This window comes from Symphalangus syndactylus, chromosome 1 (assembly GCF_028878055.3).
Source record: "Symphalangus syndactylus isolate Jambi chromosome 1, NHGRI_mSymSyn1-v2.1_pri, whole genome shotgun sequence".
NCBI lineage: Eukaryota > Metazoa > Chordata > Mammalia > Primates > Hylobatidae > Symphalangus > Symphalangus syndactylus.
Genome location: NC_072423.2, coordinates 41,506,766 through 42,083,481, shown reverse-complemented (window position 1 = coordinate 42,083,481; position 576,716 = coordinate 41,506,766). Strand labels below are relative to the sequence as shown.

General features: G+C 41.2%; 1 protein-coding gene across 3 annotated transcripts; it reads left to right on the top strand.

Moving 5' to 3' along the window:
* Positions 1-140,284: 140,284 nt before the first annotated feature.
* SETBP1 (SET binding protein 1) lies at positions 140,285-531,048 on the top strand. 3 transcript variants are annotated; one of them, XM_055233550.2, is made up of 6 exons: positions 140,285-141,504; positions 162,353-163,010; positions 334,832-334,885; positions 415,256-418,715; positions 501,347-501,517; positions 525,620-531,048. In XM_055233550.2, the coding sequence occupies exons 2-6, from the start codon at positions 162,525-162,527 to the stop codon at positions 526,237-526,239; spliced, it is 4,791 nt and encodes a 1,596-aa protein (XP_055089525.1). In that variant the 5' UTR covers positions 140,285-141,504; positions 162,353-162,524; the 3' UTR covers positions 526,240-531,048. The 3 variants fall into 3 exon arrangements, with proteins under 3 accessions (XP_055089525.1, XP_055089533.1, XP_055089543.1); XM_055233558.2 differs by lacking the exon at positions 140,285-141,504 and adding an exon at positions 141,514-142,122; XM_055233568.2 differs by lacking the exons at positions 140,285-141,504; positions 501,347-501,517 and adding an exon at positions 141,514-142,122.
* The last annotated feature ends 45,668 nt before the right edge of the window (positions 531,049-576,716 follow it).

The following is a 576,716-nucleotide window of genomic DNA, read 5'->3' as shown; positions in this document are numbered from 1 at the left end:
CAGGCACAAGTCACTGGTTTGTGGCTAGGCATCAAAATGATTAAAAAGCAATCAGTGTCTGTTTATCATTACTTTATAGATATATTTTACATTGTAATGATCTGGAGCTGCCAATCTCAGTTGCACTGTGGCTTATCACAGACTTTCTTATTCATTCATTCAGTCAATGGATTATAATAATAATTCTTTAATTAGTAGAGGGAAAAAGTACGTGATAGTTGAACTATCACTTCACTGAGGTGATTACATAATTTAGATGAGTACCTCTTAGAATTACTAAAGTAGACCAAAAACTAGAATTACTTTTGTAATTGTTCTAGATCAAGGCAAGAATTACCAAACACACTTCAGACTTCCAACTGCACAGAACCTCTATTCATATTAACCCCAAAATTCCAAGAATAAATCATGCCTACACTTCACCTTGACTGTCTATAAAACATGAAAACAGTGACCATATTTAGTCCAAGGAAAACAAAAAGTCAGCATGTGGGTGAGTTAAGATGAAGGGGCCTGGAGAAGAATCTTAAGGGCTCATAATTGGTTGTCTGACTACAGTTAGTGTCTCAGGGTCTTATCCAGACAATCTTCTTTTATGTGAATATCATGAATCCAAAACAAAATGTGAGCTCCCAAACTAAATTTTCTATTTTCTTGAATTTTAGGTTTCTCATCTACTTCCACAGTTGGGAGATCAGCCCAGCAAGCCTTGCAAAAGTTCTAAAAAACAATCAGTTCCATCTCCAACCCCAGTGATTGTTCTCTGCTTCGCAGCTTGTAGCCTCTGTCAGAAAATGAAGCAAACGTTCCTTCTCAAAGCAGGTGCAGCAGCCTGACAATAATCCAATAAAAAACCTATTAGCTGGGTCTCCATGACACTCCTGGTATCCATGGGACCCACAATATCTTTAATGTAGATAATAAATCCAGACCATTTCCTTCTGCCATTGCTCCCAATATGGCTCCACTCCTAGGACTGTTCCACTAACCTTTTGTTGCTACATTTTCTCATGAATGCTGAATCACTCTCTAATCTTTGCCGTGAAACACGTGCAGTCCCACTCAGTGAAATGGATCAATCTGCTTGTGTTAGCCAATTGCAATTGCCTACTGGGCCACATCTGTAGATTGCAAACAGCAGGCCTAATACTGACCAAGTTGTAAATTATCAGTCATGGGTTGGTGGTTAAGTGATGATGGGTAAAGAGGGAACACAAGAGGTGATTTGAGACCATTGGAGGCACTGCATGCATATATCTCTGAGTAACTCTGCATATGTAAGCTCTAATGCAACAATTTGACCTGCATATGTCAGGTCAAAATGTTAAATAAAAATTCAAGGAAAAGGTGTTCCAACTCATCTCACATGTTGATTTTACCTTAATATTCCTGTTATCATATCTCATCTCAATTCAGAAATCTTCTATGGCAGGCTATACTAAAAGACCAAGCCTTTCTTTCACCTGGGATTTAAGATGTTCATCACCAGGTACTCTCCATACATCCAACCCCATCTCTTATTGTTCCCATATTAACATTCTATTTAAAGAAGCAAAATGGATCACTATTAAATGTGCATGATGGTCACTGTCTTATTACTTTATTTGCTAGACTATAATCTCCATAAAGCAGGCACCAACGTTTGTCACATTTACCCTATATCCACAGCACCTAGCATCTAGTACATACATATTTCTTGCAACTATAAATTAATTTATATGTATGCTTCTTGCTCTAAAATTAATGCTCTTTCCCTTCTCTGTATTTTCTTAATTTTCAAGGTCCTGCTTAAATCCTAAATCTTCCTGACAGATTTTCCTAGGCCATTCTTGACTAAATTGACCTATTTTCTTCAAAGTCCAATTATGTTATAGAACCCATGTCTCTTTAATTCTTGACTTGGAAAATGTTAGAACTTTAAAAATACTTAAAGTTCATCTTGACCGACACTCCACTTTTTATAAATAAGAAGTCTGCAGCCAAAGAAAATACATCACTTGTCCAAGTTTACATAATACATCACAACCAAGACTAGAACCAGACATGGGGTTTTGCACAACCCCAGCTCTGTCATAACTTGGTCTTGTCTGCACCAGGAGGCTGTCATTCATTCCTTGAAAGCTTGTTAAGTGTCTGTCAATTCCTCCACAGGCACAGAAGAGATTCCGTCCTGATGTTTGATAAATATTGGTGATTGGCATATTTGTTCCCTGATTTAAAATTGTGAAGTCTAAAGAACAATGTAAAATCAATGCTGACTAATCTTTAAAGTGTTAAATTTTGTCTTTGTTTCATGTTTAATGAAAAATTAAAGTCACTTTACATCTGCGGTGATTTGTCTTAAACCAACAAAAACATCTGGGTAGCTATTAAATGTCTTACAAGCTGTAACAAATCAACAGCCACTCAGAATCAATAGTTCTCCTGGGAAACTGTTTCTATTCATCAGTGCTTTCTACAAAATGTGACTGAAGTATTATAATAAGAACCTGGAAAAATAGTAAGGTATGGAAAAAGGGGTGTCATTTCATGAGATGAAAAGGAAACCTTCAAAAACATTTACTGACCATATCATCTAACCATCTGCTTCTGGAGAAATATATCATAAAAGACATGTGAGCTCCTGCCCTCCTCAGTACATGTTGTCTTAAAAAAAAAAAAAAAAAAAAAAGCCAAATTATAAGACTGTTGCCAAGGTCCTAAAACCCAGCTACACGTCAAACTGGTTAGGTAAGTAATCTTACAATTGTCTCAGCATTCATGAATATTATGTTTCTGACAAATATAGAAAAGACTGTAGTAATGCCTACTGGCAATTCATCACACTCCATTTCCTATCTTTCCTGGAAACACAGGGAAATTTCATTTTCAAACTTCCCTTGCAGTTATCTGTGGTCATGTGACTGAAATCTAAGCCAATAGAATGGGAATAGAGATGCCTGTGCCACCTACACCTTCACACCTGCTCAATGAAAACTGCCTACATGTTCTCCCCAGTGTTCTTCCACCTTTCAACTGATGGCAACACTAGAACAGTCTTAGCAGCCCACAGGTGGAAAATGTCAGAGTTGCCATTGATCTGAGCCCCAGAATTTCGGTACAGAAAAGAGCTACCCTAAGATCTTTCCTTTTAAGCTAGTGTCAACCTAAGCACCAGCCCTAGACAGTTATTATTCAACCCACTGAAATTTTAGGGACTATTTTTTACTGCAGCTTAATGTATTCTAACCAACAACAATGAAAAATTTCCATGTTACAAGACTGTTGTAAAGTCCAAATTTTTCTTTTAAAATTATATAAATATAAATTGAGAGGAGGATAATTTGTTAATTGCATATATACTGTCCTTTCCCCCTAATTTTGCATAATTTTTACAGGAAAAAAGAAATACCTACACATTTCTGTATTCACATTAATATAAAATTAATATAATTTTACTAGTATAAAATTACTAGTAATAAAATATTACTATATTCCTGATAAATAGCAATGTAATATCTTTTAATCTAAAAGCTTTCAGGTAATGCAAATAAAATTTTTTCAGTCTTTTTTTAATGATGAAGCCACATTCGGAATAAATCAGATTCGAAGCAAAAATTACATAAACAATATCTCCAGTCTTTATTTTGTTTGGATACTGTAAATCTTGGCCAAAAGAAAGAACCAGAACTTGAAGATGTAATCAAAGAATTTCATTCAGGAGCATCAAGGAATTGTGACCTGTCTCTATAGCCTCCAGACCTTGACAAAGGAGACAGAATTGCTTCTCCGTTCCTCAGAGCAGAGCTGTGCATGAAATGAAACCCATCAATAATTTTCTGGTATGTACTCTTACTTGGAAATGGGTGACACATTCCAGAATCAAGCCCTTCCTTATTTCCAGAAGATCATAATTTAGTGGGCAGCATAATAATAACTAACACTTTTACGGTAACTCGTAGCTCAAAGGATACTCTCAAAGTTTCCACTTCAGTCAATAGCATTACCACCAGGTTTTCACATTTTAATATGAATCTTGACATAGAAACCAGTTGTTTCCGGCTTCACACTATCTCTGAGTTTTGTTATTTATGTTCCATTTCAATATCCAACATCCTAGATAAACTTTAAACCCCATATCTCAATTCCTGCAAAATACTCCTAATTACTCTTAGCTCAAACACTGTCTCTTTAGTTCCTGTGCCATAGCAGATGCCTTAAAATATTGGTGCATCATATAAAATAAGAATAGTTATCTTTTACTGAATACTGAGTGCTACACTCTATGCTAAATATATTTATTATCTTATTTTATTCCTGCAATCACTACATAGTAGATCTCATTTTTCTCCCCATATAATGCTTGAGGACACTGATGCTTAGAGAAGTTAAGTAACTTGTCTTTACTTGCAATCTTTAGTGGTAGGGATAACATTCCCTACCTGGCTTCCCTAAGAACTTGAAATTTTTATCATTATATTATATTGCCTTTAGAATAATAATAATAAAAATAAAATGTCCCTTCATCCATTTGTTGGTTTTTAAGTACAAACCCCTCTCTCAATTCAATCCTTTTCTATCTCAGAGAATTCAAAATGGTCCTCTATGTTGAAACATATTCTCACTTTCCAGTGAAATTCAAACTTGTTCATAACATCTCCCACAGCTATTACTCTATCATCTTTTTGTCTATACTAAGTAGTCATTTCAACCGAACTTTTTTCTGTGTGTATGTATGAGTTATTTTATAATATATAATTATATAATATATATAAATTATATATTATATATTATAAAATATATAATACATTTTAATTTAATATATAATTAAAATATATGCCATATAATATAAATATATAATATATTATATAATATATATAAAATATCTCATATACATGCATATATGTATGATTATATATATTATATATAATATATATGTATATATATTGTATATTTTTATATATGTATATATGTATTATATATCATATATTATAATTATATATTATATATACATATATTGTATATTTATATATACACAATACATATTTCTATTCCCTTATATTCCTTTGATCACTCTGTGATCTTTTTCTCCAAAAAGCCTTTCTCCCCTGTCTTGGCAACTTCCTTCTTTTTCTTTCTACTTATAGTTCAGTTACACACATATGTACTTGCCCACAAGAGTCCGCAAATATTTATTTAATGCTTATCACCTGTGAGGCAGGGCCTCTTCTACGTTTCAGGAAAACAGCTGTGAGCAAAGCAGAAAAAGTTCCTACCCTTAAAGAGTTTCCATTCTGGTAGCAGAGACTGACAATTTGTGAACAAGCAAATGAGAAATTTGAAAAATGAAAAGTGCTATGAAGAACATAAAACAGGATAAGCCAATAGAAAGTGTCATGGGCAAGGAGGGGATTATTCTAGCCTGGGTAATTAGGAATGGACTATCTGAAGCTGTACCATTTGCACTAAGGCCTAAATAATGAAAGAGCCAGCCATGCATAGGCTTGAAAGAAAGATTTCAGGCAGAGAGAACAGCTGTGCCCCAGGGTGAGAATAAGTTTCTTGTGGCCCCACTATAGCCAGCAAGTGAATGTGGCTGAGGGTAGGGAGTAAAGGGGAAAAAATGAGGTTGGAGGCTTGGCCGGACCTAGAATATCTGGAGCCTAAAAGTCAAGGTACAGATCCTGGCTGGGTCTTCAGTGAGCTGGCAAGCCATACGAGGTGGTGAGCCAGGTTTTCCATTTTTTAAGAGTACACTCTGGCTGTTGTATGGAGAATAGACTGCAGATGCAACAACAGTGGAAAGCAGGAAACAAGTAGTCTATGCAGTGGTCCAGGACAGACATTTTTATTATGTGGTCTACAGTTATGTTTATGAAGATGGAAATAATAGTGTGTGTTTGGAACATATGTTCTTCACTCTTTTTTTGCTTCCAAATTATATTAAGTTTAAATCTATATATGTTACAAACTCTATTGAAAAGTTTTGAATCTTCTTCCAGTCTTTTCCTTCTAATCCTCAGAGATTACTTCAGTGTATAATTGCCCAATGTAGTGAGTGTTGATGTACATATTATGTTGGTGCAAAAGTAATTGAGGTTTTTTCATTAAAAAGTGATGTCAAAAATGGTAATTACTTTTGCACCAACCTAATACATTACCACAGTAGGCCTTCAACAATATCCGATGTGTAAATGCATACATGAATTCTAATTTTTATGATTTTCTAGTTTCACATGTGGTGAAGTTGCCTTAGGCTTATCCCCTGATACAGTTTGGAAGTGTCCCCACCCCAATCTCATGTTGAAACATAATCCTCAATGTTGGAGGTGGGGCCTGGTGGGAGGTGATTGGATCATGGTGTAAATTTCTCATGAATGGTTTAGCACCATCATTTTGGTGCTGTTCCCGGGACAGTGAGTGAATTCTTGCAAGATATGGTTGTTTAAAGGTGTGTGGCACCTCCTGCTCTCTTTCTTGCTCCTGCTTTGGCCATGGGACGTGTCTGCTCCTGCTTCACCTTCTGCTATGAGTAAAAGCTTCCTGAGGCCTCCCCAATGACAAGCTGATGCCAGCACTGTTTCCTGTACAGCCTGTAGAACCACGAACCTATTAAACTTCTTTTCTTTGTAAATTACCCAGTCTCCACTATTTCTTTATAGTAGCGCAAGAATGGCCTAATCCATCACCCTAGTAGACTTGTAATCCCCTCTAAGGATAGAACTTGTCCTTTTTCTCTTTTTTTTTCCTTTTTGTTGTAGCAGGGGGTGCTTTACAGGACTAGGTATATTGCTTGACATATATATATTTTACATTTTGAATTTAAGTAATTCATAATGAAAAAGTAGCACTGATGTGTCCACTATTCAATTCAGCAAATATGGATTGACTATTATAGACTCCTCCACAAGCAAAAGGCTAAGTATGATGTGTTAAATTTGTTTTAAATGTGGCAGAATAGTAGTGTACTTTGCAGAAGCAGATAATTCAGACTTTCTAAAGGTGCAGTTTTTCTGAAGAATTTAACGATAAGCTTGGCTAAATATGCCGAGACTATGTTATGAAGGTCTGCAGAAAATATTGGCCTTCATCCTGCAGACAATGCAGAGAGCTTTTCTGAATAGGCAAATCACCTGAGCAAAGTGTTAACTTGAAGGAAGCGTTAAGGATTCACTGACTGGAAGACTTTGAAACCAGATAGGGCCGAAACAAACTATTTCAAAATAATCATCTGCATGTAAGGAAGAATTAAAGGTAACTGATATTTTTAATGCCTACAGATGCTTATGAAAGTGTCAGGTATTGCTGGACTTTATAGACATAATCTCATGTTAATTCTTGAAAAAAATAGAAAGCGAATCATTATTTCAATGGTACTGGCAGAGAACTTGAATCTCAGAGAGCTTATGTGGTATCTAAAATCATAGAAGTCGGATCAAAATGGTACAAATTAATATTAGTAATAATTCAAAGTCATGTGTAGGAATTGACGTTTAAATATGAGGGTACAAGAGAAGCAGCTCAACATCATTGCAAGCTTTTAACCCTGTGGCACTAGAAAATGGGAGTTGCCATTTAGGGGTGAGAGACGAAGCTAATAAAAGAGAGTCTATTCTTCATTTATTTACTTTGTACCTTAGGTTAATTTTCTGGATAACTACCAGATTCTAATAATATGCCTTCTCAGCAAACTCAATTTTACCATATTTGTCTCTAAATTATCTTTGTAAATATCCTGTGCATCTTCCCAAAACAATTTTCCACCACTGAGTGTAAAAGATCATTGTGTTTCTTTTTTAGTTGAATATTTGTGGAGAGTTTGGCTAGCAAACCTAAGTTACAACATTTTAGTATGTATAATTTAGTACAGGGAACAAAAAGAATTAGAAGCATTGCACAGAGTTTGTAAGATTATTGTTGCTGTTTCCATTGTTTGGCAAGCTTAGAGACTAAATTGTAGTTCATTTTTGTTCCTCATCATTTTTTAAAATTTTTCATATACATTTAAGTTTATAGCATATAAAGGCTTAATTCTCACATTGTTGCTTTCGGAAAATCATCAATTTATAAATGCAATATCCCTTTCTTCTCAATAAGGGTCATTTTACAAATGGAAAATGTCAAAATTCTTATGGTACAGATGAAAACAGAAGCACTCCTCATGGTATCTCAGATATGCAGTTAAGAATGGGAACAAATTCTTGATATTTTATTCCCATCCACCCACCCCCTAATGTACCTTTCTTTCTTAAACTCATGGCCAAGGAAGAAAACGAATGTTTCTAGTTTTTCTCTGTTATGTCCAACTGTGGTTAAATGTCCCTGAAGCACGTACAGTGGTTTCTTTGTGTCTATGTTTTCTTATCTATGACCACATTTTGCCCTTACAATAGCCCCAGCGGATAAGTAGCAAGTATTACTATCCCCATTGTGCACACAGATGTTCCAAGTTCAAGAATGTTGCCTAAAATCACAAAACTGGATATTGGCAAATCAGGTCTCTAGACATCCTGCCCATCCGTCTTCTTTCTCCTAAACAGCAGCCTATGAGGCTGGACTAACATTTTTCTAGATTAAAGTGATACACATTAACTACAGCTGTTTTTCCAAATATGTGGGTGGGTTGGTGAACAGCTGTTCTTAACCCTAAAGAGAAGCAAAAGCACAACCGCAGAGAATGACAACAGGAAGCATCTTTCAGGCAATTTACAACTTGAGGCCAGGCCTCCATCTGTTGTAATAAATAGAAGAGAGGATTGGGTAATTACCTATTATGTTGATCCCTGTAGATAGCCACTTTTCCTAAACCCCTCAAATCACTTTGTCTTTAGAAGCATTTCCTTCCTTCTCTTACCCTCATATTTTCTGACTAATTGTATGGTAAACACTTTGAGGGCAGGGACAGATCTTCTACGTCCCATATAACTAGACTGCTTGGCTTAGTTGGTGCTAACAAGCACCAGGGTGTCACCTGGGGTTTCAGAGGTGGGGTGGGGCACGGGGATCCCATCTCAGTGCTGTATTGGAATCTGCCCAGGATTCTTGTTTATAAGCACAACTGGCCAAGTGTAGATTCTCCATGATATATTTCCCTGACTTCTTAACAGTCAAAATTCAACCTGTTCTTCAAGATTCAATTAATTCCACCTTCTCTATGAAGATTTACCCAAATATGCAAGTTGATTTCCCACTTTAATAGAATCCCTCAAGCTACTGATGACTCCTTTATAGCTCCAAGTCATATCCTGCCTTTCACTGTTAATTATGTCTCCTCAATTAAAATAAAAGTTCAGGGACTGTGCATTTTATTTCTTGTAGTTCTGCCCCACTCCCTTCCATTCTCACCCACTCCTACCCTCAACTAGTATGAGTATGTGGCACAAAATTGAGATCATATGAAAAATGACAATCTGAATGATTTTTTTTTTTTTTTTTTTTTTTTTTTTTTTTTTTTTTGAGACGGAGTCTCGCTCTGTCGCCCAGGCTAGAGTGCAGTGGCGCAATCTCGGCTCACTGCAAGCTCCGCCTCCCGGGTTCACGCCATTCTCCTGCCTCAGCCTCTCCGAGTAGCTGGGACTACAGGCGCCCGCCACCGCGCCCGGCTAATTTTTTGTATTTTTAGTAGAGACGGGGTTTCACCGTGGTCTCGATCTCCTGACCTCGTGATCCGCCCGCCTCGGCCTCCCAAAGTGCTGGGATTACAAGCGTGAGCCACCGCGCCCGGCCTGAAAAATGACAATCTGAATGATTTTTATAAATATGTTGGGACTTACCCATCCAAGCAAAACCTGTTCCCTTCAAAGCAGTTTTCTTAGAAAGCTCAGCATATTGCAGCCTTTGATGTTCTCTCCTCTCTCAAGTAGGTTCATCTCTTAGAGGGTAGGTAGATGATGCTTACTTTATTCTATGTTAAATAATTTGACCTCTCCTGTGCTTGCTCTTCACCAATAGACTGGGCACATTTCTTCAGTTGAAAATTGTTTCCAACTTGAAGCACTCTAGTTGAGATTAAAAAGATAAGGCAAATAAATATTAGAGAACAGCTCAAATATGTATTTAACCAATTGTTGAGTGTCTTTACATTCTTCATGCTCTATGCAGAACAGATCTTTCCTCTTTAGAGCCCCCATAGCATTGGGAACTCCAACAGAGCACACCCCTGATATATGCAGTGGTGGGCTGCTGCCCTGACTCTTGCTGCCCCACCAGACCATGAGATCTGGTGGAGCAGTAAACAGGTATTGCTCTTCTGTCTTTGCCTCAAGCCCTCACATAGTATCTTAATTAACACATCCAAGAATCAACCCATTAACTATTTAAAAAAAAAAAAAAAAAAAAAGCTTTTTCTCTTTGCATTGCTAAAGAAATTCAGGGAAGACACTAAACAGTGTGGATTTGAGAAGCCAAGTAAGATTTCATGGCTTACCAGAGACCAGATGTACACTTTAATATAGTAAAACATAAGTAGGTAGAGGAAGAAGGAGGGGAGAAGCATGAAGCAAAAATATTGATGCATTGTCTATTATATATCAATAAGAAAATTGAGGCATAGTTCATCATCACTACCCTACATAGGTTCAGTGGTTCTATGAACATTGTTCAATCAAGAAATTGCCTCCGTTTGGTAAGAGTTTCAACTTACGGATTACCACAGCTTTGAAAGAAAGCAGAGTGGCTTTGGGAAATCAGTTAAATTTTCTAGGCCTTGGTTTCCTCATCTTTAAAATGAAAATAGTGGTGTTTGTCCTGTCTCCCTAGGATGAAGATAAAGATTATATGAGATAGTGTATGTAAAATACTGTGAAAAGTACTAGGGCAAGTATAAGGAATTATCATCTAATTTAGTTGCTGACAGGGGAAGAGAACATAGTTATCTGAAGATGGATATGGTATCCACGTTGAACCACTTGCTTTCAACTCTCTTTTACCCAGGGCCAAAGCTTCCTTATGAGAAAGCACCAGGCAGGTGTAATCAGGCTTCACAAAAGATGGTTCGCCTCCCCTTCCTTTCTCTTTCGCCTTCCAGGATTTGGGATCCAAGGAATGCTTGACAAAATGAACGTGAAATTATTTCCTTGCAACTACATTGTCTCTCTTTAATGTTGTAAGAAATATATTTTAATCGCCATTGTTTTTCAATGTCTCATAAAGAGGAGATGTTTCATAAAATTCGATGAATGAGTAAAGTTGCTAACCAACAAAGACTTGAGATTTATTCATTAATTAATTTAGCAATTTATACCAACGATATATCCAGGTCATTTAGAAAATGGCTCCTCTTTCTTGTGATTTAGATCCACTAGTTAATTGGTTTCTCTGCCTGGCTGATTGTCAGTCGAGACGCCTACGTTGCTTATAACTAGCATGTCCATAAACAGAGCAAAGTTATTAATTTAATCTGCTTCAGTTGGTAGGCAATGTGGGGGAACCAGCCTGTGTGTACATAGTTCTCTTGGGTTTGTTTACTGGATTACCACTTCAGAAACAGCCAGACTGTGTCTGTCTATACAACACCTACACCACTGAGCTGTTAGCTTGTGTACCCAAACAATTCATTGACTCAGTGGCAAGTGTCAATTGCTTGGCTGAATTTCTGGTTGTTTAATGAAATTGAATAGTTGATTAACTTCAATTGGTTAATCCAATAATGCTCTGGAGACCAACTCTTTTTTAAAGAAAAAATACATATTTCTTTACTTGAAAACACTAATGATTAGTTTTAATCACCTTCACACAATTAATTTTTTTTTTTTTTGAGACAGAGTCTCATTCTGTCACCAGGCTATAGTGTAGTAGCATGATTTTGGCTCCCTGCAACCTCTGCCTTCCAGGTTCAAGCGACTCTCCTGCCTCAGCCTCCTGAGCTGGGACTACAGGCACATGCCACCACGCCCAGCTAATTTTAGTATTTTTAGTAGTGACGGGGTTTCACCATGTTGGCCAGGATGGTCTCGATCTCTTGATCTCATGATCCACACCCACCTTGGCCTCTCAAAGTGCTGGGATTACAGGCATGAGCCACCGTGCCCAGCCATACAATTGAATTCTTTATTCCAGCCGAGGCAAATATAAAGAACATTGGTTTAGGAGCCAAGAGATCTGTATTCTTTCTAGTCCCACCTCTCCTATTGCCTAATTGCTTGACCTTGGGAAATAAACCTTACACATCACCTTCTCTCCCCACCACTATGCCCTACATTACTTCTCACCCCCAGCCTCAACGGTATTACTTGTAAATGAAAAGTTTAAACCAGTAGCTCTCAAGTTCGTGTTTTATGAACTTTGGATGCCATGACTATACTGGACTTCCTCATTATAGAATCCTTGTTTATGTAGCCTTCAAGAATCTAAGTGCCTGTGACTTATTCTTATTATGTATATATTATATCTCAGAGAAATTGCAAGGCTTCTAAATAGAGTTGACACTTGGGCCTCATTTTAGGCTATGGGTAGAAGTTAAACTGGTGAAGAAGTAGAGAATAAAGGGGAAAGTTTAAACACAACTACATTTATGAGATAGGAGAGTCATAGTCATAATGCTTCCAAAGAAGTAGATGTTGCTCAATTTACCCTGAGGAGATGTCGCAATAGTTAGAATGGGATAATAGGTGGTGGCTATGGCGTGGTGGCTCTCACAGTTATTTAATCAATGATAGTTCTATTATTTCCCAACACTTGTTTTAAATAATGACAAAGGATCCTGAAATGGAGCTTATATTCCTAAGCCTAAACCTTCCTGGTGGCTCTAGGACATGGAATTGGTGCCAGTGTGCCATGTGGTTGAACAGGAAAAGAGGCTTGTGTTACAGCAGAAGTACCAGTTGTGTTACTGGAGTTGTGGTACCTGGAGTACAAGGAAGCTGTCACAGCAACCCAGGAGAGAAGTGATGAGGGCCTAACCTGAAGGCAATGAGGTGGGTATGGAAAAGAAATTATTTTACTTGGCATGGACATTACCTGAGAAACCATGCACACGAGCCTCCACCCCTGTTTTCACAGAGCAGTCCTGTTCTCCTGGGCTAATTTGGGAGTGTGGTAAGTTAGGGTATATTTTACTGTATTTGTTTTTTAAACTAACAGTTACAAAACATGTCAGAAGTACACACAAATTAACAAACTCCTGCAGGCTGGGCTGAAGTTTTACTGAAGACTATAGGAGGTCTGTTGGCATGACAACCAAAGGGAAGCTTCTTTGGGGCCCCCCAGTGGATTCTACAGTGGCCTAGGTCCATGATAAAGCTGCCTTCCTTCCCTGCAGGAGCCCATCTCACAGCTGTGTGTTCCAACAGCAGGCTTACACCCTTGGCTTTTTCAACAACACGGCCTAAGGCACAGGCTTATAGGCTTTCTAGAAGAAAAACTTATTTGGGAGCCCTTTTCTGCTCACTTACCAGCCCTGTGATTGTAAGTGAACCCTGGTAACGTTCAACATCTCAGCTTCTTCATTTGTAATATAGGTGAATAAACCATTCATTTTATACAATAAAGATTAAATCCTCAAACAAAACAGAAAACCCCCACAGCGACTCTACAGAGTTGGAAGGCAAGGTTATCCTGTGGATCCAGGGAAATAAAATTGCATATGAAAAACCCTTGTAAGCTATAAAACACTATACACATACTCACATATGTCATTGTTACATGAGTACTTTATGCTGTCTCAAGTACCTATTGTTGTACAACAAACTACTCCAACATTTAGATGTTTAAACTAACAAAGGTTTAGCCTTTCTCTCAATTCTGTGGGTGAACAATCTGAGTGGTGTTATTTTTGTCCTGTCTCCCTAGGATGAAGATAAAGATTATACGAGATAGTATATGTAAAATACTGTGAAAAGCACTAGGGCAAGTATAAGGAATTATCATCTAATTTAGCTGGCTGCAGATACCCAGTGGCATATCCAGAAGTTGGTTCCAGCTAACAGCAGTTGTGCCTCTTTCATAAGACTTATCATCCTTTGGTGGACTAGACTAGACTTATTTGGAACATGGAGACCTAAGAGTTTCAAGACTGAAAGCAAATGATAGGACATTTCCCTAAGGTCTAACCCCAGAAGTCATATAGCTTTGCTGTACTGTATTCTTTTGGTCAAAGAAAATCACAAGGTCAGCCCAGGTTCAAGGGAGAGGGAAAATATGCTCTACCATGTGATGGCAGATTTGGAAATAATCACATATAAATAAAATAAAAATTAAAACATGGTCAAGAATTTCCTCTCTGGCCAAGACCAGACATACAACTCAGGAGGAATCAAGGTCTAGGCCTCGCTTTTTATTTTAAGATCTTATTTCAGCTTGGTGCAGTGGCTCACGCCTGTAATCCAAGCACTTTGGGAGGCCGAGGTGGGTGGATCACCTGAGGTCAGGAGTTCAAGAGCAGCCTGGCCAACATGGCGAAACCCTGTCTCTATTAAAAATACAAAAAATTCGGCCGGGCGTGGTGGCTCATGCCTGTAATCCCAGCACTTTGGGAGGCCGAGGCGGGCAGATAACGAGGTCAGGAGATGGAGACCACGGTGAAACCCCATCTCTACTAAAAAATACAAAAAAATTAGCTGGGCGTGGTGGCGGGTGCCTGTAGTCCCAGCTACTCGAAGAGGCTGAGGCAGGAGAATGGCGTGAACCCGGGAGGCAGAGCTTGCAGTGAGCCGAGATTGCGCCACTGCACTCCAGCCCGGGCAACAGAGTGAGACTCCGTCTCAAAAAAAAAAAAAAAAAAAAAAATTAGCCAGCCATGGTGATGGGCACCTGTAATCCTAGCTACTCAGGAAGCTGAGGCAGAAGAATTGCTTGAACCCAGGAGGTGGAGGTTGCAGTGAGTCAAGATCGTGCCACTGCAGTCCAGCCTGGGCAACAGAGTGAGACTCTGTCTCAAAAACAAAACAAAACAAAAACTTATTTTGTCTTCTGATTCTCATATCTACAAACACCTGGACTACAAGCCCTCTCCACCACTCCTTCCAGAAATCCCAAAGTCCTAGATTAGCATTTTTTATGCCTTACCCAGGAATTTTTTTTAACGTAAGTTAAATAAAAAAGAACACATAATACAGTGGTCTTGTTTCCATTTTTGACACTACTAAAAACTAATATGAGAACTAGTCAAAGGCATCAAATTTCCCCAAGACTGAAGTTTCACACCGAAAATTAAGACAATAATGCCTACAGAGGAATTTTTACATAAAGTGGTGAAAATAAACTTCTCCTTCTGCTTGCCATTCCCAGAAGGATCCTTGATATGCCCATATGACAAGTGCCAAACTGATTTTCCACACTCTGCCTGGGATATTAGCATGGCATCTGCCCCTAAACTTACTCCCTCCATCCACTGAAAACTTCCATTACTCTTCGCCGCCCCACCACCTTCCCCTGAATCCACATTGTTGATCAAGTGCTCTAGACTAAATTTAAACATCTTTTTAAGCCCTTTCAGCCCTAACCTCCCACACTTCAAAATATCAGAAAAATGATACGTGTGTGAGTTTTCTGGTTCTTTTTCTTCTAGCCTCCTAGCTTTCTTGCCTGTGTTTCCGATCCCTGGCTAATCTAATATACTAATCTAAATGAGGAAGTCCTAGGAAAAAATATCTTTAGGAAGCTAACCTTCTCCAATGGCATTTGTCTGTTTATTAGCAGCCTTCAAAGCTTTCCATTAAAGAGTGATAGGTACAGAGATGGGAGTGTCATTGCAAGTAGGATGGAATATATTATAGAGGACAACACTTTGACTTATATTCTTCGAGCACAAAGATAAATATTTATGCAAGAAAAGCATCTTGTATACGCAGAAGAATTTTTTTTTGTAAAAGCTAAAAAATTTTACTCTTAATATTAATGTCAGTCAACCCCCATTATAATGAAAACTCAGCTAACCAAAGATTTCCACGCATCAGGTAAAGGGCCGCTCAGTTCACTCGGTGCTACACAATTTAAGCCTGATCCCAGGATCCCTTGCCATGGACTTGGTCCCTAGTAGCTGTCCAGATAAGAAGCTGAATATTCTAAGAGCTAGCAGCCTTATCTGCAGAGGGATTTTAGGCTGGGATTTAGGGGGTATCAAAGAGGCCCCTTCACCTAAGATTTCTTCCCCCAGCTACATGCCTCAAAGCCTGCAACCCTACCAGTTAAGATTCATTCCCTTGAGTTTGAAAATCTTCAGTTTTTCTATTGACATGCTAAACTTCAGAGGGTACAGATGAAACTTGAGGTTATTTCTGGTCTACACCATTAACAGGCCATGTTCTAGCCAAATCCTCAGCTAAGAACAGGGCTCTATAGCAAAAATTTGTAACTCAGGGACTTTTGGACGTTTAATAAGCTGATGATAAATTTCCAGGGACATAGGAACCCTGAAAATACATGCGAAGTTTCAGTTTTAACACCAGACTCCTCCTTCCTATCTCTGTGGGGAGTGATAGGAGATTAAACTCACACATGCATTTTTCTACAGACAAGATGTCAAGTTTTATCCTAGTCAGATCCTTGATATAAAAAGATTTATAATGCTAAAAAATAAAACACAGGAGAGGATGCGGGATATGAAGTAGTTCAGAAGTGGCTGGTGGAGTAGAGGTGAGGAGAAAATCTGAACAGCAAGGCAGAGAGCCTTGAGACCAACTGTTCTGTGATCACAACCTGGCCACAGATTCAGGCTGGCTTGTAAACTGACTCCTGCTCATCAGGGGTCCAGACCCTGTTCAGACCACTGTGAAAGCTCCTCTAACTTACTCCCCAAACCTTCACCACAGAAATACTCCTGATCTTGGAATACATTACCACAGCGCTTTACAGTAACTGGTTCTCCACAGTTTGGAATCCCTCAAGAAAGAGATGGACTTGGCAGCAAAGAGATCCACTTGGGCAGGAAAACAACTCATTTCTCACCTCTCCCTTCCTCCCTCTATCTTGAGGATCTGGATTAGAGCAGACCCTTTCTTGCTGCTGCAGAAATAAGGAGGAGTAGGGGGCTGGTTCAGGCCTGTGGGAATTCATGAACGCAGGTCTGACAGCTCAGGTCTCTTGCAAGGCTGCAGTCAAGGTGCTGGCTAGAGTTACAGTCATCTCAAGACTCCACTGGAGAAATATCTGCTTCTAGATTCACTGCCATGAGCATGAGCAGATTCGATTCCTTTTGGAAAGCTGAACTGAGAGCCTCAGTGTCTCACTAGCTCGTGGTTGAAAGCTGCCCTCAGTTCTTCTCCATGTGGGCCTCTGCAGCTTGGTCCATCATAGCAAGCACATTAGAAGAGCCAGAGAGATGCAGCAAACCATCATGGCACATGTAAACCTATGTAACCAACCTGCACGTTCTACACATATATCCCAGAACTTAAAGTAAAATTAAAACACAAAAAAGAAGAGCCAGAGAGACAGCAAACAAGAGGCAAATCAGAGTAGCTATAACCTAATCTCAGAAATGGCTTCCCATCCCACTTGCTATATTCATGAGAGAAGACTAGAAAGGCACGAACATCTGGAGGTGGGAATCACAATCACTGCAAGCCAGTAGCAGCTGCTTATCACAATGACTAATAAAGATCATAGGATCTTAAAACAAAAATTTTAAAAAGTTCCTAGAATCTTCAGTCTAAGACAATTTTTGGAGATTATCTGATTTCCATACTGAAAGATAGGAGAACTGAGGTCGTGTAAAGTTAAATGTGTTTTCCCAGATTACACAGCATTAGGTGGTGACAATTAGTAGGGACTCACACCTTCTGAGTCTTAGTCTAGTGTTCTCTGCAACAACTGCCTCAGTGTCCTCATCTGTAAAATGGGATTAATAATTTCTGGGCTACCTTCATTCTCTCACAGAGATCTGTGAGAAACCAAAGCAATCGAAGAATGCTTTAAAAAATAAAATACGAGCTAAAGTTGCTAAAGTTATATTTTTGTTATTATTATAATAAATGATAATGATGCAAATTTGTGACAAGAGATTTCTTTTTACTCATCTTTTTCCTTCCCTTGGTGGTCTTCTTACTAGCTTTTGAGACACATGCATCTCATGTTGAGGGAGCCTACGGAAACAGACATCCTGTCTCTTTTCCACTCACTTGATTTCAGTACCATTAATAAAGCATTTCCATTCTCCCTACATATGTATCAGAGCCTACCAATCTTGAGTTCCACCTCAAGAAGTTCTTTTCACCCTTTAATGACAACGCCTGTTCAACATAAAAAAAGAGTCTTCCTTTCTAAATAGTCCCCATGTTTTCACAAGCACCTGAACCCTTTCCTCACTTAGAACTACCATTTGTTAAGAATCCTCTTTGTGCTAGACACTTTTTAAAGCACTTTATAGGGATCATCTTTGTTTTTTTTTGGTTTTTTTTGAGATGGAGTCTCGCTCTTTTGCCCAGGCTGGAGTGCGGTGGCGCTATCTCGGCTCACTGCAAGCTCCGCCTCCCGGGTTCACACCATTCTCCTGCCTCAGCCTCCCGAGTAGCTGGGACTACAGGCGCCCACCACCGTGCCCGGCTAATTTTTTGTATTTTTAGTAGAGACGGGGTTTCACCACGTTAGCCAGGATGGTCTCGATCTCCTGACCTCGTGATCCGCCCGCCTCAGCCTCCCAAAGTGCTGGGATTACAGGCTGAGCCACCATGCCCGCCCTCATCTTTGGTTTTCAAACATGCACACTCAAGTGTACAGATGAGATAAAGGAGACTAGAAGAGGTTAAGTTCTTTGGCCAACTCATAATCAAGAGCAGAACTGGGAATCAGCCCAAGCCGTGTCTAACTCCAAAACCCAACTTGTGTATTTTCCCACATCATCATGAATTTCCAGATTCTTGATTATATTCTTCAGCAGATCCTATGTCTCTTGGAAGGAAAATTATGTTTTCCTTGTCTGTAATCTAAGTGCCTGGCATAGTGTTGGAGTTAGTGTCAGTTAAATAATATTAGCATGCACTGCCCTTTCAGGCTTATTTGCCATTTTACCATCCTTTCTAACATCTATAAGGGCAACATCTTGCTTTCTATTCCCCTCAACAGCAAGGACAAATTCTCCAGTGGATGTCAGATATGTTGTTTATTTCTCCTAACCTTATCTGTCATGTCCTGAGTAGCTGGCAGTGAACTTATAGGGCAAAATCATGAGTTCAGTGATGGGATGTAGAAAAGATTATTTTGCCACAGATTTAAACACCTGATCTCAGCCCACAAATGCCTTCCAGTGGATGGCTCCATATTACCTTATTACAGAAGAAAGGAAGAATGTTGTTCTTTGCATGAAAAAGATAGTAACTCATACCAGGGGCTTTCCTTTAATTTGTCCTAAATAATCTCCTTTACACTTCAGAGAAGGCAACCTGTTCTTTTATATTTCTTGCTAGAAACCAGTTTATCCACGCACGTAAAGACGGGGAAAAAAGGCAGAAATTTCTGTATTGCCTTCACATTTCTTGTCATATTTTAATCCACAATATTTATTTTTCCAAGAGTCTGACTGAATACCTTCTTAGTATCCTCAGGCTATCCACATTTTAACCTCATCTCTGCCTAAAACATTGGCCTAGTTCAAATGTATATACAATTAAAGTGTTTGTTTATAATGCTTTCTATCACAAGAACAAAATAATAATCAGGTATCATTCTGTGCATTCACGTTGCCAGCAAAATTCTTGATGGTTTTATGAATTTCTCTCACATTCATTCACCTTTTCTCTCCTTCTTGGCTTCTCGTGCTAGTTCCCTTCCTTCCTGAAGTAATTGAGAACAGGAATCTCCCATCATGTTAGTTCCTCATTCTTTTTGCCAAATGTTCTTTATTTCACTTATTTACTGGATTCATGCATGTCCCCAGAGTTTACAATAATCTAGAGAGTTGGTGAATTCCAATTTAGTATTTCCTTTATCACTAAATTCATTTCTGTATTACTCTTCAAGCCTTAACAGTACACATCAGTGCCAGAAAATACAATATGTATCTCACAGCAGAGGTGCAAATAGGATATTCCTCAAAATATCTTACTCTTTATCCAGGAGCTATAAAAGACAAAAAAAAAAAATCTGGTTAACTTAATGTCAGCTGCCCAGCTCCAGCTGTGCTGTCTACAGTTACAATAACAACCATCATCTGTACAGTATAAGCCTAGTCAAAGATTTACTGAATGCACACAAAGTTGTGATAGAATCTCAATTCTCTTTGTGTAAATTTTCAAGAGTGTTTAGTGATTTTGGGTTAACATATGAAAAGTGGTTTTATATGAGTCAATATTTAAAAATCCTCACTCATTGAAAATGACCCAAATAGATGGAAAATAGAAGTCAGAGCACACAAACTGTAAGACCAGAGACAATCCTAAATCAAGGTCAGAATCTGACACAACAGAGGTAGTAGCCTCTGGGTCCCTCCAGCATGCCTTGAGCTTTTGCTTTGAAGCAGCTCAGTCCTTCCCTAGCAGCCCAATCTCCCATCTCTTTTCACAAATGAGGATCTTTCCCACCCCATCACCCAAACAAGGCACCTTCATGTCTGTGTCCAACAGCAGCAGACTCTTAAAGTGGTGAAGCAGGATTTGAGGCTTGATCCAGTGCTGAACTAGCGTGTCCTTATAACACATATCATAATGTTTCTCCCCTGAGCCAGATTCTCCCAGCTGGACTTTCGATCAAAGAGCATGTTCAAGCAGTTGCTGAGCATCTTACACACAAAGCATGACTAAATATATAAAGCTTTTGAAAATCGCAAGAATGTGAAGGAAATAAAATTGTAAAAACTTGAAATCTGGGGAAAAATGATGAATAGCAAATTTTTTAATTTTCATATGTCTGTTAGATATAAAGACACTTGGTTCATTTTGGAATGTAAAATTGATAACGTGCTATTTAAAATACATATAAAATTCTCAATTTTGGTTTATCGAACAACAGAATGGCCCCTCAGATAGCTTTAGGAAAATGAAATTATTTTAAAAAGGGAATGGAGAATACTGAGTCTAGGAAATAAAGAAGGCCAAATATTCTTTGGGTGATTTTATAATTTCATTTTTTATTTCTAGACCTTCATGTCTCCATAAACAACATTATGTCAGATCCCAGATAATCCGATTTAACTAGACATAAAACAATTTCAGCAAAGAGTCTTTCTTTGTACTTAGTATCTAAATTTTATATTTTAGGATGGGTGGAGGGGGGAAATTGGTGCTGATTCATACCTCAAATAAGTGAAGATTTCAGAAAAAAAAAAAAGCGCTTGACAAATGATACTGAATTCTGATCTCAGTTTTACCCCTTATCAACCATATGATTTTTTAAGTCTCTCAAGCTCTCTAAGTGGCAGTTTCTTGTCTGGAAAGTGGACTAGTAGTATCTTTCATATATACTTTACAAAGTTGCCAGGAGACTCAACTAAGTTGATATATGGGAATCTTTTTAAATAAATACAGACTCTACTATTAAAATTATTGTCTTCAGGTACCATCATTAAAATTATGATTATTTCTTCATGCTGTTCATAGTAATCAGTGAAGATGAATTCTCTTAAATTCAACAAGCTTCAAGCATCCGATGTGGCCAGTCAATACTAGCTGACATGATTTCTTTTTAAGCCAAAATCGGGGAGGAGGCTTTTAATAAGGACCCCCAATAACTATCAGGGCTACAGTACTAGCAGAGTTTCAGCACAGCAGATAACAGATTTTTTAAAGAAACAATATCATAGCACTTGCCCAGAAGGACAGTTTTATGTCTACTTTTCGGTTTTTACATCTTTTATTTCTTTTTCTTGCCTTATTGCACTGACTAGAACTATCAGCAAAGCTCTATACTTGCTATGTGTTCCATGCATTGAATCAAAACACGTATAGAAAATATCCTTATCTCTTCACTAGCGTTTCTTTGCTTTTCCATGATATTTTTATAACTACAGAACAAAACACCCCTCAATTTGAGTTGACTAAGATTTCTATTTTATTAAGTTTGGGTTATGCTTTTTTGGAGGAATACTACAGTAATGACATTGTGATCTTTTTAATGCATCCTACTAGGAGGCACAAAAATGCAACTAGTGATGTCAATTTAAACCAAGATGGTGTCTGCCAGGTTTTTGTACTGAAAAGTTACTGTATTTATATTTGTGACTAATAAATATCTTAAATTTTAAGATTATGGAAAAATCTTGTTAATCCTCAAAGTTTAACCCATTAGTTTTATTATCCATTGATGATTCTGGCCTCAATATATTATTATAATAATGGTTGTCAAACAGTAATTTCCTGTTTTTTTCTACATTTAATCACTGGTGTTCTACTGTAAGGAAAGGTTTTATCATTTTATTTATCATTTGCTTATTTGTATGACAATATGACACATCGATTTTTATTTTATTCAATTGGCAATAATTATGTATTATCATTATTAATTTTGGGCTTAAATCGTCCCAGATTTGACCAGTGAGAGCTCCTTTAAACTGGAACCTATGGTCCTTTCTTGTGTTTTGTTTGATATGTCACCATCATTCTTTGAACATTGATTTATTTTCCTGCGCAGCAAGATGTTTCAGGCTTATTTTACACTTTTCTTTTTCAGTCTTGGAATCTATCATTTTTCAAGGAATCCTGGTTCCCTTTAGTTAAGAATAGTATTAGATACTAAAATCTGGTCTTAAGTATAGTTATTGTTAATTTTTGTTTAATTATTCATTTTTACCTAGTCCAAATATCTTAGTCTTTCGTTAAAATATTTGTTATACTTGCATTAAATGTTATTACTGACATCTCAATTTGTTCCCTTTTTTTTCTACTTCTTTCTTGCTTCCTTTGAACTCATCATATTTAAATTATTCCATATACCCTACTCTTACCTGGTTATTAATTATTTTATTTTTATTATGTTAGTGGTTATTCTAGAGATTGCCATATGTACCATTCCCTGATTAGTGTATAAGATAAAAAGACCTTGCAAAACTATAATGTATTCCTTCCCCCTCCTATATTGTGGTTTTCATGAATTTTCACTCCACAGATATTTCACACCTCATGAGATATTATATAATAGTAACTATTTAGTTAGATTTTTCTACTTACTCTTTTCGGTGCTCATTATAAGCATTTTTTTTTTCTGCCTGAAAAGCTCCCTTTAGTTTTTCCTTTAGTAAAGGTCTGCTGGCCATAAATTGTGTAAGGTTTTGTTTGACTAAAAAATTTTTTATTTCACATTTATTTTCGAAGAATTTTTTGGTGGGTATAGGATTCTCGGTTTAGAGTTGTTTTTTTTTTTTTTTCAGATACAATTCAACAGGTTTTTGAAAATCTGTTTTCTGTTTTATCATTACTACTTTGATGGTCATCTGTGTTGAATCTTTGCCTATTTTGAGTATCTTTTACTTATCATTAGGTTTCTGCAGTTTTATTGTGATAAACTGCCTATTAATTGCACCCCCATAAAATACATGGCAAAGACCTAACCCCCAGCACATCAGAATGTGACCTCATTTGTAAATATGATCTTTCCTGAATTAATAAAGTCAAAATGAGGCCATTATTTCCTATTCAATACATGGTGCTGGGATAACTGGCTAGCCATATACAGACGATGGATACTATGTTGTTCCTTATGCCATATAAAAAAAAACAACTTACATTGGATTAAAGAGTTAAATATATAACCCAAAACTATTAAAATTCTGGAAAATATCATTCTGGACATAGAAACTGGCAAAGATTTCATGATGAAAATGCCAAAAGCAATTGCAACAAAAGCGAAAATTGACAAACAAGTTCTAATTAAACTAAAGAGCTTCTGCATAGCAAAAGAATCAACAGAGTAAACAGACAGCCTACAGAATGGGGAAAAATACTTGCAAACTATACATCTAATATCCAGAATCTATAAGGAACTTAAATTTACAACCAAAAAACAACTCCATTTAAAAGTGGCCAAAGCACATGAACAGTTTTCAAAAGAAGACATACATGCAGCCAACAAGCATATGAAAAAATACTCAATATTACTAATCATTAGAGAAATGCTAATGAAAACTATAATGAAATATCATCTCACATCAGTCAGAATGACTATTATTAAAAAGTCAAGAAATAACAGATGCTGGCGTGGTTGCAGAGAAAATGAAATGCTTCACAATGTTGGTGGGAGTGTAAATCAGTTTAACCATTACAGAAAGCAGTGTGATGATCCCTCAAAGAGTTAAAAACAGAACTACTATTCAACCCAGCAATCCCATTACTGGGTATATATACACCCAAAGGAATACAAATTGTTCTACCATAAAGACACATCCACACATATGTTAATCACAATGCTATTCACAGTAGCAAAGACATGGAATCAACGTAAATGCCCACCACTGGTAGACTGGAAAAAGAAAATGTAGTACGTATATACCATGGAATACTATGTAGCCGTAAAAAGAGATTGTGTCCTTTGAGGAAACTGGTTGGAGCTAGAGGCCATTACCTTTAGCAAACTAACACAGGAACAGAAAGCCAGATACCACATGTTCTCATTTATAAGTAGGAGCTAAATAATGAGAACAAACGGACACAAAGGAGGGAACATAGACACTGGGGCATGCTTGAGGGAGGAGGGTAAGAAGAGGGAGAAGATCAGAAAAAAATAGCTATCAGATACTAGGCTTAGTACCTGGGTGATGAAATAATCTGTACACCAAACCACCATGACACAAATTTACCTATATAACAAACCTGCACATATAACCCTGAATCTAAAATTAAGTTTTTAAAAAAAGTGAGGTGATTAGGACAAGGGTGATTAGGATGACTTGTGTCCTTATAAGGGGAAATTTGAACACAGAGACAGACACACACAAAGAAGATGATATAAAGACACACAGGGAGAATGCCATGCGAAGATGAAAGATTGGAGTGATGTATTACAAGTCAAGAAGCAGTTGAGGCTACTAGAAGCTAGGAAGGACGTATGGAACAATTCTTTCCCCGGTGCCTACAGAGGGAGCATGACTCTGCCATCATCTTAATTTCTCATTGTTGGCCTTCAGAACTTTAAGACAAGAAATTCATAATGGTTAAAGCCACCCAGTTTGTGGTACTCTGTTACAGCAGCCCTAGGAAATTAACACACAAAGGTATAGATTTCTTTACATCTTTCTTGCCTCTTACAAGGGCCAGGATTGCCAGTGTACAATCAATGCTAGGTAGTTATCTTACTTGGGGCCTATAGCATTTTGGGATTTAGAACTTGATGTCTGGTAAATCTGGGGAAATTTTCAGACATTATCTCTTCACATATTCCCTCTATTCTATTCTCTCTTTTCTCTCATTCTAAGAAGCTGGTGTGATTTAGGCTTCCTCACCATGACCTGTATATCTCTCTTACTTTCTTCTGTGTTTTCCATTCTTTTTGGTTCTCTGTGTGCTTCAATCTGGGTATTTTCTAATAATCTATTTCTAATTAATTATCTAATCTGTCTGTTAAAATATATTCATCTATGAAATTCTTAATTTTAGTTACTATAATTTTTAGTTCCAGATTTCCATACTATTCTACTTTATAGATTCCAGTTATCTGGCTAAACTGGAATTTTATTTTGAATATATTAATTATTATTATATTCAAGTCCATATCTTATCTATATCTTAAAATTCCAACTCGTGATTCACTTTCTATTGTCTGTTTTTCCTCTTGGTTTTCAGTCATTCAGTCTTGTTTCCTACCTTCCCTGGAAACTTTTGATTGAATACTGGATATTCTTATGAAAAAATTATACTGACATGATATGACATTGTCTTTCTTCAGATAGACAGGTAGAGTATTGGCATATAAGCTTGATGAAGTTGGGACTGGTCTATTTCAGGTTAGCTTTTACTTCTTGAGTACAGCCCTTTCAGGTTTCTAATTATAAAGCCTGGGGTATTCACATGGGCTCCTCTTTCTTGATGAGCTCTGCACGCTAATCCTTGACTCTTCTAGTACCAGGAGACTGCCAAAGTCTCTGAGAAATTTTTGGCCTCTGAGCAGCAGCTTTTTGCATTCTTTCTGAGAGTACTGCCTGCCACATGCATTGCTTTGGAGTAAACAATGTCTCTAGGGGAAATTGTGCAACAAAGATTCAGGTTCACCTCTCTGTGGTTTCCTTTTCTTTGGGATCTTTCTTCCTCAAATGATGTCTGTCTTGATAGCTCTGAACTCCAAGTTTTGTCTCCCTACCCCTGGTGAGTCTGCCAAAGGCTCTAGGCTACCACTTTCTGTTTGGCTTTGCTGCCATGATATGTGAATCAGTCAAGGACCTGAGGGGGAAAAGCAGCCATAAATGCCAAGCTCAGTTCAATGCAATTCACTTGTCTTCAGGATCTTGGACCTTAATGTCTGGTTGCTTTAGTTTCTTTCTAATGCTTTCAAATAACCACTTTGCTTCTCTCCCCCAACCCCTACACCTAATTCATAAATTTCCTGGTGGAAGGTTTTAGCTAATACCAGCAATAATATCATAGCCAGAAACAGAAATGTTTCCTGTTTTCACTGAATTCTATAAAAATGGAGATGGTAATTTCTGCCTTGCTTGCCCCATGGGAAGATCTAAAGTTAATTTAACCTGGAGAAAGGAAAATTAGTAAAAGAAGAAAATTAATAACTGATTTAGAAAGTTACTTGTCAAATCTTCATCGGGTAATCAATTTGTAACAGGCATTGTTTAGTAGAAGAGAAAAAAATAAAAGGAAGGAAGCAAGGGAGGCAGGGAAAGAAGGAAGAGAGAGAAAGAGGAGGGAGAAAGGAGAATACCTCTGCTCCCATGAATCTTTTATTCTAGTACATTCAAATAGATTGTAGGTAAGTAAAAATTTACAAGATAATGGTAACTGCTATTGATAGAATTAAAATAAGGTAGAGACTGTAAAACGACTACTTTAGATTAAGAGGATAGGGAGTAGGAAAAGGCTTTCTGAGGGGATGATATTAAAGCTGAGATCCTAATGACAAGAAGACAGCAGCCATCTGAAGTTTAAGGGGAATAACATTTTAAATAAGAAGAATAGCTAATGCAAAGGTAAGCCCCAAGCCAAAAATGAGCAAGGTAAATCTAACTATTAATGTCAACAACTGCTGTGTGACACTTCTTATTTCTCTACTGCCTGATCCCCTCACCAGTCCCTGATACTCAGGAAACCAACAGGGAGCTGACTGGCTAGGGAGACTGGAAAATGGAGTTTGTAGACTTTTAACCACAATAGTACAGAACAGAGTACAGATGGGTAAATATGGACTGAGAAACAACAAATTAAAAACCAGCACAGTCTACCCTTTTGGCTACTCATGCCTTTCTACACTTATTTAAGCTTCTAAACAGTGACAATAACAACGATGTGTTTACCCCATATGAGAGTCAACCATCCTTTATGCAACTTATGATACCAATGTCTCAGAAATTGTTTCTATCTTCAGATGATGTTATTTTATTGGTAGTTAAGTCACAATCCCAAATTATTCTGTCACCTAAAGACTAAATTTTAAAAATAAGCATAATCCGTGCCTCTTACATAAAACAGTGAGAAGGGAGAAGAAAAAACATTTAATACATACTTAACAAACAAGAGAAAATTGTTAACTGTAACTAGATATGCAGCCATTACAACTTCCATCTCTCACTCCCTATTTCATGTTTTTCTTACCCTGAACCATTACCATAATTTGTTAGAATTCCTTATTTGGGAGTAAACCAAGCTGTCATTTATGAAGGGGATAAATCTTATCTATATTTGGTTGTTGATGTATCCATTAAATTGGGGCATGGAAACACAGAGTATAGATGGGTGAATACGGACTGAGATACCCTCAGAAACCCGTGAGTTTCAGATGTATTTTCCTCTGTTATATCATGGCGAAGCAATTATTTTTCCTTTTGGTAGTCAGGATCAATCAACTTAACCAGAAAGTGGATTGATTCTTTCTCTAACTGTTGGTTTTGTAGCATAAGTACCAGGTGTCAGCCTTAACTTTCAGTTTCATTAAACTATTGTTTATCTGGTGAAGGCATGCCTCCCGTGAGAACCAAGACCTTCAAATCAGTATAGCCAAAAGGTAAGGGGCCAGACAGTAAAAGTTTTGCATCATATGCTACCTAAATATCAATCCCTCACTAATGATGTGCTGAGAAGTGTCCAGAGGAGGCATAGAGGAATGTATCAGACACTGACTGTTGAAAGCTATGTGATCTTTGTCCTTTGTAGGCCAGGTGTGATGGTAGAAGTCATTGCCATTGATATGTGCTCCCTAATTTCAGTTGGAATGATGGGATCCCAGAGAGGCAAGCTCCACATAGCAGCAGACAAGGTAGACACAACCATAACGGGCAAGAAAAATACAGTGGCATCCAGAGTGTGGCACACAGAATTCAGACGGATCACTGGAGATTACTAATTGATCATGCTTTCCTTAGAAATAGACACCATATAACAGCAGTGCTTACCTACAGATGGCCCCTGACATACAATGGTTTGATTTAAACTTTTTACACATTGTAATGATACAAATGCTATACACATTCAGTAGAAATCATTCTTCAAGTACCAATACAACCATTTGTTTTTCACTTTCAGTACAATATTCAATAAATTACATAACATATTCAACACTTTCTTATAAAATAGGCCTTGTGTTAGGTGATTGTGCCAAACTGTAAGCTAATATAAGTGTTCTGAGCACATTTGAGGTAGGCTATGCTAAGCTATTATGTTTGGTAGGTAAGGTGTATAAATAAATGCATTTTCAACTTACATTTTCAACTTATGATGGGTTTACTGGGACATAACCTCATCATAAGTTGAAGAGCATTTGTATACCTTTCAGTGCTTATAAGCATTTCTTGAATTTCAGTTGTGAAGTCATTACTCTTAAAAAAAAAAAAAAGTGAAAGGAAACCTGAGTGGAAAGAAATTAGGAAGGACAACTAAGTTTTAGTCATGACTACACTATGGATTTTGTCGTGACCATGGGCAAGAGGCTTCTTTTAGGACCTCATCTTTTGTAATTATAAAGTGAGAATAACAAAATAATTTAAAAGATAGTAATAGCTGATATTTATTAAACACCTACAATGCACCAAGTACTATTTTAAACACATCAGTCATCTCATCCAATCCTCTTCTGACATGTGTCCTGTTATTAAACTCATCTTGCAGATGAGACAATTGAAACACAGAGACGTTAATAATCCATCCAAGCTTCAACAGTCTGTAAGTGTCAGCCCAGGGTCTTAAATCTACACACTTCATGCCACTAAGTCATGGATGAAGCCCCTTTAATCTCAGTTTCAATGTCTGCGGTTTTCTTTTAAGTCTCAAAATGGCCCAATCTGATCCCCAGAAATGATCAATTTTAGGGAAACAGAAACCAGCTTTCTGCAAGTGGGCTGATTGTGTAACTTAACTCAGGTGGACTAAATTGGCTGTAAATTCTTTTACCAGGCATCTATGCCCTACAGGCTTCTGGGCACTGGAACAAAAATAACAAAGTGCATAATGATCACAACAGGGACAACTTGCCCAAACAAACCTATGTGTGCCAAAGCACAGGAGAGAGGAAAAGAAATAGTTTCCTATCTACACCACTGATCATTCTGGGAGACTACTTCATAAATGGTTGCCAAAGCAGAAAAGAGGGTGATGGTGGGTGGGAAAGCTGGGGGTTACAGGGCGTCGCAGAATGGCATGGAATCATGGGAAGGCACTGGCCTAGATGCGGGACACTCACGCTCCAGTCCTGCCTCTGACTCCAAACTACTGCACAACATTGAACATGTTATAATCTCCACTGGATATTAGTACTAAAGGAATCATCAGTTAGAAATTCCAGATTTTACAGATGAGAAAATGGAGGTCCAACAAAGTGCAGCCAAACCTCAGTTGAACTATTCAGAATCCCCAGGCCTTCTTTCTGTCCACACTACGCCATTTTACCAGCCTAAGGCTATTCATTATTCTGAGCAACGATTTTCTCATCTGTATAATGGGAATAACCTGACACACTCTAACCATCTACTATAGGTGATTACACAAGACTAAATGAGGTAATATATGAGGTTGTTTTTAAAAGTGCATACCATTCAAATGCCACTGGTCTGAGGGGTTTGGAATGTAACATTTTTCTTCTCACTGGATAACCCATTTCTACAGACTGTAGCAAGGATGCCCTACGAGTCTCCAGAAACAGACTTGGAGTTCAAAAGAAGATAAACGTCATTTAAGGTCAACCAATGAGTTAGAACTAAGAGGAATAGAATGGAGGAATGGGAAATTTTAAGGAGATGGTGAAAAAGAAACTCATAAAAAGTAATTTGGCAAACCACAAAATTTTCTCTGCAGAGACAAATTGATCACTGTACTGCTTGCATCATTGAAGCTCACACCGGACACAGCACTTCAGGATGCACCAGGTGGGTGATCTGCCATAGGCATAGAAGCAAGCAAAGGTATCCTAAGTTGGGCTTTCTGTTTTTCAGCCCACAGACTTTCTGCTAATGTGTCCTGTCTCCTCCTCAGCCTGGACACAATTGTTCCACATGGCCTCGTCATCCCTGATAGCTTTAGTCAGCCACCTTTTAAATAATGGTGCATCTAGGCCCATGCGTTCTCATTTACTGTGCAACTACTTTTTGCTTAGCTATCATCCAATGCTTATTATGAGCCCAAGCCCACACTGAGTGCTTTGTGTGTATTATCTTATTTAACTCTCCCAACAGCACAATGAAGTAAGTCATTGAATGCTTTTGAGATGCTAATGTAATCCTCATTCACCAAGCAAATATCCTGAGGCCCACAGAGGAACCAGCAAGTGGAGTAGCCAAGTCTGAAACCAAGACAGTCTGAACCTAGAGTCTGCATTTTTAACACCCTGCAATTTTGCCATCTTGGTTGTTTCATTGTCTTGAGCTATAACTTCAACCCTGTTGTGCCAGGGAATGAATCTCTTGAGTTACTTTCCAAGCAATTTTTGTTTTTACAGATATTTAAGAAGCTCTCACATTGATGAAAAATTAACCTTATTCTATATAGCTTTAGAAGTTAAAATGAGACTCAATGGCTGAAAAAACCTAGCCCAAATTCAACTTACTTTAAAAAAGACTTGTGTTTTCGTGGAAGTGGTCCAATGAATGGAAGCAGCTATTTTGTGAGCGTGGCAAGCAGAAATTATTGTTTAAGAAGAGATTGTCAGAGACCACCTGTTAAGGATTGCTGTCATGCTGCGGGTGGATTTCTGTTTGGAAGCTCCTAAAGTCATGGCTACTCTGAAATCCTACAAGTCTATGACCAGCAGGTCTCAATAAAGAATAAGTAACATCTTGCCAAGCATGGCTTTCTGTGGTGATTTTACACCAAGGATAATCTGAACAATCTCCTAAAACGAGAGTTGAGAAACTAATTCTGTGTATTGAGAAAGGGAATACTTCTCCTGCGTTTGATCTATTTTAAAGCCATCATGCTATTCTCTGTCTGAAAACTTTTCTCTATTTCAGTTACCAAATTTAACTATTCCTTCTTCATGGCCATTTCAAGTCTCACCACCTCCACAAAGAGTTTCTCTGGGCCATCCCAGGCCTTGACACTACTCTCTCCTCAAACTCTTGCAACACTTTCTCTTCTCTGAAAATCAATATAGTACTGTCCTACTTGCAAAAAAACCACTGTAGGAGCCGTCAGGTTGCAGAAGAGTCAATGACCATTCAGCATGAGGATACTCAAGAAAAGACTTTGAAAGAAAAATGTGACCTGGAGCTAAATCCTAAAACATTGACTGTCAGCCCAGGAGGATGAAAAATATGTCTGATCTTCTGATGGAATCTTAGCAGTCAGCACAGTAGCTAGCACATTATAGAGGCTAAAAGCATTTATCAAAGGAAAAAGAGAGGAAGGAAAGGAAGAACATGTGGAGGAGGGGAGAGAGGAAGGGGAGAAAGGAAGCCAAAGTGGTCCAGGCATGTTTGTGTAATACTGAGAAGACCAAACTAGTGAGAACAATGTGTATCTGTGTTGAGCAGTGGCTATTGGGGAAAATGAGCAGTGTAGGCTCCAATTAAGAAGAGCCCAGAAGGTCTGGATGAGAACTTGAGGCTGGCTGTAGAGAGATTTATAACATTCTAAATAGCATCAATGATTTTTTTGGCTTCTTTATTAGACTGCAAGTCATGTGAGAATATGGTTCTCAGCCTATTCTTCTTGATATCTTCAGCTGATTTAGCTATGTATAATACTTGATTGAAAAATAAATAAGCAAATGAATAAACCAGTCTCTGCCTAGTCATCCCAGAGATGAATTGATTTTTCACACCTTGCCAACATTCTGGTGCTCGCCACAATGTTGGACTCTCACACATAGAAGAGCCAAAGAAATGTGACCATTTCTTCAACTCGGACACTACAAAATGACATTCAATGAACTTTCTTCTAAAGAGGGTATTTATCATTAAATCAATCTCACTTTTCCAGTGCTATTCAGAAACTCCCAGTCTACACTGGTAGCCAATTTCCAATTCCCAATCATGCTCTTGAAACGGAACTGAACAGAAAGTTTACTAAGAGAGACTTTTAAACTGCACCCAATCCCTGGAAAACACTTTATTGAAAGTGTTTCAGCCTCTTTTTTGTTGACTAGAATATCTTTAAATCAGTTATAATTCATCCTTCAGAAGATGTTCATATTAAAATTGAGTTTTGTAGATGAGTAGAAAGAGGGAGAACGGAAGAGGACTTGGTCCGAGAGTCCTGACCTCAAATATTGTCTCTGCTACTTACCAATCCTGAAAAAGTTACCTTCTCTAGGTCTCAGTTTCTTAATCTGTAAAATTATACCAATGCCTGCTACATTTTTGTACATTATAGTAACATTTTTGCACATCAGTTTTATACATATATACACATATAAAATATATACATATATAATATACATATAATGTATATAAAATATATACATGTATGTATATTTTTATGTAAATATTAACAAAATTCAATCTGATAATTTTTTTTTCCTAGGGAAACAGACCTGCTTTTCACAGCAAAGACTCTTGTCCTAAAACTATCTTATTCCATTCTTCCATTAAAACATAACTTTCTCTTTGACATCCTCTTAGGGCCCAGCATTTGACTAGTAAGGTAACTTTTCAGACTAATGTGTTAGTAGAACATTTCTTTGTGATGGAGTATTCCCATTTCTAACTAGAAAATTCTGGATATCTTACCCCAATAGATTTTAATCTTAATATTATTAAACATTTTTAAATTGATAAATCTATGCTGATAGAAAGCCATTAGGAGATAAAGTTGGGGTTTAATTGCTTGGGGATAACTTTACATTTTTAAAAATTTCTTCTGCATAGGTGACGATGTGGTAGGTTAATCATGAGCTTGTAACTGAACCAAAGCCAACAAAATGCATTTCAGTAGAATAAACGTGAAGCCTTACATTTAGATTCAAAACATCCACTTGACAAATAGAGGATGGTGCTTATTTTAGAAATACTCACATGCAAAAATGTGACAGTATTATTTGACTACAAGTTGGGGGTGTTTAAAAGGCTTACACAAAATTAGGTCAGTCACATTTATACATCTATCAAATCAATATCATGAGAAAATATAGCTGGTTCTACTGTGATGGCTGGACTATAGGTAGAACTCAAGATAACCTATTTTAAGATACCCTCCCAAAAGAAGACAATGAAAGGTCTAACTATCATGTCAAATGAGATTCACCTGAAGCAAACAGGCATCTCTCTCTCTCTCTCTCTCTCTCTCTCTCTCTGTCTACCCAGAAGCCTAGAAGATTAAAAGAAAATACAAATAATTAAGACTGTTAAAAGAAAATACAAATAATAATTAAGACTGTTATAAGAAAGAGAAAAAAGCTGGGCATAGTGGCTCATGCCTGTAATCCCAGCACTTTGGGAGGCCGAGGTGGGTGGATCACGAGGTCAGGAGTTCAAGACAAGCCTGGCCAAGATGGTGAAACCCCGTCTCTACTAAAAATACAAAAATTAGCCGGACGTGGTGGCAGGCACCTGTAATCCCAGCTACTCGGGAGACTGACGCAGAGAATTGCTTGAACCTGGGAGGCAAAGGTTGCAGTGAGCCGAGATCGAGCCAATGCACTCCAACCTAGGCGACAGAGCGAGACTCTGCCTCAAGAAAAGAAAGAGAAAAAAGAGAGGTGACTCTAAAGGACAGAATTAAGACAACTTGTTAGAAACTGTGAACACATCTATTTTGCTGCATATAAGAAACGGCTTTCGAGTAAGTAGAGCTACACAAAAATGGAAGGGTCTAGTTCACAAGGAAATAACTTACTGTTTTCTGCAATTTCAAAGCCTAGTGTAGTTCTTGATTCATGGTAGAAGAAGGGAGGGAGGGGAAGAAGGAAGGAAGGGGAAGAAGGAAGGAGGGAAGGAAGAATGAAGGGTAGAAGGAGGGAAGGAAGTGGGAGGGGAGAAGGGAGGAAGTTGCCCTCTCAACTCACAGCTGGAGCCAGCCCCTTTTCCCTAAATAGATCAGGATTTCTTATTAAAACCACATCACCTGCCCTTTCCCAGAAAGTTTCCTCAATCACCACCTGGTCCAAATTTGCTTTAAACAGATTCTTTTGCAGTGAAATCCCACTTCGAACTTAACCTAACTCTGAAAGGCAGGGCATGACAAAAGTGTTCATTTCCCTAACTAGAAAAAAAAAAAATCTTGAAATTTCTCACATATATTTTTTATTCTTTTCTATTATAAATGTTAGACATAGTACAGTTCCAGCATCTGCCAGCAAAATACATACAGATATATATATATATATATATATATACCATTGTGGAATAAAATTTGGTCAAAATAAGGGAAGATGGGTGAAGGACACATAACAATTTTTAATAGAACCGTATTTTCTTAAACCTTAAATTCCAGTATTCAATATATCTTTGTTGAGTAAAATTTGTTTGTTCATGCTTAGAGATTTCATGTAGTCTAGTCCTGAGTCTAATCAGAAATTCCTGTTACATTTAAAAGAGTTTCATAGCATCGACTTGTTTTTTTAAATTTTAACGACAAAAAAAAAAAATGGCCATTCTGTAACAGTCACTTAATTCACCTTGGTAATATGCCTTAACTATGCGTCATCCCTTTTGGTTGACTCTGATGGACCTGATTTCTGACATATCCTTTAGGATGATCTAAAGAACAACCTGAGAGTTGTAATCAGGAAATCTGGGTATTAGTCCCAGATCCACTGCTTCGTAAACGTGTGGCCTTGGGCAATTCCCATAGCTCTTCTGGGCCCCAATTTTCTCAGATGTAAAAGGAGATAAAATTATTACCCCATTTTATCTCTCTGGCTTATTGCAAAATTATCTGAGATATCCTATATGAACATGCTTTAGTAATCTGTAAAGACTTTTTTTTTTTTTTTCTTGAGATAGAGTTTCACTCTTGTAACCCAGGCTGGAGTGCAGTGGCACGATCTCAGCTCACTGCAATCTCTGCCTGCCTCCCGGGTTCGTGCCATTCTCCTGCCTCAGCCTTCCATGTAGTTGGGATTACAGGTGCCCACCATCACACCTGGCTAATTTTTTGTATTTTTAGTAGAGACGGGGTTTTGCCATGTTGGTCAGGCTGGTCTTGAACTCCTGGCCTCAGGTGATCTGCCCGCCTCAGCCTCCCAAAGTGCTGGGATTACAGGCATGAGCCACCACACCCCGTCTGCAAAGACTTTTAAATAGCATAGACACCCTTGTCCTTCACAAGTTTATGAGCAAACAAAAATATCCTTATTTCATTCTCAAGGAGCAATCTCAGATTGGGTTCCTTCTCAAATTCACAAGATCTCTATAGACAAAACCATTGCTGTGCCTGGAGAGTGGCTAGGACCATCACAGAGAGATGGCGATGCGACTGACTCCATTGATGGATATTTTGTTTTCTTGTGGAACTAAAGCAATAACAAAACCCAATTTACAATAATGTATTTCCTAAACTTCTGCTTTCTATATTTTTTGTCACTATGTATAGTTCAAAGCATAATTGAAGCCTATGTGGACTTTGTACACCCTGGAAATCTGAGAAGGACCTTGAATTATAAGACTACTTTTATTATACCTTATAAGGCTACTTTTATGATTATTTCATAATGGCATAATGCATGGGGCTCATACCACTCTGAATTCTAGTCAGAGTCCTACCACCAAAGATACTCACAGCCTAATCCCCAGAACCTTATGCATTCCACATGTGACCCTACATAGCAAATGGAAGTATGCAGGTGTGGTTATGTTAAGGATCTTGACATAGGGATATTACCCAGAATCAGCTGAGTAATCATTGGGATCCTTATAAGAGGGAGACAGACGAGTCACAGGTGTAAAGGAAGTGTTGATGCTAGAAGTGGTGGTCAGAGTGATGCAGGGTCGTAAGTCAAGAAATGTGGACAGCCAAAATGGCAAAGACACAGATTTTCCCTAGAGCCTCCAGAAGAAACAGCCAGCCCTGCTGACACCTTGATTTAAGCCTACAGAGCCTGATTTTTGACTCCTGGCCTTCAGAATTTAAATGAATGGATGAATGAATGAATGAATGAATGAATTCATGTTGTTTTCAGCCACTAAGTGTGTAGTAATTTGTTAAAACAGTAACTAGAAACTAATACACTAGATCTATAAAAATATCTCTCTAAAATAAAATAATTTTCACAAACATCTACACATCTAACATCAGTTCTGACATTCTATAGATAGTCTTACTCTTGGGAAAATCTAGTTTCTCGTATGGCCGTATAGTTAGATTTTATACAGATAATTAGGGCTCTGTTGCTTCTAGAAATGAGCTTGTTTCTCTGTTGTAAGTTGTTTGTATTTTGGTTTTAGTTCTTGTATTTATTTGCCTGAAGGAAAAAAAATGATATGTGTATGTTTTTTTCTGGAACAAAATAGGGATAAAAATAAATGAACAGATGCAATGAAAGGAGTACTGGCTGCAAATGGAGAGACTTGGTCTCTAGTCCTGCCTTTGCTAGTGGATAGGCCACTTTACCTCTCTGTCTCTGTGTTTGTGTGTGTGTGTGTGTGTGTGTGTGTGTGTGTGAGTTTCCTGGTGCTGCCATAACAAATTACCACAAACTGAGTGGCTTCAAACAACAGAAATTATCTCACAGTTCAGGAAGCCAGAAGTACAGGATTAAGGCGTCAGTAGCATTAGTTCCTTCTGGAACCTCAGAAGGGGAATTTATGCCTCCTCTTAGCTTCTGCTGGTTGCAGCAGTCCAGTTCGCAGCATTCTTTTGCTTGTAAGTGCATCACTCCAATCCTTGACTGTCATCACATGGGACCTCTTCCCCGATTGTCTTTTCTGTATCTCTGTTTTCTCTTCTTATAAAGACACTAAGCATTGGATTTAGGGCCTGCCTTAATCCAGTATGACCCCTCTATCAGTCAGGGCTCTCCAGAGGAATAGATCCATTAGGATGTATATATCTACATATAGAAAGAGGTTTAAGGAATTGGCTCACTTGATTATGAGGGCTGACAAATCCAGAGATGTGCAGTGGGCAAGTCAAAGAACCAGGAGAGGTGATAATGTAGTTCTAGTCCAAAGGCCAAGAGGCTCCAGAGCCAGGAAAAGCCAATGTTTCAGTCTGAGTCCAAAGAAAGGGAAAAACCAGTGCTTCAGCTGGAAGGCAGTCAGGCAAGAGGAACTCACTCTTTTTCCAGGGATGGTCAGCCTTTTTGTTCTAGTTCAGCCTTCAGCTGAATAGATGAGGCCCATTCACATCAGGCAGGGCAATTTGCTGTACTCAGTCTATCCATTTAAATGTTAAGCTCATCCAAAAATATCCTCACAGAAATACCCAGAATAATGTTCGACCAAATATCTGGGCACCCTGAAGCCCAAGGAAATTGACACATAAAATTAATTATTACAACCTTATCTTAACTAATTTTATCTGCAAGGATCCTACTTCCAAATAAGGTCACATCTGAGATTCCAGGTAAATATGAATTTTGGAGGGTGGGGCACTCTTCCACCCTCTATACCCTCTCCATTGCCTTCTCTGTGAAATGAGGGCCTGGACCTGCGGGATGGGAGCAGGTCCTCTATAGCAAGGGGTTTCAGGTGCTGATAAGATTGGGAAATGCTGCTTTGAACAAAATTGGCCTGGTTTCTTTATCACTGGCCCTTGCTGAGACTTTATTTCATAAACAAGTACTGCGAATTTTCAAGAGGAAGATACTGCTCTGTTTTTTCAGCACTTATTTGATTATAGAAACCCCTCTCTGTTTCTTTTTGGCATGCCTATGAACACCTCTCAATGCAGGGTTCCCTGCAACCCAGTTTCAGAAACACTGGACTAGATCAGTGATCTCCAAGGAGTTCTCAATTTCCAATAATCTGTGGTTCTATAGATCATTAGTTCTCCAACTTCCTTTTAAAGAAATAAAGTACTCTTAGGCCAGGCGCAGTGGCTCACTCCTGTAATCCCAACACTTTGGGAGGCCGAGGCAGGCAGCTCACAAGTTCAGGAGATCGAGACCATACTGGCTAATGCAGTGAAACCCCGTCTCTAATAAAAATACAAAAAAATTAGCGGGGACTGGTGGCAGGCACCTGTAGTCCCAGTTACTTGGGAGGCTGAGGCAGGAGAATGGTGTGAACCCGGGAGGCAGAGCTTGCAGTGAGCCGAGACCACGCCACTGCACTCCAGCCTAGGCAACAGAGCGAGACTCCGTCTCAAAAAAATAAAAAATAATAATAATAATGAAGTACTCTTGAACTCCCAGTATTGGTTTAAATTATATTTATTAAAATGTTGCTTAAATATGAATAAACATAAAACTACCTATAAATCCCTTATGCTTCTGACTCTTATAGATCTATAAAAACCAAACAAATGTGCAAATGAATTCAAAGAAAACCAATAAAATTAAAATTAACAACATTAATTTAATGTGATATCATTTTGTTGGAATTATATCATTGCTCACAATGTGCATATGGTATGCTCTGTACCAATGCAGTTCAACAAATTTATTACAATGTGCCACAGGTGACTGGATCCTCACACCATTTTTTTTTTTCTATTCAAATCCAGGAAGGCTTTATTTGCACAGCTCTTAGGGATGCCGTTTGCCTTCTTATGGTAGGAGCACACAATTTATATATTTTTTATACCTCTGTGTTTTTTTTTTTCTTATTACTGGTAAGCATTAGATAGTTCTTTGTATTACTGCAATAATAAGCACAAATAGAAAGAAAGCTACGAATATTGTGAGTAGGTAATTAAGTAGCCATCCAAAATATCCAGAATGTCTTTGCTTTAGATTCACATGATCATTAGACTAAAATAAGACACTTTAAAACAAGTATAAAAATAAGAGATAGTTGGCAGATCTCTTTAACCTTTAATTTTTTAGAACCCATTTTAAAAGTGCCAACTACAGATGCTTGTAGTTCTCCCACATGAACTTGAAATTCCTCTACAGAGGCTAGCTCATCTCTTTTCTTTCATTCTCTTCCCAGGAACCAAGGAGTCAATAATACTCATGAAGATGATGCTCCACCATGGGTCCTAACCACTTGTCTCTATTCGGGAAATCATGGCCATGAATGTTTCCTTCATAAGACTCTATGTAGAAATCTGTGTAGTGTACTGTGGCTTCTGCAGACTCCCAGTTCAACCTACAGTAAGAAAGGGACAAGTCTAGCAATCTCTCTAAAACGACTCTCTTAGATTGCGCATAAATAAATGTCATTAATTCGGACTTACCTGGGCTATGAAGAGGCCAGTAGGAATTAGAGAAGTCCTTTCTCTTCACTGTCTGGTAAACATAACAACTCAAGCTAACAAAGTGTTAAGAAGCAGAGATCCTTTAATGGCCCACTTTAATGAACAGGTAAGAACAGTTTAAAAATAGCATAATGATTGTTTTCTTGCAAATTTGATTCTCTACTATTCTATTAAGCACTTTAATTATCTGCAATCTTGTTTACCCCAGTAATTTGCTAAGAAAACCTTTTCCTTCCTAGCTAGAGTAGAAGCAACATTTAGCTCCGGCTGGTCCAAATAAGCAAGAGTTTCAAATTAGTAGCATCTGATTTAATTAGATTTTACTAACAGCCAAGTCAGGAAAATGCATTAACCCACTCAGCCCACTAGGGGTTCCCTTTGTGTTCTGAAGTTAATCGCGGCCATTTACTTCCTTGCCCGTTGCCGCCTTCCTGGCTGCTTTCTCATTTACAGTAGTGTGGGCAACTTTTTGACAAACCTCACTCAACCTCACCAGCATTCCCAGCTCAGCAGATGGTGGATGAATGGTGATTTGGCTGTCAGTCTGCATGATGACATTAGAGGGTCACCAAAAAGCCACCTGGACCAAAATCATTATACCTTTTTGTTTGTGCAGCAAGTCCAGAAGGAGCTATCACATAGACATACTCACCATTAACACTAATATAATAATAAAAAAAAATAATAATAATGAAGTACTCTTGAACTCCCAGTATTGGTTTAAATTATATTTATTAAAATGTTACTTAAATATGAATAAACATAAAACTACCTATAAATCCCTTATGCTTTTTACTAACAGCCCTTTTTACTAACTTGTACTAACAGCCCTTTTTACTAAGTCTTGAGGACTTTTCGAGTCAGCTCACTTTTTACATCCTCACAGTATCACTTTTTCTCTCTTAGTCACAAATTCCATGTACATTAGCATGTAGTGCTTGTTTCTATTAACTTAAATTTCTGAGAGGTATGCTGCATCTTTGCAACTAGACGGGGCTTGGAGGACAGAAGTTCCTTTTTCTTGCATTTTTGTTCAACCCCCTACCTCCCTCCTAAGCCCGTGGCACAATGATAAACCTGGGATCATAAGAGTTACTACCTTAGGATAGAGTAATTGTAAGGTAATACTTTTTAAGTGTTTTAAATAGTATCTAACTAAGAGTTAAGTGCCCAAGAGATGTTAGGGAATAAATAAGTGTAGATACTTCAGTCATTAACTTCAATTATCAGGACCTATGCTTTCTGATTATTCACTCACTCCACAAGCATGATTTGTCCTACTACCTGGTGCCAGCCACTGTGCTACACAGGAGATGACGTAACAATGAAGACAAATGTCTCTCTTCTCAAGCGGCTTTCAGTTGGCAAAGCTAGGTCCAATAGCTATAATAAAATGAGCTCATTCAGTTCCCTACTCCCAATCTCAAAAAAATCATTACAAAAAGGGGGTGGGCATTAATCAAAACGATTTGTAGTATTATCTTGGAGAAAATTAGCACAGTTGGGAAAATTTATATTTAGGAGAAATTATTCCAACCAATCACCAGGAAGGCATTTTTTTCCTGAACATAATATTAATAATCTGTACTAGGCCTAAAATAATGTTTATTTTATTCTCCTCTGGTTCTAAAAATACACAATGGCCTGAAAGCCAAAATCTAATTTGTAATTTTCACAGCTGAATCATATTCATTTCCTTCCAAATCGGATACTCCTCGGCACTGCCACCAATACTCAACAGCAGCCCAACTAGAAGCCCAAAAGCTCCCCTGGGGACGGGCTGGGGTGGTTGCATTCCATTTATAGCAAGACGAAAAAGAGCATCTCTAAAGTAGAGAATATTCAATCGATAGACAGAAAGTTGGGGTAGAAGACCTTCAAAGCTCTTTCCAATCCCAGATCCCATTATGCTGGGAGACTTAATGAGTGGCTCATGAAATGTAATAAACATCCTAGGCAGAATATGAGTGGAAGCCAAGTGTTTTAATCTCCAGCTGATGACTTTTAAAAGCAGATTATGGTGGGCCTGGTCTACAGCTCAAGGAATAAAATAGTGCTATCTTTTCATTAAGGAAAATAGTTTATAGGACAAAGAAATAGCAGGTTAGCAAACTATTTTATGTGAACCCACAAAGCATTCTCTAAGCCCCAGTTTGTGAGAGGCAGATAGATATACACAAAGGTTGTAGAGGCAGTCACAGCTGGAAAGCTAATAAGTTTTTGAGAGATGATTTGGCCCTTAGATGACACCACTACCTTCTCATTAGGGGGCACTTGAGAGGGAGAGACAGCAACAGCCTTCCCTGACCTTCCCTGCAGGCCCTGAGCAGAAGTTGAATAAAGGCCTGGAGTAATTTTAGAGCTGATGGGATGATGGCCTTTCTGTGGCTAGAATGTTCACTCTAGGAAATTTTGAAAATAAGGCACAGTGGCATGGTAATCTAAGAGTCTATTTATAAACAAGGATTCTAAATTTTGATGAACCAAAGAATAGGCATAGATTCAAAATACATACTTATCACCATTAAGAACATTCTTCTCTAAAAGAACAGAATTTCTCAAGCCAATCTCTGACTGGGACAGGAACCAAGGAATATACTGCTTAGGGTTGTGGTTGTTAAAGATTCATGAACTCTCATAGGGAAATCTATATTAAAAATTAAAAGCATGGAACTTGGAGTCAAAACTGAGTTAGATTCCAGTTCTATTCCATATTAGCTACACAACCTTATGTTAGTTATTTAATCTCTCTGAGGCCTTATTTTCTCATTTTTATAATGAGATATCATGACCTTGGATAGGTCAGTAGAAGTTTTGGGGTTACAACCAAAATGTCGGAAATTTTAAATGCGAGGGGTCCCTGGGTTTGTTCCTCTACTCTCCATCTTCATGAGACGAGAAGACTAGGGTGTCAAAAAAACCTGTACCCCAAACTCAGCTAAGAAGCTGGGCAGGCGGAGAAAGGAGCACAGTCCAACTCTCAGAGTTGAAAAGAAGGTTCAACTTCTGAAGGATCTTTGATAATTTAATCGCTGGAAACATATGAGTGAGTTCTTTTCCCTCATTTATTTGCTCATTTATTATCCCTTGCAAGTCCAAGGGCTATACTGGCTATTATAAGGCAGACCCACTCTTCTGCTTCAAGCTAGGACACTTTGCTCCGATGTGGGGAACTATCTCGGACCACAAATAGGAGGAAAATTTAAGTCATCTGAATTCTGAATTATTCAGAACCATAAAGTTGAACTTGCCATCCAAGCCACCAGAGGAATAAATCTTTCAGTATACCTCAGCTTTGTGCGTTTGTACGTTTGAGAACTTTTGTGAGTTTGTGAGTTTGTCCTCATTTTCTGCATTCATACCAAACTTTACAGAGATAAACATCTTTTTAGTGACACTAAAGACAAGATTCATCCCATTCATTGAGTCTCTTTTTGAATCAAATGTATAATGAGCCTATGCTTATAATTATCAATCCCAATGAACCCCACTTCATTTCTCTGTGACTGTCCCAAGACACACCTTCAGCCCTGGATTCTCCATTGTGCCAGTGTCATTTTTTCAACTGTGTATTAGGCATTTGAGGATAACCTGCTGCCCCCTAAAGCTAATATATTTAACATTAAATTTATATTTTCTCCAAAGCACTTCATTTTATGAAATAGCCACTAAATAAATACTTGTTGGCTAAACCCATAAAACTCTTCTGTTCATCTTGATATTAACATCATTGCTCCATTATTCCCTCCATTTACAAGCCTTGAACACATTCCTGTCTTTGACTCCACCCTTTCCATGAACCCTCAAGTTCAATTAATCACCAGTTTGTCAAATATTTCTTTGACACACATTCACCCTTGTCAATACCCAGATTCAAGGATCTTATTATTTTATCACCTTTTTATTAAATTCTTTATTCTCGCTTTCTCCCTCATTCTAATCTATCTTTTTAATTAATCAATAGTTACCAACCATGGCTTTGACTCAGGACTTCCCATTTCTTCAGTAGTGAGATGTGCCAGGCATTGTTTTAAGATCCTAGAGCTGTAGGTTTTAATCTGTGTTGCAAAGATCCATGGGAGTCCCATAGAAGGATGAAGCTAAGGGGAACTTCAAGGCTCTTTTGTCTCCTCTTCCACCAGAGATGATCGTACTTTTCCTCTATTTTACATATAGGAATCTACACAAATTTGCTTTCAAATTGTCTTTGTTGGCAAAAACAAGTTTGGGAATCACTGGTACGTGTGTAAAAGGCAAACCTCCTTAGCCTGCTATTTACAACTTTCCCAATCTAGCCCCACACATCTTTACAAATTAGTCCATTTTATGTCTCTTAATGTTGAGTTTTCTTAATGTTTTTTTCCAATAGGTCTTAGATGCTCTCACTCTCCCCACTCATTGTCTCCTACCTAAATGCTGCCCATCTGTGGTAGTCAATGATTCTATTATTCATCAAATATGTCTGCTTCTCTATTCTTCTGGTACAAGAGAGGATTACATTTCCTAGGATCTTGTGTATAGTTCTGGCCAGTGACTTTTGAGTGAAAGTGGTTTGTATCCCTTACAGAGAAGAAAATTAATTGTCAGTTGCAGACCCTCCAATGGTCTATCTTTCTCTCTGGTGCTTCATATCTACACTCTAGATAATGGTCGCACTATTAGACTCAGTCCAGACTGAGCCTGAGACTGAGCAGAGACTTCAAGTAGATAGAGTGAGTAAGAACCAAACGTCTGTGCTTAAAATTCACTAAGATTTTGAGATTTTGTTGTGTTACTGTAATCTTTCCTAAGCAATACACAATCCTTCTTCAAGGATGGGCTAAAATTCTTCTCAAGGCAACTCTTTTAAAAAAATAAATAATTTTATTATGTACACCAAACCTGCTACTACCACCAAGGAAAAATATCTCTCATGAATGATATCTGTGGCATATCAAGGAGTCATTCTATAGAATGCCAAAACACTTACTACTTATGCTCATGGCATTTAAATCAATAGTCTGTTCCATATTGTTAAGTAATAGATGTATGTGCATACCTGTTTTTCATATAAACCACAAACTTCACCTTGATTATTCCCTATTGTGTATCAGAGTGGAGGGAGTATAACACTGTGTGCTTCTCTCCCAGTCCCACTTCAGAACTAATGTATTTTTAATATTCCACATGAAATTTGGTTAAACTACTATCAGAAGGTTGTCAAAAGAAAGATTATCTCATGGCCAGGCACAGTGGCTCACACCTGTAATCCCAACACTTTGGGAGACCAAGGTGGGCGAATCATGAGGTCAGGACTTTGAGACCAGCCTGGCCAACATGGTGAAGCCCTGTCTCTACTAAAAATACAAAACATTAGCCAGGCGTAGTGGCAGGCGCCTGTAATCCCAGCTACTAGGGAGGCTGAGGCAGAAGAATCACTTGAACCTGGGAGGCGGAGGTTGCAGTGAGCTGAGATCATGCCACTGCACTCCAGCCTGGGCAACAGAGTGAGACTCCATCTCAAAATATATATATATATCTTATTAAAATATAGGATAAAAAAATGTACAGCCTAAGAATTAAATATACGTGTGATGGGTGGGAAAACCCAGTGCCCCAAAGGCTATGTGTAGATATTTCTCATTCGTCATTGGCCTCCTCAACCTCCCCTATCTGTAACTTCCTTGACTCAAGAAGAAAACAAAGTGTTTTGAAGGTCCACTAAATTGTAGAGCCGAGGATGAGGACCTCAGCTTGACATATCTTGCACTTCTGTTGTCTGTGAAGTTCAAGACTCTATCAACTTTAAGTTCCTTCTCATATGTAGCCCCTGAGTATCCAGCCCAAGGATGCTAAATATGCATTCATTTCTGGGTTGATGGGATTTTTTCAATTCCCCTCAAAGGATAGAATCACTTCCATGGGCATATCAAGTTGAAACATAAAGTTGGTGACTGCCCTGAATTACTAAAAAGAACTGATAGTAGCTAATACTTATTTTGTATTCACAGTGTGCCAAGTATTGCTCTAAGCATTTTGCATGGCTTAATTTAATATAACATGGTGGTTAGTGTGGGGACCTGGGTCAGACTGCCAGAACTTGAATCCTTGCTCTTTAATTATGGCCTATGTGACCCTGGGCAGTCAACCTCTCTGTGCCTTAGTTTTTTTCATTTATAAAGTGAGGTGGTTGGTCACAGTGGTTCATGCTTGTAAATCCCAGCGCTGTGGAAGGCTGACATAGGAGGATTGCTTGAAGCTAGGAGTTTGATACCAGTCTGAGCAATATAGCAAGACCCCATCTCTTAAAAAAAATAAGTCAAAATGAAGTAATTATCATGATATTACCTACCACACAGGGTTGCTGTGAGACTTAAAGGAAGTAACATATTCACAGATCTTAAAACAGTGTAGAGCCAGGCATGGTGGCCCATGCCTATAATCAGAGCTACTCAGGAGGCTGAGGTGGGAGGATCACTTGAGGCCAGGAGTTGGAGCCCAGCCTGGACAACATAGCAAGACTCTGTCTCTAAGACAACAGGAAAACTCAGTCCAGCACAGTGTCCAAGCTCTGCCTGTGCTGCCTGGTTTTCTTTTAGGGAGCTAGTCACAATATATACTCGGGACCTATAGAACATTGCAGATGGGAGACACTAAAACAAATATCTTCACTCTTAGTATCATGTCAGGGGAGGCCTATGAGAAATCAGTCATTGTCTTCCAGAGGGATGAGGAAATTTGTTCCTGACAGAGGTTCCTGCCATCTGGCTGTGTTGCTGCTGCTGTTTTGCATTAGAGAGATTTTTCCCCACCCAAGAGATAACCACAATATACTTTGCACTTCAGGGCCTTTCATCCCAGACATTTATGGGATGTGATAACAACTCTCCTAGCATTTGTTTCCCACCAAAGTAGGACAGGCCATCAATGGATTGAGCTTTATGGGAATAGGAATGTTCCAATGTAGTCGAATCAGACAAGAACCAGGTCTAATATAATTCTTCAGAGGAAGAGAGGATGCGCATGTGGCCTGCAGTAATTGCTTTTAGAGCATAAACAATTGCCAAGATGAAAAAGACGAACAGTTTGGCAAATCTCAACTCTGGAATCCTGTGTAGAGATACTCCCAGGTTGCTGTGTCATCCAGTGCCATAGCCACAGCCTGTCAGCGTTTCACTCCCCAGAACATCTAGAGGAGGTAAATCAGAAGTGAGCAGCCTGATTCTTGGACAGGTGGGTTGAAGATTTGGCTCAGTCAAATGTGAGGATGGCAGCCCTCCAAAGGCTGGCCTGGAGTAGGAAAGAGGAAGAGAAAGCCATCTCCCCTCCTTTCAAAGGGTCTGGCTTGGAAGCTTGCTTCTTTTTCTGCAGCGGCTGCCAGAAAGTCGTGTGAGGAGTTCTCTAAATGGTGAATGGTAGTCCTATTTGCCAACTGTGGGCAATTTGCAGTAGAAAAGAACAGAAAATAGTTGTTTGACATAATATTTCCATTGGTAATTTAACTATAATTGTAGAAATATTAGAACATATGGAAAAACATCCATATTATTGGCTTATAACTTCACTGTTTCAAATACCATTCCTTGTTAACTTTCCCCAAAATCATATTTCTACATATTTCACACATGAATATAATGTGATTTATTTAACCTCTCCTCTTAGGAGGTTAATTAGGTTGTCTCTAATTTCTGAAAATCACAAAATGCAGAGATAATATATACTTGACCGTACATTTTTATTGTCATTTCTACCAATTTACTTTGCATAGATTCCTGGTAGAAAAATTTCTGAGTCAAATGGTATAAGCAAATTTTGATATAAATTATATATGTGTGTGTGTGTGTATATATATATATGGAAATATATATGTGTGTGCATATATAACCATATTTGCTTTTCAGGAAGGGATTGTATACTTTCATAACCATACATGAAAGAGTCTAGCTCATCCAAGCCTCCTAACCTTAAAGATAGATGATAGATAGATAGATATAGATAGATACATAGATACATAGATACATAGATAGATAGATAGATAATATTTGCCTTCATATATGAAAAAATACTGAATTAAGAAGCAGCTGAAAATTCACCCACATGGAACAATATCATACACTGTAAAATGTCCCGAAGCTTTAAACAGGCTGAAAGTCCTATTGGAATTGGGAGGGGTAGGAAATAAATAAAATTGAAAGGCTTCAAGAGGCAGCTAGTCTTAAGTTGAACATAAATATGTGGTAAGTATTTAATCAGGTAGATTTAAAATAAAAACCTATGTATACCTGGGGAAAGGGGAAAGACTGAACAAAGAGAAGAAGCCAGAATAAGCAAGAAATATTTGGTGGATGGTTTTACCAATGAATGTTTATTGCCACATCTGTTCATTCAAATAATATTTACTTGTATGTATTAGCTACCTGGCAGTGTGCTAGGTGCTGAAACTCCAAGGATGAATAACAAACACAGTTTTGGTCTCCTAATGAAATAGTCTCCTAACTGGCATCCCTGCATCCAAGCTCAATCTACCACTATCCATCACTAGCACTGCCATCAAAGCATCTTCCAAACTATAAACCTGTTTATATTACACCCAGGTTTTAATCCCCAGATCATTTTTACAAGAGTGGGAAACTTCAGTGGCTTAGCAATGCTTTGGGATAAAATCCAAAGACCTTAATGGGGTTTTCGTGGCTTTTCTCCATCTGGAGGCTTCCTACCTCCTCACATCTAGCCTCTCTTCTTCTCTTTCCAAAAATAATAAGGTTCTTTCAGTTCCTTGAACTGGTCAAATGCAAACACTTCACACAATGTCTAGACTCCTGGAATTCACAAATGCTGTTTCCTCTTATGAAACATCTCCCCCTCTGAGCCCATGTTCCTGCTTCACCATTTTTCACCTAGCTAACTCCTGTTCATCTTCTAGCAGTCAGATTTGGGAAGGCTTCCCTTGGCCATGAGTCTGGGTTAAGTTTTCCTGCTATTTATGCTCAAAGCACTTCTTACTTCCCCTAGCATAACTCTCATCACATTTTATTTGCATAGCTTCTTTTATCATAGCACCATCAAGACTGTAGTCTCTATAAATACAAAAACTGTGTCCTTCATGTTCACCTCCAAGTTCCTAACATTGCACCTTACACATAGTATTTTCTCAATAATTATTTATTGAAATATTTTGAAATAAAGTTAGTTGTAGGGGACTGACCTGCAACTAACCACCTGTTCTATCAACTCCGAGGCCAAATGTTCACAACACTGAATTACAGAGTCAAACATAACCAGCAAAGGTTCTGAACAGAACAGAACCCAGGCTCAGGAACTAAAGTATAGCATGTCAATATAATATCAACTTAGAGCAGTTCAGTTATCTCTCTTCTCTAATGCCTCTCCCAAGGCCATGGTAACGAGCTAATAAAACCAAATATGTAGGGCCCTGAATAAGGCATCCATTAAACTCTCACATTTACAAAGTATTCATTCCTTCCCCTTCTCTCAGCTCTTCATCTTACTCCCAAAGAAACTTGGACAAGTCACTTCTTCCGGGGCTTTCATGTTTTTTTGCTGTAAAAGTAAAGGATTGGAAAAAACAGTCATTGCCTAAAGTGGTCAAACTCAGCATCATTAAGAGAGCTTTGGCTGAAAACCTCCAAGGATGGACCTGGAAGCCAGTTTCTTTATAAAGTTCCCCCAGGTGATCCTGCGGCAGCCAGCCCAACTTAGGACTGCCATCCAGTGTGTTGGAAACACTAGCCTTTTCCAGCTCTAACGGGCAATGGTTTCATTTTTCTCTCTGCTTCTCACATGGAAAGTGTTTATTCAATAAATCAGAATATGACTCACTTGGCTGGCATTTTTTGTTCCACCAGATGAAAACTATGCCATAATTAGCAGTGAAGGTCTACTCTATGTGTATGTGTATGTGCATGTGGGTATATGTGAGAGCGTGTGTGTGTTTGTGTGTGTGTGTGTGTGTGTGTTGGTGGATGGGGTGGAGAAGCGTAAAAAAAGTCTTGCATCCCTCAATTACTTCCATTCCTGACTGGCAGAAGTAGACCTCCCAATAATGACATTACAGCACAGTGAAGCAGTGAGCTGCTTCCAGAAGGCCGCCCTTAAATAGAGACAAAGTGAAGATGTCCTTTATTCTTCTGCTGTTATTACATCAACATCAATCACATTTGCATGTTGGCCAATGGCCACTGCCCTTTTAAGTAAACACCAGAATACATGGTCATTGTGGGGTCTGAGAATGGGTTGGTAGAAACAAAATCAAGATCAGTCCAGAGCTTTGCCATTAGTTTAACAGACAGTATGACTAGAACCAAAGCCCATTAAAAAAACACTAATTTGATGTCCACTTGATATAACAACAGAAAATACAAAAGCTGAATGGATCATGCAAGAGATTCAAAGCCCATGGAAAAATTTGAACTCAAAGCCTGCAGAATTATATGGCAAATGTTTTCAGTAATCCATAAATATTTCTTGAGCCCCTTCTCTGAACTACATGTTGTATTGTAAACTGGGAATAAAAATCTATTAAGACATGATCTGTCTCTTTAAAGGACTTTCAGTCTATGGATATGGAATTTGAAAGATTGGTAATTAACGACCCACTGTGTGCTAGCTGTATTGCACATGATATTTTATTCAAACTCCTTAACACTTCTACATTGTGGGTATCAATATTCCACTGACGTTCAGACAGTCTGAACAACTTACCCAATATTCAGAGATAATATTAGAGAAACTGGACTACTTCTTTATTAAGAATATAGATGGAACTGTTTAGAAATATTATATGTTATACAGAAAAGATTTGCAAACATTGCCTTTTAGTAAATAACCATGGCTCAAGCACTAATTAAAGGAATACTCTAAGAATCATCAATCCTAATAAGTTTCTCTGTGACAGCCCAGAAACTTAATTGTTACTGGAGTTTTAAGATGAAAGATTCTGATTCTTCAAATGCCATTGTCATTTGGGTGTTAACCCTAGAATGAGTCCTTGCCAGCCACACAAATCTGTTCTTCTGTCTTCCCAAGCCAGAATAAGCAGAACTTTCCCCTTATTTACATCCACATTTTGGCTAAAGCAACAGTCCAGACTCCAAAGAGTCATATGGAATGCTAACTGGGCACTGGTGGGCAAAGCATCATGCCAAAAAGGCTGAAGTTCTGGAGGCAAAATTCACCCAGTGGCTCCCAGAACAAAAATTCATATATTTTCTTTTTTCCTTTACCAACAACAACAAAAAAAATCTCAAAACTAACAGTCTATCTAGGCTAATAATTGGACAACCAAGTATTCACTACTCCCCCCTACTCTTTTTAAAAATCTCATTACTGGAACTGGAAAGAGGTAGAAATAATCTTTGTGTCTGATTGAAAACAGGTTTCCTGATTCTCTTGGGCTTCCACATTTAACAGCTCATTCCACAGAAACAATCTCTCTTCCTTCTGCTTGGCCTAGAAAGTTTCTGACTTTATTGGTGCATTTTAACACACAGACTGTCCCCCTTGAATGTGACCTGTCATCATTGAACTTTGAATATACAAATCCCAATCACCGTCTCCTTCCAAATTAACTGAACATATCTCTCTGTTTTGACTCGAGTTAGATGGTTGCTACTAAACTTGAAAAGGTTGCGTCTCACTTCCTGGCATCGTTGGACAGGTTGCAAATCATAACCACACTAATTAGCACATGGATTTCTGGATTTTAAGTATGCCAGGCAAAGGGAGATGTAAAGGAGAGGAGAGGAGAAAGAGGAAAGGGTCACTCAGGGGAGAAAATGGAAGGGAGGGAACATGGGCAAAAGGAATTTGACTTTATTTTATCCTCCAAAGCAGATACTTGCTGGAGGATTAACTTCAGGAAAAAATCCTTCAGTATTAGCCTTACTTATTTGTTACACAGAAATAAACATTCCTATTCTTTCTTACTAGATCCTCTTCTCTTCTTATTTTGAATCATGGTAATACAACAGGTTTCAGAAGGTACTGAATTAAATTAAATCTCATCAATTACATAAATGAACTAGAGTAAATGCGTCTTTGGAAATTTCTGAGCTAAGCTTTGCTTTCATAGCAAGAAATACCAAAACATCTTTTAAAAGTATACATATGTGTGTGCATATACGTATGCATACATATACATATGTATACATGTATATACATATACACATATATAGATGGTCCCCAAATTGCAATGGTTAGACTTAGAATTTTTTGGCTTTATGATGAGTTTATCAGGACATAATCCCATTGTAAGTCGAAGAGCATCTGCATGTATATATATGAAATGCTTCCAGGACTTCTTCAAATAAAGGAAAATTTTTTAGAGAAAAAAATATCCTCCAGGAATAACCTCCACCCATCCCAACGGCAGTTATTTCAAATGGAGACTTACTTAATTGTGTCACCTACCTACCTCTTCCTTCTCTAGAATCTCAGGCTATTGCATTGGCATTCTCTAATTAGGAATATATTTGAGATATATTGGAAGAAGCAGACTGTGTGTCTTGATTTTAAACTTTGTCTCTTTGCTTTCTCTGTATTCCCCCACATCCCCCCTTCTCCAGTCCTTCAAATAGCCATGTCCTAAATGAACCTTTCAGCCCAGTCTGATGTTAAAAGAGAAATGTTTATCTTGGAGTGTAGAGATAATTGACAATTAGAAAAGAGGACGCTTTTAGCTCTTGCTCAGGGCACTGTGCTCCTGAACAAAATGCTCTTTTCTTTGAAGCGGAGTGAATTGCTGAGTGACTCAGGCAGGGATATGTGCATGTTTATATTTAGGGCCTACAAGAGTCAAGGAGCTTTCTGGGACAGATTTCCCAACCAGCTGGTCCCAGATAATACCAATAACTCATAAAAGACAAGATCAAATGATCCCAGCCCCTCCTGGTGAGAATTTCTGACTTTAATCCCTGATGTGTTGGTTTAGGGTAACTGATTTTTGGAGTGAAACCCAGCTCTGCCCCTAGTTTTTATTTTTTCCTGTGCACCAGGAAAGGAGGCTATGGAAAGAAGTGGCTTTTCCCCAACTCTAATCTGAGAAGTTAGGTGGTTTTTTTTTTTTTTGAAAATTTATAACTGGTTTTATTTTTTTAATTATCATTGTATTTTTATCTCAAATGTGGCGCACTTTATTATAAATTCATTTTTATTTTATACACTATTAAAAATAATTTTTTCATTCTATCCTCAAAATCTACAACCATTACGCCCGCAATAAGGGTAACTATTCTAATGTGTTTAATAAGGTTTTGTTGTTGGTGGTGGTGTTTTAATATGTTCTTAAGATTAGGTATATTTTATATAAATATGTTTTTTTAAATTTCTATGAAAGTTATGACATTGTACATCTATTCTGTTTCTTGCTTTTGTTCTATTTTTTAAAGATCCCTTCATCACACTTAGTGCACATCTAATCTACTGCTTCTATCTGAACGCTGCAGTGTCCATCTACTCCATCTTACCCCTCCAATGCTCTGTGTTGCCCCCTGCTATGGTTTAAGTGTATCCCCTGAAAACCACGTGTTATAAACTTAATCCCCAATGCAACAGTGTTGGGAGGTGGGGCCTAATGAGAGCTGATTAAGTCAGGAGGGTGGAGTGAATGAATTAATGTCATTATCTCAGAAGTGGATTTGTTATAAAACAGGTAGCTCAGCTCCCTTTTTATTCTCTCCCTCTTCTCCTCTGCCAGCAACCCCCTCTCTGTCACCCTCCCTTGCCCTTCTACCTTCTGCCATGGGACGATTCAATAAGTAGACCCTCACCAGATACCAGCCCCTCGATCTTGAACTTCCAAGCCTCCAGAGCCATAAGCCAATACATTTCTGTTTGTTATGAAATACTCAGTCTCAGGTATTCTGTTATAGCACAAAACAAATGAAGATAGTCCCTAAGTCCAAGAGTAACTAAATAAACCTTCCAAAAGAAAACTAAAGGCAGAGGATTTGCCCTATCAAGTACTAATACATACTACAGAGTCATAATAATAAAAACTGTGCATTTAATGGTCAAGAATAGAAAAAATATATCAATATAGAGCCAAGGGACAAATTACTGCATATATAGAGATATACTATAACACATAAGGAGAGTACCATAAACAATGGGGAAAGGAAGATGCTTTGATAGGTAGTGGTGGGAAACCTGGTTCACTGCATATGTAGAAATAACTAGAACTCTAATGTTACATTCAAAGATGGGTCACAGATGAATTAAAAGCCCACCTGTGAAAGGTAAAACTATAAAGTTATTAAAAGAAAATATAAGTACATATTTTACTTATTTTATTATTAATAATATTTAAGTAATATTATTACTTAAAAGTGTTTACCTGGGAACAGGAAAACACTTTTAAAATAAAACTTCACAATGCAAATGTAAGACAAGAAAAATTTGATTTATAATTAAGTAAGAATTCCTGTTCAATAAAAGCCACAGATATAAAAAGTTATTTTCTCTCTTTCCACCTGGATAGTGAATAGAAAATTGTTTCATATGGTCCTTTTCACTTGACCTGCTCCAAATTCCAAAGAATACTCATTCGTTCTTTCTGGTCAAAATTAATGAACAAATCAGTTTTCATTCTATCTAAGCCCTTCATGGTTTTATAAATATTGAATGGAAAGACCTCACTTTTGTTTTTCAATCTACCCCAAGCTAGTATCCCTCAAAAGGAAAAGAGAATCTTACAAGTGCTTCCTGATGTATTAAGCAAAACTGTGTTCACAGAGATATTTTGCTCTTCTGAAAGCATCAAATCATACAAACATTTATTCTCTGTCTCTCTCCTGGGTCTGACACCAAGCATACATAGAATTCCTTACACAGTTCTAAAAGAATTCTGAGTTTACAGAACTAACAGGTTGGGGTGAGTAGCAGGGATTAGATGCCTGAATTCAAAACCAGTTCCGTCCTCACTTTCAAAACAAGGACCCAGAAAAATGACTATTTGTTATTTAAGGTAGCAAATTATTTCCAAGCTTTCTTAGTAACACTGACAGAATTAAAACTCCTTTGATCATAAGCATGAAAGCTAGAAAGGAATTAACAAGTTCAGCTATCCTCCACTGTGATAAGGGTACTGTGATAGAGTGTGCTGACATGATCACCCAATGTTACAGAGCTAGTTAACTGAGCCAAGCCTATGACTCAGAGAGTTGATTCTTGGCCCTGTTCCCATGATTTCCCAATTGTATTAGCAGAGGTGCCTCAAAGTGCCACAGTGCTCAAACAAGGTTGCTGTCAGATATTTTAAATTTTCTAGGAAAACAGTAATAGTTGACATTTGGCAGACACCACACCAACTACTAGCTCAAGATAGTTCACAGTTTTAAAATTAGATTGCATTACATTCGTTTTGATGATGTACCATCTTTATGAAGCTGGGTTTTCATCTTTCCATGCAATGAAAAGTAAGTACAGCAAAGAAATCAATGTGAAACAAGAAGTAGAGATGATGGTGTCCAATCTGATTCCAAGATTTGAGAGTGTATGTGGAGCCCAGCAAGTACACATATCCCCATTAGCAGGTAATTGTACTTATTTAAGAATGAAAGTAAAATATGATTTCTCTCCATAAATATATATTAGCTTTTCAAATGGCTTCTAAGTTGTTAGGACAAATATTAATTCATTTGGATTTTAATACTTAAGATACTGAATACTTAATACTTCTCTTTTTTAAAAATAAACATAAGGTTTAAGTATTTCTTTTGGCTTAGGCCCTCCATGAAAAAATTTCTAGGACATACAGGGTACCAAGAGCCAAAAAAAAATACTGAGAACTTTTGCCCCCTTCCTTAGATAGTCACTCAGAAGGGTAACCTATTTCACAGTCACAAAGGCGTCCCTTTAGGGACTTTGAGACTTGAAGTGGAGACTGTGAAAACCTCCACCTCCACTTTAGCAAAGCAACTTCTTGTTTACTAGTTTTCTGCTTTACACATTTCCACAGACTTTCATTTGGAGAAAGGGTTGAGGACCTGGGGACAAATGGATTGAATCCACTGGCATGGTAGACTGAGACTGGATTGGGATAAGGAGATGTAGAAATTCTTTGTATTAACAATGATAGGCGGCTGGGTGTGGTGGCTCATGCCTATAATCCCAGCACTTTGGGAGGCTGAGGTGGGAGGATTACCTGAGGTCGGGAGTTCAAGACCAGCCTGGCCAACATGGTGAAACCCCATCCCCACTAAAAATACACACACACACACAAAATTAGCTGGGCTTGGTGGCGTGTGCCTGTAGCCCCAGCTACTCAAGAGGCTGAGGCAGGAGAATCACTTGAAACCAGGAGGCAGAGGTTGCAGTGAGCTGAGATCATGCCACTGCACTCCAGCCTGGCAACAGAGCGAGACTCTCAGTAAATAAATAAATACATAATAATAATAATAATTTATAGTAGCTCAAAAGAAAACCTTCTTAACTCTAGCCTCAGCTTCCAAATTAGTCTCAATTTCAAGGTACCTTTAGTTTCTTTCTAAATACTAATGATTCAGATTTAAACTCACTATCCCTTTCTGACCCTGGTTTGACATGTTATTCATGTCTATTGCCAGTATCCACACACACCAAATCACCTAGACTTGTAACTTAAAATCATTTTTGCCTCTTCCTCTGTCTTACTCTTCACATTCACTTCAGGCATTAAATTGTCTACATTGGCCAGGCGCGGTGGCTCACGCCAGTAATCCCAGCACTTTGGGAGGCTGAGGCAGGTAGATTATGAGGTCAAGAGATCGAGACCATCCTGGCCAACATGGTGAAACCCCGTCTCCACTAAAAATACAAAAATTGGCCAGGCGTGGTTGCAGGTGCCTGTAGTCCCAGCTACTCAGGAGGCTGAGGCAGGAGGATCACTTGAACCTTGGAGGCAGAGGTTGCAGTGAGCCAAGATTGCACCACTGTGCTCCAGCCTGGCAATAGAGTGAGACACCGTCTCAAAAAAAAAAAAAAAACAAAAAAACGAAACTGTGTACATTTGAGCAAACAGTATGTCTCACACCTGCCCTCTCTTTTCCATGGTGGTATAGCTAGTTGAAGTAAGTAAGGCAGGACGTGGTCCTGATTTTGCTGAGTAAAATGATGGTTTTTCTGATGGGCATGTAGATAGATATAGGAGTAGAATAAAGGAGGAAGATATTGACATTATCTGCGTGAAAGTGATATTTGAGGTAGTAAAAAAGAAAGTGAAGTAGAGAACTCAGAAGCCAGGCATGGTGGCTCACACCTGTAATCCCAGCATTTTCGGAGGCTGAGGTGGGTGGATCACTTGAGGTCAGGAGTTCAAGACCAGCCTGACCAATATGGTGAAACCCTGTCTCTACTAAAAACACAAAAAAATTAGCCAGGCGTGGTGGCACATGCCTGTAATCCCAGCTACTTGGGAGGCTGAGGCAGGAGAATTGCATGAACCTAGGAGATGGAGGTTGCAGTGAGCCAAGATCACGCCACTGCACACCAACCTGGGTGACAAAACAAGACTCCATCTCAAAAAGAAAAAAAAAAAGAAGAGAACTCAGGAGAATATGCTTAGCAGCATGAGAAAGAGGGACTTCATCAAAAAAGTCAGGAAATCAGTCACATAGAGACTGATACCAGGGGGCTGGGAGAGACCTCAACTGGCGTCCAGGCTCTTGACACCATCGTGAGAAGGATGAGTCAGAAAATAGTGAAAGTATGGTGATTTATTGCAAAACAAATACACTCAAGAAAGTACATATTCAAGAATGGGGAGTGAGGGTGTACTCAAGAGAGAGTCCCACAGTGGAGTTTAGGACTGCTACCTTTATGGGTTTCTTTAACCAAGGAGCTGAATATTCATGAAAATCCCTGGAAAAAGGTGGCGGTTTCTCGGAACATGGTGCTACCCACTTTTACACCAAATATGTGTGGTCTCAGAACTCTCATGTCACTGGTGGGTGTGTGATTTGTATGTTAATGGGCATATAATGAGGTCCCAGGTGAAATCTAGGTAGAATCCAGGGCCATGTTGGGTCCAGTCAGTCTTAGCCAACTTGATCCACAGCCTGTTTTTCAGAGTCTTATCAGCCCATAGCCTCTAGTCATGTTAAATTATTGCCTAGAATTTTTATTCTCCTGTGACCACCCTGTATTATTCCTGTCTCAAGAGAACCATTGTATAATTCAGGAACAATCACCAATGGATGAAAGAGGGCCGGAAGGAAAGGAGTGACTATCGAGGCTATAACTGTGTTCACATATGACGTTGGCCAAGGAGAAAAGGAAAAGATATAGAGAACAGTTTCTGGTCTTTAAAAAAATCTATCGTCCAGTTGAGACCAGGACATAGGACAACTGTGAGGAATGCAGGAGCAATATTATTTCAAAGCCAAAATAAATCTATTCATTGGAACCCACTAAAGAAAAAAAAAAAAGTACTTTAAGGTTTCTCTTTTCATTACATATCTTTAAGATCTAATACTTAAAATCCTTCAAGGCAATTTACTAGGTATTTAAGATGTATTTGAATGACAATGAGCTCTAAGGAAATTTAGCACTCATTTACATAATCAAGTAACCTTGTGTTACTCGAAGGAACACAACTTAGAAGGAGTTCCAAGGTGTATGGAGTCAGGGAGTGTTAACACTCACCAAGACTGCAGAACTTGCCATTTAGACGCTGCAAACAGACAATTTATAAGCTACTTCTAGCCCTCAGACATTTATTTTTTGGCTCAAACACTGTTTGTTTTATTTTGTACGTCTCATCAACAATTAAAAATAAAGAGATTTTACACAAAAATATCTATTTCTAAGTTCTCTGAAACCATCAGAAGGTTTCCCCATTGTGGACCAGCATTCCAGAGTATCTGCCATCAGCTAAACGGACTCACAGGTGCCCTCTAGAAGAAAGCACCAAAGGCCTGGCTGCTTTTTGTAGGCCCACAGCCGGGCAACAGTGTAACATTTTACAGGCAAGGAACATCCTGGAAACCAGAGTGACAAGAGCCTTCCTCAAAACTGATGGCTTACTAGAGGCCAAAATGGCCCCAACTTAATAATCTCTCAAACCAGATCTCCTGATTTATTGAACTAGGTCATTCTACAATGTGGCTCACCAGAAAAAAAGAAAATAATTCTATCCCAGGTCTGTTGCTTATCTTTGAGTGACCTTTGTAAGTCTGCCCAATTTTCCTCATCAACAAAGTTTTGGCATTGCCATGTGCCCTAATGACTTCATAGTGTTGCAGTTATAATAAAATATTATTTTCAAAAATACTCTCTAGAAAAAAAGGAAAACATAGTAATTTGTAGAAAAGCGAAGTTAGCCAAAAGCCCTACCTAATTTTATGTTCTAGACCTAGTTTCTCTACCAGCTGGTTGTATGACCTTTCACATGTTTCTTAAACTCTGGGTTTCAAATGCAAATATTTTATTTTCCACGATCTTTGCGAGATTAATCTCATTCGTCATCTTGTAAAATGTTTTTCTTGAACTAAAATCTTTATGACTTGGGCCAAACCCAATGTGAATTAAACTAATAGAGAATAAAAATGGACTATTGGGTCAGGTCTACTTTATGCCCTGTCAGAAGCACACTGAGATATTGATAATGCATAGCCATTTGAAACCTCAGTGCCTCCCAGCTTGGCACAAAGAGCAGAGATACGGAGCGGAGATCAGAGAGGAAAAGTAGAGACATAAATGACTGGAGAAGTGCTTCCAGGGAGCTGAGTCAGCCGAAATAGAGCCTCCTGCTGAGCTCAATGGATCTTTTCTCAGTTGGTTGTAGCGTTGGCTGGAGGCTGCTTGGCAATGCCTGCTGGGAAGACAATTTTTAGTCCATCGATTCATTGAAGCTGGGCAGTCTGCCCCAGCACTTAGGCACTCAGACAAAAATGCCCTTAATCACTGGCAAACCCAGAGATGTAGCAGGAGCCAGTGGCCCCATCAGCACCTCAGGTCTGACCAAAAGAGAAGGGTGGTCTAGAAAGCTCAAGGCGTCAGTCTCGGAATTCACAGGGTCTATGGCTTGACTTTTACAGCCAAAACTCTAAATAATCCCTGATCTTGAGGACAGAAACACTGTAACTCAAGAGCACTGCACTCTTTCCTTTGCCCTCAGTGAAACCAAGAGCAGCTAAGAAGCAGGTTTTTCGGGCTTTACTCACACCGTCCCCTCTGCCAATCTTCCTGATCAACTTAACCCAGGGTGTGCCTCCTCCGGGAAGTTTTCTCTGACCTCCCTCTTTATGTTAGAATCAGGTCCCTGCCCTGACCTTCTTCAGAACCTCCTTTGTTCACCACTATTATATCACCATCACAGCATACTTGTCTGGTTTTTTTTCTCCATTTCCTCAATAAGATTGATCTCTTCAGACTGAAGACCTTTGTTAACTATTCATCTCTAGCATCTAACATAGTGCTTGGCTTATGAAACACCCTTGAATTCTTAAATGTTTATGGAGGAAAAGAGGGAGGGAAGGAAGGGAAAAGGAAGGAAAGAAAGACTTAGGAGGGTAGGCTGAAGGGACTACCGTGATGAAAGTGAAAGCTGAGGGAGTAAAATGGGACACCTAAGTGGGCTATCAAGGTCCCCAAAAACTGTGCTAACAGCAGACACAGGTGTCTGCACAGTCAATACAGTCAGTTAAAGGAAAAAAATAATCCTGGAACTGAGAAACGAAAGGAGGATCAGGTGAGATCACTAATGTATAAGTAATTTGAAAATTTAAAGTGTCCATAAATACAAGGGATTATTACAATTTCCATGTATTATTGTATTATTACAATATGTATTATTACAATCACTATGAAGGAATTAGGACCACTTTCTCTCATCAATTCATGGTTTCTTTTCCTGTCCCAAATCTGAGATTGTATGACTCAAATAGGAAAAAATTGAGAAGGATTATCTGTTCCTTTATGAACATGTCTTTATCTTGTAAGTAAAATATCTTCATAAAGTGAAAATTCCTGAAACACAGAAATTATATCACATTTAAAAAATAATGATGATGATGTGTTAGACAGATAGAAGATCATTGATGGTCCTCAAAACATACACTCATGTTGGACTCTTAGGAGAACTTCTGACAGGCCAATCAGCTAGGGCAACCCCAATTTAGATGGTCAAACTAAAAATCATTGAGATTAAGTGACTTGATCAAGATTGAGCTTGGTAAGCATCTCGAAGGATCTAAGAACAAAGTAAACATCCAAAAATAATTACAGAAATTGAGTACCAAAAAGGATCTAAAAGATAAACAAGTCCAACTTCCTACATAGCACAAGAAACCCTTCCGACAAAGGGGCACACCTAACAACTAACAAGTCATTTAAACCTTCTTTATTTTCCAGAAACAAAACATTTTTCCATTATCCATTCATCTTAGAGGCAGTTCACTTATTGTAAAAAGAGGATAGGCCGGGCGCGGTGGCTCACGCTTGTAATCCCAGCACTTTGGGAGGCCGAGGCGGGCGGATCACGAGGTCAGGAGATCGAGACCACGGTGAAACCCTGTTTCTACTAAAAATACAAAAAAATTAGCCGGGCGTGGTGGCGGGCGCCTGTAGTCCCAGCTACTTGGAGAGGCTGAGGCAGGAGAATGGCGTGAACCCGGGAGGCGGAGCTTGCAGTGAGCCGAGATCATGCCCCCGCACTCCAGCCTGGGCGACAAAGCGAGACTCCGTCTCGGAAAAAAAAAAAAAAAAAAAAAAAAGAGGATAAAAATTAGCACATATTTCTTGGTTTATTTTAAGGATGAAAATACATGATGTGTATGAACTACTTAGCAAGGGCAGTTACCAGCACATAGTGGGTCCCCAGTACGTGTTAGCTCTTACAATTTTTATTAGTCTCTTCCTGTGTTTTCTGTTTTTTGTTTTGTTTTGTTTTGTTTTGTTTTGTTTTGTTTTGTTTTGTTTTACAGAGCCTCTCCAAACTCTCACATCTTTTTGCTTCGGACTCCATCAGTGTTTCAGGTGAATAGGGGGAAATCTGTTTATGATTCTCTCAATTATCCTTGGTGGAGTAGAAATTGTTGGTCTTAATTTTTCTGTGTATCATAGAGACTTAGAGATGTGATGAATTGACAGCAGCTGAGTCAAAGACAAAGCCTTCTGGGAAAGAAAGATTTTTTTCTTCAGGACTTGAAAGGAGCCTATTTGGAAACTTGCCATCTCAACAGCATGACTGTGTGGCATCCAGCATCCTACAAATGTAGATGGAATTCCCATAAAACAAAGTTTTACAGTAACAACTAGCTCATTGCTTAGGAAGCTCTGATTCAAAGAATACTACATAAAGTGTCTTGTTTATGTTAACAAACTTCTTAAGTGAGAAACACCCAGATTGTAGGCAAGACCACTCACTGAAATGCAGAAAGAAATTACTGGAATTTCAACTTATATAGTAATGTAATCTTTTCCATTTGAATTTTTATCTTTATATGGAGTTTTTGTTGTTTGTTTGTTTGTTATTGTTTGAGTTTGGGTCTCACTATGTTGCCCAGATTGGTTTCAAACTCTTGGGCTCAAGTGATTCTTCTGCCTCAGCTTCCCAAATTGCTAGGATTACAGGTGTGTACCACCACACCCAGCTTTTATATAGGTTTCTAATGCATATAATATATCATTAAAGTTGCACATGAATATGGTTTATGAATAAATGTGCATATATTTGAGATCTATGATCACAATTTTTATAGCTATGGTATGTGATCAAGGTTTTCAAATCATTGGTTTATATTAACCCTAAGATTAGAAAGTGTTTAAAGCAGTAGCTATGTAACAATCTTCACCATTATACATGAGAAAAATAGAAAATATATACCTACTTATAAATTAATATTGTTATTTTCCTCATTTCCTAATTTGATTTCGCTAAAATTAATTTGATTTTGCTAAAATTAATTCAGTTTCCTAAGTCTCTACTCTGTCTTTATAAAAGTAAATTCATATTTACTATGATCAGTGTAAAGAGAGTGGGTGGAATATGTTACCAGCATTCAAAAGAAACATTCCTAAGGGCTAATGGAAAACCACAAATCTGACTGGAGGTCTTGACATCCTTTATAGCAGTAGACCAAATGTTAGCTACATCCGCCAACGCTTTCAAAAGTTTTTATGGAACAAACAGAGACAAATACCAAATGCCAAGTAACCAAGTTACAACACCTCACTTCCTTTAGGCAGCGCTGTCAGAAGCATGGTTCAATTCTCACTTTCAAGTTTGAGGTAACTCAAGACCCATGCCCTGCCCTCCAAAACTGTAGAAAAAAATATTGCAAAAGATGTCTTCTTCATGTTCCTCAAGGTAGTTAATCTCACCCAGAGAGTGGCAAGTACTTGGAATCTTCCTGATATTTTTTCTCCTCCAGAGTTTTAGTGATGAAAGGTGTTGGGAGAACATAGAATGCTAAGCCCCACAAATCTTGCTGGAGAGATCTAGAGAAATCAGAATCTTTCAAGATTGTTTTAGAGAAATATGCTACCACTCTGATTCCTTTCTAACAATTCCCCTGTGATCCAGCTGGCCTGACAAACTAAATCATGATACGCTGCAAAACATACCCTTTCACACATGAATGCCCAAGGCAATGTTTCCTAATCATTCATGAGTCATAAAATCTATGGCAGAAATCATTCTACATGTTCACCAAAACATTTCATTTTTCCCTCTGGGCACTAGGAAAACTATTATTTTTAACTTTTTCTAATCTATATGAGGCTATGTGATGGGTTCTGCCCAGTAAAAGGTGGGCAAAATTGTATCAGCCACTTCCAGGCCATGCCCTTAAAGTGTCCTACATAATCATCCCCACTCTATATCTGTTATCATTAGCTGTCTGGATGCAGAGTATCAAAAAAATGACTTTATTTATTTATTTATTTATTTATGTATCGAGAAAAAGTATCACTTTGTCACCCAGGCTGGAATGCTGTAGTGTGATCACGGCTCACTGCACCTTGACCTCCTGGGCTCAAGCTATCCTCCCACCTCAGCCTCCCAATAGCAGACACTACAGGTGCATGCCGCCACTCCAGGCTAATTTTTGTATTTTTTGTGGAGAGGAGGTTTCACCACATTGCCTAAGCTGGTCTGGAACTCCTGGGCTCAAGTAATCTGCCTGTCTTGGTCTCCCAAAGTGCTGGATTACAGGCATGAGCTACCATGCCCAGCCCAAATGAAGAACTTGGAGTCCATGGTGAAAGGCAGAACCTCCCCAACTCAAGGAGCTGATCATGAGTGAAAAGCACATCTTTAAGCCACAGAGATTTGGGGAGTTGTTTGTTATAGCAGCTAGAAAGGTTAATACAAACTTCTTTGAACAAATGATGAAAGACAGGTTTGCTCATAACAGAACAATGCAAATTTGTCCATACATACAAAAGCTGGTGTGCAGATTCCAGAAGCCCATCTGTGAACCTCATGACATTTTTTTGTGAGGAGAAATCCTATAGCCAGTGTCAACACAAAGGTCCCATCTATCTCCAGCAGTGCTTTGAAATTCTTCCACTACCACATCCTTTATTTTGAATATTTTTTATTTTAGGGGTATAATCACAGTATAGTTATTGATTTGGTAGTTTCCCTCTTATTAGACCCTAAATAATTTGAAATCCATGTGACCTTTCGGTCCACAATTTTCAGAAGAAACATGGACAGGTGAGTGAAGCATAGTAGGCAGTGGTCCTAGGTGCCCATGGAGTCCAGTAATGCAGAAACTCTTTCCTTCCCCTGGAAGAAAGTGACTGAGCTGTTGGTATTGCAGTGGCTCTTCAGGACTGAGGGTAGCTATGAACTATGAATTTTAACCAATGAGATTTTCTAACTTCAACCATACCAATAAAACATCATTTTCAATATGGTTCCTTTATCTATCCTTCTTTTATGTTTCTAGACATGGATGGTTTTTAGGAAGTTGTAGCTGATATGGAGAAACAATTAAAAAGCCACCAAGCTCTTAACACTCCTATTACAACCACGCTCTAACATTGATGCTAGTTATAGCTGTACTCACCCCTTACACCACTCTCCCTTCCCCCCACTTCACCCAGCTTGTATTACCATTAATGTTTGTGTTGCCATTTCCCTTTTTCCCCTGGAGCCTCCAGTTAATAATGGCGCCGATAGTAAAAGTACTATTACTAGCAATGGCATACATTTGGCACAGTTTTAAAAGAGATTTGTAGGATGCGGTCTTGAAATTTTCCGAATGTATAATTTTATTTAAATGATTTGTAGAAATGAATCTGTGCTTACTTCTATATATGCTTGTTTATGAATAATTATTTACCGGTAATCTGAGTGGCTTTCTTAACCCGCAAACGCAATGGGGCACTACTGACAACCTGACAATTAGAACTCAATCGTCATGTCTAGGAGCCCAGGCTTTTCCAGAGTTCCCCTCCCTCAAGTCGTCCTTGGAATCACTAAAGAGGCTTATCTATGTCGAGAATCCGCCAGCCAGATCAAGATCATCCACAGCCTTCAGGCCCCAGTGGCTCCCCAGAGCGGCCTCTCTGAGTTGGATGAGGCTCTGGCGCCTGATGCTGCCGGAGGACACGTGGGAATGTGCCCAGCCCCAGTGCTTCTGGACTAGTACCGACCTCCTGCACCTTCCAGCCAAAAACCCATGTGGCAACTCCTCTAATAAGAGATCACCCTTTCTGCTTTATAGCACTTCTGAAGATAGGGGTGGGGAAGCAGTAGATCCCAAAGCAAGAGGGATGAACGCTAAAGTGTAGTGACTTTTAGTGACACAACTCGCAACCCATACACACACCCCACCACCACTTCCCAGAGGAGCGGGTCGCAAGAAACCCCAGCCTCAGCTACCACACTGGATCCAGAATGTTCATTCCCTGAGACTTTTTCTCAGGAAATTCTTCAACCCCTGTGTCTACTCATTCATGCAAATGATCACTTAAGAGAGGAGTGTCACTTACCTCTTTTCTCATTACCGGACTCCATGAATGCAGCTAAGGTACCTTGTTAAGTACTTCATTTTACACTTACGTAATAACAAACAGTAGACATGAATTGGTTGTACAATAATGAAAACTTCTTCAAGCTTCCCACGAAAATGAATTTTATGTTTTTATTGCCCTTTATATTGTTATTCTCAGGAATACGTGCATGTGGCTATGCTAAAACATATCACTTAGGCCCCATGTGCTGAAGAAGAAATCATCCAAGTGGAAAAGTGGAAAAATAAGTCAGAAAAGAAAGTTATTCTTCCAAGTTTGTTCATTGTTATGAATGTATTTTTTATTCTTCTGTCTTAATAAATAGAAAATTTGCTTTATATACATCATTATGGTATTCTAACCACCAACAATTTACCTTGCCCATATAAATAGCCAATTTGTAAATTGATACTACTGATACTGCTAGTTTTATTTTTTAATTTCTGAAGAAAAAAGATTTAAACAGGGTATAAAAGTGTCAATGACAAGGCAACTTATGTTAGAATTTCATTCACCTTACACAAAATAGTAAGCACAGAATATCAAGAGGTTAGATCATTTTGAATACTACAAAATACAGGTTTTGGATTTTGTAATCTTATTTAAATTTATAGTTGAAGAACAGTTAATTGTGCTGGAGTATTTATTAATCAACCAGTGGAATAGAATACATTATAAAAGACCTTATGGGTTTTAATTAGTTTCCAAAAGACTTGAGAAAAACGATGGAGAAATTTGTCCACTCCTTAGGTTTTTAAAAATCTAGTTAATATTTACATTGTCATGACATTTATATTTGCATAGTACTCCATAAGTTTTGAAATACTGTCAAATGCATTGTCTCATTTGATGTTTCAACATCTCCGTGAGAAAGTAAAGCCGAATTAATGCCTGGTTTTAAGACAAGGGAAAAGAGGTATAGGTAAGAGTCAAGAGTCTTGTTGAAATCAACACAAACAGAAAATTAAAATCTAAGAATTCGTTCTACAAAATATCAGTCGAGGTCTTTATATTAATCACCTTCTCTAAGTCAGATAAGCTAAACTTGGAATCTGGGTCCAGCTTCCTGGATAACCTGTGGTAAGTTAGTGATCTTTCCTAAGTCTCAGCCTCCTCATCCATAAAACAGGAACATTTCTCAAAACCTCATTAATGTTTTTTTTGTGAAGATTTGCATAAGAATGTGTATGTAAAATTGCCAGATCTTGTGTAAGTTCTTAATAAATATTCATTTTTTCCTTCTCCCCTTTGTTATTTCAAGAAAGTCAGTCACACTGTCATAGTCCCCTTGAATATGAATCTCTAACAATTATTCAATATCCATCTGGAACTAGGAAAAGATTAAGTTGGAAAATCATATTGAGTAGGAAATTCAGTGGGGTAGGGTTGTCTGCTGAATACTCCTGACATTTCTCTGAACCCTGTTCTGCCCAACTCCGAGGGACAGCTAGCTTTATATGCAGGTTTCCCCAGGAGCAGCCTCTCTTCAAAAATTCACCTCCTTCCATCCACCTGGTTATTGATGCCTCATCCTAGTTGACTTGATTGAAAATAGCCTGTGGCTTATCCGTATAGAAAGGAAATTCTTTGGCTTTGAGCTGGACCCTACACAGCTAGACAGCATTATTTTGGCACTCTAATTCCCAACATTGGGAGCCTTCTGGATATTTCAAAATGCTGTATGGTCAAAGAAGTCAAAGAATCAGTGTACCTCAGTATAAAGCACTGGCCAAGGCACAGGAGACCTGGGTCAGAGCCTTAATCATCCTCTACGTGTTGACTCAATAAAGCATTTTCACCTCTCTGAACCTTCTGTTCTTCATGTACAAAACAAAGAGGGTAAAGACATATTGAACCCCTCTTTCCAATACTGTGAGTTTATGATGCAAAGGGGATTTGCAGTTTTTGGTCTAAAAGTGTTGAAGAACAGAATCATACAAAATCCAGTACAAGAGCAAAAACGACGGGTAATTGAAGGAGGTAAAAGGGATAATGACATTTGTTATTTGTCAAGGTGTGAAGCAGAGTCTGAAAGACTTGTCAACAAGCCAATGAGACCATTGGAAGAAGTCCTAGATGAGACTGGTAGACTTGGGATAAGAAGTGAGGCAGAGAGCGTGGGAGAGGAAGGCGGAGGCAAGGAAACCTTTAAAGAAACTTGAGAGCTGCTTGAAGGAACCTAACCAGGCAAAGGACCAGAAGGCCCCTTCTGCAGAAAAATGGGCTTTGGCCACAACAAAAGGGTTTTGGCTGGCCTACTTATCCTAAGTCCTTCCTTCCTACCAACCATCTTGCCAGTGTTGCCAAATTCTTCATCCTAATTCAGAATTTCCTAATGTGTCAGGGGTATCTTATGCAAGGTTTCCCAAATGAGGTTGAATTTGACAGCATTTTAAGAGATAGGTAGAAACTCAACCAAGGTGAAGCTGTTGTACTTAAAACAAAAGAAGGAGAAACAGCATCAACTTTATGGATGTCATTCTGAGTGCATTGCATATATTGCATATAATCCTGTTGCATATAATACTGTTGTTCTGGGTGCATTGAATATATCGTATATAATCCTCACACCACTATCAAGATGTGATTATTATCTCCATCTTACGATGAGGAAAAAGAGGCTCAGAGAAATTAAATAATTTGTCCATAGTTACTCAGCTAGGAAAAAGCCTACACCAAGTCCATTACATGATTGCTCTTTTTCCACCACAACTCTCAATAAATGCAAAGCCACAGAGAAGCAAAGGAATAAGATTTCTTTGGAAAGCATTGTCTATGCTTTCTCTGTATGAACAGGAGAAGAGGTGTGGCTGGGTGGCATGGTGACAGTTGCTGATATGGTTCAAACGACAGGTTGAGGCTAGATTGAAAGTGATCTTGGGAGTTTTCATGTCATCTTGTGGATGATAGAAGACCACTGAAGTTTTGAAGGGATAGTGGAAGACAGGCAAGTTGACACCTAAGAAGTCTGGTGGTTTGTATCACAAGAATCTCTGTGACTGCCTCATGCCCCATTAGAATTTTTTTTTTTTTTTTTGACAGTGTCTTACTCTGTCACCTAGGCTGGAGTGCACTCTGTCACCCAGGCTGGAGTGCAATCTCGGCTCACTGCAATCTCCACCTCCTGGGTTCAAGTGATTCTCCTGCCTCAGCCTCCCTAGTAGCTGGGACTACAGGTGCACACCACCACGCCAGGCTAATTTTTGTATTTTTAGTAGAGACGGGGTTTCACCATGTTGGCCAGGCTGGTCTCAAACTCCTGGCCTCAAATGATCCACCCACTTCAGCCTCCCAAAGTGCTGGAATTACAGACATGAGATACCATGCCTGACCCTCATTAGATATTTATATAATATTATCAAAATCATTCTTTTTTATTAGCAACTGGATCTAGAACAAGATCAGGACCTCCAAGCTACCTGTTATCTGAGATTAAACCCCTTTAGCACCTGCCATTAGGATATTAGGTCCAGAGAGCTAAAGATGTCAGGCCCATTCTCCAGTCTAAAGGGGTAAAGAATGCAGTTGCAGACACATTCGCTTGTCTTGCCAATGAGACTGCAGCCAATAGATTATTCCTTTTAAAGAAATATTCCTTAGTGGAGACCTCATTGGGAAGCCCTCATACATGGATGCACTCAGAGAGTCTTCCTTTCTCTGCTGGAGCCTTAGACTCATGTTTCTTTCATGTTTTATAAGCCATACCTTCACATTCTGAAGGAAGATAAGCCTGGTGTAAGTTTCATTTTTTTGACTGTGCTCTGTACAAGAAAATCGGAAGCTTGCGTATAAAAAATAAAATAACAATAATAATAATTATGGGACCAGCTCCACATGACAGCAGCAATAACAGCTTTCAAAATCCTTTGAGTGTAAAAGTCTTATTTGTTTTATGAGCCAACACATGGAGTTGGTCTTAAAAATAAAAAAAATGAAAGGTTTCTTGCAGCTCAGATTTCATAGGAAAAAAAATTGCATCTTTAATTAAGATTTATGGGCCTTGGTAGGGCCCAGTGAGAGGAGAGAAATGGCTCAAGAGTGTAAAATATAACAGTTAAAAATGGGGAAATATGATTAAGGGCCTTTAATTCCTCCTGTCTCTTTTGCAGGGCTTCCAGTGGCCCCAGGCAAAAACAGGCACTTAATGTCTTTAAAACAGCATTATTCTTGGCATAAAATGTTTATGAATCAAGATGAAACTTGTAAGGAATAATAATGCCAATCTTACTTGAAAGGCTTCTTTTGCTAGAAACAATATTTAGTTTAATGGGAAAAAAATTTCTTAAGAGAGAAAAAAATATGCATATTACTTTCTATATAAGGGAAGATGCCAAAAAGTCGACATCTTGCCTGGTGTTGGTTTAACACCGTTCAGTTTTCTTTTCTTTTTTTTTTTTTTTTTTTTGAGAAGGAGTCTCGCTCTGTCGCCCAGGTGGGAGTGCAGTGGCGCGATCTCGGCTCACTGCAAGCTCCGCCTCCCGGGTTCACGCCATTCTCCTGCCTCAGCCTCCCAAGTAGCTGGGACTACAGGCGCCCGCCACCATGCCCAGTGCCCGGCTAATTTTTTGTATTTTTAGTAGAGACGGGGTTTCACCGTGTTAGCCAGGATGGTCTCGATCTCCTGACCTCGTGATCTGCCTGCCTAGGCCTCCCAAAGTGCTGGGATTACAGGCGTGAGCCACCGCGCCCGGCCCACCTTTCAGTTTTCTTAGTGTTATGTGCTTGATCTCACTGGATCTTCTCAAGAACTTTGAGAAGTAATAGAGCAGATGCTAGGACCTCTACTTTGAAAAGTAAGATTCTTTTTCATGATATAAGGTTGTAATTGCACAGTCTGGAAATGGACATAAATAGAAATTTGCTTCTAAATCCAGCACTCCCTCCACTATACCATAGTGATATTCTTCTGAGTATATACATGCAGGTTATTTCTATAACATGTATGTATTTTTAAAGTTTCATAAGAAACATTTCTTCAAAAGCATTGAAATACAAAATACTATGCATTTCAACACTATAAATATTCAAACTGAACAATAAAGATACTTTGTGCACATTTAAAGTGATCATAAATATTTTAGATTTGATATAGAAACTGGAATGCACCAAGAGTCCACCTACATCCCTCCTGAATTGCATTTGAGAATCACAAAAATTGAGAGCAAATCATTTCAAAAACACCTGTGGCCACAGTTGTCCCTTCTATTACATAGACAATTAATTATGCCATCTTATGTTTGTCATTTTATCAAAAAATTATTCTATCTCTTCTTTCTCTACAAAAAGTATAAATTAGGGAAAGAACTGTGTTGTCATCTGTAATTTTTATTCTAGCTAAAGTTGGAAATGCTGTCAGTATTTAATTTGTCAATTAAGTAGGACTTGCTTTAATTTTTAATTACTTCCTTAATGCTTCAAGGCATGCCCTTTTGATCTTGTGCCTCAATAGTAATACATAAGCCATTCCTTTCATGATTGCATATCTTTAATTATTCATTGCTGCTGAGAGGTCCTAACCCATCTTCTCAAATTCAAGTTTCAATCTGGTTCTAGCTCTACCACCCTCAGGACCAGCCTGCCCCTTCCAATGGGGGAAATTTCTGTGGGTGTCTACATACAGTTCTGGGATTTTGACAACCTTCATTTTGTTCCAAAGACTCACAAATCTGATAATCACTCTTCCAATAACCTCAACCTTCCAGAAAAAGAAGGGAACCCAAAGAGTAGATGAAAAGGCTTTCCAAAGGACATTCAATGTATTCATTTTGCACCAAAGCAGGCCTTATGTCCTCACCACTCTCTCAATGAATCATTTTTATGACTTCATAAAATATCCTTATGAAGATAATTCCATAGTCAATGTCTCTAGCCCCAAGACTGTTCCAAAAGACCAGCCCTAAAGCTGCTGCTACCTGTATATCTGACCAGCACTTCAAACTCATTCTATTTAAGATTACATTCATGATTATGTTTCCTAAACTCTCCTTCCTTATGCTGTCCATCAGTACTTGCTTGACTCATTCTCTCTTCCCCCAGAATACCTACACTTCTGTAAATATCCCTTCTACTTTCAATGATCAGCTTCAATTTCATCTCCTCAATTTAGACTCATGATCCCTTTGTCTAAAAAGTGACCCCAGCTTCTTTCAAATTTCTAAAACATATTGTAATTCTAAATGTTACCCAAGTATCTTTCCAACCTCTAAAACATATTGTAATTCTAAATGTTACCCAAGTATCTTTCCAACTTCTAAAATATGTTGTAATTCTAATTGTTACCCAAGTATCTAAACCAGTGATTTGTGCAAAGTCAACATGAGTGCCTTTTGTGATATATTTTGCTTCCATTTTGCAAATGATAAAGGAGCTTAAGGAGAGCTGTTTCCAAAGTGAGTTGTGCAAGGTGAGATCTAGTGAGATACACACACACTATTTGATTTCCATTTAAATTTAACTTAAACTTAGAAAATTAACTTTATTCATATTTAATAAACAAATGGCCTGCATTAAACCTTGTGTGAAAAGGTCTCATGTCCCATGTAATACATAAGAATCCTCAGAAAAAAATTTATTTCTCAAAGAAAAAAGTGAAAGTGGAAGCCTCATTCTTTGCTTTGCTTTCCAAGTAAGGCTGTGTATTGCAGTTCATTTATGTCTTATTAAGAATATTTGTGGCTCATGTTGTCTATTGTTGACTACATTACCTCCACAATAAGGTAAACCAGCTTAAAATATTCCCTCATTGAATAACACATGAGTTAAAGTTAAAAATAATAATGTAAACACGAATAGCCAGAAAATGGTAGAACTGAAATAGTTGTGAGTAGTATAAGCTCTTCATCAAGAACATTATACGGCAAAAACAATGGATTCTGTAATCAGACCTATTGCAGGATAGACTTTTAACCTCATCTTAGCATAGGTGAAGCCTTAGATTATAGCTATTGGTAGTTATGAAGCCATCAATATGTAGGGAGACATTTTATAATATTGTATATTGTATCTTGCATCATTTAAAAATTATATTTTGGTTATGTTTCTATTGTTCATTATCTGTACTGTAGAGTCTTTATAATGTATAAATAAATAAATATTTATACAGGTGTTTTTTGTTTTGTTTGTTTCTCTTTCCAATAGGGATAGACAATGACATAATTCAGGGGCCACTGCCCTAGAGATTTGATTTCCCCACCACAGGCTCTGGACACTCACTGGTGGAGAGGTGCTATCACTGATGATAGTGCCACATCCCAGGTGTCCAAGAGACACAGGCTGACGATGTAAAACAATGCTGCCCGTTGGGCTCCAGCACTTTCTCAGCACCACTGCTGCTACTGGTACAGGTCTCAGTCACAAACATCTGATAGAAAATCCACCAGGCCTCAAATGCTGCAGAATTTTACTAGTACAACACGTTTAGCTCACATTCATTTTTTTTTCCCCACATGATCCTACAGCAGCAAGCTCAGAAAGCCTCAAGAAAGCGTAGAACCGGATATTCTCTCCAGTGATTAGTCCTGTCCTTCATAATGTCAAAAATTCATGATCCCTCCCCAGCACCACTGCTTCCTTAGCTCTGATCTGTTTTCTCTCTTAGGACCTTGTATGTCCTGCCCCTTTCCCGGGCTATGCTCAGGCCATCCTAGACCATCAGACATATTTTAATAACTATGAACTCAAAGGAAAGCTGTAAGACTCCCAATTCCTTTGCCAAGAGTCTTAGCTGCTTTTTCATAATTTCATGAATTAAAAAGTGCGAGGAAGATGCTGCCTTCTATGCCAGTATTTAAGATACAAATGGAAGTGGGAAGCTTAGAGGAAGCCAGACTCTTACCCCCTCCATCAATACCCCCTAAACTCCTAACTCTTTCAAGGAATGGGACAGTTACATGGCTCTTCTCATTTTCTCCATGATAAGTTCCATTGAGGGCAAGGAAAAACAGCATAGTATAGATGTTTGGGGCACAAGCTTGGGGTCAAATGGTCTGGGATCCTCACAATCCTGTCGCTGATTTGCTGTGTTGATTTGGGGCAATTGACAGAGCCTTTCTGGCCTCAAATTCCTCCTCTCTGAAATGAAGAGGAAACTGAGGCACTGAGAATTCACCGAGCTAACTCTTATAAGATACTTTGAACAGAGTTATCTTTCACATAAAATCACCTAATAAATGTTAGCATTAGTAATTATTATTGTTACTATTTTTAATTTTCTATTTTCATGGTTTCTATCAAACATCATGTGTTGTTCTCCATATTTATTTGTTTAATAGATAAATAAAGAATGAGTGAATGAATTAATTGTATGTGCTGCAAATATTAAAACAGCTTCTAACATACATGTGTTCTCCACAGGGCCTCACCATGCGGCAAGTATTTTTTTTCTTCTCAATAATTAAGAAATGAATACAACAAAAAAGAATACCTGCCAAGCAGCCAACTTATATATTTTTCTTGATTAGCCTCAGATTTCCATGACTTTAACCAAGAAAAATAACAACTGATAATACAAATCTGAAAAATGGCATATTCCCTTCTCTCCTATGCAATTTTTAGATGTTTTTGTTGCCCGTCTTCCCGCTGGAATTGCCTGCATTCCTCCCACATGCTCTTTTTCATCAAATAACTCCCAGGAACATCTACAGAAAAGACCTTTTAGACCTGAACAGCCCATCACCATTTGGGGAATCTCCTTTAGACCTGAACAGACCCTACTATGTGGCCTAAACCTAAAAAGATGTAATAACCAGGAAATCTTTGGGCTTAAACAGAGCCCCAGAGATCTGCAAGTACCAAGCTGAGAGTAACTGAAAAGGTGAAGACATGGCAAAGTATAGGAATATTAATCACATGAGAAGAAACGGCTAAGAGGATATGACCAAGATATTCAACATTGCAATATGTTCCTTGAAAATTGGTTATTTCTTTTCTTGAAAATGTACTCACTCCGCAGGATGTGAGATCACACAATGAACTTAGGGAAGGCATTTTTCAAATGCATATAGGAGAAATAAGAAGTTCATAAACAGCTTCTGGAAAGCATATCTGAAGCCAGGAAGTGATTTGGGATATATTCCTGTATGGAATACTTAATCAGGTCTTATATCACTAATAATATATGCTATTTAGTCCATAGTAAAGATACTCTGGTATCCTAAAGCACACACTCTTGAAGCCCCCAATGATGAATTCTGATTCTCCATGTGTCATGACCACATCTTTCTAGATGCATGTGCTGCTTGCTGGCAGACCCACAATCCCTCCATCTTTGGTCAGGAGAGTAAGGTACCAAATGTCTCTTCTGTCTGGGTAACCAAAGCCAGGAAAATGAATGAGTGATGTTGTCCCTGCATGTCCAGTTTTCTTCTGAAGCAGTTTGGCCGCTGAAACCTCAGTAGAAATCAATAAGAATGAGTCAGTAACACTATGATAACAAACACCTAAAAAATTTCAGTGTCTTAGAGCAACAAATATTTATTTATTGTTCATATTGCATATCCATGTTGACTGGACTGAGGGCTTTGCTCCATTGCGTGGTCATTTTGGGGTCCAGGTTGATAGAATAGTCACTACCTGGATGTTGGCAGCCACTGTAGCATTGGGAAAGAGTGCTCTGGTGGGTCTCATTGGTAATTAAATGCTTTAGCCTGGAAGTGACATACAATTTCTCTAACAACTCATTAGCTAGATTTTGTCACATGTTCTCATCCAATCATGAGGGAATAGCACATTTAATCAAAGCCAAGAGATTAAAATAGTAACGAACATCACTAAGGACTTTCTCAGCCAGAAAAGATGAACAAATGTCTTATTATAAACTTGAACTTAACACCAAGGGCATAAGAGTGGGAGGAGAATACAATCTAATCTTTGCCCTCAAAGACCTGGTAATCTTTTGGGAGAAACAGAACATCCAGAAGAACAACAAGAGTTTACTTCTAGTGAAGGCCATTTACAATCAGAAGGAATGTGAAACCCCTAACTCTACAGTAATAGGATAGAACATAATTTCCTCTTCAACTTGACTGAAAATGTCAAATTATACTCTTCAGATCACTAATGATCTCATAATTCTAAGGCGTTCAACTCTTAAATGCATTCAAATTGTTCTTTTCTAAAAATCATTACAATATTGGATCTCTTTCTCTTTAATTCTAATAAAATTAGCAAAATTACTTTCCATGCAGACATTATTTTACACACATGATAATGTATATAATTAATAAGAACTAGTGAATAAACAAAGACAAACGTAAAACAAAAGACTCTGAGAAGCAAGGCTTGACAATGGGATAACTTCACTCCCAGCACTGGTATTGTCCAAGATTCAAGTTTGTGCTTCTATATGACTGCTAAGTTTTATCTGATCCTAGATTTTTTGGATCACTTTCATAAAACCAAGAATACTCAGTCTGAAAACACTGAAATGTAAGACAAATGTGTAGAAGAGAATGCATTTTACCTCAATTTCTATCAATGTGCCATTTTGAGGGTGGGGGAAGTAAGTTTTGCTCACTAAGTTTTGTCACTTATAAATCACTCTGTAATCTTGGTTCATCTAATCATCATTGCTTCAGCAGCCTTCCAATGGCTTTAAATATATGCTTTTATATTTTATAGCATTTCTAGTTATTCCAAGAAATCCCACAAGCTACTCTATCCTTCCTGGAATAGACAATATTGGATCATTTATAGAGCCCCTTTCTCAGCCTGTGTTTTGTTTTAGAGAAAAACTGCCATTGCAGTTCAAAGATACCAGAGAAGTTCTCGTGAGTGCAATAAAAACAGAAGAAGTATGACATAAAATCATAGCAGTTATAACTAACAAACAGCCTCTTCCCACTTCTTTGTAAAACACACACAATATATTTAGATTTCCTTGTGTTCATTCTCTTTTTCACTCTAAAAGCAATACCTTTTTTTTTTTTTTTGAATTCATATAAGCATTTACTGAAAAAAATTTAAAATTCCGACAATGTAAATCTAGACTGCTGTGGTCTCACTTCCCAAAACTTTTTAAGGGAGAAAATTTGCTATCACTAACTCTCTTTGCCACTTTCAAATGAAGGATAGAGTATCAGATCTGGGAGATTCCACAACTATAAAATGACCTTTTTTTACATATGAATAAAAGATGTACTGCTTATCAGAATCATGCTATATGTTGTGAAATATAGAAAACGTACCCAAAATATTTCCAGCATACTCTGACACTCAGGAAGCTTACACACATGGATTAATTAATAATTTAAAGAATAGATGGAGAAAATCAAGAGTGAGGTTATATAGCATAAACAACAACAACAAAAAAAGAAGTTCAGAAAAGACATATAAGATTACCCTGAATGACTACTGAGGCATTCAAGGGGAAATTGTGAAAAAGGTGGGTTGTGACCTGTACATCTTGAAACATGAGTTTTATGCCAATAGAAGAAGAAGTTAAGGAATGAAAGAAATATGGAACGCCCATTGAATAAGCAACGTAAGTAAATGCTCTCAGTTAAGAACAAGTGGAGGGACTTCTTCCAAGCAGGATAGAGTAGCATGTGGAATTTCTCATAGAAGAACTAGAAATGGCTATAAAATATCAAAGGCATATATTTAAAGACATCAGAAAGCTACTGAAGCAATATGATTTGATGAACCAAGATTATAGAGTGAGAACTACAGAGAGATGAGCTGATTATCTGCTGCTGCCTTTCTCTAAGAGCGCTGGCTGATTTTGGAAACAGATGAGGAGGAACATCCAGGCCAGGCTTTGCCTGTTGATAAGACCACTTCTGGGGCCTAGGTAGCCAGAAGATTTGGTGGCCTCATATGATTGAAGGGTTATATTGAAGATATTTTTTCAATGTATAAATGTGTTTGCTTTTTGCCTCAAGATATATGCCAAATTCTGAAGCTACACAGGAGCAAAAGCTAAAGGAGAAGCAGACGTCTCTGCAAAGAGAGCAAAGTTTTTAATAGTATGGCAGTCCTAAGGACAGAAAGATTAGAGTCCAGAAAACACCACTTAGTTAAAAATTCTCCAAGGATACACTTTAGGAGCAGAATGATACAGGGCTGATTGAACTTTCCAAAAGCTAGAACACAGACTCAAATTGAACTCAGTGCTTGGTTGAAATAAAGATGACCAGTCACCACTGAATTTGCCTGGCAGAGGAAATAGTGAATCTTGGAAGAAATTATCTGGGGTAACCAATAAATTTTATACACAATATTAGGCATTCAATTAAAAATTATTAGACATGATAAAAAGAATATATAGGTCACAAAACAAGTCTGAAAACATTTGAAAATAATTGAAATAATATCAAGCATCTTCTCTGACCACAATGGAATAAAACTAGAAATCAACAACAAGGGGAATTTTAGAAACTATAAAACACATGGAAATTAAACAATATGCCCCTGAATGGCCAGTGGGTCAATGAAGAAATTAAGAAGGAAATTTAAAAATGTCTTGAAACAAATGATAATGGAAACTCAAGATATCAAAACCTATGAAATGCAGCAAAAGTAGTACTAAGAGGGAAATTCACAGCTATAAGAGCCTACATCAAAAAGAAGAAAAATGACAAATAAATAATCTCATAATGCATCTTAACGAACTATAAAAACAAGAGCCAACTGATCCTAAAATTAGAAGAAAAGGAATAATAAAGATAAATTAAAAAATAAATAAATTTGAAATGAAGAAAACAATACAAAAGATCAGTGATACAAAAAGGTGGTTTTCAAAAATATAAACAAGGTGGACAGATTGTTAGCCAGACTAATGAAGAAAAAAAGGGAGAAGACACAAAAAAATAAAATCAGAGATAAAAAGGAGACATTACAAGTGATACTGCAGAAATCTAAAGGATTATTAGTGGCTACTATGAGCAACTATATGTCAATAAATTGGAAAATCTAGAGGAAAAGAATAAATTTGTAGAGCCATAAAACCTACCAAGATTGAATCATGATGAAATACAAAACCTGAGCAGTCTCCAATAACAAGTAATGAGCTTAAAGCCATAATAACAAGTCTCCCAGCAAAGAAAAGCCCAGGACCCAGTGGCATCACTGCTGAATTCTACCACATATGTAAAGAACTAATACCAATCCTACTCAAACCATTCCAACAAATAGAGGAGGAGACAATACTTCCAAACTCATTTTATGAGACCAATATTACCCTGATACCAAAACCAGACACATAGACCAATGGAACAGAATAGAGAACCCAGAAACAAATTCACACACCTACAGTGAACTCATGTTCAACAAAGCTGCCAGGAACATATGCTGGGGAAAAGACAGTGTATGTCTTCAATAAATGGGGCTGGGAAAACCGGATATCCATATGTAGAAGAATAAAACTAGACCCCTATCTCTTGGTACAAAAATGGAATCAAAATTCACTAAAAGCTTAAATCTAATATCTCAAATTATAAAACTACTAAAGAAAAACACTGGAAAACCTCTCCAGGACATTGTTCTGGGGGAAACTTTCTTGAGTAACTCTCCACAAGTACAGACAACCAAAGGAAAAATGGACAAATGGGATCACATCAAGTTAAAACAAACTTCTGCATAGCAAAAGAAATAATCAATGAAGTGAAGAGATAACCCACAGAATGGGAGAAAATATTTACAAACTATCCAAGTGACAGGAATTAATAACTAAAATATGTAATGAGCTCAAACAACTCTATAGGAAAAAATCTAACAATTCAATTTAAAAATGGGCAAAAGATTTGAATAGACATTTCTCAAAAGAAGACATACAAATGGCAAACAGACATATGAAAAGGTGCTCAACATCATCGATGATCAAAGAAATGCAAATCAAAACTACCATGAGATGCCATCACACCCCAAGTAAAATGGCTTTTATCCAAAACACAGGCAATAGCAAATGCTGGTGAGGATGTGGCCAAAAGGGAACACTTGTACACGTGTACACTCTTTTTTTCTTTTTAATACTTTAAGTTCTAGGATACATGTGCAGAATGTGCAGGTTTGTTACATAGGCATGACGTGCCATGATGGTTTGCTGCACCCATCAACCCATCATCTACATCAGGTATTTATCCTAATGCTATTCCCTTTGTACACTCTTGATGGAAATGTAAATTAGTACAACCACTACAAATAACATTTTCGAGGTTCCTCAACAAAACTAAAAATAGAGCTAGCACATGATCCAGCAATCCCACTGCTGGGTATATTCCCAAATGAAAGGAAATCAGTTTATTGAGGAGATACCTGCACTCCCATGTTTGTTTCCGTGCTTTCCACAATAACCAAGAGTTGGAAGCAACCTAAGTCTCCATTAATGGATCACTGGATAAAGAAATGTGGAGTACTATTCAGCCATGAAAAGGAATGTGATCCTGTCATTTGCCACAACATGGATAGAACTGGATGTCGTTATATTATGTGAAATAAGCCAGGCACAGAAAGACAAACATCACATGTTCTCACTTATCTGTACTATCTAAAGATCAAAACAATTGAACACCTGGAGATAGAGAGCAGAAGAATAGATACCAGAGGCTGGTAAGGGTAGTGATTTGGGATGAGGGGGAGGTAGGAATGGTTAATGGGTACAAAAAAAAAAAAACAGAATGAATAAGACCTAGTATTTGATAACACAAAAGGGTGACTACAGTCAAAATAATTTAATTGTACATTTAAACATAACTAAAAGAGCACAGTTGGGTTGTTTGTAACACAAAGGATAAATGCTTGAGAGGATGGATACCCAATTTCCCATGATGTGATTATCATGCACTGCATGCCTCTATCAAAATATCACATGTGCCACATAAATATTTACATCTACATTGTACTCACAAAAATTAAAATTAAAAAAAGAATAGATAATGATAATTGAAAACAAAGAGAAAAACATACAATAATAATAAACTAGCAGATAATCTAGAGAATGCCTTTGGAAACAGCAAAAACTTGGACGTTAAAATAATAATATTTTTTATTTTTTGATGTTTTAAATAGTCAAAGATATAGATAAAATGGGTTAAAAGTAGAAAATCTCATGAGAACTTATTAGGAAAAAACAAAGAATCAATAGGAATTTTAGAACTTAAAAATAAATTACCTGAAAATAAGTACCAAAGAGTTAAAACACCAATAAAACAGCAGTAGGTTAGATGGAGATGGCTATAGATACAGATGATATAAATAGATATCATCCAAATTGAAGCACAGAAAATAAAAAGAATGAAACATACAGAAAAATGCATAAGAAGCATATAAACATATTAAGAACAAATATAATTGGAGACTCAGAACAGGAGAAAGAAGAGGACGGACAAAACAATATTTAAAGGAGTCATCGACTGTATTTCTACAGACCAGCAGCAAACAAATAAAAATATTTTAAATGTAACATTTAAATTATATAATAGCATCAAAAAAATCAAATACATAGGAATAAATCTAACAAAGCATGTTTAAGACACAAACGTTGAAAACTATGATATATTATTGACATAAAAGAAAAACTGAAAAAAAAGAATATATATATATATATATATATATATATATATATATATACCATGACCATTAATTGGAATACTCAATATTGTAAAGATATTTATTCTTCAAAATTAATTAGAGATTCAACTCAATATAAATCTCAACGTGTGTGTGTGTGTGTGTGTGTGTGTGTGTAAATTGACAAGCTTATTCTAACATTTATATGGTCATGCAAAGGGCTGAGAATAGCTTAGCCAATCTTAAAGAAGTGTAAATCCTCTTCTTGGACTTGAGCTGAAGGATTTATACTTCCAGATGACAAAATTTGGTATAATGTCATAGTACTTAAAAAAGTATGCTATTGACAAAAGGGTGGCAAAACATACAGAAAGAAGAACAGAATGGAGAATCCAGAAACTGCCCTATTCCTATAAGGTCATTTAATTTATGACAAGGATAACATTATAGCACCTTGGGAAAGAGATAGGCATTTCAATCAATAATGCTATGAAAAAAAGTACACCATACATAAAAAATCAATTCCAGATGGACCTTGTACCTACATTTTGAAAGAAAAACCAGTAATTATTTCAGAGGGAATCATAGGGGAATCTTTATGATCTTGAGCTTTATGATCTTGAAGTAAGCAAAGATTGCTTAAACATGATGCAAAAAGTACTTTTGAAAAACTACTGATAAATTGGTTTTTATTAAAGAATTTGTTTATGAAAAGAGGACAATAAGAATTCAAAGGAAACCCAAGAAGAGTAAGAAGATATTGGCAATACTAGAGTCCAAAAAGAAGACTCACACCTAGGCTGCTGGGCGGGGTGGCTTGTGCACGTAATCCCAGCTACTCAGGAGGCTGAGGCAAGGGGACGGCTTGAGGTCAGGAGTCTGAGACCAGCCTGGGTGAAATAGTAAGACCTTCATCTTAAAAAAACAAAAAAAGAAAGAAATCTCATCTGCATCAAGAAGAAAAACATAATGAAAATAAGCAAAAATTTGAAGAGATGCTTCATTAATTCTAAATGCCCAAATGTCAAATTAACATATAAAAGGTGCTCAATCATTCGATATCAGAATAATGCAAATTAAAATCAAAATAAAACAAAACATAATGGCTAAAATGAATCAGTGCAGATAGTAATACCAGCTGCAGATTGATGACTGAAACTCTCATAGCCTACTGATGGATGTGTGAGTTATTAATAGCAGCTTGAAAAAAATTGTATTTGCTAGAGTTAAACCATGTAACCCAGTGTTTTCACACCAAAAAACATACTCATTGAAATGTGAACATTATGTTTATAAAAACACATGTACAATAATGTCCATATCAGTACTATTCATAATAACCAAAAATTGTAAACCACAAAAAAGTCAATCAATGAGTATATATGATATATGTATATGTATATGAATGAGTATATATGATATATGTCCATTTAATAATAAACTATTCATATACAGCAATGTATACGACACACATCTATATGGATGAATCTTATAACACAGAATGGAAGAAGAATAGATATTTTGTATAAATTTAAATATAAATTTATAAATATAAAACCATGATGCTATTTATATAGCTTTTAAAATCAAGCAAAATCAGCCAAAGTCATTTTATCCCCTATTTGGCAAAGCAATCCAAAAGCTGAATCCATTTCTGCAGCTAGAGTAATCTCTGTGATGTTGGAAGATCATAGTCATCATTGGGCCATGACTGGTGACATGAGAGAACTTCTCTTGTGCTCATAATATTGTTATTTGAACTGGATGCTGGTGACAGGGGACTGTTTACTTTGTGATTTCTGTACCTTTCTATACGTATGATATTTTTCAACAAAATTTTACTTAAAGAACAAATATGAGATATGGCAAGGAAATTCACAAAAGGTAAATTTGGAAACGAGTTCAGAGAAAGAACTTTGGTTGTTATAAAAAATAAATTCACATCTTTTAAATGATTTGTTTTACTTTAACATAAGATATTATTACAACTTTGCTGCCTTAGCACATGATCACCTAAAACAATCCAAATATTTGTAGATGTACAAATCAAGGTTTTTTCAATGCCAATTGAGCAAAAAAGCAGTATTCCTAGTATTCGTGTGTTAATTTCTCATGCCACACACACCTGGGGTTCTCTCTTCCTGCTCAAAAAGTCAATCGCCATTGTGATATGCGTTACAGAAAAGATTCTCTCAACAAACATTTCTGTGTCAGGAATAAATGTTTGCAGTGGAAACATTTTTGCTTTTTAAAATTGAACACAGTTAACAGTTCAACTTGGGGCCATGTATCTCACCAGTGTGTGTTCTGTCACACACAGCTAAAACAATCATATTTTATGAAATTGCCATAAATGCTCATAGTCATATTGAAATTCCAACAAAATGATTATACTTCATAGAATGTCATGGTTATTATCTTTCTACTTTTTTTTTTTTTTTTGAGACAGAGTCTTGCTCTGTCGCCCAGGCTGGAGTGCAGCTGTGTGATCTCGGCTCACTGCAAGCTCCGCCTCCCCGGTTCACGCCATTCTCCTGCCTCAGCCTCCCAAGTGGCTGAGACTACAGGTGCCCGCCACCACACCTGGTTAATTTTTTTTTTTTTTTGTATTTTTAGTAGAGGCAAGGTTTCATCGTGTTAGGCACGATGGTCTCGAACTCCTGACCTTGTGATCCACCCACCTCAGCCTCCCAAAGTGCTGGGATTACAGGCGTGAGCCACCGCGCCCAGCCTCTACGTTTATCTTTTAAACAGCATAGATGTCTAAAAGTGATTAAAGACTTCAAGGTGTTAGTGGAGATCAGAGCTGACCATACCTTTACCGCCAAGCAGCAGTCGTGACCAATGATCATATAAACAATGGCTGCTCATCTTCTCGGCTTCCCAGAATTCTGCTTTATTGCTCTACAAACTCTCCCTCTCCCATTCTAATATCCCACCCAAGTTCTATGATCCTCTGTATTATCAAGAAAAAAAAGATAATCCACAGAAGCCATTATTGCGTTAGCAGTAATACCAACAAAATAAATTGAAGCTACAGTGAACTAATGCTTCAATGAAGTGAGCGCTGACTTTATTATAGAGGTCTAAGTTTTCTTGGCTTATGGGAAATAATACTTACATTCTGGGTCAAAGAATGTTCTTGTATGTAAGACAAATATGGTTTAAGTATTGTCCTCTTCCTGTAACCTCCTTTAAAATCTAAATAGCCTTTAAAGAATACCAAAGTTCTGAATAGATTTGATTATCAGATTACTTTCTTTTATAAAGAAGGACAGCCTAAGACAACAGGGCCACAAAAATGATAGATGAAGCACTTAGAAAGGGAAAAGAAATTGAAAAGTGGAGGGATAAGTTGGAAACACAAACATCACCTCCTTCAAAATTACCCCAGGGACCAAAAAAGAAAAAAGAAACCGAAAAACACACATATTGCTGTTCTCTGCTTGTGGCTGCCCCTTGCACATAAGAAGCTCTCCCATGTGGCGTTCCGGTTGACATTAAAACTATAATAAACAGATACTGAATCCCATTCTAAACCAAACACTGACTGTTAGGCCCCAGGAGTTCAGAAAAGATGAGAAAAAGTACCGGGGGCGGTGGCTCACGCTTGTAATCCCAGCACTTTGGGAGGCCGAGGCGGGTGGATCACGAGGTCAGGATATCGAGACCACAGTGAAACCCCGTCTCTACTAAAAATACAAAAAAAAAATTAGCCGGGCGTGGTGGCGGGCGCCTGTAGTCCCAGCTACTCGGAGAGGCTGAGGCAGGAGAATGTCGTGAACCCGGGAGGCGGAGCTTGCAGTGAGCCGAGATCGCGCCACTGCACTCCAGCCTGGGCGACAGAGCGAGACTCCGTCTCAGAAAAAAAAAAAAAAAAAAAAAGATGAGAAAAAAGGAGGTTTCTTCCGTCTCCATTGAAGCAGGAGTTTACAGCAGCCAAAGTCATTTTACCCCATATTTGGCAAAGCAATCCAAAGGCTGAATCCAATCCTGCAGCTAAGCTAATCTCAACTTTCATCACTGTCTGCAAACAGATTTGGGAGTTGCCAACTGCCTTGATTCCATTGGCCTGGGAAAAGTTCTGTAAGCTGAGTGTGAGGTTCTGTTTGTCACTTTTGTCCTTGGGCTAGTAGGTGGATAGATGACACCCAAAGGACACTATCTGAGAGGTGGCAAATGAACAGGTTTGTCCCTTCATAAAAGAGGATTTGTGGGAAAGTAAGTTTTCTATTGAAATGCAAATACAGGAGAAATAGCAACTCACTACCTGCCCTTAACACTTTTTAGTGAATCAGTCAGGTCTGAGACTTGGGCTAATTGGCGCACTAAGGACAAAGGGACACGCCCGAGGTAAATATTAACTGGTGAAAGGGGAGAGAGAGCCTGAAAACCATCTTCTAAGGAAATCAGGGCTGTGTGAAAGAAAGCAAAAGCAGTCTTAGTCCTTCAATATTTGAGAAAAAAAAAAACAATGAGTAGGAGATAACATGCAAAAAAAACTATAAGAAGATTGTGAAGAATTCTGAGAACTGGCCCTTTAAGACTGGTGGAGATTTATTCAGATGGGAAGCCCTGCCCCAGGGAAAAGTTGCCAAGAGACTTGTTTTTAGGAGATCACCAGCCCAAATTTCCATGACTTTCTACTTGTAAATTCAAGTTTACTTCTGGCCCCTGTGGTTCCAGAAATGACAATACTCATTGAAATCAGGGTCTCATTGTGCTCGTCAGGGTCTGACCTTACCTGAGCTTCCATCCTTGTTTTGTTTGTTCGTTTTTTTTTTTTCTTTCTAGAGTAAGTTTTGCTATCTTTCCCAGGTTCCACTTTCCAATGCTTTTTTCCACTTCCTAGTTTTGGTTTTGCAAGGCCCATTCTCTGTGAAGAATTTCTTTCCATGAGCTCAGATGGAAATGCACCAGAAATCAACACTGCTGGCCTCATGGTTTTCATGCCAACGAGAATTCCATGAGATTATCTAGGGACATGGTAGGCTAGAGTAGTGTGCCTGCCCATGGTGGCACCAGAATGCTTGAATAAGATGAAGAGTTCTACCACCTTCAGGATAAATCAAAAGGGCTAAGGAAGAAGACACCTTAATGTAGCGACAGAGCTCTATACCATACACAGCAGCCATGGACACTGGGTTTCCGGAAGAACTCACCTGGGAAGCCTCTACCGTCATACTGCTCAGGAAGCTCATTAGCATTTTAAGGAGACCTGGAAGCTTCAACCTCCCAGTTAAAATATAATTTCAACTGACAGCTCAAGGGCATCAAGGCATTTCCCTCCCTTTATTTACATGTAAAGCAGAAAGAAGCACAACAGTTATAAGTTCCAGTGCCCCTGGGAGAGAAAGGTGTGATTATCACAGGGTAATCTTACCCCTCCAGGTGCAGCTGCCAGGCTCAGCCAGCTGCTGCCCTCAGCTAACCAGCTGCTTAGAGGACTGTTGCCTTTGGGGTTTGGAGATATGTTCCAGGTTTGGGGACAATTTGGTGAGGCAGCAGGGTGGGAGGCAACTGCAATTAAAGAAAAGGGTCCACACACAGTATGAGACCTCAAGTGAATCCCTCAGATTCTGTGAAGTGACAATGACAATGGTTCTTTTTCTTGCTGAAAGAGGTTGGGGAGAGAGGTATCCCATGGGGAGCCTCTGAAAGGAAGTGAAGAAGGGGGAAGCTGTGAGGTTCACACAAGGTAGGAAAGAGCAGGAACCCTCAGCTTTCCTTTGCTGAGTCTGAATGTCCATCCCTCTGCATACATGGCTCTGCCACCAGGCTACCTGCTAGTCTTAGGAGGAAGAGATGATACTGTTTGTTCCCCAGAATTTCATGGAGGAACCAGTTTCCATATACCCTTGGGCCTGAGGTTGGCAAAATAAATTTCCTCATTATTTTAGCCTGAGTAAGGTTAAAAACCTTCATATAGAACTTTTCTATGAAACAAATGAAAACGGAAAAGCATGCAAATACCTTCATGAAAAAAAAAGATATTTTATGAAATAATCTAAAGTCCAGTTGCTATGGTCTGAATATTTGTGTCCTCACCAAAATTCATACATTGAAATTTACTTCTAAAGTGATGGTCTTAAGAAGTGGATCTTTGGGAGGTGACATTAGTGCCCTTATAAAAGAGGCCTGAGAGAGTTTGTGTATGTCTTCTATCTTGTGAGGATGAAGCAAGAAAGTGCTATCTTTGAGATAAAGAGTGAGCCCTCATCAGACATGGGATCTGCTGGCGCTTTGATCTTGAACATGCCAGCCTCTATAACTGTAAGCAATAAATTTCTGTTGTTTATAAATTACCAAGTCTAAGGTATGTTGTTATAACAGCCTGAACAGACTGAGACACCAGTTATAGGTGTGACTGTTTCTACTCTCTTTGTTCATCTAACCTCTATCTGGGTGGAATGCTGAATGGCCTTGAGCTCTGCAAAAGCTCATTTTGCTTGGCACTGCCACTGACTACGGTGGGACTCTTGACTCTCCCAGAACCTCAACTATTGAAATTATTGGTTCAGAATGTAAATTTTCCAAGGTCTCCTCTAGCCATGAGCAGGATACACTTAAAATCTCCAGTCCCTTGGAAAAGAAAAGAAATATGTTATCTGCCTTATGAGGGTCTCCTTATGGCTTTGGAGCATCTTGAATTATTTTTTAAGTCACCACTTTCACACTTGAAGTCTCTTTGACTTTTGTGTTTGCAATCACTCCTCCAAAGCGACTTTCTCTGTCTGGGTGGCTTGTTGGTAACACAGTCCCTTGCCTGTCACTTGGCTTCCTCACCTAGTGTTCCAAGCCTATATCCAGGCCTAGGGTAACTGACAGTCATATGACTCAATAGCTTTTACAATCATCCTGCAGCCTGAGTGTCTCAATCTAAGCCCTCTGTAAATGAAGAGATGCCTCCAATTCCTTATTGTTGCAAAGCAATATCTCTACTTACCCTTCTCTGGCACTCACTGAGAGATCTGGACACCAATAATTACAGAAATTGCTTTCTTTCTGTAGAGAATGGCGGCCACCTCAATGGACCCTTTGTGTTGAGGGGATTTGGGAAGGGAAGTGAAATGGGGCTGTAGTAATCAGGGTTCCGTCGTGGAAGCACTACTACCATCAGTATCATGGAATAAAGAACTTAAAATAATTAGACCTTATGTAATTGAGAAAGTCATTGGGGAAGTAAACATCAAAAAGGGGAAGTGGATGGATCAGAGAAAAGTGATTAGTCATGGCGTGATGGGATGAGCTGAAGCTTGCAGGAAGGTCTTCATAGAGGATATGGGAATTCAGCTGAGTCTCAGGGAGCTATTAGGATAAGGATGAAGGAAAAAGAATGATTTGAGCTGCTTGTATTTGTTCTCAACCCTGGCAGTATATTATTAGAATCACCTGGGGAGCTTTTTAACTTCCTGCTGCTCAGACTTCATCCCAAGTCAATTAAATTCAGTCTCAAGAGATGGGGCCTGGGCATCAGCATTTTCCAAAGCTCCCCAGGTGATTCTAACCTGCAGGCAGTGTTGAGAATAACCACTAAGGTAGGCAGAACAAGATGAGCAAGACTCTCATTATTTTAATATATTATAATAACACTTAGCACCTGCGAGGTCTTTTCATGTTCTTGGCATTTAACTTGGCATTAATATACAAAACATATTAATTACTTACCAAAAGAAAACCCCAAAAGGCCTTCCCTTGGCCTCAGCCTTAAGCAGGAGGATGAACACCTGGGGGCTCTATCTGTGCATCTGCTGGCAAATGCTCACACCTGAGCCTCCTCGCCCACCCACACAGCAGGAGGAATGATAGCATGCACCAGTAAGCTCCCACAGCTCCCTGCCCAGACATCCACTGTAGGTGCTATGGAGGTGCAGGGTAATGTATCTGTTTCACTTCAGTTTCTCCCAACAGATGGTGTATCAGGCACTGTGACTTACTCCAAGTTGTATTCACAGCAGTAAGTACAGTGCCCAGTACATTTTGAGTCACTGAATAAATGAACAAATGAATGAAGTAAATTCAGTCAAGGATATCAACTCATTTCTGGTATTTCCTGCATCCTGGAGATGTTCTCATGAATTACCTGGCCTCTTGGACTCTAGTTTTTGCCTGGATAGCCAGATAATACCTTCTTGGCCTCTTATGTCTTTTCTGTCCTCAACAAACTTGATCTCGCTTCTGTGTTCACCTATGAAATGGAAAGGGAATCTTGGCCTTCCCAGTTCCTCTGGGTGCACCCTCTTACCTAATAGAACTTATACCAAGCTGCCAAGTTAGAATCTAGGCAAGAGCTCCAGATTGGGCAGAGCCTCAAGGCTGCCACCTCTGCTCCTGACATATAATTCATCTTTGACAGTTATATAGAATGTACTGAAAGTATACTTTATTCATAGAAAGATACTTCAGTTTCCACTTTAAAACCGTTTGCCCCCAATATATACAGTATTGAGATGGTTAATATGAAAACCAAGGCATCCCCACCAGTAGCAGTTTTAGAAATGTCAGATGTGCCCTGTACAGGCTTTTTTTTTTTTTTTTAATGAACTATTGGACAACATTTCTTCTGGGAAAATATGCCTTTGTCTTTCTCATGTCATCTGAATAATTAAATTTAGTAACTATTTCCGTCTGATCTTGTATTTTCTTTTGCTCTGGTATATGATTCTTGTCTCTTCCCAAAAGTATAAGCTTTTGAAGGCAGGGACAATGTCTTTCACTAAAACATAAACTCCATGAGAACAAGGACTTTGTTCTGTTCATTTCAGGGTCTTCTCAGGCTTGTCACAGAACTTAGAACACTTCCTGACATGTGACAGGTGCTGGACAAACATTCGTTGTATAAACATAGTAGCATAGGGATATATTCTTATTATTGAATGTATATAATTTTCCTGACTTGATAATTTATATTGATTCATATTTCTTCTCAAAGCCAATTGACAAGCTTCCAGCTTAGGTTAAATAAACCTTTGGGAAGGTTCTCCAATTTTTCTTTCTGTACTTTTTCTTAACAGCCCAGTATCTGGTGTTTCTGGCTTTAAATCTGTCTGCATAAACAAATTCCCTATATGAGGCTGACCTTACCCTATAAAGTATGACTTTGAGTGAAAGATCACTGCTCCAAAAAGACACTTGCTTTCTTGCAGCCCAGTGAGAGCATTATGTTCTTTAATTAGCTCAACTAAGTTTTGAAAATAAAATAATTAACACAGAAGCATGTATAACTAACAGGCCTATACTTAATTTTATAAAGTGTCTGCATTTAAAATAAATTTTAAAAAAAATCCTGAGCCCCAAAGAAATTTTAAGAGATGGGACAAATAGTAGTAAAGAATTTCAGACATTTTTGGCTAGAGATGATTTTTATTGGAAAAGGACTTCTATTATGAGGAAGGCCTTGTTTTGGTCCCAGCTGCATAATCAAAGGCAATTCCTTTTCCTAGATCTCACAGTTTTTATTGAAAAACAGCTGCCATTGAGCCACAGCAGCAGTTTTCAAATTTACAGTCTGTCTTTTCTTTTTGTGAAATGGGGTGGTACAGGGACAGCTACAGGGTTAACTACAAGGAGTCTTTAAATTCACATGTGCCAATTAGCTGAATGCATAACATCTCATACAAGCTATTTTAATATATATAGATTCTATTATGGTTAACTAAATACAAAATCACTTTAGGGAAGTCACCAAATTTAGAGTATTTGCCATTATTCATTTTCTTCTTTATGTGATTGTTAACTGTACAGACACGCCCATATTTATCAATATTGAGAATTGCCAGTCTAAAATAAATCCCTCTAGATCATTTCAGTTGTTTTTATCCAGAAAACAGAATTTACTCTGGCTATATAGTGTTTTATGTAAGAAGTAGGTCCTTACCAAACTTTTAAAAGAGCTTGGAAGGCAAAGTTCATGAGAGTCACTGTTAAAGATTTCAACCTAAACCCCCAAAGTTCAAAAGAATGCCAGAAAGTACCTTCAATCCCCAAGAATCTGTATGAAGCCCCCACCAACCAGCCCTGGTCTGCAGCAGTAAAGAGTGTTTCTCCAGAGCTAACCAGAAAACTCCTGTGAATCTCACATTTACTCACAGACCTGGCTTCAACTGCCTTCAAAGAATAGTGACTTCCCCTTCTGTTTTGTCTTCCCAATCTTATGTAAGTGGTAAACACTAAACTAAAACTACATATGAAAAATGATACTGAAAAACACAAACTTTGGCTTAGACATTAGAGGGGGGTTGTACTGATGGGAACTTTACAATAGCCAGTCGCATGGACTACCTCTTTTGTCAACTCTGCGTCTCCACACACCCATTTTACCCATTTTTAACCTTCAGATAGGATATTACCATTATTCTGACCCAACATGGCACAACTATATCTCATACAACCAAAGACCTGCTTTTTTTCTACCCATTGAGTAGACACAAAGCCCTGCGTATTATTTTATCTTTTGGCAATGTCCTTCATTTCGAGGTGCACACCAAATTTTCTTTGGTGTACTATAATTTAAGCCCAGAATTATAGGATCATTTATAATTAACATATCTTTTATTACAAAATAGAAGATGGGGAGATGGGAGGAAGAACTGACGGACATGTAAAGCACATAAAAGCAATGGAGAAAAACATGCATAACCAGAAAGTTCTCATTTTTGCAACCGATCATGTTGCCAGAGTTAGTTTAATAATTTCCTTCTTCTACCACATATTCTATGTTTCATTCGCCCTCAGCAATTTAGTTGGTCATGAATCTTTACCTGGCAAGTTATTCCCTGATGATAAGTACAAGAATGGTGGTTTTTCAGATGCTACTGAAGGCATGGAAAGCAAATACAAATCTAGGCTCTAACTATTGCAGTGAAGATAAATTATTGCCCTTTCTATGATGGAAAAGATTCAATCTAATCTCCTGCCACAAAGTGACATATTTTTCTCCCAAGGAATGGAGCCATATGTGGGTTTCATTGTTGGTCTTTTCTTTTCTTTGTCTTTTTTTACCTTTTAAGTTCAGGGGAACATGTGCTTGTTTGTTATATAGGTAAACTCATGTCATGGAGGTCTGTTGTACAGATTATTTCATCACCCAGGTATTAAGCCAATATCCATTAGTTATGTTTCCTGATTCTCTCCCTCCTCACACCCCCCATCTTCCAGTAGGCCTCAGTATTTGTTGTTCTCTATGTGTCCATGTGTTCTCATCATTAAGCTCCCACTTATAAGTGAGAACATGTGATATTCGGTTATCTGTTCTGTTAGTTTGCTAAGGATAATGGCCTCCAGCTTCATCCATGCTCCTGCAAAGGACATACATGTCCTCATTCTTTTTATGGCTGTATAGTATTCCATGCTATTTATATATCACATTTTCTTTATCCAGTTGTCCATTGATGGGCACTTAGGTTGATTTCACATCCTTGCTATTGTGAATAGTGCTGTAATGAATATACATATGCATATGTCTTTATAATAGAACAGTATGTATTGTGCATATAACTAGTAATGGGATTACTGGGCATTGTTGGTCTTTTCTACAAGCAAGTTTGGCATTCAGCCGCACCATGGCCAGATCAGCCTTAATGAAAGCCCATGTTGTCGTGTTTGTGCAAAACCCCAACCCTGTCATCATGGGCCTACTACGGGCATAAAACCATTGAGCTACGGCTGGAGTATCTGGGGAAGGAGGCTAACTGACATACATGGTACATGTCTTCTTCTCCACCTGAACTTTAAGAACCATTTCAGCTCTTTACTGAACATTTAAGTGGGACATACATATCCCTATATTTTCTACTTATTCTGTGAGATCTTTTCACAAATTTCTTCCCAGACTTTGTTATCACTAACGTGCTAATCTTGTTTTCTACTAAGTGTGTGACCACCTAGCCTAATCATCCCTGTGTGCCCTTAGCCATCTTTTCTTCAGCAAAAATGAACAAAAAAGTTCAATCCTCAAAATTCTGCCCCCTTAGAGAATTTCTCTTCACCACTATCCTTCAATGCTGTCCTGAGTGGGGCCATTCTACTCAGCCATTCATTTTGGGGGTGGTGCCACCATATTGGGCAGAATTATCAGGAGAATGGGTCCATTTCTTTTTCTTTAGTCGATGGTAATAGAAATCTTCCCGTACAGCCATGTGTTAGTTGAGTCAGCAATAATAAGTGCCATGGAAGTGTATATATATTATTAAATTTGGCAAGGACCCTTTGAAGCTCTTGCCATTAAGAAATGGAATCTATTTTTCAATCTCTTGAATCTGAGCTCTTCTTATTACCCTTGCTATTAAATAGAATTTGGCAGAGATAACTTTGAATTCTGAACATAGGCCTTAAGAATCCTTGCGGCTTCTACATTTATATTTCTTGGAACTCTGAATTGTCCATGTGAAAAAAACCTGGGCCAGCCTTCTGCATGATGGTAGAAACATAGTCCAGTCACCTCCATTGCCTCAGCTGATAGCCTGTCAACAGCCACACATGTGAGTGAGATCACCCTAAATATGCCAGCTGTAAACTGACCTTCCAGGTAAGAGCAGACATATGAGCAAAGCTAGCAGAGATAAGTGAAGTTGCCACAGACCAGAAGAATGATCTAACTGATCGACAAATTGTGGAAATCATAATATAAATTAATGGTTGCATTTTAAGCCATTAAATTTGAAATGGCATGCTATTCAGTTTAGGTAACTGATATAGAGTCAGCCACGTGCTCATACACCTCAATTATGTATCCAAAAACCTTCTCAAGCCTAAACTTGTATATCCTACTTCCACGGAATGACAGAATGCTGCTGTGTATGCCCAGATTCATGACTTTGTGGGTCATATGGTAAGCAGTTAAAGATGAATAGTTCATGTCACATAGCAACTTTGGGTCCTTTAATTAAGTATTCATCTCTATCAGGGCCCTGTAGAAATCAGAAGCTGCTTTCAAAAGAACTATAGCTAAGTGCAAAAAACCAGCATAGCTTTGCTCCAAACCTGTACATATTTGAGTTATAATTCTTTTGTTGGAATCACGCAGCCTTCCCTATCTTTCAACGATACTGTGAGCACTTTGGATCTGCTTGATCCTAAATCTCAAGAATCAGAAAACCTGGTGTCTGCCACAGAGCCTTATTTTTATCAGGATCCAACTCAAAACTGGCATCAAATAAATGGGTCAGGATAGTGTGCACTCATCTAGCATATGATGTTTCTAGAATCCAAAGAGGCCCCCCGCTACACCATGTTGTGCTCCTTTCTTTCCTCTCTCTTTCTTTCTCTTTCTTTCTTTCTTTCTTTCTTTCTTTCTTTCTTTTTCTTTATTTTTTGAGATGGAGTCTCGCTCTATCAACAGGCTGAAGTGCAGTGGCGCAATCTCAGCTCACTGCAACCTCTGCCTCCTGGGTTCAAGCAATTCTCCTGCCTCAGCATCCCGAGTAGCTGGGATTACACACCCAGCTAATTTTTTGTGGATTTTTAGTAGAGATATGGCTTCGCCATGTTGGCCAGGATGGTCTCCATCTCTTCACCTCGTGATCCGCCCACCTCAGCCTCCCAAAGTGCTGGGATTACAGGCGTGAGCCAACACACCCGGCCCTGTTCTCCTTTCTTAAAGATAGTACGTACAAGATTCAGAAATTTGCTCTTCATCATGGCAGGGAAACTTGGCAGGGAAAGAGAGGGAAGGCTGTGTAATCCAGACCATTGGATGTCTAAAAACTTCCTCAAGATGGATGATACTTGAATTTTTATGGGTTTGATTTTTCTAACAACTTCTGGCATGCTTATTACTTACCAAGACATCTAAGGCATTGTCTATGTCATGATCAACATTTCCAAGCAGCATAATGTAATTAATCTTACAGATTATCATCATGCCGTGCATGATGGTGAGACAATCAAGATCCCTGGGAACTAAATCATGATAAAGAGTTAATACAGCCTGAAGTAAGTCAGTGAATGTATATTGCTATCCACGACAAGCTAAAGTAAACTGTAAAAATGTTTGCTAACAGGTACAGAAGAAAAAAAAATCACCAATAGCTTAATACCAGGCATCAGGAATTTAGATGGTTTGTTCAAGTAAAAAAAAAAAAAACAAACAAAAACAAATCAAAGCAAACAACAAAATACTACATCTAAAACAGCAGCTATATTTAGAGCTACCACCCAAGTTCAGAATTATTTAGTTTTATTCTCTGAATTTCATCTGTCTTTTAGACAGGACAAGTAGGCATATTTCAAATCTTTGGTAATACTACTAATCTGAAATTTCCCCTAGTACAGTATATTGATTTTGGTTTTCTGCTTTGTTAGGGATAAACTCTTACTTGGTCCTTCTTATCACTGTAGCTGTCTTTTCACAGGTCAGGAAACCAATATGGAAAATTTTGTCATTTTCCAAGTATGTCTATTCTAGCTATTTATTCAGGAACTGTGAAAATAACTAATGGTGTTTTGGGGAATCACGAACACATTTTGAGATAGGACTTAAGCCAAAATGGCATTCATTGCTTAATTTCTGCTAGCTTCTACTCTAAATTTGCAGAATAAATTGGCATTTTGAATCCCCTAGAATTAGCATCAATTCAGATGTTAAGTAATCACTCAGAATTCTTGGTATTCCCCAAGGCAGAGAACTCTTTATTAATGACTATAAGTCAATTTGAGGAAAAGCAGGTAGAAGAGTCATGTTATAAATATTGGCAGTGGAGCAGAGTCCTCCTTCAAGATGCCACAGCTTTCCCTTTATTTAGGAATCTTGGCATCTGTGAAGTGAAGTCTAAGAATTGTGAGAGTCCATGATTTCTATTGTAATTACTCAACTTCAACATTACATGCTTTACTCTCTGGTCTAACACCTATAGTCCATTTCCACATATAAGCCACTGTACGTTGACAAAATATTTTGATTCTTCTTGTATGAGTGGAACTTTGGCCCTAATGAGAAGTTAAAGTTTATCTTATTCTCCCAGGTTTTATCAGGATTTGAGTGTAATTATGGGTTTGGAAGCAAAGAACGGTGATGGGTGGGCCTTCAAGAGAATCATGATTCCTTTGCAAGGTCAATGCCCGAGTTGATATTTTTACAGGGTGGTCAGGCAGGAAAGGAAGCACCACAGCTACTTCTGGCAACAGAGGCCTGGCAGGTTTGGGGTGTTCAAGGTATTTGGATTCATTGAAATCTGCCCAAGTTTCTCCTCTATATTTCCAATGTGCCAGTCTTTCTTGATTAATTCTCTATCTTTGATATAAGAGACTTAATAAGTCTGTACATTCAGTTTGAATATAAATTTACCCACTCTCAGGATTATACTTCTGGTTGATTTTTGGAAATATTTGCCCAATGGCTATGAGAAATATAAGACTCCTTCAACACAGTAACTGAAGCCATAGTCTATAGTATTTAAAGCATTCCTTGAATAACTAATTTAAAACCGTGACATTGTCTTTCTTTTTCCAAGTTCTACATTATATTCAGAAATAGCCAACCCCACCCCACATTCCTTGTACTCTTTATTTCTATCATAAAGTTCAGTTACTGCTATTGCTACTTTGCCTTCCAAAGTCTTGCCTTCTACAGCTACATAACTCCAGGAAATCAGAAGTGATAATGTAAACAGCTGTTTTGCTGCTGCATTCCATGTGTGTACCATCAGTGACCCATTTTGCACTGTTGTTGAAATTGTTAGTGCTTTCCACTATAATCACATCAAAGAATCAATTTGTCAGTTTCATCCCTAACATTCTAATAGCCCCAAACTACTTACAGTTAAAAAACAAAAACAAACAAACAAACAAAAAACTATCTATGTTAAAGTTTGGTTAAGCAATAGAAGCCACTCTATTTCAAGTATAAAGGACTTAAATCAGGAAATAGTAGCTTAACTACTGGAAGAACTTGGAAGCACAGGTTGGGGAAGTTGACACTAAAGATCTTACCTGAACTACCAAAGCAGAAAGTTTGGCGAGCTCTCTGGAACACTGTTTCTATTCTTAAAAATTCCTGAGAAGTTTGTATCTCTTTGTTGTCAGCAGTGAACCAAGTGATTCTCTAGGACTCACCAAGAAGTTACTGTGAGCCACTCTTCTGTTCATGAATCTGGCTGCAGTGACCTCCAAAGAATAGTGACTTCTCTTCCTTTTTCCTGTTTCCAGATGACAGGCAAATGCCTCTCACTGACAGACTCAAACCTGACACCATATAGAGAAGAAGATTCTGAAAAAAGGAGTCTCTCACTTCCCCTTTACAATGCAGAAGACACCGAAGATGAAAGTAGTAATATCAAATTTGCTAAGGACACTCCAACGCAATGATCTAGCACTTTTATGTGACAGACCCTTAAACCATAAGTTAGAAAATGGATACTGTATCCTATAGTTTCCACTGACTTTGTTACATCTGCCTAAACCTTACGCAGGCACTCCCACTGAAAATGGGAATTTTTCTCAGCCACTCACCCTGAGAAACACTGAAAAAGAGAGATATTGTGCGGGTGGGGGAGGGGAATTATTCAGTCATCCCAGGTGTGGTGATGATGATAGTATTTCAATGAATCTTCACTGTTCAGTTCAAAATGGAAAGGCATTCAGAGGCTTAAAACAGGAGCTAATATTTGGAACACGGTTAAGTCACACGAGCACCTACATTCAATTCAACTAGACTCAAGAGCATTTTCTGTTTATATAAAGTTCACCTGGCATGGGATAGAAGCAAAAAGATTAGATTTTCAGCCAACGTATTGCCAAGAATTACAGTGAAATCAGTTTTCTTTTTTCATAATTCCATACCTCCTAATCCATCTGACATTACTTTAAGATGTCCTTTAATTTTTTTTCCTGAGAGAATATTTATCAGAGCACGTAAATAAACCAGAGAAGACTTTCACTTTAGAAATAGCAGAAGGTAAGAGGACTAAGGGGGAGACTGTTCACTTTGTAGAAAATATTTTGCTCGGTGTATACATATAACCTATTCAAGGTAACATAAAATAAATACGAACAGCAGAAGACACTTAGATTTGGGCTTACCAAAAGTTTTCCTTGCCTGCAACAACTCCAATCAGTCAGTAGTGGCTGAGAGAGCTGTGTTGAGGAGCCCAATGCCGAGACCTAGCTCAGGTTGGGGTGGGGAGGTGAGGGGAAGAATGCTGTGATCACCATAAGCAAAAAGCAAAGGTGATGGCACTGTGCACTTGACATCTTTTCATTCACATCATGTAAACCTTGGCAACCAATAAGTCTAGCATATCTTACTAAATTCAGCCATACATTCTTTCCTAAATTACTATTTTTGTGTCACTTTCAAAAACCACCAAACAGGACAGCAGGCCAAGTATTATTCTTCACATTTTACAAAGGTGAACTCAGAAACTTAGAAATCTCAGATGGCTTGTTGAAATGATCTCACCTAGTAAGCTGGAAGTGGCAGAAGCCACACCAGAACACACCTCTCTGAGTCACACATCCGAGGGTTTTTCTCATAGTTCACGTAGTTTGAGAATAATTGGCATACCTCTTATGAAAAGCAGAGGGGAGGTATGACAGTGACTTTAAAAGTATTATGACCAGCTTCTCTACAAGCTAAGATCTGATTTTTTAAAAAAATTTTGTTTAGCATTAAGGAGAAAACACTAGGGTAACATTTAACCATTCCTATGTCTGCCCTTTAAGGCCAACACATTGTTTCACAAGGACACATGTAACTGATGGCTGAATGTTTAACTTTGTGACTAAGAGCCTCAGCTAGCTGAGGAGGAGAAGGGATTAATGGAGTGAAAGAGAAATAACAATGCTGACCTAATTCACAGGGATCTAATTACCCAATTCACCATTGTAAAGTACTTTGAAAACAAGTGTATTATAAATGCTAACTAACATTATTACCAAAACTAATTCTGTGTTACTATCTCCTATCAAGGTTCCCAGAGTATTCCTTGGACATGCCCTGCCCTGCCTGCCCACTCCTGCAAGGCAGCATGTTAAAAACTCTGACCAGCCATGACACCTATTTTTCCCACACCCACTCCTCCTGTTCTTCTTGATTCACTTTTTCATCTTTCTTTATGGCTTCACTTCACTTCATACACAATCATGAAAGAATCTCTGCTTCAGTAATTGGCATTCCACAAAATGCCATTAAACCAGAACCAGTTTTCCTCTTGCTTTACGGTCAGCTTTCCCTAGTGGTCATCCTATCTGAGCACAGTTGCCACATCATATGCCAATAGGTGTTCAAAAAATGCCAATAAATGCATTGCACTTCATAATTGTCCAGCCCTTTTATTTCTACAAGGCACTCTTCAAGCTGCTCTCTCATAAAAACTGTACAAGAAAGACCGGACAGGGTTGGTGACCATGGACAGTTGAGTCAACTGATGCATTAAGAAGTTAAGTAGGCCAGGCATGGTGACTCACACCTGTAATCCCAGCACTTTGGGAGGCCAAGTTGGGGGGTGGGGGTGGATCATAAGGTCGGGAATTCGAGACCAGACTGGCCAACATAATGAAACCCCATCTCTACTAAAAATACGAAAATTAGCCAGGTGTGGCGGCACACACCTGTAGTCCCAGCTACTCGGGTGGCTGAGACAGGAGAATTGCTTGACCCGGGTGGTAGAGGTTGCAGTGAGCTGAGATTGTGCCATTGCACTCCAGCCTGGACCACAGAATGAGATTCTCAAAAACAAACAAACAGAAGTTAAGTGACTCAGTTCCCATTAAAATGAGCAAGGAGATTGAAATATTCAACTTCCCAAGTACAGCAGGTTAGCACAGTGTCTGATATGTCATAGGCTCTGAATAATACCTGCTGAATCAGTAAGTGAATGAGTGAACAAAATAATGAAGTAATGAAAGCATGTGTTGAAACTCAGTGCAGTGTGTTTTCCACTTAGCCACACTGATACCATTTTCTGTGTCAGAAAATAATTCTAACCTGGTAAAAGACTGCCCAGAGAAACAGTGCCAGGGTGAGGTGAGTCAGGTGAGTCCTGCATCCACTTCTCCAGTAATCTTCTAAGACGGGTAGAGAAGATGCCAGCAGAAAGCCCTGTTCCTGTGGAGTCCTTCACGGAAGAAGAATGGGATTAGACACTGACTGTTACTATCAAAGAGCATTTCTTGAGGGCCAATTATCATAACAGCTTACATTTGCAACTGCTTTGCCATTTGAAAAGCACTTTCCCATTCATTAGTCCATTTGATCCTTCTAATAATGCTGTGGAGAATGTGTCCTCATTATCCCACATTTTATAGACGAGGAAAATGAGCTAGAGGGAGGTAGGAGACTTGCTCAGGGTTTTATATCTCTCATAAACAGCAGATAAGTTCCGCAAACAAGACCTACCAGCTTCAAAATTAGTGTTCCTTCTGTTGCATTGTGTTGTCTTCCAAAACTCAGAAACTCATCTCTAGGACCATTTCCAGAGAAAAGTCAAATTCTCCATCACCACTGCCTATACCTTCTGAGCCCATGCCCTACCACCCAAGCTTCCCCAGGCTCCTGACCAGGGGCTCAACGGAGTTGTCAGCTGGTCATATGTAATGTATAAACTTGATTACATTCACTTCCAAAGCAAGTGTCTGTGATTAAGAGCTCACCTAGTAGAGTCCTTTCTCTTTAATAATCCATTTTTAGATGACAATATGTCCAGGTTTTACCTTCCAAAAGTCTATTGTCTACTTAAATGCAAACAAACGACTAATGGAGAAATTTAGAGAATTTAGCAGGGAAAGCAATTTGGCTGCACAGAGGCCAGATTAAGACAAAGCAGACTCCTGTTTGTGAATTACTAACGTAACAAGTGAATTTTCCAGGTGCTTTCAATAAGGATTTGTTCATTCACTCTTTCCTACTATGAGTGCTTCCTTCTACTTCAGGGCTTGCAAAATGCTACAATGTGATAATGAATAAGAATGAATGACTTCTAAAATTATTCAGTAAGTCCTAAATTCCTGCTTTCAGTAACTTCACCTATTTCACATGGCTTTTACCTGAAACAAGGTAGGCTTCGCCCTTCCCACTGTGGGTAAGAAAGAAGATTTGGAGCAACATTAATGCATGTTTCTTTGAAAGTGGTTACTTCATCTACTGGAGAACACCCTGGTTTTAAACTTTGCCAATATCTCTTTTTTGTTTGTTTGTGTTGTTCTGGTCTGTTGTGCTCTGTGTGTAGAGAAATACTTACTGATTTAAAAGGACCAATAAGTCTTTTTATTTGTAACTCAAAGTAACTCAGACAACTGCTAAATAACAGATTGAAGGTACTAGATACTCCCTCCCACCATACTCTCAAGCTTACTGTCCATTTAGAGAGGAAGTTATATAGGGGTTAGGAGAGTAGAAATAACTCATGTTTGAAAATCATCACCAAAAAAAAGAGATTAGAGACTGGCTTCTAGCACATGGAAGTTACTGATAGCAAAGCTCTTCACATTTTTGCTGGAAAGAAAACTGTGACTACTTAAGAGTTAGTACCACCTTTGACCCACTAAATGTGCACCAATAGAAAAGAAGCAACAAATGCTAAGTAGTCTTCTAGTAAGGCAAATTATCTCACACCTGCTTTAGCTGTGGCTGTAGAGAAAATGTTCAAAGAGGAGCCACCAAAAACAGCACACTAAGGAATTTTTTCCAGAGGCATATTCAGGGTCTCATTCAGAACTTCCCAATTCCTGGTACAAGGATTCTTCATAAGGACTGCCAAGAGGGACTCCACAACTGCTGGAGAACTTTGTAGATGGGAGTTTTTATAGCTGTTATCCTGTCCCTGCTTTGTAAAGTATAGCAGGGGAGTGAGATGTGGGGCAGAGAAGAGTGGGGGACAGAGGTGGGAGGACAGAAAACTTATCCTTGAGTTTATCGGTCACCAGACCAGAAGGAGTCGCATGGGGACCTCATGAAGAGAACTTGCATCACCTGGAAATCCTGAACACTGACCTGGATGCACTGAATAGATGGATCTTTAGATTTGTCTTCCAGGGAATGGGAATGGAGACAAGTGGGGCAAATGAAATAGGGAGGATCCCTACTTGTTTCATGGGCTAAAGAAGGCTATTGCTTACTTCACAGAGACCTTATGAGAACGGAATTATATAACACATACAAAATACTTAGCAAAATGCTTAGCACAAAATAAGCATTTAATAGTTGGTGGGTTGTTTCATCGTTAACTGTTAACGCTACACAAAATGGCTTTAGTGGATACAAAAAACCATGTCTCTGAGAACAGAGAGGAAGTAGCTTTCTCAAAAGCACCATCTGCATCTGATTCATGGTCTATGCCTCAAATGCTCAAGCACAGTCTTACACACATAGTGGTAGGGAGGAGTGAATTGCATTCTGCGGAAAGTGTGGAAGGATAGGGAAGAGGAAAACTTATTTGAATAATATTAAGAAAAAAATAGAAGTAAAAATGTAGGTAACGCCAGTAATTAATTCCGTTGTGGTGTATTATTTCTGACAAATGTAGTGTTTGTGGTTTTGAATCTATGTTGAGAGAATGTTTATTCTCATACATACACATTCACCTTTTATTCATTGTCACAAACTTGGCATAGAATGGCAAAATGTTGTAATATTCCCTAAATGGAATCTACTTAGGAGCCAAGATAGAATAAAATGCATAAAATGACTTTTGTACAAACACCAAATTATTTCAGGACAGCCCTGTGTAGAAATCCACTGATCACTTTCTACTTGTGTATATTAGGAAGACATGGAGCACAATAGAAGACTTCCTTCAGGCATTTAGCTGTAGTTAAGTAACAAGTATAGAAATACTTGTTTTTTTACAGTGTTTTCATCTGATTTATGTTAAAAGCATAATCCAGTTATAAAATGTAGAGAAAGAAACATATCATACTAGCAATCTCTTGCAAATTCAGCCTCATACCTTCAGACTAAAACTAAAATGAAACACAACATATTTGAAAATGGATCTTGGCACCAATGCTATGTATTCTTAGGTGTGTATTCATTACCTGTGGAATGAGATGAGATGCAATGGAACAGATCCAAATAGAAGTACATGTCACTAAATGGGATTAAATGCCACTGGTTTACACAGAAATTTCAGCTCTTCAATTCCCTTCCATGAGGCATACTGGGGACTTCCAACCCCAACCTCACTTTCCTCTCCTGGATGAATGAGTGACCCCTGGTGCCTTTGGGTGCTGAGGGTGGATTGCCCAGGCACGTTTCCAAACACTTCACATTCTTTGAGGGGCAGATGCTATCACTTCTCAGTGGAAGCCTGTTATTAGTGCAGGTGAATCATGGGAGGAGAGAGTTGTGAGTGGATTCTGTATTTCATAAGCAACCACAGCAGTAAGGCAGGGTGGAGGTTGGGGCAGGGATACAGGAACAGCACAACTGGGAAAGGTGCTGATGGAAGGATGATTCGGTTTTGGCTTATGGGAGGGTGTGTTGTCAAGAAGTCTGGGCTACAAAGCTAAGTGCCAGCATGGCAGGTTCTTTCCCTTGGCCTGACAAGGAGACAAGCACAGATTCAATCAGAACTTGTTCCAAGAATGTACTGAGAACATTGGTCCTGCCCTCTGGGAACTGATCCTCAAGGTCAGGTCACCTTGCCTGGAGTTCCAGTCCTCCTATACTTCAGATCATAGACTGTCCTAGGAGCAGACAACCTGGAGACATTGGTATCTGATTAACCAGGTGAATACTGGCAGATACTACACACCGAGGCAACCCAAAGGATGCATTTCAGGATGTCAGCTGCAAAGCAGCCAGGAGGACTCAGCAGAATAGTCACAGTCATGGAGGGTTAGGAAAAGGAGCTCTATTGAGCAGAAAACACCAATGAAGGAGTATGACTTGGAGAAACGTTCTCTTCCTTGTTCTATGCTTCCTTTGGAAGCTGAGCACACCTTTGATCATTCATTCATTTGTCATTCAACGTTAATTAAGTGCTGGTTAGGTGTCTGCAATACTCTGGACATGAGGGAAATAATAAAATAATAATAAAACAAAAAATACACAGCTCTGTCCTAGCAGAGCTTACAGTCTACTGTTGGTAGGAAAACAGAAATAAAATGTTAAAATGTAAAGAAAAAGATATGACTTGTCAGATGATGATTAGCTCAATGGAAAAAAAAATAAATGACAAGGCAGTAGAGTCAGAGAATTGCTATTTTACAAAAGGTAGTCAGGAAAAGCTGCTCTGAGAAAGGAACATCTGGGCAGAAATCAGAAGGAAGTGAGATACAAGTGACTGCATAGCTGGAGAGAGAAGACTTCCAGGCAGAAGAAGCTGACACTAAGGGCCTGGGTGCATGCATCCTTAGCAGAGCAAAGAGACTGCAGTGAGGCCAGTAAAGAGAATTGTGAGAGATGGGGTTATGGGGCCTGGATCATGTACTGCCTAATGGACTATATCTGCTTGTTGGTTTGTTTGTCTGATTGATTGATTGCTTGTTTGTGTTGGTGGGTAATATGAAAAGGTTTTGAGCAAAGGTGTGGCATGATACAATTTCCATTTTTAAATAAGCACTCTGGTGATGTGCTGAGAATATGCTCTAAGGGTAGGTTGTAGGCTGTTTGTAATACCTGAGGCTGGGTAACTTATAAAGAAGACAGGTTTATTTGGCTCACGGTTTTGCAAGATGTACAAAAAGCATGGTGACAGCATCTGCTTCTGATGAGGGCCTCAGGAAGCTTTCACTAATGGCAGAAAGCCAAGGGGAGCCAGCATCACATGGTGAGAGAGGGGAGGGAGGGTCCAGGCTCTTTTCAACAACCGGCTCTCATGGGAACTAATACAGTGAGAACTGGGTCATTACCATGAAGATGGCACCAAGCTGTTCATGAGAGATCTGCCCTCATGAACATCTCCCACTAGGCCCCACCTTCAACTTTACAGGTCAAATTTCAACAGGAGATTTGGAGGAGACAAATACCCAAACTATATCAAACTGTCAGGGTGGACACAGGTAAGCCTGTTAAGGTGCTGTGACAGAAACCCAGGGGTGGCAAGCATACCATGCAGTTGATGCTCTGTGTCACCTCCCAGGACCCCCAGAGCAGTGCGGCTGCAGCCCCAAAGGATGACCCTCCACCAGCCTCCCATCTCAAGCACACTCAGTTCTGTGCTTCTCTGCCTGAGGACTTTCCTCTAGAACTAGGGCGGTCTGCTCAGGCCACACACAGGGCAATTTAAAATTACCAGCTACCAAAAATTTAACACCCTGGGGCAACCTTCTACCAGGGAGAGCTGAGACTTGATGGATAAATGTCTCTTCCCATCCTTCAGTGGAACTGTTCTCAGGTTCATTCACATGGACCACAGTGGGGCTGAGCCCCAGCTGCACACAGCTCATTAATATACCTTACCGCCTTTTCTCCCTTTCTGGACTTCCTGCTTCCTGGGATGACCTTCCAAACCAATTACCGGCCCTTCACTTCTTACCTCGAAGTCTGTTTTCAAGGAGATCTAAGCGATGATGACAGGTGAAAGGTCACAGGGGCTTGAACAAGGATGATAGCCCAGATGAAAAGTCGTCAAGTTATTTTGAAGCTGAATAAATAATGCCCATAAGTTGTAGAAACATAAAAAACAAAAGAGGAAAATAATTATCTGTAATTCTACATTTAGAGGTAGACACTGTTAGCCTATTGATATATATTTTTTTCCTGGATGTTGATACTAGTTGGGTATGTTTTTACATGTGCATTTATATAATTTTTATGTTAAAAGAATCATATTAAGCATACTATATTGTAGGTGATTTTCAGTTAATATATTATAAACATCTTATTTTTTAATAAACTCAGTAAATATACATCTAAATTCAAATACTCAAAGGTTCGCTCGACTTAGCATATTCTACTCCACATAGCATAAATTTTAAACTAATTCCCCACTGTTGAATATTTAGTTTATTTCCAATTTCTCAATACTATTAACAACACTTCAATGAACACCCTTGTACAAACATCTTTGAACACTTGTCTGATTATTTCTTTAGGATAAATTCATAAAAATGAGACTTCTCTGTCAAAGCATATTTACAATTTTAAGTACTTTACATATTGCCAAACACTCTGCCACAAGCTTTTACTAATTTACATTCCTATGAGAGTGCGTGTTTCCCCTTAATCATGAGCAGCACTTTAATGTTCTTTTGGAGAGAGAGAGAGAAAGAGAGAGGGAAGGAAGAATTCTGGAGCCTACCACAATCCTTCTATATTTCTATTAGACTTAATTATTTGATTTTAATTTAATTTGATGTTTAATTTTTAGAACTAGCTGATTTATTAGCATTTAATTAATTGAATAATTTCATGCCTATTAACGAAGATTCTAATAGATAAACTACTTTTTAAAGAATATCTTTTTTTCTCATAAAATGAAATGGAAAAATATTACCAGAAATTGTGTGTCATCTCCTTGGAATCCATATTCCTGGTTCCCCACTTCCTAATATAAAAGAAATAATACATTTATCATGGGCACAAGGTAAACCAGGGTGGTTCCCGTTATTTTGCACAACAACAATTTTGCAGAAAAGTACTCTATTAAATTCCACAAAAACAACACTCAAACCCTTATCTCAAAAATATCAGACATTATTTTTATTTTTGCCAATTCACTTGAGAAAAAGAAGTGCCTAGTATTTCATGGTATTTTAATTCACATTTCTGTAATTACTAATGAAGGTAAAATACATAAAATATATATGTATGTAGATATATATCTATACAATGCATGTGTATACACATACACACTTTGTTTTACTGTTTTTATCCTTTGCTCTATCATTTTTATTGGAGTACCTGTCTCTTTTCTTATTGATTTAAGAGAACTTTTCCATAAGGTTATTAACTCTTCTGTAATGGAGAAAAAAAGTAAGCATAATATTCTAAAAATTATGAAACCAAATAAAATAGCTGTTTTGCAAATATTTATCCCAGATTATCATTTTCTTAATTGCCTTTCCTACAGACAATTTTAACGATTTATGGTTAAAGTGATTATCTTTCTAATCCCTAAGGGACCCTATCTTTGGTGTTTATATTGAGAAGGGACTTCTGTACTCTCAATGTTCTTCTGGTTGGCTTATTGATTTACTTTTTGGTACTTGAATTTCTCATCTGTTTGAAATTTGTTTTCATATACAATCTAATGTTTGGAGTTTTATTGGTATGTATTTTCCTAAATTGATAGTACCTGTTCAATACCATGTACTGAATAATGACAACAGTAATAATATCTCACCTTTTTAAAAGCATTTACTATGTGCCGAGACATTGTTCTAAATGCATTTACACAAATTATCTGATTCCTGGATTCCAAAGGCTACCTTTACCATGGAGTAAATTATCTGATGTCTTGGGTCTATTTCTACTGCTGAATTTGATCTCTAAAGCAGGTATTTCACCAGCAGCTCGAAAAGGCTTCCATCCTCTGAGCTCAACAGGGTGAGAGATCTATGCGGGAAGGAGGCAGTTTAAAACTCTTTGAGGCTAGTTTTCTCACTCTACTGTATATCTTTTATGTGTGTTCGTAATTGACAAGGCGGCATGTTTAATTTGTTTTAGTTTGGTTATTTTTTTTTCTCTCTATAAAAGTGATACATATTTCCAAGGAAGACAAACAAAACCTTGAAAGCTAGAGGACAACTATAATTCCACCACTTTTAAGTTTTTGGAGGATCTTCATTGCCTTTATTTCCTGGCATAGTTAATGGGGGGAGAGGACTGTTTTGCACACTTGTAATTATACCATATGTGGAATTTTAATTTTTTATATAACATTCTAATATTATAATGCTGATATTCTTCAAAGTTAGCATGAAAACTTTAAGATTAATACCATTCTTCTGATGGAGGTACTATAACTATTCATTATTCTAATGGACATTTTGGTTATTACATTTTTGTGGCTATGTAATGCTGAAGAACATCTTTATGCATAAAGTTTTTCTATATTTAAAATTATCTCCTTAGCATATGATTTCTGAAGTGGATATGTAGGGCCAAAATCCATGGCTATCTGAAGGATACACGCTATAAAGCTGTTCTCCAAAATATTATACAAATGTACACTGTCTCCAACAATGTGTGACCCTGCATCACAAAGTTATGTCAATATTACATATGCTCATTTTTGCCTCAAATTATATCACTTGGGTTTTATTCCCCAGCTAGACTAGTTATAGGCCCTCTGGTCTTTGGTCACAAATCCCACCTCTGATTTCAGCCATTTATTTCACAAATTCAAAGACTCTATTCTAGCTATATAAAAGACAAATTCCTGGTGTGCAGATGAAAGGAAAAGCCTGTCTCCATAAACACAATGGCTTCCAGCACAGGTCCAAGGGTGACCGGCACTAGAGGTCTGGTCAAGCTAGCATGGCTCCATGGTAGAGGACTCACATGCTGTTGGGTCTTGGCAGCCATATTGGGAAAAGATTGCCTTCTAGAATTTAAGGAATAAGACTGGGAAAGGCAAGGCAAGGTTACAAAGCTGGGCTGCATTTCATGGAAAAGGATAATTTCTAGAAAGAAAACCAAAATCCTGGACAGGATAGCAGTACAGCACTCACAAAAACATGAAAATGGAGTAGAGCCAACAGGGAAGAATAGCAAGCTAGCAGTGCCAGTGCTGGAACCGGGTGGCAGGGCACTGCTCCTGAGTCTTCTGGCAACAAAGACTCTTACACTGGGTTCTGAGGGGACTTGATTTGAAATTCCATGCCAGTGCCATTAAGATACTTCATCTTTCCACCATATTTGCTTTGGGAGTGTACATGGGGCTGAACCTACAGATGGGAATGTGAAAGTGAGCCCAGCTCTGAAAAACTAGGAGAGGCCGCTTTAGAGCATAAAAAGGCAAGAGATTGCAGAACAGGGCCTGTTTTTGACTGAATATGAAATATTATACTCAAAATGCCCCCTAATAAGTTTTTTACAAACTGGAAAGAATCCTCATTAGAGAATCTGAGCCAGATCCCCACCAACTATTCCAGGGGCCTTGGACACATTGCTTAAGAACTCTGACAAATTTCTTTTCCACTGGTGCAATCAGCTCACTGCAACCCTGAACTCTTGGGCTCAAGCAATTCTCCTCTTTCCTCAGCCTCCCAAGTAGCTGGAATTACAGGCATGTGCCATCATGCCTGGCTAGTTTTTTTTTTAATTTATTTTTGTAGAGACAGGGTCTGTGTATGTTGCCCAGGCTGTTCTCAAATTCCTGGCTTCAAGTGATCCTCCTGCTTCAGCCTCTTGAAAAAGCTGGGATTATAGATGTGAGCTATTGTGCCCTGCCTGAATTTCTTCAAGTCTTGAATGGGAGCCCCATCCTAGGACAACTTGTTTGACAGCAAGGTGAAAATAAATCATGATACAGTCACAAAATAGAATACAGCTATACAAAATGAATGGACTATAGCCATATATCGAAATAGCAAAATAAAATAATATCAAAGTGATATAATAGCAAAACAATATTGAGGAATCAAAAATATTGAGTGGGAAAAGGTCTCAGGAGATTACATAAAGAATGATATTCTTTTTAAATGAAATCCAAAATCAAATAAAATGAAAAATGCATTCAAAGCAAATACAATTTAAATACATATATGTATAATACATATACATATATATAAATAAAACTATGTTTTAAAAGGAAGAAAATTATAACACAAAACCTAAGATAAATATTACCTTGGATGGGGAGACCAAGTGAGGGAGGAAGGGCTGACATAGGAGTATGACATTCTCTGACACATTTAATCATATTCCAGTTCTCAGATTGGGTTGTAGGCATATGGTGATCATAATAAATGAATTAATAAGTAAGTAAATAAGCCAAGAAATACCATTCTGCTATTTTTGTTTTTTCATTCAACAAGCTTTTTAGTTTTTTTTTTTTTTTTCTGAGACAGAGTCTCACTTGGTCACCCAGGCTGGAGGGCAGTGGCACAATCTTGGCTTGCTGCAACCTCTGCCTCCCGGGTTCAAGTGATTCTCCTGCCTCAGCCTCCTGAGTCGCTGGAACTACAGGCACATGCCACCACACCTGGCGAATTTTTGTAGTTTAGTAGAGACAGGTTTTTGCCATGTTGGCCAGGCTGGTCTATGAACTCCTGACCTCAGGTCATCCGCCCGCCTCGGCCTCCCAAAGTGCTGGGATTACAGGCATGAGCCACCGTGCCTGACCTCAACAAGCTTTTAATAGGTATCTACTAGGTGCCAGAGATACAGCGGAAAACAAGACACAAGCCATCCTTTGTGGAACTGCCATCCTCATTAAGGAAACATAAACTAAAGGAATAACAAATAGATGTCTTATAAAATGTCAGGTCGTGCTAACTCCTGTGATGCAAAAGGAAGCAAGACAATGGGCCAGAGAAGATACGGGGGCAATCTTAAATGGAGTGATCAGGGAAGGACTCACTGCAGAGGTGGCCTATGAGCAGACACCTGAGTGGAGGGAGGAAGTCAGCCATGTGCGTGTCTGAGAGAAGTGTGTTCCAGGCAGAGAGAGCATCAAGGAAAAAGACTCTGGGCCAGAAACCCGCTAAGCATCTTTGAAGAATAGCGAGAAGGTCAGTGAGGGTGGAGTGAACAAAAATGATCATAAATAAATAAGAGGTAACCGGGGCCAGCTGGAGAAGGGTCTGGTAGGCTGAGATGAGGACTTTAGGTTGTTTTCTAACCTATTGTTTCCTTTTCATTAGGAAGCTATTGGAGGGCCTTGAGCAGGCAACTAACAAAACTGCCTTACTTTTCAAAAGCACCTTCCCAGCTACTGTGTGCAAACAGACTGTTGAGGGTCAAAATCAGGCCAACCCAATCTCTTCACGCACTGTTGTATGTAGCTCTCTTCCAATCCTGGCAGCCTATGGCCAGATCTCAAACTAAAATTGCTTTCAACATGTGTATGAACAAATGTCTGTCTCTCTCTCTCTCTCTTTCTCTCTGTCCTTGCAAGAACTTTTATAAACACATGTATATGAATTTTATGTGTATGTTACAGCTTCAGATGATACACTAAAGATCTGGAGGCTGTTGAAAGTGCATAAAACACTTAACCTACATATAAGTGTGTCATGTACTTTGAGGGTTAAAAAATTAATTACACTTTATTCTAAAAACAGAGGTATTAGCACATGAAAGTATTTCACTAATTGAAGGTATGAGCTTGTGAAATGAATGCATGCTGATGAAAAACAATCTCATTTTATTTACTGGAAGCCTCTGCATGAGGTGAGTCCTCTTGGCCAATCAAATGCATCAACTTCGTGCATAGGCCGATAGACAAAAATACAACTTGTAGATAGGCCACTGTGTTTTTACTCTGTGGTAGACAAATCTATCTGGAAGCACGAAATGACACTAATCCCATACCTGTAGTGGTATTCCCTGGGTTTTCTCTCATTGGGTGAAACATATTTTTTAATGATGGGGTACACAAACACTTATGAAGAAGTTGTTTCTGTGTTTGTAGATCATCCTTGGGAATCACTATATCACAGTATTACACAAATCTACAAATTATTTCCAAGGCTTAATTTGCCCAGGGTTATCTTCCTCAATGCTAGAAGTCTCGTGAGCAATTTAGGTCTTTTATTACTTTGCAGCAAATATTCTCATTCATTTCAGAGATATTCTTCCCTTCTCAAATTTCCACTCACTCCTACTGATAATCTGCCAAACTCTCTACAGGGTTCCCAGTTTTGAGAACCCAGATAAAGGCCCTTTGCATACCTGCCACTCCCAAGGCCCAGCTAAAGTCCTATCAGTCCCAGGGGATCGTTGGTCATCTTTCTCTGCAAATGCCTGCAGAATTGGTCACCTGTGCTACACAGTCTCGCATTTAGTTTTAGTGTTGTTGTTTCACTCTTGCATAAGGCCAAAAGTTTTGGCACAGTTTGATGCTAAATTGCCACTTTTTTTTTACATTTTTATTTTATTTCATCAGGTTCTTAAGAGAGTGCTGAATGCACAGAAGATAATAAGGCATCTGGACTGGAATATGTAAAATTACTTAGATTAAGTGAGTAAACCTGTTTAGTCCTTTGGAAATTATAGAATCTATACAAACAACACAATGTCTTGTTAAAATATTAATATTAACTGGAGCTAAATTCTGGACAAGCTGCTACTAATAATTAATTCTAATTAATAAATGTCAACAAAGTAGGCTGGGGTACCAAGTGAGCAGTCTGTAACATCTTTGGAATTTAGCAGGCACGGACTCTGCATTGCCAGGATATTGTAGCCACATTGCCCTGAGTCCCTGGACTCCTCCAGGAGACCTGGCCTCTGGGCTCTGCTGAGCCTGCTCTAGGAAGGACTGTTCTCTTACCTTCAGGCAGGATTTGGCTGTGCATGTCTTCTTTAGCTGTGAATGTTCATGATTTCTATTTGTACCTGAGCCTATATTTATGGATAATCTATTGAAGGAGGAAATATGGCTCAGGTGAGTGGGAATGACAGGGCTGTATTTAATGGCTACAGCAAATAACCTTCTAACGGCCGAAAGGGTGTCATATCTCACGGTTATGATGTCTTCAAAAGGTGATATTTCTGGCTGTGTCATCATAGCTGTGAAAAGCATTTTCTCAGCATCTAAGAAAAATGGGAAGACCGTGGGGTGATGGAGTTGCACTCAAGACAGGCTGGTATTAATCACACGAGCTCAGCCTCAACTTTTGTCTACATTTAAAGAAAGGACTTTGGGGTTGGGGGAGGGGTGGGTAGAAAAGATACAGACTTTCTAGTTTTTGAGGTGGATGTTTTAGAGATACGCGACAGAGGCCTTGTCTTAGGAAAATAGCTTAGGAGAGCTAATTTTCTGGGATGGTTCTCACTCCCCTTCTGCACAGCCCTGTTTTTCCAACTTCTGGTTCCAAGTCTATCACCTTATCCCACCTGCCAACCCTATGAAACCTCCTTATGTCTCCAACCCACTTAAAATGTGAACCGAGTTTCTCCCAATATACTTGGAATCATACTGGATGTTATGAGGACACAGGAATCACACGACATAATTCTGACCTTTTGCCTCTGGTGAGACTTCCTCCAGAGACACAAATCACACAGAGGCACATACTTTACTTACACTGTAACCCTCACAAGACGATGCTCACTGCATAATGTCACGCTGAATTTATGTTCTCTATTTTTGTGTACAGGGTTGACTCTGAGAGTTGTAGCATAATACTGGGATTACTTAGGACTCCAGATTTGCCCTCCTGCCTCCACCAATGCAGCTACTAAAAATATGTTTTCTTTCTTTCCACCTTGCTACCTTCAAGACCTAACTCACATCATACCTCTTTCATGAATCTAGTCCATGTTACTATCTGCCTTTTCTTAAAACATTTTTGCTAATAGTGTCTTAGATTTGTCTATTCCCTAATTTTTGACCCATATTTTAGCATCATGTTGATTACACAAAGGTTTCTTGTTCACTGATTATTTCATGTAGTTTATCATTGAAAACATATAGAAGCAAGGAAATACTATACAGTTCTTTGTACCTCATGGTGTTTAGCCCAAATTAAATTCAGTTAAACTTTCTTGGATTGTAAATTTTGATTTCTAGTTAATGTCCTAAGTTTCTATCTTTCTTAACCACACTCTGAATTAGCCATCTCATTATAGTAAACATTCATATATCAATATAGACAAAGAGGCTTTTATTCTCCCTATTTGCCACAAATAACGAAACTGAGGCAAACTTTTTGTCCAAAGTCACATATGGTGGTACATAGGAAATTGTTCTTTCAGTGCACCAATTTTTCTCATGGAAAATATACAACGTTATAAGGGAATAAGAAAGTGAATATGGATGACCTCATGTAGCTAATTTCTAGACTATAGTACCAATTTGCATGCATAGCACAGAGAAAAGGTCTCAACCACAGGAAAGAGTAGGGCTTAGGACAGTGTCCAGCACATGGAAAGCATTCAAGAAATGTGTCCAGGCACAGTGGCTCACGCCTATAATCCCAGCACTTTGGGAGGCCGAGGCGGGTGAATCACGAGACCATCCTGGTTGACTATCCTGGCCAACATGGTGAAATCCCGTCTCTACTAAAAATACAAAAAAAAAATTAGCCGGGCATGGTGGCAGGTACCTGTAATCTCAGCTACTTGGGAGTCTGAGGCAGGAGAATCACTTGAACCCCAGAGGCAGAGGTTGCAGTGAGCCGAGATCGCACCATTGCACTCCAGCCTGGTCAAAAAGAGTGAAACTCCATCTCAAAAACAAACAAACAAATGTTTTCCATTACATGTTACTTATTATTATTATTATTATTATTATTATTATTATTATTATACATATATTATATCAGAATCATCTGAGAAGCTTTTTTTTTCAAAAACCACAAACCTTTCCTTCAAGGGCATAATTGAATAAATCAAAAATAAAGAGAAAAGCATAGAAATGTGCAAAAATACTTTGAATTGAATAAGTCTCCAGATGATTCAGATACATCTCCCTTTTCCTGCCCACCAGTGCCTCTGACACACATATAACCCCTACCATCAAATCAAGAACCCCAAAGAATATGGGTCAGTACATTTGGCCCTTCATAGCCACAGGTTTCGCATCCAGCTGCAGATGGAAACTCACAGATACAGAGGTCCCACTGCACTATGCCATTGATTCTGATGTCTGCTAGGGTTTCTGGAACCAATCCCCTACAAATACAGAGGGCAAACCGTACTCAGTTCTTTAAGTAGAATTTAATCAACAAGCATGATTTAATTCTTTGTTATTATTTTGTTAGTATGATGATAATAAAAATGACTGGTCCCTTTCCAGTATAAACAAGTTTCTTAGATATGGTTCTGTAATTTTTCTGGCTAGTAGCCACAGTAGTGGCATGAATACAGAGAGACTAGGGCATGCCATATAATAAAGAAGGAAAGTTGACCCAAAAGAGCACAGCTACCTATGTCATCCACAAAATATGTGATGCAGACGGTGCATGGAAATTTTGATTGCTGCTTCTTTGGGAAATGTGACAGAATACCTTGTGGTTCTGTTGCTGAGGAGAATTGTACTTATCCCAAGTAGAGGGCAGCAAAGTTTTGGGGGACAAGTCCCCTCATCACGCCTGTGTCTCCGCAAACAAAAGCTTAATAGGAATTAGGACCTCTGTTCCCCAGCTTCAAAAGAGAGTACCCTTTACCAAGCTACACATACAACAACTGAAGAGTTTCCTCTTAAAAGGAATTTGCAACTTGCAAAAGTCATTGTTTAGCTCTTGGATTTCACCAAATCTAAACAAGTTGGAATAACTTGAGTAGAGAGCCTGCTGGAAAATATTACAGGCTATACTCCGTGCACACATAAGCCTTAAATCAAAGGCAAGACAGGTAACTTGGTTGTTTGTTTACCAGGGTTTCCATGAGCACATAGGAACAATATCCCACTTATTGTGCAGCTTTCTTGTTTCAAGCTATGTTTAAATGTTTTTATTCATCTCAGCTCATACTTTTCTGTTAGAGTTTCTGTTTCTAATGAACATTTGGGTACTGAATACAGTGAAATTTTACCTATTTATGAAAAAATGAAAGGAGTGAAGAGTTCAAGAGAGTTGAATCTTATATAAAACTGGGCATTTAAACATCATTTATTTTTATTTTCGCCACTTTTTTAATGAAAATCTTTATTCCCTACCTTTCTAACCTATTGGATAAGTACTTTTTAAGGATGCAGTCTGGTACAGCAAAGTCATCACAGTTTATTGGGTATGTAGATGTGTATTTCTGGAGAAAAGCACTCCGCTACCATGCTCTACATTCTTGTGTTTACTTTATATGTTTCTTTTCTCAGGCCATGATCTGTCGCTTTCACTAAGTAGCATATCTAACTAACTCATTCCCTCCTCTAACTCTACTCTTAGATTTTCTGTGAATTCCAAGCCTAACCAGCTATCTGGGGGCTTTCAAGTGGCTTCTAAAAAGTCAAGTGCTCAAACTTTCTTTTTTTTTTTTTTTTTTTTTTTTTTTTGAGACGGAGTCTCGCTCTGTCGCCCAGGCTGGAGTGCAGTGGCGCAATCTCGGCTCACTGCAAGCTCTGCCTCCTGGGTTCACGCCATTCTCCTGCCTCAGCCTCTCCAAGTAGCTGGGACTACAGGCGCCCGCCACCACGCCCGGCTAATTTTTTGTATTTTTAGTAGAGACGGGGTTTCACCGTGGTCTCGATCTCCTGACCTCGTGATCCGCCCGCCTCGGACTCCCAAAGTGCTGGGATTACAAGCGTGAGCCACCGCGCCCGGCCACTTTCATATAAATATTTGTGCAATCTTGTGTATTTGTTACCAAGAACAATTGTTTGCTTCTTTCTGTTTCTATGTTCTGTGTTCTGACAGTGAGATTAGAGACAGTAAAATTCCAGATAGGTAAGATGTAACCGACCTCTGTAAATTATATATTTTTTTCACGCACCTACTGACTTAGTTGAATTCTCACAATGACAATAAAGAAAGTAATCATCTAATAACAGCTACCATCCATGACACGTCTGCCAATGCCAGCTCTTCAACCTGAATGATTTCAATAGATAGTACTGCTCCTGTGAGTAATACACTTTTAAGAGTGGGAACTGAAGTTCTTGGAAATGAAGGTATTCGTGGAAGATCACAAAGCTTGTTAGGGGCAGAAATGAGATTTGAACCCAAATGTGGCTGTGTCTAAGGCCTGTGTTATTTCCATTATACCATGCCACACATAGTAATTGAAAACACTTTAAACTGTGACAAGATTTGGGATTGTATTTTCCAGTTTCTTAGCCAAACCTCGTTTAAATATTATACTTTCAGAATATGCAGTAACTGTTGTATATGGATTTTATTTTTAGTTTATATATAATAACAGTACATACTGATGGAGTACCTGTGAAATCCTAACACATGTATACAATGTGTAATGATCAAATCAGGGTAGTTGGGTTATCCATCACCTCAAACATTTGTCATTTCCTTATGTTGGGAAAATTTTATATGTATCTTTTAAAACTGCCAAGTGAAGCTAATATTCTGAAGCTCCTGAAGAATAATTCTTTATATCAGAAATAGAAGAAATTCTTCATATCAGGAACTAGAACAGAGTAGCACAGGTTACTGAGGAAATTCTGGATTCCCCTCATGGATTTTGCCCTGTGTGTGCGTGTTTTATTTATTTTTTATTGAATTATGAATAGGTAATATGTTTACATGGCTCAAAAAGCAAACAAAAAAATTTGAGAAAATGTACAGAGTTAAAAGTCTCCTTCCCTTCCCTATTTTCTTTTGGCCCCACATCCAACAACCTTCATAGGTCACTGACAAGCTTGTATATCTTTCCAGTATTTGTGTAGGTCGATATAAGCATTGTGTTTTTGAAAGACAGCATAACATATACCCTTTGTTTACTTCACTAACAATATACCTTGGAGGTTTTTCCATATCACTAAATAGAGAGGATCCTCATTCTTTTCTATCTGGTTTCAGTGTATTCTATTTTATGATGATACCATGATTTATTTGAACAGTCTCTCAATGGAACTTTGGGTTGATTCCATTTGTTTATTCCTCTAAACCAAGTCTAAATGAATTACTTTGAACAAAAATTATTTTGGACTTATGCAAGCCATAGGATCAATTCTCACAAATAAAACTCTGGGTCAGAAGGACATATATTTGTAATTTTGGATATTTCTCAATTGCCCTCCAAAAGAGCTGTGCCAATTTGCCATGAGTGAGAGTGCCCATTGCCCCACAACATTGCAGTAAAATGGATCAAATGTTTTGATTTTTGCTTATCTGTCAAGTGAAATATAACATCTCAGTAAAATTTAAATTTGTACTTCTCTTATTATGAGGGATACAAATAATCTGTTCATATATTTAAGATATTCACATTTCTTTAACTGTGAACTGCCTATTCATTTGCTTTGCCCTTTTTCCTATCAGGTTATTAGTCTAAGAGGCCACATATTTCTTTCTAACCTGTCATTTGCCTTTTGACTCTGCTTATGGTAGGGCTTTGTTTTGTCTTTACAGGAAATAATCATTTTTTGGCACAATAATAATTATTTATCTTCTCTGGATTCTGAGTTGTGGTTAAATAGACTATTTTTCACCCACTGGACAAAGTTCTGGATTCGATGATGTCTAAGTTTGTAGCATAGTGTCAAGCACATTAGATAGGACTCAGCAGGCTAGAGTGTTAGGGCTACGTCCACACTTACCACTAGGCAAACTTTGTCAAATGATGTGACTCTGGTGGATACCCAGCTACAGAATCAACCATTATCCATCCTCTTGTTTTCTGAATAGTATAAGCAGTTAGCTCATTAGAGAAACAGAAATGGCTTCAAAACTAAATAGCCAAATTCATCCTAAATTGAGAATAAATTGTCCCAGGAAATTACATATTAGTAAACCTGGGATGCCAAAACAAGACTGGATGGTTTTACCAAAAGAAATTTATTTTCTCACAGTTTTAGAGGCTGGTAAATCCCAGATCAGTGTGGTGGTGAATTGGATGTCTGATGAGGGCTCTCATCCTGACTTGCAGGCAGCCAGCTTCTCACTGTGTCCTCACACGGCAGAAAGAGACGGAAGAAGACATCTCTGGCTCTTCCTCTTCATATAAGTCCACCAACCCTATCAGATTAGGGCTCCACTATTATGACCTCATGTAACCTCAATTACCTCCTGAAAGCCCTATGCCCAGATATAGTCACAATAGGGATTAGGGCTTCAATGTGGGTATTGGAAGGGATGGCTTAAGTCCATCCATAGCAAACTGGATAAACAAATTAACCAACTTTGCAATGTAGAAGCAAATTCCTTCAAATATAGATCAAACACATCAGTACATAAATCTTTCAAAAGCATTAGAATGATCACATCAGAGCAGTAAAGCAAAAGTATCATGGTTAGAATCCTGAGGTTCTATCTTAACATTTATTTTGTTTTGGTTTAACTTCCATTTTTACAATGAAGTACAGATGAGGGGAGTGAGAGTGAAGAATGTGTTCCCCAGAAAAGCATCTTAAGAGAGTCTGATTGAAGCTTGGATGTGAGCAGCCCAAATTAGCCTGATGCTGTGCACCTGCTCAGCTTTGCACCAAGGAAAGCTGCTGGCTTATCACCACCTTAGGCTTTCTCCCATTCTACACCTTCCAGAAATCTCCGGCTCCAAAAACTCAGTTTTCGATTCATGTGGCAGGCAGAAGAGCCAGACTACAAGTACAGGAAAAATATCATGAGGATTTTCACTGGCAAAACGCAAATATAAAAAAGTAACAACATGCCCTTCATCCACTAATTTTATAATTCTTTTGAGACAAGCGATAAAGTTTTTTTTGCCTGGTTTTATTTCTCTTTCTTTATATAGACACATAATGTTTCCCATTGTATTCTTTATGTTTACAGATAGTCTCTTTTCTCCATTACTTTCCTAAATCACATGGAAATCCCTTGCAGTGTTTCTAGGGCTAAACGAGAGTAAAAACAGGAAAAAGTGGCAAATTGGGCACCAGGGATGGCCCTTAAGCAGGCTGTTCTCACATGGTAACACGCTTTCTCCTTCTGAGGCCTGGTTAGATCTTGACTGAGCTAATTGGATTATGCAGTGGTCAGTCTGTTAATGAAAGTGCTGCTCATGTATACAGCCCTTTAACTTTCAGAGGATTGCAATATTTACAACCTAATTTTATCCTGATAGTAGCTTGAGTTAATTAACTAGGCTAAAACCTTTATCCTCATTTTCTAGATGACATCACTAAGGACCTGAGAGGTCTAGATTTATGGTGTCCAAGCTAAAAGTCTAGTTCATATCTTGGGTATCCTGACTTAATTGATCATTTTGGCTTGTGCTACCTGAATTCAGCTTGAAGCTGGCTGAAATGACATGGTTGACCAAACCACTGCCAGTCAGAAACTCAGCCTCAGGCAACTGCTGTTGAAAGGAAAAAGGAGCTTTGGATCTATATAGACAGCTACACTAGTCAAGTCTGATCAAATTTATTTATTCTCAGAATTATTGGATCAAGGTGGTTCAGACAACTTGTGTCTCTACAGAGCAAAAACATACTGAGGAACTAAATCAGTTACCTACAAATTTCTGACTTGAGGGTCCTAACTGCATTGAATCACTAACATTTGGTTAAAGATTGGCTTCCATTAATAGACATAGGCATTTTCTCCTTGGAAAAAGAAATGTTCTGTGAATAGTCTTTTAATTAAATAGCCACAATTGTATCATGAATGCCACTAGAGAAGGTAGAGTGAAGGAGTCATGCTAATGTGGGATCTTAGGGGTGAAAAGTGGGATGATGGACATACACAATAAGTCAGAGAGGCAATAAAATAAAGTGACTGTAACAAGAAAACCATGAAGAAGGCGTCAAACCCTACATGGGCTGTAACCATACTTGTAATGATCACTTAATTGCTCCTTTCAACCATGAAATGTCAGGCATGGAATCATAGAATTTCAACCTTTAAAATTCCTGTATGGTTAATATTTTTCTCATGACATTTGTCACATCACATATATTTAAAGAATTTGAAAAGTACAAAGAAGAAAGGAACATTCATCCATATTCCTACCCATAATTAGCCACCTTGATGTCTTTAGGGTCCTATCCTCCACAAATCAGTTGCCTGATGCTAATACTGGTTCCTCCATGTGTCCCAGAGCAGACTCACCCAGGACTGGACTCGAAAACCCAAAAGACTTCCTCACTGTCTGCCCTCATCTAACCATTGAAGCCTTGTGTTCTGTTCTTTCCCCTCCAGGCTTGGTTTCCAGATTTCCAAGAATATAGCCAACTACTCTGGTAACCAATCTGTGCCAACGTGTTGACTAATGGATACAAATGTGCAAATCACATCAACCTTTCTTCTCTCCTGGGTGATCTGTATGTTTTAGATGTGAGATGCCTTCTGGAGCTCTAAGGCTTGACGCAAATGGAAATAGCCATTGTGGAACCCAACCAAGAACTCTTTGGTAGCACCTGCATGTCACACTAAATAGGCAACCACTTGTTGCAACTAACACTGAGTCAGCTTCTTTCGCCAGATGGTGAAAGCCATAGATAAAAGAACCCAGAAATCCAACCCAAACTAGTTACCGAAAGGGCACGGACAAAACTTGGCTCCATAGATGCTCATGAGCTGGGAAATGGCAGGCAAACATGAGGCGAGTTATGGAAGTCATGCGACAGCCTGGCCTCCTCTGAGCTTCATTTTTTTTTTGCAGAAAGGATATAGTAACAGCTAAATTGGGTCAGATCTGCTGCAGTGGCTGGAATAAAATAACAAAGACAAAAGCTTGCTGTGCAAAGAATTATAGGACACATGAAACCCCATGAAACTATCTATGCTATTATTCACCAAGGCGAGCCTTAGATGTACCCAGAGAGACGTCTGCCTTCACCACAATTCTGGGTTTCAAGATAATGATGTTGGATGTTCCAGCCTCAGAACTGTGGTGAAAACTCCTAACATCATACCAGTGTCTTTGCATATCCCTGTCTATGGGGTTGGTGATAGAATAAAGGGAGAACTCTATACCTGCTCCAAATGGCTTTTGGCTGAGATTCTAACATTATAATAGGATCGGAAATTAACAATGTGCTGGAAATGTTGTGTTTATATTATGTAAACTTTATAACAACGATGAAGGCAGATATGTATTTACAGAAAGAGAAACTGACTCCCCAAATTTTTACATAATGGGCTCATGGTTGTGCTGTTAGTAAAGGGTCAAAGCTAATATTGACACTTGGGTCTACATGGCCCTGAAGAACTTCTTTTTATTATTATGCCAAGTTATTTCTGAGATGCAAATGAGTCTGTGGAAATTCAAAAGATGCTTTTTTTTTTTTTTTTTTTTTTTTTTTGGAGACCGAGCCTCACTCTGCCGCCCAGGGTCAAGTGCAGTGCAGTGGCATAATCTTGGCTGACTGCAACCTCTGCCTCCAAGGTTCAAGTGATTCTCCTGCCTCAGCCTCCCAAGTAGCTGGGATTACAGGCGTCCACTACCATGCCCAACTATTGTTTTTGTAATTTTAGTAGAGACGAAGTTTCACCATGTTGGCCAGGCTGGTCTCGATCTCCTGACCTCAGGTGATCCACCCACCTCAGCCTCCCAAAGTGCTGGGATTGCAGGTGTGGGCCACCACACCTGGCCAAAAATGCTTTTCTTTTAGTTAGTCTCCATAAAGGTTGTATGATATTCACCAAAAGATTAAAGGCAATACACAGATGGAATGGCAATTCATCATAACTTCCAATTATTTAATTCACCTTCAGATTTCTGCCCGTCAACTTCCTTTATTCCTTAAAATACCTGTGAGCTTAAAACGCAAAATGTAAATGGTAGAAGAGGTTCAGCACAAATCCATCTTCCCCATCACTTTCAAAGACTACTTTACCTCCACCTAAGACCTTCTGAGTTTGTTAAATGATAAATCCAAGTCAGCCAGTGGTCTCCAAAGGCCTTTTTGCCCTGTTCAGGACTACAGTTAGATGACTTCCAATTATTTTCCCCTTCCTAAGGATTCGCAAAGATCAGTGTGCTACCTGAATGATGAGGCCAGATATTCTGAATTCAGATTTAGCATTTGCCAGTTTCACCCCTTCCCTCTCCATCTCAACGTTGTTTTTTTCCAAGGAGTCTGTTACTTCCCTAGTAACTAGAGTAGGACAGGGCAGGTGCCACTCCCACTGTAGGGTACATGCAGTGAGAGGAAGAAATTAACACCCTTACATATATACAGGGCAGTCCATTAATAGTTTAAGATGAATTAATTAAGGCAATTACTAGTTTTCCCCTAAAAAGCAGAACACTTTAAACTCAGGGGGAAAAAATCAGAAAGTAGAAAAATATTATCAAAGAAAGAGGCTATTTAAAAGCATGGAGCCTTGGAAAGTGCTGTAACTCCTGGCAGATCTTGGAGGGCTCAGGAGTGGGTCTCATGTTGCCTGAAAAAAAAAACAATTTAACCTGGTTTTGCCTAGAACGCTGAAGATTAACTCATGATTTGTGCATAGAATAATCATTAAGGAAAAAGTTTTCAGCTATTGATTATCTTTGCTCTAGAACTAAAACTTTACTGTAGAACAAAAACTAAAATCGATGTTCCCTATTTGCCAATTTTACACCCTTTGAGACGTTAACCGTAAATGTGTAAGTTTCAGATTTTCATTTCAGGTACAAACTAATATTTTAACAGGAAACCTCTGGTAACAATATCACAACACAATAAAATCAGTCTATGGATAGTCATTTCACTTAATGAGGCAGATAAGATTGGCTAGGAAGGGCCATATAGTAATATAAATTCTTCTTAAGAATCAATCAAAAGTATGTAATGTGTATTGACTTTGGAATTCAAGCACAATGAAACCTTACTTACTCTGCATAATGTGGTCATTATTACTACACTATTAGTTTATTGAGCCACAGGAATATTAACACGATATCCTGTTGAAGAGCCTTGATTAGTTAGGAGTAGGTCAGAGAGTGAAGGTAAGTGAAGAAAATTCTAACCTAACAGTTAGAAACTACAGTTGATTTTTATGTAAAATACAGGTAGATGATCCTGGACTGACATAGTACTCTGAGATATCATGCTCCTTTAGTGCATAGTCTCAATCTCTTGGTCCAAGTGGCAGCAACTACATTCTAGGTACTGTGTTAGTATGGAGAAAAGAAATGTCAGGAAAGGCATTTCCTGAAATTGTATAAACCACTTTTACTATCATGACATTGGCCGGAATCATTCGGCCATGCCTTGGTGCAGAGGAGGCTGGAAGTGTAATTTTTATTCCCATTATTCATAAAAAATATGGAAATTCTATTATTTTGGGGGAAGAATGAGTGAATTGATATCAGGTTATTTACCACAAGCTCTATTAAGAATTAGGCAAAAACTGGAAGAGAAGCCATCAGAGCTCAATGTGTGCATGTGGATGAGTGAGAAGGTGTGTGTTTTGTTTGTATTTTTCATAGCATCTATAACAGACATCTCCTTGCAGATGGGTTTCTACTCAGAGACAAGACATGCATGTGGGGAAAGATGTCGAGAGATACAGGTGGGAAACCAGAAGAGCCAATGAGTGATAGAAGTGGGATGTGCAGTGGTTCTTCAGAGGATACAGGTTTTACTATAGTCTTCAGTAGTAGGCTTCTGGGAGGAGTTGAGGGTTGAGGAAGACCCCTGAAAATGCTGACATTCATAAGTAGGCAGAGAAGAGGAAGAAAAGACCAGGGAAGGGACATAGAATATTAAGCAATGGCATAAAAAGGAGAGTAAGTCTAATTGGGCTCCAATATCCCTACTGCACAGTGTAAGACAAACATTTTTCATTTTTAGTTTCTGTCATTTCAAATATTTATTTAATACAAATATTTCTTTTCTTTTCTTTTTTTTTAGATAGAATCTTGCTGTGTTGCCAGGCTGGAGTGCAGTGGCACAATCTCATCTCATTACAACCTCCGCCTCCCGGGTTCAAGTTATTCTCCTGCCTCAGCCTCCTGAGTAGCTGGGACTACAGGCACACACCACCACGCCCAGCTAATTTTTACATTTTTAGTAGAGATGGAGTTTCACCATGTTGGCCAGGATGATCTCAATCTCTTGACCTCGTGATCCTCCCGCCTCAGCCTCCCAAATTGCTGGAATTACAGGCGTGAGCCACTGTGCCCAGCTACAAATACTGCTTTAATGCCCAGTCTGCACCTAATACCTAAGAGTCATGCACCTAAGAGCCATGACTCCATTCAGAACCCTTTCCTTGAGAACCACACAAATTATTCAAATAAATATTTTAGGGAAATATATAAAATTATATAAGGCTTAGTTTACAAAATCAGGTGAAATAATGGTAGAAAAGAGCTGAGACATGTAGACCAAACAGAATCAAAATCAATAATTAATCTGAATTAACCAGGTAATAGAAGGGAGAGGATTATAAGGTTAAAAATAAAAGACAAAAATCCGATGAACTTAAATAATCATCTCCTTTTGTTTTTGTCTATGAAGTATGAGAGAAGGGTTTCTTCTTTTCTTCCTTCCTTCTTTTCTTTTTTTTCTTTCTCAATGTAGACATTCCCATTAGACTATAAGCTTGAGGAATGCCAGGACTACATCTGTCTTCATTGCTGCTCTACTTCCAGTGCCTAGCATATTGAAAATGCAAAAATATTTGCTGAATCGAATTGAAATCTTAATCACAAATATGTACATGTATGCATTTAAGAATATTATTTGTGTAACACATATAAATGCAAACCCAAACATATATAATTAAAAATAGGCTCATAAACAAATTTTATTGCAGAACATCAAATTTTAAAATTTTTTGTACTTATTTAAACAATGTATGCCTGTATGCAGATCAATGATAAGAACACAATTGTTATATTTTACTGGTAAAGTCATTTTAAACTGTGAATCATGGACCTACATACGAGTGTTTAAGAAACTATTTAACCTTTTCCAAAATATTGTCTTTGGGTTTATTAATTTATTGTATCTTTATTGTCTTTTTAATTAATTTCTGCTATTATTTAAAATATTTATTATTTCCTTTCTTCTGCTTGTATAGATTTATTTTGCTGTTCTTTTTCCTAACTTCTGTAAACTGATAATGAGATCATTGATTGATTTATTTTTTAGCTTCTACAATTTTCCATTATATATGTTAGGGCTGTAAGTTTTATTCAAATCATGACTTTAGCTGCATTACAAAAGTTTCATTATATTGTATTTTAGTTATCATTTAGTTATACTCTATCATCGTGGTTTTTATTGTGATTTCTTCTTTGACTCATGAACTATTTAGAAGTACATTGCTTAATTCCAGATAGGGATTTTATTATTTTAATGGATTACCTCTTTGATATTAATTTATAGCTAATGCCATTTTTTAATTTTAATTTTTGTGGGTACATAGTAGGTACATTTAATTTTATTTATTCTTTTTTTTTTGTAAAAGCAGGGTCTCCCTATGTTGCCAAGGCTGGTCTTGAATTCCTGGGCTCAAGCGATCTTCTTATTTCAGCCTCCCAAAATGCTGGGATTACAGGTGTGAGCCACCATGCCCAGCCAGTTAATTTTATTTTGATCAGAGATCATTCTGTGACTTTTAAAATGTTTTAATCCTTTGAAATACGTTAAATCACGCTTTACAGTTCATGAGTCATGCACATCTTTTCAGTCTTTCCATTTGTCTATGCTTGGGGCTGGATATATTTTATTGCCCTAACTGCCAGTTTACCAATCCCCTCTTTCATTGTATTTAATCTGCCAATAAACCCATTTATAAAACCCTTACTTTCTGTCACTGAGTTTTTTCTTTAGAATTTCTATTTCTTTTCTTTTTAATAGGAGGTATGCATCTGGTTAAATTTTGCAACTTCTCTTTTTCTAAATATGTAAATAGCAGGTATTTTACAACCCATAACTGATAACTCCAAAATCTGGATAACATTTTACTGCTTTATTCTTTTTTCTTTCATTTATCTTTTTAAATGCTTAGTAACTTTTTAAGTTTTTTAATTTGACGCAGAATAGATGTATATCTTTTCAGACTATATGTGATAATTTAATATATTCAAATATGTCTTTTATTTATGCATATTATTCTCTTTTAGCTACTTTAAAATGTACAATAGATTGTTGTAAACTATAGTCACTATACTGACCTATTGAACAATAGGTCTTTTTTCTTTTATCTAACTGTGTATTTGTACATATTAATAAACCTCTTTTTGTTCCTCTCCTGTGAGTCCTAACCTTGGGGAACTCTTAATGCCTAGTACTATTGATCGAATGCTAGATATTATGTACAAAAATTACAGAAGTTCTGGTCAATGTCATATTCCTCTGGAAAAAATGTATTTTTGATCTTTATGGGCAGTTTACCTTAATTTAGTCAGATATTGAACTGATTTGGAGCTGGACTTCTATCACTCTAAGGCCTATTCCATTTTGATCAGAGATCATTGTGTTTCTAGGTTACCCTTACCTTTAAGATGAAGGCTTCAGGAAATTTAGATGAAAGCCTGGGAATACTTATCAGAACTCCTCTTTCTTGGTGGAGCCTGAACTATAAATTATTTTTTCACATATTTTGTCTGCAAAAAAACTCTGTTTAGATTTTTAGCCTATTAGTGTGTTTCCTCTTTGACCTCTCAATCTCCTGTTTGGGAACCATCACACTCCTCACTAGGAAAAACGGTATGAGAGTTTATTTGTGTTTTTCTTCTCAGTGTCTTTGGCCCTTCAAGTCCTAACTGCCTTGGAAGCCCTAAACTGCATTTTTTTTTCTTCTCAGTTTCTGATATTATCAGACTCTGCTCAGCTCTTCTACCTTTTTGCTTCTACTTTCTACTTGGTTTTTCAGACTCTTGCTCTATGTGAGTTTTCTGAATCAGCAAATGCTTTGAGGAAAAGAAATAGTGCAGAATACCAGGTTTTCCTCAATGCATTTTCCTTTTTGAGAGAATCCTGGCACCTAACGTTTTGACTTCCTTGATTGTTCTCAAATGCCTTGGAAGAGATGTGCTTTATTCTAAGCAGGTGAGTAGGTACAATGCAAGTTACTCCATTACAGCCAGAAACAGAAATCTATTTATTTCTCCATATAACTAAAAACCTACTATAAGTTACCGTTAGTCTTAACCTCAAGTTCTGCTTAGCCAGCAAAGTCATGTAGAGTGACACAGAGAGCTGGGGAATTTCAATAACAGAGTAGAGGGAGATCACGGTAGAGAAGGATCTGGTTGGAGGTTGCAAATAATCTGGTAACTACTCCTGAGAAGGTGATCCAATCAGTTGTTGCCTCCTCTGGCCAGGACTCCTGTGTGTCTTCAGCTGAACTGCTTCTCTTCTCTAGGCCTCTTTCCCCCCAAGGCCAGAGTCTCCTGAATGTTAGTGTGTATGGCCAGGTAGGACCCCATTTATGTTTTTCTTCTCTGTGACTTTGGCCCTTCAAGTCCTAGCTGCCTTGAAAGCCCTATGGTGCATTTTTTTTTCCTTCTCAGCTTCTGATATTGTCAAACTCTGGTCAGCTTTTCTACCTTTTAGCTTCTACCTTCTACTTGCTGTTTCAGACGCTTGCTCCATGTGGGTTTTCTGAATCAGCAAATGCCTTAAGGAAAGAAATAGTGTATAATATTAGGTTTTCCTCAGTGCATTTTCCTTTTTGAGAGAATCTTGCACTTTACATTTTGACTTCCTTGCAATGCCTCTTCAGAATCACAAGGGCTAAACAGATAAGTATCTGATCTAGGCACTATAGGGAAAGATTGATGATAAATACAGAAAATAGTTTATGCAGATGTTTGTTTGTGGGGAGGTATGTAATGTTAGGGATGAGTTGTGGCATGGAGAAATCTATGGCAAGGAAAATCCCTAGTGGTAGTTAGTATCCAATAAATACTTTGAAATCACTGAAGCAGAGTGCTTCTTTCCCTCCTTCACTTAAAATCCCCTGGGCAAGACAGAACACTTGTATTTATACTAGAGATAGAATACTTCTGATTTTTTTTTTCCAAGCTAACAGATTTAGCTAACTAACTGAAAACTAGACCTTGAGTAGAAGCTACTGAGTAAATAAGAGAAACTGTTTTTACAATGTATGAGGACATTTTCAGCAGCATCTCTCATGCTGCCTCATCGGTTCTCCTGCTGGTGTCTTCCCTCCCTCTTCACAATAGACAGACTGATTTCCACATAAATTTAAATCCCATTCAAACCAATCTGATTTAAGGAAAAATTTTAAGTAATCTTTTCATCTGCCTTTTAACCAATAGGGTGATACAAAGAAACTGGTTTGTACAAGTCTTGTTGGAGCAGCCTAACATGACCTGGTGCTGAATATTTAATTTCCTGCCAGGATAGCCTATTTCTGTACTGATCATTGGACATGACTCACTGCCCTATAGTGGTTCCATTCTGACCACTAGGATCCCTCCACTGAAGTTTCAGAAACAGAGAAACCTTCTTGGACATCCCCTCTGTGGATTCATAGAACCCCCCATTTGCTTTAATCTCTGTTATGACCACCATTTCCCATTGGTCTGATTTGCCTTGTATCCCCATTGCCAGATGTAGGTCCCTGCCTTAGTCTTGCAATCTCCTTCCTTCTCCCAGGGTCATGAGCAGGTCTTCCAGAGGCTGGTGGCAGAATGTTGCCACCCTACATTTACTCTCACAGTGTCCTGTCTACTTATCTTTGACAACTTTATCTTTGACTCTTTATCTCCATTGTGTCTAAACTTAGTGTCACTGGGGGAAGGCTTGCCCTGCTTATCTTGCTGACCCATGGCTTTCAGCCATGACTTTTACCCAAAGTCTGTCACACCTTCTTCACAGACACAGCATTAAGTTCCAACCCTTTTCACACCTGCCCTGGCACAACTAATAAATATATAAATCCAAAGATAAGAAATATAATTGCCTTCTATTAGCCTTGTGTTTTATTATGCTAGAGAAAAGGCGTAGTCACTACTTTCATTAAAGAGGCATTCTTATTGAAAGACTAGCGTACATAAACAAGTCAACATTTTATCTTATGCACGAAGGTTTAAGAAAATTAAATTTTATTAGCTTGTTCATTTTATTTTTCCTTTCTGTTCTCAAACTTGAGAATATTGGTTAGAGGTAATTCCATTATACATCACAATGCTGCAACCATATACGGGTTGCTGCAGTGGTTAAAGCGTTAGATACAGATAGTAATAATATCTAAAAGTTGTTACATCACCATAAACAGAATTTTATTATTATTATTATTATTTTTGAGACAATATCTCACTCTGCCACCCAGACTGGAGTGCAGTGGCACAATCACAACTTAGAGCAGCCTATACCTCCCAGGCTCAAGCAATCCTCTCACCCCAGCCTCCCGAGTAGCTACGACCACAGGTGTGCACCACCATGCCTAGCAATTTTAAAAAAATGTTTTGTAGAGATGGGGTCTGCCTATGTTGTCCAGGTCGGTCTCAAACTCCTGGGTTCAAATGATCCTGCTTCTTTGGCCTCCCGAAGTACTGGAATTATAAGAGTGATCCACGGCACCTAGCCCACAAACAGAATTTTATTTTTATTTTATTTTTTATTTTATTTTTTATTTTTTTTATTTTTTGAGACGGAGTCTCACTCTGTCGCCCAGGCTGGAGTGCAGTGGCGCAATCTCGGCTCACCGCAAGCTCCGCCTCCCGGGTTCACGCCATTCTCCTGCCTCAGCCTCTCCGAGTAGCTGGGACTACAGGCGCCCGCCACCACGCCCGGCTAATTTTTTTGTATTTTTAGTAGAGACGGGGTTTCACCGTGGTCTCGATCTCCTGACCTCGTGATCCGCCCGCCTCGGCCTCCCAAAGTGCTGGGATTACAAGCGTGAGCCACCGCGCCCGGCCAGAATTTTAAATGACTTGAAAAAATGATACAAAAAATAAATATAATCCAGGTGATGTGGAAACCGCTCCCATTTGCTTGCCATCTTTTGTGTCAGACACTGTGCTCTACTGTTTTACACACATCATCTCATTGTTTAGAGAGAAGGAATTGACTGTGGAGAAGTTGAGGAATAAAATGAAAATGAACATACACACACATATAATTTAATCGATTGAAAAACATTTCAGACAGGGCTTGATGAACATTATTTTTAGATACAAGTTTTTTTCCCCAATTTTAAATAATGGATGATACAGAGTGATTAGAGATAATATTATGGGTATCCACAATATCGTCCATAAGGAAATGTATTCATTTATAATACTATGGGAGATGTCCAGGTGTATATGACTTTGGTAAAATTGACTGGGGATCTGGATAGGCAAAGTTGTGAGTTATTGTACTCAATCATTATTTTTTATTGAATTCAGAGGGCTCTTCAATCAACTTCTCTGCTGACCTGAAACTCAGGGATTTAGGCACCTATCTGGATTAAATATATCTCCCAGGCTAGGATGGAATCTTACCTTTCATAGTATATTCCACAGTCCCTACCATTGTGTCCAGTGGCTTATAATATTAAGGATGGATGTATCCTACATTTTCACTATGAATATATGATACTGTAATTATCAATTTTTCTTTGCAAAAAGTGTGCCAACCATTTTCAGAAATAGCTCATACATATTTCCTTTTTTTTTTTTTGAGGCAGAGTCTTGCTCTGTCGCCCAGGCTGGAGTGCAGTGGTGCGATCTCGGCTCACTGCAAGCTCCACCTCCCGGGTTCACGCCATTCTCCTGCCTCAGCCTCCCGGGTAGCTGGGACTACAGGCGCCCACCACCCCGCCCAGCTAATTTTTTGTACTTTTGGTAGAGACGGAGTTTCACCTTGGTCTCGATCTCCTGACCTCGTGATCCACCCTCCTCGGCCCCCCAAAGTGCTGGGATTAAAGGCGTGAGCCACTGCGCCCAGCCCTCATACATATTTCTACTTACGGCTTGTTTTTAACCTCTCAAAATATTGTTTCTTTTACTTTTACTCTGAAACATTTTCTTACTTTCAATTATTACAAGACAAAAATTTAAGTAATTGGCTGAGAGAATATTGGTCTAAATGAAACATTCAACAGAATTTTGTTTTCTTTGGACCACCGTTTACATAGAAAATGAACAATTGCAAAGTGTATGTCAAATTATTTTCTCAAAGAGAACATGCCCACATATCTTTGCTTTGAAGGCTCACTGAGATGGCCATTTGCTGAACCTCCTAGTTCCTAGTTCTCTTTTTCCTGGTGTGCATTGGTCTTCAGAAAGTGTAACCAAGCCCTGGCATCTGAATATAATGGGAAGGACTCTGAAACTACAGTCCAATGTGCTAGTTTTAAATCTGGCTTTATCACCTGCATGCTTATCTTTCTAGTTCTCAGTTTTCTCTCATCACAAAAATGAATTGTTTTGGTCCAAGTGATCTCTAACAAATTGCCAGCTCTTTAATTTGAAGTTTCAATGATTTGTTTAGTTTAGAAGGCTGAAATCAACAAGGCTATTCAATACATACTAAAGAGGCCACGTAAGGAGCATCCAGGTATCTCTTTGCTGCTTTCTGGCTAGGCAGTCGTGCAATAGAATGACTATGTGAAGCCATGGATAAGAGGGTGGGCTCTGGAGTCAAATTACTGGGCTTTAAATCCCAGTTCCAATAACTACTGGGTGTATAACTTTCCTCAATTTGTCTCAGTTTCTCAACTGGTTCAGTTCCATGGATCTTGTGTTGAATCACTTGGAGCTGGGGTTGAACCAAATGACACTTTTAAAGAACTATCTAGTGTCAAGATCCACAGTACTATATTTGATAGGTGCACTGATGCAAATAACTATCAAGGAACAAAGAGTGACTCTGTGGATTTCAACTTCAGAGTTTGAAATGAACCCAATGTTCAGGAAGCAGAGCTCAAATTAATGTTTTCTCATGGCCATCCTCCTATCGTTAAAAAACTGTCCTCTACCCAGATCTCTCTAATGCTCATATGATGTTCACCAAACTAAGAACCAACTCTATTTAGCAATAATAGGCTGACAATTTCACATGTTTCTAAAATACTCCATGGTAAACCTGAATGATCCAGCTAGGACTAGCCAGGTCCCTTTCTATCTATGTCCTTTGCTTCTTTTCAGGGCAGTTCAAGTTGTCCATAAAAGCTTGTATCTTAACTGTGGCTTACTTGGATCTCTCTCTTCTTTCCATCTCTTAGCTTCATAGTATCATATAGATAGAGAACACTTTATAGGTCATCTCATCTAAGCTCTTTCCTATAAGATAATCCCTTCTATATGCTCACATTAGTCAATAGCAGATATAGTTCCATATCATGTCTTGCATTTTTTTCTTACTGTTTACATGTAGTCTTGTCTGACAAAATTGCAAGCTGCATGAGATAGGCATATTAGTCCATTTTCACACTGCTGTGAAGAAATAGCTGAGACTGGGTAATTTATAAAGAAAAGAGGTTTAATTGAGTCACAGTTCATCATTGTGGGGGAGGCCTCAGGAAACTTACAATCATGGCAGAAAAGGAAGCAAACACATCCTTCTTCATATGGCAGGAAAGAGAAGTGCAGTGTGAAGAGGGGGAAAGCCCCTTATGAAACCATCAGATCTCATGAGAAGTCACTATCAAAAGAACAGCATGGGGAACTGCCCCCACAATCTAATCACCTCCCACGTGGTCCCTCCTACAACACATGGGGATTATGGGAACTATTAATACAATTCAAGATGAGATTTGGATGGGAGCATAGCCAAACCACATCACAAGGGAAGGGCTGTGTATGGAGGACTCTTCTGCTACTAATAGCTAGAGCTGGCCTTGGGTATGAGGTTAAGAATAAGCAGTAATTTCTGTTCTTCAGGTTCAAACACTAAGAGATGAAAGCAGTAGAATGACAGATTGGGTTCACACACATTGCATGAGTCTCTTTTAAAAGACTAAAAGTTATCAAGGTGAAAAACATTTCATCATAGTTTTTATATTTGTAGTACCAAGTTCAGGTCAAATATAGTAAGTTCTAATGAACGTTTATTGACAAATACATATGCTATGTATCTCCTATACTCTCACAGCCCCTAGCATAACCTTGGCCACATAGGTGCTTTTCATACATTATTTCATTTAACTGCATTTAATCCTCATTGAAACTCTAAAGAGTTGGTGCTACTATCTATAAGCTCATTTTTTTTTCAGATGAAGAAGCTAAAATGCAGAGAGGTAGCTTGACTAGTTTTCCTCAGGGTGAGTCAATTCAAACCTGTCTAACTTCAAATCCAAATTCTTCTCCTGTTACAAGATGACCTTGTGTTGCAAGTATATAAATTCACGGAGAGTCTTTACTCTTCATTCTAAATCGACCTGGAGGCCAGCCCCATCTTAGACACATTCCCTGTAGTCCTGCTGAAGAAGTGCTTGGGGCTACTGGGCCACGTGGGTACCATCTTCTTGGCCTCAGCCACGGGTACCAGGAATGTGCCTTTGACACACTAAACGCAATCACATATTTTCCTATGAGGAAGCTGTATTCCAGAAAAGATTGCCAAAACAGTTGGAGGTTATCACGGAGGATTAGGAAAACCAAAGTGTGGCCCTGGAGAGGGAGACAGAGGAGCTGCCTGGCAACTTCCCAATTCCCATGAGGCCTGACTATACACTTCTGATATCTGCCTTCTAGGAGGTTCACCTTTATCTTTTCAATAAATTCCCTTTTAACGTAAACAAGCCATCCCTACAATGACCTTTCTGTGCATCCCTTTTTCTGTTACAGCCCATGTGGGTGGGATTTTTAGGGAGAAAGAAGAACCTCCGCGATTCTGTGGTATTCCTCTGAGATCTCTTTTTGGCTCCTATGCCAACAGAGTGATATAAACATAAACTTCTGACGGCAGGGCTCCTAAGACCCTGCTAGGAATTGGGAACATTTCAAATATTGCTTCATATTTGGAGCACTCTGAAGTCACAGTGACAAATTTACCAAAGAGCCAGAAAATGAAAACCCAGAAGAATGCTCTTCCCCACCTTGTTGCCTTTCAAGTAGTGAAAGCCAGTCTCTTGGAGGATGCTCACAAGGATAAGTGTGCCAAGAAAGCTTCCTTTAGTGAATTTCTTGCAGCCAGGAAAGCAAAGTTTCCAAAACTAAAATCTAGTCATTGTTGAACCTGGGATTCCCTTCCTGGGACAATTACATTGTGCTCCTGCTTTGCGCCTTGTTGCTTAGCAACCACAGTAGTATCAGGGGAGGGAACTGGAGAGATGAGTCTTTTCCAAAGTGGGGCTGAAGTGGAAGGAATCAGGAATGGAAATTACTTTCTCATTTCCTAGAGAGAAAAAGATATGATATGGACCCCAGAGGTGGCAAAATTAGGCTACATCAGGAAGGAGTCATGTCCACATGATATTTTAATAACCAAAGTTAGTATTTGAACAGAATTATTTAACTTTGTAATGTAACTGTACATCTGATATTTCCTGTGAGCCTCATAATCATTAATATCTTAGGGCAAGATTGTAAGTTCTTAGTTTATAGAGAACTGAGGTAGAGAGGTCTGAAATTGGCTCAGCTTCACCCAGACAGTTAATGGCAGAGCAGGACTACATTCCAACACTCATTTTCTTTCTCTCCACAATATCCTTGATTGATTCATTCATGCATTCATGAGGCAAGACTGACGTTCATCTCATATGCATAGATAGGCATGATGATATTAAAATACTGAAATTTTAAAATAATGACTGCTCTAAACTCACCCCCATGCCTCTCATTCTGACATTCTGTCTCACCTGAACTCCACAGGATCATATAACCGAAAGGAAATCACTTGGCTTAGCAGAGCCACGGGTCTGCGTCCATTCTATGGATTGATTCTATATCATGTTGGTTGTTAAATATTTTTGACATTCCACCAGTCCTTACTGGGCATATACTGGGCTCCAGGTACAATCTTATCCAGTGAAGATACAGAAGTACAATGCAAAGTCCTTGATCTCAAGGACTTTTAAAAATTTTTCCCTCAATCTGCAGTTGGGAGGAAATAAAAAAATAAAGACCCCAAATTATTTCTAGAATACTTCTCAAGACAAGGAGCTCAATATTATTTAAGTAATGATTTGTTCTCACTGTAGGTTCAATAACAGTATTTTTCATTATATTGAGCTGAGGTCTGCCTCCTCATAACCTCAGCTGACCAGGGCTTGTTAGCACCCACCCCTCCACCCTCCAGCAGAGTCAAGCAATCTCTTTTGTATTTTCTCTGATGCTTTTCTTATATTTAAGAAAAGTTTTCATATCCAATCCGACTGTTCCCAATATGCTCTCACTGTTCTTCTGGGACTCTCTTGTGACCTAGAATCAAAAATTGAGAAAATTTTAGGGCTGGTTTGGTCCTTAGAGACTTTCAAATGCTCCTTTTTTTTTTTTCAGAAGTGGAATCGGTGGGGCAGAGAGATGATGGGACTTGTCAAATAAGTTTATAACTGAGTCTCCTTTATGATCTGGTCTATCGTCTTTTTTATTGCAGCATAGAACATGCTCCGAATTTCTACATTTCCAGAATGGCCCCTAAACTCCAAATGTGACTTATTCACTGTATAGTTCCTTGTGGCTATCACCTCCTTTGTTTAGGGACACCTATGCATGCTGTATTAGCTAAGAGAGTAGGAGCTTTGTAAATATCCTGATCACACTGTGGGAGCATGTGCTTTCAATTGGATCAGTGATTCTCAACACTTGTTACATATCAGAAGCACCTAGGGTTTTATTAAAAGTACTGATGCTCAATGCTGGTTACATATCAGAAGCACCTGGGGTTTTATTAAAAGTACTGATGCTGGGTCTGTGCAATTCCAGTTAAATAAAGATGGATCCCAAGCATCAGTAATTCCTCCAGGTAATTTTGATTCATAATCAGTACTGAGAATCACTAATTAGATATTACTAACCCATTTCCCAGAAAGGCGAGAATCAACACCGTAGCAGGTGACTGGCTCTGAGTATTTGATTACACTGCTTGATCTCAACTTCTTATAAAGGAAAAAAGGATGGGTTTGTCTCATTTCTTTTTACCTTTAGCTTCAGAGATATGAAAATGACATGACCTGGGCCAGGCATGTTGGCTCATGCCTGTAATCTCACCACTTTGGGAGGCCGAGGCTCAAGAGGTGAAGAGATCGAGATCATCCTGGCCACCATGGTGAAACCCCATCTCTACTAAAAATACAAAAGTTGGCAGAGCATGGTGGCGCACACCTGTAGTCCCAGTTACTCAGGAGGCTGAGGCAGGAGAATTGTTTGAACCCAGGAGGCAGAGGTTGCAGTGAGCTGAGATCGCGCCATTGCACTCCAGCCTGGTGATAGAGCGAGACTCCGTCTCAAGAAAAAAAAAAAAGAAAAAAAGAAAAAGAAAAAGAAAATGACATGAGCTGCTCTTGTGCTTGGAGGCAAACATTGAGTTGTATATATCCCTGTATTCCTCAAATCCTGCTGCAAATGATCATTCTGCAGATCCTTAGAGTACATCTGGCATAGGGCCTTGGACACAAAGGAGTTATCATCATGGTCATTTTACAGGTTAGGCACATGGATGCCCAGAGCACAGAGCAATAGCCCAGTTGGCAGCAATTCAGATATTTGGTGATATCAGAGGAACAATTATTCTCAACTACATTTATTGTCATTGTCCATGCAAGGCACAGCCTAGTCTTCATAAGTTTTAAATTTGGTTGGAAAACAGGTAATGGAAAAAAAAAAATATGTGGTGCAAAGGGGAAAATGAAAAGTGTATGTTAAATACGCATAGAAAATAAATGTGCAGCAATTTTAAGAAGACATGATTTCAGACCCCACTCTTCTCCCACCACTTCAGCATCTGTACTCCACGCACTTTGTAAGCCTCTCCTTCCTGATATTTTTGTGCATTCGTTGTAGTTAGAACTTCGCATGTCAATCTTTCCCACTAGGTCATGAATTCTGTGAGGATGGGGACTATGTCTTGGTCACATTTATATCTCCAGTTGCTACTAATGTATCTGGCACATCACTATGCTCCATAAATATTTGCTGAGTGCCGCATGATTCTGATATTGGAGACTGTGTGGGTCTAAAAGATGTATGTCCTGTGCATTCCCATCAAGTGCTCGGATGGCCTTTTGATTTTTTCAAGGGCTGCTGGGCCCTGGAAATGGGTGTCTTAAAATTGCCTGACTCTATTTTCAGGCTAGATCAAGGTCAGACTTTCTGTGTGTCAAGGTTTGTTTCTCAGATGATCACAAAGTGGTCTAATTGAGAAAGAAGATGAGAAGAATTCCTGTGACATTCACCTAGGATTTGAATATAGGTCCCGTTCTATTAACAGATGTACAGTTCAGGTATGGGGTTTTAGTTTTTAGAAATCCTTTATTATCATATATTAAAATTTTTCTATTTGTAATATATTATTATATACCAAAAATATTAATGTGTATAAAATATTTATTGTATCTATTTTACATATGTATATGTATTTATATGTATATATATTTATATGTGTGTATATATATATATATATATCTCCAATCATGCGTCAATTAGCTGTGGGGATGTGTTCTGAGAAATACATCAATAGGTGACTTTGTGCACACATCATGGAGTGCACTTACGCAAATCTAGATGATATAGGCTACTGCACACCCAGGCTATATGGGGTATCCTATTGCTTCTAGGCTACAAACCTGTACAGAATATTACTGTACTAAATACTGTGGGCAAATGTAACACAATGGTAAGTATTTGTGCATCTAAACGCAGAAAAGGTACAGCAAAAACGCAGTATTGTATTATATCATATGGGACCACAGTCATATATGTGGTCTGTTGTTCACTGAAACATTATTATGGGTGTGTGACTGTACACACACACACACACACAGGCATATATATTTTTTCACATATATGTAAGACAGTGAGAATATTCCTCCTTTCCTTTCTCTCCTCTCCCCTCTCATGATTCAAAGATGGGCTACATACAAAGAAGGAACGTTGGATAAGAAGTCAAGGAACATAGCATCTATCCCTGGCTTTGAATTAACTTAGTGGCTTGGGGAAGTGCATAGTTTCCTCAGCTTTAAAAAGATGGGATTCTAATAGATGATCTCACAGGTAAACTTCTACTGCACTATAATTCTACAGACTTATCATCTATTGTAGTGAATTTTAATAAGGTATGTGCTTTTCTTAGCTACTCTTCTAATCCACACAACACCACAGGAAGGAAGACTCTGTAAATACGCCTAGGTTATAGAAGGGAAAGGACTAGGGCAATAGGCTTTAGTTCTGGTTTGGATGACATCAGACAGCCACATGCTTGTGGACAAACCCTTCTGATTTCTGGACTACTTTCTCCACAGGAAAAGCGCGGGGAATAGGTCACATGCTATCTTAGTTCTCTGTGGACTTTGGTGTAGGATTTCAGAAATCTGGGTGTATAAGCAAATGAGAAAGGTCATTTGATTACAGAGAATAGTTGTTTTGATATTGTATTCTGTGCCTTGATCTCTGCTTCTATCATCAGCTCATATGCCCTGCTATTTTTTTCCTAATTAAGCATTATTTTCCCAGCAATAACAATGACGCGGTACAAAAGCATAGTAGAAGACTTATCGAAACATTGCTCCACGGGAGGTCCTGCAGTGACAGAGGAAAAGTTTGTGGCCGGTCAGAACATTCCTCGGAAAAAAAGAGGACAGAGCACTTGGATCAGTAAAAGGTGAACTATCCGTTCTGAGTCAGACTGAACCTGCATCCAGACAGGAATCGGGATGGGATTGGGGCTGGAAGGGGTTCACCCTTCAATCTCCAGTCTCTTTCACTCCACTTCACTGCAGCGTTCCTATGAAAAGCTTGACGAAGAAGTTCTGTGAAGGAACTCAAACCAGCAGCCAATGCAGGTAGGCAGCCACTGATGGCCTCAGTGAGGGAATGCCCCCGACTCACCTCCAAATCATTCCTCAGTGCAAATAGCCTAAAACTCTCATGAAGAACGTGATAGGTGTCCTCTCAGAATCCGAGTTCTCGGTCAACTTTACCCCAAGTTCTTTAAGCGGAACCATTTGCAGACCTTCCCGAATCCGTATCTACCCTATATTGTTTCACAATGTAGACATGTTTCTGAAGGGTTCCATTCCTATTTCCCTGAAAAGACCCCCTTTGTAGGCCAAATACAAAAACTCAGAGATTACAAATGCCACCATATTTTGTAAGAACTGAAGACATTCCACTTTGTTCTCCCCACCACCCTGAAAACAACTGCATTCCAGTGTGCGTTTGTCATCTCTCCGTGTCCTTCCCTTCATCAAGTGTCCAATTTCGTGAATAACGAGAAAATGCACATGAGATCTGAATGCATACAAGTCGCTTAACAACAGCAACAAAATAATAATAATAATTTAAAAAAACCCTGAAAGTGAAATGTAATTACCAGGTTAAAAAAAAAAAATGCGCCCGGTTTCGAGAGCCTATCACAGCTCACGTCTGGGCGCGCAGAACCCTCCCCTCCCCCGACACTGCTCCTGTTGTGTCAGATAGTGGCAGTGTTGAGCCCAGGAATACGCGCCGAGCCCGCGGCAGTCCCCGCGGCCGCTCAGTCTTCGCGGCGGACTCCGGGCGCGCAGGAGCCACTGGGCCGCAAGGGCGCCGGGGAGCGGGAGGGGCGCTGGGGGCGGCAAGGGGTCACGGATACCCGGCCACGAACTGTTTTCCTTCTCCCCGGGCAAGAGCCCCACTCCCTTCAATTGACAGAAATTCACTGGGGCCGGGGGGCGGGTGGGGAGAGAGGTCGCTCGCGGCTCGCTACTGGCTGCGCCTCCCCCAGCTCTGGTCTGGGAAGCTGCCCGGGCCCTCCGGGCGAGCAGCTTGGGCGCCGGCGCCCACTGCGAGGAAGATCGCGGGGTGACGGTCGGTACCCGCTCGGCTGGGCCGCGCTGCCGTTCCGATCCTCCTCCCTCCCGCGCCCGCGCCCTCCCCCTTTCTTTCACTAGGAGTCCGGGACTCGGAGAGGGCGCGGGAGGCAGGCACACGGGCCCGACCCCACTCCAGCGCTCACCGGGGACGCGGGCGGGCGGCGACGGGACGCGGCGGGGGCGCGGGGCGGGCGCGGCCATGGAGCAGCAGCGGCGGCGGCGGCGGCGGCGGCGGCTGCAACACTAGCGACCGCGGGCGGACGAGCGGGCGGGCAGGGCCGCGGGGCTCAGCGGACCGAACTGCACAGCTCAGCAAAAGCGCCCTCGCCCTCCGCGCGCCGCCTCCTGCGAGCCCAAACCCAGCAACATTTTTTAACGCTCCAACCCATCCTTTGAAGAAAAGCAAAAAAAAAAAAAAAAAAAAAAAAAAAAAGCAAAAAAAAAAAAAAAGCATTGATCGGAGAGACGGGGATATATATATGTATATATATATATAAAATTTCTTTTGGCTCCTGCTAAAATTAGCAGGGCTCGCCGCGCGCCTGTGTGCGAGTGTGTGCGAGTGTGTGTGCGTGCGGGCGTGTGTGTGTGAATGTGATTACTCCAGGACTCCTCGGGCTCCGGAGACGCCATTTTCCCCCTTGATATCTCTCTCCATAAATCGGTGGCGCGGCGGAGGCGGCCGAGTCGGGCGGGAAGCGCGGGGCCGGCCGGGGCGCCCGCCGCTCGCCGCCGCCTCCGCGCGCCCGGGGGCCCCGGCGCCCCCCGAGCTAGGGCGGCCAGCTCGCGGCTCGCCGTTTGACAGATGCTCATCGCCATGGAGTTGCCGCAGCAGCACCTTTGGGGGCTCGGGCGAGCGACCGGAGCCGGGATCTGAGCGAGCGCCGGGGCCAGCGGAGCCGGAGCCGCCGGGACATGGGTGAGCACGCGCGGCAACCTTGGCCAGGGAGCCCGGGCGCCCAGCCTCCCTTCGCGCCGCGGGCCCCCGCACGCCCGGAACCGGGGGCGACGTGTGTGCCCTGCATGCAAAAGTTCACGTCGCCTTGCTGGGTCTTTGACTTTGCAGCCGGCGGGAAGGGGGAGACCGGGCCGAGGGGGCGGGATGCCGGTCCGGGCGAGATTGCAGGAGATGGGCGCGATTCCGGCGGGCCGGCGGGTGGGCGGCGATGCTGGCTCAATTGGAGTGGCTCGCTGGTGGCGGCGATGGTGGAAGCTTTGGGCTAGAGGGCTGGGAGCTTATTGAGTTTCGCCTAATCTGATCTCCCCCCCCTCCGCCCCCCGCCTTTTGCACCCTCCCTCGGTCCTGCCGCCGGCTGGCGGGGCGTTTGGCGTTGGTGGAGTGGACTTGGGAGGGGGAGGGGGTAAGGAAAGGGGTGGGAAGGCAGGATTTTTTTTTCTCTCTTTGTAACTTGCAGGTTAAGTGGAGCTAGAGAGCTACATTGTAACCTAGTTGGATTTTTTTGGGGGGGGATGTATCAGAATCTAACGTGTCGTTAATAGAAAGAAGAACAGGCAAGAAGTGGTCCAGCCGGCGAAGGTTGGTGTGTGCTTGTGTTGTGGCTGTGTGTTAGTCTTTTTCTTAAAAATCTTAATCAATGGATTTGAGTCTCTTTCTTATGCTCTCTGGTTTTGGGACTCTGAAAAGATAGGAATTCCCTTAAAAGCAGACGAATGCCTTTTTGAAAGCACGCATTGTGTGCGTTTCTAGAGGAGCCGTGGGCTTGGGAATGAACGGCAGGCTTCCCCGTTCGGTGGTTTCCAGTGGGAAATCACTCCGAAAAGGGAACCCTTCGGTATCGATTTATTGTTTTTGTCTTCCAAAGCATTATCTCTTTGACCGAAATACTGTCTGAGAAGTTCCGCAGGGACAAAGTCAGGTAAACTGGACCGGGCAGATCTTTGGCAAGATGGTGATAACGGGGATGCTGTTTTCAGTGTCTGTTTGTGATGGAAGCATTGTTGGGTAATAGCAATTTCTGATCGGTAGAGCATGCTGGTTCTAAAAAAATAAGTTAACTGCCGAAATACTGTCTTCCAGCCCTCCTCCCCTGCACAGTACAGCACCTATTCCCCCCGCCCCCCCCATCCAGACCGCTTACTACAAGTCTGAAATCGGATCCAACTGGAAATATTTTCATTGGAGATTGAAAGTTGTGCAATTGGAAATAGATGAGGCTAGAGGTATTGAGAGTGTGAAAAGGGAGTTCTTATTGCCCCCTGATGCTGCATTTATTCTTTATGTGTGTCTGCGTTGGATTCTCAGGGTGTGTATCTGTCTAAAAGGACTGTTGTGGGAAGGATTTCCGATTTGTTTCCGTTTCAAATACACTGTCCTGATAATCTCACCGTTGACATCTAACGCTAAAAGGGCAATTTGTGTGTCTCTTTATCCCTGCAGAAACTCTCCTCCAAAAGGGCAGTTTATTCTGGAATTCTACAGCATATACCTTTCCCTCCAGCGCCTACACTCCCCCCACCTCCTGCCAACTCTCCACACCTTTCCCCTTAAAGTTTAGTTGGAGTCCACTGGCGTTGCTTGTTTTTCTCTTACGTATTTTTCCTTCTTTTTCTTTTCATTCCTTCACTCTTCATCCTGTTTTTCTTCTTTTTCTGTAGATTTACACTAAAAACTAATTTCTTGAAGTCTCTGTACTTTCACCAAAACTATCTGCCGATTTGGCACCATCTCTTACCCTCCTTTAGTAAATGGGTGTATCTCCTGTGCCCCATCCAAACTCATCTTCACGTGCAAGGCATGTAAGTGTGTGTTGTGGGAGAAAGAGGATGGGGTAGAGAAGAGGTATTTGGAGAGGAAGGGCGGTGTTGTGTGCAGGCCACATCTGCAACACTGGACCAGACCTGGGCATTCCGGGGAGAGTTTCCTCTGCACACCCCAGCTGGGATGGGAAGGCGGAGCCAACCAGCCCGGGGCGTGTGAGGGAGGAGAAAGTTTGTAGCACTTTAAGATGTAGCTAGTTTACAATCCCAGGTCACTCCCTCCCTTTTTTTTCTGATTTCTGTGGCTTCTACCATCCTTAAACTCCCTGAGGGGGGCATGAGCTCTTTTGCTCTGACGAGGGATTCCCAGGTGTCAGAGCGAAGGTGAGGTGCTGTGTTTTCCCGTGTGCTTAGTCTCATTGCCTGTTCCCAGAAAAGGGTATTAAGACAGAGTGTTTGGGGGAAAGTCGGAAGAGGAGGAAGAAATCAAGTGTGGTTAAACAGAGTATTTGCAAACTGCAGGGAATGTGGCCTCAAAAGATATGGAGACCAGGTACCCAGAGTGTTGCTTGGCACACGATCTCTCCTCCCCCATTAAGGGGACAAAACCAAAACCAAAACAAACTATTGGTCTTGGGAAGTTGAGTTGGTGTTAGACCTGGGCTGTGGGAGTTGCTAGCCACTACAGTAACCTGAGCTGAGCTGGGGGAGGAGGTGGTGAGCGAATGCACCACCGGGAGCCCGAGGAGGGAAAGGGACTCATCTCTCTTAGTTGGGAAAATAGATGTGTCTCTGGAATAAACAAACTGGAGGTGGGGGAGGGGATGGTTTGCAGTGAACATGAGGTGGAGTGTCTGAGAGGCAGTAGTGTCGGTTAAGAAAGGGGTCACTTCTAGCCTGGGAGAAAATATCAACTACCTTATATGTTCATGAAAGGGCTAGGCAAGTGAAGGACTGTAATTTGATCTTTTGTATGTTAGCATCAGAATGTTACATAGGAAGGCTCTGCTGGAAGGCCCAGTTTTGGACATCACACAGGGGAACATAGAGGTATCTTTAAGTTAACCCAACAGCCCCTGCTGCCATAAGGGCTTCTGGTCATGGACTTGCCTTGCTCAGAGTGAGCTACTTTGTAAATCACTTGACCTAAATGAGGGTTAGGGAAAAAGGAAACAGTGCTTGGGAGTGTCTTAGGATTTAGTTGAAAATGGTGAGTGGGGAGAGGCAGGAGGCAGGATTTTGCTGAAGAAGAAATAAATAGGTAGGCCCTTCCCCCGGGATTCCCTGTTCCATTTCTCCTGTTAACTTTGAATTCCTCTAGGGAATGAATCGATACTTGTCTGGCACAAAAGTGTACATCTAGGAGAGGAGAGTTCTCTCAATGTGGTCATTATTTTTAGTTGTACTTCAGTCTCTGCTCCAAAGCTTCTATATAGTATGCAAAATCAAGCAGATGAGAAATAGCTAGCTGGATGGGGCATCCTTTCTGGGTTCCTGTGGAGACACTGAAACTTGGCTGGGCCTGGACCTCCCAGAATGCCAGTTTTTTCCTTGGAGACTTGAAGTTTAAATTGAAACCAGAAAGCTATTGAAGGCAGATCCAGCCAATGAAACCCTGTTTTCTCTGATGCTCAGGAATGGGAAATAAATAACTTTTTGCTGATGGCATTTCAAGTTGCTTCAGTTTTGCTCCTGCCAGAAGAATGAGGTAAATTATTATGAACACATTAGTATTGTATGGAGGAGTTGCAGTGCTTTAAAAATGGGATGGTGTTATTGAGTTTGTTCAGGGACTCAGTGTATGGGAGAGTCCTACCAGAGGCTGGTGGTGGGAGCACAGGAGGCTGCCCTGGAGGGTTAGCAGCCCGGGCTGAAGAAAGGAAGCCTCACAGAGGTCTTGCTGCACATCATTTTGTCTGGTCCTGGGGTTCCTGTGAAGGGAGCAAAACAATCCAATTCCGTTCCTATCCTGTGGCATATGTTGAAACCTAGTGAGTTTCCCAAAAGGTTTTGGGCCAGGAATAAGGAGTGCTACCATCATGCCTATTGCCATAAGTTTGGGCTTCTTTTAGAGTGGTTTTTAAAGGTAACCCTGGTGTTTTACACACTCTTCATGAAGTTGCACATACTTTGGCCTGCCATATACCTGAAAAGTGCAGGAAAGAAAACACCAGGATGTCCACAGACTATAATTCATGAATGCAGAATGATGATGCCAATCTACATTTTTGCTGAGCTCTGAGTTTTCATTTTCCCTTTTTACCGAACTTTCTATTAGATTTTGATGCCCCCCTGAGATACATCACATTGGGGCTGCAGAAGGTTTTGGGGGACTGTAATTGTAGATCACGGAGTTGAAGCTTCTGGTCCTTATTGTTCTGATTTAGAAGTTTCGTAGGTTCAGTCCAGAACAGCTCTGTTTTTAGAGGGTTTTTTTTTTCCCCATTAGAGGGTACCATCTAAGATTGAAGAACCATTAAATAATTAATTAATTAATTTTTTGTGACAGAGTCTCACTCTTGCTGCCCAGACTGGAGTACAGTGGCGTGATCTCGGCTTACTGGAAACTCTGCCTCCTGGGTTCAAGCGATTCTCCTGCCTCAGCCTCCCAAATAGCTGGCATTACAGGCACCCACCATCACACCTAGCTAATTTTTGTATTTTTAGTAGAGACAGGGTTTCACCATGTTAGCCAGGCTGCTCTTGAACTCCGGACATCAGGTGATCCACCTGCCTCGGCCTCCCAAAGTGCTGGGATTACAGGCGTGGGCCACCGCACCTGACCAAGGAACCATTATTTTTTTAATGGCCGTTAGCTTAGAAACCAGCGGTTGACTTCCTACCCTGTCCACAGCAAATGATACCAGGTAAAGAATGTGAGCAGCCCTGAAGTCCACAGGGTCCTCTGGCAGGTAGCTGCCACCCCCTCCCAGGAGCCCATGATGGTTAATGATCGGCAGACCCAGGTAAAACAAGTGTAGGCAAAGCCAGCTGAGCTGACCCTCAGGTAGGCAGAGGCTCTGCCACTCCAAGTGCTGAAGAGGAATAAGGGATTAATGGTGAGCAGATAAGAGTTTTAGAACTTTGTCAGCTTGGAAAAATGTTTCCTTGATCCAACTTATCTTTTCCCACCAAAAATACCCCCTTTCATATGCATGGCATTTTGTTCTTTTCAAAAATATCTTTGTATGGCTTCCGCCCCCTTGATTCTCCTAAGGAGGAAGGCCAGATAAGCATTTTATCTCCGTTCAGAGGATGAGGCAACTGATACACTGGGTTGCCTGAAATGACACAAGTTGGTGGCCAACCTGGGGCCAGACGGCTGTGGCAAAGTGTGAAGAGCCTCACATCTGAAGTGACAAGATCTTCTTTGGATCGTGTCCCTGTACTTCCTAGTTAAATGACCCCCGGCAAGTCAGTTAACCTCTCTGAGCCTCCGGTACCTAGTCAGTAAAATGAAGATAAAGATGCTTACCCTGCCTACTTCACGGGGGTTATGAGGATTAAATAATACCAGCTAATTTCTGTAATTGAACTCTGGGAGGATTTCCATGCTGCCTCCTGGAAACTGGTGCCTGGGATTATTGTTGCCAGAGCCCAACACTTAATAACCCCTTGGAATGATCAGAAATGTCCACAAGGGCTCCTTGTGTTCTAATAATTCAACCGATGTCCATATAACTGTATATGTAGAATTATTAGATGCCTACTATGCCATGTGCTTTTTGAGACTCAAAGTCTCAGGTGGTATCCAGTTGGACTCAAAGATGTCCCAGTGCTCAGGAAATGCTCTTTAAGGATCAGCAAGAGAAAAGGAAAAAGATGTGCAAACACACAGGGAGGGGAGGCGAGGTGGAGAGAATGAGGGGGAGGTTCTCCATCAGGAAACCACAATACTTAAGCAGTGGCATTCAGGACAGAATTTCTAGCCCCTCTGAAGAAAAGAACTAATAGCAGGGTTGCCACTGTCCCAGCAAATCCAGTAAGTTCTCCAGAATCAGGAAGGTTCTTCACAGCTCATTTGTTCCCTGACTCTTCTGTGTCCCTCCTTTTACCCCTTCTCATGAGAGCTGGTTTGCCCTGCCTGGCAGCCTGCAGTAGGCACCTTGCAGTGTTCTCGAATGAACCCCAATTTTATGCAGTATGCCCCAGGCTGTGTTGTCAGACTGGTTTCTTCATTGACTCTGGACATTCTGAACATCTTCCTGCCTCCACACCTCAGCTGTCTCTGTGTTGTCACCTCCAGGTGGCCAACTAGTTGCACCCAGCCTCCTCTGTGGGGGCTAACTAGTTCCTTCCTGCCAGCTCTCAGCTCCTCATCCCCAGTTCCCAGAGCAAGGCACCCCGCTTATGCTGCCTTGCTGTTTGTTGTCACTTACCCCCCCAAGCTCTGAGCCCTTGAAAAAGGGGACAAGTTTTCCCACACGGCCCTGAACTTTATTTATGAATGATTTTTTTGTTTCCTGAATGAATCACAGCATTTATGAAGAGATAGAATATTGAAAGTCAATGTTGTTTAAGTTGTATTAACACTCTGCATTATGAAGCAACACAGTGAGGGCCCCTTACACAGTGTGAATAATAACTACTTTAAGCCAGTAATAGTGGCTTTTTATATTTTCGCCTAGCTTTCAGGGGCAATCACCCAAAAGTTTCTCCCTTAAAGTTTAAGAGTTAAGCATGTTTTACCACATGTGCATCCTTTCAGTCACCAATTCACTCATTCAATCATCGAATATTTGTTAATAATAATAGTGCGTACTGGAGTCTCATTGTGACTCTAACACACATAGCTCTTGACTTTCTCTGAAAATTCCAATTGTATTTTTTGGCCATCTTGCTCATTTTGGCACTTAACCATACAGTCATCTTTGTTGCTTAAGTCCAAGTGCTTTTCCGCTCTTCAGTGATGGAGTGAGCCTGGCCACAGTGGAAAACAGAGAAGGCTGAGGAGGCTGGGTGCAACTAGTTGGCCTAAGAGGTCAAGAAGGCTGAGGCAGAAAGCAGCCCAGGCTCACATCTATTAGCATATGATGTGGGACAAGCTACATTGCCTTTCTACTGTTGTACAGTAAAAAAGTTTGGATTGGTATAGAGTGTCCCTTCTAAAATTCTGTGATTCTATAGCTAGAGGTGTCCTAGGAATGTTAAGGATTTCTTAAAGGTCAGAGCACCTCAAATCCTTTTAATGGCACCGCCAACAACTGTCCAAACCAATCCCACCGAAGATTAATGCACTTTGCTTAATTTTTGATGGGTTGAAAGAGTTACAGAAAGGGAAGGTGGTGCCCTGGGGTAAATTGAATTGTGGGGAGCACTTATTAGAATAGTGGAGTCAGTCATGGAGGACAGGGAAGGGGAGAGGAGGCAATGGTGAGCTGAATGTGAGGACATACCACTAAGAGTAATGTGGAAGGAAGAAAGGGATTAAATTACCCACATCTGTTTTGAACTGGTTCTCTTTGGTAAAATAACTGACTTGAATCAAGGGAGATGGAACAGACAAAGACAGTTTCTAGGAAGTCCGGAATGTATTCTGTAGTTGGGCCTTGCTGCTGCTTCCTGTCAGGTGGCATCTGGAAACCCTGCTATGGATACTTCACTCATGTCATGGATCTAGTGGGCTGGATGTGATTTCTCCATGTAGATTCTACAGATCATGAAGTCTAGGGCCATGCCTGGGTTCCTGAGGTGTCCTCTCCATCCCCATAGCACCTGTCTGCCCAGCCACATTGCAGCCTGTGTTCAATAATAGCTAATGGGTTGGTTTGTGTGCATTCTGAGATCAGATACGGTGACCCACAGTCTGCAAAACCAGAGCCTTCTTTGATTTGGGTTGGAGTAGGATCAAGGAAATTGGGCTTTGGCCTAAGGTACTATAAAAGTTCCGTGGGATTGATGAAGCACCTGGGAGCATACTGGTTGGATATTTAGGAAGAGGATATTTAAGCCACTGAAATGCTGAAATTGCTTTTAACCCAGGATCTAGTAAAGGATTTGGGATGAAAAAGGGGCATGCAATATTGTTAGCCAAATTTAGTAAACAGCAATTTCTTCATTATTCCTTTTATCTGCCAATGATTTTCAATTCTGTCAGTGGAAAGGAGTTTCTTGTAGTTTGAATTTGTGGCTTGGAGAAAGGTTGAGATGGGGAAGCTGAATTTGATGGAACCAACTTAGTAGCTCATCAGAAGCAGTGAGAGCACCAATGTGCTTGTAGCAGACTAATGAAATCAGTGTGGCAAGTCCTGTACAGTTGTTGGTGTCTCTTTCTGTGACCTATTGTTATTTGAGCAATGAGACCTTTGATTTTTTTTTTTTTTTTTTTTTTTTTTTTGAGACGGAGTCTTGCACTGTCATGATCTCTGCTCACTGCAACCTCCATCTCCTGGGTTCAAGCAATTCTCCTGCCTCAGCTTCCTGAGTGGTTGGGATTACAGGCTCCCACCACCATGCCCAGCTAATTTTTTATATTTGTTGTAGAGATAGGGTTTCACCATGTTGGCCTGCCTGGGTCTCGAACTCCTGACCTCGTGATCCGCCTGCCTCAGCCTCCCAAAGTGCTGGGATTACAGGCACGAGCCACCGCGCCCCGCTAAGACCTTTGGTTTTTAAAAAAGTATTGATTAATAGTAGTGACTAAAGGGGATGATTTGATGTGAAAGCTCTGTGAACCTTTCTACTCATTATACTTTAGAGGTCTATTATGATTGGTGTTTTGATCCACAAATCTTTATTAAAATATCAGCGTTGCCGATTGTGTGAGTCATTGTGCCTGGTACACTTGGTTGGGAAAGGCCTGCTCTGAGATGTGGCTTTTGCCCTGGGAGAGTGGGCAGTGTATCTACAGATATGTGCTTTGCTGAAATGGAAAGCATTCTTCTGCAGCCAAAGTTGGAACATGATCCCAAATAGAATTTTGCTATTTGTGTGATCAGGCCTAGGGTATAGTCAGGGAAGATTTCAAAGAGTATGTGTTTAGGATTTGACAGAAGATGTAGAACAAGGGGACATTCTTGGCGGGTAGAATAGCTTTGGCATAGGGGCAGCAGTGGGACAGAGTTCAAATGTGAATTGAGAATTGCCTCAAGGAAACAAATGCTAATTTCGAACACGTACTGCATCTGGCAGAAGCAGGACGGCCCTGAAGATGAAGGTCAGAAGGCTGACATTGAGGGGCAGACACCCCCATAGCAGATACCTTTCTGGTCTGAGGTCTTCTGTCCACAGTGAGAAGGATAAAACCCAGGGCCCTCTACGTTGGACTCAATATACCTGTTATAATTCAAATGAATCAACCTTCCAACTCTCTGATTTAGCAAAAATTGGTTTGTTCATTGACATTATTATTGATTGTCACCAGACTCTGATGGGTGCCATGGGGATCCCAAGAGATGGAGTGAAAGATGCCCATGAAAACCAGGGGAGGAGTAGCAGCAGCCAGCCATGTAGGCCTAAGTGCTGAATTGTAGTGGGAGCCTGAGGGGTTTAGTATCTCCAAGGGTTAGTCAGATCAGAGAAAGCTTTGAGGAGTAGGTGGAACTTGAGCTGAGTCCTTGACAATGGAATAGTCTTGGGTAGGTATGGAGCAGTGGGGAAGATCATCCACTTGGGAATGTAGAGGGAGAAAGGACAACAGTTCAGCATAGGGCTCTGTGGAGTGTAAGGCAGCAAGACAGATGGGATGGTGTCCTGTGAGAAACAGGCCAAGGATTCATCTCCCCTAAGCTGAAATGGGGAGGCATGCCCACAGCTTTCCAAGTGCAGGGAGAGCAGTCTTGGGGAGCAGGTGGGTGTGCCTGTCAGAGACTTCCACACATACCACACATGAGAGAACGCTGACAGCTGACTCTGCCTCCCGCTGCTAGGTCCTGTCCGCTACCAGCTCTTCAGCCTGGGGTTCAAAAGAGGTATCTTTAGAACAAGAAATGAAATTATATATAAGCATTTGGAATGGGGATGGGCTGCTCTGGGGAACATAAAACTCTTGTGATACTGGTACTTATTTCCAAGTGTTTAATGTATAATTGGAGAAGGAAATATACAAGATTCAGTAACAAGGCAACGTTTAATGACAGTACAAGGTAACTAGAGGAGATATATCATAGAGAAAGGGAAGTGGAGCTAATAGTTGTTTAGTTCTCTGGTATGCTTAGCATCTCCTTTGCAGCAGAAGCACAAACATATACGTGCCAGATTACACTTTATGTTCAAATGACAATGAACACAGCAATGGCTGAATCAGATGGTTGAGAAGTCAAGGAATTTGAATTAAAACTGAACAGGTAGTGAGGTGAAAGAGAAATTTGAAAGACTTTATTATTATCTGTTAGATAGTTCAGTTTATCCTCATTGCCTCCAAGTATGTCTACCATTTCCTTCCTCAATTTACAAATGGTGTGGTGGAGGACCAGAGTTTTCAGGGACCACTAATACAGAGTATTTGAAGACTGGTGGCTCTATGGTTCAAATAACATTTGGAGTCAGACACAACTACCCCTGTGATTTCAACAAATCCCTCAACTTTAATTTTCTTATCTGTAAAATGGATATGTCTCTGGGTTAAAATCAGATAATAAATCAGGGTTAAATAGTATGATAAACTTAAATCAGATGAAAAACATAAATAAACTTAGAGAATACCTAATGTATGTTAACAATTCAGATTATTTTCTTTACAATGTGAATCTCTCCACCCTGCTTGGACAGGAAATATTATGGTCATAATTACTTCTTTCAAATCTATTATATTTAATCTATTTTGGCATTGTGCTACACATATTATTTACCTTTTTTTCCTGCAAGATTCTATGAAGAGAATTAGAAAAGGCAGATGAGAAAACTGATGCCCAAGAGAGTTTAAGTGACGTGGCAATTCAGATGGCACACTGGTTTTAGAACTCATGTATGTAGAAGCAACTAACAACTGTTGGTCAAAAGTTGGCATAACTTTGTGTTTTAGATACCTCATGATGTCAAACTAAGAGGGTTTGTAATCATATATACCTTGATTTGATTATGAATCTGGCACAGAAAGTGTGTGCTCTTGAGTAAATCATTAACCTTTCTGGACCTTAATTTCCAGGTCTGTAAAATGAGGACAAGATCTTCTGCATCACAGTGCTGTTGTGTGAGTTAAATTGATAATGACTGTAAAGAGCTCAGCACAAGTTAGTGGCAATGTTTAACCACCGCCCCCTCCACCCCCCCCCCAACCCTTTCACTACAAGAGATCACTTTTCCTTGACTGAACAGAGGAACACAGGCACAAGTAACACATTAAAGCCAGAGCTCAACCTGCAAACTTGATTGGCCCAGGAGGGACTTGTAGAGATTTTTCCCCAGGGAGCAAAGACACAAGGGTCATGCTGTTGTGTTGTGTTATTGGTTCCCAGAGGAGACACTGTTTTTTGCAGCTAGAGTTGGTTAATGGATAGTATGTCAGACCTCAGGTCTCAGAAGTTTGATCTCCTTTCCTTATCATAGAGATCCCTGAGTACAGAGACTAACGGCATATGCTTAGCTTTGTCTTAGGTTCAGCCAGCCCAGCCAGGCTGAGCTGCAGAGTCAGCAGAATCTGATAAAAAGGTGGAAGGTACCAGTCCTGGCTTTGAAGGGCTTCTGGTTGGGGAGACAAGGCTCAGTACCTGGGAATGTCAGAGCTGGAAGGGGCCACAGAGTTGAACTCATGTTCTCTGGTCCCAGTTCTACATACAATGATGGGAAGACTCAGGGAGAAAAAGGAGCTTGCCCAACGCCACCAGGTCTAAATGGCGGAGGAGGGATTGGAATGTGGAATTCCTGACTGTACCCAGTATTATTTCCTCCATGAGACAAACTGGAAACAAGAGAAGAGCAATAATCAAACAACAGCTAAATGGTCAGGTTAGCAGATGCAAAGGAAACTAGTTGTCTGTGCTTCTCATTGTGTAGGAAGATGGAGGAGGTTGGTCTTCAACTCCTGTCCCTCAGGGCTTGACTTGGAGTCTTAGAAGAGAGGGCAGCACTTAGCCAAATGCTAGCTTGGTGATCAACTATGGGAGTAAATCAAATGTAACAAAAAAATTTGCACACTTAGGTGATCCCAGTATGTTCTTTCATAATTATTATCTCATTTAATCTTTACTTCTTGAAACAACCCTTGAGGTAGGATTATTACCCCATTTCCAAATGAGACTTGAAAAGATTAAAAATGTTTGCTAAGAACACAATTACTAAGTGGGAAAGGGAGGCTAAGAAATCTAAACCATGACATCACGCCAGAACTGCTTCCATTCTTCTTTTTAAGGAGAAACATGGCTTGAACACTTACTGTTGGACAGTTACTCCCAGTGTTCTCTATGCTTCGAGCTGTGCAGAGACCCATTTAAAATATAGCCCTTGTCCTCATGGAGCTTGTGGTCTAGTGGGACAGAGAGGCAGGTAATTAAAATGTTGAAACAGAGCTTGCCAAATGCTTTGTGATAGCAGAATGACCAGGGAAGTGAGAGCAAGACCGTGTGTGTGTGTGTGTGTGTGTGTCTGGGCACATGTGTATGCAGGAAGAGGTAGAAAAGGAGGGTCCAGCCAGTCTCCATGAAGGAGGTGAAACCTGACCCAATTCTTGCAGGATAACAAGAGTTAACCAAGTAGAGAAAGGAGAAAGGGCCAGCTAAACAGAGGACCTATCAGGGAATCATATACAGTAATGCCCATCAGTGGGACATGGGAGATCTGCAGCTTATGAGATGCGGCTAGAGCATGTGGTAGGTGAAGTAGTCTGGAAATGCTGCTTGGAAGAGGCAAAATGTGATCAGGAACATACCACACAAGTGCAGAGTATAAAAACACCACTGAGTAGGAGCTTTGTCCTTTGCTATAGACAGGTGATGTATCTTCAGGGTCAGAGAACCATGGTGTAGAGCTGCCCTTGCTCTTGCCGATTGAGAGATAGGTAAGAGTTGGGTCACCTGCTAGATTTACCAGGTTGATGGAGCGTTTACTCTGGGTGTTTCTGCAGCAGGAAGGAATTCCGTAAAGATTACTCAGTTATAGGCACCTGAGTCAAGTGGTGTCTGTCTGGCCTCTCATTCAACATTCACTGAATGAATAATTTGGAGTGTCTCTCTGTATCAGAAACTGTGCCAAGCCCTGGGGATGACCATGGTGAGCCAAATAGGCACAGGTCTTACCTTCAAGGGCTTATCATCTAGTGGAGAAGGCAGAGTTTGAAATCAAGAATGGCACAAATATTTAAATATATAATAAATGTTAGGAAAGACAGGTTCTGGCCTACAAAGGCACAAAATGGGGAGTTATGATCTGGTTTGTGATGCTCAGGGAAGAGGCATTTAACCTCAGCCTGAGTAATGAAGAAGTGCTAACTCCAGGGGAGCAAGAGGAAGATTCCAGGTGCATGCAAAGTCCCATGAAGTCACTTGTGACTCTCCACCAAAATACCTTAGAAGACATAAAGAAGGATGACTAATCAACCACTCCCAAAGCCAAAGTCAGACAGTCAGTCTCTTGCCAGAACCTGACAAGAGATTCTTATAACTATAGGCCAATGAGTCTAGGTTGAAAATACAATTTCTTCCTCATCTGTAATTAAGTAGGATCACACTCCATCTTTTTACACCATTTGCTTTCTTAATCAGTTTCTGTCAACCAGAAAAGCAGGCAGTCATCAAGTCTGCTGTATGGGCAGCTTGAACAAAACCAGCTAAAGACTTCCCTCCCTGACATCATTATGCATATTCCCAAAGACTATAGCTCTCAGAAAACAAACGGGCAAGAGTGGGAAGGGGAGTTCTGGGAGGAGTGGAAGAAGGGCATTGACTTCTGGGCAGAGATGTTGCTTCAAGTAAAGTTCTGAGGTGAGCACGGAGTCTTTGTCACAGGGCATATTGTGAAGTTTAGCCGTTCAGCTGTTTTTGTGAATCCAACAGAAAAGACTCTTCCCAGTTCAGCAAAACAATAGTAGATGGATGTGTACTCTCAGTGCTGTTCTAGTATATGCTTAACACCCTGTTCTCCAGATTTTTAAAAAGCACTGACTTGTAAAGTTTGCTCGTTCTTATGGTATAAACACTCCCACCATGGCTGAGCTCCCTTGCCCAGGCTGGAGTGCAGTGGCGCGATCTCCGCTCTCTGCAACCTGAGTCTCCAGGGTTCAAGTGATTCTTCTGCCTCAGCCTCCCGAGCAGCTGGGATTACAGGTGCACAGCACCACACCCGACTAATTTTTGTGTTTTTAGTAGAGATGGGGTTTAGCCATGTTGGCCAGGCTGGTCTCAAACTCCTGAACTCAGGTGATCTGCCCGCTTCAGCCTCCCAAAGTGCTGGAATTACAGACATGAGCCACCGCACCCCATGGCTGAGTTTTAAGCTACCAACTTAATGCCACGAATGTGGATTTGGCGAGAGATACACACAGTGGGCTTTTACGAACCCATAGGCACTAGCTTCATCGTATCCCTGGTTACTGTTCACTAGAACTTGATATGGTCTCTGATAAGAGGAGTAGCTCGAAGAGGAGGATGTGACTGGCTTCACAATGGTTAGAAGGTAGTCCAGTTCTTCCTCTGTAGTCCAGTACTTCCTCTGTAGGCCAGACTCTCTCCTCATCAGAGTGTGAGCAAAGAAACAGAACCCAACACAAGGCCCCCTGAGGTGGAAGAAACACTTAAAACTAGGTAAAAGGAAAAATATCAGGAAAATTAGTTAATCCAACAGCAACATTAGAGTTTCAGAAAGCTACCTGGCATCTTTGACAAGAAGTATGACCCGTGGAAAAGGAGCTTTAAGAAACAAGGAGGGAGCATGCTGATGAAAAGACATCAGAATCAGCTGAAAAGTGGATGCATAAATTAAAGAAAGATTGCAGGATACAAAATGTGCAATTGCAGAATTAAAAAAATTCCACAGTGAAGTCAATAAAGGCAAAGGGGGCATGGAAAATAGAATCAAATTGGTATTATGGAGAACACATTGGGGTATGCTCTCCCACAAGGCAAAAGAAGGAAAGAAAAGCAGTGAGAGAGAAAATGATAGAAATGGAGAACAGAGATGAGAGCTCTAAACTCAGAATTACAGGAAAAACTTCGAAAGAAGCCAGAACCATTTAATGGAAGAAATTACCAAAGGAATAATTGAAGGGAACATTCCTGAACTAGAAAGAACCTGCATCTACAGATCCAAAAGGCTCATTATGTTCCAGGAAAATTAAAGGGAGAGAGCTCCACACTACACTCATTTTGTCATTAATAAAATTCTAACATAATGAAAAAGAAAGTCTTCAATTATAAACGCGTAAAGCAAGTTGCCTACAGAGGAAACCAAACCAGGCCAGCCTCTGTTTTCCCTTCATTACTTTAAATGCTGAAAGACATTCTACAAAGTTTTGAGGCAAAAAGTTCTAGCCTGAGAATTATCTAGTCAGCCCGATATCTTTTACGTGTGAAGATGAAAGAAATGCCCTGTGGTATGGGAATTTGCAGAGTCCAGAGCTGAGGGAGGACTGAGGATGAAGAGCTTGGGGAAGTTTGCAGAAGTTCAGGAATGAAGCCGAGTACTCTTCCTGTATTTGGGATTGTTTGCCTTTAAGACCTGAGAGGTGCATATGTTGTTCATGTGTTTATTTTGTAATGAGGAGCATGGAGTTCTACTACCAAGAAATACAGTAAAAATTTTTTAAAAAGTAAAAACCATAAGCTAGTGAAGTAGGCCGGGAAACCATCATTTTTTTTTTTTTTTCTATTTTGTTGATGAGACACTGAGGCTGAAAGAGGCTTATGAAGGCTCCTAAGTGGCAGAACTAGGCCAGGAATTCATTTCTTTTGACTCCTGTTGAATATACTAAGGGCCCTATCTCTACCACCTTGTCCTTTTGGAAAGCAACAGTCAGGATGACAATGGCCTGTATGTGCATGGCACCTGGGCAAAGCAGAAGAGGGAGGTGAATAAATGATACTGGGAAGCCCAGCTTGAGTTGCTTTGTTCACTTGTTAATTCAGTCATCCAGCATTTCTTGAGTGTTGATTATGTGTTGGCCATGGTGCTAGGTGTTAGGTTTTTGTGGGTGAATACGACCCAAGTCCTGCCACTTCCCAAGAGACTCACAGTACTGCTGTAAGGGAGAAATACCCTCATATATTCGATAATAATGCCTATGATCTAGCAACTTGACAGGGGTAATCATATAGACCAGGCATAGTCTAAGGCACTGGTTCTGACTCTAGGCCATCAGAACCACCGAGAGTGCTTGGTGAAAGCCGGCGTATTGGGTCCCAGCTCTGGAGCCCTGATTCAGTAAATGGAGCTCAAGAACTTGCATTTCCACCAGGCTTCAGAATAAGTAAGAGTTCCCAGTTGGAGAATGTATTTTAGACTAGGAAAAAATATTCTATCTAGCAGTTTTGGAGGGGAGGGAGGATGTACTCTCAAACTTATGTGGGTATAAGTCACATCTAGCCAAGCAGGATTCCCCTGGCCATTCAGAGAAATAATTCTTTAGGTTCATGCTGTTCATTTTGGAGTGTACCCATAGGTCTGTGGCTCTGCAGGGCAAAATTACAAGGTGTTGAGTATGAAACAGACGTTGGTCCCAACCCATTCATTGCTAAGGCAAGTGTGGGTCATAAGAGATCCACAAAGTGTGGGTGAAAGACTCATAGTGGCTTGTCTAGCATCTGACTGCCTGTGAACAGCAGAATTAGGAATAAAGACTAAGTTTTGGACTCCTATCTCAGTATTCTTTCCAAATACATCTATTTCTTTTCCTTGCCCTTTTGTTTGCCTGGGGCCGACAAGGCTGTTATCTCCTAAGCAATTTTATCTTTCCAATCTTTCTCCACTCCCAGCTCCCACTGCCGCCCCTGCCCAAGTCCTGCAGGCAGTCATAGAAGGGTTAACTTTTGTTGGACTGAAGGCCTGAGCCAAGTACAGAGTGTCCATTGTGTGCCCGCCCCCTCAGGAGGAGTCATTGACTGCTGGAATGTGACAAGGCAAAACATTTTTACCTTGCCTTGGCTTCCCCAACTCTGTGAGTGCGTGAGCCTGTGCGTGTGCTCACACGCGCATTTTGGCAGGGCTGAATCACAAGAGGACTCGCAGTTGACACCCAGACTCACCAAAAAATTGAACTGTAAATTTGGGGAGGCAGGTACGTGCTGGGAAGAAAGCTAAAGGAGAACAACAGCTTTGTGTGCTGATGAAGTAAACAGACAGGTTAGGTTTCTTTGCTGTTTCTTTTGAAAGCTTATTTTATTTTATTTTTCTAAGATGAGGGTCACATATGGACACCAGGGGCTCGATTATAATCCTCAGGATAGGCAGCAAATTTGGCTGGGGCTGCTGCCTGGGTGGGTGGAGCTGCAGTGGGAGTAATTTGAACTACACGACTTTGAATGGCTGTCAGAGGGCGAAGCCATTTTCATTCAGAAAAAACTTGAAATCCTCCAAGCACCCAGTCCTGCAATGGGTGCTATAGGTAATGTCAGCATTATACAACTACAGTTAGTCTCAGCCTGAGGCTGAGCTGCAATCATGTTAGAAAAATAAGATTTATATGCTCAGAACAACTAGAAGACAATACAAGGCTGCTATTTAGTGGCCAACTACACAGCTGGGTGCAATGTCAGTCCGGCCAAGGAGTGAGCACCATGGTCTGGAGTTTACAGAATGTTGCCATGGAGAAGTGAAGACTTGGGGATGACCTGGAAATATGGAAAGGCTTGGGATCTTTTTATTCATTTGTTTATTCATTCCTTCATGCAACAAACATTCGGGGAACACCAATTGCATGGCTGGCGTTGCAAGGATGAGAGGAAGTGGATATAAGAACAGATTCTGTGTATTTTAAAAAATACAGAAAGAACTATGTATAACATCGCTGTGGAGACCGGTTTGACTTGAGTAGTGAGTGCAAGTTGGTGGCTAATTTGCTTTGGTCTTTTAAGGCGAGATGAGTCTGAAAAGTCTGGAATAGATGAATTCCTAAAGATTAAGGCTATTTGAAACTGCATTACTGTTTTAACTACAGTATTTATTATTACATACTCACATTGCCCTGGTTTGGGTCTTCAAGCAACGTGAGTGAAATTTCAGCTGAACTTTCTTATGGCCCCCTGCCTCTAACATCAGATTCCCTTAATCCAACCCTCACACCATGTACCAGAATTGTCTTCCTAAAGCATAGATTTGATATTATTCCTTCTCCACTGCCATTCCTTAAATGGCTTCCCATTACCTGTAAGATAAAATCCAAACTCGTTAGCGCAACATTCAAAGATGTTCATGATTTTGCCATGACCTTTTATGTCCAGCCTTACCTCTCACAGGTTCCCAGTTTCTATCATACTTCCTAGCCAAACATCAATTCCCTGTTTCTTCTGCACAACCCTGCACACGCCTGCCCAGGACGTGGCCTCATGCCTTCCCTCTCTCTGCTGTGTCTTCCTTCTTCCTGCTGTACCTAGGAAACCCCCATCAAGATCAAAGCTCTGTCTTGTGCTCTTCTCGAAGCCTTTCTGTGTAGTTTCCTAGCTATCTACACCTTGCTCAAGCGGAGAAAACTTTCTTCCTTTTGATTCTGTCCTTTCTTACAGTACATATAAAGTTCTGCGTTGTTTTAGAGTGATTTGTCAAATCTCTCATCAAAAGTGTAACTTCCTTGAGGAAAAAGATTGTATTTTCCTTAGTATTTTGATTTGAGGAGAACTGAAAAAAATTTTTTATATTGAATTTTTTTTTTGTGGATCTTTTATGACTTGAATTTTAAGTTTCAGAACTTTGTCTTGTACATGTAGTTAAATGTAAGAAATGATTGTTTCATTTATTTCACTCTGAAGTGAATCTTTTTTTAATGGAAGATATTTTCTTAATATTAATAATATATTCACTGTATAAGCCCATCAATTCATCTAAAGTTTAGAGTTCACCTTCTTTTATTGTATCATAGAATCTGTAACATACATTTCCCTACTCTGGTTCAAAGGTCCAAATGGATTTCATTTGGGAACTTTGTATGTATATGCCTTGTCTTTTCTCCTGACCTGGGGAGATTTTATAGGTAGGTATTAGAGAATTAAAATGTCATTGGAGATTCCTGCCAAAGGGAATAGACTCTGAACATTACTGCCATAAGAAAACATGGCTTGCAATTTGCATGGATCTGGGATACACACTGAGAAAGACCTACTGGATTCTTACCGCTTGACAAATGGGGAAATGTCCTAAGGTACATTGATGTCTCCAACAGCTGGGGTGGTGCCTGACACTAGTAAGAGAGGCCTCCGTAAAGTCAACTTGAGTATAACTTTTTAAAAATAATGTGTATTATTGGGTAGATAAATCTAGATGAGACAAAAAATCTTATCAGTAAAAGAAATGTCAAGTGTCATCTGGTCTAACTTCCCCCCACCTCCCAAAGTGGAGACTTTGTCCATCTTGTAGCATGGGTCACAGGTGGCTGTTTTCAGTTTTGGCTAAACAGTGTCAGTGAAGATGCTCATGCTCTCACTAGGGCAGCTTCTTCTTTTTCAGAAAAGCTGTATTCATTGAATCTTCCCCAAAGTGGAAGCAGTTGTAAATGTGTCTTTCTGCAAAGCTGAGCATTTTCCAGTAGCTGAATATGCTCCTGGGCTTCTCTGGGGAGCAGGGTCCATGTTGGAGCCGGGGCTACCTTCCTGGCTGGCTTCCTCACAGGGTGTCAGCTAAAAATGTGCTGATTCTAGAGACAGAAGACAAATGTCTGGTCTTCAGGCTTCCAGTTCTTGGTTATTCTGAATGTGTCTTTGCAGGCATCGTTGGGCATTTTCTGGTGGGCACATTTGCCAGCCACTTCTTTAAATTGATAGGCTCAGAGGTAGAAACCTAAGATGTACAGTCATGTCTTCTGCTGGGAAACTTAAGTGTTCAGCAGCTGAGAAGGCTTGAGTGTGATCCAGCCTACAGCCTAAGGGTGGGAGGATGTGATGTTTGCAGCCCCAGGGCTCTTGGTTTTCTCTTGAGACTGAGCATTTGGGCTTCCTTTTGGGCTTTGAAAATTATGCTTATGAAATTGGGAATAATGGAACGTGGGGTGAAGAAGGGTGAAGGAGAGTTTAGCTGATCCTGTGATAGTTCGGAGACAGCCTAACTGATTTTTCTCTTCTCATCTTGGAGGAAGGTAGAGAGGAAGATCCTGGGGGGACTCCAGACACTTCCACAGGCCTATAAAATGCTCCTTCTCTCCCTTTTTCTCTTTTGCTGCTATGGAGACACAATACTACTTCATTTAAGAGACCAGAAAGGGAATTACAACTGTCTAGAAAGGCTATTTTTAATCTAAATAATTAATAATGATTATCTCTCTTTTGTGTCAGTAGAAACATTCGTTGAGGTTGTTTTCCATTAATCACAGTGTTAATAAGTGATTTGCCACTGCACTCTTTTTATTTTCTTTTTGTGAGCCTTACACCTAAGCTTTGCATTTGCTTGAAGAAATAGAGAGGTCTTTGCATAATTGAAATAATGCATAGTGAAAAATGATAAAGGTAAAACGGTTAAGAGATAGGCTGAATGCCCCTCCTCCAAGTGGGTGGAGAGCTTGGCCCAGGCAGCCTGGGGGTTGTGCTCAGCTTTGCAAACTGTTCTTCACATGTGAGACAGAAGTGGTGCAAAAAGCCAACCAAATACAGTTCCAGCAGACCTGAGCCTCAACGCTTCAGACTTCCCTTTCGTCATGATTGGTTTTAACAGTGACTCAGCCAGCTGAAGCTTCAGTATAAAGAAACCTCTAGCTTGCTACCGGGCTGGAGGACTCGCACCTCTTATCTTTATTCTTGGGCCTACAGCCATAAAATTAATAGCAATCCATTATGAAGGCGTGTGTGAATGTGTTTTTCCCTCTGCTCTAGTAAAATCCAATTTGGGGATGTGCTTATTCTGGTTAGCTGTTTTTCCATCATTTTTTTTTCCTGATGCCATAGATAAGTGGAAGGGGGCCTCTAGAACTTAGATTGAGTAACCTTGGGGGTCATTTGGTCATTTTCCTTTCTGCCGTGCCTAACTGTCTCTTTGCTTCTCAGTTGCAGATCTGATCTCTTCTGAACACCTCATCGTGTCTCCATCCCTGGGAATCTGACCCTAGCAACTGGACCACTTTGTTCTTGGAATTTTGGGTGTCCTCTCTTCTCACCTTTCCCTTTTCCCTTTTCCCCTTCCCCCTCCTGAGAACTCCTGAAGACTGTAGAGATTGTCATGGAGTCCAGGGAAACCTTAAGCAGCTCCCGGCAAAGAGGGGGTGAGTCAGACTTCCTGCCGGTCTCCTCAGCCAAGCCCCAAGCTGCTCCTGGCTGTGCAGGAGAACCTTTGCTCTCCACTCCAGGACCTGGGAAGGGGATCCCGGTGGGCGGAGAACGCATGGAGCCAGAGGAGGAGGATGAACTAGGCTCAGGGCGGGATGTGGATTCCAACTCCAACGCGGACAGTGAGAAATGGGTGGCAGGAGATGGTTTGGAAGAGCAGGAATTTTCTATCAAGGAGGCAAACTTCACAGAGGGAAGTCTGAAGCTAAAGATTCAGACCACAAAGCGGGCTAAGAAACCCCCAAAGAATTTGGAGAACTATATATGTCCACCTGAGATCAAGATCACCATCAAGCAGTCTGGGGACCAGAAGGTGTCCCGTGCTGGAAAAAATAGCAAAGCCACGAAGGAGGAAGAAAGAAGCCACTCCAAAAAGAAGGTAGGAAGCCCTGTCTTATAGTTGTTTTTGTTTATTTCTCTGTTTTTGCCATTTTATCCTCAACTTCTTAGGGTCTATTTATATATTATACTTGACTCTAGAACAACATGGGGTTGGGGACTCAGACCCCCGCACAGTTAAATCTGTGTGTAACTTTTGACTTCCCCCAAAACTTAACTACTAATAGCTTACTGTTGACCGGAAGCCTTACTGGTAGTATTATCAGTTGATTAACACTTACTTTATGTATTATATATATTATATACTGTATTCTTTCCAAAAGTAAGCTAGAGAAAAGAAAATGATCTTAAGAAAATCAAAAAGAAGAAAAAATATATTTGCTATTTATTAAGTGGAAGTGCACCATCATAAAGGTCTTCATCCTCATCGTCTTCGTGGTAGGTAGGCTGAGGATGAGGAAGAAGAGGAAGGGTTGGTCTTGCTATCTCAGGGGTAGCAGAGGCAGAAGAAAATCTTCATATAAGTGGACCCTTGAAGTTCAAGCCTGTGTTGTTCAAGGGTCATCTGTACTTGTCTACTCGTTAATTACCAATCTCCTTGATGGACTGTTTAGGGACTCAAGAAGAAACACCTCTGCTATAATCTTGGTATAATGTCTAGTTCATTATCATATCTTCTGCATATCTGACAAAAAACAGCTATAGAATTGTAATTTTGGAGAGTTACTGTTTATTGTATAACAGCCAAGTGTCTGGGTCAGCTGAGCCATAACAAACTTTTTAGTATTTTTTTCTTTGTTTGCATTAGTTTTCATAGTTAGGAGTGAGATATTAAAAAATTTGAGTTAATCAGAACAGTCAAGAATTGTTAAAATCTCCTTTTGTTTTCAGTCATTACTACTGTAAATCTTCCTAAGATGAATCACTCACCTGACTAAAGAAGCCCAGTCTTTGTAGTAACTGAGAGTCTCACAGAACTGAAAAATCATCATTGTGAAAGCCAGTGATGAGCGTTAGAACTGGAACTGTAGAAAAACAAAAAAGGGGGCAAGTGATTGGCCTGAATCTCTGTTCAACACATCATGGACTTTTAAGATTGGGCATTGACTCAACTTGCTTGGTTGTTATTTTCCTCCTAAAAGTCAAACATGGATGTGCAAAGTAGCTAGACAGGTGGTTGGTGGTATCAATTGGTTGGGAATGAATGAGTTCGTATTTCATTGAATTTATTTTATATCTTAGGGGGTTACAGTGACTTACAGTGACCTCCTTTCCTGTGTGTGGCACTCAGCTGTGATAGCAGAGGACTGCCTTAGTATAGTTTTTGTCTTCGAGAATCTTTGGGACTTGGGGATGGCTCTGGAAGAAGCCCTTTTGTTGACAGAGTTTTGGGGTTCTAGGTTGTAGGTGTTAATCATAATCTTTGTCACTCTCTCCCTGACATTTGATCATTTATTTGGGCTCTAGATATGTGGATCAGCTAAAAATGGCACAAATGAATGAACTTCTTTATAGCCCAAAGATAATCCATAGCATTTGTTACCATTAGATTTTTTTTTTCTTTTTCATTTTCTTTTTTTTTTTTTTTAGCTTTGGGGTAGTTATTTTCAATAAAACCACTAGGAATCATATTATTTCTTTAGCACAGGGCTTGTGTCCATCCTTATACCTGGTGTTGTGGCTGATTTTGTTGCATTTAAAATCCAAAGAATGGGCTAGAAGAGACTTTCTAGGGTGACTGACTCCTCACAGTTTGCCCAAAAAATCTGTCCTGGTTTCAAGACTGAAAATTCTGCATCCAGAAATTGCCCCAGTTCCTAGCAAACTGGGACAATTGATCACCTTAGTTTAACATTTTGGAAGACAAAGGAACTTTTAGAAATTGGTTTGTTTTGCCAGAACATAGAGGTCGTGCTCTCTCCTCCCCCATTACAACTTTGCAGTGATTTCTGGGTACTCTGTCGTGAAACCAAAGGTTTAATCTCCACACATACAGAAACTTCTGAGATTCGCGCAAGAAAATGCAACAGTTCAAATCAGGCTCTGAAAGTGAGGCTTTGTGTTGCAGTTGGGTCTCTTAAGATATGAAAATGAATATCTTTGTTTCTGGCCATTGAGTTGGCCAGTTCTTTGTGTGTTGTTGTATTTTTGTGTGGGTGGGTTGTCTTGAGAAATGGTTACCCTTTGCCTCCATCACCTTCACTGCCAGGATTTAAGCAGCAACCCACAGTTTTGGGAGTTCAAACCCAAATTCGCTGCCCTAAAAAGAGAATACATTGTCCTGATTAGGTACCACTTTTCCTAAAGCCACTGATTGTTCCCAAATATAGCTTTCTCCCCATTGGAACACACCAGAATAATGCTTTGGAATCTGTACCATCGGAATGATTTCAAAGCTGAAATGTGCAGTGGACCTTGTTGCTCATATCTGAAGTTCTCAGGCTGGTCATTTTCACCCAAAAAGCTGGATGCTCTTTGTGGACTTTGTGGGAAAGAAATAAAATTGCTTATTTGGATATGTGATTTGCCAAGTAAGCATTTTTATGCCTCAGCAGTTGGAGGGGACAGAGAGGAAGAAGAAGGGCTGAAATTCAATGCACAGTGCTCTTTATGATGACACTGTGATGGGAATACCCTTCAAAACTTTTTAATTGTTAGAAGCTTGCTTCATATGGTACTTCTCCACCCTTCTTACATTTATTTATGCCTAGCACTGTTACTTTCCAGAAATGAATTAATAAAGCTATCATCACTGAGTCTCTTGATAGATGACAGGAACATCCTCTGATCTCTATAGGATGAGAATGTTAACTTTATTACCCTTAATTCCTGCTGTTTTGCAACCAGAGAGTAAGCAAAGGCTAAACCTGAGGGTGAGATGTAGAAACTTTGCTTGCTATGTGTATGGAAAAGTTTAGTGGCATAAACTTGCAGAATTTACTTATTTGTATGAATGAGAAATACGTGATCAGTAATTTGGCTCAGAATGGATGACGATGAGATTTTGTAAGCAACACACCAGCATCTAATCCTGAAATCACTTTCTGGATCTATTTTTATAAGTTGTACCACTCTTTGAAGAAGTGGACATGGAGTGGCCTCTGGGAAGCAGGTCCTACAATAGGAGCTAGAAAGGAAGCCCTGTTAAGCTGATCTTTGAGCTGGTAGCGATTCCTACTAGGGAGTCATCTGAATATATGTGCTGACTTTGAGCTGGGGTTGGCAAACTGTAGCCTGTGGGCCAAATCTAGCCTCCTGCCTGTTTTTGTATTGCCCCCGAGCAAATAATGTGTTTTACACATTTAAAAGTTTGGAAGAACATCAAAAGAATAATAATTTTTTGTAATATATGAGGCATATGAAATTTAAATTTCAGTGTTTATAAATAAAGTTTTATTGGAACACAGCCAAGTTCATTTGTTTATGTTTTGTTTCTGACTGCTTTTTCTTATAGTGGCAGAGTTGAGTTGTTGTGACAGAGGTACTATGACCTTCAAAGATTCAACTACTTACTCTCTGATCCTTACAAAAAATGTGCATTGATCCTTAACTTAGGGTAAGGACATAGAGTTTCAGGATAAGAAAGGTTTTGTTTTATTTTGTTTCGCTTTAATAATTCAGCCTCCAAGTTTAGAGGCTGGGGGGAATTAGGTGTTATATTATGTGCTGCTTTTTGTTGTTGTTGTTTAAGTGAACCAGTTAATTTTGCTGAAGTCATTGCTTGACAGCCCCAGGCAAAGATAGCTTATATGGGATCCCAAATGATTTTCTTTTTCATTGGTGTTTGAAAAGAAAGCTGTGTGTGATAAGGGTAGCATGACTTACATATCATAGGCTAGTTCTCTGTGACGTTAAGTGTAGTTATACATGGTCCACTGCTTTGGGATGAAGGCATATATGTCTAGCATATATGTCTAGCATCGTCAACAGCCTTGTTCCAAATTTTAAACCTAGGGCTAACTTTCCAAACTGGAGAAGCATTATAGATGGTCAGGGAACATCGCCACTTAAGTGGTAAGTTGTGAGGAGGGGCCCATGAAAGTACTACCTCCCTGGCTCAAGGATGCACGGACTCTTCTAACCAGGATAGAAGTCTCTTTTCTCTTTCATATAAAACTAGGATAGGAATTGAGATGCTATTTGGGAGAGGGCCTATGATGGATTTACATGCTTTACATGAGGTGTGAAAGCAGCATTTGGTAGGAAGTAGAGGCTGAGGGGAGAGCTCAGAACCTACTTTGGGGCCTCCGAACTCTCCTTTGGACAGGTCTAATTTTGCAGATGGACCCCACACATGCAACTTCTTCTTTATCATGGGAACAACATGGTTGCAACTTAAACTTACTCAGGTAAGTGGCTTAATAACTTACACTTCCTCAGGTTCCCTTCTAGGTGATTAGATTAAAACAACAGAGAACATGATGAGTCTCTGGAAGAATGTTCCAGTAGTGCTGGGCACGGTGGCTCGTGCCTGTAATCTCAGCACTTTGGGAGGCTGAGGTGGGTGGATCACTTGAGATCAGGAGTTCGAGATCAGCCTGCCCAACGTGGTGAAACCCCATCTCTACTAAAAATACAAAAATTAGCCAGGCATGGTGGTGCATGCCTATAATCCCAGCATCTTGGGAGGCTGAGGCAGGAGAATAGCTTGAACTCAAGAGGTGGAGGTTGCAGTGAGCCGAGATGGTGCCACTGCCTTCCAGCCTTTTTGGGTGACAGAACGAGACTCAATCTCAAAAAAAAAAAAAAAAAAGAATTCCAGTAGTGACAGGGTTTTGAAGAGTTTCCAAGCTGGGCAGGGCTTAGCAGCTCTTCTCTTTCGTGAGGACTTTGGGAGTCAGGGACACCTGTCTAGATTCAACAGCAAGATAAGGGCATGGGAGTTCCAAATGGATGCCATACAGTGACTCAGGGTAGGAGATGTGGTGTGATAGTCTGACACCGAGCAGCTTTGTGAATCTGGATCTGCAGTATGAATTTGCTGAAGCCCTCGTTTCCTCACCTGCCAAATACAGGTGATGATTTCTACATAATATAACTCAGAGGAAGATTTTAGAAGAAAATGGATAATTTACAGAGCACACATCATCATAATAACTCTGATTTGTTGAGCTACATGGCAGACCCTCTGCTAGCTGTTTTACATTACTCACCTTATCTGTTAGTCCTCATAACAATCCTGCCAGGCAGATCTTATTTATTTACAGGAACTTGAGGCTCAGATTGCTTCAAAGGAGGAGGAGCTGGAAAGGGCAAGGTTTTCCTATGAAGCCAATTCTATTAGACTCCAAGCAAATGTATATTCCAGTCCCTTAGTTGCCACACCTTATAAAAGTAAAGGATTTCTGAAAGGTGAGGATCGCTAGAGTGTTTTTTCCCTACTTTCTCATGTAGCTGGGGTGGCACAAGCATAATCTGGCACATTTTCCCTAATTCTAAGTTTTCCATGGTTTTGAGAGAGCATTCAAAGCTCACTAGTTAAAGCCCTATTTTTTTTTATTCATTGTACTTACAAATTGTATTTGCTTTTGACAAAAATACAACTTCTATTTCATTTCTTTGGATTTAATTTTTCCTCCTCTCCAGTTCCATTGGGAGATCTTATTTCCTCCTGTTGCAAGGACTTCAACCTTATACCCATCACGTGCCTGCCATGGTCCTAGAAACACATTCAGGATTTGTCTTGGTCTAGACCATCATCATATGCGTAGGGAAAGACTCTTGTATTCTGTCCTGAGCATTCACAATCTGCTTTTGAGAAGCCACATAAATCATGCACTTATTTCCTCCTTACACAAAGAGCAAACACACAAAGTATGGATAGGAAAAAGGTTTCTTAGGTGTTGTTGATGGGAAGAGAGGTTGGCATCAGATTGCAGAGAACAATGAATGTCAGATAAATGAGTTTGGATTTAATTCTGTAAGTAGCAGGAGTGCTCACAGGGCTTTGAATCAGGGAGAAGGAATGGTTGCATGGGTGCTGGGGAACTTGGTGACAGTGACTCTGTGCAGAGAAGCTTAAAATGGGAGACATGAAAGGGGAGCCTTTTTGTAACACAGTTGTCAGCAAGGAGAGATTGGTCTAGGGTTCTTCCCTTTTCCTGGCATGTCCTGAGAAGCACATTTCTCTCTTGACCTTTAATGGTTGTAGCAATTTTGTTTACAGGTGGGTGAGGAGGGGTCTATGAGAGGAGGTGTTTGGCAGAGGGTGAGGGGTGGCTTGCTTTGCCAAGGGTGCAGGTTGCCTGACCTCTGGCTGTTGCACCCATGGTTTTCTCCTCCTCCACCCTAGTGGGTGGCTCAGAGAGCCTTCTACCCTCCTGGTGGTTCAAGTGTCCCTCCCTTGCCATCCTCTTTTGTCAGCACTTTCTCTGGTCACTCCCAAGTGTACTGCTTTACAGAAGACTTGGCCTCTCTTCTTCTGGGGGTGGGAATGTGGTGTTTCAAACTCTTGGGAGTATGAGCTTCTTCCTCCACAACACCCTCATCCTGACTTGGAGATGAGGTCTCCATAGCATTTCTACACAAGAGGTTGAATTTCCCCTCTTGTTTCATTTTGGTTTTTATCTCCTGAGATTTAAAAACATTTTAAGTACCACATTTCTATGTATTCATTAGAATGCCTGGAAATTTTGTTTCCTGATAGATTTCTCTCTGATTATGTTATAGCTAAAGCAGCAGGGAAGGTGGGGAACGACCTTTTCTGCAGGGCAGCAGGGAGCATTCGACATGTCAGCTGAAAGTGTGAGGGAAAGAACCTTGGCCTTGGAGATGGGGAGACCTGGGCACCGGCTCTGCCTCTGTGACTCATAATCACATTCGGCCAGCATACTTTGCCTCCCTGCTTCTCAGCTTCTACATGTTAAAAAAAAAAAAAAAGAAAAGAAAAAGATGAAGAAAAACAAAGCAGCATTTTCCCTTTGAGGTCTTGTTTCTGTTTTATAATCTAGAAACTTTAAGGGCCATTCTGTTTCATCAGCAGGGCTAGCGTTTCTCTTTAAGAACGCTCATTACTATAAACAGATTTTTGACCTCTGTTTGGACCCACTGTTCCATCATCAAATTGTTTCCTTTTAGCCCGAAATGTCAAAAGATCTAAAATCATGGGAGAAAGGGTCACAGTTGAGCTTAAAATGTGGTGATTTACCAAACTTGTGTTCCGTAAGTATATTCTGGGAATATTTGGTTATCCCTCAACCCTGTATTCTATTTTTCTCTTTTTTTCTTCCTGTGTTTGGGATTCTCTGGGGGTTTAAAACATGTAGCTTGGCTGTTTCCTCCTGGTTTGGTGTTCTCTTGTTTGTTTTTTTCTCTTTGGACCCCCCCAAGGAAGGTTTTTTGGTGGATTCTATGCCATTGAAAATGCATCTGGCAGAGTAACCAGCAAAAACTGTGTTCTGTTCAGACAGAAAGTCATTTATTCTCTGAAGCATGACTGGTGTGCTCTGTATGTGAAATTCTAGATGAGGAGTACAGGGTCCGTTAGAAAGAGCCTCCACTCTGGGAGTGCATTAGAACTCAGATACCCTGATTCCAGGAACATGGTCTCTCTGCCTCTGGACAGAGACAGCCTGCATAATCTTAGGCAAGATTTAAGCTCTTGAAACGTTTCCTGACAGTTGGAAAATCAGGGGTAACAGCAGCCCCTCCTTTTGATGTCACTGTGGTGAGGTTGAAATTGTCTGTTGGGCACTTAGGACAACCCTTTGCTCAGTATGTCCTGCTCTCATTGCTGTTTGGCATCTCTCGCTGCTGACCATCCACAGGAGCTTCCTTAGTTGAGGCACGGAGTGGGCACACAGTGATCTGCAGTGGTGCTGGGCACTTGGGAGGCCTGGGCTGTGTTGAATTATGTTAGTTGGGGGGCAGCACCAGTGCCTGATGTCTGATGCCTGGAGAAACTTCTATTAGTTGAGCATATCACTGATGATTTTTTTTTTTTTTGGTGTTGGTGGTAGGAATTGCTATACGGATTTATTTAGAGATAGTTCAAAGGTCTTTTATCTCTGTGGTCATTTATCTGCCAAACCGGGATTACTGCTGAGCACAAAGGATGACTCAAAATGAAAGTTTCAAAGCAGTGTCAAAGGAACCACCAAGTGGGGTTCAGCTGGCGGCTGCTACTCTTCCAGCATTTGCAAGGTCGGCCCCTCTTCCTCATCGTTGCAATTTTACATCCTCAAAAAGTCCTCCCATTGCTACATTGCTAGTTGACCCACAGTTATATTTCCTTTTTTTCTTTTTAATAAAAGGCAAGAGAAACAATCCGTTTTTTGCCTTTTCCTACCACATCTTTGACTCTTCTGATTCCTACAAGTTTAAGTTAAAAACATCCCACCTTCAAACCAAATGCAGCACATCCCAGGATATCCCTCACCTGCTTTGCTTGTTTATTAGACATAAGTGGCTTTGTTCAGGAAGTTACTGGGAACCACTAAGGATAGTCAAGGTGGAGAACACAGGGTGCAGTCTCAGAGTCTGGACTGAGGCCTTGGTTCAGGTTCCTGACAACATTAAATACAGAAAATAAACAGCACAAGGCCTTGAAGCCATGCATTTTAGGAGTTTTTTTTTTTTTTTTTTTTTTTTGAGATGGAGTCCCACTCTGTCACCCAGGCTGGAGTTCAATGGCAGATTTTCGGCTCACTACAACCTCCGCCTCCCAGGTTCAAGCAATTCTCCTGCCTCAGCCTCCCAAGTAGCTGGGACTACAGGCCCATGCCACCACACGCGGCTAACTTTTGTGTTTTTAGTAGAGACGAGGTTTCACTGTGTTGGCCAGGCTGGTCTCGAACTCCTGACCTCGTGATCTGCCCACCTCAGCCTCCCAAAGTACTGGGATTACAGGCATGAACGACCGCACCCAGCCAGAAAGTTTCTAATATCCACAATAAACTAAAAATTTGTGTTATACTTTGCACACAGCCAAACTGCTTTGGGGAAAGTGTTTCGACGGCACGGTCCTCAGAGTGACTTGACTTGGAAGGTTGGCATTAAGGCTCTGGTCACTCCCCTGTGGAGCCATCAGTGGCCAGAGGAAGAGGTTGCCAGAGAGGAGGGCAGGAGTTAAGTAGACCCAGGTCCTCAAGAGGCGTACAGACAGACACAGCATGCAAACACCTTCACTGATTTTTAGCCACGCCACGTCGTATGGAGTCTGCCTGAGGCTGAATTATATATTAACTGGTGGATCAGTGAGCCCCCGCCGCTGGGGGAGTGCAAGCTGAGGCCGCCACCTGAGTGCATTGAACAGGAACACCCAGAGCCCTACATTGCAAGAGGTTTGAACTATGCAACTTTTTTCTCTTTTCTTTTCTTTCCCGCCCTCCCCCACTCCCTGCCCCCTCCCTCCCCCTCCCCCCTCCCCCTTCCCCCTTCCTCTCCCCCTCCCCTCCCTCTCCCCCTCCCCCATTCCTCCCTCCCTCCCCCACTCCTCCTGCTTCCCTCCCTCCCTCCTGATTGTTTGTGCTGCTTGGCCCTGGCTATGGGTAAACTCCAGCACTGCAGCTTCATCTGGGAGACCCACAGCTCATTTGCTTCCTTCCTTCCTTCCTTCCTTCTTTTCCTTCCGCTCTCCCTTCCTCCCTCCCTCCCTTCCTCCCTTCCTTCCTCCCTTCCTTCTTTTCTTCCTCTCTCTCCTTCCTTCCTTCCTTCCTTCCTTCCTTCCTTCCTTCCTTCCTTCCTTCCTTCCCTCCTCTCTTCCTCCCTCCCTCCCTCCTTCCCTCCCTCCCTTCCTTTCTTTCTTTCTTTCTTTGTTGCTTTTTTTTTTCTTTTTTTAAAACAGGGTATTGCTCTGTTGCCCAAGCTGGAATGCAGTTGTGCAATCATAGCTCACTGCAGCCTCAAACTCCTGGGCTCAAGTGATCCTCTCAGCTCAGCCTACTGAGTAGCTAGGACTGCAGGTGTGCACCACCACACCTAGCTGATTTATCTTTAAATTTTTTTTTTTTTTTGGTAGAGATAGGTCTCACTATGTTGCCCAGGCTGGTCCTGAACTGGTCTCAAGCCATCATCCCGCTTTGGCCTCCCGAAGTGCTGGGATTACAGGCCACCAGCCTGGCCTGACTACACAACCTCTAGGGCACTTCACCATTTTCCATAGTCCCCCAGTGGATCTTGCCCTATGAAGGCAAGGGCCTCCCTGTATATCTTGAGTCTGCATTTCTCTCTGAATTCCCAGGTTGTTGTATTTTTCTCCCTGCCTGCCCCTTCTTCCCTGGGCCAACTTCCCTCACCTCCCCACCAGCCTGTGACCTCACACGGGAAACAATGAAGACCTTTATTTACTCTGAGAAGTCTGAGCAGTTCCCACCTCAGTATCTGGCCTGTGAAGCCATTTGATAATCATCATTAGTATCAAATGCAGGTTGCTTTGGTGTGTTTTCTAGACCTTGTTTATTGTGGTTCCCCCCCTCCCCCACCAGATGGTCGTCTTAGCCTCCCACAAGTTTCTAGCCAGTTTCACAGTGGGGGATAGGAGGTTGGGGGTGGGTAGGAAATTCTTATAAGGAGATAGAGAACAGCTCTGTCCCTCCATGTGGGCCACCCACCATGTCTTGCCAATCAGAAGCAATCATTTGCAAACATAAATTTGCCCAGAGTGTGGACAGCCTTTTACGCCAGGCCAGTTAGTTCATTTGTTTGGTGTTGTTCATGAGAACTCAGCTCAGGAATTTCAGCATTTTTTACAACACACAGTACCCCTGCAGAACCAACTTAAAGCAGTAGCTCCTCATGGTGGATCATGGGTTTTGTAGTGTACAATGGGACTCTCTACGATTTCTCCATTCTTATCCTTTGGGGGCAGCATTATGTAGAAACTAACTTATTTGGGTGTGTGATTCTTCCTGTGTCATCAGGTTCCTGAACTAACCCAGTCTTCCTGCTTGATTCCTACCATTTAGATAAATGGCAGGGCAGTGTTTCTGATGGGGCTTGCGTGCTATTGGATCATGAAGGAAGCCAAGATTGGGAGATCCAGAAAGGGTCCTCGAATGAGAAGTTGAATTCATTGAGGACACAGGTGAGAATCAGGCATCTGGTCATTAGGTAGGAGAAGGCTGACAACAGAAGCTCTGTGTCAAAAGAAAGGCGTATGTCCACAACTGAGTCACGCTTCCAAAATTGTGGATATTGCTAGAAATTAGAAGAGCCTCTGAGCATTTGTCTTTCAGCATCCCTCTTTTTTTTTTTTTTGATACGGAGTCTTGCTCTGTCGCCCAGGCTGGAGTGCAGTGGTGTGATCTCTGCTCACTGCAAGCTCCGCCTCCCGGGTTCAGGCCATTCTCCTGCCTCAGCCTCCCAAGCAGCTGGGACTACAGGCGTCTGCCATCGCGCCCAGCTAATTTTTTGTATTTTTAGTAGAGACAGGGTTTCACCATGTCAGCCGGATGGTCTTGATCTTCTGACCTCGTGATCCTCCCACCCCAGCCTCCCAAAGTGCTGGGATTACAGGCGTGAGCCACCGCTCCCGGCCTCAGCATCCCCTTAATGGAACAAAATACCCCTTTCCAGCCCCCTAAGGCATAGTTATTTGACTGCTGCTCAAAGGCCTTCAGGGAGGGGACGTGCCACCTTTTGCTGCAGCCCTTGTTTTAGAAAGCTCTTTCTTATATTGCACTAGACATCCCTTTTATAGCCTAGATATTTCCAGTTCCTGAAAGTGTTCCTTGTATTCCATGGTTTCCTGGTGCCAAACCACCCTGGTTCCTGTGCTGGGAATACTAGTTTTTCAGTGTCTCTTCTAAAAGGTATAAGTGGGAGAGCTCACAGAATAGAGTACAATACTGGGAGGTGGTCTGGCCCTGCATTATGTCAGGGGATTGTAACATCCTGTGTTCTAGACACAGTATCTCTATTAACATGACCCCAAGCTGTACCAGCTTTCTAGAAGCTATGTCATTGTTCATATACATTGAACTCAAGGTCAAGGAAACCTGCCAAACTAATATTGTCTTATGCTATTTTTGCTGTACAAATTATCACATCCTATAGTCAGTGGATTCTCTAGGCTAAAATTCAGGTGTTTGCATTATTATCATCTCTTTGTGCACAGTTCTGGGCAGAGATGTGAATCGAATGTTATACAGATGGTCTGGTTTGGGTCTAAGGACTACTAGAAGGCACAGAAACAAGGCACTTTTAAATGTAGTTGCCTAACTCAGTCAGAATTCCTTTTCTATGTATTCTGTAGAGATACATCTCTAGATGGCTATCTGCCTTCTCCGAACCTGGTTTCTCATTTATATAATGACCTCCTTTATCTAAATGAAAGGGCTGTTAAGTGTGTGTTGTTGAAGGTAAAGTCTATTATTCTCAATTATGGTGTAAGCTCCCTGAGGACAGTTGTATCTTTTAATATAATATTCACTTATTTTTATTTTTCCAGCCTAGATGTTAAACAAGTTCTTCTTAGCTCTTCTTTTTTTTTTTTTTGAGAAGGAGTCTTGCTCTGTCACCCAGGCTGGTGTGCAGTGGCACGATCTCTGCTCACTGTTACCTCCACCTCCCAGGTTCAAGCGATTCTTCTGCCTCAACCTCCTGAGTAGCTGGGACTACAGATGTGTGCCACAACACCGGGCTAATTTATTTTGTATTTTTAGTAGAGATGGGGTTTTGCCACGTTGGCTAGGCTGGTCTCAAGCTCCTGACCTCAGATGATATGCCTGCCTCGGCCTCCTGAAGTGCTGGGATTACAGGCGTGAGCCACCGCTCCTGGCCTTAGCTCTTCTGTTCTATTAATATCAAAACAGCTCCGGCGTAGTCAGCTCTGTGTATTTTGCATTGGTAGTTAGAAACATCTGAAATCTTGTGTCTCTCGGTGTGTGTGTGTGTGTGTGTGTGTGTGTATGTGTGCATGCACGCGTGAGCACTCTCCTATCCAGATATACTGTAACAGAGCTGAAGCATCTTAATTCTAGAAGTACCTACAGAGTTTTATGGGGTTTTCAGCCTAAGTGCTGTGTGGGGTATAGAAAGATGTTGCTAAGAAGTACTAATCTCAGGACATTTAGGGAAAAACCCAGGGCACTGTATTTAATAAGTATCTGTCAAAATATGTGATCCAGATGATAGTGCATGGTGTGGACTATCACATCTGCCCAGCACCTTGATAAAGTGTACTCACATCTGCCCTCAGCTGTTCCTTCTTTTGGGTTTGCTCTTCCTATAGCTAAGCGAAGTTGTTGTTATTTCTCCCTGTTTTATAGACTGGGGAAAGGACTCTGAGGGTTTTAAATGGCTTGCCTGAGCTTACAGCTAATTACTGAGGTTGGGGGTAGTGATGGTGTTTGGGACTCAGACCCTCAGGTCTCCTGGTTTCCAGCAGTAGGAAGCTGTCTTTGAAACATTCCACCCTGCCTTGCCCTGTTGGGGCATCTTTAAGAAGAGAATAGTTGAGTCTCTTGAAACTCACCTGATTGTTTCTGCTGCTTGGCCCTGGCTGTGGGTAAACTCCAGCACTGCAGCTTCATCCTGGAGACCCACAGCTCCTTTCTTGACTGCTCACAGCCACATCCCTGCTAGAAAACACTGGGCAGGTCACAGCGGCAGTGAGGCGTGGTACGAAGTGATGGGCTGGCAGCAGCACAGGGCTGTGGGATAATAGGCTCACTGTGACTTAATCCAGAAGTTATTTACAGGGTATTCCAAAGTGTCCTGGTTTGGACTGAGAATGTGGGATTCAGCTGAGGCCCTTGCAAAATAAGATTCCATGAGCGCTGACTAGCCTGAGGCCTGAGGGGAACAGTTTCTCCAGTCAAGGGTTCTGGGTCCAAGTCCCTGTTCTGCCTTTGACAAGTCAATCTGTGTTTGCTCATATTTAATAAGGGAGTAATAATGTCACTCTTCTTTCCACATTATTCTGAAGATAATCTGAGCCAATGGCTATAAAACAGTTCTGAAGTGTTAACAGTGCAATGGAAATAGAAAGTGTTCTTCTTTAAAACTACTGTATAGTAGATTTCCAACAAACTATCGTTGCTAATTAAACTTTTCCATCACTTCCTTTAATATCTTTTTATTCCCTGGCCGATCTCCTCCTCTGCTCTTAATAAAGCCCCCAGACGTGGCTGTGATGGACAGCAGCTGCAGGTTGGAAGTGGGCGCGTCCAGATACCCACCACATGGTGTAATTGCCCTTTGTGAAATTCTGGGGTGAGAGGTCAGCCCTCTTTGCCCATCTTTGTCACTTCTCAGTCATCTGTATCCTAGTGGCAGTTGTGTTATCCCAGCATCCTTCCCCTACCCCCACCTTCCCCCCCTTCTCCTGGAGCCCAGGAAAAAACCATCTGCTGAGTTGGCTTTCAGAAGATTTTTTTTTAAATACCAATTTCCCTTTGTTCTGAGGCAACCTCCAATCAGGGCTGGTGTCTGCCGGGTTTGGCGAAAGGCTGGTATTGTGTTTCATGCTCCCGGAGGAAAGGTTGTCCACTTGCTTTTCTTTTTGATTCGATTCCCTGCCATTCTGCAGGAGAGTCAGAGGTTGCAGCTGCTGCTGTCAGCTGTAAGTGGGGGATCCCCTTGTTTAAGAACCTATGCATTAATCCCTTGGCAGGGGGAGAAAAACAAAAAAAAAACAAAACAGGGAAAATATTAAATCCACCACTGACAGAAGTTTTTCTTTCTGTGTCCAACCTGTCCCATAAGTCACACCCAGATCCTACTGCTTGCTAAAGGTGAGGCCTTGCTGTCCTTGGAGGTTTTCTTGAAGGTTCTTGAAGGTGTCCAGGTGTTTTCTTGAAGGTGTCCAGGCTCTTTATGTTTTCTTATTTCTGAAAAATGGGAGCTGTGTACCAGAAGCATAGATGAGTCATTTTTTTTGTTGTTGTTTGTTTGTGTTTGAGACTTAGTCTCACTGTTTTCAGGCTGGAGTGCAGTGGTGTGATCTTGGCGCTCTGCAACCTCCACCTCCCAGGTTCAAGCGATCCTCTCACCTCAGCCTCCCAAATAGCTGGGATTACAGGCATTTGCCACCATGCCCGGCTCATTTTTGTATTTTTAGCAGAGAAGGTGTTTCCCCATCTTGGCCAGGCTAGTCTTGAACTTCTGACCTCAAGTGATCCACCCACCTTGGCCTCCCAAAGTCCTGGGATTATGGCATTAGCCACCTCCCTTATCCAGGTGAGTCATTCTTTTGTGGAACCCCTGAATCACAGAGAAAGCCAATTGGCTGTGCAGTTGCTTTCCTGGACATAACAACAGCTGCCGTTTTGCTACTTAGAGGAGCTGAGAACTTTGCCAAGCACTTGACACACATTGCTACCGAATCTTCCCCACAACCGCAATGTGACGTTATTATCCCCATTTTACAGATGACTCAAATGTGGCATAGAGAGCTCCAGGAACTTGCCCTGGGTCTCAGGGGCAGCCAGGAGGTTGTGATACCAGTGCCACACCCTCCAAGCTCTGAGGCAGCCACTGTGGCTCCTCATGCGGTGCTCAGGCAGCTGAACCCAAGGCTGGAACCAGAGTTTCTCACCTCTGACTCTGCCTTCTGGAAAACTGGCAAAGAGGTGTTTTTCCGGTCCTTCCATTAATCTCTCTGTAAAATGAGACCACAATAGCTAGATGCCAGGGAAACGAGAGAGAGAGTTGGGTCGAATCTTGAGAAAGCTGTATAAGATCTGCTCCCAAACTTCATGCTTTTGTCCTCTTTTTCTGTCGTGTTCCACAAAATTGATGAAACTTGTCTCAACAGATTTAGGATGCTCAAGCACGTTCTCTCAGGTTGTCTTCTGACTTTGCAGACACAGGGCTCTGCTGGCCTCTGGCTCTGCAGGGTCTGCCCTCACTGCACATACTCCCGTCTCTACTTTGGGGCCATTGCAAGGAATTGGCCCTTTACCAACAAAAGGGTATATTTTGATCCTTTATGGTGATGAGAGAAAGGCTCAGGGAATGAACATATGATGAATGCACTAAATTGGTAAAAATACATGAAATCCAAAAAGCTATTCTTAAACACACCATTTCTTCCCTCCTCTCACTGGTGGACTAAGCCTGTGACCCAGAGCATTGAAGGACCTGAGGATTCCCTTAGAATAGAATATAAAATAAAACAAAGATAAGAGAAAGAAAAGACAGAGATAGAAGATCAGAGAGGTTGAAGGTTTCTCTGTTTCTTCCTCCTAAGGACGTAGAATTTTTCTAGATGACTTAAAATGCATATGTGCGTCTGTGTGTGTGTGTGTGTGCTTGTGTGTGCATTTTAACTTCTTAAAATATATCATAGGTTCATAATAGTGTGGATTATAAGAAATGTAGCAACTTTACTGAGTAATGAACTCAACTTTACTCCTGAAACTAATAGACTTTTTGCTCAGCACTTTACCATATGGAATGATCTGGTTTTTAGTAAATGCTCTCTCCTCTTCATTTTTGAATATAATCCAGATATGAAAACAAATCTTGCCTGAAGCAATGAGGGAGAAATAGCAGATAGGATCTAGAAACACTGGACTAGGTGAGGGAGGTTGAAAGTGACGGATGCCACAGATTGGGTAGCAGCAGGTGCAGGGCAGACCCTGGACCGGGAGTCAAGAATGGCCCTCACGCTCAGCCCTGCCAGCCGATTCATGCTGCACCTTGGGTTAGCCAGGGTCCCTCTTCAGAGCCCAGGGTCACCGAAAGCTGCAGATCCCAGAGCTGTGAGAGCAGGAGGAGCGGGAGAAGTGTCAAAAACAAAATTTGATTTCAGAGCAGTGGGCTCTACTGTTTCTGGGAAAGATGTCCTAGTAGCAGAGAGAGAGAGAGAGAGAGAGAGAAAGAGAGACAGAGCTAAGCTGAATGGAACCAGGATGGCCATGCTGATGCTGCTTATCCACTTAAACTGCTCTCTTCCTTAGCATCACTGTGTCGTTCATTCATTTATTCACTCATTCAACCAAATATATTTTCTTTGGTAACTCTTTATTGCATGCCAGGCAGTACTATGGAGATGTAAGTGGGTATTGTCCCTCAGATGTTGCAAGTGGGGTACTGTTGTCTATTTGACTCGTAAGCTACAGACAGAAAGCTGTCTGTAGTTCTGGCTCTGGGGCCTTTTCACAAATGTTTGTTGCTTCACCCAAGGTATTGGAAGCCTCCCACTGGTATCAGAGCTGCTGCAGATACTCTATAAGCAGAAAGCGCCTCCGTAGTATCTCAACTAGGACAGGGGATGTCAGAGATTCTCAAAAAATAACTTGTAATTGACCGATTAATTTGACTGAGTGATAGGGACAGTCTGTGCCTAATTGGAAGGAAAGTCAAGAAACACCTTCAAGCAGAACAAGGTGAGATATTAGTTGAAGGCTTCCATTCTCGTGTTTATGTGAAGACACCTGGAGTTTTATGGTACTGATATATTTAATCTATGGGATGTCCTTGAAAGTCCCAGCATAGGAAGAGGAAGGTAGAATAGTAAGCTTGACAAGAAACTTGAAAAATCATGAGTCACACATTTTGGAAGACGGAATAGAATCCAAAAAAAGTAGCAGAGGAAATAGAAGCAGAAATCTGATAAATTAGGGGAAGGTCAAAATGCCTGAAAGGCCCAGTGTATTCAGGCAAATCAGTTTCAGAAGTGGAGGCCACGCGAGAACTGGCCACTTCATGGAGGAAGGGAAAAACTACATCCGAGAGAGAATGTGTGCAACGGGTGGAGGGCAGGGGAATGGTACGTGCATATGGGCGGCACCAGTATTTCAAGGTCTGAAGGGAAGGACTGCCTTTGAAAGTCTCCATTAGTGCAGATGACCTTTGCCGAGAAGGAATGGAGAGTACCCCAGAGGAGCCTGGTCTATGATTCTGGGACCTTTTCAAAAATGCTTGTTGCTCCTCCACCCAAAGTACTGGCAGCTTCCCACTGGTATCAGAACTGCTGCAGATAACCTATAAGCAGAGAGGGGCTGCTCCAGGCTGGCCAGCTGTGCCCCTCTCCACCTCCAGGGAAGAGCAGGTACCGAACTTCTGGATACCTGCCTTTCCTTCTGGCTTCATTTCTAAATGACAGCTGACCTTTGCTCCCAGTTTTAGACTTGCAGCAGATTCCTCTCTGGCTGGGCCCTGATTGCAGGAGCAGCAGTGGACACTTCTGCTCATCTTATTTAACACTGGGAGATAATTGTTGGTCCTTGGAGCTTGTCATCCTCAGAAGACAGTCCAGCTGTGGGGGTCAGGGGTCAAAGCACACAGCCTGCTGGCAGTGGAGGCAAAGATCTGGATGGGAGGACAAACATATGAGAAGATGTCAAATCTGGAGAGCATCTGGGGAATCCTCAGGCATTTGTGTCATTCTATCCTCATGATTCTCTGAGGACCTCAGCTGAAGAGGGTGGTGTGCATTGGTTTGCATGTTAGAGAGAGTGCACTGTTGTGTGCTCATACACATATGTGTGAGCATGTATAGCCCCTGGGATGATAGATATTGCATACAATCTGATAGAGCCCTGGCTTAAGAAGCAAGAATTTTAGTCTCTGTCCCTAACCACCTGTGTTTCCTCACCTGCCTCTTGTTCTCAGGGGTCACCTCTTGAAATGAAGGCCATGAAGCAGAAGACACTGAAGTCCTTTCCAACTCTGATATACCAGGGCATCACCATAGAAATACCTATTCCTATAACTAGGTATTCACATGTACATGATTATGGAGACATATGTAAACAAATTTTATCAAATCAACAGTATAGTTTTCTCAATAGCTGTTGTTGTAGGCATCAAACATATATATTTGAGAAAAAAAGTAGACATATTCAGCTACACCTAGTATGAATGATGCCTGGGAATGAAGAAAGAGAGGAACCACTTGGGCACCTGAGCAGGTGACAGGATGCAGAGCCATCGCTTCCAGTTTAGACTGACTTGTCTGGCTTTTGGGGAAGCTTCCCAGTGTCTGCCTTGTTAGAGAGGTTAGGCCCCACGCATGGTGCTTATGTCGTACCCCATGCTGGAACATGTGAGAGAGTACAGGGAGGGATGGAGGAAGAAGCTTGAATGGGCCTTGAAGAAAGCATAGGATTTAGGCGGGAGGGAAAGGGGGATAGGGAGTGTGCTTGAACATTGTGCAGAGGGCAAAGTGCTCATGGTGGGCAGCCTTGACCTGCTGGACTGCAGAGTTGACCTGGAAAATTTGGAGTGGAAGCTTCAGTAGGCCAGATCAGACAGATTTGACTTTTTCCTACGTGCACTAAGAAAGCAATGGAGCCCTCCAAACCCCCCCCACCCCTTGGGGAGAAGAGAATGAAGGAATGTGCAGAGAGATGCTTTAGGACATCATACTGCAGCCAGCATTGGTGGGGAGTGAGCCCAGAGACTGGCTAGAAATTGATGGTAGCACCCAGCAAAGGGCATGAGTAGCCTTGAGTTCTGCCATCACATACAGAGAAGAGGCTGAGAGAGCCTTCTGGGACGTGGAAAGGAGCCACCTCTAAGGTCTCTATTCTTGTGACCTAGAGAAGTTCATGTGTTTTTTTGAAGAAGTAATTGATTTCTTTTCTTAAGAATTCATAAGCATCTTACTGACACTTATTGAAAGCTGACTGGAAAGGGCCTTGCATGAAGAAGAGCTCTGGGTATGAACAAAGGTCCTGAATCCAGTCTCTGTTTTGGAGTTTTGTTTCCAGGAGTTATGCCTCATATAGGAATGCACAGAGGAAAGACTGCATCAAGTGTTTCTCCCTTTGCTGCATAAAGCCAAAGTTTACTTCCTGTATATGAGGCCAGTTGTAACCCATCATGTGGGAAGGTTTGGATTTCATCTGATAGGTTCACTGTCTGTTTCTAGTCCATTTTGTTTTGTCTATTCTTTGACACTCATTTCTTTTCTGCTACTGAGTTCTCCAGCTCGGCACCGGACTCCATAAATCTCTTCTTTTCTACCCCTTTCTCCAAATAAGGGTTTTAGGGAAATGGTGTAGGTGGGTTGGGGGGGAGAAGTCAGCATGTTTGCTTCCACCATATCTCCTTTTAAATCGATGTTACCCACTTTAAATATGACCCATCCACACTGTGGATGAACGAGTTGCACTTTTTCTGTGTTGGAAAGGAACAAAAATGCATATGGCCATGAGGGGGAATTTTCCTTACCCTCAGAAGGTGGGGGAACAGGGCGATGGTGTGAAAGAATGAATTAGTTCTGGCAAATCTTGTTAGTGTCCATTGTAAGCAGAGAAGCTAACTAAGCCATCTGTGGCCACTTGCAAAATTGTTCCTTGTTTGTTCAGGCTCCCCAGCGAAGCAAATCTTTGTGGCTTCTGATAATTTGCATATTGTCACTTGTTTGCCAACTAGAGGGTGTCTGGACATGTGTATGTGAGAGGGCATCTGCGTGGACATGCATGTGTGTACTGAAAAGAGCCCAGCGTTGGTATGACATTGACATAGATGTTTGGGGGGCTGGCTTTGACTGGGCCCTAAGCTCAGGAGGAGAGGAAGGAATCCTGGGAACCTGTTTATATTATTTTGGGATATTCCTAGTCACCATCTCCGGTCGCCTTTTTGTGCCCCCTTCCCTTGCTTCTCCCATGAGTCCCCTGCTGCCCTGCCTTCTCACACAATTTTGCCTCAATTCTTGTGCTTAATGGGTGGTGTGTGTGAGCAAGAGGCAGAATGTATTTAGGGCAGCTCGTTATAAGCTAAGGGAGATGTGTTAGAGTAGTATTTGCTACCAATGGATCCTTCTATGTCGAAGATACTGTTGTTTTGTCTCAATTAATTCTACGGTGTTTATGGGGACCTATTGTAGACCCTCCTGCAGACCAGCAGTATTCGGGTGCTGCAGCTGTCTAAAGACTGAATGGCCACCATGATTTCTGTCCTCCAGTGATGAGCATCACATGCTCTGTGGATGGGATGAACAAAATTCGGGAGTACGTGCGTGGAGGGACTGGTTATTGGGTTCTAATGGTCACTGAAGACTTCCCATCTGAGTGCTTGCAGAAGGCTGATGATTGTGAAGGACATGTAGCCAGGACGGTTCTCTAGTAGGCTTCTAGGATTCTAGATTGGCCAAAGAAAATGGTAAATGCAAACCTGCAAAAATTAAACAGCACAAATACTGTTTCTTTTCATCATCACAATATCCTATGGGAAGGATAATGTAATAGGATTAGAATCTAGGACAAAAATGGGAGTCCTTCTGAGTTTTATTTTTAACAGCACCAATAACTAATTGTATGACACTGGTAATTTAACCCATTTAGGCTGGAGCTTGCAAATTTTTGGGTGTGAAAAGTCAGACCTTGGCGATGACCTTGAGCAGTTGGATATAAATAACTCCCACAAGCTTAGCGTTCCAATAATGGAACACTAGGCATAACTGGGTTAATTGGACAAAATTTCCCTACCCCTTAATTTCTCCTTTGTGAAGTGGGTAATCTTGCCTTTTCCTTCTCCTTCTCTTCCTCTCACTTCCTTTTATATGAGACAAACTCTGCCTATAAAGAAAGTTGCTGCTTTCATCTCTTCAGAAGTCCTCTTTTTATACTGCCGGGCGGTATTCTCCATAGCTATTTGAGAGGGTCACACTGTTTTTTATTGCTTGATGGATACACACAAAGAATGTTAAAGCAGAAAGAGACCTTGAAGATCATCAGAGCTGTCTTCCCTTCACAGATGAGGACATAGAGCCCAGATCAGTGATGTCTCGTGATTTGTTCAAGATCACATGGCAATCAGCGACAGTCGGCGGGGGGAAAAAACAACACCCTTTTTAGTCATCACAAAGCTGAGTGCTAAAAATGAGACAGGAGACTGAATTGCTGTGGCCGGTCATTGCCACTGCATGGGAGTCTGCCCCAACTATTTGCTTGGCCCATCTTATTACAGTTTGGCACTTCTCTCTTGAACCTTCCTGAACTCACCACGCCTTTGCCCAGGATAATCAGATAAAGGGGCCTTTTATTTCCCAGCTGCCCTGTGCATGCAGCATTCAGAGAAGAGGGGCTGGCAGTGGGGGTGGGGAGGGGAGAAAACATTTGTCTTTCAATACTGGCCTGACATGAAAGCTTCACTGCCGGGCATTTTGAGAACCCAGCTAAATAATGGTCGCAGCCAAGACAAAAGATAAAACTGACCCACTAGTTATGCAGTTACTTAAACATGATTTACCCTGCATAATGCTGCCTGGGACCTGAGGGTCTCGTTTTTAACGAGCCAGGAGACAGCACAATTAATTACATGGGAAGGAGTGCTATCAGAGAGCAAACTAGTCATTGCCAACGAAAAAGTCCTGAAATATTCCACGCCTTTCTCAAATACTCACAGAAACACCCGGAAGTGGCACAGCTCACATGTTGGTGGACACAGGCAAGGATGGGGAAATGATGAGTCCCAGTGGTTCTAATGTTGGATGTCACAGGGCTGGGGGTTTAGCTAGAGCCAGGGAAGTTGCAGTGGTTAGAGGAAGTTGGGACAGGGGTTTAGAAGCAAATTATCTTGTGGTTTGGCTGAATGTGAATGTTGGGAAAAGTCAGAGGAGCTCTGCATCTTACTGCTCTAGCGGACATGATTGCCATTTTATTTCTGCATCTTACAGCCAACCCCTGAGCCTCTAATCTCAGTGACATGCCCATTTGAGGGAGTTAGGATATAGGGTGGGGGAGGGGAGCCGGTCTAGACCAGAGAAGAGGCTCTGAAGACCAGAGATAGGTAAGTGAGAGTGGGAGTCCATTTACAAGTTGTCTCTCATCCAGTGTGATAATTTAATTTTTCTGAGCATCTTTTGATCAGATAAGCAAATCTCAGCAGCACGGCTCTTGTTCTGATTGCTTTAGGGGCATCACTGTACCGCTTGTGGTTAAACATAGTAGCTGGTGACACCAGCCCTGGAGTGGAGTGTCTGGGCTGGGAGGATGAGAAGGTAAAGCCTAGAAGATTTGAAGAGGACAGGGTCAAAGGTTAAAGGACAGGGGTTAGCAGCAGGCAAAGGCCCAGGATTGAAATATTTGCTGAAGGCTGACAGGCAGCAGAATAGAGGCAGACAAGTGGCAAATTCCTGTTTTCTCCTCTAATTGAGAAAATATTTTGAGTGGTATTCAGTCAGACTACATAATGAGTGGGGGTGGGGCTGGAAGTGGAAAGAAAGAATATGAATGAGCAGGAATATTATTAAATTACTGCAAGAAGCCAAAGTATGTGCAGAGTTCAAGGAGTTGTATGAATGTGCCCTCCTTCCTTGCGTCCTAATTTGGGATGCACAGTATTCATTTCTTCACTCACTCATTCAGCACATGGTCACTGGCAATGGAGGTTTACTTTCAAAGGAGGGTTTAGTAGCTGCCCATAGAGTTACCATCAGATAAATGAAAAAGGGGCCAGTTTTCTCTCCCAAGGCTAGGGAGACACATAAGCAGGTGATTGCAACACATGAGACTCCTATCTTGATGCTGTAATTGTTCTTTTCTTTTCAAAACCTAAATCTTGTAATCATCTGTATCTGCTCACAGTTTGGGGAATAATTTCATATAATTTCACATCTAAGAGAGACTATAAAGTGATTCCTGCACTAAGTCTGGCTATCCCAGGGCCTCTGTTCTTAATGAGTTATCCTGTACTGCCCAAGGAATTGTGTAGCAAAACTGGGTTGGGGGTGTGTGTGGAGGGGCAGAGTCTGGGTTTGGGGAAGTGGTTAGGAAATAAAGCAGTTATGTCTTGACTCAACCGTAACTAGCCTGCCCTTGCTTGAAAGATACGGCTTTCATATTTTAGGAGCACAGGTTCATTTTGTATTCTAGGCTGACAGTGAATAGCGCTGATGGTTTATTCACCAGGACCTTTCCTGAATTATAGGGGCGTATAGCTGGGAAGGCCTTTAGGGTCAATTTTGCCAATGGGAACCCACAGAAGTTAAGTGACATCCTCCCAGTGCTATGTGAGGTTGTGGCAGAGCTGGGGCCTCCTCCCCCTCGGCCCCCTGACTTCCCAGCGGCTCTGGGTGTGCTGTCACCTCTTCCAGGAAGTGATGACTCAGATTATTTTCATCAACATACCTCCCCCCTCCAACTCCGTTTTCTTCCCACAGCCACCAAAGCCAATAATAAACTAAGGCAGTTTCAATTTTAGACAATTTCCTTTTTTACTTAGAAATCTATGGTTAGAAAAGGGTGTAGGGTGGTAATAGTGGCTAGGGGTGGGGAGGGAGGCATGAGAAGCTTCAAAGGGGATGGGCATCTCCTGGCTCTCCGGTAGCCTGGATGGAATTAGAACCAAGAACCTTCATATGACCTTGAGTAGATCTCTAAAAGATTCCTTCCCTTCTGAAGTTTTTTGACTTTTAAGTTCAGAAGGGAATTTCCTTTCCACCAATTCAGGGACGATTCCTAAAGCTTCATGAAACCCTTACATAATTTTTAAACTTTAACAACTAACTCATGTGAGTTGTTACACATAGCTTGTAACTGACATTTCAAGCCTTCTTGATTTTCATTCCAACAGTTCTAGATACATAATACATTCTTTTCAAGGAAGGTAGGGGCTTTGTTTTGTTGTAGTAACTAAAGCTGGCAATCATTGAAAGAGATTATGAATAATCAAATAATAATACTTATCTCTTGAGTTCTGTATGGGAGGCACCAATCTAAGCCTATTACCTGCAAATGTATATGTAATCCTCCCCAAAACTCTGAGAGGTAAATCTTATTGTTCTCATTTTGCTGATGAGTAAACTGGCATGGGGAGGTCAAATAACTTGCCAAATGGCATCTAGAGAGTATATAAAAGAGGTAGTGTTTGAAGTCCAGTTAGTCTGATTTCAAAGTTCATATTCTTAAACACAAAGCTATATAGGACCTCCTCCCATTTGCAGATTAGAGGTCATAAACTGTAATAATATTACTTCTAAATTTCATCACATGTTTGATTCTAAGTGACAAGAACTTGAAGTTTATTAAATATGTAAAGTACACAAAGACTTCCTAAAGGCCCTGTTTTTAATAAATGCCTCAAGCCACACAACTGTGTGCTTCGTTACATAATTTGTTTTTGTAATAATACGTGGAGAAGAGCCCAAGATGAAAGGGCTGGCCAAATTATTGTGTGTCAGTTGTGCACACACTCTGTTTCTGTTTTTCATTCTGGGGTCAACTGGGGAGATAAATCCATTTGCCATTGATCTTACCATCTTGAGGGTGGAGTGGTTATCAGAGGATACTGGAAAGTTTAAAGCGTTATCCAAATGCAAAATAAAAGAGGTGGACAGCTTTTTATTTTTTTTTTTTAACACTATAAACATGCTTCACTTTTGCTGTTCAGACTCTTCTCTTTGAAGTCCTTTTCCATAATGTTCGTTTGGGTAACTAGCAGTGGAACATTTGGATAACTCAGTGTTTGAGGTCTCTGGATGAGTTGCATGCATTTGACTGAAATATTTGATCACTGTGTGTGTGTGTGTGTGTGTGTGTGTGTGTGTGTGTGTTGATACCCAAACAGAGCAAACTCTTAAGGTTTTACTGTCAGTGTCCTTATTTCTGCCTCTCACTTTGGGGTGAGAGATTAGGATAAGTGATATCTGCAGAAGTTCCTGTCTTGAGGCAGGGCTTTCCTTCTCATTTGAAAGCATCTTAAGGATTTGTTGCTGAATGTCTGTCTTCCTGTGCTTCACAAAGACGCATTCAGATGACATTCTAAACTTGCTGCTTTCACGGCAGCCTTTTCAGTGAGTGGCCAGCATCGCTTTTCAGTGCAGCGGGGTGGAGAGTAGGTGGACACTGTCTATGTATGAGCGCTGTAGTAAGTTGCCAGCTGAATGGTTTGAGATGTCCAGAATGTTCCCTTCAACCTCAAAGGAACAACAATCATTTACGCAACCCCTACTGTGTCTTCACCAAGCTCTCAAAACATCTTAAATATGAAATCTCTACCACCATCATAAAATCAGATTCTCGAAGGTGAAAGAGAATTATCCTGACATTCCTCACCGACATTTAGCCAATCTCCTTGGTGCTTTGTGGGTGGCCTTTCTATTGTTGAACACTTCTGGGCTGAGATGCTGCTTCCCTTGTTGGGTCAAAGTAATCCAACAAGTAATTCTTATAGCCCCCACTTCTTGGTCTTATCTAACCCTCAAACACAGAAGCTATGCTAGACAGTTAGTGACACTTTGCTCAGAACCCAAACTAAACCCAGAGCAATTGTATCCAATAAAAAAAAGAGACTGAATTTGAGGGGAGGTCCTTACACGTACCATTTATCTCCTGTTTGCTCTGCCATCACTTACTAGGTTCACTCTGAAGAATTAATGAAGACTATCTCAGGAAGAAAAGCAAAGTCTTCTCTCATTTAAGACTCACTACTTAGAAATATGCTAATTCTGAGAGACAGAATAATGCACTTCTACTCCATTGTGATCACTTTTGCACAGTTTGGCTACTTTATTCAAATTCCTGTGTTGTACTGTCTGATTTATTCCAGAGAGCAGGACAATCAAGAGACAGGCAGAAGTAGAAACCTTCTGGAGATTTAGCAGTTATTCACTGTCAGAGACTGGTGGTTCTCAGAGCTGATCATTTCCCTGGATATGATCACATCTCCCTGTGCTAAGTTTATTTGCAATCTATTAAAAACTACACAAGGCATGTGGGTCTCGGGAAAAAGTCACTGTTTTGTTTCAAGTGCAGGTAATCAAATTTAAGTGTGTTTGGGTACCTGTTATTAATGTTCCATAGGGACCATTTCTTCATTCAGTTAACAGTGGATGAGTGTGGATTCTAAGGCAGTCATTGTACTCATCATTAAGAATATAAAATCAAATAAGACATGTCATTTGCCTTTAAGAATCAGACAAGCTTGAGTCAGATAGGCAAATAAAATGGTAATTATAAAATAATGTACCAAATTCAATGAACAGAAAGCATAATCCTCCAAATCAGATTGGGGGCAGGGAGAGAAAGCTCTGGGATGGAAGGAAGGTAGTCTTGGAGCAAGTTTTGATGAACAAGAGGTGTCAGCTAGAGGAAGAAGAGCAGGCATTCCAGGAAGAAATACTGGCATATGCAAAGGCATGGGTGATGAAATGATAGACTTGACTAGAAGAAATGCAAGTAGATCCATTTGAATGAATGATGCCAAAGGTGGTTGGGAGCAGAGGTAAGAACTAGGCAGTGGGAAGAATGCAGCTAGGAACTAACTAGTGCTTATTGAATCCTTACTGTGTGCCAGATAGAGTTCTAAGCCCTTTACATGTATATTTCAAGTAGTCTCCATAAAACCCTAGGCAGTAGCTACTACTGTTATACTTACCTTACAAATCAGGGAACTGAGGCACAGACACAGTAGGTCATCTGCCTGTTACAGAGCTAGTCAGAGGTAGAGTTTGGATTGGAACCCATGAAATCTGGCTCTACAGTTCACTTTGAGTCACTGTTCTTTGGACCCCGTGTCCTAGGAGGTTGAACATTATCCCCAAAACTCTGATTTATTTTAGACAAAGAAGGACATGAGCAGAGTTATGTTCTGGAAAGGTCACATGGAGAACCATGCGGTGACCAGATCACAGGGGAGAGAGACTGGAGCAAGAGAGGCCAGCTAGAGGCCTTTGACATAATGTAGGTGAGAAGTGAGAAAAACCTGAAACACACTGGTGACAGAGACAGCATCAGAAGTGAATTGATATAAAAGGCATTAAGCAGGTAGCATCTGCGTGACTCAGTGGCTAATGGGATTTAGTTGTTGAATGAGAAGGTGGAATTTAAGATATCTCCTAGGTAAATGGATATCACTATTCATAAAGAAGGGAGGCCTTGAAAAGAGGATGCTGCAGTAAGTCAATGTGATTCCTGTTGAGTTTAAAGGGGGCCTATGGGGACACCCATGTGGTGATACTTGTTAGGCAGCTGAGTATTTGAGTTCTGCAGATTACTGTGGGCTTTGGAATCTGTTAATAGTTAAAACCGTGGGTGTGGCTTAATTTGCCTGGGATAGCTTATAAAGTCTTAGAGCTGTGGAGAGATCTTTGGAGATTACAAGCATTTAAAAGATAAGCAGAGGGAAAAAAAAAAGTGTTTGCAAAGAGTGGTCTGGCTAGAGCAGGAGAAACCCCAAGAGGTCCCGGGGAGGCTGTGGTTTATGTCACACAGGCTTTTTTTTTTTTTTTTTATTATACTTTAGGGTTTTAGGGTACATGTGCACAATGTGCAGGTTTGTTACATATGTATCCATGTGCCATGTTGATTTCCTGCACCCATTAATTCGTCATTTAGCATTAGGTGTATCTCCTAATGCTGTCCCTCCCCCCTCCCCCCACCCCACAACAGTCCCCGGAGCGTGATGTTCCCCTTCCTGTGTCCATGAGTTCTCATTGTTCAATTCCCACCTATGAGTGAGAACATGCGGTGTTTGGTTTTTTGTCCTTGCGATAGTTTACTGAGAATGATGTTTTCCAGTTTCATCCATGTCCCTACAAAGGACACGAACTCATCATTTTTTATGGCTGCATAGTATTCCATGGTGTATATGTGCCACATTTTCTTAATCCAGTCTATCGTTGTTGGACATTTGGGTTGGTTCCAACTCTTTGCTATTGTGAATAGTGCCGCAATAAACATACGGTCACACAGGCTTTTGCACCGCAGGGTCACTGTGACTTTTGAGAGAGTGTTTTCTATGGAGCTGTGAGATCAGAAGCCAGTGAAGAAGATGCAGGAAACTGTCATGTAGACTAATCTTTCCAGAAGCCTGAGTGTGACGTGAGGTCTAGCTATGCATCTGTGTGAGTCAACTTCTTGAAAACTCAGCATGGAACATCTGCAGAAGCCTAGAGTGGTGCGGCTGAGACCGTATCTGCCCTTGTTATATGGGTAGCACTAAATTCCCTTAGATACATATTGAATATGACTTGCTTTATTGTGTTTGGTTCTGTGCATTTTACTATGGAGTATGAAGAAAAATTATATAATATAGGTTTTGCCCTCAAACAAGTTTTATTCTGTGTATTCTAGATAAGACAAACATGGAAAACTAAGAGTCAATATGAGCTAAATGGTCAATAATTCAGCTGTCAGAGAGTGGGGAGGTAAGAGTTTGCTGGAGTCCTTGGGATGCAATGAGTAAACTCTATTCTGAAGGATGGAACCCCGGAGGATTCAGAGAACATGTGATCTGCCATACAGATATGTAGATGGGGTGGTATGCAGGAGTCAGGGAAAGAAGGCAGTGAGGAACCTGGCTCTTTTCTTGACCCTAGCCTTTTTCCAGCCTCTTTTTTCAGGAACTTTCCTGTGTTGCTTGGTCTCTCCATCCAAGAGGATCTCATGTACCATTTTTGCCTACCAAGAAGAAAGCATTTTGACACATGCTCCCTGTTGTGCCTGTCCTCTTTTTCAGGCCCCCAACAGATCCTTCTTGCTCATCATTCCCCACTGGTCTAAGAGAGACATCACAAGGAGCAGCTAGAAGAGTTACATTGGGGGTGGGAGAATGAGGAAGCTTAAATGGTATCAGGGATTCTAGATGATAAGATCGTCCTGGGAGCCCTTTATAGATGAGACACAGATGTTCTAATTATCTACTTCTGTGTAACAAACTACCCCAAAACTCAGTGGCATTGAAACTAGAGCCATTTTGTCATGTTGTCAGTGTTGTGGATCGACCTAGTAGTGATAGTTCCTCCATAATCAGGAACTCAGTTGGAGTGGCTGTGATAGTGTGACATTGCCCCACTTGTGACTGGCTCTGGCCGTGGGCAGAGTCTCTCAGCTCTTCTCCATGTCTTGTCTGCTGTGTGACCCTGGTGACTGGGCTGGGATGGATGCAACAGCTGGGGCTGCTTGGGTTCCACTCTGACCTCTTGGCATGGCTGACTTGTACTTTCCATCCAGCATGGCAGGTCTCGGGGTAGTTGGACTTCTCACATGGTATCATTCAGAGAGAATCAGGCGGGAGCTGCAAGGCCCCTTATGTATGACCCTCAGCATTTCCAAATGTCCCTTCCCCCACATTCTGTTGACTAAGCACAGTCACTAAGGCCAGCCCAGATGATCAGGCTTTGCAGAAGCTGTGCTTTTTCCACGTGGCCACAGATGGGAGAGGCACCACTCGCGAAACTGACAGAAAACAGGGTCCGCAGAGAAGTTTATGAGACTCTCAGAATCCATGTGGGTTTTTGTCTGCTCTCTGGAAGATCCCTGAGTTAGGAGCCAAGAGACCTGGGTTGTGATTGTGGCTTCATCTCGATCTAACCAAACTTAGAATTGTTTTGGTTTGTGGATAAAAATCTTGGTCTTGATAGTTTTATATTTTGTTCTACTAGACCCTGGGGCTAATGGAACTATTCTGATTTTAGAAGGGAGGAAAATCGTTCTTTACACACACAAACACACACACACACACACACACACATCCTTATATGTTCTATAACCTGAAGTTGAGTGACTGACTGCAATTAAACAGACATTGGTCTAGTTCCTGTTTCTGCCACCCAACAAACACGTGCTCTCTCAACCTGACTTTCCTCATCTATCAAATGGGCATAATTCTAATTACCTGGTCCACGTGAAGACAGTATGAAATACAATATTCTGTGTCTGTTCAGAGTAGACTCTCCCTAAGAAGCATCATAGTAATTCTGATTGTTTGCCCTGATAAGAATCAGGATTTCCATAGCATCTGGCTGAACCTGTTTTTCTCTTCCTAATGCCTTGTTTGATCCCATTTTTCTTTATTACGAAATACCCAGTGGCTAGTGTGTGTGAGGTGCATGTTCTCAGTTTTTGTGTTGAGGCTGTCTAGTTCTATTTGATGAGCAATGTGTCTGTGTGAGTATGCAAATACGCTGGACTCTTTGCTGAAGGATTTAAAATAGAAGCTGACCTAAGAAAGTTGATTACCACTCAGATAGACGATCACATACCCTCGTTATGAGTCCTGAATTGGTTGAACTTTATGACTAAATATGATATTCTTGGAATTTAGCTTACTGCTCCTTGAAGCTGAGCAGGGCTGTGCAATTGTATTTTCTTTAACATGCTACCACTTGACTGCAGATGCCCTAAACCCCTGATGTCTTCTGCATGTATGATCAAAAATTCCTAGCTCCAGGAACTTGCTATGCTGAGCAGACATCCAGTGAAGGAGGAAACCCAAAGCCTGTGTCCCGACGGATATATAAGTGAAGACGTTAGTCAAAACAAGACGTTAGTGCTATTTCTCACCCTTGCAATGGACAGGAGCAGCCATATTGTATGTTGCATTTATTTAGACCCTTCTGCCGAGAATAAGTGCTCTGTAAACATGCCCTATTTAGCCCTCAATGCATATACTGCTGCCTTTCTGAGGTCTTGAAGTCAATGAAATAAACTACTCTAAAAAGAAGTGCTATGCAGCCCCTTAGAACAGTAAACAAGAACAGTTCAGGTCCTTTCAGGAACCTGAAGCCAAGGGATGGTTTGTTTTTTTGGTCTCCAGGAAGAGCCAGTACAGAAGGAGGTATTGACCTCGCTACTTTGGCTGGCACCCACCAGGTCCCTTCCTGGCGCTCACATTCCCCAAGTGTGTAACTCAACACCTGTCCTTCTGCGGCAAACAGAGCTTACAGTGATGGCTGAGCCCCTCCTGCCCTGGCGCTACTGGCAGCTCGCACCTTTCACCTAGGATTTCAAACTCTCAAAAACCAGAGTCAGAATAAATTCTCCCTCAGGATTCTGGTTTGGGCCAGGAAAAAAAAATAATCGGAAAAACAACTCCCGCAAGAAGTCCTGGGATCAGCACAGCAATCTGTTTCTAGCTCCAGACCTAGATGAGGGAAGGTGTAGGGATCTTAGAGACCTCTAAATCTCACAAGTGGCTCCCTCTGAACCAGACAGGGGCATGTGGTCTGAGTGATGTCCTCTCTTACTGTGTGAATGCCAGCTCATCTGAGCTACACAACAACCCCTGTTATTTCCATCTGACATGGCCAAGCTGAATCTCTGGTAAGTAAATAATTAATTTGGAAGTTGGGGATGTCAGTGGAAAAGTCGGCTATGACGGCTCAAATGACAAGCCCCAAATGTGATAGCCACTCTCTGGCCCTTTGAGAGACGACCTGTCGGTTCTATTAGACCTGGACAGTCCTGTCTTCCGGCCTGTCTCTCCACATTAAAGTCAAGAAACTGTATCTCTCCATCTTTGGATCACATCTGTGTCCCCAAATGCTTGTGCACACTGTGGAGTCTGGTGTTTTCTTTCCTAAATCCACCAGGCCCATGCAAATCCACATGACTCATGAGAAGAGATGAGTCGCAGCTCCAGTATCCCTGTGGGTTTGGGGAGGGGTCAGGCTGTGAATAAACCACTACGTGGCTGATTTTACATCCTTCTCTTTCACCACAAAAACCTCAATTTCCCTTTTTGTGGAAAACAAAAACCCTCTTTCAGTGTTCCATCAAGGGGACTGTGGCCTTTGAATTGCACGGTGTCCCCGAGAAATTTTAAAGATTAATCAGCTTTTTGGGGGAGTGGCTGGGAGAGGCCCTATTCCTGTCCATTGGGGAGTAGCAGGTCTCCACTTCTGTTCCTTCTGACCAGGCTGACAACTTCATGTGTAGATGAGGAAATTGATCAGCCTATGAATGATTTGTGAATCCACAGATATGTGGCTGAGACCCTGAGGGCATTCACCACAGAATCTGCCCGGTCCGAAAGTTCCCTTCTCCCATCACAATTCAGGGCCTTCACAGAGCTGGGGGAGTGAGTAATGATGGGGGCAAAAATCACACACTGAAGCAAATGAGGACAAGCCCTGAAAATCAGAGCCTGTTGAGGCCTGGTCCAGGGGCTTTCTCGTACACTAGTTGAGATCATTTCTAAAAGGAAATAACAGAACAAAATCGCAGTATAAGAATTTGTAAATGGTAAATTTGCTATAAGGGTGAGTAAGATGCATTGCTTATTGCTTGAGAGAATTTCATTGCCCTTCAGTGTATCTGGATTTGTCATTCATGAGCTATTAATTAAATTTGTACTTTCTGCTAGTCTTGTTTTTTCCCTGAGCCTTCCTGAAGACTGCATGTATGTCCTAGCTGTCTGCTATTCCAGCTCTCCTGTATATTCTGGGAGTGTGTATGGATCAACTTAGGCCCTTGTTAATACTATTGTTCTTGCAAGACATAAAAAGAAAGTGAAAAAATTTAGTTTGACATTCTAGGATCTTCCCATTTCACCAGAACCGTTATTTAAAGACTTGTCTCTCTCCAGTTTCTGAGTTCCATGAATTCCCTGACCACACTTCCAATTCCCACTTCCATACTTCTGTTTACATTGCTCTGAGCTTAAATGCCTCCTCTCTCTCCCTGTCTAGTCAATACTTACCTCTCCTTGAAGAATCCCCTTCCTTCCTGGTGTCCTCAGCTCATACCTTCCTTACCTCTAAACTTCTAGAGCACCTCTCCCCAGTAACAGTCATTTCCTGGCAAAATGTGCCCCTCCATTGTTTTGTTTCTTCTTTTGGACTATTTAAAATTCACTTATTTTATTACATTTTATGTTGCTTTCCCTTATTTAGATTAGAAATTATCTTGGGGATAAAGGGTTTAATTTATTGGCATTTCCCACAGCATATCACATAGCAAGTACTCAATAAATACAAATTGACTCTATATGATTAAGTTTTAGACAATATCAAAGTGTGTTAGGTTCCATTTCTGCTCCTAAGGAGTTTTTCTGTCCAATAAGTAAGAAGAGAGTTATTTATAAGTCTACATAGAATTCTACTTAGAGATATTCACTAATACAATATTGTAAAGTTGGAAAGCCACACCTCAATGATGTTTCTCAATATTCATTAATCCCAAGAAAGGGTGTTGGTATAGGTGAACAGGATTTAGTCCATGTTGCTAAATCCTGTTGAAAATGTGCTTGAAGATTCATCTGTGGTCATGTGTGCTGAAATCAATTGAGGATACAGACCCAGCTTGGCTCTGCATTAGGAGGCAGAAGACCTAAATTCTACTTCCTCTTTTTTCAGTTGCTGGCAGTTTAGCCTTGGGTAAGTCACATAATTTCCTGGGCTCAGCTGTTTCTTCCTTACAACTAAGGTTGCATCAATTGCTTGTAGTTAGAGATCTGAACCAGATGATCTATTAAATTTCCTTTCTATCTCTAAGTTCGATTCTATTATTTCATGAGACTAATTCTGCTTGCCATTGCGCAATACATTTTAGCAAATAAAAGTTCAACTGAACAGACATAATAGTAACAAACACCCAAACATCTGCAAGACTAAACATTAAGAAGAGAGACAGACAATGGCTTAGGCGGGGGGCCTATGATAGGTACTCCTGGGCACCTATCTGGAGGGTCAGATGCTGGAGTGGCCTAGTCTTCCTGGGATAAAAATGAAAAGGATCAGGAACACTTTTAGAAAAGATTCTAGATCAAAACTGTAAGGATGCATGGCCCTTCCTGTCTCACCTATGCCTACTAGTAGTCCATGACTTAATGCAAGTTCTGCCAGGGACAGAATGGTATAAGATATTTCTTACCTGCTGCTCCCGTGTTCAAGGAAACTCACCAGAAAGATGCTCCAGGTTGGCTTCTGGTGAGTCCTTTTTCATAAAACATCTGGGCAGTTTCAGCCTGAGGAACGTATACTGCTATCTTCAGCTGCTGTGGTGGGAGGGAAAGATAACATTTTGTGGGGCTTGTTTTAGTAACTATCAGCTGCTGCTGCCTTAGAATCATGAAGAACATTTTTACCTCCAAATGCAGTTCACTCTACTGGTCTTTTGGAATAGCCACAAAGGGAAATGCCATATCATTAAGAAGGTCAGGCTGGGCATAGTGGCTCATGCCTGTAATCCCAGCACTTTGGGAGGCCAAGGCAGGAGAATCACTTGAACCCAGGAGTTTGAGACCAGCCTGGGAAACATAGAGAGATCCCTTCTCTATAAAAAAAGTTAGTCAGGCATGGCGGTGCACGTCTGTCATCCCAGCTACTCAGGATGCTGAGGAAGAAGGATCATTTGAGCCTGGGAGGTCGAGGCTGCAGCAAGTCATGATCGCATACTACTGCACTCTATACTGGGCAACAGAGTGAGATCACGTCTGTTTACTTAGGCTCTGTAGGGTATGCAAAAGAACACAAGACAAGTCTTTAAAATTGACACTGTTATTGGAGCGATCAGTTTTATAGACATAAGGATGTCATTACCCTAAGTTGGGAAGATACTGTCATCTCATCTAGAAAACTTACCTTGATAACATTAACCCACTGTGATATTTCTCTTTTTTGTGCCACACGGTTGATAATGTAGATTCTATCCTACTTCACTCTTTCCATTTTTCATGCTCCTTTGAAATCAGCATATATTTCAATTATATACAATATGATGTTGTGTATATATTTTATCACTTTAATTACTGAAAATGGATCAAAACAGAAGTTTCTACATACAGTTCTTTCATAACCCACCGTGCACTTAGAACACTTAATGCATTATTTGTTGACTGACTTGCTTATACAGTTTGCATGGCTTTACAGTTCTTTGAAAAAGAGGTATTGCTGGAAAGAGAGTTTTATCTGGAACTGTTTCATAAAGCCTACTCTTATCTTCATTGTGCCCCAGGCAAACTTAGCCACTATGTCCTCTGTGCTCACTCTCTCTCTCACACACTTCATTGCCCTCCTTCTTTCAGTCTTTTTTTCCTCAGTATATCTCCAATGTTGAACACAGGGCCTGGTAGACAGCAGATACTTGGTACATCTTTGTAAAAGAATAAATGATGGATGAATGATATTGAGGTCTAAAAACTCAGGATGAGAAAGAGAGGCAAATTCAGTTGCAAGTCTGGCAAGTGGCTCAGTTGGAACTCCTCAGCAGGCCTGCCTTGCTAGAGACCTGTGTTGAGTTTGTCTGGGACAGGCCTCCTGTGAAGACTCACATCTATGATCCAGCAGTAACAGCTTTCACTCCACTGTCAGGCACAAACTTCTTGGCTGACTGAAAGAGCAACGTGTTAGTCTCTAGAAGTGGAGTGGACTGGTGTCTGAGGTGAGTATAGCCCACTTGGATACAGATGTTCAGTATTTGGTTACCTGCTCTGGGGAGAGGACTGGTTTCTCCCTGGTGTATAGACTCATAGGCTGGCTACAGACATATATACACACACACCCAACTACTGATTTGCCTTGGGAGTACACTGTGCTTGCTTAATATTGTACAAGCTGGTCACCAGATTACCTTATGAGAAGGCACATGAGGTAGAGTGTAAAATCCACTAGATTTGAATTTAGAAGACACAGATTCTACTTCCAACTCTGGTTTGCCCTGAGTGTGTAACCTTAGAAGGGTCACTTCACTAGGCCTGACTTCTGTCTGTAGGATGAAGGCATTAGGCTACATAATCTCAGAGTTTAAAGCTAGAAATTTCCAAAGCTGGAATGAGTTGCCTTTGTAGGCAGTGAGTTTCCAATAGCTGGCTGGAAATTCCAGAACAGGGATTCTTAGCCTTAGAAGTATAGTTGTGTTGGGCCTTTCCAACCCGATTGAGTAACTTTCAGCTGATTTGGAATCACATCATCATGGGCCAAACTGACATCAGCAGGGAGACAGACACAGCATTACATTGTTTACTCTGTACAACCTGCAAGGGAATTAATGACCTGCTATGTCACTATTTTGGTAGCAACAACATCACCCCCAGTGTCTACCATTTATGAATTATCTTTTTTGGGCTTGTCAATTGGTTGGACATCTGCATATCCTAGGGCATGTGCAGATCCGCATGGTCACATGCTCACTCTCTGGGTCTTCCTCCTTTGAGAACCTGGCATGTGGTGTTCTTTGTGACTTGCCCATATAAACTGCTATTAAAGCCAAAGACTGGGTGCCCTGTGCTGGCTGTGTCCCTCTGTGAGAGACTCAGATGCTGAGGTCTCCAGTGGCACTTAATGCTCCAATTGCCATTGTTTGAAGAGCAACATCTATCCTGTAGTCATATGTGCCTATGTTGACATCTCTTTCCACTTACTCTTTGCAATTCTCTTCTGGTGTCCATGCTGCCACTGATCTTTATTAACAGTAAAATTCTTCAAGAGCTCCATAGCCCTGAAAGAAGAATTATGCCATCACTTCCATTTTACTCAATTTCATTTTTCTGGAAGCATTAGGAGATGAGTGTTCACATTTTCCATAAATTTATTTGCAGTTTGAAAGAAGGAAAGACTGAGTGCGGTGGCTCACGCTTGTAATCCCAGCACTTTGGGAGGCCGAGGCAGGCAGATCACCTGAGGTTAGGAGTTCAAGATCAGCCTGCCCAACATGGTGAAACTCCATCTCCACTAAAAATACAAAAACTAGCTGGATGTGGTGGCACATGCCTGGAATGCCAGCTACTCAGGAGGCTGAGGCAGGAGAATCACTTGAACCCGGGAGGCGGAGCTTGCAGTGAGCTGAGATCACGCCACTGCACTCCAGCCTGGGTGACAGAGTGAGACTCTGTCTCAAAAAAAAAAAAAAAGGAAGACGGTATACATGAACACACACACATACACACACAGAGTCTCCTTTTATGTGTAACAGTTGCCCACAAACTTAGTGGCTTAAAGCAACAAAAGTTTTATTATTTTATATTTCTGGGGGTCAAAGTCAGAAATGGGCCTCACTGGGCTCAAATCAAGGTGTTGACAGAGCTGTATTCATTTAGAAGACTCTAGGAGAGAATGTTTCCTTTTCTTTTTCAGCTTTTAGAAGCTGCTGTCATTTCTTAACTCTGTTCTTCCATCTTAAACCTAGTAACTCAAGTCGAATCATTTTCAACCTGCCTTCTCTCTGGTTCTACCTATTCTGTTTGCTCTTCCACTTTTAACGACTCTTGTGAAAACATTTGGGCCTACCTGCTTGATCCAAGACAGTCTATTTCAGGGTCAGCTGATTAGCAGTCTTAATTCTGTTCCACTTTAATTGCTCTTTGCCATCTAGTATATTCACAGGTTCCAGGGATTAGGACATAGGACATCTTTGTGGGGCCATTATTCTGCCTATCACATCTTATTTTAGTAGTGCTAATAACTTGGATTAATGAAACATTAACAAACAACCTTACCTTGCCTTTATCTCCTTGATCTGTGACTACTCCTCCAAGCACAATTCTTTATACTGGGGAATGAAATAATTGCTTTTTAAACAAAAAGCAATTGGCTATAATTTGTAGAACCATTGGAGTCATAACGCTTTCAAGATATGTTTTAATAAAAAGATACTTGTATATTTGTAAAAGAGTCTGACTAAATATTTTCATTCATCTGAGGTTCTGGGAAATCTGATTTTAATTGTCAGTGATATCTGAATTTGGATTCAGGTCTTTCACATTTAAAATACTCTGAAAAGGATAATTTTGGTTATTCAACTTGTCTCAAATGAATGACAGATACAGAAGAGTTTGGCAATGTGTTCATTAAATTCAAAAACCAGTATACTGGGTTATCATCCAGCAAGTGCTAACTGTGTCTTGGCAGATGTCTGATGTCCGAGTAGGAGTGATTATGGTTACTGTGCAAAGACTTGACTCTCACGGAATTGCAGGATCACACGTGGGAAGTGGAGGGGTTCCCATGTGACCTTCTATGAAGATCAGAAGAATGGCAAACCTGAAGAATAGATTTTGGCTGGAAGAATAGAAAGTCTGCCTAGAGTGTCTTTGGAATGCCAGAGGATGAGATTGTCTTGTTTACTAAGAGTTGTCACCGTTCCCCTCACCTCACCTCCCAAATCCTGGTAAGGAACCAGGACCTGCCAAGGTGAAGCACTGATAGATTTGTCTGGCCTTGAATCTGCAGGTGCTAAGGTTTGGGTTATTATTCTAGAGTGGGCATTGTGAGTCACAGGGCTCCAAGGATTCAATGGTAGAGTTACGTCATGTCCTTTGGGCATAAAGTAAGCATAGGTATATGCCTACTACTCTGCTGACAGCTTGGGAAGGTTGCCCATTTTACCTTTACACTAATGACGATATTACCTATTACACATTGTGGCCATTACAATGTGCACACCAGGGGAGGAGACAGCAAGAAAGTGGTTATCAGGACAGCTGAGGGCTGGCACTCCTTAACAGTTGTGATCAGTTATTTCCTTTCTTCATGTTTGGAATAGGAATAATGATTCCTGCCCAACTTGCCTCAAGAATTATTATGAAGACGACATGTGATGTAAATGCACTTTGAAAGTGTCTAGTGGCTATTGAGCTCCCAATACTTTAAAAGAAAGAGAAATAGACAGGGGTAGAAAGCCTTTCTATGTTAAGGTGAAATGATACAATTCAACTCTCTGATCCTGTGCTTTTCCATACATTTCTTGTGGACACTGGGAAAAGGATATGCTGCCTTTTGCTTTGAATCACAAATCCTGTGCATTAATTGGAGTTTACTTATGGAAAAGCATTTGTGGGATGAGTTTGTAGAGCGTAGAATGGAGGGTGTGTATGTTTGGGGTAGGGTGAGTACAAGTTGTATGATCCATTATTAGTTTAATTCTCATTTTTAATTGGTTTTAATTTAGTATTTTGTCTGAAGTGATGATCTACATTTACAAAATTTTATGGATGGTTCTTTAGGGAAAAAGGAACCTTCACTTGGATAAATTTGAATGTACATCTTGATTTCTCAATTCTCTCGGAAATATGGAGGCCTGCTATATCTTGCATTGTAGACTAGTAGATTATAAGATCATCAAATATAGGAACTAAAAGTGACTTTATAATTAACTGGCCCGGAGGGCTAGAGGAAGCAAATGAACAAACAAAAACTTTAAGGCAAAAATTGGGCATTCATTCAGTGTAATATATTTTCATTCATTCAGTGAATATTTTTGAGTACCTATTCTGTCCCAAGCCTTGAGCTAGGTGCTAAGGGCACCAAGATCAAAGACCCAGTGCCTGCTTGTAAGGAGGTCATAGTCCGGAGAGGAGATAGGCATTAAACAAGTAGTGTTCACTGTGCTCCTTGCTAGGTCTGGCTGATGGGAGGATAAGAGGGATGATCAACAGCAAATAGGAACTGTCCTAAGATTGCCTGGGGGTGGGGGTGGGGCTGTGAGGAAAGGCTAACTATTTCCTATCTCTTCCTCTAGAAAAATAAAATACAACTAGAGCCCTAAGAGATCACCTTTCATTGCCTGTGCCATCAGGACCCCTTTTCCTTTTCAGTTCCATGCAAACCCATGACCCTAGATGCCTAAGATCTATTTTTTACCATCATCTTTCTTACTGTTATTATTTATGACGGTCATTGTTTTAACTGCTCCAAGGAGATAATTGCCTTAGTTGCTAAGGCAACCCAACATATTGGGTATAAGAGCAGCCAGCAGAAAGGGTTTGCCAAATTGCAGGGCTGGGTGGGAGGTGTGGGGTGGGAGAGCAAGGGAGCTCAGCTGTGGAGCTTGAAAATAGCCATGTTCAAATTATCTCTGCATTTCTTCCACTGAGGAGCGTGAAGCCACTTGGAATCCGATGCCTGCCAACTCCTCACCCACCCCTGACGCTTCCTATTTTCAACCCAGCCAGTGCACTCCCTCACTAACCCTCAGTGCTCAGCCGAGAGCTTTCTTGGGTTCCAGTTCCCAGACTCACAACTCCTATTCTGTCTGCTGCTACTCAGCCCTGGAAATGTTCTTGCCCTGTATTTCTGACCTCTAAGGATGGAGGTGGAGGGGGGTGCAGCACACACAGATGTGTCTGTAGACTCCCCTGTCTGGGCAGTGCACATTACCCATTTCAAACAGAGCATAATCCTTGGTGGTCTTGCTCAAGTCTTGTCTTCTTTCTAACTTGGAGAACTATAGGCAGATGACAATGACCATTTACATTTTAATTTTTGAAGATCGAAACATCTTGGGGGATCAACCTTGCTGTCTCCATTAAATAGGTAAACTGAAGCCAAGAGAGGAGAGTTATGCAGACAAAGCAATGCAGCAAAAGTGGGTAATCTCAGTCCCGCACCCCGGTCTCCTGACTTTCACACTCAGCTTTGCTCCTTGGCTACTGATCGTCTCAGTCTGAGGTCTTCTGGGAGATTTTGCTCTGGTTTCATGTCCTCTAGTTAGCCCCTTTTTTGTCTCCTGGCCCTGGTCCTTATACCAAGATGGGGTGGCAGAGAGGATGCTGGGGCAGGAGGATGCAGAGCACAAAAGTGTAGCTCATTGGCTGGCTTTGCTTTTCATGATTTGACCATCCAGAAGCAGCTATTGCCATGAAAGAAGATAATGGCAGGAGAAAAGGCAAGATGACAAAAGAATCCCTACCAGAAAATTTGGGAGGTTGTTACTGACTTCTTTCAGAAAGTCTTCTTTCTCTTCTTTTATTCCTGCTCACCAAGTACACATTAGCCCCAGGATGTCTGTGGGGAGGGCCAGCCTGCCTCTGTGTCCTTAGCAACCTCCAGGGTGTCTCCCTAAGTATGTCCCAGGGCCCTCTGCTAGAGCTCTGCCTCAGAGTTGATCTATCTGAACAGGTTAAATAAACAGGTCTGTGTTTGGGTTAATTATCACTGGTTCTGTTGCTCTCCATTACTGCTCCATCCGGGACTCTGGCCAAGGAGCAGATGGGAGAGGCTGCATCATCACCCCTGCCTCCTCATTGTGTCTGGCTCTCCCTCCTTCTCTCTCTCTCTCTCTCCCCCTGTCCCCTTACCCCTTTCTGTCTCACTCCCTTCCTCCTTCCCTTCCTGCCTGCCTCTCTTCCTCCCTCCTTCTCTTATTCTCCACCTTCCTCCCTTTCTCTCTCTCCCCTCTTCCCTCTCCTAGCCCTGCTTCCCTGCCTTCCCTTCCCCCTCCCTCGTTTTGCTCTTTCTCTCTCTCTCTCTCTTTCTCTTTTTGGCTGAGCAAATAGGCCAGATGGTGGTGAGGGGAACAGACAACAAGTGAGGCATGGCATATGGGGAGCTTGTTTAATTTCGGCTCCTGTAGGGAAGTAGATTGGAGGAGGTGAGCTACAAAAGCAGAAAATGGAAAGGGGAAGGGTAAGAAAAAAAAAAAAAAAGAAAAACAACAACAACAACTGACCCTTCCAAGGGGGAAATTGGATTCAATTTACTATTGTTGGCCAGTAGAAGCAGTTGAGAATGAACTGAATCAAAAGTAGAAAGTGCCCTTTTTGAATTTCAAAGGTACAGCACCCCCCCAACCCCCAACCTACAACAGACCTCACTTGTACCAGCTCCATATTGCCCAAGGATCTGGCTGTGGGAGAAGGGTCTGCCAGGGGCAGTGGGCATGGGCAGAGTTTCTTATACAACATGGGATATGGCTGTGTGTTGGTGGATCAATTCCAGGAGAGAGAGGAAAAAGAAAATAGCTCTGTGGCTAAAATAAGGGGTCAAGGGAAGATTAGCCCCCATTTAACCTACCTCTTTTTTTCTACTAGTTGTCTCGCTTGGTTTCATGCACGTTTTGTTTCAATTTTATTCTGCTCTACCCATGGGCAGCTGCCCACATAGCCACACCTCACCCTGCAGCCATTGTCTGCTCCCTTTGCATACTTGGAAAAGTGCAGGCAGGATCTCGGAGAAGTGAGTGTAAAGATGTCACTGAATGGCCCTCTAGCAGAAGCCTTTTGTTTTCAACCAAAATGTATTTAACCTTCATGGTGACTGCCAAGAATGTCAAATTTAAGGCTACATTAGCTGGAGTTTCTGGAGAGATTCTGGCCATATATAATGGCACGTGCCTTGGTCTCACTGGTGTGCCATTCCCACAGATCAGTGAAATACTGCCCGCTACACCCCTGAACATTTCCACTCTGCCATTGCTGGCGAACCCACACTCTCAGAGAGCAGGTGGATTTCTGACATTCAGGAAAAGCTGTGACCCAGTGCAGCGTTGAGTCTCAGGCTCCTGGGTCTCTGGGGACTAGAAGAGACCAGAAGCCTTAACAATTACCCTAGGAAAGGAGAATACAATCCAGGCTCATCTGCTGGAGCTGCACGCCTGCTCCCCCGTTCCCTGCAGGGGCCTCCCCAGCTCCACCAGGCAACCCGTTGTTCTGCAGCTGATAACCGGATTAGGCAGCAGAATGGGGCAGATGAGTACCCTGAGGGGCCCTGCCTGGGAACAGGGGCTCCCTGGCCTGGCGTGAGGGCTGCCACTGTCAACACCCTAAGCCGCTGCCTCCTGCAGGGCATTTGCATGTGTGTGCGCCCTACTGTACGCGCCCAAGAGCCAGTGGGAAATGCCGGCGGTGGCAGTTCACACGGGGCACTGCTGCACAAAGCCCCAAGGCCAAGCGGCACGGTGGCCCTGGCTGGCTAATGTTGCGCACCCGGTCTCTCGCGGCAGCGCCTGGCCTGACGACTGCTGGAAGCCGGGCCAAACGCAGTCTTTGCATGAATGTGGCCCTGGCTGTGGGAGCCGAAGCACAGCCACCACGCGCGCCCAGAGCGCAGGGAGTCGCCTGCATCGTCCAACCCTCCTCTTAAAAAAAAAAAAAAAAAAAAAAAAAAAAAAGCTTTCTTCGTGCTTGCTTTCAGTGGCAGGCCGGCGGTTTGATCTCCCCTGAATGCTGTCCCCTCATTTGAGGCTTCGATTCTGAGAAGATTCAGGGCATTGTCCAGGGTGGCGGGATGTCGGATTGATTTCGGGGCCTTTGTGTGGACGTGGGGCTCCTGAATGAAGCTGTTATGCGCGTCTGGGGCTGGCGGGCAGGCTGTCCGGCTGCAAGCTGGGCCTCCCTTTGTTGTGGGGGCCTCATTGAGCCCACGGAAGAGGCTCATTTCAGCGTGATTTACTACCACCCAAACACCAGCTGTCTGTTGTGCTGCGGCTGCTGCGACGCCCTGCCCGGCCCCCTTTTGGGTAGAATCTCTTCTCCTTGTGAAGCTCTCAGAGCCCCCACCCCTTTCTTTAAATGCTTAAGGTCGATTCATAATAATTCGTGTATATTCAAATTATATACTTGTGTATGTACACCTAGGTATGTATATACACACATACACATACACACATATATATTCTTTTGGTGTGTTTCTTTTTAATAGAGGGCCCTGAGCTGAGGTAGGGAGCAGGTGGAAAAACGCTGCGGGGCTGGGGCTGATGACCAAGATCGCAGCCTCAGTTCTGTCCTTGATTCATTGTGTGACCTTGGGTCAGTCACTTGATGTCTCAAAGACCCAGTTTCTTCACCAGAAAAAAATAAGAGCATTATTTTTGATAAAAGGAAGGCATGCCTGTATTTCTTGAAATATTACAGTATTTCAAAGCTATGACACAAATAGAAAAGAGAGTGTCCTATTACTCTCTAACAATTTTGTAAAGCATTATTCAGTGAAAAATAAAGCCAGAAGCAACAGGAAACGAGCTTGTGCTCAACCTTGCCAGGCACTGGGGAGGCAGGGTTCAGACTCTGTCTTGTCCTGAGGATCTCAAAGTGGGGAGTCAATAAGGAGACTAGGACCAAGGAGCCTTGGAAGTGCTAAGTGAGCATCAAAGGAGGGAGCAGGAGGAAGCCTTGGAGGGAGAAGGGCCATCAGGGAAGGCTCCTGGAGGAGGTGGTGCAGGATTGTTTTGATGTTCAAGGTAGTTGGTAAGCGGCGAGGTGAGCAAAATTATTTCATGGAACTTGAGTGTCCAGTGTAGTGGTGACCATCCTTTCTCTGGCGCCCTTCCTTGATCTGGAAGGCACACATGCACCCAGGAGTGAAGAGAGAGCTTGAATTGGGGCAGGGAGATGTGGTCAAATACGCAGGGTAGAGGGGTCACTCTGCCACTCTGCCATTTCTGTTGGGATGTCTTGAAGGTGTCAGTCAGGCAGATGACCTGTCAGTCAGGCAGGCAGATGACCATTTAGAAGGTGGCTGTAATAGTTCAAGCAAGAATAGTGATTAAAATATGGGGCATCATAGGAGAGATGACAGAGGTGGAAAGGGAAGACATTTATGTAGTGGGACTGCCTTTGAGAATCATTGGATATAAGGAGTTGGAGAGAAAGGAGTGGATCTGTAATGATGCCCACATTTCTGTAAAATAGGACACATGATAGTACAATAGTCATAGCGTTGCTAGCCTGGCACATAATAAGCACTCAATAAGTGATGGTGATAGATAATCATGATGATTATTACTGTGTTTTTTAGGTGATCCAGTGAGTGGTTGCCTTCAGGCCATGTTCCAAAATGGGGAATACAGGAAAAAGAACATATTTTTTAAGGGGGAGGTGGTAAGAAAAGTAGGATGATATGTTTTTAACATAATCAAGTTCACACAGGGGTTATCAAATGTGATATTTGGGGAGTGGCATCTGAGTTGGAATTATCTCTTTGTTCCCCCATAATGTTTAGCTTAGTGCTCAGAACATGCAAGGCATTTAATAGATGTTTGATGAACTTGTGGATTAATGTATATTCTGACTCTTAACAATCAGGAACTATCAGTTTATAAATAATCATTTATTCCTCACATATTAAGGGAGTGGCAATTAATATCATGCATGGGACACAGTAAAGAACAAGCAGGTGGGGTCTGTGCCAACATGGAGTCTGTGGTCTGGTGTGGCCGTGAGGACAATAGGAAAGCTACATGCGCATGTGATTGGAGAGGATTCTGCATATTGTTTCTGAGTGCATAAGCACTGTCTTCAGGTAAAGGTGAGGAACAGGTAGGGCGTGCTATGGATGCATACAGCATCTAAGTTATATTGAACCAGCCTCATGTTTTATATAGTGTCTGATGGCCAGAGATAGACCTTGGCCCAACATGCCAGCCTCAGCCTTGGCTGCTGTTTAATGCTGTGCTGCAAGCACTTAGGGAAGCTGCATGTGGGTGGAGCTGCCCAGGTTCCTGGTGACTCCAGCATCAATCATATCCACTCTGAGGCTTCTACAGGTGATGACCAGGTCTCCAAGGTCCTGCTTCTTCCCCATGCATCCTTTCAGGGATACCTTCATGACCCCCAGGGGTTTTGCTCTTGGTTCTCCTTCATGTGGGTTAACAATCTTATGAGCTTTTTAAAGTTTATATTTAGAACGACTATAGGCTCACACTTCTGGGATCTGCTCCAGGAGGTGTTACAGTAAGTACTAGAGTCATTCAGCATCCCAGGAAAAGGGAACTGAAAAGAGCATTAGAAATCCTCAGAAGAAAAAAAAAATTATCCTTTTATTAAGAGTGGAAATAATTCTAGAAAGGAGAGGTGCTGGCCCAAGCCACACAGCTCGAGAACAGCAGGGAGGAGCTTTAACCCAGACGTCCTGGCCTCCCAATCCAGAGCTTGCTCTACTTTTTATGCACTGCTCCACATTGCTGTGCATGTGTGAGATTAAGTATACTGATGCCTCTGTCTGTTTCCTACACTTCCCATGAAAAATATGAAAGTCAGTATTTTACAATATGCAGTCTGTGTAACTCAGTTATTCAGAATGTTAAGAGGTGTTATAGGTCAAAAAATTGAGCAAGAAACATTGGGAAACAACTGGTTCAACAAAACTAAACAGATGTCTTTGCAGTAGGATGTCTCAGAGCCTTTAATGTTAATAAGCATCACGGATCTTCAAGTGTGGTTGAGTTTATGTTGTTTCACAAATTTATTAGGTCACAAGCTGATATCTAGGAGATCAGCTATCTCTAGACTGCACTCCTAGTTCTGATTCTTGTGTAGAGACAGCCTTCCTGGCAGAGAGCATAGGTCAGGTTGCATTTGTAAAGATGCTGTATGGATCTATGCTTCTGCCTTGGGAGGCTGAGTGGGGTGGGGAGGCTGGCAGTACCCTGAATGCACTGGAGTACAGAACTATGGAGAAGGAAGCATCCTGAAACACCAACTCCATTGAGTGTCACTCTTCCTTCTCCCCTCCCACTAGAGGAAGAAATGGAGGGAGGGAAAGATAGAAGAAAGGAAGGAAGGATGGAAAGGAAGGAAGGAAGGAGCCATTTCACTGCTCTCAAGGATCCTCATGCCCTAACAAGAAGAAGGGGTGCAAATATATTTCTCAGAGTTAGTGTAAAAGATGATCTCTCTGTTTCCTATTTAATTAGGAAGAAATGTTTAGAAATGTAGGCCTAGAGAGGCAAAGAAAATAAGGAGAGCAAACAAGAACATTTGTTTACTTTTCCAGAGGAGGAAGAGGAGAGCACACAAGCATGGGGAAGAGCAGAACATGATAGTTTTATCAGCTTCAGTCTCACTGCTTTTCCTAACAAAACTTCGGGACGATTCCTGATGGTGGTCAAACCTCAAGTAGCTCAAGAGGTCATGCTTTATGCAGTGGGTCAATTGATACCATGAACTCAATCCAAGATTGCTTGAGATGCCCCTTGGAAGGAGGGTTGTGTGTGTGCAGGCACCATGTGCGTGCTTGTGCATGCACATCCCAGGAGCAATGCAGGTAAAGGGAATAGTGTCCACTTACCTTCTGTCTCATCGGCTTGGTATTTCTGGACCTCAGATCCAGACATAAAGATCAGTCTCAGATAAGCGGCTTTTGGCAACTTAGATTGTGTCTGTTGTTTATTGGGAAATGCAGGATGGATCATGCAACAAGACATATTTGCACATTCTTTGTGGGGATGTGGCAGGACACACAAGTAGACTCACAGACAGGTGAAGAGAGGTGGTAAGCAAAAGTCTCCCAGGGGCTGCTGCAGAACACTCTGCTGGCTGTCTGCATCATTTCTACTCTGTTGTAATCTCCATGACCACAGAGGCTTGCCTGCTTGTCAGCAGAGTGATTTCTGGGGTAGTTATGAGAGGGGCAAGCTTAAGAGGAGGCATTAATGCACAGTGTCTACAAAGAGCAGCAACTTAGGATCTCCAAGCCTTCTTGCCCCTTTCCATCATTCAAAGCAACACTCTCCCAAGGCAGATGCATAATCGTACTTACGACCTCCTCTGCAGCACTTACAAGATATCATCCTTTAGTTCTGTTACATTCATTACCCCTCGTTGGGGAGTTAATAATTGGACCCATTTTATAAAAGAGAAAGTGAGGCGCAGAGATGCAAGTGATACTCTGGCCTTCAGAGAGAAAAATTACAGTGGAACCAGAGTGTGCCTCCAATTCTAAAATTCTAGAATATTGTGGGAGAGAAGGGACCAAGGATGAAGCTCCCTCATCACTGGACACACTCAAGTCTCTGGCTGCTTTCTGCCATGCCATTCTTTTTTGGGAGAAAGGCAACAATTAGGAAAGCCAGACCCTGGGAGATGGAGCTTTTCCCTGGATTCCAGGGAAGCAGTTTCTTCTTTTAGCAAGAAAGTATGAAGGACTAATACTGTGCACAGCATCTTTGCTAGGCAAGTGAGAGAAAATTGATCTGCAACATGTGGGTCCTTTTCTAAAAGAGCTTGCAGTTTGTTGCATACAGACATACATATGAAAATTAAAATACCATCTTTTACCAAATCTAAGATATCATAAACTACAAGACAGTTTCAAAGAAGTTAGAAGTAAAAAATTGTGCATCTTATAATCAATGGGATATGGTAGTAATACAAAAGGTAAATAAAAATGAAAGTTAATTATCCAGAGTTATTACAGCCATATATGTTCATTCGCTTGTTGTTTTCTGACTTCTCTGATATGCCAGTGCATGGTGAAGCATCCAATGAGTGGTACTGACAGTTGTTGCTTTGAGCTCACAATGAAGAAGGATGCCTGGGTGGGAGTGGGGTGGGATAGAAAGTGAAGGACTCATAAGTGATGCAAGATTGAGTTAAGGCTTGAAGAACAGGAAAGATTTCAAGTGGGAAGGCAGGAGGGAGGTGTGATGGGGAATGTCTAGCTCTGGGCTTAACTGCCAAAGAGGACTTCGGAGAAACTGGTTTATTCATAGGAGAAGTAAAATATTGGTGTATTAGTCAACTTGGGCTGCTATAACAAAATATCATAGACTGGCTGGCTTTAACAACAGACATGTGTTTCCCACAGTTCTGGAGGTTGGGAAGTCTATGTTCAAGGTGGCAGTAGATAGATTCAGTTCCTGGTGAGGGCCCTCTTTCTGGTTTGTGGATGGCTGGCTGCCTTCTAGCTATAGCCTCACAGGGCAGAGAAGGGAAGCTCTGCTGTTTCTTCATTATCTTATAAAAACACTAACCCTATTATGAGGGCTCTACCCTCCTGACCTCATCTACACCCAGTTACCTCCCAAAGGCCCCACCCCCTAATACCATCACACTGGGGGTTAGGGTGTTAACATGAATTTTGGGGAGACACAAACATCTGTCCATAATAATTGGGAACCAATTTAAATTAGATTTGGGTTCTGGAACTTAAATCATTTGACAAACTTGGGAGATGTTTTAGGGTACAAGTATGGCAGTCATCTGATGGATGTTTTGAAGGGATATGGCCACCTGAGTTGGCATTTTAATCATGCCAGACACCACCGGACTTCTTCCGGGTTTCTTGTCTCCATTTCATTGCTCTTTCGGAGTTCTGCTTTGTAGAGAATATAAGGGAAGGGAAGACATGACCCCTGCTCTCAATAGGCTTAGCTAGGTCATAAAAAAATATCAAGTTATAAAAGATTTTAAGAACAAAGCTAGCTAAGATGCAAAATGTGTAGGGTACTGACAGTCTGTGTTATAAATATAAAAAGATAGGAGACCACTGTGGGCCAGTTGAGTAGGACGTGGCTTTTTGGGGCAAGTGAGATTTGTGCTGGGCCTTGAGGTTGTGGGCTGTGGTTATGATGAGTCTGATGGAGTGGGAAGCAGTATGAGCAAACTTAAGTGCACAAGGGTGAGCGTGGTATTTGGGGGTCAGGGAGAGGTATGGACAGAAGAGCATTATATTTAGCACTTACCTATCTCCTGCAGGACATGGCAAAGCGAAGTTTTTTGTTTGTTTGTTTTTATAGAGTGTGTAGACAGTGAAAAGGGTAGGCAAGGGAGGAGAAAGAAGCAGGAAGGTAAGGGAGAGTTAAACATGCTTTCCACATCAGCCTCACCCTTCTGTTCCCCACAGCTAGCCACTGCTAGTCTAGGAGAACAGTTCACAAACTCACACTCTGTAGCTGGAAGACCTTCACAGCTTACCTAGCGACAAGATTTTGAGAGAGTTTGAGAGATAGAGCAGAGAGCTGGAAGGTAAGAAAGTAGATGAGAGAGGTTATCAGATCAGCAAGGGCAAGGAGTTCCTAATTTGATTTGTGTCCATTGTTTGCTTTCCATGCCCCTTTCTCTTTTTCTACCACTAGTTGACAATGAATCATATGGAACTTATGGTTTCTATTTTTATTACTATTTATAGTTATTTGCAGGTTTTATTATTATTTGATTTATCCTTTGTCATTTTGTTTCTTGCAATTTCATTCTTATCTTCTCTCTAGTTACAATGCCAGAAACTTGAAAGGAGGAACTATGCTTTTTCGTATTTCTCAAAGTGTAAACAGTTTTCTTTTTCTTAGTAAATCCTTAATAAAGGTAACTTCAATACATTTGGAAACTAGGCAGGCACATTAGTCTTCTCAGGCTGCTATAACAATATACCACAGACTGAGTGGCTTAAAAAATAGACATAAATTTTTCACAGTTCTGGTAGCTAGGAAGTCCAAGATCAGGGTGCTGGCCAATTCACTTCTTGCTGAGGGCTCTCTTCCTGGCGTACAGGCAGCTGCCTTCTCATTGTGTCCTCACATGGTGGAGACTCTCTCTTCTTCGTCTTATAAAGCCACTACTTCTTTCTCTGAAGGTTTCACTAACCTTTATTAGCCATCTCACCTTGACTACCTCCCAAAGGTACCATCTCCTTTCAACATATGGATTTCAACATACAGATTCTGGAAGAACACAATGAAGTCTATAGAAGCTGGATACAACATTTAAATACAGGGAAAAAATAAAAAATATGGAAGAAGTAAAAGAACAATCCATGTTTGTATATTTGATTTTTATGTATTCAATGAATTACCCTCCCAGTCCAGGTGATTTACCAATTATAGAGTGAGACACTACAGGAGTCCGGTGGCTCTTGAATGATTGATCATTACATTGATTGGTGGTCAGTGCTGGGATGAGCCCAGGACTATCTTCTTCATGAACAGAGAACCTAGATAGCTGTCTGTGGGTCTTGAGGTAGAAAGTATATATGTCATGGTTAGAGACATAGGCAAGCAACAGGAACGCTTCAAGGAATGTGGCAGTTCTTGGGGAATGACCTAAATGAAGTGCTGGTGGGTATTGAAATCTTTAGTTGAGTAGGGAAACGTGCAGCATGTTTTTGCACTCCAGCAGTGACAACTGTGGACTTGACTGATTATCAATTGCTGTCTCTATGTCATCTAAACAAATGAGTATACTGGACAAATTTTATATATTTTATATGTTACTTTAAGGGACGTGTGGTGTGATGAGAACTCTTGTGTAACTGACTGGGGGCTCAAAAACAGAAAAATACTTAATAAAATCTCACATTTACAAAGAAGGTTTGTAGGAAATAAGATGGAGAAGTGGAGGCAGCACAGAGAGTTATAACTGACTGGTCCATGGGGCCTTTGACCTAGGTTCCAAGATCATTGTCAATAGTCATAAGTGGCCTTCAGGTTCTCCTCTAACCTTCTGGAATTGGATGCCCAATTTTGTATGTATGTTCACTTAAGTATTTTCTTGGAAGAGCCTACAACATTCTTCAAATTCTCAAGATGGTCTGTGACCCAGAAAAATTAGAAATTACTACTGATTCCAACTTCTCAAATCTACAGATGAGGAAACCAAGACTTAGAGAGGATTAGTAACTTTCTCAAAGCTACTGAAAGCTGGGACAATTATGGTTTTTTTTTTTTTTTTTTGAGAGGGAGTCTCGCTCTGTCGCCCAGGCTGGAGTGCAGTGGCGCGATCTGGGCTCACTGCAAGCTCCGCCTCCTGGGTTCACGTCATTCTCCTGCCTCAGCCTCTCCGAGTAGCTGGGACTACAGGCGCCCGCCACAATGCCTGGCTAATTTTTTTTTGTATTTTTAGTAGAGACGGGTTTCACCGTGGTCTCGATCTCTTGACCTCATGATCCGCCCGCCTCAGCCTCCCAAAGTGCTGGGATTACAAGCGTGAGCCACCACGCCCGGCCTATGGTTTTTTAATGTTACATTGCTACATTCTTTCTACTGTTCCTCTCTGAAAGATCAAGAAGTCACTTTGCTTGTAGATTATTTCCAAAACCCTACAGAGAAGGATGAGCTACTAAAGAGATTACAGATTAGTTTCCTGCCAGAGCCTCTAATCCACTGAGGCTGCTCTTGTGTTGGGACCAATTTGAACTCACCATGGGTTCATCACAGAAGAATGGGGATTTTGTGCAATGAATCATAAAACCCCAGAATGATAATCCAGATAGATCCTAGGAGGCTGGTGTGAGAATACTCCTTCATCCATGGGAAACATCATTTTAAGGAGCCTGGCCCCCAGGTGCCCTAAGCATAGGAACTAGAGACATAGCCTGGGTTACTTAACGTCATAGAAATGCCTTTGCCTAACCTTTGACAGACTTGTGTGTTAGAAGTAGTGCTACCTAAACAAATAATAGAAATACACCATTGTGGAGCCTTTCTAGGCCATTGCTTCAGTATTCCACACCCAAGGAAATTCATTTCTCAAGTTCTTGGCATTTGGGCATTGGCCACCTTATCCCATGCCTGCTGAGACCATGAATGACCCAGACAGAAATGCTTTAGGTGAGCATGAGTTTCGTGTTGGAGGTACAGAATGTTGACATGGGTGGAAGTCAAGTCAAGTGTCTAGGGAAAGAATAGTGGAACACTGAAGTTGGTGTGTGGTGGACCATTGACAGCAGGGTGAGGGAGGAAGGAAAAAGACTGAATCATAGTCGTGAGTGGGAAGGAAGTCAGGAATCTGGAAGAGACAAGGTAAAGAAGGATGGCATAACTCTTGGGGCATAGTTGAAGCCATCTCACCTAATTCTGGCAAAGTGTGGTTAGAGTTGGCTGTTCAAAGGTAGCTTGACATCTGGCTACCTACCATTTGTGGACAGCTCAAACTCATGCAAAGTTATTTCTAATATTGCACTGTAATACTCTCTCCATGCATTCACCATAGATCGCCTCTGTTCAGTTTCTTAAAATCCCTACAAACCAGTTCTATCCTCTGTCCCATGAGACAGCTTCCCCAGTATTTGAAAATGACTTGGATGCAGTGTCTTAGGCCTCTCTGTCTTAATCTGTTTCCCAATCACTCTGCAGGATATTCCTAGTAACCCCTCTTAAGTGAGAGCTACTCTCTTTATGCATGTCATATTTAAATATACCTTAAATATGAATAAAATAGAACCTATTCCTCCAGATGTAGAACACAATGAGACTTCTGTAGGGTACTTTATGTAGGGTCCTAGTCTTCTTAGGTTGTGTTTATGAGAACTTAAACCTCAGTAGTTTTACTAATGCTAAGTTGATTTTGGATTGGCATCCCAGAATGTGGAGATTATTTCAAATTTGATGTAGTTTGTCCATCATTTTGGTTATTTCCATTTTGTATCATCAGTGGATTTGAATTTTTTTTTAAATGTCTTAGATGAAATCATAGAATAGGCAGGGTTAAGTTTAAAAGTCAGGAGCATTCTTATAGAGAAGTCCGTTTATGTCTGTGGTCTTGGCCTCTTAGAATAAGTACCACACACTCATAGTAACACATGAGAACATATAGATACCCAGTCAAGAGAATGGAGCTTCATCTCAAGAATTTATCTAAAGTGCTTAATAAATTATTTAGACTCCGTCACCCACACCAATGTGAACTTTGTCACTCTGGTTCTCTTTGGCTCTCTGTCTACTGGACTCGCATCTCACCTTCATGCATCTGTTGCTGGGCTTGATGACGAATTTCTGTTTAAACTTAAAATCCTCTCTCAGGAATGAGTCTGGAATTTAGTACACCCAAAGCCCCAACATAGTGGGTCAAAGACATTTCTTCAGCCTAGTGCTCTTGGGAGGGAATAATCAAGAGGTTGGTACTGAACTGCTGATCATTATTCTGTCCTGGCATTTTGACCAAATTTCTGGAATCTATCTCCAAACTATCTTATGCCCTTAACTCACTGAAAGATATGAACTACTAACTTGTTTCTAACCCTTTGCAGGTTACTAAAACTTCAGACCCATTTCACACTTTGTAAAATGAAGGATCTTTGACAAAACAGCTTTTCAGAAAATGTTTTCCAAAATGAAATATTGTTAGATTAAAAAATGAGAAGGGAGGAAATTCAGTGATTAAAAAAGTTTTACAAATGCTTGTGTGATGGTTAATATTAGGTGTCAACTTGACTGGACTGAGGGATGCCCAGATGGCTGGTGAAACATAGTTTCTGGGCATGTTGAGGGTGTTTCCAGAGGATATTGAGACATGAGTCCATGGACTGAGAGGAAGACTCACTGTAAATGTGAGGCATCATCCAGTCAGCTGGGAGTGGACTAGGACAAACTAGGAGGAGGAAGAGGGATACTCAGCTCCCTCTTGTTTTCTCTCTTCGCAGTGGGACACCTTTTTTTTTTTTTCCTTCCTCCTGCCCTTAGACATCAGACTCCAGGTTTGTAGGCTTTTGGACTGTGGAACTTACAGCAGCCTCCTGAGTGTTCCCAGGCCTTAGGCTTCAGGCTAGGGGACGCATTGTTGGCTTCTCTGGTTCTGAGGCTTTTGGACTTGGACTGAGCCTCTTTAGGAGCCACACTGCTAGTTCCCTGGGAGACATGCTTCTGGCTCCTCTGGTTTTCCAGCTTGCAGATAGTCTCTCTTGGGACTTTGTGTTTGTAATCATGTGAGCCAATTCCCCCTTAATAAGTTCCATTTTATATATATCCCATTTGTCTTGTCTCTCTGGAAGATCCTAACCAATACAGCTTGGTTAAAAAAAGTTAAACAGGGCAATCACTCTGTGGTTCTTCTGTGTACATGTTAATAAAATTTGTGTTCCTTTTCTCCAATTAAAAAACAAAATTGGCCTGGCGCGGTGGCTCACGCCTCTAATCCCAGCACTTTGGCAGGCCGAGATGGGCGGATCACGAGGTCAGGAGATTAAGACCATCCTGGCTAACACGGTGAAACGCCGTCTCTACTAAAAATACAAAAAACATTAGCCGGCCATGGTGGCACACGTTTGCAGTCCCAGCTACTCAGGAGGCTGAGGAGGGAAAATCGCTTGAAGCTGGGAGGCAGAGGTTGCGGTAAGCTGAAATCATGCCACTGTACTCCAGCCTGGGCGGCAGAGTAAGACTCCATCTCAAAAAACAAACAAACAACAACAACAAAAAAACAAGAAAAACGAAGTTAAACAATTTTCTTTATAAAGCGTTTCTCAGAGTCTTCCACATGCTAATGTTGCTAATGTGCCTCGTGAGTCTCCACATGTGAGAAGTGCTATGCGGTTTTTCCCAAACTTTATTTGATCGTAGAACACTTTCAAGTAGGACACATTTTCCCTGGCACCCCTTTTGAGAAACACTGAACTAGTTGGTTTCTCACAGAGCCTTCTGGGATCACAGTGCTGACAAGTACATCCTTCACTCAGAGAGCCCAGGGCTGGACGCAAAGGGCGGATTGCTGCCCAGCCAAAAGCCAGGCTCCAGGGCACATGGGGAGTGCTTGTCCTTCTGCTACAATGACCACCATGAGGAGGGCGCCTCCTGACCACACCAGACATTGAAGAATGGGAGCAATTCCTTGGACGTGTCTCTCACACCACCCCTTTCCCTTCTCCTCCCTCGTCTCCTCAGCATTCAGGGCTTGCCTTGCTAAGCTCATTAACCTCCTTAATGATGCAGTATCTTTTTTCCATATAAACCTCTGTCCTTAAAATTTGCCATTCTCAGTGCCTCCCAGGAGGAGAGCTTGCTCTCCTGGGCTGCTCTGTGAATTGGAACTTGGCACCCCTCTATGTGGGGAGAATAAATGGCATGCTGTCTCTGGAGTGAGGACATGCTTAGGAGAGCACCAGGGAACAGTTTTGTGGATTTCTTGATTTTTCAAAATGACATTACTGGTTCACAAATGTGGCATTTTGGTGCCCTGCAGATGGATACTCTAAATTTATTTGACAAAAGGCAGATTTAGCATTTTAAATTCTTTTTTTTGGTGGGGGGAATGGCTATATAATTTAGTTCACGCATCTGACTCCTGAGCCATCCAAGATAAGATACAGTTGTTAGGATGAGCCCCTATGATATTGTTAACAGCATCAGGTGATTTAGGGCAGTGGGGAAAGTTGGAGATTATTTCCAAAATCCCTTCGGTGGCCACTCCCCTCTGCCCTGAGTTTGGCTTTAAGGCCAAGATCAGTCTCTCTGATCATTTTTGTGAGTGAAAAATGTATGATCTGAATTTAATACTCTTAGTCTCTGTTAGTGGTTTACCAACTATCTGTGTGGTCCATATACAGCTCTACCCCTGCTGGGAATAGCAAGCATGGCATTCGGTAGAGCCTGCCTCACTGCTAATGCTCGCTCACTAGACAGGATCCATCCACACTAGCCACCTATAGCCAAGGATGCATGAACACATGCATACACTTATATATACCTGAATTTGAGTGCTCTGTATCCCCTGCCAGCCTCCACTACAGCTAACTGGATTGCATTATTGTAAGGTCTAAAGAACATTATGTTAATAGCAATAGTGAACATTTACTCAACACTTACTATGTGCCTCTCTACTGTGTGCTTCATCTGTACTATGTTATTTAATCTTCCTAAAAAATCTGACGGAAATATTTAGCAGATAATGAAATTGGAGATTTAGAGAGATTAAACGACTTGTCTCAATTTCACACCACTGAGATTTAATCCTGACTCCTGAGTCCAGACTCTTAAGAACTCTGTTTGAAAGTATTATAGGAAGCAATGCATAAATAACACAGTGCTGTGTAGATCAAGTAACATTAATTTGTTGCTAAACCTATCACAATTCAAAATGTGTCAAAGGATAATGGGGAAAGTCTAAGTCCCAAGACATCCCAGGCACATCATTTATGTTTGTTAGAGAGATGTGTTTCTGACCATTCCATTTCTGGCTGGAGATGAGTCTCTTATACATTGTCTCAGAGAATACTAAGGTTGAGGAGGGGTGGAGGACTCTCTTATCAGGAGAGAGAACAGGGAAATCCCAGCTTCCATCCCTCCCATCTATTACCCATGTAGAGTCCAGCTCTAATTTTGCCACCGATGCAGGGAGAGGTTAGTCTGGACATAGATTACTGAGGCAGCCGCTGATGTCAGGACACCCCAGAGTTCAGAGACTGAGAGCACACACTCCTGAGCTTTAGCCAAATTAAGAAGTTTGATCAAATACATCTTTTCTTAGATCATTTTCTTTACTAATTGGCACTTTCCTTGGAACAAATAAAACAGCCTAGAATAGATCTCAGGACCTAAATCTTGAGACTCCAGAAGTCACAGAGCTAAAAGAATTTTTTTTTTTTTGAGACGGAGTCTCGGTCTGTTGCCCAGTCTGGAGTGCAGTGGTGCGATCTCGGCTCACTGCAAGCTCCGCCTCCTGGGTTCAGGCCATTCTCCTTCCTCAGCTTCCCGAGTAGCTGGGACTACAGGCGCCCGGCTAATTTTTTGTATTTTTAGTAAAGACAGGGTTTCACTGTGTTAGCCAGGATAGTCTCAGTCTCCTGACCTCATGATCCACCTGCCTTGGCCTCCCGAAGTGCTGGGATTACAGGCGTGAGCCACCGTGCCCAGCCTGAAAGATTTTTAAAAAGATCTTGCTGCTGATTTCATAAATCACATCAATGAACCATTGCATGTCCTTGACAATCTAGTTCTCCTGACTGCCTCTTTTTCTTTCCTGGTTTGATCATTAGAATGGTCTTATGAGAAATGACGGACCTGGATTCCCACCTATGTTTTCCACATCAGAAAATACCAACTTAGGTTAAGGAGCGTTTCTTCCATTGTCCACTGACGGAAAAGCGCCCCATGTGTCCCTGGGATGCCTGCAGGGACCACCACAGATGCTGTATGTGTGTGATGCTGGCCCATGGTCTACACCCAAACTCTCTTCAAAACCAGTCTCTCTAAATAACACGTTTCTCCATCAGAAAATCTAAATGTGGGCTCTTCCAAATTGGAGAACCATCCTTTTTATTCCCTTAGTTCATAATTTGTGAGTCAGTTTTTTTGTGATGTGTCAAGGGGACAATATTTCAGTTATCAAAATGTGCTGCTGTGGGGGTTAGATGTGCTTTTACAGGGCATGGGATGGTGGCAGCCTCTCGATTTTACCCATAGTGGTCCATGAGCCGTGAGCACTGTCTTCCTGTTTTATATCAGGAGGTATGTTTTCAATCAGCAGACCTTTATGGCTCTGCAGTTGCCCCCAAGAATTGTGGCATCTGCGAAGCTTTCCTGCGAAGGGGATACGTTCAACATGTAAAGCATAATCCCTCCCTGAAACCTTAAATTATCTAAACTGAAAGAACTTTCCGGGTCTAACTGGCTTTTCTCAGTGAGGTGGATTGTTTTCATTTGCTTCATTTCTCCTCTTTTGGCCTTTGAGCTGACTCTTGTCAGTTTCGTTCCTATTTAAAGTTAGTTTCACCTTTCAGTTCCCTCCTCCATCTTAGCCTTACAGAGTTTCAGTTCCCCAAACAGTGTGTGTGTGGGGGGTGAGGTGGGGAGAGAAGCTTTATAATTCAGTCTAAAATAAAAAGATTTCCCTGAAGTATCACAAAGATATTGGACAATGAGAAAAAGGCAATTTGATTGAAGAACTAATCTAGCACATTTTATGATGTTAGGCAAGTCACTCATGGCAAATCTTTGAGCCTCACATTGCTGTGCTATATGCAATGGCTTTAAACTAGATTTTAGTTCTCAATTCTGGCTGCATGTTGGAATCACTAGGAAATCTTAAAAGCAGCAACCAAAAAACTCCAAAAAACTGATGTCTGCGTCCTATCCTGTACCAATTAAACCAGAAAATCAAGAGATGATTTTTAGGCATTGGTAGTTCTTTCAAGCTCCCCAGGTGATTTGTATATGTGGCCAGGTTGGGAACTTCTGGCCTGCAGGCTTGCAGAGAACCTGGGCTCCTTGTCAGCTGAGCATTGTCAGGAGTTGTGGTGGTGGAGGCTCTTGTTATAAAGCTATAACAGTACTAGGGTAATACATGTCCCTAACTGGTTGTTCCATTTCCTATCAGACCTTTGCTTTGCTTGGTAAACACTGTTTCTGAAACAGGCCTTATTTTAAAGGTGGCCATATAGAATATTTTCTTTTTTTTTTTTTCTTTCTTATAATTTTTATTAACTGCTTTGAGTAACCTGGGGTAAAGAACAGGGTTTAAAGCTGAAATAACACCTGCTGTGAACTGAATTATGTCTTCCCCCAAATTCAGGTTTGGAAGTTCTAACATCTAGTACTTCAGAATGTGAAGTTATTTGGAGATAGAGATTGCAACAGAAGTAATCACGTTACAGTGGGATCCTTAGGATGGGTCTCGATTGAGTGGTGTCCTCATAAAAAGGCGGGATTTGCACACAGAGACCCACATAGAGGAAAGACAGTGTAAAGAGATGCAAGGATAAGGTGGCCATCTACAAGCCAGGGAGACAGGCTTGGAACTGATCCTTTCCTCACAGCCTTCAAAAGAAATCAATGCCACCCACACGTTGTTCTTGAACTTCCAGCCTCCAGAACTGAGAGACAGTGACTTTCTGTTGTTTATGCTACTCGGTGTGTGTTCAAGACTCATGGATCTTGCCCCATCTGCCCTTCCCTGTCCCGATCCGGTCTCCTTCTCCTCCACTCCCCAAACATAAGGTGTGTAGATGTCTGCCATGCTGCTATAAAGACATATGCACACGTATGTTTATTGCGGCACTATTCACAATAGCAAAGAGTTGGAACCAACCCAAATGTCCAACAACGATAGACTGGATTAAGAAAATGTGGCACATATACACCATGGAATACTATGCAGCCATAAAAAATGATGAGTTCATGTCCTTTGTAGGGACATGGATGAAACTGGAAAACATCATTCTCAGTAAACTATCACAAGGACAAAAAACCAAGCACCGCATGTTCTCACTCATAGGTGGGAATTGAACAATGAGAACTCATGGACACAGGAAGGGGAACATCACACTCCGGGGACTGTTGTGGGGTGGAGGGAGGGGGGAGGGACAGCATTAGGAGATATACCTAATGCTAAATGACGAGTTAATGGGTGCAGCAAAACAACATGGCACATGGATACATATGTAACAAACCTGCACAGTGTGCACATGTACCCTAAAACCTAAAGTATAATAATAATAAAAAAAAAGATCATGTAAGAGTTCCCTTTTCTCATGAAATTAAACAGCATTTCAATGCAGTATAATGATATATATGATGATCCCCCAAAATATCACAAAAATAAAGATAATTTTTCAAGTGTCCTGTCTTAGAACACAGGAAAATATGCTTTATCACTACGAAAAAAAAACTTTACGAAATGTATTTATAATTCTAGATTTAAAGGCTTTCATGAGCCAAGTTTTATCAATCCCCCAACATTTAATCACTCTAGAAATCATAATTTTCCGAGATTCAAGGAGATAAGCTTCGCCTGAACTAATCCTACCACGTTCTCTCCTCCATTATCACTTAGGCACAGCCACTTGGAGAACAGAAGAGTGTTAGTCTCTTTTCCTAGAGTTGTTTTTAATACTGTTTTCTAGGATGCAGAGTGACCAGTTTTCTTCCTCTAATTAGCAAACTCATCATTTGAAGTGTGACCTAGGCCAGGCCAGCGGACTTTCAGTGAATTTCTTGAAGATGCCTCGCTCCAGTTGTGCTTCTTGCAAGTTAAATCCATCCCACAAGTATTTATAAGAAGCTTGCACAAGGACAAGCTCAGTGTTAGGAGGGGCTGTCAGTGGAAGTGGAATATTTTCACCTTTAACTTCTCACTACTTCCTTGTTGAGATAGAGGCCTCCTCTCATCAGGTCTCAGAAATCTCTCTCTGGATGGGAAGGGAGGAAGCTGGTTTACGTGGGTGCACTGCAGAGGCCACAAATGTGTCTGTACTTGAAGATGCTCAGCTTAACCTATAAATTATCAGCCAGGACCTGTTTAGAAGCCCAGTTCTGCCTTGGTTACCCAAGATCTCAATGCAGCCGTGGCCAGCAAAAGCCAAATCTGAAATCTTGGTCAACTGACCTAATTTCTGTCATCAAAGAGTGAGGCTTTGACTGAAGCCCAGTGCATTTTATTACCTTCGAGTTTAAATGCTTATTCAGAACCATTCTGGTTGACACACCTCCTCTTTCCTTTTCCTTCTCTCTTCTCTCTAGCCCCTGCCAATCCAAACATGACAGAAGCACAAAATCAAATTCAAATTTCAAGTGTAGTATGCGATAACGATACATTTGTCAGTTATTTTGCAATCACTAGACCTAGAATTTGATTTTTTTTTTTATAAGACGGGTATGGAAATAGGGGGAGGTGTATATACTGTTGTTTTTAACTCACAGTAAAATATATTTAAATAGCATCAAATGGTGATTTCCACTATGCCATCTTCAGTTTGAGAAATAAAGGACATACAGAAAGAAGGGACGAATCTCAAATAAGATTTAAGTTATGTTCATGATATCAAAGACATTTCAATCCTTTGCGTATGGCTGATTAATGTGACATAGTATCTATGCCCATAATGTCTTGAAATAATTATAAAAATGGTTACAACATTTATATCTACTGTGTACCAGAGATTGACTTAGAACTTTTACATTGAGGTCATCTTTAATTCTCACCACAAAATCCGCTGTGCTACTTTATTTATTTTTAAAACATGTTTTATTTATTTTTAAAAAATTTATAATTGACATAATAATTTTACATATTTCTAGGGTATCATGTGGGTTTTCAATGGATATATATGTAGTGTAATGATCAAATTACCATATATATTACATTAAACATTTATCATTTCTGGTGACAGCATTCAAAATTTTCTTTTCTAGCTATCTTGAACTATACACTTCATTATTATTTGCTGTAATCACCCTACAGTGTAATAGAACACCACAACTTATTCTTTCTGTCTGACTATAACTTTGTACCCATTGGCCAACCTTTACTGGTCCCCTCTCCCACATTTTAATTTTACTGATAAATAAAACTAAACAAAAACTGAGGTTTAGCAAGCTTACAAAGCTTGCCCAGGGTCATACATGATAGATCATAGCAGAACTAGATCAGTCCATGTCGATCCCAACATTCTTTACAGCACCCTACTAATCCTGAAGAATTGACTATAGTTCCTTATCAAGAGAATGTCCTCTTGAGTAAGGGCAGCCATAGATTACAGTGCTCTTATTGGATCTATGTTGTTATGTCAGTGTATTTCTTAAGACAACCTACCATATTTTTGTTAGAGATTTATGCCATACACATATTGCTTTTGAATGGACTTTTGGTAATCATTGTAGTGTATGAACCTCGTGATAACCAAAGGAAGTAGGCAGAACAATTGTTTTTCTTTCCTTTTTCCTGCTAAGGGGAGAAAATCAAGGCAAGGAGAAATCAATTGCTTTGTTTATAGGTTTTTTGATGTCTGAGCCAGGGCCTGGACTCAGGCCTTCTGACTTCTGCTCCAGTGGTCCTTCCATGACTTGTGACTCGTGGTAGGTCTTTGTGCATGACCTGGCCGCATTGTTGTACCCTGGCTGACCCTGGCCATCTAAATGCACAGAGAGTGCTATATTAGGACCATTATGTAATGAACTAGGCCAGCTGGCCAGACTGGTCTTTCAAGGTTTACCTCTCACCTTGGCCAATTCACAGTTCTACCAAGCTTCTAAACACTTTTTTTAAAATTTTTCCTGCTTCAGGCTTTCCTGACTTCTTTTCCCACTTCTGGAGTGCTCTCCCTGGAGTTATCACTCTAGCAAATTCTTCCAGTTCTTTAGGCCCAGCCCAGAACACACCTCTTCAGGAGCTCTTCCTTGACAGCAGCCTGTTCTTGGTATTACCCTAGGCCCTGAGTTCTTAAGATATTATTATCTGGACTGTACAACCCATTAAGCAAGTAGCACATATAGGTTTACATTTTTTTCAGATCTTCAAGTACATGTAAAGCTAGAGGTATTTGTCCATTCTTTTCTGTGTGCCAGGTATGGGGGTAGAGGTGGGAGTGGTGCTAGCATAGTTCTAAGCGCACAGTGCTTAGAACAGATAACCATTGACTTGTCTCTTGTTTACTATATAGTATTATCTCAGTGGTTGACAGGGTATATTGTGAAGCATAAGGGGAAGATGTAATTGTTTTTCAAACAGATATGGGTCAAGAGTTTCCCATTGAGGCTGAGAATGTGGGAGTGGTACCCAGGGAAGGAAAGGCAATGCAAGCCCATGTCTGGGGTGAAAAAGCCAAGTCCTTCAAAACATATTTAACAGTTCTGTCACCATCAATGATTAGCATTGGCAGAAAAAGAAACAGCCATTTCTAAAGTGAATCTAAGTGTCAGAATTTAAAGGTCCTGAACTGAACTCAACTATGACTTGCTTTTAGCTCTTAAGTTATATCATTCTTTTTATGAGTTATTCATTCATTCTCTAAATAGTAACAGAGTATTTATTTGGTGTAAGGCATGGTGTCAAGTATTACATAGAATAAAGACTTGGTAAAGATTTAGTGCCTGTCATCCAAAAGATATCATTAGCAGGAGGCAAACACTAATATGTATATAATAAGTGCTATATGAGCGGCACAAAGACAAGGGAGAAATTATTCTAGACTTTGAAGAGACCTCATTTACAGAAGTCTTCATTGATGAATTTAACTGGGCCTAAAACTTAAATAGAGATAGGGAGGGAAGCTTGCTAGTCCATAAGTAAAACATCATTACGGGTGTTGAGGGAACAATGAGTAACTACAGAGGTTGGAGTAAATAGTTGAAGTTATGAAATAGTAGGTCACAGAAGACGTTAAATGAAAGGTCATAGAAGTCAAACTTTGATGGGCAGAGGGGATATGTTAATGGTACAAACCAATGTGGCATAGAATCGAAAGAAATAATTCAAATTAGTGTCCCGGTGTCTTCACCTCTACAATAAGAAAAGGTAAACTGATCACTCCCTCTAGGCTTCCTGGCATGTGGTGAGAAACAGAGAGGCAATTGACATCAAGGTGTTTGCGTGTCTGGTGAAAGGAAGCACCACCAGCTACAGCATGGAGCTGGGTTGTTTGAAGTTGATGTTTACTATATTGACTCTCTAAACTCCCACTGTGAACATTTTGGAAACTCAAGAGAGATAGTAAATGGCAATGGTCATTTAAAGCTATGAAACGCTTTCTCCAGTACTCTTCTAATTATGCTGAAAGCCAAAATTTAAATAATCTTTGGAGAGATATCCCTTCGCTTCTGATAACATTAATTACTGACTGACCTCTCAGTCTCATTTGACATATTAATCCTTTCCTCCGTCTTAAAATATGTTGCCCTTGGCTTCTGGGACACCGCTCTTTATTCTCTCCATAGCTCACTAGTTGTTCCTTTTCTGAATTCTTTGCTGGTCCCTCTTTATCTCCCTGACCTCTAAACATTGGAGTGCCTCAGGACTCAATTCTCCACCCTCTTCTCTCCTCTGTCCTTTCTCATGGCACTAAATATCATTTACACACATAGAACACCAAATGTTTATCTATACCCTGGACCTAACAGCTGAACTCCAAACTAATATCCATTCTGCTTTCCACATAGTAGCTAGAGTAATCATTTAAAACATCTGTCAAATTAGGATGCTTCTGTGCTCCAAACCCTCCTATGGCTCCCCACTTCATTTCGTGCAAAAGTGAACTCTTTGCAATGGCCTACGGAGTCCTAAGTGACCTGGCCCCTGTTAGCTGTTGGCCTTGTTTCACTGTGTTCCACCTTACTGAATACTCTAAACCAAAATCTATCTCAAGCACTTGGCTTTTGCCATTTCTTCTGCCTGTAAGATTCTCCCCTAGACACCTGCAGTACTTGCCCCTGATTCCTCTGCTTATATATCCATTCATTATCCATGATGTTTCTCCTGACTATCCTGTAAAGAGTCACAGATCTCTCCCCTTCTAACTACCTCTGTTGTTGTTGTTGTTGTTGGTTGTCCTCTTTCTTCTTCTTCCTTCTTCTTTCTTCGTTCTTCTTTCTTCTTCTTCTTCTTGGCAGATTCTTGCTCTGTCACCCAGGCTGGAGTGCAGTGGCGCGATCTCGGCTCATTGCAAGCTCTGCCTCCCGGGTCCAAGCAATTCTGCTGCCTCAACCTCCTGATTAGCTGGGACTACAGGCACCTGCCACCACGCCCGGCTAATTTTTTGTATTTTTAGTAGAGACAGGGTTTCACCGTGTTAGTGAGGATGGCCTCGCTCTCCTGACCTTGTGATCCGACTGCCTCAGCCTCCCAAAGTGCTGGGATTACAGGTGTGAGCCACCGCACCTGGCCATCTCTGTTCTTCTTAACCTGCCTTATTTTTAGCATTTATCTGTAAATGCATACTACATATTTTACTTGCTTGTTTATTACCTGCCATTCTGTGCTAGAGTGGAAGCTTTTTGAGGGCAGGGACTTTGTTCTGCTCACGTTGTGTCCTTGTGCCTAGAACATAGTGCCTGGCACAGAGTGCATGTTCAACAAATATTTGTAAAATGATTTGTGAAGTAATCCCCTCTAAAAATAGAACTCAGAAGAGACAGTCAGGGTTAGGATCTAGCCCAGGATGAACTTTGTTAAAGGCCACAGCAAAGGAAAGCCCTTAAGGTGGAAGCCTTGGGTTGAGACCAGCTTTTGCCGCAAACGTGCTCTGTGTTATGAAATTCACCTAGAGCTTACAAACCACACTTTTCCTTGTGTGTTGAATGGGTGCTGATATCTTACCTATAAGATAGAAGTAAAGATCAATTGAGTAGGTAGATGTACCTTTCCCTCTGTAGGACAAAAAAAACAAAACAGATTTGTTTCCTCTTCTTTCTTTGCAGAAGGAAAGAAGTTGTCCCATTGATTTTGTTTCTCTCTCTTTGGAACAAGATAGCGACACAAGGGTTTTGTTGTTATTGTTGTTTCCAGCTTTAAGCAGGCATTTTGTGGGTGGATGTGAAGGCATTTGGTTTTATTTTGGTGATGGTTTCTAATTTTATCTTCTCTTGTTTATGTAGGTTTTTTTGTTTTGTTTTAATGTGATAAATGGCCAGCAACTTCTCTGAGCCCTGTGGAAATGGTATCCAGGCTACAGAATAATTATTTAGTGAATGGCGGATCCAGTTTATGTTGGCACAGATCAAATTAATCATTATTAATCATGCCCCAATGACAGTAACCTCATCCCTTGCAGAAGTGCTATTCTTTATTAAGCAGTAATAGCTGTGAGAAATGACTGAGCTCTACTCTGGTTACACTCTACTATACCTTTCCCTATTTCTCAGCAGGAGAGAGAGCAACACACATCCAGAGTGAAAAAAAAGGAAGAATTAAAAACAAACCAGCACCCATGAAGCATCTCCCTCTTCCTACTACCTACGACAAGAATGCAAGTTCCAGCATAAGAAAAGAAAAGGGGCTTTGCAGTATGCTGCCCCTCAAAAGGAACAGAGTAAATGATTATAATGGTAATTAGAGTTATACTTAAGGAAGTGGTGTTTATTAGCCAGCCTGTAGTAGGACTAAATCCACAGGCTTCCTCACCTAGTTCCTCTGCCAGTGCTTGGATCTTGAGAATTGCAGTCTCTAAGCTTTTTAAACTCACTTCTATCTGAAAGGTACTTCCCATTCTGGGGGGTGTGTGTGTGGAATTGCTTCCAAGAACAAGATAGCTCTTTGCCTAGGGAAAGTTGGTAAAGGAGGCTTACTGTTCAGTTTCAGTCCACATTGAAATACAGGACATATGGAAAATAGAGCATGATACATGGTCAGGCAGTGGACGGCGAGTCATGGGGCTTGGCTTCAGTTCTGGTTGTGTGACCTTAGGAAAGCTCTTAACTTCTTGTAGTCTTGATTTTTCACGTCTGTAAATTGGAAAGATGATATGGAACATTATTTAGCCTTAAAAAGGAAGGAAATCTGAATGCATGCTACAACATGGATGAGACTTGAGGACATTATATGAAGTGAAATGAGAACAAAAGAACAAACACTGTACAATTCCATCTATACGAGTATCTAGAGTAGTCAAATTTATAGAGAGAATTGAATAGTGGTTTCAGGGGGTGGCTGATAGAAGGGAAGGAGGGGTTCTTCTTTTAATGTATATAAACTTCCAGTTTTGGACAATGAAAAGAGTTCTGTGGATGGATGGTGGTGATGGTTGCATAACAATGTGAATGTACTTAATATTACTGATTATACACTTAAAAGTGGTTGAAAATGAGCCAGGGGTGGTAGTGGGTGCCTGTAGTAACAGCTACTTATGAGGCTGAGGCAGGAGGATTACTTGAGCTCAAAGTTCAAGGCCAGCCAAGGCAACATAGCAAGACCCTGTCTCTGAAAAAAAAAAAATGATTAAGATGATAAATTTTATGTTATGTGCATTTTATGCAATTTCAAAAATGTAAAATGAAATGGTAACAATCTCTAAAAACTTATATCTTTGAGTATTGATCTATTATAGTCCCTCAGAGTGCTGGGGAATAAAGTGATGAGATCACTGGAGGGCAATCTGTAAGACCCCATGAAGGCCTATCCCATGGAAAGGGGAGAATTTCCTTTCACTGTGGTTTCACAGAGCAAATTTAGAAACAATAGGTAGGAGTGACAGGAAGAAAAACTTTGTATCAACTTAAGAAAATTTGTATTTGCAAATAAAAATTTAAAAAGGCTGTCCAAGAGGAATGAGCTCCCACAGGAAGTAGTCATCTCCCTCTCCTGGGGATATCCAAGCACAGATGATGTGGTCGTCTGCATGGCCATTGTCCTCCTTCCCAAGGTTCTACAGTCCTTTATTCCTTTCCCTTCTTACTAGTGTGAGTGTTTTCTTTCATTCCCCAAAATAATGGCATCCATTACTACAAAGAAAAACACAATCCTGCAGCTATTAAGGACTCCACAGGTTACGTGGGAGTAAATTGAGTTATCTGGGCACAGATCAACTTATTAGAAAACTATTCTCAGAGGAGTCACCACCTGTGACTTGGGTCTTGAACTTAAAGGTTTCTAGTTCAGCAAAGGAAAGGATGTCAGCAAATTCAACTCACCAAATTGGTATTCAGCTTAGGAACTCCTTACCTCCTTAAGATGGTTATGTGAAATACTTGTAAAAAAAAGATTAAACGGGTTAGTAAATTACATTAAATGTGATATGCATTATCAGCTTCATGTTTGTGATTAGGGTCAACATAGGCCACCATACCATCTGCAGCATTATAATCCTGGGGGAGATGTATGCTGTTTGATATCATGTGAAAATTATGTTATTCTTATGTCTTTAAATGTTTGACATCATCACTTATTTACAGCGTAGATGGTAAGTGGGAATAAAACGAAATAGACATTTCATAGAGTCTTTCTCAAACAAGCCTTTGATATACTCATTTTCTCGGCACCCAATTTTCTGCCCCAAAGTTAAGAAGCTGATAAAGGATAGTCCATTTTGAAACAGTGTCCTGAGAACTATTGGTAGGATGAACACTGGAAGCCGATAGCATCCTGTGACTGCCTCTATGACATTACTTGTTCTAATGGTTAGAAAATTCTGATGACTTTTCTTTCCCGTAATAGACTGAGCTCTTTGGAATCAAGATTAATGTCTCTTTCACTTTGGTGTCTCTGTATGGGAGCACAGTAGGGGCACCTGTTGTTAGTAATGTAAAGTCTTGTAGAGTCTGAGCTGGTGGTCTTTAAGGTGTGATTTGGGAGGTTTTGATGCTTCAGAGTCCAATGTTGATTGCCAAAAGATTGTTAAGTGAGAGCAATCTGTTCTTCTGACCCCACTCTAACCATACAAGCTCTGCTTTTCATTTATGTTACATATTGGGATCTCCAGTGAAGTTTTCTTTAAAAATATTTTGAAAGACACATACATAGATACTTAAAACCTTAGTAAATGCTTTCATGGTGTATGTGTGTGTGTGTGGTATGTGTCTGGTATGTATGTCGTGTGTGGCAGAGCTTAGGATAAGGTGTAAATGTTTTCAGATTTCTTTATTCAGTTTAATTCTTCAATTAATGTTTCTCTACTTTTGGAGGAATTGGGTTGGTTACAATACAAGTTGTTCCATTAAGGATCTGTCAAAACTAGCTGAGGATTTTGTTCATATTCACCAAGATTTTTGGTGATTACCGGGTGTTTTGTTCTTTTCCTTCTAAAAGGATTTGAGCTTCCCATTAGTGGATTTATACTGATCATTGCTTAACCATATCAGACAATGAATTACACAAGAAACCTACAGTTCCTGAATTGTTGCAAACCTCATAAAGTATACATGGAGATCTATTTCACTAAAGACTTTGTTATTTTGACAGTTGCTCTTGGTTGCTCAAGAAAACCTCCTGGAAACCCTCATAAGAAGACAAACACTGCTTGCTCTGCAGTTGTTTTCCATATACCCACAGTGGGAGATAGACTGGAATATGGGCAGATAGACTCTTTTGTCTCTGCAACAGCCCTGTGAAGAGAGTTGGACAGTGGGACCTATTGGGTATAACATACCTGCTTGTGGTTTTTCTTCAGTAACAGAGGCGGGAGGTACACTAAAATGGCGGGGAAGAGAGGAGAAAAAAACAAGATGAAGGGTCAGCTAACTGCTCAGAGCTGAGCCAAGGAGGCTGGAGAGGGTGCTGGGGCCTGCTTTTGGTTTGGTGGTTGGTCCAGAAAAGGAACTCTCATCTACAATGAATTCAAGGGGCCCAGCAGTTGGACTTTCCACGGGAATCTGGGTAGAGACTTTCTACTTAACACATGTCCCTTTTTACGCCTTGATGCCATTTTTTATTTCTTTCCATGGTAGCTCAACCTTGGGAAGCTTTGGACTTAGCCTGAAACAAGTCTTTACTCTTTAGTATTGGTTCTAACAAATGAAAGTCCTTTGGGAGCAAAAGGTTCAAAATACAAAACTCCTGATATTTTTTTCAGAACACCAGACGTTCCTTTCAAAATGTGCTGTTTATCTTTGCTGTTACTGAATGATGATTTCTTAGGAATGTGTCCATTAAAAGATACCTATTTAGATTGCCTTGGCTTAAGCCAAGTTCTCCAAGACATTCTGATTGTCTAAATTCTTTCTTCTTTTCTTCTATGTTAGGTGCATTTCGGGGTCCAGAAGTAAGTATCGAGAGTGTATTTCTGTATCTACTTGTTGAGAGTGGAGAGTAGAGAATTCGAAGTTTTATTCTTTCCCGTAACTATTCTTATAAGGAAATCAAATACAAACAAAAAAGGAAGTCACATGCACAACCACTATTATGCTATATAGAAGTTCATGAAGGGCCACCTTTCTGTGGCCATGGAGGGAAAAGGCAGAGTCTTGCTGGCATCTTCAGCCACTCACATACATATGCTGCTGTGCTGAGGGTCATCTTTTAGCATCGAGACCGACACCACCTGTGTATCCATGTGCCATCTAGACCATGTACATGAAGGCACACCAGCTGCTGTGTGGCCTCACAAAGACAGTTGCAGAAATCCCCAAATTCTCACTCTCAACCGAACCATCCAAAAAAAGCCCTAGGCTGTCCCTGCCTCCTAGTGGATCCTGAAATTCTTTCAAAAGGAAGAGGAAAACGCTGCTTTCCATTTCCTCTTTCCCCTCCTCCCAGCTCTTTTGAGAAATCAAACACATAATGCAAATTCTACAGGAGAGATAATACTGATTTCTATTCGAACTGAAATATTAATGACTGATAACTGCTATGTTAATGAGAAGAGTTTCTGTGGAAGCAGTTGAAAAGAGAACAAGGACCCCATGGTCAGCATGTTTGGATGAGAGAGAGCATAGAGCCATAAGTAAAAGGTGCTGAGTATTGGCTGGGTGCCTGGAAGAAAACAGTACCTCCTTGGTTTGCCTGAGGCTGATCCTGGGTGAGATGGTGGGTTAATGTCCTTACTTCCATGGCTCTTGATCAGTTAGACATTAAACATCTTCCAAGTTCACCTCCTTTATTTGGTTTATTTTTAACCTATTTTATCTATTTTTGCCTTTGATTTATCCTTTTAGTCTAGAATTTTGGTATTTTTGAAGTGTCCTTGGGATATGCAGTGGATTCATGTTTTCATTTATTGCATTTGGATGTTTCATGACAAATATCTCACCCTATTTTTGTTTTTGTTTTCGCACTTGCCAGAGCAAAACATTTTTCAGCCTTAATTGTGCAGCAACAGCCCACAAAAGATTCAGCGCCATTCCTTTAAAAGTCTTCAATTGTAGGTGATAACTATACAGATATTAGGGAGCTCAGTAAACCAAATCTTTCAGAAAGTGTGGGAGGCATTATGCACTAGAATGTAGAGTCAAATATTTCCTGACAGTAGGGTGGTAGCAAGAAAAGTTGGATTCGAGAAGGCATTCTTGGAGTCAGAGAATGCCTGAGAACAGAAGGTGGAGGTGTGACTCCAGACCCAGGATTGTCACCGGAAGGCAATGTAGAGAACTGTGTGGCCCTTAGAATGAAGGTTCTGAGTCATGTGAGGTTCATCATGGCCATCACAGTGGCCTGCTGCATATTGAGTTGCCCACTCTAGACCATTGATTTCACCTTGCAGGGAGGCCAATACCGTGATCTCTGATAGCCTATGTCACCCATTTTCAGCCTGCTGATGGGGTTGCTGGCTGCACCAGAATTACCTGGGAATTTTTCATAAATACAGATTCCCAGGACCCACTCCAGATCTACTGATTCAGAACTTCTGAGAGTGAAACTTCAGGATCTACTAGGAGTTAGGGATGGTCTAGAGCATTCTTTGGATGGTTGGGTTGAGAGTGAGAATTCTGGGACTTCTGCAGTTAAGTGTCTTTGTGAGCCCTCACAGAGGCTGGTGTGGTTTCGTGTACCTGGTCTAGATGGTGCATGGGTGCACGGGTGGTGTCAGGTCCCGATACTGAAAGAGGACCCTCACCAGAGTTTCTGAGGGTGAAACTGTTAGGTGAGCAGCTAACATAGCAAGCACAATGAGAACAGGCAGAGAGCTCATCCAAGAGACCCTGCAAAGGGGCCAGGCCCAGACCATCCATCCAGTGGTTTCTCTTTAACTGCTTTGGGCCCTGCAAAAGGGCATTTTTTATGTAAGTCCCTAAGACAGAGTTGGGATCCCCACAGAACTGGACACAGGGTCAGAGACACCCACGGTGAGGAGGACATGTGGATGCCATTGATCTTGGGCCTCCCTTGGGCTCAGAGGGACCACATTATGCCTGGGAAAGAGCAGAAGGTGGAGGCAGGGTTGTGCCCTGAATTCTCATCAGCATGCAGCCCTTTCCCCTCTTATCAAAATCAACGTGGGTATTTCCTGCTCACAGGCCCCTGGAGGTGCAGCAAGAACAGAGGCTGGCTGGGAAGGGAATGGAGGAGAAACTCTGTATTGTAGATTCAATATCAGCTCCATGATTTCCCCCCCAAGGGATAAATATTGTGCTTTGCAGCTTATATGATGGAACAGACTTCCTATGTGTATGATTCCAGGAAGAGAGTTAATAAAACCTCTTGATACCTTGCCTCCCCGGCAGCATTTATTTGTCTAGCAGTGAGGCTGTGTGCTGTTCATACAGTACTGGTGTTAGGTTGACATTTGTTTTGACCTTTAAACTTTATGCTTCCTCCTTCCCCATCCTCTCCCCCGCCCCGGCCTCCCCACCTCCTGTTGTTCCTCAGCATGTGAGTTTGATCTTCTGTGACCTGGGCTTTTCCAAAGGTTGACTCTCCTGGGTTTGGATTGGGCGGGGTGCAGGCTTTTCCTCTTTTCTTTGCTCAAGGGTCATCGTGTGACTGTAAAATTATTGTCTGGCAGCAGTGCGAGCACCATTTCACATGTGGGGAGTGTGTAGAGTTTTGTTTTTTCTTTAAATAAGAAAAAGGAAAGAAAACACCTCGAGGACCCACATCTGCCTGGAGAGCACAGGGCTGGGCCTCCTGCACTGGCTGGAGAACGCATCCCCTCCTTTGGAGTACTGCCCTGGCCCAGCGGGGACTGGGAACCGCATCCCTGGGAATGCTGATGCCCGTCAGGGAGAGGAACATTCTTGGCTCTGAGGCTTCTTCAGATCCTGGGGGTATTTTCATAAGAGCGTAACCCCAGGGCTAAAGGAAAATTCCACTCTTCAGCAGTGTGATGCATCTGTTCTTGGTCATCCTCCCAAGTAATTATGTGCTGTGCTTAAGCTTTGAGCTTTGCACTCGGACTGAACTGGGTTTGAATCCAGCTCCACTAGATACTACCAGATAACCTTCCCCAGGTTTCTTAATGTTTCTGCACCTCAGTTTTCTCATCTGTTTAATGGGATTCATGGGGAACATTCTGAGAATTAAATATAGTGATCAATATAGAAATTGCTGGAATAATGCCTGGCAGAGTGTAGACCCTCAAAACATGTTAGATCTTAATATGATTCCTCCTTAAGCATCTTCTACCTGAAAGGATCTTTTATTCTATTCATATTTTCATAATTCAGTTGGATTTTTGGAGGTATGAACTGTGCCTTTTTATGTAGAAATATCTAGCAGAGGTAATTTGTTCTTTAAATTCCTTTTACTTTCTTGGTATTCATTGAAGACCAAAGACACTTTGTTCATGTGGATCCTTGAATGGATTGTTGCTGCTGTACCTTGTCTTCCTCTCCCACCTACTCCTATTGAATAAGGGTTCATAATTATCCATCTAAAACCTACAGTAATTAAAAAAATAAACATATAGACCATCCATAGAGGAAGCATAGCATATACACTAAGGTGCCCTAGACCTCTGCACTATCTATTAGTGGGCATGTACAGTTTTTCTCTCCTGATGTAACGTGTGCTGTGAGTGATCTTCCTGGAACTGAAGGATGGCCATGGAGGGAGTGCTCTGTGGCTTTGACACCTACCAGTGGGCCTTAGTTACAGACATGGCCCCAAAGGAATCATAGCAAGCTTGGCTCACAGACAAGCACAAGGAAAGCAGGTAAAGGGGAAACCCCAGGAGACACTGCAGAGCTGACTCCAGAGAACTGTGGGGTCTGCTGGGCACCTCCCTCCCCTCTCCTTCACAACAGAGCACTGAAGTTATGTTTTTAACACATTTTTGCGACGTCAATAGAAACAAACTGTCTTCTTGCTCCTAGAATATAGAGAAGTCGTAGTGGGATATTAGAGTTCCACTCTTCAAGTGTGTATTCCCAACCGATAGAAAATAAAACCCAAACCAAAACAAACAAACAAGTAAACAAAAACTCAGTCCAACCACTGGGGACCTGCAGAATATCTCAGGCTAGCTGAAGAGAATGTGATGAAAGTAAGTTCTTACCTTAGGTTCCAAGTATTAATCTCAACCAGCCTCTCTCTCTCTCTTTCTCTGTCTCTGTGTGTGTGTGTGTGTGTGTGTGTGTGTGTGTGTCTTTCTTCCCCCTCTCTGAGTATATGTCCTTTCTTGGCATGGCATGGTGAGGTAAAAGGCATAGCTCCTAGGCGACATGTTAACATACTTCTAGTTTCCTACCACAACCACTTATAGGTGCCTGGGGACAACATGGCCATTCAATCAGATTGAAAACAAAAGTTTGAGCCAGTGGTAGGTTATAGTTATTGAGGGCAATGTGAGAAAGAGGAAGGGAGGCCCAAGATTTATACACCAATTCCTCCTAGAAATTTATTTGGTTTACTATGAGCTGAGGCTGTGACTTTGAAGATTTTAATCTTAAAATTAGGACAGGTTTTACTGCCTCTTTTGATGTAGGCATGGATCCCAGCACAGTCAGAGGAGTCTCAGTCAGAGTGAGGGGCAAAGCCATAGAAAATTGTTACATCTGAGGAACTTTATTGAAACATACCTTTCTGACCTTGATCCTTGGAAGTACCCTTCAGGAGAAAGTATATATGTTTGAGTGTGTGTGTGTGTGTGTGTGAGTGTGTGTGTGGGTGTGAGTGTAGGGGTGTGTGGGTGTAGGAGGCTTAGATATATGCATCTTATAAAATAACTGCAAAGACATGCTGATGACCCATCTTGGATCTTTATCCCTCCTAGCATGAGCATCCTCTGATGGATCACTGTTATAGGTGGTGATCACAAGTAGGACATGTAGAGGAGATTGGCAAGAGTTGTCATGTAGAATGTGACTTGGCAGTAGATGATTTGTGGATAGGGTGTGAGCACATGGGATTATGAAAACTCAGAGTTGGAGGTCACTTGGGAGTAATCTATTCTAACTCTTCTACAGACACTCTGGAAAATATTCTTCAACCTCATCCTGAAAATAGTTATACAATCTGGAAGGGTCCTAGCCAGGATTTGAACCTGGGTCACCTGATCCCAGAGCACATACTCTTGACCCTCATCGAGACAAATGACTGTACCCTCTCAATCTGAGTGAGTTACAGGTCTCTAGGAGTTTAGAAATAGATTCCTGAGATTCTATGCTTTTACTTGTTGTTTTTGTTTTTTCTTTTTCTTTTTCCTGAGTCAGATCACTTCAAATTTGATATAATGCTTTGGAGCTAGGCTAATGGAAAGGTTCCTAGAGGTAAATTTAGAATTTTTTTAACTTTATTGAAAATGCTGATGAAAACTGTGAAAATGCTGATACCTTCAAATCAATGCACCTCGCGTTGCTACTGAAGGTCTCACCAGAAATCAAAACCTTTAGCCTGTGCCCTGGATCCTTTTTTCTTTAAATTGCTATTGGGGGCACAGTTTCATGGCTCATTGATTCAAAATATTTTTTTGTCAATTGCTTTATAGAGGCTCTGGGCAAGGTCCTACACTGACAAAGTTGAATAAGATGTTCTCCTTGTCCTCAAAGTGTTCACCATCTTCTGGGAGAGACAGTTAACTCAGTCAACATGGATATTTCTATGTGATACCTGCAGTTAGCAGGATGTAGAAGATGCTACAGTAACATAGCCTGGGAAGGCAGGAAAGTTTCCAGGAAGTAACATAAGGTTTATGAAGTCTAGAATCTTTTCTCTTTCTCACTGAGTTCCTGTAAGAATTCAGTACTTGAGTTCTGGCTACTTTTTTTTCTTTTTCTTTTTCCCTACCATCACTTCCTCCATAGTGTTGTTTTCAAGAAATGAAAAAAATATAATTTTGTCTAGCTTACTTTCTAATTTGTTTTTTTTTCTATAGTTTTTTATTTTACCTCTTAATTCCTTCACTCAATTCAGGTGATTAGGATGGAGCGTACTTTTCATGTTTAGGTCAGTTTAGGAATTTCCAAGTGTAGAGAGCACCGTTTTTTTTTTTTCATTGTCCAAGACTAAAAAACAGTGAGTCATAGAGACTGGATTTAGAATAATGAGATTAAAGACTACCTGAGCTGGAAGGGACCTTAAGGGCCGTCTCACTCATTGCCTGCATAGATCATAGATACATGATGGATTTGTGGTCCAGAGAAGCAGATCCCTGCCCAAGCCACTTTCTTTGCACTTTGATCTCTACATAAACTGTCCAAATGGGATCACGTTTTCTTTTCTGAATGGCCCTATCCTGTCTCTATCCCTTAATTGCCCTTCAATATTCAATGAACAGAGCCATTTTAACGTAATTGTAATTGACTTGTATTTCTCTTTCATCTCCTATGAAGTCCGGAGGTGTGGCTATCTGTGTGTAGCTGCCCTGGCAGGTGAGAGGGAGGGTATTATGAACAGGTACCCATCCTGAAGGTACTATAGACAGGCAGTTGAGGCCTGAATGTCAAGCAAGAAGCACTTTTCTTTAGGATACTTTCTCCCCTGGTATTTTCTTCCCCCCACCTTCTTCCAGGGCTCCACTGTGCACCCAACTCCTAGGGCTCATATTTTACTGCTCCTGATTGACATCAGGCTGTAGAGCCCTCTCTTCGCTCCATAGCACAGCCCATATGGATGCCGATTTAAACCCAGGCTAGATTTTTTTTTTCTAAAAGGCCAAAGAAAATATGATTTCAAAACCAGACAGAATCTCCTCTCATTTCATTTAGTGACACCGTGAGGTGGAACTGTCTGGATAAGACTCCATCTAGCAAGTTAGAAACTCCCCAGAAGCACAGGGGCAGGAAATTTCATGGTAAATATTTAAGCTCCTGGGCTCCAGGGCAATTGGAAAGTGTGTGTTAAGGAGCTTTCCTCTTTCCCTCTAATTCCCCGTATTCATCACTCGAGCCGTGCCATTTGGGCTTATCCTTTATGCCTAAAGAAGTCTTGCCTTTTAATCTTTTAGCCACAAAAAATAGTAAAGAAATATAAAACACCTTAAATAATAATGCCCCAGGGAGATAATATCCTAGGAAATTTAGGGCTTAGGTGTTCCTATGGAGCACACATGTGTTCACAGATGCCCATCTCTGATGCTGATCAGTTTAATAGAGGTTAATACTTCGTGTAGGATCAGCAGGGCTTGAGGTCTTGTCCTGGGCATTCTGCTCCTACTTTGTCTCTGTGTGACTCAGTTTCCACACTGGGAGAATAGGGAGAAGAGTTTTCCTTTAGGCTACCTCCCAGGAGGTGGAGAGGATTAACTGAGATGAGGAAGGCAGAGATGCTTTAGAGGCCAAAATGTGGGCAATAAAGTAAGGTAGGCCAGGTGTGGTGGCTCATGCCTGTAATCCCAGCATTTTGGGAGGCCAAGACAGGAGGATCACTTGAAGCCAGGAGGTTGAGACCAACCTGCACAACGTAGTGAGACCCCTGTGTCTACAAAAAATTAAAAAATTAGCTGGACATGGTGGTATATACCTGTGGTCCCAGCTACTCGGGAGGCTGAGGCAGGAGGATTCCTTGAGCCCAGGAATTTGAATCCAGCCTGGTCAACATAGCATCACTCCATCTCAAAAAAATAAAAGTTAAATTACGTGGCCACTAACTCACCATTCTAAGTGGCAGAACTGGGTTATACACTCGACTCAGTCTCTCTCTGAAACTCAGAGTCAATCCCTAGCACTTACTAATCTCTCCATCAGCATTAATTGTTAGATTGTGGCTGTCATTTTGATTGTCACAGTTATGCATGCTCCTGTGTGGACCTGACTGGTTCCTGGCCTTGCACCATTCCGCGTATGTCCTGGGGCTGCCATCCCCTCATCTGGTGGATAGAGTTGCACCTGTATATCTCGGGCTGTTCTGCTCACCCCTTCAGAGCAGACATCACCACCCTTTCCCCAGGCTTCTATGCAGGCAAACTGAGGACACGGGAGGTTCCTGGACACCCGTCAAGGAGGAAAGCAGGGATGCATGTTGCTCTGGGCTCCGTATCAGTTCATATTTGGCACTGCCTCTGTAGTATGATAAAAACAGGCCAAAAGAGGAAATCCAAATTCAAAATCTGACTTTCACACAACTTCTGACAAGCTGAAATAGGCCCATTTTGGGGCCAATGATAAAAGTCTGATTTCTCAAGCACTTTATTTGTCTATTGGATCAGAATGGCACTGATTAGTACTTTCTGTGCAAAAGCAGAGACGGGGAGCCGCCTTCCCATTTCTGAACCCGACTGTTCTATTTACAATCTCTAAGCAAATTTCTGGAATTTCACTGACAGATTCCCTGGGGCATGAAAATCAAGCTTCTTGTGTGTGTGGATGGGCTGCGGGATGGGCTGGCGTGTTCTCTAAAGCGTCTTTATCTGCCCAGGCCCCCTCCCTGTCTTCTCCCTGAAAGAGCCAGTGCCAAGACTTGAGTTGTTTCATTTGGCTCAAGTCTGGAGGCATTGATACTGAGCTGGCCTTGTATGAAACCCACTTGCTGGTCCTCTTCATCTGAGAGTCAAAAGTGTAAGACCCTCTGGAGTAGAGAACAGTCCCTCCTTCCCATCCCCCTCTCATTCTCAGCCTAGGGGGGCCTATTCTCCAAAACCTGGAGCTAGAGGGGGTCACCTAATCACTCACCATTTTTTCCCTGAGTTTTATTCTGGGTATTTTGTAAACTTGGACTTAGGGTTAAGAAGTTCATCAAAAGCTTTATCAGTGAGGCTTTGATGTCACTTGCATAACGTTTTCATAAAGAACTGTCAGGTACCGAATCCTACATATTGTTTATTTTTATCATTTGATTTTCTTTATCTCATTATGGTTTTTACTAAGAACACAAACAAAAAGCCTCTGTTCTACCTTTTTTGGGGTCAAAATGTAATTTTGTTAAGTTGGCCAATTCAGTGGTAAGGCACTATACTTTTCCACTAAGTGATTCATTTTCTAGTACTCTTCAAAGATTCTACTTCAGTGTTTGGCCCCTTCCTTTTTTGCATCTGTTCCTGTCTCTTTTAGCCTAGCTCAGAGGAGGAGTGAGGAGCCTGCGGAGGGCTTCCATGGAGTGGGGAATTATGGAACTTGTCATTGTAGCCCAAGGACTGGGGCAGACCAGGGATCTCTCCCCTGCAGCCCCTGCAGGAAACTGCCTGCCAAGGTCTATTTACTCAGTCCCAGAGCATTTAATCCTGCGCAGTGTGGGGTGGTGTCACTGGGTCAGAGCCTTCGAGCTGAGCAGCCGGGTGGAAGGAGAAGGATGAATGGCTGGTTAAAGCCTGAGGTGTTGGGTGGTCACTGAGCAATGGTTGGAGCAGCCTCTGGCCACCGCCATGTGTTGATTTTGTAGTGAGATCATTACCTTTCCTGGGTTGTTAAATGCAGTTTAATCTTCCTTAAGACAGGACTGGACAATGTTGCTTTTGTGGCTTCAGAGAGTCACTAGACAGGTTAGAGGAGGCTGGGTTTCCAGATTTCCACCAGGAGAAAATCACAGCGTTGTCAGAGAGGCAGAGTATGTGTGATGCTTCTGTTCTCTTCTCATATACACTGCATCATCATCTTCAGAGCCTTGCACTTGGTTCGGGTATTGGAAGGCTGAGGACCATGCATTGAGCCCCCACAAAATGCTTAGAGCTAGAGAATACTCACCTCTGATAGAGCATAGTACTCTCCCCAAACCAGGAGCAGAGGTTTTAGGAGTGCAAGAAACACATGTCATGCAGTACAGATGTCAACATATATAAACTGCCTCAGCATGTATGAGTTTCCTTTTGTGGCTAGGGTGAGTCTTGCAGTTTCTTTTTCTTTTATAACAATAATGGCCTGTCCGTGGTTACACTGGGGACAAAGAGTTGGCAGGAGAGGATGAGGAAGAGAGAAAGGGAAAGTGAGAGGGAAAAAGAGAGGAGAGGGAGAGAGAAAGGTGGCTTACCTAGGCTGCCTCTGGCTGTCGAAGACTTTGTGCAAAGGGAGGCCTTGAGAAAACTCTGACACACTTGGAGTCTATGTGTGAGCTGATCCACCCTCTGTAAGGGGAGGCTCCTTAATCGTCTTCCTTTTCTAGCTTCTTACCCCTCTACTCTGCTGCATCAACCTCAGAAGTCACATTTCCCTCCTGCCTGCTGCCTTCTGTTCCTCTGAGGTTGTGTTTTCTTCCCTTGTCTTAATAGTCTAATAAAGTTTAAATTGCAGCCACACACACACACACACACACACGCATGCACGCGCACACACACACTCTGCACTTTCCCGCCAACACTTTGGGACTACTTAAGAGAGTTCCCTCCTTGTTTGGGAGTGGGAACTCACAGCTTGCCTGCTCCCAGCCACAACCTATGCCCAACTGTGCAGTCATCTGGGTGTTCGGAGACAAAAAACAGACAAGCCCTGCTCCTCCAACTCTTGCAAGGAGGCATGTGTTGTAGGAGACTCTGTTGTGCCCCAAATCCCCAAGGTTCCAGAAATTAGCCTCTGTTCCCCTGCCTTTTCCTAATATTTTACAAATTAAGGAAACATACAGCTGGGCTTTGAGGAGCCCTGAGCCCTGACTCTTCTTCCTGAGCCTGCCCCTCTGAATAACACACTTCTCATTTTGGAGCTATCATTTCTGTATCTCTTTCATCCCTTGGGTACCTAAGATTTTAATTTACCTTAGCCACTTTTTAGGATAATGAATCATAAATATTTGTTTCCATTGAAGGTCAGCTTTTCCTTACTTTAGGACGTGCTCATTTGTTCTTGAGTTCCAAAACTGACAGATCAAGTTCACGCTGGAATTTTTTCATCCAAGTCATGGTTTTGTGGCATTACCCATTTGAGATGCCCATGGACACACCTTCATATATTCGTTTATCCAGTCAATCAACAAATGTTTTTGGAAAACTGGCTGATTGCCAAGCTCTGTACTAGACCCGGCCTTACAGGGAACAGAGCCAAAACAATAGTTGCCCTCATAGTTATGGTCTACTGAGGAATAGAGACCTTAACAAGGCAATATAATAAAGCTGTTGAATGTAAGGCAGAGGGACCAGCATACTGTGGCAGCACACAGAGGGGCTGTCACTTGGTATTGGGGGTCATGGAGCTCCCTAAAGATGTGGTGTCCAAGCTCAGAGCTGAAGAATGACGATGAGTCGGCTAGGTGAACAGGAGTTAGAACAGACTGATGAGAAATCTGGCTGGCGGGGGAAAGAGTTCCAGAGAAGGGGAACAGCTTATTCAAATGACCCTAAGGCAAGGGTAAATCCAGTGCTTTGCGGAAACTGACAAGGACCAATATGTCAGGCCTGGGTCAAGCAAGGCAAGTGAGCAGCCTGCTGGGCTGGCGAGGCAGGTAGGAACGGGGTACAGGGTATGAAGGAGTGCATGTTAGGTAGGGGTCTTCCCAACCTTCTGAGGAACTCTGGAATTTTTCCCATGAACAATGGAAAATCATTGAAGAATCTAAGCGAGGGAATGAAATGACCTTAGTTGCTTCTTAAGATGATTGTTCTGGCTCCTGTGCAGAGAATGGATTATAGAGCATTGAGGGTGGCTATGCAAGGATATGCCCACTTAACTAAAATTCTTAGAGACAGGGAAGATTTCACACATGGTGTTCTGATTGGCATAACTTCCACCATGATATTTTTTAATGTAACCTCTTATCACCAAAGCAACAGTATAGAGCTGTTGTGCTTCTTTGCACCACTCTCTCTCTCTCTCTCTCTGTCTCTCTCTCTCTCTCCCTCTCCCCCCCCCACTCTTTCTCTCTCTCTATCTCAGGGAGAGGACCACATCATTTTCATTTATGTATCCCTATTGCCTAACACAGTTCCAGGCATAAAGAATGACTAATCAATGTTTGAGGAATGAATGAATGAAGAAATGTGTAATCCCTCATAGATTCCCTTCTTGAAAGAATTTTCCCATTAAAGTTTCCCTAGATTCTGAACCCATGTGTTAGAGAGGATGGTACCACAATGCAAAAAACTGAACTAGGAGCCTGGGTTCTCTTCCCATGTCTGCCGTTGAGAAGCTGAGCAAATGGAGCCAAGCTGCAGTTTCTTGATACCCTGTTACTTCAAGTGTAAAATGAAGGAGTCAGGCCAGAGAAAGCCTCTTAATCAGTGGTTTTTGTGATTCTGTGACTTTAGGGACTGTAGTACTGTTTAAATCAAATACAACTCTCACTATTTGCAAGCCTCAACATTTTGAGTTTGTTATAATAAAATGTCCTTTGCTACAAGGATGACAGAAAACCAGGCCTACTTTATCTTGGGTATTGCATTATTCCCTTCTGGTCTGCGGATTAGGGAAAATGAAGTAGCTGTTAGGAATGCAAAACGACCTCAACCAGAACATCAGAAGCCACTTAGAGGCACACTGCTTCCAGCAGGGCATGGGTAGAAAGAAGGGATTCCACTATAAAGAGAGATTTGTAGATGTGTTTTCTTCTTTCTCCATGTTAAGGAGAGAGAAAGGGAATGAAAGGAAAAACAAGACCCGAACTTTCACACCCTGATAAGAATTTCCTGGTATTTACAACATGTAAAATAAACTCTTTTTTTTTTTTTCCCAAATAGAAATGTATTTTTTGCTACGTGGCCAACATGACTGGTTTTGGGGAAAAATATAGTCTTTTAGTTCTAATATGTAGATTAGAAAGAACAAAAGAGCTCACAACTTTCTTCTTAAAGTATTTATTTACCTCATAGAGGAAGGAAAGAAAAGCCAGGAGGAAAGATGAAGAAAGCCCTGTCAAGAGTGCTCCAGCAAGGAAAGTTTCCTGGCTGTATGGAAATCATCTAGGTGGGGTGTGTTGTTTTTCCCCCTGTTGGGACTCCAGAGGGGGGCTCCTCTCTTAAAAAATCTGGGATGGTTCCAATGAAGAGAACTAGATAATCTTTCAGGCTAAATTCAATCAACCCACAGGGATTGATAGAAGCCCATTGTCTGCTTTTCCAGGAATCCTGGGGGTTGCAAACATGTCTAAGTCAGTCTGGAACTTCCCCCAGCTTGTATTCGAGGTGGGCATACACCACTAACTGGTCAGGGAATAGGAACGGGCAGAGGAAGACAGCATGCCAGGGTGGTCTTGTCCTTGTGATAATTATATCTTACCACTGGGAAGCCCTAATAGTATTTATATCCATGACCCTATTTTTTAAAAAATTAATTTTTATGGGTACGTAGTAGGTGTGTATATTTATCATCACTAGATCCTCACTAGAAGAGGCTTAGTAAACTTCAAGGATCACTGAACTGAAGTCTGAATATCTAGATTTCTGGGAATTTGGACTAGACACATAACCACAAAAAGATTTATTTTCTCCTATATAAATTTGCTTTTCTTATCCCTGTTCTCACTTTTCCCAAGGTTATTAAAGGGATCAAATAAAATAATGGATTTGAAATTGCTCCATGAACTCAAGGATATCAACATTTATGAGATATCTTGCATGTTTTGGGGGACAGAGAAGAAGTTCCCTGCACATTTTGGGACTGAAAACATACTGTGGTAGTGGAATGGTTAGAGACTTGCTCAAAGTGCCACAGCATGTCTTTAGCAGAATCTTTCTCATGGATCTTTATCCAGGATGTATTTCCACTATAATCTGGGGTTGCTTCTTCCACTGCAGGAAATCAGAAGAAAAGGAAGGAAATCAATGAGAAGTATATTCATGAGGCAAATTTCATAAATCATCAAGTGTCCATGGAGCTCCTTAGATGCAATTTCTTTAACTCACAAAATAGAAAGATACCCCAAGGCTTATCCAAGGTAATGGTAATTGTGCAGCATGGTAGAATGCTGGCAGTAGTGCAGAGTCAGTCACCTACACAGAGCCTATGCACAAAAACAAATGACAAGGGTAATGATATTTGTTTTGTGCCCTACGGTTTCCACAGACTTCCGTGTATATCAGCATATTTGATTCTTTCAGCAATCCTATAATATGGGGATGGAAGGTGTTTTTATTATCCTTAAATTTTAAATGCAGAACATGAGGCCTGGAGAGTTAACATGACTTCTCCAAGGTTGGAAAACCTGTAAGAGGTGAGTCTAGAGTCAGGCCTGGATGTTGAGGCTTCAAATTCTTATCTCCGTGGTGCTAATGGCACTAATTCTTTATATTAAGCCTTGGGCAAATGGTTCATTATGCCTATATTGCAGATTTCTTGTAGTGAAATAAGTCATCTCAAGAAAAGAAGTGGGAAGCCTTGCTTCCAAGCAGTTAGTGTAGAAGGCCACCCTTGCCTGATAGGCTGGGTCCTGGAAGGTCACTGACAGGGACTTGGGTAAGTCAGTGCCTTTGTCTTCCGATCTGGAAGATGAAGGGGTTAGACAATTCTCTCTTGCACTAAAAATTATGTTTTGAGATACACGGATGAAAGATATTCTAATTGTGGACTTTCCTAAAGATACAATGCAGAAAATAGGAGTTCTTTCATGTAAAATAAGCAGGTTCTATTAATTCATTTTACTTTGTGGACTGCTTTACGTTACTTTTGAGGATGCCCCATCTTTTTTCATTCATTCTTATAACGTTCTTTAGCAAGGTTGGACAAAGGATTTTTTTTCTTTTTTTACTTCCTCTGGCTATTCTTGCCTTTCTGTTCTTTAGACAAGCCTAGCCCAGTGCCTCCCCAAGGGGTCTGCACTTGCTATGATCTGTTCTCTGCCTTCACATGACCTACCCCTTCTGGTCACTTAGGTTTGGATCACATGTCACTTCCTCAGAGGGACTTTGCAGATTCTTGTAGTTAAGGTCCCCAGGCCATGTCTTTTTCTATCACATTGACCTGTTTTATTTCCTTCTTAGGATTTATTGTCATCTTAATTGTGATTATTATTGATTTGTTTATGTTATCATGGTCTGTCTCTCCTGCTGGAAGTTAAGCTCCAATAGAGCTATTTTTCTTGCTCTACATTGTATACCAAACACCCAGAACAGTGCTTTGCACATAGTAGGAGGTTAGTACATGTTGACCGAAATAAACAACTTATGAAAAATTTAACAACTTGCTCAAGAGTAGTCAATGAAGGACTGAACTAGGGCCAGAGTTCAGTCTCTCAACTCTTAGTTTATTGTTCCTTTCACTTGATATGATGCTGCCAAAATGTATATGTATTTATACATGGGAGTTCCTGATAATTACTGATAAAATCTGGAGTGATTGTGAGACATTTATGTGAAACTGAATGCATTTCTTAAGGGAAATAAGGAACTCCCTGAGGCTCACACCATTCAGCTTGTGATAACAGAATTTATAATCGATGTCCTTTGTATATTGGGAATCAATCATCCCATATTTGTTGAATTCATTTTTAAAGGAAGCTCATTTTAGGAGCATTTTCAGTATTTTTTACTGGTGACATTTGGATTTTAACAAATAAACACACATCATGTACACACAATCAGGAGAGAATATAAACATTGACAGGTGACAGGCCAGTTAGATTCTTGGTCAAACTGCAGAAATTTTCTCTCTGACAGAGGCTGAAAGGGTTTTATGGGTGAAACTGTTGAGCATGTGAAGTTGCCAGGGGACATGGCTATTCCCTCTAAGTTCAGCCCCAGAAGTTGCATTGCAGGTATTTTCTAGATGGCCTACTTTCTCTCAATTACCCATCATGAATCTCTCAGTTATTAGAACTTTTGTGGGGGATGAGGTAGTGGATGTCACCTAGATTACCTCTTAATTATATTGTTTTTCTTTTTTTATTCTTGTGTGAAGCAAATTGGCTTTCATTTGCTCTATGTTTTCTCTTTTGAGCATTAAGGAAACTTTCTCTGGATACAGATGTCTGAGTGCTGGTGAAGAAGAGTATGTTTATTGATTTTCTAGTTCCCTAGACTTGTCAGCCCTCATCTCCCCATCAGAGAACAAGTGTTATTAATCTGCCATTTTAAGACCATTGTTACATCTCCTTGCTGATTTTAGCTTTGGTTCTTCCCCTTGGTTATCTCTTGATTGAGACACAACGTGCTCAACAGCACATGGAGTTTCAGGTTAGGGCCAAGGATGATTTTGTAAAAGCACTGGCTTCTCTCTTGTATGTTGCTGCTTTGCGATTTTGCCGATGGGACCTGCTCAGACCTGAAAGGATGGTATCATTGCCTTATAAGTACATTTTATTAACCCCCCACCATAAATCAAAGTATTATCTTGTGCAAGTAAGCTCTAATTTGACTCTTTTATTTTTCTCACTCCATCACCCAAGAGTTTCCTGCTGTTCCCCTCTGTTTCTACATGTGACCTTCTCTGTTTCAAGGGGTGCTTCTTCCTCTAGTTCATTTCTATCAATCTCAGTATTGACTTTTCAGAAAGGCCATTGATGAAACTAGCGGAGATATGTCCATTTCTCCTACCTTTTATTGCTGGCCTCTAAGTCAACTTCCTGTCTATGACAGAGCATCTCCTTTTTTCCCTTGGAAATGCAATATTTTAGTTATTTATGGTTGATACTTTTTCTAAAGTTTTTGAAAGCTACAGCGTTGACATCCTAGATTTTTTCCTATGTACATGCTTATTGATTTGCATAAAGAAGACCCACACACCCCAGGCTTTTTGGTTTAATATTGACAACAGCCCAGATTTAGTCCTAAGCTCTAGCACATTCAGAAATGCAAATACATGATTTGAGAGGTCTTTGATTTTTTCCCCAAGAATTACATCTTTTCTATACCACCTAATTATGGCACTACTGTGTACTGTTCTGTAGTCATAAGCAGAAGTTACTGGCCAAAGCAAAGATGCAGATATGTTATATGGAACTTGGAAGTTGTACTTGTGGATAAATGTGCCTTCTTGGTAAAGACCAAGGGTAACAGGGAAGGGAAAGATCCCATGTAGGACTATGAGGAGGGGAGAATGCATTTGAAGCTCTCTCCAAGACAACATCAGCTCCTTTGGGCAAAGAGAAACTGCCCCTGACAGAAAGAAACATTTTTGGGTATTAGTTAAACATTCTCTGAATATTTGGAGCTTGCTTTTTTTCTCTCCTCCTCCAAGAACAAGTTTTAGTGGCCTGGGTTTAGAGAGCCACACGGGACCTAAGGAGGGAGGGGTTGTATTGACTTTCACTTGATTTACTCAAGCAATTGAGTTTGTCGGGGGAAATGTGATCGTCTCCATCAGCTGTCATGCTGAAGTTGCTCCTATCAGGCTGTCAGTAGCTTTCAGTTTCTGATCTTTCTCTCAAATTTGCTGTCTATTTGAAGAGGAGACGAAAGATGCTTTGGGTATCGAGAAGGGAGAACATTTTGAGCACTTACCTGGGAATCCATTTATAGACTTTGATGCCCTGTCAGTTTAATTCTGATGGTGTGTAGTAACATAGAAGGGACATAATGCTTTCAAAGGTAATTTAGATTTCTCTCTTTAGGAATAATTTTATTTATGAGGAGCTGAGCATGAGTGGAACTAGGATGAGAAAGGGTGCCGGTGTGTAGGCAGGCTTCTTTCCTTGTTTATGGTGATACAGCTTAATTCAATATCATACAGTAGCAGTAATTGAAAGGATATTTCATTTATATAGCATCTGTCAGCCTGAAGTACTTTCAGAGTCTTCACAAACAGGAACTGCTTTCCTTCTCAGAAAAAAATGCTGCTAAGTTGAAGATGGAACTGAGGCAGGCTCCAGGAACCCCAACTAAATACAAAACTGAATGAACTATTGTGGTAGAAAAAAATGGGAGCAGGCACCCTTCATTTTATGAGATAGATGAATTACTGAAAAAAATACATAGACATGGAGTTTCTTGGGGAAGTCAATTAAAAACAAAATCCCAGTACTGTAGTAGTTGGTCATTTAAAAGAAAATCGTTCTCTAAGGAAAAAAAGGAAATAAGAAACAAAAGACTTAATTTGTTTAGTTTTACTTATTTGGACTTGTATACATTAGTTTATTGGAGTTTTGTTTTTTTTTTTTCACAATAGGAGCAGAGCTATGCTTTAGAGATCAAAAATAAAATGTGGCCCCAGAAGGTAATGTCCCAGATGTTAGGTGGAAAAATTTCTCAAGTGATTGAAAGAAGTTCATCCTCAGAGTATAGAATCTTAGTTTCCGCTGGCTCCTGGGAAAAGCGATTCCTGATGGTGGTGAGAAATGGTGCCACTTCTCTTGGGCAGATAGGAGGGAAGGCTGCCTCCTTTCTGAACTGCTTCCTGAACTCCTCCAGCAGCAGGAGGCAGGGCTAGAGAGGGAAGGTATATTTGGGGGGCTTGTCCAGTGACTTCAGGAGACAGGATATCACTTCTGATACATTTGCAAATTAATATGTCACCCGACAGCAGCTGGCTTGTTCCCTGTTGAATCTTTTATTTATGCACAACCTCCTAAACTATGTCTCTGTATTTTATCTTGATGGAGACCCTGTGGAAGGTTCTCATTGCGTTAACTTTAGATGGCTGAGGCCATTAGCAGAGTGAAGAGAACAGGTGCTTGGAAGCCTGGCCTTGCTCATATAATAGTCTGTGGAGGCTCAAGACCTTATCTTTGCAGTATTTCCACTCACTTATGTTGTTGTTTATTCTGCTACAAACACTCCTAAGAAGGGAGCAGAATTGTTTATGGAAAGGCAAGCACGGAGTACTGTTTTAGTACTGTTTTAATTAGTAAAACCATCAGTCATGAAAGTGATCATTTAAATGTAAGAACAACTCCCCACTCAGAGAAACTGATTTTTTTTCCTTTTTAATTTTTTTTTTTTTTTTTTGAGACAGGATCTCACTCTGTCACCCAGGCTAGAGTGAACTGGTGTGATCATTGCTTACTGCAGCCTCGATCTCCTGGGCTCAGGTGATCCTCCCATCTCAGCCTCTTGAGTAGCTTAGCTGGGACTACAGGCGCACACCACTACTCCTGGCTAATTTTCTGATTTTTTATGGAAACAGGGTTTTAACATGTTGTCCAGGGTGGTCTTGAATCCCTGGGCTCAAGTAATTCACCCGCCTTGACCTCCCAAAGTGTGGGGATTACAAGTGTGAGCCACCGCACCCGGCTTCCTCGTGTTTTAAAACATGATTTAAAATGTCTTATTTCTTTTAGATCTAATGGACTTTTTGACTCGTTTTAGTGACAGTGGATAAGAGGAGAAAAGGATCATGCAGAAGAAAACATGAGATCTGACCCTTTACCAAAATAGCTTTGTGACCTGAGATTAATCATTTAACTTCCCCAGTCCTCAACTTTTCCCTGTGTAAAATGAAAGACAAAATGGTTGTTGGTGTACTTTCCAGCTCAACATCTCTAAGATTCTAAACTTTAAAGCTGCATAAAATTGATTTACTGAAATAATGTTTCCTTCCTCTGTGTTTCAGCAAGTACAAACATGCCCTCTTGAATCTGACTTCATTCAGTTTATTGAAGAATATGGAAAAAAAATAAGACAGGATCTAAGTGATCATCCAGGCAGTACATGGAGGATCACTCAGCAGAATTTATTTCCAAGCTGTGTCCATTTAACTTAAATGCTGTTGAAATTTATATTCCTATTTGGGTAGCAGTCCATCACCTCCCTGCGTACTCGCTCCCGTTTTACTCTGCTTCTCTTCTTAAAAAACAAACAGTAAAAGATTTTATTTTCTGATGATTTTTCTGTCCTTATCCATGAACGGAGAAGGGAGTAGGATGGATATTCTGCTTTTAGTAAACGGAGTCTATCCCAACCTGTGTGCATAGTAAACTTGCTCCTCCCACATTCCTGAAATTTAGCAAAACCAACCATGACACGCCTGGTTTGTGTTAGTTTTATTTCAGAAAGTACTTTTCCACACTGATTCCTCCTGATAAGGCCTGCCCGGGGCTGCTTTGCTGGCCCCAGGAGAGTCAGAAGTCATTGTGTGACAAGCTGTGTGATCCAATTCACTGGACACACCCAGGAATGATGTCATTTACCCAGATCTATTCTTTTAACCAAATCCCCACCCATCATAAGATTTTTCTCACTTCTCCTTTGAATCCTGGTAGCTGCTGCACAGATTACAGTTCTGTGATCCCTGCAGGAAGAACAGGCTGTGTTTTATGTGGAAAAAAATAGCCACATGCCCCCCTGTCAGTTTTTCTTGTGATTACTTTTGATCCAGAAAGGAGAATTTGGGTACTTTTGGCCCAACTTAAAAAATAACACAGCAACAATTTAAAAAAAAAATCTCAACCAAATCAAACTGTTCATCAATAAGTATTATTCAGTTTTTTTTCTCTGCTGGGTACCTTGAAGGATAAAAGGCAACTCTAAGATACTGCTTCCAATGTATTAGCGCCACATGGACTCCTGTTTACAAAGATTTTGTTGCCTGAGCAAAAGGTATTTATTAGATAATCATACATTAATTTTCTCATGAGTTAAAACCAGCCAGACCTTCTGATCCGTGATAGCAAGTGCTGTCACACTGAGGTGCTGCAAACCCTCACAAGCTGCGAACCTTACTCTTTTAGTTAACATGGGCAACCTCATCCCCAGAAAATGTAAAACTTCACTGTGCTTTTTCAAGTATATTCCCAGGATTCCTTCACAGGCCTGTAAGGCATGGGATCTCAGCATTGGCTGCATGACAGAACTGCATGGGGAATTTTTGAAGACCAAAATGCCTTGGTCTGACCCCCAGAGATTCTGTTTATTTGGTCTGGGAGGTGCTGCCTGGATGCTGGGATTTTTAAGAGTTGTGTGGCCCAAGTTGAGAAGTACTGTCCTAGGGGCTCAGGAATTGCTTGGCCAACCTTCTTGCTTTAGAGAAGCCTACAGTTTGTTTGGGGAGATAAAAATGTACATTCCTTAAAAGAGTCCACCCTCAACAAACACAAAACCTAGATAAACAATGAGAGCATTTGTCTATTTAAAAAAATTATTAAAAATGTGCTTTTTCAGAAATATTAATTGAATACCTGCTGTTCCCAATACTATTGTAGACCCTGAGAATACACAGGCTGATCTGGTGAGGAGTCTACCTGCCTGGAGTTTAGAGAAGTTCAAGGACAGTTAAGTTGAGAATGGACTAGAGCTACTTTGCGAAAGCAGTGCGCTGAAGGCAGGATTTTGTCCTGCCCTCGATTCCAGGAGATATTTGGTAAAGTCTGGAGACATTTTTAATGTCACAATTGGATCAGAGGCGCTCTTGTATCTAGTGGGATCAGAGGCGCTCTTGTATCTAGTGGGTAGAGGCCAGGGATGCCACTAAATACCCTCAGATGCACAGGTCAGCTCCCACGAAAAAGAATGATTCAGTCCCAAATGTCAAAAGCACTGCATTTGGGAAACCTGTCCTAGAGGTAGAGAAAGAAGATGGGAGAAGGACTTTTTGCAGGAAAGTTCTCTTACTGTAATGCTTCTTACTCCAACACAAAACACATACACACACATATATACATGCACACCTACACAGATAAAACAGACAAATCAGTGCATTGCTTTGTGGGCCTCACATCAGCCTCTGAGGAGACTTGCATCTCCCAGTGGTGGGGGGCACATTCAGGATTTCTAGACCTTTCCCAAACCACTCACTTTCCCTGAATTTTCAGCACTTAGGAGAAATTTCCATGGAGAAGAAGAATCGCTGTTTGGTCATCCATGCAATTTCCTGCTCAGTTTTAATAGCAGTTGGGCTTCTCCCTGTCTAAGGTTGAAACCAAAAGGCTGTATTTTCCTGTGGGGGCGAGAGAGAGAGAGAGAGAGAGAGAGAGCGAGAGCGAGAGAGCGCTTACAAACGCCTCCCTGGACATTTAGAATTTCTAAATAGAATTTTGGCTCAAGTCTTGAAAAGCACAGAGTGATGTCAGCTGAGGCAGCCGCTTAATTGCCCTAACTTCTTGGGGAGGGGTGAGGCAGGAATCATCTCTTCTTCTTCATGACCTCCTACCCAACTGTGGGGAAGGCATCCATCTGGAGCCAGAACCATGCATTTAAGTCCCAGTTCTGACACAGTTGGCTGTGCAGTTTCGGGCTCATCATTTCATTTCTGTCTGCCTCTGCTCCATTTTCTGTGATCTAAGAATTCTACTGCTTTTGGGCTTTGGGTGAGGATTAGATTTAATTTGTGTAAAGTACCTGATATATAATAGATGTTTAATAAATAGCAGCATTTAAAATTGTTACCATCAGCAAAGGGGGAGTACAGGACTAGGAGACCCCAATGTCCCATCCAACTACAATACTCAAATACAGTGTCATGCTGGAAAATACAGAGGCTCGGCCTGCACGGAAATATGGGGAAAGGACTTTGTGTTTATGTGAGAGAGAAGATATCCATGTCTGTATATGTTCCAGATGATTTTTAGGTCACATCGAATTCCCCCTTGCTGCAAGGAACAGCAAGAGTCAGAGCGCAAGGTAAACATGTCTGTTGCCTGCCTGAGAAATGAAGTCAGAGCTGTGCCTGAGCCCACCATTCAGGGAGCAAACTGTGCACCCAACTCGGGTTCCGGGTCTTTGGTGGTAGAGCCAGCATAGGGCAGTTGCCAGAGCTGGCATGTGTACTTTTCCTGTTGCCCACCACTGCCTGGAGTACCTGGACCGGATGCCCACGTTCCTCCCCCTGCTGAGCAGGATGTGTTAATTGTCTCTTGCCTGGCCGCTTCCACCTCTCCTCTGCCTCCCCACCATGCACACCACACAGACAAAGTAGGAATATGCTTTTTGATGTTGGCTGGTGTTAGAAGTTTGCCTCCCACCTTTTTTTCTCTTTCCAAAGGAGAACAACCTGAATACCACACAGGGTGTTATCTAGCTCTGACTTTGAAGAGGAATTTCTCCCCTTAGGGCTTTATTCCTGGTATAGCATAATCTAGGAGGAAAAAAAAAAAAAAGTTTATCCCAGGGAAGCCAAGTCAGCCGAGAGTTATTCAGAGTGTCTGACTGCTTGTTATATTTAGAAACTACCCGGAGGAGAGCTTTGAGAATGCAAGAGCCTTCCAACTACGAGTGGTCCTGTTGGATTCTCCTTCTGGTTACATGGAGTGGCCAGATGAAGAAAGTCTCCCTGACTATTATTATTTGGGAATCATGGGATAAGAGAAAAAGCAGAAATGCAGCTATAGAGTGTGACAGCCATAGAATTAAAATCTGGGGTCTCCAAATTATTGTGTCCAGACCTCCCCTTTTGCAGATGCGTGTGCTGAATGAGCCGTCATTGGTCTGCTGAACCTGTTTTTTTAATCTATAAAATGAGGCAGCTGAGTGGAATCAGTGTTCTAAACCTTTGCTGCACATTAAGATTATCTGGGGAGTTTGTTAATAATAGAGATGCTGGGGCCACACAACCAGAGATTCTGATTGAAAAGGCCTGGTGCACACTGAGCACCAGCATATTGCCAGTGCCCCTCCTCAGGGGAATTCTAATTTCCAGCCCTGGTTGACATCACTGGGCCAGATCAGTGCTTCTCAAAGTGTGATCTCAGGACCAGAAGCAGCAGCATTACCTGGGAACTTGTTAGAAACGCCTATTCTTGGACCCCACCCCAGACATACTGAATTAGAGACTTGGGTGGTGAGGACCCCCTGTGTGTTCTATTAAGCTCTCCAGGTGGTTCTTATGCATGAGAAAGTTTGAAAAGAACAATAGATTGGATAACTTTTTAAGGGGTGCCTACTAGGTTTCAAAACCTATAATCCTATAAACAGCCTAGATAGGGTACAAGATCAAGCCAAGGCCACACAGATGACTAAATATGTAGGGGAGCCCTTACCAGAATCCAGGCCTTTTGAACTGCCATCCAGAACTCTTTTAATTATCCAATTAGGAACATGTTTAGGATTCATGGCATGTCATTCCACTCTCTCTTTCTCTCTCTTCCCCTCCCTCGCTCCCTCCCTCTGTTGAGCTTCTTCTGGGCCAAAGGATTGTGAAGGACATGTTATTTTTAGTTCATGATATGCTTACAGTACAGGGTATGTTAATTGCAAAAAGAAATTGTTCTTTAATTCTTAGCCATTAACAAGGGGTTAGTCAGAGTTGGACTATTGGCCACTTCTTTGGTTTCTGTAACTACTGTGACTGAACAGATTTTTTGGAGGTTGGTTGGCAGGTAAATGTAAAGATAATAACAGTCTGCAGAGTATGAACAGGGGAGTGCTAAATAAGAGGAGGAATGGGGACACCAGCAGCACCTTTCCCTTGGGACACAACTGTAATCCTTTTAGCTCTTCTAAAATAGCTAAGATTGCAGCCATCGTACGGCATTTTGTAAAATTCACTGTCTGTGATGGATACAGCTGTTTGAAAAAATATTCTTAAACAGGAATGACTTTTAGGGCTGAATTTTTGATGCATTAAGAGATCATTTTATTTAGTTGTCCTAGAGATAAATGCTGCACCCCACCACCAAGAGGTTTGGAACTGGGACTAGAAGCTTGCTCTTCTCATACCCAGGCTGAGGTACTAGAATCAGAAGAGCAGAGGGGACTTCCAGGAAGATATGGTCATGTACAAAACTTGGGAGGTTACTGGAGGCAATGAGATCATAATTCAGAGGCTCCCAGGGCTGCTAGAATGAGTTTTAGATATTGCCCAGCACATCTCTCATTTTATAGAAGAGGATATTGAAGTTTGGATGAGAAAAGTAACCTGCTGGGAAGTCACAAAGGGTTGCAATGACCCCAGCCCTCTTGGTGTCGTTCTTACCCAGTGCTGTCCCTAACATATCACCTCATTGTCTAAAGTCACTCAAATAAACAACAGGAAGATTTGCTGGACCTCCTACCTTCACATACCACTGCAGGCTCTTCAGTAAATGGTGTTGGGTAGGGATGTGACTTGGGATCGTGATTCATTTTCTTTAGGGATGACTATTGGTGGCAAAATGTGTCTTAGGATCTGAGATTTGTATGTGATAATTCTTCCTTGGGTTATCAAGCAGGAAACATTCATGGATGCAAGATATTCTACCTAATATTATAGACAAGGCTCAGATGCAGTGGAGGATCAAGGCTTACCCAGATTTGAAAATGTGGCAGAGGCCCTCCCCTTTAGTTTCAAAAAAAATATGATTCCTGTGCTCCAGAAATGTAAGTTGATAAAGTGCTGCTTCTACCTAAGTGCAGTAAATCTAGTATAAAATAGCAGTGTCTTACGAGGGGGTGTTATTGTGAATAAGATCACTGCTTGCCATAGTCAATGGCCTACCAGTTCCATGGATATTTTCCCACTCCTCTCTTTCTCTTTTCTTGGAATACCATGACTTACTAAAATGCCACAACTGATTTTATTTAATGCCATGTATTATTTTCTTTTTATATAAATATAAAAAATATATAAAATATAATTATATAAATATAAAATATAATATGAAATATATTTTATATTATATTTTATTATTTTATTTAATGCCACTTATTATTAAAATGCCACAACTGATGGTGATGAGCCCTGAAATAGCATGGGTGATCTCTTAGTTGTTCGGTCTCAGGTTCCTTTTAGATCCTCATAGTGTCAGGAACCCTGACAGGTTTATAATTCACTCATTGCTACTTGGCACATCGAACACCAAGTCTTCTTCCTCATAGCCTGAGTCTCCTTCGGTAACTATAGCTGTTATTAGAAGTAGAGTGGGAGTGATTGAGCGGTTTTAGATCAGGTTTACTGACTAAGAGTGGCAGGGGAAACTGTGTCTCATTCTGCCCACCTATAGATTCTGGGGTTTCTAAACTCATCTACTGGTTACATCCAGGGTGAATATTATCTGATGAAAACCTGAAGAATGTTTTTGAGGTGGAAAAGACTATAGATACCAGGTCTATTTTTAAAAGCCTGACAAGAATACATGTATTTTATGTATTTTATACATACAGTGTTTTATGCTAACCCTCAAGTTTTGAACATTTAAAATCATTGCTTAGAAAATCACCATACAGATACAAAAGCATACACACATACACATGTGGCCTTGCCTTGTTAAATAGAACTCAGTCAACATAAGCTCTTCTCTCCCTAATTGTTAGAGAGTAACACAGAAATATTGTCAGTCTTTAAAAATGGGTAGAGCAGTTTGCCCCTACACTAAACATCCCTAGACTATGATTTTACGTTGGTTCCTGTGCTGTCTTTCTATATCATTTGAGTTTTCTTTCTCACTATGAAGATGCTAGTTCTTCTCCTTTTCCACTGTTAATAAACATAACCAGCTCTTTCACCAAACTAACCTTCCAATTTGTGCTTCTAATCTGCTGTGGATGGGATACGACATAATCAAGCTGGTGAAAAATGTGCTGAATGTTGGAGCAAACTGATCCCGAATTGAGACTCAAGTAGATCTTCTATAATGGAGTTCTCTTTCCACAGATTTTTCATTTTCAGTCAGCTCAGTGAATTTATTTATCGGGTATTTGCAAAATGAACATCAATATTTTAGGTATTGAATTTCCCTTAGGATTATGATTCCTTCCAGAGTCACAGAGGAGATGGGAAGATAATTATATATATGACTGAATTAAGTAAAGTTTTAGAGCTAGAACGGTTCCTGCCTATTGCGCTAGGAGAGACCTCCAGGATAATCTAGAATTATCTAGTGGTAATCTAGACCAGTGCTTGTCCATCCTCACTGAATGCACGTAAGAATGACCTGGGGAACTATTAAAATACCAATGCCTGTTTCCCTCCTAAAGAGATGCTTATCTGGGGTGGAGCCCCACAATCTGTATTTGTTAAAAGCTCTTTATGTGATTCCAACTGCAGCATGAGTTGAAAATCAGGCATCTCATACAAGTCTCTCACATTACAGATGAATAGTCTGAGGCCCAGGGAGTGGAAGTGACAGGCAATACAGCATTGTCTATGCCCGCAGTCAGCAGCAATCCCTGCACATGGCAGAATACTGTTATGATAGCCTTCTTTCAATGTAGGGTTTCCCTGTCTAAACAGCTCCTACTCCTTCAGCTTTTTCTCAAGTGACATGATTTCAGAACTTGGCCAACACATGCAAGCCTGCTACACACACACACACACACACACACACACACACACACACACGCATGCATACACACACACATACACACACCACTTTTATCAACTGTGGGATGCTCTACTGTAGCAAAATAATAATCTCTCCTTTATTTTATCTCTCTCTCTTCTCCCTTATCCCCTTTTCCCTTCTGGACTTCCTCCTACCTGAAGGGAGGTAAATGAGGCCTCAGGAATGCACTTGCTCAATATCGTTCCCTGAACTTGATCTGCCAGTGATGTATTAATTAGCTGGGGCACTGCACCTTAACGAACAGGTTACAGGCGGATCCTGGTGTGCGTTAATGCTTAACCAGAGATGTTCAGCAGTAGTCTTATTTGTGGCCTCAATGTAAAGAGAGAACTGTGCTTATTGTATTTTTATAGATGTTTTCTTACTTGTAAGTGTTGACGTATTGGTTTCAGTGCCATATGTCAGCATATTTGCTATATGTTGTCTCACATATGTTTAAATTTTTGAATAATAGCACTTTCTGTGTAAGTTATAACTCTAAGCTTCGATTTATACATGTTTTTCTCCCATGCATGTATAACTGTGTATGGCATAACTTTCACTCTGTCATTACATGTTTTAATTTACCTTAAAATCAATGAATGCCATCTATTTTGCATTAATCTCAGAGCAATATGATACTGTTAGCTGTCATGACTTATTCTCTGTTAACCATGATGAAAAGCACCAAGCCACTACCCTGTCTCTACCCCTGGTATAGCCTGGTGGGAGGTGGCCCCATCCAGGCTGAGTCACAGATGCAGGTTCAGGATCTCTTAGAATTCTCTTGGCAAAAATGGTAGCTCTCTCTTGTGCCACCTCCCAGCTGCAAAACAGAGTCCTGCTCTTTCCTTGAACCCAATACTCTGGGGGCTGATATTAATGGAGGACAGGTAGAAAAGAGAAAGTGCATGAACCTCCAGGTGCGCCCTGGAGAGAGCTCATTCCCACAGCAATTAGAGATTTTTTTTTCTTTTCTTGAGAACACAGCATATTTTGCCCACAATTATACTTTTGCATTGACTTCCCAAACTCTCTTTCTCTTTAGCAGTCCACCTCTCTGAACCCATCTCAAATCCAGAGCCATCCTGTTCCGGAAGATAACCCAGGTTGTCATTGTGCTTGGCAGGTGGATTCATGTTGGGCTTGCTCTTGATGCTGGTGTCTTATGAACACATTCCCTGACGTCTAAGCAGTCACATTTATGCTGTTCTACTAAAAGCATATAGAGTCCATTTGTGGACCCAAAAGCTATGGATGCTTTTGTGTCTAGACACATAGACACAAAATGTTATATGCAACATCCGGAGATTCATAGACCCTCTTAGGAGGACCATAATCACAAAATAAGAATCCTTGGGTGCAGTGATGGACTGTTCCCTCCCAAGAAATAACATAATGTTGAGAACATGTAGACTTTCAAGACATAGTTGCTGAAACAATAACAAAAAAAAATGGTGTTCAAAAATCATAAAATCTGAAGATCTCATAGATCATTTAGTATAAGCCATTCATTTTACTCATGAGAAAATTGGGCCCCAGAGAAGGAAGATGGCTCCCTAAGGCCACACTGAGGTTAATTACAGAAATGGAAATGTCCCTCTGACCATCTTTTCTTTCTGGAACAATGAAATCCTTCCACCTAAGTGAAGGTGGACTTATTTGGCTTTTTCCTGGGTTCTTTATAACTCCTTGAGGTATAGGAAGATACCCAGGAATCAAACTTACACCCCAGGATGGAAAGAAAAAACAAAGTGGCTAAATCTAAGATAGCACTTCCCCTTTATGAGGAAAGTCATCACTTTTCCGGCAACAGGGGCTTTCCACAGTGGTATCTCTGGGTTATAAGGAAACCTCTACTCTTCTCTGATGCTGTGTTTTTAATTTGTGGGGATCTGGAAACCTCATACTGAGACTGAACTTAACATATTGCCCTAGGAATGGAGGTCACTTACGTGTAGCTCAGCTCTTTTCCTAAGTATTCAGAAGACCAAAATAACTCTCGCTTATCTCCTATCTTGGGGCCTGAGACCTGAACAAACATTATGTAGAGGTAAGTGTAACTTGCCCAAGGTCAGCCCCATACTTAGCCTGAAGTCAACTCATCCACATTTCATGCACCTGCCTCCACTGATAGGCAGTGCTCAGTCTCTGCTGGATTTTTTCCATCCTTCGGTCCCTCAATGAATCAATCAATTATTTGCTTGTGTTTATTGGACTTCAGCTGTATATTAGCCATTGTGCGGGGGCACTGTGGACAAGATCTGGCCTACAAGAAACTTTTATGTGTTGGAGAAGTAAAATCAAAGCTTGAGGATTTTTATGAACAGAATTATGACTGTCATTAACATCTTACATTTGTGCAGACATTTAAAATGGGTGTGTGTTCCCCATAATAGCTTTAATAGACAGGTGAGAACCTTTGTATAAGAGTGGACAGGGCCTTTGCATAGGTTGTTCTCTCTGCTTGGGATTTTTCCTGTTCCCTCCACTAGCCTCCTACGCATGCCCCACCTAAACTTGGCCTTGTTCTGATGTCAGATCAAGTATAGGATTTTTTCTGAGAAGGGTTGCCTATTAGATCCTGCAGCCACCCCAGATCACAGAAATGCAGGCATGCATAGAAACACATTCCTTACTTCCTAAAACTCATCTCCTAAAACTGCACTCTTGCTCATGTGTGTGCTTATTGAAATGATATCTCTCTACCTCCAGGTTGTGAGCTGAGTGTAGGGAAACCACAAAGATTGCTGCAGCATCACAAGGATAGTAATAGCCCAGGAGAACCATGATCACACTAGGCTTGCAGAAGGAGGATCAGTTTCAGAATGTGTAGGTTTGCTGGGGATGGGGAGCTAGAAAGAGGGCACAAGCAAGCTCTGTTGGAGGTATACTTGATAGGAGCTGTGGCCTTTGGTTAAGGACACAGCTAGCCTGGGGTGACCCAGCATGGAGGAAGCTGGGAAAACAATACTTCTGACCTCACTCACCTCCCTTTTGTGATCTCCTGCTGGTGCCCCTTCTTGGCTAAAACCAAAGGGTAAAGGAACCTGAATGTGTAGGTATAGAAATCAGCATCACTGGCTAGATAGCAGACCAAGAGGCAAGGGCAAGATGTCCCGCCCAGTGTGGAAGCTACCCCAGTCTTTGTTCCTTTCATCTCCTTTGCAGGTCAGTACCTTGGAAACTGTGGACAGCTGTTCATGACTGACAAATCATTCCCTACCATAGTTAATATTTACTCCCCTTTGGCTACTGGGACCTTAGGAATCAGGTGTGTGATGGGCAGGGAAATTGTCAAAACTCAGGCTGGTGGTTGTCAGTGGTTTCTCTGGCCTGAGGGAAGTGGATTTTTATTTTATGCCAGGAGACCTCAAGGCTAATTATTCACCAAGTTGTGGTGGCTACCGTCTTAGCCCAACATAAATTTTAAAAATGCCTGCTTTGGATGTCATTTCCTTTTGATGTTTGGGGAAAGTGATGCTTCTGCTTTCACTTTCTTTTGGGGGCTGGGAGTCCTTTAGAAGCCGCAATGAAAAAAGCAGGGATTTACATTGGGATTCTGCTTATAATTCTTGAAGGATATCTATACCCATTCTCAGATTTGATCTTCACACCAACTCTGGTGGCCTTCCGAGCATGGATCAAACAATCAAAATGTAAATAAACAGTTTCAAAATGGCAAGAACGTTGAAGAAAACCCATGGTGCTGGGAATGGCAGGAAGCTTTCCCGTTGCATCTGTGCAGAGGGGTGAGCAGGAGTGAGCCAGTGAATGGAGAAGGGAAGAGCAGCCCAGCAATGAGGACGTTTTTCCAAAAGACCCCAAGAGGGAGTAGGTATGGCTCAGGAAATTTTGAGGAACTGGAAGATCAATGTAGGTCCAATGAACTGATGAGAAACAGTGGGAAATGAGACTGGAGTGAGTACCTGCCCCATCCTTGTTGACCAGGAGAAAAAATTCCTGTCCCTAGCTCCAAAGCAGTGGGAGCCATTAAAAGACACATGCACATGTACACGTATGTTTATTGCGGCACTATTCGCAATAGCAAAGGCTTGGAACCAACCCAAATGTCCATCCATGATAGACTGGATTAAGAAAATGTGGCACATATACACCATGGAATACTATGCAGCCACAAAAAAGGATGAGTTCACGTCCTTTGTAGGGACATGGATGAAGCTGGAAACCATCATTCTCAGCAAACTATCGCAAGGACAAAAAAACAAACACCGCATGTTCTCACTCATAGGTGGGAATTGAACAATAAGAACACATGGACACAGGAAGGGGAACATCACACACCAGGGCCTGTCGTGGGGTGGGGGGAGGGGGGAGGGTTAGCATCAGGAGATATACCTAATGTAAATGATGAGTTAATGGGTGCAGCACACCAACATGGCACATGTATACATATGTAACAAACCTGCACGTTGTGCACATGTACCCTAGAATTTAAAGTATTAAAAAAAAAGGTTAAGTAGGGGCAGGACAAGATCAGATTTGTTTGCAAAGAGATCCTTCTGGAAGTTCTAGGCAGCTACTCTTGTAGCTTGAGTGAGGGTTGAGGATGGGGGATTAGACAGAGAATGAGACAGGTTTGGGATCTGTTTCGAGGTAGAAGAAAGGAACTTCTTGACAGGGACATGACTGCCTTTGGAAAGTCATCCAGTTGAAGTGTGACATGAGTACTGTCACTACACAGCCACACTCAGCAGTAGAAGCCTTGACTTTGTTACCAATGAGGAGTATGTGTGTGCATGTGCACAGGTTTGCATATGTGTGTGGATTTGTGTGTGTGTTTCTCAACATTGGGACCATTCATGTTTGAATGACTTTTGAAGGTTGAGATGAATTTTATTTTTTTAATTTGTAAGCAAATATTATGCTTGTTTATTGAGCTTGCCATATAAAAAGAATGAAGTGTGGGAAAGGGAGTAATTTAACAAAGACTTTTTTTTTTTTTTTTTTTTGGTAATTTCTTGGTCTTTGATTTAGTTTACCCAGAATCCAAAAGGAGCACTTCCTATGTTGTTATGTTGTGGTAGTTAAATTGTTCCTTTTCCAAGCAGACATGCCTATAAAGTCATTAATGTATTTATGGGGAACCATCTGGCCACTGGAAATGATCCATTTCATACCCTAATGAGAATGTTCTTCTCAGCCCTTCAGTCCAGCCCAGGTTAAAGGAATTAGACAGCCTGTAGGTGAACTCCGGCTACAGTAAACTTCTCACCCCACCTGGCACTTGCCTCCTTTCTTGCTCTCCTCTGCCAGGCAGAAATAATTGGCATACACCATCCTCCAGCGAATCTCCTTTTCAAGGTTCAGATCAGAGCTGGTGCTTCCATCATTTTTTTTGCATCAATGTCACTGGCCCTGAATCTTTTTCTGAAACAGAGACAGTCATTCTTCTGAGGATCCAAACATTTTCTATGATAGTTTCTGTTCACCTTTCCTAGTCTGGTTTCATGGAAGAAAGGTTCATAGATAAGTAGGTTGATTCTTGGCAAGAACCTTTTTGCAGATGGCTTTTGTTCCGGGAATCAATTATGAAGACCCACTGATACTTGTCAAGGCACAGGACTGGGGACTTTAGCTTTGCAAAAGTGTCTGACTATATACAACCAAAGAATAAGTGACAACTTTGCTTATTTGATCTCATTCATCTGGAATGCTCTCCTTGCTTGTCAGTACCCCATTCATTCTTCAAGAAAGGAGTGTCTTCCTCTGAAAAATCTTCCTAGACTTCTTAGATTCCAGCTGTCTCTTCCTTCCTCAGCATTCATCTTGAGCCCATGTATCTATTCCCTGTCCCACCCGTGTGATTGCTTTATGCACACATCATAACTGAATCTGCTTGAGAGAGAAGGGAATGCCTATGTGTGGTTTGTCTCACAAAATCTAATAAGATGTCATATCCAGAACGATGACTCATAATTACTTAATGAATTATTCAGGTCAAGCATGGCTTTCTCAACTATTCCTAGACTTTTCAGTTCTCCTTAGTAATAGCAGGTCTTCATTTCTGGCCATGGGGTATGCACATCGGTAACCTGCCAGTCCTCCAAGAACCAAGTTTTTTGTTTGTTTTTTGTTTTTGTTTTGTTTTCAGTAGGAATCAGCTATGTTCCCCTGGCATTAGAGGAAACCTGTAGGTATTTCTCCGGGTCATTTGGGCCTGGGTGTCCTTGAGTAGACATTGAAAAGTATTCTTCCAAAGCACAGAGCCTCATGTGGAGTTAAAGTAAAGATCAGAAAACCAGAGAAGGTCTCGAGAGAGAGCACACCATATAAGGTAAGGGCCAATATTTGCTTGCAGGGATTGGGGGAAGGGACATCCTTAGGAACCGAGAGTAATGACTTTGGTCTTCTGAAAGTGCTGTTCTGTTATATAGCAGGCCATTAAACTATGTTAACAGTGATATCAGTTATGTTCAAAATGCTGCTCCTTTGTATATAAACACAGTGGAGTTCTGTAGCTGTGAAGGCCCAGGCCCTTGACACGGCTGTTCCAGGGTAGGTAGTAAAACGTTTCTTCAGGACTCTGCAGCAGCTGCCCTAATGGAACACTATTGACTTGAGTTACATCGGAGCTAAATATAGCTGGCGCAGTCATGTCCACAGGATTGCATCTGATAGCCAGGACAGAATGTGCTTCTTAGAGACGTGCACTTCTTAGACTCAGTCTCCCAGAAGCTGCTTCGAGATTCCTGCCCTTTCCCTTTCCTCCGTTATTTTCTCTCTTGATTACTCTTTCTTTTCACTTTTCCTCTTCCAGCTTTCCTGTTCTTCCCCTCTCCATACTTTAGGTCTCACTTCCTCATTAGTGAAAAGAAGGAGTTGGGCATCTTTAAACTAACATTCTTAAATTCTTACATTTATCTTTTCTCTCTGTATTCTTTTCTCTTCACCTCTTTTTCACTATTTTTCTCATTCTTTACATTTCTTAATTTTTCTCTATAACTCTTTCATCTTATCCACCTCTAAACAGGGTATATTCTTTAAAAGAAGCTTTCTCATATCTAATTAAAATTTACTGTTTTCAGGAAGAAAACTCAGATTTAGACAATTGAATATTTTTTCATTAAGTAGTGATGTCTTCTCACGGTCTGTTGCAAAATGACAGAGAAGTATGAGGTAAAATGGCATATTATTGGAACTATTTTTTTTCTCCTTTTTCAACCCTTACTCTTTTGGCTAATTAGTTATCAGGACAAGGTAAGAGGTTGTGTCTGCAATAAGTAAATTGTTTTTAGCCATCCACACCTTTTGGCAAACCAGTTGCCCAAATACAAACGATTTTGAAAAAAGAGAGGCACTTGAAACAAAGAAAGGAAACCAAGAGGTTATAAAATTGAACAAGTTAACCTCTTATGTCTTAAAGTGGAGAATATAGTGTGTGCATGGTTGTGCAAGTCTGTGAGTCAGTGTGTGACATTTATTTCCATTCAGGTTATAAGGATGAAAGAGGAGAATATGTAGATTGGCTTAGGCCAGGTGATTTTGACCAAAATGTTATGTATTCCTCATCATGGAACATTCTAGTCTGCTTCCAGTCAGGTGAACCTCATTTCAAGCAGCAGGTATTTTCCTGAAGAGATATGAATTTTTGTAAATTAAATTGTAGAGTCCATGGAGAGCCTGGAGAACATTCTGGCAGAATATGACAGGTAAAATAGGGTAAGAGAGCTGTTCGAAAGTAATCCTGTGGCTAACTTATTTTGCAAGGTTTGGTTTTGGGATCTGGGTTTTCCCCTCCCTTTTAATGGGTACCTTAAAAAGAATGAATGCTTTTACTAAAGGATCCTGAAGTATTTTCATAATTCTCATGTCTATGAGAGAACATGCAGTTCTATCCACTATGAGGAAGGCAAAAGCCCAAAATATGGTTCAACTTTCCCCAAGCACACAAACAGAGAACTTGAGTATTATAAAGGGCTTTGGGGACCGTTAAATCCAGCCCTCTTCTTATTAGTAAAAACACTGAGCTCAACGTGGGATGGTGATTTCTGATAGAGCTTGCATCGTTTCTTACGCTCTCATGGTTTTTTTCTCCGGGTATGGGGGAACATTCTTAAGGCGCCTGTGCAAAGGCCTCCACTCCTCCAGGCCATGTCACCTATCAGTCTGTGTGACATGTGTTTCACAGAACACACAGTGAGACATAAACGATGATGAGAAATTCCTCTGCAAGCCTTGGACACAAGGCTGCTGCAGGATCCTGGCCTCCCCTGGAATAAGCACTGTGTATGTTTCAACTCCTGGACTCAAGCTTCTCCCAAGATCTCAGCTGTTTGCAGTCCCTACACTTTGTCCATACAACTAAAGTCTAAGGAGAGCTGATAGAGGAAGTTTTCTCTCTCTAGGGATTTAAATGTATCAGAAGACCTTAAAGATGAGAAACCCTTTAAGACTCCAAGTAATTAAATAATAAAATAATAAAAGTATTCCCAGCATGTTGAAAGGTGACATTGGGAACCTGCTTATTTGCTGCTCAGCCATATGTCTGATGGATTAATTTATTCTGTGTGTCCAGCAGCTGCCAGACACCCATGGGGATGGCTGTGGGTCCATGTGTATGCACATGTAAGTAAGTGTGTGTGTGTGTGTGTGTGTGTTTGTATGTGTACTTCTCTTCCTTCATCGTCTCAAAACCTACCAGTTCTTCAATTCTATGCTCAAATCTCAACCCCTTCACAAAGCCATTTTGGACTTCTCCAAAGCTGTTTTTACCCTGGACATCTCATTTTTAACTTTGATTATGTTCTGTTGTCCTTATAACTTCATATGAATTTCCATAGTCTGTTGAACTGTTCTTTCTTTATTTCAGGCATTTGCTTTTTCTTCTGAGCTAGATCATTATTTCCTTGATGGCAGAGACTGTCATCTTTATCTTGGTTTCACCGTAGCCTGAGCATGGCCTTGAGCTCAGCGCTGAGCTTGTAGGGCTAGAGCACCTTTGGTTGGGCCATCCAAAGAGAGCTTGGCTGGCGCAATTCATTTTTTCAGCAAAGGAAATAACACTTCATTCAGCTAAGGTTAATCAGATAAGGCAGTGGTAGGGCTAGGGGGAGCACTAGCTCATCCAGCCTCATTGCTCTATGCTAAATTATAAGTGTCTGAACTAAATTTCAGGGGAGAAGTCTGGTAGATCCTCCATGCTTGGCAGGAAAGTGTGCCAGAGGGTCTAGAAGTCATGCCTCAGCCCTTCTTTTCCTCTTTGCCTCTGTCACACACTTCTTGATATTTCTGTTATCCTGAAGTACCATGTGTGCACACATGCACCTGCCTACCATTAAATGAAGGAAATGCCACATTAGGAAGCTGAGAATAAATAGAAAAATATGGAAGAAAAGTTAATCTACCTAAGAGAAAGTAGAAAAAGAGATCTTTGTTTATTTTTTAAAAATCTTTTTTCCCTTATGGATAACTTTAAAACTCTGTTTTTGGCTTTTCTTAAAGCCTGTGAATCTGTCTTCTGCCACTGGCATATTTTAGCAGGAGTGGTCACAAGACCTTGTCCCCTGCTAATGCATCATATTTGATTCTTCTATGTAGTATTTTCTCCTTTTCATATCTTTCAGGAAAGGTTCATTCTAAGTTTCTCTCTCTCTCTCTCTCTCTCTCTCTCGCTGTATGCGTGTGTCTTTCTGCTATCACAAAGATATCTATATATTTACGTACCAGTTTGTTTTGATTTTCTCACTTATGTGACTACTAGTAACGCTTAAACTCTTAACATGCTGAAAACTAGCCTACATTTTCTGACTGAACTTTGTTTTTGTTTTTCTGTAGTAGACTTTGGCTCATAATTAGCTCCTTTCTTTTTTTTTTTTCTGGTGATGGTGCTTTTTCTTTAAGAGATAGGGTCTTGTTACATTGCCCAGGCTGGAGTGCAGTGGCTACTCACAGGTGTGATCATAGCTTGTTTAATTCCTGGACTCAAGCAATCCTCCAACCTCGGCCTTTTAAGTAGCTGGAACTACAGGCATGTGCCATTGCACCTGGCTTGGTAATGGTGCTTTAACATAGTGTCCTTATGTTTAGGACTCAGTTTCCCTCCTGCATGCCACCTAGCTATTGCTTTCTCATCTTTTAATGTCTAACTTTACATGTAGATTTACCCAGCCTGAACCAGCAGCTTCCATTTCAGGATTCCATTATTGTTCGCAGTAATCCCTAGAGAGCTAATATAGAACTGGGTTCAAAACTGCATTGAGTGTGTTAATCTTCACCCCCTAACTACACCGTAAGCTCTGGAAGGTAACAGTGGGAATCTTATATTTTTTTCTGTGGCAATCATTTCCATAGCACAAACTTGGCAATATAATGTTAGCTCAGCCTGAGGCTCAGACCACAGGGAACAGTATACATTAAAACCACATTTTATAGATTGTACATATAGTTTATTTCTTGATTGTATATTTGCACTGTAAATCTAAAGTTTATGGCCACTGATTTCATTTTTCCATCTTAAGAGTCTTTTTTTTTTTGCATCTTCTGCTAAAATATTAGTAAGTACTCTATCAAGAAGCATTTTAAATTTATTTTACTCAATTCAGAATCACGAAACTTTTTCTATCCTATTTTAAATTATCCATGTGCCATTGTAGAGACATTTTCATTCATATTTGATGCTGAATTTTTTGTTTGTTTGTTTGTTTTGCTTTGAGATGTTTCTGGCCAAGAGTACTTAGCAGTTTCACTTTGATTCTGAGAGCCAACAGAAGCTCCCATATGGGAATGATACAGAATTCCCTGGGCCAGTCAACATCTTACCAATTTGGATTTATTTGCTGAAGGCCATTTATGCCTCCTTGATTAATTTTTCAATTATTCCTGATGTGAGGGAACTAGTAGGATCGGTCATTTCTAGAAAGATTTATATTGCTTATTTAGGGTGTCCTGCACAGTGCTATTGCTGGAACCCAACACCTTTACCAGCCTCAGAGGAGACCATTGTACTGAAGGGCATGAGGCCATGGGAGCAATTCAGAAGAAGAGACTCAGAATAACTATCATTGCTACCATTATCATTTGTTCTCGTTGAGTTATCCTCATAATGTTATTTCCCATATTTTTTGTTATGTTGATGTATGGATAAAGCCAATTTTAGTGGCCACAAATGTTATTTTTTTGTATTGTCTTTGAATTATCCTGACCTTCTGATCACAAAAAGAAGAAATGGGTCCTTTGGGACATGACCACATGGTTTTGGGAAGGGAGTCCAAGATGTAGACCCAGGATACATGTCTCGTTGGTCACTGTCTTTCTGGCCCTGCTTAAACCGAGACCCTCTTCAACACTCATCTTTTTGGGAGCCATAAGAGATACAGGTGATACAGAGCTTGCACGCTAAAGTAAAATACCTCCATTCAGGGGTTAGGCAAGACCAACAAGGAAAGAAATATTTGGGTTGGATCTTGAAGGAAAAGTAGGGCTTGGCTAGTCAAAGACAGTGTTCCAGTTAGGGGAAAATGGAATTCACAAGGACATGGTGGTATAGATGATGGTAGCTTCAGGGTGGGGGAAGTGACAAGCTGGACATGTGGGCTGGGTCCCGAGGCTGCACAGCCTGAAGGAGCAAGCCAAGGAGTTTGGACTTTACCCTTGGGGTCAACAAAGCCATCAGAACCTAGGAATAGGCAGTGGAAACTTCATATCTGGCTCTTAGAAAGGTTTTTCTGGTGACAGAATGGAAACTAGCTTGGAGGCGAAAGACATCAAAACCCCAGCAGCACTCTGGAGGCTCCTATCATTCCAGTACCTGCCTCTTTGTGCTTTAAGCCAAGAGGCAGTAACAGCTTTTCTGTTAATAACTTCCTGTGCTTCCCTTTCATTTATCCACATGACTGTAAATTAGTTCTCCTTCACAATCATGATTTGGATGTGCCATCTCTTTCCTGTTAAGACCCTGACTGATCTACCCTCCTTCGCACATCTTTATAACTCTTTGTTTCTTTGTTTGCCTCTCCACTAGCCCATGAGCATCCACAGCAGAGCCCATCTGTGTGTGGTTCATTTTCAAGCCTTCACTAGTTCAACTGACACTTACCATTTACCAATTAAGCTTCATTTGAAGCCATAATTTGAAGCCATAATCAGAGTTGGGAAAGGTCAGAGCCAACCAGAGTAGCTCGGGAAGCCTTCAGAGGGGAGACCTGAGGTGGGCTGAGAAGCCTCTGCTGGGTGGGATGTATAGAGTGAAAGGAGAGTTATTGTAAGAACACAGCACTTGCGTCGACAGAAAAGCGGTCTGGACCCTCATTGGGGCCACTGAGGAGATCAGCTTTTCTGGAACACCTGGTGAGCTACAGGAGGAACCAGCAGGAAGTGCATTTGAGAAACTGAATTTCCCTTCCAGAGCTTGTTTCCCCTTCTAATTACATTTGATCCAGGCTAACATGATTCTTGCTGACCCTAAGCATTTGCTGTAGTAGGGTTGGGGAAGAGATTTCAGAAATTGATCAAGGAAGACTTACAAAACAAACAAACAAAAATACCATTAACCAGCTACTTACGAGTAACTGGGAGTTGCTACAAATCCTTTCTTTCGCTCATCCTAATCACCAATTGGATACAAATCCCACGCAAAGCAGGATTAGGTTCCCGCAGCAGTGTATAACATCCAACAGTGCAGATTGCTTCTGTGTTTTAATCATTGGCAGCAGAATCCTGGAAGGTAATTCTTGGCATGGATGCCTTTTCTTTTCCCAGTGAGAATAGTGCCTTTTTCTGTTCAACTGCTGGAAGGTTCGTGTGTGGTCAACAGAGAAGACAGAGCAGAAGTTCTGGGAACTTGATTTTTTGAAAGAGGAATATGTGAGAAACAGTTGGATGAATCTTTCAAACCACAACTTGATGATCCTAGAAACATGAGGTTTCCCTTCACTCTCCTATAAAGGCAAATCCAGCAGAGATGAAAGTTCAAAAAAATTAATTACATGAATAAGCTGACCCCAAGCATTCTTTGCAGTAGGACTGGGAAGAGATTTCAGAAACTGACCAAGGAAGAACCTATTTCAAAATGAAAAAAAAAAAAAAAAATTCAAAACAAGAAATTACTCTCATTTCCCCAGTCTGGACATACATGTCTCAGAGAAGAGCAATGTGTACATTCGATTGCTGACCTTAGGATTTGAAAGGAAAATTCATCTGAAATCCTGAAAGACTCCTTGGAACTGTGAGAGGAAGGGATGTATGGGGAACCAGGCCATAAAAATCAAGTTGAAAAGTTATCCATGGCCTTTATTATTTTTCTGGATCCAGGGAAGAGGCTCTGTCAAGCAATTTGTCCCTAATGCAATCTCAGTACAGATGATCATGTTCTTTTAATAAGAGCTCTGGTCTCACTGGCCACAGCTCATTACCTTAGGGTTGGGGAAGGAGGTGAGGGGTGAAAAGAGCAGAGAAAACTCAAACCCAAGTGTTAGGAAGCCTGATTCATGGGAGATCAGTCCAAATTATATATGAGAAGCTCTGAAGCCTGTGGGTCAGTGGACAATAAGAGGTTAGGAAGATTAGGAAGTCGAAATACCCAGAATAACCCTTTATAGGAAAGAATCTAAAGCAGAAAGCAAGGGTCCCTATGCCCCATTAGAATAGCTAATGTTGAGACCACCACATTCTCCAGGCTTATCCCATCTGCCCTGCAAAAGGCAAATTGTCCTTAGGGCCTCCCTGCAAGAACTATTTTCTCCCTCATTTTTACAGGTCCTTGTGGATTTAATGGATTTTATCACTGCATTTATTAGAAAGTAAAGCAGTGGGGAACTCTTATCCTGGGCACCCTTTTCTTCATTTCTCAAAATGTTCCTACCTTTCCTCTCTTCCCAACATATTCAGTCTGCTTTATTCTCCCATATGGGGTCTCCAAAACAGGCAGCAAAGGACAAGGAAAAAAAATCAAGATTTGAGAATCGATAGTACTGGATCTGGGTCTCAATTCTACTTGGCGCAGGCCCTCCTTCCTGAACACCTATCTAACATTGGGAAAATTGAACTAGACAATGTATAAGGTGCCTCCTAAGCTCTAACATCATGTCATTTTTAAGCAAGACAATGAAAAGTGCTCTAGAATCCCTTAATACAGATGGAGGGTTGATAACTTTACAGTATTGGCTGAAAGCAAAGTGCCTCTTTCCTCACGGTTTCCTGATGTCCATTCACAGTCAAAGTAGCATTTGAATAATGGAACCCCCAAACAGCATAGGAGAATTCCATTCCCAAAGCTTTCCAATGATCATTGCCACAGCTGAGTGAATGATGTTTGATTTAGGGTCTGGAGATCCTAATTGTAGTATCTTTTGTTCCTTATCATGTCATGTCCACTTGGGTTTGGGAAGTAGTTTTCTAGAACTTGAGAGCTTCAAAGCTTGATGTAAATTTCCATATAGATCACTGGGTTGAGGGAATGAGGAAAAGAGAAGTTGAAATGGAAGCCCACAGGCTCCAATTTTCTTGCTCAGAAATATTAAAAAAGAGATTTTTCTCAAGCCTGAAGGGACACTGGATGTTGCCTCACCCAGAAATTGGCTTCAGGTGATTAATTCTTTTGAATGTCATGCAGAATTATATCCACATATGAACATGTGCATTTTCTGGGGAGAACCATGTAAATTTCAAAAGATTCTGAAGGGGGCTCATGACTCAGTAAAGACTTGCTTTCCTCATTTTCCAGATTAGAATGCTGAAACTCCAAGAGGGGAGGTGCTCAAGACCTCCTGTTGATCTCAGAGTCAGGACTTGAACACAGACTTCTTGAGAACAATTCTATTGCTTATTCTCCTTGAGTCTTTTGCAGACAACTTGCCATAAGGTATTAGACCAGACCTTAAATTTGAAATTCTTTGAAAACATAACATACTTTATTTACTCATGAAGAGACAAATCTAGCCTTGCAAAACATTTTCCAGGCTGCAACCTTGATCCATCCGCCCATCCCTCTCTGAACATTCATTCAGGCAGAGATGTTTAAATGAATACACATACACACGTGCTCACACATATGCGTGTGCTCACTCACACCTGTGTGTACACACATTGTTTGTCATGTGTGTCTCTTCCATACTGCTCCACATGCTTTGCCAAAGGAGGGAGATATCAATGAAAGTAATTACAGGTTGGCAAATTGTGCTGACTGCAGTAAAGAGAATGGGTTTCCTGGAAGGGTGACCATTCTCTGCCCTTCTGCTGCTGTGCAGTCATATGACTCTATAACCTGTACCTGCCTGGGTATGAAGTATACATTCCTAAGTAGAACCATGGCTGCTGAAGATAACAACAGAGCTAAGGACTGAAGGGGGTAGAAAGCAATTCTATTTAAAGTTGCAGTTAAACTTTTGAGTTCACATTGAATGTCAACATCTGTCTTTCTTCCCCTACCATGAGGAGGAGTTAAGCAACACAGCTGCTCATGTTCCTGTGAGGCGTACAAGCCTGCCATGGCTCTGGGTATGCAAAAGGCCCCAAGTCAAGGCCTGTTGCTGGGGATCCCCCATAGAGATCAGAATTCTTGAGGTGGCTGGTCTCAATGCTGACACGGGAAGGGAGGCAGTTGGCTTTTCATGCTTTAAAGACCTGTGTGGCAGCTTTTCTGAGCAGGACAGCTGGCTGATTCACCAGAGAATAACAGCTTGATCCCATTCCCCATAGAAATTAGCTGTAGGAGGCCCAGAAGCATCTGACTGGGTGGCCTGAGCAGCTGCCCCATCAACATATCCAGGGCTTGTAGAATTAGGGGCCTGCAGAGAAGTGGAGGCAGCGTTGGTATGGGGCTCTCATGAGGAGACTCTTATGAGGAGACCTGCATGTAAGTCTCCGCAGACATGGCTGTCTACCTCTGTTCTCCCAGTCCTCCTATCCCATGGCACATGCACACCCCCACTTGCCCCCCACCGCTACACACACTCCTGCAGAGGTTAAGACTATACCACAGTGATAATGATGTCATTCCTAAAATACTTGAATAAATTTATGTTTTTGCAAATTCAATCATTTTTTCTTGATATACAGTTTCCCTTTGGCCATCTATGATTTGCTTGTTATTCGGATTGATTTTTAGTGCTCCTAGATTCCTCTAGGAAATAGTTTCAGGCCCATAAAATAGCCTTAAGAGAGCAAGAAAAAATGTTTTCTCAAGCACTTGTGGGTTGTACTATTTTATTAAATGAACAATAATTAATTATTCTCCTCATGATTGCATGTGAGATATTTTTGCTCATTGGTTTGGCATGGAGCACTGTCCATGTGGGCAGTGCAAAAGGGATCTGTTGGTGCCCTGGCTGGGTATCTCTGCCTGTCTCCTGTGGACTCCAGGAGAGTTGCCTGTTTTGTGGCAGCACTGATGTCTGTGCCCCAGTTGCTTATTGTATTGCTTCCTGCCAGCACCTTGAAAATCAAGTTTCTATATGTGAACTGGAATGAAGCCAATATGTAAGCTGGAAAAGGATACCTTCTGGGGCAGCATTTTCTTAGCATTTATAATTTGAGGAGGGCTAAAATGTGAGAAAATGCTACACTTCAGCAGGCCTGGGATTTCTCTTATTTCAAGATTGTTTTCCTTGATGTGAAAACCTCACAGGCCAGAAGTGGTGCCAAGATTGTCCCTTCCATGGCATTAGCCATGGGTGACTTCAGAGGTCTCTTTGGGGCCACATCAGTGACATGTTCATTCTGAGGATCAGTTGTCCATAGAACAGAGAGGAGACAGGCTATAAAAAGGTGAAAAGGAATGAGTCCACTTAAAAAAAAAAGAAAGAAAGAAACCGATGCAGTTTCTTTGTGACATTGTCCACAAGTGTTTCTCTGAGAGTCTTTCCCACTGATGTCCTACACTCAAACAAAATTAAAGTTGAACACTCCATTCTGTGGCCATGTCCTTTCAGGCTATCTTTGAAATGGAGGCATTACCTTTGAAAGATACCCTATGGTGATGGCTCTTCCCCATGTTTTTACATGGCAGAAGATGTAAAACTTCTGGCTGTTTCCTGGGAAGAAGGGCTTTTTTTTCTCTTTCCTAAAGGAAACTCTTCTTCATTATGGGGAGACAAGTGCTGGACAGGGGTGGAAAGAAAGAAGCCGATAGCCCACTCAGCCATTGGCCTTGCAAGCTCTTGAGGCTTGGATTTCCTGCAAAATGTGACAGTGTGACAGAGCTGAGTGTGTGCTAGACTGGGAGCAGGGTGCCTTCTGTGAGATCTTGGACCTCAGAGTTGCCATCTGCAAATGAGAAGCTGGAACTAGCTCCCCAATTCCCTCTAGGCTCTACATTTCTATGATTTTGCCATCATTAAAAAGGGAAACTTACACAGCTTTGCCTTCTGAGGAAATACAGAGAACATGGTGATGGATCCAGCTTGTATTCAGTAATTAATTTATGCAAGAAACACATAGTAATTCTGCAGAACGTGCCAAGCACTGTCCTGAGTGCTGCAGATGTAAGATTTGAGTCAGACACTCAGGTTCCTCTGAATGCGCACACACTAATGGACCACATCTGTTTCTGGACATGGGAACCTGATGGGTTTTCTGTTGTGAAATAACCCTGGAAGCCCCAAATCTCCTGGAGTTGTAGGAGAGTGCTGGAGGCCCTGTCTGCCAGGTTGAATCTGCAGGTCCTTCGGTTCTGTTCCATGATAGAGTCCAAGTCCTATAGGCTGGAAATAATGATAAATAAAGACAAGGGCCCTTGCCCTCCAGAAACCCCCAATCTAGTGGGGGAGCCAGGCAAAAAATAACCTGAGAATGTGATCTATAGCTGAGGCAAGGGCTGAAGGAGTAGAGAAAAGGCACCTAGGCCAGTGGGAGTAGGGTGATGGGGGAAGGTTGGTACAGAGAACCACACTCATGAATAGAGAGTAGAATCTTCTAGAAACTACCTCTAGCTTATTGAATTTGCACAGTTGTATAAGAATATATCAAGAACTTGCCTCATGCAAAACTTGCACTAGATGCAAGATAGTTGTGGTAGAAATGGAGGTTGCTGGGTGGGGTTAGGAGGAGTTTTGGCCCAAAGAAAACAGATAGCAAATTAAACAGAAGGCCAGATCCAAGGGCCAGGTTGAGTGCCGCTGATTTTTTTAAAATTGAATTAATTACAATAAATTGGGCAAACATTATATATGACTTCTTACACATCTAGAATTGGCAAAGCAGACATACTGTCTGTTAGTCTAAATGATGGCAAATTTTGGGTGGCCTAGGAAGTAGGAGCTTCTAGTGATAAGCCAAGACTAAATAAAATTCCTTCTCTATGTAACCAAATGTTTGATTAAAACCTCACATGACAAGGACAAGTGTTTTTAAGAATCAGAGATTCATATGAACAATGATCTTTAAGGCTTCGGAGAAGAGACAGATGCAGGCTGGCCGCACTCTGAGCTGTAGCCTCTGATGCTGGGCAGTATACAACTTGTGCAGCTATTCATAGTATTCCAGAATGTCAGAATCTGAACAGGTTTTTAAAAATTGGCTTGCATTGATAATCAGATTTGGTGAAGAGCATTTTCTGGTAGGTGAAATAGCGTAAGGACAGGTGTGTAGAGGTGGCTATGAAGATAAAGTATGTGGAATTTGGGGTCCTTGAATCCTGTTTAGCTGTACTTAGTGTCAATTGAAATCTCATAACATTGGCTATGTACCCTCCCTCTAATATCATAAGCATATTGTTGGGCAGGGAGGACTGCCTCATATGACAGACCCTGATGGTGAGATGAGAAGATATATAGCTGCTGGTCTTGGCACATCCTGTGCCAGCAACTAAGTGAAGACTTGGATTCCTCTTCTCTCCTTGATTCAGAAATCAAGCACCTGATAAGCTCTTATCATATTTCCAGTGCATGTTGAGCACTAAGGAGTAATAGAGGAAAGTATTGTTCCCACCATTAGGAACTGAACTCTCTCGATGAGGAGACAAAGTTAGATCGCACACAATCTTACATTAAAATGTGTGGTAAAACTCACCTGGACTTTAGGACTTTGAGATATGAGTTATCAGCAAGAGTTTTGAACTGAACTTCAAAGTGCAAGTTGGATTTGAAGAGGAGGCTGTATGGGGCAGCCCATATCTACTTTTCAGGGCAAGGAAGGGAGAAATGGGCAATAGACATTTGAATTATCAAATGAGGCATAGTCTATTAGACTCCTCTTTGGCTACTATTTACTTTGGTCATTTTCTTGGGGCTGGAGATATACAAGTGGCAGAAATCTGAAGCATTTCCGGACATGTTTTTTGATGCTACGGATACCTTTGCTATTCATGCATATAGTGCTTTCCAGTTTCTGTCCCATGGAGGATGCAGGGCGAGTGACAGGACTCATGTATTAACAATGAGGCTGCAGCCAGGATTACCCCATTAGCTGCTCTGGTCAACCAACCCAGTTGGGATTGTCAAGATTTTCTTTGAAATTCCAACACATTGTTTCTGTTGCCAGGCAGATGAGGAAACTGAGACTCAGACAGGCAAAACAACAGCCTGAGGACATACGGATGCCCAGGAACTGGGGCCTGCAGCTTCTCTTGGCCTCTGTTTCATCTTCGAAGTGACAAGCTTGAAAGAGATGATGTTGGAGGACCCTCCCAGCTTCAATGTCCAGATTCTATAATATAGCTTTTCTGAGGCCACATGAATGTGTCCTCTGTGACACCACACTGTTTCTTTTGCTGAACAATAGTGATTTGATTCCCCAAATCAATAAACTAATTAAAGAAACAGTAGAGAGACCCTGGGAACCAGGGACAACAGATGAAAGAAGGAGGCCTGGGAGAGAGAGGGGGAGGTGAGGGAGGGGCTCCTAGGCAGCATCCCATAAAAGCCAGTGCGAGGCAGGTGGGCAGGGGGACAGCAGCTTCCACAAGCCTTTGTCATTCTGTGCTGCAGTCATCTGCCTGGGAATCTACTCATGGGTGGGAGGGGGGTTAGGGCAGACCCCTGAGACGAGAGCGAAGAGGAGGGGCTGTGTAGCAGGTGCAAGCAAAGGCTACAATGCAAATTCTCAGGAAAGCCTGAGGGGCCAGGCTAGAGGGGCAGTTGTGCAGCATATACTGGGAAGGCAGAGAGGGGTCAGCAGCTGGCTGAGGGGAAGAGGTGCAGGAGGAGAAGGGAGGGAGCCCTCTGGGGAGGGGCCGGCCGGACTCTGGGAAAGGCAAGTGGTAAGTTTTGTACCTCTGTGATTCCCCTACCTCTGTCTTTACTAGAAGGGAAATTTCCCGTCAAAATCCAGATATCAAGCCAGGATGGGAGCCCTTTCTGTGCACACCAGAGCATCAGCAAAAGAAGGGGCGTAGCCTCTCCATGAATGAGTCCTCAGCTGCCTGCTGAAATAAATGCTGCTTTTACAACCTGTCAGAGGCCTGTGTTCAACGAAATAGAACACCACAGTTCATCACCCCCACGTCATACCCTCCCCTAAATTTTTATTCTGCTGGATCCAGTTCTAACAAAGAAGCAGTTAGGATTTTAAAAAAAACACCTTTCAAATTTGTCACTTTCTGCACCTCCCTTCCTCCCCCATGGGTCCTCTTGCCTTTTCCTGACCCAGGATACTGTGTGTCTTACTCTGAGTTGACAAGAATGCATTAAACATGTATCCAGCCAGCGATTTAGGGAAATTGACGATCTTCTGGGGCTCGTTGTGTTTGGGGTCAGATGATAATATTGCCCCTTAGGTTAAATCCAGACAGCACTGAGGGATCTCCAAGCTGATACAGTGCATACCCTCAATCGACAGGAGGCAGATCTGCACAGCGGCACAGCCCTGCTGCTCCTAAACCTAGAAGGCTTGGATCCAAATGACTTTATGTAATGATTAGGGTAGAACGAAGAGCATTTAATAAGAGACTTTACAAAGAGTGCAGGTAGCTAACAGAAGAGCATTACTTTTGAAAGCTGCAGGCTTCATTACATTCCAAACCAGCCGGCTCACCAGGCAACCACAGCCCAAACCGAGCAAGTGACTTTCCTAGGGTCATGCAGTTAAACATTGAGGCCTCAGAAATAGAACACCCAGTCTCTGTCTTTGTCAGACCACCTCCACACAGAACACAGGCAAGAATCTAGCCCAGTAAAGAGCTTCAAAAGGTGGCTCACCCCTGTAATCCCAGCACTTTGGGAGGCCAAGGCAGGCAAATCACCAGGTCAGGAGTTTGAGACCAGCCTGGCCAACACGGTGAAACCCCATCTGTACTAAAAATACAAAGAATTAGCTGGACATGGTGGCAGGCGCCTGTAATCCCAGCTAATTGGGAGACTGAGACAGGAGAATCTCTTGAACCCGGGAGGCGGAGCTTGCGGTGAGCAGAGATCCTGCCATTGCACTCCAGCCTGGGCGACAGTGCGAAACTCCATCTCGAAAAAGAAAAAAAAAACAAAAAACAGAAAAAACAGCTTCGCACATGAGTGTTGTCTCGTGGAGGGAAAATGTGGGGACTACGAACTCTCTTCAAAATCAGAAAGTCTTCTTGGTTGAGGAGGAACGTGGGTCTCTGTTGAACGATGAGATGCACCATGACTTTCCAAACAGAAATCAAAACATGTGTGTCCTTATGGGAACAATGGGCAACCAGAGTATGGGAAATTAAAGCTGTCTCAAAAAGTCTGGCACTTACTGTCTTTTGACATATATGAGCTTTCAGACTTATCTGTTTTGCTATATAATTGAGTTATGGCTTGAACGTTGTTTTAACCAGGTGTTTTTACTCACTCAGCACCACTCTTGAGTTTCATCAATCAACACATTTAATCTTCTATTACAGCGAGATTAAATAATTTCCTGAAAGAGTAAACATCCAGAAAGTGGCAAGTCAGAATTCGAACCTTTGTCTGCCTAACCCCACATTCTGCACTCTCTGTTAGTCTGTGCTGCCTTTTGAGAAGCATTTTTTTTTTTTTATTGGAGAGATGTTTCATTGCAGAGTTTTTCACATGCAAAAAAGAATTTATTCATGTCGAGATTTAGAGGATCATAAAATCACCGAACCTTAAAGAAAGAAGGACTTCAGAGTTCGTTGATCTCAACCAACTTGTTTTGCAGATGAGGAAGTGAGGCCCAGCCGGGCAGTGACATTGGCCAAGGTCAGGCTGCATTGAACCCAAGACTCCCAGTGGAGTGTGCCTTCCACTCTGACATGGGAACTCCTTGGGTTTAAAACCAGTGACCATGGCCAGTGGGATAGTGGCCAAAGGCTGCCAAGGTCACCAGAGTCTTTTGTGGGCTTTGTTTAATGTCTTAACTCCCACTCCCATCCCCCATCGATATTAACTACCTTTTAAAAAGATTGAAATCATGCCTGCCTACCTCATGCAAAGTTAAAGGTCTACAGAGATCTAAAAGGCATGAACTATTATTTGTGATACTTATCTTCACAAAAGAGTTTATAAAAACAATTTGAGATTTCTTTTTATGAAAAGAAAAGACACGTACACACACACACACACACACACACTCCTCACCATCATAACAGGATTATATTTAGCGGTTAACCAGTGCCCTTCCACCATCTCCCTCTGTGAAAACATGCTACCGTACACTCATCTTACATATACTTTTGAGTTTGCTTTCGCTTACCATGGTTACAAATATTTCCCCATGTTTTCTTGGTGATTCTAATTACCAGACAATATTTCATTGAATGTGTGTGTGTGTGTGTGTGTGTGTGTGTGTGTATACACACACATTTACTTTAATGGTTTACTATTATTGGACTACTTTTGGAAGCAGTTGCATAGCTTTTTATTCTCTGAGATTGTTTCATTCAGACAGATACTTGAGAGTGGGAGTAGACTTCCCTTTTACCTCTTGATACATGTGTCACGCTGTTTTTCAAAAGATATATAGGAATCAAAATGCTACCTTTGGTTGGAGATGGGCAATCCATCACCTGGTTTCCTTTTGAGCAGCAGTACCAGACACTAGATACATGCAAAATTCATTTTCTGTCTCATCAGAACTTCTGAATGTTTATCTGCCACTCTGTCATTCGCGAGAGTGTGGGTATAATTCTATCCTTTTCATCCTCCCTCTGCATATCACTGGATGTTTTCTTTCTCTGGTAAGGCTTACTGTGTATGTTTCCTTCATTTGCAGACTGTCACAAAAACATTTTTGAAAGTAGGTGGAGGTGCACATGGAAATGGAAGTTTTTTCTTTCACTTAGTCTTTGTAAGATCCAAAGTGGTGGCAGAGGGTACCCCTGTATTACAGCAGAGGACACTAGATCCTCAGAGGTCAGCAGCCTGCTCACGGTCCCATGCAGGGCAGAGGAAGTAGACTCCCATCCAGGCCCTGTGACCGCATATTTAGCATCTTTTCTCAGCACCACAAGGAAGTATAATTGTGTGCCTCCACTGAGATCACACATGGCTTGACTATCTTGGTCTGCTTTGGGCTACATGATAATCCTGTCCTCAGGTTAAAATCAGGCAACAATTGGACCCTCACAATTTCCATTGAGAATGATTGTTTCAATATGAACTGGGACTGCGTGTAACCTACATGGACACCTCTTGAAGACAAGGCAAATTGTAATGATCTCCAAACCAGCAGCGAAAAGTAAGGACTCAACAACCAGGTTAGGGCAAAGAAGGATCATTCTTTACAAAAAAAACCAAAAAACCAAAAAACAACAAAAAAAAGTTGCCTTGCTGTACACGTCATCTTTGCTGATGGTGGAAGGAACAGACAACTGGAAGTTGTACTAGGCTTGCCTGTCCTGGCAGCTTTGGGAGATTGGCTGGTTATGAGGAGTGGCAGCTCTTGCTGGCGGCCCTTTCTGGCCAGCTCAGCAGGGGGACATTCCTCACCAGGGCAGCCCAGGCTGGGCTTGGAGCCACCCAGCTGAGCGCCACGTGGCGGGCAGGCAGTCACATGGCTGGGATTTGGGTTTGGGATCACAGTGCTGAACCTACAGCCTACTCATCTCCCTGTTTTAGGGCATTCATTTTTTCAGTTACACCAGGTAGCTGACAGCTGTAAATGTTCTGGGGGAGGACACTAGAATGCAGTGAAGGCATCATCTGTTTCCTAACTCTTGTAGCTTTTGACTGGGTGCTTTCCTGGCCATCAAATGCTGAGAGATCTAGCACCTGCTGTTCCTCTATGTGGGCGGGAACTTTGAGGTCCAGCCTGGTGCATGTCTCTGTCCTAAGCCTTATATTTCTGAATGGTGGTGGGTGGGGGATGGGGACCAAGATTGAGATGTGGGCTTCTTTTCTCCTTTACAAACTGTGCAGGCACAGGGCACAGCTTCAGACACCCTCCATACTGGAGGAAAATAGTGCAACACTACCAGCTCCCTCACTTCGTCATCCACACAATTTTCTGAAATGTCAATCCTGTGCTCACTTCCTGGGAATGCAGGGTTGGAATGATTCCAGTTCCACAGTGGGCAGAGACCATGTCTTGATCACTTGTGGTGGAAATATTCCATGTCTAGCACAGTGCCTGGCACATGGAAATTGCTCAGTTAACACTTGTCTTATGGACTGATTGAAGATGTAGTCTCTGAGTTCAAGGAGCTCACAATTTAGTGGGAAAAGGAAGATGGATAAAGAGTCACAATGACATTGTGGTAAGGGACTTGATAGAAATGTATACTTGGTAGCTTGGGAGCCATCAAAGTAACATTTCCTTTCATTGAAGTAAGAGGATTACAGTTCCTTATTGGCAGGTAAGGATCTTGCTCCCCACAGGATATCCAAAGAAATATATTGCTTCCCACAAAGATGTATTGACTCTGGAAACAGCATGGGTTAGTGGAAAGCAGTCTGGGTTGGGGGTAGGAAGACCTGTGTTCCAGACCTCTCTTGCTGAGTGGCCTCAGGCATAATCTCTTTGTGCCGCTATTGTTTTCATACATGAAATCAGGACATTAACTCCTTCTCTGCCCACCTTCCAGCAAAGGCATTGCTTAACAGGCCCTACTGGCTCCCTGTCCTCTAAAGAATTAAATCCAAACTCTGAAAGGTGGAATTGAGGCTCTTGCTGGTATATCTCTTTCCTTTTGCATCTGTCGTTATGGGCACATCAGTCTCCTGGATTTCCTCAGACATACTTTGTCTTTCTGTATCCCTATACATCCTTGTGGGGCCCTTCCTCTGCCTCAGATGCTCCTTCAGAATTGGCTTGTCCAGAGACTTTCTAAACTTAAATGGCACTTTCTCCCTGGTGCAGAATGTTCACTACCTCACCCATGGCTGGACCCATACCTCTTTAGGCATACTTTTAACAGAGTATTAATTCCATTTTATTGTCTCGTTTATGTACCTTTCTTCTCCCCCTGGTTTCTCAAAGACTTTATATCCCCCTGCCTATCCCCTGTTCCTGACACACAGCTGAGTGTTCAATAAGTGCTTGTATTATAGTTGAATGTATCAACATAGACTGATTCCTTAATATCTGTTATTGCAGCGGGAAAGAAAGACTCATGGGTGGAAGCTACAAAGAAGCAGGTTTCAGTTGAGTATTCAAAAGAATTTCCTCAGAATCGGAGCTGTTTAGCAAGGACCTGGGTCCCCTTGCTGTACCTGGAGACTTGTGTGCTGTCCGTAGCTAGGAACACCTGCTGTCAAGAGCCATACCCCACATCTGTGACAGCACAGCCCCTCTTGTGTGGTGCTGCTGGAGCAGGAAGGCAGAAGGGGCTGGGGTTCTCTGAAGCCATTATTTAAAGGATATTCCTCTCTACTGATTAAATTCTCACTTGTCTCTCCCTTTATTTGTTTGATTTCCTGCTAGTGTTCATTCAGCATTTGTTGACTGAGTGACTGTGTTTATTTGTACAACAGTGACTTTTGTTCTGCAGAATGGAATAATCCAGTCTGGAACACGAATTCCATGTCTGATTTAGGGAGAAAGTTTGCTGTCTTCATCTGTAGGCCTTTAGTTTGACCAAGCACTCCCATTGTGAGAAGAGAGTTATTTAGGGTCAGTGCAGTCTATCCCTAAGTCCTTCATCATCAGCAGTCCAGGCAATTAGAAGTTTCTGAGAGTGACCATGTCTTATCCTCTTCTCTATTTTTCATACCGTCTAGTGGCGTCTTGCACATAAATATTCATCAGTTTAAATTTGCCTTCTAAAATTATTGATAGTTGACATTTAACCACTGACTAGCAAATAAGTTCCAATCAAAATGTCATGGAGTAAAGGGTATTTAAATTCTTCAGCTGTTCATCCCAAAATTTCCTTTAAAAATTAACCACCTGCCATAGGGATGATGCGTAGGTGATTAGGTTAGAAGTTAGATTGCAACTCTTTGCAGCTCGTTCTGCTAACCCTATTCACCAATTAGCCTCACTCTTCAACTGCCTCCGCTAAAGATACTGAACTGAAACTTGCTTCCTATGGCAGCTACATGGAAAAGCTATAGTTTTGACAGGTAGCATATGACAATGGCTATTCCACTATTGAAAACCTGGGCCTCTGACTTAGGTGCCCCCAATCTCACCTCCCCATTAGTACACACACATATACATGTAGTTGAAAGTCAACAGTTACAGTTGTTTTCAATGGAGTACAGAAATAAGAGAGGATTGGCTGGGCACGGTGGCTCACACCTGTACTTTGGGAGGCCGAGGTGGGCAGATCACTGGAAGGTAAGGAGTTCAAGACCAGCCTGGCCAACATGGTGAAACCCCATCTCTACAAAAAATACACGTGGTGGTGTTAGCCTGTAATCCCAGCTACTGAGGAGGCTGAGGCAGGAGAATGACTTGAACTCAGGAGGTGGAGGTTGCAGTGAACCTAGATCATGCCACTGCACTCCAGCCTAGGCGATAGAGTGAGACTTCTTTTCAAAAAAAAAAAAAAAAAAAAAAAAGGAATAAGAGAGAATTTATCTTTGCCTAGCTCTTCATGACTTATTAATTAAAATAGACTACTGCTTACACAAAATATCCAGCAGAGTCAAAATCTTAGAGTGGATACTGGTTACTTGCAAGCTTTTAGCATTTAACAGAATGAAAAGAAATAGATATCCCTGGGTTTGTTTTCTTACAGGTGATACTAATGAAAAAGATCCATGCTTTCATCCCTCTGAAGGAAAATACCAAATGAAACAAAAACCAATGATAGCTTCTCCCTCTCTGCTCTAACAATAAGCAGTTATGTTTTCAGAAAGCAAATAAATGATTCAGCAGGAAATAAGTGGCATTTATTTCTTATGCCTAGCTCTATCATTTGGTGCTGAAAACACTTGCTCTGTGATGAGGACTCACATCTATTCAGGCTCACGAGCTGCCGACTTAGGGACTTGGGTACCACATACTGGGAGGAAAATATTCTAGAACAGGACTCATGCTCAGGTAAGGAAGTTCAAACTTTGATGCAGAGCAGACCCCTTGTATATGAGACCTGGGGCTTTTGTGCAATAAAGAAATAGAAATAATCTTTATTAGCTAAAGTGGCAAAGCAGTAGAAAGGGGGATGACATATATAGGAGAGCCAAAGATCTGTGAGATCAGTCCCCTTGATTCACAAATAAGAAATGATTTTACTCCTTTCATTCCCACCCTCATTGTTCTGCTTAGTTGTGGTAAGTTCTTGAGGTGAGCAGTGAGGTTAAAACCATTTGGTTATGGGATTAGTTGAATTTAAGAGAAAACAATAGTTGGTGAATCCTTAATGTGTGAGCACTTTGGCTTCATACCAGCCATGGCAGTAATCCCAGGTGGCTGTGAGGATGACTGTTCAGTGTCTTGACAGGAGACATTACTCATTCTCACCCCAGCCTCCATTCAAACTTCTTTTCACTCCTGCCCGAATCTTAAGACCGGTTACCCTGACTTGAGAAGTGGCTGACTGTGTATGTGTGCATGCACATGCATCTGTGTATGTGTCTGTGTTTGGTGGGAGTAGGGCAGGGGCATAAATCTTAAGGCTGCAGCTCTCTTCTGCTGCTTCTCTGCAAAATTCAACCATCCTTCAAAGCTCATCTCAAGCTACCCTTCCTTGAGCCCACCCAACAGTACACCCTGCCTCTGACAGTTCAGGGGTACCCGTCTAGTCTCTAGCACTCTGCCCTGATACCTGCTTATTTACTGCACATAACATGGGATCTATGTAGGGTTTTGTATGATTCACTTGGGTTATTGAATGTGGCATATGTGTATATCTCACTCGATTCTATTCTCTCTATGGTAAGGGTCCACATTAAAATTTATTCATAATTTTAACAATATCACCTCACTAACCCAGTTCTTGCATAAAGTAAATGCTCCAAAGGTATTTGCTGATGGATTTCCTGATTGCTCCTCTGTATTTCTGAGGGTGTAACAACACTGCCAGAGGTGTGTATCTTTCATTTTAAAAGACCCATTAATATTCAACATTAGCAGAATAATTTTCTAAATGACAAGTTACAACCCTTTGGCTGTCTCCTCTTTTTCTTTTCCCCAGGGAATTGCCCTTTTAATGCAATTGAAAAGAGAAGGGAATGGGAAGAGAAGGAAAATGGGGGGCAGAAGAAAGGGAGCAACAGGAAGGGAAGGAAGTGGTGATTGCCTAGGGAAGCAGATGAAGAAAGGGAGTGGGTCATCATAGAAAGTAGGTCAGGGAGGGAAATCTTGAAGCCGGAAGATAAAGGAGCAAAGTCTTGGTCTTGGTGCAGCCATGGCGACTGCTCTTCTCCTGCTCTTACTTGGGATAGCTGCTTCCCAGCTCTGCTCCCAGTAGAGTGGAGTGCAGATTCTCCTGCACATTGTTCACCTAAACAGATAGAGTTACTTTTTTCGCTTCTACTTAGGAACTTGCTTTATCTTATTCTGCCCTATCCCCACCTGGGGGCATTAAGGTTAATGTTTCAAGTTATGGTGCTAGACTTGGGAGTTAGACTGGGGTAGATCTTGGAGTTATGTCTTGCCTGTTTCCAAGGGAATTTCAGAGGTTTACAAGTGTAATAAAAATTCAGCAATTAGGGGGAAAGCAAAGCAGAGATTATCTAAAAGGATTGGGAGCTACCTGGCTCCTTCAAGGCTCTGATCTTTTACACGGAGGACTGATGTGGGCTGTGTTTGCTGGAAGCCAGAAAGAAAAGGGATCCATCTTATATGACAGTTTTTGTTTAACCAAGAGCACAGGGTTATCTATCAGAATATTTTTTCATCCAGTGAAAAAGGCACACAATTTTTCTAAAAGTATCTTTAAAAAAGAATTGTCTCTTATATAGTAGACAATTTTTAAGAGCAGTTTTAAAAAAGACAGAGGCTTTCAAACTGCCCCTCTTGAAATGTAGAGGATATAATGTTAAATTGGATATCCAAGAAAACATTTATAAAGTAAAATTAGATAATATGGTTTATCAACATTGGGACAATCTTCACCTGACCTTTGTATTCCAAGATAGTTATGATGAGAAAGGAGAAAAATCGTTTTATGGATGATGCAGATTTCTTGATGCAGAATTAGTGGATAGTACAAATAAAAATACTAGAAATAATAATAATGTTCTTGTCTTTGTCGGGAGCTCTTCATTCGATCTTTCTTTTATTTCTCAAAGTTTACCGTAGCAGCAGAGAAGTGCAGAATAAGTATGGTCCTTGGTATTACAAGACTTAAGTTCAGTTCCCAACACTGTCACCTACTAACTGTGTGGTACAGGATAAGGGAACTAATCTCTCTACACCTCAGTTTACTCATCTGCTAATAAAGAGTGACTAGTACCTTGATGTTTCAAGAGTTAAATGCATAAGCAAACGATTTGCATAATACCTGGAATTTAGTAGGTTCTCAATAAATATTAGATGAATCTTTTTGTAACTAAATGTGATAGAAAATGTCATGTCGTCTCTCAAGGAAAGTCAAGAGAGGCCAATAGAGTTCAAAGGAAAGTTCTAGTATAATGATTTTCATTGGTTCAAAATACACTTGGTCCTTTGGAGGTTCACTGTGGTTGCCTTTCTCATTCATTGGGGCAAAGAAACGGGTGGCAAAGAGGTATGGAAAGACCCTCTTGCCCTTTCACCCCTTTTTCGCCTCTCCTGCCTCTCTTCACCTCTGTCAGTCCCTGGCCCTCGCACAAAAGCTCATTGCATTCAGCTCTTTGGTGGCTTTGTACCTGTTGGGTCTGCCCCCATCTAGGGCCCCTTTTTGGCCTTTCTTTTTTTCTCCCTCAAAAGACCCCAAGGGGGTTCCAGGGCCCAGTGGCTGGGCTCCCAGGTCGCCTCACAGAGAAGGTGTTGTTCAGTAGAAAGGCATGTGGAGTCCCAGGGTGAGAGAGTTGGGGGCATTATCAATCATGAGCTGCTAAAAGCCAGGAGAGAGACGGGAGAGCTAGCAAGAGCAGGGAGGACTGAATTGAAGTGGAGGGTTTTTTTTTCCTGTTCCTGTTGTTGTCGTTGTTGAAGGGAGCGTTCTTGGACATCTGCCCAGACACATGCTGAGTTAAAGAAGCAGCAGGATAAATTCTTAAAGAATGAATTGGGAGAGGGGAAGGAGCTGGGGGTGGGGAGGAGTAGTGAAAAGGAACCAAGGAATGATTCCAACCCCCAAACAAAGGAGGCCCCTGCAGACCAGACCAGCCTCAGCCTGGCCCTTCTGTGGTTCAAACATTGGTTTGTTTAGCACATAATCCAGGAACACCAAGGATCCTTAATAGCTGCTTTGGGCCCACAAAAGGGCCACAGAGGGAAACTACAGTTTCTTGAGCTTTCTTCTTTGTATCCAATGCAGGCTAAGAATGCCATGGGAGAGCTTCTCTCCCTCACTTGACTGGCCCCAGAAATGCTTACTGAAGGACCTCAGTTCATGATGCAATCAGTGTGGTAGCATAAGCATAGGGCTCACTAGTGGTGATGACATGTTCTATTTGATGACAAATGTCTTTTTCTTTCTAAAGAAAAGAAACTTGTAAAAAAAAAAAATGTTCTCCTAGATTCTATGGTAGGAAATCAGGGAGCTTCTAATTAAGGAACTTCCCAATATAGTTTCTGAAAGAAAAATAAGCAAAATAAAACAAAAGCCTGTGACGATGGTGGGACAGTTGGATTCTAACTGCATCCCCTTCCTCACTAGACTAGAATTGCCCATAGACGTGTCATTAGAGACACGCTTGTGTTATTCAATTCATTCTCTTTGCTCTAAATTTCCAAATAGAAATTATATTGATTGTTGTTCTTAGACTTTGGAATAGGTTGGTTCTGAACGTTGAGCTGACATGTCAGACAGCCCCCATGATAGCTCATTCACTCATTTCTTCATTGCAACATATACGTCTTCACTATCGAATGGATATCAGTGACGGTGTTTTGTGGTTTGCCCCTGTGCTAGGGTTTGGGAATATGCAGGTATATTGGGCCTTAGCCTTATCAATCAAACCATGGAGGGCTGGCATTTTCAGCAAGAGTTAACAAACCTTATCCTTCGTGGGTGAGGAAGTTCATACCAAAAGAGAAACTGCATAATTTATAGAAACATTAGGAGATCAAAGCATTAAAGTCAAAATATAGTCTCTAAAAATGGCACAGGTTTAGCATTGTACACTCTGCACGTGCCACATTTGTTGACCCTGTTAAGCCTTCAACCAGCTCCGCCATGGGTACACACACTTTCCCTGTAGTTCCCTAGGTGGGAAATGAAGAAAAGTAAGAAAAGCGAAATATGGCAAACTAGTGCCTATTCAAACCTAGTCATGCTCAGAACCTTTTATTGATGACCTGAAATTAAGAAGGGTGGGAACGCTGCTGTCCAAAGCAAGAGAGATTAAGAGACTAGCTTTTCAAAACACAAACTTGACTTTATTATACATTCACATAAGTGTATTCACTTCTTAAAGTGTTCTTCTCATGATACTATGCACTTAATATTGCCATTGTTCAAACTATGATTGAAATGTCCCTTTGTTGTCTTCAAGTCACTGGTTTTAAAAAAAGAGACCAGCACAGTGGTCTCTAATTTATGTAGCTGATTGTTCTCGACGGGGCCCCAGGGATCTCCAGTTAGGAAGTTCCGTTATGTTGAAATGTGGTGAAACAGGTTACCCATGGCCTTGTCACATGGCAATGAAAACAAAGGGACTCGGGATCTGTGAGCTGCCACATGTGCTGACTTGACAGCTCTGGCAATGATTCTTGAACCATCAGTCATTATTCAATGTGGTAGATGAAAATTCAGATACTACTGAACTTGGTGTCTCTTTGAATATGGTGATTTCAGGGGCAGCTGAGGGAATGAGATATTTTTTATCTATTCCAATCTGTTTTAAATTATTTTGAAAATTATTTCTTGAACACTGACTGTTTTTCCTATCCTGTATAATATGAAGGGTTGGACAGAAAGGGGGTGGATGATGGAAGGAGAGACAAAAAGAGAAGAAGCTTCCACTGACTTGGGCTTTGTATCTACAGGGCTGCTATGGAGGAAATTGTGTTCCCTTCCACCCAAATGCATACATTGAAGCCCTAATTCCCAATGTGACTGTATTCAGAGTGAAAAAGTAATTGCGGTTAAGTAAGGTTATAAGGGTGGAACCCTGAGCTGATAGGATTAGTGCATTTATTAGAAGAGACACTACAGAGCTCATTTGCTTTCTCTCCACCATGTGAGGACACAGGGAGAAGGCAGCTGTCTGCAAGCTGTGAAAAGAGCTCTCACCAGACACTACACCCTGCTATAATCTTGATCTTGGACTTTCTAGCCTTTAAAACTAGGAGAAAATAAATTTCTGTTGTTTTAGCCACCCAGTCTGTGGTATTTTGTTAAGTAGCTCATGCTAAGACAAGACCTTTTTCTGGTTACACCTACCAGAAAAATGGAAAAGAGTGAAAAACAGTGAAAGTTTCCTTCCCAATTCCCTAAGGCCAATCTCCATTTAATGGTGGGAGCGACTTAGAGAGTGAAGAGAAATGGTTCCCACTACAAGCCCTGTTTGGGTCCATATGGGTTTTCTGAATCTGCAGATCAGACGTTAAGGTGTTATTATAAACTTGGTTGTTGGTGCACCTTGTCGTTTCTCAAGACTGCAAGCACAGAACATCATATACATGTTACTGATCTGCCCGACTGCATTGATGCCTGTGAATAATTTTTTTTTGGTCAAGTATAATTCTATTGAAAAGACTAAATTTTGCTGATAAAGTGTATCTAAACTAAGTTTATTTAAACTTGTAAGTCAGCTGAACAACTGAAAATATTTAAATGTTTTTTGAAAAAATAAACTGCTTAAGATGAATAAAAATTAGCAAAATGAAATCCTGAGTCTAGTTATATCCTGGTTTCCATCTTGCTGAAAGAAGAGGGCTAACCATGGTCAGTTCTGTTTTGGCAACATGACATTTTTAATCTCAACTCATCATTAGGGACCTGCTGTGTGTCTGCTATTTTGCACATAAAAAAAGTGGGAAAGGAACCTTATAGTAGAAAGTAGTGGTCTGGGCCAAATAAGAGCTCTAAAAATCAAATCAGGATGAAATTCTACAACAAAGGGGCAAAGCGGTCAGTTGATTGAGTCCTTGTCTTTAATCTGTTTGATGTGGCACAGTCCCACTTATAAAATTTGGCCATGCTCAAGGCCAGATTGTTGTCAAAGTATATTTTGCATGTCTCGGATCCTTCTGTGTATCCAAATTATTTACCATTGCCTAACCCTTCTTGTCAGGGGGAAAGTGAGACTTGATGAGTTCTAAATAACTTAATGTGAATCAGTATAAAATAGTATCTTTGAGTTTTTTTTCTCATAAAGAAGAGAACACACTATGATATAATGTCATACTTTCCAAATGGTTTACACAGAGGCACTCATTCCTCTGCATGTTAGTAAAAATTATATTGTAAAAAATTTAAGTAGGCAAATAAGTTTGGGGAAAAAAACTAAATAATTGGGTTCTTGATGGTAGAACTTATTGGAATCTTTAATAGTGTACTAATCTTCATTGAGAATCCACAAAAGGGAGAAGAGGGGAGGTGATGTAATCCACACAGCATTTTCCAAACTAATTTGACCATGGGGCGTTTATTTTGACCCAAAGTCAGAAAGGACCAGCATTTTACTGAACACATTCTCTTTGGGAAATGCTGCTGCAGTTTAAAAACTAAATTCTTATGCAAAACAGTGACCTTATGTAAGGTGGTATTTTACTCAACCATGCAATTTGAGGACTGGCCTAGAAGATCTCAAAGGCTCTTTCCAGATTGTAATTTTACACATCTTTTATTATAAAATCTTGGCAGCATCTCTAAGGGGAGAATTTCAGGCTAAGGGAAGATGTGTAGGGGAGATGTTTGGAAGTCCTCTAATTGCACTGAAGAGTTTCCCGTCTCTTTTTTGCCTATACGAAGGGTGTTTCTGCTTATTTGATTGTGCAGTGCAAACTTTTGGGATTTGATCAGATGGAAGCTGGGTGGGACAGCTCTCAGAGAGCAGAGTTACTAGGGATACTGTTCTGCTTCCTTGGCCAGAATACAATTTTATTCTCATCCTCTGTAAACAGTGAATACAGGAAAACCACACACAAGTTTTAAACATTCTGTTGCATGAAGACTGAAGGTTACTGTATACTATTTGGGGGAGGGGAGGGGTAGAAACCCTATACATTGAGAATTTGAATTGATTCCAAAAGTCTGGATTCACAAAACAGTACATTGTGTTTTCTCCAGTTTGAAGTGTTTCCTTGGTTTCATGACTGCCTTATAGAGGGTGTGGATCATTCCACAAAGCATTGGGAGGATGGGGAATATGTATCATTTGGAGAAACTTAAATTCAATTTTCTGCTCAGTGACTTCCCAGAGTACTTAAGGCCTTGTATAGAGCTGTCTTTTCTTTAATGTTTTTATTCCCAACCCTCTTTTTTAAAAAAGGACAAATAAGCGCAGTTGTAAACTTTGTAAATCCAGTAGAGGCCTGTTTGTGAACATTGCCTGTGATGAACCGTTCTTATGTTGGCCTCAACTGACGTGGAGTAGTGTAGCATGGCCAGTGAGTGAGCTCAATTTGACTTGTTTTCATGGATTATTTTAGACATAATACTTTCCCTAGAGATTCCCAGAGATTTTTCTACCTCTATCCTGTATAAAACAAGACATGTGATTAAGGGGTATCTAAAGTCAGCAAGTTTCAGAATTTCCCCTCCAAAGGTCCATCTCTTCCATGAGGTTTATTCCTAACTCTTGAAAACATCGCTGACCTTTTCTTCCTTTGGGGTAGATACCATTATGCCTTTCAGTGATCTTGCCAAAGTTTGACATTTAATTACATTAGACTCAGATATTCATGATTTTCAAACGTAAGACTAACAATGAAAATACTATGTTGTGACTCCATCTCTTACTAGCTGTGTGAACTTGGACAAATAGTTAAGAGCCAAATGACTCAGAATCCTCATTTGTAATTAAAAAATAATTGTACTTATCACCTCAGGTTATGAAGAGGAGTGAGTGAGGTAATATAAGGTAAACACTCTTCGTGTCTGGTGCCATATACATGTTCTATAAATGAAGGCTATTGTTACTGTTGGTTCTGGGTAACACAAGGCATGTAGACTTCCTGAATTAAAATAAATATTATTTAGGTGATTGTGACACTGATTGTAACAGATTTTAAATCCCCCCATGACCTGCCCTCCCATTCACTTGCTGTGCATTCTGCCTTAGGGTGTCCTTGACCTTGTGTGGGACTGAGTTGTGTTTATCCTGCTGTGTTTTCACTCTTGCTGTCAAGGATCATGGCTCATAATTTTTGCATTCTCCTGATAGGCTGATAAACACAAAATTAGTGTTCAATAGATATTTGTTGATTATTAAATAGGTTGATTTTTAAAATGCTAAGAATGAGAAGCAACATGCCTCCTTTGGCTCTGGAGAACAGGTGGTCTTTGGATACAGTAGACAGGAATGAGCCCTTTTTTGTGGTTTTCAATTGTCAGGCCCATCAGGTGACGCTAGACATCATTTATAAATTTGAAAACGGAGTTGAAAAAGGTGTAGGCTTCCAGCACAGGTCAGATTCAAGCCACTGACCAGTTATACCCTGGTCAAACATCAGTGAACATAACCATTATTCAGGGAGATTTTGTAGCATGCAGCATCCCAGGCCAGGCCCGGGGCTACACCTAGAGGTTCTGACTCTGAAGACCTGGCAGGGCCTGGGAATCTGCATGTTCACTATGTGCTCAGGAAATGCTGATGCCCCTGGCTCTCTGACCACTGTCTCAGAAACACATCATCAGAGAAACATGGCAGTCAGGGCGAGCCCCTCTAGCTCTTTGTTTGGTATGGCTGAGTTTCCTCCAAATCCCAGGATGCAAACTAGTCATGGCAGAACTAGATATCCATAGTTATACTTTTCACTTAGCATCAGGATATTTGCTAGGTAAAGCCGACATCCCCAAACTCAGTGCCCTTTGGGTCCCCCTCCCCAGCCTCCCTCATCTCTTCCTGCCCCTCTGAGGCAAGGCTGATGGGCCCACCAGGTTCTCATTACAGGGGCCTGGCTGGGCAGCACTGTTCTTAGCTTCCCATTCCGTGGGCCCTGCTGGTCCCTGAATGAGAAACAGCTGTCTGCCCACACCCTACTCCATCTAGGCTAGTTACACAAAATGCACGCTGTTCTGCAAGTCGGGTCTCAGCTCTCCCAGTCTTCTGGCCCCTGAAGCATTTCATATTTGATTTTTAATCACATTGGACAAATGTCTGCAGCAGGCCAGGGCTGCACCTTAGAGCATAGTCTCACCCTAGACCCATCACCACTGGGTCCAAGGCCAGCCACTGTGCCACTGTGTCTTACTGGGGACAGTGGAGGTGGATGGGAAGTGTCTGCTCTGATTAGGGGCCTAAGATAATGGACGGTAAGTCTAAGAGCCCACAAGCTGGGTGTGATGTAAGCCAAGTGCCTAGGCTAGCACTTATGTATCACCATCACCTTGGAGTTTGATAGAAGTACAAAATCTCAGGCCTCACCTGGGATCTTCTGATTTATGCTGGAGGCGGGGCTCAGCCCTCCAGGTATTTCTGACACATGTTCAAGTTTACGTTTAGAATGTTGGAAGCAGCAGTTGTGTTTAAGGTGGAAAGATCTTTCTGGAGAAAGGGAGGCTTCTGAGAGCCTAGCAGAGCTTGGTTTTCCTCCAGTATTCCAAGAAGTAGGAGTGTGATTTGCTGTGACCAGAGGGGTGGAAGAATGAGGAGAGTCCCTGGGAGTGGGAGGAGGATGTTAGAGCCTGGAAGACCGGGAAGTACAGGCATGGGTACCAAAGCCCATGTCTGTTCTTTGGCCTTCCTGCATTACATGGGCCTGGGAACTGGACCAGAAGTGGCAGACAAAATAGGGCTGAGTATTAATTACAGCCCAGGAAACAATGGTCAAGACGGAGAGCAATGCCTTCGAGGAGAGAGCTAGAAGTATACCCAGTGGTTCCTGCCCACAAGGCAGACATGCAAAGGTGGGTCAGCTTCCTTAAATCCAGAGAACACCGTCTGCAAATGCTGCATTTCCTGGCTCAGAAATGGCCACTTTTTACTCCAAGCTCCCATGGCTCATAGCAATTCATGCAGTAGTTATTTTAGTGGAAAGGGGAAAAGATAAAGGATCTTTTAAATGACAAGATTTACCTTTGATTCTGCTTCTTGGACAATGTGTGGTCTTTTGTTAAACAAATACCTGGTTTTGGGTACAAAAGGTGAGGCCTGCAAGGCATGGCATGAAAGAAAATAAATTGTTCTGCATAAGAAATGATGGAAAATTTTAATGGAGGTGTGGACAGAGTAGAAAACTGAAAAGGAGGTCTGTGGAAGGGGGAAGATCTTATTTCCATCAGAATAGAGAATCAAAAATAAGAACGTAGGATTGGACTTCAGGAATTTGTAGAAATTCAGGGAAGGCATCAAACTTCTCATTTAGCATGAGATAATGGGTGTGGATCCACTGTATATAGATCTCCAAGGATGGTTCAGCTATGCTATGGGTTACCTTCAGTTTTACCTTGCACACAGAAGCTCCCAAGAGGGCTGGGGCCTCATTTACTGGCTTCATTCCTCAGCAAGGACATGGTGCTAAGCCTTGCATAGAGAGAGTACTAATGAGATACCTCTTTATGGGAATGACAATACAGTGAATAAGTCAAGACATGGCACCTGGGAATGTTTGGTTAATTGCTAAGTACGTATGAACTAGACTGACAGTATAGATTATAAAACGGTAATGGCCAATTCAGAGCTGTGAGTCCAAAGGAGGGCTTCCTGAGTGTTTGTCAAGCAGGAAGAGTATATGTGGATGGGCAGAAGGTGGCTAATCCCAGAGATGATTTGTGGCCCCCGGAAGCTATACAAGAAGCACAGAGCAGGAGAAGAAGGGGCTAATCAATTGTTCTCCAAATGTCCTCGATCAGCAGGGACCAGTAAATATAATGATTAATCAATCAAATAATTACTGTACACTCGTCAAATGCCGGGAGATGTGGCAAGGACTAGAGATTCAGAGATGAATTAAGATAGAATTACTTGCCCTCAAGGAGTTGTGTAGAAAGTGACCAACAGGGGCAAGACAGAAACTAAAAATACAACCAGATACCTTTGTTCAGCATAGGCCTACATGGACACGGTAGGGACAAGAAAGGATATGAGTTAAATCAAAAGGAGGGAGAGAGGAGCCAAGGGCAGTTCTCTGGAAAGGGTGCAGTTGTAGGTAGTAAAGGGTGCAGTTGTAGTAAACAGGAGCAGTTTTCTAAGCAGAGGAAAGAGGAAAGGGTATAGCTGGCTTATGAAGTATGAGGTGCGACAGATAGGCGACTAGGCTGAGGAGGGGGATCTGTATCAGAGCAGATGGGCCTTCTTGGAGTTTCTAGGGAGACTGGATTTTACAGAGCAGCTAGAGGGAGCCATTGAAGAGTATTAAGGATGAGGGGAGGTAACGGAAGTCGTGTTTTAGGAAGGTCCCTGGGTTGGGAGAAGCAGCACAGGGTCAGGTCACAGAGGAGTGGCCATGCAGTGCTCAGGACAGCTCTCCCTGGGGCCACTCCCCTCCAAGGGAGGGGCTCTACAACTCTTGGATCTCGAAGAGGCCCTTGGGTGAGGTGCATTTGATCAATATCATCAAACTAAGCCAGTCCTCAAAGGATTGTGAAGGAGGCAGCGTCGTGTTTGACAGTCTCTCTACTGTGTCCTCTTTGCTCCCTGCCCTCAGCTTTTTCCCATTCCCTGCCTGTGCTCATCCTGAAATCTCTCTCCAGATAAAAGCCCATCTGATTAAGATTTAAGCAAAAGTTTAGTAAGTAAAAAATACAGGACTCCAACTAATACTTTTTTTGTCCCATGAATACTTCTAAAAAAGAATTGGTAAGTATTTTAAATTCAAATTTAATGATTGTCTTGTATTTTATCTGGCAACCCTACATTTAAGAGTTTAGGGATCCACCTTGTCTGGCTGCTCAATGTTTCTTTCCCATAGGAAGATGCTGAGACCCCTAAAGGTCAAGTGGTTTGTTTGTGAAGTTCACACAGCCAAGCTGGAGCAAAGCTGTGACTTCCAGACCAACTCTGTGTCCACTTGGCAACCTGTTCTCTGTACCTAGGAATGAATTAGTTAAACGTGGCAGACTTCCTAGAAGCATTTGCATTTTTAAAAGAAGGCCCGAGGGCAAAAACTCCTAGAGTAAGAATGTCTAAGAATGAAAATTCAAGTCCTATTCAAGAGGAAAGGCATTCTGTCCTGGAGCTTTCTTGGAATTAAGGCCTCTTTCTGCAGCCAGGGAAGCCTGCCTGGCCTTCTGATCCAGCAACAAATCACGTGAAGCATTTGGCCACGGACAACGATCCTGTCCATTGGAACGATACTTTGAACTTTTCTTTTTTTTTTTTTTTTTTTTTTTTTTTTTTTGAGACGGAGTCCTGCTCTGTCACCCAGGCTGGAGTGCAGTGGCGCAATCTCGGCTCACTGCAAGCTCCGCCTCTCGGGTTCATGCCATTCTCCTGCCTCAGCCTCTCCGAGTAGCTGGGACTACAGGCACCCGCCACTACGCCCGGCTAATTTTTTTGTATTTTTTAGTAGAGACGGGGTTTCACTGTGGTCTCGATCTCCTGACCTCGTGATCCGCCCGCCTTGGCCTCCCAAAGTGCTGGGATTACAAGCGTGAGCCACCGCGCCCGGCCTACTTTGAACTTTTCAGAGTGCATTTAGAAACATCATTTCCTTAATCTCTATAAGCTTTTTTTTTTTATTGTAAATGATATTTACATGCTTTCCATATTTCCAATTTGGTTTCTGCCACCAAGCAAATCAGGAAGGTTTGATCCACAAACACTGAATTGTATACCAGCTTTTTATAAACACACTGCAGTCAAATTTCCATTATTTTCTTTTCTTTCCCTGCTGCCTTCATTTTATTAGAGTCTCATGCCTTTTCCCTAGTTAGGTTCTGTCTGGCATTCCTCTGGTTCAATGTTATTGCTGCCCAAGAAAAAATGTCAGATTGTTAAAGCCATAGAATGGAAAAACTGGAAGTGCCCTTAGGCCCAGCCAGGCCAAGCTAGTGCTGGAGCTCAGAGCTGCAGAGTCCAGGAGCCTCTCCACTCCACTCCACTCCACTCCGCTCTGCTCCATTCCACTCCACTCTTTCCTTAGGATTCTGAGTTCTGACTCTTCCCTAGTCTAGAAGAATGCTCTGAAGTTTCTGGACAACCATGAGTTGCCCACTTTTTCAAATTAATTCTTCGTCATAGTTTTTGATGCTTCTCAATATTAGTCTGGGAAATTCTGGGCTTACACACGTATGCAATTGTCTATTTGGCAGCTGAGAAAAAGGACTCCACGGTGATGAACTTACCGAGGACTGGGACAGTATGGGACAGGTGTTTGTCCTTGGTTCTTCCAGCACCAGCAACAGTTTGGTTTTGCTGTGATCTGTTCTTAGCAGCTTCTCTGCTCACATTCCATCCTGTGAGGAACAAGGACGTCTTGTTATATTTCTGTTTGAGCCACTGCAGTTTTGGGGCCCTGTCACTTACATCCCTATTTTTTTTTCTTTGCAACTGTATGGGACCATGATTTTATCTCCATTTCTTTCCACTTCTTCTTTAAGAAATTTTTCATTCTAATGTTTTGAGTTGTTTGTACTCTCCAGCCCTCACAAAGGATTGCAAAGGGCAGGAAGGGCTCTGCTCCATGGGCTAAGGACTTTGTTTGACATCTTCATAACCAGCAGTGCTGGTGGTCACCACACCATGTAAGAGCCAAGGATACAGGTCCCTGTTCAAGGTGGGCAGTCTTTGCTATGCACTCCTTTTTTCAGCTGACACTGTCCATATAAGGCAAGTAGAAAGTGTGAACTGAGGACAGAGCAAGAGTGCTTCATTCTGGCTGGAAGAGGGTCAGTCAGGCTTCCTGGAGGAGGCTAGTCTTAGTCCCTGTATCAACACTCAATTATTTGCTAGTAAATTATCAACATTGTGATTTCATCTATAGCAAGCCTTTTTCTTTCTAAATCATATATTTAAATACCTTTATAAATGTATGAAGTAGGTTAAATGCATTAAAATAAATTTAATGAAATAGTTTTTATTTGATAACGGATATAGGACTATTGAATGTTCTAGTCCTGCAGAAACTAAGAGTATATTCCCTTGTACATAGTCATCACATAAATGCTGTCTTTGCATCACATGGATGAGGTGGGAGAAAGGCTCAGCCTCAGCACACTGGAAAATGCAGGTGTTTTGCCTCAGCCTGAGAGGCGATGCGGTCCATTTGCTGCAGGAAGGAGCTGGGAGGGACACATGCATTCCTAGGATGAGCATGACAGCTGCCCAGCTCTTCCTGACTCAGGTCTTTAGAGGCATTTCATTATTTCTTGGAAAGTGTGCAAGCCTTACATTTGCTGACCCATCTATATCAATTCCAGGGCATAGATATATACTAAAGGATGTTTTGATTATCTGTCATTTCAGATTATCTGCCCTACAGTCGTGGGTGTATACAGAGACATATGCAAACATATCTCCTCTAGTCACACTGGAGGAATTCAGCTGAATTGCCCACCATTCTCTTGAACTGGCTGGGTGGGCCATGTTTCCACAATTCTCAGGGCTCGTTCCCACTGTGGCTTGTTTTCTCTTGCTGACCCATGCTCGGTGGACTCTCCCTCCTCCTTTCTGTGATGAAGATGCTCCCAGGCTTAAGGATTCTTCTAAGTCCCTCAGCCTGGAGCAGCCCATGCCTGGCTCTGCCCTTTTTCTTCCTCAGTCACTTCTAAAACATTTTCTGAGCCGCATTTAACACCCAGCTATATTCAGTTTAGCATTTTATTATCTACTCCATGTTATCCATCCTGTATTTCAGAGTAGGAGTCTCTTACTGCTTATCTACTCTTGTATTGATGTTTAGTATTGAGCTGCATTCGCTTCAGAACCTGTGCAGTGTCTTCTTATGGATATGAATGACAGCCTTCAATATATGCCAGAGCAGTGGAAGATTCTACCCTTTTTTGATCTGATACTTTAGCTTAGCCCTTACTGTAATTCATGACAGAATGCGAAGGAGCTGGGACACCATGAAGAGGCTCTTTATCCAGATACTGGGAACATCTGGGTCCCTTGCTGCAGTTGTACATCTGTCACCTGGCCAAAGCTAGGTAGTCCTTGGGGTGTGAAGGTGACAAATGCTTATGACAGGTGTACCATTTACAGCATTCCTTACTAGGACTGTTTACTCCAAGGCCCTGCTTATTGCCGCTAAGAGAAGAGTGCTTCAGCCCCAGTTCATCCCTTCTCCAACCAATGGGGTGTGGGGTGGGCTGGATGGAAACTGTCTTCTCAGCTCTTTCCTGAGTGCACATGAGCAAATCAACCCTTTTAATTACTTATGTTCTGAATCTCATTGGTCACTTTTTTGGAAAACAGGAACACCCAGAATGACCCCCCCCCAGCCCCCACCCCACACTACACCTTAATAACATAATGCCTGGAGCTGACAATTGTTGTGGCATGCAGGAGCCATGCAGAGACAGATGTGACAAAGATGAACTGATCCCATTTTTAAGAGAATGAAATAAGCTCTTTAAAACTAATAATCAGGCTCTCTCTCAGGCTGATACACACTCAACTGTCGGTTTGAAGGATGAGACCCTGATGTGACTTCTCAGCAATGAATGATTCTCTTAATATCTTAAAAAAAAAAAAACCCAGCCTTCTCATTGCTTCTTTCTGAAGAATTAAGTATTACAGGATAGACAGATGAGAGACCTGGGAAGCACTGCTTCTGGAGGGCCTGAAATGCTCAGCTGGCAGTGTCTTGAACAGTTTACGAGTGTAGATGAACCCCAGAAATTGTGCTCCTTGGTGGGATCAGGGTGAAGAGCCACCAGGGAAGTAGCAGACATTCTGCCAAAATAGAAAGTCTAATCTGTCTCTCCACTTCCGTCACCCCAGGGGATGGGCAGACTGGTGTGTGAATGGGGAAGGAAGAGGAATGAGTCAGCATGCTAGGCAAACCTGGGTGTTGCTGCTGCCACTGCTGCTGCGAGGTTGCCCTTAGCCCACACTGGCTCTTTGAGCATCTCCCAGACTCTCAGCTATTGTTATAGATGTGATGGAGAACCATGGGATGTGCTCTCTGCTATGAGTCTTCCATTCTCTTGGCAGTCCAGTTGTATACTGTGCAGAATGAGCTGCCAGCACTGGAAATAACACCAAGGTTGAGGTAAATGTGCAGTATTACAAAGTGTCCAGACTACTTAGGCTCTAACAGCATAACAACAGGTGGAGGACCAAAGAGGGGCATACAGATAAGCGGAGGTCTGAGATGAAAGATAGATGGGATAAGCATTCTCCTTCCCCATATGGGTTTTAAGGGTACCTGTGTACAGTAAGCACAGGATAAACACTTGTGGAATGAATAGATGGACAGGTAAAGGAGGACTCAGACTTGATATTTGCTGAATGCCCAGTAATAGCACAGAGGGAGGTGATTACACCTCCTTAGGAAGAGCACGTGGAGAACAATCGTATTGATAATGTAATTTTTGATAGCAGCAGGAGCAGGAAAACGTGAGAAGGAGGTCACTCTGAGAACAAGTTGTCTTCTTGATCCACGTTGCTTTTTATTTTATTTGACTTATGCATTTAGTGTTTATTTTTTCCCCAGAAGAGGCCTGTGCATGGTTGAATTCTCTCCATGGCTGTTCATGATTTAGGGACAGAGCACCCTGCACCCTGCCATGTGTACACTTCTCTTTATGAGGCTTACAACCTTTATTGTCTCATTCCTCCATTTGGCAAGGTCAACATGGCAAATATGTAATTTCCATCTTTAACAGATGTGGACTCTGAGTTGGAGACATGAACTGACTTGTTTAGTTTCTCACAGCCAATGAGCCAGCATGCCTTTTGGCTCAAATTCACCAGCATGACTACCCTTGCTAGATCCCAGCAGTGGCATGGCGCTACCTCTGCAAGGGGCTCATGCTTAGTAGCACAGCACACCTCTTTTGCAAAAGGACTCTGCTAAGCCAAACATGGCCCACTTTTAACTCTCTTCATGCAGTGGGATAAGGGAATTGATCAATTGCCAGCTCACCTCAGGTCTGGGCTGTTTTCCTATTTCTCAAGATTCATCCTTATGGTAATGACATTTTACATCTTAAAATACACTTCTTTGTCTTGGGCCAGACTTCACCAGCAGGAGTAAAGGAACTGTCTTTGGCTCTCCTGGACAGTGTCCAGGCATCTGGAGTAATGAGAGGGAGATGGGAATGAAGAAATGGTCCAACTCTCACGTTCCCAGTTCCTGAAACTGCCAAGGGTTTTGTAAAATTGTAAGAAGTATTTTAGAACACAAAAAACCCATCTAGTTCATTGGTACTCAATTCTGGCAGTACATTTAGAATCACCTGGAGAGCTTTTTAGAAATGTCAATTCTGGGGCTTCCCCATGCCCAGGGACTCACTTTCAATTGGTCTGGAATAGGTCCTGAGTATTAAATGCTTTTAATAGCTTCTAAGTGATTCTAATAGGTAGCCAGGTTTGGAAACTTATGATTTGTTCATCCTTAACATAAAAGTAAGGAAACTGATACCTAGAGAGTTTAAGTTAATCACCGTGTATTAGCTATCTATTGCTGCATTAAAATTACTCTAAAACTTAGTAGCTTAAAACAATAAGCACTTATTACTTCTCAGATATTCTATCACTTAGGAATCTAGGAGCAGCCTAGCTAGGTCATTCCGGCTCGTGGTCTCATGAGGTTGCAGTCAAGGAAGATGTTGGCCATGGCTTTAGTCATCTGATTGTGTGATAGGTTTATGGGATCCCTTCCCAGGGTGGCTCATTCACACACTGGCAAGTTCCTCCCGGTTCTTGGCAGGAGGCCTCCAGTTCTTCAGCACGTGGACACTCCATGGAGTTGTTGGGTTCTCACAACAAGATAGCTGGCTTTTCTTAGAGCGAGTGATCCAAGGAGAAAGTCATGATGCCTTTATGACCTTGTCTTGGAAATCACACCCCTCACTTCCACCACAATCTATTCACTAGACATGAGTCACTAAAGCCAGCCACACTCAAGGGGAATGGGATTAGGCTCCACCTTTTGAGAGGAAGAGTACCAAAGAATTTGTGGATTTATTTGAAAACCATCCATGGCCAAACTCGTGTGACTCCATGTAGTACCCAAGCTACAAGTCTCTTGACTGCTAGTTCAGTGCCTCATCAACTAGTCTCATAATTAATTGATTGACTCTAAATAAGGAAATCCCCATGAAATATTTAAGATCCCATCAATTACCTTCTTCCTATGATTAAGCTGGCTCATCAGCATCCAAGGAAGGGCCCGTCGTTCCCTAGGCATATGACCATCTCATCCCTTTTGTGATTCTCTCTGACTTATCGCCTCTTTTCATCTATTAGAGTTCTCTGAAGGATTGGATTACCTTGCCAGTGGAAATATATGAGCTCCCTGTGTGATATACCATAACTGCAGCAGCACATCATATAATTTTCCCCGAAGGCTTGTTGCAGCCTATGTCGAGTCATTTGTATTTATGACAGCTTGGGCGTGATTTAGTGCGACCTCACTTTGATAAAAGCCATTTAAAGCTCATAAATATGGGTGACATGCTGCCTCCCTGGCTGGGGATTTTAAGGAGAGACTGAGATTTGCATTGCCATTCAACTTTTATTGTTCAGTAAAGAGAAAAGGAAAGAAAAGATCAAGGAAGTAGGAAATGGGAAGAGAGTGTCTGGGAGGGACTGAGAAAGACAGAGGGAGAAATGAGGCACATTGCAGGTTGCCACTTGGATGGTGGGCATCAGGCTACCCATGCTTGCCCCAGGCTCATCTCTAGCTTTTCCTCAGGAGGGCTGGGATATGTGAAGGGCACCAGCTCAGGGGGAGGGCCTGGTGAAGCACACAGGAGCAAATAGGTCACCGGACTTTATGAGCCATTTACTTCCTCTTTTAAAAGCATTGTTAAATCACAACCAAATTACAGTAAATTGTCGATTTTTATTGAAACAGGAAAGCCCTATACCTTCACTCTTCCCAGCCCTGCTCCCTGGGGACAGCTTTACTACAAGGTGGAGCAGGTGACTACCCTGGGCATAGAATCTGAAGGGCATCAATCTGGTGCCTTCCCCAAAGAATATCCCACAGTGCCCCACAGGGAATGGGCAATTCCATCATGTATGAGCCAACTGGTTTTGGCTGGGAGTCCTGCACGGTCTACAGATTCGCAAAAGGGAACCCGCTACAGCTTACCAATGAATGCATGGATTGTTAGGGTTAGACCCAAGTGTGGCAGAGACAGGAGGTGTGTGGGAGGAAGCTGAAAGGAGGGACCACACAGGACACACCTCTCTAGTTTTGTGGGTGGACTTCCATTTGGACACCCTGCTTACCTGTTGCCCTCAATTTCCATCTGAGGAACCAACTGTTACAGATGCAGCCCTGATCCCTCACATGGATTTCCATTGGCTGTTTAGTCACAACCACTGGAAAGTGCTGAGGTCATCAGCCATGACCCTTGAGCTGGCAGAGACGTGGGAGGACTCCTGGGGCTGCCCCTTCATTCTACACATGAGGAAAGCCAGGGTCAGACAGCTGGTCAACCAAAGAGACCGACAGCAGCCAGGCCACTCAGCCCAGAGCTGCTCCTAGGCCATGCAGGCCCTAGCGAGCCAGACCTTTTGTAGCCTGCCAACTCTTTTACTCAGAAGCAGTAGCTGCAGCGGAGTTACCTGGGAAGGAGGATGATGAGCAGACAGCTCCCCAGGCAGCCACACTGTGAGAGGGGCATGGCACCTCTGGCTGCAACTTGAACAGAGGCCTCACACTGAGGGCCTAAGGGCCACAGTCATCCTACAGACATCTCTCCTTTGAACCACTCAGTGTTTTACCAAAATTTGCCAACATTTGAAAATAAAGAGATTTCTTACCCACATACTCATGCACACCGCACCCCTGCTAGATTTTTGGCTTCTGGCAACCATCAGCTGGGGAGTTCCTGCCGCTCCCCAGATGACCCACTGCCCTCACAGGACTTGTGTGAACCTGCAGCCTCTCTCCTTTCACAGGTGGGAAAACCGAGTCTCCTCAGTTGCTCCTCTAGGGAGCCAGGTGAAGTTAGTGGCCAAGCAGGGTTCTCCTGACACCCATTTCTCAGGTCCTGCTTGAAAGTGTTGCCCATCCAGGCCAGCCGCAGTCCTCGGGGTCCCCACAGTGGCCATGCACCCCTCCCAGGTGGCTCTTGGTGGGTCACATGCCTCTCCAGTCAAAGGGGCCACCCTTGAAGTGCAGGCATGTGGAGGCAGTAGGGAGTACGGCTTCCTGGGAGCGGGAAAGGTGATTCATGGTTTATCCATCAGTTTCTCACATGAGGCTAGGCACACAGTCGGGCTTGGGAGGGTCTCAGTGCATCTGCACTGACTATTTTCTGTAAATCCAGGACCAAACCACCACAATTAAACTCCACAGTCGTCTTTATCAGAGTGTTCTCCCAACAGACAGAGAGAGGATGTTATTTTCCACAAATTAAGTCTCCATTTAGGCCAAGTTGCCCTCTCAGGTTCACAAACTCTTTTTGTCTTTGATCCAGATTTTTATTTATCTTTTTACCAAAGGCTCAATTTTCACTCCTGTCATTTTTTTTACATGTGTGTATGGAAAATGGGATCTATTATTTGCCTTATAATACAGTTATTTGGGATGAGGGAATGTATTTTCTCCCTCAAATAAATTGGTTGTTAATTAAAGCTTTTTGATGTGGTGCAAAAGGAGAATATATTTGATATCAGCAGCTGTGTGCTGTTTGATTTATAGTTTGTGCAAGTGCTATGAGGAATATCAGCCCCCTTCCCCCATATAACTCCTCCTTCTCTCTCCTGGGTCTCTCCTCCCACCTTCTCTCCCCACCCCCCCCCCACACACACACACACTATTAAAACCCTACTGCATTGCTCTGACTTCAACTAGAGAGACATACTTCTTGCTTCTTACTGTCTTATGCAGTGGTGTGTGCTCTGGAGGCCATGCATGGAGGTGTGTGGAACCTGAGTGTGTTGCAGGAGGTTAAAGCAGAAGCTTAGAGAAATTCTGCAGTCTGCTCAGAGAGGCACAGTTAATAAGGCCAGAGCTGGGATTGGAGGTCAGGTTGGATTGCTCCAAAGCCTCCACTCATCATGCCTCCACCCATGATCATGAGAAATCATGGGATTTGTCCTGCAGGCTCTTACCAACAAGCGGGAGGGGCAGGCTCAGAACATGAATTAGGTGGACAGCTCAGCAAGGTGGCATGTGCTAAGTGCCTCCATGAGAGTTCTCGATGACTGAAGCTTCCAAATTCAGAAGTGGAGATTGTTGGAAGTTCTTGCTGGCCAGGGAGGCTTTTCAAGGCACACAGAAGCTTCCTGCACCAGACAATGAAGGGGGCTGAGCTTGGCATCAGGCTGGTAGACAAGAGTCTAGGAAAAGTTTGCTTTCAAACACGGTGTGCTATTCACATTCATGCTTGGGGCCAGGAGAGAGATTGGCTTGATGCAGAGGAGGGTCTTGATGGGAATCGGTGATAGACAAGGTGTGATCACGTGAGGAAGAGTTTTTGTTGTTGTTGTTGTTGTTGTTGTTGTTTTGAGTGACACAAAAGAGTGATGCGTGGCTATTCCCTTTCACTATGGGGTGATTGCCAGAGAGTTCTCTTGCAGTGATTAGAGAAGAGACAGAGATCTCATTTTCTTTAAAACTCAGAGCCGAAGAGGTTTGATTGGGTATGGTTATTGGGCCAGATGATGCTGCTTCTACCTAAGTTAGTTTCCATGCTCTCAGTTAAATGATGTTCCTGTATCATGGTTCTTCCACAGTGACATCTCCTGGAATCTCAGGAATCATCCAGCCCCCTTCCACTCTCCTCATTTCCCTCGGCCCCTTTGGAACTGCCTGACTGCAGTCATTTACACACAGAGAACTTTCCAGGAAACAGGAGGCTGCACACTTCATCTCATTAACCTACATGGTGCCAGAGAGCTGAATTCCCATTTAGGGCACCAAGATATTTTGCCTGATACCCTTCTGCACTCAGTCTCTGGTCTCTGGGTGATTAATTTCCTTGTTGGTTTGCACAGTGCACTGAATTCAGAGGAGGAAGACTGCTGCTGGGGGTCTCTAGGGTCATAGGCCCCTATCTGGTTGGCCAGTTTCCATGCATCCAGCACTGCCAGGGGGTGTGATGCTCTCTGCCCTGCAGCTCGGGCCCTTCCCTGTGGGCAGCTGGCTCACTGCTCTCTCTAGGGCTTGTTCCATGCAAGGCCAGGCCCCTAACTGCTACTTTCTTATTTATCTAAATTCTCCAGGGAGACCACTTCTAATTAATTACCACCTACCCTGCACTAAAGAGGGAAACCTGCCTGGGGGATGGTGGGAGGGAATCGATGTAGAAATTCTATCAAGGTCTTCAGGTTGCGAACCCTGTTGATGGAAGCAATACCTCTTCCCAGGGTAAATAAGAAGAGGGCAACTGGCTTTGTGCGAAGCTGTGTCTGAATTTGGCTTTCCTTCTGTGCCTAGCAGAGGGGAAGGCTGGTGGTGCCTGAGAGCAGAAGCCTCTGAACCTCAGCCTGGAAACTCAAGGCTCCTCATGTTGAAATGGAAAACCACATTCTTACCTGTTGCCCATGGCTCAATCCTTAATGGGCTGCAATCTCTCCTCTCAGAGAAGCCAGGTGATGACTTAGGAAGTAACAACAGTGGTTCTTAGCCCAGGCCACACTTCTCAACTGTGAATTTTTTAAAAATAATCCAGATATCTAGTTCTGCTCCTTTATTTTTAAAGTTTAATGCTCCCATAGTATCTTTTCTTGAGATATAATTCACATACTACAAAATTCACTCTTAAAAATGTGCAATTCAGTGGTTTTTGGTGTATTACAAAGTTGTGCAACTGTGTCCGGAATTGATGAGTTCTTGGTCTCACTGACTTCAAAAATGAAGCCACGGACCCTTGCGGTGAGTGTTACAGCTCTTAAGGTGGCACGTCTGGAGTTTTTCGTTCCTTCTGATGTTCGGATGTGTTCGGAGTTTCTTCCTTCTGGTGGGTTCGTGGTCTCTCTGGCTCAGGAGTGAAGCTGTAGACCTTCGCGGTGAGTGTTACAGCTCTTAAGGTGGTGCGTCTGGAGTTGTTCGTTCCTCCCGGTGGGCTCGTGGTCTCGCTGGCTTCAGGAGCGAAGGTGCAGACCTTCGCGGTGTTACAGCTCATAAAAGCAGCATGGACCCAAAGAGTGAGCAGTAGCAAGATTTATTGCAAAGAGCAAAAGAACAAAGCTTCCACAGTGTGGAAGGGGACCCGAGCGGGTGGCCACTGCTGGCTCAGGCAGCCTGCTTTTATTCTCTTATCTGGCCCCACCCACGTCCTGCTGATTGGTAGAGCCTAGTGGTCCGTTCTGACAGGGCGCTGATTGGTGCGTTTACAATCCCTGAGCTAGACATAAAGGTTCTCCACCTCCCCATCAGATCAGTTAGATACAGCGTATCGACACAAGGGTTCTCCAAGGCCCCACCAGAGCAGCTAGATACAGAGTGTCAATTGGTGTATTCACAAACCTGGAGCTAGACACAGGGTGCTGATTGGTGTGTTTACAAACCTTGAGCTAGATACAGAATGCCGATTGGTGTATTTACAATCCTTGAGCTAGACATAAAGGTTCTCCAAGGCCCCACCAGACCAGCTAGATACCGAGTGTCAATTGGTGCATTCACAAACCTCGAGCTAGACCCAGGGTGCTGATTGGTGTGTTTACAAACCTTGAGCTAGATACAGAGTGCCGATTGGTGTATTTACAATCCCTCAGCTAGACATAAAGGTTCTCCACATCTCCACCAGACTCAGGAGCCCAGCTGGCTTCACCCAGTAGATCCCGCACTGGGGCTGCAGGTGGAGCTGCCTGCCAGTCCTGCGCCGTGGGCTTGCACTCCTCAGCCCTTGGGTGGTCGATGGGACTGGGTGCCGTGGAGCAGGGGGTGGCGCTCGTTAGGGAGGCTCGGGCCGCACAGGAGCCCATGGAGGGGGTGGGAGGCTCAGGCATGGCGGGCTGCAGGTCCCAAGCCCTGCCCTCTGGGAAGGCAGCTAAAGCCCATTGAGAAATCAAGCGCAGTGCTGGTGGGCTGGCACTGCTGAGGGACCCAGTACACCCTCCACAGCTGCTGGCCTGGGTGCTAAGCACCTCATTACCCGGGGCCGGCAGGGCCGGCTGGCTGCTCCGAGTGCAGGGCCCGCCAAGCCCACACCCACCGGGAACTCCAGCTGGCCCTCAAGCCCGCACGCAGCCTGAGTTCCTGCTCGCGCCTCTCCCTCCACACCTCCCTGCAAGCTGAGGGAGTGGGCTCCGGCCTTGGCCAGCCCAGAAGGGGGCTCCCACAGTGCAGCGGTGGGCTGAAGGGCTCCTCAAGTGCTGCCAAAGTGGGACCCCAGACAGAGGAGGTGCTGAGAGCGAGCGAGGGCTGTGAGGATTGCCAGCACGCTGTCACCTCTCACAACCATCTGCACTATTTAATTCCAGAAACTTTCAACCCCCCCAAAAGAAACTCATACTCATTTTCCATTCCCTCTCTCCTCAACCCTAGAATACCACTAATCTACTTTCTGTTTCTATGGATTTGCCTATTCTGGACATTTCCTATACATGGAGTCATATCCAGCATATGCCCAGTTCTATTTTGAATCTGTGAATTGAAATATCTGAGCCTTACATGTTAAAAAAGAATCTCAGGTGATTAGACACAGCCAGAGTTTGAGTTTCCTGAGCTAGAAATAGGGAAGTGCCCTGCACATGGAGGACCGATTGCTCTAGAAAACAGCCAGTGCTCAGGAAGTGTTTGTTGAATGACTGAGTCCACATTCTAGAGTAATCTTCCAAAGCCCAGTGGGATTAGGATGTCCTCATCCAAAGATACTTACCAATTAGCCCTAACTTCTTCAATAACTGTTCCACCAATATTTTATAGAAATCCCAGTCAAAATCGGTTTTAGTCTCTCCTTTTCCAAATCAATAAATTGAATGAGTCTCAAGGGCTGTTACCATCTCCCAAACTTGTCTAGAACTTTTCCACATGGGGCTGAGGCTGGGAGTGCATGAAAGGTGCTGTCCTTTGCAGAGAGCTCTATAATGGCAGGGGTGGTCCTGGTCACACAAAGAAACTTAACTGAAATGGCCAGACTAGGGCCTCCTGAATGCACCAGGATGAAAACTAGACTGATATTAGATAGAGGAGAAGAAACACAGCCTATAACTATGTTAGAGTTGGAACCCTGTGGGAAGGAAGGTTAAGAACAGGCATAACACTGCGGTGATTAGAACATGGTTTAGGGCCAGTCTGCCTGCCATAGGGTCTGTTTAGCAGTCCAATTCTTGCTTCTTCACTTCTGAGGCCTTCTTTTTTCCAAAGGAGCCAGTCTCAGCCAGAAGACACTCAGGTCATGCCTGTCTGCCTAGTGCCTTACACAGTTCTGCCACGGTGCCTGGATGGTTATTTATTACATTAGCATCTCCATCCTTTCCTCCGTGCCTTCTCGGATGAGCGAAGGAGTCCAGGGTCAGCTCTTGGTCAGTACCTGCAAAGAAAGAACCCTCAGAAGAACATGGGGGTCATTGGCTGAGCATCCAAACTTGGCAGTTGTGTGAGGAAGTGGGAATGGCTCGAAGCAAGCCCATCTCCAGGGCTAGAAACACAAAGCAGAGCTCCCTGATGTAGAGATACTCATGCATTGCTTTGTGCAACAGGTACTTTTTGAGCCCCTACAATGTGTCAGGCACTGTGGGGGTAGAGCACTGAATAAAATAAGACAAGTCCCTGTACTTCTGGAGTTTCCACTGAAATGGGATGGGACTGGGGTAGGAGAAGGGAGATACACAATAATTGAGTAACAAATATAGAATAAAATGCTGGTTAGAGATCATGCTACAAAGATAAACCGGGTCCAGAGGATAGATCTTGCTAGAGGAGAGGAACACAAGCTGATTTGGAGATTCTCGCCAGGAAAGGCCTTTCTGAGCCGTGTCATGACCTGCATGAAGTTAGGGAGGGAGCAGGCAGGCATCCCAGGAAAGAGCATTCCAGGCAGAGAAAATAGCAAGTGCAAGAGCCTGAAAGCTCAACCCTGGCTCAACATCTTAATGACCCTGGAAACTCTCAGAAATGCTCCAGGGCCAGACCTCACCCTAGATAGGTTTAATTAACATCTCTACTCTGTAAGGGTGTGTGTGTGTGTAACATGTGTAAATCACCAGGTGATTCTATAGTACAAGTAACTAGGATTGTAAACTACTGGGTAAGAAGAACAGCAAAGAGTCCATGTGGCTGAAGCCCAGTAAGCTAGTGATGCAGGGATGGGAAAAATGAGGTAAGCAGGGCTTAGCTAGTTTGGAGAAGGCCTTAAAGCTCATGGTAAAAATTACAGATATCATTACAATTGATGGAAGGTCACTAGAGAGTTATGGGGGAGGGGGTGAAATGAGCAGATTAGCACACCTGAGTCTGTGCCCTCCCTATGGAAGTGTCATCAAAGGCTGGGAAGTGGCCTGCAGAAAAGCTGTCTTTGCTCATGTAGAAATACACATGGCTAAGCCATGTTGGGTTATATGTGTTGAGAAGAGAAGTGTATACACATATCGTGGGCTAGAAGTCACAAAACTAGAAGACCTCTGAACTCACCACATTTTAATTTCTCCTCTGGCATTTTAGATGAAGAAGATAAATTAATCTATAGGTGCAAGTACAGAGAAGTCCTCCAACTGTCTCATTTCTTCCTGGAGAAGTAACTTAAACAATGCAAACACAATGAAACAGATGAGAAGGGTTGCAGATTACATTTCTGACAATGCATAATCTCCGCTTATTTGAGCATTGTCATTCGGAAGCCTTCTGATGATTCTGGCAGGTCTGGCTTCTAACTCCCCATGGGCAGAAAGAGGCATGAAGAGAATTACATTTCTCCAAGGATGGGGCCAGAGGTCGCTCTGTGCATTGGACAGCTGGCTCTAGTCATATTGAAGTGCTATGGCCTCAAGTATTACTAACAGAATAGCTAATGGCCCTGTTGTCAGTTTCCTGACACTCACTATCTATTACAAATTAAGCTGAAATTGTGGATTTCCAAAAATCAAGGAAGAAAATCTCCACCTGCTCTCCCCATTCTCATGCATTTATTATTACAAGTCCCTAATACCATAGCTTTGTAAAGGCTGTGGGGATGCAACATGCTGTGTACTGACTGGATGTCTGTGCCAGAACCTCCCCCATCTGCTGCTGGGAGGAGGAAATTGGCACAGAATCCATATGCTTCTGTGGACAACATATTAGTAAAATATCTCGGGACCTTTTAGGTAAAGCCTTGTCCATGTAATGATATGCCAAAAAGACAGATACCTCCATACCTCCACTTCTCAACCTCTATTCTATTTCCAGATCCCATGATTCAATAAAAATGGCACTGAACTGGGAGTCAGAGACTTAGGTTTTAAGGCTGGTCCTATCACTAATTAGCCTTATAATCTTGAGCAGGTGATTAACCTTTTAGAGCTCCAGTGCACTAATCTGTAAAACAAGAGGACTCGATGTGAATATGCCCTAATGTTTCCTCTAGCAGTATGAGCCCGGGATGGTTTCCCTATTTGGCAGGGCACTGAAGTGTGAGTGAGCAAGCGGTGAGGTGGGTGCGGGGTGTGTCAGCCCTGTTCATGCTGCATGGCAGTAGAACATCCGTGAGGCCCTCTCTGAAGTGTGACTGAGCCACAAGTGATGAAGGCCATGGGGAAGAGTCCACAAGCACTGGGATGAGAGAGAGAGAGAGAGAGAGAGAGAGGAGTTCGGCTCTCATCTTCATCACTTTCTAACTGTGTGGTCTTGAGCAAATGACATAACCTCACTGAGCCTCAGATCCCATACCTTCAAAATGGAATTACTATGTCTACTCACAAAAAGAAATATGAGGAATAAACAAGATTTATATGATGCACCTGGCACATGTGAGCATTTATTAAAAGTTTATTATTATCATCAGTCACCTATTCCATTCTGAGTAATTATTTATTATTTATTCTTTTGGGGTATTTGGTTATCTTCCAACATGACATAGAACTCAGCAAGAGAAAGATTAGTTCTTTTAGTGTATGCTTCTATTGCAAATGTTTCTAAATTGCTCCTGAATCTTCCCCCTTGGCTCTCACCTCCAAAACTTGATCATTCTTGGTGCAGAGGACCCCACAATGTTGTCCAAAAGTTGGATCTGGAATGTTTCTTTAGCACTAAATCAGTGGTAAAAACTGCAGCATTAACTCATGACTTATCATGGAGTTTGAATTCCAGTCACCCATTGGGATCTTTAAAAATGCATACAACTCACAAAGGACTCTTGTCCACGTGGAGAGATTAGACTTCGCCTTCACTTAAGGGGGTTGTCAGTCCCACCCAGCATTGACATGCACCCAGGTCATGTGTACAAAACTTTAATAATTAGGTCCAGATGGCTTCTTTTCTTTCCTTTTTTTTTTTTTTTTTTTTTTTTTTTTTGAGACAGGGTCTTGCTCTGTTGCCCAGGCTGGAGTGCAATGGTGCGATCTCGGCTCACTACAACCTCTGCCTCCTGGGTTCAAGCAATTCTCCTGTCTCAGCCTCCCAAGTAGCTGGGACTACAGGTGAATGTCACCATGCCCAGCTAATTTTTGTATTTTTAGTAGAGGCAGGGTTTCACCATATTGGTCAGGCTAGTCTCAAACTCCTAACCTCAGGTGATCTGCCTGCCTCGGCCTCCCAAAGTGCTGGAATTATAGGCGTGAGCCACTGCGCCTGGCACCAGATGGCTTCTTATATCAGGAATAGGTGGAAGAGCCCCCAATTTCTTTGCTCTGAAAAACCTTTGTATAAAGAAGCAGCTTTCCTGGCTTCTTCATTTCCCAACTTCTCCTACTTCCCAGACCTCTGGGCAGCCTCACTGACCATGTCAAAATTAAATCAGAGTAAATGTTCATTCCAAACCCTTTGTGTTTTTTATTCACCATTTGGTAGACACCTGTCTATTCTATCCAAGGAGAGTGCTTGGTTCTGGAGACAGGTGCATACTCATAAATGCCTATCTCCTGCCTTCAAGGAGCTCCCAGTCTCCTATCAAAGGCACAGGATCTATTCAACCTTGGGATCTATTCTATTAGGTGTTGAGGGAGTCCTGAAGTGCACTATATAACAGCTGTCTTCTGGACCTTCGGTCTGGCTGACGAAGCAGGGCACATATTGTCATCATCATGATCATTACCATTATCATCATCACAGTTAAAGGAATTATTTACCCTTCAACCCAAGAGCTATCTGAAGGACAGTATATGCTAAGCGGTAAATAAGTGGCATAGATAGAACATGGTAGACTTTTTCAGAGAAGGAGGGCCCAGGAAAGCTTCCTGTAAGAGGTGAGTCTTCATTTGGATGGTAGTGATGTTTATGTTCTGGATTGGCACAGAGAAGTGGGATATCAAACTTTACTCAGGCAGAGTTTATAAATAGAGGATGAGGTCTGGGCTGAGATCTTGCTGTTTTAGGGAGACGCAACTCAGAAAGTTACCAGAAGTGGTGGTCAAAAGAAGCATATAAACTGTTAAAACACCTGGACTCAGCTCTTCTGGCCACCTTTGCATCTTTATTGTTCTTTCTTCTCCCAGTACGAGCCTACAGGGTCTCTGTACCAGCTGTGCATCACCTCAGGTGACTTCCTTTATCCCTTCCTCTCTCCTGGTCTCTTCCTTTTCCCCTCTCTCTTTCCTTCCTTTTACACACACAAATGCCAGCCAGGCATATAATATGCTTTTCTTTTTCTGGATCTCATTGTCCTCTTCAATAAGATGAGAGAGTGTTAGAATCCTTCATGAGTCTAACATTGAATGAGTCCTGCTTGCTTTCAGTCTGCCATCTGCTCCATTCTCTAGGTTGAGAATGCTAGCCTCCAGAGGTGAAACCTGGGCCATGGGCCTCTCTGGGGACCTCCTCAAGGTTGCCAAGCCTCACACAGGCGAGGCTACACTTGCCATCCCTGGGCTCTGCTCCTGGAGCCCACCCTTTTTCTGAGTGCCAACAGCTGCCTGCCCCATGTCCCAGGCTCACGGCCTTCCACGCCTTCCCAGGTGCAGGTGGCTCTAGGAAGCGAATAGGAGCCTCAGCTTTGATCACACACACAATAACCTCAGCACCGAGGCATCCATCCTAATCACTTTTGATTACAAATGGATTAAATGGGACAGCAGCTGCACAGAGCTGCTTTGATTCAGCCCCGCTCAATAATGAGATGCACAGGCACAGGCTGGTAGGCTGCAGCTATCAGCCCCGCCCAGCCCTCAGCCCATCACCTTCAGGGGCTCCTCTGAGTGGTAGGCAGTGATCAGAGACACAGGGGAAACTAAGGCAACTTGCATGAGCCCTGAAATCAGTAACCTCAGTGCCCTCAGCCTCTTTTGAGATCTCCTCATGGCCCACCTACATGCTATACTCTGCCAGTTGTGCCCCACGTTCTGCACCATTGCTGCAAACATGCAGCTTGGTCCCTCCATATTCCCATGAGGCTGGGTGTGCAGCCATGGGTCAAACAGCAGCTGCTCTGCTTAAATGAATCCCCAGAGGGTCCGGGGGCTCTTCCCCTCCTCTATGCCCCGTATATGGCCATGTGATCTATCAGGGCTGGTAGGGATAATAATATTCTCACTAATATCATTTATTGGTATAATAGGTATAAAGCACATTCATGGCCTCCATCCCATTTTATTTTTCCCCAAATCCTGTGAGCTAGCCAGGATTTGGAGGACCTTATTTTCAGAAATAAGGAAACTGAATTGCAAGCAAGTAAAATGGCTTTTCCTGGGTGCCTTTGATACCCATTCTGATTCTTTGGGGACCAGCCCAAGCTCTGTCATTCTCCTTCCCCTCACTGGAGAGTGTCCTGAGTGTATCTAATTTCTGATGGTGAAAATAGTGATCGCCATATGTGTCTATTTTTGTATACAGACTGAACCACTCAAGGGCTGGTGAGGTATGAGCAGCTGCCTTGGCTAAATTGCAAGGCTTAAGGGAGGGAAGGGAGATAAGTGGAATTCAACCCCAAAGCCAAGAGTCCTCTGGGCTGGTGGATGCACTAACAAATTTGACCTTGGGGCATTTAATGTTTGGCCAAAATAGTTTGAAAGAGCAATGGGGAATTCCCTGTTTCTAATAAAAGCTTCATAGAAGAGCCAACATTTCCAGTCACCTCCTGCCCACCCTTGCCCTAAGCCCAGGAAGGCAAGTTGCCAACCTTATGCTGAGGTGGCCACTTGCAACTTGCCCATGGTAATAGCCAAAGCCCCTCCACGTTGCCCACAGCTCTCCCATGTGAAGAGATTTAGAGGGCCAGGTGTAAGGGAGAGGAAGGGTACAAAGTTTAACACCAACAATTTCATCTGTTAGTGTGTGTCTTCTCCTTATGATCTCATTTTAGTGGTCTAAGTTGAGCCTCGCCATACCCCTTAAAGATATCACAGGATGGAGGGAAGACTAACTCATATTTATGAGGCACTGACTCCTCTGTCTCATTACAGACATCTAAACATCCCCATCCAAACATCCCTGTGAGGTAGCTAATGTTACCCACCTTTTATGGATGATAAACAGAAACTTGAAATTCAGCTTCTAAGAAGAGCTCATATCTGAACTTGAGTATGATTGGCTACTAAGCATGTGTTACTTTGCAGAACACACTGCCCCATCTGCATTCTAACTGCACAGGTGAATAAATTAAGCTGAATACATGAAATGATAAGTAACTGGAATAAGGTCACGGTGCTAGGTCATGACAGGATTTGGATTAGAATCCGGGAGTCTTAACCTCAGTCTAGTCCTCTTTCTACATTATAAACTGCAGGGGCTCTTCCAATGTGCAAATTACTTTTTCCTGCTAGAAGCCTTCACCATGATGTTCTATCTACCTGAAGTGCCTGTCCCACAGCTCTTCAGTTAGCAACTTCTACTCATCCTTTGGGGCATGGCTTTATTGTCACTTCCTCAGGAAAGCCTTCCTTGACCACTCTCAAATTCTACATCAGACCTGTCTTCATTAATTCTTTTGTCCTACCCATACCTTTTTTCTCATTACTTTTTCTTGAACTTATCACAGCTCTAAATTATATTTGGTTTTCATATTCAAAATAAATGCTATCTCCCCTAATAGACTCTTGGGTTCCCTGAGAGCAGGGCTTATATATTATTTGTTCATTGGTGTATCCCCAGAATGCATCACAAGGCCTGGCACTTGCAGGGGATCCCTAAGAGAAAGTTGAAATTCAGAATGAATGTGGCAAGCAGATTTGAGGGGGAAATGAGTCTTCAGTTCCAAAGAAACTCACAGACATGTAGACCCACTGGAATAGGTCCAGGTGTAGCAGACTCACTGCATTTATCTGGGATTTACCCAGGTACATCTTGAATTCTTAATAATGCAGATTTCTCAATGTATTCTACAAGGTGGGTTAATCCCAAACACCTTTTGAGTCTCCTTCCCTAAGACATCCTCAATGTATCTAGTGCTGCAGCCAAGACAAGCTATGTATCAGCCCACAAACCCACTGTGTGTTAGTGTTCTGCATTGAGGTTCACAGCACTGTGCCAAACCAAGATGTTCATGGGCTATTGACCATGCCTACCCTACCACCTACCCACTCCACTCTTCCCAACATCAACAAAAATCATTCTTCAACCTTCTTAGGCAAAAACCCTTGGCATCATTCTTCACTCCTGTCTTAACCTCTCATGCCATAGCTAATCCGTCAGCAAGTACTGGGGGCTAAGACAACAGCCAGTGGGCACTTTTTTTTCAGTGTATCTCAGATTGTGCCCCACATTGGTTTTTCTCCTCCATATTACCCCCCATATCTCTCAGAGTCATTCATGCACCATGACCTATACCTCTTAGCTCTGACCTAATGGCTCTTATGTGATGTGGCCTCACTCTGCTGTCACCTCCTACCACTGCCCTTGCTCTTTTTCTCTGCTCTAGGGTGCCAATCTCTTTTCTGTTCCACCAACACTTTGAGTACTATTCATGTCAGTAACTTTGCACATTCTATTTCCTCTTTTGGATTGCTCTTCTCCCAAATACCAGATGGCTCACTCTCTTCTTTCATTCATTTGGGTTTCACTCTAACATTCCCTCCTTAGAGAGGCCTTCCCTGATCAGCTTATTTAAAGCAGCATATCCCCCACTCTGCTTTTTCTTTCTGCTTTATTTCTCTCTTCTTTTATTATAATTAACAGGTTATATTGTTATGATCATTATTTATTGTTATTATTTTACTTCATTGTTTGTCTCATTGAAAATAAGGACTTTGGGGGTTTTTTTGTTTTTTTTTGTTCGTTTTGAGGTTTTTGTTTGTTTTTTGTTTTTGTTTTCATTTTGCTATTTCCCCACATCCTAAAAAAAAATATTTATGGAATGAATTCATTGGCATCTTTCACATGAACTCCGTGCAAAAGTCTGACTACCGTCACACCAGGATTGGCACTGAGGACATGGTAATTCCTGAAGTTGTTGGGTTGCCCTGTTCCATACAGGTTACCTGGACTGAGTTCCAGACTAGTTGTTGATGTCTTAAGTGGACGGGCTGATGAACACACCAGTGGTGCGTTGGGGCCAACTCATGCTAGGTGGCAAGAGCCAGATGGGCACATCTCTTTCCAACTCTGCACTCAGTGACTTCAGGCTAGTAGCTTGACATCTTGGGAGTATTTACACTATGGAAATGGGCAAATGCCTCACAATGGTGATTACCCCACCCAGAGAGCCAGTTGTTGAAGATTTTCCAGTACATGACTGGTTAGTTACAGTTACTCTCACTGGCATGGTGTGCACAGATCTGCCTGCCACATTGAGTGGAAGGCTTTTATAAGCTAGATGATGAGTGATGGCATTGGGATCCGTGTTCAAGAAGAAAAAGTTGAAAGCACTTGGGATATTTTGCCTGGGCGTGTCATCAAAGGATCAGAGGCTGCTACTGGAATAAACAGGCTGTAGTGTGTGCCTATGGGCAAGACTGGGGAGCAGCGGGAGATGATGAGTCCTCTAGTTTTGGTGCTTGGATCTAACTTCAGTCATGGGGCCTAGAAGCTGTTGCTTAATTCATCTTTTTTTTTTTTCAATCTGTAGAATGAGGTTCACATTCCCTATTTCACAGGAAGATCATGAAGGTTAAAAAACAGGCAATTAGTTCCTGCTCCCCAGAACTAGAGAGACAAGTTTCAGTGAGGCATATTTCAAATGCATAAAGGTAGAACTTGTTAAGGACTATTGCTGTGTCACTAAAATAGCAAGTGCCACTTCCCCAAAGTGCTCAAGCTGGGCTCCCATCTGTCAGAAAAGGTGGAAAAGGGGATTCCTGCATTGGAGGAAGGCTGGTCTGGATTATCCCTTCCATGCTAAGACTTCTAAAGCCAAGAGCATGTCCCTGGGCAAGTCACTGCCCGATTTTTTGCCTCATTTCCTCCATCTGTCAAACCAGCAGGGAAGTTTCCAGCCCTTCCTGTTTTTCATTGTTGTTGGGATGATTACGTGAGATCATCCTTTGAAATATTTCTAGGTTGAGGGAGTAAAGCTATTTTATCAATCTCATAGCTTACTACTTTTGTTATATTAAAAATGCTTTATATCTTGAAATAGGACAAGACTCTCTGTGACTTGATTATCAAGAATGCCTGCCATTTGCACTTAATAGATTGAAAGGGTAAATACTTTATTTAAAGCAGCCCTATTGCAAAACTCTTATAAATTTTATGTGGAAATAAGCTGTGTTTGTTGTAATTGGAATGCTTATTAATATCCTATGAGGTTGAGGAAAGCCTTAGAGTGAGTAGAGAGAATGGCCACTGCTGTTAACATGCACATGTCTTTCATTGCGATATGGCAAAGGTAAGAGGGGAAAGAAGTTGGTATTCTTTTCCACTTTCTTGATGTTCTTCTTTCCTGGAGCCACCCTTGCTTTGTATAGCTCCCCGTGTAGCAATGGTTCTTATGCTCTCCAAATTATGAGCCTCTCTCACCTCTACTTTCTAGATTTGGAATTTCTCTTTATCAAAAGAGCTGAGTTCTCCAATTTTTCTTATCTAGTTATAAGTGAAGCACAAACAGAAATCCTGAGAATAGTTGCACAGCGATTGTGGTGTAATTGACAAATACTGGGTTCTTTATTAAAACCAGAGTTAAGTAGAAAGGGTTGTGGAGAAAACATGAAACCTCTTCTTCTATGAAAGACCAGTGAGAGATGAGGGCATGGCTCTTCCTAGAGATACAGATAGGCTTTGCCAACTCCTGTTATGTCAAGAGCCCTACCACTCCACCACTTTTGCTGTGTTATCTGTTCCTCAAGTGGACTGTGGGTAATCTCTCCCTTTAGTAATAGACAAGGTATATGAAGCCTGATAATGCCTTTGGTGAGTGTCAGGGCCATCCATAGCCTATCCAGTTTCAAAGGCTGTCAGATCAGAAAGGATTGCACAGAGTTCTTCATGTTAGAGGTGGGGAATACTAAGGGTCTGCAGGGATATGACTTACCCAAGGTTGCACTCTTAGTGAATTGCTGAGTGTGTCTGCAAAAGTGAACATTGCCAGTCCTTGCGGTGGGCCCTTCATTTGTGCTATAAATAAAGGGTTTGGGCATGTGATTACTAAAGGGCTTTCAGACTAACTTCGCAGCTACTTCCAGTCCTGCTGATGTAGCATCTGTATGTTACATTCATTTTGCTCAGTCTCAGTGGGCAATGTATAGAGAGATATCCCCCAACTGAATCAGCCAGAAATTCTGGACAGGTTTGGCCAAAAATGGGTAGACTGTGAGTCAAGCATACATGTGAGTTCTGGGAGAACAATGAAAGGATATCTTATTTGGAGAAGAGGTCTGGGGAGATCTAATCCACATTTGACTGAGATGTTTCGGCATAAAGAAAACCTTCATTTCCAGATACCTCTGTGAGATGAGCACAGAGTTCTTGAGAGTAAAATCATGGAGATTATTTTTAGCAAATGGATTGGTTGAGGCAGGATTGTATGAGACGCAAATACACACATACATAGCCCAGAAAAGTAGAGTTACTGGCGACACAGCTGTTTCCAGAAGCTGTTTCCAGAAGGTATGAAACACAAGAGGGAAATTTTTAACAAAGGATGAGGAAGTATACATGCCAAGGAGCCAGACTTCCTTGGAAGTTGTCATGAGAAGAATCTAGTCCTGTTTTCCAAGGATGTTTTGTTTGCCTAATGCACTGAGAGCATCTTTAGAAGCTGTGGCAGATTCTGCAGAGTATCTTCAATGGTGAAGAATCATTTTGAAAACAGCCAGCTGTCTCAGTCCTCAAAGAGCTCCCAATGCTAAGGAGTGGCAGGACCAAATCCGGGCATTTGCAATGCCAGTAACACTAATGCAAGAGCAGGGCCATCTGTGGAAGGCATTGCAAATTGATTGCGCAGTTTTCAAATAGCAGTTCAAAGATATTTTCATTTCAACCAATGGCAAAGCATACAAGCAAGCAAGTTCCAGTTGGCTTATTAAAATAAACAAGCAAATAACCTGATTTAATGTCTTTGAAAATACTCAGTAATATTTCTGATAAAAACTGTTAGCAGAATTATTTGATAGACAAAGACTATATTTTAAAATTTTTATTTTGTGAAGGTTGTTTTTTGCAAAGCAGAGGAAGAGCTTGCTTTTCACCTCTCTTCTCTTTGGTGAAGATAGTTGTCTTCCTTGAAGGCCCTGCCTCCTGCTGTCCAACTCCTTCATTCTGTCAGGCACAAGACTGTTCTTGCCACCTGTGCTCTTTCTAGATCTCATGCTGTGTTGGATTTGAAGATGAAACAATAGCATGTTTCCTACCTGTGGTAATAGAGATGGCTTATTTGGGATTTTCTACTTCTCTGTATTATTAAAAGTTATAATACACTTTAATATTATTAAAAGTAATAATTGCCCACTTATATGATCATGATATCACTCTTGGGATGCAACTATTTCCTTCCCATTATTGGTTACCATCTGTGATGGTGTCTGGAACTTGGCATGCCATTGCTGGAAGGAAGGAAGGAAGGAAGGAAGGAAGGAAGGAAGGAAGGAAGGAAGGAAAAAAGGGTGGGAGGGAGGAAGGAAGAGAGGGAAGAAGGAAAGGAGGAAGGAAGGAAGGATTGGGGGAAGGAGGGGGAAGGGACAGAGGGTAAACTTGCTTAGGGAGAGAAGATACACATGATAATTAACAATGTTCATAGCAGTGTATAGTACAAAATCCTTTGGTCACCCAGATTCAGGAATGAAACTCCTTTGAACAAAGTCAGCTTGAGTTTAGAAAAATTTGAAGGGAAGATCAAGATGGCAGAGACAATACCTTAGATGCCTACCTCGTGGGGCTGCATGGGCTAATGGAAAGTCTGACTTTTACCTGCATGGTGAGTCACCTGAGGCATGGCTGGCAGTGGTACCAATGTCTCTGGGGACCAGGCTGCCTCCTTGGCAGAGTAGGGAGGGAGATAGCAACCTTCCATGAAGGGATTCCCGAGGGGATCATGGATGGCTGAGACAGAGAACTGGACTTTCCGTGATTCAGAGCTATGTTCAAATTCCAGTTCTGCCACTTTTTGCTGTCGTAACCTTAGGTGAGTTATTTAAGCAGTTTGAGCCTCAGTGTGTTCAACTATAAACTGGAGAAAATAATACTATCTTGCACTGATAGTGTGAAATTTAAGATAGAAAATGACATTAAAGCACCTACCTGGTACAAGAACAGGCTAAAATAGGTCCTGAGACAGAAGAACAGGCAAAAGTAGGTCCTGAAAAATCATAGCGACTTTTCATATTGTAATAGCCACGAGTTCAAGATGGGCTTTCTGGAGGAGATTCTCCTATTTTACCTGCAACTTTTACAATTATAGAAGTTATGGCTACCTGCAACTACAAGGTTCAGTTCATTGAGTTCTGCCTGGCTTTATCCCTTTCAGATACCCACCTGTAATCATGATTAATTGCTCCAGATTTGGCCGAGGGACCCAGATTCTCTGCCAAATTGGCTCCACTAAGCTGAGGAGCAGAGCTTTTGACTTCGGTGCTCAGATACTCTCTCAAACAAGCACCTTCTGACTTTCCCATTCTCTGCCACTGAGTGAGCCCAGGGGTTTAAATCAGTTTCCTGGGATTCACCAAGGGGATGAATTAGAAAGCTTTGATACTCATCTTGGGCCAAGTGAGCAGATCATCTGGTCAGTTCTAAGCAGAAATTCCATAAATGATGAGAAGAAGAGGAAAGCGAGGGTGGATATTCCTTCAGCACCCAGCTTTGCTTGGCATACATTCAAGGAGGGAATCCTCCTTTATTGGCTTTTTACGGACTTTGGAAACAGCCCACAGATACTTGCAATGTGATTTCTTAATTTTGTTGGAAGGAAAGGACCTACAACCCAGATTGTGCTCTTGAGAAGCAACATATCTTTAGCTCTTTCCTCTTTTCTTACATTAGTTGTTCTTTCCGAAGCATGTATCTTGCAGAACTTCAGATGAAGAGAGCAGGCATACTGCCTGCAAGGTTGGCCAGGCACAGTGGCTCATGCCTGTAATCCCAGCACTTTGGGAGGTCAAGGTGGGCAGATCACCTGAGGTGAGAAGTTCAAGACCAGCCTGGCCAATGTGGCAAAACCCTATCTCTACTAAAAATATAAAATTAGCCAGGCATGTTGGTGCGCGCCTGTAATCCCAGCTACTTGGGAGGCTGAGACATGAGAATTGCTTGAACCCTGGAGGCGGAAGTTGCTGTGAGCCAAGACTGTGTGACTGCACTCCAGCCTGGGTGACAAGAGTGAAACTTCATCTCAAAAAAAAAAAAAAGTATAAAGAAAGGAAGGGAAGGCATTTACCCCATGAGTAACTCATGCACATATTAAAGGCAGTATGGTCTTAAAATGAGGTCTGGTCATGTGTTCAATCCACTCCTAGTAGGAGATGACTATCTTAGCATCTTTAAAGAGATAATCTACTTAATTATCTTTCCCCAGGTAAATTCTATTAGCACTGAGAATGGCTTGCTCATGCATGTAGTATCCTTCTCTGTTAAAATATGGATTTGCCTAATTTCTTTTTTACAAAGCTTTAATTTAAATAGATCTTAACATGGAAGTCCAATATAATATACCAATAAAAGTTATGTTATTCTGAATAAAGAGGGGTTAAGAGCCTGTAACTCCCACCTCAGTGCCTCTCACTCACCTCATAATTCCCAAGGCCCTTCCATGAAATCCAGGGCTTCTTAGGGCACAGTTTGAAAACCTCTGTCTTGTGGATTTCCTTTTTCTTTTCTTTTTTTTTTTTTTTTTTTTTTGAGATGGAGTCTCATTCTGTTGCCCAGGCTGGAGTGCAGTGGCGCAATCTCGGCTCACTACAACCTCCGCCTCCCAGGTTCATACTATTCTCCTGCCTCAGCCTAGCGAGTAGCTGGAACTACAGGCACCTGCCACTATGCCTGGCTAATTTTTTTTTTTTTTTTTAGTAGAGATGAGGTGTTAGCCAGGATGGTCTTGATATCCTGACCTCATGATCTGCCCGCCTTGGCCTCCCAGAGTGGATTTCTTATTCATCATTCATTTCAGAATGTTAGATACAACATGGACAACCTGGTAGAGCTCCCAACAGTATACATACCCAAGGTAGCCAGAGGCTCATAAGATATTATGATGTAGTGAAAAAGAACATGAGTTAGCCAAGCCAGGCTCAAATACATTCTATCATCTATCTACTAATCCTGAACGAACCCCAGAGACTACTTTAGTCTCTTGAGCCACTTTTGACTGAAATGATTAATAAATGCTGATATTAACATCCATATCACCAGTTTCTACCAGATTTACCTATTTAAACTTCTCACCCAAAACCACAGAAGATGCCCTACATAAAATCCAGTTTTCTTGCATCTAAAAAAAAAATTATATGTCAAGTTTTAAAAGGGTGGGACAAACTTCTGTAGATTCATTAAGTTCAAATAAGTTTCTTTGGGTTCATTAAGTTCAACATAAAACAAGACTCATCAGTGAGTCTAGCTCAGGGCATTCGGAGGTCTCATCTTTCATGTGGTCTCTAGTTATCTCTTCAATCTGAAAGGTGGAGGATTAAAGACATTTCCACCCAGAAGTTGAAATAGCTATGACTTGGACAGCAAGCAAATGTACACACCACTGTAAGAATATGGGTTGTATGTGCCAAGGTTACACATGGAGTCTTTAAAAATATATATAAAAGCTCTTTTGGCTCCATATCTGGGGGATTTTGTTAAAGATCTCACCTGTAAATATTAGAACCCCATCATTTAAAGAAGCAATAAAAGAAAAATATAAGGAATCAAGACCAGGCTTGCTTGGAATTATGTACAAAGTTATTATTAGTCATCCTTGTTGCTCTTTAAGAAGGGAGCCTAAAATTAAGACTGGAGGTGTCAGTGATTTCAGGTTTAACCTTTAAAATTTCATGAGGCTGAGAGGATTTAGCAAAAGGACACAGTTCAGCTAGGATGGCAATTTTGAGTATATAACTTGCTTCTTAGGCTGGTGGGAAACCACCCTCGCGGTCTCTACACTACCCATCCACTGCCACCCCCACCCCAATGCCTTGGCCATTAGAACTAATGCCTTTTGAATTGGAAGATTGTTTACCGTTAGCTAGGGTGTGGATTTGACTTCAGCCTCACTGGAATGGGGAACTCATGTAGCAGTCTGAGTGGCCATCTGTCCAAATTGCTATTTGTAAGCCGGTAACAGATCCATAGTACAAGACTATCTCATTGTCCTCCCCTCTGACCTTCTGATTATTAATAGAAATTCTTCCACAAAGTGTAAACAAGCTCTTAGAGGTGTATATTTTCAGGGGACAGAGGAGATAGTGTCCCTCCATCTTTTCTCCAGCCTTGAGGTGAGAGGGATGCTTTAGGATGCTGGCAGGGTAGGGCCAAAGGGAAAATGACGTTCATTTCATAGGTGGTAAAATGAGACCTGCATAGGTAAATGATCCCATGACAGATCCCATATTGAGTTGTTGCAGAACCAGGACTATGACAGAAGTTTGTTTGTTTGTTTGTTTGTTTGTTTCCCTCCAAGTCCAATGCTCTTTTCTATGACAGTGTTTCACTTATCCTTGGAAAGAGTAGCAACATATTGGTTCCATTTTACCTACCTTATTTTCCAATTTCCAGATTTCCTTCTGTGGTCCCAATGGATTTGTGGTCTTCTTCATGGTTGGTCATTTCAGAGCCTTTTGCTTGGTAGAAGCCCTCCTTAGATCCCTTTTTCTTTTCTCTGTCTTGACCCCTGACATATCTTACAATTCTTCCTGCCTGTTTCAGAGTCCCCAGTACCCAGTATGGCTGGTTATTAGAAACTTTCTTTGGGTTGCATACATAACAGTTAGATTTTTTGTTTCTGATTTTCCACTGGGTAAGTCACTTTATCTTTCTGTGCCTCAGTTACCTTTTACAATGGAGAGTGTGGGGCTAGTTCATCTCAAGCAGCCCCCTGCATACATATGATTAGATGTTTGTCTCGGCTTGCTGGAACAATTTTCCTTACCCGTAGGCTGTTCTGAACTTTTTTATGGGTTGAAGGGTTGGGGTGGGCCTGAGTTCAACTTCCATTCTAGAGCCAAAGTAAGAAGTGAGTAACACTTCACAAAATAAAGAGGGAGAAAAAGATTCGTTTCCTACGTTGCAAATAGAAATGAGGGCAGATTGAAAAGAGGAGAGGTGAAGTAGAAGGCTTACTAAACGAAAGGATGGTGCCTTTAATGGTAAATTTGAAAATGGGTCATTTGTTCTCCCCAAAGCCATCTTCACTCTGTTTCTTTACCTACCTACCTAGCTACCTATGCATCAATCCATCTGTCCATTCATGTGCCAGCATCCTTTGCTTTGGCCCATAAGAAAGGAGATAATCTGGGAAGAGCAAATGACTTGGAGTATCCCCAGGGCCACCAGTCTTCAGCTTGTCCAGCTGCATAAGATCCTTCTGGCCAGATGTTCAGCATGACCCACACCCTGCCTTTTGTGTCAGTGTCCCCCTTCCCAGATGCAAGCATCTGGGTTCAGCCAGGGCAATTGGTGCAGATATGTGAGGCCCCACTCTATCCAAATGGAGTATGCATTTTTGATAAAGGGCCAGCAGAAGGGACATGACATTTGTTCCTGGGGCAGGAGGACAGAGGGGAAAAAATGGAGTCGCCTCCTCCCCTTCTCTGTGAAGGTTTAGAAGCTACAGAAGTTTGCAGGGAGAAGGGCAGCTGTTTGGAGGGACAGCCTTAGGCTTACAGAGGCCACAAGGGAATGTTGGTGGCAGCCGTACCATGGGTAGTTTTGGGTGGGAGACGCAAAGAGAGAATCCCATTCAGAGAACAGAATTTGAAAAAGACAAGGGAGCAGAATGCTGCTGCTTAGGAAGCTGAAGGGATTTCTACTCTCGCCTCCTTAGGACCCCACAGCATCCTTCATCTCCCTTCAATTCTCCTTGTTCTCCAACCCTGCCCTCAAGCTCAGAGAGAGAGAGAGAAAATAAGAAAGCAACCTGAATTTATGCCAAGAGAGAAACTGCAGCTCCTCAAAAAATGGAAGGCAGAGTCATCCTCCTAATATTTTGAATGTGGACTGTTCCAGAGAGCAGCAAGACGTGTCAGGAATGAGATTGGTCTGAGCGGGGCCCCAGGAACACTGCCGGGCTCCACCAGGGAGATGAAAGAATTTTCTCCTTCCTTTGCCTTTTAAATGTAATTCTGTCTGTCCTCTGCACCCCACACCCTCTTGACCCTCTAGCTGGGAGCGGTGCAGACATTTAGCCATCCTGGGAAAAGACAGGATCCTTTTCATTAACTTCAGCCTGATTGGAGTCCCTAGGGCCATGGTGGATTTCATTTTACTCCCTCTCTGCCTCCCTGTCTTGGATCCCCCTCAACCCCGGACACAGCAAGGCTACCATGAGCAGTGAACTGTTTCCCAATGGGATGGAGTTGAGATAGGGTTCAAGCAGGAGAGGTAGGAGAGAAGGGTCTGGGACGTGCGCTTTTCAAGGCAGTGGCTTTGAGGAGGGACATGTATACTTCCTCCCCATGCCTCAATTTTCTCTGGATTTCTGAGCAAATGTATCCCAGCTTTAGGATAGAAATCAGCAGCTGATTATGTCTGGTTGTCAATGCTGGACTGGACAGATATAATCTCGAGTGGAGATTTCTGCAGAGGTGCTCGGGGTTAGCAGACTTAACCAATCCCATTTTTAACTAGCAATGTGATCTTGAAAATGTCACTTATCAGCTTCTGCAAAATAAGGACTTAGTCTGGAGTTTTAAGGTATGTTTTAGTACCAAACATTGGTTTTCAACTGAAGTCTCATGCAAGAACCAAGGAAAAGCAGAGCCACTCTGAGTGAAGGTAGAGAGACAGGCACAGTGCAGGCCCTTTGTCTACACATTTTCTCACCCCAGTTTCCCAGCAGAGGTGGCTCCTGAACCCACTGGGGACACAATGATTTTCTCCTCTTCTCCAGGGACCTCCAACTGCCTCCCTCAGGCCCTGATACTAAGAATGGAACTCTTTTGCGATATCCTGATATAGGTGGTCTGTGATCTTTTCCTTTATTTCTGATCCACAACTGAGCACCATATATTAGTGCCTGAGGTTCAGCTATTTCTCCATCCCTTGGTGTGTAATTTGTAGACTTATGGGAAATAATCTGCTTTGAAAAGGGGAGTGCTCAAGATGCAGGGCTTATGTTTGGCCCAACAGCCCATGCATTTGGTTAGAGCGTGGTTAGAACCCAGAAAGGCCAGGAAGGCAGAAGGCCAGAAAAGCCAGAAAGGCAGGGGGTTGTGGTGTAATGGTGAGGAAAGACACACTGTTGTACATACCGTTTCTCAGGACGTATTGTGAGATGTCACAAGCCTTGCCTTTGGTTGTTTCCCAGGTCAGATAACACCTTCAATGCATGCTAGTTTGTAAGTTAAACATTCCAAATCTCCCAAATAAAGGAATCCAGATAGAAGTTATTTGAGTTCCATCCCTGACATTATATCCCTGTATCCTCCCACACATCATCAGATGCACTAACACATCTGAACTGGGATGGGCCCATTTAACATTTTACTGTTTCAGCCAGTGCAAGGGGTGAGACCACTATCTCTCCCTGGTGATGGATTTATTCACCATTCAGCTTCTTTCCCTTTTATACTGTTCTTCCTTAAATTTAACCTCCAATTTCTACACTGAAGCACCACCCAATATTCTTCTAGTAAAACCTGTAGCAGCTGGAGAAGAGCTTGTCCCCAGTGCCTGAGTTGATTAATTCATTCAAATATTTGAGTGCCTCCTTCACACAGGAAACATGCTAGGCGCTGAGTGCTGTTTCCTTTTGTCGGCTTAGAAGATATCTTAAGCCTGCCTCTCACACTTCTGTTCTCTAGGCTCAGCAATTTAGGTATTCTGGTCCTCACCTCTGGGCTGACAATATTTCCACTTTCCTTTTAAGTCATTTGACAAACAGGTTATTTAGTGACTAATTTTATGTCCAGACTCTTCTCAACACGTTGAGATATGCAAAATTTACTTAAGATAGAAGCCATAATGTTTTTAGACAGGGTCTTGTTGGGCATGTTCTTGTTAGGTGAAAAATAGACGAGTAAAAATACACACAACAGCACGAAACAAAACTAGGAAGATCTCTGCCATCTGCACTCCCAGGGTCTGGAGAATTTGAGCACTGGTCCCAATATACTAACACATGTTGGTGGGCGTGTTCCTGCACAGGTCACTCTCATGCCCGTACCTCATCCCAGCCTTTTATTTTCCCTCCTTTCCAGCTCCATCCGAATCTTATGCCCAGCTCAAGCTAGAGGTAAAGGTTTACTGATAAATTCAGATGAATAAATGGTCATTATCCATTAAATACAAGCATTTCTGGAGGAAGAGTTAGTTAAGGGTTGTTCACCAGGATACATGCTTTATGTTACTTTCTGTGTCTCATTTGACTAATATTCTGGCACTAAGCTTTTTTCCCATGCCGCATCTCCTCAACAAGTGGTCTCCAGTGTGCTATAATTCAGAAGCATTTTATTATAGAAGAAAAAGCATGAGCTTTGGGAAAATATAGTTGGGGATTTAAATCCCAAATACATGTACTAGCTGCGAAACCTAGGAAATGTTACTTAGCTTCCATAAATCTCAATTTTCCCATCAGTAAAGAGGAGATACTTTCTGTCTCATGAAGGAGTTGTGAATATTAAAAATGAAAGATTACGTAAAGCAGCACCCAGTGTGCCAGCCACCCAGGTGATCCTCACCGTATCCTAATTCCCTACCTTTCACCTTAAGGTAGGCTGTGGCTGGCACTTAACAGATGCAAATGGAGGTGTGTTAGGATTGGCCATTTCCTTTTTCACATCTTTGCTCTTGCACCTGCTCCCACCTGAAGTGCCTTGCCCTGCCACCTTTCCATGTGAAATCAAGGCCAAATGCAAGCTCCATCTTATTTCAAGAAGCCCGCCCTGACTGCTCTTGCTTCATTTCCCCAGTTTGATGCTCACACTTGACTGCACTCTGCTCCCACTGATGTACACATGTCTGCATGTCTGATTCTTCCACCAAACTATAGATTCCTTAAAGGCAGGGACTAAGTCTATCATTACATTTCACCCTTAGTTCCTAGTAAGTGGCCTAATGTGTTGTGGCTTGGCTGTTTCATTATCATCAGAGGGGTCAAACCAGCTCTCCACCAGGATAGTGCTGCCTGCCCCCAAGACACCTTCGACATGGGGGAATCTAGCCTGCAGGATGGGGAATGGGGGGGTGGGGAACAGTGCAGCTTTTACCCTCTGCACCTCTCTTCTGCTGGATCCTAGCTTCAACATCACTTAAGCACCACTTTTGGCAGTCATTTAAGGAAGCTAAAAATTCCAGTTGAGCTTTTCTGAAGGCTGGAGGCCCTGGGGCTCAGCATGATTTCTTCTCTTTCTTGACCCAAACAAAACATTGTTACAGCAAACATGAAGTCTTTCCTATTTTTCACAAATGCTCTCCAGGCCTAACAAAGCTAGCAGTCACCCTCCTTGAATCAAAATAAGCATCTGCCTTTTTCTCTTTATCTCACACTTTCCCAGCATTTATTGTAAGAATGTGATTATTTTGCTAGTTAATCATACATTTTTATTTAATGTTTTCTTGTGCAAAACCCTGGAAAGGATGCAAAAATATTTAAAACCTTTAGTCTTTAATATTGATTAAACACAAAGGTGCAGAAAGTACATATAACTGACTCTTATTCTTTTATATTGTGTATGATTGTTTGAAGCATAAACGATAAAATCCTAAATAGTGTATAAAATCATAAGCAACATATGACAAAGGGAAACTGAGTCACATGTAGCTGTGAAGAGGAGAGTGTCATTTTTACTGAGCTGATTTTTTTTTTTAAAAAAAAAAAGAAAAAATAATCGGGTGCTGTGGCTCACACTTGTAATCCCAACACTTTGGGAGGCCAAGGCAGGCATATCACCTGAGGTCAGGAGTTCGAGACCAGTCTGACCAACATGGAGAAACCCCATCTCTACTAAAAATACAAAAATTAGCTGGGCATGGTGGCGGGCACCTGTAATCCCAACTACTTGGGAGGCTGAGGCAGGAGAATCGCTTGAACCTGGGAGATGGAAGTTGTGGTGAGCCGAGATCATGCCACTGTACTCCAGCAAGAGAGAGAGAGAGAGAGAAAGAGAGAGAGGAAGGAGGGAAGGAAAGAAGGAAGGAAGGAAGGAAGGAAGGAAGGAAGGAAGGAAGGAAGGAAGGAAGGAAAGAAGGAAAAGCCCTCTTAGAGGAGATGGACCTTTGTCTCTGAAGCAGTAATTCTTGTATCACAGACCACTTTGATAGCAGGAAGAAAGCCAGGGCCCATCTCTCTCTAAGGAAATATATACATCTATAGATTCACACATACTTACAATTTCAGGGAGCCATGGACCTGATGAAAGCATCCATAGCCCATGGTTCCTAATTTAATACCCTCTGAAGAACTGATAGCACATAGAAATAATTTAGAGAGAGCAGCAAGAGAGCGGTGATGAAGTCAGAGATGGAGGACAAAATGGGAAGGCCATTGAGCCTAGATTCCCAGTCCAGAAATCTCACATTTGCCTTCTGCGATCCCACTTCTGTAGCTCTCATCCAGGCTATGGTAAATCCATTGCTGGTCAGTTGTCCTGGGGATACTCTATGCAAACTGAAAAGTGTCGCTGAGAAAATTTTTTTATTCTTTTTCAGCTCCTCACAGCCAGTGACCTTGCAGCCAGTGACCTCAAAGGATTTCAGCCACAGGTAAGTTCCACTGATGCTTTTATGAAGTTTGGAAGAGTGAAATGCTTCAGAGTTTGGTTGTCAACAAGCACCCTTGGGGCCAGGATGGAAACCCCAACCTTGGATTTCTAGCTTCTTTCCCTTGAAATGCCAACTGTGAGAATGACCTGGTAGCTTGCTCTCCTCTTCCACCTCCTCTCATTCCAGCATGGACAAAAATCACCTCTTTCTGCTCTTTCGTTCCTAATATTCTATAGGAGAAAAATATATAGAGATCAAGATGCGCAGAATGTTAAGTGTTGGGGATTCAGCTTAGGAAAGGGTTAAACCAAAGGCGGCAGAGGGTGGGATGGGGTTGGGGTTCTCCCCTGTACTTGTCTCTTTTTGGACAGGACACTCACATTTCTGTAATCTTTGTGGCAAATGCCTCACAGTCAAGGCCTGATAGCCAAGTTAATCTCAGACCCCTGCAGAGGCAGACAGTTGAGGTTTGCTGATCTTGGTCAGGAAATGGGCCACTGTTATCTCTGGCCAGAGTGGTGTTTGGAGGTTACTATGGGCAAACTGTGTGAAGGTGTAGGCAAGGGCTTTCTGGAGTCTTTTTTGCAGGGGTGAAGATGGACATCATCCTCCCTCTCTCTGGAAAAGGAGTCCACACACAAACATGTAAACACCAAGACACATACACATAAATCTCAGCTATACAAAAGCCCTTGTTTGCTCACATAGAGCCTGGTGTAGTTAGAACATGTACATAAAGAAAGATAAATCCAAAGGTGATCGTTAGGGGACTCGGCCCCTGCCCCTGTCCCCCTTGCAAAGTGAAACTTTCTGTCACCCTTCAACTCAGTGCCTGCTTCAAGGTCTCACAGTGCTGTACCTTTGTGGGAAAATACATTATAGCTAACGGCAGCAAACTTCCAGGGGTTGAGCAAATACATTTCTAATTGCAGGAATTTCATATATTTGGGCATGTTTTCTTCCTTAAAGGTGTTTCACATCCAGGAGCCCACTGCACCCTCCCTACCCTTCTCCCATGTGAGCCACATCCTGTGCACACCCTCTCACTGCTGAGGAACCTGAGGACCCAGTCCTGATGCAAAGTGGCCCCAGATCACAGAGAGCTAGGAACAGGTGACAGTGGGAGGCTAGAGGAAGAGAATTAACAGAATCAAGGGCCCCGTTGGTGAGAATCAAAGATAGATTCACACACCAGTGTGGGGTGTTTTCATCTCACCTTGTTGATCCTCCTGTCTGGAAAGTAATGAGTTTTTAAGACAGAGATGGCCAGTAAGCCTTTTTTGTCAACCATTGAAAACCTTTAATTAATTACTTATTCACATATTTACACAAACTTCCCATTGGGCTAAGGGAATGTGAAACAAAAATAAAAAAAAATCAGCATTTACCACCTACCCCACTCACGTCTGCACCTACACTCCTACATGGTGGCAATCCCAGGTAAATATTTTGTTTTAATCTGAAAATTTATAACATTAAAGGAAATTGTGTGGTGCTGTTTTACTGCTTGAAAAGGACACCCGGTAGAGACTGAGTTTATTGGAGTTGTGTGTGTGTGCATGGTTTTGGCATGGTTTCCTTCAGAGCTGAACACGTTCCCTCCATGTTTGTTGACCTACACTTTTAGATATTAGATTTAAACTAATAGAGCAAACTTCCCAGTGAAGGAGAAGTTAGATATATTTGAGGTTCGTGCATAACATTCGAAGGCATGATCCTAGAAAGGCAGCTTCCAGCCTCCCCCACAGCCAGCCCCACAGCTTCCAGTGCAGATGGCTCACTCCTCTGGTTCTGTTCATCCCTTCCATGTTATTCCATGTGCGTGTCATCACCCTGAGGCTAGAAGCATAAATGCATATTTTTCACTCCTCAGGATGCCTGTTCTTGAGGCCAGGAAGTCCTGGGAAACTTGTGGCCAGGGTGTAATGCCCAGATCAAAGTTAATTCTCTAGTGAAAGTCTCAGATGTGTCTCGGGTCAACAGCACCCTTTTGGGTGCTTTTTAAAACAGAAACAGAAAGCTGTCCACAGGCTTTGCATTGCCCCCTCCAGCCCCACTGCACCAAACTGCTGGCTTCTGTTGTTATTTTTCCCCTTCTCTCTTTGGGTTTGAGATGAAACTGAGTCCCACACAATAATTCATGGGTGTGTTCCCCTCCAGGACCCATCATTGACTGTTAGGAGGGGACTCACTGAGGACCCCTCCCAGGGATAACTATCTGTCCTCTCAGCTTTTGCATAGTGCCCACTTACCACTTGAATGTAGAGGTTTTCTGTTTGTTTTTCTTGATGCTTATTCCTGCTTTAGATTCTTAAGGAAGATAGTTACAAAATCTTTGATGATTTTGGAAGTGTGTAGAGTAGTGACTGTATTGAGCTGGCTTTTCTGTTCATTTGTCTCTGTCTTCTCTCTGCATCCAGATAGAGAAGAGGAAGGTAAGGAAGTGAATATCTGCCTTTCTCCCCATGGTTATTGGTTACTAAAAATGCCATGCTCATTCCTGGAAATAAACACATGACTTTTCAAGATGAGCCTGAAAGCCCGTGTTTTCTAAGGTATTGTGTTTTAGCAGGTGGTGGTCTCCCCAGAGGCTGGTGAGCCTGGCCTCTGGGCCAGAGGGTAGAACTTCTCCTAAAGTAAGGCCTGGTGCTGGTAGGCGGGTACTATTCTCAGCAAGTTTTAAAGGCACAGATGGAAAAGCTTCTGAAATTCACACCTAACCCACCCTGACTCTTCTACCTCCAAACACATCTCCTTTTACCTTCTAACATCCTGTTCTTCTTGCCTTTTGAAGCAACAGATACACTTGAGTACCCTCCTTTCTAAGTCTTTGGGTTATTGGAAATGAGAACCCTCACTTCCTTTTGTTGGTCTGGTCCCCTCCATTCCTAAGAGGAATAAGAGCTGACATCTAATTTTCTTTAGTAAAAGCCCAATAACCATATGCTTTCCTCTGCATTTTTCTTTTATGCTTTTTTTCCGCTAATATAAAAGTTGTAAGTGTCCATCGTAGAAATTTGGAATACACAGAAAACCATAAGAAAGAAAATACACTATTATTTCACTTCAGAAACATACACAATGACGTTTTGGGGTATAGTCTTCCGATCTTTGTTCTACATAGACACACACATCTGTTTTTTTTTTAATGGTCATATTTTATGTGCTTTTTTGTTACCTTATTTTTTGTTGGTTTGCATGCTTTCCACAACACTGGAAAATCAAGCAGCTAGCCATGCTTGCACTAGTTGTTAGTACCATCATTCATTTATTACCCCCTCTTGCTGGACAACCCATTCCTTTTGCAGGCTGAGATCTCCAGGAGCAATCCAAGGCAAACGCTGGGATCCAGTGCCTTCATCTAGGATACAAAGAGCATCCAAGGCCTCTTGGCATTTATTTATTTATTTATTTACTTTTATTTCTCAGTTCCTACAAGAATGTGCAGGCTGCTTAAACTTTGCAGTAAAGTGCCCGTGGGTGATGCCCACGTGCTTGTGCACATGCTTACGAGGTGGGGGAATGTGGTAAGGAAATAGCCATAGCATGGGCACCAAATTCAGATACAGGTCCTGCATGCCCAGCCACAGTGGTAGAACAGTGATGTGACAACGAACGTCCCCCACAGAGGAAAGCACAGACTAAAGGATTTGGTCCTCATCTGCTACATAAACCCTCTATTGTCTCAGAGAATAGTATACTTCCTTTAGGCAAAATGGAGTATTATTTCAAGTGTGGGGCAAGTGTAATGGCCACCTATGAAGGGTGGCTATTTTTAATGAGTTTCTAAAATGTCAGTTGCTACTATGGTCAAGGGCATGCTGTGGTGGAAGATGAGAAGAGAGTAAACCAGAACACACAGGAAAACATGTTCTAGTGCAGAGAAAACAGAACTTTCAGTCACTTAGTTGCCATTTCATTCAACAGGCATCCATGGAAGACCTTCCTGTAGGGCTCTCAGCTATGCACAAATCCTTCCCTAGATGTTGACAGTTCTGGAATGTTCTGCCACCTTTATTAGCTTTGTGACCCTGACGAAGTTACCCAATGTCTTTGATCTTGATTTACCTTATTAAGCAAAGGAGTTGTGCAACTTATTTCACAGAGAGTATGGGCATTGATGAGACAATGCATGTGAAAGTAGGCTTGTATGCCTGAAATGCACAGTGAGGTATTGTTTCTTCCATTAGAGAAGTGCAGAATAAATTAATTAAAAATTCAAATGTAGAAGAAATTATATGTCTATGGAACGAGCAGGGAGGTCTTCCCAGCAGAGGTGTTGTTGTACCTGGGCCAGGATGGGTGAGGAAAAAGTGAGGCGGTGGACTTATTCCAGAGCAGGGGAAGCATGGATGAAGGCTAAGCATGGATGAATGGCGATGCTTGGGTACGTCTGGAGGCTTGGAGTGATTTAATTGTGGAGCCTCAGAGGAGAGCATGGTGGGAAATTATTTGCAAATTAAAATGGGGTCAAATTTCGGGTCTTAAAGGTCTGGAAAATGAAATAATAGTTTTTTTGAAGTTGAAAAATAAATTGGACTTAAAAATTAACTATGATTAAAGTTTTCCTACTTACACAAAAGTTAGCATAATAATATAATAAACCCATGTACCTATTACCCAGTTTCAATGGTATGCTGCTAAAAAAGCCCACATTTGTAGCACTTGCTAATTTCTCTTGTGTAAATATCTCCATCATGACCAATTTTAAGCTACCAGTGGTTTAGCAACCTGTTGGCAAAGTCTTTGACAGTCAGCTCGGCACCCCAGCATGCCACTGGGATAGCTTTCACAATTGTTACCATTTTCCAAACTTGGCTATACTCTCGTCTACTTTGGTTTTTAATTTTAATTATTTGGGGGTATACTTTAAAACAAATCCCAGTCATCATGTTATTTCACTATTAAATAATTTAATTAACTTATCTAACAAATAAGGGCTTTTATAGAACAATCACAATGCCATTATCACATCTATCAAAATTACCAGTAATTTTTAAATGTTTTCGAATACTCAGTCCATATTCAGACTTTTCTGATCATTTTTAATATGCCATGTTTTAGTTGATTTGTCTGAATCAGGAAACAGAATTTGGATTTTTTGGAATCCATCTGAAGTCAATGGGAGGCATTGAAAATTTGAGGGCAGAGAAGAGTCAGAACTGTGATAGATGAAGGTTCCACAATGGGTAGAAGGCATGATGAAACCAAGAGGGCATCCAGCACTCAGCCTGTGCTGTTGGTCCATACGAGGAGTAGGGGGGAATGAAGGTGGGCTGAGGACTGTGGGGGTATCACAGAGGAGATGAATGCCAAAAAGTTTGGTGGCAGAATTAGTGGACCAGCAGCTTCTCAGTAGCTGGAGAATTTGGGATGCTGTTAACCACAGTGAGGACCCACGAGAAGTGCAGTGTTCATTCCTGGAGTAAGAACAATTAAGTGTTCAGAGGAGGAAGGCTCAGTCCTCCTCAAATGAACCCTTACTCCACTTTCCTTAGCCGCCACAATTAGTCCTACTCGGAGATTGTCAGAGGACACAACCATCTGCAGAACAATCCTGGGTTCCACGAGTCCTCACCTAGAAGTTTCAACGCAAAACCCCCAAGTATTCTGTGAGGAGAAGCTACTTTTTGGGAAGGTGTGACTGTGGAGTTTCTGCATAGAGAGAAATCCTGGCTGTGCTTATCTCCCAACAGAAAAGGAAGGCTGAAGCAGGGCAGGGGCTGTGACAGCAGTTGATGTTTCAACGTGGGTCTATGTATTGGTTTGCTACAGATAGGTATTCCTACACTGTGAAATGGAAGGCAAGTGGGGGAGTTAGAGTCTTCCAACAGCTCTTTTATTTTGTAAAAGGGAATCTCTGAGTTCCCAGGTTGCTTGTTCTTCTAGGGTTGATCATGTTTTTCAGAACAAAATCACCATTATCTGATGCAACTCTAAATGGACATCAGCTGTCTACAAGTTCAGCATCAACACTTAGAGTAAAATTGGGCCGGGTGCGGTGGCTCTCGACTGTAATACCAACACTTTGGGAGGCCAAGGCGGGTGGATCATGAGGTCAAGAGATCGAGACCTCCTGGCCAACATGGTGAAACCTTGTCTCTACTAAAAATACAAAAACTAGCTGGGTGTGGTGGTGCGTGCCTGTAGTCCCAGTTACTCTGGAGGCTGAGGTAGGTGAATAGCTTGAACCCAGGAGGCGGAGGTTGCAGTGAGCCGAGATTGCGCCACTGCACTCCAGCCTGGCAACAGAGTGAGACTCCATCTCAAAAAAAAAAAAAAAAAAAAGAAAAAGAAAAAGAAAAGAAGGAGTAAAATTGAAGCTCTGAGTTTTCCAGGGCACTGAGCCTCGTTAGACTCAACTGGAGTTTGTGGTAATGCATGTTCACCCTGCTTTTGGCTCAATACACATATGCCAAGGACTTAGCATATATAGATACCGGAAGGTGTTCTTTGAACTTTACGTGCATTTTGTCATTTAATCCTCACCACATTTTGTAAAATCAATAGGAGCATTAGCCCCATTTTACAAGTCAGCACACAGAGGCACAGGGAAGTTAAGGTCACCAAGCCCATATTTGCCAGAAGTGGGATTTGAACTTAGGTAATCTGGCTCCAACATCTGTATTCTTAACCACTTATGCTATGACATCTTGAATTAGATTTATCTCTACAGTGAACACAGACCAGTGTGACCACTGGTAAGATCAGGACAAGTGGCTGCTCCTTCATTTTTGAAGATTGTATTGAGTTTCCTTGATCTTTGACAAGGGCCATGAAAAAGCAATTTTTTTATCTGAGTAATAGAGGGAATTGCTGCATAGCATTTTGAATCCTTCCACCTTGGCAAATAGTTTCTTATTGTTCTCATTCCTGTCCTTCCCCAAACTCCCAAAGGGAGACTCATAGTGGTGTTTGTCCCTCCCACAGAGGAGGAAACTGATATGAGACAGAGGTAGGCAGGGCCAGCAGTGAGGATACAGGTTGCTTGTTTTGACTTCACCACTTAATATTTACTTTGCTGTTTAGGAAAGAGCCATCCCAAAGCAAAGCAGTGTATAAGGAAATCCTGCAGCTGCTGCTTCCTCACACCCTCCCACACCCCCACACCCCTATTTTAAAATGGAACGAGACACTAGAGACCATGAAAAGTTGCCATTCCCAGCCTTGGCTGCAGACAGGAATTATCAGGGCAGTTTGAAAAATACGAGAATCCAGTCCTAACCCCTGTAGTGTGGATTGAATTGGTCTGGGTGGGGTCTGGATATTGGTATTTTCAGAAGCTCTCCAAAATCTAAGTCAGCCTCCTCATTTTCTAGATTAAAGACTCCAGTAAGGAGGAAGTTTGGAAGAGAAGAGGAGGCCAAGGCGTCCCATTCAAAAAGCAATTCCTGTCCCAGGAACGTGCCATGTGCTTCTCATGCCCCCGGAACCCATTCCCCACAAAACCCGGTTCTCTCTCTTACTCTTCACATTTCACAGTGAACCTGCAGTCTGGGCGCAAGAAGTATAACTTAGCGTGGATTCTGTAAAGCCCACACCTGTGGTCATTCCCTGTTCTTTTCCATTCAACAATTGAGACTTGCCCAAGATTGTAAACTAGTGAGTGACGGCATTTGGGCTTATGATCTTCTCTGCCTGCTAGCTAGACATTCTCTCTGGATCTAAAAGATAATCCAAAAAAATCCAGCTTCACAATGCTGCCCTGAAGAGATAATGCATTAGACGGCCCTGATGCAGCATTCACTGTCTTCCAGGGCAGGCTTGATCCCATGAGTTTGCTTGCTCGGACGATCGCTTAGTAAACACATGCCTTTACTCTCTAGGCCTTTTTTCTGGCTTGCCTTCTATCAGCTGTGCCATGAATCTTTGCTCTCTGACCCCATGCTATGCAGAGTATGGGCTCCAAGCCACGGCTGGCCTGTCAAGTGTGTGTCGCTGGTCCACCATGGGATACATTTAGAAACTTTTATAGCAATTTGACATTTTTGTGATATCCAAGCATGTAATTGTTTTCCTACGAATTTGTCTTATAGTATTTTACCAAAGTTTCCATACAAAAAATATGGATTAAGGACAAAGTATCTGGTCCTTCATCAAAGATCCTTTGACAAGCTCTGCTCCAGTTAACCAACACTGAGCTTTCCTAGTTTTAATGAAGGAATAGGATTTGGACTCCTTGTTTGTCTTTTTCTTCTTCTACAAGCCTATATGTGAATATTTGTAATAGGAATAATGTTCACCCTCCAAAAAAAAATGGTTCCACTCGTAACTATCTTTCTTGCTACTTTTAGGATAACTGCACACAATGTATATCTTTTCTCATAATTCCTAAGGAAACCCACTTAATTATTACCAGACATGTGTGACAATAACAGGGCATTTTTAACAAAAATATTTGCCCACGTGCATACATATATCTCACACTGAAGCCCAAACTGACACTTTTACTCTTCTTACATGAAATCAACAGTTTCCTCCCACAAGTATACATTTTTTGAACTGCTTGCCTTGACCGTGTTTTTAGTGGATTTTTTTTTAACCAGTGTTGGCATTTGGTCCTGGAGAAAGAAGTTCTCCAGGTGTTTTCCAGAAAGTCTGGCATTTCCGCGGAATATTCTGAAGTCTTAATAAGTTCTCCTGGGATACTAAATCTCTAGACCTCAGTGAATATTTTGTTTTTTAATTCCAAGACGTTCTGACCATCTGAGGGCTGTGTGCAGGTGGGCCTGACTTAAAACAAACCTAATGTGCAGAAGGTCACGTGTGAGAAAATTGATAGATGACAGGTGGGTGCTGGGGGGGAGGTGGTTATTCTTCTGCAGAAAATTTTTTCCACTTGATCAAGGAAATCAATATAAGTCATCCCTGCTAGTATATTCAAATATGATGTCATATTTCAAAAACTGATTTAAACTCAATTTTTTCAGAACACAAATATAAACAAAGTGAGGCCAACTGGTTGAATTAACTTTGAATGATACCCTTAGCAACAAGGGAGTAGGAGTAGATGATGTCTATGATCCCTTGAGACTCCAAAGATTTCCTTATTCTGTGAATCCTTCCACTGTCTTTACATCTTCAGGTTTTCATTCATTTTTTTTTCTCTTCAATCCTTTTGGTAAAGTGGCCTAAAGATGAGCTTCTTAAAACTTCTCCTGTAATTCTGCTCACTTGAGACCTGGGGTTATTGATGTTTTGTACTGTATCTCTAATGTCTGTGTTTATTACTAGATTTAGTTACAGCATCATATTTTCCTGTGTCTAAAATGTTAGTATGATACATGACTGTGTTCTATATATTTTTAGGTCTAGGAATGACTCCTGCATAGTAAATGCAAATTCACAAACCACCTTTAGAGCTTGAGAGGTTTCTTTTTCTTAATTCCTTTATCAGGGTAGTTCCAAATCTCCCTCTTCAGGATGGAAGAGGCCCATCTCCACAACAAACAAGCAAGCTCACTTTTTTAGTTCCTTCCAACCCCACCACGTGGCTCCCACTCTAACCTTTTTGTCCTTCCACCTATCTACTCACCCCATTTTCTACCATGTTGTACCAAACAAAAGACATCCATTGAGAGGTGTCAAGAGACCTCCACAAGAGAGGGGCCCTCATAGTGAAACAGCTTACAGCTCTCACATGGCTTTTTCCAGACATCCGCTTGCTTGTGTTTGGAGGCTTGGTTAAGACTGCAGGCCGCCTCCACTGCATTTTTTGGATATTTCCCTGATAGTGGCCATCCTCTTCCACCACCCTCCAGCTCTGCCATGATTTCCTTTATACATTTCTCACCTTCCTAAAAATATGCACCAGAGTTACTGGCAGAACTCATGTTTCTAATGGGTGACCCAAGCCAATGATGCATGGAGGGGAAAGCTTTGTGTGATGCTGTTGTAATCTTTACAGCTATAAATAGTAAAAACTGATGCTTGTTTAGCAACAAAACATAAATCTCTCCCACCTTGCTGTATCCAGTATCAAGCACAGAGAACATTTTCCATTACTTTATAGTTTGGTAGTTAAGAGCAATTATTTTGGAACCAAACTGATAAGTTTGAATCACAGGTTTGCCTTGTACTAGCTGTGTGACCTCTGTAAGTTATTTAACTTTTATGGCCAGAGTCGTCCTTAGTAGAGGAAGGATACCTACCCCATGGGGTTTTGAACAGGATTGAAAAGATAAGCCCATAGAAAAGTGTCTGGCATCTAGCAAACACTCCATAAATGTGCACTATAATTCTTATTACTCTTATAAGTTACATAATTGAAATTGATCTTGGACTGCTGAAGTCAGGGTTAGAGTACAAATTTCAGCTTCCCAAGACCATATTGCTAGAGTTTGGTATTGTCCAACAGAAAAAACAAACAAACAAACAAACAAACAAAATAAAGGAAATCCACAAAACCTAGATTCACCTAACCTTTCACTAGGCTGTTTATGATGCTTGCCATTTTAAATGAGCAGTGACAAATACTGTAGTCCTGGGAGAATGGTCCTAGGAGAGGAAGGAGGAGGACAGAGACTGGTGAGAACAGGCTAAGAGATGCATAGGGACCATTTGACCGGGAGAAGGGAACACCTCACACTTGCCTTCATTGACTGCTTCCTTCTCTTCCCACCTACAGCACTTTCTGAACTAACATTTTATCTTTCACTCATGGAAGAGGAATAGCTATAAGGTACTAAAAATGATTTTTAACAAATATATCAGTAGATCATTCAACCACAGAGTGTTGCCTCATTTAAGCAACTTTCTCAGGCCCAGTGATCCTCTCCACATATTTCTGGAGGTCCACTTTGGCTCCTACCCTGTGGAAGATTCACAGGTGCAGTGATTGATTGCCCAGAAACATCAGTGAGGAACCGGACCAAAGGGCATTTGGATGTTTGGAGAGACTGCACTAGGACTTGGGGATTTTTTAGGATTTTATATGATGACTTACACACCGCTAAATTCAGTTGCTTCCATATGAAAAATAAGAGATGATTCAAGAAGCACATGGGTTTTGGATTTAATGGGGCATCGGGGGAGTGAGAGGGCATCTGCAAAAAAGAGCCATCCAGGCTGCAGAACTCTTGTTTCCAGCAAATAGTCCATTGTTGATGTGGTGATAGGGCAAGTAGTTTGCTGATGGAAAAAAGAGAGGTCTGTGCCAGGCTTAATTGTATTGTGAGAAAATGCAGCTGGCTAAATTTGGCTTCCCGCCTTTGATATGTGTAGGAACAGAAATCCCAAAGTAGAGAACATGGGGTGAGCATTGTATTAGGCTGTTCTTGTATCATTATAAAGAAATACCCAAGACTGAGTAATTTATTTAAAGAAAAGGTTTAATTGGCTAATGGTTCTGCAGATTTTTCAGGAAGCATGGTGCTGGAATCTGCTTGGCATCTGGGGAGGCCTCAGGGAGTTTACAATCATGGCCGAAGGTAAAGGGGAAGCAGGCACATCACATGGCCAGAGCAGGAGCAAGAGAGCGAGTAGGGGCAGAGGTGCCACATGTTTTGAATGACCAGATCACATGCGAACTCAGAACTAGAGTACACTTACCACCAAGAGGACAGCCCAAGTCATTCATGAGGGATCCGCCCCCATGGTCCAAACACCTCCCACAAGGCCCCACCTCCAAGGTTGAGAATGACATTTCAACATGAGATTTGGGTGGGGACAAATATCCAAACTATATCAAGCATGGTGTAAATACAGTCTGTGTGCTTCCAGCAAAAAGTAGATGCTCAATCAATATTTGTGGGACCCATTCTAGGGCTGCTTATATACCCAGGGGTCAAAGCAAATCCCTTAACAAAAATTCAGGTATACAAATTCTGACATTTCTGTAATGCTTTCTGGCCTTGGGATCATATCAAAAATGTCTTCTACTACACATTTTATCTTTGGAGTTAACAAGTTTTGTGAGCCTATTTTAGGACCATCAAGTTTTGGAGGTTTACTTGTCACTCATCATGATTTTATGGTATAACAGGAATGTTCAGGAGGTTCACCTCTGGAGGTGGGACCAAAAGTGGACAGCTTTGAATTAAATCAGCTTGATTCACCCACCTCAAACCCATTGCATTTTTGGTTTATGGGCATCTTGTGAACAGTGACCTAAGGCAGGGGTGGGTAAGAGGAGACAGGAGGGTGTTGGCAAAAAGAAATCTCAGCCTGCAGGCATCTAGAGAGACAGCACATTTCATTCTTGATAAACTCCAGCAGAAAAGAGCAATCAGCTAAACAAGAGCTGGACAAATTAAATGGCTGAGTATTATTTCAAAGGAGAGCTCAGGCAGCATCAGAAATTCCCCATCAGCTGTAATAACGCCAATTACTTTGCCAATTGCAGATTCCATCGTGATGTGTTTAGTGCAATCAGGCGTCGGACTCTTGCAGGGGCCTGATGGGTTTTGTTTACCCTGAATGTACATTTGTAGAGAATCTTTTGCACCTAAAGGCTTAGAGCTCTGAATGTCCTTCGCTCGGTCCAGATTCATACACAGCTGAGGGAGATTATCTTTGAGATGGAGGCGGGTCAGGCTGGACCCAGTGCCCCTACCCCTCACTGGAGAATGCCTGGGATTTAAATATAAAGAGCACAGCTGGGTTTGGTGGTTCTTAGTAAATGTGGCAGTCTCCAGAAAACCTCTCTGTAGATTAACCAACCAGTCAATCAATATATATTTCTGATTATGAGCAAGGCTTCTTGGCATGTTGGAGTGTCGGACAGATAACCATTAAGCAGCAATAACAAACATATAGCTCTGGGAGGAGACACTTGCCAAGAGTTCATTAAGCATTAAATACTGACAAATGGGGGTGCGGGGGTTTTCATTGTCTCCCTTTGAGAATCATTTGGTGGAATGTCAAACATACAGATCATTTCACATATGGAAAGAGATCAGGAAAAAGGAAGATATCTACTGCTGTCCCCAATATTTTAGCAGAGAAAACAAAATTTGGAGAGTATACAGGAACATTCATTTTTTGTTTACGTTTGGGTCCATAGAAATGAACGGGTGTGTGGCTGCCGCTACTTTGAGGAGTGAGCTGTGATTCTCCATTTATACCCTCAGTCCAGGAAGGTGCTAATCATGAGCACTTTGGTCAGGCTGACAGCTCAAGTGGAAGCTATATCTATGACTGCTGGGGGTGCGGATGAAGCGCTAAAGGCTGATTTGATTCCACTTATGCTCAGCTGTCATCTGGGGCCACAGCTTGAAGGAGAATGGGAAGCTATTCTCTTCCCTCTGCTGTGTGACAAGAAACTTTTGTGTCTTTTTTTTTTTTAACCTGCCTCTTTCTCCTTCACACCTATGATAAAGGCCTCTTTGCCTGCAAAGAAAGAATTCTCCAAATTCAAAAGCAGCTGCTATTGCCTCCTAGTGAGTGACTCTTGGACTCCTCAAGCCCTCCCTCCCCCAGCTGTTGCTGAGGGCTCCCTGTTCACAAGGATGGGTCAGGTCCTATTTTAGATGGGAAGGCAGACATGGGATCAGACAGGAAGAATAGGTCATAGGATATCAGATTAGCATGGCAGGGCTCATGCTATAGGCTTCAGCAACTTTGCAAATCATTTATTCTAGGGGGGTATGTGTGTGTGCATTCATGTGTAGGTTTTCCTACACATGTTTGACACCAGTGTTTCTGCAGCTACCTCCTGTTCAGATAATGTTCCTGGCTCTCAGATAAGAGGCAGAGCTTGTCTTCTGCACACACTGGGGACAGGAAAGACTCTCAGAAATCATGAGATAACATATGAAGCAGTAAATGGAGGTGAGGGCATCAAATCTTGCCACATGTACCCAACATCAGTAACTTCACCACCTATGGCAGAGATGGAGCTGCCTCATCCTGCCTTCTCATTAGCATGGAATGGAAAATATTCAGTGATTTATCTCTTTGTCTGTAAGGAGATTCATTTGTTCACATATGAACTCAGAGTACATCTCTGACTTGGTAACATAGCCTCCACCATGAGAAAGATGTTCTGAGATGCAATTTATCAAAAGCAATCTCAGTGGGGTGTGATCCTTTGTCTGCCCTCTTGAGTCTAGGCCAGTTTTAGAGGCTACTAATGTAGCTCAGCCATGAACATAAATTCTGTTCTTGCAGCTAATATTCTTCCTCCATCTTTCTCCACAATGTCTTTAAAATAAGTATATGCTATAAGCATGCCATTTTGAGAAACTTGGCCCTTGTGCTAATCCTAATAACTCCACTTCCCTTAAATATGTATCAGTCTAGATTAGCTAATCAGATTGTCTGTCACCGTATTAATTCATCTCCACTAGGTACAGGACCCTCTACGAAAACTTATGGCCAGAGGGCCTTTCCTTACATACATGGAACAATTAGGGTCCTTCACTAAACTTATTCACAGGATATAAAACAATAAACAGCCTATGTTTATGAAGCAATTTTAAGTGCTTTCTTATACTTGGTGAGCATTAGAAATGTGAAATAGGCAAGGATAATTAACTCCATTTTACAAAAGAAGACACTGAGGCAGATTAAGGGATTATTGTTTTTTCCAAAATTCTCAGCTGTTACATGGTGAAATGGCAGAACTGGGGTTAAAATCAGGGACCTCACACTCTAAGATCTCTTTCCCCTTTTGTTCAGTCATGAGACAACAGGGAAGTGTGTATTATGTACCGATGGCATCTTCATATATTTCTCTTTTATGTGTACAAAAGATTTAGCACTTCTGCTAAACTAATTGCTCCCCAAAGGAAAACTAGAACCACTGGGAGTTGATTGAAAGAGGCGGATTTTAGTTTATTTAGGAGAAATTTCCTAGCAACGAAATGAGCTCACTCCCATGTGCCTAGTTAGCACCCCATCTCTGGATACTTTAAGTAGCATCCAAAGGCAAGGCAGTAGACTAGAGGATTTTCTGCAGGTACGGGATCATCGAGAACTGAGGCTGAATCACAACTTCAACATTGGCTATCTCAATGACCTTTTTCAAGGTGGATTACTCCTCTGAGCCTCAGTGTTCTCATGCATACAATGGAGGGAACAATATTCACCTCTTTTGGCGTAAGAAGGATTAAGTATGCATGTAATAGACCAAGCACTTTGCCTGGAACAGAGGGCTTTTTCAATAAATGCAATTGTAAAACCCTCTCCAGCCTGGCCTGTCTCCAAGTCAGTGTATCCCATATGTCCTGTCTATCTGCCACCCTTCCCAAGGCTTTTGCCACCCTTTGCCTGGGTGAGGAAAGGTGGCCCCAGCAGCATTGGGAGCCCAGGGGCCATGATTCTCAGTTCCAGTTTTGGGTCCAGAACTTTTGTAAACTGACTTTGGATTCAGAAGCCAGAAGAAGGTCATTAGGAAAAATGAAACTGGAATCCCCAGCAACTGAGTAATTCACAAATATGCCATCAGGGAAATAGTTTTGATGATTGCCAAGAGATGACACATGGCAAATGTGTCAGTGAAAATACTCTTGTTTGAATAAAACTTCTTCTAGTCTATTATACTGGACCCTGCTGGCACCTCGAAGAGTTTTTTGTTTGTTTGTTTGTTTGTTCTCCAAAAACAAATGGCATGGGTAACTGGGTCTCTCAGTTTGTCATGAGTTCAGTGTCTAGGTATATTACTACAAACATAAAATATGCATCTCTTACTACATATGTCTGATTACTATGGTAATACATAAGTATTGTAGAAAATTTGGAAAATTAAAATTAAAGAATTTAAAATCACCTTAAATCCCACCCAGGAATGACCACCAATAACACTTTTAGAATACAGTCTTTAGATTTTATTTTATGTGAACACACATAAAAAGATGGAACCTTGTCACTTTGAGCTATAGCCAGGCAAAACTCACCACCTTAGATTTTCATGATAACAGAATGGCGTCTAGACCTGAAGTTGTCATTACCTGGCTGACTCTAAGAAATTCCCTTTGCAACCTTAGCTCTCAGTTTTCTTACCTGTGAAATGGCCTTGATCAACATTTCGAAAATCATATTTCCTGGAATATTATGGATGTTTCTGGAAAGAATCTGTAATCAAATAGATTTGGCAAAGGCAGAGTTAAAGAAAAAACTACATTGAATATTATCAATATTCTCAGAGCTCTTAACAAGTAAATGAGCACATGACTCCCAAGAAAGGGACTTAATAGGCCATAGAATCCTTTTTTCATGGCACACCTGTTAGTATGTTGTAGCAGTAATATTCTTCAGAACATCTTGGGAAGCACACTGTACTGCAATCACTAAGGCGTTTCTAATTCAATATGTGCTGGATTCCCACTTTTTGGTAACACATGAACATTGAAACTGATCCCCTGGAATGTGAACCTGATAGGATTAAAAAGCTAATCCATGTGGCATTGACTCCCATTTATTTGGAGAAATCGAGGAGTTAAAAATTGTTGAACAGCTGTAAGTAACCTTAGACCTCGGAAAGTAAACATTTCACAACTGATATCAAGGTCACTGACAACCTGAGTGCAGGTGGACTGGAGATGTTTGCTGAGATTTTGTGGATGCCAGCCCTGGATCTTATGTAGACAGGGAAAACATGCTCCCAGGCTACGTCCTGAGGCTTCACATGTGCACATTTCATAAAAACAACAACAAAAAAAAACAAACAAAAAAAACAAGGTGACTTACCCTGTGAGAATTGCCTTAATTCTGCTATTCTTTGTATCTTCCGTGTTTGAGTCTTATATTCAATGCAGTTTATTTTCCTAAGTTCTCAATGAACTGCAGTGGAGTGCCACAAAGTATGCTGCATACCTGCTTTACTGGATAGCTTGGCTGCAACATATAGTCGGATGGTTTGGGAAGGACAAAAGTCTCATGCATGGGAAAATTAGAAAACAACATGACCATGTCCCAAAGTATGTTATAAAGTTAATAATAAAAATTCAGGGGGATCAAGAAAAGGACTAAGGAATGTGTCCAGTGTGTCTTTGCTGAGGTGTGTCTCAGTTTCTTTATGTAGCACATAGGAGGTGCATACTTGAATGATGCCTCAGAAGCCTTCCAGCCTCTAGCATTTTATTCTTGTCCATCCCATTCCTGTAGAGATGAGACCTCCAGAGGCTATGAAAAGTACAAATGAAAGATTTTCAGAATAGGTGTAGCACTTCCAGAGCTTACTACTTAGGACAGTGAGCCGTCTTGATGAACTACTTAAATCTTCACTTTGTCCAAAATGTTCCTCAACTTACTTGGATCAAAGTTTTCCTCTTTCTTGTCTTCTTATTTTTTTGATTAGCATATATTTTTCCTAGTTGGATAGTGTACTTTTATATTTATATGTAAAGGTGGTTTTCATTTAAAGTAAAAAAGCAATGTTTAAAATTTCTAGCCCTTAGGTCAACACAGGTGATTTCTGTAGGAAGTGCCCTGTCACCTTTTAGATATGTCCAATTCCTCTTAAACATGAGCACCTATGAGAAATAATGAAAAAACTCATCCTTGGAATTTTCATTAGTTTGGCAATCACTTCTCCTTTTGAAAGATTGGTGGACTGTACATTTTATTATTAGTAGTAGTAGTTAAAAGGAAGCCAACTGTTTCATTTGATACCACACATAGACGACAGCATTGTAAAGTCCCAAAGAGTTTCCCACTGAGTTCCTCCAAAGTGACCTTCTAATTCCTAGCAAAGGGTCTTCTCACACTCAGCTTGTCAGAGACCTTGCTTGCAGCAGTGTCTGAGGAACACTTGTTGGCTGAATGAGTGAGTGAATGAATTGGTAAATTAGTGAGTAGTGTCACTGTGTGGTATCTAAGAAGAACTTCGACTTTGGGGTCAGATAGAATTGGTTCTAAAATCGTGTGCTTCCTCTTACTAGATGTATGACCTTCAGAAAATTACTTAACTTCTATTTTCTCATTTGTCAAGTGGGCACATGAACTCCGTTTGAGTGTTACTGGAAGGATTAGAGATGATCAATGTAAAGTGCATGATACAACGTAGTTGCCCAATAAAAGGAGGTTTCCTTTTTCTCTCATTCCTCATGCAGCATCTGGCTCCTAGTGGGCCTTTGGGACATGTTTGATGACTGAAGGGAGCTGAGCACCATGCATTTGGAGGCCATGAGTCATTCACACCCAGAAATTATACCTCCTTTATCTACTGGGCTGCTGTTCTCACTGGGGAAGTCCCCAGTCGCCTGGTTGGCACATTGTTCCAGCCAACCAGGTATTTACAGCTATCTCTGGCTATTCTGAGCATGAACAAGATTACCTGGGAATTTCCCTCTTAATAGGACTAGAGACTCCTACCCTTAGAGCAGAGAAGGCAGCTGTGATAATGAGATGACAAAACAGAGGGCTTTTCTCTATTCTCAACTAAGTCCTGAGTGGCAGGAAAACAGACTGTAGTGTGCACAGGCTGAGGCCAAGGGCCACAGAAGATCTTCAGAATAAGAATACAGGAGCAAGGACAAGCTAGGATCATCAGTGATATCCACTCAGAGTGAGTAAAATCCTTAGGCCACAGACAACAGGAAAAGGCAGGCAGAAAGTAGTGAGCAAGTGGCCAACTGTGTCCCAGATGCCCAGGGCTTATTAGAGCAGGGGAAGGACAGAAGGAGTCAAAAGCCTAGGCAGAGGTGGTCAAACAAAGATCATGTCAAGGAGCGACAGCAGGTTATCCAATTGTAAATACCTGGAACCCAGATTCCAAAATACAAGGGCTCAGTGAGAGGCAGAGAGAACACTGGGGAACAAGACAGCAGAGCCAAGCTAAAGAATATCTGGACAAGCAAGAAAATCATTTTCTGGGCTCAAATAAGGAACTGAAACATTAGAAGAGCAGTCAATCTCCATCCCAGATGACAGGCATTCCAAGTTCCTGCCTGGATGGAGTATTTCAGGGTGCTGGTCCTGGTCTCTGCCAGGAGGGGTGATCAATTTCTATACCAGGTTCCCAGTGAGTCAACTTGTATAAGTTGAGCCTAAAGCCATGCACCTCAATTGGTGAGAAATAGAGCTAATAAAACTCAAACCAAGGAATTTGTCCCTTGTGAGTTAGTTAGTTCCTCCTGCCTGAAGGTCCCTTCTTAGCAGCTAGTCAAATGTCACGTACAGACCACTTTTAGAGCACACACAGCCAGGGGTTTTGCTCAGGTCAGTGCTTGGAGGAGCCTTTTTTCAGGATCCCAAGAAGTAGTATTTCAAAGCTGATGCTGTTCACTCAGTTCTTTAGTTAAAGATTTATCTTCCCTCAAGCCTTATGAATTAAATTGGTACCAAAAGGACGCACTTCCCATTTGGTGCAAAGCAAAAAGTTATATAGCAGATAAGAAAGCTTTGTGCTTTTATTAAAACTGTCACAATCAGCCTGTTCATTTCCCCAGACTTACCTTGTCTACTAAGGCCTAATACGTCTCTATTATGTGAATCCTCTGTGTGGCCTTATATGAGCAGTGACTGTCATTGACATGGCCACTGAGATTAATAACATTGATGCTACTGACAGCTTACCCAGGGGTTTAGAGAATGGGAACTGATTGCTAGTAAATTGGAGGTGGAAGAAAAAGTGCAAAGAGGGTCTAGAAAAAGTTGACAACCAGTCTTTATTGGGAGTCAAGTCAGCTGACTGCTTTAGTTTTAATACCTTCTTGAGGCCTAGAGAGTTGTCTTGATTTATGTTTGAAATGGTGCCCACTTATTTTTTCCCAAACAAGTAAAGTGTAGTATCAAATAACAACATACCTGACCACTCCAGCAAGTGGAAGCTTCTCTTTCATTCTGCTTTATTCTGGAAAAATAGCAGCAAATAAATTTTGTTTGCTTGTAGGCCTTAACTGACTTGAAAATTGAATATATTTCCTAACAAACATTTTGTTTTTCTGCCTATTTTTATAGAGTCATTCTCTCCATGGTTTCTTTTTCTTCAGCATTTCAAAACAGAGATAAATAATTTTGCTGATGCTTTTATTATTTCTCTGATTCCTTCATTAATCTCCAGGGACAACCATAAGCCTCCGTGGCTTTAAAAACATTCCATTTTTTCTTGCCAAACCAGGAGAAGAATCAAAAGAGGAAGTTAGTTATCTTTGTACTAAGTTGCCCACTCTTCCTCTAAAAGTTTGAGAGCTACCATCAGAGCCTTATTTATCATCCCTACTAAATCCTGTTCTTTGAACCATAAACAACTAAAAGACTTGGATCAGTTAGCTTAGACTGTTTTGATTCCCTGCAGAGTTCAATTTGGCCCCAGTCATGTGGGGAGTGTAGACTGGAGTCATAAGAAATACTGTCTTTGGATGCTCAAGTCATCTTCTGTTCTAGGGAGCTCAGAGCGTTGCTAAGGGAGTGGTAATGGTGTCTTCTAGCTGTGAGTTGCACTGACTCTCCACCTAAAAGTGTTGACACTGAGGTCCACAATTGTTGCATTCTGCTGCAGAAGTCTTAACAGATAGTTAAATTAAACTATTGAGATGAGGCCTATTGATATACAATTAACCCAAGACAGTTTTCATAGATATATGTGTATATATACATAGAAAGAATAGATAAATTTGAATGTTGGTAACCCTTGCCATCTATGTGGGGAAGCCCCAGTGAACAACTTTTACAAATAATTGGCCAATAGAAATTCTTCTGCAATCCCTATTTCTCTAAAAATGTCCTCCCTTTTTATTGGATAGTATATTTTCCCAACATTTAATGAAGGATTTTTAAATTCAGTCAGCATTTTTGTTTACTTGTTTACTTAATTGACAAATTAAAATTGTACATATTTGTGATGTACGACATGATGTTTTGATATATGCATCCATGGTAAGGCTGAATCAAGCTAATTAACATCTGCATCACCTAACACATTTTTCATCTTTTTGTGATGAGAATATTTAAAATCTATTTTTAATTTCCAGGTATACAATACCTTGCAAGTTTCAAGGATGCCATGCCTTGTTATTAACTATAGTCACTATGTTGTAAAATAGGTTTCCTGAATTTATTCCTCCTAAGTGAAACTTTGAACTCTTTGATGAGCATCTCCTCAAACCCCTCACCCCACCCCCAAGGATGTTTTGTTTTATGTTTTCTTTCTGCAGTATTGCCAGATCTTTATGTGAAAAGCAGGGCAAGAACGACATTGTAAAACATAAAGGGGCTGTTAGTTCTGTATAACACTAGATTCTTCTGTGTCCTGGGTTTTTCTCCATCAAAGAGATTGTCCTGTTTCTCTTCACCTGATTAGGAAACTCTAGCAGATGGGCAAGCCTCCTCCACGGGAATCTTTTTAGAGGGCAAAGATGGAGTATTTGGAGATGTTTGTATAGATCCTATGGACACGATATATCATCAAGTTATTATTAAAACAAATACGCCCATTTTCTCTAATTATTTAATTTTGAGGATCCCTCAAAATAGCCTCAGCCTACACCTGGAAGAAGGAAAATAAGAGGGTGACCTGTGGACTATAATTTTTTCACCTAGTCTTACACTTGAGAATGCTTTGTTGCTTAAAAAGTAATTTCCTAATGATTTTTGCATTTTATTTTTGAATAAAACCTGCAACCTCATGAAGGCAATTACTGTCATCCAAGTTTTAACTCTAAGGAACTGAGGATGGAGAGATTAAATAAATTGCCCCAGCTCACAGTGTTAGTAAGTGACCAAACTGGATTGGAATTTACATGGATCTTCTGATTCCAAGTCTAGGGTTCTCAGCAAACACTAAATGCTAAAACATTTGACAAGGAAGGGGTATTAGTCTGTTTTCATGCTACTGATAAAGACACACTGAAGACTGGGCAATTTACAAAAGAAAGAAAGTTTTAATGGATTTATAGTTCCACGTGGCTGAGGAGGCCTCACAATCATGGCAGAAGGAGCAAGTCACATCTTACATGGAAAGCGGCAGATAAAGAGAGATAGCTTGTGCAGAGAAACTCTCCCTAATAGAACCATCAGATCTTGTAAGACTTATTACTATTACAACACCAGCATGAGAAAGGCCTGCCTCCATGATTCAATTACCTCCCACCAGGTCCCTCCCACAACACATGAGAATTCAAAATGAGATTTGGGTGGGGACACAGCCAAACCATATCAGAGGGGCACATCAATACAAAATGAAATAAAACAGAAGCACTCATATATTTGATCATCTAGGTTTCATCTACATTTTATTATACACATTCAGTCAGCAAATATTATTAAGTACCTATTGTTTGTAAGGCATTGCAGTGCTTAGATTTTACCTCTGAGTGCAGGACAGAGGTGGATTATATTGGGCCTCTTTATAACCCAACCTTGGCTTGAGTGAAAGTGTTATAATGGGGCTTTGTACCAGCCACAGCTTCTAAAGTCATCATGGGTGAGTCTGTTCCACAAAAGTGAGCCAAGACTATGTGTGTGTAACTATGCTGTTAACTCAGGCTGCAAATGTTCTATTCCTGAAAAAAAAAATGATGTATTTGAGGCCTGCATGATCTCAACTGGCTGTAAATACCTTTCAGATTTCCTGGTCTATTGCTTAGTTTTCTACTGTTCCTTTCCGTCTTTATCTGACCAATTCAGAGTCCTGCTTCACAAATGCCAAAACATTTTAGTTTTTGTATAATGGAGGCATTTTTTTCCTCTTTAGGTCACATGTCTTTCACAGAGATTTTTGTCATAGATGTCTTGAAATAGGAACTGTAAAAGACATTATTTTTGACGTTTGAACATTGCTTTTTATTTTCTCAAAGGAGTTTGCACATGATCAACAGATATATTCATCAAACCCACCTACGAGATGAGAAACCCAGACTCAAAAGTTGAGGGGAGGAGAAGTGCTCTACTTTGAGAAGACACAACAGAAATTAAGCTCAAATGTCTTATAAAATGAATTCTGAATAATCCTTTTACATTCAAACATTTTGACAGTTTTTAGGCATGAGAGGAGGAGTGAGGAGTTTATTTGGAGCCTAAATTATCTCCAAATTGTTTGTTTGCTATTAAAGGGCTGAAAGAGAAGTAAAAAACAAAAATAAAATTCCACTGGCTCTCCACTTTGGATGAGAAGTTGCACAAAGGCCTAGCTATTTCGCTGGTGGACAGCTACATGGCTGCCCAAGTTTTGCAATAGAATTTAGGGAATGGCCTTATATGGGAATTAAGGATGGGAAGCAAAATGTGTTTTTGAGGACTTAAACAGACACTCCAGGTGGTGCAGACAGGTGCAGACAGCACTGACATAATGTCACCTGCATATGTACATGGCTTAGGCCTTTTAAAGCCCATTTACCTGTGCTATTGTGTTGAATTTTAGCTCTAAAATAGGTTGTGATTTGATCTTGTTACCAATTCAAAAAATCAGTTAGGCATACCTAGTAGGTCATCTTATCTCTGCTTGAAAGTTTCCAGTGATGGAGAGCTTTCTGTTGGCCAGGTAATGTATTTTGTGCCTGGACAGCTTTTATTGTTTGGAAATTATTCTGTATATAGAGTTCAAATGTATTTTATTGAAACTTCTATCTACTGGTTTTATTATAACTTTTACACAATAATTTTTCTTCCTCATCCACACAATAACTTTTCAACCATTTGAAAGCAGTTATCAGAACTCCCTTAAATCTTCACATCTCCAAGCTGAACACCTCTCATTTGCTCAACCAAGCCTTTATTAATATGGTCTTCATCTCCTCCCAGCTCTGTTCACCTTCTCCTAGAATAGATTTCTGGCATCTCCATGACCCTAAGCGATCAACTCTTCTGGTAGCTCCATGACTTTAAGCATAGTATATTAAATGTTTCCTGACCAATATAGTGTGATTGTAGCAGCCTCTATTGAAATTTTTTATTTCAATTACTGCCATCTAGGATTATGATGACTATTTTAGCAACCATTGCTAGCTCAAAAAAAGCTTGTGGTCAAATGACATTAACAGTCCCTTTTCCATAACAACTGTGACTCATTTCTCCTCATTTAATTCCTTCTCATCTTCTTAAGAACGAGCAACCTATGTGAAAAGTTTCAAGGGTTAGAACAGATCCTGTCACCTCAATTTAAAATAATACTAGATAACATTTACTGGCCACTGACTAAAGGCCAGTCATTAGAACTGTTCTGAGTAATTTTCCTACAATAACTCACGAAATGCTCATAGTAACCCTTGGGGGTAGGTTCTATGAATGCTCCATTTGAAAGATATGAAAATGGAAGCGTGGAGATGTTTGGTAACTTACTTACATTCACACAATTTGTAACTGAGAGAGGTGAGATGCAAACACAGGCTCTTCAGCCCATACCCTTCACCCTGCTTTCTAGCTGGTGCACATAGTTAGTAGTCAACAGGAATTGAACTTCGGTCTCCTGGCTGATAGATCAATGTTCTCTTCTCACCCCAGTGTGGCCTTCCTGAAGTGGTAACAAGTTTTTCACTTTTGAACTTTATATAAGCTGTTTTGTTTTGCTTTTATACAAACTGAGATTCATGACCCATTATGAATTCAATTTAGTGGGTCAATACAAGCAAGAGAAAAGAAAAAAGAAAGGAGGGAGGGAGAGAGAGAGAAATATCAAAAGACATCATACATAGTAAGTGCAAATTGTTTCTTTAAACTCTTATTTTAACGTGTAAAATGCACACAAAAATACCTATTTGTATATGTGTGTACAGAATATGATGAAAAGTGTATTTCTTATCTCTCTCATACGGTCAAAACAGTTTGAGAGTTGCTGCCTTCTCTATTGTATATACCAAACTTTGTCCATTTCTTTATGCTAGGGTTAAACAGGGATTGGAGGGGATACATTAGTTTTAAATCTCCACTCTTGATCTGCATCCAGTAAGAGCACAACTTGCAACTAAGCAGAAAGTTCAAGCAAAGAACCTTAGAGTGAAAAGAGATGATTGAGGGCTGAAATAAAAAAACAAAAAGCTGTTCCAATTTCATTTGAGTTTCCATTCAGCAGCCTCATAGATTCCTAACTCATCACCTCAAGCAGGTCACTTCCCCTCTCTCCAAGTTGTTCGCCAGAACCAGCCAAAGAATGCAGGAAATGGTACTCTCTTTTTCTGTGTGAATCTTGGCAAAATGACTTCAATTTAGCCAGCAGTGCAGGAAGCAATTGTAAATATAAATTTGTTTTATATACTCCTCCCAAAGGAGACTTGCAGTTTGCCTCCCTAGTAAACAGGGATGTGTATTCCTGATCATTTTACTTGGATCATTTTTTTTTCACCCTTCTATGTAGCAATGTCCTTAATTGAGGTAGTAATATTGGGCTTGTTGGATTGTCATGAAGTTTAATTTGAATGTTAAAGGACCCCCTTGGTGCTCAGATAAAAATCATTATATAAAGAGGAAAAGGAAATTATGTTGACTAATTATAGGTATATAGAATTCCCATTCATTATGTCCACAGTGATATGTATCTGAATATGATATGTTGTAGACTGAAAATAGTAACTCTCCCTGGTTATTTCCACAGTCACTTTAGGCACTTGGGAAAATGCATTGTCCCATTTTATTCAATTAAAGTATGTGTAGGAATGAGGCAAGTACAGTACAAAAATCTCCAAGAATCAACAAAGGACCATCAAGAGAATTTAAATGGATTTCAGCCATTGTAAACAGAAGACAATTTAAGTCCAATTCACTGTTGAAAACTTAATTGAGGCTGGGCACTGTGGCTGCTTTGGGAGGCTGACGCAGGAGGATTGCTCAAGGCCAGGAGTTCAAAAGCAGCCTGAGCAACATTGCGAGACCCTATCTCTGCAAAACTTAAAAAAAAAAAAAAAGTGCCAGTCACATGTGCCTGTAGTCCCAGCTACTAGGGAGGCTGAGGTGGGAGGATCACTTGAGCCCAGGAATTCAAGGTTGCAGTGAGGTATGATCATGCCACTGCACTCCAGCCTGGGCAACAGAGGAAAATCCTGTCTCAGAAAAGAAAAAGAAAATGAAAGCAGAGAAAAGAAAGGAGAAGGAAGGGAAGGGAAGGGAAGGGAAGGGGAAGGGAGGAGAGGGGAGGGGGAGGGAGGGAGAGAGGAAGGAAGGGGGGGAGGGAGGGGGAGGGAGGGAGGGGGAGGGAGAGAAGGAAGGAAGGAAGGAAGGAAGGAAGGAAGGAAGGAAGGAAGGAAGGGTTTGAAAAACTATGAGTTCACATCAAATACTCAAGTTATTGAGAATTGGGAAAATCTAAGAGCTGTAGAGAGTACTATGCATTTTGAACCCATTTTCCCTGAGTGTGTGTCCTCAAATATAATTGTGTAGTCAAGTGGTATTCAGTCTTCTCTGTTGAGTGATTATGGTTGAGTTAGAAAATGGCAGTGACCTTTGACAGCAGAGGTGAAATGGCTGCTCAAGGTACCATAGCAAGTTGTTGGAGCAGGAAGTTGGACTCACAGACAAGTGCTCTTTCCATTACCCCATGCTGCCTCCCAGTGGGAAGGTGGCAATGGTGTTAGGATGTAATCTCATAAGTTACTATCTTTTCTTCCCACTGGACAGGTGGCTCAGAATTTTAGGATGACTTATCAACTTAACAATGTTGGGTTTAGCATGTAATTTGAGAACTAAATGACTTCTCTTCAGGAAAAATTAAATATTTAGTTTTATTTATTTCAACCAAACAAAAAAATAACACTTTTTTTGCATTATGAGCTATTTATTAACATCGAGAGGCAAATCCGAAAACCTTCTTAAAGGGGATTTGGTGTAACAGTGCAATGGCAAAGTAAAAATCATTTCCCCATGCCTGCATGCTCACCCCACCCTCCTTACACACACTCCCTGATAGGAGCATGATCACTCCCTCAGTGAAAATGTTGGAGAGGAATCTAGAGCCACAGCAGCGCTTCCTGGGTATTGCATACCTGTAACATTTTATCCTTTAACATTGCCGGTTGTCAGTTACTTCATTGTGTACCCCTGAAAGGTGGCCTGAAAGGGGTGGTATTGGGAGATGATTAGGGGCAGTGTCTCAGCACACAATCTTTGAATTGGTATTGGAAAGTAGCTTGGAGGTCCACTGTTCTAACTTCCCATATCATAAAGGACTCTCTGACAAAAGGACATTCTGTCTCGTCTTAAATTTCCAGCAGCTTCTCTATTTCTGAACATTTTTGATTTTCAGAAAACATTTTATATTTTGCGGAAATCTATTTTCCAGCTACTTTCATCATTAGTCTCTTCCTGGAATTATGCATATTGTACAAGTCTAATTCTTCTTCTGTGCCTTGGCTCTTGGTATATTTGAAGACAGACATCATCCCTGACTCTCCCCACTCTACATCAAAGTTTTTTTGTTTTGTTTTGTTTGTTTGTTTTTTGGATTTTTTTTTGAGACAGAGTCTCGCTCTGTCTCCAGGCTGGAGTGCATTGGTGCCATCTCAGCTCACTGCAACCTCTGCCTCCCGGGTTCAAGCAATTCTCCTGCCTCAGCCTCCTGAGTAGCTGGGACTACAGGTGTACACCACCACGTTCAGGTAATTTTTGTATTTTTAGTAGAGATGGGGTTTCACCATGTTGGTCAGGATGGTCTCCATCTCCTGACCTCATGATCCATCTGCCTCGGCCTCCCAAAGTGCTGGGATTACAGGCGTGAGCCACGACACCCAGCCCTACATCCAAATTTTGACTCTTCAGGTAAATATCCTCATTTTTCCTCCTGTGATATTTTTCTTCTTTGATAACCACCATTATTTGTGTTTTTCTTTATCTTCTCCAGTTTGTCAATGTCCTTCTTACTCTGTACTCTTTGGTTACAAATATTTAAGCAGCCATCAATCTACCCAACTGTACCAGCACGCACACACACAGAGTTCTATCAAAACTGCAAGGCTTGATTGGAAATGTTTACCCAGCTGTCGCCCAGAGCATGTTGACTCACTCCTGTTGAGACTTTACTTCGCTTCTGGTGGGGCAGCTGTGCACTCCTCACTTTTGATTTTCTGCCTTGTTGCAGAAAAGCATGATAGAGGTTAAGATTGCGTTTGTGCTCCAGAGTTGCTGAATCTCTCTGCTTTTAAGTTCTGCAGGGTCCTTTGGGGGCTATTTGAAACCCAGATTGGTGAGGTGTGGCCCACAGTCTGTGGCCACATAACTCACTGTGGGCTGCTTCCCTATCCCATGCTGTCAGCTGAAGCTTCGGGGCATCCCTATGTTTGAGAAAAAACAATCTGGACCTTCTGTATATTAGAAAGGGTGAGGATCTGAAGCTTTTGTGAAGACAATATGGTGCTTCTATTGATCCATGTGAGTCGAACATATGGAGGCTCTGCGAAAAAAAAAAAGTCTGCCCTATTTAGCGACCCGGGGCTGATGAGAAGGTGTGTTACAAATTCCTATTCCTCCCAGCATGTGGTCTGGGACACATCGGGCTCATTTTACTGATGAGTTCCCCGAATCAAGCAGGGGCCATCATCTTTTACCAGTTTATAGCATTAATTGAGTTGTGTGGGAAACACTGCAGGTGCGTCTGTGAGAGAAGAGAAAACTAGGAAATGCTGTTCCAGCTCTCAGAGAATAGGTAAATAGAAAAGAGTGAGCAGCCGTGTAACTGGCAGCGTATGAACAAGAGCAGCTGTGCAGGGGCAAAACGAGGCCATCTTTTCAGATGGAGGAAGACAGCTCTAGTGCTAATGGGGGAAGACAATATGAGCTTTGGTCTGTTCTCTTGGTTATGGTGACCACATTCATCAAGCCAGAAATACAGACCTGTGATCTGATAGAGGATTTTTAGTGCGCTTCTGGGAGTTTTGAGTTGGTAAACCTTGGGTACGGAAGTATTGAGACTTCCAGTGTATGAGAGTGTTCAGTGGAGACAGTAAATCAGAATACTGGAAGTATCAGCTGTCCTAAAAAGGTAGGTGTGTATGGTAATTGTGGTGATAGTGCCCAGACTTCTGAGGAATGGAAACCCTGACTCTAAACTCATTCAGGGCTCTTTGCTTGTAACTCAGCATACCTTTCCATAGAGAGATGCCTGTTTCATTGTTCCTCCACATTCTTTCTGGATCCCACAGCAGTGACCCATATTGATCAAAGGTCTTTTTAGCCACACCACTACTTGATTCTATATATTTAGAACTCATGATCTTTAAACTGAGTTATGCTATTAAGCACCAATGGGTTTCCTGGAAGTAATATATTTATACAGTGAATGTACATTGAGGATGTGAATGGCTAGCCGCGTCTCAATTTATGGTACATAGGAGAATCACTTGGGAAAATTTAAATATAGATAGAGAGATATAGATGGATAGATACATTTTCTGTCTCCAACTTCTAATTTAGCATGGCTAGAATGGAACCCACCTAGAAAGTTAGAATTTTAATAAGCCCTGAAGGTAAATCTGATGGAGAGCTTCCAGATGTGTATCTTCAAATACTAGCTGGAAGACAATTCTCTCAAGGGGCCCCAATTTCCTGAGTTTGGGGAAGGAAGCCAGGAAGGCTGCCTCCAGGATTTTCTCTCCCTTCTCCCAGTCTTCATGAAAGGGCTTCGAGTTCTACTGTACAGTCTTGCCAAGCAGAGTTTGGAGCAGAGTAAATTCCTTTTAGGATTAGAGGATTAGGAAGCTGAAAGGTGATTCAAATTCTTGATTAAACAGAAAGAAGGAAACAGGAGGGGACACACCCGAGCACCCACATCACTCCAATGTGTTTTCTCTGTAATTAAAGGAAGTGATTGCAAAATATTTGAGAGGATTAAATGCTCAGAGAATGTAGTGATCAAGTAACATGAGATGCTGCATTCTTTAAAATGATCTCTGGCTTGGCTTTCCATGTGTTTTTTAACTGCTGTCACTTACACCTCAACACTGAGGGATTGCCCAAATGGAAATACTCTTTGTTAAGTTTGGAAAACAGCCCTGGGTCTCGTATCAGGAGATACTGGGTTCTACTCTGGGGTCCTCCATGAATTTTTGAGTGACAGCGAGATAAGGTATAATGTTTTTATTGCTTGGTTTTTTTTCTTTCTGTAGAATTAAAACAATAATACCTTCAATGTCTTTCTACGCTTTTGTCTTTATTAATATCCACTACTCCACCAATGATGTGTTGAAAAGCTATTTTAAATATTCTCTAGAACAAATGATATTCTCTAAATATTCTCTAGAACAAAGGAAGTAAATTTTTAAATAGTCACATTTGTCGAGTAATTTCCAGATGCCAAACTTTTCTGGGGAATAGAGAGAGGCATTCCTCCCCAAAGGAGATCATAATCGGGGATTGCAAGGGGTCATGGTGATTTAACAAGAAAGGAAGGCAATTCTGTCTCCAAAATAAAACTGCAATAGTTCCCCAGGCCAGTGCATGTTGGCCATGCTGTATGGTCAGCCATGTAGGAGAGAGCTCCAAGCCTTGGGACCATACAGCTCAGGACTGGACTCATCGCTCAGCTCAGGACTGGCTTCCTGGGCATTCCACGCTGGCATTCATGAAGGGCCCACACTTAGAAGATCTCACACTTGGTTTAGTCCTTGGTTTTTGCTATCTGAAATTCTTAATCTTTGAACAAGGGGACTCACAACTTTATTATGCATTGATCTCCACAAACTATGTAGCTGGTCCTGACTCAGATTCTATGTGCCCTTGGACAAATTACTCATCCCTCTAAGGTAGAAGAGACCCAAAATTCATTTATATGATTGTGATGATAAAATACAAATATATATATTAAATGCTTTTTAAATACAAGATATTTAATAAATATTATGCTTAAAGGAAAGGAGAAAGACTAGAGCTGAAATTGGCCAACTTTTTCTATAATGGGCTGAACAGTAAATATTTTAGGCTTTGCAAGCCATACAGTTGCTGTTGCAATGACACAACTCTGCCATTGTAGCTTGAAAGCAGTCATAGATCATACAATGATGAATGGGTGCAGCTGTGTTGCAATAAAACTTTATTTAAAAAACAGATTATACAGTTTGCCAGCCCCTGGACTAGAAGGTAGCAAAGCCAAAGAGAAAGAAAGCTGAGATGAATAGATCAGTGGTTTCAAAGTGTGATCTTAGGACAACAGCATCATTAGTACCTGTTAGAAATGCAGGTTCTCAGGTCTTTCCCTTGACTTGCTATCTCAGAGATTCTGGGGTTGGGCCCCAGCAATCTGTGTTTAAGACATCCTGCCAGTGATTCTGATGCATGGCCCAAGTTTGGGAACCACTGCTCTTAAAACAAAGAAATTCAAGAATGTCAAACTAAATTGGAGAGCAAACTTAAGAAGAATTCATCAATTGACTGTTGATCATTATAGTGATCTTTATGCTGCCTTATAGTTGTGAACACACCTCAAAGCTTTCTGCTTTTCTCTCCATTAATCCTCATAACCAGCCTGTGTTTCATAAGAAAATAGTCTTACAGAAAATGATTTGAGTGATTTATTTTCTCTGTTCTCCCAAGGATGATACATAGTTAGTACCTTCCTAGATTCATAGGAGAAAAATTCATTCACAATGAATGCCACAGAACATTAGTTTTCAAAGTGTGCCTCCCAGACCAGCAGCATCAGCATCCTCTGGGGACTTGTTGGAAAGGCAAATTCTCAGGCTGTACTGATTACTCTGGGGATTGGTCCCAGTACTGTTTTAACCAGCCCTCCAGGTGATTCTGAGCACACGGTAGTTGGAGAACCACTGGATTAGGGAACTAAGGCCTCTCAACTCTGCTTGAGAAGGGCTGCCACAACCACCAGTGAAGGAAATGGGTTGAGTGATTGCCCGAGGGCACTTGGCTGGTACCAGGAGGGTGTGGATTTGAGTCCAAGCCCTCCAATTCTAAGCCCAGGGACTTTTATACTCTGCCAAATAATACTAGAAACAAATAAAATCTCCTGTCTCCCCCAACCTTTTTAATTTAACATGTGAATTCATTTAACTCCACAAAAACAATAAACTACACATGGGTCTTTAATATATAAAACAGAATAAACTGTTTAATTTAACACCCTGAGAAGATTCAGCTTCCTCACTTGGGCTAATATTGTTCATTTAGTTTTGCTGGGGGAATTAGCCACCTCTTGCTTTAATGGGTTCTCTTCTTTCTACCCTACCCTGCCCAGCATGAGGAATAATCTCTAGTCCTGCAGTGGTGTATAGCTCTGTCTATTCTGTGCTCTTCTATCTATTCTGGGATGAGACTGGACTTTCTTGTCCTTTGTTCAGGCAGGAGCAGTGGCATTGAAAAGTTGAAAGAAAAATAAAGTCAGCAGGAGATAGACATTTGAGATTCTAGCTTTTGAAGCCAAAGAGATTCATCTAATGAATCCAGTCTTTTTCTGATTCTTTGTATTCTTAACATCATCTTTGCCTGCATGTGAGTGACTTCTGGCCACCGAGGGGCAGCACTTCAGCCTGTGGCCATGTGGGAGGCATTTTCTTCCTTTTGGCTGAAGCTTTGGGTATGATGGGAGGTAGGGAAGGTGGGGAATGGGTGGCACAACCCTCTGCCTGTAGCATTTAACCCACACAGTGGGCTTAGTGACATCCTAGTGATTTGATTTATTCCACCCCTAGAATCCAACCTTTCTTGTCATTACAGCCAGACATTATACACTCAGGGCATAAATATGCTGCACATAGAAGCTATAGGGAAACAATTGATACTGGGGAGATCCATTCTGTAATAATTATGACTTGACCAGTTAGAAATATTACCCGGGGACAAGCATTCTTAGAACTGTTTGACCATTAAGGTTCTTAAACCATTAAGAATCACTACTTTTTCTTACATTTCTTTCCCACCAGTATATATTTTAACACATCTTTTAAATTCCCATAGAAAGTGCTAATTCCCCAGTTACCAACTTACTTTAGAATCTAGTTATTCTGCCTGTCTAGGTTCATGTCTGTCCAGAGCTGCATGCTTTCGTGTGGTAGCCACTAGCCACATGTGGCTATTTAAGTTTGAATTAATTAAAATTAAGTACAATTTAAAATTCAGTTCTTGGGTCACACTAGCCACATTTCAAGTACTCAGTAGTTCGATGTGGCTAATGGCTGGACAGTGCAGGTGTGTAATAGTCCCATCATTTGAACAGCACCGCCCTAGAACTCTGTTCCCACTCACTACATATACCTCTCCCTCTCTCTGTCTCTTACAATTTATAGTGTCTTCTCATGTCCTTTGCTCCTATCAAACCTATCTTAACCAGCACCTGTATTAAATATTTATTTCTACATTATATAGTCTAATTGCTAATATTATTTCATGTATGTACCTTTTAATAAGAGTAAATCTTCCCAGCTAAATTGGGTTGGGGCTCTTGATGGTGGAATTTCAGATATCAGCTAGTACTAGAGAAGGTGGAGCCAGGCAGGGGTGGGTGGGCTGGGAATGGCATTCAACCAGGCCCTCCCCAAATCATACACAGTAGATAGGCATTTTCTAGCCAATGTTTACTATGAAAATGTAAAAAGATACAGAAAATTTGAAAGAATACCAGATTACTATTGGTTCATGATTTTATATGTGAATATATAAGATATGTTTTGCAATTTTATAAATGTTCATGTCTTTTTATAAAAAAAGATGCTATTGATATTCTGTCTCTAGCAGGCAAGAATACTTGACTAACTCTTTTTACCTCTTTATGGTATTTTCAGAATAAATTCTGACTTATGTTATTGGGATTATTAGTGCCTCATTAATTCAGCAATAAATGAAAATATGGATCTCAAAAATTGGTAACAAAAAGTTATTTCATATATATGTGATAAAGTTTACATGTTGTATATCTATGTTGTATTGCCAAATATGGCTATTAAATACTACGTAACTTTTTTTAAAAAAAGAATACAATGAACATCTATATAACCTCTACCTAGATTCAAATATAGCTGAAATTTGCCAAATTTATCAAATTTGTTGGCCCATTTGAAAGGTAGATTGAAGAAAGCATGACCATCTACTGCTACGTATTTCAGTGAGTACTTCTTAATTCCCTTATTTAACCATGTCACCATTTTTCACACACACACAAAATAAACACTGATTCCACATCAGTTAAGCATTTACTGACACTAAACACACCCACCTGTTCCCATTCTATTTCACATAAAAAATAGGTTTTAGGTATAAAATAAAGCTCTTTTTCCCCACTTACTCTGGGCAGTGCCTCTCCGACATGCATATACCTGCTGCCCACACCAGCACTTCAGAGCATTTGTCTTCCTTGCTTGCCCTGAGATGTCAGGGAAAAGGTAGAGAAATAGATCATTATCTGATGTTATTGACAACTTAGATCCCTTTCGCTTATCAGCCATCCGAGTAAGAAAACTCTCTTTTGAACAATGCCCAACCACGCTGTGAGACAGCTTTTAAACCAATCTACAGAGAGTCCAAGAGGACTCTATGGGGATGACATAGATGATGAGAGAGAAAGAAACAAAGAGATGGAAGGCACAGTCCTTGCCCTCAAAAACTTGATAAAGCAGTCAGGGCTTTTGAGCTGGACAAATACAACTGTCATTATTATTGTAACACCTATCACACAATCTCTTTTCTCTACAGAGAGCTTCTTGCAGGTATCTTCATCCCCAGGGTATACCATAGACTAGGTACAAAATAAATGCTTATTGAAATTCATCACAAAACAGTCATCAGACCCAGTTCATCTAATTTCACAGAGTAGGTGCTCAGTAAATACTGCAGTGGTTAAATTGAACTGATTTATTCATCTCCTTTCTGAGAACTCTTTGACACTTAATATCTGTATTGCTCATTTGATAGTCTGATATTGTTATTTAATAATTGACATCTTATTTATTTTTCCTTATATATAGCTTGTCTCCATATTAAATTAAAGGTCTTTTAGGCCAGGAGCTATGTCTTCTAATTCTTACTATCTTACATAAAATCTTCTAGGGTACTGAGTCTACAGCAGGCAACTCATACATATTTGCTCAATGAATGGACACATAGATGAATAAATGAATGAATTAAACAGAATTGAATTTTGCAAACAGGAAATACAATTATTTTGGAGACTAGGTTTAGTGTGGATCCATGCTATAAAATCAATGACACTATCGCTTTTTCAAAAATAAGGGCAAAATGAATTACTCCTCTGTGACTAACTTTTTTTGTTTATGCATAAGATTTCTAGGTTTCTGACAATACATACACACAAAACATAACACAAATACAAAGCTATTTGTTGCTCCATGCCTAGGAGTGAGTGCATATTCCTTTTTGTTTCCTGGGCATATGTAACCTCTGTTCATTTTGCTTTGAATTCCCCTGCTCTTGTAAGTATAATGCAGTGGATTTAAATATCCTCTTTATAGTGTTTTTCTCATAGTCAAAGATGTCAATAAAGTTGGTATTACCAATAAGAAAAAAAGAAACCTCCCAAAATGGAAACTCATTTTCACAGACTTAGCAACGCAAAATCCTGTGATTGTATTGAAACTAGCTAATTACAGAGCACAGGTTGTAATGAGTCTGACTTGATAACAGCTTATCTTAAAAAGACCTGGTCATCTGTAGTTAGGGTAGGCTAGACTGACTTAACAACTACGTGATGGTTCAGGGCCTGACGTTTCTGGCTAGTAAGCAGTACTTCTCCATGCAGTGACGCAGGGACCCAGGCTTCTTCTACCTCATGGTTCTGCCATCTGCTGGGTCTTATCTTCTTGCATCGAGTTGGCAAAATAGGAAAATGGGAGCATGATAGAGCACTTTCATTCCTCTAAAGACTTAGGACTTGGTTGAAAAAAGGCACATATCTTCTGCTCACATGCCACTAAAACTATCTCTGGTGGCCACATCTAACTAATGGGAGTTGACAAATATAATCTAGTGGTATAATCCAGAAAGAAATGGATTTTTCATGAAGGGCTAGCAACCTCTGACAGGAAGTTTTAGGTGACCTCAAAATGCAACAGATCAAAGGAAAATGTAGACCATGAATAAAAGTATAAGAGTCCACAATTTGAGAGGTGAGTAGCTTTAGGATAACATACTGGTACAACCTAGCTGGAGCAGGTGTCTGGGTACCACATATTAAAGGGAACCTCAATAAAACAAAGCTGGAACAGAAAAGAACAGACCAAGATCACCGGAGTCCAAGAAGCACGTTCAGGGAGAAAGGATGACCAGCATTGGAGATGTTTGTCCTGGGCAAAAAAGATATGGGAATATGCAGTGATTGCTAAAAGCCTTTTAGAAGATGAAGCTGACTTTTTCTGGAGGGTTACAGAAGCTTGAATAGTGACTCCCATAGAATTTGGAAGGATACTGAATATGTATATGTTATTTACTTTATACATAGCTCCTAGCACTATGTCTAACACATCTTAGATACTCAGTAACTATGTCTGGATGGAATTAATTAGTAAATTAATTACCAGTACCCAGATTTCAGTTATGGGTGCTAAGAGAATTTCTGGAGAAATAAAAGGGTTCTGATACCAAAGGCACTGAAGAGTTGGCTGAACTTGCCAGGAATGCTGCAGCCATGACAGAAATGGGGATGTTGCAACAAGCCACAACATTCACAGCATTCAGTATCCTCTAAGCTAAGGTCGCTTCCACCTCTGATTCAAGGACTCCTCATTACAGGGCAAACTTTTCAGAAGTGACTGTGTCACAGCAGTTTTCAGAATCGAGGCTAACATCAACAGGCGTCACACAAAAATTAATTGACCAGGAGAACTGTCAGAGGAGTTGTTTCCTCATAATTGGAGGAAGCCACCTTTGGAAAACTCTTTCCAGCCCCTTGCCTCCTTGCCAGAAAATTTTGGTGCTACCATGAGCTTTGGCTCAGGATTTTACCTCCACAACCTTTTAGCCACTCATCCCTTAACATAGGTGTACTCATAGCCAACGGTCAGAATCACCTATTGGGCACCCTTTCATTTCCCATGGCCCAGCAGCAGTTCTGATTAAAAAGGTCAGTCGCTTCATGATAAAACTCCTCAGTCCTATTTTACACATAGCCAGGCGTTATGTGAATAGGGTCACTAGTACCAAGTAAAGACTCCAGGGGACACTGGAAATCTTTGCATTTTCAGCTAAGTCCAGAAACTGGTCTGATTCTTGGAACTTAAGTGATTAAGAGGAGCCTGAAACACCAGAATTGTGGTATTGTGGACAACTCTGGAGAAAGCTCCAGGAAACTAGGGGCTATCCTTTTTCTCTTCTGATAGTAGTCCTAGCAGCCACTAAAGTGACTAGCACCTACTCTGTTTGTCCTTAGTGTTTGTGTGTTCTTAGTGCCTTTTGGTGTAGCTAGTTCAAGTGAGAATCAAAGGGAGAAAATATCCAGCAAAGATAAAATTTTAGACAAACCATTCCTCATAGCTCACTTTCATCAGGAGAGAAACTCACAAGGCACGGAAAAAAACATCCTCCTCTCTTTTAAGAAGAAAAACATTCAATATTCAGTAATAGGAACTGTTCTAAATTGAGTCAGGAACTACAATTTGACTAGATTAATTTTATGTGTTTATTCGTTTATAGCCCTCCCTTGTTCTGGAAGGTATATTAAATGACTTAAAAGACAAAACTCAACAAAATAAAGAAATAAAGAAAACACAACAGAAGAAACCAAAGCTGGGGATATAAATGCACTCAAGAAGGGGACTAGACTAGTTTAAGTAATCTTGTTTTGGTGATCATGCTCATAATTGTATGACCTTGATAATGCTCTTAAACCCTTTTTTGTTTGTTTGTTTTTACTAGCAGCTTTAAAAAGGTATGACTACATGCCATAATATTCATCTTTTAAAAAGGTACAAAATAGTGATTTTTAGTATATTTGCAGATTTGTGCAATCAGTATTACTTTCTAATTCCAGATCATTTTCATCACCCCACAAAATAAATCCTGTACCCATTAGCAGTTGCCCCCCATTTTCTTTCTATAGTTCCTGGCTACTAGCTTACTTTCTGTTCCCGTACATTTGCCTTTTCTAGATGTAATCGAACAGTAGGTGGCTTCTTTTATTTGGCTTCTTTCACTTAGCATAGTATTTTTAAGGTTTAGCCATGCTGTAGGATGTATTGATACTTTGTTTCTTTTTATGGCTGAATACTATTCCATCATATGGATATATTCTGTTTTGTTTATCCATTCAATAGCTGATAGACATTCTGGTTGGTTCTACTTTTTGGCTATTGTAACTAATGCTACTGTGAACATTTATGTAGAAGTGTTTGCATGAACATATGTTTTCAGCTCTCTTGGGTATATACTTAGGAGCAGAATTTTGGGGATTATGTGGTAATTTTACACTTAACTTTTTGAAAAAACTTCCAAACTGTTTTCCAAAGCAGTTGCACCATTGTATATTCTCAGTAATAATATATGAGGATTCAAATTTCTCTGTGTTCCGACCAACATTTTCTGTCGTCCATCTGTTTTATTATGGCCACCCTAGAAGGTATGAAGTGGCATCGCATTGTGGTTTTGATTTGCATTTTCCTTATTGCTGATGACGTTGATCATCTTTTCCTGTGCTTCTGACCACATGTATATTTTTTGGAAAAGAAATGTCTATCCAAATCTTTGCCCATCTTTCAATTGGGTTGTCTTTTTATTGTTCTATAGGACTTCCTTATATGTTCTGGATAGAGGTCTTTATCAGATATGTGACTTGCAAAATTTTCCTTTTATTGTATGAGGTGTCTTTTCACTTTCATGCCAGTGATCTTTGAAGCATAAATTTTATTAAGTTTAATGTATTATTTTTCTTGTTCCTCATGCTTTGATGTCATATCTGAGGAGAGTTTGCCTAACCAAAGGTCAAAAAATATACTCATGTTTTCTTCTAAGAAATTGATAGCTTTAGCTCTTGCCTTTAGGTTTATGACCCACTTTGAATTTATTTGGTGTATTGTAGAAAGCAGGGCTCCAGCTCTTCTTCTTCCTCCTCCTTTTTTATTTTATTTTATTTATTTTTTGAGACAGAGTCTTGCTGTGACACCTGGGCTGGAGTACAGTGGCGTGATCTCAGCTCACTGCAACCTCCGCCTCCCGGGTTCAAGTGATTCTCCTGCCTCAGCCTTTTGAGTAGCTGGGATTACAGGCGCCCGCCACCACACCCATCTAATTTTTGTATTTTTAGTGGAGACAGGGTTTCACCATCTTGGCCAGGCTGATCTTGAATTCCTGACCTCGTGATCCATCCACCTCGGCCTCCCAAAGTGCTGGGATTACAGGCGTGAGCCACCTCACCCGGCCCCTCCTTTTCTTCTTTCTCCTTCTCCCTCTCCTTCTTCTTCTCCACCTTCTTCTTTTGCATGTGCATATCAGGTTTTCCCAGCACTACTTATTTATTGAAAAGACTTATTCCCCATTATATTATATTAGCACCTGTGTCAAAAGTCAATGAGCAATAAGTATCAGGGTTTATTTCTGGACAATCAGTTCTGTTCTATTGATTTATGTGTCTTTTCTTATGCCAGTGTCACACTCTTGACTGCAATAGCTTTGTAGAAATTTTAAAATTGGGAAGTGTGAGTCCTCCAACCTTGTTCTTTTTCAAGATTGTTTTGGCTATTCTAGGTCCATGGCATTTCAATATGAATTTTAGGGTCAATTTGTCAATATCTGTAGAAAGGCTCTCCTAGATTTGTTAATGCTCTCCTAGATTTGCTAAGCCTCAATTTTCTCACATATTTAAAAAGATTGGTAATTCATGTCCTGTAGAGTACTTGTGAAGCCCCCCAAAATATAACTCTGCTTTAAATGTTTAAAATACTAATTTCAAATCCACATTTTATATTGTTTATCTCATTTTATAAAATTTAAACAATTTTCATCCCCATTTTCAGAAAAATATATTTTTGCCATATTTATTAACCTAGCCTTGTCTCATCACACCTCTGGACTCACTGAAAACTGTGACATCTCCCAGCTTACACAAGGACCAGATTGGTGCTACTGCCGGGTACCTGTGTTAGAATTAAAGAATTCCAGATGTGTAAAGGAAAATGGCCTCACCTACCTTAAGGTGGGATGTGGTTACTCTCAGAAAGGTGAGAAGGAAGGAGAAATTGAAAGGATAGATGAGTAAGGAGAAATTAGGAACTTCTTTAACTGCTGGCAGTGTGTAGAGAATTAGACTGAAAGTGGTTTGTCTTCAGAGGTTGGTGTCTGGAGGGCAAGGCCGAGGAGAAAATGTGTTCCTGCTTGCTACTCCACCTCTAGCTGGAAAGCCCCATTATTTGAATGGACCAGAATCCAGTAATCCACTTTGTAGGTGTCTGCTCGGCTGTCATTTGTTCTCCTGGCTGACTCCAAATATAACTCAGAGTGATGAAGATACAAGGAAGAGTGTCTTGGCCAAGGTCCAAGGCTGGTAGGTTTTCTCATTCAGTCTGTCCTCTGAACTTAGGGGGGAGTATGGTACCAATCCTGCTGCTAGGCTCAGAGTGGTCTAAAGCAGAAAGCAATCAAACCACAGCTTTTTCTCTTCTCCTGTCCCAACTATTCATAGTAACCAATGCTACTGTCACAGTTATCTTAGCTCACGTTCACTGAAAGTAAGACCCTATGCTATGCATTACCTTCATATGAAGTCAGCACAGTTATTATTATCCTGATTCTACAGATGACAAAACTGAGGCACAGACAGGTTATATATTTTGTCAAAATTATAAATATTTAAAGGGGGGTATGTCCAGGATTGATCTGAGACGTACCATGCTATACCATGTCAACCCTCTTTTCTTCTGTTTCTTGTCTCTTTAGCTCAAATAGCATTTTCTCAATCTGGCTATACTTGGACAATCACAGAATTAGCTTACAACCCTCAGGAATTAAGACTCTTAAGACCAGTGGCCTAATTTCATTTCTTCAAGGAAGCGCCTTCCAAGATTCCGTAGATTGCACTATGGTTTCTTGTCTATGAATTCCTATTGGATTCTTTCAAGAAGTCAGCACCTGAGTCCATAACCATCGGATAGGTGTTTCTGAAGGCTGAGAACTGCCCGCTGTCTGGGTTACTGGCATCATTGACAATGCCAAGACATGCCTCTTCCTCTCTGAGATTGTTGTTAACTGGAGCAGGAGGTTCTCACTAAAGACATGCTGACTCCCTCCTACGGCCTTCATGGTGTAACCATCATACATATTGCTGCTGTTCTGTAATAATAGGACGCCATTCAGGGACAAACAGTAATGACTGACTCATTCAAGAGATGATGAAGGGGTGACGGGAGGGATGACCAGGTAAAGCAGGGCATTCTTTAGCATTTTTCCTTACCTCAGAGCTCCATTGAAACCAAACCTGGATTGACCTGATTTTCCAAACCTTTATGTCTTTGATGGAGTCAAGAAGATGAAAGAAGCTGTTGTCTGGACAACCTATTTCCCCTTCTGTGAGTTGAACTGAATTGAAACTGCTCCATGTTTATCAAAGATCAGGCAAAGATATGAGCAATGTCCTGATGTCAGTGATAACGGGCCAGTGTCCTGCCCATAGTCAGCATCCTGGGTCTCCATTATTGGAAGGCCTTAACATCTTCATGAGCAACCCCTTTTTTTTTTTTCGCCCGGAGGAAACTAAATTTCTTTCCCTGTCATACTAAAAAACTAGAGGGCGTTTTGTCTATTTTACTTATGTTTTATTACATAAGAACTCCTGATTTCATTTTATGTTGTTAATAGTGGGTAGGGTTGTTTCTACTTTTAGATCTCTTCTAGTGCCTCCCCACAGGGAAATCAGCCTCTGGTCCCTCCATGTGTTCAAGTGTACAGGCCTCTGGTTGCCCCCTGCCCCTCACGTCCTTTTCATCCACCCTACATTATTCTAGCTTGCCACTCTCTGAAGTTATGGAAAGTGAAGGCCAGGGAAATTGTGAGTATCAATATAGCACTTTGATTTTCATACACCCTCGTGTATGTACATGCATTAGTGCTGTGTAACACAGGCTGTAATTTCTTTGGGAAAGAAAGGAAAAGTGAGAAACAGTTTCCATAAAATAAAAGGGCCATTGGACCTGGCTCACGTTTGGAGTGGCGGAGGGAGGATCCCTTACCTGAAGATGTTGTATCTGTGATGAGTCATCTTGGTCTAATATGATTACCCTCATTTTCTATGGTGTATCTTTAGCACTTTGAGGCTTCTATTACTGAAATACTACTAGCTCCATAAGTGGAACCTGTCTTAGAGTATATAACTGACAGAGAATTTATATTAGGTTAGTGCAAAAGTAATTGTGGAGTTTGTCATTACTTTTAATTGCAAAAACAGCGATTACTTTTGCACCAACCTATAATTGAAAAAGTCCTTAGAAATCCACTACTCTGGCTCTTGATCCTGCAAATGATATTCTCCAATATGATGAACTGAAATGACCTCCAAAGTCACTCAATAGAGTTCACGTTAGAACCCAAAAAGCCAAAATCCTGATGCCATGATTCTGCTGCTTACCAGCCACCTGTCTCTAGTTGAATGGCATTTTATCCAAGTTATAGAGAAGATGGCCACCCTCTGGGTCTCTCACCATTAGGTGATAATGTTCTCCTCACTCTGCTTCGCCTGCTTAAATTGTACTACAGGTCTAGCCCTGCCAAACCTCACCCATGGAGCCCTCTGAGCTCTCCAATGAAATTGTTCATCAGAAAGAGCCTGCTCTATATGCTATTCACCACCCCATACCTGTTCCCTAATAGACATTCAACCCATATTTACCAGCGCTTGACTACATGCCAGGGACAAGGACAAACATTGTGGAGGAGGCACAGATGTGTAAGCCTTCGTATTTACCATTAAGGAACTTCAACAATAGTGGAGGAGAGAAAGTGCAAACGTGTGTGTTCCTGTATACACACACACACACACACACACACGCACACACACACAGGCACAAACTTCAAGGCAATAGGTGACAATTAATATATAACAGATATAGAGACAATGCTAGTGGTTTTGGAGGAGAAGTGAGAACCTCCAGCAGGGGTGAGAAGACGGAAGCTGTTTCTGAAGGAAGTGGCATTGAACTTCCCTTGTAAGTATAGCTCAGGTTTATCATAAGAGCCTTTTTCTAGATGATGTGTTTATTGTTTGATGAATGTTGGATTTTGACTTGACTAAACATGAAGGTTTCAAGGAGAAAGACCATGTTCAAGGCATAAAATGATAGCTCAATTGATGTTTGTTTTGGAAGTGCTGAATTTTACTTGATTCTCGTAGAACTTGTAGGAATATCATCCAATGAATGATGAAATTTAATTAAGTTGAGTCTGTAGAGGACCATATCTGTTGTGAAATAAATGCTACTGATTGCCTTCCTTTTCAAAGCCCACTTTATTTCTTGATGCTCACTGAGCACACCTGTCTACATATTTTAAGGAAACATTTTTTTTTTTTTTTGAGACAGTCTCACTGCCTCAGCCTCCCAAGTAGCTGGGACTACAGGCACCCACCACCATGCCTGGCTAATTTTTTGTATTTTTAGTAGAGAAGGTGTTTCACCGTGTTTGCCAGGATAGTCTCCATCTCCTGACCTCATGATCCGCCCACCTCTGCCTCCTAAAGTGCTGGGATTACAGGCGTGAGCCACCGTGCCTGGCTGGAAACTTTTCTTTACAGTAACTTTTCTATGTGCAGAGAATGTTTACCCCTCCTCTGTGCACCGTCGTGTACACAAGCAGTCAGTTAGCCGCTCCCTTTTCTGCTCTCTCCCTTCCTTCTTTCTTCTTCTCTCATGGTTACTGGCCTTGTCTCAAAAATAACCAAGGGGCCGGGCGCAGTGGCTCACGCTTGTAATCCCAGCACTTTGGGAGGCCGAGGCGGGCGGATCACAAGGTCAGGAGATCGAGACCACGGTGAAACCCCATCTCTACTAAAAATACAAAAAAATTAGCCGGGCATGATGGCGGGCGCCTGTAGTCCTAGCTACTCAGAGAGGCTGAGGCGGGAGAATGGCGTGAACCCGGGAGGCGGAGCTTGCAGTGAGCCGAGATCGTGCCACTGCACTCCAGCCTGGGCGACAGGGCGAGACTCTGTCTCAAAAAAAAAAAAAATAACCAAGGATGCAGTGGGGACAGGTGGTGCCTGTGTCATCCCGGTGCTCTTGAGGTCTGCCTCTGGCACCTCTCTTCAGTGCCAGCAACCACAAAACAAAAAGTTCCCTCCCTCCAGCTTTGGCTTTTATCCCAGAGGAACCACAAGTTCTGGAGCTGGGAAACTGAGTGTTTTAAAAGAGGAAGACAATATCCTTTGAGAAACCCACTGCTCTAAGCCCATTTTGACTCAGCTCTAAGATCTGCCTTTCCTGATCCAGCAGGTCACCAGGGGAGTTTTCCTTCATAAATGCACATTGATGGGCTTCCACATCAATGAAGATTAAGTTCAGCTTCCCATACGCCCACAGAACAAGTCTCAGGCAAGACAGAAGTTGAGTTTTCTTTTGGTTATGGAAGTCCAGGGGCAAGCATGTCAGGACTGGTGAGGCAGTTTCATTACATCACCAGGAACTGAGTCTTCTCCTGTCTTTCCTTCTGCTCTGCCATCCTTAGATCAATGCTTCCGCCCTCCTGGCTACCTCTCATGGTTAGATTCAAGTGTAAACTCTCTGGTTCAGGCTATGCATGCAATGAGGGTCCTGAGAAAGCAGAGACATGCATAGAGGGTGCAGGGCCAGCTTCACAGAAGGCAGAGACTAGAGGTGAGTCAGGACTTAAAGCTGGGTACACATTGAACATGTAGGGCAGGAAGGGCCTGGAAAACAGAAGGAGATGTCCTTGGAAAGGGCTAGAGTGGTAAAGAAAGTGGCTTCCCTGCACTCTAATGAGGAGCTCACACTCGCTACCATTACCTGTCCAAACTGGAGCCTCCTCGTATTGGTGGAGTTGTGAGAAATATGTTCATCTCTGCCTTGGGCAGCTCAGAGCTGTATGTATGTTGGCTTTTCAATGTGGTCTCTCAGGCATCTTTGAATGGCCCACAGTGACTATAGCCAGCTGTGGAAAGATCAGGCTGATGCCATAACATGGCTGGGTTCATTCCATTTTTAGTTACTGAAAAGGCTTGGTTCATTGGCTTATTTTTTGTTTTCACTATCCCTCCATTCCTTTCTCAGCCTTTTGCAATACAGAACATGATTGCCATTCCGGTGAGCCAAATAATAATAATAATAATAATGCAGGGTTCAGGATGAGGCTCAGACCTGGTCTCTCAGTGTCCACAGCTTTTGTCCTTAGCTGGGGGACAGGCCCTAGACTCATTGTAGAATATCTGGAGCTGCAGAAGGCACTCCCATTGTCTCTACTCCCAGACATGCCTTTCTTTCATATTCTTTGTGTGTGTTTTCCTTTTGCAATTTGTACATTCTTTCCACAAGTGTCAACCCAAAGTAAACTGCAGTGTCGCAAGTTACCTGCGATGGGAATATGTGTCATTCAGAATGTGGGGATCACCATTAGCTGCTGATTATGAACACACTGGCCTAAGACAGAACTTGACTAATGAGGATATGCCCTGCTCTCTAGGAAATACTCTACTCTTAGGCAAGACAGAACGTACTTGAGCTATTGGGGAAATCGTGCATTATATTTTGCTTTGCCATGTCAACATCAAGGACTGAAGTTTTATTTTTAGTCTTCTTTGGTTGTTTTCACTGGTCAGGATCAAAGTCACAGTTTCTCTGTATGACAGGCAAAGACTGGAAGTAAACGAATGGATTTGGCATTCTATTCACTTTTTGAGTGACTATCACCTTTTAGATTCTAATAGAAGGAGAGACATTTCATGCAATAGTCTATGTAATCAAATGACGGTGGGAGGTGGTAGGAAGAGGTGAGGATGGATACCACTGGTTGCACAGCCTTTGGACTGAGGTGAGATTTTTAGAAGGTTAATATCTGGAAGGAGCCTAAAAGTTCAAGGTGACCTACCCCCTCATGTTATAGATGAAGTACTATAGGAACAGAAATAGGACTTGAACCCAGGACTCCGATTCCCAGACCAGTGCTTTTGGCAGCAAGCTTTCCTGGAGCTCTATCAACCCCAAGACTCCACCCAAGCCAACGTCCTGAGGACAGTTGCTTTTCAGCTGGCTGCTGGTGTAAGCTCTGGCTTTTAAAATCAACGCTTATTTTAATACTTTCACAGATCATAGACAAGCAGAAGAGTCTATTTAAAAATACTAAAATTTACTAAGTTAATGGTTCAGGTTGCAACTGATGTCATTACTGCATCTTAAATGTGTGTTTTATATTGATTTGAATATAACTGTGGAAATTCATGATGAAGAAATTTTGCCTACTGTGTGCCCAACTTGGCGATCAAAGATCCCTGATATAATAGGGCATCCTTGGGAGAAATCACAGGGAAACCTTTGCTCACTGCATTTCCCATCACTTCATTATGCTCCAGGATGCCAGCTCTCCAAGCAGTTCTCCTGACTTCAGAAATGTCATTTAGGACTGATCCCCCAAGGAAGTATGGGGTTTTATTTGGTGGCTCAGGGAAGAATTATGAATCTTTTCTTCCAGGCTAAAGGATCTTGGCAGCAAATGGAGGGTACAAGTCATTCAACTAATCAGTGAGTCAATTAATAAGTATACACAGGGCACTTAACAATGTTTGCAACACTATGCTAAACACCATGGGAATATAAGAGCAAACATGATCTCAGCCTTCAAGGAGCTCAGAGCACTGTTTAGAAGCAAAAAGACAAAAACACATAAAAATAATAGCTAATAACTAAGTACTCAAATGTGCAGTATTGACTGTTAATAGTAATCACATGTCAGACGGGCAAGATGGGAGACGGCTGAGCAATAAACAATTCAGAGAAGGTTCCAGGCAGGACCAGAGCAGGGCTTTACTTGAACAGAATGTGGTTAAAGCAGTGAAATGAAACGCCTGGGAAGAGGCAAGCACAGGCACCTGCTACGACTTACTGTGTGCCCTAGGTGAAACATTCTGCTTCTCTAATCTTATTCTGTCCCCATGAGGTGGCTGTTATAATATGATCCTCATTTTACAGATGAGGAAACAGGGCAGGGGCAAAGAGACTAGACGTTTGTTCCATATCACACACTAGTGGATGTCAGTTAAGCTCCAAATCTAAGACTAGACTCTTCCAAAAAGTTTTCTCTTGGCCGTGCATAGTGACTCAGGCCTGTAATCCTAGCACTTTGGGAGGCCGAGTCAGGCAGATCATTTGAGGTAAGAAGTTTGAGACCAGCCTGGCCAACATGGTGAAACCCCGTCTCTACTAAAAATGCAAAAATTAGCCAGTCATGGTGGCACGTGCCTGTAGTCCCAGCTACTCGGGAGGCTGAGGCACAAGAATCTCTTGAACCTGGCAGGAGGAGATTGCAGTGAGCCGAGATCACGCCACTGCACTCCAGCCTGAGTGACAGAGCGAGACTGTCTCAAAAAAAGTTTTAACTACTCTCTTTTTCGTTCCAAATCATCCTTCTTATTGATGCTACTCTTAGTCCAAACAAACATCTGTTTCTTTTCTGATTTCCAATTTTCAGGCTGGCTGGAGTTTGTGGGACCAGGAATGCTGCCTGATGAAAGGTTCCTTGGAATTTTCCCATAGAGAACAATCTTTTGCCTGCCACCCGTGAATGTTTCTGTCTTTCCTTTTTTTCTTTCTTTCCTTCATTCCACAAATATTTATTAAGTTCTTCTCAAGCTCTCAAATATCCTAAACTTAATTTGTGTAAATATTGCTACAGCCCAGGTCACAATGGAATCTTAGACTGAGACACCACCTTCTATTTACACAGGCAGCATGAACTGTTGTTGCCCTATTTGGCGAATACGGGATAAAGTATCCAAGAAACAGCCCAGACACGGAGAGCATATTTTCTGAGCAGTCAGCATAATGAGATTGAATAAGTCCTAAACTATGTCAGAAAATCTATATTTAACTCCCAACTTTGCTATTCATTCTGTCAACCTCAGACAAGTCATCTGAACTCTTTCTGCTACAGTGTCTTCAAGTATAAAATGGGACTCACAGTTTCCTCTCTTATGAACTTTATAGGGATGTTGGGTGGTATGAGGGATAACATAAATGAAAATGGTACCGGAAAATGAAGGCCCCCACCTCCCCGAACCTGGTGACACAGATTTTGCCAAATAAGCCACTTCGCTGGTTTCCCAGACCTCATCAGTGCATGGCTGCTGTCCAGCCTGCCAATTCATTGACTTCACCATGCCCTATTAATTGATTCTGGGGAACCCCATCAGGGAAAGAAATTAATAGGTGTAGCTGTTTGGAGACAGCCCTACTGTCCAGAGAACCTCCTGAATGTCCCTCTAAGTAGATATCAGGGAAAGGACACCCTTCTCAACCTTCTGTGTGGGATAGGAAGAACATGCACCAGGATGCCTGTGAGACAGGTGAGCTGGAAGCCCTTACTTGCTGGATGTCAGTTTCCTTATTTGTAAAACGAAAAGGTGGTGAGTCTTACTTGGTGGTTTTTGAACAGTGCTTTCCAAGTGCTGTGTAGGGCCCACTCTAGGGTCACTGCCTGGGGAGAGGCAGTTTGGTGCAGGATATTTGGGAGTGTTTCCAGCTCTCTGATCCCAGAGTTACTCAGCTTTTACTTTCTTTATTTGTTTATGCTCCAGCTGTGATTTTATTTCAACCAAGGGTTACAAAGCTTTAAAATTTTTTTAACCCAGGACCAAGTTATATCTAAATGCCCGACTTTGTGGTTCTCTGATACAGTTACTGAGCGAGTTGTCTTTCTTTCATCTTCTTCCCTTGTCTATGTGCAAGGGGTTCAATGCTCTGATCCCTCCCCATCCACCCCCAGCAGGAGGGTTGGAGCTCTGCCTCCTCGAGTTGTTGATTTCTGAGTCCTCAGCATTTCCCTCACCCTCTCCAGCCTGTCCTCAAGCCTGCCAGTGTCTGTTTCATGCAGCAAAGGCTGTGAGGTGCCCTGGAGCTCTGTGTCCTTCGCTTCAGCACTCAAAGCCTGTGCACGGCAGGGCTCTGGGATACTGGGCTTCAAGGGGATGACTCTACTACTCACCATGACTTTTGGGACTCCCAGGAGCCAGGTTTGGAGAAGGAAATAGAAGGGGAAAGGAAGCCCTGAGTATGTCAGCCCCCACCGCAGTGAGCTTGTGTCTCACCTAAAAAAACCTCGTAGTGCTCATGTGCCCTTAAATGGACTTGTTCACCATGGCCCTCCCAGAGCATGCCACCCTTGGTTTGTATTTTGGAGGGCTTAGTAGATTAGATGTTTGAAAGCCAAAATCCTTCCCAGTGCTGCCGAGCCATTCATACTTTCTTCTCAATAAATGGTTGTCAGACAATTTGATTAAATGAACCCCCGCATACAGTCTACTTCAAAATAATAATCCACGGGGCAGCCTGTTCCTCTGCATTATCTGTGTTTACATTTGGATCTGGTCACAATGCTCTGGTTATACTTTCTGGCAACATGCACTTATGGGGCAAGGGTCACTGGGGTGGAGCCATCACCTCCTCCTGAGGAAGAGGGGCCCAGGCTCAGCTGGACTGACCTGGAGCTTAGGTTTCCCCAGGCCAGGCCTTCTCCATGAAAGGCTTCCTCGGCAGTGGCCTTCCAGGAGAGGATCCCAATGAAAAGACCACTTGACTCTGAGCTAGAAAACATGGAATTTATCCTACCTGGCCACTAACAAGCCATTGGACTATCAAGAAATGGAAGAGATTTCCCTCATAATCATAGGTTTCTTGTCGTTAGAGATGTTGAGGCAGAGATGGGTGGCCCTTGCCCTGAAATGCTGAGGACAGGAACCCAGCAGTAGGTAAGAAGTTGGATCAGATATCCTCAAAGGTCCTTTCCAACTGTGAATGTTTCCAATTCTAGCCTTCTTGTGCAGTTCTACCTAGTGCACAGAATTGCTAGAATGTTTACAAAAGATGTACATAAAAACGTTTGACTATATAATATGGCAAGAGAATGTGAGAATTTGTGTTCTAGTTATCAACTTTAAATCTGAGGTGATGATCTTATGTGCACTGCCACTGGGATGGACCCCACAAATGACCTCAACAGAACTGTAGGGGAAACTCCTCTTTCCCTGGAGCACTTTGCTGACATATGTCAACTTCCAACAGACTCTTACCCTAGGGCTTAATATCTATACCAGTCCCACTTTGGATTCTGCTGGAGATAAAGAAGTAGCAAAGCCAGCATAGCTCGGCCCAGTGCCCTTTTCACACTCACGTGGTTAAGGATGCTTGTTCCTGTACTAGACCTTGAGCTCCACGAAAGCATAGCCATGTCCATTCCATTCTCTGCCATGTAGTCATCATCTAGCCCACAGGGTCTGGCACACAGTTTGTGCTCAGTAAATATTTGTTGAATAAAAATATAATACATTAAGAGAATTAAGGAATTAACCATAGGGTTCTGACTCTGCAGGTAGAAACTATTTAGAGATGTGAGGCTCATTTCACCTAGGTCTCCATTTGCATGTTACTCTATCAGAAAGGGTATCCCTAGCCAGCCTGTCTAAATCAAATCCCCCCATCTTTTTTTTTTTTTTTTTTTTTGGAGACACAGTGTCACTCTATCACCAGGCAGGCTGGAGTGCAGGGGCAAGATCTCAGCTCACTGCAACCTCCACCTCCCTGGTTCAAGCAATTCTCCTGCCTCAGCTCCCTGAGTAGCTGGGACTACAGGTGCACACCACCACGCCCAGCTAATTTTTGTATTTTTAGTAGAGATGGGGTTTCACCATGTTGGCCAGGATGGTCTCGATCTCTTGACCTTGTGAACCACCTGCCTCAGCCTCCCAAAGTGCTGGGATTACAGGTATGAGCCACCATGCCTGGCCAGATCCCTAAGCTTTGTCCCCATATCCTGTCTGGTTTTTCCTTAATAATTAGTGCCATTTGATTAATAGATATTTATTATATATAATATATACACATGTGTATTGTATGTACATATACACACATATACATATACACACGTATGCAGATACATACATGAATTTGTATCTAAATGTTATGTATATGTTTGTACATATGTCAGATATATGTGTGTCTGTGTAAACAGACACAGATATAGATATAAACATAGTTTTTGGGTTGTTTGTTTTCCTATCTCCTTTCTCCCCACTAGAATGTAAGATTCATGAGGGCAGGCAAGCTGTTTCATTCACTAATTGTCTTAGGTCATTTTGTGCTTTTGTAAGAGTACCCTTCAGACTGGGTAATTTATAAGGAACAGAAATTTATTTCTCATAGTTCTTCAAACTGGAAAGTCCAAGGTCAAGATGAAAGAAAGTTACCTGATCTCTCTGCTGCCAATATGGTGCCTTGAATGCTGCAATGCTCAGAAAGGAACATTATATCCTCACATGGCAAAAGAGTAGGAGAGAGTGAACCCGCTCTCACATGCCTGTTATCCATAGGGGTATGAATCCATTTATGAGGGCGAAATGGATTAGTCCCATCTCTAGATACTATTGCATTGGGGATTAAATTTCCAACAGCTAGGTTTGGAAGGGAACAAAAGCATTTAAACCACTGCCCTACTCATCCCTGTATCCTAGAATGGGATCTGGCATCTAGTTTTTGCTCAAAAAATATTTGTTGAATGGACGACTAAATAAAGGAATGTTTACTAGAGAAAATGGACTGGAGTTGGGTGTGAGAACTTACAGACTAATTGTAATTCGGCTAAGCCCAGCAAGAGAGAGAGAATCCTGCAAGTGAGGGGTGCAGGAAGATCAGACGAGTTATTAAAAGGGAGAAAAAGAAGAGCCCAGTGGTTTAAAAATAATCTCTGTGCTTATCCATCATCATAAGGGTGGCTGTCAGTCATCAGTGGTTGTCCACTGTGGTTTCAGCCTCTGCCAGTAGTGGCCACAATAGTCCCTATCACATGAGTTAGAGCCCTCAAGGACAACAGCTACTTACTGGGAGTCTATGGAAAGCTCCTCCACTCAGGCTTCCCCACAATTTATGCTTTAAGAATATACTGATAGATTAATTAAAAACTAGCTACTGGCATCAGCATAGTCACCTTACTTCTTTGCAAATGACTTGCTTGCCCTGCCATCATTCTTCATTTTTTGCCTTTGTTCTCACATCTACTAAAATATTAGTAATAATTACAGGAATATGGTGTAATTGGAATAGAGCTGAACTGACAAGTCTGAGGCCTGGGTTTCAGTCTTTCCTCTATCATTAACTACCTGGATGACCTCTCTGGTTCTCAGTTTCTTTATTCATAAAAGGAGGTAATCAGTTTACATCAGTTATAAGCACTTTAATTTTCAAATTAATCTTCAAATTCTACAATAGTTTTGTTCTTCATAAAGTCAACCATTGATTTATAAATGGAGGCAATTCCTAAAGTCTACTGGCGGTTCAGTTGTGAAGAACCAACTACAGTGTAATAAATGATGCTTAAACTCCCAGACCAGCTAGTACAACTTACAAAGACTATTTGAAGCATAAGGTAGTTGAACTCTCATTCTGATAGTCCAGCAGTCTCCAGAATCACTGACTAGTGGGTGTCAAGTGCTGAATTTCTCTGAGCTTAGCCTTATGAGCCCTGAGCAGGGGGCTGGACACTGCCTGTTGGAACTGGGTTGAGGTTCCAGTGGCAGTGGGTCTTAGATCATCCATGTTAGAGAGGCTAAAGGCAGAGCAGAAGGGAAGCATGGAGTTCTCCCAAACGAAGGTTAGCGCACTGGGGGAGACCCATAATCAAAAGAACAAAAATACTTTGCTTTCAGTAGTGCTTTATACCTTTGGAAATGCCTCTGCAATTTTTTTTTATCATCATAGTCAGTGCAGATGTCATTGCTTGGATCTGCGCTAAATGTTGTAAGGGATCTCCTCAAAAGATTTACAGTCCAGAAGGGAGGGCAGCAGCAAGTAACTGTACTGTAAGCCTGACTGTGCTAAGCCCTATAGGATATTACAGGATGAGTATCGTGGGGGCCCAGGGGATGAAGGGATAATGTCAGCATGAAGCTTTATGAAGGAGGGGGCATTAGAGATGGCTTTTCCCGGATGGAAGCAAGCCAAGCAAGGGTAATACAGCAAATGGCTTTCCAGGGCACAAGGAACTCCACAACTCATGTCACAGGCATGTAAGATCTTTTGTGATGACAGTGGTTACTATGACCCTTGTATTTCCAGATGTCAGATTAGAAGGACCAGTTGGCCAAGCTTGAGGAATTTGAACTCTATTCCTGAATCAGAGTGGCCGCAAAGACTTATAAGCATAAGAGATACCCAAACATTCCATTTCAATTACTTTGCATATAAAAATAAAATAAAGTGGCTTGAAGTGGTTTCCTTATTCTCCAAGTGCTTATAGATTAGGATAGTAAGGAGCGCATGCACAGGAAGAGATGGAAAAAATATGAGTTAGTTCTCCCAGTATCTCATTTCTTTCTCACTGTGTAAGCCATTCTCATGCTCATTTTATATATAGGCAAATAGAGGAATAGAGACTTTGGTAAGTAAGTTGCCCCAAATCTCAAGTAGTAACCATAGAGCCAGAACAAGAACTTGCACCTGCAAAATTGCAAAACGGATGGTCTTTCTAATAAACTATATTCTGGTCATGGCCATGAACTTCACTGAGGTTCTAGGAAGGGAGATGTGTTCTGCTGCATCCGTTGTTACCAAGTGAGCTACAGTCATTGTTGGAATGTAAAGTGTTGATGTTGCACATTACCTTTATAAAGAGCTGGAGTAATTATCTCCTGCTTCCTGCTCTCCCAAGTCAGTGGGGTTAGAATCTTAGCTTTGTGTGGCCCAGTTAAAAATCTCTTTTCTCCAGTCCTTTGGAGCAGCTGTTGAAAGGACAAAGGCCCCATTTTAATGACAGAGTTTTTCTTGCCTAGCTGAAGTGATCACTAGTGAGCAGACACACAGCATTGCTAACCTCTCATCTCTGGGTGAAATGTCTCTCTCCTTTCAAGCTAAAGGGGCACAGCATCTGTAGCAAGGAAATCTAATTACATGCTGCAGGTCCTAACTTAAGATGGTATCAGTTGTAAAATGCTGGAGAAGCAGAAGCATTGGCATAGGCACTTTCAGAGACCACTGTATCCTCCAAGGGATGAGAAGAAGAGTGTCAGGGACCACTCTGGGAGATAATTAACGCAGAGCTCAGAGATTCCACAGGTTGGTTCTCAAACCATGGATTAACCTAGCCTTGAAAAGAGCCGTTTGGCTAATTGCATCGGCCAACTGCCATGTTGGTTACTACGTTGCAAAGAAGAATGCTGTCATGATATTACAGATCTCTAGAATAGCAGTACTGACAGCTTCAGAGATCACCTCATCTGACTATGTGGTTTTATATTTGAGGAAACATAGAGAGATGAAGTGACTCACTGAGGGTCAAAAAAATATGACCTGGGCATTTGAAGAACATGGAACTTCCCTTGCATAAAAGGTGTGATTTTCATTCAGGTCAATTCCATTTGTGTAACTTTAACTCCTTTCCTCCTGAGCAACATGACTGAGTATTCCATAGGCAGGGGACAGAATTTCCATTTAACTAATGAACAAACTGAAGTCAGGGAGTTTAGACATTATGTCCGAGATCACCCAGAGATCTAACATTGTATTGCCTGGACAAGCAGGCAAGTCTCCTGATGTTGTTGAGTCTTTGTAGGGCATTGATTCACAAGCATTTGGCCATTTACTTGGGAAAAATTTATCCTACGCCAGCCATGTTCTTTAAATTATCTCCATGGCCAACAGTATGCATTTGTGAGCCAGCTGACAAGTCAGGGTTATTCCATTTGGGGGAAAAAATAAGTAGAATTAAGCAGTTAATACACCACTGAGCATGGAATCTTCAGCATTGAACATTAAACAGTTATCTTGATACACTTTGCTTCTCTTCCATCTATGGACATGATTGATTACTTAGCCTCCCCTTATGATGGGTCAGAGCTTTGAGAATTGGTTGTTATGGAAAATGAGCTATGCAGTACATTGAAACCCACAACTTTCATAGCATTCCTCCTGACAGTGCCCTAATGCTACCTGGAGGAGTGTGTGCAGTCTAGAAGATGCAAGATAGCAGATGCCCATGAGGAAATGAGCCAGCATGGTGGTGGCTTAAGGGTAAAGAGAATGAGGTGTTGAGGTGCATTTGCAGAAGTCCCATGGCTACCCGGGAGACCCACACTCCAGTCTATTTTTTTTCCTTCTTGACAAATTTTCTGCTTTTCAGAAAAATCCCTGCAGTCAGCTTTTTATTTGGTTGTAGATAGACAGAAACAGGAAAACATCAAGATGGCCCAGTTGTATATGTGGGACCCTTGAGACTATGGCTTCCGTTCAGCTTGCACTAAGAGGGCAACTGCCGTCTAGTTAATAAATGATGCCAGGTTGGGGGTTAGGCACTTTTGTGATTCTGGTTCCCCAGGCTCATGTCACTCTGTCCTTCCCTCTGATAAACAGGCTCTGGGATCAGTGAGTCAGATGTCATCCACAGCCTAGGGCTTGGTGTAGAATCAGCGCAGGGGAGCTCTAGAAGAAATGGCTAGGGAGGGAAAATGACCTGTACTGTATTTAGAGCTTTGAAGATTGAAGTTTTTACTCCACCTTTAATCCAAAATTAAGAATAGTTGCATTTTAGAATTTATAATGGTAGAGCTGAGTAGAACTGTGTACACCCTTTATCATATTAGCCACTTTATTATTTATTATATTAATGGGGAAACTGAAGTTCAGAGAAACAGTGAATGCACTAGAAACCAGGTTTGTTAATATGCTTTTCCTACCATGCCCCCTGTGCTTTGAGTTGCCTTTGCATTCTAGGAGTCAAATTTGCTAATATGGCAGAGGATGGGTTTATTCAGAAGAAATCTAGAAATACACCATAGACCCTAGGGTTGTTTCCATGCCAACTCGCCTGATTATTTAGTAAGAAATAGACTCCCAAAGTACATTGCTCATCCCCCACCCCCAACCTTGGGGATAATTGATTAATCTAGAAACACCTTTAGCAAATCACCTCCTATGTGCAATCAAATGTGTTCCCAGATGGTTCAGAAGAGCATAGTCACCTTTCAAGACCAGGGAGAGCAGAGCAGGACAGCCGTTCAGGATAGGCGTGTCCAACTTAGGCAACCTCTCTCCATGTTCCAACCATGCTCTTTTTCCTTCTTGAGCCTGTGTGAGTTTTTTTTTTTTTTTTTTTTTTTTTTTTTTTTTTTTTTTTCACAAGAATGAGCTAAATTTTCAAGGGCTCGTTTAATGGCTGGGAAAGTTGCTATAGTTCTGCCTGGATTTTTTTTTTTTTTTTTTAACCACAGTGCTCAAGCTGTTGGGTACATACCCATGAGGCAGTAACCATAAAGCAAAGAGACAACTAAATCTTAGTTCTATCTCCAAAAATGTATGCTTTTTTTTTCACCCTGAAAATTCACACATAATAAAATACTGAAGAATCGCCTTTCATTTCCCCATACAAATACAGGGCTGCAAGGGAAGGAGATTGGATCCAAGAAGAGAGGACAGGCTGTAGCCTGCACCAGAGCTGGGACCCACTCAACTCACAGACTCACTGCAGAAAAACCAGACTGGATAGTCAGGCTATTTTTATGATAGGAGAAATGACTTTTTATTGCACACTAAATAAAACCTGCTTTTGGAGCTAGAAGTTTACTGCCAGAATGGGGAGGGCTGTTGTTTTTGTTTTCTGTTCTCCTACCTTTCTCCCAAACCCTCCTTTTCAGCTGAGACAGGAAAGGAAAGTAGTGAGTTTTCAGGAGTCCTTAGAAAGTCCATAGAAATAATATGATTTTAAAGATTATGCTAAACATTATCCTAATTTATCCCTGCATCTCAGGCTGATTTTACAGGGAATACATTCAGCATTCTTGGCTTTCCCAAATTATTAGAAGAGTTCTCTCAACCAAGCAATAACAAACAATAGCAATAACCTCCATTTATATAGTTTTTTATGGTTTCCAAAATGTTTTCACATCCATTAGGACTTCAGGGCAACCTGGAGAAGCAGGGTGATCAATTCTTTATTATAGAAAGAAGAAGTGATACCCAGAGAGGTTAGGTTACTTGCCCAAGGTCATGCCACTAATTAAGAGGTGAGTGAAAAGTAAAAAGCAGATAAATTAAATAAAGAGCAAATAAAATTAAGACCCTCAGCTGGGAAGAGGGAAGTTGTTGGGGACATTGCAATGAGGGTAAGGCAAGGCTGAGGCACCATTCTGAATGTAGATATTACATTTTATTTATTTTTGTTTGTGTTTGAGAGGGGGGTCTCACTCTGTCACCCAGGCCAGAATGCAGTGGCACTGTCATAGCTCACTGCAGCCTTGAACTCCTGGGTTCAAGTGATCGCCCCACCTTGGCCTCCAAAAGTGCTGGGATTACAGGCATGAGTGTCGATATTATAGAAGGTGTTCCTGGCCCAAGTGTCGATATTATAGAAGGTGGTTTCTGTTGACCTGCAGCTGCAACATGCCTTTGTCTTAAAAGCCTTATGCCTGGTGCATAATTATCAAAGGCTGGGAGAAAAAAGGCCTAATACATCTAAAGTTTCCATAAGGCCACAGAAGAAAGCTTTTCCCTGCATGATTTTGTGTGATGGTTAGTGCTGCATCATCAGGAAGTGCCACAGAAAGATGTTTCCCTGACTGGGGGTGCAGTGTGCTCGTGGCATGACACAATGGTCCCTCAGGGGCCCTCCCAGCTTCCTCATGCCCCATTTCTTCTTGGATTCAGGGAATTTCTGAATGCCATTCCCAGAAGTGCCTATCCCAAAACATGGTTAAGCTAGTGGATCAAGGAAGGAGGTCCTCAGAGCAACTGCCAGTAGAGCAGTGATTAGAAGGGCAGGTGTCTGAGAAGGGGCCTACTTAAGAAGCAACTGAAATCATCCACACCAAGATGTCTAACCAGAAATGGTCAAGGAACTGATTTAAAAACAAACAAATGAAAAACAACAACAACAACAACAAAACAGAAATTCTGCAGGAGATAGTCAAGCCATCAAGCTAAGCAAAAGCTTCAGGTTCAGGTCAGTCTTTCCTTGGAGGTTGGTTCAAGAATCCAGAGCTATTGGGAGAGGTTCTATAGGTAAGAAAGATTCAGCAAAGTGTATGGGCTTGCACGGTGCCCAGAGGCTTTATGAGGGTGCTTTTCACATGTCTCCTGATGGAAGGGCTACTGTCAGGGAAAGTAGGAGGTGTAGCTTGAGATTGGAGACAGGACACTGTGGCTTAAGTTCTGGCCCTGATTGTCCATGTGAGTTTAAGCAATCCATTCGTCTTTTAAGACTTGATCTCTTCATCCGTAAAATAGGGTCTCCAACGTCCTTCACAACTAAGATTTCATATATTTACAAAAGCACCATGCCTTGTCTATAGTGCCACCGAATGTATATGTTTGTTTAATGAATGATTCTCGGATGAAGAGAGTCAGATGCCTCAGGCTATGACCTAATGTAGCTCTGCAGCCCACACTCAACCTTCACTGTCACCATTCCATGACAGCAACTGCCCACAGACAGGCGCCAGTGCTTATCATTGAAAATATGTGATTCATCTTGTCCCCATGACTTTATAGCATGTCAGCACCCTCACCCCAAAGCACCGCTTCAAGAACTATACAATATCTAGCTTTTTATATTTTGATAGAGGAAAAGACAAAACTCTCCAAGACAAGGGAGATAAGATGTGTCCATTTCACAACTCCTGGATAACTGATGAACAATCTTAAGGTATCTATACTCTAGGAAGGCAGAGAAGATTGAGGCTGAGCCATTTGGCCCAGAATAACTGCAGGATCACAGCCAGTGAGTGTGCCCAATCAAAGCGTGGCAGTAACCAGAGCCAGGTCTGGACTGGCCTCCTCTTCAAAGTAGTCATTGTCACTGTGGTTATCAGTGACCTCTCCCAGACCTGGCATCACCGATCAGGAGTTTGAACTAGAACTGTTGCCGAAAGGGATGTGGGGATGACTAGGGTTAAATGATGCAGCATCCTGTACCCTTGTTAGTGGGTAACTGCATTTATGATGGGTGCCGATAGTAGTAATTAATTTTTAAAAGGAGACTGGTAATACCTGACATTTGTTGAACACTTCCAATGTGTTCTGTGATGACATTTTATATATATATATATAAAGTGTATATATATACTTTAAGTTCTAGGGTACATGTGCACAACGTGCAGGTTTGTTACATATGTATACATGTGCCATGTTGGTGTGCTGCATCCATTAACTCGTAATTTACATTAGGTATATCTCCTAATGCTATCCCTCCTGCCTCCCCCCACCCCACGACAGGTGTGATGTTCCCACCCTGTGTCCAAGTGTTCTCATTGTTCAATTCCCACCGATGAGAGAGAACATGTGGTGTTTGGTTTTCTGTCCTGAGGCAGTTTGCTCAGAATGATGGTTTCCAGCTTCATCCATGTCCCTACAAAGCACATGAACTCATTCTTTTTTACAGCTGTATAGTATTCCATGGTGGATATGTGCCACATTTTCTTAATCCATTGATGGACATTTGGGTTGGTTCCAAGTCTTTGCTATTGTGAATAGTGCCACAATAAACATACATATGCATGTGTCCTTATAGCAGCATGATTTATAATCCCTTGGGTATATGCCCAGTAATGGGATGGCTGGGTCAAATGGTATTTCTAGTTCTAGATCCTTGAGGAATCGCCACACCGTCTTCCACAATGGTTGAACTAGTTTACAGTCCCACCAACAGTGTAAAAGCATTCCTATTTCTCCACAACCTCTCCAGCACCTGTTGTTTCCTGACTTTTTAATGATCACCATTCTAACTGGTGTGAGATGGTATCTCATTGTGGTTTTGATTTGCATTTCTCTGATGGCCAGTGATGATGAGCATGTCTTCATGTGTCTGTTGGCTGCATAAATGTCTTCTTTTGAGAAGTGTCTGTTCATAGCCTTTGCCCACTTTTTGATGGGATTGTTTGATTTTTTCTTGTAAATTTGTTTAAGTTTTTTGTAGATTCTAGATATTAGCCCTTTGTCAGATGGGTAGATTGTAAAAATTTTCTCCCATTCTGTAGGTTGCCTGTTCACTCTGATGGTAGTTTCTTTTGCTGTGCAGAAGCTCTTTAGTTTAATTAGATCCCATTTGTCAATTTTGGCTTTTGTTGCCATTGCTTTTGGTGTTTTAGTCATGAAGTCCTTGCCCATGCCTATGTCCTGAATAGTATTGCCTATGTTTTCTTCTAGGGTTTTTATGGCTTTAGGTCTAACATTTAAGTCTTTAATCCATCCATCTTGAATTAATTTTCTTATAAGGTGTAAGAAAGGGATCCACTTTCAGCTTTCTACACATGGCTAGCCAGTTTTCCCAGCACCATTTATTAAATAGGGAATCCTTTCCCCATTTCTTGTTTTTGTCAGGTTTGTCAAAGATCAGATGGTTGTAGATGTGTGGTATTATTTCCGAGGGCTCTACTCTGTTCCATTGGTCTATATCTCTGTTTTGGTAGCAGTACCATGCTGTTTTGGTTACTGTACCCTTGTAGTATAGTTTGAAGTCAGGTAGCATGATACCTCCAGCTTTGTTCTCTTGGCTTAGGATTGACTTGGTGATGCGGGCTCTTTTTTTATTCCAATCCAGCTTTGTTCTTTTTGCTTAGGATTGTCTTGGCAATGTGGGCTCCTTTTTGGTTCCATATGAACTTTAAAGTAGTTTTTTCCAATTCTGTCAAGAAAATCATTGGTAGCTTGATGGGGATGGCATTGAATCTATAAATTACCTTTGGCAATATGGCCATTTTCACAATATTGATTCTTCCTACCCATGAGCATGCAATGTTCTTCCATCTGTTTCTGTCCTCTTTTATTTCATTGAGCAGTGGTTTGTAGTTCTCCTTGAAGATGTCCTTCACATCCCTTGTAAGTTGGATTCCTAGGTATTTGATTCTCTTTGAAGCAATTGTGAATGGGAGTTCACTCATGATTTGGCTTCTGTTTGTCTGTGATTGGTGTATAGGAATGCTTGTGATTTTTGCACATTGATTTTGTATCCTGAGACTTTGCTGAAGTTGCTTATCAGCTTAAGGAGATTTTGGGCTGAGACGATGGGGTTTTCTAGATATACAATCGTGTCATCTGCAAACAGGGACTATTTGACTTCCTCTCTTCCTGATCAAATGCCCTTTATTTCTTTCTCTTGCGTGATTGCCCTGGCCAGAACTTCCAACACTGTGTTGAATAGGAGTGGTGAGAGAGGGCATCCCGGTATTGTGCCAGTTTTCAAAGGGAATGCTTCCAATTTTTGCCCATTGAGTATGATATTGGCTGTGGATTTATCATAAATAGCTCTTATTATTTTGAGATACATCTCATCAATACCTAGTTTATTGGGAGTTTTTATCATGAAGCACTGCTGAATTTTGTTGAAGGCCTTTTCTGCATCTGTTGAGATATTCATGTGGTTTTTGTCTTTGGTTCTGTTTATATGATGGATTACGTTTATTGATTTGCATATGTTGAACCAGCCTTGCATCCCAGGGATGAAGCCAACTTGATCATGGTGGATAAACTTTTTGATGTGCTGCTAGATTTGGTTTGCCAGTATTTTTTTGAGGATTTTTGCATCGATGGTCATCAGGGATATTGGTCTAAAATTCTCTTTTTTGGTTGTGTCTCCGCCAGGCTTCGGTATCGGGATGATGTTGGCCTTGTAAAATGAATTAGGGAGGATTCACTCTTTTTCTATTGACTGGAATAGTTTCAGAAGGAATGGTACCAGTTTCTCTTTGTACCTCTGGTAGAATTCAGCTGTGAATCTATCTGGTCCTAGACTTTTTTTGGTTGGTAGGCTATTAATTATTGTCTCAATTTCAGAACCTGTTATTGTTTTATTCAGGGATTCAACTTCTTCCTCGTTTAGTCTTGGGAGGGTGTATGTGTCCAGGAATTTATCCATTTCTTCTAGATTTTCGAGTTTTTAATTTGCGTAGAGGTGTTTATAGTATTCTCTGATAGTAGTTTGTATTTCTGTGGGATCGGTGGTGATATCCCCTTTATAATTTTTTATTGTGTCTATTTGATTCTTCTCTTTTCTTTTTTATTAGTCTTGCTAGCAGTCTATCAATTTTGTTGATCTTTTCAAAAAAAAAACAGCTCCTGGATTCATTGACTTTTTGAAGAGTTTTTTGTGTCTCTATCTCCTTCAGTTCTGCTCTGATCTTGGTTATTTCTTGCCTTCTGCTATCTTTTGAATGTATTTGCTCTTGCTTCTCTAGTTCTTTTAATTGTGATGTTAGGGTGTCAATTTTAGATCTTTCCTGCTTTCTTTTGTGGGCATTTAGTGCTATAAATTTCTCTCTGCACACTGCTTTAAATGTGTCCTAGAGATTCTGGTATGTTGTATCTTTGTTCTCATTGGTTTCAAAGACCATCTTTATTTCTGCCTTCATTTCATTATGTACCCAGTAGTCATTCAGGAGCAGGCTGTTCAGTTTCCATGTAGTTGAGCGGTTTTGAGTGAGTTTCTTAATCCTGAGTTCTAGTTTGATTGCACTGTGGTCTGAGAGACAGTTTGTTATAATTTCTGTTCTTTTACATTTGCTGAGGAGTGCTTTACTTCCAACTATGTAGTCAATTTTGGAATAAGTGTGATGTGGTGCTGAGAAAAATGTATATTCTGTTGATTTGGGGTGGAGACTTCTGTACATGTCTATTAGTTCCACTTGGTGCAGAGCTGAGTTCAATTCCTGGATATCCTTGTTAACTTTTTGTCTCGTTGATCTGTCTAATGTTGACAGTGGGGTGTTAAAGTCTCCTATTTTTATTGTGTGGGAGTCTAAGTCTCTTTGTAGGTCTCTAAGGACTTGCTTTATGAATCTGGGTGCTCCTGTATTGGGTGCATATATATTTAGGATAGTTAGCTCTTCTTGTTGAATTGATCCCTTTACCATTATATAATAGCCTTCTTTGTCTCTTTTGATCTTTCTTGGTTTAAACTCTGTTTTATCAGAGACTAGGATTGCAACCCCTGCTATTTTTTTGTTTTCCATTTGCTTGGTAGATCTTCCTCGATCCCTTCATTTTGAGCCTGTATGTGTCTCTGCATGTGAGATGGGTCTCCTGAATATAGCACACTGATGGGTCTTGACTCTTTATCCAATTTGCCAGTCTGTGTCTTTTAATTGGAGCATTTAGCCCATTTACATTTAAGGTTAATATTATGTGTGGATATGATCCTGTCATTATGATGTTAGCTGCTTATTTTGCTCGTTAGTTGATGCAGTTTCTTCCTAGCATTGATGGTCTTTACAATTTGGCATGTTTTTGCAGTGGCTGGTACCAGTTTTTCCTTTCCATGTTTAGTGCTTCCTTCAGGAGCTCTTGTAAGGCAGGCCTGGTGGTGACAAAATCTCTCAGCATTTGTTTGTTGTAAAGGATTTTATTTCTCCTTCACTTATGAAGCTTAGTTTGGCTGGATATGAAATTCTGGGTTGAAAATTCTTCTCTTTAAGAATGTTGAATATTGACCCCACTCTCTTCTGGCTTGTAGAGTTTCTGCCGAGAGATCCGCTGTTAGTCTGATGGGCTTCCCTTTGTGGGTAACCCGACCTTTCTCTCTGGCTGCCCTTAACATTATTTCCTTCATTTCAACTTAGGTGAATCTGACAATTATGTGTCTTGGAGTTATTCTTCTCAAGTAGTATCTTTGTGGTGTTCTCTGTATTTCCTGAATTTGAATGTTGGCCTCCCTCACTAGGTTGGGGAAGTGCTTCTGGATAATATCCTGAAGAGTGTTTTCCAACTTTGTGCCATTCTCCCCGTCACTTTCAGGTACACCAATCAGATGTAGGTTTGGTCTTTTCATATAGTCCCATATTTCTTGGAGGCTTTGTTCATTTCTTTTTACTCTTTTTTCTCTAAATTTCTCTTCTCGATTCATTTCATTCATTTGATCTTCCGTCACTGATACCCTTTCTTTCACTTGATCAAATTGGCTACTGAAGTTTGTGCATGCATTACATAGTTCTTGTGCCATGGTTTTCAGCTCCATCAGGTCATTTAAGGACTTCTCTACACTGTTTATTCTAGTTAGCCATTCATCTAATATTTTTTCAAGGTTTTTAGCTTCTTTGAGTTGAGTTTGAACATCCTTCTTTAGTTCAGAGAAGTTTGTTATTACTGATCATTTGAAGTCTTCTTCTCTCAACTCGTCAAAGTCATTCTCTGTCCAGCTTTGTTCCGTTGCTCGTGAGGAGCTGCATTCCTTTGGAGGAGAAGAGATGCTCTGATTTTTAGAATTTTCAGCTTTTCAGCTGTCGTTTCTCCCCATCTTTGTGGTTTTATCTCCCTTTGGTCTTTGATGATGGTGACGTCCAGAAGGGGTTTTGGTGTGGGTGTCCTTTCTGTTTGTTAGTTTTCCTTCTAACAGTCAGGACCCTCAGCTGCAGGTCTGTTGGAGTTTGCTGGAGTTCCACTCCAGACCCTGTTTGCATGGGTATCACCAGTGGAGGCTGCAGAACAGCAAATGTTGCACAATGGCAGATGTTGCTGCCTGATCCTTCCTCTGGAAGCTTCATCTCAGAGGGGCACCCGGCCGTATGAGGTGTCAGTCGGCCCCTACTGGGAGGTGTCTCCCAGTTAGGCTACTTGGGGGTTAGGCACCCACTTGCAGAGGCAGTCTGTCCATTCTCAGATCTCAAACTCCATGCTGGAAGAATCACTACTCTCTTCAAAGCTGTCAGACAGGGACATTTAAGTCTGCAGAAGTTTCTGCTGCCTTTTGTTCAGCTATGCTCTGCCCTCAGAGGTGGAGTCTACTGAGGCAGGCAGGCCTCCTTGAGCTGCAATGGGCTCCAACCAGTTTGAGCTTCCTGGATGCTTTGTTTACCTACTCAAGCCTCAGCAATGGCAGATGCCCCTCCCCCAGCCTTGCAGCAGCCTTGCAGTTTGATCTCAGACTGTTGTGCTAGCAGTGATAGAGGCTCTGTGGGTGTGGAACCCTCCAAGCCAGGCACAGGATATAATCTCCTGGTGTACCATTTGCTAAGGCCATTGGAAAAGCGCAGTATTAGGGTGGGAGTGTCCCAATTTTCCAGGTACCGTCTGTCATGGCCTCCCTTTGCTAGGAAAGGGAATTCCCCAACCCCTTATGCTTCCAGGGTGAGGCAATGCCCTGCCCTGCTCCATGGGCTGCACCCACTGTCTGACAAGCACCAGTGAGATGAACCCGGTACCTCGGTTGGAAATGCAGAAATCACCAATCTTCTGCGTCACACATGCTGGGAGCTATAGCCTGGAGCTGTTCCTATTTGGCCATCTTGGAACCTCCTGTGATAACATTTTTACCAACCTTGTCTATTTAATTCTTAACACAACCCCATCAGGCAGGCGCTGTTGTTTTGCCCCTTTTTTTTCTTTTTTTAGACTGAGTCTTTCTCTGTTGCCCAGGGTGGAGTGCAGTGGTGTAATCTCAGCTCACTGCAACCTCCGCCTCCCGGGTTTAAGCGATTCTCCTGCCTCAGCCTCCCAAGTAGCTGAGATTACAGGTGCATATCAGCACGCCCAGCTAATTTTTGTATTTTTAATAGAGACGGGGTTTTGCCATGTTGGCCAGGCTGGTCTTGAACTCCTGACCTCAAGTGATCTGCCCTCCTCTGCCTCCCGAAGTGCTGGGCTTACAGGTGTGAGCCACTGCGCCCAGCCTGTTTTCTCCATTTTTGAAGTAGAGAAGATAAGTGATGAGTTTCAGTTCTTATAGGTAGTAAGAGGCAAAGCTGGGATTCCAACTTGTTTTTCTGATTCCAGAGTTTCAATGCACTCCCAAGATTTCCCACTGTGTAGGAAACTCTAGTGTAACCCTGATCAGGCACCAGGCACTGGTCAAAGTGCTTTACATAGATTATTTGATTCACTTGTTGACCTCATCTTAAGGGTAACTATATTATGTTTCTCGTTTTACAGATAGGGAAAGTGGGACATAGAGAGGTAAAGCAACTTGCCCAAGGTCACACAGCTAGTAATATTTGGCCTCAGCTCAGATTTGGCCCCATTTGTGCTGGCTCAAGAGTTTGTGCTCCTAACTGCTATACACACACTCCTGCCCCATTTCCTCTCAGAATAAAGGTAGGAGACAGTCCACAAGTGACAGATGCCACACTATCTTCAGCAGGAAGCCTGGAGAAAGTTCACGAGCACATATAGGAGATTCCAAAGGCAGTGTCCATGGGTTGACATGGGGACCCACATGACCACTGCACCTGAGGCATTGTGATGGGAAGCCATCAGGACATGAACTTGTTCTTGCAGCACTACAGGGAGGAGCAGGAATGAATCCAAGGCTCAGACTCCACCCAAAAGGCCAGCCTGTCATCCTGGCTCTGCCCACCAGCCTCTGTGAGGTCACTTCTTTCAGAGGGGACTTACGCTAAATGAGTGAGGCACCAAATGCCTGTAGTTTGCAGTGTTCATGGGAAGCTTAAAAGCTGGAATTTTAGATGAATTCAGCATTTTCTTGACATTTTAGACTTGATTTATAATCAACGGTTATTTTAGCCCTAATGGCAAAAAACACCAGTTTGGCAGTAAAAAGCATTAATATAAAGGAAAAAAGGAAACCTGAGGTAAAGAGGAAAAGGGTGCTTCTTTTCCTCTGCTCTTTCTTACCTATTTTTTTCTTTTTCCTCTAATACCCACGGGCTAGGTATAATCTTGGTGCATAATCTTGGAACCCTCTCCTGCTTCTGCCTGCATGACTGTCTCTCACTGGTCTCCCTGCACCCACTCCACCCTGAGACAAAACAGAACAATTTCAATTCCCATGTAGAAACCCTTGCATTACAGTGTTGACCAAACTTGACTGAAGTAAGAGGCTCTCTAGAAGTACCTGTTAAAAACACCAGAGTCCTGGGCCCCAACCCAGAACAATGACTCTACATGTGAAGAAGGGGGGCCTTGTGAGCTGTGTATTTAGCGGAGGCCACTGGTGATTCTTAACCATAAACAAGCATGGGAAATGACTTTTGGCCAGGTTAATGATCCTCTCTCCTCATTCATTTAACTTTCTCCAGGAGGCAGGCTTCTCAAATCCCTTGCCATGCATGTCCTGCCTCTCAAGGGGCTATAGGTTTTTACAGATAGGACATTCACACGTGAATGTTCCACCACATTAATTTTGCCCCTTCATTGTAAGCTACCAGTTCTCAAGGAGGAGACAAGAATGTGTTGTTTCTTTCTTTTTTGAGAGGAGTAGGATGGAGAACAAAGCCTCAGTGAAGAATAGCTAAAACATTTTTAAAACTGAAATGTTGCTCCTTGTAATTCTTCTCCATCAGGATGAGCCTGCAGTTGCCCCTCAATGCCTTCCTACTGCAGAATGTATCTGAATCAGGACTGCACCCTAATTTCGGCTTCATCCCTCAGAAGCCCAGCCTAGGGCTCCCAGGACCCCACTGGAGACCTTCCAATGCCTGAGCAGGGAGGGCAGAGGCTGCTGCTGGAAAAGACAGAGCTGTGGTGCTGTAGTGGGATCCCGGGGGCAGCGGGTCCTCAGCACCTGAACAGTGCAATCTGGAGGCCACCAGGTCCCTTCTGGAAGGATGCAGCAGTGCCACTGCATTCCAGTTAGCCCCTCCAAGCCTGCCACATGGCTGTCTCTGAAGTAGTCGCCTTGCAGCTCCACACTAATTTACCTCTCTCTGTAAGTTTTCTGAAGTCGGCTTCCAGCTCTACTACTGAGAGGCTGTTTTTTCATTTGTAAGTCACATAATTGAAAATCCAGTTTTTATAATTTTTTCCCCTACCAGTACACATTTCTCAACCACAGGGAAGCCCCTGGAAGCCTGCTAAAAACAGCCATAGGAAGGGGTGCTGGGAAGTCTCTTCTGGGGGCACATTTGCTCTCAGTTGCAGTGACCTGGTCCTCGGATGCCAGCCAACACAGAAAGGGATGCCTGTCTCCTCTGCTTGCCAAAGCTATCCAAGGACACGCAGATAGACTCCATCTCTAAACAGGAAAGTTGTATCTAAGAGGTAGAACAAGGTAATCTGTGCACAAGTGAGCTCTCTGTGACTGCATATTGTCAGGTAGCCCCGAGGGACACTGTACAGGAAGATCTCGAGCTCTGAACTTTAGGCTAGGTTGAAAGCAGAAAGTGGTGAGAGACAGCAGCCAAGAGGGTGACCAGAATGAATGATTGCTAGAAATGCCCAGCTGAGTTTAAATGAGGCATTCCATGGTTAATGTCTCCACCCTAGACCCTATTTTTGCTGGATGTTGTTTTCAGAAAAGCAGTTCACTGAAAAGTATGGGAATAAAATAGCTAAATTTATATAATGCCTGATATGGGCCAAGCACTGTGTTAAATACTCAACTTCTAATGCTTTCAACTCCCTCTTTAAGGTAGGCACTACTGCTAGTTTCTAGAGAAGGAAGCTCAGGTGTAAGAGGTCAGGTGACGTGTCTAGTGAATGGTATGTAGAGCTGAGATTCCACCCCAGGCACAGAACCTGAGCCTCCCCACCACACTGCAGTGTTTCAGCTACTCCTTAGAGCCCAGGAACAGTGAGTCTGGTCAAGGTCTTAGGAGAAGACCAGCACATCTCAGATGCTAGTCCTTGAGCTCCACCTGGGAGCTTGTTAGAAATGCAGGCTTGCAGCCCCATCTCAGACTTCCAAAATCAATCTGCGTTTCAGCAGATTCCCCAGGTGACTCTTGTGCTCTCTGAACGTGAGCAGTTCTGGGTTCCAATTCCCACTCCACAGTTTGGTCTGGCTCTTTCCTCTACACTCCAATCTTCCTCTCTTTCTCCCCCTTCCCATAGTTGAAGTGTGGAGGGGGAAGAGAACGATGAACAGACTTTAAAATATAAAATGATCTCTCATGTTCTTATCGTTTCGACACATTCCTCTCACCTCCAGATATTCTGATTCATCCTCAGCAAAGTCCTGATCTGTGCTGACAGGGAAAGGGACTCCACTAATTGGAAGCGGGGAGTCGGGGAGTAGGGGAGGGAGGTGAGGGGGCAGACACCATGGTCAGGACCACTCTGGAGCAAGCCAGGTCCTGGGTCCCTGCGTTCCTCTGTGCCACCGCTCCCTGCTGTCTGGCCCCACACCCCTGTTGGCTTCCCTCCTCTGGGGAGGATAACAAAGGCTGGCTCCCCCACCAGGAGCGTCCTGAGACGTCCCTGAACGTGACAGTCCCTCCAGCCACTGCCGATGTTATTAATTTTTAAAACAAACTTCCTGATTGAGGTTCTGGCTGCCTCTAAATTGTCTCTACAAGGAGACTGTGTACTAATTAACCCATAGAAACAATCAATGATGTACCTTTTTCAAGTTTCAGGGTGATTAGAATATGAAAATGAAGAGCACAATGGTGCAGATGTTTTAAAATCACAGCAGACAGCAATTAGTGACACGGAAACCAGCTGCTTATCTCTCCAGATAAAGCCTCTTAATAGGGAATTACACTGGAGGAGCCATTACCCAGATGGATCTCACATGATTTACAGAGGAGGCGGGGCAGTGTTAACTTTGATTTGTGAGCCAGGTTCTTGTCAAGCTTCCTTCCTTACCTCAGAGGAAGGTGAATTTGTGGCTGGGGTGGAGACACGGGCTTCACCTTTCTACCTGGTGGCCCAGGTTAGGGACACCACCAGGATGAGGCGAGGAGAGAACAATGGTGTTTACAGAAGCCACCAGCACCTGTCTTCTTGATTCAGGCTCTATTGTTTTGAGATCAACTCAGTCAGCTATCTCTGTGCAGAGGGGAGTGAGGATCTGGGAAGGGGAAACAGTGAGTGGCTTGCGGGCTGCCCTAGGTTTCACTGGAAAGAAAAGGCCCCTGCTTTCTGCCGCTTGGCTTTGGAGTGTGTGCGTGTGTGTATGTGTGTGTGTGTGTGTGTGTGTGTGTGTATGTCTGTGCCTGCGTGTGATATAGGGAGTTCATAGTCAACATTTTTGAATGGATTTCTCATTTTTTATTTTTTTAACATGATTGAGGTTAAATGTACATATACTGAAAGGTACAGATGTTAAGTATGCAGTTCAAAGAATATCAACAAATGTACACAGCTGTGTGACTTACACTCCTATCAAGACACAAGGTACATCCATAACTCCCTGGAAACTCCCTCATGCCCATGCCAGCCCTTCCCAGCCCCTGTCCCACCACACTCTACCCTGGAAGCAACCACTGTTCTGACACCTATCATAATAGATTTGTTTTGCCTGATTTACACCTTTATATAAACAGAATGGTACAGTGTGGATCTTGGGGTCTGGCTTCTTTGGCTCAGCGTGATTATGTGTATGTGTGTGGCTTATCCATGTGGTGGGGTGTGTCCATGCTTTGTTTCTTTTATAGATAAGTTTGTCTGTTCTCCCTTTGATTGGCACCTGAACTGCTTCAAGGTGCTAACGACTCTGAATAAGCTCCTATGAAGTTTTTATAAAAGTCTAATTGTGGATGTATGTTTTCTTTTCTCTTGGGTAAATATATAAGAGTGGAATTGCTGGGTCTCAGAATTAACTTTAAAAGACATGCCGAGAGATCTTCCAAAGTGATTTTTACTGTTTTATGCTCCCTCCAACAATGTATGATAGTGTCGGTTGCTCCAGATCCTTGTCAACGTTTGTTATTTTCAGTCTTTTTCATTTTAGCCATCCCAGTGAATATGCAGTGGTATCTGATTGTGCTTTTAATTGACATTTCTTTGACGGCAAATAATGTTTGAAGACATTAATATGTGTTCACTGGTCATTCCTACTTGTTACCAGCATAGCATATTTTGACAAACGTATTTTGCAGTTGTTGGGTGAGGGTAAGTTGGTTGATAGTATAGATGAAACCTCTGACGGGTTTTTTTCTGATTTTTTAGGAAATTTGTTCAGCAATTCCTGAGAGAGGAGTGTTGAAATACCTTTAATTGTGGAATCATCTGTTTCTTCAATTCTCTTAGTTTTTGTTTTATATATTTGAAGTTCTATGGTGAGGGACAAACAAATTTAGGATGATTGTCTCTTCTTGGTAAATTGACTCTATATCATTTTGAAATGTCCATAATTATCTCTGGGAATGCTTTTTATTCGGAAGCCTATTTTTCCTTATATTAATATAATCACTCCAGCATTCTTATGTTTAGTGTTTGTGTGTTATGTCTTGTTCCCTCCTTTTACTTTTAAGCTGTCTTTATATTTAAAGTGTTTCTCCTATAAGCAGCATGTAGTTCAGTTTTTCTTTTTTATTCACTCTGATAAGCTGCCTTTTATTTTCTTGCAGTGTATAATTTTTGGCATCTCTGGAGTTAATATAATTACTGATACTGTTGAGTTTAAGTTTACTATGTTGTTTGTATTTTCTGTTTTTCCCATTTTCATTCTTTCTTTTTTTCTGCTCTCTTTTAGAGTCATCAAGCATTTTTTTAGTAATCCATATGTTTCCTTTTATTACATTTTAGATATGCAACTTTTTAAATACTGATTGCTGTACAGATTACAATGTGTACCCTTAAAATATTACAGTCTACTTTGAACTAATATTACATCCCTTCACATATAAGATTACAAATGTATACTTCTATATGTACACTCTTACTCTGTTTTATTGTTGTTGTAGAGTTTATTTCTACAAATGTCATAAATCCTAAAATGCATTGTTATTATTTCTACTTTAAGCAGTCACTTGTCTTTTAACAATCTTAACAAGAATAGAATATTTTGTATACACCAATGTATTTACCATTTTCAGCACTTTTCATTCATTCATGTAGATGGTTTCCATCTGGTATCATTTCCTTTTGGCCTAAAGAACTTTCTTTTACATATCTTGTAATTCAGGTCTGCCAGAAATGAATTCCCTCGGTTTTTATTTATCTGAAGATATCTTTATTTTGTCATCATTTTTAAAGAATATTTTCACTGGATAGATAAATTTGACTGTTTTATTTTCATTTCAGTACCTTACAGATGTTGGCTTATTGTCTTCTCATTTATATTCTAATTAATGAGAAGTCAGACTTTTTTTTTTTTTTTTTTTTTTTTTTTTTGAGAAGGAGTCATACTTTGTTGCCAGGCTGGAGTGCAGTGGCGCGATCTCACCTCACTGCAACCTCCACTTCCTGGTTTCAAGCAATTCTCGTGCCTCACCCTCCAAAGTAGCTGGGATTACAGGCGTGCGCCACAACACCCTGCTAAGTTTTTTTTTGTATTTTCAGTAGAGACGGGTTTTTGCCATGTTGGGCCAGGCTGGTCTTGAACTCCTGACCACCTCAAGTGATCCATCCCTTGGCTTCCCAAAGTGCTGGGATTACAGGTGTGATCAGACATTATTTTTGCACCCCTATAAATAATCTCTTTCTTCTCTGATGGCTTTTGAATATTTTATCTTTATTTTTGGTTTTGATCAATTTGTCTACAGTGTGCTTAGATATGATTTTTATGGGTGTTTTTATTCTGCTTGGGATTCGTTGAGCTTCTTAGCTATGAGAATATGTAGACACTAATCTTCCTTCTGGTATTCTCATTATCAGTATGTTAGACCTCTTGATACTGCTCCATAGATCAGTAAGGTACTGTTTTTCCATTATTATAATTAATTATTGTTATTATTTTCCCTTCTGTATTTCGGTTTGGATAGTTTCTACTGCTTTCTCTTCATGTTTACTGAACTTCTCTTTTGCAATGTCCTAGAATCTGTTAAGCAACTCCAGTGAGTTTTTTTTTTGTTTGTTTGAGATACTGTATTTTTCAGATTTAGAATTTTCATTTTATTATTTTAGTGTAGTTATTGCTATCCTGAGACTTCCCATATGTTCATCAATTATGTGTATCTTTTCTTTTAAATACTTGCACATTTTCATAGTAGCTGTTTGGAGAGCCTCGGATTGAGTTTTACCCTCCTGATTGTGGGTCCCATTTGCCTGCTTCTTTGCCTGTCTAGTAAGCTTTTTATTGTGTTCTGGATATTATGATGGATGCTATAAAAACTGATTTTGTTGTTTTCCTTTAAAGAGTTTTGACTTTTGTTCTGACAAGCAGTTAATTTATTGGCAGATCAGCTTTATGCTATCGAGAGTTCTTTTCAGAATTTGTTAGAGAGGGGCTCGAGTAGCCTTTATTCTAGAGCTGGAATAATTCTGCTCTTAAGGAGTACCATTTCTGAGATCTCAGCTGAATGCCTGGAATCATTCATTGAATATTCATTGAAGCCTCCCCACTCTGTCTGGTGAGAAATCTAACCTTGCCCAATACTATATGACCTAAGGACTCTATGTTTAGCTGATAGCCCCCAGTAGACAATCTCTGCTAGGCTTTGTGAAGTCTTACCTTCAAGTGAAGACTAAAATTTTTCCAGATACTTAAGATAATCCCTATGAAGGTTTCTAGAGTTCCTTTCTACATAGCTCCCCCTTCTCAGGTATCCTAACCTGCAAATTCCATTTCCCTCAGGAGGCCCAAACTCTGATCTTGGTTTTTTCTTCCCAGTGAAGTCACAGCTATCTGGGCTTTTCTTCCCTATGCCCAGATTTAGAAAGTACTCCCAGGCATAAAACTAGGGCTACTCTAGAACCTTGTGAGTTTCCCTTCTCTAGAATCTCAGCCTGTGTTGTCTATTGTCTAGTGCCTGAAAACAATTATTTCATGTATTTTGTTTAGTTAGTTTTATATTTATCTCCATGGAAAGGTTATGTCTACTACCTATTACTCTATCATGGCTAAAATCAAGTCAGTGATTATTTTGAGTTACGCAGACTTATTTACTGCTCAAAGAGGTATATGATAGGGCTCTCTGTCGTGTATGAGCTGTTACCACCTTCAGTAAAAGAAGTGCTCTAGTATCATCCACAGCCCCTAAATAGCAAATAAGAATGAATTTTATGGGAATAACATCCAGGTGAATTCCCAGGGTGACAGGATATGAGGATGGGTTCAGTTTACATATTTAATTGGAAACTTCATATTCGTTTAGGAGCTGGATAGCTTCTCTGTGTCCATTGGAATCAAAGAATCATAAGACCATGGTACTAAAAAGATATGTAGTGACATTCTTCTCACAACTACCAGTAGCAAATGCAGGAATGAACTGGGCTAAGGAGAGATAAGCTTTGGGTCAATTCCAGTGGAAGTTGGAATGTGCATTCCTCCTGTTCATGAGTGGAAATGGTAATTTTTCAGTTTTGTTTTAAATTAAATGACAGAGCTGTTTCACTCTCTCTGTCTCTCAAATGAAATGCCTTGCTAGGCCGATCTGTTCCATTGGGGGTTTAGGGGTTAAAAGGAAGGTCTGAAACATTTTTCTTGCCCCATTCACTGGCTACAGTTCAGAAATGTCTTTGCAAAATCCTAGGACTTTGTGAAACACATTTGAAAGCCACTGAGCTGGAACATCTCTTGATAATATCAGAGCCTCTCTAGTCCTTAACCCAGACCCTGTCTTTGATATAATCCAGTGGTTCTCAACTCTGTCTGCTCATCGGGATCACCTGAGAGCTTTGAAAAAGTACTACTGTTCAGGTTCCACCTCCAGAATGTTGATTTAATCACGCTGGGTCAGATCTCAGGTATGTTGATCTTTACAAAACTTCCTAGCTGATTCTAACATACAGCCAGAGTTGGGAACCTTTAATCTAGTCACACAGCTTGTGGCTGCATTCTTTGTCTCCCACACTCAGCTCCTACTGAGGCCTGAGCATTTGCTTTTAGCTTCAGAGATGGCCTGCCAGGATTCTCCAGGGGTTCAGAATCCCACAGTGGGAGGTCATGAACACCCACATTCCTAGTTCTTTCTTTTTTTCTTCCTTTTTTTTTTTTTTTTTTGAGACAGAGTCTCTCTGTGTTGCCCAGGCTGCAGTACAGTGGTACGATCTCAGCTCATGGCACCCTCCACTTCCTGGGTTCAAGTGATTCTCCTGCCTCAGCCTCCTGAGTAGCTGGGATTACGGGTGCACACCATGATACCCATCTAATTTTTGTATTTTTAGTAGAGACGGGGTTTTGCCATGTTGGCCAGTCTGGCCTTGAACTCCTGACCTCAAGTGATCCACTCGCCTCAGCCTCCCAAAGTGCTGGGATTACAGGCGTGAGCCACCATGCCCGGCCTGTCTGGTCCTTTCTTATCCACTCAAATCATTGGTTCTTCAGTCCACCTCACCTTCACTTGGAACACCTACACAGGGAACTATGCTAGAGTGTCATACTATGTAAATTACGGAGAGTTCAGAGAGCAGAACAGGAATGCTCAGTGTTGCTAACTTGCATATCCTAACAGGCCTATGGTGGTTGGTTCTGCATATTTATCACCAAAAATTGCTGTGAATATTACAGCAACCACAGAAGGGCCCTACCCCAGAGAAGAAATGTGATGTTAAAACATGAGATTAGTGGTTTTAAAACTTGGTTGTCCATCAGAATTCTCCTGAGGAGCATGTTAAAATGCATATGCCTCATTCTCTCCCTGAGAGATTGTGAGTTTGTAGGTCTACAGTGGGCCCCGGTATCTGTATTTATAACCAGCACCTTCAGGGATTCTGATACAGTAATCTAGGACCACATCTTGAGAAGTGCCAAGTTCCAAATTAAGAGATGAGGCCTCCCTCATTGCTCCATACCCAGGCATATTGTCCTGCTCGTGTAACCCAAAATATCTTACAAACAGTAAATTTAAATTATTGGTGTCAGCAGAAAGTAGCACAGACATAGCTAACCCAAAAGAGTAGTTTATCTCCCACAAAGTCAGGCTTGATTCTTTTTTTTTTTTTTAATGAGTTATGTGATTTTTCTTAGATTCAAATCACAATCTTCTCATTTCCTTGCAATAAACTTTGCTTTAGGTAAGCCTGAGATAAGGCTGGGTCACTCATTTGCTTCCCATTTTTTGGATTTTTAAGATTTTACTCAGTGATTTTGTTTTGAAAAATAAACTAAAAAATGCTTTTTAAAAAGAAACCTAACTTGCACACACTTTAAATGTATATTATTTAGTCAACTTATAGGGAAGAGAATAGCTATCTACTTTACAAAAGAATTCTTTACATTCAGAAGAACTTGCTTCCATGAAGAAATACTGTAAGCACAAATCTGCCTAGTGTTTTCAGAGTTTCAATGAAGCATTCGACCTAGGCTCAATGTGCATGGAAAACATTTTTCTTATAAAAGTGAGCCACACCTTCGAAACTGCCATGAATTTCACAAACAATCAAGTCTTGGGAATGGAGAGATAGGTGGGAGGCAGCCAGGCAGCCATGAAGCGTGCTAAGTTAAGTTTGGTATTGAAAGTTTTCCACCAGAATTGTGTGCCCAATGTGGAATATCATTGACTGTTCCCTCACATGTTAGCTGTTTTAGGAGATAGTTCTGCTGAGGGCTGAGGGTGGTATAAAGGCTTAAAAAGACTCAGACCTTATCAAAAAGACAAAAACAAACCCCAAAACTCTCAATCTAAAGAGAAAAAGGAGATGTGGTGCATAGGTTAATAAAGACCTGAGTCAAAGAGCCCAATAAGATATCATCTCCCCAGACCACTAGGATGGGAGGCAAAGGCTGTGATGTGTGCTTCCCCTGTCTTGCAGCTTGCCTTGTCCATCTCTGTCTGGATGGAGTAAGTGCTCAGTTCTCAGCAAAGGACATATTGGAACTGACAGCCTCACTATTGTGTATATAATATGTCATGGCTGACAGATGAAGCGCATTGCAATGGGATATAGCCATCAGCCAAGGCTGGAGGAGGCCTTGTTCTCTGGACCTCTTAGAAAGCACTCCTTCTGGGTCCTGCCTGCCCCTTCTCTGCAGCCCAGCTGAGTGAAGATCTTAAAGCACCATTCCCCCCATTACTCCTGATCCTTTGTTGTGCTTCCCTTTTGTCCACCCTGCACTTTGATTGCTGAGCACTCCCAGCAGGGCAGACTGCAGCTGAAATGGTAGGAACAATGGGATCAGGCAGTGGTCCAGGGAAGCGCTAGGGACCGGGCATGCTTAACTGTATTACTCTCAGCTGGTCTGCCCTGGGTGTAAGTGAGCAGGCCCCACCTTTCAACTGCTAGGGTGAAATCCACCCTTCTGACAGTCTCATGGCCTTCCCCAAAGGCAGAGTTAATTGAAAAGTGAAACAATTAGGATATGGGGAGAACTAACAGTAAAAATTGCATTGAAGGGGAGTTACCTTATAAGCTCCTTTCATCTCTAAGTATTTGGGAAGGATTTCTTGTTTAGCACGTAAGGCATTTCAGTGTTCCAGTTTCATTAGGAGCCATCATCAAATGACAGATTAGTAGTGTATTGTCTTTTGTGTGCAGCTGTGTATTTTGCCATGGTAATAGGCACCTCATCCATTTATTTATTTAACCAGCATTTATCGAGAGCTTTCTGGGTGCTTGGCTTTGTAGTAGGCCTTGGGGATAAGACGATAAGTCTCTGACCTCAAAGTACTTATAGTCTAAGAAAAGGAAACAGAAAAGTACACAAATAAATGCCACCTAGCAGTATAAAGACTGTGATAGATGTCTTTATGGGAGGCAGTGGCAAATACAGGAGGTATACAGAGAATAAGAAATTAGGCTGAAGCAGTGACTGTGTTTGCAGACAACATGTTGCAATATATAGATCATTGATCTCACTATTGATAAAATGAAATACCTGTAGTAAAATGTATGCTTCTTCATTCATTCAGTAGATGTTTATTGAGTGCCTACTGTGTGCCAGGTGCTCTGCCTAGTACCTCTGTGATGGTGTATACTAGCAAGAAGGGGAGACAGGCATTTAATTCAGTTAGCACACAAATCAAATGTAAAACTAAAACTATGGTATGTGCAACAAAGATAAGTTACATGGTTTCATGAAAACTTACAATAGGGGTATTTCTATAAGGTAGGAGTGTCTCCCCAGGATTGAGCTGAAGCCAGAACATGAAAAAAACATTAATTAGGGACTCTGCTAGGTACCAAGAGTAAGATAATGGAACAGCAGAGGAAAAATGGTAGGAGTTAGGGCCCAAGATCCTGGCCTAGCCTCACCATGGAGCCTCTCTGTGGACTTTGGTGCCCAGAACTAGAAAAGTGATGGGGGTAGAGGTGGGAAAAAAAGAAGGCCACTACAGGTCCTGTTTTACCCAGGTCCAAAACAATCACACCGTTTGTCCCACTTTTTTTTTTTTTTTTTTGAGACGGAGTTTCGCTCTTACTGCCCAAGCTTGAGTGCAATGGCGCGATCTCGGCTCACCACAACCTCTACTTCCCGGGTTCAAGTGATTCTCCTGCCTCAGCCTCCCAAGTAGCTGGGATTACAGGCATGTGCCACTACGCCCGGCTAATTTTGTATTTCTAGTAGGGATGAGGTCTCTCCATGTTGGTCAGGCTGGTCTCGAACTCCCGACCTCAGGTGATCCACTCGCCTCAGCCTCCCAAGTAATGGAACTACAGGCGTGAGCCACTGCACCCAGCCATCCCGCTGTTATTTTTAATAATCACCCCCACTAACCTTCAAGGTGCCCCAGTATGAGTAATCATACACTGACACCCTAAGGAGCAGAAAACTTAGCCTCCAAGAGCTCCTCTAGACCTGTGATCCTGTTAGTAAACACCGAGTGCCAGCTAATTTCCAAAGCAAAAATAGAAACTAGCAAGGCCCTGATTCATAAAAGATAAGTAAGTGGCACTTAATATTTTATGCCACGAATAAGATTTCTATGTTTTTGCTGAAAATGGAATAGCAGCCTATGTCCACAGCAGTAATGCCAGTAAACACCCTCAAGTGGTCGGATTAATTCTCTATATGTTGATGATGGTGGTGTTTCTGCTATAAGCTGCAAGATGCATAAAAAAATTAAATTGTTTTCTTAATTTTCTCCTGGATATTTACAGGCTTCACTTGAGGAAACTATCTCATGATGCTTACAAAATATTGTAAGTATAAACAGGATTTCACAAAATCAGGGAGGCAGGAAATAACCCTAGGGATTCCAGAAACTAGTGTGAAGGAAATCCTAGTTTCATAACTACCTTGAATTGTCCCTGTAATGCTTTATGCCATCTGTGTTTTGACTCAACAGGGGCTCTAAGACATGTTTTCCTATAAAGCATAAGTTCTATAGCTTCAATGAAAAATAGAGATAAAATGAGATATAAAAAGATAGATGATAGGTAGATAGAAAGATAGAAAGATAGATAGATAGATAGATAGATAGATAGATAGATAGATGACAGATAGATATTACCAGCTAAAATTTTCTAAATTCATGAAGCCAGTCATCATATACTTTCTAGAGGGGTTCTTCAATTTACTAATATTTTCTCTTTTTAACAGTCCTTAGGCTAATGCATCCTGTAAGTTTACTACTCTATGTATAAATTGGGCTTATAATAAACCTTAAGGAATGCTCCTTTGAACTAGTATCATGGCTTAAAATTCATCTGGAACAGTGAAAGCATATTTTTATTAAAAATAGCTTTAATATCTCCATACTATGTGCTCACTATCCATTCTCATTGTGATTTTGTAGACACAGATTATGTCGTGCCTCCAGCAACAGGTTCAGCTTTTTATTTTAGCTGGAGAGAGTCAGTCCTGAGGAAGATGCTGGAGACATTCCTTTAGAATCAATGTAGGGGAAACACAGTTGACAAAGTTCAGAGGAGTGATCTTGAATGACAACTATTTTTTTTTCCTGACACATTTGTCTAGTGGACTCAAGATTCCTTTTGAGACTATCCAAGAGTTTCCTCAAGAAAGCAATAAGTGCGTAATATAAAGTTTAAGGATTTCTTTGCATGCTAACCCCCAAACACAGCAACATTCCTAGAGTCCACAAGGATTTGAAGGCTTAGGACAATTCTTGTGTGTTTCTTTTCTCCCATTTCTTCTCCATGCCCTTGATTGGCCCACTTTTTCCCATGCAGGCTTCATACTTCTCCCCTTAATTCCTCAACCTGGGCTGTTTTTACTGGTTAGAGTGGTTCCTGATAAGCTACTTGTACAGAGATGTTGAGCTCTAAGACAGAGTACAAGCTGAAATGAACTGGAACAGGAGGAAGCAAGGAAAGACATACATTTGAAGAGAAGCAGGGACAGAAATAAGAGGCTGCTCGAGTTAGGTGAAAGAACACTGGGAGTCAGGAATTTCAGATTCTCTCCTGGGATTTGCCATCTTTGGCAGGACTCTCCATTGTTCAGGTCTCAGCTTCTTCACTTGTAATATAGCATGTAAAAGTGTAAAAAGGCACTGGGCTAAGTGACCTTTATGTCCCCTCCCTCCTGTCTCTAAAGATTGCATTAAATCAAGGTAGGTCAAGATTCCTGTTATTTAGGGAGAAAAGACAGCAATTAAAGTGTGCTTACTGATGTTCAAAACCAGTGCAATACATCTTTACTACTGCAATTGAGAAAACCTCTGTAAAACATTCTAAAATTAAAGGTGACTGTTCATTTAGGTATTCGTTTCCAATTTTCAGATCATTGAGACTTTTGATGTCAAATATTAAGTAGCTTCAACATGCTCATCTTTGTTTCTCTCTCTCTCCCTCTCTCCCTCTCCACTCCGCCCACCCTTAGGCTTACGAGAGGCCCCAGAAACATTCAACTCTCCATTATGACACGGGCCTCCCACAGGACTTCACCGGTGACACCTTAAAACCAAAGCACCAGCAAAAAAGCAGCAGCCAGAACCACATGGACTGGTCCACCAACTCTGACAGCGGACCCGTCACTCAGAATTGCTTCATCAGTCCAGAGTCTGGCAGAGAAACTGCAAGCACCAGCAAGATTCCAGCTCTTGAGCCCGTGGCTTCCTTTGCAAAGGCCCAGGGTAAGAAAGGCAGTGCAGGGAACACGTGGAGTCAGTTGTCTAACAATAACAAAGATCTGCTCTTGGGAGGTGTGGCTCCATCCCCAAGCAGCCACAGCTCACCAGCCCCACCCAGCAGCTCTGCTGAGTGCAACGGGCTTCAGCCCTTGGTGGATCAAGATGGAGGAGGTACAAAGGAGCCCCTAGAACCACCTACTGTGGGCAGCAAGAAAAAGTCCAGTAAAAAAGATGTGATAAGTCAGACCATACCAAACCCAGACCTGGATTGGGTCAAGAATGCCCAGAAAGCATTTGACAATACAGAAGGGAAAAGGGAAGGTTATTCCGCAGATAGTGCCCAAGAGGCATCACCAGCCAGGCAGAACGTGAGTTCTGCCAGTAATCCTGAAAATGACTCAAGTCATGTCCGGATTACTATCCCCATCAAGGCACCCTCTCTGGATCCAACCAACCATAAGAGGAAAAAGAGACAGTCCATTAAAGCGGTGGTGGAAAAGATCATGCCAGAGAAAGCCCTGGCTTCTGGAATCCCCATGAGCAGTGAAGTAGTTAACAGGATACTTTCCAACTCTGAGGGGAATAAGAAGGATCCCCGTGTCCCTAAGTTGGGTAAAATGATAGAGAATGAGTCCCCCTCAGTTGGCCTTGAAACTGGTGGAAATGCTGAGAAAGTTATCCCAGGAGGTGTGTCTAAGCCGCGGAAGCCACCCATGGTCATGACACCTCCAACATGCACAGATCACTCTCCATCGAGAAAGCTGCCAGAAATCCAGCATCCAAAATTTGCTGCAAAACGAAGGTGGACTTGCAGCAAACCAAAACCTAGCACCATGCTTCGAGAGGCAGTTATGGCCACCTCTGATAAACTGATGCTGGAGCCCCCGTCTGCATATCCCATCACCCCATCCAGCCCTCTCTACACCAACACAGACAGTCTTACTGTGATCACTCCAGTCAAAAAGAAGCGGGGACGACCAAAGAAGCAGCCTTTGCTCACAGTTGAGACGATTCATGAGGGAACTTCCACCAGCCCCGTCAGTCCCATCAGCCGAGAGTTTCCTGGCACCAAGAAAAGAAAGCGACGACGCAATTTAGCGAAGTTGGCCCAGCTAGTGCCGGGAGAGGACAAACCCATGAGCGAGATGAAATTTCACAAGAAAGTTGGAAAGCTCGGCGTGTTGGATAAGAAGACCATCAAAACTATCAATAAGATGAAGACACTCAAGAGGAAAAACATCTTGAATCAGATCTTGTCCTGTTCCAGCAGCGTTGCTCTGAAGGCAAAAGCTCCCCCAGAGACCAGCCCTGGGGCAGCAGCCATTGAAAGCAAACTGGGCAAACAGATTAATGTTAGCAAGAGGGGAACCATCTACATTGGCAAGAAGCGGGGCAGGAAGCCAAGAGCAGAGCTGCCACCCCCATCCGAAGAACCCAAAACAGCCATCAAGCACCCCAGGCCTGTTTCTAGCCAGCCGGATGTTCCAGCCGTGCCTTCCAACTTTCAGTCACTTGTGGCGTCTTCACCAGCAGCTATGCACCCACTTTCAACACAGTTAGGTGGGTCCAATGGCAACCTGAGCCCTGCCAGCACTGAAACCAATTTTTCAGAGTTGAAAACTATGCCAAATCTCCAGCCCATCAGTGCTCTTCCAACCAAAACCCAAAAGGGAATACACAGTGGAACCTGGAAGCTGTCTCCACCCAGACTGATGGCCAACTCCCCTTCACACCTGTGCGAGATTGGTTCCCTAAAGGAAATCACGCTGTCCCCTGTGAGCGAGTCCCACAGTGAGGAGACGATCCCCAGTGACAGCGGCATTGGGACAGACAACAACAGCACTTCTGACCAAGCAGAGAAGAGCTCAGAATCCCGAAGGAGGTACTCTTTTGATTTCTGCTCCCTGGACAACCCGGAGGCCATTCCGTCCGACACCAGCACAAAGAACCGGCATGGCCACCGGCAAAAGCATCTCATTGTGGACAACTTTCTGGCCCACGAAAGCCTCAAGAAGCCAAAGCACAAGAGGAAACGGAAAAGCCTGCAAAACCGCGATGACCTCCAGTTTCTGGCAGACCTGGAGGAGCTAATCACCAAGTTCCAAGTGTTCAGAATCTCCCACCGGAGTTACACCTTCTACCACGAGAATCCATATCCCAGCATTTTTCGGATTAATTTTGATCACTATTACCCGGTGCCATATATCCAGTATGACCCGTTGCTCTATCTTCGTAGGACTTCAGACTTGAAGTCAAAGAAGAAGCGTGGTAGGCCTGCAAAAACCAATGACACCATGACAAAGGTGCCTTTTTTACAAGGGTTCAGCTACCCTATTCCCAGTGGAAGTTACTATGCACCCTATGGAATGCCTTACACATCAATGCCTATGATGAACCTTGGTTATTATGGTCAGTACCCAGCTCCTTTGTACCTATCGCACACGCTTGGAGCAGCTTCCCCATTCATGAGGCCAACAGTGCCACCACCTCAGTTCCACACAAACTCCCACGTAAAGATGTCCAGTGCAGCTAAGCATAAAGCCAAGCATGGAATACACCTGCAGGGACCTGTTAGCATGGGCCTTGGTGACATGCAGCCTTCTCTGAACCCTCCCAAGGTAGGCAGTGCCAGTCTGTCCAGTGGTCGGCTCCATAAGAGGAAACACAAACACAAGCATAAGCACAAGGAAGACCGGATCCTAGGGACCCACGACAACCTGAGTGGTCTCTTTGCAGGCAAAGCCACAGGCTTCTCCAGCCACATCCTGAGCGAGCGGCTGAGTAGTGCAGACAAAGAGCTCCCGCTGGTGAGTGAGAAGAACAAGCATAAGGAGAAACAAAAGCACCAGCACAGCGAAGCCAGCCACAAAGCTTCTAAGAACAACTTTGAGGTGGACACCCTGTCTACACTGTCACTTTCTGACGCCCAGCATTGGACACAGGCCAAGGAAAAAGGAGACTTGAGCAGTGAGCCTGTGGACTCATGCACGAAAAGATACTCTGGCAGTGGCGGGGATGGCGGCAGCACGAGATCGGAGAACCTGGACGTGTTCAGTGAAATGAACCCTTCGAATGACAAGTGGGACAGTGACGTGAGTGGGAGTAAAAGGAGGAGCTATGAAGGCTTTGGAACGTACAGGGAAAAGGACATCCAAGCCTTCAAGATGAACCGCAAGGAGAGAAGTTCTTATGACTCCTCCATGTCTCCAGGTAAGGCTGTTTTTCTTCAGACTTGGATTGTCTAGTTATTTCATTGCTGGGTTTTGCACCTCAGACACATCTGTGGCACATTGTGTCCACTAGTTTGCAAAGAGGTGGGAATCAAATTAAGATGGGTCTCCTTGCACATTTGAGTTTGCTGCACATTTTGTACATTGTTTACTTGGTATTTACTATCTTCCTTCTCTCCTGGAGCCATTGTTTGAGAAACTGTGAAGCCATAACCCTAATAGCTGCCTAGGCTGCAGTCGTGCCCACTATGGTTATGCTTTTTATTAAAGATTCTGTTCTTAGGTCCTCATCTGATCTAATGGTACAGTTTGCTGTTTGGATACAGCCTCTAAAACTCATTAGGAATACCAATAAGATCCAAGAATGCCAAGCCTGGAAGGAAATGACTAGCTAGTTTATCTGGCATGCCAGCTCCAGAAGTCACACATCTAACGTGAGAAGTCTACTGCAGAGCCATTAGAAGCTGATGACCAGTGAATCCTGAAGTCTAACTGATCAGGTAGCCACAGCCTTGGGCCATATTGTTTCCATTTTTTTCCATGGGCATTTGATAAGCTGTCCTGGGCAGGTCCCTAAAATGAAAACTTGACTACGTTCAGATACTTGTCATTTTCATGCACTAAGTGGAAGGAGGCAGGCTGGAAGGTGGTATGTGCCTCCTGCAGACCTTATAGCTGTGTCTCTTTGCATGCCCACTAGAAAGGGATTTTCTCACTAATTTAAACTGAAATCCTGGTTGCTACTAGAAGGACCCTATTCCTTGTCAGTTGCTGGCAGAATTCCCTTGCTAACCTCCCCAACCACACAAAATCCTTCCCTGCTGTTAGGGCCTCACATTTCTGCAAAAGTATCCCTTTGACCCTGGCCTTACATCATATATGATAAGACTCCTATAAAGACTAGAGCGGTTAGTTATTAGGAAAATAGTAGAAACTTCTTACTTAGGAGTTGCAGAAGCTAAAAAAAAAAAAAAAAAAAAAAAAGAGTTCTTGTGTTCCCCCTGTTCCCAAATAGTATAAAACCCTCCAACCAAAGCCTGGCTTTAAAAAACCAATCATCCATGTTTAAGGTTGGGTGTAGCATTTAACTTCTGTTTATGATGTGTACCACTCACTTCTCACTTGTTCTCTCCCTTCCCAGGGAGCCCATATTTCCTGAAGGCAAGAATAGTCTATTATGAAGAATTAGAGACATTTTCTAGGCCAGCAGATTTCAGGAAGAAATATGATTATGAGGTAGAAACCACTTAAAGAACGCCCCAGATTGCCACTAGCTTGTGAGTTGTAGTGGTAGATGTTCTCCTTGGTTAATGAAGAGACCAATCAGCAGTCACATCTCCTGCATTTACTAAAGGTAATAAATGACCTACACTTTGTGTCTGCCCAAAGTGGATGTGCTCTTCTGGGCTTCATCATTTCTCATCATCAGACTTTGTTGAAGGTGCTTGGTTTTATGCAGAGTGCAGGCTAAGCCCACCTGGGCAGGCGGTACTACTTTGACCTTTCATGACATGTGAGAAACTGATCTCTTTCAGCATGATGAAACTGATTCGTGGGACCTACACTAGCTGTGGACAGAAGATGTTCTTATTTTTGTAATTTTATGAGCCTTATTTAGCTAGAAAATAATGGTGAGGGGTAATTGTTAAGAACCTACAAGCAAAAATCCTAACTTAACAGACCCAAGGTGCAAGATCTCAAGAAGCTAAAACCAGACGTTGTTGCATGTTAGGTTTCTCAACGATTTTGCGAGGATTTGTCTGTGCCCAGGCTGTGTTGCTGAGTGCTGGTTGACTTCATAAAATTTCCCAGCTGGGGTTCATGTCCAGTCACTGTGTGCCCCCACTCTAGTTATATTGCTTTTCATGTGCTTGCATTTATATCGCATTCATCACTTTATTAAAACTCCTCCTCATCCCTGTCCCATCTCATCTGATCTTCAGCCAGCCACTTGAGATGGGAAAAAATAGATATCATGATAATGTCATGAAAGAAAGCTGGATTCAACCCGAAGAACTGGATACAAGTCCCAACTCTGTTACTAATTCTCCGTGTGGCCTTAGGCATGGGATTCCACTTCTTTGGGGTACTGTCTGCCCATCTGTAACTCATGGGGTTGGGCCAGACCTCTTGTGTATAGTGTGCTTCCATTCTTAAAGCCATTTCACATAAATTTTTGTGTAACAGCCTTTGTGCAATCTTATTAGACAGGTACTTTTATTCCTATGTTACAGATCAGGATACTGAGGCTCAAAGAGATCAAGAGAACTGTCCAGGTTCAAAAAGCCATTGGTTTTGATTTTAAGCCCAGAACTTTGCCTGCTGCATTGAACCTTGACTGCCTGCCTGCCACCAAGCTAGTGAAAGCTGTGTTTAGAACACAGCTTTTGGTGCCCAGTCCAGTGCTCCTCTATGTCACTTCTGCCCTTGCTTTCAGAATTCCATTCATCCTCAGATCACATGCCCTTCCCTAAGGCATCTGCACAGTGATTATGTGATGATCACAGAAGAGAATGGTTAAGGAAAGAAGACACTCATTTATTCAATTCCTGACCAATGTAGAAGGAATCCTTGTGGCCTTACCTTTTCTGAATATCAGCCTGGAGACAGCATGGACAGAGCTTCCACCTCTGTCCTTACTGAAATCCAGCACTCTGAGTTATTTTTGTCACTGCTTTGTTTCTACGTCTGTCCTCTATGAGGTTATTTTTTCCCAGAACTTTAATGAATCATAATTGTTGGTGGCTGCTACATCTATATGAGCTATGCCTGATGTTCCTGCATATCTTGTTAAGTTTCTTACTGAGACAGGCCAAATTCCCTCTTATTCCCCGCCCTTCCAAGCCTTAGCTTCTAATTGCCTATATCCCGAATGTCTCCTTCATGGCCATGCCCCCAAAGCATGAGAGAAAAATATCTTTAGCATCACATAGAATCCAATGTCAGAGTTTGTCAAGACTCCCCAAAGAGCATTCACCTTAATGTGATAGACTCTGAAGAGTGCCAAGTTCCATGAAAAGACAGAGACAGATGAGATGAAGCTGAGCTTACTAGATGCATTAAGAGCTTTCAGTGACTTTATCTCAGTGGAGGTGTCTATTCAGCTGGATGTTCTTAAGGGTCATGATTGGAAATAAGCATCTGCACTTTCTACAACTTCTCTCCCTCCACCTTTTCCTTCGTCACACTTGATTCATTTCCTTAGCATCCAAATGTCCTATTTCACATGAGCTATTCTTCTCTAAAATAGATGCAGTATAAATATAGATGTCATCCTTTAGCCTGTTGAGGACTAGATTTAGAAGCGGAGTCAAGAGAAGGCTTTGAGTGCTCCCTGAGATCAGAGCTGATGAAAGATACCATCTAAACATAAGTCATTACCTTTATGGAGAGAGGAATTAGAGACCCTATTTAGCAATAGCAGCAGTGGCACACTCCATTTCCTTTTTCTTGCTTGGAAAATCTTTCATTCTTTGTCTCCCTGCCCAGCAGATGGTTGCATTGTCTTGTTAGCCCACTTCTAACATACCTAGGGCTAGGATGCAGTACAGACTCCTGACCATTTTGCTGTATTTTACGCCTCCTTTTTTTGGTTTCAGAATGCAGTAGCTCTTTTGGCCTGTTTTCTAAATGCATACCATCTGCTAAATGTCCATTTATAAAAATGCTTGCCTGGGACCAGAAAATGGATAACTAGTGAGAAGGTGCAATCCCAGAATTGGTATAAGCCTTATCAGCTCCTATTTGGGCCTGTCTGTTGGCAGGCCTTGCCTTCTCTTGCACACTAACGTGCAGCAGAGGGCCAGAAGAGCAAATGCATACTCCAGGGATGACAATGTATAGTCAGAATGATGCCATGTGCCCTCAAAGCCAAGTTTTCACAAGGTGATGGAAGAGTGATGGGTGACATTTTCTATTCAGACCACTTGGAAACAATCTTTGCATACTTTGACCTAAACTTATGCCAGATACTGAGACCTCATGACAACTGCTGTTCAAGCTCCTGTCAGATAATTAAAAAAAATAAAAAATAAGAAGAGTGAATCTACATGTGTTACTCTTAGTTTAGTGCCATTGTTAAGAAGGTAGCCATCCCAAGTCCCCTAATGTTGAGTACTGTCCTCATGATGAGTGGATTCTGAGAACTGATTCTGAGAGCACATTTCAGATATCCAGATTCTGCCATGTAGGTAGCTGGATTCCCTGGCACCTGGCCCCCTCCACCTCTCCTCGTAGCTTCTTTCTTGCCGTTTGCCAACTCCTCTTATCAGCACTGTGGAAATTTGAGGAGGCAGTCTCTGCTGTCACTCACTGGCAGGATATGAATGCCCAAGCCAAAAATAATACAAAAACCTCCTCCAAGCAGTCATCCAGATGAGGGAATTAGCCACATGGATGAAATGTCATGAAAACTACACAAAAGAAATGTTTCAGGATCGTTTCCTTAAAATGGAATAAAAGGAAGAAGAGGACTAATGGGAGGAGAAAATTAAGACCACAAATAAAGAGAGTAAAACCTGGGAAGCTCATGAAATGTAGTCTTTTTAACCTTAATCCAAGTCCAATTCTGAGTCCTCTTGTGGGAGGAAATGAAAGATTAATTAGCTAATGGCTGTTGTGCAGTTCAAGTAGGATTAGGAAGACCTGTCCAAGTCTTATCTCTCACACTAACCAGCTGAAAGATCTCTTCTGTTTTTTGACTTTCAGTTTTCCAAAATGGGACTATGACCATAAAGGTTCTGACCAGACCTGATAGTTGAGGATTCTAAAAGACTCAAATTTATACAATGGAATTTCAATATCTACACCACTCCCCTACACACATGTACAGGCAGTAGTTACAGAGTAAATATCCAAGTTATTGACCATGTTGACCAAAAAATTAGTTGTTCAATGAAGTTTGAAAACAGGTACTGCTGGTTGTATATTAATCTATGAGACTCATCCCATTCATCTTTAGCTCCAGCCATTTCACTTAGCCATTGGATTTCTCCTTTATGAAAGGTGGAACTCCTAGTGCTTGAGTCCCACCAGCTGAAACCGTAGTCACTATCTGAGACACAAATAGGTTAGAACACAAATATGAACATTTTTATGGGAACAGACAGAGCATACTTGGATTTGTATTTAGACTCAGCATTAAATGAATCTTAATAATGTACAAACATCTCATTTTGCTGATGAGCACACTAAGGCTTAAGAAGGTCAAGTGACTCATCTAATGATACATATTTAATTGGGTGAAGAGCTCAGACTGGGAAGCTTCACATCAAGGAGAAGGGCAGGGAAAGGGAGAGAGAGAGTAAACACAAGAAAAAAACAAAAAGGTGAGTCATGGGAGAGATGTTAAGCTATATGTTTTCCTTTGCTGTGAGCTGTTGTAAAAGGTAAGCATCTCTTTGACAATAATTTGGTTTCCAGGCTATCTCTGGGGACCCATGTCTGGGACTGGAAACGATCTTTGTGGGCTCTGATGGAAGTCATTTTTTTTTCCTTTCCTGTCTTAACAATTGCACATACTTATTTTATTGAGCCTCCCAAGTTTCCTCCTAAGGTTTCCTTTTGGAAACCAAGAATTAATCAAATTAAATGATATAACCCATAACTTTGTAGCAATGAAACAAAAAATAATAACTGAGACTCACAGCATCTCCTTTGCTACATTGAAATCAGAAATGGAGCAATTCTGCCTTTGGAGCTTGAAGTCCTCAAGCCATTTATCTTCCCACAGTTGGCAAATGTTCTTCTGTCCTGGTGAAAGTTTTTATTTATACCTCTGTGGGATTGGGAAATTATGCAGATTCAGGTGTGGGTGCAGAGAAGTTACAATTTTGACAGACTTAGCTTTGCTATAATATGGATCCTTTCTTGGCTGGAGAAATCAGGAAGCATGCCTTTGGAAGGCTGTCACTGGGAAGAGATAAGCAAGGCACCTTTGGAAGGAAACTCCAGAAAACCAACTCCTCACTCTATAAAAAGAACAAGTGATGAATACTTTTAAAATTGTGGCCTAGGCTTGAGCCAGTATAGCACTTAATCCAAGTTGACTGAATTCGAGGGAAAATTATAAGGACAAGACAACATTTTTTAATGATTTATTTAATGCCTAGTATGTATAAGACTTGTTGCAATCCCAGGAAGAAATCAAAGATGAGTAACTCAATGCTTTTGCCTTCAAAGAGGCTACAATCCAGGAGGACCTCTATAATTTAGGGGAAGAAACCAGCAAGCACCTCCTCATGTTACAAAGCCGACTGCAAGAGCCATCAGAAAGCCATAGAGAAAGAGCAAGGGCTGTCCAACTGACTTGTGAGCCACCACTGTGTTCTCAGTTGGGGAGGAGAGGTGGGACCTGGAAATACTCTTCATAGCAGTCACCATGTGAGATGGGTCTTGAATGATACAAGACACTTTCAGAGGGTGGAGATGGTAAGGGTGGTGATGAGAGATGGGGTAGGAAGCATGACCTAGAACAGGAGCCATACAAACAAAGGTATGTAGGTGGAAACACCCAAGAAATATTTGGGAAAACATGCATAGTGCAGTTTTTTTGTTTTGGTTTTGGTTTTTGAGACAGAGTCTTACTCCGTTACCCAGGCTGGAGTGCAGTGGTATGATCACACCTCACTGCAACCTTCACCTCCTGGGTTCAAGTGATTCTCTTGCCTCAGCCTTCCAAGTAACTGGGACTACAGGTGCAAGCCCAGCTAATTTTTGTATTTGTAGTAGAGACAGGGTCTCACCATGTTGGCCAGGCTGGTCTTGAACTCCTGACCTCAAGTGATCTGCCCGCCTCAGCCTCCTAAAGTGCTGGGATTACAGGCATGAGCCACTGAGACCAGCCCATAGTGCTGTTTTATTGGGGTTTGGATCTGTAGTTGGGGAACATTGGCAGATAAAGTGAGGAAAGAACGTTGTGGTCAGGGGCTAGAGGGTCTTTTTCCCATACTCTGAGGCTTGTGCTTAATCAAGCGAGCAGTGGCAAGCCACTTTTTATTTTATTGTATTCCATTTTATTTTTAGAGACAGAGTATCTGTCACCCGGGATCCTAGCTCACTAAAACCTCCAACTTCTGGGCTCAAGCAATCCTCCCACTTCAGGCCCCCAAGTAGCTAGGGCTACAGGTGTATGCCACCATACCCTGTTAATTTTTGTTTTAATTTTTAATTTTGTAGAGACAGGGTCTCGCTCTGTTCCCCAGACTGGTCTTGAACTCTTGGGCTCAAGTGATCCTCCCTCCTCCACCTCCCAAAGCACTGGAATTGTAGCTGTGAGCCAGCGTGCCTGGCCAGAAGCTACTTTTTAAACAAGTGAAAGTCATAAAATGACCAGATTATACTTTATCTTTCTTCCCTGACCACTCCCTTTCCCTAACCTCAATTGGGCAAACTTACCTCATCTCTGTACTCTTCATGCTGTGTTGTAATTATTCACTTACTTGTTTAGGTTGTACCCACCTGCCCTTGCTCCTCCACCCTCCACCCCCAAATTATAACTAATCATAAAGGCATCATTAGCTACACAGATGCTCAAGCAAAAAATATATTTAAAAAGGGCCATACTTGATTTCATCTCTTTCCCTCTCTAGCTAAAGTCAAAGGTGATTCCAATGTGTTGCCTCCAGGGGCTGAGAGGGTGGGAGTACATGAACAGAATCCTAGAAATCAGAGCGGAAACCCAGCTGGTGTCCAGAATGATGAGGGGCTTAGGCAGCAGTTGCCAGGGCTGTGCAGAGCTAGACCTAGAGATTCAGCAAGGAGAGAGTCAGAGGGAATGAAGGAAGGAGGGTGGAAGAGATGACCCTGCAACCCACCTTAAACACAGAGGCAGAGGAAGCGGGGACCAGGAAGGATGCAGAGAAGGAATGCCAGAAATGCTGGAGAATGAATTTAAGAAGAAAGAAGTGATCAGCAGAGCCAGAAGATGCAGAGTTTATGGAGGATGAAAACAAATGAAAGTATACATGAACATATTGGTGACCCTGAAGACAACAGAAATGTTAAATATTATGTATTTGATGTCTCATATGTTTGGAGCCTCGTGGACTGTGTTCCTAGGCTGAATGGCAAGGAGTTAATGAATAAGTGGATGATGAGAGAATGGGGGCTGCAGGTGCAGAAAATGAAAACGTTGCCGTGGTTCTAGCAGTGCCCTAGCTTCTAAGAAGACTACGTTTGTGAAGTCAGCCCTTGATGAGAAGTGATACTCCCATTCTCAATAGGCCTTAAGTCTAAGTTTCTCCAATTCTAGGAGCAGAAACACAATGCCAGATTCCCTTATACTATGTCATTCCACATGTCATAGTGTAAGGCCAAAAAGGCCATGTGTAGAAAAGGTAAAGGTTATAGTATTTGAAAAGAGGTAAGAGATTTTAGGTCAGCTCCCCCTTCCCTGCCTCACAGACACACAGGCACATAACTTTTGATCATATGATGACTATTTGAAAATTCCTTTCTGTGGTACCTTGGGTGTTTGCTGTGCATCTGTGAATGTATGGAAGAATGAACAAGTTATCACAAGTTCTAATAAATGGTTCTGTTACTGAGCCATGTACAAAGGATTATAGATGAAAGCCTAACTGTCAGTCTTACAGAGCTTTTTACTATTGTGGAATAAAATATATATGCTGGTACATAAAAAGCTTGCACTCTTAAAAATGATTGAGAGGTCTTTGGTCACCCAACATATAGCATAGTGCCAGGGACAATTAGGGAGACCAGAAGGAAAGAAAAAGCAAGAAAGAGACTAAGTTAGCATTCGTAAAACAACCAGAGAATAAATGCAGACCAAGTTTAATCCATGCTAACTCATTGGCCAACAATGGGAGTTGCGGGGACCCAGGATCAGGAAGGATAACAGTGTTCAGTAAAAGACAAAGTCTTGTGGTGGAAGCTTGGAGAGTAGGTTCACGGTGAGTGCTCCAGCAGCATGAATGAAGATATTTGGGGGGTACAGGAAGGCACTTGGCTAGATGGAAGTTAGCAGTTGAGTGGGGATGGATTTTTAAGAGGCACAGCTGCCGTGAAGAGGGGATTGAACTGCCTCCCAGAGGAAGGGAAGATACAATTGATGCTCAGGGGTGCTGAGTATGAGATGTTTTGAGCTTGGTGCTAGGTGCTGAGTGGAATGATGAAGTACCAAGAAGCATGCCTGTCCTCAAAGACCTTATACAGCCATCAGGAGACAAGAGATGGATACAGACATGTACACAAAGCAATCAGCGAGAATAATGGGAGTTATGCAGTTAATGACTAGAAATAAAAACCCATTCTACAAAAAAACCCCAAAAATAACTATCAGTGAAATAAGCTGCATGTTGTAAATGCAAGTTGATACTGGTATTTGTCCTGTTACAGAGAGATTCAGAACAAGCTGGATAAGAAGAAGGAGGCATTAAGCGAGGTCAACAGAGTAGAGTAGGCAAGTCCCAAGAGCTGCCTCTGCTGTGGTTTCCATGATCTTCAGTGCGGGGGCTGGGGAGAAAGGTGGGCAGTGAGTCAATAAGAAGATGGGGCTCACCTTGTTGATGGATGATCTGAGGATCTAGAGATAAAAAGCTTTCCCTGAGGCTACATCACAGTCCTCCCATACATCTGAACAGGGTGTTATGCTTTTCAAAGCGCACTTCCTTACTTTCATTTGATCTTCAAAATCCAGTGGGGTCTGCAGATAGGTGCTGCTTTTCCACTTGACAGCCAAGGAAATCAAAACCCAACGTGACCAAGCCATTTTTTGTTCAGAAAAAGTGCTAGATCCCAAGTCTCCTGGAATTTTCCCAGCATCCCCCCCACCCCCACTGCCATTTTTCCCACTGTATTTCTTAAGTATTTGATCAGGCCAGTGGTATGACTTACCTTCCAAGTTATCCCTAAAGAACCCTTGCCAGTGGGTTAAATAGAGGAGCCCAGAAAAAGGCACTAATAGGCAATTTAGTCTTTGCTAAAAATAGGATATTTTACGTACAAAGGGAGCTCTTTGGAACTGGGGTTAGCCAAGCCCAGGGTCTGATGCCAATTCCCTGTGCAAAGCCTTTAGCTCACTTGGGGAAAGAGAACTTGAATGGAGCATGAATGTCCTGAAAATCACAAGGAAGACACAAATGGTTTACAAGAATATTCTTATTTGCTAAATTACAAAGCACTAAAACTAACATTTAAATCTTTGCTTTTTTAAATTACAATTTAAGGGGCTTTACCCACCTACTAGTAAACATACAAAAATTTGCATTTCAAAAATGCTATACGCTGACCGGGCACAGTGGCTCACACCTGTAATCCCAGCACTTTGGGAGACCAAAGCAGGCAAATTGCCTGGGCCCAGGGGTTTGAAACCAGCCTGGGCAACATAGGGAGACCCCTGTCTCTACAAAAAAAATACAAAAATTAGCCTGGTGTGGTGGTGTGCACCTGTAGACCCAGCTACTTGGGAGGCTGAGGTGGGAGGACTGCTTGAACCCAGGAGTTCAAGGCTGCAGGAAACCACGATTGTGCCACTACATGACACTGAACTCCAGCCTGGGTAACAGAGCAAGACCCCATCTCAAAAAAAAAAAAAAAAAGAGTGACATACACTAAAAGTAAAACCAGAATGGAGCAGCAAGTCATTAAGAGATCCATGAAAAAAAAAAAGAGAGAGAGAGATCCATGAGTTTGAGCTACACTTCAGAAGTTTGAGAAGTTGTTAGAGTGGATACCTCATCTCAGTTTGAATGTCCACAAGGAACTGGGATGTAGGCTGGAGAAACTGTGGTTCAAAGCCTGTCTGAAGTCTATCTGTCATGTCTTATATTGCAAGTAAGACCAATAGGCAAAAAGGGTTTCTCTTGTAAGATATGCTTCTTTGTGCTGTTATATTTTTACTTTATTCTAATCACAGTTTTAAAATTATTGGGTGCCTAATATTTGTAAAACATAGTCCTGGGCGAAGTGGCTCACACCTGTAATCCCAGCACTTTGGGAGACCAAAGTAGGCAAATTGCCTGGGCCCAGGAGTTTGAAACCAGCCTGGGCAACAGGATTTTGAAACCAGCCTGGGCAGCTCTAAATATGTATGGGATACCTTTTCATCCTTTAGTAGATGTGTCATAGTCCTACAAGTCTGTGTCAGTATATCCACCACTAAATAATTCACCTTTTTAGTGCTAAATACTGTTTTTCTATTTGAGGTCCCAATGACAAGGACAATAAAAATGGATTCCCCATCTATAAACCTATAGCATGGGATTATTTGAAAACGTTTTTATTATCTTAAAAAAAAAAACCCTGTTAATAAAGAAAATTTGAAAAATTCAGAAAAAACTAAAGTCACCTACAATCCCACTGCCCAGAAATAGCCACCATGATAATGTAAACGCACAGGTCCCCAGCTGATGGTGAGCACTCACCTGGCTTCCTCTTCCAATCTGCTCTTTCTCAAGCCTAATTTAGGAAAACCAACTCATGCTCCCCCCAGGCCACACCCTGTCCTTTGTCTCCTCTTTTCCCCACGACCGCTATGGTTGCCAGGTCTTTTCAGTTTTCTCTTAAGTGTTTTCCCAGATTTGCTCATCATAACCTTTCCTTCTGCATGTTGTGTCATTACCCAAACAGGGGAATACATTTTAAAAATAAATGCAGGAGGAATTGGGCGTGAAAACCATACAGATTTCTAGATTGTCCTATTTAACTAAAATCTCCACCAGATTTCAAGTGTCAGGACATCAACTGAGAAGGAGACAAATTAGGGCTGAAGACAATTGCCAAATATCTTTCTTGAGTGTCACTGAGTGTTGAATGTTTCTTCTCAGATCAGAATTGGACAAGGAGGAAGGCAATAAATTTTTCGAAGTTTGAAATTCCAACTTCACCTCAGCAATGTAAAATGTAATCAGCCAGTTTCTTTTACAATTACCACTCTCACTTCGCACACATACAACAGAGACAGACACATGCACACAAACACACACACACACACACAGAGATCACTCAGAACAAATCAAGTTATGGATACTCTCATTGGTCAGTGTTGCCATCACTCATACCAAGGGCATTTAGAGAGAAGGCACTTGATATTAATTTTAGGCTTATAACCAGAGAACTTCCTTATGCTTGCTTATTATATAAATATCCTAGTATATCTATGGAAATACCTAAGATAAAATCGTAAAGCCAATAGTTTCCATTTGAAAAAGCATCTCCTATGTTTGTTTTTTTTTCCACTGCTCCTCAACCAGTAAGTCCACATCTATATATCCTCCAAGTTGAACTTTTGCACAAGGGATCAGGCAAAGGAGAAAACAAACTTTTCCAGGAGATTTCTTAAATCTCCATGGGCAATGCAAGCATCACAGAGAGTTTGCTCACATCACTGAAATAGCTTTTTTCTTTCAGTCTTCCTCCATTATTTTTGAATTTCAACTGTGATAGAGGTAAGTCTACTGCAGTATCTGTCTTATAGAGGAGAATTCTGTTTCTGAATGTCTTCCTTGGTGATGAGATCTCTAACAGTGGCCCCCTCGAATCCCCAGCTTGGAATGTCAGCTCCACCTACGTGTCCCTGGGACCCCAGAAACACTTCATTCACATGAGCTTACCTTCCACCATGCCAAGGTTGCAACTTCTTGGTCCAGAGCAATGAGTCTGTGCTTCATTTTTCATTTCAGTGATCCTTTGGGCAATAATCAAACAAAGCTCAATTGCATCTGTCTCTCCTTACAGCTCTAACTAAATAAATACATTAATTACTGGAACAGAAAAAGAAGAATGTAATATTTTTTCATGGAACACCTATGAAGGCAGCCATAAGTAAATGAATAATTGATGTCAGATGCAGAAATATCAATTCCTATTGCATTAAGTCTAAAACTATCTGGCTTAAAAGACCCTCCATTATCCGTTCTTGCTGGTCTCACCTTGTTTCCTGATCATCTTCAGGTATTTCCTCACTATGAGTCCTGCTAAATCTCCTCCTTATCCTATAGAAAATGTCATAATGAGCCCCTTACCTGAGTGTGCAATCACCATACGGCTTCTTCATGTAGAACTTCCTCTCCTCTTCCATCTGGCTTGCAAATCTCACCTACTAATTTTCTTACCGATTCTGGCATCCCCTGCTTCTCTGATATAACTAATATTTTCACTTTCATTTCAGTGCTTATTTTTATATGGCCTTATATTGTTTACCTTTATATTAGGTAGGGATGTCTTATTCACCCAAATCAAATTTGAGTTGTAGGAGAATCGCAGTCATGTCATACCTTGCTCATAGCTTATACGATCCTTAGGATGGTGCTGAGCACAGATATTACTGACCACCTGACTGTGTTGATCCTAACAGAGCACCATCATTTCCTGACTCATGCTTTAAGAAGCACTAACTTAAGAATAAATTGAACAATTTCTAATGCAACTTAGTAGAGCAAAGAAAGCCCAGGAGTTAAAGGCTCAGATCTAGACTTGGATGCTAAATATCCCACTTGCTCGTAGTGCAACCTTGGGCAACCTAGGCTCTTAGATATCCCTTTCCTAGCCCGAAAAATGAAGCTGTTAATACCCACCACACAGAGTTTTATGAGAGCCAAAAAAGGGTAAAATATACACAGGAGCATCCAGCACACCGCTTACCGTATAGTTGTCAATAATGTTCATTTCCTTTCACTTCCACTTTAGATAATATATTCAAACAGAAAATACAAAACAACAGATTGCTATAGAAGTCTTCTTTAAACAGCAGGCTTTCCTGCCCAATTACACTCTTACTGGGATGAAGTTAAATCCAACTCTGAATCACACAGGGAAAGGCGGAAATTAGCTGGACCACAGTTGTAGTTCACGATGAAGATAAGATGTCAGGATTATACCGTTACGGTGGATAAGTAACAAAATACACATTTCACCCAGAGATAATGGAAAGCTCACTGAGTAGGCATTATCCGTAGAACTTGGGAATTCTCTGGAAACGGCAGTCATCACCATCCCTTGGCATCGGGACTGTCACAGCAAGAATGTGTATGACTATTCAGTAGCACTTGTTTTGTAGACCAATGTATCTGCTAACCCCAGCCGTAAAAATGCATCGATAAGAAAAATAATGAAATGTGGATTGGTACTCTATCGTTGTAACAAACCACAGATTTAGCAGCTTAAAACAATGCAAATGTGTTATTTCACCATTCCTTATGTCAGAAGTCAAGTGGGCACAGGTGGGTCCTCTGTTTAAGGTCTTACGGAGGTGAAATCAGGTGTGGTCAGGGTTGTGTTCCTCACTAGGGGCCCTGGAGAAGGACCCACCTCAGAGGTCAATCTAATTGTTGATCCACTCAGTTCCCTGTGGTTTTAGGTCAGAGGCCTTTTGCTGGCCTTTGCTTCTAGGGGCTGCCCACATTACTTCTAATTTTTTGCATGTGGCCTGTCCAGCAACAGAGTCAAATCGCTATGAGTCTTAGACACTCCTTCCCCACCACACCGCAGCCCCTGGCAACTTCTTGCTCTTCTCTGGATGCAAGTACCACATTCTCCCACACCTTCTGGCTTTATACATGCCATTTCTCTCTCTCAGAACACCTTGCAGAGAGGAAGATCCTAGCATTTTGCCTTATCACTAAGTACCTGTGTTCTTTGTATACTTCTCCTTGTGATCTGGTAGATGGAGGTCTACCTTGTGGATAAGTTTGAAAATGCAGTGAAAAAAACATCAATTCTAGAACTGCAAATTGCTCAGCAGGATGGTAAAGAAGGACAGTTCATTTTTAGACTAGCATATGGAATGCTCCATGAAGGAGGTGGTACCATACCTGGTCCTAAAGAATTAGTTGGATTTAGGTACACTGGGAATAAAGAGAAACCATTGAGGGAAAATATGAATATATATGTACAGTGTTCTTTGAGAAAATATTGCATTTATTCATTCATCATACACACACACACACAATTCCTGGGAATACAAGAATGAATAAGAAAGATAAAAGATAGGGCTCCTGTACTCATGGAGTTTATAGTCTATTAGTAGATGTACAAGAAGAAGAAAAAGCAAATATAATAAATGGTTCAATGTGATAAGTTTTGGGAAAGGGAAGCTGGATAGTGGGCATGATCTGCTGTACTTCAGTGGTAAATTCATCTATGTGGACGACCTGGGGGGAAGCCAGCTAAGTAAGGCATGGCCTTATCAGACAGCCTGGACTGCCAAGTAGTAGGTGTTGAGCTGCCAACAAGAGGAGACCACTAGGAGCAAAGGAATGGCATAGTGATCACTATGTCTTATGCAGATTAGTATGGCCATACTGTTACTTACCTTGATGGTTTAAGTAGTTCCAGACCATCTTTCAATTTTGATGTATGTCTCAATGGCTTCATAAATTCTTTCTTCCCAAGTAGGCAACAGTGAGTTTTTCTAAAATCCCTGCCTGAATGATTGAGTTTCAACGACTTGCTCCTTGAGAGTGCACTGGCGAGACACACCATCAACCAAAACCTGTTTGTCATCCAGGAATAGCCTGCATGCTAGGAGGAGGTGGCTTGGAACATGTGTAAAATCAAAACATTTCTCACTGTTAATTTCTTTTCACAGTTCAGAATCTCTGTTCTATTCCATGTGAAAAGTAAAATAACTCCTTTGCTCGGATTTCTTGCTGACATTTCTTTTTGGTGGGTGTCAGGGGTGGGAGTTCACTCTGAATGCTTACTATACCTCCTGCTACAGCTCTGTGGCATTTTCATAAAATACCAACCACCAAAATTCTAGTAATCACAAAAACATGTGCTTTCTCCTCATATCCACTGAAACTCTTTCTCTCATTAAAAAATAGAAGTCTCAGAAATGTAATTAGAAAGCTAAACTCGATATCTTTACATTCTTTTGGTTTCAAGGCGGGGGAAGAAAGCTGCAGTTTTTCTAATTTCCCTTCAGTTCAATGCTACTCTTGAATGGGGAAAATGACACAAAACGTCTGAAGAATTGAGACTCTGACAAGAGGGGAGGATTTGTATTTCCTTGTTATTAAAAAAGAAGAAAAAGCCCTCAGTTATGTCTAATCTTTAGGAACGCAGTGCCCTGTCCAACCCGCGAACTGTTGGCAGCATCATAACTCTACACAGAATGTTCTTTTAAGCTTTTCCCTCCTTCCCAAGCCTTTCCTGTGAAGTTATAAATCTCAGCATTTACAGACGTTCTTATGCAAATAAAGGAGGGACTTTAGGTTGGGCCCTTTCGTGTTGATTCTGCTGAGGGCATGCTAGAGAAACAGCCCCAAGAAAAGCAGGCGCACTTCCATGGCTAGGTTCTAGGTTTGACTTTATTTGTGAAACCCCATTTGTCCCTCCTACACCAAGTACCAACTCCAGGAAGCTGTGATTTAATAGCTCTCTGCCTAGAGGAAGTTTTACCCAGCCCCTCACAACATCGTCCTGATTGTTTGGAAAGTGAAATGATTCTGAAGATCAAACTCTACCGCTTCTTGCACTGCCTCCTCTTCTGTTTTAGCTGACCTCTTCATTCCACCTACACAACACTCCCCTTAAACTTTGTTGCAGCAGGCAGAGCAGTGTGGCCTTAGGTGTGGCTGCACCTGGAAAAACCCTAAATAATGTCCATTTGAGGTCACATAGGCAAGCAGATGTCCTGAACCTATTGCTGCCCTTGAGTCAAAGAATCCTAATTCTCCATATCTGGTTATTTTGGCTGCTCCGTGATAGTGACATATTTTTCAAAATACATTCATGTGCATTTTCTCCTTTGACCATCATAGCCCCATGAGCTGAGCACTCATATAACGTCCTCAGGGAGCATCCCCAGTGGCTTTGCTCAAGCCAAAAAGGTGATGATGGGCTCTGACTTAGTACAGTGAGTTATCACTGAAAGGAAATGGGAAAAGAAAGAGACTGACCGAAGAGATCCAGCCAGGCAGCCTTGTGCAAGTGATTTAAACAACCTCTGCCTGTGTTTGCAAATCCCAAATAGGGATGACAGTAGTTAGCACCTCATGGGGTGTGTCTGCTTATAAAGTTGTAGCATATGTACCTATGTAGCATAATGCCTGACTCATAGGAAATATACCATAAATGTTAGCGGTTATTAATGATTATTATTAATGTACTGAACACCTATAGTATACCAACCTTTATTTCATATTTTGTTTACAATGATTCTAGTTGTTTTTCAATAGAATACATCACTGTTGGTATAATTACAAATGCACAGGCCTTTTTTTTTTTTTTTTTTGAAACAGAGTTTTGCTCTTGTTACCCAGGCTGCAGTGAAATGGGATGATCTCAGCTCATTGCAACCTCCACCTCCTGGGTTCAAACGATTCTCCTGCCTCAGCCTTCCAAGTAGCTGGGATTACAGGCATGTGCCATCACACCCAGCTAATTTTGTATTTTTAGTAGAGACAGGGTTTCACTATGTTGGTCAAGCTGGTCTGGAACTCCTGAACTCAGGTGATCCACCTGCCTCGGCCTCCCAAAGTGCAGGGATTACAGGCGTGAGCAACCGCACCTGGCTGGGCTTGTTTTCTTTTCTTTTTTTTTTTAAAAATTATACTTTAAGTTTTAGGATACATGTGCACAACGTGCAGGTTTGTTACATATGTATCCATGTGCCATGTTGGTGTGCTGCACCCATTAACTCTTCATTTAACATTAGGTATATCTCCTAATGCTATCCCTCCCCCCTCCCCCCACCCCACGACAGGCCCCAGTGTGTGATGTTCTCCTTCCTGTGTCCATGTGTTCTCATTGTTCAATTCCTACCTATGAGCGAGAACATGCAGTGTTTGGTTTTTTGTCCTTGTGATAGTTTGCTCAGAATGATGGTTTCCCGCTTCATCCATGTCCCTACAAAGGACATGAACTCATCATTTTTTATGGCTGCATAGTATTCCATGGTGTATATGTGCCACATTTTGTTAATCTAGTCTATCATTGTTGGACATTTGGGTTGGTTCCAAGTCTTTGCTATTGTGAGTAGTGCCGCAGTAAACATAAGTGTGCATGTGCCTTTATAGCAGCATGTTTTATAATCCTTTGGGTATATACCCAGTAATGGGATGGCTGGGTCAAATGGTATTTCTAGTTCTAGATCCCTGAGGAATCGCCACACTGACATCCACAATGGTTGAAATAGTTTACAGTCCCACTAACAGTGTAAAAGTGTTCCTGTTTCTCCACATCCTCTCCAGCACCTGTTGTTTCCTGACTTTTTAATGATGGCCATTCTAACTGGTGTGAGATGGTATCTCATTGTGGTTTTGATTTGCATTTCTCTGATGGCCAGTGATGATGAGCATTTTTTCATGTGTCTTTTGGCTGCATAAATGTCTTCTTTTGAGAAGTGTCTGTTCATATCCTTTGCCCACTTTTTGATGGGGTTGTTTGTTTTTTTCTTGTACATTTGTTGGAGTTCATTGTAGATTCTGGATATTAGCCCTTTGTCAGATGAGTAGATTGCAAAAATTTTCTCCCATTCTGTAGGTTGCCTGTTCACTCTGATGGTGGTTTCTTTTGCTGTGCAGAAGCTCTTTAGTTTAATTAGATTCCATTTGTCAATTTTGGCTTTTGTTGCCATTGCTTTTGGTGTTTTAGACATGAAGTCCTTGCCCATGCCTATGTCCTCAATGGTATTGCCTAGGTTTTCTTCTAGGGTTTTTATGGCTTTAGGTCTAACATTTAAGTCTTTAATCCATCCATCTTGAATTAATTTTTGTATAAGGTGTAAGGAAGGGATCCAGTTTCAGCTTTCTACATACGGCTAGCCAGTTTTCCCAGCACCATTTATTAAATAGGGAATCCTTTCCCCATTTCTTGTTTTTGTCAGGTTTGTCAAAGATCAGATAGTTGTAGATATGTGGCATTATTTCTGAGGGCCCTGTCCTGTTCCATTGGTCTATATCTCTGTTGCTGTTTTGGTTACTGTAGCCTTGTAGTATAGTTTGAAGTCAGGTAGCGTGATGCCTCCAGCTTTGTTCTTTTGGCTTAAGATTGACTTGGTGATGCGGGTTCTTTTTTGGTTCCATATGAACTTTAACATAGTTTTTTCCAATTCTGTCAAGAAAGTCATTGGTAGGTTGATGAGGATGGCATTGAATCTATAAATTACCTTGGGCAGTATGGCCATTTTCACGATATTGATTCTTCCTACCCATGAACATGGAATGTTCTTCCATTTATTAGTATCCTCTTTTATTTCGTTGAGCAGTGGTTTGTAGTTCTCCTTGAAGAGGTCCTTCACGTCCCTTGTAAGTTGGATTCCTAGGTATTTTATTCTCTTTGAAGCAATTGTGAATGGGAGTTCACTCATGATTTGGCTCTCTGTTTGTCTGTTATTGGTGTATAAGAATGCTTGTGATTTTTGTACATTGATTTTATATCCTAAGACTTTGCTGAAGTTGCCTATCAGCTTAAGGAGATTTTGGGCTGAGATGATGGGATTTTCTAGATATACAATCATGTCATCTGCAAACAGGGACCATTTGACTTCCTCTTTTCCTAATTGAATACCCTTTATTTCCTTCTCCTGCCTGATTGCCCTGGCCAGAACTTCCAACACTATGTTGAATAGGAGTGGTAAGAGAGGGCATCCCTGTCTTGTGCCCATTTTCAAAGGGAATGCTTCCAATTTTTGCCCATTGAGTATGATATTGGCTGTGGGTTTGTCATAGATAGCTCTTATTATTTTGAGATACATGCCCTCAATACCTAATTTATTGAGAGTTTTTAGCATGAAGGGTTGTTGGATTTTGTCAAAGGCCTTTTCTGCATCTATTGAGATAATCATGTGGTTTTTGTCGTTGGTTCTGTTTATATGCTGGATTACGTTTATTGATTTGCGTATGCTGAACCAGCCTTGCATACCAGGGATGAAGCCCACTTGATCATGGTGGATAAGCTTTTTGATGTGCTGCTGGATTTGGTTTGGCAGTATTTTATTGAGGATTTTTGCATTGATGTTTATCAAGGATATTGGTCTAAAATTCTCTTTTTTGGTTGTGTTTCTGCCAGGCTTTGGTATCAGGATAATGCTGGCCTCAAACAAATGTGTATCAGCTACTTATTTTGTGTCAAGGAATCTAATACACGGAGACCCAAATGATGCAGTTGCTGCCCTCTGGAGGCTGCCATTCCAAGTGAGAGAGATGCTCTTAGAGACAGAGAAGGGCACTGTGATGTCTTTGGTGCTGAGGCAGTGTGGGGCCATTAGGGGCAAATTGATAGGAGTCGTCAGTGCTTCCTGGAGGGCTAGAAAAGGCAGCATTTCATTAAGTTTTGAGGGCCTAGTGGCTAGACATAGAAAAAGAGCTGATAAAGGCAGAGCAGCAGTGAGAAGAAAGACAGGAATCCTGAGGCAAACAGCTCTGAAAGAGGCAAGAAAATGCTGGTAGGGCTGCCTCATGGGGCGTGATGCGCAGGGATAGCCGCGTTAAGTGGAGAGGCAGAAAGAGGAGGGACAGACACACCACACAGAGGAGTTGGTACTGTTAAGACTGCACTTTGGGATACCACACGAAGGTTTTAAGCTGGCAGAGGGGAGAGTGGGGGATAATATTCTCCAAGTCGTGCCTCAGGACAGGGCTTGTCAGACTATAGTCCAGAACCATTTTGTTGTTGTTCTTCTTCTTCCATTCCCTAATTCATTGCTGGTCAATACCGATGTAAAATGTAATTATAGGGAAATTTTTAAAAAACGAAGTAAAAATAAAGTGCAGTGGCTTACAAAATACAATTCAAATTTGCTTATTATTAGATTGTATGAATATAAAATTATTTGATCACATTGTTATGAAAGTTTCCAAATGTTTCCACTCAATTTCCATAATTTTCATAGGCCAATAACAGCCTGTGTATGGGCCCTGGTCATGGGCCACATTTAAGTGGCATTGCTTTAGAACCATGGCTCTACCAGAAGAAGAAAGAATATATCTCAGAGGGAAGAGGGAGGCAGGAAGACCACCTGGGAAGCAACTACAACAATCCAAGCGAGAGATTCAGAAGCTCAAAACCAAGGTAGCTAAGTAAGGTTGGCAAGGAGGGGAGGGAGAGGAGAGTAGCTGAGGATAGAGACTGCAGGACTGCAGAAAGGCAGAGAGGAGGGAGTTGGAGGGAGGAGTCTAGGATTATTCACCCTCGCCTGCTATGGTGTTTTCACTACATAAAAGGATTTGAGGTTCTAAACCAAAAGCCAGAGAGGTTCCCCCCTTCAGATCCAGTAGACCTCCCCAAATGACTGATGTGGACTCACGTGCACAGGTGGGTGACTAGATTTACCAAAGCCTGGTAACACAAAACCCAAACAAACCGCAAATATATATTCGTGTATATTTAAAAGAGGAGAAAGGCAGTACATCTTTTTAAAACAAAATAAGAACATCCCAAACTCTCATGATATTAAGAGCAAGATGAGTCAAAAGCAGACCAGTTTTACCTAGAAAACACAGTCACTGTATGAATTTCACTTTCCATTTATATATAAAATATGCTACATTGAGAAAAGGGAAAGCAACAAAACAAAGACACCTAAGTAAAAATAGGATACATTTTTACTAAACTGGCCTGTGAGTGGTTCTTTTTAAACACTGGGTTATTGTTCTTTTGCCCTTTGTGAACATGTAGACCTCACAAAGGCACTTTTTGAAATCTGATTTGACCAACACCTGTTTATTAGCTTCTATACACGTGGCCCTCTTATCAATGCCACACAAGGTGTGTAAAAGATCAGTAAGGGGTACAAAGATATAATTGGAAATTTTCAGATCCAAGAAGAGAGGCTCTCTTCCATTTTAATGTTTGCACTTCTCTGGCCTTAAGAGTCTTTCTGCACTGAGAAAGAAATTTATCATTAAGAACCTGTGAATAGGGTGTAATAAACCCTGTCTGCATCTACAGTTCTGCTAGACACAGGGCACTGTTAACAGTCTTACTTGTGGGGAATATTCATTGACCATTTACCATTCACTACTTACATAGAGATGGAATTTAGGCTTCAATTCTACTGTCTTGTCAATTAATTGCCCTACACTAAAATAAATTCACTTTTAATGCCAGTTATAGTTTTTCTCACGTTAGCAATTCCATCATTTAATAAGTGTAGTAACCATTGAATTACTGAGGTTCGAATGTGAAGATACTGTACCTGGGACAGCTTGATATCCTAAAACTAATTCAACATTATCCAGCACCCCAAGAAGCATTGTTAGGTGTTCTGTGGGAAAAAAAAGAGTTTGATTATCAAATTATTAAATACTAGAATAAACAAAAATATATGATTACTACATAACATCGCATAGTTTTCAACGTAATGAGGAGTGATATGGATCTATCTACAAAGGAAAAGTCATCTTTTCCCAATTTATCGGACTGCATAACTCTTGTTTCTCCAAATCCGCCCATTAAGCTATCAAAGAATACTAACATTCTGCAGAAGATGGTTTGGGAAATACTAAGCTAGTTTAATCCCCTAAAATTAAAAATGCCAAAATCAAGGCTCAGAGGGTTAAGTGTCCTTGCTGACATGAAGCAGTAGTGGCCAAGCCTGGACCAGAATACAGGTCTGCAAGCCTGGGGCTCTTTCTACTCTCTGTCTACCTTAAGGAATTATTTCTCAAAATACCTACTGCCACCTTCAGTAGACTGTGCATGTATATTCAGTGTTTAGTAAGTCGAGCTTTTGGGGAGGGATATACACACATACACACACACACTCATACTCCTATGCACGTAGACACCAGAGCTTCTCGACGGTATTAAGTCCCCTTTTGCACAAGGCTCAGGAAATGTGCTGGAGCAGGAAGCAGGCGGCAGGTGCCGAGGAACAGCAGAGGGGAGCCGCCGTGGGTTTTGGAGGCTCCTTGTTTACAGTCCGTATTAACCCTGGGCTGTTGCAAAGGCCAAAGCTTGGCTCGCATTTGAGATATGAAGCTCTGACATTCAAGAAGCTCCAAAGCAAATGAACCTGAGTGAGTAAATAAATAAACCACAAAGAAAAAGCCAGTATTAAAAAAAGATTTGCATGGTCTGGTGTAAACTCAGGAAGGCAGGCTGCTGGGAAGTAAACTGGCCCTCATCTGCCCTGCTGTGCCTAGTCTGGGCACCAGAACTCAGAAGCACATGACTGAGCCATCACGTGTTTGGGGCCTTAGAATGATGACCCAGGTACATGTCCTCAGGGCAAAGATACTGCTCAGGGCAAGGAGGGAAATAATTGATCATGGTTATAGTTAGTAGCTATTAGAGTTACAGGCTTCCAAATGCCCAGACTTGGATCCCAGCTCTGTCACTCACTAGCTGGATGATATGGGTGAGTTATTTACTTCTCTGTTGCCCCAGCCCTTTTGTCTGTAATATGTGAACAATTATATAGGGAGGCATAGATGTGTTATGAGAATTAAAGGAGTGACTTCATAGAAGATGCTTAGAACATACCCTGGCATATAGGAAGTGCTCAAAAAGTATTCATGTATTTATATTTTATTATTGTTGGTAAGTCATCGAGTCATAATTTAAGAACTATGAGCATCAGTTTCTGTATCTCTAAAATGGGGGAAAATTGTGTCTATTCTGGGACTTCTTGTCAGGATTGAAAGAGTTGATATATGTAAAGAACATATAGAGTTTCTAACCTGTAGTAAATCATCAATATATGGTAACTCTTACTACCTCTGAGGATTCCTCCATCTCCAGCCCTGAAATGATTCCTTAACCTTCGCTATGGGGCCAATCCCCATGGCATTAAAAAGGTTTCCTTCTGTACTCACCAGATGTGTTCTTTCTGATCCCAGATAGAGCTCATGGAAATGTCTTTTGGGCATGCTGTGGTTTACTCTGGATAGATATCAAAAAAGAAATGGGGAAAGTATGTGTGGACAACTGATATATTCTAGGGAAAGGGGGAAAAAAGGAGCAAAGAAGGGAGAGAGGGCAGATAAGCCTGACCTAACTTTGGTTATAAACCCTGGCCAATGTACAATCAAGAAGGAGCACCCGCCAGAAAAGCTGGATGTGGCTGGCAAATGTCCCAAATCATTCTGTAGAATGAGGGACCATGAGTGGGGAAATGCTTTTTGATGGATGAATTGGATTGTGAATAAAATGCTGCCTTCCAGGCACTAGCCTTGGAATTACCCTGATATGTTGGTTTAATTCAGAACTCAATGTTTCCTGAACATTGACTTTCTAACCTTAATTGTCATCTGATTTATTAGTAGATCGCTGTGCTTCTTATGTTTCCTCGGTAGAAGTTACAATCTCGTTTCCCAGAATAATCCCATAGCCTGGGACAGATTTTAGGGATGACAGGCTCAATTCACAGAGGCCAATGTGGCCGATAAACATGGGTGTTTCTGAAGTTGCTGCCCAGAGTCTGACCCAGCTGAGAGGAGAGAACACCTTTCACTTTGCCCTCCAGCCTTTTCATCTCCTCCTTATATCTATTCAGGAGTGACTGATCTTTGCTTGCTACTGATATAAGGAGAGCTGGTGAATTAGTAAAATCATTCCCAGCTTCCCCAACAGTTTTCATCTATCAGAAAGTTCAGCGGCATGGTGCATTTTTCAGCTCTGGGGCCTGTGCTCTTTCTATTCTTGAATCTGAGATAACTACACAGCATCATAAAACTTTCCATATTCCGAAAACAGATCCATCCTCCCACCTCAGCCAGCCAGGGCTGCAACCAGCCCACAGGCCAATATTAGGTTGGGAAGAGCAAGGAAAAAACATAGCTCCATTATTCCCCAGCTTGCAAAGGAGACTGACAGTTACAATTGATGACATAAAATACTAGGACAGGCTCATATTTTAAGAGGGTCAATACAGAGTTCACCATCACAGGCCCCGATTTCCAAGACGCCCCTCACCACGTTTATTTCCTGCCATTTTCTTTTTTTGTTCCCACTGCAGAGTGATGAAGGAGAGAAACTGGAAGCCAGGCCCAGGGATAAGTTGTCTGCCCATGCAGGAGAAACCATAACATTTTACATGATATCTTGTAGTGATATTAATCACAAAGCCCAAATAAACTGAAGCCCAAATGAGTGAGCAATAGGAATCCAATCCTGATAGTATTATACTACCTGGTATTAATTTATACTCACCTGCTTTATCTGCCATGATTTTTATGATGTCTGCCTCTGCCCAAGGTAGACTGGGTTAAATGTGATTAGCTCCATTTAACAGATTTAACAGATGAGGAGGCAACATTTCAAACGAGGGCTCTTACTGAATGTCAAAATGGAAGCTTGCATTGCTGTCATTCTTAACAAAGTCAGCAACACCAACCATAGTGAGTCTTTTATAGATGGACATAGAGACGTATGTATCCCAAGCCCTGTTCTGTTTCCTGCACTGCAGACATGGGGTGGCTGCCCATGATGGCCTGCAGTGAGTTAGAGCTATTGGCTAATAAGTTTTAAAAGCTACAGGACATGATGCCATTTGACATAAAAAAAAAAATCTTTAATTATCCCGGATGTCTTAAATATTGTGCAGACACAATTATCCCGATTTTAAGATGAGGATATTGAGCCTCAAGAAGTGAATAAATTGTCTAAAATCATGTGTCTCACAAGGGGCCGACCCAGAATTCGAACTCAAATCTGGCTGACTTCAGAGTTGCTGCTTTTTCTCCTCTACCAAGCTGCTGATTTAAACAACTCACTTATTTTACAGATATTGAGTAGGAGACCACTGAGAGCCCAGGGAGGCTTTTCCTCTCCTGTCTGGTGACTGCTACCACAACACCATGAGAGGACTTCCACGGGCTTTTTGGCCATTAGGGACCCAACCCACCGAATCTGCATTTGCTTCCCTTTGCAATCTGAGAGGTCAACTCCAGTATGTTTAAAAGTTTTGTGCTTTAAAACTGTATTCCTGGAAACAGTCTGTTTTAACTTTGCCCCTAAGCCTTTCATATTTGCCTGGCCCTTTGTTACAGCATAACTTCAAAGGAGCTGCCTTACTTTAATGAAATTCAGTGTACTACTGGCCGTATCCATATAACATTTGGTTCAGTTCGATGCTAAATCCACAATCTTGAAATAAAATGGTAGTCAATGAAATTTTCTGAATAGTATTGTCCTCCGTAAGTTCAAAGATAATTTAGTAAAGCTTGGCTCATGAAAGTGATCACAAAGCTATATGACTCTACTAGGGATAGAGGGGTAATATATTTGTGTGTTGAATGAATCTGAAATTTTGAGTCATTGATTGAGCTGGTCATTTTGATTTAAGAACTTGAGAAGAAAGTATTCCAGACCTAAGTGCTAACCAATGGACCACACTGATATAAAAATCGCAAATAACTCTTACATATGGAGGCTCTCAGAGAAACAAAATATGGTCAAGGCTCAAGAAAACTCACTCTATGCAATTGAATATTCCTTATTTTTTCTTAACATCATCTATTGCACATATTGGCTCACAGAGTAGAAATATGTGACTGTCTTGGTTCTTCGTTCATGTTTCTCATTTAATACATTTACAAAAAGCAGTTCCTTCTTAATAATTAAGTTCATGTGTTTGAAAACCTATGTGGATGTAAATTTGGAGGTATGGAAATTTTGGAGTCAACTCAGCAAATGTTGACCCAGCGCCACTGTGTGCCCAGCACTGTCTGAATGTTTTGGTTAGAGCAGTGACCACGAGAAGTGATGCTTTGTTCTCTATTCTTGTTTCTGTGGAACCAGACAATAAGCAAAGCCAGGAGTCTATAATATGATCTCAGATATTGATAAGTACTGAGTGTACAATGAAGCAGATTGGGAAGATGTAGAGTGATTGGGTGAGCTGGGAATATTTTGATAGTGGTGTCAGGACATGTATTTTATAAATTGATTGCTGAAATAAGACTGGAAATAGCTAGTTTGCACAGTAAACTATTTTCAGGGCTCAGCATTATTTGATTACAACTTGCATCTCATCACAAACCATGGTTTAGTAGGGTTGGAAATGAGGAAATTTTACTACAATATATATTAGAAGAGTCAATTTCATAGATCATAGAATCTCAAAGTTAGGAGAAAGCTTAGAGGTCATCCAGCCCCAAGTAGTTTCTCTGATTCGCACATTCTTCTGCTTTAAAAAAAAAAAAAATCTACTCTCTAGAAACTCATTACTTCATAAGAAAACAAGTTCAGTTCTGAATAGCCCCAACCTCCCCTGCCTCTCCCTTCTCTGACAAACGGAAACCTTGTCAGAGGAGGGAGAGGCAGGGAAGTTGAGGAGGCTTGAAAGGCTTTTTCCTTTTTCTCAAGCACTGGGGCTGCTCACCTTCACTGAAGGCACAGAAGGTGCAGGCCTCCAGCAGGAAGACGAGAGCCTATCCCTGCTGCCAGTTTCAGAAACAGTTTCTGCAGCTCTATGTTAAGTTTACGGTCATGTGTAGCAGGGTAAGAGGTTGCAAAGCATGGTCCTAAGGAAGCAGTAGGAGCCCGGGTTTGAAGGCAAGAAATATGGGTCTTGTAGACCTAGCTCTCATGGACAGGGTGTTGGTTGTGGCCTTTGCAGATCAGTACTTCTGTCTGAGCCTCAGTTTATGCATCTGTAAAAAGAAAGAATTGCATTAAATCAGTGGTTCCCAAAGTTAAAGTGGTCCCCAGACCAATAGCAACTGCCTCATTTGGGAACTTGTTTGAAATGCAAATTCTCAGGCCTCATCTCAGACCTATTAAATCAGAACCTCTGAAGTGGGAGAACAATAATCTGTTAAAAAGCGATGCACCCTCAAGTTTGAGAAACATAATTCTGCATGATCTTCAAGGCCCTCAATTCCAGCCGTAACATCCTGTGAATCCCTGAGGCAGAGCCCCAAAAACTGCAGCCGGCTCACTTGCCCCCACTATCACCATAATCTTTCAGGTTCCAGCAGTTTCTTTCTGTCTCTCCTTGGATCCCTGAGCGAAGCTACAGAGCCAGTTGGCTTCAGGAGGCGACTCTAACTCCCAGAACATGTACCTCCCTTAAAAAATCTATATCCAGTCTTACATGGAATCAATGCTTACAGTCACCTTGTATCTAAGCAAACTGAATAAAGCTGAAAGCACCAGCAAACCTGCTTATTTATTTCATGACAGGGGAAACAACTTTCAGTTCTGTGGGACTTGACACCTTTGTCAATAAAATCTGCAGATTGCACACTATAGAGTTGTTTTAGAATTCATCTTTCTGACAATAACAGGACTTTGCAAGAGAAGAGCATCCAGGGGTTATTATGGCAGCCACATCTTTGCCCTGAGACTACTGGCTGCCTTGCCCACGTTTACATTTTACATCAGAACCACTCAGTGAATCTACATTGGCATAGAGAAGAATAAGGGAAGAATTTTAAAGCATGTGCCCCCTTTTGGTTCCTTTTTTTTTTTTTCCTTTTTCGTATGTCCAAAGAAGGCAACCAGATCTGATTTTTTTTAGGAAGCACTTAGTTGTAATAGCTGATTAGCCTACAATAAGGTCGAACTTGTGTTTTGTTTCTAATTAGCAATAAAGACAACAGGGTATTACGTTTGCAGTTGCTTCACTGTAACATCTTTCCAAGATTTTCTATTCACGCTGTTCAAAAGTGCCATATACATTGGAAATGTGCATTTATATTCAGAGCAAGCTTATTGTAGGAAGCATAAAAAAAACACCCCATAAAGCGAAAGTTTGGGGACGGTGGGGTGGAGTTGAAGGTGGTAAAAGCCTATCAATTGCTTGATTGTGTGAACTGAAGTTGCTGTAGAGTAAATCACTATTTGTGGAATAAATGACACTTCCAATAACATTCTCCTATACAGGTGTAAAATATACAAATTGGGTAAGGAAGATGGTAGCATCATTGAAATGCGCACAAGCAAAAAGCCTGGAAAGCAAGCATATGGCAGAGTGTCGGGCTGGGGAGGCAGGGGCCACCGGCTGGAAGATCCACACACCTTGGCTTCCTGGAGCAGTCGCGTCAGGGGGCCAGAGCCAGAGATCCGTGCTTCCACATCTAATTTGGATGATTCTGTGATTATTATATCATTTAGGGTATTCCCTGCCTAAACTCTTTTTAAATTTATGGCTGTGGTTCGACTTGCATTTTTTTCCCTCCTCTTCTGAGTTTGTCGTGAGTTGTTGAAAAGCATATTCAATCAAGCAAGAGCATAGCTTTTTGAGTTTATCCATACAAGTAAAATAACAGATTTGGTGAGTGATAAGTGAAGTAGTCATCAACATAGATAAATATAGAGACTGAAAGCTCTATCATTTATGTATTTCTTCTGCAGCAGAATATATGACGCTTCCTCTTATTTTATTTCTGTTCCCAGTGGGTCATATAATCTCTGCTGGTTTATGAAGGCTAATCTTAAAACCCTTTTTGACTTCTACTTTTAAAGGCTTGGAAGTGAGTATGACATCATGGGGGACACTCCAAGCTTTAGTGAGGAGTCATGGGTTTCAGTACTAGTTTCCTCTGCTAAACCCAGTCCATAGCCTGAGGGCAGCTGTGTTTCTATGCTGATTTTATAGATGGTGACACCAAGGCCTAGAACAATTAAGGGACTTGACAAGGTCATGAGATGCTTAACTTCAGCCCTGACTATAACTGCAATTATGGTATGTGGGCCCCCTGAGAAGTGACCGAAAACCCCTGTCTAATATTTCCTGTGGACCCTCAACCTCCAGACCACCAGGCCTTGTAGGGAACTTATTCAGTGGAAGCCAGGCCAATTGAGTAAATCATGATTATGAACATTGAAAAATGAGAGGAGAGAGAACATGGACAGAAGCATTTTAGTTTATAGAATCATAGGGTTGGATGCATTTCTTCAAGCAGACAGATTTTGTGTGTATCAAAACATGATTGGGGAAAAACCAGATACACATAGCCTCCTTCAGATGCATTTTCTGTTACGGTCAAGTTCATTCCAATAATAATGTGAGGGCTTATGAAATGTCAGGTGCTATTCTAAGTGTTTTGTATGTATAACTTTATTTTTCCACCAACCAGCTCTAAGAACTAGGCACACTCTTATCCCCATTATACAAATCAGGGACATGAGGCACGGAGTGAGGAAGTAGCTTTCCAAGGTCATAAAGCCCACAGGGAGTACAGCCAAGATTTGCCCCCAAGCCAGCCCAATTCAGAGCCCATACTCCTAACCACTGTCCCATTGCCCTTCTTGTAGGAGCAGATTTTCAACTCTCATTTTCAGTCCCTCCTGCTGCAGCAGCAGGCCTTATTCTTCTTGCCGGGTATCACCAGAAATGGTAATCAGCTCATGCCAGCTGAGTGCTTTCTTCTAGGCTTGGCGACAGCCATGAGCCATCACCTGGTTAAATAAACCCCTGCTTGCCACTCCATTCCTTTGGTCTGTGATGGTATGAAACTTTGGGAAGAACCCAGAGACTAAATATCTGTTGTCTGTCATTGAACAAGTGACTCACCTTTTCTAAACTTCAATTTTGCCATTTGTCAAAAGATTGTTGTTCTTGACCTGGCCATCTTAGAAAGTGTACAGAATCAAAATACCATATAGGCCTGGTGTGGTAGCTCACGCCTGTAATCCCAACACTTTGGGAGGCTGAGGCGGGCGGATCACAGGTCAGGAGTTCAAGACCACCCCAGCTAACATTGTGAAACCCTGTCTCTACTAAAATTACAAAAATTAGCTGGGCTTGTTTGCATGAGCCTGTAATCCCAGCTGGTCAGGAGGCTGAGGCAGGAGAATTGCTTGCACCTGGGAGGCGGAGGTTGCAGTGAGCCGAGGTTGCACTCCAGCCTGGGAGACAGAGCAAGACTCAGTCTTGGGAAAAACAAAAACAAAAACCATGTATCAGTGGTCCTCAACTTTTTTAGTGCTAGGGACTGGTTTTGTGGAAGACAATTTCTTCACAGACAGGCAGGGCAGGGGAATGGGGTGAAGAGAAGGGAGGATAATTTCAGGAAGAAACTGTTCTACCTCAGATCATCAGACATTAGATTCTGATTAGGAACATGCAAGCTAGATCCCTCACATGTGCAGTTCACAATAGGATTCAGGCTTCTATGAGAATCTAATGCCGCTGTTGATCTGACAGGAGGTGGAGCTCAGGTAGTAATGCTCACTCCTCCTGCACCTGCCTCTTACCTCCTGCTGTCCAGCCCAGGTCCTAACAGTCTACCAGTCCATAGCCTTGAGTTTGGGGACCCCTGCCACATATGCTATAACTACAGAATGATGTACAATGATAAAGTGATGGTGGCATTATTATTATATGTCATCAGGATGTGGTGTGGATTAAATGAGGTCACACATCTAAAGCATTTTTCTCTCATGGTGCCTGACACATAAGAGGCACTATGAGTTGGTTGATTATCATGTTAGTAATTATTATCATTGCTAATGTACCTTGCAGTGATTTAAAGTTTACATGCTTAATTTGCAGAGAAGGCACGACTTTTAAGTTTACATGATTTAAAGTTTACATGCTTAGGCCGGACGCAGTGGTTCACATCTGTAATCTCAGCACTTTGGGAGGCCAAGGCAGGCAGATCACCTGAGGTCAGGAGTTCAAGACTAGCCTGACCAACATGGTGAAACCCTATCTCTACTAAAAATACAAAAACTAGCCAGTCGTGGTGGCGTGCGCCTATAATCCTAGCTACTCGGGAGGCTGAAGCAGGAGAATCACTTGAACTCAGGAGGCGGAGGTTGCAGTGAGCAGAGATCATGCAATTGCACTCCAGACTGGGTGACAGAGACTGTCGCCTTTTAAACATAAAATGTTTAAAAGCGGAATGAGGTGTAAGAGATCTGTTTACATTTATTTTCAGGTTAGAAATATGGGTAGGGGTTCTGAGATGCTAAAATTGACAAGAAAGTCTTTAAAAAAAAAGTTTACTTGCTTAATTTGCCAAAAATGGGCAACGCCTCAGAGCTAAGCAGTAGGTACTATTGTTTCCATTTTCAGATAACTTGTAACTTGTTCAGAGTCTAGTTTTGTTCAGATTTTATTTCTCTAGAGCTATGCTGTTCCTCTGTCTCTGTCTTAAGTGGCCCAGACAACTGTACATGTGATAATATAATAGTAATAATAATTCTGGCTTAGGCTTAATACACTTATTAGTGTTGAACTGTTTTAAGCTGTGGAATCAATCAAGGAGCACAGTCTTATTTATTTCGTATGAGTCTCACGCAAGGGCACAGTTACTTGGGTGATGTTTTTTTTCTTCTTTTAAATGTTCTTAACTTAAATCTACAGTACAACTGTTTAGTTTTTACAATGTCTAGGTGCCAGTCTATCAATTTGTCAGTAATCATTCTGTAACCCACCATTTAGTATCTGCAGGATTACTTGTAATCAACTTTTAGGGCTATGAATTCTCCATTGTTCATTTTCACTGTTCAACCTTTAGCCAGCTACATTGCCAAAAGTACCATGATTTCCTCACAGATTTACGGTGAAGGCCACAGAGATCCTGCAGGGGAAACTAATATAAGACTTTTTGATTTAGAAACAATATTTGGAGCCAAGAACCAGAGTATTCAATACTCCACTAGAGTCTTGTTCCCAGAGGGAAAGAGCAACCAATATATAGATTTTTAGTTTTAAAGTGAGTTAGAAAAATATACATTATGACAGAGAGTAGCTGAGGAACAACTACAAAATGATGTTGCTTCTTCTAGTGTGTGTAACCAGACCTCTCCATCCCAGTGCGAACATCATAGTATACTTAGTCAAACCTAGACAGGATAGCCTGCTACACACCTAAGCTATATGGTGTAGCCTTTTGCTCCTAGGATACAAACCTGCCCAGCATGTTAGAGTACTGAATACTGTAGATAACTGTAACACAATGGTAAGCATTTGAGTATCTAAACATAGAAAAGGTACAGCAAAAATACGGTGTCAAGGATAAATAATGGTATGCCTCTCTAGGGCACGTATTGTGAATGGAGATTATAGGACTGGAAGTTGCTCTGAGTGAGTCAGTGAGTGAGTGGTGAGTGATTGTGAAGGCCTAGGACATTACCATACGCTATTACAGATTTTATAAATGCTGTACACTAAATGTATAAAAAATTTCTTTCTTCATTAATATATGAAATATAGCTTACTGTGACTTTTTGCTTTATAAGGTTAAGTTGTTTTTAACTTTTTCACTTTTGTAATACTTATATTAAAACACATTCTACAGTTGTACAAAATATTTCTTATATTCTTATTCTATAAGCCTTTTCTTATTTTGATTTTTTTTTTTTTTTTTTTACTTTTAAACTTTTTGGTTAAAAACTGAGGCACAAACAGATACATTCACCTAGGCCTACATAGGGTCAGGATCATCAATATCACCAACTTCCACCTCCATAGCTTGTCCCACTGGAAGGTCTTCAGGGGCAGTAACACGTATGGTACTGTCATCTCCTATAATAACAATGCCTTGCTTGTTCTGGAATGCCTCCTAAAGGACCTGCCTGAGGCTGTTAGCATTTTTTTATAAGTAGAAGGAGTGTACTCTAAAATAACAATAGTATAGTATAGTATAGTATAGTATAGTATAGTATAGTATAGTATTGTATTTTATTGTAACTAAAACCAGTAACATAGTCGTTTATTATCATTATTAAGTATTATGTACTGTACCTAATCCTATGTGCTAAGTTATACATGACTAGCAGTGCAATAAATCTGTTTATACCACCATCACCACAAACACTTGCATAAAGCATTGTGTAATAGCCTCTATGATATTATAGTGGCTTACAACATCACCAGGCATTTTAGGAATTTTTCAGTTTCACTACAATTTTGTGGGACCACTAACAGATATGTGGTCCATCATTGACCAAAACAATGTTATGCCATGTATGACTGTATTTGAAGCTCCTTCTCCAGAAGAGCCCCCAGAGTTTTCCTGCTGACCACTCTCTAGTCACACATGTTTGAGACAGACAGCAATAAGATAGCATAAAACACAGAGACTCATGAAGTCAGTGATACTCAAACCCCCAATTAGGATTATTGCCTGTCCATCAATAACAATCCCTAGACAATGCAGATTCTGGTTCAGCTGCCTCTGCTCAAAATGCTTTGGAGCTCTATTGGAAATTCTTTCAAGCCCTGCCACACTCTCCTAAATATCTGAAATGTCTTTGCCTTTGAAAGGAAGATGTGATTTATGGAAATAGCCAAATCACTTGGAGCCAAGTCTGGCCGGGAGGTCAAGATGGGTAATGTTAGTTTAGAATTACCCATTTTAGATAGGAGTGCTGTCAGTTTTCTCAGCAATGAGTGGTTTGGTTCTCCGTGAAGATAAAGCAGTTTGTTATCTTTAAGCTTGCTGTGGAAAAATACACATAATTAAAACAAATTTAATATTGATAATAATCCCAGTCTTTCACCCTATTTACTATTATGTTGTAGCACAGCATCATGTGCCTGTATGTATGAGAGTGTGGCCATGTGTGTTTGATTAGATGTAAATAGATCAATCTACAGCTAGATAGACAGACATATATAGATACAGCTATATATACTGTTTCTCATGGGTATTTTTTCATTCCCTTTTCCCAGGCATAGTTTCCAGAATTCTCCTATAAATGTGAACCTGTTTAATTGTTGATATTCTTCTAAGATAAGCAATTCTTAACCTTTTTTTTTTAAAGGCTACAGCCACGTACTTCTTTTAGAATTTGCTGAAAAGTATGCACCCTTTTGTAGAAAAAATAGAAATATATACACATTCATATGATTTGGAAAAGAAGGGACATGAATATCATGTTTAAAACTTTAGACCTAGAATTTGAAAAGCGGCATAAAATTCACATCATAGGATATACTTACAAAACTAAGCTAAAAATGACTTTTCAGTAGACACTGTGCATTATTATATAGCATCTCTAGTTAATTAGTTGAATTTCAGGTTGTCTGAATAAGGCTAAGAACAAATAAGTGATGATAATGGAGAAGGAGAGAAGTCAGTGGGTCACTGTGTATTGACGCTGGGATTAAAATAATATAAAAGGTTTCTGTTTTCAAGATACAGCAGGCAAGAAATACTTCAAAACCTTTCTGATATAAAATGTTTAAAAGCTGAATGAGGTGTAAGAGATCTGTTTACATGTATTTTCAGGTTAGAAATGTGGGTACAGGTTCTGAGATGCTAAAATTGACAAGAAAGCTCTAATACAAAGAGGTAGCTAACCTTAAAGTTGGTGGGCTTTTTCTGCAGCTCTCTGCCTATTTCTGGATTTTCAGACTGTTTGGTTTATTTGGTTGCTTATAGGGAAGAGAAAACAAATGTAATTCCCATGCTATCTAGGATGTATGACCAAAAATTCCTTTCAAAGAGTATACTTTATAAGGCAAAACCCTCAGAAAAAGACTGAAATAGCATATAGCCCATCATAGTCTTCACTATAGTTGCAGGGACCTGTAACCTCTGAGAAATCTTAATCTCAAGACAGTTCTCATATGAATAGTGGGGCAGGGGAGGGGGGTCAAAATAGATACTTTCTTTATGACTACAAATGACCAAATGAAAATTTTAGTTTAAAATTCTCCTGGTTTGGTGGAATCCCTAGGCACCTAACAAGTGGAAGTGCATGTTATCTCTGGAAAAATGCACTTAGTAACCATGACTCAAATAGTTCTCATAGAAGAAATGCCAAAAACATTAATCATGATAAAATATGATAATGCAAAATACATGAGGAAACAAGTTTTTTTTTTTTTTTTTTTTTTTTTTTTGAGACGGAGTCTCGCTCTGTCGCCCAGGCTGGAGTGCAGTGGCACAATCTCGGCTCACTGCAAGCTCCGCCTCCTGGGTTCACGCTATTCTCCTGCCTCAGCCTCTCCGAGTAGCTGGGACTACAGGCGCCCGCCACCACGCCCAGCTAATTTTTTGTATTTTTAGTAGAGACAGGGTTTCACCGTGGTCTCAATCTCCTGACCTCGTGATCCGCCCGCCTCAGCCTCCCAAAGTGCTGGGATTACAAGCGTGAGCCACCGCGCCCGGCCGGAAACAAGTTTTTATAAGACTCAGCAGAAGCAACAAGGAGTAAAATTAGATCCACTATATCTGAAAAAATATGAATCCCCTCAACTACAAGATAAGTAAGCTCAATATGTTTTAAAAAGTAAAGAAGAACATCAAAAGAATAAGTACAATAGATTATGAAATATAGCAAAGTAGATTTGAAAACTACCCAAATAGAAAGTATAAAAATGAAATACATAATAATTTAAATTAGAAACACAATGATGGATGATGTAGCAAATTAGGAATAGCTAAAGAGAGACTTGCTGAACTGGAAGATAGATCCAAAGAAATCATATGTAATATAGACAGAAAACAGTAGAAACAAAGGTTAAGAGAATCATAAGTTAAAGCACAGATTTTTCATACATTTTATTGACACTCCAGAAAAGAGATAGTAAAAGGAATAGAGTGAAAAGGATATATAAATATGTAATCCTTAAGAATTTCTAGAATTGATGAAAGGCATCAATCCTCAGTAGCTGAAAGCCCAAGAAATTCCAAACAGGATTAAAAAAAAATTATCTAAGTGGACACACTGTAATCAACCAAAAGCCAGGAAGAAAAGATAGATAACCATCAAAACAAACAATCATTAGGCTTTTAGCCAACATCTCAACAGTAACAGTGGAATCCAGTATATGGTTAAAAGCTATCTTCAAAGTATATAGAGAAAAATAACTTGTGAAGCCAGAGAAACATCCAGAGCAATATCATCTTTCAAAAGCAAGAATAAATATGTTTTAAGTCTAACAAAACAGAGTATTTTCTACCAAAAGACTCTACCTAAAGAGAGTTTTCCAAAGTGTATACTGCAGAAAGACAAAATATTTTCCAGAAAGAAAGTTGGAGATGTGAGAAGGTATAGTGAACAAAAATAATAGAAAAAAATGTGGATAAACTTATATTTAAATATTTGAACATTGGCCAGGGGCAGGAGCTCATGCCTGAAATCCAAGCACTTTAGGATGGCAAGGTGGGAGAATCAGTTGAGGCCAGGAGTTTAAGAACAGCCTGGGCAACATAATTAGACCCTGTCTTTACAAAAATAAAAGATTAGCTGGGCATAGTGGTGCATGCCTATAGTCCCAGCTACTCAGGAGACTGAGGTGGTAGGATTGCTGGAGCTCAGAGTTATAACCATGTCACTGCACTCCAGCCTGGGCAACAGAGAAAGACCTTGTCTCAAAACAAAAACAAACAAACAAAAAAAGCACATACATACACAGACCACATACACACACATTGGCTCTACAAAACAAAACACTAAAAATAGTGTTCAATTTGTAATACTAGGAAAAGCATAGGAGTACTAAATAATAATGTAAATAGGAGTAATCAGGTTAAAATATTCAAAAGTTGCCTTATTGTTTTAGAAAAGTGTAAAGGTATTAACTTTCCGTGTTGTTACATTAAATTTGGGTTGTATAATATTTAAGTTAGCCAATAAACAGATAGAACTAAAGGTATAGCTTACAAACCATTAGAGAGAGAGCAAAAAAAAAAAAAAGAAAGAAACCAAAAAAGAAGAAATGGGATGGGCGCGGTGGCTCAGGCCTGTAATCCCAGCACTTTGGGAGGCCAAGGCAGGCGGATCACCTGAGGTCAGGAATTTGAAACCAACATAGTGAAACCGTGTCTCTACTAAAAATACAAAAATTACCTGGGAGTGGTAGCATGTGCCTGTAGTCCCAGCTACTCAGGAGACTAAGGCAAGAGAATTGCTTGAACCCGGGAGGTGGAAGTTGCAGTGAACCAAGATTGCGCCACTGCACTCCAGCCTGAGTGACAGAGCGAGACTCCATCTCAAAAAAAAAGGAAGAAACATAAGAAATGGAAAATTGGACAGTATAAATCATGAAATAAAATAATAACAGTAAACATAAAAGCATTAAAAAGGCCAGATTGGATCTTCAAATTTATAATCTAGAAATATGCTTGTTGTAAAACATATACCTAAAATATATGGAAATACATGACTGAAAACGTATGAAAAAAGATAGATAAATAGGAATAGAAAGCTTGTATACTTATATAAATACCATCCAAAATAGTCTTTAATGTCTTTTTCCTTAGAACAAAGTTATTGACTGTAAAAAGGGTCATAGCACAGCTGAAATGATAGAATGTTCAGTTAAAACCAAGAATATTTTAGAATTTCTACTTATATGCGCATAATAACATAGTTTACAACTATATAAAGTAAAGATGACAAAGGAGAAATTCACAAACTTGATCTTAGAATGGAACATTTTAACAAATCTTTCTCAGTAATGGATCAAATGAACAAAACACAGATGAGTAAGAATATAACAAATCAGAGAAAAACAATTTCCAAATATAATTGTAATAAACACACATAAGTGCTACATCCAACTAATAGAAAATACAACAAAGCACATGTAGAACAATAATAAAAATTGGTGACATACTGGGCTATAGAGCATGCCTCACAAATTTCAAAGAGTCAATGTCATAGAGATTGTATTCTCTAACAAAGACAATTAGATTAAACCCAGTAATCAAAAGATAACATTAAAAGCCCCAAATCATTGGAAGTTAGAAAACACTTCTGTTTAATTCATGGGTCAAAAATTTTAGAACTAAATAATAGTGAAAATACAACATGTCAAAACATGTAGGCTGCAGCTAGGTTGATTCTTGGAGAGAAGTTTAGAAGTTTAAAGATTTACATTAGGAAATAAGAAAGGCTAAAACAAGAAAGGCTTACCATATGACTTAAGAAATTGGAAATTGATTAAATGAATATACTCAAAAAAAGTAGAAGAAAGGAATGTATAAAGATAAAAACAAATCAGTAAAGTGCAAAACAGATGCTGTAGAGAGGATCAATAAAGCCAACAATTTTTTTAAAGACTGATTGATTTTTTAAAAATTGCTTCTCAGCCTTTTGGCTAAGATCAAGTGATAAAAAATTATGATCAAAATTAAAATTATGATTAAGATGAAGACTGATAAAATTATGGCAATAATAGTTGAGGGGCAAGGGAAGGATAGAATGCAAAGAAAAATATTAGGGAGAGAAGTAAAAAGAAAAAGTATTATGGAAAGTATATAATTGCAAATGCAATTGAGATGAAAAGACTAATGTATTATGAACAACTGTATGTCAACATATTTGAACACTTATATGGCACAGACATAGCTTGGAAAAAGAATATAACTTAAAAATATCAATTCAAGAAGAAATAGAAAACCCACATTTCCCTTTAATCATTAAATAAATAGAATCAATAGTTTAAAATCATTTAAATAAAAATGGTCCAAACGTTTTACAGTTAGTTTTGCCAAGAATTCCATTATTATACAAACTTGTTTAGATTGTAGAAGAAAGAACTTTCTCAGGATGGAACATTGATCACTCTCAAACACAGAATGAGAAAAAAGAAATAATAGTGGGCCAAGTTTACCTATAAACATAGATATAAAAATTCCAAACAAAATAAAAACAAATGTAATCTAGAAATATATTTTAAAGATAATACATTTCAACTATGATTTACCTCAGGAATGCAATTTTGATCTAATATTAGAAAATAGATAAATATAATTCCCCATATTAACAGAACAAAGGAAAAAAGACAAATGATTATGTCAATTGATGCAGAAGTCATTCACTAACAGCCAATGTTCTTTTATGACAAAGGTTCTTAGCAAACTAAGAATAAAAATAAACTTCTTTATCCTGATAAGAGATATCAAGAAAAAAACCCTGCAGTAGGTACCAAACTAACAATGAGACATTAAAAGCCTTCTCTTTACTACCAGAAACAAGGCAAAGAGGCCCAATGTTCTCACATCTATTCAAAGTTACATTACAGGTCTCAGCCAGTAAGCTAAGGAAAGTAAAACAAATTAAAAATAAAAGGTTTGGAAAAGTAAAAATAAAACTCTGATTATTTTCTTATGATATGACTATAATGACATCCAGAAAGAATATATAAACAAGTTATCAAAATTAATAAAAGTATAAGAATAAAAGTAATTAAATACAGAAAATCCTTTTGATATATTTTTCTACTTATTGCTGATGTATAGAAATGAATATTTGAAAGAACAAAAAGTAATATGATACCTAGAAATACATTTAACAGAATACATATAGGATTTCATTTTTAAAAATGAGTCTTATTGAAGTTTATTAAAAAAATTGAGAAAAATATGTTGATGAATAGAAAGATGCATTATGAAAGTATCAATTTTCCTCAAATTTATCTATAGATTTTAATGAAATTCCAGTCAAAATTTCAACAAGCAGATTTGGAACATTATAAGATAATTCTATACTCATATAAAAAGCCTACATGAAAGTTATAGGAATAACTAAGATACTCTTAAAGAAGAAGAAAAGGCGGAGGACTTACCCTACCAGATATTAAAATATACAAAACCCACTTTTAGATGGATTACATTATTAACTCTGATAGTTGAAACTTTGTCCTTTTAGAAAATATAGAGCAACACTTTGTGGCCCCAGAATAGGAAAGTATTCTTAAGACAAAAAGGCAAATCACACAAATTAATAAATCTAACTATCCTAATGAAACTGATTTATCAAAAGACATAAAATAGATAATGATAGCCTATCAACTGTGAAAATATTTGCATTTTATATTACCAAAAAAGGAGAATTCAGAATATTTAAAGAACTGCTAGAGTTTAATAAAGAAAAGACTTTCAACCTTACTTTTTTAAATAAACAACCTGGGTAAAAGAAATGAAAAGATATTTTAGATGAGAGAACACTCACAAAAAAAAGTTCAGTAATTTTCCTGATTATAATCCAGGAAAATTATAATCAGATCATAGGATTACTCCTGTAATCCAGGAAAATTATAATCAGGAAAATCCAAATTAAAGCCACAGTCACCCACACTGGCAAAAATTGAAATCTGTGAATACTGAGGATTAAAGAATTGTGGGAGTAATGATAATTCCTTTTTATTCTGCTAGGAGGAATATCAGTTGACACAAAAATTTTGAAAAACAATTTGACATTACATAGTAAAATTAAAGATACACATTTCCCACATCTTACCCAACAGTTTCATTCCTCCATGTCTGTTCTCACAAGACTCTTGCCCACATGTGTAGAAGATAAATACCAATGTGCTCATAGGGAAAATTTTTTTTGTGATAGCTGAACACTGGACACAACTTGGTTGCCCATTGACAATAATGTAGATATATACATGGTGGAATATCCATACAAAAGAAGATTATTATCCAAAAAAATGAATGAGTCACATCTACACATACCAGCTGAATCTTAGAAATAGCATGTTGAGCAAGAGAATACGTGGCCCAATATCTACAAAATTCAAAAATATGAAAAAATAACATACTGTTCAGAGATCCATATGTATGATAAAACTGCAAAGAAGGGAGGTTGGGCAGGGTTGCCATGTATGATTGTGTATTGCACAAGGATTTCCAGCCAAGGGAGTAATTAGAGCTAAATATCAGCCCTTCAAGATACTCCCAAGCCTTTTGCCCAGGTGTGGGAATTCATCTCACAAGGAAGAAAAAGGTACTTTTCTTAAGTTTACCCAAAGGCACCTCTTGTATGTTGGGAGTAACACACATGTGAGTGTCAAAGGTATTGGCAATATTATGTGTCTTAAGCTGAGTGGTAGTAGACAAATGACCATGTTATTTACTTTTTTTTTTCTTTTTTTTTTGAGATGGAGTCTTGCTCTGTTGCCCATGCTGGAGTGCAGTGGCACGATCTTGGTTCACTGCAAGGTCCACCTCCTGGGTTCACGCCATTCTCCTGCCTCAGCCTCCCAAGTAGCTGGGACTACAGGCACCTGCCACCATGCCTGGCTAATTTTTTGTATTTTTAGTAGAGATGAGATTTCACTGTGTTAGCCAGGATGGTCTTGATCTCCTGACATCGTGATCCACCCACCTCGGCCTCCCAAAGTGCTGGGATTGCAGGTGTGAGCCACTGCACCCAGTCGTTATTTGCATTTTTGATGTACATTTTAAATGTGAATATGCAGACTTAATATGAAGACCACATTTTTTAAATGTACATGTGCAGACTTTAGTGTGTGTGTGTGTGTGTATAAAATATACATAGATAATTTAACATTTCTATCTTCATCCATTTATGCTGCTAGTAATTCATAAAGAACAGAAATTTATTTATCATGGTTCTGAAGGCTGGGAAGTCCAAAATCAAGATGCTGGGATCAGTGTCTGCCAAGGACCTTCTTGGTGCATCCTCACATGGCAGAAGGTAAAAAAGTTGAACACTATCTCCTCACAGGACAGAATAGCAGAAGAAAACAAATCGACTCCCAAAAGCCCTTGTTATATTATATAGCAGCATTAGTCCATTCATGAGGACAGGGCCCTAAACACTTCCCATTAGGCCCCATCTCCCAACACTGTTACATTGGGGATTGTTTCCAACATCTGAATTTTATGGTACACATATCGGCCATAACATTTACCAAATGACTTGAACTGATATTTTTCAGGAAAATGTTTTTACCAACTTTGAGAAATCAAATTTTGACAGGTCCATGGTGAAATTCGAATGAAGCTACCCCAAAAACCCAATACAGGGTTTATGTCTATCAAACATCAAGTAGCTACTGTTCTTGTTTCTTCCTCTCTCCCTCCCTCTTTTCTCTTCTTCTGTCTCAAAAAGTATAAAATACTTATTAGGCTGCAGAGAATACATGTTTCAGTGAAGCCTGATAGCCAGGAGCAATATTTGCTGGGCACATGAAAAGTCTTCTCCAAAGAATGTCTCAGAGAATTACAGAGACTAGAGCCTGCTCGCCCGGGGCCAGATTGTCAACAAAGCAAGGGTCTCCATCTACAAGGTACACGTGAGGAACGTGTGGGGTGGAGTTCAGGGGTCTGGGCAGAGCCAGCTTTCTCTCCTTGGCTCCATTCAGCTCTGTGGAGTCACCTCTAGGAGTGCTTCTCTGTCCACGTGTAGGCCTGACAGTAAAAGAGGAAGTATTTACAGACTGGATTTTAACTCTGTCAGGCACTGAAAAACTACCATGAAGATAAAACTGCTAAACTGACTCTCAGAATCCTCCCCATTCATATCTAACTTTCTGATTTCCAAAGGGCTTTCCCATATGTTATCCCATTTGTGCTTTCACACACTCTGGTAGAAAGGGATAGAGCAGTAGGTACTAGCATTTCCATTTTACAAGATGGAGAACCTCAAGTCCTGAGAGGTGAAATGAGTCTTGTAACATCAAGTCAGGCAGATCTTTGGGCTGCTACTCCTATACTCTTCTTTTCCAGCCCACAGAGCACTGGGAGGCAAGGGGGAAGACAAAGGGAAAGAGGGAAAAGATATGAGGCTAGTAGAAGAAAAAGGGTAGGAAAAAGGCAAAATGATGGACACTCCTGTGCAAAAAGCAGTGAGAGGGGTACAGGCAGGTCTCAGTTGACGGGGGGTATCCCAGAGTGTTTCCTTCAAGACTCTTTATTGACTAGGGAAGATCAGAAGAGAAAGAGGGGAAACACTTGCCATAACACAGGTGGTGTAATCAGGGATGAGGAGGACATCTTGGGAGAGTTTTGGACTAAGAGAGTTGAAATGTAGGTCTCCCAGTTCCAGGAGCATCTCTTTGTTCTTTGTGTCACTGCATCCCCCATCAGGCTGGCAGCATCTGCCCCTATGATACTAGCTGAGCCACCAGCCCTTCAAAATAGGTCTCCCTAGTCCTCTGTAGATATCACTCGTAGGCACCATGATGTCAGGATGGCCTTAGGCCTTCCCAGAAACCTGCCATCTCGGGACTGCACTCTCCAGCAAGCATACACACCTTCCAGCGTTGGAAGAAACCCAGGCCTTATGCTTGGCCTATTTGCCAGGTGGCTCCCAGCTCTAATCCTTAAATACTGCAGCCCATTGCCAGTGTTATGCTGAGTATTCCTGTGTAACTTTTCTGCAAAGTTCTAGCCAAGCCCTGGCAAGATGCAACTGAAGACAAAACAGTTTTCCCTTAGGTAGAGGTCACTATACAATGGAGCAATTCTTGAGATCTAAAGATCGAGGTTTTTAGACTAATGATTTGATCTCCATTGCGTTAGTGTAAATTGGAAATGGATACCATATCTTTAATGCTAATTAGGCATTGCATTACTTAGTCTTCCAGGCCTCATGTAAATAACAATTAGCAATAATTTAGCAGTTGTACATGCTGGCATCTTCTAAGCCATACCATTGTATACCATTCCAAATTCCTTTGCATTAATTAGGATCATAAGCCAATCAGCACTAATTAGGAAGAAAATAAGTATAATAATAAATGAAACAAAATTAGTGATTTGTATCTGGTCGGTAGTTCCTTCCCTTTGCAGTTCATCAAATAGTCTTAATGCGTAGGAACTTCTCGTAATTGAAACTAATTATGAGGTTTCCCCTGCTACTTTGAGCCTCATGTTCAAATCCCACGAAGCTCATTAAATAAGTAACAAAACTGGAATCTTTAGCACATATTGTAACTTGGATCATGTTAATTAGCACCACACGCAAAAGGCAGCGAGAGGCCGTTTAGCAGCCCCTGTTCTAGTTAAAGAGAAGGGAGATTGGGACCGTTACAGTTCTTTGGGGCTTTTAATAAGCCAGGCCAGTGGTGGGTGGGTAGTGTGGTGAGAAAGTTCTTGTTATAATACAATGATGGTTCGGGGCAGAGAGGACAACATGGAATCCAGGGCCAAGCTAACCCTTGACAGGAGCATTTCTAGCTGTCACAGTTGTGTATGGAAAACACCTGAGTGGGGTGGTAGCCCTGTTTCCAGGGAATCTCTCCTCTCACCGGGCACTTGCCCCATACTTGACTCTGTGGCGACCTCTTCCCAACCTTGGACCAGTTACAGAGCTTTTCTCTTCAAGGTTGAGTGGTGAGCATTAAAGACCCCAGAGATTTCACTTGCCCTGCACAGAATAAAATTGTATACACATAAACCCATGTGTCTGTTTCTAGTCAAACATATGTACCATTCAGTAGACATATTGGCTGTATTCACAGCTTCCAGCGCTGATCTCAACGACTGCCGTTCCTTTTTCATATACAGCTAGATCTGTAGATAGCGCTCTAGGCTGCAATTGGAAGATGCAGTAGAAATATGCTCACCCGCCAATGTGTCTTCTGCCCTCCTGTCTGTGCTGTGGAGCAGTCTGAAGTTAAGCACTCAGGATGATGATAGGGAAGGTTGGATACGGGGAAGTAAATCCACAGGGATGTTGGTTTATGGTGTACCCACCTACAATACTAGAACTCCATAAACAATATTATTCACTGCTGTTTTATGAGAAGCAGTTCTAAAATAGCCCTAACAGAAAACACTTGTTACTCTACCATTTTGACTTGTCAGGTTTGATGGCTTGATGAGCAAAAAGACATGGCCAGAGCTTTCTAGACACCCAGTGGAATCAGAGCTACTGATGTCTTAAGCTACTAATGTTAACTTTATTTATTTGGATGCAGAACCATCTGGTTCTTATGTAACAACAGAAAACAATCCTGAGCATCCTTCTGGCCTCAACTAATGCCTCATTCTTCTGTAAAGCAGGTCCTACTGTTTGAGCTCACAGAATTTTTTTTTCTTTTACTCCTAATGCTCTGGTTACCACTATGAGACTCATGTATGTGTGATTCCAAGTTATCGTATGATAACCTTAGGGGTAATAGTCTGGCCTCCCTAGTCAGGTTATTAGTTATTTAGAATCTGAAGTCCTCATGTGTCACATTCCTTTTCAGCCCTATAGTGGCTGACCCAGGATGCGAACAGAAAGTTTCCAGGAAGTTATGATTTGTTGACAGTTAAGCATTGAAGAGCCTCCAGAACCCAGCGTAAGAATGACCCTTTGAAAGTAGACAAATCTCATTTTAATCACTCCTGTTTTGTTCTTAACATTTTATATATTATACAGTGTGCGTGAGTGGGAAGGTGAAATGTCTGTGGTCTTAACATTGTCTACTGAGTGATACCTGAAGAAAAAACTCTGGGATATGTTCAGTGTACATCCATGTCACTGGCATAGATCATGAGATTGGTGCTTTGTCTACATAGGCACAATAAGATACAAAGTCAGAACCACCTCAGAGATAACTCGCAACAACCCTTCTTACTAATGCTCATAGCAGAACAGGAAAGTAATAGTTATCAGGTTGTCTGCATTGCTAAAGTCAGCTAAACCTGGTGAATCCATTTCATACCAGTTGATTCCATTTTTCTGTGTATGCACAGCCCCCAACAGCACACATAATTATTTTTAAGGATGTAATTCTGAATCATGTAATGCTGGATAATTGACAATGAAACTAATAAGATAATAGTTATGCCCTGCCACTAGTAGTTTACAGTCTAGGAGAGCTCATGACTGATCATAGTGAAATTAAATACAGCCGAATTAAGATGTTTAATCAAAAGAAAGAGAATAAGCAAAACACAAAAATCATGTGTCTTTCTTGTTTTAACCAGGGATGATTATTTCCAAAATTTTCTCATCTATAGTCCAATGTTAATGTTATATGACAGTGAACTGTTGGCACACCAGCCTGTCCTAGTAGCACTGCACTCTAACCTCCCCACTGGCATGAATGCTAACAAAGGAAATCAGGTGATGTTTAAGTAGGAGGGATATGATTTGGCATAAAGTTGTTTAGATTGGGCTTTTGAGCCAAGACACCCATCCCTAGTAGAGGATGAAAGAGGAGGCTGGTCTTGGTTATTAGGCACTAAGACATTTGAACTTGGATAGACAAAAACACACTTATGTTAGTAGAATCAAGTCATTAGGCAGAGATAGGGTCACAAGGAAAAAGCAAGAGCCCAGGGGTGAGAACTAGGCCCAAGGACAGAACAGGGGCTACAGTGAGCAGGCAGGATGTTGGGCAGCCCATGTATTGCCCCAAAGTTTTCTGAATATGTTCCTGCCTGGAAACAGGGCATGGTAAGTGTAGGGGGAGGTTGGAGACTGCAGTTAGAGCTCTGTGGATCATTGCAAAGCCCCACTCCTCCATCACCACCACCAAATCTGTTGAAAATGTGTCTGTCTAAATTGTACTAAATATACTCTTAAAATAAAAAATATACATGTATATTTTAGGCGTGATAAGGAAACCTCCCAAAATTCTATAGCTTTTCATCTTATAATTTTTTCATTGGAAAAAATGGAAGAAAAAGCAGAGAAGTTGTAAGGGAATATGATTAAAACCTTAAACAGTAAATAAGATGCCGCTAAAAATCTGTGTGACTAGAGCCGTACATCAACGGGAATGCACACAACACACACATACACACATACACACACACACACTCCTAGGAAGCTCTATATTAGACAGAGTGCATGCTTTACATTTTTGTCACCTTAAAAGCAGTACTGAGTTACGAAGACAGCCTAAGCAACAAAGATGAGGCTAGGATGTATTGAAAGTGGGACCCTAACAAAATAGAGGTAGAAACAGCCCAGGTCCTGACTACTTTGCAAATAGAATGCTTCCTTAGTATGTGTGATATAGTCATTCATTCATTCATCCATTTTTTCATTCATTCATTCATTCATTCTCCATTTGCTGAATAACTCCTCTGAATCCAACACAACACTAAATGCTTGCCCTACCAAGGACAGCAGTGTAGTCTGGAATTGCAGCATGAATTGGGACTGACAGTGACTTGGGTTCAAGTCTCAGCTCTTCCACTTGTTGAGTAAGACATTTTTGGTAAGTCGTGTCACCACTCAAAGCCTGTTTCCCCATCTGTAAAATGAGGGCAATATTAACTCCTACTTTATTGAGTATTGTAAGGATTAAATTCTATAATGCCTGAAAAGCTCTTAGGCCAGTATGCAAAGTAAATGCACAATAAATGTTAGTTGTTTGTGTTGTTGCAGTTAAATGACAGTATTCTACGTTGGTAGCAAGTAGAGGAAAGCCAATACTGACTCCCAGTAAGAGCTTAACAACAAGTAGAGCTACCTATACAGAGTAGGCTGCCTGAAGAGGTGGGGAGCTGTTCATCTCTGCCTGTGTTCAGGCAGAACTTAGATTTCCAATATTAGGGATACTGTAGAAGAGGCTCACCTTTGAGGAGGAGCAGCAGGAAGGACCCTACCATTTCTCTTCTACCATCTGTGCTGGGCCTGCTGCTCATTACTTTATAGATGTGTTCTAATTTGAGCCTTGCAAAACTCCTGCAATGAAGATATTACCCTTCTCCTTTTGGCTTTGCAGGGACAGGTAGCATACCGAGATGCCACAACCAGGAAGAAGTAGAAAAGACCTTAGACCCCTAAATCCATGCTTCTTCCACTGCACTACATTCATGCTCAGTTAACTCATACTGAGACTAAAGGATCCTGAGGAAACTTATTTAAGACAGAATAAAGTCAGGGTGGGATTTTATCCTACAGAGTGAGAGGGAGCTGTTCCTCTTTGAATCTCCAGATCTCACGCATTATCCAAGTCTCCCCCACCAAAATAATAATCATAATAATAACCTGCCTGAAAACACCACAGATCCGAAAAGTCTGGAAAGCTCCTTCAGAAAAGCTTCACTTCCGTACATTGATCTCTTTTTGAAAAAAACAAAGCCTTCTCCCCCATGGTTCAGTTCCCTGGCTCCCTGCCCTGCCACCCACCCCTCTCCACCTTCTAGCTACACTGATGAAAACAGGCCAAAACAGAGCATTTCAAAAATTCACCCTAGAACCCCAGCTTTCGGATCTGGGATCTGAAAAGGGCAGAGTAGAAGGTGGTGGAGGGCAAGGGTTGAGAAGAATCTTTTTCTTTTTTTTTTTTTTTTGTCAAGAGGAACAGATTCCATTCTTGAATCCTTTGCCGTGTTATAAACAAGGCTGAGCACACAGCATTCCTCCTAAAGCACATGGTCCTGTTTTTACAACACAGGCCTGGTTCCCGCTGGAATTCAGTATTTGCCTCAATACTGTTCATCCTATTCATTTGGGATTTATTTTAATTTGGTGGTATTAATGGTGGCCAGGAATGGAACAGTTCTTTCATTCTTCTTCTCTTTTCCTTCTTATCTCCCTCCACACCCTCAATCTTTTATAATTATATTTTTAAGCACGTAAATGTTTCCAAGGGCAATGCTGAATTCTAAACACTGCTTGTTACTGCCTTTTGTGGGTGCCTTCGTCCTCATACCTGTAGCTTCCACTTTTGCTGGCATGTTGCAGTTCCTTCTCCAAGGTGCTCCAACTTCAGCAACTCTCTCATCTGAAGAGACATTATTGAGATTCTTTTCTTTATATAGAAAGGTGTTCGTTTGTTTTACCCTTTCAGGCTAGTTTTAAGGGCTCAGTTGAAAATCTTTTTTTTTTTTTTTTTTACTTAATCATGATTTTATTTGTGCAAGAATCTATAAAATGCAAACTAATTTGTAGTGGCAGAAAGCAGATCGGTGGTTGCCTCGGAATGTGGGGGTGTGTGGGGGTCAGGAGAGAGGAATGACAAAGTGGCACAAACACTCTTTGGGTAATAAATACATTAATTTTGTATTGCAATGATATTTTCATGGGTGCATATATATGACAATTTTTTTCTTTTTCTTCTGGGCATATTTTACCTCCAAATGTCAACATTGATCAAATTATATACTTTAATCATATAAATTTTATTTTTGTCAATTATACCTTAGTAAAGATATTTTAAAATTACCAGTCTGGGACCGGTGAAACCTTTGGAACCCTTGTGCAAGATAAATAGAACTTTCTAGAAGAGATACTTCTATAATCGAGAGTCCTTGTGACTATTCAGGCAAAAATGCCCCTAGAAGAATAGTAGCTTATGATAGCAAAAATCATAAACTACTCTCAAAAAAGTGAAGATTTTATAAAGAAATTTTTCTAGTGTATAAGAACATTAAAACATCACGCAATTTGTTTCTGAGTGGTAGTATATTGCATAAATATGTCACATTTTGTTTGGCCATTCACATGTTGGTGGACATTTCAGTTACTTCCAGTTTGTGGCCATTGTGAATAAAGGTACTATGAGTATAAACACACACACACACACACACACACACACACACACACAAAATCATGAGATGATAAAATACTGCCATTTATAACAAGAAGTTAATATATTATGTCCCATTAATATGAAAGGAATTTTAGATAGGACAAGGTACAATTATCAAAACTGATCTTTGATTAGGACATGGAAGCTAAAAGTAATTATTAAAAACTACATACTTCTGTCTTTTCCCTTTTTCAACTCAGATTGGAGATAACATAAGAATCTGAGTGTAAATGGAGATAACCATTCTTCTTCAGAGAAGAAATGTTTTCTTTTTCCCAACAAGATTGCCAGGGCTCAGTTGAAAATCTAATCTGAGAAGGGACAGTGTAGACTTGGTTAAAAATTGAAACAGTGGGTCCTCTTAACTACTCACTGCCTCTTTGAGGATTGATAGTTAAGAACTTGGGTTGTTGGCGTGGAGGTGGGAGCTGAGCACCTTGGTATATGTGAGAAATTAGTATTTAGTAATTAGATTGATCCATTAAAGAAATACACTGATATGTGCCAAACTCAACAAATAGGTCTTTTTCTCAAAAGGATACATCACATTCCACAAAGCTGCCATTACTCAAAATACTTTGGAATATTTATGAAATTATCTCCAGAGATTTTGGTATATTTTATTTTAAAATTATTCATCAGAGAAAACCCTCACCCTCTGAAGAAAAAACAAAAATATGCAAACTTTCAAAAATCACCTATGCACAATACTAGGGAATCTGTGTATTTTTAAGTTCCTCATCCATGATCATACAGGACCCTGGGCTTTATTGATTGGCTCACAATCTGGTTCTATTGGTTTCAAACTCCAAGTGACATTTGAACAATGGCAATGTCTTTGCAATGAGTAGTTTGCTTTTCATGGTTCCTCTCTTCCATTACAAGTAATGTATGTATGTGAGTTCAGGCCTACTCAGTGGGCCTTTGTCCTATTCAAGGAGCATGATTAGACAGCAGTCTATGCCACCCAACGCCATCATGAACCAGCTACATGGGCAATGTTTACTCTGGGCATGGCCTTGAGGACAGGAGGCGCTTCCCACTGTAAACATGTGAACAAGCGAGTAGCCTGCCCATATCTCCACAGCCAAACCATCCTCATATGAGTCCAATAAAAGACTCCACTCCTCTTTCCACATTAGATGCTGGAAGGATAGTAATGTCATGGAAAAAAAAAAAAAAAAAAAACAGCGGTAATCTGAAAGTCTTTTTTTCTTTTCCTAAATCTTCACAAGGTCTAGTTGCATAGGCACCAAAATGTCTGTTGACCTTTGTAATCTAAATGTGGTGACACTCTTTTAAATTCCAGGAAGGGTGACATTTCTTATCACTGTGTTTTATGACTTGGGTGTGGGTAGTCCTTTCATAAGATAGTATCCCACTACCCCAGTGATTCTTTCCTGGGTTTATTTAGCTCCCCCAGGAGACTTTTGGCAATGTCTGGAGATATATTTATTACAGCTAAGTGGGGGCTTCTGCTGGCATCTAGTGAATAGAAGCCAGGGATGCTGCGAAATACCCCACAAGGCATAGAACAGCCTGTACCCCACCCTGTAACAAAGAATTATCTCATCTAAATGTCAGGAGTGCTGAAGTGGAGAAATCCTGCACCAGAAATCTCACCTGATGAACACCAAGGTAGCATATGGCATAGGCGTGAACATAGCCCAGGCAAAATGTATGCACTCCTGCCTTCTTTGAGCACGACTTAGTATGGGGACCAATTATTGTGGTTTTCTTCCATTCATGCCATAAAAACAGGAATACTCCAGGTAGACGTTGTCCTTGGCATCCCAAATTCATCTTTTCTACACCAATGTTTGTCGTGATGATTGGCCTCATTGTACCTTGGGTGTGATGGATCCTTTCACTGCACTGTGTACAAGAAACAGCATCTCTACTGTCCAAGTTTATGTAAACTTCACTTTCTAATTTTAACCAGCTGCCTGTCCACAGAATCAAAGACTATCAGAGTAGAAGAGTCTCTTCTGGTTATCTTACCTGTGAGGAAACAAGAATTATAAGAATGTGGGTAACTCTTCAGGTAAATGAAAAAGAAACAGGGTTAGGACCAGGTGTCCTGAGATCTAACCTAGTGCCCACCTGACAGCCTTTCCTCCTCCGTCTTTTAGGCAGAGAGCGTGGCAGCCCCAGGCCCAGTGTTTCTGGCTCATAACATATCTCTTTACAGGCCTAGGCAGTGAATCACAGGCTTCACTCAAGGGTGAGAGCTTATTTCCCTCTGCTGCTGGACCCTGCAGAATCTCTGAACGGTAAAGCTCAATCCCTGACTTTTCTGCCAAGATTAGAGAATGGTTCGCTTTCTTCACTTCACTCCCAATGTCATTTTTTAAAACATCATTAATTGACATTCGGAGTGATCCTGATAAGCTCCACCATCATGGTCAGGGAACATACCAGAAATATAGCTGGCATGGGACAAAGGAATTTCATGGGATATGATTGTTATTTTAAAAGTAAATAGTAGAAGAAGCCAAGTGATCTGCAAAGTCCTATAAGGGCTTTGGCGCAGCATCTCAGTGAAGGAATGAAACTAATATTATGACAAGAGAGACGCCAACCATCATCACTACACAAGAAAAATAACGTATAGGAAGAAAATACAACCTCATATACTACATAGTCACATTGTGTTCCCTGGGCGTTTACTAAAACAAGAGTCTTGATGGTTAACCCTTAAAAGTCTCCCAAATTAAGGTGCTTTTCAAACCATTCTTAGACTCACCACAAGGTAAGTGAAAGGAGATACAGTCATCATTTTTCTGGTGGGAAAACTGAACAGAAGAATATTCAGCCCACCAGCCAGAAGGTGGGTTTGGTGTAGGATGATGCCTGTAATAGGGTCATAAGACCATGCGGTCAACAGTCTTAAAATTGGGAAAGAATTTCTAAGTGCATCCAGAAGGTATGCACTGGATAAAAGAGGAGTTGTGAAATATGACTCAGGGAAAGAGCTGCAGACTCTATAACAGTGTTCAGAGGGAACAGAATGCAAAACCACCTGCAGATTCACCACATCGGGGAATAAGCCTTCAAAGGTACTCAAGCCCTCCTGCCTCCGTGAAGTCCTAAAATCTTTATATATATATATTTTTTTTTTTTTTTTTTTTTTTTGAGACAGAATCTTGCTCTGTCACTCAGGCTGGAGTGCAGTGGTGTGATCTCGGCTCACTGCAAGCTCCGCCTTCCAGGTTCACACCATTCTGCTGCCTCAGCCTCTCAAGCAGCTGGGACTACAGGTGCCCACCGCCACATCCGGCTATTTTTTTGTATTTTTAGTAGGGATGGGGTTTCACCGTGTTAGCCAGGATGGTCTCAATCTCCTGACCTCGTGATCCACCCACCTCGGCCTCCCAAAGTGCTGGGATTACAGACGTGAGCCACTGCACCCGGCCTTTTTTTTTTTTTTTTTGAGACAGAGTCTGGCTCTGTCGCCCAGGCTGGAGTGCAATGGCATGATCTCGGCTCACTGCAACCTCTGCCTCCTGGGTTCAAGTGATTCTCCTGCTTCAGCCTCCCGAGTAGCTGAGACTACAGGCATGTGCCACCATGCCCAGCTAAGTTTTGTATTTTTAGTAGAGACAAGGTTTCACCAGTTTGGCCAGGATGGTTTCGATCTCTTGACCTCACGATCCTCCCTCCTTGGCCTCCCAAAGTGCTGGGATTACAGGTGTGAGCCACCATGCCCAGCCTAAAATCTTTCTTAACCAGCGTATTTCCCCCCTTTACTCAGCACCCCTACTTCATATACGTCTGTTCCTACTAGCTTGTTCTTTAATTGTTCCTTGTAGGTTTGTTCAGAGTCTTTGCAACTGTATCAGCTTGGGCCGTAGTAACCAAGTTCCACAAGCTGGGGGCTTAAACAACTGAAATGTGTTGTCTCACAGTTCTGGAGGCTGGAAGTCCAAGATCAAGGTGTCTGCAGAATTGGTTCCCTTTTAGGACATTGAGAGAGGCTGTTCCATGCTTCTTTCCTTGCATTTGGTGGTTTGCTGGCAACCTCTGGCATTCTTTGGCTTATGTATGCATTGCCCCTAACTCTGCCTTCATTTCTTATGGCATTTGCCCTGTGTACAGGCCTGTGTCAAAATGTTCTCTTCTTATAAGAACAACAGTCAGATTGGGGCCCACCCTAAAGGCCTCATTTTACTTTGATTACTCTATAAAGAGTCTCTCCACATAAGGTCACATTCTGAGGTAATAGGAGTTAAAAGACCATACATCTTTTTAGGGAGACACAATTCAACCCACAATAGCAACTAAACCTTAAGGTCTCAAGAAGAGGAATTGCCTTATATTCGCACATCCTCTGTTGCACCAAGTGAACTCTACAGCACATAACAAGTTTCTTAGTTGATCAGAAGTACAATGCAGAGCCACAAACATGTGGTCTGTCCAGCTCAGGGTCTCGTCTCCCATGGAGCTGTAGAGGGCTGATTTGCGAGAGATTATCATTTAAGAAGTTCTGTCAAAATACGCCCCACTTCCCCCAGTTATAAACCTCCTCAGTATAAACTGTGAAGTTGGGAAAGCTGACTCAACCATGCTGCTAGTGGAAAAGTTAACATTCCACCCTCAGTCCTCTCACTGCTGAGCTAACGACTTGCCTGGCCCACAATATCGCTTCCTGAATCAGTTTCCAGTTCCAGCCAGTCCTAGTCAATGGATCATATTTGTTTTATGCAACTGTTACTTTTATCTCTTTCATTTCTCCTGTGCAGTCACATACTGTATTAGATGGGTGTTTTTTCATTTGTCTTGTTCTGTCTTCCTCTAAACGTACTTGCTAGAAAACAATACACATCTTGATGGTTTGTTGATGAAATGGAACAAAAGATCTGCAGTAATGCTTAAAGCCTCACTTTGATTATTATCCTCCAGTGTGAAAATTTACATGGGCTCCCAAGAGCCTACTAGATAAAGCCTATGAGGCCTCCAGGCCATGCTCTGGGTTCCTTGCCTACCATCTTCCATGATGTACCCACATAAATCCTCTGCACCAGGACGTGGTCTCCTGATCTTTTCCATCTGGTCTTTCCCGTCTCACAGCTGTGAATTTTTTCCATTTCCCGGTTCTCCTACCATCATTGGTATTAATTAGCACATTTAACCTGGAGATGTTAATACTTAAGAACACTCAGAAATGAGTAATTTCCTCTTCAAAATTGAGTCAGCTGGCCATATTTTGTCTCTTTGTGAAGGCCAAACCATTTCATGAAGGTAACATGATGCAGTAACCTCTGAAGCTATTCTGAGGGTGAAGAATGCATCCAGTTGAACCAGGGCTGACCCACCTCAGGTCAGAGTGGATCTATCCATCCAGAGCCCAGAAGTCATATAAAAGGCAGGTTTTTGCCCCAAGCCTCCCGAACGAATGATCCAGTAATGCCTCCAGAGCTTCCTGAGGCTTGACAAGGGCTTCTTCAGAGCTCTTGAGCTACCAAAGCTGGCTTTACATTATCTCTGTGAGTCCCTGAAGCCTCCCAGGACTTCCAAAGAAACCAACACCCCTCCAGTATATGCTAATACAATGAGGGTTCTGAAAGTTCAAGACACCTCTCTAGATATCCTTATTGGATTTGCCCCCTTTTTCTTGTGGTATGAGTCGCAGAAACCCAATTCTATCTTGTCCCTAGGGGACAAGAGGTTTTCTTTATCAATCTCATGGGTGTTGAGTATATATTAATAAGTATAAAGTCTCAGTGATAACTCACAGGGATCCTGAGGGGTCTGACCAGAAGCCGAGTTTTGAAATGATGTGTAGTCTTCATCGGAGACCATGTATGTCCATCATGAATTTGACGGAAATTTTACCCTGGGATTTGTGTCTCTTCTCTCATGAATGTATCAGGGTTAAACCCAGTTGCACTTCCAAGAATGAGGTCCCAGGGTCTGCCCTTGGGGAAGTAATGATGCTGAAGATTCTATCCTGTTGCTCTCTCAAAAGAAAAAGCAGTTTGCAGAGATGGAAAGAGAAAGGACTTTGCAGTTTGATAGACCAGATTTCTACTTTGGGTTCTAACTTTTTACTAGCTCTGACCTCAGGCAAAATAATTCAGATATTTAAGCCTCAATATCCTCTTCAGAGAAATGGAAACAAGCCTGATATGAAGGAGGGAGCAAAAATAAATACCAGAACTCTGTGGTTTTCATTCTTCTAGGTAAAGGCGAGGCTGTGACTGCCCTATAAGCTAATAAGAGCAGACCCCAACTCCTGGTGTGGGATTAGTGGTCAGCACTGAGCCAGCCAGGTGGGGAGGAGGAAGCCCAGCCCTGTACTCTCTCTGCTGTCTAGGTTGGATTTGGAGCTGATGAGTGTTTAGGACAGCTCTAGCAGCAGAGGAGTGAAGACGAGGCAGCAGAACAGCTAGTGTCCCCTCGGCTGTGGAGCAGGACATGGTGCCTCACCTGGAGCTGGCTTTCACAGATGAACAAACAGGAGACTGGGGAGGCAATTGCCACCGTGTGCTGTAGTGGCAACATGCCTTGTAATGAGGGCTCCTCAGAAGTCGTGTTCTCACATAGGAGGATGCAGGAAGAAGTGTGTTCCCTCCTAGCCGCCAACCGTACCCACAGGCCACCGGAAGGAGTTTCACTCTCAGCACTGGGCCCTGCAGCCAACCTCACAAAATGCTTTTTGGAGTTTGCCAACAGGGAAGCTCGGGCTGCAGCTGCAGCGGCAGGTGCTGGCTGCCAGGTTCCCTGTGGCAACGCAGTGTACGCCAGGTTAGCAGCTTAGCCTTGGAGAAATGGCCTCCATCTCGGATGCCTGTGGCCCAAAGCATGGAGTGGAGCTGCGTTTCCCCGTGGTGGGAAGATAATGACTGCGCTGGTTTTTATGGGGCATTATATAACCTCAGTGGGTGGTACAGCAGTAGCAGTGGCTTTCAGAGGGTATGGAAGATTGTAACATGTTTGTTGTTTTTTGTTCGAGGGATTTCTTTTTCACTTTTGTTGTCATCATTCAGTCTGATTCATTATCATTCATGGGTTTGCTCAGGCCCTTGGCTAATACTTTTTTATGACTCCAGGAGGGCATTGCTTCTGGCCACATGATAACTCAAGTCTGCATTTGTATGTTTTGCAGAAAGATTCATATCTAGGATCTTAATTTGGGCCTCTCTATGAAATAGAAAGAATGAGAGAGAGAGACAGATTAGGAATTTCTAACCTGTTCTGTTTGATGTGTAGACTGAGGCTCAGAGAGTGACCTGCCTTGTTGCATACCATGCCTGTTCTGGAGCTAGGACCCCAGATCAGATCTTCTGAGTCTCACTGCCTTATTCTTTCCAATCTACCATGCTGCTCTTGCCTCCTGCTAGCCGTGTGTTTTTGTTTCCAGTTGGCAGTGAACTGTTTAATCACATGTCCTTTCCTCTGATCGGTTGTGGTCTTGCCTTTGGTACACAGATCAATGCCTGTTAACCACAGTTCCTCGCCTGGGAGGTTCTGTTACTGAGCACAACTGGAGGAAAAAGAAAGGAAAAACCCTGAGTTATAAAAGCATCTCTGCCTGTGCACCATGCCCCTTTACTCCGTGCGCTCTCCTGCACTGTGGGCCCCATCTCCATCTGCTTCTAGCCCATCCCACAAAGCTTGTTTTGACATGAACTGCTGTGGCTCTTGGAGATTCAGGCTAAGTGAGACATCAAGGGTGGCTTAACTCCTGGAGCCCAAAGCATGTTGATTAAACATCATCTGATGCCTTTGCCTCCATCATATTGGTAAACTCACGCTCTAGTAGATGGTTAACTTTTAATTCTTCTCAATTTAGGAGGAAGCATAGGCCTGGGAAATTCCTAAAAGCTGATAATCCCCAGTTACTTTTGTAAATTACATATGTGCACCCACACACACAAATGCTTCCTATAGTGTTTTTCTATAACTTCTTAGAAACTTGACACTGATATGTGTCATGACATTTTTTGGATTAAGCAGGTGTTAAAATGTGTTTACATTCCTTAAATAAATAACTAAGCACATATAAAGGCATCGCAGACATTTTTCCAAAACATAATGCGGAGGCAGCATGTATCTTTGATGGTTCTCATTGGTGTTACTATGAAAATGATTCCTAGAATTTCTCCTCTTAATTTACAACTAACTGAAAACAATGACAGTAATACTAGCAAATACTAATTAGGCATTTACCATGAGCCAGACATTGTGCTTAATACTATGCATTTATAAATAAATACTTGTGTTTGATTCATTCCTTACAACAACTCTGTAAAGTTGGACACTACTAATATTTAGAGATGAGAAAATTCAGGCTTAAGGGGATTAAGTAATTTCTCGAGGTCATGGCTGTCATAGCTGGTGCGGACTTATTCTGGAGTCTAAAGGAAGGCAAAGTTCTAATTTTAAAAGGCAAATGATAATTTTATAACTGGATGTTGATAGGATTACATATGATATTCAGTAAGAAGACATCATTCATGTGATCAAGTGAAATCAAACAATTTACTGATAGGGATGCTGTGGGGATGCCAAGGAAATATGCAGCACAGTTCTAGGATTAAAGAGTCTACAATCTGTTAAGGGTAAATAAGATATAAACACGTGAAAACATAAATCACAAATGATAATTCTGATTTGATTGGAACAGGACTACGTTGTTAGAATCATAGACTCCCAGGATACAAGAAACTTGTACTCCAGGGATATATGTTGTATCACTAACATGCACCACCTATCAGACCTGAGATGGGCCCACCGATAAAGATCCGGTCAATGATTAAACAAACCAGCAAGATCATCTAGATAAATATCCTCTCTGGTGCAGGAATTCTCAAAGCAGCAGCCCCAGGGCTTCAGAGAGACTAGGGCAGCCTGTGCCATCTTATAGCAAGGGTGCATTCAAAGGGCTGATTCAAGACAGCAAGATAAGGAAAGGGTGCCTCAGTGGAAATCACCACGCTGCTTCCTTCATCCACAGAGTCTCACTAGGAAAAAAATATAAATGCTGCGCTAAACAGCCTGCTCAGCATTAATACTTGATTTACACACAGGTGTAGCCTCTCTTTCTCTCAGGGGCCAGGTAATTGTCTGCTGACCAACAGCCAGTTTGCTAACCAGGCTTTGTGCTATTCTAGAGCTGTGCATGTGAGTTTCAATAGTCTTCTAAAACCTGCTCCCCAGGCATGGCTGCCCCTGCATGTGCATTGGCTCTTTGTGCTGCCCCATGAGTCAGACCATCTAGTTCTGAATGCCACCTCTGTCCAGCTGTGCGATCTTGAGCAATCAGTCTCAGAAGATGAAAGATGGAGATAATCTGAATTAAAGAAAATAATCCCTAGAAAATGCCCAACTCGTAGTAAGACTTTGTACATGGTAGCTCTTATTGCTGTGGTTGTCGATGATGTTGTTAGAAACTCTAGAGAAGTTTCTTTAAAAAAAGAAAAGATCCTAGTAAAATAAAGATCTTACCTTATATTGAGGGCTCAAGAAATGCTAGAAGAGGGACTTCATAATTCTCCAGGCTTGACCCAGGGGAGTTGAAGGGAGACAGACAGAATCCTGGTGTGATACAATGCACTCAGGATTTGTTTTAATCATATATGTATGGTAAGAGATGCAGCTATGGAATGGCTGTCATGAAGGAAGAGTTTTTTATACTCACAGGATTCCTGGGAACAGAAGGCATGGCACACCAGGCAGGTCCACTGGGGGAAGAACTAGGTCAATCAAGAGGCAAAAGGATGAAGGGAAAGTGTGGACAAAAACCTTTATTGTGGTTATCATGGGATGGAATCGGGGAGGCTGGGGAGGCAGATTTTGGATTGGCTAGTTGGAATAATTTCAGGGGCCTCCAGGTGTAGAGATTGCCCCCAGTTGTCTGGTACCTTGCCCTGTGGTGGTGTTAGTGTAGGGAATAGTGACTTATCCTGTGAGAGCCTCATAAAGGAAGTGGTTGGTAGATGTGGGCTCTGGATTGGTTGTTTGGTATGTGAAAGATGCATTCTCAAGGGAGTCCTTTGCTAGCTCTAGGAATTTGCTAGCCCTGGGAGGAGCCATCTCTCCAGGATCAGCAGGATTTGTCAAAGCATCATAAAATACAGAAAATAAAAGAAAATGTGGTATATATGCGCACATACAATGGAATACTACTCAGCCATAAAAAAATAAAATCATATCTTTTGCAGCAAAATGGATGGAACTACAGGCCATTATCTTAAGTGAAGTAATTCAGAATCAGGAAGTCAAATACTGCCTGTTCTCTATGATAAACAAGAGCTTAATAATATGTACACATGGACATACAGTGTGGACTGATAGACATTGAGGACTTGAAAGGGTAGGTGAGTGGGAGGGGGATGACGGATGAAAAATCACCACTAAAAGCCCAGACTTCACCATTACGCAGTATAGCCATGTCATGAAGCTATACTTTGTAACTCCTAGATTTAGTCAAATGTTTTAAAAAACATGAATAATACACTTGGCACTGCAGTCCTGGAAGGTGACAGGAGTAGAGTCAGTACTTAGGAAAGGCAAGATGATGGCTTTGTCAAGCTCACAACCACCTTACACGAACTCCAGATTGAGCCCCGTGGGTGTCTGCACAGTAGAGAACAGGATGCTGGGTCTGTGCCAGCCCCAAGCCCTGCAGCCTCCTGCCATTTCTGGAGGCTGAGATAACATGGGGGGACCCAGAGCTTACCTCTTTGGCCCCCACCCTGCCTACCTGCGCTACCTTTGATAACACACTATGAAGGATGCTAGGAAAATCTGGTTGCCTCAGCCCAGTGGGAATTTGCTCTCAAAGGCCTGTTTCTAGAGCTGGAGTCCACTTAGACACAGACGCAGATCATTTAGGATTATATCTGACTGTTTCTGACTCTTTCTTTCTTTTTTTTTTTTGAGATGGAGTCTTGCGTCTTGCTCTGTCACCCAGGCTGGAGTGCAGTGGCATGATCTCGGCTCACTGCAACCTCCGCCTCCAAGATTCAAGCAATTCTCCTGCCTCAGCCTCCCAAGTAGCTGGGACTACAGGCACCTGCCACCATGCCCGACTAATTTTTGTATTTTTAGTAGAGATGGGGTTTCACTATATTGGCCAGACTGGTCTCGAACTCCTGACCTCATGATCCGCCTGCCTTGGCCTCCCAAAGTGCTGGGATTACAGGCACGAGCCACCACACCCAACCCCGACTGTTTCTGAGCAGCAGCCACTGAGCGACTGTGCCCTGTGTCAGTTCCCAGGCATCCCCAATCCTGCCATGAAGTCTGAAGCTCTGATGGTTGTGGTTGACAGACAAAACTCACCAACCATGTTTCCTTCTGCTGTGTTTTTAAATTTACTTTCAGGAAAAGGCATGTGGTGTCCAAGACACTTGGGAATACGCAGATGTGTTTAAACAACTTGGTTTCTTCTCAGGTTCTGCCTTAATTCAATAATCCATTCACTCTTTCATTCAACAAGCAAAGGATGTTCAGCAGAAAAAAAAAATTCTGAATTCTGAGACAATACAGCAAAATGAATCATTGAGCATTGGGACTCAAATTCTCCAAGGTGGGAGGGCTGTGGAAAGCCAGTGCCTGTTGTACAATCAGCAGCCAGAATGTAGGCTGAGGGAGGTAGTAAAACAGCCTGTGCCCATCCATTAAGAAACAGCTGAGCTTCATAGGGAAAGCTTGTCCATAGCAAGGAGGTGGAGATCAGAGGAATCGGTTTCAGCCCATGCCATCTAGTTAGGTCCGGTGTAGTTTATGGGCCACAGACTTCCTCTAGCTCTGACCTGCCACCCTGCAGGAAAGAAGCAAAGGAGGAGGAATCTGTGCTGGTGACTCAGGGCACATTCCCCAGCAAGGGAGAAATAATTCAGATTACATCCTCCTGCTGTTGGATCAGGGAAGCGCATTTCAATTTAAGCCCATACAGCCAGAGACAGGTTCATGTAGAATGGAATAAAGTAATAAATATGCTGTTGTTTAACTGGGAAAGTGCTCTGGCCTAGGGACGGCTTGCTGAATTTCCTCCTGGCACACACTCAGGAAACAAAAACATCGAGGGAACTCAATGTCTAATTCTTGACAGAGTCAAGAAACAAGGACTGTATGGCATTGTTTAGTGGTTAAGACCTTGTAGCCAGGTTGCATGCATTCAGAATCTGACCCTACCACCTACTAGTTGTGGTAATAAAGGGTGAATCACTTACCTTCTCTGTGCCTCAGTTTCCTCCTCCATAAAATGGGAATGAATATAATGCTCCAACAAATAGGCTTGTTGTAAGTATTAAATGATATTTAAATAAATAATAATAATTAAATAATACATGAAAAGGTCTTAGAGAGTGCCTTAGCATGATGTACCTGCAATTGAAGTCTTGGCTATACCTATTACCAGCACAGCTGTGAGATAAAGAGTTTCAGGAACTGGAATGCATGCTTCAAACAGCCAGTGGGGTGCCTGCTCTGGACTCTCTTCCTCGACATCAGGGGATTCCTGATCAGGGCCGAGCATGCCAGGGCTTGGGGAGGATGTTCTTGGAGCTAGATCAACTTGCCCTAGGTTTGTCAAGGTCCAAGTCACAGTGAGTAGAAAGGAATGACCCCAAACCTGGCCAGAGCAGAAGAGGGGGAGGCTCAACACTGAGATGGAGTAGATATCAAGGTACTAGAATAAAATCAACTTCTCAAAAGTTGTATTTCCACTCTCTACTCTTAGGGGTCTGGGCAAGATGGGTTGTTCCATCAGTTGAGGTGTGTCAGGCCATCTGACATTTTGGCCCCAATTCAGAAACCTGCCCCCTCTGCCGGATCTATGGATTGGCAACTGCTGCCTAGGTCTTGATCTACCTTTACCTGCATCACCATGAAATCTTCACCTAAGAACCTAACCACAGTGAATAAGTATAAAGTGCTTAGGAGCACACTTACCTTTCGCAGGGCCTTAAAATATAACAGACATGCACCTGCCTTTCTTGGGTGACCCTCAGCATGCCTCCAAACATCCACTCATGCCCCAAGCCTGATAAAACTGGCAGAAGGTCAGACGGTTTTTGGAGATGTCTAAACATCTCACAAACATGTGTTTGTGAGAAGTAAGAGAAGAATATTAGATTACACTTTATGCCTGTGCGTCTACCTTTATCAGTGTTTCACACCAACAAGCACATGTGTGATAAAAGGCAATGAGGGAGGGAGTCAGTGGCAAAATTGTGTTATAGAAACTTTCTTGGGGTGAACAGAGAAAAATAGATCATAAGTATGACATACATATGCCCATAAATCATTTCTTTTACAGAGAGAAGGATAAGAGATTTGACATTTAGTCATAGGGATATTCTGTTCTGGAGTTACATGCTCTTACAAGATGTCACATGTATTCAGTCCTCATAATTACCATATGAGAAGAAGTATTACCATTTTACACTTCAGAAAACTGAGGCCAAAAGTCCTACATGCAGCCTCCACCCACAAGGAGGTTCCGTCTTAAACAGACAATCCACCCTAGCATCACTGAAAGAAACCAAACAACAAAAGAAAATACAGCCCATGCATGATAGAACTGACCAGCTACTTTATTTTGCTTTCTAGAGGCAAACAATTAGTTTGAGCTGTTGCTGAATTTCATATGAACCGGGCTGGTGAGGGTGGGGGAGGTTTTCCCTTATATACTATTTTAGGAAAACTCATAATTGAATGTAATTTCTGCAGCTGCCATTAGAAAGGATGGCAGCCACAGCGTCTAGGAGAACAGCAGGGCGGGATAAGCCAGGGTGCAACTGAGAAACCCAGGGAAGATAGCAGAGCCCATGCCCTAAAGTGACACCAAGGTCAGGACCCAGCCCATAGAGAAAGTGGTGGGGGAGAGTGTGGACCCCTTCAGCCCCCACCTAGGAAGGGGGAGCATCCCGCAGAGTTCCCTGTCGCGGCGGAACCTTCTGTATCTTTGTTCTCTCTCCGCCACGGCTTGTAAGTATTAGCCTGATGTTGTTTACTTCTTCTCCCAATCTCTCCAAGGAATATGATTCACACGTTTTCGGATTTATTTGAACAAAATGCAATAAATATGCTGCTTCAATTTTAACTGCTGGCCTGTAGCCAGGGTTTTTAATGAATCTGGCCTGTGCTACTGAAGTGTTCCAGGATCTCCAGGGCTCTGGGCACTGTGAGATTATACACATTGGTGCGCGCGCGCACACACACACACACACACACAGCTCTCACTCCACCCCCACCCCCCACCTCCCCACCTCCCCACCTCCTATTCCCCGGAGGGCCAGTGACTCACAGTCAACGGCAGGTTTTCAGAGCCGACTCTGGTAAAAATTAGCAGGAGCCTTTTATTGTTCAAGGAGAGGAAGGACTCCTCCGTCTCCTTTCACGGCTGCGTGGAAGTGCCATCTTTTAATTTTTCCCCCTCCGTTGGAATTGCTGTACCCACCTCTAAAAACTGCCATCATCAGCCTTTTTGTCTCTTCCTTTGTTTTCTTGCAAATGGTCACTAGACCGGGCCCAGCCTGTGGGGACTTCCATATAAAAACAGCTGGCTATGGAGGCTTAATATGGAGATAAAAGGACTCTGAATTGATTGTCACCACAACCGCACAGCCAGTGCTCCAGGCTTTGGAGAGCTAGAAAAAAAACAGGAAGAGGGACCCAGGCCAAGGTGATCTGGGCACGACACACTTTCTCAGAAGGAGTGGAAGGAGGATGAAACTGGCTGACAGCAGACCTGAGGCACACAACTCTAGACCCCGCCCTCCAGTAAATATGGCCAACATAGGGCAAAACTGTGGACTCTGCAAAATGTGTCCCCTCGGGTGGCCCCAGCCTCTTCCGGCAGGAAAATGATCATTAAGACCCCCTCCAGCTCTAAGGACCTGCAACTCTAAAGTCCTGTGCCCACTGTGAACACTTAGCTGCATTATGGATTGGCATCTGAGAAACTCCTCCGAAGGAAGGGACCATTGCAGGGAAGGGCAATTTTAGGGACTGGGATATGGTTTTCCACTGGTGACAAAGAGGTGGCAGTAAAGACCCCATCTATCAATGTTTTGGCAAGTGCTGCCTCGTTACTAGTGAACACCACCATATAATTTTTTTTCTTTTAAAGTGCAAACCATGGTCTGATCTTTTCCATTATGACCAGTGACTTTTATTGATGTCAGAAGCCCCTATGTGTTCCTCCTGTCTTCGAATTACTCTCAAAAGCAAACCACACATTGCTCTGCAGGAGTCTGCCCACCACACTGCATCCCTACCTCACTTTAGCACGTTCCCTAAAGGAACCTTCACAGTCATTAGGCAAAATAAGCAAAGAAACTGCAGAGTTAGGAACCTGGGCAGGAAGATCACATGAAAGGCCTGGCTGCTTTCAGTGAGTTGGTAAGAGGACCAGGGTACAGAGGTCTGGGTTGGGACAGTGTCACCAACAACGTAGTGTGACTTCTGGGAGCCTCAGTTTCCTCATCAGTGGAATATTGGAATCCACTTAATGATCCTTCCCAGTCCTGATAGTCTGGGATTCTAACATCTGGGCTATAGACTTTGAGTGATTCTCCCTTACCACATCTGATCCTCCATTTCAGAATTAAAGACGCTCACAATTAAACACCTCCTCTGTTTTTCACTTTCTTTAAATGGGAAATAGAATAATAAATAGCCCTTATTTCTACTGTGAATCCTCAAATCATAAAAATTGAATTATCTTATTTATAATATTTATAGACTTGTAAAACATTCCTTATGCAGACTGAGAAAAATTACCATCTTGTTTTCATTTCAAATGGTAGTGTTAGTTGTGTGGTTTTGTATGTGTTGAGCTGTTCTTGTCTGTGCCCTTTACCAAACACTGTATACTTCCATTTAACACATATGTGTTGATCATGTGACCTCTCACTAGCCCTTTGCTGGGTGGACGCTCTTGGAAACATATGAGAAATATATGACATTGTCTCTTTCCTCAACTTACTAATTATCTTATTGGGAAGTTAAGATTGTTATGTGTAATAGTAATAATGTTAAAATAACAGCATGCTAGTTAGGAGCCGGGTGATGTGTTATGTACTGGATAGATTTTTACTTCATTTAAGCCTCACAACAAATTCCTTAAGATATCTGATTTTATTCCCATTTTACTCCCATTTTACAGACAAAGGATCTAAGGCTTACGTTAATTTTTCTGCTCAAAACAGAGCAGTTGTTAAAGATGTATCTGATTGATTCTATGAATTTGAAATGTCATGTGGCTAAGTATTAAACTGATTACAAGCAAAGTTTACGGAGCTATGGCGTAGGCTTGTGCTCCCTGCAAGGTCAAGGATGTGGAAGTTCTGAGTAAGGGAGGTTACCTGCTCCTGATAGGAATGAGCAGGAAGGAACCTAGGACAATGGAGAGGAGGCACTGATCCAGAGGTGAGAAGGAGAGTATAGACTCCTAATGAGAGATTTTCAAACAAACACTGGAAAACCATTGCTTTGCCACCCCACCATGTCTTCAATAACAGACAAGCCTTTGATGACACCACTGGAGACAGGAAGCCTCCACCTGCTCAAGCCTAGAACCCAGGAACTCTCTAGGCTGGATGTCCTTCAAGCACATTTTTGGCTCGACAAAAGGGCTGCCCTCAGATAACTTTGATTATTTTAAAAATGGTACTTTTAAAAACAAACACATTCCACATATTACATAACCAAGCCTGGAAAAAATAATGTTTTACTGTCAGGTTTGTTAGCTGGGAAATGTAATAATTTCCAGGTTTGGGGAATACAGTCGGGGAATTTCTTTTTACTTGACAAATAAAAATTATATATATTTATCCTGTACAACATGTTGTTTTGAAACATGTATATATTGTGGAATGACTAAATTGAGCTAATTAACATACATTGACTCATGTATTTATCATTTTTTGTGAGTAATTTTTTTAAATCTCTTTAAAAGTCTGGCATTTGCCTCACTGGCAATTCTTGACTATTTCATTTGCTCTCTGAATCCTGGTTTCAGCTTCCTTTCTTCTCTTTGGGAAGCTTAATTCTCAGGTTCCTGTCAAACCTGACAGTTATTTTTTAGCTCTGAGTACGTGGATATTTTCCATAGTTGTGGCCTAATTGCACATTCAGTCAGAATTAGTATTTTTTTTCAACAGGCTCTGCAACTTCTTAATCCCACATTAGGCCATTACCTGCTTGAACCCAGGGCTAACTAAGCAGAATTAAGAAACAAGCCATTTGTTGACAAGAATTATTTTTCTACACCTTTGCCTAAAGGACATGCATAAAAAACACCTCTCATTCTCTCTGCCGGTTTTTGGAGTCCACACACTAAACTGTCAATTCGTATTTCCAGTGGCCATGGGAAAGGAAAGCTGCTTAAGAAAAAGCACCTACCATAGAGACTTGGGTTCAAATTCCTCGTAACATTTAGTTGTGAGAACTTTGAATGCTTCTGAACATTTCAGCCTCATTTTCCTTATATATAAAATATGGTTGGTATTACCTACCTTCCAGGGTTGTGGCAGGTTGAGATTTAAAGTTACTCGTCTTCAGCCATGGACAGTTAGTTGGTCCTGAAATAACCAAAGGGACTTTGTTAAAAAGTGGCTTCTCCTCGATCACTTGAACCCAGGAGGCAGAGGTTGCAGTGAGCCGAGATCACATCACTGCACTCTAGCCTGGTGACAGAGCAAGACTCTGTCTTAAAAAATAAATAAATAAATAAATAAATAAAAAGTGGCTTCTCCTCGAAGGCAACACTAGGGCATGTCCTTCTGAGTCACTTTTACTATGAGGCACCCACACTTACATCATAGAAACACCCAGACAAGGCTGGACCTAACTGGGTTTTCCAGGCCTTTCCATGCCCAAAACCCATTACGCTTTATTTGGTTTATCTAAAGAAAAAATGAGAATTTTGTTACCTCCTAAAAAATAGGAATGTTTCCCGCATTTGGCTCTCAGATCTTCCCTTAAGGTGGCCAGGTGAATTTCCTACAGTTTAGGAGCAGAGGGAACTCTTCTATCTACCCAAAGGGCAGAATCAGAAGGAATTGGAGGCCATAAAGAAACTCAGGACAAAAAGCAGTAACATGCTCAAAGTCATAGAGCTAAAGATAAGTGAGTCTGGAAATCCCATGTCTTGAATCTCTGTCCTCTCACTATGCAGGTTTTTTTGATGACCATAAACCATGCACTGAACACCTGAAGTCACCTCTGTATGGAGATGCTCCTGTCCAGCATGGTCTGTAAACGAATCACTGGGCCAGTGTGCAAAACTTTCCAGACATCAGTGCAATGTGCTTTGTTCTCTATTGCATATCCATCCACAAATGTGGGGTGTTTGTGTGTTGAACTAATCTCAGTGTTCAATAGTCTTGTTTCTATAGTGGTCTTTAGCTTGGTTTGTCCTTAGTTGGAGTCATAATCATCACTGCCGTTTCTTGATTATTATACCAATTCTTTTCGTCTTTATCTTGTTTTGCAATGGCATTGTTACTAAGGTCTGGCAGACATCCTTCTTCAGTATAGATGCTCAATAGACATTTGTTGAACAAATAAATAGTAATATGAATAAATACATGAATATCACAATACATATCAATTCAGTGGTATCTATAACTTACTGGACTGACTTCAGTTTGCAGATTAAACAAGGCATGAAATTTGAATTTAGTAAAACAATTTAGTTTTGGGTCTGTATGCCAACTATCATCTATTTTGACTATTTTTAATCAGTTATTAGGATGCCACGGTTTAAATCTATAATGTATCTGCTTCTTTAGGAACTGACATTAATCCCCCGGCCTGGTCTAATGGCCTCCCCATCTCGCTCTCCTGGTTAAACTGCCTGTATGGTTTCTATCTGCATATCTGTTCTCTTAGACCACCAATGAAATGTTCACTCCCTGTCATTATTATTCAGTTGTTTCTCTTCTCTTCCCAAACCTCCCATTTTCTTTCATGTGTTCAAAGCTTTTTCATAATTGGAGAATGAGCATTAATAGGAAATTTTGTGCTGGGAATGAAGTCCTTTAAAACTATGTCAAATACACAACTCATAAAGAGAAGAAGAAAAATTGAAAACTCCAGAGCAAATATATAAAAATTCACATTTGCAGAATACATACACTAAAGAGAGAGGGTCTTAGTTTCTTGAAAACATAACTCTCTCTAAGCCCTCCTCTCCAGCTTTCTGTAAACATGAGCTGTCCTAATGAATCAAATAAGATTTGATTTGCAAAAATAATCATTTGAGCATGGGTTGAGGTGTCTTCTGAGCAAAAAACACAACATATTCCTTAGTGTTTCCCTCATAGTGTGTAGAAAGAAACTTCTAATGTAGAATTTGTCCAATAAAGGTTGAGGAAGAGAAAAGGAAACCAAGGGAAGGCAAGTCGGAATTATGTACAATAGGGTACACGAGTTAACCATGCCATATCAAAAGTTCAGTTTCTACCCTTGATTCGAAAGTATCTTAAAAATCGCTTGGCCACCTTCTCAAAACCTACTAGGAGCAGATTTTGTCCCAAGTTGGACACATAGAGAACAAACCACCTTTTCTCCATGGCTGAATATTTATGGCTCTACATAGACATCCTTCATGACTCCATATGACCCACAGGTGAAATTCAAACTCCAGGCACTATTCCCTGCCTGATACTGAGCCCAGTCATCTGTTATGCTTCACCTGGCCACCCCAGAAACCCATACTCTGGCCACACAAGAATTCTTGTGTTTCCCCAAACATGCGGTACTGTTGTGTGCTTCATGCCTTTATGCTGGCTGGCCTTTCTTCCTGGATAGTCTTTCATCTCCTTTCAGTGAATGCTTCCAAATAAGAGCTGAGTGCAACCACCTTCTCAGTGATGTCCTTCCTCCCCAACAGTGAAGTCACTCATTCTTCTGGTAGTCATGTCTCTTACACCTGAGCCTGTGATCCTTCACACAGAGTATTAAAATTAGCATTTACAGGCCAGGCACGGTGGCCCACGCCTGTAATCCCAGCACTTTGGGAGGCCAAGGTGGGCAGATCACATGAGGTCAGGAGTTCGAGACCAGCCTGGCCAACATAGTGAAACCCCATCTCTATTAAAAATACAAAAATTACCCAGGCAAGGTGGCAGCTACATGGGAGGCTGAGGCGGGAGCATCACTGGAACCGAGGAGGCAGAGGTTGCAGTGAGCTGAGATCGCACCACTGCACTCCAGCCTGGGCAACAGAGCGAGACTCCCTCTCAAAAAATAAAAATAAAAATAAATAAAATTAGCATTTACATGTTTGCCTCTGGCACTTTGAAGATGGAAATGTATCTTTGTATCTTAGTAGCCTCAAATTTAAGCCTGGGGGATAGGTACTACTATTAGTTCTATTATTGATGAGTAAACTGAAGCACAGAGAGATTAAATAACTTACCCAGGCCTGGATAACCAGTAGCTTGTAGAACTGTGATTTGAACACTGAGAATGTGGGCTCAGAGCTTATCCCCTTAACCGTTTTGAAATGCTGCTTTTTCATAAAAATTATCATACTGGTTCCCTTGTTACTTTTACTGTGGTATCTATATTAACATAAATTCTGATTCTTAATCAACCAGATCAATTATTTATGTTTGTATCTGAGATATAGAGTAAATAAATTCCATTTTTAATGATTGTGCTAGAATATGCTAGTTCAAGTCACCTCCATAAATCTCTAGTGTGGTCCCAGGTACAACGGAAGGTAATATGGGTGATCTTTTCGGCTCAGGGGAGATTGTTATTTTTATTTAAATTTCTTGTTTCATCAACTGGATATTCGGCTACCCAAAGACTAGACTGTTTCTTATATTTTACAGTCCCCCAAAGGGCACAGAGTTGCTGTATTCACAGTAGGCACTGAAACTTTTGCTGAATAAATTAACACGTGCACAAAACTGCTTCCTTATAGCCAACCACCAGCAGTTGATTGAGAATATAGCATCAAATTGAATATTTGGAAGTTGACAAAACTTGGCTTATTGGGGTTCCAGCGTTCAGAGAGTTTGAAGTTAGTTAGGATGGCAGAGATGGAGCAATTAGTTGGCCAGCAACCTGTCATCCGAATTGCAACCCTCCAGTCAGGCATTTGGTAGTGTCCACCCTAAATGCCTTTTAAATATTCAAAGTTCTTTGGCTTTGTTCCTGGCTAGCCTGTTCTGAGCATATTCTCTGTGCCAGCCACTTTGCTAAGCATTTTATTGGCATTATCTCATTTAATCCTTACGATAGCCCTCTGAGGTAGGAGGTTTGTTACACTTTTAAAAAATAAGGAAACTGAAGCTTTAAGAGGTTAAATCATTTAAACAAGGTCAAATACCTAGTTAAGTGACAAAGCTGGGATTTAAACCAAGGACCGTCTGGCTCCAGGGTCATGGCCTTATCCACCAGCTGAAAACTCCTTTTCTTATAAGTGGCATATTTCCCAGTTACTGACTAACGTATTTGGATTTTGATCCTTACATAGAATGCTTCTGTCTCCATGTCTTTGCTTTACTCTCCTCCTCTTAACCTCTCTCCCCTTTAAAATAAAGACTAAACAATTTCACAGGCTGTTTCTTATGTCTTGAGACAGGGATAAAGAGTAAGGACTTCTGTACTAGGGATTTCATTTGGAAGGCTGAGAAATAGGAGTTTCAAAGACTGGAGACAAGATGCCAGTTCAGAATCAAAAAATAAGATTTTTGATTCAAACTAGCATCCTGTACTCACCTCTCTGGTTCCATGATGCTGAATAATAGTGTGAGGCTGCTTTTCCTGAAATGCTTCTTTCTTTTTTAATAGCATTCTGCCTCCATAGCAGTCTGTGAATCTTTGACTCAGAGGCAATAGTCTCTCTACCAGTTCCAAACCTCCCAATGACAGTTTCGTCTCTTAGCTCAAGCCCCACCGAGGGCTCTTCATCCTCATTGTACACTTCTGTAAACTTCCCGCTACTCTTCTCTGGATGACCTAAAGACCTTCTCAGATACAGTTACTATTAAAATACTTCCCTTTTATCTTAACTCGTCAGTCTTGCTACAATGTCATGGCAGGCTGTGCATTAGCTCTGCGCACAATGCAGTGGTGGGAACCAACACAGACATCATCCAAATCAAACTTACTTTGGACCACTCTGGGGCCAGGCAACAGTGAAATTACCTTAGAGGAGGGTTAAAAGAAATGCACTGCATCCATTTCTTAAACACGGGCTTACAGAATCAACCAAGTAGAAAGAAATGTTGAGATGCATTTAACCTCATTAGTTTCAGTAGGACTGGCTCTCTCCAATCCATCAGGGTTGAGCTACATTAGTGAAACTCAACTATTTCCAAATCTCATTTACATAATGGATGAGATGTGAAATGAGCCCAATGTGAGGGGAGCCGCCTGGAGGCACTAAAGTTTATCACAATATGTAAGAGTTCTTTTAGATCATTGCATTAAATTTCCACTAACAAGATAACAAATTAATTGCCTGTATTACTGTACTAGCCCAAAGTCTATTGAGCACAGAGTATCAGCCGAGGAAGGCAGCTGGGGTTTCAAGGGCTGCAGATGCTCAGAGATGCTTAAAGGGAGGTGATGAATACTACCTTGGCTTTCTCCTGCCCCTTTAAGAAATCCCAGGCACCTCTGTAATCTGATGGTGGACTTTGGCTTTATTAGTGAGGTAAGCGAGGATGAGTAAATCAACTGTATCAGACAAGCCTCAGGACATCTAGAAATTGATCATTCTGCCGAAATAAGCACTCTGTGTTTATTAGCTGGGAGTTCATCACTATCACTTCTCCTCATCCAATTCCTAAGAGATTTCAGAGCCATCATCATGGTATTAGCTCGTCTGACTGAACTACTAGAGATAAAGATTAGGAGATCTATCTAACGATGGGTCTGAGTTTCTCTGATTTTTTTTTTTTCACTTCTATTGCAAACAGGAGAGCTTTCCTAGCACACATTCTGTATCTACATGTGCATGCCTGCACACAATCACTATGTATTTGTATTCTACAGGAGGAATTCAAACAGTGAAATAAAGTAGGTGGTTTGAAGAAAGGACACCCAATAAAGCACTTAAAACAATGCAACTTTCTCATCTCAAAAGACATGATTACTTAACAAAAGGAACGTATGCTGAATTGATTTCTCAAGCCATATACAGTGGGTGATCTTTTGTTGAGAACACTAATTATATTCCATAACCTTATTTATAATCCCAACATCAATACATGGCCAAACTTCTACAGATATGTCCATAAAAGGTGAGGACATGTTGGGCTAATCTTGCACAAGCCAGTAAATGTGCATTTATCTGTTTAGACATATATTTATGTGCACACATGCACTAAGCTCCTGATACCAAGCTCTTTTTTCAATGTGGCTTCTAAATAAGCAGTAATCAAAATGCAAATAAGGTGACCCAGTTAGCATTGAGATCTGTATTACCATGCAGATGTGCTCTGCGACTATGTGCTCTAGAGGTAAAAAGGAAGACACTACAAAAGATGCTTATATTAACTGGCATTGATTACTAAGTCCTTCACATTAGGAAGAATCTAGAGAAGAATCTTCTAGAGACAATGGCCCTACAGCTTGTATCACATCTGGCACTTTTGGCTTGGTCTGTTTCTAAGCCATGCTGTGAGTATGGCATAACAAGCATGCACCAGGAGTAAAAGAAGACTGGTTTCTTGAAGTCTCATAGTATAACCTTTGAGCACCAAGCCAGCATGCTGGCCTGAGATGATCCAAGGACATGACTAGTGTCAGAATCATGCGTCTGCCCCCCTCTGTATGTGACACTAGGCACAGCAAGTCACATCCCCTTTCTGGGACTCAGATACCCAGGAAGGACTGGACTAGCTTTCTTCCACCGTTAACCTACCTCGATTTTACTTTACCAAAGCTCCAATATGTTCAGCAATAGCCTGTAACATGCTTTATGTCTATTACTGTAGCAAATTCTTAACCTACCTGATTGCCAAGGATGTAACGTGCATGCTTTATACATTGTACTATTAAATTGGTCTTAATTACATGTATGCATTGGTTTTTTCCTTGTTAGTACCTTTTGCAACTCCCTTTGTTATACTTTTCAGAGAATAGTTACCACCCTATTGTCTCTGCACTTTTTAAAGCATGGTTGCAATTACATCAGCATTTTGTTTGGTTCTGTCTCTCTGTGCTTTGTCTTTCTGTAGCATGTGTGTGTGCACACTTGTGTGTGTATGTGTGTGTACAAACCAACTTAGGCAAGAATTCTAACCTGAGCTTAAAAATATCTATGAACTTTAAGCCGGGTTCAGTGTGTATATGTGTGCTTCTCCCTCCCCTACTACCACTGACCTGGGAAGAATAGAATCTGATGTTGGAGATGCAGAAAAATTAAAAGCTTTAACTTGGGATGTCTCCTCTTTGCAATTTTTATGTCTAATACCTCTCCATTCTAAATGATGTCATCGGACACTTCTAGAAAACACCTTTGAGCTGGCATAATCTTTCCACTATAGAATCGAGAGAGAGTGACTTCTGCATCATTAGAATTTACTGCATAGAGTAAAATACTCTTTAATGTAAATCTATTATTTCTAATGAACAAAAATGTTATCTTCTCAGTCTATTTCTGCACTTCTGAATTAAGAAGGCAAGAACTAGCCAGACTGTGTATAGTGTCTTCTCTGAATCTAGAAAGCTCAGAATCAGAATAGTGATTTATTCTGACCAGGAGGAAACCAAAGCAGAATGAGATTCCAAGTCTTGTCCAAGTTCATCTAACAGTCATGGGGAAGAGCTTGCAATAACCCAATGTCTCACAATTTCAATCTCTTAACTTTCATATTAGCAAATTACTTCTCTCTCATATAAGATATTAACCATAAATATCCATTGAATAATTTTTTGGATCAGTCTTATGCTAGCAAGATACAGGAAAAGAATATAAAGTCTCCGCTTTCTCAGGAATTAAAATCTTGTAGGGGACACACTTAACTTTACTTACATAAGAAATAAGTTTAAAATGAGACAATCACTAAGTGTAGTGCTAAGAAGTAATCATGGTTAACACAATTGAGTGTTTCCTGTAACTAGGCACCAAAGGAAGTGTTCTTACATGTGCGTTAGTTTTCTCTTGCTGCCATAACAAGTTTCCACAAAGTTAGTGGCTTAAACAACACAAATGCATCATCTTTCAGTATTGGAGGACAGAAGTCTGAAATGGGACTCACTGAGCTAAAATCAAGGAGGGCTCCATTTCTTTCTGGAAACTGTAGGAGATAATCCATTTCCTTGTTTTCCAGCTTCTAGAGGCCATCTGCATTCCCTGATCATGACTTCCTTCTTCAATCTTCAGGGCCGGCAACATAGCATCTCTCTGACCCTGTTTCCATCGTCGTATCTCTTTTTCACTAACTCTTCTCTTCTGCCTTCTTTCATTTGGATGGGCCTTTGTGATTGTGTTATGACCATCTAGATAATTAAGAGTACTCACTCTATCTTAAGGTCAGCTGATTAGCAGCATTAATTTTTATTTGCAATCTTAATTTACCTTTGTCATATTCACAGGTTCTAGGAATTAGAATGTGGACAGCTTTGGAGGGGAAACATTATTTTCTGTTTACCCCAATATGTAAACTCCTTTAATCCACACAACAACCTCATTAACAGATGAGAAAATTGAGGCATGGAAAGCTAATATAACTTTCCCAAGATCACACAGCTAGTAAGACCAGTAGTCTCACTCTAGAGAATATGTTCTTTACCTATTTGCTATATTTTATAGCATGTATACTATATAAACTTTAATGGAAAAAAAGAATTTTCGAATAGAGGAATATGTGGGCTAAAGTAGTTAGTGCAGTTTCCTAAAACGTTTGAGCCTAGAAAGATAGATGTGTCCATCTAACATTTGTAAGTACCTAGTATCTACCAAGCTAGGTGCCAGGGAACCAACAGGAAGTGAGACATGGTTTGTAACCCCAAAACTTTTGCAATTGCCTAGAAGAATTGGCAGAGAAATGAACAAATAAGTATGAAACAGGAGGTATATTCTGTTACAGAAGTATGTTCAGGATGGTGAGACAACAAACGGGAAGGAGGCCTGAACTCTACCTGACAAGAAGATGTGGTTTTAGTTTGTCCCAGCTGCCTTTCCAGGCATAGCTCAGTATTTGTTTTTTTACAACTCATCCAAAGCACTCTTTTTGCAGCTGCACAAAGAAATGTAATTTCTGCTTTTGCTGTGGTCATTTTCCAGCCCTGGCAGGCCGTCCTTCTGCTTCCAGTTGTGGAATTCTACCCAACTTTTAATATTGAGAGTTCTGTACCTGTGTGTATCTTCCTGAGTGGATGGTTGACTCCGTTCGGAAAGGACTCAAGTTCCTGAGGCCTGATGGTGCTTGTCACCTGTGGATTCTTAATAAACGTTGAAAGAATAAATGGATGAGGAGGAGGTCACCTTAGACCCCATAGAGATCTCATTTGCCCCCTAATTTGTGAAGGACTTGTTGGACTTCTTTCGTTGTTTGGTTTATCAATTTTATAGGTGTTTCTGTCTTACCGCCCTCTCCACTTCTAAACCATCTCTGTGAAGACAGAGATGACAACTTCCAAGTTTTGCTAGTCAACTATCAAATAATTGTTAAATTCCAAATGACTTACTAGATTCAGTAAATAGTATTCTGCCCAAGAGTAACCTTCATCCTAAAAGGTGAAATTTATCTTAGAATGAAGGTGATGATGATACATTTCCTTCATTCATCTCTCACTCATCTTAGAATGAAGTAAAACTCATTTGACATAAAACTAATGCTGATAGGGTCACCACCTCTGATTAAGCAGGTTGTTTGCTGTTCACAGGTGCCTGGCATGGGAGGAGAATGGGGAAAAAATCCATCCTGTGCTCCTCTCCCCAAGCTATGAGACCCTGGGGTTCATGTGCACACAGAAAGCTGTGCTTTTTCTAATTTGCCCAAAGGTGCCCTCTCTTTGATAAGCTCTGAGTCCATGGAGCTGTATTCACCTGGAATTTGCCTTTTTCTAATTCACCCAAAGATGTCATATGAATAGTAGCACAGGCTCTGTCTTCTGATGATTAAAAAGTGCTTTAGGCTCTTTCATTGCCCTTATAAAAAGCCACAGCTACCCTTATGCTACACAAAAATTATTAGAATGTAAATCTTGGGGAAAAGGGCCTTTCATTGTTTTGACCAGTGCCATATTTAAAAATAAAATTTTTATTGACTTTGGCACAAAAAAAATATTATTTCCCAAAATCTACAGGTATCTATTACTTAATTCACTTTATTCTGTAATGTCGATTCCCCTTATTGCCATGAATGAAGTTCATTTGCAAACAAGAAAAAAGAACAATAGAATAATCTGAATAGACAACCAATGTATTAGCGAGGGAATTATTATCAAGTTTTCAAGAGTAGTTTTTTTCTTGTGAAAAATATATCATTTACTGGTTTACCCAAAAGTCTAATTTGTTATAGGGAAAAAAAGAACATTGAATTAAGTCAAGAAACATGGATTTCAGCTTCGCTTCATCCACACATATGATATGTGAGCTTGGGCAAATCACTTGGTCTTCTGTGCCTTTATTTCCTTGTTCGTAAATTAGGGGTTTTACCACTTGCCTCTTGGCATCCACAGGGATGCTGCAAGGGACAAATAGCATAATGCATATCAAAGCTCTTGCAAGTTTAAAAACCACTAACTGCTCACCATAACTCCCACTCTGTGCCAAAATCTGTCTTCTGCAATGTAAAGGGAGCCAGGAAGATGACTAAAGGGACCAACCATCCCAGTGGTGTCAGCCTCTTCCACCATGCCAGCCTGGGCTTTGTCACCATGAAATATCTACATTTGCAAATCTTAGAATTACAAAATTAATTAAACTGTTCAACAAGCCTATATTAATCACATACTATCTGCCAGATATACTGTGCTCTGCAGCGGATGTTACAAAATGAATTACATATGAATCCCTTGGTGATGACTCCATCGCCTCTTTTATTTTAAAGAAACTATGCAGAACAAAGAACCAACTGGGAATCAGAGAATCTAGATCATCCCACCTCTTACAGCTGTGTGATTTTAGATAGATCAGATGACCTCTCTGAACCCCTTGACTTTCTTATCTAGGAAAGGGTAGTAAATAGCAGCCATCCCACAAAGATTTTTGTTTGTTTTTCTTCCTATAGAGAAATGATATAAAGTAGATAACTAGCTTTATAAACCATGGAACAATATACCACTTCTCTAAGGTGAGGCTGGTTTTTATTATCCAAGGTTGCAGAGCTCATTAAAGGGATCCTGGGAAAGTCAGCCACCGTAGACCCTACTTTTCCTTCATGACCTCTGTGACCTTGAGCAACCTGGGGAAGAGGTAATTGAGCAGCAACTACTACTTCGGAAGAAACAGAATCGAAATATTGAAGCTATTGACTTACCCTTAAGGTAGTAAACAATGCTTTGGTCTCTGACCTTTTCGCATCCTGGGGCAGTCAATAACCTGGCCGCTAGATGCAGCGCCTGCCACTGATTTTGATTTGGGAGTAGTTTAACCTTGAACTGAGCTTCAAGTAACCAAGGCAACAGGAAGTCAGCTTCTGCATCGAAGGAGCAGGAATCCATAAATCAAGTCCCTAATGCAAACACGGTGTGCAGGTAGAGGTTTGAGGGGATAAGTGGTCTATGAGAAATTACCTTTGAAAATGAGTGACTATTTCTACATAGGCTACAGCACAGTTTCAAAGACTTTTTAAAAAAAAATTATCAATAGAGGTCAATAGGTTATAGCGGAATGTTTTTCCTATAGGTTTAACTTTTTTGTATTTCCTCCCGGCTGTGTCTTTTAATTAAGAACAGATGTTGGATCCACAAAGTTATTAGCATTGTTATTTTCCTCTTTAAAAACTTACTGGCCTCCAAATAGGCAATCCTCAGTGCAGTTTGTCTCGTGTTGGGGTTTAGGGATGCTCTGAACACGCCTACCAAGGGTGCTCTCCATACAGTCTACTTTCTGAGTTTGAGACAGTGATCCCTTCCCAGAGCACACCAGTGGCATTACAGATTGTCTCTGTGTAAGCAGTGGTGCTACATCTCAATGGTCCAGTCAGTACAAGGTTAAATCTGGGTTTGTTTATGATCACCCTCTAGCATCAAAGATCTCCCTCCCATTGATAGAAGCCTGGTTCATGCTGGGAAGAAACGTTTCAAATGCCCCCTCCCCTCCGCCCCCAACTTTGCTTTTGCTCATCGTAGAATATCAGTCACCACCTGGAATGAAGGGTAATGAAGAGACTTCCAGTGGCCAGCCTGCCCAATGCACTCTCCCAAGGACCAGTACCCCATCACCGTCTCCTGACACCTCTGCCCTCAGATAGATTTTGTGGATTAATAAGTGTTCATAGATTAGCTTTTGTTTAAAGCTTACTTAATATTCTTGCTTGTGTTATTTCTAGGATTGTTTCCATTATCCTTTCAAAATCCAAAAATGGCTGAGAAAAAATGTCCGACTTTTTTTTTTTCTTTTTTGTTTTCAAACAAAACATTATAGAATGTTTTAAATATCATTTTATTACTTTTAGTATATTCTGTAACATAAACACTTGAGTAGCAAAGTACACCCATGAGAGGTCTGATTGGATCAACTCTAATGAATTGATGTGGACTGAGACTAATTTGGATTGTGAGCATTTGCATAAAAATGGGTACAGCTAAAGTGACTTGACTCCGTTTATTCCCAAGTGAGAGTTAAATATCTGACTGCTAATCCTGTTTATGGCCTTCATGCCCCAAGCATAGCATAATTTGAACAAAGAATTACCTTCCCAACTTGTGTCCACAGGTATAAAGATGACGTATCAGTGAGTTTTTCCAGAGGAGCTGTTATGCAATAGAAACTGACCACTTAGATTTCCTGAAGTGTTCCATGGAAATTCTGCCTCCATCCATTCGGTGGGAATGCCATGGTGGTGCAGTGTACCAAAATGGGAAATTTTCATCAGACTCATGCCTGCTCTGCCCTTTATCAGACTTTTTAGCAGCCAAACTGTGAAAATACCTCAGTCATTCTGCCCCAGTGCCCATAGGCTTCTGGATATTTTCCAAACTGTGTTTGTTTTCTGAAAGGAATGAAAAGTTTAATACATGTTTGTGAGTTTTTTAAATATTAACAATAAAGAAGGCTAAGAAGTGGCCAGGCGCCGTGGCTCATGCCCATAATCCCAACACTTTGGGAGGCCAAGGCGGGCAGATCACAATATCAGGAGATCGAGACCATCCTGGCCAACAAGGTGAAACCCCATCTCTGCTAAAAGTACAAACAATTAGCCGGGTATGGTGGCAGGTACCTGCAGTCCCAGCTACTCGGGAGGCTGAGGCAGGAGAATCGCTTGAACCCAGGAGGTGGAAGTTGCAGTAAGCCAAGATTGCACCACTGCACTTCAGCCTGGGTGACAGAGTGAGACTCTGTCTCAAAAAAAAAAAAAAAAAAAAAAAAAAAAAAAAGGCTAAGAAGTAAAAACACTCCCTCTTCCTTACCAGTCTCTGAGCTCTCCTTCCTCAGAATAACCACTGTTACCTATTTGGATGTGTCACTTTACAGATGATTTTGAATGCATTTTAAATATGTCTGTACCTAGCCCATGATGAGCACACCTGCAAATTTTACAAACAAAGCATATTATACATACTTTGCTACACCTTCTAGTTTCTTGATGGTTGTGCCTTGCAATCTGTCTGTCATAGAATCTGATGTTTGCCTATCTCCACCTTCAAAGTGCTATGAAATATAAACTCCAAGAAAAGCATAAATGGCATTTTTGTTCATGGTATCACAACTGGGAGTTTCAGAGACTGGAATGGAGAATAGGAGGAAGGAAGGAGATAAATGTCAGCATGACTGTCTTCCTTAGGTAGTTACAGATGCCTTATCCAGGTGTGACACTGGGGCCACTTCATCCTCAGCATGAAACATGCTGTTGGCAGACTGGGGTCATGATCAGGTATTAAAGTTTGGCCAGGTGGACCAATATGATCCCTGGGTTTAGTGTCCGGCTACCTGGAAACTTCCAGCTTTCACATTAAGAGCTGTATGAGTGAGTTCAGGTCTCCTTTAACCTTTTAGAAATGTGTTCTTTTCATCTGTAAAATTGAGAAAATGGTAATATCCACACTACGTGCTTCACAGGGTTGCCACGAGGCCCAAGAGAAGCTGATCTCACTATGTGAGATAGTGTTACTCTGGGAGGGGACTGGCTCACTCAGATTAGTTGGGATAGAAAAAATGAGTCAAGAACCAATATGGTAAGGCCCAATTTGTTGTTGCTGCTGTTAGTGTTATGTAGCCTACAGATGAAGAAACTGAATAGGTAACCATTTGAAATGGATTCACATACCCTCAGCCTCTCGACTTACATTTGGATGAGTTAGAGAGCCTTGTTTTTGCATTGGGGTCGGCGGGAAGGTGCCCATATATTCTTAGTCATGTCAGGGAGAAGAACTGACCCTTTTCTTGCTGGTTACCATTGGTTCTGAGGAAGCAGCAGGTCATAGTAATGATAGTCGCAATAATAGGGATAATAATAATGTTAAGCACTTTTATAGCACGGACTATGCACTAGGCACGGTTCTAAGCTCTTTACATCGATTGACTTGTTGGATGCTCACAACAGCCCCTACAAGGTAGTATCATCACCACCCCATTTTTACAAGTAAAGAAGTTTAAAACTTGGAGAGATTAAGTAACTTGCTCTTCATCACAGAGTTAGAAAATTGCAGAGCCTAGATTCAAGCTCAGGAAATGGGAATGCAGAATAGCTCTTACTGTTTGTTACATAGGAAATTTCTAGGCCCTTACAGGGCACCTCCTGACTCCTCAGGCTTTTCAGCATCATCATGACATGACATGTGATGCCTGTTATGACCAGACACTCAAAGGCCCCCAAATCAGCTCTCCTTACCCTACAGGCTGATGACACACTAATCCCCACAGTTCATCTTCCACCTCCGGCATGCTGGCCTCATCTGGATCATGTTTACTCCCCACCCATGCCTTAGCCTATGCCCTTACCTAAAATGCCTTTCCTTCATCCTTGAAGCTTCCGCATGAGCCTTTCTTCACTTCTTTCAACACTGATCTCTACATCCTTAGAATTCCCCAAACACCTAGGATAAGTAAAACACAAGCCTGCATGAGCTTGCTGTCCAATTTTTCTTTCTCATTCAGTCTTCTTTCCCCAGCTGGATGAGATGAGAAGTCTTACTAGGGTGGGAGCCATGTCTCTCCCACTCTGAACTCCCCTTCATGCTGCACACAGCACAGCCTCTGTAAAGATGGGAATGTACATCCTCAGAAGGCAAACGGGCACCTGATGGATTATTCTGCTTCATTAGGCCTATGCTGTGACCCCACCACTTCCAGGCAGCCAACCTAGAATGACATCACTCCTAATTTCAGCCACAAAAGCAAAACCAGTCATAGCTATTTTTTCTCTTTAAGCATTTTTAAATTTCATTCTTGTCATACCAGAAGGAGGTGTTCAAATCATTTGACCATTTCCTCAGATCATGTCCAGGTTACATGTTGTCTATCTTCCTGTTCCTTTAAACTGACTGAAAGCTTTGGGGTTGTTATTTTTTAGGGATGCCAAGTCCCCACTTAAAAGTGGACCAGACAGCAGTACATAGTAAGAACGAAGGCTCAGTGCCCACCATGATGACCAGGAAGAAGCCAGCCGCAGTTGACAGTGTTACAATTCCACCAGCCCCAGTGTTATCTCTCCTTGCTGCATCTGCAGCAACGTCGGATGCAGGTGAGCACTTTTCAGATGCTTTGGGTTCACCCCAAGCAAGATGAATGTGGAGAAAGCCCACTGAGAATGGCCTGTTGAATACAGGTAAGAGTTCTCTGTTTTGCCATCCTCCCATAGACTCTGAACATGGGAGCTGTTTCAGCACTGGCTCTTTGAACTGGGAGGAGATCTGAGAAAAGAAGGAGATCTCCTGGGAATGTGGAGGGTGGGTACTCTGGAAAGCTCTTCACTTTATTCTAATATGGGTCCACTGAGTAGCAACTAAATGCTAACATTATTAATCACTCTTTATCAAGCCTTAGGAATTACTAATCTCTGCATCAAGGGCCTTATATATGTTATTTCTTGTAACTCATAAAATAAACACTTGTATCCTCATTTTCAGAAGAGGAAGCTAAGAGTAAAGAAGCCTGCCCCAAGAACCTGTGGACAGTCAGTATTCCAAAGCCCATGCTCTCAACCAGTGCATTTCACTGCCTCCCTTGCTCATCAGGGTTGAAAGACAGTAATCACTGATTTATTGATGCATCGATACCTTCTACCCATGAATTGATGAATTTCTCAGTAGTTCCCAGAGTCCTCGCCAACAGTAGATAAAATATAAACGCCTTATTTAGATATCTCAAGTTCTCCACAGCCTGGTCCTTTCCACCTCTGTTCCCCACAGTGCCTCCCACCAGCCCCTGTGCCCACCTCCACTGTGTCAAGCTCATCCCTGCCTCCAGGAAGACAGGCCTTGGGTTTGGCTTAACACCTGAGCTTGGAGACAGCCTTACTCAACTCCTAATCACATCCTACAAGTCCTTAAAACCCAGCTAGTCACAGCTCCTCCAGGACATCCAGAATCTCTACCATGCAGTTCCCATCATTTCATAGACTGCAGCTTCTCCCATGTAACAAAATTGCACATACCTCTGAGGCAGTCAACCGTTTAGATTCTTGCTATCTCCCTGACATGCAGCATGACAATGTTACATACATATTTCTTGAATTAACATATTAATGTAAATGTGGCAAGCACATTGCAGTATTTAGAAAGGCCTGTTAGAAACCCGAGAAGAGACTCATTCTTAATATTTAGTCCAAATTCATTTTTCAATTTAGCAGTTTGCTTTGAGCAAAGAACTCAACTTTTCTACATACCTACCTCCTTCGTGGAAATCACTGGTGATTAGAAAATGAGCCCAGTTGAAATAACAGAAAGAAACACTTGGAATGACACTTCCCCAGTTGAATTCAGCAAAATACTAGTAGGTGTTTTGTGATAAAGGATGTTTTCATAGAAAAGTAGGTGTAGGAAAAGCTGCTGCCTTACCCCTGGTTCCTTCCTGCAGGGCTTTCCAGGGCCTTGCATTGACCAGTGTGCATTGTGAGGCTGCAGGAGGGAGACACCAAATTACACAATCATATCCGAACACACAACCCTTTTTTCTGGGACTATCTCCTAACATCTCTTGGAAATGGTGTTCTCTCCAGCCACTTGAAAACTCTTGCTCTGAAGGAATGGGGTCATCTCTCAAATATGATCATGAGCCTTCATGTGATGTGAAACAAAAAGTTTTTGGTGGAATTGCCAGGTAAATAGTGCCAGTGAGGAGTACAAGAAGAAGACAAAGGAGGGAAAGTCACAGAGAAATGCAGAGGAAGTTACTCCTGAGACTTGATGGATTAGTAGCACCTTGGTGGGAGGGTGTCCAAACAAAGGGAGCAAGTTGGGCAGAGTCTTGGAAGTGGGAACTGGTGCTGTGGCTGACTTCAAGGAAGACATCATTTGGCTTAAGCAAAAGATTTGGGCTATGGTCTGCACCCACCCAGATCAGTGGTTATTCAACCTTGTCAATTAAGCACTGGAGGCCTCCCTTTATGGATTGAGAAATTAGCCTTTGTGTTTCCACGTTTTCCGGCCACGCACAGATATTTCTCTGAGGCCAAAGACAGGCGGTCCCCATTTTCCTCCCCTGCACTCTTTCCCTTCAGTATAAGAGAACTTATTGTTGGGATCACATGCTTAATGGGCCTCCCTCCTCTCGTGCATCCAGTAAATAATTTACAAATATGCCAAATGAGCAGTAGAAACAGGTGATATTATACTTTCCTACTTGCCTCCCTGGTAATCAGAGCTGAGCCCAGACTCCCCTGTTGCAGGATGCAAGAATGGGCTGTTTATTTTTGGCAGTACTTAAATGAGACCCTCATGAGAATATCACAGATTTGGTCCATTTCCGGGTCTCTGGCTGCTGAGCTGGACTTTTCGGGGGAAATAGGCCAGATATCTACCCCAGGTGCTGGAAGACAGACCTTCCTGAGGTTTCACTCCCCACAGATAAAAAGCTTCCCACAAACCTGGGAGAGCTAGAAACACACAGGCTGGGCTTGTGGCCAATGCTCTGTTTTACATGTGAAGAAACTGAGGCCTCTTGAGATTGAGAGATTTTCCTGAGGTCATACAGTTGGATTGGAACCCAAATTTCCTGATTTACTGCCTGATTTCCAGTGGATTCCCACTTCTGTCATAGTCCCAACATGAGCAAAGGCAGATTTTTTTCCTCCATAAATATGGACTTCTATTTCTTTTGGAGTACAGTGAATGAAACTCATAATTTGATGGGGTAGATAGATAGCTTTAGCCAAAGCCAAGCACAAAGTAGGTAGTTAATAGTTTCTGGACTTGATCATATTTAATTAGGTGCTTGAAATATATAGTAACTTATATAGTACAGTAATATATATTTCTGATGAAACAACTCACTTGATTTTTGTTTTCTTTAGAGCGCCTTTCTTCATCTTTCACTATAAGCAAGGTAGAATTACTTTTGGCTTTAGGCAGGGATCAGCTTATTTTCTAATAGGTTATCATTTCTACAGAATGGTTGTGGAAACCCACACAATTGCAGGGAGGAAAAAAAAAGGAAAGAAGAGTTAAACTAGGTGGCTTATAAAACAAATTTAAGAAATCATGTATTGAGATAAGAAGGTACTGAAGTAATTCAATTAATTAAAAATTTTATTTAGAAATAATGGATGCAGGCCAGGCATGGTGACTCACGCCTGTAATCCCAGCACTTTGAGAGGCCAAGGTGGGTGCATCACCTGAGGTCAGGAGTTCAAGACCAGCCTGGCCAACATGGCAAAACTTCTACTAAAAATACAAAAATTAACCGGGTGTGGTGGCATGCTCCTGTAATCCCAGCTATTCGGGAGTCTTAGGCAGGAGAATTGCTCGAACCCGGGAGGCGGAGGCTGCAGTGAGCCGAGATCGCGCCACTGCACTGCAGCCTGGGTGACAAAGCGAAACTCCATCTCAAAAAAATAAAAATTTAAAAAAAAGAGTGGATGCAAAAATACCTAGTACAGTTCCTGATACATAGTACATGCTCAGTAAATAATCACTGAGTGAAACAAATGGTTGAGAGGCAGTAGCTGTATGCTTTTACAGCATTAAATATGGTGAGAGACATCTGAGAAAAACATAATCAATCTTGAAACTGCTTTTTTTTTTTTTTTGAAATGGAGTCTTGCTCTGTCGCCGAGGCTGGAATGCAATGGTGCAATCTTGGCTCACTGCAACCTCCACCTCCCAGGTTCAAGCGATTCTCCTGCCTCAGCCTCTCAAGTGGCTGGGATCACAGGCACATGCCACCATGCCCAACTAATTTTTGTATTTTTAGTAGAGGCGGGGTTTCACCGTGTTGGCCAGGCTGGTCTCGAACTCCTGACCTCAGGTGATCCGCCCACTTCGGCCTCCCAAAGTGCTGGGATTACAAGCATAATGACAATTAAATGGAAAACATTTGACAGGCACTTTGTAGGCTGCTGGAAAATACTTGCCAAATAATTTATCAACCTATATAAGAACAGTACTTTTTTCAAATAGGTGATCTTTGGTAAAGGTACAACAAAGGAATATTCCCACCTTATTTTATAAACAATACAATATGGGAGAAAGGAATATGGGTCAAGGGTTTACAAATATGTGTTTTCTAGCTTGTATGCATATATGCATGTGTTATATGGGTCCCCCAATTTTTTTGTTTCAAGCAATTTTTTTACCTTCTCAGAGTCTCAGAGGCATACTGATTATGACATTATTGATTTGTAAAAGGGGGCCATCGAGGAGATGCAGGAGAGAGTGGCGAGCTGGGAACATGTCAGTTTGTGAGCTACCAGGAGGGAGGATGGCAGTGGCTGCCGGAGATGCTCAAACAGATCAGCCTCGGTGGTCAAACTGCTCAATAGCTATTGATCAGCTGCAGTCCCCTGGTGCAGCCAAGGAGGTCTGATTCAAGGGAGCACTGCATCATTATTGTGAGTAATTATGGCTAATGCAGTAAAAGCGCCACTAAAGTTTGCTCAAAGTGAGGCATAATTTGAAACAACTTCTATTACACTAGCCCAATCATGATTTAATAATCATATCAGATAATCCATACCTGAATAAGCCAGGCTGATTTTTCTGATTTTCTAGATGTTGAACTAACTTCTCAGGGAGATCATGTAATGTATAGAGAATTTGTGATTTCATTTCAGAAACATGTTTCTTCCCCTTATATCTAAGATGAGTCTATATAATAAGTAGATTCCAAATGGTGGTAAGAACTCAGTAAAACATCAAGGCAACAAAATCTGTATGGTTTTGCACTTGAAAGACTAGACTAGCAATAATGGGAAGACAAGTATGTCCTTTCTCTCTCTCACTCACACACACACACACACACACACGCACTCACACACACGCACACAAACACATACACACCAACATTCTCTCATCTTAAGTCCAAGGAGGAAAAAAAAAAGCAAACATGTATCAGCCATGCTATCATCGGATCTCAACTGCTCGAGGTGTAGCTCAGTTCGAGATAACAAGGAAGTAGAGTGAGCACAGCTCTTAGCTTCTATCTGTTTTGTATCAAGGCTAATCCATTATTATTTCAAACTATATTATCTACCATATTTAAAACTACCAGAGCCCATGAATAAGTAAAAATATTTAAATTTCATAAGTATGTTAAATTTTTAGGCATTTTGCTTCTCATGGCAGGGACTAGTATTAGGGAAATCGTTTTGTTATTAGCCCAGCCATCAGTCCAATCAGAACTAACTGATACCTGTAGTCAAGATGCAAAACCTTAAGCTTGAAAAATTTATTACCATTACAAATAATAGTGGGAATTCTTAATACTATAAAATCAGAATAAAATTCAGTATACTAGTAGCTAGAACAAAATGATGTGAAAATTGCTTTCAGCTCCCAAATTCTATGATGCTTGAGTTTTCTCTTAGCCAGCTGCCATCTGTGGGAAGGGGCCCAGAATAGTGAAGTAATATCCAGCTACAAAAAAGAGCAATGAACAGGAATTTAAGAATGATGCAATTATTTATTTTACTTCTTTTGTTGTTATGTTGAATCATGACGTGGAGCCCCTAACCAAAATAACAGGTCAAGCCAGCCAAAATCTTAGCTTTAGAAGAACCAAATAGAAGAAATAAAGGTGCAATTTAATAGGATTTGGAACATCCAGGGACCATAAATATATACATTGAAGAAGTCTCCAAATTGTAAAATATATTCCTATGTGCCCAGTCTAATCACTTAAAATGTTTAGTAGAAAACCTCCCAAAGAAGATCCAGGGCAAACAAAGCTTAAATTTAAAGCAATCATTCAAGTTGTCTGAAAATGTTACCTATGGGCTCACGTTGAAGCCTCACGAAATGAGCCGGTTTGTCCTGAAAGCTGTGCTGAATATGACACGTGCATGAAAGGCACTCCCTCCTGCAGCTCTGGGCCACCAAGGGACTCAGCAGGGTTGGAAGCTGCTATGTTTCCCCGTCACACACCAAAAGCCTTCTGAAAAACCTCCAAGACTTGTTATTTTCACTCTTAAAGGAGAAATAAGCTCTTTTCTGATTTAATCTGAACCTCCTAGAGCACCTGAGCTTCTCCTATGGCCAAGGGAAGCCCAGGGAAGCACCAAACCTTCCAGAATCTGGCCCTGCCTTCTGCCCCAGCTTCATCTCCTTGGAAATCTCAATCAAATTTCAACTCCTTTGGGATTTCCACTGCCACGGTATTATTTTCAAAAAACTGAAGTTATTTCAAAGGCTCATTCAACTCTTTAATGCAGAAGACAGCATGGTGGTAAAGCCAGCCCAAAGGAGAATTAGACAACAGGGCATTATGAGAATGCAGGCACTGGAGAAAGCGTGTAGAGCAAGTTGTTCAGTTAGTGTCCTAACAGGCAATAAAATCATAACCTTGTGGTTTATCTTTTCTACCAAACAAAAATCATTCGCTTCTTTGCTATGCAAAAGTCCACAAGTTAACATAAAAGCTGGCAGATTGGCCAGGAGCGGTGGCTTATGCCTGTGATCCCAGCACTTCGGGAGGCCAAGGCAGGTGGATCACCTGAGGTCAGGAGTCCGAAACCAGCCTGGCCAACATGGTGAAACCCCGTCTTTACTAAAAAAATAAAAATAAAAAAATACAGGCCAGGCGCAGTGGCTCACACCTGTAATCCCAGCACTTGGGAGGCCAAGGCAGGTGGATCACAAGGTCAGGAGTTTGAGACCAGCCTGGCCAAGATGGAGAAACCCGCTCTCTACTAAAAATACAAAAATTAGCCAGGCATGGTGGCAGGCACCTGTAACACCACCTACTCGGGAGGCTGAGGCAAGAGAATCACTTGAACCTGCTGAACCTGGGAGGCGGAGGTTGCAGTGAGCCGAAATCTCACCACTGCACTCCAGCCTGGGTGACAGAGCGAGATCCATCCTCCCCTCCAAAAAGCAGCTGGCAGATTCCAAGGCTTTAATCAGTAGTGGACAGCAAGCCCAACAAGGGCACATTTTCCTGGACTGTTAATAATCCTTGGGGAGGCCCAAAAGGACTTGTCTCCTTCCATTTGCCTTGTTTCTAAGTTTTGGCTCATTTTTTCTACACACCACACATGGGCCATGAAATGCTCTGGTTGAATGCATGTATTCTGGCTTTATATTGCCTGTGTTGAAATCTCAGTGCTCCACTCACCAGCTAGGTGACCTCAAGACTTCAGTGTTCATGTCTGTAAAATGGGGAAAAGAATATGACCTAGTGTCAAGGATTGTGGTGAGTAATAATGGAGCTAATCCTCGGGAAAAGTTTAGCAAAGTACCTGACACATACTAAGAGTTTGACAAGTGGGTGCTGTTTTTGCTGCTGCTATTGTTGATGTTGTCTGTTTTCTTCCCTGGAATGTTTTTATTTTTTTCCCCCTTGCCCACTTCTCATGCCCTTTGAATGGCTAATTCATGATGCTTCTTCAAGCCTCAGCATAGGTGCCTTCAGGTCTGACAAACCTTCCCTGACACTCATACTGAGAACCACACCAAGGTCAAGTTGAATGCCATATCATCTGTGCCTCCCTAGCTCCCTATAAGCTTATTGATCATTGATTCCTACATTTAATACAGTGTCTGTGCTCCACCTGTGTCCCACAGTGGACCAGAGGATCGCATAGTCCCCGTGGCCAGATCTTATTCAACTTTACCTAGCACTGAGGTGGGCAAACAGTAAGTAATTGCTAAATATTAGCCAAAGTGTATTGAACAACTGTTTCCGGCACAAACGTGTTTGGTTCATGAAAAGGTCCACTCAAGAGTGTATGAACTGTAATATTCATTAGAGTTAAGGGGCAGTGATTTTCCTTCAGTTTCTATAATAGATCCAGAAGCAGCAAACCATCCTACGAAAGTTCACCAGATGGAGCAACCTAGAACAACTTGGCAGCCCTCCAGCCTCCTTTGTTCATTAATAGCAGCCCAGCCCTTGGTTCGTTGCCCAGCGTATTGAAGATGATGATTCTTGAGTTAAAGATTCAGCCTATATGGCATTGTACTTGCACTGCCAAAGTGTGTATTTATTCAGAGAAGAAGGAATATGCATGCATATGTGTCTTCCTTCACTCAGAAGTTCTGTGAGAGTTTCAGGATAAGCTACTCAATGGAAAATGGGAGAGTGCATCAGCCTATGCAGTACTTTAATTATTTTGTATGTGTTAGTTTTGCATTGTGGCCAGAGTATTGGTTTCACTAGGGCAGCAACCATTTGCTGTTTAGATTTTGTCTCACTCAATAAGTATTGGGCATCTCAATTCCCAAAACCTTGGGATGTATGGAATGAAAATAAGAGAAGCAAAAGCCAGGAGCCTTGCTGTTAAGCAACTCATAATCTTATTGGAATGTCAGGAACCTTGCACGATGCTGGGTGCTTAGTAGATACTCAATAGACATATCTGGACTTCACTTAGCTAATTATTTTCTCTCCAGAGCTGAGATTTTAGGAAATACAGAGGTTTAATGACAGGTTTCAAAGTGCTGTGTCTTGAGAAGTTTAACTCAATTTATCTTCTCTGAATGCTTCATACAGATTATGCTCCCAACCACCTCATGCCACAGTCAGACCCTCTTAAAAATAGAGTAATGATAATAACACGTTTTATCTTCTTCCCAGTGATAGTATCATTCACACCTCCATTGACGCCCAGCGGGAGGTTTGGCTGTGAGGCATCAGATGCCCAGGGAGTCAGGTGCGATTATTGTAATGACCTCACACTCGGAAAAGAAAACCTCCCATACGTGAAGTGATTTCTATTAAGATACTCATCTTATATCAAATATTCAAGCTCCTCCTTATAAATGGGAGACAATGAAAGGAGACTCTTATAGGGGCAGAGTTTATGTGGCAAAGAATGAAAGGGCACAAATATTTTATGATCAGTTTTGAGATGAAAGTGTGGTGCCTGCCTTGTTCACTGGCGCTTTCCATTTCCAGAAGTCTAATTAGATTGTTGGTGTCATGGTGGCGAGATAATTTAGTGGCAACTGAAAGCAACTGTGTTAATGAGAAGGGGGCACTGTGCATTGGGTTTTCTGTAATTAATGGAGAGTTTTTGAAAAACTTCTTGGTTCCAATAAAGTTGGCATAGTGAGCCCAGCTGCAGGAGTAGGGGGTGGCAGGGCAAAATCTTTCCCATTCATTGCTGCGGAAATGGTCTCAGGCAATGCAGAAGAACTATGTAATGACTGTCATTAAGAATGATCTTAAGTGGTCCAGGCAGGCTGTAGTCAGTCTAAGACAGCAGAGAGACAGAGAAGAGGCATGGAGAGAAAGGAGGCAGGGACAGAGAATAGAGTAAGGATTGTGAGACAGGTGTGACAAAGACAGAGAAAGAGAGAGAGAGATTACTCACCTGTCTGCTCTCTCCATTCTCTCCCTGGGAGACACTGGAGTCATCCCAACTTATCCTCCCAAGGAGTCTCCTCCTGCTGCTTCAATTGGAACAGACTAGACAAACCTGGATTACAATAAACTACAAGGGACTTTTGCCAAACACTTCATGTTGCAGATGAGAAAATTGAGACCAGAGGGTTACAAATATTGCCTGACTGAGAACTCGGAAACTTGGACTCTTTCTGGCCACCACATTGAGGCAGAGTGAAACTGGATTTGAAATTCAGGGGTCAGGGTTTTTGCAGTGTCCTCGTTGTAGTACTGCCATACTTTTTAATCCATCCCCTTAGGTAAGTCACAAAGTCTCACTGAGACTTCTGAGTTCTAGTTTTCTCATCAATGAAATGAGAAAAGTAATTTCTGCCTTCTTGGCAGGAGCAAGAAAGAAATGAAATAGCAGATGAAAACACCAATCACATATTTAAAACTTAACATGTATTTTATGAAACCCTGTCATGTCAGAACTGAAGTTATCTCATGTCAGGATTTAATCATGTGAAGTCACAATTTAGCTATGTGATGACTTAGATCATAATATCCATTAACTATCCTTTAGAAAATGATATGTATCCTCACTCCCCTTCCAAATACTCTTATCTCAGGACACAGTCCAAGCCCCCTACCCTTGAGGGCATTCGTGGCTATATCAAGCTCATCTTATTCAAACATCTGTAAGACTTTGTTAAAAATTGTCAACCTTTTTTTTTTAAGAACTTGCCACACTGCACTCAATTCTATGAATGATATATACAAATAGAAGATTTGCCTCTGCCGCAGAGGAGCTTTAACACTACATGGGAAGGCCGGCCTCCAAAACATGAGATGAGTAAATAGTATTTTTAAATGAATAAATCGAATAACAATCTGAGATACTAACAGAACTATTATTCAGCATTTGGTTGGTCATGAATTTTCAACTAAATGGTACTAAGAGATTTCTCTTTTGGGAAGAGAAGAGTTAAGGTGGACTTCTAAAGATAAACTGAATTAGGTAAGCAGACAGAAGCTAGGAGATAGGAATACAGCATTTATATGGAAATAATGGCAGATGAGTCTGGAAGGGAAATTTGAGATCAGAAGATGGAGTACCCGAAAGTCTAGAATAAGGCAGGGTGACTATTCTGACCGACAATGATAGCAAAATGACAGCCATGGCCCAATTGCTGTCTACGCTTGTGTTTTGGTTGGCCTACAGAAGGTTATAAATTTTAAAAAATTAATTAGCAGTTTATGAACATCAGAAGATTTACATAATAATAAAGATTTCTGGCTTTATGAAACTGTCATTTTTGGGCTCAGATTTCTAACTGGCAACAATTGACTGGAATAGGATAAATTTTCCCCATTAAATGTGCCATAGTCTCTTGTGTTTACCATGCCCTGCCTCCTACCTTTCTTCATAACCCTGACCAGCTTCTCTCAGTACCTTGAATATCTGGCTCCCTACAGGGAGCCATTGAAGGCACTGAACTGGAGCAGAATCAAAACAATGTGCAGGAACAGTTAATCTAGCAGCAATGATGTGTCATCTGCAGTAATATCTTCTGTTATTTAATTATGGAATTTAGGGGGTTGGAAAAGGCCTTTGAGATGGTGAAATTCAGAGAAATTTGGCACTCCAATACAGACAAGAGTATAAAATTAATGAGGAAACCCAGGTTTTATCAGTCTTTTTCTAGCTCCCTGTCTTCTTTGCTTTCTTAAGGAAATATAGCATGAAACTAGCTTTGAAATGAGGCAGCCGTTGCTTCAATTATTGCATTCACAACTTCTGAGATGTGTGCTCTTAGGAAAAAAATACTTGGTTTTCATCTCTGTACTGTAGAGAAACTAAGAGACACTAATCAATGTCCTCAAGTGGTTGTAATCACAATTAAATGAGGAAATACGTGAAATACTGCAACATACACTGTAGGTTTTCAAAAAATGTTAGTTCCTTCCCCTTTGCCTTCATTTGAGGGCAAGAGCAATGTATTCTACTTACCTTGTATGGTGTAAGGTATGATACAAAGCATAGCTGTTAACAAAAATAGTCCTTGAGTTTGTGAATGGTTGAAAGCTACCTCCTCACCCCCACAACTAGTAAAGAGTAAAAGTCCTTTTCCTCCTCTTTCCCCTATCCAGGACACCTAAAGTTTAAGATCTGTTGTTTTAATGTCCATTGGAACTAACTCTGTTAGTTTATTTTATGGAATCAGCTTTTGAAAGGGACATAAGGAAAAACCTCACTTTCCCTCTCTCTTGGAGTGTTTGACCTATTAAAGAACACTCTTCCCCAGGAATTATGTTTTCCTTGATACCTCTTTAAACTAAAAGAGACCAGATAGTCTTCATGAGACAATCAGGAAATGTGAGTTAGTGCTATCAATGGATAGTTTCAAAAGACAGAGAGAAGGAACTGATCGAAGTAATGGAAACTTTTCAGTGGTCCCAGCAATGTGTGTGAACACTCTGTGTGGCCGGGATCCAGGGCTAGCCAGCAACAGAAAAATGACAGGACTCAGAACAAAAGAGAATATGCCTAACACTACCTATAAATTTAGCAGGGATCCATATCAGCCTCCAAGCAGTCTTCCTGGAGTGCCTGGGGATAGTTTTGTTACTCAAAAATTCTCCTCCAGGGGATCTTCTTGTTCTCCAATGCCTGAAGATATTTTGAGAGGACATTTTTTATTCTGAAATCTAGTTTTGTTAGTGCCTACATAGTCACAATCCTGGTCTTTGTCTTATACAAGTTGCCAGAGTTAAGTGATTTGGGCTTTACATATGGAAAGTTCATTTTGTTGTGTAATTAATGGGAAGCAGACTCTGGGAAGCTGATGATCCAGGCTCTTATTTATATGAGAGCATATGTCTGTGTTTTGTTTATGACTCACTCTCCTACTCCACGCATTGTAACTTGGATTTGTTTACACTAACTTTTCCTAGAATCCAAGCCACATGGTGTATGAGCCAATAATTTATGGTCTCTAAAAGGGAAAGATGATGAATGAGCTTTTTCTTCTTAAATTGTCAAATCTTAAATTGAGGAGGGAGTGTTTGCCGTCTTGAGTCTGTTCAAGCTTATACTTGAAAAAAAGAAAAAGTTAAAGCAATTTTTTTCAAAAAACTCCTAGTATAGCACTCAGAATGTGAATGTATATATATTTGCCAAGAGAGCATATGACCCTTCTCCCATAATAAACCATTATGATTCTGATTCACATGCTTGGCAATGAAAAGACCATTCATGGTGGAGGCTATACATGTGCTGGGGCAAGGGAATATACGGGAAACCTCTGTCTCTGTACCTTTAGTTTAATTTGGCTATGAATCTAAAACTGCTCTAAAAAAGTCTATTTAAAAACAACAAAAAAGACCATTCCTTCCCCCGCTTCTCTCTCTCCCTCTAATGTATAATATGTACATGTGTTCCTTTTCCAGGGGACCCGTCATTTCAGTCAATCTTAACATTCTTAAATATCCTTAATGTCCTTAAATGTTCAAGCTGGTTTTCTTAGTGACTCTTAATAAATTCCAAACTTGCTTTAGTCCATGTTTTTGTCATTGAAACTCCACTTCTCTTATGGAATGAAGTTTAGGTGTTGGTCTATATTTCACAGTACTTGGTTCTGAGAGACTTTTCAGTTAATGGTGCTCTGAACGGAGTAGGGAACAGCTGAAATATGTGAGGACCTAATTTAATTGACAGTGATTTGAATCTCCAAAAACATCCTTTCATGCCTCAAACACAGACTTTACAAAATAGATCGTAAGTGCTGTTCAAGTCAAGTCACATAGATTGATTTCAAGTAAGTCAGCTAGACTCTGCTGCTCACTAGGGGGAAGGCACAACATTCCATGCCCCGTACAGTGCTGGCACAAACTGGGCCTGAATCAATGTTTATTCCAAGCATTAATAAGAAGGGCTAAGACATGGTCCTTGTCCCTTAGGAAAAATACAATTTAAGAAGAGCGTTAATATAGATTAATCCCATAATCATAACAGAGGACAGACTAAGTGAAGTGCCATCAGAGAGATACAGGCAACATAGAGAGGAGCAAACAGATGAATGCTGAAATGAGAGTCCATGGATGGCTTTTAGGAAGACAACTTAATTGGACTTTTAAAGAATGGGTGGAATATACAAAGATATGAAGTGTTCATAAAAAGCTTTAAGACTGAATTATAAACTGAATTCCAGTGGAAATTTGGGAGCACTGGAACAATGCCTGGTATTGCTCTGTGTTATTTTATTTTTTTTCCCACTAGGGCAAAAGAGTTGCCTCTGGATAAAAGAAAAATGCAAGACTTTTTTCCCTATTCAAAATCAGATGTAATATCCTCTCTGACACTTACAGAAATAATAGAGTTGGGCACATACACCTGTAGGCTATGCAAAATTATTGTTTCTGTGGTTCATCCATCATCTACTAACCAGACAGACATGAGAAAGTCAAAAGCAATTGGCGTAAATTGCTTGTTGTTTTTAGGGAGAATACAAAGATAGTTAATTTTGTAAATTGACATCTTTTTCTTTAAAAACTTCAATAAAGAAAAAATGATAGCATGGCTTTTAGTCACTTGAATCCAGCCCAGAGGTAGTTAAAAGGACAGGCGTTAACTTTTAGAGTATTCGAGCCCCTTAAAAATTCCTAAAAATCTGAGAACTCTGAGAAAACAAAATTAAGTTTCAAAATTTTCACAACAGACTAGAATATTAATTCACAAAGTTAATAAAATTAAACTTTGCAGATTTAAATAGAAGGCTTGCATTTAAGCTTAACACCCAATTCCACATAGCCTTGGCCAGTGTTGGTAGCTGTTTATATGAAAGTGTTTAAGGGAGTTAATTGAGCTTCCATTTAACATGAGCCAACAGTAGAATGTTGTTGGGGGAAAAAATGCAGTTTTTAAAAAATGTAGCTTTTTTTAATATAAATGTGGTGCCTTGATCACAGAAAATAATCAAACCAATTTTTCTGTACTAATCACTTCATATCTAGAAAATCAGTTCAATTCTAGGCACTAAAATCTCAGATCAACTTTAGCAGATGATATAAACTCCAGAGAATGATCAAAATGAAACATTTGTTTTGATCTAGAATTCATCTGATAGGAAACACAGATGAAGGATTTGAGGATGTCTTACCTAGAGCACAGAAATCTTGGAGGTATATGACTTTTATAGAATTATATTTATTGAGAAGCAAGGGTCCTTTCAAGAAATTGAGGAATTTGTCTGGAGACACAGAACTGAGGGGTGATAAGCTAAGATAAGAACCTCATTCTTCTAATGTCCTGGTCAATATGTTTTCCATCAGATTGCCAAGTATGCTAGCTAATACATAAACAAATGCAGTTACTATTAAGACCAGGAAAAAAACAAAACAGAGATACTTACCGTTATATGTAATTCTTGAAGTTCTAGCATGGTCAACAGGACTTATTTTATCTGAGCCTAAATATTTAAAATATGGAAATTTTCCTATGTTCATGTTTGTTATATGGTTCTTTGTTCTTCCCTGTATTTTGTTTTCAAAGTTTTAAAGAGACAAAGAAAATGTCTCACAATCAGGTAGGAACATGCATGCACAATAGTTGGGGTATTATATAAGAGATGCTATTTATGGTTAAGGATAAAGTGATACCACATTTGAGAGGAAAGAAGAAAGAAATATAAAGAGCCCTTTGAGAGGGTGCAACCACCCCCACTGTGTGACCAACTGGCATGCTGTGAGACTCAACAGATGTAGCTTCAAACTTTTTGGCGTTAACTACATTTCTATCCAGCCTTCCATGTTGTCTCATCAGTGTGTTGGGACTTGATCCATATTACAACAAACAAAAGCCAAAGTTGAATGAAACAGAGGACGGCTAAATGCCCTTGTATTTCTCAGTTTACCAATGCTGCCATTCCCAATTCACTCCTTACCAAAAGCCTAGGAAGCTACTATTTTTTTTTTTTTTGAGATGGAGTCTCGCTCTGTTGTCCAGGCTGGAGTACAGTGGCACAATCTTGGCTCACTGCACCCTCTGCCTCCTGGGTTCAAGTGATTTATCCCCTCAGCCTCCCCAGTAGCTGGGATTGCAGGCATGCACCACCACACCCGGCTACTTTTTGTATTTTTAGTAGAGACGGGGTTTCACCATGTTGGCCAGACTGGTCTCAAACTCCTGACCTCGTAATCCACCCACCTCAGCCTCCCAAAGTGCTGGGATTACAGGCGTGAGCCACCGCGCCCGGCTGACTATTTATAAGTGGCTTACAAATAAATAGCACCTCCAGAAAATCCCCCAGACTTAAAAGACTCCTCTGTTCATCCATGGTGGGCAACCCCTTGTGATGAATATTCATGGTGCACCTTACAGGGAGCTATAATCTCATCTTTTGCTGGTTCTCTTATTTCTGAGGTCTCTCTTTTGCCCAGTTTTTTCAGGACTGCCAAAATCTGGCTTGCCCTCCTTAGAAGTCCCTTGAGCAACCTAGCAATGTTTTTACTCAGGTTAGATTATCTCTGGAATGAGTCACCACTGTCATTATCTGTCCAAAGTCCCAGGTGGCTTATCTAACCCGTGGGCCCATGAAATAACTGGAGTTATTTCCTTGTGGTCAGAGAAGCCAATAGACCAGGACCTGTATATTGCCTAATCAAATAAAGAATGTCAGCATTAAATCCCATTCAAGGAGCTCTCCATGTATAGGGCACCCCTCACTGCCATGGAATTGCATGCGACTCAGTTAAAGGTGTTCTGGGGAATATAAAGATGAATGCTCTCCAGGATTTGGGCTCCAGGAGTTTACAGTCTGAAAAAATCTAGCAGGAAATATTAATCAAACATCTACTATGACACAGGAACTGTGTTCTTTGTTTTGAAGGGTATGAAAAAGGACAACACATGCTGTCTTCAAGAAGCTTTAATGCTTCGTAGGCCATAGAAAGTTAAGATCTTTGAGGATTAAATACCAAGTGAGTGAATAAACTCTTGAGGAGTTTTTTAAAAAAGAAAGGACAACTTTAAAGCAGTGGGCTCTAGATTTTTGATCATACAGTGATATTAGTAACATAACTTTGAATAGTCACACCATTTAAATACATACTAAAAATAAGTGCTATCTTTTTCTTAAATACAAACTTTAACAGGATGAGATAAACTTGAAATATATTCTTAAAATAATTTTAAATTTCATTTTACCAATTATTAATGAAACAAAAATATTTTTGTTGCTATCAAAATCTTATACTGATTTAAGTATTTTTAATAGTGTTTTAAGGAGGGCCAAGCAATTGAGTTTGTATACTTGTTTTTGAAAATCTTGTTTTTTTTAAGCACTTGTGATAAGTAATTTAAAGTTATCATTCTGAATTCAGTTTGTTTCAATACTTGTTGTTAGTAGATGTTGTAGGATAAAGAATATTTCACATACACATAGATTCAAAAGAATAAAGTACATGTTGACTGTGCTTAAATCAGTACTATTTTTTTCCAATCTCATCTATCAGTTAAACAAGATTTTTGTTGAAACTTGGCAAACCATCCTCTTTATTAACAATTAGATGGTCCATTTTTTTTTAGTCCAACTCTTCATTCAAAAGTAGTTCTGTTTACAAGGTATTCAAATTTGCAGATTAAAGGGATTTTATAGGTTATATTATTTTCAGCAACAAAATTGCCAAATGGTGGAAACATTTGCAATAAATTTCCAAAACTGCTGCTCTTTCTATAGCATGAGTTTCTTTCAAAAGCAGTTACTTTCTGGCCCAGTTTACTTTAAAGGGACATTAAGTGTTTTGTTTTGTAATATCTGCAGGGTAACATTACTGACAGCCCATTGACAGCCTAGAAGAGTTAAGAAAATTTGGAACACTTGCCTTTTTGTACAAGAAAATTGCCAAATTCATCTTTGAAAATGGCAACTTATGTATACAGTTTGGTGTGAAATAACCAACAGAACAATGTGTGGTATATAAAATATTGTATAGGTCTTCTTCATCTCATTACAAAGTATTTTGAATTTTTTTTCTGTTGAAAAGTCTTGCTTTTCTAAAATTACCATGTGGGCTGGCCTGCTATGAATTTAAAATATGGGACACTGACAGCACCCTGAAAACCACTAACCAGTGAGATCCCCCGTCAACCCCTTGAATGCACATGGCCTCTCCTCCTCCCAGGAATATCATGCCCAAGTGTGACAGGTGACCTGTCATCTGATGGGCAGTGCAAGTAAGGGCATGGCTGGAGTTCCATTTATTAAGCATTAGAATTATTTAGGTAAAATATAAATAATGTAAATACAAATTATTAATGTGTTCTTTCTGCAGCCCAGTAAATTGTCTGGCTTCCTCTGGAGGGAATGTGCACCCCACTTGGGAAGCTGCTGGTTTAATTTAGAGAGGCAGAGAGGAGGTGAACAGTGTGGGCAAGGTGGCAGGGGCAGGAGAGCGTTAGGCCGATTTCTAAATCCAACACCCTTCCTAAGAAGATTAGAGAGCTGCCCTGGGGCACTAACTGTTTGGTGGCCTAGCCCACTTCAGAGCTCACACACATAAACATGCTCACACCTACATACCCCACTGCTTCACCTCTCCATCAGCCAGTCTGCGCACCTCTCCTCCTACCTTGTCCCAAGAAAAAATGTGAAATAGGAACAACACAGACCAGAGTCCTTCAAGCCACTGCAACTGAGATAAAAAGTTATTTCACAATAAACCCTTAAGAATAAGTTGTTATTTGAATAGTCAAGCAGTTACTATGCTTTAAACAAGCTAGTCATGTTTTCAAAGAAACCCCAAAGTATGTTAAGATGATATTAAGAACAGAATGAAAACACCATCATATTATGACAAATCCCCCACATCTGCTAACTCTTAATTCTAAATTACTGCTTTAAACTTAGCAGTCCTCTAGCACTTGTGTTGATAACAAGCAGCAACTCAGATGCCCCCTACCTTGCAGAGGCCTCACCAGCAGAGGCAACTTGCCATCTTTTTCAAAAGAGCTTTTAAGGCCAGGACCGTAGAAGGTTAATTTAAATTCTAAGGATGGAAGAAGAAAGTTTGCATGCCAAGGTAGGTTGCCTCATTCTCCCCATTAAAAATAAAAAGCAGCATTAGGAAAATAAGAGGCCATTACCAAGGCAAGCAGAAGTACAAAGTAAAATAAATAAATAAAATACAGAATTTACATTGGAGAACATGAGACAATTGAATGCCATTGAGCTTGTATTTGCTGACCACATAGTATGCACCAGATCAGGTACTGCTGTATCAATGGGCCTGTACTGGGAACTCTGGAAGTAGAGAAAAAAAGATGTGGCCTTTGCCTTCAGAGAATCTTCTAACATGTATCAGCACACAGAGCGATTCATACTGCAACTCTCCGCCTTGATTGAAGCACAAGATATTCCAGCGCTATCTGTCCTTAAATGCACCCCAACTCCAGGCAGTTCAGCCTTCCTCAACATCTTTCCACCTCCCCTTAGGAACATTCAAACAACAAGAAAAACTCTAAGGAATCTAGAAGTAAATTTGCCTCCCTCCACAATCCACCCAAAACTTTCTTGTAAAATAGGATGTGTCTTGTACATGGGCAAAGTACAGTCTACAAACATGAGTATCTATTTCTTGGGAATATTCTATATAACTAAGCCTTGTTAGCCTTTGGCTGAGGGGGCCTACTATATGTACAAATTCTGCATCCAAAAAACAGTGCTAAGTCCATTCTCTAGTTACCATAAACGACTTGACAAAATCAACAGAATGCTGATGAGCCAATCTTCTGATAATGGGAGTGAAAAGATAGAATGCCTAGATCTGGACCAAAACCAGCTCAACCATTTGCATGGCAATTTCAAATATAGATAGGGTCTGAAAGAAAATTTGTATTGCTGAGTTATGAAGAAATGAATTTTCATTTTGCCTGGGCCACTCAATAATTATTCTTTAAAACTAAGAAAGAGCAGGCAAGATATAGGACAATTATAGGAAGGAGAGCAAATATGGAATCAATCTTGCAGCAAGAGCCCAGAAATGACTGTCCAATAGTGAAACAATTTGAAGAGAGAAAAATCTGTAAACATTTAGAGGGACAGTGAAATCATAAGCAATAAGGGGAAAGATTTGTGAATATCAAACCCTGCCAAGTCTGAAGTTCTCCTCCCCCCACACTAAGATTTTAGAATTATTCGATTAAATAAATGTTTTAGAAAGCCACCCCACATTTGGGGGTGCAATTAATAATGAGTATAGAAAAGAATTACGGCAAACTAAATATAGAAGGGAACTTCCAAGAGCATCTGGTTCAGCCATCCAATGTAACAGATGAAGAAACAGAGATGGAGGGGTTAAGGGGTTTATCTCAGTTCACCTTGTTTTCCAGCTTCTTCTACACAGAATCATTTCTACTCTACCATACTCTGCTATTATTCACACAGAGGAATAACAAATCTGAACTGAAAGTTTGGATAACAAGCATAAAGGAAAAATAAATAAAATTCAGATGTTTGGTAGATGTGAAAAACCCTAAAGATTATAATGTGCAAAAGAAAGAGGGATACTAAGTCATAATGCCTGATGCCATCAATGGAGATTGGCTCATGGCATATATTTATTTATGCAGTTGGTGAAAGCATAAAACAAAGAGAACTCATTCATGTTTCTGTGCCATTAAAACAGGCGGGCAGCTACAAGCTAAGCCTTCTAGGGAGATGGTGGATGCATGACCTTCACTGAGAACATCTCCTCTTATTCTTCAAAAAATATTTAGGTGAAATAAAGCCCCAAAAAGGGTGAAAAATTAGAGCACTGTCCAGCCCTAAGATTTTAAGATGTTTTATTGCCACTTATTTATAATTTTTAACATTGTGTTATCGAAAATGTCAGACATATACCAAAGTAGACAGAATAGCATTAATAAACCTCATGTACCCATCAATATCAACTTCAGCTTCAACAACATCAACTTACAGTCAATCTTGTTTCATCAATACTTCCGCTTACCTCCTCCCTTCCTTAGTATTTTAAAGTGAATCCCAGATGATAGTATGTGATTTCATCTATTAATATTTTAGTATGCATTTCTAAAAGATAGGTACTCAAAAAGCATAATCACAATGCAAATATCACACCTATGGAAATTAACAGTAGTTACATAATATCATGAAATGCCCATTGTCCAAATTTCCATTTATTTCATGATCTCTTTTAACAGTTTGTTCCAATTGTCATCCAAATAAGGTCCTTTATCTCTTTAGTCTTTTTTGATGCACAGTTTCATCTTCCCCCTGCCCTGCGATTTATTTGTTGAAGACACCAGGTTGTTTGCCTAGAGTCTCCCACGGTCCACAATTTACTGAATGAATCCCTGTGTGTCTTCTGTCCTCTGTAGTTCAAGGTAGTTAGTTCTAGATCTGTGCTGCCCCACAGGGCAGCCACTAGCCACACTATAGCTATTTAAATGAAAATTAGGTGATATTAAAAATTCAGTTAGTCACACCAGCCACATTTCAAGTGCTCAGTAGCCACAAGTGGCTAGTGGCTACCTATGGGGCAGCACACACATAGAGAACGTTTTCACCATCTCAGAAAACTCTCTTGGACAGCCCTACTCTAGTGGCTTAATAAAACTCTATGAGGTTGCCCTGGGGGGAAGTAGATGTTGAGTAGTAGGTGAGTCATCCACCAAATGTTTGACTCACAGTTGATCTCCTACACAGCAGTCACTTTAAACCTCCACAACTGGACTCTGAAGATAAAATAAAAGTTCAAGAAGTATGTGTGTTTTTAAAGTTATGTAAGTAGTATACTTAAACATGTTTTTGTGATTTCCTTTTTTACTCAACTCTTTAAATGAGATTCAACCATGTTGATATATTTATATGTCGTTTATTCATTTTAATCGATGTATAATATTGCATTATTTTATGTATCACAGTTGATTAATTAGATCGTTTTCAGTTTTCTGTATCATACACTGAGCTTCAAGGAACATCCTTATATGACTTTTGCCTCCTGTTATATATGAGTAAAGCAGGCAAGCTTGACATGAAATTGCTGGGACATTGAATGTGTACATCTTCAACTCTAACAGTTATTGCCCAATCACTCTCCAAAATGATTATAACAATTTACACTCCCACCAACAGTATATGAGTGTTCCTAGTTTCTTACATCATTACCAATACTAGGTAGATTCAGATTTTTAATTTTTACCAACATGAGCTCATATATATATGCAACAAAAGGATTAAAACAAGCATAGAAAAGAAAGGGAAAGGAATGGAGAAGGGAGCCATGACTTAGCTCAATCTATAATGTTTTCTTATTTAAAAAATGACGAAAAGTTAACATTTGCTAAATGTGAATGGTGGGCACAAAAGAGTTGGTTATGTCATTTTTTAGGATTGTTTGGTAGATTTACGCTATCAGAATTAATTTTTATTTCATAATCCTTTTTAATGCAAAGACTTAATAAATTATTCAGCACATGTTTTTGAATATGGAATTATCTGCTAGGTTTCTGTTTTTTATTTTGGTTTGGAGATTTTGTTTTTGGAGTTTGTCTACTTATTTATTTTGGCATTTCACTTTAAAAAGACAACACATAGAGCGACAATCCATTGGTTATATCTTCCCCAAATGACCTGCAGCTCATGGAGTATTTCCATCAAGCTTAACTCGGTCAAATACAGTATTGCCAACTAATTGATTTACTTTATACTTCTATGCTATATTACATGTCAGCAAGGTGATTTACTTTATTCTTTCATGCTATTTTATATAATATATCACATAGCATTTGCTTCCTCTATGGCTGATATAAACTAAGGAGAGGGCAAACTGTAAATGAAACCTTTGCTTAGAATAGTGTCAAGTTTTGTGGAATATTACTACTGACTAGTTGCCATTGACTCCTAAACTATGTGGACAAGGCAAATTATCTGTCACTGACATGAAGGTGGGCTAAGTTTTAGTATCACTATATTTGCAATGATCACTTTAAAAATCCAAACTAGAACTCTTCTAGGGAATACGACTACAAGGCCTGATTAGACTGATTTGTCAGTCCAGAAACAATTCTTAAATCTCTTTTATATACAAGGCACCCTGCTAGGCCCTTTGAGGGACATAAAGACAGACAGGCATTGGTTCTTGCCTCTGATAACTTACAACCAGGCAACCTTTTTCTTTTACAAAACTAACTACAAAAATTTTATTTTTATAGTCAGAAGCTCACTCTGGCTTTGTTCTATTTTGATCTTTATAACTTATTTTAAAGATCATTCAGTAGTTATTCATTGCTCGGTCAGTCTTACTGACCTTTGGCCAAAAGCAGTAACATTTTGACCTGGCCCGTGGGACTCAGCTCTTTCCACTCCATGAAGCTGGGGGTGTAAATAACTTCAAATAAAACCCTCCTAGCAATCTGTGCTGGGCACAGCATGAGAGAGAAATGGGACAAAGCAGAGGAAAGAATCAAGTGGGAGTACCCAAGAATAAGTGAGAATGGTATCCATGTTTTAAGCATCTTTTTTCCTCCTCTCTCAAGATATTTATTCTGCTTCTCTATTAGTAGGTACAAAAAAAAATAATGGGAGGAAACAACAAACCAAAATGATAAAATGCAACACACTTCCCTCTATGTGTAGGTCTTCCACATGGGCTCCTTTCGGGTTGAACATGCAGCGTAAATCATTGCGGCAAAGAACTCAGTGAAGACACGCTTCTTATGTTTATAAACAGCCAGGGGGAGTGGCCACCTTGAAGGTGGAGCCATGGAGTCTGTGTGAGTGTATGTGCCCGTTTGTGTGTGTGTGTGTGCATGTGCACACAGGTATCACACATGTGCCTGCTCATGAACAACACAAGGAGAAAGAATGATCTACAGGAGGAATGGTTGGCTATATCTTAAAGCCATTCATGGTTTATGGTGTCTGAACTTCAAAACTAAGCAGTTCTGAAGGCCATTTAGTGGCGGCAGTGCAGGACTTCCTGAGACAAGAAGTTCGGCTCATAACTTCAGGTGCAGCTGACCAACAGGACATGAAAAGAGCTCTTTGCAAATGCAAGGCTAGTAGGGGTAGTGTAAATGATTCAGAAACACCTGGCTGATACTTCCCTTGAGGTTCCCAGAGGATGAACTGGTTATGAAGGACCTGGTTAACTGAATGCCAGCAGGGAACTTGACTAGTCCAGAACACTGGGGGAAAAGCATAGCGAGATGATGCCATGATAACTAGAGTGCTCCAGGAAATAAGCCTCCCTGTGTCGGTGGAGAAGGGTTAGGAATAAAATGGTTCAGTTACATATTCTTATTCTTGATCAGGCCAAGGAATCTCTTCTATGAGATTGATAGTACATCTGCTTGATATGGAGGCCCACGTGCCTTTTTATTCATCTAACACCTACAAAAAGAGAAAGTCTAATCCTGTGCTAAATTGAATCAAATCAAATGTCAAAAAGGTGAATAAAAAATTACCTATATAAGAGAAATAATGGGAAGATTTATATTGTGATTCTGCCATTGAGTCTCACGGCTCTAAGCCAGTTTACCTCCACAGTATGAGCCTCAGTTTCCACATCTTTACAACGGAAACAACAATATTTCACATAATTGTTGGGAAGACTGAAATAATGTAAACAGAAGTACTTTGCATGCACAATGAATATTTGAGAAATGTTTGTTTTTGTTTTAATAAAGAAAAAGGAATAATGCATCTTGGGCATGGAGACATACCCGTAGCATTAATTCTCCATAATCTTTATAGCCAAGTAGAATGCTAGCTGTCAGTGAAGAGGCTGGGTTGAAGGCAACTTGCATCCTGTGCTCAATTTCTTGTCTCTTCCCCTCCTGCAGTCGGCTCCTCCCTGAAGAAGAGGTTCAAGCGGCGGGAGATCGAAGCCATCCAGTGCGAAGTGCGGAAGATGTGCAACTACACCAAGATCCTGTCCACCAAGAAGAACCTGGACCACGTGAACAAGATCCTGAAGGCCAAGCGGCTGCAGAGACAATCAAAAACAGGCAACAACTTCGTGAAGAAGAGGCGCGGGCGTCCCAGGAAGCAGCCCACCCAGTTCGATGAGGACTCCAGAGACCAAATGCCGGTGCTGGAAAAATGCATCGACCTGCCCAGCAAAAGGGGCCAGAAGCCCAGCCTGAGCCCCCTGGTGCTGGAGCCTGCCGCAAGCCAAGACACCATCATGGCCACCATCGAGGCGGTCATTCACATGGCCCGGGAGGCGCCGCCCCTGCCCCCGCCACCGCCGCCGCCCCTGCCGCCACCGCCGCCACCACCCCTACCCCCGCCACCCCCTCTACCCAAGACCCCCCGAGGCGGAAAGAGGAAACACAAACCGCAGGCCCCCGCTCAGCCCCCGCAGCAGCCGCCCCCGCAGCAGCCCCTTCCCCAGGAAGAGGAGGTGAAAGCCAAAAGGCAGAGGAAGTCCCGAGGGAGTGAGAGCGAGGTCCTTCCCTAGGGCGGGTCTGGGCGTCTGCACCTGGGGCCTAGGGAACTGACACGTGGAAAGCGCAGTGAGCCGGAGCGGGGGCGGCATCCCCCGCTGCAGGGACACCCACGCCCTTCTCTCCAGAAGCCGGGCAGGCAGAATCCGGCCAGACGACGGGGCTGAGCCATCAGGAGCTCTTGGGAAAGCAAAGCAGGGAGACACCTTCAGAAGAAGCTTGTCTGAGCTTCACCGCAGCTCCCACCACGCGGCGCTTCAGTACGGCTGGATCCTCCGCAGGCGAGCGGAAGGCCCCCAGGAGGAGCAGGCTGGTGGCGCTCTCCTGACCTCCCGCTGCCAAGGTGCGCCCTCGACTCCCGATTTCATTTGCTGGCCAGGAAAATCGAAAGGGAAACACCCTCAATTAGGAAACATTCCAAGGGGAGAAAAGCTGCAAATTGCTCAACTGGCATTGCTGTAACCCGTTCCATTTAATTGGTTTTTATTTCTTTTGATTTTCAAGCTCTGCTAAGCTTTGGGGTACCAACGTCATCTTCAGGTGACCTGAATCTTTCCCTTAACCGTACAGTTTCTCAGATGGAATTGTGTGATCAGAAGGTGGAATTCTAGTGATAGGCGACCTTAGACCCGCATTCATGTTCTGTGTGCCTCTTCTATTGCACATACACTGATTTTTAGCATTGTCTATTCCTGTTTTTCCTTTGCCCATTGTACTTCCATATATCTTTTCATTAACTTACTTGCTGCCTTTTTTTTTTCTTGGTACACATTTAAATAATGTAACCCTTAACCTGTGCTGTAAAGTTCACCCTTGGCATGCTGTTCCAAGAACCTGGCTTTGAATCCCAATCGTTGTGAAACATACTCAGCATTGATAAAACCTTTTTAATAAGTGACGCAGAGCAGCCAAGGATATGTTGACCCAGATGTCAACCAGGCTATTTTTATACTTAAAACATGTCAGCAGAGCATAGGCAGAATAAAATGGTTTTAATACCCCACAGCAAATAGAATAACTGACAAGCCACCAAAAACTGAAACCCCAGACCCACCAGAAAGACAAGTGTCTAGCAATGCCTTGGTACCTGATCTTTTTCATTCAAATAATTGTCATAGGTTGTTCAAAAAAAAAAAAAAAGGAAACAAAAACACAATAGAAGTCCATTATCCCTTGATAATTATTTCTTAAAAGCAAATGGGAGTAAGTGTTCTTATCTGGAAAAATAAATAAATAAAATGCTCAAAGGGTATCACCACTTCAATTATATCAAGCCACCTTGGACAAAGTATCCAAATTGTGGTTGCCTTAATAAACTAAAACATTATTGTACATAATGTAATTATAAATCTATCAGTCTGCATGGATGCAAACTGTGTGTGACAAATCGTCTTTTAAATGGTCAATTTCAGCTGTACATTTCTCATCCAAGTTGTACTCTAGCCATTGGTTTAGTGTGGACAGATATTCCATCTCTATTATCCATTTCCACAGCCCGAATAAAATATGTTAAGCAGGCTCAGAATGAATATGAAGAATTCCATTTCCGTAGATGTTTTCTAAAAGTCAGATTGTGGAAATTTCAAATAAGTATTTTCAATTTCCTCCCTCACTCCCCCTTACCTTCCCCAAGACATCAAACACCTGGCATGGTAGATTATAGAAAGAGACACTGAGAGAGAGAATTAAATTTTCTAATGTGAATTAGAATATCTGGTTTACCTCCAAATTAAGTTTCTTTACAGGAAGTTGGGACCAGCTGGAAATTGTATTATCATTTCAGAACACAATATTACTTCCTTAGAGAGAGATGGATTTTTGTTGGCAACATAAAAGAATAAGTGATGGGGTATCTATGTGAGTAAATTTTTAAATTCCAAGTTAATATGCTTGCAAACATTACTGCTGCATTATGGCACCAAGAGTTGGTTGAAATTACCCACATAGTCATACTCCTGTGCTCTGTCACCATGGACTTCACATCATTCGCTGCCCACTAGTTCAATCGCATTTAATCCTGGCAATATGTAAGTTTAAAGGACTGCATTCCCCTCTACTTTAAAGCTTTTATCCTAGATACTCAGTTTGTGACCTTGGTTGACCTTTGGCATTTCACACAAGTTGAACAGCAAAATCAAAGCAGCCATTTTTAATTCGTCATTCCCAAGCCCTGTCTGAGTGGTTCCAAAGTCACCTGAGAGGAAGGTTTAAATTAGCCCCTCTCACCCCACCATTGCTATAAAACAGCAACGATTTTCATTCCAATTCAGCCATAAAGAGGTTTCTCTTCTTACTGGGTTTTGAAATCTTTTCTTTTTTTCTTTTGTTTGCCCTTCTTCCTTCCTGTGTTGTACTATCTCTCCAACCACGTCTATAAGCAGACTCAATCTTCTTGCAGAGGAAGATGAGCTGGCACTCTGCAAACTTCTTTAATAAGGACCCAAAGTTTAATTGACATTAACCTCTAGTAGGTGAGAAATTCCAAAAAAGCTTTGGGGTACATTAGAATTTCCAAAGCTCTGAAAGATATTTCAGGAGATTTAACAGCAGAGTTGCAACTTACACGTGAATTCTGGTCTATAGTGGTCATGTGAGTTAAATTCAAATCCTCTACTTGTATGACCCTAGGAATAGACTGGAATACTGCAGAGGACCAAAGCTGAGGCATGCTAAACAGCCATTTGGAGGTGGAAGCAAGTTCAGTCACCTACTCAGCTTCCTCTCTCCACCACCAAGTTCCTCCCTCAGTATCACAGTATTTTTTTCTTCTGCTTTTCATTAACCTAACTCATCTCATCAGTACAACCATTTCCTTATTCTCTAACTACCCCCAATTCCTTTAGCCTCTCCCGACCTGTCCAAACTCAGCTCAGCCGTGGGCCAATGCAGCTTACAGACGATTGCAGAGTTAGGAAGAAAACCCAGCTCTCCCGACCCTGATCGTGGAGGTCTCTGGCCCCCCAACACTGCCTTCTGGGGCTGCGTTTTTTTTTTTTTTTTTGAGAAGAGTTCTTTTGGGATACATGGTGCTCCACATACAGCTTCACAAAATAATTATAAGAGAAACCCCTTGATTTTTATTTCTTTTTCTTTTGTTTTCTGGATTACCTGACTTCAGTAAGCAGATGCAGACCCACTTGTAAGGAGTCTGGTTAGTGATGAGAAAAGGATGAAATCTAGATACAAAAGCCTCCTTGAAGGTGATGATGGATCTTTAATCCACTTGACTAAGTGTCTGGAAGAGCTACTTGCTCTTCCACCCCTCATCTCAAATGAGAGGAGCAGAAGTTTAACTTCCTCAAATAGCCCAGCTCTGGCTAAAACCCAAAGAAGAAAGGTCAAAGGAAAGGAAAGCATGTCAGGGGCTGGTTTGTGACTTGGCAGGACCAGGAATCAGCAGCCACTGACAGCCCAGAGAAGGTGACTAAGGGCTGGCAGAAGATTAGCATGTTAATTTGGCTGCTGTCCGGAGTAGGAGGCCATGTTCAGTGGCAGTCAGAATTTGTGTTCTGCACATTGCTGGGTCTATAAATATGATAAGCAAGTGGTGACAGAATTATAGTATAAGGTGATGTACTACATGCAGATCATAAAGGATTTGGTTTTAAGACTTAAGTAGAAAATCCCTCTCCTAGCTTATTATCCAACAATATTCAGATAATGAGCTTTTGGAGAATATTTTTTTCCTATCACTAGAAAGATTTACCTGGGAACTGTCTAAAGTCTATACACATATTTCCAAAGCCTTTAAATACCAACTGCAGCATGGAGAGAGAGGGGTGGCAGAAGCTGAAATGCCTCAAAAGCCATTTAAGTGTTACGTTGCAGGATTTTCAGTCCTTCTCGTTATGTAAAAGTAGATAAATATAGACGTTATTCTCAACACTACCCTATAGTATCACAGTGGTCCAAATGCCAGAGCTTACAGATAATGTCATCACAGTGCCTAGAAACTCGAACTGTAATATACCGTAGCATTTTCTTGGTGTTTCTTAAAGTTTCTTTCCACAATACAAGGTCCTCTCTGCCTCTTGTTTCTTGGAGAGTTCACCCCACTGATGAGTCTTCCTTCCCTGTTGGACTCAGTCATTTGGGGAACAGTCTTAGAAGCACATATCAACCAAGGAAGAAACTTCCTGGATATCTATTGCCCACTTGCCCAGGTCTAATAAACACTAAAGGGGGGAAATTGAAAGGAGCTGCCAACTGGTCAACGTGGAAGGGCAGTTCCACCCTAGATTGGTGTCTTTCTTTTTCTTCCTTTTTTTAAAAAAAATCTATTTCTTAAATAATAATAAATGCACATGATGTGTTAAATATGTACATATATATTTCAAAAGAAAAAAATGGGGCACAAGATTGTCTTACAAGTCGTGCTGGCTAATTTTTAGTTTGTATTCATAAGTGGTTTTTAAAAGCCTTTTTTAAAGTGTAATTTGCATGTTCTACTTTGATTGTATGTAAACATATTTTAGAACAAAAAATGTATTTGTATTTTATTGAATATAGAGGCAAGAAAATTGTACATTGTTTGAAATGTTCTTTTTGTAACAGTTTTTATTCATAAAGCATTTTTGTACATTTAAAATGAACATGGACTTGCTGTTATTTGAGGCGTAGATACATCTAGCATGCTTACTGTCATGCTGCTCCATGGTCTTAGATGTTGGGTTTTAAACATTTTTTTCTAAAAGAAAGCTCAGTCTTTTTCGCTACCAGATCAGGTTAGCACAGTATAGAGCACTTAACTATTAAAAAAAAAAAGTTAATCCTATTCATATGTTATTCATTGTGTGAAATTAAAGACATTCAATTCAGTCTAACATGAGTTGTGAATTCTTTTGTTTTATTTTCCATCTGGTTTACATCACTAAGGAGTTTAATAGCATTTGAGGGTCTTTGCTCACACCAACTGGATACAGAATCATTGAGAAATTTTAACAAGCGTCTCTCTTTTGTATGATACTGGGAAGTACATTCTGAGTAAGAGTTGAGTCTGATTTACTGGGTTACTGTTCACAGAGTATTGCACTAACTGGCCACCAAGCCAGGGCTGATTCATAGAACCAGTTAGGCCTCTGCTGAAAGCAATCAAAGGGTACTGTAGGATGTTGAAGACCCACCCTGTCCTAAATTTTTAGAAGAGCATTACAGATAGGGATTAAGCTTTCTTACTAAATATCCCATGATGTCAGACATCTGAAGGAAGGATCCCTGGCTGCACTTAAGGTTTTACTGGAGTGACAGGAGGGGCTACTTAATAAATGACAGACAGTTACTGATTACCTACCCAGTGCCTATGCTGAGCGTCCTTGCTCTAAAGGGACTTACTAGGCCTCCATTTGAAAAATGAAACTAGCAATTTGAAGCTGAATATGGCCAGCTGTGAAAGAGTGATGGGGTCTCAAAAGAAAGGTGGAGACTTTACTGCTTTCCTGCCTGTTTTTTCTACCCATTCTGTTCCAGTTTTTAGTTTGTATTTATAAGTGAGTTTTAAAAGCCTGTTTTAAGCACTTTGCACATTATACTTTAATTGTATGTGAACATACAGGCATTTATATATTTTCTGCCTTCTTTCTTTGTCTTACCTTTGGACGTGTGTCTTCCAAAAGCCAACAAGATAGTCAGGAAATGTTATGAGCTGCTCCCCATTCCTAGCCATCAATATGACCCAGCATAACAACCACTGTGACTTTTGGTATTTGCAGCACCTGCAGTAGAATTATAGACGTCAATGGAAGTCTTCAGGAGTAGAGTATTAGGGAGCCGTTGCAGAAGGAGTGAAGCACTCCTACCTCAGCTTGTCTCCTGAGACTCAAGAGAATTTGGTCAGCAACCTCTAGTAGAATAGGACTTGCCTTCTTTCTCCTCTCCTCCTCCCACTATCTTGCACTGAACTAGGACAATTTAAAGCATTCTGTAGTCATCATTCTAACTTGGGCTCATTAATTCCATTGATATTTCTGAAATCGGCAATGACTTCCGAGAGTGGCCCTAATCTCTTCCTACCAGCTTCTCATGCAGGGACAAAGCTGTTGCCTAGGAATGGATTGGCTCAACTCTAAAGTTTTTAATCAGTCCATAGCGGAGCAATGTGCTGACAAAGATTCTCAGGAAAGTTGGATGTATCCACACATATGGCTGGTGCAAATCTCAGTCTACAAATTGATGGGTGGGAGGAATATGTACTTTTTAATTTTTCTCCAGCTCAATTTTTATTAATTCGGTAAGGCTCCATTCCACCAACATAGAGCAGAGTCTTACTTGCAGAGCGAGGGAATCGTTTTTCTAATCCGAAGGGGAAGGAAGGAGGGATCCTGGAAAGCCTGGCTCCAACTTTCTTCCAAATTGTTTCTCTGTGCCCAATTCCTTTCTATTTCCCAAGTTTCTAGATATTTGAAGCCAGAAAGAAAGTATTTTTCATGTTTTCCCTGCTTTCTGCTGTCAGAAACATGCCCTGAGGGGATAAGCACAAACCAACCTCGCTGCCTGTGCTGGGGAGAGGCAACTACTAGAATAGTGAGGATGCTGGAAATCAGTTGCCATGTGGAAAAATTTAACCTGTCACACATGCAATAGGGAGTGAGGACAATGGGATGCGCAGGGCTAAAGGATTTGCCCACAGTCGTAAAAAGACTCTTTACAGGTCAGATGAAATAACGAATGGCTATGAAAGGGAGTGGGTAGGTGCAAAACAGTGGTGTGTGCATTTCCGTTCCTTATTACTAACACTTTCACTTTTATGGAAATGCCAATACCCAGTTTTAAATCGTTATAAAGCATGGTAATACACTTTTCTAAAGTGTCATAAGGGCTTTCATTTTGGATTAATTAAAGAAAAAACTAGTTCCAAAGTGTTACATTCACATATGGGAAGATTGGGAAGTAACAAATGATAAGTGTTAAAACCTCAAAAGAGTTGGAAACTATACATCCTCTCCTTATAAAAAGCTTGATATTTTAAAGCTTAATTCTCTACTTTTTAGGGGACCACACTGGAATAAGGGTCAAGTGACATGGAATATATTCCTGCTTGGTCACTAAAGACTCTGTATCCAAGAGCAAAAGTTATTTGAGTCTCATCTGCCTACTTTATAAGATGGGAGGTTAAACTGTCAATGGTGTCTCCAATGTTCTTCAAGTCTAAAATCTCTGATTCTGTCATCTTTGTACCTTCCCAACAGAACCTATCTTTGATTTCCAACTTTATTTCCACCATTGTGTAAAGCCAGCAATACAATGTGGTAGTATGAAAGAAGTTAATGAAAAAAATAGAATGAGGACATACAGTTTAATCTTTCCTTTCTTCTTCCCTCCCTTCATTCCTTCCTCCCTTCTTTCCTTCCCTGCTTGCACATTGCCAGGTACCAAAGATGGAAGAATGAGCAAGAAAGACAAGACCTCGTTGAATTTTATTCAAGCAAACATTCCTAGATAATGAATATTCTCTATATGTTCTCTGCCTATCCAAATTCTACCTACTTTTAAGGTTTAATTCCAACTTCACCTTCTCCAGGAAATCTTATGACCACAGTCCAGAAACACCTCTTTATCTCTTGTACCACTCATTTGGTAACTGCTCTTAATAATTCCACATATGACAGAGTATAATTGTCATATAAGGTTGCACCAATTGCTCCCTGCACAAAGGGACTTGGCTGAAAAAATCAGGGCTAAAATCCAGCCTGTACTTATCTTGCCAAGATCTGCTCCCTTGGTGTGGTGTCCACCCTGAGTGGGCATCTTTTTCTCATTTTCACAAAATTTCTTTTGTGAGAAAAGAACCCTTTAAAAAAAATTCAAGATCTACTGTGTGTCTTTGTAAAGCAGAATAAACTCCTAGCAGAATGGTATCTGCCTCTCCTTCCCACTCAAACCGTCCATGCTGCCCTTGCCTCAAGACCTCAATAGCCACTCACAAATCCAGGAAATCCTACCACCACCATTATAGTCAGCAATACTCCATACTCTAGAAGACTCCAGAATCCATTTCCAAACTTAACAATTGCCCCAGCTGTCTGCCAGGAAAAGTGGGAAGAAAATAATGACACCAGAAGACAGCCCTGAACAAATGAGTCAGTTAGGTTCAATGGCACATCCTAGTGAGTACAGTTTACTAAGATGCTGGCACCTGACACCTCACAAAGTCTTCAATTTTTCAAAGACTTTTAAAATTTTTATTTTTACATAAATACAGAGTCACAGGAGGTTGCTAAAGAATATACTGAGTCCTATGCAAGTGTCTCCCAACTCTCCGCATCCCATGCCAATGTCCCACACAGCCACAGTACAATATAAAAATCAAAACATTGATATTAGCACAATCCATAGAGCTTATTCAGATTTCACCAGATGTACATGATTTCATTTATGTGTGTGTATTTGTGAGTGTGGTTGTATGTGTAGAGATCTGTGCAATTTTGTCACATGTATAGCCTTGTGAAACAGCCACCAGAGTCAAGATATTCAATTGCACCGTAGCTGCAGAGCTTTCCCTGTGACAATCTCCCTTTGAGTTCCCCTCACCATCCTTAACCCCTAGCAACCACGAATGCCTGCTCTATCTCTACAATTTTGTTATTTCAAGATCATACATATTGCATAATGGAATCATGCAATATGTATCCTTTTAAAAATAAAGTCTATTTTTAGAAAAGTTTTAGATTTAGAAAAAGTTGTGAAGATAGTACAGAGAGTTCCCATGAACCCTGCACCTAGTTTCCTTTAGTATTAACTTCGTACAATAGTGTGGTACATTTGTTACAATTAATGAAACAATATCATTACATCATTATTAATAATGTCCACACTATATTCAGATGCCCTTAGTTTTTAGCCAATGTCCTTTTTTAGTGTCCACCCAGGATACCATATTTTATTTAATCCTCATGCCTCCTTAGGCTTCTCTCAGCTATATCAGTTTTTCAGACTTTCCATATTTGTGATGTCCTTAACAGTTTTGAGGAACACTGGTCAGATATTTTGTTGAATATCCCACCATTGGGTTTGCCTGATGATTTTCTCGCTATTAGAATGGGGTCATATGTTTTGGGGAGGAAGACCACAAAGGTGTGATTGTCCTCACTTCCTATCAGGGGTACCTACTATCAATATGATGCATCATTGTTGATGTTAACCTTGATCACCTGGCTGAGGTAGTATCTGCTCAGTTTATCCACTGTAAAGTTACTCTTCTTTTCTCTTTTTTCTTTTTTTAAGAGATGGGGTATTACTCTGTTGCCCAGGGTAGAGGACAGTGGTGCAATCATAGCTCACTGCAGCCTTAAACTCCTGTGCTCAAGTGATGCTTCTGCCTCAGCCTCCCAAGTAGCTGGGATTACAGGTGTGCACCAACACACCTGGCTAAATTTTTTTAGTTTTTGTAGAAACAAGAGCTGGCTGTTCTACAACAGGAGCCCAGGCTGGTCTTGAATTTCTGGCCTCAAGCAATCCTCCCACTTCGGCCTCCCAAATCACTGAGACTACAGGTATGTGCCACTGCACCCGGCACTCTCCATTTTGAAACTGTATTCTTTGGAAGGAAGTCACTTTATGGAGCCCACACTTAAGAAATGTGGAGTTATGCACCACCTCCTCAAGGTCTGCATTTATACATAAATTATTTGGAATTCTTATGCACAGGAGATTTGGGTTTTTAACACTTTTGATTTTGAAATAATTTTAGACTTACAGAGAAGATGCAAAAACAGTACAGAATTCTATTTAATGCCTCACCCAGCTTCCTCTGATGTTAACATCTTATATAACCATAGTACAATGATCAAAACTAAGAAGTTAACTGCGGTACAATACTATTAGCCTCACTGCAGACTGCATTTCACCAGTTTTTCCAATTATGTCATTTTGAAAACATTTTGAGAAATATTAAGTTGTAGTAAAATACACATAACATAAAATTTATCATCTTAACCATTTTAGTGTATAGTTCAGTAGTGTTAATTATATTCACTGGAGATTGTGTAACCAATCTCCAGAACTTTTTCATCTTGCAAAACTGAAACTCTATACCCATGAAACAACTCCCCATCTCCCCATCTCCCCAGCCCCTAGAAACCACAATTTTCTCCTTCTGTCTCCATGAGTTTGACTACTCCGGATACCTCAGATAAGTAGAATCATACAATATTTGTCCTTTAGGAGGCTTGTCTCTTATCCTCCATTTATTCGTTTACTTGATGATTTATTTATATTGGTATAGACTCATGGACACCTGTTTTATATTTTGGGTTATATTCCAACACTATTTTGTTGCTCAACTTAGTAGAGCTATGGCCATTGAAAGCTGTTTCTGTGGATTCCTGTGTCCCTTTGACATACTCCCATCATTATGGTGGGGTTTTTAGTTTTATTTGTTTTGTTTTACTTTCTCATACCAAAGGAGCATCATTTTGTGTGTATGCTGGGACAGTCCTAGAATTAGTCATTTCTCTAAGAGCTCTGGTTCCTTTTATGGGAGAAGAGTGTTAGAAACCAAGTTCTGAGTGCCAGGTATGCTTGTTGCCACTGGGGTATTATTGCTTCTAGGCCCTCTCAGCTGACACAGCAAGGAAATACATGTGTGTATACTACCTCATGTATATTCACCACAAATCTATGAATATTTATAGATGTATTCATTTCTATCTATGTTATAAATATGAGTCTAAACTGCCACCTCTAACTGTAATCTATTACCCCATGGATCATTCTAGCCTCCTCCATTTGCTTAGCTATAATCTCTCACTTGATAATGAAAAACGCAAATCTTACCATCTGCCATTTATTTAATTAAGTGTTTAATTCCAGTATAGCAGTATCAGAACAGTTGACACATATCTATCCTTTTCTTACTTAGCATAATTTCTTGAGGTTCCCCCAACTTGTTGTGGGTACCCATAGTTGGTTTCTTTTTATTATTGAGTAGTATTCCATACCATGGCCGTACCAGGGTTTGTTTGACTCTTCATTCATTCAAGGACATTTGGGTAGTATTGATTTTGGAGCTATTTTAAATAAAGCTCCTATGAACATTCATATACAAGGCCTTATGGGAAAATAAAATTTTATTTCCCTGGAAAATTTCCCCTAACTGTAATTTCTGGGCTATGTGTTAAGTCCATTTTTAGTTTTGAAGGGAACTGCCAAACTATTCTCCAGAGTAGTTATACCATCTTACATTCCCACCAGCAATGTACGAATGATCCAGCTTCTCTGCATCCTCATCAGTATTTGATGTAAATACTATTATTTATCTTAATCATTCTGATAGATATGTAGCTGCCTTAGTCCATTCAGGTGGCTATTACAAAATAGCACAAACTGGATGATTTATAAATAACATTCATTTCTCACAGTTCTTGGGCCTGGTAAGTCCAAGATCAAGACACTAGCTGATTCATTGTCTGGTAAAGGCCCCACTTTCCAGTTCATAGATGGTGTCTTCTTGCTGTATCCTCATGTGGCGGAAGGGGGAAATGGGCCTCCTTTATAAGGACACTCATTCTACTCATAAGGGCTCCACCCTTATGACCTAATCTCTTCCCAAAAGGCCCCTCCTCCTAAAGCCATCATCTTGGGGGTTAGGATTTTAACATATAAATTTGCAGGGGAAACACAACCATTTGCACCATAGTAGTAGTAATAACTCATATAGTTTAAATTTGCATTTCGATAATGGCCAATGATGCTGAACAAGTTCTCATGCAGTTTTTTTCTTTGTTTTGTTTTTTGCCATTAATACAACCTCTACAGTGAAATGTTTTGGCATATATTTCACTCATTTTCTAATAGGATTGTTTGATTTTGAAATACTGCTTTTGATAGTTTTTTATATATGCTAAATATAAAGCTTTTGTTGTACATGTGACTTGCAAATGTTTTTTTCAGTCTGTAATTTGTCTTTCCATTTACATTTTAAGTCAAAAAGTACCCCCTGAAACATTGATGTTACTCACATTTTAGTGTGAGAGTCAGAACAGGGTTATCACGATAAAGTGAATTGTTTTTGAAATACACACCTATAAAGGGCATAGCTGGGATTAGAACTCAGTACATTCATAGTCAAATACTTTTCTACAATGCAAAGTAATCTTGGTAACATCTCATGTGATCATTCGTTTCCTTTTCTTGATGCCAAAGAGCTTTTCAATTAATAATAGACTGTGATTTTGGAAGGAACCTTAGAAAGCTTACAGCTGAAGTCCCTCAGTTTATAATGGAAAAAACTGAAGCACAAGGACATAAAGTGAACCTGCACTACTCACATGCCTTATCAATTATCAGTGGCTCCCAGGCTAGAGTCTGAGGCCTGGACTCCCCATCTGATTCTTTTCCTACTCTACCATATTTCTCAGTATTCCCCAAATCCTACCATGTCCAGCATGCCCTTAGGGAAGGAAAACAATAATGAGTTAGGAGATTAGAAAGGAGCTCTTTACCTTGGAGAGAGTGAAGGAAAGTGAAGAAGTGCAGCAGAAAGCAAATGGCACCAAAAGAAGTGATATGGGCATGTGGTCACCAAGGAGAACCTTAGAGATTTCTTCAGTAAGAGTTCAAGGGGACTGCCAATGCCTTGTGAACGTCATCGCTGTACCCCAAGACAGATTTGTTATTTATTTCCCTGAAACATTTGTGACAATCATAATAGAGCCTGTATTTTCAGGCCTAATAGTTTACTATCACCTTGACTCAAACTTCTAAAATATACTTATTCCTCAGTTCAGCAATTTATGCCCATACTTTCCATTGTACCCTTTATCACCACCACCATCTCTCTCTCACCTTCCCACACACATCCAGGCAAACACCCATCTAGATCCAGGCTGGGGTAGAGTAGGGATGACACAAAGCTAGGGAAAAGGCTTTGTGTCTCATTCTGCCAGAGCCAAAGACTTTGGCTTAGGAAGCTATAAGGTTCTGTCCATGGTGACCAGGGAAATGTGCATGTTTAGAAATAATCACGAAGCCCTCAAGGGCTCTCTGAACTCTCTACATCTTTGGGGACATATTTTATTTTAAAATCCTTACATTGTAAAATAAAATATCAATGTACAAACCATACAAAATGTGGTTTTCTGACTTATAAGGTAAACCCTTAATAAGCACCGCTCAAGTCAAGAAATAGAACGTATCAAACTACCCCAGAAGCCCCTCCATGTACCTCATCCTATCCCAGCCCAGCCCTCCCTTCAAAGGTAGGCTCTCTCGTTACTTGCTTTCATGTGTTTTTTATGATTATGGTTTTATCATCCAAGTGAATTCCTGGACATCAATGGTTAGTCTTGCTCACTTTTAAAATGTGTTATGTCTTTTAAGTCTCTGAATCTACGTCTCCCCCACATTCCTTACTTTTCCTGATAGGTACGTGTTGAAGAACATAGACTATTTGACCTGAAGGGTTGCCCCATTGTAGATACTGCTGAATGCATACTCAAGATGCATTTCAATATGCTCCCTCCTCTGTCCTCAGAATTCCTTGAAAATTGCCTGGATCTAGAGATAGAATCAAACGCAGGTTTGATCCCTTTAGCACGATTATAGGTGGCATTGTGTTCTTACATCAAGTAGCACATATGTCTGGTTCTTTCTCTGTGACGTTCACAGCCATTGATGTTTTAATGCCTAGGTCTATTAATTTATGAGAGATTGCAAAGTGATGATGTTTTAACATTATTACGTTTTCATTAATTGGTATGCTTTTATAAAGAGATGCTTCCCCTTGTCAACTCTTTGGTTACCTCTTAGTACAACTCACAGGAAGAGCAGGATAAATATTTGATTCTTTCTTTAATTTTCAAGATCATATATTCCCTATGGTCCTCCAAAGATGACCAGCTAGACTTTTCATTTTAATCTCATCTTGGACTCATGGACTTAGCCATGTTTGCAGGGTTTCAATCATTGTAATTACTGTCATTATTGAAGCTTAAATTGGTCCATGTGTGGCACATTGGAGTCTCTGCAAGTTGGTTCCTGAGTCGTTTTTCCATAATCCTAGCTGTTTTTTTATAATCTAGTAAGCTTTGGTGGCTTCTTGGATATATGATGTTACAAGATGCTCTAAGCTCATCTTACAATTTTTCTGTTAGACCTGAAATGAGCCATCTCTTCAAGAATACTTATTTCATTTTTTAACTGGGAAATGGTATTTCAAGACCACAATTTGGACCCTAGGAATGGATGGATGGATGGATAGATAGATAGATAGATAGATCGATAGATGATAGATGATAGATAGATAGATAGATAGAGATAGGTAGATACATAGAAATACAATCTGAAATAAATTTGAATTGTAAATATCAGTATGAATGTGTGTATGTGTATAGTCATACTGATATTTCTAATTCAAATTTATTTTAAATTTTTGTATTTGAATTGTAAAAGTTTTAACTAAAACTTACATCTGTATCTTCTAAAAGAATCAAAAGAAAAACATATTATTTTGGTTTATTTACTCCACATCATATACACAAGATGTAAACAACCGTAATTTAAAAACAACCATAAAAAAGTGAAACAACCATAATACAATTATCAATATGATTACTAAAAACATAGAAAAATAGCATATGTTTTCCTCCTTTTCCCATTTTTATAGTTGTTCTGTATCAACATTTTCAGAACATAATGAGCCTACATATCTGTTCCCTTTCAGCACACATTTAATCTTAGTTCTAAAAGTAACTATTTAGTGCTCACAACCAGACTTATGTCAATGCCTCAAGTCATGTTGGTTGCCTGAAACTCATGCTCAAGCAAATCCCTAAGAAAAGGCTCATGGGAATAAAGTTTCCTGAGTTCTTGCATGCTAATAAGAGTTGTACCCTTTATACTTGAAAGTCCATTGGCTGAATATAAAATCCTTGGCATACAACATCTTTCCTTAAGTATTTTAAATAGGTTCCTCCATTCTCATTTGGCATGAAATGTTGCTTTTGAAAAACCTAATTATAATCTAATTTTCTTTCCCTTATGTCACTTGTTCTTTCTGTTTAGATACACAAAGAATATTTTCTTTTTTCTTAAAATCCAATAGTTTTACTAGAATATATTTTGGTTTGGCTAATGGTCTCTTTAGATAACTGATTCAATATTTGTTAAGGACCATTTTCCTGAATCATGTGTTCTAGTATTTATTCCCTTTTCTTGTGTTGGTTTTCTTCTTCAGGGATTTCTGTTACCTTCAGGGATCTTCTTCGTGTGGCTTCAGTTTTAGTCACTGTTAAGAATCTTAAGTTCTTTTCACCTTTTTCCCCACATTTCTTTTTAATTTTAAAAATTCTCCTCCACTTAACCTTCTATTTCTCTTCAGGTATTTTCTGTTGAGTTTATTCACTCTTATATTCCTACTGGTTTCATCTTCATCTTTGACATTATATTTTTATATACAGTTGACCCTTGAATAGCATGAACTTGAACTGTGCCAGTTTACTTATATGCAGATGTTTTTCAATAAGTATATTGGAAAATTTTTGGAGATTTGTGACAATTTGCAAAAGCTGACCAGTGAACCAAGTAGCCTAGAGATATCAAAAAAGACAAAAATATATATTATGAATGCATAAAACATATGTAGATACTAGTCTATTTTATCACTTGCTATCATAAAATATACACAAATCCATTATAAGAAGTTAAAACTCATCAAATCTTATGCACACTTATAGACCATACATGACACTATTCACAGTCAAGGAAAATGTAAACAAATGTAAAGATGCAGCATTAAATCATAACTGCATAAAATTGACTATAGTACAGGATAGCCTACTATAATAATTTCATAACCACCTCCTATTGCTATCGTAGTGAGCCCAAGTGTTGCAAGAATCCACTTAAAATGTCATGTGACACTAATCATCACCGTATGAACAGTTCATCGCTCCAGTAAATTGTATATCGCAGTAAAAAGTTATCTCTCACAGCTCTACTCCTCAGGATCCTCAACGTGAAGATGATGAAGATAAAGGACTTTATGATGATTCACTTCCACTCAGTGAATAGTAAATAGGTTTTTTCTTCCCTACAATTTTCTTAGTAACATTTTTTTTCTCTAACTTTATCATAAGAATACAGTATATAATACGTATGACATACAAAATATGTGTTAATTGTTTATATTATTGGTAAGGCTTCCAGTCCGCAGTAGGCTATTACTAGTTAAGTTGTAGGGGGAGTTAAATGTTATACACAGATTTTTGACCGTGAGGCTCTCGGCACCCCAACCCCGATGTTGTTCAAGGGCCAGCTGCATTTTCAATTTCTCCTGTCTTCTGTCACTTCATTTCTGAGTTTTCCTAATTATAAATTATGCTATTATTTCATATCTCTTATTATTTTCTTATATATTTTGGCTCATTTTGAAACAGTGAATTAGAATTTTGATTTGTTTTGTGGGCATAAGGTATTGATATGTTTTTAATTCTGTCTCTTTTTCTCTTTTCCTCTTAATAACTTTTATAGGATTTAGAAGTTGATACTTTTCTGTTTCTAATTTTTAATTGAAATTAGTTTTCCTAAACTTTTAGAAAGAGACAGTGTCCAAGATAGTTTTTCTGATTTTGCAGCACTCCATCTTCTGGTGTTTCCCTGTGGTGTGAAAAATGTTGGTTTGCTTTCTAGGATTTCTTGGCTCTGTTTCCCTCACCCACTTTTATTTGAACCTTCTCTTTCCATCCTTTCTATGGTTCCTAACTTCTTTTATGTCATTTTAAATGACATCAGGATTTGACTATTGAGCATATTCTCAAGGCTTGAACATGTGCTACATGCTGGTAGATGTTAAGAGGGCCTAGAGCACATCTCTGATCACAAGTTAAGGGTCTTTCCAAGTTTAATTGTAGATATGCCACACAAAATAAATGGGCCAGACTGCCCACATTTGCAGAGTTGAGAGAAAAATAATATATCTAGATGTAGATAGGAACTGAGTTTGACCTTAAAGAGTAGATATGGACTGCCTGAAAAAGTAAAGAATGTAGGCAGACAGGTCTACAGATGGCCCTGGCCAATCCAGCTCTCCTTCCTCCAGCTCTTATTTCTCAGAATAACTGTAAAACATTCTAAGAATGGGACATCCTGAAATAAAGAGGAAGTGTCCAGGGCAACACAGTCTCTGCCCTCATCCCTTGTAAAACAAGATGCTCTGCAACACTTGGGCTCAGCAAACCAAGAGACACCCGGGGTATAAAACCCAAGAGCAGAGTGCTTTCTGGGGCCCTCAGCTTCAGTGAAACATAGAACACATGCAGACGGAGCTCCATTCGCCTGGGGCAACTTGCCAGAGCCTTGAGTCTGGCTCCCCAGGGATCCTAGGCTTCTATTTGTTCTTATCTGTGAGTAAAAAGTTTGCTTTGCTTCATATGTGGTGTGACTGTTCTGTCTCACTGAGCTTGAGAACCTTTGCAAAGGTGAGGCATTCCCTGGCATGTGCCAAAAATACAGGGAGGTTGGGGGGGTGGGGGATGAAAATACAAGCAAATATGTGGTTAAGATTTATGCACAGGAGCGGGCATGGTGGCTCACGCCTGTAATCCCAGCACCTTGGGAGGCTGAGGTGGGCAGATCACTTGAGGGCAGGAGTTTGAGACCAGCCTGACCAACATGGTGAAACCTCATCTCTATTAAAAATACAAAAATTAGCTGGGTGTGGTGGCAAGTGCCTGTAATCCCAGCTACATGGGAGGCTGAAGTGCGAGAATCTCTTGAACCCAGGAGGTGGAGGTTGCGATGAGCCAAGATGGAACCACTCACTGCACTACCCCAGCCTGGGTGACAGAGACTCTTTCTCAAAAAAAAAAAAAAAAGGAGTTATCCACACGGAATTATGGAACAGAGAGGAGACACGATTGGCTAATGAGGTAAAGTGCCACAGAAGGAAGAAGGAGAGGGGTCAATGGGGAATGTAAGTGAATAAATAGAAGGGGAGCATAATGTTAAAAAGAAAGAAAATTGGACTGAAATTGCTTAGCATTTATGATACATTTTAAAAACAATAAACCAGGATTCAAAATTCTAGAGAGATTGGTTTGCGGTTTATGGGCCAAGTCTTCATTTTGATTATGTGCTCCCTTTTATACCTAGTACCTTGCACATACAATGCTCTGAAATTTGCTGATTCTACACAACAGGAAATTACTGTAGGTATACTCCAAAAAAAAAAAAAAGTCTTTGTGAACCACTATAAATACGCTGATCATAAAACAGGTGCTGGCCCTCAAGGAAAATATAGCCAATGATGTCTAAGACCGTTGAGATAAAAAATTCACAAATCAGTGTGGCTGTGAATGACCATTAGCATGGCTTAATGTAAAAAAAAAAAAGTGCACCTTTTAAACATATGTTTAGGAAATGTTATTTTCAAGAATCACTAAATATGTGAAGCAAGCAAAGATCAAACGAGTTTAAACTCAGATAGAAGTAGATGTCAGCACTTAATAAATGATATTTTTTCCCCTTTCTCTCCTTCTCTCTTTTTCCAACATGAATGTGATACTATTCCTACCAGACCAGAGGCTGATAAACATTGGCCCCTGGGCCAAATCCAGCCTGCTATCTATTTTGTGTGGCCCACAAGCCAATGGTTTTTATATTTTCAAATGGTTGGGGAAAAAAAATCAGAAGAATAATAATATTTTTATGTCACATGAAAGTTATAAGAAATTCAAATTTCAGTGTCCATCAATAAAGCTTTATTTGAACACGGCCTTACTTATTCATTTACATATTATCTGCAGCTGCATTTGTGACACGACAGACTTGAATAGTTGCACAAGAGATTGTATAGCCCAGAAAGCCTGAAACATTTACTATCTGGCCCTTTGCACAAAAAGCGTGCTGACCTGTAGACTAACATAAATCCTGGGTCCCTAGAAAGTTGAAACACAGATTGTATTAACGTAATTCAGCTCATTATGAAATTTGCCTTGCAGCATTTTACTCAGCTCCTGAGAGGAAACAATATAACCTTCCAACCCAGTCACTTTTCTTCCAAGCAGGACATCATTCTTTGGCATCCCTCAATCATGCGGGCTTCTCGTTCCTTGCATAAGCTGGTATTTATTTAGACTGGTCTCACTAACCCCTTAATGTTTCAATTGTGTCCAGGCTTCCAGTCCCGTGAAAGCCTCCTGGCCTTTAGAATCCCACCCTAACCTGTGTTCTGCCAGATGGAAGCAGTTGCCCTTCTGCCCCGCTGGAGCATTTAGGCTGTGAGGTCAGATCATCCAGCCCTGATTAATAATGAACTGTTTCTCATTGCTGTCAGCTGTGTTGAGTGTCTGCTGAAGTCTGAGTGGAGCGCCTCCAAGGAAAGAGCCTCTCCTGAGCACTTTTTTCTGTCCCTCCTACCTAGGGCCACCACGCCCATTAGTACACGATCAACATGCATTTGTTGATTGATTCGTTGATGGACTGATGGAGCAGCTGGGCTAGTGGAGGAGCAGCCTGGGGTAAACGAGGAGCGATCAGAAAGGCCCTTATGTGGGCTGTGCCTCGGTAAGTGTCTGTTAGTTTTGTGCTCTTTCTCCTTCATGCCCCTTCTGGGTTCACTGGATTTGAATGGCGTTTGAGAAGGGGAGGAGGTGGCGCAAGTGAACCAAAGCAACTTAACTCCATCTGCCTTCGATTCCAAGGCTGAGAAAACATTTCCAGAAGGCCTGGTGCATAAGAACCTGATGTGGTGACAGGACGTTCTGTCTTCCTCTTGTTACACAAGCAAGCGCGCTGAGTCTCGGCAGGCTCATAAATCCTGAGGGCCTTTTCCAGCCGCCCCGTTCGGGTCGCCTACCCCCATTCCAGGAAAGGGATGCTTTGAAACCCCCATCACAAGAGAACATTGTGTTTCTGAACATCCGGCGCCACTGGGGTTTGACTTCTCCCAGCGCAGGTAGGATGGGCCAGCCAGTGAGGTCAGATGTGCTTTATGCTTCTAAAGCTCTTGCCTTTCAGAATTTTGCAAGAAAATACAAGCTGCCCAACACTGCACAGTGCTATGTTTCAGTGAACTGAAATATGTATTATAAATTCATGGCTTGAATTTTCCAGGAGGAAACCCAGAGATGTGTGGCCCAGGGATTAACACAGAGCGGCTGCTTACAGAGTGGAACTGGGATGAAATCAGGGCCCAGGGAGGGGGCCAGGTCAGACCTGAGGAATTTGTAGCAGGTCACTGGCAAGTGATTCCCCAGCCAGCCCACTTTGAAGGCTCTCCCGTAACTACCAGAGGAAGGAAAGTCTGGGGCCCAGCATGGAGGAAGAGGGAGGGAAGAGAAAAGAGAGAAGTGGGGACACTCGTAAGCCAGACACCTAGCCCAGGCCCCTTCACACACTCCCACACCCACAGCAATGATATCTTCATACTGCCTCCCTTTTCTGCTTCTTTTCTCATCAATATTTGTGGTGTTTCTGGCCACACATCGAGTATTTGATGTTTGGCGACACATTTTTAAAGCACACACACAAAAAACATTATGCCAGCAAAGTACCGAGTTCTGGTTTGGTGACGCATTTAAAACACACACACACACAAACATTGTGCCAGCAAGGTGCTGAACTGCAGGTTCTCTGGTGTGAGACCTTAGGCAAGCATTATGTTCAGTTCCTTCTTCTATAAAATGAGAAACCATAGTATCTACCTCCTGGTGTTACCTTGAGAGTTAAGTCAGACACTGTCTGTGAAAGTACTTTATTCACCACTATTCAAGCAGAAAACATTACTAAGAAGCCTGGGGTACTAAGTATGTGGCTACAGATACACCTAGTATGACTATGGCCACTAGCTCTGCAAATATTACTAGATATGCCAATCAAAGGGACGGACAACAAGGTGAAGAATCTGGAAACCACATCATATCTCAGAGGAATGGCTGAATAGCCCAGCTGGCATTAGACTGTACAAACATCTCAGTGGGAAAATAACTATCTTCAAGGATGCAAAGGTTTGTCATGTGGAGTAGGAGGTGGTCTTGTCCCGAGTGCCTCCAATAAAAACTCAAGACCACAGATCAGGATTAGAATTAGAATTGTTCACTGGCAAGTAAACAAAAACTATTTTATTACAGGACAAGGAGAACTTGCTCTTAATATAATTGTCAAACAGTGCAAAATATCAACATAGGACACAGTGAAGACCTTGTCTTAGGAAATGCCAAAGGAGAGAGATGAACATCTATACAGACAGACTTCAGTCATTCAGTCACTGATTTACTTCTATAACAATGTCTATTGATGGCCTTCTGAATCTCAGGCAGTGCTTTAGGTACTGAGAACACCACAGTGAACAAAACCGATTCTTGCGCTCACAGATGGTCCACTACATAGAGCCCTGGATGGGAGGGCGATGCTGCATCACTATAGCCATTTTTTATCACTTCTATCATTTCTCTTTTGGAACACTACAATTTCACAGGTATATGATTAAATGGGAAGAAGGGAACAATTGACTCATATCCTGTTTTGGTTTTTTTTGCCTTGTGCATTGATTCTCCCTCCAACCTGGCAGAGAATGGCCCTGGCGGTAGGGAATGAGTAGTGCAACAATCCTTCAATTCCACAGGAACCCCTTCTTCTTACTCAGTGGCTCTCCCCTGGGGAAAATGGCTTGCCCCTGCCCCCCCAGTGAGTTTCAGGTAACGGCTATTCTGAGAGCTGGACTTCCAGGACAGCCCTCCAAGGAGAGTCCCTGAAAGACAAAGAGCCCTAAGCCCCCAAGACATCTAGGAAGCTCCTGCAAGGGGAAGAGCAGGCTTCCTGCACACAGGCACAGGTGACTGCAGACAGGATGATGTAACCCTACTCTGCCTAAAATACATCTTCTCTTGCCCTGAAGATAGTCTACGATTCTCCCAGGCAACCTCTCTTAAAATGCAAACATTCCTGACAGGAGTCTTCCTTATTGCTCAAATCCAAGCTCAGTAATTCCTGAAGGTTCACCCTCCTAAAACTTCACCTGGCTCTTTCTCCTCCCCTGCACCACCACTGCCTTGCCACATCTTGCCCAATGTATTCTAACAACCTCTCGCCAGTCCTCTTACCTCCTACTAAAACTCATGCCTGTCTGAGCAGCAAATCTTTGTAACACTAGAGCTCCTCAAAAGCCTGCCACTTTCTGACTAACCTTCAGTGGCTCACTGCTGCCGACAGCACAGTCTTCAAGAGGGAGTATACACACCCCAGGACTCTGGGAAGGAAATACTAGAACTTCTCTGAATTTGTTTTCCTAAAAAGTAAGAAAAACTAATCTTTACTGATAGAGCTAACATACAGATCAGGGCAGGTGAGGTCTTTACAAGAAAAGGAGGCAGCACATAACAGATGATGGCCCCCTCCGAGCATCTATTGGCATTAGGAGCCTGAGACATAGAGCACTTAAGTGGATTTGAGGTTATACTATTTAAACTATTTAAACCAGCCTCCACACATAAATAACTGGTTTAAACAATTTGCTACTTCAAAAACTCTTGCTAGTTGAAGAGATGAGGAAACGTATGAGTAAACAAGATAAAATAGAATCGCCGTTTCCCCAGGTCTTATCCCACTATATGACCTTCATCAGCTCCACTACAAAGTAATAACAATAACCTAAACAATAACAATAGCCTAAGTAACAAGAACCTAAAGACATCTGATAAGGAGGCTAAAACTGTTTTAAGTCCTTGAGAAGTCTGCTCCAAACAGGTGTTTACATCTACCACAATTAACACTAGACTACGCCTTAAGATCACATCCTGAGCATATGAACTGCCTTGAAACATAATCTAATAATTAGATGATAATTAACAAGACATTTAAAACCTTAGGAGTCACCATTTCATAAAAGAAAAAGATAAATAATAATATGTATCTATTTATATATATGCATTTGCTCTATTTGCATAAATAAATATTAGAAAGGGTTTATTTATATAAATATTAAAAGCTAATAAAAGTTGTTTACTGTGTGGGCAAAGAGGATGAATGGACAGGGCTGGGGTGAGAGAGACTTCTCATTTCATACCTTCTGAAATCACAGTGACTTTGGAACAATATGACTGTATTAACTATTCAAAACATTAAGTGAAAAAAACAGCTTTGACAACACCATGTCAAACTATGAATCTGTAGCAAAATTTAGTGTCATGTAATAATCCAATTATTTGCAAAATGTCACTAAAATTAATAACAATGTATAGAATCCTTGTTTGTATTTTCTTAAAAATATGAATTCAATGGAACATGTATAAAAATTTAGAAATACCTAAAGATCGATATATTTGAGATGCCTACTCAAAATTGTTTTACAGACAGTTGTGTGCAGACAAAAATATTTGGTAATGACTGGCCTGGAAGATTAAGTCCAAACTCTCAAGGCTGTTCTTCTAGACATCTTAGCCTCCATTCCTTCCCTTTTCACACTCACTCTATGCTTCTGTCACATTTTGGCCACTGCCCTGCGAGAGACTGTGGACAATGGTCAGACCATATATAAAAAGAGAAAACTTGGCCGGGTGCAGTGACTCACACTTGTAACCCGAGCACTTTGGGAGGCCGAGGCAGGTGGATCACCTGAGGTCGGAAGTTTGAGACCAGCCTGGCCAACATGGTGAAACTCTGCCTCTACTACAAATACAAAAAAATTAGCCATGCATGGTGGTGAGCACCTGTAATCCCACCTACTCGGAAGGCTGAGGCAGGGAGAATTGCTTGAACCCAGGAAGCAGAGATAGCAGTGAGCCGAGATTAGGCCGCTGCACTCCAGCCCGGGCAACAGAGCAAGATGCTGTCTCAAAAAAAAAAAAAAGGGAAAACTTTAACCCATGACCAGCAGTAACCTGACCGGAAACCAACCCCTTGTTGACAACCCAGGAAAAACACACCTAGTCTAAGACTTACGGGAAGCCAGATCACTGTCTCTAGTGACAACTTGGGATGCTAAACAATAACTTCTGTAACAATCAGTCCAAAATGGCCAGGACTCTATTAATAACTGACATTTCCCTAATTTTTGACCCTTCTTCCAACTTAGGAGCAACGAGTAAAAGCCAAATATGCCCTTCTAACCAATCACATGCCAAATGTTCAATGTACCTATCTATTCACTTCTTCATCTATTTTAATTTTTTCTCCCTTTCTCCTTCCCTCTCTTCATCTTCTCCCCCACTTCCTATCTTCTTTTGTTCTTCCTTTCCTTCCTTCCTTATTTTTCCCCTTCTTTCCCTTCTTCCTTTCTTCCTTTCTCCATATTTCTTTGTTTCTTTCTTCTTTTCTATTAGGACTACAGGAAGAAAGAGAACAGCCCCACTGAGAAGAGAAGCAGGAATCTAACATTAGGAGATCATTTCCTCAAGCGCACAAAGCTCAGTTCTTAAATGAAACCCTGAACTTCAGGGGCCACCAATAGGTGGGATGATGGCCTGAGATATGCAGGGAGTGTGGAGTTTGCAATTCTACAAAAGAGCTAAATATAATAGTAATTGATGGAAGCAGTTAGATCAAAATAAATTATTTGCTAGGCAGTTTCAAAATCAGAAAATGCTTAAAATGCAAACCACAAAATGAAGACAACCTCAAAGGTTAATGAAAACCTGCAACAATAGACAAAGGAAATGAAGAATTGCAATAGAACCTCCTCCCAAATCTATTAAGCAGTCATACCAACATCCTTCCAAATGGGGAATGCTATCCAGCTCCATTTATTCTGCCTTGGAACTGCCGAAATAAGGACAAGATATTAAGATAAAATGCCTCAGTGGCTTCTCTCTCCACCAGACCAAGAATAAAGACACTAGTCCCTTCAAACATTGCTGAGACAGCACTGGCTTATGCAGCATTGCCTAGTAGGTGTCCTGTGAGAATTTGCAGAATGAATTAAGAATCCATGGGTCTAGCCGGTTAAAAAGGGCAGGGAAGAACTAGGGAAGATAGAGGTAAAGAAACTGTGTGGTAGGTCTAGTGCAGAGCCAAAAATACTTGTCCAGGGAAGGAATTCAAACAAAGTCAAAAAGTCTAAACTCATAGGAGTGACTATAAAAGTTAAAAGGTAGATACAGGGAGGCTGAAAAAGTAAAACGGGGTAATAGGTTCCGGGTTGACAGAAGGGAATTTAGTGCTACGGAGAGTACAAATTCAAGATTCAGAAATTTAGGAGTATGCTCAAATCTGAAAAATAGAAGAATATTCAGCCGTGGGAACAGGACTGGAGACAAGTAGACATGGGCCCTGGGGCACATAGAGGGGTGAGTTGCCTCCACATCTGTAGGATTTATATTTCATAGAACCTGGCCCATTTTGTCAGAATGTGTTCTTAAAACAGTACTATGTATTGTAGTCTGGCAATGAATGCCTGAAAATCAAGAATTCTGGCTTTGCTAATGTCCTGTTCTGTACCCTTAGAGATGCCACTGAACTCCACTAACTACAGAAACAGAAAAAAACTAGTCCCTGAAAGATGAAATAGCCAGGCATAGGCAGGAGAGAAAAGCCACTGTACAGTTGTCAGGAGTTCTGGTTCAGAGCCTGGCTCCATAACCAATTTATGTGTGGCCTTGGACAACCATCTAGACTTTTTCTGTTTTAGTTTGCTCACCAAGAAGATAGGGATGAATTGCCTTATAACTTGCTCCTGTGTTTATTGTGGGACCCAAGTGAGATCCTGCAGGTACATGTTCTTTGGAAACATAAAAGCACTATTCAGACATGTCACTTATAATTGTGAGTCAACAGTAGGACAACTAGGTTTGTAACTATTACTTAGGGCACCACCAAGCACTATCCTAAAATTGTTCAATTTCTTTCCAAGGAAAGACTGAATTTTGTTGGGTTGGGTTTGTTTTATTTGCCTCCCTCAAATCTTTAAGTTACACCTGGGAAATTTGTGGCTGGCCTGATCTAGGCCTGCATTCTCCCCTTTCCTTTGCTTGGCATGGGATTTCAGGTGCTTTGATGTCAGATGCTCTGCTTGGCGACTCCAGCATGGGCAGCATTTTCCTTGTCTTGCAAGCTGTCAGGACAACAGGAAATTTTAGAGTTGGCATGGGAGTATGACCCAGCCACCCTGGACTCTGTTTTCTCCAAGAGATAAGCTTAGTTGACCGTGAAGACAAATGGAGGGTAATTCTGCGGAAAATCGCAGGGAATCGGCCCATTTGGGTGCCATGGAGTTGGGATCTTGTGCTCATTGGGTGAATTGATTTTCAATAAAAACATCACCTCTCTCTGTTCCATTTTTGCTGACAGTACACAGGAGGTATGCTGAGCTGGGAGAAATCAGTTGCAAAGTTTACCCTGCAGTCTCCCTGACACCCAGTCACACAAACATCCACTGGCAGAAGCAGCCTCTAGTCAGGGAAGCTCAACTGCAGTATGATTATAAGTTAACCAAGAGCCAAAATGGCCAAGACAAAATTGGACCCCCAAGCCCACGGACCTTCCTTTTATGCCTTTGCTCTCTTCTGCCTCCAAACGTTGTTTTCTCCCCTTATGGTTCCTCAAAATTTGCTTTCCTGAGAGTTTGATATTATTAATGAAGCCTTAGAGTGACATGCAAAGCAATGAGCCAAACATTGAATCGAATGACTTGGGTTTAGTCTTTAGTCTTCCACCGTGCACTGGAGTGACTTCATGGCCATCTCTAAGCCCAACTGCCTCCAGTGTCAGCCAAGCAAGGGATAATATAACCAGAGCTTCTCTCTTACTTCATGCAAGTGTGAGAGTCAGACGAAACTAACAATGGAAGGACACTTTGAAAAATGGAAAGTTACGGTACTTTTGATGTGTTTTTATTAGTAGCAATATTTGTATTAGGAGTAGCCATAGGAGTAGCATTAGTAGTAGCAGTCTTCTTGATATCAGAAAGAACCAACATCTTGCCAGTCTAACTCTGTATCAACTATTAACCTCATTACCATAATTACTATTTTATATGCATCTCTCATTTTATTTTTTCTATGGCATTCACCTAAGCCTAATTAATGTCTGTCTATTCTCTTCCATGTCTCTCCCAACCAAACTTGCTCTTGGGAAAGGATTTGATCTCAGTCAACAAAACAAAAAGGGTAGATGTGGTAGAATAAAAATCCTAAACCTAAAGAGGAAAAGAGTGAAAAGGAAAGAAAGAGAGGGGCAAAAAACGAGAAGGAAAGCATTCTCTAGGACTTAGAATCTCATGGAGAAAAAAAGAAAGAAAGACTGTGTTCAAGGTTTCATTAGGGCCTCCCTCCTCCACTTCTCTAGGCCAGGAACAGTTTGACCAGTGGTCATTTTCTTAGCTGGCTTAGACTTCCTCAATATGGAGAAAGAAAGCACTTATAAAAGTCCCAAGAGGATCTGAGTAAACGTGATCCTGTAATTCAGGGTAAAATCTTTGTGTTATTTTACACAATTAATTGCTTCCTCAACATTTGCTGTAAGATGCTATTTTAAGAGGCGAGTGAGCCACAGGAAGTACTGAAACTCCCTGTGCTGAATGGATGGACTGTGTCCTGGTGATCAAAATTCATTTTCAAGTTATTTCCTGAAATAGTATTTTGACACCTGGGTCATACGTTAGCTTTATGGAGTTCCTCTGTGACATGCAACGATGATGCAGATATGTGATAGAACATTATTCACAGAGAGGTAACTTGAAAGTTCATTGCTGCTTGTCAAACTGAATTAAGTATAGGGAAAGGTTTAATAACTCAGATTTGCTTAAATGCAAAATGCAAAAGATTAGTTTACTTTTTAGTTGGGATGACTTTCTCCTGTGGCATCACTCCCAATCCAGTTGTCTGTAGCAGAGCCTTCACGAGGCTAAATCGTTAATTATAGGGCTCCACATATTAAGGGCAGAAGGATCCTGAGGGATCACCTTTTTCAGACTTCTGCTGCTGAAAAACTGCCGTTATTATCCCCAATTTCCTGATAAGCAAACTAAGGCACAATAGCATAAGCGAGCCAGCCATAATCATGCAACTGACAAAGGCTGGGCGACAGGCTCAAACCCAGAGCTCTATCCCAGGTGGAAAGCAGCCTCTAACTTTTATCCATAAGCATCCTGGACTACTGTTGCAGGGAACAGTGAAATAACCTTTACCCCGGGCTTGAGAAAGATGTAGAAAAAGGTCAATCAGCTGGTAGATTTTATATCATAACTGTTGGTGTTTTCCCCTCCCTCACTGAGCCAACCTAATGAGTTGGCAAAATAGGAAGCTGTCAACAGGTTATGAATACCTTCTCAGCCCAACAGGGCCTCCAACCCCTGAAATACCTTTACCAGGGTCAACACCTTTCTTTCTTCAGTAAGTGCTAGACCTGGAAATGCAGATCTTCGTGTGATGATTAAGAGAACCGTTTTCATATTTGGAAACACCCAGGATCAACTGGCTTGTCACCTACTAGCTGTGTACCCTACAACAATTATTACAACTGTAATCTAGTTTACTTCTTTGTTAAACAGTAGTACATCACCTATCATGTGGGGCTGGTAATTGGTTAAATGAGATTGTGAGATCCTGGCACATCCAGTGAATTCACTGGTTCCATTCTGCCGAGATGGAGAAATTGGGCAGTCTTTGGTTTCCTCTCCTAGATCAACTCTTGAAAAACTGTAGGAGCAAAAGGTTAATATGGATTTCAGGAAATAATAAGAGCCACAAGTGAAGAATATCTGGGAGACTAATGTAGAAGAGGTATGTGGTTACAGGGTGCAGCTAGAGGTAAAATTGAAGAAAAAGGTTCAGTTCAGCACTATTCACAATAGCAAAGCATGGAATCAACCTGATGTCCATCCATGACAGATTGAATAAAGAAAATGTGGCGCATATACACCATGGAATACTATGTCACCATAAAAAAAAGAATGAGATCATGTCTTTTGCAGAAACATGGATGAAGCTAGAGGCCATTATTCTCAGCAAACTAATGCAGTGACAGAAAACCAAATACTGCATATTCTCACTTATAAGTAGGAGCTAAATCATGAGAACACATGAGCACAAAGAGGGAAACAACAGACACTAAGGCTTACTTGAGGGTAGAGGGTTGGAGGAGGGAGATGATTAGAAAAAATAACTATTGGGTACTAGGCTTAGTACCTGGATAATAAAATAATCTGTTCAACAAGCCCTCATGACATAAGTTTACCTATATAACAAACCTGCACATGTACCCTGAATCTAAAATAAAAGTTTTTTTTTAAACTGTTCCAGCAGCAACATTCCTTTGGGACAACCATTGCCTGAATTTTGTACCATAAGTCTGCAGCAAGAACCCAGACCACCAGGGCAGGTCAAAAGCTTTACTGGGTGAGAAACTGAAAAACAGGTACAAGAGCCCGGGCGCGGTGGCTTATGCCTGTAATCCCAGCAGTTTGGAAGGCCGAGGTGGGCGGATCACCTGAGGTCAGGAGTTGGAGACCAGCCTGTCCAACATGGTGAAATCCCGTCTCTACTAAACAAAAAATTAGCCAGGCGTGGTGGCAGGTGCCTGTAATCATCCCAGCTACTTGGGGGGCTGAGGCAGGAGAATTGCTTGAACCTGGGAGGCGAAGGTTGCAGTGAGCCGAGATCACACCACGGCACTCTAGCCTGGCCGACAAGAGTGAAACTTTGTCTCAAAGAAAAAAAAAAAAAAAGGTATAAGGGTCTGGCTGTCCTCTGGCATGGCATTCATTGCCACCTCAGCTCTCTTCCCCACAGACTGCCAGCTGTTGTATTAGTTTTCTATTGCTGCCATAACAAATTACCACAAACTTAGCAATCAGTCCTGTGTGGGGAAAGTCTGGGTACAATGTGGCTCAGTAGGATTCTCTGTTTAGTCTCGCAAGGCTGAAATTAAAGTGTCAGAAAGGCTGTGTTTCTAAGGCCCTGGGAATAAATCCGATTCCAAGTTCATTCAGATCATTGGCCAAATCCAGATCCTTGCAATTTGATGACTGAGGTCCCTGTTTCCTTGGTGGCTGTCATCCACGAGCCAATCTTTTCTCTTAGAACCTGCCTGCATTTCTTATGCTTTCCATGCGGCCTCTTTCAGTAACAGTGAGTGAAGTTCCTCTCACACTTCACATTTCAGAAACATCTTTTCTCAGTTTTACCTGTCTGACTTTAACCAGAGAAAGTTCACTGCTTTCAGGACTCATGTGATTAGATTGTTCTCACTGGGAGAATCCAGGCACCTCTCCTATTCAAAGGCTCAAAACCTTATGTGCACCTGCAGAGTTCCTTTTGCCATGTAACATGACATATTCACAGGATTCCAGGGATTTGAGTGTGGACACCCTTGGGGAACTCACTCTGGCCTGTCACAGCTGGCATGCTTATAGGACTATTTTATCAACGCTAAAGACCTGTTTCATCACCTCCTCCTTCTAATCCCTTCACCTGTAGTCTAGATTCTTCTTCTCCTACCCTCATCCATCAGTTATTTTCTCTTTTGCATATATTTATAAACTGTTTCCCTAGGGATCCTTACTCAAAGACTGTAAACATCTACTGGTTTCTCCCCAGCTCTTAAAACCCCCTGTCAGTCCTTATCCCCTCTTACATATGCCTTTCTCTTTTTTATACCCTGTTCCAGATAACATTTTTCACTCATCTTTGCCATCCCCTCATCTGCTCACTTCTCTGTCCCCATAACAAGGCTTTGGCCCCTAGAAATCCAAGGAAACTGCCTGAGCACATATCATCAATGACTTTCAAGCTTTCTAACCTGAATGTAATCCCTATAATCCCCAGATGTCCAGGGAGAGACCAGGTGGAGGTAATTGAATCATGGGGGCAGTTCCCTCATGCTGTTCTCGTAATAGTGAGTGAGTTCTCACGAGATCTGATGGTTTTATAAAGGGCTCTTCTTTCTTCGCTTGGCACTTGTTCCTGCTACCTTGTGAAGAACGTGTCTTGCTTCCCCTTTGCCTTCCACCATGATTGTAAGTTTCCTGAGGCTTCCACAACCATGCTGAACTGTGAGTCAATTAACTCTCTTTCCTTTATAAATTACCCAGTCTCGGGCAGTTCTTTATAGAAGTATGAAAATGGCCTACTACAGGGACCAAGTCCTATCCAGTATACTCTATTTCTTTGGCATCTGTCACATCCTTACATCCTCCATCCCCATTGCTGTGTCTTCATAGGAGCTACTATTTGTTGAGTCCCTATATATATGAGATATTGTGAGATATTGTTAGACCCTTTTTTTTTTTTTTTTTTTTTTTTGAGACGGAGTCTTGCTCTGTCACCAGGCTGGAGTGCAGTGGTATAATCTTGGCTCACTGCAACCTCTGCCCCCCAGGTTCAAGCGATTCCCCTGCCTCAGCCTCCCAAGTAGCTGGGGTTACAACTGTGTGCCACCACGCCTGGCTAATTTTTTGTATTTTAGTAGAGACAGGGTTTCACCATGCTGGCCAGGATGATCTTGATCTCCTGAACTTGTGATCTGCTCCCCACCTCGGCCTCCCGAAGTGCTGGCATTACAGGCGTGAGCCACAATGCCTGGCCTTTAGACTCTTTTTTTTTTCTTTGAGATGGAGTTTCGCTCTTGTTGTCCAAGCTGGAGTGCAATGGCGCCATCTCGGCTCACTGTAACCTCCGCCTCCCAGGTTCAAGCAATTCTCCTGCCTCAGCCTCCTAAGTAGCTGGAATTACAGGCACCTGCCACCAAGCCCAGCTAATTTTTTGTATTTTTAGTAGAAATGGGGTTTCACCATGTTAGCCAGGCTGTTCTCCAACTCCTGACCTCAGGTGATCTGCCCGCCTCAGCCTCCCAAAGTGCTGGGATTACAGGCGTCAGCCACCATGCCTAGCTAGACCCTCTTTGAAGATTATTTCAGTTTATCTTCACAACAATCTGGGGAGGTAGGCAATATTATTTCTATTTTACAGCTGATGAAATGTAGGCATAGTTAGGTTAAGTGATTTAGCATGGATCACATAGTTTCTAAGTAGCATTCCAGGTTCATCTAGTTCTTAAGTCAATGCTCTTTCCAAAGCACTGTTGCAATATGCTGTTTGAGATCTTAGCATCCTTCCTGTGGACCAATGTTTTCTCTAAACAATCTCCCTACAGCCCTTCTTGTTCTGTTAATCTCTCCTCAACACATGGAATCAGTAATTTGTATAAAACAAAAATTCAAGGATATTACTACTTGGCTTAAAACCTGTCCATGTTACTGCCTGGCTTAAAAAAAATCTGTGCCACATGAGATAATTCTTACCTCTTTAAACCTCATTTTTGTTTGATTTGCTTTTGCCTCCAGCTTATTTTCTTGTCTTACTCCTATCTGCTCCCCCACATCAAGCTCCTAGCCACTCCCAAACTTGCTTCCATATTTCTCACTGCACCCTCCACTTGGGATTCCCTTTTCTAACTTGTATTCTGGAGAACCTCTGTCATTCAAAATTAATCAGCTCAGCTTCCTCATTGAAACTATCAACCTTCTAGTAGAAAGCTTTCTAGGTTTTTCCAAGAAAAATGCAATTACATCCTCTTTTGTGTGTGTGCATGCACCATGCCCTGTATATTTTTCTCTTGTTGAACTCAACTTTGGTTCATTTGTTTGTTTACCTTTTTTCTCCCTTCTATTAGAAGTATAAGGTCCAAGAGTCAAGGAACACATATTGCTTGTATTTACATTCCTACTACATGCTTGTCACATGTGAGAATTCAATGATTGTTAAATGCATGAATTCATGAAAGACAGAGACTTCAAGGCAAGACTAAACAGTCTGGATTTTATTCCCTAGATTTAAAAAAATAAAGTCATTGAACTTTTGGAGAGGTTTTTGGCTTGCTTTTGCACATGAGAGTACCACGTTCGAGGTGGTTGTAACTAGCAGCAGTATGCAAGGTGGACTGACATGGGGAGCACTAGATCCTGGGAACACATTACTAGACCACTTCTATAGACCAATAAACAAATAGAAATGTGGTGGAGAAAGACACTGATAATGACCTCTAAGACACAGCTATTCAACACATGGAAAATGAGAGCGTCATAGCAATCGTGCATTACTATTCTCTTTTGATGTGATGCACCAGCAGGCAGTGAATATGGAATAAACAAAGAATTGTGTCAAGTGTGATTTCACAATGCCTTTGGATTTTGGAAATGGTGGGTGGATTGCGGGCGGGGCGGGGGGAGTTTATCATGTCTTTTTATACAAATCATAAATCCCCTTGGCACCAATTGAAAGTAAGGGCAGCAGCCTGAGTGTTTATTTAGATTTTATGGTCCATTTATTGTCTCATATTCCTCCAGTCAAAGATAATTATTTCTTAATTAATCATACGTAAACAGTCTATATCCTTTGCAGAACTGGCTACTTAAAAGAACATTTATCACAGCAATTGGTCCCATATACCCAACTGCAAATCACCCACTTTCAGCTGATTTTGCAGCAATTGACTCCTGATCATTTTTGTGTTTCTGATGCTTTGGGGAAGGCAGGGGGACAGAGGTTGGAGGAGGCCAGAGGAGGGATAACATGCATAATTATCCTTTTTTTCTTGTTATTCTCTTTAAAAAAAAAAATGTACGAGGATAGAAAAAAACCACTGTATATTGAGATATTGGCCATTTGTCTTGGAGTTGCTCAAAAAGTTATTTTATTTCAACCACAAGAAAAAGCTCCACGAAGAGTTCCCCCCAGAACAATGCCACCACCACACTATTCAATTCTCTGGAGTAATATTTATAAATGACCTAAAACTGTAGACGTGGGTTAGTGCCGTCTTGGTATGGGTTATATGATCTTGAAAGGAATGTACTGAGTATTTTATCTTCATGGGCTCCCCAGTGAAAATCCAATCATAGCATTTTGGCATTGAATCCAGGAATATCTAGTCATTTTGTCTTCTAGTTCTCCAGTCTCTTTAGAAAGTACTAACCAGCTTTCCCTACCTCAAGGACAATAGCTGATTGATGAGCAATGTTAAAGATTTAAGTTAGGCTAAAGTCCATGATACAGAGACTAATCACTCAGGCTGTCCAGTTAAGAAGACTTTATCTTAGAGAATGTAGTGAACCCAACCCAATGTAACTAAGGTAAGTCTAGAAAGCAGCAGCTTCAGCCATCATGTGGATCCTTCTCTTTGAAAGCAAGCTATCTGATGGATCTTCATATCTCCTCTAGCAATAAGCTCTGTTCCCGGCCCCAAATAACAATAACAAGGATAGCAAGTATTTATGCAGAATTAATTAGGGTCCAAATACTATTCCAAGTGCTTTCCACATATTAATTTAATCTTATCAACAGTCCCAGGAGGTAGACTTCTATTACTATTCCTATTTTACAGGTGAGGAAATTGAAGTATTGAGAAGGCAACTTGCCCAAGTTTACAAAACTAGTATGTGCAGGTGCTTAATACATGTAAATCAATTGGGATTAAATTAAGAGTTCAAAGATGAACTGAGCCATTTTTTCTCAGTGTCTGTGTTGCTGCTTATAGTGCCTTAGATCCAAGAGGGTGTTCCCTTCCCCTCATCATATTTCTGAGATAAAAGTTAAAAACACAGTCATTCACCAGGCCTTCTCTGCTGCCAGAAAACCCACTGGGACAGGCTTCTCAGCCAACTTCATTGTTCCAATGGAACCTTCTATCCATCTCATTCAAATGAAGCCTTTAAGAGGTTTTCTTTTCTCCCCTTTTTTTTGGCCCCCTCCTTTGTATTTTCCTTGCCCATATCTAACCTGTAAATTTTTCCAAAGAGCGGTGATACGTTCCATTCATCTTTTTTTCCTGACTCCTTTTTGTATAGCAGACACATAATAAATGCATGTTAAATATCTTAAATATTTATATGGCAGGCACATAAATGCACATTAGAAATATATAAATATTTTAAATATTATAAATATTTTTAAAGTGGCAAGCTTAATGAATTCCTTGAGACCATTAAATTGCAACAATTGTACCAACAATACTTTGTAAACTGTCCAGTCTAATTCTCCTTGCTTAGAATGTGGACACTGCAGGCTGGGCATGTTCGCTAACGCCTGTAATCCCAGCACTTTGGGAGGCTGAGGTGGGCAGATCATCAGGTCAGGAGTTTGAGAACAACCTGACCAACATGGTGAAAACCCGTCTGTACTAAAAATACAAAAAAATTAACCGGGTGTGGTGGCACGTGCCTATAATCCCAGCTACTCAGGAGGCTGAGGCAGGAGAATTCCTTGAACCTAGGAGGCGGAGGTTGCAGTGAGCCAAGATTGCACCACTGTACTCCAGCCTGGGAGACAGAGCTAGACTCTGTCTCAAAAAACAAACAACAACTACAACAACAACAAAAAACGAGGACACTGAAGTTCACTGGAGGAAACTGATCTATCCAGTGCCCAGTTGGCTGATTTGCAGGAACCTGAAAATCAGGCTACTATGAAATCCTCTTCCTTCTCCTTCTCCTTCTTCCACTTTCTTGCTTCCTTCCTCTTCTTTCCTATGACCGTGTGCATGGCAACATGGGAAGTTTCCATCTATATATTTAGACCTAATAAAAATCTTGTAATCAGAGTATTTTTCCCCTCGTTCTGTAAATTTAGAAATTTAAAATTTACTAGAGATAAAAAAACCCACTTAAGGCACTTAAATAGTAACTGTTGAAGCTGTGTTTGTCTGATGCCAAATCCTGTGTTCTTACCTCATTTACTACAAGAATGATATGACTTCCTGAAAGAAAGTTTGTTTTTGTATTGTTATGGAAAAATCACCCAAGATATACTAACAAAAGATCATCACGATATGCAAAAGACAGCACAGGGCATGGGACTTTGTGTAAAAAAAGAAATATATAAAAACATATATTTTATTGGATTGAATATGCCAAACAATATACAAGAATGGACAGTAAATTAATCACAGGGATTACTTTGGAAACTTGGCAAATAAGGCAAGAGTGGGAGACTTCTCACAGTACTTTAAAAATACATGTTAAAATTTGAAACATATACATGGATTATCTCAATTTTTTTAAATTTAAAGCAGGGTTTACAAAGTATATGGCTTTTTGTCTTGGCCATTTTGACATGGGGCACTTTTAACCTGGTCATTAATTACAACTATTATAACTGTATAACTGCATGTCAGACACACTGCAATTATTCATTGCTGAGCCATGCCAAGTCAAAACCAGTACAGAAGCCTAAAGATTATGTCAAGAGCTTCTGCTTTTACCAAAAGCACGAGGACTTTGAGAGAGAGGCATTGTGAGGCCAGCTTCCCAGTCTTCAGCCACCCGACTGCCACAAGGCCTCACGTAGCTTTGCCATGTTGGAATAACCCCTGCCCATGGTCAGTTCTTTACCTCATATGCTCATTCACTTTTGTTTTCCTCTTGACCAAAAGTAGATCTGTATGGCCAGAATAGATTCACATTATCTAGGTTTATAACAGCCTGGAATATAAACTACAGAGCCAGCTTAGTAATTTATAATGAGACATATAGCAGAAGAGCCAACACATTCCCTCCCATAGGCAAAGACACATGGTGGTGCAACCTGTATTAACAGATTGCTTAATCCATATGTCATGAGAACAGGGTGGATGAGCTCTGTGCTGGTGAACAGTAGTTCAAGGTTGATACTACTATCTCTGCAGTAGGAATAGCTCTGCCACCAGGACCTGGTAGGTTCTGTCTTCAGGTCTGGACACATTTCCCTTGGTCATGGCTTAGATGACCCTGGAACTCCACAGTATTATGCTTCTGATAGACATGTTCTCCCTCTTTAGACCTGTTAAAATGTTCAGCCTGGTTACGTTTGACCTGGTGACTATTTGGATCTTTAAGATGACTTAGCACAGCTTAGTTCTAATCACTACTTGAATGAATTACACGAAGCTGCAAAGGCCAGCCTCATTTACCTTAATCTCCAATTTTAGTGTCTCCTTCCTGTGAACTTCGTGCCACACCTACCATGAACGTTCTACAGAACCCCTGTCTCCTGACCCCACTCCCAGGATTTTTCATGCACTCTTCCTGAGAGCTAACTAGCTGTAAGTGGTGGCCAACTGAAAATACTCAAGTCTGATATCCAATTCTGAGGCTTTGTTTCCTTCAGTCTGGAAAGCTATATTTTCAATTCCTTTGTTTACATGAAAGGGAAATAGTGTATTTTTGTATTAGGACTGTATACCTTCATAAGAGTGAGTTGGCCTCCACAGTAAGTGTCAGAGAGGACAGAGGAAGGAACCATAAGATTGCTCCAGAGAGGAGGTGAAAGGACTGGATGGAGCATCTTGTTTACTACAGAAGGTGGTGAAAGAGCCACAGATAGACTTGAACAGTCTCACACTTTTGCTGATAGCTGATGCTGCAAGAGAGCATCCAAGGGAATTGAAGATCCGCAAGTCTATCCTCACTTCTGCGAAGAGTGGGTCCCTGGCAATTTTTTTATAAAGCAAATTCCTCCAGAAAGATCATATATTCAAAGTCAAAAGTACAGAAGGACGTATGGCAGTGCCTTTCTGGGAACTGTTTTTTTTCACGTGAGGTCCTTCCTTTTTTGTTAAACTACATTGTACATATTCATTACTTGTTGTACACAACAGAAATTCAGAGTAAAAATTAAGAGTTAGAAACTTCTGTAGCAATGTGACATTTTCTCTACATCCAAGTGTAAAACCAGTGGACATTGGCCCAGGAAAAGGGAATAAATGGGTTTGAACATTGTCAAAGTCATGTGGTAAGTGGTACATAAAGCAACTGCATAGAAACATACATAATAGGACCATGCACTGGTCTGTAATGAATAAGGGGAAAAATATTGGTCCTTCTCCCACATAGGTAGCTTGGAAAGCACTTCTGTATGGTGAAAGTCTTCCTCTTGTTCTTATTCCTCAGCTATCCGGTTCCCTCCTGGAGGCAATCAATGTTATTGGTCTCCTGTGTTTTATACACACATACACACACACACACACACACACACACACACACAAGCTTATTAAATGTTCTGTATCTTGCTTTTGTTTTTTTCATTTAGTAATATGTCTTGAAGATTTTGTTTGGAACTTTTAAAACAGCTGCAGAATAACCACTTGTACAGAGGTTCTATATTTTAGCCACTTCTCTGTTTTGTTATTAAGATACTGCTTAATGAATAATTGGATATATTTTATTTCACACATGCAAATAAAATGTTTGACATTGAACAGTTGTGTTTAAAAGCAGGAAGCATGCATTTAATATGCATCGTAATTGTTTAATGAATGCTTGTTGAGTTAAAAATGCAAGAATTGGTAAAGCTTTTGAGGAGAGATGGGCAGATAATCTGTGGAGCCTTAAGTGCAGGGAGAATTTGACCTCATAGGGTGGAGACTTTATGAAGTGGGGGACAGCTCACAGAGCACTCAGCTTTACCTCCAAGCTGCCTTGTAGGAAGGCAAGAGATTAGCAGAACTGAGCCTCAAACTCAGGCCCCTCCTATCTCAACTTCCTCCCTCTTTAGACTCCTGCTGGGATGCTCTGCTCCTTTCTTTCTGTTAAACTACATGTGCACACCCATTACTTGTTGATTGGACTTACAGCTCTCTGTAGCAGGACGAGCCGCAGACAAGAACCCCCTTAGACACCGAATTGTAGAAGGAAAGGGCTTTATTCAGCTGGGAACATTGGCAGACTCACGTCTCCAAAAACTGAGCTCCCCGAGTGAGCAATTCCTGTCCCTTTTAAGGCCTTACAACTCTAAGGGAGTCCGTGTGAGAGGGTCTTAATCGATTGAGCAAGCAGGAGGTACGTGACTGGGGGCTGCATACACCTGCACTGGTAATTAGAATGGAACAGAACAGGATAGGAATTTTCACAGTGCTTTTCCATGCAATGTAATCTATAGATAACCAATTAGGTCAGGGGTCGTCAATCTTTAACTACTAGGCCCAGGGTGTGGCACCGGGCTGTCTGCCTGTGGGTTTCATTTCTGCCTTTTAGTTTTTACTTCTTTTTCTTTGGAGGCAGAAATTGGGCACAAGACAATATGAGGGGTGGTCTCCTTATCTCCTGTACCTTTTCAGCTTCAGGAAGACACAGTGGAAAAGTGGAATGAGTTGAGGCTTTGATATAGATGCAAGGTCCTGGCTTTAAAGCCTTCTCTACCTGTGGGACTTGGGCCAGTTGTTGAACCTCTCCATTTCTTCTGTCTAAAATTCAGACTGTAGTGTGTCCTCACAGAGTGGGGAAGTATGAATTAAGCTGGCTCAGGTAATGCTCCAGTGCTGGTGTGCAGGTTGTAGTAAGCTCTCAAGGTTTTGCCCCCTCACTACCTTGAAAACACCTGCCCAGATGCTGTGTAAATGCTCACTAAACTGAATCTAGTCACATGAAACTTCAAAGTACATTTCTGTATCTCTTCCCTATCGAGGTGGCTGCATTGTGTCTTCATATCTTCAAGATGCATTTATTCCCAAAGAGCTTGGGAGGCCAACTCTTAGAGGCTCATTGCATTAGAATGAAAAAAGCACAAGAGGCTGATTTTCCCCCAAGGAGAAACAGGCAAGATACTGAAGGAAAGGGAGACTGCTGCTCTTCTAGGAGTTCAATGAGAAACAGTCGGAGCCAAAGCCTGCTGTGCAGAAAACAGGCTGGAGTGAGAGAGCGTTTTGGATTCAATGACCCGAAGTTCATGCTTCCTGTCTATTTGCTGCATTCTTATATTACCTTAACAAATGTCAGCTTAGTTGTTGAAGGTACAAATGGTACACTGCACAGAATGCACTGAACATGGTTTGAGCTCAATGTTGATGCCTCTAAAAGAGCAGGGTGGGAAGGAAATGAGCAGGGCTAAAGAGCCAAAGGGGCTAAAGGGTGCTCCGTTGCAAATTGGCCAATTGAGAGTTGTTTGCTGGGAAATGCATACTGGTGCACGCTGGTGGTGCACTGGCAGGCTGTATAGCCCCTGTTGCATCTAGTCCATGAGCTCTTTAGCCCAAATGCACTCAGATGCTCACAACAGGCTTTTAAATAGCACTTGCTGGATGAATGGCAAGTGTGTCTTTGCAGTCTCCTGCAGGATTAATTAGCAGTTTCCTGGACATTGGTAGGATTTCCTTAATGCTCAGCAACAATCCAGCACAAATCAAAAACCTGTGTAATGGTCATTACCATTAGAACTCAATACCAGGAATCCTCATCTTTTGTTATAAACTATTTAACTCCCTCTGCCTCTAAGAAAAAGCACATTTTTGAAATTAAAGCTGCATTTACACCCTTAGAGAAAGGTGTTTTGTTTTAGCTTGAATATTGAAAACTAGTCAGCCCCTCAGGCTACTGTGAACATGATCCCCTTGTTAGTCTTTTGCTTTTCCCATGTAATACAAATGTCAAAGTCCTCAATACCAATACAAATTCCCTGCTCTTGAAAAGACTGGTAAAAAAGGATAAAGATGTGGATGAAGAAGAGGATCTGGCCTCTCCAGGGGGACTAAGCAGAATTCCTAAGAATGCCAAACTTTTAAACTGAGGCTTTAATCGTTATCCATCCATCCATCCACCCATGCATTTAACATCTATGGGACATCTATGCCAGAAACTGTGCTTTGGATAAAGGATGAAGAAACCACAGCCTGTGTCTTCAAGCTTCTAGTTATGAGCATCCACCAAGAAGTTACCATAGGTGATCTTGTCAGATGACAAGAGGCCATCTGAATTCAGAGCAAGGAATTAGGGATGAAACCAGAGAAGGCCTGAGTAGTCATGGATAAAAGAACATCTATCTCCCTCAATACTTTTGTGAAATTACCAGTTTTCTGGGTCTTCTCCCTTTACTTGTAATAACACTAGTCAAAGGCTGATTGCCTGATTTATTCCTTTTGGTTCCTTCCTCTGAAGGTAAGGATTCTGCTTAAGGAATGTCTAGCAATTAGTAAACACCTAGAGCATAGGACTCATGTCTTCTAGAATGCCAAGCTTATTGCTAAATACATGTATAACTAATAGGTGCCTGTCTGGCCTGTTGTAGCTTTGGTACAATCTTCACTAGGTTCCATGAATACCAAGTAAGAAGAGGACACTGGCAAAAATGGCAGTCATTTCTTTACTGCTGTTTCTTCTTCATTCACACCACCTTCTAGAGAACCTCCTCTTTGAAATGTAACCCCAAGTACCAGAAGCTCCTCAAGCCCTGCCATGGCTAACTACACCAGATGAAGCTCAGGAAATCCATGTCTCTTCTCAGAATTAAAAAGGAACTCCTAGATTAAGTAGATTAAATTAATCAGTGTCAGTGCTTTAACTAGAAACCTATATAGATTCAAAGGGTGTGGCCACTTTTGGGTATTGCTCTCATTTACATGATGAATGCATGAGTAGAGAAGCTCATCTGTGACAGGAAAATGAAACAGAGTTGAGAAATTCTTAGTACCTCCCAACTCTGCAGGTCCTATGATACCCATCTTGTAGCCATTGGGTTCTATGAGTTATATATTTACATGTATAACTTCTTTCTAATATTTAAGCTAGTTTGAATAGACTTCTAGTGCTCATAACCAAAGGATAGCTGACTGAGGAGAATAAAGGTCTAGTTTCTTACTAGGAATTTATCAAGATGAAAGGCTAGATACAGAAGGAATATGGACTGTGGATGTCAGAAAGCACCAGTCCGTGATAATCCAATAATCTTACAGAAATAGGAGAAGAAAGATATCAAACCAACATCAGCTTTTGCCTGTTTTAGATTAAAAAAAAAAAATCTGAAGCATTTGGTCTGTTTCTGCTTTCCTGATGATCTATCTGGTATGAAAATCTTGCATTGTCTTTATCGACAGCTGTTCCAGCTAGTTGGTATGGAGACATTGTGGCTTTACCACTGCAGCAGCACTGCCCAGTAGAACTTCCTGTGATGACAGAAATGTTCTATATCTGTCCAACACGAAAGCCACAGTCACATGTGGCTGTGGAGCACTTGCAATGTGACTAGTGTGACTAAGAAACTGAAAATTTAATTTATTTTTAATATAAATGTAAATAGAGTCACATGTGGCACTCTCGTAGCTACTGTATTGGCTAGAGTGGCTCTGGAATATGCTGCCAAATCCCACAACTGTTATCTCAATACTACAACCCACTTCAACAGCCGCCCAGCAGTTCCTCTCTTCTCTCTGTTGTTTCATTATATGGTCATTCTTCACAAAGCTATGGGAGAGATCTTCAAAAATACAAATCAGCTTAGGAAACCCTCCTGTTGAAATCCCTCCTGTGATTTATCTTTACATTTGTAATAAAATCTAAACTGCTTCTGCAGCCTGAAGGTCCTACCTGATCTGACGCTTGCCTACCTATTTCACTGTATCTTCTTCCAATCCTCCTACCACTCCGTCCCATATTCACCACACTCCAGCCTCACTGGCCTTCCTTCTGTGCATGGACACACCAAGGACACCATCAGCTCAGGACTTTCATTTAGCCTCTTTTATACTTACAATATTTTCTCCCAGATCTCGCTGTAGCTGGCTCTTCTTGTCATTTAGATCTCAGTTTGTATATCAGTTTCTAAGATAATTCTTTCCTGGCCACCCTGCCTAAAGAAGCTTCCACAATGGGTCCTTCCTCTTAAAATGTATCTATTTTCATTCTGTTTCATTTTCTTCATAGGACTTAGCACTTTCTGAAATCATCTCATGTATATCTATCATATTATATCTCTATCTACTTACCCATCTACTCATCTATATATTCATCCATCCATCCATCCATCCGTCTTCTAGTGCTCATAACCAAAGGATAGCTGACGAATATAAGGAGAATAAAGGTCTAGGTTCTTATTTTTTATCATCCATCTTATCTTTTACCATCTACCTTTTACCTCTGTATCTCTTCACAAAAAGGTAAGCCCATAACAAAAGAGGATTTGTCTGTCTTAGTCACTCTTGTAGCCTGAGAGCCTGGAACACTGCCTGGAATGCAGTAAATGCTCAACAAATATTTTCTGATGGATAGACTGACACCGAATAACTATTCATTCATAGTTTGGAACCCTTGGCTGAGGCCCTTGCAAGGACTCCTTCTCACACAGCACTGGATCCACCAGAAAGGTACTGATATGTCAAAAACTGAGCTCGGACCTTTCCCCAAAAACTGACTCCTCTGCATTTCTCTCTGTCTTGGTTAGTGATAGCATCATTCTGGTACTGATTCATGCCAAATACCTCAGTGTCATCCTTGAATCCTCACTTTCTCTTACCCCACATCCTATCCATCAGCAAATTTTGGCTTAGATGACCACTTCTGACTACCTGCACTGCTACCGTCTCACCTAAACCACTAAAATCTCTTCATCTCGTGCCTACATTATGGTAGAGCTCTCTTAACTTCTCCTAATTCTAACCTTGGACTCTTCATTCTAGCTTCAACAGCATGATTCTGTTAAAACATAAATCAAATTATGCCATTTCTTTATCTAAAACCCTCCAGTGCCTTTATTTTATTCAGAGTAAAACTCAAAGTTCCTTTAGAAAGACCCACAAGTCCTATACCATCAACCCCATCACCTCTTTGATCTCACCTCTAACAATGCTTTCTCTGGCTCACTTCTTAACCACACTGGCATCCTTGTGCCAATAACATGCCTAGCACACCCCATCTTGGTGACTTTTACAGCACTGCCTTTAAAAAACTAGAAGTCTCTGCCCAAGCCACTCCTATTCTCTTCCCACTTTATTTTTCACTCTAGCACTTAAAATCTTTTAATATATTACATAATTTTTAAATTGTGTGGTTCATTCCTCATCTGCTTCTCATAGAACATAAACTCTATAAGGGCAGGGGCTTTTACTAACTTGTTTGTTCTATTCACTGCTATAGTTCCTATAACAAGGCCTGACTCATAGCAGAATTCAGTTCATCTTTGTTGAATGAATGAATGAATGAGTGGCACATAGCCAGAAATTTAACTTAACTAATTTAAATAGCTAATGACATAGTTTTCCAGATAAAGTGAGCTTATGTTCTACATAGATGGAAGGGTCATCAATTGAATAGGATGCTAAAGGATCAACTTACTCAAATACTTCTGTCCCAAAGTATTGAGGCCACTGAGAGTCCAAGTTATTGGCTCAACTACTCATTTTTCAGAGCAGAATATTCTCCTTCACCATTGGCACTTAACACTGAAAGATTGTCAGAACAACTTGGTTAACACAGTATGCCCGTCAGACAACCACAAACACAGGGAGGAGGAGATCTTTGTAAATAAGTCAGGAAAGTTAATAAAAAATCTCCTCTGTCAGGATTTTCTTGTTAGCATTGTTTACAAACTGCAGGTTCTTTAGAGCTGCTTGCCACCCTAGGAGATGACACTGGGGGCCAGAAAGTATCAAGGGGTTCAGGCATGGTGGCTCATGCCTGTAATCCCAGCACTTTGGGAGGCCAAGGCCAGTGAATCACAAGGTCAGGAGACAGAGAGTGGGGATGCAAACACCTCAATAAATGAAAGGTCACTTCAAGAGATGGAGGAAAGGCAGCCTGGACCCATAGCTGCATCACTAGCTTTTCCTGTCACCTCAGTTGTGCCAAAATGCAATACTTAGCTTCAGGCTACTTCAATGATACCAACAATAAAGGGAGTGAAAGTGGTATGGTGTCTTCCATTTTAAAATTATAAATCAAGGATTCAGAGAGGCCAACTAGTTTTGATATATAAAATCTGCTTAGTGCATGTAGTAGAGCAGCCACCAAAAATCTCTCATCACGTCTGTGAATTCCCCACACCCCTTACTCACATCCACAATTTCTAACGAACTGAAGCTTTCTTATTTTAAGTGAGCATCCAATAAACTATAACTTTCCTTGACTCACCATGCATTTCAGCTCTCCACTGGTGGGAAAAGAGAGAAGAATCATTCCCCAGGAGTTGTGATGATCTTGTAAAGCATTTTATGATCCACTCTTTCATGTCTTATCTGTGGAGTACATATGTATTGAGTGTCTATCTGCTTCATGCAAAGACCTAAGCTAGGAATTTGATCTACAAGGACAAGGGAGAGACAGGACTCTGGTGATAGAGTCCAACCTGTAAAGAAGTAAAGGCAGAGGGACAGCTCCCTGTGGTTGAACACTTATATCGGAGAGCCATCCTATCTGAGGAGTAGTTTCTAAAGCCAGAAAATATGATTTGAAATCAACATTAGCTTGAAATATCTTAGGAAATATCACAGTGAGAACCAACTTACAACTTTTTAGTAAGTCTATCTCAGCCAGTTTTTCCACTAGAGAGATCTTTCCTGGCTGAGCACCAATGAAATGATTGGCTTTTGTTTAGGGGCCTTGAGAATACAAAACAAAACCAAAATGAAAATATGAAAAAAAAAAATGAAAACCCTCAAACAGCAAAATCCTGGTCAACGTGGGAAGATTTCCACAGAACAAGGGTCACATGCAAACAGACTATCTCAGACCAGACACTCATGAAGGAGAATGAGCTACAGAATCACCATATTTTGTAGCTTAATGTTGATCTTTCTCTATTTTGGCTAAGCCCATATAGTTGAGTTGAAGTCCAATGCCTGAATAAGACAATGGGGTGTTACTATGAGTCAGATGTTTGTATACTTTCCTAATCTTTAAAATTCATATACAAGATATACATCATTAGCTCCATTTTATAAGTCAAGGTGATGAGGCATGGAGAGGTTAAATAATGTGGCCAGGGTCACACTGCAAGTAAGTCAAGGTCTTTGTTATCAGTCCCAGATGGCACAATAAAATTGGATAAGTTTAGGATAGTCTAACAAAAGTATTTTCAAAGTGTGTGCAGGGTGTAGTGAGCTACAGCAGATAGTGCAATATCTTGGTGTTACCCCACAAAGCCTGAAGAAGAGAGGGGAGGCATAAGGAGAATGTGCAGAGCACCACTGATTGGGACCATGGTTCCCTTGAGGGATGCAGATAACCCAGGTGAGCAGGCAGAGAGGGAGCCGGGGGAATAAATATTCTCCAACTTCTTTCCATTCGCTGTCTCCTCTCTCTCTCTCTCTCTGCAAGGTTCCTCATTAACTGAACCCGTCAGGAAGCAGAGGGCAAAAAAACCTTTTTATATAGTCTGTGCTGTCAGCCTTCTGGGACACTGAAGAGGGTACATGGTGAGTCAGGAGCAGTGAGTGGAAGCTATCCAGCACAGTTCTCTGCCAGATAGTAAGTCATTCCTTCAAGTGAGCGACAGCAGCATTTTCCTCATCTTTATATTTCACAGAACAATGTCTGTCATATTATAAACTAACAGTTTAAGAATACAATAATACCCTGTCTTTCTTTCCCTTTCTGTTCTGTCTCCAAGACAAGAGGCCAAAAGCAAAAGATGGCATTAACAGTCAACTGTGGGCTGCTAGTGGTTGTCTAATAAGAGAAACTGTTGTGCTCCTCTCCGCCCCCACCACAGTTTGCGTGGCGCGAGTGGAGAACATGCTAGAACGGGATTCCCTCTGGTAAAGACTCCATGTTCCTTGCCCTTTTGCAGTTGGCCTGGAGGCTGGGAACAGGGAGGGTAAGTGTTTCCTTTTCTGGGGATGCTTCCAAGCCATTTTGTAGAGCATCAGCAACTTTAATTTGGGTCAAGACCAAAGTTTGAGAACCAAGCTATTCAGTGAAATTCTTAACAAAATGTTAGAGGAAAAAAAAACGACACTATTTTTCAAGGGATCAAAATTGTTGTAGAAGAACTTCAGGTCGAACCATACTCATGAGAAAATGTTGAAGAGGACTGCATATCTGTTTCTTCGATTAGTACTTACTCACTGTCTATCAAGTTCTCTAGTACAATAAACAATCAGCTAGAGAGAACATTAAGGAATGAATAGACACTAGTTTAAAAGCTACTACTAAGAACTTTTTTTTTTTCTTCTCAAAGCCCTTCCCAAAAATCCAGGGTCTCAAAAACTGGTCAGTTATGCTCTGAGGAGGTTGTTTTGCTCCACTTGGAGTATTTGTTTCTGACAAACCTTTCATATGGTGTTGATGGTCTTCTAACCACAAGCAGCTGGGATCTCACTATTCGTTAACATTTCTCTGGGCACATTTGCACAAGAAGAGAGTGTGTAATGAAATCTTCAGGCTTAAAGTTCCCAGAGAGGTCATCTGGTACATCCCCTGTCTTTTTGTACTCACTCTTTCCCAAAGTAGTTGATAGGAATCTTCCTGAGGGTGAGAGCTTTGAAGAAAAATAATCCTCTCTTCCAATTTGCCTTGTCTTGCTACAAGAAAGCAGCCTGCTCCCTTTGAATCTTGTGCCTGTTCAGAATTAAAAATGGAAAGTACAATAGTTTAATACGTTTTATGACCTTCATGTTTTATTAAATTTCATAAAGGCATTCCATTCAAAAGAGGGTCAGATTTTAAATTAAGGCTGTACAACAAATATTTAAACTCAGATTTAATAAAAAAGTTATTGTGTATTTATACAATCACAATTGATTATAAAAGACTTAGGTATTGAAATTTTAAAAGGGTAATAGATATTGCAAATGGATAATAATGTTTAACAGGACACTGAATTTGGTATTTATCTGATCTATTTTAGGTACATTTTGAAAATTTATGGAACAACGTTAATTGTTTTTTAGATACAAGTGCTTCACACATAGAAGGGGCATAATAAATATTGATTGAAAGAATGCACAGATTACATGAGTAAAAAAATTTGCAAACTTTATGATGTGTTATGAGGACTAATACACTTTAATTAATTCAATGTGACAAAATTTCATAGGGAGTGTAATTTGTTCTAGCATTGAGCCAAGCTTTGAAGGAGCTATGTGAAATGTTCATGAGAAAGCCTGCATCCTTAAGGAGGGGAGCACTGAGATGAAGAGGCATGATCTATACAGACGTAAAACACGTGAGAATAAGAGAAAGAGACACTTGGCTCTGTTGCAGCTCTCAGGGGAGCTGGAATGGTGAGATAAGATACTACGGAAGAAGTGAAATTGAGGCAGGTATTGAGTAACTTCCAAAGGGGTGTATAATATGCTCTCCCATTTTATCATAACAAGCATTTAAAGATTGTCAAAGGATTTGCCAAGGATTCTCAGTAAAGCAGTATCTAAAGGCTATTTAAAGAAATCAAACTTCCTCCCTCATGCCAGTATTTCTCTCTATGGAAATTTTTTCTTCAGTTGTGTTTCCAGAAGTTTGACTCTATAGTGCCTGGATATAACATTTTTGTGTTTTTACCACTTATGGCTTACTGAACTTCTTAAATATGTGGGTTAGTGTCTTTCATCCGTATTGGAAAGTTCTTGAGCTTTTCCCCCTCAAATACTATTTCTTTCTTATTCTCTGAAGAATACAATTACATGCATATTCAATGGCTTAATTCATCTCACATATTCCCTTCTGTTTTGTTCTTTTCATTCTTCCCATGTTTTGGTTCAGGTATTTTCCTGTAACCTGTCTTGAGGTTCAGTAATCCTGTCCTCTGTTGTGTCCAGTTTGCTGTTAAACACATACAATTTCTGATGCTATATCTGTACTCCTAGAATGTTCATTTAATGACTTCTTAGTAGATGCTTACTTGCTACCGAAATATTTTATCTGTTTATCTTTCCCACCCATTTTTCACTCTATTTTCTTCAACATAGTTTTTTGGAAGTCCTTGTCTGTTAATTCCAACACCTAGATTTTCTCTGCATTTTATTCTGCTAACTCGTCTTATCTCTTTATTGTGAGTCACTTTTTCCGTTTGATTTTATGTCTAGTAAACTTTGATGGTATAGTGGACATCGTCTATAATGCAGTGCAGAGGTTTTAGATTATGTTATCTTCTAAGGCAAATTGAATTTTATTCTGGCAGGTTGTTAATTGTTGGTGAACCCCTTTGATTCTTTTCAAGCCTAGTAAAAATTTTGTTAGAAAAGAGCTATTTCTGTTTTTTTAAAAAGAATATTATTATTCTCAGGCACAGCCCTTACTTTTATAGAATGGCCATTTCAGAACCTCTAACTGGTGAGGGTGTTGCTCAGGGTACTGCTACACTGGCTGCCATCTGCAGGACTTCTGGAATCACTAGCCAGCTCTCAACCTCTCAGCACCTGCTATCTCTAGGCTTCCTATAGCCTCATGCTGTACTTGCACAGGCAAGGAGTTGGTCTAGGGTGTGATGCATATTTCCATACAGACTTTTGAGTTGCTCCTTCTCTGGCAATATGCCTTCAAAAGTCCAGTAACCTTAGCAGGCCTAAACTCTAATTTTGCTTCCTTTGGTCATTAAGATCACTTATGCATTTATTGGGCTCCTCTTTCATGCATCAAATCCCAAAAGAGTCATTGGGAGAAAGTCTGAGTGAATCTGGCTATCATCTCCTATGCCTGCTTCTCTTAAAGAATACACCATTTTATTTGGTTGTTCTCTAATATCTGCAAAAAATGATTTGATCTAATTTATACAGGTTTTATAGTTTTCTGATGGGCAGGAGAATATAGTACCAGTTACTCCATCATGGCCAGAGTATCCCTACTAAAGAGAAGTTCAAACTCATTTATACACATGCATAATATGCAGGTTTACTTGTATTCTCACATACATATGTGTGTATGCATATGCATATATGCATTCAGGTTTTCTTGTGTGTGTAGATACGCACACACATATGAATGAATATATATCTATACATCTACATGCATACAGGTTTACTTATAAATATACACAATGTATTAGGATAACTATGCACACACAAACATGAACGCAATTGAGGGTTAATTCATGCAGGCAGAGTTAGCTTTGTGTGGTTAGAAGGTAGAGATTTTCCTCCCCACTGCTGGGTAGTCTATTGGAGATTTATTTCGTTAATTGAGGATTTTCTTGAGGGTTAGTTCACCAGTCATTGAATCCTTACTGTGAATTCCTTGAAATACTCTCCCCTTCTAGCAAAGTCCCACAAAGGCTAGAACTGGCATTCCAGAACAGGTCTCTGCATTCCTCTTCCAGTGCTCCTCCTGCTGTGCCAAATTGTCTGTCTCAAGAAGGAATTGTTTTTTTCTGCTATTCTTCACTCCACAGATACATAGTTCTTTGCTGCACTGAGCATTGACTACTAATGGAGATGTTCTAGGCAGCACTCTGGAGATTCCACTCTGTCCCTCTGCCTTAGTTTCAGGAATATGCTTTAGCAAGTTTTGTTTTAATTGTTTCTCAGAACAGAAGAGGCTATTATTCACTCAAGCAGGGTGAAGAATGAAAAGAAAAACTAACATTTAGCCAGAAGGAAAGGCTGGAATTAAGTAGAAAAGGAACCACAGCCCTGAGCGACTTTTCAGTTCAGAGGCTTTTATTTCTTATCCTCCCTGTTCTCTACATCTGATCTTGTCCCAGTACTGGTAGCATTCAGGCCTTCTCAGTATTCTTCCCATTTTCTCTTCTAACCCTCAATTCTCAATAAAACCTCAATTTGAGGTGAGAATAACCAGTGATATTAAGCTGAAATCTGCTCCCGTTGAAGACACTTGCATCTCAACAAAGGATCTCCTTGAGCTAAAGAAACAAAATTCCAAAGGCGGTATTTCTAGCATTAGAGAGTAAGTGAAGGAGGATCGGGCCAGAGCTTAGGGGGAGAGGCAGAAAAGTCTTTG

Excerpts from the sequence above, each read along its gene's own strand:
- SETBP1 (XM_055233550.2), top strand. The coding sequence starts at position 162,525 with ATGGAGTCCAGGGAAACCTTAAGCAGCTCCCGGCAAAGAGGGGGTGAG. Across the intron at positions 334,886-415,255 it reads TCAAAGGATTTCAGCCACAG|GCTTACGAGAGGCCCCAGAA; the intron begins GTAAGTTCCACT and ends GCCCACCCTTAG. Across the intron at positions 501,518-525,619 it reads TGCAGCAACGTCGGATGCAG|TCGGCTCCTCCCTGAAGAAG; the intron begins GTGAGCACTTTT and ends CCCCTCCTGCAG.